The sequence below is a fragment of the Ciconia boyciana genome, chromosome 5 (genome assembly GCF_034638445.1).
Source record: "Ciconia boyciana chromosome 5, ASM3463844v1, whole genome shotgun sequence".
Taxonomy (NCBI): Eukaryota; Metazoa; Chordata; class Aves; order Ciconiiformes; family Ciconiidae; genus Ciconia; species Ciconia boyciana.
In genome coordinates, this window is record NC_132938.1 from 30,539,024 (window position 1) to 31,088,709 (window position 549,686).

The 549,686-nt window shown below is 41.9% G+C and overlaps 4 protein-coding genes across 12 annotated transcripts; 2 read left to right on the forward strand and 2 right to left on the reverse strand.

The window, feature by feature from the left end:
* The first annotated feature begins 37,449 nt into the window (after positions 1-37,449).
* RASL11B (RAS like family 11 member B) lies at positions 37,450-40,856 on the forward strand. Its single transcript, XM_072862725.1, has 4 exons — positions 37,450-37,601; positions 37,691-37,747; positions 38,735-38,811; positions 39,658-40,856. Exons 1-4 carry the CDS (start codon positions 37,472-37,474, stop codon positions 40,123-40,125), a joined length of 732 nt encoding a protein of 243 aa, XP_072718826.1. The 5' UTR covers positions 37,450-37,471; the 3' UTR covers positions 40,126-40,856.
* Positions 40,857-42,855: 1,999 nt separating this feature from the next.
* Positions 42,856-249,566, reverse strand: SCFD2 (sec1 family domain containing 2). The gene is made up of 9 exons (XM_072863139.1): positions 248,445-249,566; positions 239,564-239,732; positions 213,214-213,341; positions 192,736-192,911; positions 157,792-158,041; positions 57,129-57,274; positions 53,380-53,514; positions 48,644-48,763; positions 42,856-44,569 (listed from the first exon to the last, which is right to left on the reverse strand). Exons 1-9 carry the CDS (start codon positions 249,184-249,186, stop codon positions 44,477-44,479), a joined length of 1,959 nt encoding a protein of 652 aa, XP_072719240.1. The 5' UTR covers positions 249,187-249,566; the 3' UTR covers positions 42,856-44,476.
* Positions 249,567-253,405: 3,839 nt separating this feature from the next.
* On the forward strand, positions 253,406-300,332 carry FIP1L1 (factor interacting with PAPOLA and CPSF1). Of its 9 annotated transcripts, none has more exons than XM_072863140.1 (18): positions 253,406-253,637; positions 254,444-254,483; positions 256,866-256,923; positions 260,446-260,549; positions 262,754-262,815; positions 263,020-263,127; positions 264,300-264,430; positions 264,710-264,778; positions 267,090-267,199; positions 276,020-276,113; positions 277,186-277,339; positions 282,812-282,838; positions 283,406-283,460; positions 285,267-285,322; positions 289,624-289,719; positions 290,714-290,933; positions 299,137-299,274; positions 300,009-300,332. In XM_072863140.1, exons 1-18 carry the CDS (start codon positions 253,556-253,558, stop codon positions 300,154-300,156), a joined length of 1,752 nt encoding a protein of 583 aa, XP_072719241.1. In that variant the 5' UTR covers positions 253,406-253,555; the 3' UTR covers positions 300,157-300,332. The 9 variants fall into 9 exon arrangements, with proteins under 9 accessions (XP_072719241.1, XP_072719244.1, XP_072719243.1 ...); XM_072863143.1 differs by having other exon boundaries at positions 290,735-290,933; XM_072863142.1 differs by having other exon boundaries at positions 260,449-260,549.
* Positions 300,333-301,224: 892 nt separating this feature from the next.
* On the reverse strand, positions 301,225-439,843 carry LNX1 (ligand of numb-protein X 1). The gene is made up of 12 exons (XM_072863138.1): positions 439,578-439,843; positions 370,772-371,252; positions 337,611-337,852; positions 335,855-336,010; positions 330,197-330,352; positions 326,724-326,926; positions 323,593-323,964; positions 318,395-318,532; positions 312,435-312,612; positions 310,323-310,551; positions 302,607-302,765; positions 301,225-301,897 (listed from the first exon to the last, which is right to left on the reverse strand). Exons 2-12 carry the CDS (start codon positions 371,155-371,157, stop codon positions 301,762-301,764), a joined length of 2,355 nt encoding a protein of 784 aa, XP_072719239.1. The 5' UTR covers positions 371,158-371,252; positions 439,578-439,843; the 3' UTR covers positions 301,225-301,761.
* Between the last annotated feature and the right edge of the window lie 109,843 nt (positions 439,844-549,686).

Below are 549,686 nucleotides of genomic sequence, written 5' to 3' on the forward strand. Positions count from 1 at the left end.
AGACCTCCCTACTCTGCAGTCATGCTCAAGGGTTAAGTTTAGTCTATTCAGTCTTGCCTTATGTGTGGTTTCATATCTGATCCATGCTGCCCTGTACAGGTTTTCTAAATCTTGCTTCTCTTAGGTTCAACACTAGTTGATGGTATTCAGCATAGGTAATTTCTAAAAGCTGCCTCCTGTTTTCCTTAAGTAGTAAGTTTGTTTCCATTTGGCAGCTTGGGCTGATGTTTTCAGTGAGCTTTCTACACTTCCGGAACTTTCTGAAGGGAGTAGAAGCTATCTTAGAATTAGGGTTGGAGTTTTCCTTCCCAGATTCATTAGTCATGCAATAAATGGCATTAAATTCAGAATCAAGATCTTTTGGAGTCTGCAGTCATGGTTAGCTTTGAGTATTCTGCTTTTTTCACATCAACTGGTGCTGAAAACAGAGCTTTGAAATCTTTTCACTTATGAAAACTAGCTATTTGTCCTCTCCTTTCTGGAGAAACGATTAATGGTTTAGGAGTACACTAAGGGTCCCTTCTATTTCATGGTAGCTACTGTGCCCTTGAAGGACCTATGTGAAGACTTTTCAAAAATAAACTGTGTTCCTTTGAGTCATCCTCTGAGCTGAGGTGCTGACTCCTTCAGAGACTTGTTTAGGGTTTTTGAGGCATTACTACTCTTCAACTTCATGCTGTGCAGTTGGTGATAAAAAGTGCCATTAAATCCTAATGACTTGGTCCTGATTCACATATTTGTTCTAAAATGTTTCAAGCAGGTCCTTGTTCATTCATCCCTAGTTTTTAAAAACTTGGGGAAAGTAGTTTCTATCCCAGACAAATCATTCATTTGGCTTTTGTGATGTAGACTTCAAATTCTCAAAGGTTCCTTTCATACTTGTTCATTTCTTGGGCTTGCAAACTGTTTTGCAGGCTGCCTGCTTCTGACCGGCTTGAAGAGATTTTAATGTTCTTTTATCATACTGGTCCTTAAGCATTTCTGCTGCTTCAGATTTAAAGTGGGTTATTAATTTTTACTTTTTTTTTTGTTTTGGCATGACTTGCAGTTACAGAAAGATACAGCTTCACTGTGGAGCACATTCACAGTTTGAAAGTGCTGTGATTTTTGTGTGGTTTAATTTGCCCGTGAGACTGATTAAAACTTGTCTTTTAAGCAACATTTTATCTGTTTAGCTATACTGCGCCCTTTTTAACTAGTACTTTCAAGTAGTTTCATTGCTCATGGCTTTCTTCCTTTTTTTCCCTTTCTTAAAGGGAGAAATTTGCCTTAAATTCCAAGAAGTTAAATATAAAAACATTTTAGGATGTACTTTCCGTTGCTGACAGCTGAAGTTTTGTTTCCTATCAGTCTTTCTGTTGCAGAAGATAAGCTTTTTCACATTAGTGGCTTACACACTTATACTGTATACTGGCAGTATGTTATACAAGTTTCCCAATAAAATTGCAGTGTTAGTGAAGTTCTAATTTGCTGTAGCTATTAATGAAACACCCGTGTGCCACTAAGTGATGATGTTGCATGCAAAGTCCAGTCTTTGCGGTTCTGTCCTTCTGAAACATCTGGCCAGAAAGGCTGATGAAGAGAGAGGGAATCCATTCTAAACATGATCTACGAGTCTGGTTTCACACAGCATAAATGGATTCAGTTTACTGGTTCTAGTACATCTGGAGAGAGAGCAAGAGTGAAAGAAAAGTATACCTGAGACTCTATGGTGAATATTTAACGTTTCACCTACCTTGTTCTTCAGGTAACTAGGCAATCTTAAGGCACTATTCTTTAAAAATGGGAAGAGCTTTTTCAGTAGAACTGGTTTAATAGAAAATCAAAGTAGAGTTTGTATTTTAAACTAAAGAACTATCAAATTATCTCATGTGTTTATAAGGCTTATGACTTTTTACATTTGACTCTATGTTATCACTCAGTTGGGGCCGTTATTCTATGCTGAAGGCTCATTTTGAAGAAACTGGTTGGAAAGATAAGTCACTTGAGCGTACTCTGTTCTATGACTTCTCATGAGTAGTTATAATAAGAAATCTCTTATCAATTAACTTTGACTTGTTTCTATTCCATCTTCAGGCTTTTTGGAATATAAATATGTCAGTTCAGGCATCATTCACCTAATTAATTTAATGATATGTTAAAATAGTGAAGCAAAAAAAAGGGATTAGTATTAGTCTAGGAATATGAAGTAAGTCTAAATCTGATAACTTTATTGTTGTAAATTAGCTCATTCACCCTGACCACCACCCTGTGGGACTGTATACTTGAGGCTGTGCAGTTCACTAAGAGAGAGCTGGTTGGTATGAATGCTATCCTCTAAATGAAGTTATAACATTGCAGTTTTCCCTTTTATTACTCATCGGAAAAGTGAAGACTAATGGAAGAAAAATAGCCAGGTTTGCTGGAGACTAGTCAAGGGCTAACTAGTTGGCTTAGACCATCACAGATTTGTATTAACTAGCCTTGTTACAGGCTAAATGACATTAAGCCAAATTCTGTCATTTCATAAATTTTTGTATGTATGGTTTACATAACAGGGATTATACAACAGGGATCATATGAGAGTTTTGGGGGAAATAAAGCTGGAGGAAAGCTATAATATAGCTTTTAATCTGTACATTTCTGTTTATTCTGGCTATTGATTGCTAATTTAGGAATGCTGCTTTGGCTTTTCATTGACTAAATCCACAAGAATGTTAAATTTGTTCAGCAAGACTGAAGACCGCTAGACAGAAATGGGAATATTTTCATATGTATGTATTTATTCTGTGTTGTAGCAGACAGTTGAAAAGCATGATATTTCCTACTTCATTTCCTTTTAGTAAGTTGTTACAACTGTTGAGACTCAATGATCAAAGGAAATACAGATAAAAAAGCTGAAGAATGAAATGTACTTCGGGAGTAACATGGGCTAAGCCCTGGACTGTTTTCTGTAACACAGGGCTACATGCAACAACATTGTTTTGTGTTCTGCGCAAGGGTCTGGCAAGACACAAAAATGCTTATTCTTCCCTTTTTTTGGATTGGGAACAGTTGGGGTACCACCTTGAAAGTCTGGTACTCCCCAAGAGTTTTAGTTCTGAGGAGCTTGGCAATATCAGAATTTGTGTGACGACTTCTACTTAGTAACACAGATTTATGATCTCCAGGGTTTGTACTGCTTTGTTTTTAAGAATCTAAAGTTTGGATGCGGGTATTGATTCATCATAGAGTTAGGTTTATGACTCTCTATGGCCTTACATTAATAAATCATACTTATGGATCTTCAGTGGGAAGCTTGGAGGCAATACTCAAGTAATGGCTACTTGTCCTAGCTCTTCTTTTGAGTCGATGGTTAGTTGCCTGCATCTTCCTTATTTTTCCTCATGCCTTCGCGTAACTTTACAGTCGTATTCAAGTTTCTTGAGTTCACGCAAAGAGCAAAATAGCAGTAGGGTGAGAATATAGACTGAATACGCTTGTACTTAAGAAACAATGAGTGTGCCTCTTATGTACTCTGATTTGGATCAATGCAGGCAGACACTTCTTACAAAACTACAGTTTATGAGATGGAAAAATCCTCTTTTTATGGTCATTAGATATCAGATCTATATAGAACACATTTTCTTAAAACTTTCTACATTTGGTTTCAGATGCAACTCTCATTGGATTTTTCTACACATCAATACTTTTGCTTATCTAAATAAAGGTGAAAGCTCCATGACCTTCACTGACATTCATTGCTGCAAAGAGGGTCTTTTCTGTTCAGTGGACTTTGATATAAAGATCAGAGATTTCCTCACATGCTTTGATATTTAAGTTCTACAGCTTTGACTCAATGCATAAATACTGAACACTGTAATACTGAAAACATTCATACTCTCTCAGATTTAGAAAAAGTATAGAAGCTGACAACAATGACTTGCCATCTTCAGGTTGTATTGTATGTGTTTACTGTCAGACACAAAGTAAATTTAATTAACAATGCATTCTAATAAATGTATTTGAGCTTACATATACTTTAGTAAAATCATGGGCAGGAGTAATTGGAAATAGGCAGAGTCTTAGGAAAAGCAGTGTGCACAAAAACAGGGGATGAAAAAATGCTGGGAGTTCCTGCTTTTAGCACTGCCTGGGTTTGGAGACAATAGGTCATGCAGATCCCTAGTTTGTCTAATGTTGTTTTATTTAAGGTCATTTTATTTCCTTCTCAGTGGTATATTGCACACCAAAGCAGAGGTGGTATGTGGCCTATGATTCAGAGTGTTTTCAGACTTTCTCTTGATAAGTGAAGGCATTACATGAAGGTAATTTGTATAAAGGAATTTAGCTTAGGTTTTAGTAGTGCTTCTGCCATTGAGTCTTATTACAGATGATGTAGGAAGATGAAATGTCAGCTTCTGTTTGGCTATATCATGATCTATGCCTTAAAAAATTATCCCATGTAATTTGGAAAGTGAAAGAAAATAAATAGCAGGTCTATAGAAAAAATTCTTTGCAAGCTACTTGAAATGATTGCTAACTGTAATGTTCTTGGGATTTTAGTAATGGATCCTATTAGGCTCATTACTTCATTTTTTTTTTCCCTCTGAAGTGTAAACATAAAATACATACAACATACTTTATTGGTAAATTAACCAGAAGGGAATAAAGCCAAGTAAAGCATACAGAAGGATGCAGTCTGTTTCCAGAAATAATGTGTTCTCTCCCACATACCCAGACTCAAGATACTGATTTCAGGTCCAGAATGGCACAAGCTTTTTAGAGTTGCTGGTATGCTGTGACATACCATGATTTTTTTTCCAGATACCCATGGGTTGCCTCAAAACTTCTGTTTTAGACTGTGCTGCTGCTGTTTCAAGTTGTAGATAGATTATGGCCTTTCTGTCCTCTATTGTGTGGTATCAAAGGAAAAAAAAAAAAGATAAAAATAAATAAGTAGAAAATAAAAAAGACAGCAAAAAATCTCTTCTGCTGCTCTATACGAAACCTGGGATTTTCATCTAGACATACTCCTGCTATCAAGAAAAGCTGGAAAAAGAAAAAAAGGTATAATGATAGAACTCATATATGCGCAATAAAAATGTTTTAACTCTATGATGTGTTTTTATAGTAACAGTAATGTGAATATTATTAAAAAGCAACCCCAAGAACTGTAAGATGACATTAAGTCTGTCCCAGATTCAAGCTATTGCTGCTTCTTATACTGCATAATAAGTATGTTTATTGGAACTGCATATCAGCTGCAATCCCTTCAGTTGTCTGCTACTCCTCATTTGTATATTGTTGATGGCAGGGCATGAATCATTTCTGGCCTTGCACAAAAAGATGCTGCCGTGTCAGTATTTTCATATCCTTTTTTTTGTAGGGAGAGCACTCCAGATTTAGGTACTTTAACTGTAGGTAATTTCTCCTTCATAGTGTTGCAGATGTAATAGCAATGCAGTCTGATTCCCACCTGCGTCATGTTAAGGCGGACAAGTCTCGCTGATCTGAGATAGGTGTCATCTGCCCTCTTGGTCTGAGCTGGGAAATGATGGTTCCAACTGCTGTGGCTCCTCTCCAGCATTGTTTTACCAAGTCTTAGTTAAAGGAAATGAATTCTACAAATAAGTAACAGGGTGACTTTTTTTTTTTACTGCTACTGGGGTACTGTACCTCTGTGTTTTCTTCCAGACCTATGTTTTATTGCTGTATCTGTTTTGATTCACAGTAAGTATTTCATCTGTTCTCACCTGACATGATACAAGACCTTGCAGTGTGTTAATTTACCATGAGTCGAAGCAGAAGGAAGATCTCAAGGTACTTCTGTAGGTTGGTCCTATTAAGCTCTACACCAAGTTCCTCAGATTGCCACGTTCTTCCCAGGCTCCTCAGGCTGCAATCTTCCTCTGCAGTAGCCATCATTGTCACTCCTCTTGGGGCTTCCTCCCTTCAATCAATTTATGAACACTCAATAGATTTATTATAGTATTTGAGTTTTGTTGTTACTGTTTCTCAGAAATGCTTAACAAAAAAACATCTTACACTGACAGAATACAGAGAAGCAGCTGCTTTTAATAAACGCTATGGGACACGTGTGTGTGATCTGAAATAATTACAAAATTAGACAGGCCCAACAAAACACACAAGTTTAAGATATGGAAAAATATTAGCTCTGCCTTGTAGCTATCTGTGTAACTGATTAATACTTACAATTTCAGACAGCATTAAGCTGATATTTAAAAATGACAAAAATGTTTATTTTTCTTTCTTGCATGCCTACAGGCAGCATATTTTAGAGCTGAGCAGGAAGACAAAAATTACTGCCATTGTCATAATTCCATAATGAACTTAGCACCAGCTGGCTTATACACTGTATACTGTGTAGTCCACAATTTTTATAAACTCTTTCCTTGAACTATTTGTTCATTTTCTTTGGAAATTGCTAGGAAAAAGAAAGTGTGACAAGAATTCATCATAAAACATGGAGAACTTGAGTATCTGTATTTATGCCATTAGACAGGGGCTGATGATTTTCCTTTTTGACTAAAATTATGACTGTTAACTGAATGCAGCTTCAGCTATCGGATGAGTGCTCTCTCTCCGTATTTGGTTACAGGGTTTGGATATGAAATAAAAAGGTAGAGAGAAATAGTGGCTATACTATATACCCTCTTAAATATCCCATGTATCTCAAACTGCTTCACAACACTGGGAGTTACAGTGCTGCTGTCACTTCAGGAACTGTAAGCAGATACAGCATTTGTTATGTAGTTAGTAACAGCTCCCATGTAACCCTTGGACAGAACTTGATTTATGAGGAACAAAATACAGATAGGGTACTACCATTGTTGAATGTTTTTTTAGAAAATCGTTGCATTTTTTATTAAGTAGAGATGTCATTCCATGTAAACTGTAGCGTGATGGAAGAGCTGCTCTCTCAGCTCTCTCTGGCTTGAGACCTATCAATTAGTATTTGAAAAGGCTGCTTGAATCTAGGTAGCTTTAAAACTTCCAGAAATGAGGTATGCAAACTTAGTTGGAGGTCACTAGGACCTGTAAATCAGTATGGTGGGTGACAAGCATGCTAGCACAATGTAGGGTAGGTCTTCAGACAGTTTCGCTGAAATTCAATGAAACCATGCTTGTTTACTGCAGCAGAGAGTCAGCCCCCCCACTCCTCTCTACAAGCCTTAGTTATCTTTCCGAGGCTGCTATTCATAACCTAATGTCCAAAATGATTTGAGGTCCTGTCCTCAAGTCTTGCCTCTTTCTTATCTCGGTGGCTCACCTGACCATTCCTGCTCTGTGCTGTGCTACCAGGAGCCCTGGCACAGTCTGAAGATTTGGGTTTATATAAAGTTGGGTTATTTATACCATTTCTTGCTAATCCTCATGCCGTTAATCTGAACTCGTCTTTGATCTTGTTCAGCAGGGTGTCACAAGTTTCTAGCTTGACTCATACAATTTCTCATGTACTACCTTTGGTTTTCACTTTAAGAATAATAATATTTATTCTTCCTTATAAGTGATCTGTCCTTCCATTGTGGCTTCTGCAGTTTAATTGTGAATTATTCCCTTTTCACCATTTTTTGTTTTTATTCAGAGTAACTGTATTATTACTGAGTCTGCCTTAAGAAGGTTATTTAATATCTTCCCAATATTTTGTGTATGTTTGTGTGAGTAGAGAGAGAAAAAGTCCCTTGCAATTTGTAATTGGAATCTTTAAAGTAGTTATAGACTGTGATTTAAGTGCTTTTGTTTTCATTCTGTTGGACTTCTACCTAGTTTATATATGTTTTTATTGCCTTGAGATTTGAGTACAAGTTGGATTGCTTGAGAGGTTCTCGCATAAAATTCAGTAGTGCAAAATGGTGTTGCCATTTTCTTGTGGAAAAATAAATCAGAGGTAAATATTTAATGTATTGAAAAGGTGGTGGAGAGGAATTGTTTTTCCTTCCAAATAAATTATTTTCAGTTGTCAGATTTCAAAGCTCCAAGTAAGAATATCATATGGATCATCTGTTTGCTTGTATTCCTAGCTGCTTTTCAGATCCACTCTGGCAGAATTTCTCATGGTAGGTTCTACAAATTGCATGTTTTGAAGTAATTTAAAATAAAGATTTTTAAGGTAGGGTTTTTCAGAAGTATTCAGAACTGGATTCTTTCCAGTCTTTCTGAAATTAGAGTTTTACTGTTGATGTCAATAGAGCAAAACTTGGCCAGTGCTGAATAGTTTGAAAATCCCACTGCTGGTTACTAAAATCAAAATCATTGGTATTCCTCAAATTCTTCAGGTGGCAGGGCGTGTTTGGTTCAGCCAAGTAATTTGGATTGGCCACACTGAAACTGTTGATAATGTAATTTCATATTTATATCATGAAGCCAAGAGGAAAAATTAGTTTATTACTCTGTAGGCACTGAAGGAAATATAAACCACACAGATGCAGTTGTAGACTGTCTTTCAAGAAGCTTTAGTTCATGCCCTATGTATCATCAAATACATCATACAATATAAGTAGTCTTGCAAATATGAACTATTTTAGTAGGCAGGAGCTTGATTTGAGGAAATTGTTTTTGTTACTCATGATGCAGTTCTTTTAAGAACCTGAGCTTGTCCTGGATAATACTTAACTCCCTGCTTGAATTTTGTTTCCTAAAATACAGCTCTAGAGGTAGAGTCACTATTTACAGTTCTTACCCATAGCCTGTAACACACTACAGGGCCATCCTGTAAATCAAAATGTACATTGAGGTAAAGAGCTTTAGGAAAAGATGAGTTTCATGCAGAGAGTGGTATGGAAGACTTGATCTGGAATACAAGGACAATGTCAGATTATTGTGTGCATGCTTCAGTGTCACTGTGGTAGCATCACTGGGGTAAAAGAAAATCCTATTTAATCAATATGTAATTAGTTGTAATTAAAAACTAGATAGAACATAGAGTTAATGAAACAAATCTACTTAGAAAATGATGGCTTGAGGAAGCACCATGATATGACTGAAAAAGAGTTTATAGCCATCACATACAGAGGTGTTGTAATTCCAATTTTAGTTTCAAACTGGAAAGCTACTGTGAATTTCATTTAAGTTTTTTGGCATGGACTGAAGAAAAGTGTAGATATGTATGTGTGAAAGCTTCCAAAGAATGAAAGCAGAAAGTGAAGATGAAGTGGTTTGTGTTTCACATATCATTCAGGAACCTTGAGAGCTGGGTTTGGTTGCTCTGGTTTGGAATAGTTCAATAAATACCATTAACTGAATGCCACTTATTGTGGGAAGTCCATTTCTTCAGTCCCCTAAAAGCATTAACTGAGGGGAAAAAAATCGAAGCCCCTGCTAAAGAGATATTAAATAGATGTTAAGCTCAGTAGTCTGTTCCACCAACAAAGGACTGATGTATGATGAATTACAAAAAGCAAAGTCAACATGAGAATTAGTTGATCAAAACTTATCTAGAGCTGATATAAAACTGGCAAGAACAGAACAAGACATACAACAAAATGTAGACATTTTGTAAAACTCAGTATGTCTAGTCCGCATTGAAGCTAAGCTAGTCTTTCTTCTTGTTTGATAGTTTATATGTCAAAACCAGAAACATTTCACACACCTCTCACATTTCTGATCTATAACTTAGCAAGAGGTGGGATATTCAATACAAGTCATTGGTTATCAGTGTCTGTAGATGGATAGTTTAGGAGTCTGAAATATACTTTGTTCACAATCATAATCTACTGAAAACATGTCTAAAATACAAGCCATATGACTAAGTATATTACATAACAACTCAGTAATGTTGCTCTAAAAACTTGATCTTTTTAATTGTGGATAATTTTTCCCCCAAAAATTGTTTGCAGGCAGCTTGTCCAGAAAACAAATTGTTCATTTAGGTAATTGCTGTTAATTCACCTGAAAAAAAACACGGGTAATGTCATCTCTGCTTGTTAGAAAAGCAGTGCTCAAATTCAGCAAGGACATCTTTGAGTTTCCTAATGCAATTGCTTGTATCGGCTGTGTGGTTTCTCTCCTCATCTAACCAGAAAGAGAACCGTTTGAGATCACAGGCTGTGGCTCTTTGCTCCTTGTTCAGCTGTAGCTCTGCTGGATGCAATGTTGGGGATTGTCCCACATCTGCTCGCTGCTTTTGATTCCAAGCTGTTTGCAGCAGCTCTGCTTATGTAAACATGGGTACAGAAACGATCTGCACCAGGGATGGATGGCTACCCAGGATTAGTCAGAACAAAGATAGAGGACTCATCAAGAATGTAGGTCCCAGCAGGCTCAGCTTCTGTGGGGCATTATGTCTTCAGGAAAGAGTTAGGGGGTGAGGAGGAAGGTAATGGAAATGGATGGGGCCTCATTACAATTTGCATACCTGTGAAAGCATGCTCTCAGTCATTTGTAGGGCAAGAGAAGGGTACAGTTCCCTCACTTAGGAGTTCATTTTCTGTTCTCTCCCCGGAGCTGCAAATCTACAAATGAGCCTAAAGGGCCATGTAAAAAAGTCCACTGTAATTTATATAGAATCAGTCTTTGTTGTGGTAGCAGAGAGGAACACGGTAAATAGGCCTATAGGGAACACCATAAAGTTGCACTTAGACTTCGTGCAGTATGCAAATTAATCTGCTTAGACCTAATTTAGTGGGGGAGTTTGTGCCATGGAGTCTGGATATATCCTAAGGGACCTGATTGTCTATAGTGTTGGGCACCCAGCAGCAGTGCGGGATATATAGCATTAATGATTTTATAACAATAATAATTTTGATCTTCTGCAACTGTTTTAAATAGCTGGAATTGTGTGTAAAGCAATAGGAGCAAATACGTCTCCTTATAATAATATTTCTATAAATGACTGATTTTACTGTATTGAGAAAATGAGTTCCTTCTTGTTATCCATTACCTCATCGTACCCACTGTACAACAGCCAAACACGTTGGCTACCCAATGTGTCATTTTGGTTAAAGATGTACTTATGCCCCATTTATTCAGGACATCTTAATTGTTAGATTCTCTGCATACAGTAACAGAGCTGCTTTTTACCAAGTGATAGCTTATAGCAGGTTTACCCTGATTCACAGCAACGTGAAAGAAGCTTCCCTAAGTCCCAGAAATGATAACATTCTAGTGAAGTGTCACATACAGGTTTTTGAAACCTAATGAATTGTAACAAAAAGGCTTTTTGGCTTGCGAAGGAAATGTTAGTGTATCAAATCCAGGATATTTTGTATAATGCAGAGACCTTGCCTTGTTCAAGTTGCAACACTTAAATCTGGGGTTGGCTTGAAATGACGAGAAGCTATAACAGGACGACTGGCAAAATGCTGGAGCATGCTACTGAAAAGCAAACCCACTGCATTGTATCATCAACGAAGGGAAAACACCCCAAATTACTCTAAATTATTATAAAATTTCTTTTTGACACCTAGGCTTCATTTTTTTGGTTTTGAAAATCTCAAACTTAACACAAAGCAAGGGGACAAGGGAAGAAAATTACCCAGAGGGTTGCACCAAGGTTTCCATCAGGCCATGTAGGATCCAAACCCATCGTTAAAAACAACTAGGGGGTTAAAAATCAGCACTGAAGTAACAGGGAGTTGATAAGATGGGAGTGGAGAAAAGACTAGTGGCTTTCTCCTCTTTGCCTTTATTTTGTAACTCAAAACCCCTGATAGCTGAGACATTTGCTAAATAGTTGCTAGTAATAACCATATCAATCTCATTTTAGAATTACTGCAGATTTATGCCAGAGCCTGGTGATTCTTTTATTATGGAGACAGGCAGACCATGCACTGTTTTGTATTCATCTAATCTCTCTGCATATTGGGGAAAAGCATACAGGTACATTTTGTTCTCAGAATAATTTTTAAAGAGGGTTTGAAATCATTAGGATATAATCTTTCACCATCGGTATTCAAGACTGTACTGGCCTACCCTCTTATTCTTTTCCACATATACAACATTTAGCAAGTAAATGGGAAGAACACCACTGAACTTTCCTTCTTGTTCCAGCGTGAGAGCAGGGAACTTACCATCGCCACACTGTAACACTTAAGATGATTTTCAACTGATATTGAAACACCGAGAGGCAAAAATAACTGCATGTAAAATGTCAAAAAATCATACCTTCAAGGCCTTTTGTTGCTAGAAAATAGGTCAATTCACGCTATTTTTAAGGATGCTTGTGACCTTTCTCGTAACAATCTCATTGGCTTGGCGATATTCAAATTACGATTCTATTTCAAAAATAACACTTGGGTACATTTGCTGTTAGAATGCCTAGATGGAGGACAAAAATCTTACTGAACGCTTAATTGAATGAAACATGTCTGGTCCGCATTTGTGGTCCTGGTGATCGATTGTTCTGGCTTAGCAGCTCCGCCGGCTGCATACAAATTCAGGGTACCAGAGGCCCATTTCAATAAGCATGACAATTCAGTTAAGCTGCCTAAACTTCTTGTACCTTTACCACGTTCCTAATTTAAACTGGCAGTGCTCGTGAATGGTATCAGGTTGTCAGCGCTAGAGAAAAGAACTGCTCCTTTTGTTCCCAGAACTAGTACAGTGTGGGCTTTCTCATCCAGTGGCACAGGATGACTGGGATGAAGAGGAGGGAAAAGTTCCCATCCTTCATCCAATGCAAGAGCCACAAAGGACAACTGGTTTTATAACTCAGCACTAGACTTAACAGAAGAGTTGCTGCTGAACCCTATGGATACCAGTTTATGCTGGTAATCTCTCAATTTTTTGCTGTGAGGACAGTGCACAGTAACAAAACCCCTTCTACCACAGAGCAAAGATCAATATACTTGTTCACCTTGCTTGATTATATGCAGATAATTCTTGACCCCGTGCTCCCTAGACGAGGTAGTAACACCATGTGTATCTTCCTGTACTCATGTGCCCTTTTATGAACCCAGCAAATCTAATTTATATATTCATTAAAAATATGGAAAGTAATCTATCCCACAGTACATCTGGAGCACCTTATTCGACTGTTAAAGAGTAATTCATTTATACTTGAATCATCTTCACATTAATAACATAATCAAGATCAGAGTGGCAAAACCAGTATATTCTGAAGTTCTTCCTGTTAGAGCAATCAAATTCCAGAAATCTATTATTGAGGTTTCTTTGTCTTACTTACCTAGAAACATTTCAGTCCTACAAATTATCACATCGCAAAACCTTGCTACCTTGCCATTCAACAAAATGCCTTATTCTGTGAGTGAAAAAAAAACAAACCAAACCTATTTCTGCTTCTGATATGCCAACTAGAAAAACCTCTGTCCCAAAAGTGCCCCAAGCAGCTAGGTGGCCAAAGTGCCCAGGAAGCGTGTGAAGTGGGTGTTTGGTTGCCGGCGCGATGGTTTCAGCACACTGGACGTGCTGTTCCATCGAGGCTCTTGAAAGCTTCTGGTTGTAGTGCTGAATACAGTTTGCTTGGATAAAAATCACATTGAGCACCAGTTTGAAGAGGGAGTGGTTTTGGCAACTGCTGCTGAGATAATTAGTCTAATTCTACTCCAAACCATTGTTTGTCCCAGTAAGGAAACAGGCTTCCTGCGCCTCCCCACATGAAACCGGTTCTTCGTGCAGCTCCTCCTTAGCTGGCAAGTAACCCCCCGTGCCTCCCCCTTCCCCTTCCCAGAGCTGTCTGGGGGGGTGTCTCCCCCAGTCATGGCCTTTTAACATCATACTTCGTCTTCATCATCTTCTCCAGCAAGGCTCCAGCAGAGAAGGGGAGTAGGAGATTGGGTTAAATTCTCTTCCCTCCAAAATCTTAATGTTTCATGTCCCTGCCAGGTCTTCGTCCTGCTACTCACCTTCATCCCTCCTCTTCACCTGGTGGGACGGGGGAATCCATAATCCTGCTGCTCAAGGTACAGAACACTTTGAAAAGAAGCAGTGTAGTACAGACCCATTTATATTTTTAAAAACATGTACCTCTTGCACTTTTTACAAGCCAGTTGTAAATTGTTTCATTGTTTACTGATTCAGTTGTGTATTTTTCACATAGGCTCGCTCAACAAAGGAATGTTTCTATTTAAGTCTCTTGGCAAGGTGAAGCGAAAACCTGGCTTGCAAAATCACTTCTGTTCACATTAGAAAATGCTTTTTACTATTATTTGTGGACTTTGGATCAGAAATCCTCTGTGTTGTATGTGTTCCCCGATGACCGGTGTAATCAGGCCCTGATGTTTGGGTAGGAGCGTGCTCCCCAGCCTGCTGCCAGAGCAGCGGGCTCCCTGGCGCACCTGCACAAAGCGTCCTGATAAGGCCGCTCTGATCGGCACCTGAAGGAACGCGGCATAGATCAGCAGCAAGTCACCGGTACAGTGGTTCCACTGTATCCCCAGTTAAGCTGTAACCGATATACAAACAGGAAAAAAAGCCGGCTTTTTGTTTGTAACAAGCAGAGTTAGAGTGGATTAGAGTTGCATTTTGAAAAGAGCAAATTTCAGTGTCTTTCAAAGACTTGGATTTGGTTCAGATCCTGCACCAGTGGAGAAAGTTTGCAAATCTAGATCCAGGCAATCCTACAATTATTAGTTTTTTTTTTCTCTATAACCTACAATTCTTCGCATAGGTAAGACCAAATGAACAGTTTCCCCTTTTTTAAATTTAGGAAACAGTTATAACCATTCTTTCAAAAGTCATGTATTTTTTCTAGCACTTTCTTTTGAGTATGGGTTGTAATTACTTGTCATATATTAACACTTATCAGGTAAGATCCAAGCCACATCCTGCTGAATTCTGCACATGCTTGTTGTGGTCAGGCAGTCTGCATTTTGGTAAGCTATTCAAATAAAACATACTAGTAGGAGGAGAGAAGTACTTTTCTTACCCAAATACAGGTCACTGCAGAATCACATGGACCAGTAGTTTGGCCCGTATGATTCAGTGGGACTGAATCACTAGCTGTCCTAACTGCTGCTCTTCACACTCCCTGTTATATCATGGATCTCCACCAAATGTTACAGATGATACACCAGCACACAGAAGGGTAATTGCTATCCATGGCTCCCTTCATTTAGACACCTGGCTGATCAAGACAGATACTCCTAGGGACACTAGATTATTCCTTGAGGTTATTTTTCTCAGACATCCCATATACTTCTAGCTGAATGGTTATCAAGAAATCAGAACAGAGTAAGAGCCAGAACGGGCCTGGCTGACTGATTTCACAGCTGACGGATGCTGTGGCTCTGTTAGCAGGTTGTGTGCCATGTAATGCCCCTTTCTTTTATGCCCTGCAGCACTGGAGAATATGCAGAACAGACTGAAACATTGTCTTGTCAGGGCAAAAACCATACATAGGAGCCTTTTTAAAATCACAGCTATAAATTGCTTTTTTCCCCTTCCAATATCTTAAAAACAGATAAGCTCTTACTGAATAGCTTTCATATAACCTTCTGCTTCTGCTCTCCAAAGAGACAAACAACAGAGCACTGGGGCAGTGTCACTGTGAATAGACCATATCTCCTGGTGACTTGAAGAGCTTTCCTCACTAAAGATGTTTTCCTGACTCAAGCCCAGACATGTGATAATGCAGCCCCTTTTGCAGACACTTTTACTGTGATATCTGAGTAGTTTTGGAGTCTTGAATCTATTTATCTCATCTGTGACAGAGCAAGGCTGCACACAGTTTACCCAGATACACAGAAGAGCTGTGGCAGCGAGGGAATCAGACTCGAATCCCAGAAATCACAGACTGTTGAAACATTCCTCACCTTGTTAATGTTTTACTAATTGGGTGGATGCATTTTTGCCTTTTTTTTTGTTTGTTTTGCTTACATTCCCAGGTGTCTTGGACTATCACACTTTCTTTGAGAATATGTATACTTAAAGTCACAACTCGAGTTAAATCCCTGGCCATTTTCAGCTTGCTTGTTGCTAGTACTGAAGTATCATTTGATGCATTTTGCAATGATTTTAATTGTTACCCTTTCACATGAGGTGAAGGAAGACAACAGAACATGCTGTTTTCAGAATGTTATTCCCAAGATTTCGCAAGAGCTGGCCTCTGACCCAGGCTGCGTCTCCACCTTGGCAAGATGCACTCTTGTGTGGGGGAACCTATAAAGGAGTCCCACTGTGACATGATCTCGAGGTCACCACCGCTGCGGTCTCAGAACATCCAGCTCTGGATAATTTATAGCCTCACAAACCTTTCATCTGGCATATACATCACTGCCGCAACAATGGGTTCACAGTGATATCAGCAGCAGAGGAGATGGCCATAAATGTGACGAAGTGTGTGTGCTACATGCCCTTAATGGTGGTACCAGTTCCCACCGGGGACACTGGTGAGGGTTCTTTTAAAAAGGTTAATGAAGGAAGGGAGATTCCAGCATTGCAACTGAATTTCAGAGTAACCCCTATCAGATTACTCATAGTTCTCCTCTTACTGGGGGTGTGGGGATGTAATTGAAGTGTTTCTCCAAGACCAGCTATGTCCTACTGCATTATTCATGGATACAAACTGGCTTACTCTAGCCTGAAAGACACGTAGGAGGAAAACTTGGTTCAGTTTGTTCACGGCATGAGACTACCTTAATTTCTAACGCAGCCAGTGAGGCTGCTGAGTTACTGGTGAAGCGCTGTGTGCTGTTCACAGGGCGTGCACTCCTGCCAGGTCACTCACACGGGCGTCAGCAGGGTGATGCTTGGGTGTTCTTCATTTGTGGAAGAGGTGAAATTAAAAAAAAACAACACAAGCCTTTAAGTAATGGCCTGCCTTTAAGGACACAGTGGGACAGGGGAGAGTTATGTACCAACCATTTTAATTTCTGATATCTGCCATGTGGGCAGTTTGAGTTTTCTGTCTTTAAGAAGTATTTATAGTGCACATCCTAGTAAAATCCCACTTTCCTCAGTTTTAAAGACTTGCTCTCTTTTTGAGTAGCTCAGAGATGGGAAATGCAAGGGCAGATCCAGCTCAGAGCTCTGGTTGATTCATGTCCAGCCCTGAGAGGCGGTCAGCTTACAGACCACTACTGCAGCTTGCTTTACTCGAGTCCTCTCTGGAAGACGGCCCTGGGTGAACTAGAGACGAGGCCAATCTGCAAGCGCAAAAGCTGTGGAAAGGTGCTTCTACAGATTTCCTTTCCTGAGCCAACAGGAGCTTGGCTAGAAGAGCCCCATGAGGAAGGGGGGATACATGCAGCAAGTATGGTCTCTGAGTTACCAGTAACATCTTTGCATTGTTAGGAAGAAAAAATAAACATTTCTTTTAATTTATTTGTTACGCTTTACTTGCCTTGTTTACTTATTTGCACTTCATTTTCTCAGTCTGGGCAAAGGAAGGAATTTCCCCTTTTTCATTCATGTTATTAGTGACAGTGTCCTCAGACATCCATCTTCAAAGTGCAATATTTATTCATTTAAAAATAAGTGCTTTTAAAATTAAATGGAAATTATTCATACCTATTTTTACTTTGCTTGGGGTTTAAATATTAGATGAAGTTGGGCTAAACAATACCCTTTAGAGAATGAAGCCCCTGCAAATATCTCTTTATATTATGTACTGTTACCCAAAGATTCAGCGATGTGGCAGTCAATAGGTACACATATCTATACCCACTTTCCTGGAGTTAAATAAACTTTTAAAGCAAATGTTCCATTAGCTCCTGACCATCAATCTTAATGTAATAATGGGGCTGTTTAAAGCCAGATAGGCTTTCCCCCCTGTTCTATTAAAATATTTACATTGTAATAACTCAGTAGGTTTTTTTTCTAAATGGAAGGCCTATAAGTGGGTGAAAGTATTTTAAAGCAGGGTGAGACTGAAGGGACGTGACATGTTATTGAATTAAGGGCCTTAGAAGGTGAGGGCTGTGCAGTCATAAATTCCAGGAATGCGGATGTGACTCTCCGAATGTGTATATGAAGTTGACAGAGTTTGACAGCTACCATCTGTGAACAATAATGTATAGAGAAGCAGGGCTACATGATGCAGGCTGGAATGTACCTATCAGGCTCTGAGGACTATAACAATTTACTACTCATTATCAGCGACCGTGGTCATGATTAGCTGCAGGGGTTGGAATGAAACTTGGAAATTATGAGAACAAAGTTCCCCTTGTTAAAGCAGAGTAATTAGTTTAATACATACAAGGAGAAAATGGGCAGGAGACTTCCTTCCCCGCCCCCCGCCCCCCCTTTTATTAAGTGTTTACCATCCAGGCCCTGCTCAGGAACACTAAAAAACTGCACAGCGAAAATGAATAGACTGTTACTTCTTTCTGCATCACTTGAAATACGAGAATATGCCTATTTTGTATTCATGCCCTTTCTATTTCAGGGCTTTCCACAACTCTACGGTCTTTGCAGCGAGAATGGCAGAGACGTAATTATGTGATAACTGCATTTATGTTACATTTGTTGATCAAAGCTGATTTCTCGTGGTCTGTACTTTTCTGTGTTCCATCAGAGCATAGCATTTTGGCCAAAATCTACCTTTGAGACATAGCATCTTGTAAGTAAAATCTCTATTTCAAAACAGGGGTCTCTGCTGTTTTCTCAGTAGTGTGTATTACAAACAAATCTGTGTTTTCCCACAGGTTTATAGTTTTTCTTGGTAAACACCATCATGTACAGTGCAGCTGGAGCCACAGAGAAAGATCGTGAATTCTCATTTAAGGTTGCTCAAGTACATTGTCTGTCAAGACCGAGAGCCAGCTTATTGCTTAGTGTAAACTGGCATGGGTCGGTCCTGCTTGAAATCGTGTTTATACAAGCTGAGAATCTGTCCCAGAAGATCAAGGAAATTTTCAGATAAGAAACAGAAAACATACCATCTCCATAATGCATATCTCAATGCCCACAATAATATATATTCCCATTCTTTTCCTGCAAGCGTTTGCTTCTCTTACAAAAATGACATCAATCCCAGTCTACAACCATTAGTCAATAGCAAACTCCAAGAGCAGTTTTAGCTCCAACAACAAGGTGCCCAGATTTCTAGGAAGGGCATTTGACTTTGAAAAATATCCAGCAAAACCAACACATAGAAAGAGAGAAACAGCAGGAAGTCTACTGAGCAAGAAAGATATCATCCATCCTCTTTTAACTGAAAGAGAAAGGTTAAGGTTGGTTTAAAAAGAATGCGTGAGCAGACAGGAAAAGTATACTAAGCAGTTTCTGTGATAGATAGATGGTTTAAATTTAGTTGTTCCTGCCTGGGGTGGAGGCAGTGGGGCTGGACTATGTGACCTTGTTGGTCCCTTTTACCACTGTTGTAATAGGAAAATATGAGAATATTTCTCAGCTGGAAATGCTGCATGTTATTCCATTATCTGCTTTAGAAAAATGTACATCAGTGAGGTTATCAACAGAAAGCCATTAATATAGATGTGTTGCATCCATGTAAAGTGACTTACTCACACAGACACAACTTAAAGGTGTGTCTGTCACAGTCACGGACGTGCACCTTATCTCTTGGATAAACCAACCTACCCCAAGTTTGGGGCTGGTGCGTTTCTAGTATCCAGGTTAGCTTGGTATGTTTTTTCTGCACTGAGATGACTGCAGGCTAAACATGCCATTGCAATGGAAAACAGCTGGAACAAGGGGGATAAGGTAAGCCTCTTCTCTCTTGTGTTCCTCAGCTGGATGGGAAATTCGGCTTACACCAGTCAATGCATACATGGCCTTACTAGCAGATCAGGATCTTTTTCCTGATCAGATCATTTTCAACTAAATAAAGTGGAAAGAAATCCGTTTAACATTTCCTTCAACTTTTTTTATTTTTCTTTGGACAAGCTGTATCTCGGAAATGAAAGAAGTATGTGTAGGTTAGATTTTTGATGGAAACAGTTTATTTTTCAGTGGAGAAAAAAAAATTCCAACTAGCTCTAATGAGCGGTGTAGAAAAATGCAGTTTCTGAAGGGAATTAACATGCAGGTGACTGGTGTTGCGTGGAGAGGGGCAAGGAGTACAATGATTCAGTGTTGCAGTAAGTTATGTCGACAGTGATAAACTTGGGTTGGCTCTTGTATAATTGGCAGGTAAGTGATAGCCACTGGACTGGCAAAGCATGGGCACAGCAAGCTGCTGCTTCTGGTGCTACCGATGTGCCATTCTGTGCATTGTTTTCTTGTTCAGAGTCTGTTCAGGCGCCTGTTAACCCAAATTAGTTGTATTCACCTCACTCCTCCTCTTACACTAGGCTCCCCTATTGCTTTGCCCTGTTTGTACAGCATCTGCCACAGTGAAAATAATAGTCTTAATGATGATTGTTTAAAAATAAGTTAAACAATAGGCAGGAGATACAAACCGGACCTTCTGGTCACTGCTTCCTAGGCTGGATTTGAGATAGTCTAAAGACAAACAATTTCACTGACCATTTCTGGTCTTCTTGTATCCAGTCACTCCCCAAATGGTTTGGTATTCAGACATCACCCATAGAGACACAAGCTGCCAAATATCCAATTACAAATACTAGTCAGGGACCTAGATGGGTCTTTGTATTCTGAAAACTTTCCTCCCTGCAGATCTTTCCTACCAGGTCGCGTTCTCTTGGTATCACAGTCAAAATGGACGTGATATGTAAAATGAACCTTCTGCTGACTGCCTGTGATACTGTTTGATGTCACATGCAATCGGTTTTGTCCCTAGCCTGTTCAGATTTCAGTTGGGTGAGGGGGAGCTCCATTAATTAGGCATTGGTATCATTTGTGTCTACTGCCTGTAAGAAAGCAAGCGTGCCTACACAGCACCGGATGGACTGACACAGACCGGAGCACGAACTAGCAACCCAAATATAAACCACCCTGGGGCTCTATACGGATGTTACAGACACATGCTAGGGTGGAAAGCCCTTTCTACCTGCTATGTTTTTGCTGCTATTGTTATCTGTATATTAGCAAGATAAAAGCTTGTTGAGGTTTACCACCTATTTTGTGTCCTTTATTTTGCTGTGTAGACACTTGCAAAGGCATTAAAGCCTTTGAGACTATAGCAGCCTGTAAAAGAGAACCATTTTCTAAGCCTGCCTGTCTATAGCAGGTAATCTACTGCATTCCTTCAAAGCAGTAAAGAAAATAGCAATGGGACTGAAATTGCCTGTAATTTTCCTCCTAGCATTTTGTAACTGGAGTATTACCATGTTATTTTACCTCTCTCTTTTATGTGGGAGCAGTTTCTGAAGCTTTGGGATCACATTTCTCTAAAAAGTCTTTATATGCTTTAAAACTTCAGTATTACATCAAAATTCGTAGAGCAGCTACCAAACACTTTACTACCAAGTATTTCTTCTCTTTACCAGAGTTTGTTCCTCTCCCATCCCAACAAGCCAGCAGGGTAGTGGGACTGGGCAGTCTGACCTCATTCCCTACTTTTGCTGCTTGCTCATTTGAAAATCTGCTGTCAGCCAGGACTTTGTCTTACAAGTTCCCTCAGCTCCTAGTTCTCCTTTGCATGCAAGCTGTCTTGTAGTGATTAACCAACTTATAAACACAGTAGGAATTACTACCAATAATGGGTCTAACCTAAAAAGATGGTAATCTCACAGGGTTTTGTGGCTACTTCATGCCCTGCAAGTTCAACCTCAACAGCTTCCAGAGTTAACACATTAATTTCTGTCATGTGGTTTTGAGATATTGTTGGGTTGTTGGGATTTTTAACCTGCTTTATTGCTTTTGATTAAGCAATAAGTTTCTTAAGATATTTTCAAAATGTGCAACATTGGCCCAACTCAGCAACTACTAAGTGATAAAATTTTCCTTGATTTTCACTATTTCATGCTTTTCTTTGCCTCTGTATTCCCATGGCACTAAGCTGTATGTCTTAGACAACAAAAGGTTAGTTCTAGAAGATCAGCTACCTTATTGTTGCCTGCCCTTGCAAAATGTTTACTTTTAGTTTTACTGGAGAGTAATCTTCCTTTCCACGGAACACAGCTTTTAAAAACGTTTTTATTTCCGTTCAACATCTGATATAAACCTTAATCTTTGTGCAGGGTTCTAATATGCTGAGTATGCATTGATGTTTGGAAAGAAGTACAAACATCTTTTATTCTGCATAACTTCTATCTTGTTTAACCGAATTATTTTTAAGATGGCCTTTCTCAGGGTTCAGGTACCAGGCAGACCTTAGGGTACAAGTGTCATAGTTCCTATGGGGTTAATGTCTAGAGACATCCCTGGGTACCCAGCAAATGGATTCAAGAGTAAAGCCTGATGCTGTCCTTTTAATGAGAAACCTGATAATAAATAGCAAAGCATCGGTGTACAAAAATGGTCTGGAATGGCATTAAACATCTCTGGCAGACAGGCCAGCATTAGCAGCAAGCCTGGGGTGCAGGACACACGCAGGCATGTTGCCCTGTCCCCATATCCTGGCTGTTGGCTCCCTGCTTATCAATGAAGAGGTGATTGCACTTGATTTTCACTCCCTCTCTGAGCATTTCTCTGAGTTCTGGATCATTGTCAGTCTCTATCCCCCGCTGTTCTCAAAAAGCAGAACAGGGGGGAGAAAATGAATGCCAGGAAATGCATGCACTTGCCCATGACCTTAACAAATTCACCCACCTTCCCCAAGCTGGTTTTTGTTAGGCTGCCCCGCTGCTGAGTCGGCAATTTTTGAGCCCCAGTTTAGAAGACTGCAGAGCTTACCTGTGACTGTAATAGTTAGAGAATGGGACTGGTCTGGAAGCTGCCTGGTTTTTGGACTGCCCCTTATTTCACCTAGCACAAGAGGGCTCCAGGGGAGGTCTGAGCAGCTGCCGCAGTGCATGTGACTCATTGCAATAATCAAGGTTGACTCAGGCTTGCTTCCAGTCTGTGCTCTAATGAGAGACAGGAGATTACATTCATCAACAGGATAACAGCCCCTACCTTTCCAGCTAGAAGTATTGATAAATCATTGGTTTGTCTCTGCTCATATGGGATATGGCATTCTAGCAACACTCATTGGATCAGTTTACTTGAGAAACTTTTTATTTTTCAAGAGGGGGTCTGTTCATGTTAATTATTCTCGCAGCTGGGATGGAAGTATACAGCACTTAAACTCCTCTTACAATGCAGAGTTAGCAAATGCCAATAGTTATCAAGCAAATTTAGACTGAAGACCTCCATATTTCATAAAATAACAAGTACAGTTATTTCCTTTTTTTTTTTCCCCCTGAATACTTAGTGCTGTAAATAATAGGATAAAAATATGTAAGCTCTTCTGGAAGCAGACTAGAGCCAAAGCCTCCTTCATTCAGCTGAATGCCCACATTAGTGGATGCCATAGAGAGGTGCTTTCTTGCTTGTTCTCTCTCTCTGGCCCTCTGAAGCTCCTTTCTTTTCTGTTCTATCACTCCGCTTTGAGAGAAGAGGCAGGGAATGCCCTGTCTCCATAGAATTATACAGCCCAGTGGCTGGAGGAGACTCCTGGAGGGGGGCGAGGTATGTCTCTGAATCATCTTAAACTGAAGAGAGCCCTGAATGTAGGTCTCCTGCTTTCTAGATGAGCTCTTCAACCTCTAGGCAGTCACGGGCAGTCAGGCAGTCTCCATCACTCTGCCCTCTGAAGAGCAGAAAATGAGCTGAACATCTGTACCCAAAGAATTGATCCGTGCCTCTGAGCATCACTATCCCTAAGTGTCTTAGTAAAGCTGGGTCTAAGAAACTTCACAGCATCAGTGTTCATGCAACCAAGATCATCATGCGACCCTACATCTTTTTGGACATGACAAATGGACTGGTTGGGTATAAAAGCATCATCCTTCCTACTGACTCTGGCTGATATCAAAGTCCCTGTGAAGCTCTGTGGGCCACAGACAGTCCTATGGAGGTCCTCCTGAAGCTGCTTTGGCCACCCCCAGGAGAGGAGCATCACTGACACAACAGCAGGGACAGAGCCTCCAGGCTTTTTACCTCATCCTCGATTCAGCAGTCGATAGGTGGCTCTGCCATCTTGCCAAGTGGATAGAAGTCAAACCCTTCTAGGAAATCATGGGACTTCACTCCCAGAAATCTCCCCCAACTTTCATCCTTTGCCAGCACAGCCTGGCCCCACTTGCATACCAAAAGCACCTGCACATTTTTTTGCAAGACACCATTTTACTACCAATGCATGGCACCTTGATAGTGCTCTTCATCCACCCACCTTAGAGCACTTAATGATGATGGGAAACATTATTGCCTCATTCCAGCGATGGGAAAAATGAGAAATCAGGCAATTCAGCTTGCTTTTGATATAATTCAGAACTGGAAGGAATACAGCATTACAGCACAGAGCTAGCTGAATGTTTCAATATTTATGGTCCGTTGGAGAGGGCTAACTACATGTTTTATAGCTAGGTGAGCCGCAGAGCATGCTTTAGAAATGCACAATCTGTGGCCACAATTTGTACACCCCAAAATATCTATCAGCAGACTTGGAGCATGGGAAGGGAGAAGAGAGGGGAAGGAAAATGGGAAAGACGCTTCTTGACCTGTGCATAAAGTGCTTTCTTGGTTTTCCTGCAATTAAGAAATCAGCTCCGTGTACCTTTTTTTTTTCCTAATAGTATTTTTGTGTAGAGCATGTTTCCTCTTGGTGAAACCATCTGAATACTGGGGACTCCAAGAAGCAAGTATGTAGAAAGGCATTAGGAGGAGGCCAAAGAAATCTCCCAGAGCAATGGGGCTTATCCAAGATCTCATATGGTTCTTATATCAGTGGTCTTGTTTGGGGTTTCTTGCAGAGTCCCGCTAATCTTGCTCTGGCTCTCTCAAAAAAACAGTATGTATCACTAAAACATAGCCTGCTAGTACTTGATACAGCACATATTGCTTCCATTTGTCTCCTTGACAGATACTGTATATCTTTACCTGCAGTTTGTCTTCTCCGTGGGCTGAAGTATGTCTGAGCTCAGAGGAGCTTGCCTTAGTTGTGACTACAGCGTATGCCAGTCGGGCCTGCTCTTTCTTCCCAAAGGGCTGCGAGGCAGGACAAGTCAGCTGAATTTGGCAGGTGAACAAAAGCCATTTGGCGGCTGTAAGAAAAACAACGGCTCCATGGTTTGGAAGCTGTTGCTGGATCGCACAGTGAATCAGAGCGTGTCCCTTACTGCTTCACAACAGCTCCAATCCTGAGAGCACAGCCTTGCAGCAAGGCCAAAAACAAGCCTTATAGCATATGGATTTGCATCTTGTAATAACAGCTTCATTTTCTAGATGTGAAGTATATGTCCTCCAGTAATATGTGATGAAATGTAAATTGTACGTGTTCTGTATCCAGCGTTGTCGCCCGCGTTGGCAGTCTCTCCCTGGGAGCCCCAACAGCCCTGCACACCCGCGATGCTTATGTTTTCTCATACATCCCCCGACAAAGCCATGCTTGAAGCCACAGATTTCACCTACAAGCAACCAGCAGTTTCTTGCATGATGACAGACCTTTATGGCAATTAGCCAGGGGAAAATATGTGAAAAGACATTGAGGGGGAAAAAAAAAACCCAACAAAAAAACCCTCATGAGAACGAACAGACTAACTTGTCCTGAGAGCCAGGGCTTCCTGACCTCACACCCAGGCCACTTCGTGTCTTGCACAGCATCACCGCTGCGTGCCAGTGCCCATACCGCCGGTGAGACTGTGAGCCGGTGCGTACCCAAACCTGGAGCTGGCCCTGCTCTCCTCTCCGCACCTCTGGGGCGGCAGCCAGCAGCAGTCTCAGGTGTCCCGTCAGCACTGGCAAGGGACGGGGGAGGCTCTGGCTTCTTGCCCGGCAAGCCCTCAGACGGCACGGAAGCCTGCGGGAGCGCCGCCAACGTGGGAGCTGCGCTTTTGGCTCGGGATGCCAAAAGACAGCTCAAGGCATGGGGCAGGGGCGGGCAGGCATGTGCAAGGGCTGGGCTCAGTGTATGAGCTTGTATGGGACAGGAAGATGACGGTGTGGGAAGGCATGCAGTCTGGTTGGACTTGGCTCGGTGTTAGGGTGGGTGGCACAAGTATGGAGAGAGGCGATCAGGACATGCTTTGTCCTGAAGTGTGACCAGAGGCAGGCCCATGATCACTGCTGTTTCAGGTGTCCGCTGTCTCTTTACATCTTGGTACCTACTGCTGTCAGCGGTGGCACTCCGACAAGTTAACTTTGGGCACCTCAGACCGAGGGAGGCACTCACCTCCTGGAGACCCTGAGCCAAAGCCACTGAGCTCCAGGAGCCCTAGTGATGTAAGCTTTGGATCCGGCCGTGCGCTGAGGTCGGGCTGAACTAGGCAAAGAGGAAGGTTTCTTACCTCTTCAGATCTCCCTGTTCCACCTCCGGCTGCCCATACACTTCTCTCCTCAGGGCAACAGCTAATCTGTTTTCTGAGGCAGATGAATTGTGTCTGCATTTCCTTCTGCTGCTTGGACTGCAAGAGTCAATAGTCACCAGCAGAGCTGGGAGGTGGGGCTGGCAGCAGGGCTCATCTCTCAGCGCATGAATATTGCTGCATATCATTGCTGTAGCTCTTGGTGACTGACAAAACTCTGAGGATGTAACGATTGAAGCAACTACCTGCAGAACACAGCGGTATGGCACCATTCAGGAAACCTATGCATTATGGAGTGCAAAAAATACTATAGGGTGAATGCATTCTTCCCAGACCCCTCACTTTCCGGAGTACTACCACAGGCTCTGTATCCAGCCTGCCCGCACTGTCTGTCTCTCCCCCCATCCCAATTCACTTTCGTTTCTTTTGCAGAATTTGTTTTCCATTCTCTACTAGTTGCATGCTTCTTTTCTCATATTTGAAGAGCTCTTCCCTGCAAATATGTTGGGCACTTTTTCAAGTTCAAGTGGAACCACAAGCCTGAAACAGAAACCAAGACTCACATAATTTGCCTTTGTATTTTATTTAAAACAATAAGACATGATAAATAAAATATCCTTGCTTAGTACTACTTTGCCAGCTAAAGGACAGTCTGTCCTAGTGCTAGGAAAAATTGTAAGCTCAAGTGGCATAGATGAGCTGCTGTACATCTTCCAGAGTCTTGGAAAAAATGTTTCTTTCTGTAAACGCAAACTCTTATTATAACTCTGAACAAACGTTCCTACTTCTGCAAATGATTTGCTAGTCAAAGAAAGTGGGACATGCATTAATAAATGTAAATGTTGGTTTAGAAAATACTGTATGAGGAGAGTTAGAGAAAATTATGCTCTATTGTACTCTCAGCCAGTTGTTCTTTTTTTCCCCAGAATATTTTTACTGAGCACTGACTTTTTTTCAGGAGTTTTTCATCTCAGAGTTAATTATAACATTACAATCTGTCCCAAATCAGTAATAATGTAGTTGTACTGCTTGCTGAGAGGACAGGAGAATGAATTGCAACTTTGGTTCTTTCAGAGCTGATTCATACACCAGAAGAGAATGAATCTTTTATGTACAACTGCCTTCTGGTATTTTGAAAGAATACATATTTTGAAAGAATACATATTTTGAAACAGCTGAGATTGCAGTTGCTGCTCAGATACAAATGAAAAACATTCTAGTTACGTGCTAATGTTTTATTCATGGCTGCATGTAATATTAATGCAATATACTTCTACTTCTCAGTTAGAAATCCTATTATCAGTTTGTGATGTTTCAGCTATTTCAGATGCCAAGACGTGAGAGAATGTGTGATTCTAAGCAGTGAGTTAGCTGTTGTCTACATCTACAGCTAAGTAGTATGGCCGGAATAACACCTCATTTGACTGGTTCTCCTAATTATTTTTGTGCAAAACCTATTCCCTTTCATGCCCATGGGAATTCAGCTGAGATGCTGACAATAACTACTGGGGAGAATTACTATAGTTTGTCCTTAGACCCGCAGATACAGTGATTCTTTATCTAGAACGCAGTAAAAACCCAATACGTATTAAATTGCCTAATTGCCTAATCTTCCAGTAGTTGACTGTAGCTGGAATTGCTCTTAAGCCTGACTTATTACACAAATTTTTCTATATGCTCTTACCAAGCATACAGCTTGCTTTATAGCTAGCTTAATGCTGATTCTTAGTATTCATTTCAGCAATTTGAAATTGTATTGAGTCACAAGTCAGTCTTGGTCAGAATTCTGTTTCAAACTAAAGGGAAAAATCTGTTTTACAAATGCAACTGTGAAAACGCATAAATTTTCCCAGACTTTCTAGATACTGGTTTTTTTCCCAACTTCAGACTATGGGAATGCATTTTGTAGTGAATAATTCTATTCCTATACCATGAAAATTAATGTAAACTTTGTTACTAATATCAACAGAGGTGGAACCAAACCTGTAGCAAAATACATACTGCATCAGTAGTACAGTAGCATATAATGGAGCATTTTCTTACATACTTTAATGAATAAAGGCTAGTACTTTGCATTTAAATGCTCTTTAATCTTAAATTTCAAGTGCAGTGTATTTCAAGTTGACATTTAATGGAGACTGTGGCTCCGGTCCTCCCTTTGCCAGTTAATATAAGAAGGCAGAGAAGTCCTAAGGTCAGAGGGAGCCCACTGGTAGTTGAGTTGCACTGAAGCATGCCATCGTTCTGCAACCTGCTCCAAGCACAGGAAAGCGTCCCTGATGAAAAAAACACAGAGAGTTGTCATTAGGTCTAAGCAGGAGCAATGCTGAAATGAGGGTGAGCCATTGGCTGTCTTGGTTGCTTAGATTATATTGCAGAGTTTTTATGTTTTGTAACAGCAAAACCAAGCCCAGTCCTACTTCCTAAATGGTGGCTTGTCCACTGATGAGAGCCTTGGAAGAGCCCAGTCACCTGCTGGTACGTGTAAGGCTGCCTCCAGCCCAAGCTGCCCATCCCATCCGGACAGGGGGCAGTTGCTGCGCTGTATTTGCATCCCTTCCACAGCTGTCCTGTAACAGCGTGACTCCCTGGACATCAGGAATGAAGGAAACCCCATGTTAAACCTACTTCCAACAAAGCCAGATAGGAAATCCTTCTGCCTTTAGCTAGCTGGCTTGCTCCCTTGTCCTCACACTCGTCCCTCTCAGCAAACCTGCCGCCCCAGCGTGCACCCAGGAGAGGGACCTTTCTCAGGGGACGTAGTTTAAGCACAGGTTTTCTTTCACGTCTTCACCTGTGTCTGACAAGCATTAGTAGGGATGGGATTTATTTTGGAAAGAGTGAACAGAAACTTCCTCTCACGATATAGTTTCAACCCAGCCTGAATTACAAATGATTTCTAGGCAGCTGGATAAAACCCACCCCAAGCTATGGTGCATCAGTGCACTGGGCATTCAGGCACAGCCTGTCCTAGGCTCTTAACCCTACGACTTCTAGCTAGAAGCTACAAAATAAGTTGTTCTCTGTTAGTATTTTCCTTTCTTATTTGGTGGAAATTTCTGTAATTCATTCTGTAAAAAAACCATGACCAATGGATTCATAAATTGAGACTTTCTTTGTTTGTGTGTTTGTTCACTTGTTTTTGAGAATTCAGTGAGGCTGTGTCCAAGGTAAGTTGTAGTTCAGCCACAGAAACCCATCTCCAGGGTATGTCGGGCAAATGAGAGTATTCGTTTTCAAAGTTCCTGAATATTTTAGGGAGAAGGGAAAAGTGCTGTGGCGTAGCATAAGAAACAGGTGGGAATGCTTTCCTTCTCTCTGGAATCGATGCTTTCCTTTTCTTCCTGTAAATATGATGGCATTACACCTTAAAATGAGCAATGGAACACACTGCAGTGGCAGCGTCCCCTTCGACTTCGCAAGCAGTGCAATGACCCTGAAGCCTGCTGGTGGGGGAGGCCCTGCCAGGGGCCAAGGGAGGAGGAAAGCTGGCGGCCGGCGGGACCAGGGCCCCATTTCCTTCCTCGCCTGGGGACCCATTCCAGCCATACCACGCCGCAGAGCTGCAGGTAGCACCGGGCAAATAACTCTGGGCTCTGAGCAAGAAAGCAAATATAAAAATGACCATGAAAATTGCCCAACCGGCTAAAACCGGTTCCAGCCAGGAACTGAAGTCCTACCTTGAAATACTTAAATCCCATTTGGACGGCATAGATTTACATTCCAGATGAAGAATTAATGGCTTTCACACAATATCCTCAGCAGAGATGCCCCAGCATACCAACCTCTGTGTTTTTGGTAGATGGAATTTGTAATTCCTCCAGGAGCTGCATTCTTCTAAGTGTTACTTCTATTTTTGGACTGACGACTTGCTTTATTTAGAAAAAAACCTGTGCTCTTGTCAAACCATAGAGACTATACGAGTCATCTATACAATAACACTAAACTATCCTTCCCTGTTACAGCGCAGTTCATCATAATCACAAAGGGATTTATAGAAAACAAACAGAGCTGACAGAGTCTGCTCTTAAGCTTCCTGTGTTTAATCCTTGTGCATGTTTAGCCAGCCAAACAGTGTATTGTTGAAAAATGGATTGTTATTAAAATGTTGGGTGTTGCAGTAGCTCCAAAGTCTCATTTTTTTTCTAATAAAAATGACTGCTGTTCCTCTGACAATTTTCGGCTGCCTATTTGTAGTCATCTGCCCGCATAATAATTGTGCTAATGACTATCCTGAAACTTTGATGAATAAAATTTTTTAAAGGCTGTTAAGGCTGCCTTGTAGGCAGCAGTGCTTGCTCATTTAAATACCTTAAACACATCCTTCACAAAGCATCACCAATGGGCTCTAGCCTTAGACAAAACACAATATAGAAATTTATGATATAGAAACACAGCGAACAAAATGTAACCCTTCTTGTACCCTGCATATCTATGTAACTTCCAAAGCAGGAGTCATTTACTTCCCAACCTGCCTCATTACCTTTTTCTTTTTTTATCTAGTTCGGATTATTGACAAAATATTTTGGATCACCTGGTTTCTTGTGGAAATCTCTATAGTTGCAGGCTTTTTTTTGAACTGTAACTTAGAAATTGTCAACAATAATTGCATTTTTAAAATGGTATGTGGATCCAGTTCCTACCGAAAGGCAGTAGGAGTGCCTAATTCCTTTAGGCATTTAAGGTCTGCAAAACTCACTCAGAAGGCAAACCCTCTGACGAGCTGCTCCTTGCTCGAAGGAGCTCTCCTCTCCCCCGTCATCCCTCCTGTGTCAGCTGCAGCAGGTAATTATCATCTCCCCTCCCAGGCACCATTTGCTAGGCTAAGCAAGCCTGTCTTTCCTCCTCTCTTCTTGTAAAATAGGCATTTCCTCCCCTGATTGCCCTCCCAGCCCCTCGCTGCACCAGTTGCACCTAGAGCAGGGGTGGGAAGACCTGTGCCTGGCATTCCCAGGGAGCTCTCACCCATCCCACCACCCTTCCCTCCCAGGCACCTGGCCTAACACGCTCTACCATCACGCTTGCTTCCCATATTGAGAAAAGGTTGCCTCTTTTCTCCTCAGTTTCAAGGAAGCCCTTGGCCCCAGGTCTGTGACATTTACAGAAGCAAGCTCAGACAGCTGGTCCAGCATGTGGCCTGAGATGTGCCTCTCTTAGCCTTCCCGTTGAAGTTGTTCCACTGCCCTCAGGGCTGTGGTGTTCATTCGGGTAAAGAGAGAGAAGGACTCGTCCCTGGTGGTTCAACTGCTCATCTCAAACCTCAGGGCTACAGTCCCTGTTTCAATGCAGTGTGTCTATGGGACTTTGCTACAGAATATTTGGGGGTATAAAGCATTGAGGTGTTTCAAGAGGAGGTAGCAACTGAAAGGGGTTTAAGTGGCACGTACATACTGGACTTACGCAGCCTAGTCCACTTACAGTTTGAGTTTTTCTCACGTTTCTTTGCTGTACACCATGACAAGCCTATGAAGGAGTCAGTAATTCCTGTACTAAGGCAATACTTCCTGTGTTGCACCATGGGCTGGCTAATTGAGGATTTAAAAGAAATGCTGAATAACATCCAGATCTTCAAGTCTCTGTTCCCATGGGCAAATAGAAGACAGACTGCCAGTAAGACAGGAGACAGTGTAATGGTATGACATTATGCAATTAAGGCTGTAACAAAATGCATATGCATGTGGGAGGATGAGTTAAAGTTGCCCAGGCAATCTTATTTCTGGCATTTCCTGTATTTTCTGCATTCGACTTCTCAACCTACACATTCACTCATCATAACTTTCTGTTGTAGTATGCAGGCATGACTTGAATTTACATCCTTCTTGCTAAAGAAGTTGTGTTAGAAATGTAAAGCTTTCAGTGCCTTTCCACTTCAGAAGAGGGTCAGCTCAAGCCATGTCCAACGGGAGCTTGTGCCATCCTGGCTGACCCCCCCGAGCAGGGCAGGACATGTGCACCCAGGGCCTCCCACCAGCAGAGCTGCTGGGCCAGTCGCTGCCTGCCCAGAGGTGACAACCGAAACCTGGAGAGGTGATAACCAAAACCCTGCCGTCCCTGTCTGTAGTTTCAGGGTGCGACTTCTGCGTGATGACTCCAGTTAAAGGATCTGCAGAGCTTAGACTTGCAGATGCAGCAAGCTCTTCATTTGCTTAGCAACTGAGAGAGGCTGTCCCAGCCCCAGCGCTCCTCCCTACGGTTTGCCTGGCACAGCAGGACTTGTCCGTGACCTTTCCTAACGTAATCCAGGCGTTAGCCCCTTGACAAACTGACTCTGTTGTAGCACAAGATGAGATTTAGAGAGGCCAGCAATGGCACTTTAATGCCACAGTTTTTAGAGGGCTTAATATAGATTCTGAGGCACTCCTAAAATGGAAAACAAAAATTCTGCTAAGCGCTCTCATGTACATTTTTGAATGAAGCATTAGAGCTGTATTAACTCAAGAGATTCCGTCATCAGGGCTTTTTCCCCCTCTTTTCGGATCAAACTGGCATTCTGCGTGCAGAACAACTGCTTGTACTGTGGGGGCACAAACTAGCACAAAAAAATACTGGCAGCAGATGGGCAGCCCTGAATGGAAAAGAAAACCCTGAGCTTTCCACTTCTTGGATGAGACTTTGGAAGCATTACATAAGGAGGAAATGGGGGGAAAAAAATGCAAGCTTAAAGGAAGATAAAATCTGATTAAAATGCATACTAATATAATTGCAGAACATTACTCAGGCTTTCTTGTGGAGAGAGAAAAATGTCTGCTATTGTGCTGCTATAGAAACCATGTAGAGTCTGTGGGTAGGTGAGGGTGCATGGAGCTTGTCCCTCCCTCCCTCCCTCCCTCTCTTCCCCCTTTCTCTGCCCTGGAATGAAGATCCTATCTTGCTCTGCAAGCTTGGCCTTCGCTGGCCAGCAGATCTCTCCCAATACAGAAAGAAGTTGTTTTCCTGTTTATGCAGTTTCTTTTAATATCTCTGTTCCCTCCCTCTTTTGTTCTGCTCTTGGAAGGTGATCCAGGGCTGTACCAGGGCAGGGGTAAACTCTGGTCTTCTCGGGCTTTTCACCAGCATTGGTCGACTCGGCTCTATATGTTGGGAGCGTGGGACATCTGTACTGTGCCATGAACAGAGAGCTTTCTTGTAGTTACTCCTGTAAAGCCAAAGAGAGAATTCACAGTGCCTTGGAAAGTAAATACTTATCTGGAATGAGCAGACGTTGGCCGTGTTTCTGAACACCGTGTCCACACCACTTGTTTCTCGGAAGACACGTATTAGAAGTTAATTACCAAAGCACTAGATAACAAAGTAAGGTTCATTCCCTGACTGCTGACGGAAGTGTCTTTATGGAAGGTGTAAGCTGCATGCAAGCATCCCCTCTGAATAGTGGCACAAAAGAAACCATAGAAATGCGTCCCTGAAGTGTGGGAGTGTGTATTCACACCGGCTCCAACCCATGCCCACCCGGGCTAAGACCTTGCCTCTGACAGCAGTCACTTCTGCATAACTGAGAGGAAGACATAAGAAATTTTGTATTAAAAAGACTGATACATGAGGAAGCCTGTCCACACTGTGTTAGAGTTCTTTCTCGTCCATAATACCTAAGAGACTGGTTCAAAATCTGAGGAGATTAATTTACTGCTGCTTATGAATTTCATGCTAGCACGAAGTACTGTAAAACTGCATTTTCTCATAATTTATATATGTACATTCCTTCTTTGTATAGTGATAATTTTAATTTTTGTCCCAGTGCCTTCCTACAACAATTGGCTCAGTGGCTCAATTATATATTTTACAAGAACATATTTTGTATCTCATTTTTTCCAGAAGTTCCACCTTTCAATCTGGCTGATTGTTTTGCTTTTGGTGTTCTGAGACAGAGGGAGAAGATCCCATTCTCCGGTTATTTTAGCACTTTCATCCCGTCCCTAATTAATCATCTCCTTCCTAAAACTGGTTTATTGAGGTGTTGTCTCATTTTCATCACCCTTTCCCATTTCCCCTTTTCTACCATACCCCTTTGCATGCTGGAGACACCACTGCTGCACACATTGCTATATGTTAGGCCTAAATATTTATTTATGTAATGGTTTTAGAATATTGTCTGCAGGCCTCTAGAAGGGATCTCTTGGTCATCCAGTCTCATCGCCACTGCAGTCAACCACAGCATGTAATCCCTTCTATAAACTCCTCCAGCTCCATTTAAAAGAAGTCAGACTTGATTTTGCTCCAGCCATTCTTGCTAGAGGGCTGTTCCAGTATTTTGCTACTCCGGCTGCAGAGATGAGCTTATACCCACTTGTCTCGTGCCGACATCGGCCCTTAGGTTTAACTAAACTTTCCTGGCTCCCCCTTTTACCACCCCCCCCTTCTTTGTTTTGCCAAACTGAACACACCAAGTGTTTTTATCCTTCTCTGAAACGGGCTGTCCTGTCCCTGATCATCATAGTGGTTTTTGTCCATACTTGTTCCACTTTGATTTACTCTTGACTGGCTGACAGAATCACACATCATACTGCAGATCTTTTCTGAAATCGCTTATCTGACATAACTGGGTTTATGTTTCCCTTTTTACATAGCTCCTACTCATCTTGTGATTAACTAGTCTGTCTTTTCCAGGTTCTGATCTCATAGTCAATGGAAGAAAATTTTGTGATTAATCTCTGCATGTCATTAGTATTATCAAATGTAATTCTATTTTCATTGATCCTGTTCTAAGAGGCATGAAGTTTCTCCAATATACTATTCCCACCCCTGTTTGAACTGGTGATGTCTCCTAGCTCTGCCAACAGCAGATTTCATTAGCATGCTAGTGCTCTCGAGGACACCACTATAATGAAAATATGAAGGACGACAGGAACCTTGATGAATCCCACAGAGCAGCTTTCCTTCAGTCTGATGCTTCCCATATAAAACACCCCTCCGTCGTTGTCTCCTGATCCCCACATTCTTCTGTTTAAATGGTTGTTTCCTGTCTGGACAGTATCAGGCATTATTGACCCCAAATAGATTACATCTACCACATCTCCTTTCTTTAAGGAAAAGGGAAACAAAGTTCTATCAGGGAAAGATATCATGCTGAAGCAACATTTCATGTAATCCCATGCTTGATTTGATCCCATTTATTCCCATATCGTTAATTATTCTTTCCTTCAAAATTTGCCTAAATTATTGTGAATTATTTCCTTCCCTTTATTTAATGCAAGTATTCCAGAATGATTTGAGTGCTACAGTAAAACTTCTTGCTCCTTCCACCCTCATCTTCACACACTTGGCCTGTCTGCACTCCAGACGAGCTCATTCGTTTTTCCCCACTGCAGTAATTACCCATTACTTTCTTCCCATTATTCATCTTCCTTCTGCTCCCATCTTTCACATAATCATCTTTATTAAAAACGGAGGAAAAATGTGTGTTGGTTTTGGAAATATTGCCAGACTTCCTTCAGTCTGTATGCCCCTCTCACTGCATGACAGCCTTGTTGCTTTTTCCCTGGTTGAAGTAACTGCTTCTAGCTGCTGTCATTTATCTGCTGTACGTCCTTATCTTGAAGACAAAACTTTCTTAGGAGAGTGATCCTCCTCACTGTTATCTGTAGGTTTTCTATTTCCAGTGACATAGTTACCAAGCTGCCAGGAGATCTTCTGTGAAACCCTTCCCCTTTGCTTGAGATACAATGTCCAGATCATTTCTGCCGCTCTGGCGTAAAGAAATCCAGTCTTTCCTTTGTATTCAAGTCCTTGAGTCCTTCAGCCTTGTTGATTTTTTTTCTAATTAGATCTCTTACTCTTTCCCCTTTTGACTTCGAATGCCTTTTTGTAAACCTATGTTTTACCCGTCTATTTATTTTAAACTGCATCTATCAAACGATTTTTTTTCCTTATGGCCTTAGAAGCCTTACAACATCCTCACTACTTACAAAGCTAAACCGCCATCACTTCTTGTTGGTCTGGTGGCTGGCAAAAAGAGCTGTTCCTCTGTTGTACCCAGCGCTGCTTGGCCCCGGGCGTCATTCATAGCGTCTCCTCTCACCTTGGTATCTGGGAAAGCAGCAGCTGCTGTGGGAGCTGCAATTTGTTTCATTATATGCCAGGTATCTTTTTCCGTATGCAAACGTAGCTTTGCAGCTGACAGAAAGCTCTGCACAAACGTGTGTTTGCTGCGATGGTGACCGTCTTTGGCCAATGTCACCATCAGGCTCCCAGTTCTACCCCGAGTCTCTTTTAACACTTTCCCTGCTGTGGTTTTGAGCCAAACACTTGGGGTCTAGTCCTTCTTTTTGCGTAATTAGCATTCAGCGTTATCCAGTGGCCTTTACTACGAGGCCTGTCTTTCCTGGATACAGGAGAGTGATTTCATCCCGCTCTGTTACCCTTCTCCTAGCGAGCTTTGTTTCACGTGTGGGCAGGTTTTTTGCCTCCATTTTGCTGCTCAGGCTCCTTGCTTATGCTGGCAAGGGTTTGGCCATGGACCAGTCCCTGCTCCCAGGCTGGTACAGTCCGCTGTTCCCCACCCACCCCTCATTTATATTTTCCCTCCCTTGCCGTCATCTCCCGTTGTTTCTTTAACCATTGCCATATCGATGCCTCGATTTTACTCGAGAAAAATGTTTTACTCGATTTCTTTCCTATTTCCGTGTACTACAACCAAGCTGAGAGGGCACAGACCTCTCCCAGCCTCGTCCCTTGGTTTCAATTCTTTCCTCCGCAGTTGCCCCCATTCTGACTGCAGTCGGCTCCTGCTCCGGGTGGTTATTTCAAAGTGCTTGTGCAGGCAGGGCCGGGAGGGAAGGGCCGCCTTGTCCGAGCTGGATGGGGTGCGGCTGTGCCCGCACCGGCACCCGCCCCCTCGTACGAGCAGGCCTGACGTGCCCCGGCAGGCCGAGCACCGGGCGGGCGGCTGCGCCTTCGCACCGTCTTCTGTACGCCTGGGTCAGCCCGGCGGCACTCTGAGACACAACCCCAGCGCCGAGGCCTTGGGAAACGCTCGGTCGGTGCCGCTAGGTGCGGGAGGTGTTTGACACCCGAGGACCGTGGAGGTCACACCCCCCCCCCCCCCCCCATTTCCAGGCTTCTCGCAATGCCCCGAAACGCCTCGTTTCTCACAGACTTCGCCGCCCCCGCCGCCCTCCCGCGCCCCGCTGCGCTCCCGCCTCTGCCCGGCGGGGCGGGGCTGGGGGCGGGGCGTGGCGGCGGCCGGGCGCGCTGAGTGGCCGCCGGGGGCGGGGGCGGGGCCCGGGGGCGAGAAAAGCGCCGGGGCGCGGCGGCGGCGGCCGTTGCGGGCGCGCGGGGCGGCGAGCGCGATGCGCCTGACGCAGAGCATGTGCACCATCGCCGAGTGCGCGCCCGGCGGGGAGGGCGGCCCCCCCGCCGGCGCCCCGCCCCGCCTCGTCAAGATCGCGGTGGTGGGGGGCAGCGGCGTGGCCAAGACAGGTGAGGGGGGCGGCGGCGGGGCGCGGCGCGGCGGGGAGCGCGGGGCGGCGGAGCGCGGCTAACGGTTGCCTGTCTGTGCCTGCCCGCAGCGCTGGTGGTGCGGTTCCTCACCCGGCGGTTCATCGGCGACTACGAGAGGAACGCAGGTAGGCGAGCGGCGGCGCGGCTTTGTTCCCGCCGGGCTCGGCGGCGGGGGGGTTACTGCGAGGGGAGGGCCCCGGCCCCGCCGGCCTCCTGCCCCGGAGCCGCCGGGGGGTGCCCGGGCTGGAGAGCGGGGGTGCGCCAGCCCTGGAAATAAGCGTGCAAAACCCGGCACCGAGCCAGGTCCCGAGCGTAAAAGAGAGAACTTAAAAGCGGGGCCGTGGGCGCACCGAGCGGGTATTGTTGCCCGGCCAGGCCCACCGAGCTGTGACTCCGCCGGCGGCCCCCGGGCAGCGCACACCGGTCGCAGCCTGTTCTCTAACAGAACTTACTTTGTGTGGTGCAAATGTCCCTCTTGGAAGAAGCCTTTTAGACCAAACAGGAAAACGTTCCGTAAGCCCAGTATTATATTATCCTTAGCAAACTGAATGGCAGCAGCTAAATGATCTAGACGGTGCCGGCGGAACGGGGAAAGCGAAGAGGTGATGTTACGTACTTACTCGAGTGTAGTGCAGTGGGAAGCCTAAACTAATGTGAACATAAAATATGCAGCATTCTGTTGAGGAAATGACTCAGAAAAGCCAAACAAATGAAAAAAAACAACAAATAGGTCAGCTAGCAGAGAGCTTTTTAGAAAAATGGTTTGTTAAAGTGCAGAAATACTGAATGACAAGCAAACTGCCTTTCTAGAATAGCTGGTTATTTTGCACCTTTATCATCTAAGTGAAGACAGTCTTTAAGAAGTGATTAAGTTCCAAGTTGCACAATATTAAATGCCAAGCTTCAAAACAAGTCAATGCAAGGTTAAATCCCAGGCTTCCAGTAAAGCCATAAATTTATGGGTTGTTGCATGCAAAAAATTGATCACACTGGTCCCTTGCTTCATAACCAGCGATACAACTTTTCTTGCACAACTAATGGGCAGCAGAAGGAATACTTGTCTGTGTGTAGAGTGGTGGCTGTACTTGCGAACCTGTTCGTGTTCTTGTCAGGTAATCTCTACAGCAGGCACATCCAGATAGACGGAGAGATGTTGGCTATTCAAGTGCAAGATACTCCAGGAGTTCAGGTGAGCTAGATGCAGCCATGCAGTTCACCAAAGCAGCTCTAAATGTGTATGTGTGTCTGTCCCTCTGTGTGCAGCATCTTGTTATGGTCCATTTCAGAGTCTGGTGTTCTGTGTGGGAGAGGTGGTAACTTCTGTTAGAACCAGTGAAGCCAGATGTGTTGCGTGCCTGTAGTATGCTGGTAGTAAAAGAAAACAACTCACTGTTTTGATGAATCATTTGTACATTGGAGGCCCATTACTTTTGAGTGGCTGAATTACTTAAGTGTCTTGTTCCTGTATATTGGGAACATGAGACACAAAACCAGAAACAGTTCTGTGCAAATAAGGTACATGTGGAAGAAAATGCCATGACCACTGCCCAACAAGCTTCATAAATGTGTATGATGGAAAGCGAAGTCTGCTGTACCGTGGCTGTTCTCATTAGTGTGTCACAAGTTAAAGTTTTGAATGTATAGACCTGAGTAATGCTGGATTGTTGCCTTTTTGAACTGGGCAACACTCCAGGTCTAAATGCTTCCAGCTCATATCTTTGCTTCCCCAGACTTACTGTCTAGCCAGTTAATTTCCCATTCTGTGGAACTACAAAGTCTTTCTCTGCATGCAGAACTACTCAGGTCAATTTTCCATTTGAGTATAGCAAATGCCAGTGTTAAATTCCAGCTTTTTGCAGCTGAATCAACATGCATTTATTCGCCACGCTCAGATTAAGTTTGTACTTACAATGTGAAATGCAAATATATGTCTGAAGCTGTAAAATGCTATTTGGCTTTACGGACTCTTAAAGACAGGTTCCTTTTAATCTTTTATGACTTCAGCTATCTAATTTGAGACCATTCGTTTTTTCAGATCCATGAACACAATCTGGATTGTAATGAGCAGCTGAACAGATGCATTCGCTGGGCAGATGCCCTCGTGATTGTCTTCTCCATCACAGACTATAAGAGCTATGAACTACTCAGTCACCTTTACCATCATGTTCGACAGTTGCATCCAGGAAATGCAGTCCCTGTTGTCATTGTAGCAAACAAAGCTGATCTCTTGCATATCAAAGAGGTGGAGCCTCAGCATGGACTTCAGCTTGCCAACATGCTAGGCTGTACTTTCTATGAAGTATCTGTCAGTGAAAACTATAATGATGTCTTCAATGCCTTCCATCTCCTCTGTAAAGAAGTCAGTAAACAGCAAACAGCCAGCACCCCTGAGAGAAGGAGAACCTCTCTTATTCCACGGCCAAAATCGCCCAACATGCAGGATCTAAAGAGAAGGTTTAAGCAAGCTTTGTCTGCCAAAGTGAGGACTGTCACTTCTGTTTGACAGCAGAGCTGTTGGTCTTCCCAGCGTTTAGCCAGAGATTGAAACCTGGGGTGTTTAACACTGGCACATCTAGATCCCAAGGCACTGTGAAAGAAGGATGGTTCAGGTAGCCTTTTGCATGGCTGTAGAAACAAGCAGTTGCTTAAAAAAGGAACAGTGGCAGATTGGAAAAGGAAAAAAACCAAAAACTCTTGAAATGGTTCTAGGATGTGACTTGTGGAACAAGTATTTTCATTTGGAAAAGGAACTTTCCAGTAAATGAAACAAGCCTTCAGTTTGCCTTTTCTCCAATGGGACAGATTTGACTTAATGCTTGTGCAGAAACAACCTTTTAGCTGTAACTCTCAACTTGTACTTGAGCAGGGAAACACCCTGAACTGCAGTTCACTGTTAAGAAGTAACCACTTGAGTCTTGTTTTCACTTGGATGAAGGACAGCATGATGTATCTGTTTAATTTTATTGCACAGTAGAACTGTTTATTTCCCATGTATTTCAAAACAAATAAGCAAACATGAAATTGTTCTGTAAAAATAAGTGTAAAATAAGTGGACATGACTGGGTATCAAGACTGTAAACAATGGTCCTTTTTTTTTTTTACTAGCTATGTTATTGCTGACAACTTGACCAGACTCCTTGTATGTGAAACTATTGTCCACAGGGCGTAAACATATCTAATTACAAATAACTTGTGGGTTTTTTACTGTCTGAAATAAATACTGTCTAGACTAAATGATCCAACATGGAGCTTTTGAGGAGCGAGCGTGGAGTTGGAGTGATAGTCCAACTGCCCGTGTAAGACATGTCTCTCTGTGCAGTAGGCACAGAAAGAATGTGGCTGTGATTCAGCTTGGTGTGAAGCACGGCTGGCTCCAGGCAATGAAGCTGGTAGTTTGTTCTGAGCTGAGCCAGTCCCTGTTCATCCTTAAACACATGTGGCAGACTTGCATATGTATAATTTTTTTTACATTGAGCCAATGGAGTTCACAGGCTAAAGGCCTTATACACATGCACTTTAAAAAGCCAGTTGTGCTTTTGTTTAAACTGTAAGTTATTTATTTTGTGTACAGTTACTCCTCATAGGGAGTGGACTCTTCATTCTTACTGCCTGGTTCAACATTAAATTTTTGAATTGCATGTTTTCTTGTGTGTTCTTTGTGGGTGAGAAACAATGGGCAATAACCAGTGAAATGTTGAGACAAAGTAATAGTTTTCTCAAGGTAGTTAACATACTTTGCAGGAATAGTCAGAAGGCCTTTCCTGCCTATACTGTTGCTTTATTAGCATAAACCACAGGGGGGGAGCTCTCACAACTGCTTTACAACTTCCTTTTAAGAAATTCTTTTAGGAGAGGAACTAAGACAGAGACCCTTCAAATTAAAATGGGATTCTTTATCTGCCCTTGTCAAAAAAAAATTCCAGTAAGAAAAGAATGATGTAAGATAGATCACAATCTGGAGGAATGCTCAGTCTTTTAAGTGACTTACAGTTTCTTTAAAAAAAAAAAAAGCAGCTTCATATATTGCACTACATGACAATGAAGAATGTAATCATATTACTACAAGCCTTCAATCACTTTATTCATGCTTAAAGTAGCTTTACTGAGAGCCTTCCTGAGAAGGATGTTTGTGCTGGGACTGGAGTGACTGTTTGCACAGGCTCACCTGGTTAGCATGCAGCAGTAATACCTGGTATAGGAAAACCCTGACAAGGTCCTGCTGATGATAATCTTTTTCGTGGTGAGCTGCTAGCCAAGTGGCTTAGGACTAGACTTAAGAACAAAATTGAGCTTGGCCATCCACTGTGAGCTTATTACCAAATACTGCTTAGCTTATTAATATAGTAGTAAACCCATTTGCTAAGGGTGGCTTTGTGTTTTCCTCATACCTTTTGAGTGTTGCTTAGTGTCACATGCAGAGGGCTTAGACACTCCTTGCTGTGGTCCTGCACCTGCCCAAGCAAAGTCTTCTGTGCTGTTCCTGCTCACATGTGACTTGCAGGAGACCTCTCATCCCTCTGTCCTCTTCCCTGAGCACAGGCTATGTGTAGCTACTAAAGCTACTTCCTACAAATAAGGAGCTAACTATCACATTAGGGTCACTGAAAAGGCTCCACTCCAGTCTTGGTCTAGAAGAGGAGCAGGCTCTTGTGAACATCTCCTTTCATCTCTTCAGCTACTCAGTATGAGATGGTGGCTGAGTCCCAGCATCCATTGCCACAGCTGTGGCCCCACCGGCTGACAAGATTCCTCCAAAGTGTGTGTGTATTGGGGGGAAGATGGTGACTTGGAAAACTAGTCTCTGCCTCAGTACGAGGAGCTGCTTGACCCATAGGAAGTACAAGAGCACCACTGTCTGCTTAAACTCACCCCCTTCTTGTTGTCCTATATAATATGTCCTCAGATGGCCAAGTCAAGAGACCTGAGAGCATCTGATGAAAGACACGTGAGGGAGAGAAGACCACAACTGCCAGCCTCCATCATCTCTGGAAAGCTGCAGCATGTCAGAGGTACCTGAGTACCTGAACTCACTGGCCAGCAATGGCCACTGGATGCAGGACAGCCTTTCTGCTACCAGCAGAGTAGGACACCTCTAGGACACCTCCCAAGGCAGAAGGTCTGGGTTCTTAGGGGCAACAAATAGTGCAAAAGAAAAAGGGGTCTCAGGAATATGCAGCCCTGGCATATGTAGCCCTGTGTACTAGGAGAGAAGAAGAAGAGGGATGAGGTTCAGCATTGTAAGAGCATTGCTTTATTGATTACAGAATTTACAAAACATCCATATTCTAAGATTAAACAGTACAGAAAGACAGAAGAGAAACCAAGAGACTGGCTATTTGCTTTCCAGTTGCTCTGTTCAAACTATTTCTTGAGCTTTTAACATTGCAATCTCGTAATATTTCTCATTTTTTATAGCACAAAGTTCCATTCTATAGTCATTCTTATAAATCTCTTTTCCATAGAGGCAACATTGTCCATGCTTTATAATCGGTCCATTGTTTCCTTCCAGCCACTCAAAAGTGAATTTAAATCAAAATGCACCCTTTTCTGAAGACCATTATAAACATTTAAGAGAACTTATGCTAGCTAGTGAACAAAGGTTAAAAACCTACTTCCATTTAATCTATTCCTTTGGCATAATAAAGAATGCTATGATAGAGTGAATGCCACTTATAATTTCATATTCTCATCTCAGTGTAAGCTGTAGTCTTAGCATCCCTTCGATGAAGCAAGAGGATGCAGCTTTAGAGCTCCACCATTTTATGTTGCAATTTGGAAGTCTTGGTGCTATACGCAATCACAATCTCTATTGGCTGCTGCTTTTTAATCACAGACTGTATGAAAATTTTATAAGGAAAAAATTACATAACTGAATTTGATAGCGGCTCTTTCATGATCATAAATTAAAAATAAAAGCTAATCTCTAATCATGCTGTTCAGAAAACTAGCTCAGGAAAGAATCTGTTGCTGCGGCCTCTTGAAAATGGGATTGTGCTTTTTTTTTTTTTTTTTCTTTTTTCTCTTTTTTAAATGCATGTGAGGGGACAATTCTTCCAGGGTTATCATCAAACCATCACAGCCCATATGTCCTCCTGCGTAAACCTACAGAGAAGTGTGCCATCACAAACAGTCTTTCCTCCCAGGACTGTGGGTGGAGAAACTAGAGCAAGAAACGGGAAGCTGAGAGGGAAGCAATCCCGTCACCCAGCCCTTGAGTCTGGCTCTCTCTGCCTCTCTGCCCCTACCAGTCCCACTGGGAGAGCATCACCAGACTGGGAGCTGCTCTGCCGGCTAAATCAGGGCTGTGCTCCATCACCTCTCTGGGGCGAGGGACAAAATAAGAGCAGAGGCGGTTAATGCTATATAAGGCACACATGTTTTGCAAGGTAACATGAAAGAGCAGGTGTATTTTGCTAGCTTTTCACTCCCCCAGCAGCATTTCCCACCAGAAGCAACCCCAGCGAAACCATCAGGAATATTCAAAGAAAAAAGTACTGCTTGGGGAGTGCAAATTCAGCATTACCTGGTCCTCAGCTGCTCCTTTTCTAGGGAATTATTACAAGCGACCATCCTTGCTGCGCAGAGCGGGGCTGGGGTGATTCAGCACCGCATGGTGTTACTGTTAAAGAGGGGGAGTTGTTGCTGGACAACTGGACCATTTTGGAGAGCTGCCTGTGAGCTGCACATGTTCCCTTGCAGCCAGATACCCTGCTGCTTCACCTCGTTTCAGCTGGAGTCATAACTGCAGCAGGGGACATGTCATTTTTTGGAAGGGTATTGGCAACAGTGACAGACCAGGGATTTGATGTTTCCAGCCAAGGCACTCACTCGTCTTCTCCACAGATCGTCCCTCATCAGATATCAGTGTCAGGCTGGAGTCGGTCTGCGGCAAACAACAACTCAATAACACTGCGTGGTGTCAGGAGTGCAGAGGAGAGCACGATTACCTGAAGAAGGGGGAGAAGAAACAACAAGTCAAAACGAAGGGGACTGAGACCGATCTGATCACAGTACTAATGAGCCATGGATATGAACTGTTTGCTCCACCCAGCACTAGACAGGCTGTGTGTTTCTGGTGTTTACTGACAGGGCAGTACAACTTGCCCAGTGAAACTGTCTGCTGGCTAATAAGTGTAGTTAAATCACTTTAAGGAGCATAATGACTGGTAGCATTGTACTCTCAATGAATGTGTGCTTTGACTCATTTCTACCCACATCCTACCCGGTGATTTGTTGTGACTGCCATTGTGTTTACTGCGAGGCACCAGCTGATGAAGCAGGGGTTTCCTCTCCTATAGCACAGTTTTGAGTGACAGCTGTTTCCTCTCAGCTGAAGGTAAGGCGAGCACCACAGAAGTGCTGCTGGCCTGCTGCGGGGAGCTACAGTCCCTGTTCAGAAACGTCTCTTCAGGCCAGGCACAGGCTGTTCTGCACATCAGGACCAAGGCTCAACCTCAAGCACCGTCAGGATGCTATCGCTTTTGTTTGCTCAGATTTTTAATCCAAGACAGGTCTGATGAATGAAACTGTCGCTCAGTACAGCCATGACACACACCCTGCTAGATGCAGGTATCTCTTTTCCTTAAGTGAAACCCAGTATGCAGACGCCTAGCGTGAAGGCTTCTCTGCAGGGCAAAGCTATCAGCAAGCAGCGAGCGCATATGCTCTTGCTGCGTGGAGCTAACTCAGGGTCAAAGCTGTGGGACACTGCTCTTACAAAGCCCCAAGTTCAGTAGTGTTTATAGGGTCAGGACTGCAGGCAGGGACATGGGGGCAGATTTCTCTTACTAGCCCACTTGAATATGAATTTGCTTCTTCAGTGCAAATGCGAGGCGAAGCAGCACAAGCATTGACAACGGAGTACGTCTGTGTGTCCGTTTCCTGCAGTAGCTATCAAACCGCTTGTGCTCTTCATCGCACAGCTTAAATGTGTGATAGTGCTGCATTTCAACTTTTTTGTTGTTCTTTGTTTCATCTTTTCACTTCAAATAATGAAAGGAATCTGGAGTTAAGTTACTACAGATCCCTTCTGTACTGATGATAGTCTCCCCCTCACTTGTCTCCCCTTCCCTTGTCCTCCCACACAATCTGCGGCAAACTGACACTGATTATCTCTTCTCCTTCCTATGGATGAAAAACGCTCTGTAACTTGCAGATGCCAAAGGCTGACACTGTCTCACTTACGTTACGTGAGAATCAGACTATAGCACAGTATGTGCTCATCTTGTTATCATGCAGCTTAGTTCTGAAAAACACGAGGGGACACGTTACCAAAGTTTTTTGGGTGTACAAGCCAAACATCAACAATAGCCACTGCCAGATAAAAGCAATTTCTTCTTGGAGTCGCACCACTGAACCCTGAGGGGATTTGTGCAACTAATAGCAAACCCAGAGAGAAAAATGAGAGCTGCAACCTTAACGTCTGAGAAAGGATGCAGCGAAATACAGTGGGACTTCCCTCATTTCCCTCCAATATCTCCGAGGGCTCATTGAGGGGGATAAATGTGAATATTTGTTCCTTCATTTGTACAGAGAAGGGGGGAATTGCCCAGATAAGTAATGTCCATCTCTTCTCCAGGAAGGTCTCTTCAGGACAGTGTATATCTCCTCTGCAGACCTTCTCCTTGTTTAGTACAGCGCGCCTGTCTTCAGTGCTTCACCTGAAGGGCCAGCCCTCCTGATGGCAGCTGAGGAGCCAGGAGCTCACATCCCGACCCACGGCGCTGCAGTGGGCAGCTCCCCCTCAGCAGAGGGCAGGGAAGGGTGCAGCTGACAGCTGATGCTGCATCTGGAGGGGTTCAGCTGTCTGCATGCCTCAGCCACAGCCACACAGATGGCCGTGCATGTTGGGAGGGTGAAACATCCACTCATGCTCCTTCCCCTTTTCTTACTCTCCTGATTAAAGTGGAAAAAAAAGGTAATTTCTTCCTTTGAAAGAAGGATACTTCTCACTAGGTTAGGGGAACTATTCCAAAAACAAATGATGTGTAGGAAACACTGTATTCCTTTGTGCTCCTCCATGAGAAATAAATTTGTCATTCATATTCAGATGCAGGGCAGTTCTGTGGATGGAAACATGTGTCTCCTACTCCACATTTAAATGTCATTTGCCTCAACTCCAAACAACTGCTGAAGTAATCAGTGCATCCTGTCAGTTTTTCTGTTACTTCCCTCAATTCTTTATTTTTGCACCCTCACGTCTCTCCATTTCTCCAAGAGCCAATAATTAGTATAAATGTCAGTGCTTTGTTTGACTGGAAGGGACTTGGGAGGCCAGTGTTCCCCTGATGCCTGAATCTGATTGCCTGAACACCACAAAAAAGCTCTGTTAAACACTGGCTCGAGTTAGACAAATGCCTGGCTTTTTGAAAAGAGAATAATCCCAAACAGGTGGCACACATTCACAGCTATAGTGCAGAAATCCAGGTAAATCCAACAAACTCATAAACTTTTTTTATATGAGAGACTTGCACAACTACTTCTTTTCTTCTTTCTCTTCCTCCTCCCACCTCTCCCCCCAAGTCCTTTCACCTCTAACACAGCACATTTGGACAAAGGGCAAGATGCAGTAAAAGCTTAAAATTCTTTAGGAATCTGCCTCAGAGGGTGACCTGCCCGTGGGGTTAAGCCAAAGCAAAGCAACACCAGATCCCATGTCACCACCGTCAAGCCTCAAGTCCCTCTAGAAAGCCAGTCAAAAGTCTCCCTGCGTAGTTCTCAACCAACTCAAGTGTTAACCCTCTGCTTATCTTTCAGGGTGTATTAATACATTTCGGGTGTGGATTAACTTGTCCATCAGTCTGTCACAACTCAATCCCCCTTCAAGATGGAAAAGAATTTTATTTGCTGTTTTGAGGAGATTAGCAATAGGCTAATTGGGGAGAAAAGTGTAATTTGATCAAAAAAACATTGCTAAAAATGGCATTCCATCTTACAAAATACTGCTTGAGCCTGCCTTGCAAAGACAACTAAAACATGGAAAACACATGTCAAAACCAGGGGCTGCTCAGCCTTTGGTTAGCCATTTCGCTAACGATTTCTCACTAATCAAAACTGCATTCCATAGGAACTGAAAACAAGATGTTTATAAGCCACACTGGAAACTACTTATGTTTACGATGCAGCTGGTTACACAGAACTTCTTTGCAGTTTTTAGACTACCCTGTATATCTGCACTACGCAGCAGACACCCGATTGCTCTTGTACATGCTCCTCCACAGTTAACAATGATTTTTAACACCTCAGATGCCACCACAGCCCATCCATCCTCCTCCTCTCCCTCCCCACTCCATTCAGATGACAGCTGCTGTAGTCAATTGCTGCTGCCAGAGAGTGGAAGAGGCAAAGACTAGCTGTATGGACGCTATTGAAGCTTCACCGCGGGACCCATCCTCCTTCCAGGAGTCCAACAGCACATCCAAGGGCCTCAGAGACTTGGGGCTTTCTCCACATCACCTGCTTCAGGCTACTTAAGGCATCTAGCGGTCAGGTATCTATCAGAGATACCTGTGCCTGGACCAGAAACCAGTACAGCTGTATCCAGGCTAATTTATCTTGCTCCTTAGCAATGCCAATTGACTCATCTGCAGGATCACCACCGATATGTCACTAGATGGTACCCAGGCCCTTGGCAGGCTCCTTCTGAGCATCCCTGCACTATGTCCTGTAGATGCACTGCCAGGGAGCCTGTAGCCTTTTGGACAGCAAATATTTCTGTTTATAAAGAATACCAAGAAATTAATCTTTTGAGACATGATGAAAGCTCCTTCAGAATAATTCCAGTCTGTCCTGAACTCTCCGACCTGAGCCTGAACTTTTATTGCTGACTCATGTGAAAAACAGACCCTTGGTGCCTGAACACTTGTTGCCTACAGATGTTTCACAGCAAAATCCTAACACCATTCCTGTCCATGTGGCTGTGGCTTTGTGTAGGTTTGGTACCAGTGCTGTAGGGAACATTGTCTGATAAATTTTCTTAGTCTTCGTTCAGACAGGAACTGTACATTTAGAACTGTTTTTACCTGGGTACCAGGTTTGCGTGTTGCTACCATATCCTTCACCATTTTGACCTCAGAGACTGTCACTCCACCAACCATGAAGATGATCAGAAGAGGATGATCACCAGGGTAAGGGCGATTCACCTGTAAAATGAAGGAAAGCATTATTTGTAGTTGCTCAGTCCAACTCCAAACCTATGGACTAGCAGAGATGGGCTCCCTGAGCTGCTGGAGGAAGACTAATGAGGAAGCTCAGAAAGAAATATTCATGGAATGCTGGTTTCTGTAGCAGCTGAAAGGGAAATCAATGGGGATGACGCACAGTTAAAACTAATGAACTGTTTCCAGGGAAAAGGAGTCTTCATGGCTTCCACTGAAACCTAGAGGAGTTTCTCATGAGGTCTGAGGGCTTCTCCCTCCATTCCTTCTTCATTTCTTTCCTCCCTTTCCCAGAGTGGGAGGAGGGTACTTGGGTGGACGCACAATTTGGATACAGGTATGCATGGGGCTTTAAGGAATGAGGGGTAAATTACTACCCAGTAGAAGCAAGGAGTCCAGCGTAAGCATGCTAGAATCCCTGCCTGAGGTCAGCAATGGAAAGAATCGTAAGTAATGTGTTTTCACCAGTCTAGCGAATAATCCTTTACAATTCAACCACTGAAAATAAATAAGGTTCATTATAGTATGAAATCCATTTCTAGCTTGCTTCACTTCAGAGTTTTCAATACTTCTATGACTGGGTTGCAACTAATATAGAGAAACTTTAGCTCAAAGAAAATACTTGTTGCATTTTTCCCCAATTATCATTAAAATGGCACAAACATTCCACTTCAGTTAAGACTTTATAAAATTGCATTTTAATTTTAAACGTGAAGGTGATGCTTTACATCAGTTTCCTCTTGCCCACTTCTAGAAGTTTAATTACTTTGCTGTTTCCTAGCAAACTCTTTTTTCTTGATAAAGCACACTCCCCTGGCAATGCCTTGCTCTAGTCTTTGGGAGTGATGCCAACGGAGCCCGTGCAATTGCTCTTGTCACACCACCTTTGAGTATGAAACACTCCAAATGTTTGGCTCCGAAAAGTGACAGTAAGAACAGTTTAATTTGCTCCTTTTTAGACTCTCCGCCCCCTCTCCTTCCACAAGCGCAGGTTTTCGACAGTATTCACTTGACAGAACGAAAGTGGTCATCAACTCTTTTTTGGGTGGAGCGCAGTTCCTTTGCTTTCACCACCAAGGCAGCTATCTTTGATCCCTGTGGCTCCAGCTCCTGAGGGTGCAGCTCTTCTTCTCTTCCTTGTTGCGGCTGCCCTATATTTAGTCTTTGGGCAGTTTTTCATCCTGCAGCTCCGTCAGGCTTTCTGACTGGCAACCCTCCTTTTGAAGCAAGCACGGGGGGCATGGCGTGCTCTCTCTCCAGGCTAGCTGGCCTTTGACTACACAGGGCTCCCTGTTCAATACTGCTCCCCAGGCAGGGAGCTCTTCAGCTCCTTGGGAGTTTGAAACCAGTACAAAAAGCCTTAGATAGATGTATCAGTGAGCTGAGTATTTGTGTACCGGGTGTTTATTCTCTTAATTGCCCCCACTTTGCCAGCCATCTTCATTGAACTGATGGCACAGATATAGCATATATACTAGCATTCAGCAGGGTGTCCTGCAATTCTGGTGCGATATTGAGCAATTTTCCATTTACAGCAACAGACCAATTAAATGTATACACCAGAGCTTACAAAGACTTTCTTTATACACTTTCCCACATCAGACTACTCACTTCTTACTGTCTGCGTATAACGTAGTGTCAACCTCAAATGAAAAAAAGTCCATTCCTGTTACAAACACCATGAAGAGTTTAAGTAAGACCTAAATATTTACTTACAAAGCAGGTCAGATAGAGCTATTACTTGCTAAAATATAAGAGTATTTAATGCCATAATTGCTGTAAGCAGTTAACATAAGGTTAAAGAAGTAACTGCTTGCAAAGATGGTGAAGATAAAAGTTGACAAAACGCTCTGCTACAGCACTTCAAGGAAATACAGGAATTACTGTTTTATTCCTTTTCATGGATCTTCTTCATGGCTCTTCTTCACCCTGTCACCAGAGCAAACAGCTCCACTCCATCTCACAAAGCTTCTGAATGAACCAAGACGTGTGCAAAGAGCTCGAACTTCAGAAGCTTGCTATTGTATAAAGCCTCTCTTTCCTAATATCTTTCCCAGCAACAAAAAACTCGTCATAACCATGCATGCATAGCACTGGACACGCTGAAAGGACACCCAATATAAGAGCATTAATTGGAAAACACAAGCTTTCATGGCAATACTAAAGAGAAAATGTCTTGACAAATCATTTCCTTCAGTCAAAATAAACCTAGATCCAAACACATGGTGCCTATATAGAACTTATTATTTTTCAGAAGACTAAAGTTCAAACCACAAATTCCAGAAATGCATATTAAAAATACTATTAGGCATGCAAACTCTAAATTAAATTAAAATTGCAATGAAAAGGGTCTTGGAATCTGTAATTTTGTTACGCTATGCACAAGTGTTTTGAAGGAGGACAATACTTTGGGTACAAAATATTTGGCTGCGTTAAGAATGCAAGTTTCTGCCAAGATTTTTTTGTTTGATAATACAACCACCCAAGGCTCTCTCTTTTGAAGGAACTGGCTGTGTGTAGCTAAACACAGCTCATTTCTGTGATACAGAAGAAAAACTGAAATGGACTGCAACAAAAGCAATGTGTATCTTCTGGGTTCCTTCTAAAGTTCAGTTGTTTTGGGACATTTCTGAGGCCTCTGAATTGCATTTACTGTGAAATCTGAATTTTGCAAAAATCCCCAAGTGAAATTCACCTTCAGTTCAAAATGCCATGCATTAAAAAAACTGGGACAATTATCTCCGGCAATGAGAAAGACTAACCAAGACAAAAGCAAAACCATTACATCAAGTGAAGGAGCCTGAAGGAAGAAGGAGGAATGTTTCCCTGAGCTAGCAGAGCATCCCAACTGGACATCAGCCTTCTCTCCAGCTCCGAGCCCACACTACTGTATTTCCTCAGGATGCTGATGGTTAGAGGGCTGTTTGCTAGCACATGTGTCTGCACGGAGCAGAGGGAAAGGGAGAGATGGGCAAGCAGGGTGACAGTGGTCAATAAAACTCTAAAACTGAAGCAGGCAAGGGTCGGAGGACAGGTTTGTTCTAATGGCAGATCACAAAACACAGCCTTTTCCTCTGAGGAAAGCCAGCAGAAACAATTTCTACTGCCCCACAAAGGCTATCTCTGCCAACCAGGACACCAGCACCAATGCATATGGTATTTGTGACCAACCAGAAACCAATTAATTTAGCTGAATAACTGGAAAAAGAAAAACACATCAATCACCAGAAACTAGACTGCCATGCAAGGCACTTGGTATCAATGATACCAAGCTCAGATCATCATAAACCACGTGTGTTCTAGAGGAGCAGTCAAAACAGATGTCCTTGCGGCAGGGAAGCCTTTTCCCTTCACCTTCCCTAAGCTTCAAAACAAACACATCCACCAGAGAAACAACTTCTGGACGAGAGGTATCTTTAGAAGTCTGTCCTGGATGAACTTGTCTGAGTCCATCACTTACCAAAGCATGTTTATGTGAGTTGGCATTTATATTCAAGCATTGAGGAAGAAATAAAAATATAAGGAAGCTCATGAAATAATTACAGTGCTGATGGTGCAGTAAGTGGAGAAGATCCTCTTGTGTGAGAAATACAGGCTGGTCAGAAACTGATTCACGTAATAATCGAGCACTTGCCAACAAGCCAGGCTACAAACTAAATGAGCAAGCACGGACACATCTGTGACGTATGTGATGATGCCTATGAAATATTCATCCTACATAAGGTTCACTTGCTCATCTGTTATATATTCCTTACAGTAGGATATTTTTCTTACTAGCAGAGATGCAGGTGCTTACAGGTACATATTGCCACAATATACATCATACTCTTACATAATACTCTTCAACGGAGAACTCAGGATATGCAGTAAGACAGAGCTGAATGTACAGCATGCTAGCTACTCCACACTTCATCTCTGTAGACATTTAAGAAACACTTAGCATAGGCTAATTTGTAAAGCAGAGTAAGCTCTTGTAGAAAGACCGTCTTAAAACATGCTAAGAGCATCCACAAGGCAATTTCGGACTAATAGGCTTCCTTCCTCCCCACTGCAAGTTGAACCTTATCAAGTTATAGAAAAGGCACTGAATATGGAGCTCTGCTGATGACCTTCCTCCCCTGTGAGACCTGACTGTTCTCTCCTATCTCAAGGCTGCTCAATGTCCTTAAAATCCTTTGATAGGTGCCTTGTGGAACGCCTTTTGGAAATCCAGGTAGGTTATATGAACTGGCACTTGCTTATCAATTTGCTTCTTGGGTGTCTCTGAAGAGCTCCGAAAGCTATGTGAGGTAAGACTTCCCTTTAGCAAAGCCACATTGCCTCCTCTCAGACACCTTATTTAGGTGTCCAGCATCACCCTTATTTAGGTGTCCAGTCTGTTCCATTCCTCTTGTTTTGTTCAGCAGGTGCTACCCACCTGTACTGTACCTGCAATGTGCTGCCTCAAGCTATTCCCAGCCCCCCTGCAAGGATTTAACTCTCCTAACTGCCCCTTAAGTGCTGCTGAACAATATAAACTCAAATACATAAAATCAGCAACTGCCATATGATGCTATGACCTCAGGAAAATCTTACAGATGAGACTGGGAAGCCTGGTTTACCTTCATGAACATGCTGAATCCAGTTTTAAGGAGATCGGTGAGGCCTGATGACATGTGCTCAATATCAACAGGATCAGGTCGATCAGGATTACAGATCTCTTCCACTACCTGTTTCAGCAGCGGTTTGTAAGAAGCCTGCACAAAAAGAACAATACACTGTGAGTAAAGCTGTTTAGACTTGGTGCAACTGCTCTTCTAAACATTTTATTTCCATTAAAGGTAGTAAAAATAATTATCCTAGAAAGGAAACCATTCAGACAGTTAAAAAATTATGGAAGCAGCAGTGGTCTTTTGTGACCTTGACCGCAAATGGTGTGCACCAGCACAGCATCAAACTGAAAAGACGGGAAGACGGCCACACATTTACTCTGCCCCATGTGTATTACAGGAGTAAAGGGAGGGAAGGAAGAAAGGGGGCTTCTAGTTTCTCTGGCATCTTTTTGGAGGTAGTACAGAAAGGGATAGCAACAGGGATGACACTCTGTTGCCCATCATGCATGCAGAAGATCTCATTCCCTTTGTAATGATTTTACAAACACTTAAACAGGGATTTTTCGGAGGCGTTGCTTACAGGGGTTGCGCTCCTGCCTTCTCACAGGTGTCAAGCCAGCACTGAAGCCTGGATATCAGCAGGGCTGGGAAGAGGCCAACCTGCCTGTTTGTCCCTCATGGGAGAGCAGAGGTAAGTTAGTCCTTCAGCTTCTACAGCCAGGGCACTCTACATAATACTTCCACCTGGGGAAAACCTTGAGAAAAATAGGCCAAACAACCCCACCAGTATCATGTAAGTCAGAGCTTCAGAGAAGTTAGGGACCAGGAAAAGTGGAACATGTAAAGGTACAAATGCTCAGCATCCTGGAAGATCCACTTCCAAAGGATGCACCCTGCATCCCCTTCAGGGTCCACGAACCTGTGCTGAATATGAATTAGTAGCCTAGAAATTTCCACATTCCCTTACCAAGGTTTAAACCACTCTGCCATCCTGAAAAAGTTTCTAAGATAAAAATTGTAGGGACATGTGGAAAGATGCTCTTTAATGAAAATTCGACCATACTTGGTTTACAGCTGGAGTTTTGTTTTGCTGCTTTCAACTTTGCTCAAACTGCAATGGAACCACAATTGTTTCAGGAAGCACAACAGTCTTAGAAAATTAGCAGCTTTCAAATTAGCACACTTGTTTTCCTTTGGGACTAGCCCAGGTATACATCATCCCCCAGATTTCTTAAGAGAATAAAGTGTAACATAATTCATTTTGTAAAGATGATATCTGCAAGAGACATCATGCAAGATAAACATAAAATGGATGGAAAATAAAAAGCAAGCCGCTTGGCTTGAAACTAAAATTTTCTGGAGTAATTAAAGAAATGTTTTTCATCCAACACTTTACAGTGAGAAACAAAACTTACAGTTTTTGAATACAATCCTGTCAAAGAAGATTTATACAACTCATCTAGTTCTTCTCACAACACGTGCATAGTTTTTAATTGAGCCAACAAAGCAAATTACAGCAGACATGAGCTGCAGGATCTTCTACAAGAACATGCCAAGATTTGTGTTAAACCTAGTCATGCAATAAACAACTGTTTGAAAATACACATGCAGGCATGAAGTCCTATGTATAAAAATCTGTTTAATATCTTCCTAGATGAGGAACAGAAAGACATTAGGAATTAAATATTTTTGGAGTAGAGATCAAGTCACAGTTAAACAGAGAGGCTTACTGCTCGAAATTAAAGGAAAAATACTTCAGATGAAACTATGTACTCAAAAGATGTTAAAAATGTGCTATGATTTTGCATTTCTAAATTTTCAGCACCAAAACTCAGTGTCCTTCAAAATGATCCAATTTAGCTACACAGATACTAAAAGGCAGATACTATGATCACTTACATTTTTTAAGATATGATAGTTTCAAATATTTTCAAAATATTTTATGACTTGAAATTCATCTATTAGATTTTTAGGGAGTTTTTACTTTATTTTTTATACAACTCCCAATAACTGCATTGATTTCTAACTCATATAATGAAACTTTTATCAACTTTAAATTTTGGCGGGGCACAAACTGTGTTTAAAACAGTTGTTAAAAACCTCAGTGGCTATGGGACATACTTTATAAGGAGAAAAGGAGAGAGAAAAAGAGAGTGAAAGAAAGAGGATGAGAAAAGGAGAGGGAGGGATGGAAGGAGGAAGAGAGGGACGGAGGAAGGGAAGAATGTACATGAGATCAAGATGAAAGGAAAAGAACAGTAGTTACAATATCAGGCAAAATAAATACTCTCCTCTTGCGTGGTTGCTACAGGAAGTGGTTTGATAACCTGATGAAAATATTCATTCATCATTTTATGTAAGACATATCAACTTTAATGCTACAAAAAGTCCTTCTAAGAGGCTATCCAAATCCCACTTATCTATAGAAACCTTTTTGAGTCATAACAAGAAATGGAGGCTTCCCAGCTCCTAACAGATAAAGCAGAAAAGCACCTATAGGCTAAACCCATTCCCATAGCACTAAGCCAGGCAGGGAATGCATACGGCCATGGGAAGGGCACTGCTTCTTCAGAGGAGCTCAACTGATTGCACACAACCCATGTGTTAACACCTGCCAGTCAAAAGAGAGGTCCATTTGGAGACAGCTGTATGTATGATGGAAAAACTCCATACTGCCTGCTTATTTCTGCTACTCTAAACCTCCTGAACTGCCCTCAGCAGAAGATTGGTCCTATTCAAGCAATTAAATCCATCGCATAGCCAGATTAGGGGGCTGCAAGGTGTTAATACATCCCTTGCTGCGTTCCAGCACTTAGTCCTAAGTGAACAACCTGGGTTACATCCAAAGAACATACTGATGCTAATTACACTTCCAATAAACTTTTAGAGGGTATTTTCTTATCATCCGACTGCCCCCCAACTGAACTGTATTAAATATTTAACAATTTTTCCCATTTCAGACATCAGACTGGTCCTAAGTGCCAGAAGACTTCAGTAACAGGTTTTCTCCACCTTAGCTTTCCAGTGACATTTTGCAACACTCCTGATTCCTGTTGTTACAAAGCATTGCTTAATTTGAACTACATCCCTTCGCTGCTCCACCGTGTACTTATGAGTTTGGAAGGATTTTTTTCTGGCTCAAGGCTGGAATCAAGTTTTACATTCTGTCTCTAAATCACTGTATGTGCTGTCCATTGTAAAACTATTTTTAACTGAAAACATTAAAACACTTCGGGGGAGACGGAGAGAGAGAAAAACACTGTATATTAGTCCTGATGACCTATGGTAATATCACAGTTCAAGTGTTCACATTTTAGAAACAAAAGCTGCATTTTTCACCTATTTACAGATGGGAGTGCCTCTCGCACTTACAGAGATGGGAGAGAAAATACACAGGAATATAGTTGCTGTATGGATGCGGGCATCCTGCTTTGCTATGCCATGAGAGGTCTTAGTCCAGGACCATCTTGACCTAGCCCTGCCTTTCACAGGCATTTATGTCGTATCACAGTGCTGCAGAGCAAATCCCCTATTACTTCCTCAGACAATTCTTTGTTGACATCGACACGGATATGCCTGAGTTTGGATGAAGGACTTGAGGAAGTTCTTGATGATTAGGTCAATTATAGAATCTGCACTTAAATATCTTCCATATGGGCAGAAGACATATAGGATTAGCACATCAGCAAAATTAGTGCTGTAATTTTGACAGCATGCTAGAGAAATAACATACACTGTGAAAAGAAAGATCCACTTGCCTGGTGGGTGTTGCTGCCTGGATTATGTATGGAATTAAACTGCTTCATGTGCATTCGAGCTCTTGCAATATCCCTGAGGGACCGAAAGATATTGTCCACTGCATCTGTGGCTTTGTGAGATGTCAGGGTCAGCGATGAGTCACAGCCTAAAGAAATACAGAAACACGGAGCTGAGTGAGTGAAATACTTTAAGGTTTTTTGATAATAAGCAGTAGCAAAAGGATAACTGGGCAGAAATTTTAAATTAGTTTCATCATGTTATATTCTAGAAACACAGGGGCTTGTTAGACAGCATGTCCTCAGCATGGCATGAGTCTCTGTAGCTAAGCAAGAAGCCATAAATCCTAGACAGCAAGCAAAGTGAACAGCACCTCTCTAACCACATTTGTAACCTAGATCATACAGCAATTTCATCGGCGCAGGGTATGTTTTGCTCTCCACAGCGAACAGAAGATCCCATGCTAGCAGGCTCCGAAGAAGAGCCCCCCATGGAAAGGAGCCGGCTCGTTCACTGGGCTCCTTGGGGCAAAACCATGAAGAGGGGAATTGCTCCTCAGGCATCGTACCCAGGCCCCAGCTGGCAACCTGCTGACTCCAAATGCATTTCCTACCTTTGCGACAAGAAAAATGGGAAAAGTCAGTGCTAAATACAGCGGAAATGATAGCTACACATCGAGAAGAGCTGTATTATCCTAAAAAAGTCCTTATCCCTCAAAATAGCATAGTTATTACTTTTAATGTATATTTCCAAAGCACTTCTGCTAAGATATAATGCTTATCTTCCACTGAGGCCAAACTCCATTTAAAGGACCACGTAAAAGGTCCCTCCAGGTGGCCAGGCAGTGCTTCGGCAAAGAGAAATTCTTATCGCTGGCTCCATCCCCCTATGGATGGAGCCACAGGACCTATGGTGCACAGAGGCATAGAAAAATGCTTTCTCAGCTGACCTGCTGATGAGAATTATCCAAGTCAGAGATAACTGGGTCGCCTGCTGTTTGTATTGCCCTGTCAACACAACTCAACACCTTTTGACATATCTGCCCACCTCTCTTCTCCCTTGACTCCTCATCCCCATGGCGGAAGATCCAGCACAAAATAACCCTTCTTGCCCAACGCATGCACAAATACGCACTCACTCCTGCTTATTGCCAGTGTCTTCTCCACGGGATGCTGCTGTAGTGGTTTGTGTGTCCACCCCCTGTCCCGCAATCGGTCCTGCACCAGCAAACCTTTATGTCTGTGCAGAATCCTGCTGAGAAGACGGGGTCTCCCTGCAGGTCCCAGCACCTGCCAGCTCACATCGAGCTGCACCAGTGCAGCCCGGCACTGAAAACAGACACCAAAACCTGTCGTGAAGCAGCCTGGATTTTTGGGTGGGGGGGATTCTGAACAAACTTTCCTCTACAACTGACAGAGGACAGAATCCTTATGCACTAAAGAAACAACAAAAAAGGCGCTACTTTCAAAATTTACAAGGAATTTGTAATAGCTAATCTGGATCACTCTTTCACATCTTTGAATTCTGTACAGCAGAATATATATGTAATATATACACATACACACACACTTATAGAGGTCTGAAACTATTCCTACAAGATGGTGATTAGACACTGAGCTTTTATTTGTCTGAATATTATTTGTTGAAAGGCTCCAAGTCGGATCCCCAGCTGGTGCAGCAGAACGGATAAAATGACTGTACTTCTGCAGGGCTACATCAAAACAAGCTGCTGAGGATTTATGCCATTATAACCCACAAAGCAACGAAGCGAACACGAACTGGGCCTTGGTGACTCCTGTGTTGTAATTCTAAGGCAGACACTCATATATTTTTGGACAGAGCTCTTGAAATTATTATTATTTTTTTTTTAAATGAGTGCAAAATAACTTACAGAAATATTTTTGTTGTTATATATGTGCAAGATCTGCGTGCTCTGATACTCTGATTGACCAAAGCTTAGTTTTTCATTTGGCCGAGGAGCTTGCGTGTTGTCAGTGAAAGCCCTGAACACAAAACCCACTCTGCAGCTCATTACCCCACTCCACCGGTGCTCTTGAAATCAGAGAGATGGCTCCTGTGAGTGATCTTGTGCTGGCTTATGTGCAAGGGAAAGGCGTCCAACAGCTGAAAAAAGTGAAACTGAACACCTCCTGGACAGATGAGGTCGATAAATAAAGTCTGAGGTGATAAATCCTGGTCTATATTTATCACTGCACAGGCAAAATATTCAGAGGAGACCTTATATTGTCGGTGTGCTTTTACCCTGCCCATGGGAAAACACAGGAATGAGAAAATGGGGCAGTCCCTATTAACTCCCAACTCAGAGACTGTGCATATTTAATAGTTAACATTTATAAAGCATTTTGCAAATGAAAATTAAAATGAAGAACCATATCTCATTATTATATTACTGGATTTTTCTTCTGTCCGAGAGACAAGCTTTCTCTGTTTTAGCCACGTTAGAGATAAGCAGCTCCTAGCTAATGTAAGTAGTTATATTTTCTTTGCCCTCTCTTTAATCTTTTATCAGTAAAAGCCATTGCTTTTGGCCAAGCCACCTCTGGAATGTTTCCTTTCGCTAGCAAATGCACGTCCCCCGCGTTGAACAAGTTCAGGCAAGGTAAAAATCACATCAAGTTTGCTTTGCTTTGCACACTCTTCTTTTTTTCCTAACTGTTTATTTTCTTGGCCCATTTAAAAGCCTTTTGTTTTGGCCCTACAGTTATTTTTCTCATGAAAATAAATACTTGTTTCCTTCTCCTGTTGCCATCACTTCTCTTTCCCTCTCTTTTTATAACAAGAGCCTTTTGACCAAGAAGTTTCAAACCACCTTGTCACTTCCCACTTCTGGAACTGCAGGGCAGTTTCCAGCGGACGTGGTCTGCTTCGTGCCTGGAAGCCCCCGTGATGCTCCTCACCTTGCCTGGCCCAGAGCATCCCACTTTGCTTTTTGTTACTGGGTCAATCTTCTCTTGAGCAATTTCTCGGCGAAGCGCAGCCTCTGTAACATCACTCACCGCTCGAACCTCATTGCCAGGGAAATGCTGTCTGGAGCTTGGGCTTTGCTATACAGCTTGTGCTGACACACTTGTGGGCTAGAGGAGGCCATGAAATCATTCACCCTCACCATCTGTTTAACAGGCCACATCGCTTCATCACCGTTGCCCGAACCAAAACAAGAGCTCTGGTGTGCCATGCAGTGTGCCAGCAGCTCCTCATCCTCCATGTTCAACCGTGCAGACTGGAGCATATCTCGAGGAGCACTGTCACATTGAGCAGGGCGTCAATGTGTGCTTCCAGTCTCTACGGCAGAGCGCGGTGCTGGACCCAGTTTGGAGCTGGGGGGCACTGGGAGTTGAAACTCCGGTCTGGTGCCAGTTTAAGGCTGACAGACAGAGGGAAAAGAGCGGTATTTTCAAAGGTTTCTCTAAAATGTGGCTTCCTTGGGACTTCTGACCAAGAAATATCACATGTTTGGGGAAGTCATGGCTCTCTTTTTCCAGCCTGACATCCAGTTCTTCTTTTTTAAAATGTATATCAAAATATAAGTTTTCTTTGCCATCTTATTGTTGAGATTAATAACAAAAACCTCAGGTTCTCCGAAGGCTGCTGCCTACTTGTCACACTGCAGTAGGTTCGAATAGGGGAGCCGGGTTTCTTTCCAGCCTGGAGAACAACAGAAGGTTGTGTTGTACAAATGGCAGGCGGCTACAAATCACCTCCCGTTCACACCTTCCCCGTGAATGGGGCTGTGGGTGCATATGGAGAGCAGAACACAATCCCTCTTCTCTGCCCGCTTCATGCTACCAAGAAATCTGCTCCTTTTACAACAATGAAGAGGTGGAATACATTAGCTGGTGCACAGCTCATGTGCTAATTAAAACAACTCTTCCTGTTACTGTTTTTTCACAGGAAGTTAAATGGCATTAGGAGAGCATGCTGAATGAATTCCTTTGAATCCCAAGCCCTATTATATATGGGAAAAGGCATTTAAATGAAATTTGGGGATACTGCTTTCCTGTCAGACTTGAAGAAGCCCTCGTGGAAAAAAGAAAATCACCATTAACCAGCATGGGAGTAAAGATTTTAAAGCACATATCCAAGATCTTGATGATATGCTGAGACGAACACAACCCGGTTCTGCGGTAAGCAGTGCCCGACCTCACCGACACTGCTTCTGTTCTGCTTCCATCCACTTGCGCTGAATTTGAGGGGAGACAGACTGTCAGAAGCTGCATCCAGTGCCAAACAGGATGAGACTGCCAGCCCTTATTTTTGACCTACTTTTGAGCTTTTTCATCAGAGAGAACACATCTCCTCTTAAGCTATGCATCTGCATAACCATTAGTACCAGAACTAATATATTTTCACAAGAAGCTTGAGAAGAGGAGAATGGAGATGCTCTTCTCTACAGTCTGGGGTGACCCAGAAACCAAACTGGACCAGTTTTTCTACTGATTTCTGAAATCGGAAGGGAGATACTTTAGGAAAAGGACACAGACATTGTGAACCCACGAGATCTATAATTATACAGTGGCATGTGATTGATTATTCCCTCCCTGAATGCAACAAATGAGAATTTCAGACCTGTGTATCAGAAAACCTTTCACTGTGCTTTGTCTCTTTTGGTATGTGGCCCAGGCATTATAAACAAACTTGTTCCTCCTCTAAAGAAGTATGATAATTATTAACACTTTGTGAAGGTCTTTGATACTTCCGAGACATCACTGAAAGGCTATGATTCTTACAAAGTTAAAAATTTAGGAAAGCTGAAAGTTTACCACTTTACTCTGTTTTATTGGTATTAACTTAGGCTCTCTCTACCTTAGGCTCTCTCTGTAGCCCATTTACAGAAAAAAAACCATATAAACCCTGCAAGCCCTGGAATGGAGCTGGCAGAGTAGCCAAGCCGTTTTAGAAGCGCACAGTGAAGCATTGGCTAAACCAGAAAACTGGTACTTCGAAGAAGAGAAAATCCAGCATCAGGATTGCATTATGCAAGCTATTCTCTAGATATGCAGAGTTAATTTGCTTGTCAGCAAAAGACAGAGAAAGAACAGAGATATACGGTGCCTTGAGGGTCAGAACTCAAAATACAGCTCTACGATATTAAACTAATGAAAATCTTATATTTTTATACTTTAGATGATAGCTTAGCAATGGGGGCCCCTCTTTTTCTAGCAGATAAATCTAAAAGCACATATCTGTATACCCACAGCCATATGTTTTATAATAGTTTCGATATATTCATGCATTAAGATTGTTACGAAAAAGTAGGTATGAATGCATATGGTTACACAGACCACAGCTGTTTTTTGCAAGGGAAAAAAAACGTGTAAAAACCAAAAGTAGGATGAAATTTGTGTGATTCTCCTCTCCTCTTTCTTCCTGATAGATTCTGCCATGCATTTGAATCTTTATTCTTCAATCTGATTTGTATTAAATCGTGCTCTCTGCTGCATCTAAAAGAGCAGCTGGTAAGCGAGTGTGACACTGTGGGACAAGGAAGGACGGGCCAGAATGCAAGACATCTGTCATTGCCCAATAGCAACATCAGCAGAAGGTGAAAAATCAGAATTGACTCCATTTTAGTTTTGGGGGATTATGGAAGAGAGGTACGTTCCCACGCCCTCGGGAAGAGAGCATCCAGAGGGGACAGACACAGCGCTGCCTGTGACAGCTTCCCCGCAGCACACGGCATGCGTCTACCCCTGGGGATGGCGAGGATCCTACCCTGTGCTCGCTCAGTCCTCCGCACCCCCAGCGCAAGCGTGCGCGGCGCTGGCTGGGGCAGCCATGTTTGTGCTGCTGGCAGCTCCCCGCGAGGAGCAAGCCCCCGGGCAGCCTTGAAATGCTGAAGGCCAAGCCAACGCTACAGTGGGCTGAGTTCAAAACAGGGCTGGCGCTTCTGACATTAGCAAGTGATTCAGGTGCTACCGATTGGATTAGAGGAAAAGAAGGGTAAAAAGAAACCGGGAAGAAGCTGAAAGATTTTTCAAAATGGTATCTGGAATTCAAAGGTGAATTAAAATCCCAAGAAAACAGGCACTTAGTAAAAACTAAAAGAAAGTTATATAAAAAAAAAAAACAGGTCCATTTTGCTGAAGCCCTGGCAAAGCGGTGTGCCGGTGCTGCTGGCACACAGGGGAAGGAGCTCATCAGCTGAGGAAGGGGCAGGCGCAGAGGTGCAGAGACACATAACCTGTCCCTACCCACAGCCTTGAGACGCTCTTGCCCCATCCCCTACCAGCAACCACAGCAGATTTCTAAGCCGTCGTCCCGATTCTACCCCTTCTCACCCTCCCTCTTCTCCCCCACCTTCCTCTGATGGCCCCTTGCCCCAGCCATCCCTCAGCCCTTCATTGCATCTGGGAGGCTGAACTCAGCTTGGGCCATGCTGCTGCGAAACCACTCCGTCCCCATGGCCCTCCTCAGGAGAGGCAAGGTCTTTGTGCACCGGAGGCGAAGAGGCCGAAACTCCTCCGAGGCGTCCGAGAGGTTAGCATCACAGCCAGAGTGGGAACTCGGGATTTCCCAGCCCTGGGCTTGATCAGCCCTTCTGCCAGTCCACACAGCACCGAATAACAGAATGCAAACGCTAGCGGGCAGAAAGATAAACAGAGGGGAGGAGGAAAGCAAAGAATAGCAGCATATGGGAAAAACTTTATGGAAAAAGCATGTGGGAAAAGGCAGGGAAAATGTATACGATGTTAAAAATCAAAGCAGAATGTGTTTCTCCCTCAATTATTAGCAACATCTGATTTGAACCTATTTGCAACCTGAGGTTCGCATGGAGGGTTGCTGTAGGGCTCTAGCTGAAGTCTGAAACTTCAGAATAAATCAAAGGCATTCTCTGAAAAGCCACACAACAGGGAAGGTCAGCTCTGCGTTTCTATTAATGTCATTTACGGTCTGATTGGCACATGGAGAATGAAAACACAGCGGCGTGCAGGGATGCTCCGGGGCAGTCACCAGCACCACGCAGCGCAAGCGAAAGTACGGATGTGGTGTCTGTGATGGGAGGAGGGAGGGTCCGATCCACCGCCAAGGAAACCACAGAAGCTAGTACTGCGACCGGCAAAGGTGCAATTTGTAGTTTATTTTAATCACGACAAACATCTCCCGTTTGAGAGAAAACCCAAGGATGTTTTTTTAAAGAGTAGCTAAATTTAGAATCCTAAATCTCCACTTCAGCTTTTAAATAAGCGACCAAACTTCAGCGGTGCTGAGCACCCAGGGATTACACATGCATGTCTCCACGGGCAGTTCAGCACAGATCTGACGTTATTATACAGGGACACATCCTGCGATCTCTGGAGCTCACCGGGGAGGGATGGCAAGAGCCAGCAGTGTGCTTGGGAAGCTTGTTGTTGGCCTCAAGTGTAGGAACCTCTTCTGGAAACTGCTCTTTGGCGTGCAAGGCACGCACAGCCCGCATGGCTAAGTACTTCGCTGGATCTCAGGCTCTTGAAGCTGCATGCGTAAAAATCTGGCCACTTACCTACATGATTAAACATGGATTTAAGACCTACCTTTGGAGAGTAATTTTTTTTTTTTTAAATTTTGGCCTCAATATCTGTCACTTGGACATTTCTATTTTACGGGAATATTTTATTGCTGCCTTCTTGCCAAAATCCAACAGCACAACACGTAATATCAACTTTTATGAAGCACTGCAAACTCAGTACTGCAGGCTCTCATGTTACATGAAATTAAACCTGTCAATTCAGTGAACAATTACAGGGAAAAACTACAGCGCTTACTAGAATAAATTACATAAATTAATTGCAGGAGGAATTTAAGTTAGGCTCAGATGTGCTTTGTGAAGGAAATTAATGTAACAAATTCATTAGGGAACCATTCAGTTGCTCCCTCAAGTAGTCCATATCTTAATTAAAAAACCACACATGTTAATAAAGCTATGGTAAATGCCCTGTAAGTCTAATAAGGCCTCCCAATAATGTTCTTGCAAGAACTCAGTAAAACTTCAGGTTTTACTAAACGATATAGAGCTTTATGAACATACCACCCTAGGACCTATACGATCAAATGTCCTCAGTCTTTTGCAAGCTATTCTCAGCTACCCTCCTTTTGTCTTTGGACTGGTGGCCACACTTTGGCAAGGACAGATTTTTGCTCCCATCAAGGACTTTCTTGCTATTCGCGCATCAGCCAACACCTTTCAGTGACGCTATGAAGCTTCGCCCTCGGATGTGCTGCCTCTCACCTCCTCCGCAAGGTACTCCATGAGGTACCACGTACGTGAAGGACAAATAATGCGTGGGGAAGAGGGACGAGGTTCGTGTCCAGGTAGCAGCAAGTGAGGCAGCGAGTACTGCCAGTACGGCAAAGCCTCCTTGGCCAGCGTGCACCAGAACAGAGGACACGTTGCATGTGTGAAATGGTATGGCTGTTCTCCTTCAGAACAGCTGGCATGGTGGGACATGGATGGGACCCTGCCACTGCCTTTCTTAACATACCTACTCAGGACCCCATAGCCCTGTTTATTCCTTTCGTTCTTGCACCTGCAAGCCGCCCTTGTGTGAGAGAGCACCTGGAGCCGGACGAGCCTTTTTGAGGCTACGGCCTAGCTTACGCTCAGACGGCACTGTTAACGTGGCACTTCACACCACCTGGGCTGAGGAAAATTGCATGCAAAGAAAAGTGTTCCTAAGCAACTGTGTTTAAAGCTCTTCATAAAGAAACACCCCAAAGGCCTGTTTTGTCTCTGCACTACGAAGTGGCAGAGCAGGGAGGAAGCTCCTGTAGAAGTCCATGGGGGTCTAGATGCTCTGCCCATGTGAGCCTAGATGCTTCACCCACTTGGCCTCAGAGGGGAACCTCAGGAAAACGTAGCAAGATCTGTAAACGTCCTTATTTTTATAAAACTTTTCTTCTTTATGTTAATTATAAGGAACCATACTTTTAAAACAACACCAAAGTGAAACAAGTCTTTCAGAATTTTTGTTTGATTTTTCCATCTTTTTTTTTTAGCTTGGACAATAGAAATTAATACGATCAATGTTTTTTGCATTCACAGTCCAATTTGATTGTATGTTCCTCATACTGCCAAGTCAGGCTTGCAGACATGATTGGAAAACGCTTCCTTCTGAAAACAACTGTCCTACCTAGAATTTTTAAAAATGCATGAAACCGTTTCAACTCATGGATCTAAGAACGATGGTAATGGAGAAATGTCCAAGAGACGTTTTCTTTCCCAATTTAAGTTCTGAGCCAAACCAGAACTGACGGTACCCTTAAACTAGTGAAGGCAGCTTTATACAATAATGTAAATGTATAGAAACATAAGATCACAATTAAAACTATTAGTCGTAATCTATTTATCAACTACTGAAGCAAAACAATATTTTTAACAGGAAGACAAAAATAATGACATTTTAATGCTATATATAATTATCTGTTCAAAAAGGGCTCTTCACCCAGTATGCTATACAACAGGTGAAAAGCCATCTGAAAACTGACAAGGATAATAGGCACTTAGTCTGCATTCAATGGGCTCTATTTAATGATAGATAATAATAATGATAGTTTATAATAATTGCAATTTTAATTTTTTCCTCCTTATTCAAATTAACAGAATTATGGTACAACCCTTAAGTACCTTTTGCTTTAAATTCACAACTATGCTCAGAATAGTTTCCCTTAAAAAAATGACATAGCTTACCTTCTAAAATTAAAATTAAACTATAAAAGATTAAGTGTTAAACAAAACACTAGAAGGTTTTTTTCCAGGAGAGATTGGATGAAAAAGCTAAAAGCTAAATGCCAATCCTGTATTAATCTACACTGTTATGACAGTTTTGATACTAACAGTAGGCAGAAATACACTGTAACAAGTTTACAAAGTTCACGGTAGTAAGAAATGGAGCTGTCAGAAAAACACAAATGTCATAGATTTCCAGTTCTTGTAATATTTTAAATTCAAGCACGAAAATCTGACAAATGACACACCAATCTTGACATACTTTATGTACTATTTGGCTAGTGCCACACTACCCAACTGTAAGAGAAATGAAAGAAAGACTAAATGCCATGCTCAGTATAATTATGACAGAACACAAAATGTACAACAATAAACTCTCTGAAGTTATTCTATGACATTAGAGTTTATAGCTTAACTGCAATTTTAGAAGAAAAATATATTGTTCGAGCTGCACCATGCTCACTTCTTGAAATCCAGATTACAGAAAGCGTTCAGGTGTGAAGCCCCACTGAAATCCAGCCAGAATACCCTCGACCTTATTTTAGCATCCCAGCTCCCCAGGAAAGAGAAATCCTACTACTCTACTGTTACTACAGGCAAATCATTCATTTTTAAATAAAATATGCAAAATGACTGTAACCAAAAGTAACTTCCAGCATAAGTGGACAGTTCATGGTAATTCCTCTGGTGATTTTTAATTCAAATTTCAATTTCGTATCTTACAGGGCTGCCTTTTTCAAAATGCATTTTGCTGGCACTGTCAATGATACGTATATTCACAGTATATGTTAATGACACCAAAGGTGAATATTCCCATTTTGTGGCTAAATTTCAAACAAGATTTGGAAAGTTTGTGGCCATGAACTGGTAGATGGATGATCTTGTAAATCACCACCCAGCAGCTCAGGCACAAGCTGAGCCCTGAAGCTGGGTCCTTCACACTGGCACCAAGCATTTGGGGGGACGAGACCACCTTTGTGCAGGGTCTTATTCAGCTCAGTGCAGCCTCTGAGCGATGGCGCTTGCCTGCACGCATCTAACTGCCGACCGGCTGTAACACTTATGCCTGTGTTTACACTGGAAATAGTAATACTTGCTTTCACCTACTCGGTCATCTCTTCCAAGTCTCAGTCCCTTTGGACAGGAGCTGCCTGGTACCACGTGCCCACAGGACCTCCAACTTAGCTAGCTACATCAGATGCTGCTACTGCCCAAATAAAAACCTAACTCCAGGGTCAGTTCAGAGCAGGTTTGCTGAAGGAATGACGAGGATGACTTACTGTGGCCTGCCAGGCACAAGCTGATCAGACGAGAAAGTCAAGCGGCACGTCTCCCAGGGGCTACATGCGTTAGGAGGGGGAAGGAAGGGTTCCCCTTTTTCCATACTATCAAGCAGCTGCCAGTGCATTAGACAGAACAATTTCCTATCTGGCAGATTGCACAAGACTTTCTCTCTTCCTTCCATCAGTAGCATAAGAATTGCAACATGCTCTACCTCCCCAAATGCAGCACAAAGCTGCCTACGGTGTGTGAAAATGTTAATGGTGCTGAAAACGAGAGAAACGTGGCTTGTGCTGCTCTGCTGGAGACCAGGGGTTGTACTGGGCAAGGACCATATTATACTTCTTTTTGTTCCTGATGCTTCTTTTCCTGAAAACGGACATTGACAGTGGACACTGAGGTGGAATATGGGGATAAAACAGAGTAAGGGCAGAACAGCTGCTCTTCTATCCTGCAAGTGAGGATAAGTGAAGTATAACAATTTCCAGAGAAAAAGAACAGAAATATTTATGGCAAAGGGCTTCACTGCATAACATAAAGAAAAACTTTTAAACACATAATATTGAAAGCAACAGCCACAATTCTCCACACTGAAACTGGGAATTCTACTTTAATGGCAACCTACCACATTGCAAGTCGTACATGACCAAGGGCAAAAGGACCAGAACGCTGAAAATTTCTGCATTTACAACATGACAACACTTGGCCCTCACTGGAGCTGTTTTGCCCTGCTACCGTCAGTGGTACCATGCACACAAATGAAGGGTTACATCTCCCTGGTGTCCTGGCCTCACCAGGGGACACCTCCGGCAAGGGGCTGGCTGGGGCTGCAGGAAAGCTGCTGCAGACTCGCGCTCTCCCAGTCTAAGAGGCTTAGCATCCCATTGCACACCAGGGAGGGAAATGGGTAGCAGGCAGTGAACGAGCAGTAAAGAAGCCGTGCGTGCATCCCTCAGCTGGTCACACGTGTGCTGCCTAGGCAAGGGGTGTATATAGGGCACAGGTGTCCATATTCTGCAGGCAGATGAGAAGTTATGCCGAAGCACAGCCCTCTCAAGTCCTTCCATCACAACCAACAGTGATCACGGCAAGGAGCATGTGGGGTTTAATCCATGCGCAGCATCCACTTGGTGTTACCAGCTCAATTGTACTGCATGCTGTGCATACAACAGACGCTCTGGAGACAAACCCTTGTCTCTGTATTGATCACTGTATTGATCTACTGAACAGATGACCTGATGTGATGTTACCGTGTTTCAGATCATCCTCTGCAGAATACACAGAGAAAAACTGCCACTGTTTGTACAACTAACTGTCTATCTGTAAAGCACGATGTTGTACACGTGGGCTTGGGATGCCTGAGTCAATTTTTGAAGCTATGGATCGTGAACCATTTAATTCTAGTATAAAAGCAAGCTGTATTGTCTGTCACCCTACCAGAGTTTGATATTAGAATGCTTTGCATCTAGATAAAAAGGTAGATGATAGTTTAGCCCACAGCATGGGTGATTATGTTATTTCAAATAAGCATTATGCCTCTGATAAGATTAGGAAAACCATATTTTGCAGAGGCATTTGCTCTTCATAAATCTCATGGAAATACCTATGCAAAACCAGTATTACGTTTGGAGTCAGAAATAAAACAGGAGAGGTCTTGGGAAACTTCTCTCTTCAGCTTTGGTTTAAGTGGTTGTTTATATTTTTCATCACCCACTGTAAAACTATTTCATTTGAAATCATCGCTGGAGTACTGTCTCAAAAATAATTCTCCTTGTTTTGGGAATATTTCACATCTCAGTGAGAATAACATCCTATAAAAAGTACCTTCACAGAAGATTTTTTTCTTTATGAAAGCAGATAACACTGACTCATCTAAATGGTTTAAAAGTCTTCCTATGTTCATCTACACTTATAATCCATTGAAACTGTGCACTGCACTTTGCAGAGATCATAAGAATACAGCCCAGTCCAAACATCTAACAATCTGCCGATAAACAAGAAAAGGCAACCAAGTAAAAAGCATGGGCAGAAAGAACAATAATAAAGCAATAAAAAATGCAAGTTAGAAAGAAAGCACTGCATGAGTTATCCCACTTTATGTTAATTTTTAAATTGAAATTACTGTTATACAAGAGACAAGACACAGACTGCGTAAAGCATACTTTGGGTGAAAAGCAAAATAAAAGAAGTGAGGCTGCGGAAAGGATCTGAAAGAGGAGAGAAGGAACCCTACTATGGGAGGATGGACCAATGTGGCACTATTTGCTTCCAAAGGATGAATGACACCACGTGCCAAGCCGCCCCTTCCTCCCAGTACATGGGCGTTGCGGCTGGCCGCTACCAAGACACAGCAGATCCCTGACTATGAATAACACAAAATTATACAGTTAATGCTCATTTTTATTCTTTTTCTTGTCTATTAACGAGAAAGCGCACTGTAGTCAGATGGCAAGTATCTGTCAATGAAGAAAATGATCAGCAGCGCAAGCCGCAAGCGCATGTATAGAGGTTAGAGTATTAAGCGGAATGAACTCGTATTCATAAAACAGGTAATAATTCATAATATGTGCAATAGATAAAAAAAGATGCTGGCAGAGGCCTCAGTTTAGCAGAAAACGTAAACACACATTCAACTTTAAAGGTGTGATGGGATGAAGTTAGGCCAGTGTTTAAGTGCCTTGTTGAATTTTAAACTCTGGTTTAAATTCAGAGAAAATTGTGCTATTTTAATTAACAAATAATTGAATGGCTTGCGGAGTTGGTCTGGAATGTTTCTTAAGCACTTAAGAATTAACATTTTTTGTCTTTAAAACAAATCAAAAACGTTGTATGCAGTGGTGAAAACACAGCTTTTACCACAGGCTTGAAGAAACAACAACTGATAGAAAATGCCTGGGATCTGTAGTCATTTCCATTTAGTATAAATTGTTAATGTTTCCAGGAAAAAAAATAATGCAAACCACTCACAATCTTCTAGTGAAGTTTCAACACCTGCTTATTTATTGTGGCCAAAAGAATACGGATAACATGATTTATGTTTCAAGCATATGGCAGAAGCATAGGGATTTTTTTCATTAAATTGTGCCCGCCTAAGAATGGAAGAGGACATGTAATTTCAAAATTAACTGGATTTTTTGTTTGTTTGTTTAGGAAACAAAGACATTAGCAAATGCAAGCAACCAGTCACGTCTGAAGGACTAACAGCAGCAATTTTGCCGTGAGGCTGATCTGTGGCAGCCCAATGCTGTTCGCTACCGGGGGACTGGGCGAGTGCAGCTCAGAGGTGCTGTGGCTCCAGACCATCAAAGACTGCCATTTGCAGGGTGCTCGTACAATGGCAATCGCATAACTGCAATAGAAAGATTTATAGTAATATATCTAAGCTAACAGGTTCTCAAATGATCAGTAGACATAGATGCACTTCCATGGATATGTACCACATGTAATGAAGCCTGTGGAGGAGAGGAGGAGACGTTTCATTTCAGAAGGGGAAAATAGTGACTAATTTTGGTCCTGAAGTCCTTATACCAGCTTGTGACCACTAATCTCAATGAATAATTCCTGCACAGGGAAGAATTATATGAGGATGTAGTTGTGAATGTAAATGCTGTGAAAAATCACATCTACAGCTTTTTCTCCCATGTTCAAATTCAACATCGAACCTGACTGAACCTTTCACAGTGTTACGTGCCCACACTCACTACCAATTACAATTAATCGTGACTGCATTCATATGGTTTGTTAATTTTCCCTGTATAGTTCTTTCTTGTACAAAACCACTCAGAGAAGGAAAGACACCTCACACTTCCATGCAGATCTTGAAACCAGAAGAATGGCCACATTTTCCCCACCTTTAATCTTTTAGCCCAAGGACTGGTGAAAATGGTGAAAGAAAAGTTTAGGAATAAGCCAAGAAATTGTAAAAAATAAGCATGTCAGAGAAACTGTGAGTTATCTGCTTCCTTGATGCATCTGCTGCTGACCAACTTGGTCCTTGCCTTTCCCTGATAAGCTGGTGGCACATTTGGAGACATAAATGCTGCCCTCTGTAGCTACTTTCTGATTGCTACTTCACCTCCCTTTTGCTTCACCTAACTTTTAAGCTGCAGAAATGGAGAATTTTGAAAACAAACCAGCACCACCAGCACCACTCCCAGTCATGCTCCTCTTCTCCCATTGAATATATATTTATTTTCTTCAAAGCTTTGTTTCTGTGCAACAAGGATGTGTAAAAACCAACCCCCGCCAGCTTGCCTGCCTTCTCTTTGCTAACTTCTGGCAGCTTTGGGCACAAAGGACCCTGTAATCAGTTATCTTCCACTGGCTGTCATTGAAAAACTACCGTATTTTCACAAGAGAAATGGAAATAAGGCAAACAGCTCACTTCAGATTATTTTATACTGTTGTCTCAGCTGAAAATGTTACTTGACATGGTGCATCTCAAAGACGGGCTCTGCACATTTGCGATTGAACTTCAGGCACACGCTACGTTTTACGCTGCTGTCTGAGAGAGGTGCCTGGGGCACTGAAACAACTCGGCAGGAGAAAGCATCAGCAAGGGTCGCCTGGCAGTAGTTGCTCGTGTGTTTCTGTTGCATGATCCCACCGTTCAGTGTCTGACATGCTGAATGAGAACAAGTTTCCCCTCCGCTGCAGAAGGATGGTGGCTGTGGTGAGTTACCCCAGGTGGCCTAACTTTTAACGTCAGCTCCCACACTTAGGCAACACCAAATTCAAAATGCAGAATATAGTCATACGCTGAGGTATAGATGCGACACTAACAACCACCTAAAGCACAGGTGCAGGGCTCCCGTGAGGAGATTGGCCCTGAAAGTACCCAACATCTTAGTGTCAGGCCACAGCTACCTCCTCTGCTCCCAACCAGGTCAGTCAATAATCTGCAGGTACTTGGAGGAAGACAAACCAGGGAATGGCAAAGGAGATACTGACTCAAACAACCAGCCCTCTTGTCACCTCCTGGGCACTGGGTCTCACTTTATTAAATTTATTTATTAGCAGAATTCTGCTTGTGCATTTTTTCTTACCTGATTTGGATCATGGAAGTAGCCCTAATTATTGAATGTCCCCATCTGCTTTGGTGGAAAACAGCGGTGAAACCTTTCTCTATTGAGATTCAGCCTGTACCTCAAGAAACCCCACATGTTGGTGTCCAGATCTGGTCTTTCTGTTCCTCAGCGTTAACATAAAACTGCCTTTTTTTTTTAAAGCTCTTGCTATCCCCTAGCTGCTTGGAAATACACCCACGTACTGCCCGCACTCTCTGCTGGTTCCTTGGTGAGTATGGTGACACCTCTGTGCTGGAAACGCTGGGTGCTTCACTGCCAAAAAACCTGCCTCTAAGCAACTGACCCTTCTTCTAAAATCATGAATCTCAGCACTTTCAGGCTGAGGAGCAAAACGCATGACAACACATATAATTAGAGATAATTAATAGGTCAAGGACTGTTCCTTCAGAAGTGCTGTGATTGATACATATCTCCCTCCCTGAATTCCAAGTATCGTTAGTCATAATGTAAGCAAAATGACTGATGACCGGGTAGACTGCTAGCTCTAAGCCTTACTTTCCCGCATAGTTTGGATGGAAGCACGCTGCTGAATAACAGAAGGCCGCTCTCAAAACCTTTCCCTGTGCCATTGCTGCTTGGTGGACAGCCTTCACTCATTCCTTCTCCTTCCTCCTGCCATGTGAAGATACACCGCACGCGGAGGGGGCTGCAGAGGATGTGCACGCTAAGGCGGCTTGGTCCTACTCAGCATTCCCACCAGAGCAGCTTCAACGTGCGTCAGTTCCACCCTCCCGACAGCAATTTGTGGCAGTACTAGCGAGCCATGGGGCTCGGCAGCAGCAAACGTCGCCTCAGAAGTGAATCATCATGGAGTAAGAAAACGTTCATTCACATTTCCAAGCAATGAAAAATATTAAAGGACAAAGCTTCCCCATACAGTTTATTAATACTTTTTCTCACATAAGTAAAATGTTGTTTACTGTAGATTCTGTGCAACATCACCATTACAGTCTCGGCCAAAATCACGGTGACTTTCTCCGCCATTTTATTCAAGAAGCTTTTACTATCCTCAGATGTAAAATTATGACTGCCTCCATTATCTGGGATATAATAATGTCTTCTTTTCCTTGTATTTGGGACCCTTCCTTTTTTTTTTTTTAAAAAAAAAGATTTATTTTTATACCAAAGGATTAGAAATATTCTATTAAGTTATTGTATACAGCATCTAGAAGATACACTGTTTTCTTGCACAGGTATTTCCTCTCTTCATTGGGGTGGAACAGCCCCAATAACTGAATAAAACCTGAGGGTAGAGCCTGGAAGTTAGTTATTAGCAATCTTTATGCTATAGGAAGATGGCAGAAGGCAGCACCATGCTCAAGCTCCCGGACCGAGCTCAGACTGTGCTGCAGTGCAGCACCACACCGTTCAGCTCCCGGGAAAAGCACCGACTCACAAGGATGATGGTTCATCCAGACTGACCAGGCCTGCCCGTGGCAAGCCTGGAGTGCTGCATTTTCCGGGCACAGCTGTTCTGCTTCTGGTTCCAGAGCTGATGGGACACATCCAGCTGTCCCCGAGCAGAGCACACAGCAAGCAAAGATCCCCCCTGCACTAGCTGGAATATCACGTTTCAGCTTCTACTGCGATCCCCCGGTCTTGAATCGTCCTGTCACAGCTTATTACAATGCTCTGCACCCCCAGAAGTTTAATTAGACCTTTTGTTGCTCCTGCAGAATTATGTTGACTATTATGACTCTTATGTTGACTAAGTATTATGCTCCTGTTTTATGTTGACTACGGGCCACTTAAAAATATTCTGAAGTGGGATTCATCTCTAATAGCGTTAGCCATCTGAAAACCAGAAATCTCATCCACACTCGTTATCTCGTCCCAGGGAATCTCCTGGAAAGCCCAATCTGTCTGCAACAACTATAGGTAGACTCTAGAAAGCTTCACCTGCTAACATCAAACTCTGTGAAATAATTCCCACTTCCAACTAAAGGCCCAAGCCATTAACATGGAATAAGCTAAAGTAATATAAATCTAAGATAAGAAAAAGGATTAACCTGTAGACCAGAAGAACTATGACAAGCATAATAAGGCATGTGGTGTTCTTCTAAAAACCAGCTACGAATAGATGCTACCATCAGCCCCCAGCACATGCAAAGTCAGAAACGCTTACTCTGCAGATATAAATAAACTGTCCTACTTTCTGCTTATGCCAACACTACAGAAGGGGAAAAGTACAGAGATATCAGCTACATTATACCTTATCCTGGGAATGATAAATGGAATGCGATCCATTTGTGAGGAGTCTTTAATATGTATAATACTTGCTTTATTTATTTGGAGTTTTTAACACAGTCTTTTTCATAGCTTCTCCAGAGTGCTGAACCAAAGCCAAAATTCAGGGTCTCGCCTTCACAAAGATTGCCTCGACCTACTCTTGTAGACAAAGGGAGCCAAACGAAAGCAGAATGAACCCGTCTCTAACCAAAATCCTGACTGAGCAGAAAAGCAGCAGAATCCGAAGCTCCAATGTGTGAGCCAAAATGGACACAGGTTGGCTTTCAAATCTGAGAGTGTTTTTGCAGAGCTGGCAGCTATAAAGACATATTTGCAGTTGTAAGCTGAGCAAATTTGATATGAGTCACAGTGGCTGTAAACATGCAACCCCCACAGAGCTGTTTGCAAGTTGTTTCTCTGTGTATCCCTGCTTGCGTTCAATTGAAGACTGAATAACCAAGTAACTGCAGAATACCAAACGCAGTATATACATGTAAGAGAAGAGGAAAAATGACACGGGCAGCTACAGTCTAGTCGCTTGCCTTTCAAATAGACATGAAGTTCAAGCATATTTTGAAAAGAAAAACCAAGTGTTAAAAATGAATGAGGAAGGCGGACAAAAGCTGACAAATGCAGGTGATAACCAGGCTCGCCATACATCTTTCTGTGTGAGGTAACTGACTGTTCAGCTGACAGAAGTCTGGTAGATTAAGTCTATTCAGATTTCAGTAAAACATTTGTTACCATGCCACCTGGAGAATTAGTTTGGAGTGAAGAGATGGGACTTAATAAAAGAGTTGTAAGGAATGGGCTGAAGGAGAGACGACAACGGCCTGGGCTAGACAGAGAGTCCTCCAACGTTCCTTGAGGACTGGTCTTACTGTTTTTATTGATGACTTTTGCACAAAAAGTGGGAGTGCTGATGACAAAATTATGAGGTATTGTCAAAGGTAGAAGGAGCCTGAAATATGCTACAAGATTTAAGTTCTGAAGCACCAGAAATGAGACAAAGCAGACCAGTACAGCAATACAAAATGAGATAAACCTCACCAAGGTCATCAGCTTAGTGGGCAATAATTAAGAAATCTCTCCATCAGCTGGGATTCTGCGATGGAAAACAACAGGAAGAGAAGAATCTGGGTGGTATTACTTGATCGGGGGACAACCCTGGGCTACCAGCACTGCATGAGGCATGCAAAACTCATCAGATAAGATAATTCCTGTAGATACACGGACATGCTAGTTCCATCCTAAAAATGGTAAAACTGCAACAGAAACAATTTTGGTCACTGATGCTTGAGATACTTGAATTCAAACTGGAACAGGCTTAAAGAAGATCTGTGAGCATGACTAAAGAAATAAGAAAACATTTTTATCTGAAAAAATGGGGCTTGTTCAGCTCAGCAACAGGAGAATTGAAGATATGTAAGCTGGAAAATAAAGTAAAGTATCCAACCATCAAAGGAACGAGGTCCTGAAAGAGCCTTTGTGTGAGAGTAGTTGGATGCGGCTGGAAATAAGAGCAGTTTCAAGATGGATTTTGATAAGTTTATAAACAAGATTATATGATATGTTTGCCTTGAAAGGAGCAGGGGGCCTGGTTTGGTGGTGAGGGAAGCACTTCCCTGCTTCTCTCTTTCCTCGTAGACCCTTGATCATTTCAAACAATTTTTATATTTCAGAGATTTAATATTACATCTAGGAGAAAAACCATGCAATTGCTCAAACTCTCTATAAATGTTCTCATAAATGCTAATGTAGGATTTTTACTATTAAAAGTGTAGAAATGTCTGGCAGCCCTTTTAAAAGCCTGGTTCAGTCTAGCTGCAGGCTGTCGGTGACCAATTTCACCACGCACATTTTTCTGCCCTGACAAATGGCTCAGTGGATAGCTATGGGTCAGCCTGTCTGAGAGGTTTACAACGTGCTAATGACACAGTGCTCAAAGCTGGGAATCAGTCTCTAATAGAAATGAAAATATTCCCCCCCCCGAAAGTTATTACAATTCTCCTTCCTCCTCTCAAGACATAAATGTTGAGTAACTTGCCTAGCCATCGGAAAGGACTGATAGGAATAGTAAACCCATCAGAGACCACAGATGTGTAGCTCTTTCACTTCCCTAATAAGCCAAACTGCTTTTGGCATTGAAGAAGTGTGGAAAGGTCAGCAGAGAGGCAAAGTAATGAAAAAGTCGAGGCTGAAAGGAAAGCAGAAGGATTGAAACTAGTTGTATGTGTTATGTTTCTAAAAGGCAGAAGAAACAAGAGGTTTCATGGTGTACACGGGCTAGTAAATGGGATTCTGTAGGATCTGCGATTTGCTCTCACGGGGAAGGACTTGCACCCTGTACTTCTGGGTACAATGGAAAGGCAGACTCACCGCCTCGCTATTTAGAAAGCTTAGCTCAATGGAGGGAGAGACGAAGCAGAGGATATATCTGTTAAAAAGTATATTTCAAACACCTCCTGCTGCCTGTACTCCAGAGAAGAGGGAGGTGGCATATAGCAACTGCCTGGTCCTATAGCCAGGGACATGCCTTTCCTTGCTCCTCTGAAAGTCTGCTCCAGTCTGGTCGAGCTGTAAACCTCTGAAAGATCATTGCTCACACATGCTCAGTTAAGCCTTGCTGGATTTTCACCATTAAGACGTCTACGGATGCTCTTGCTAAACATACTCCAGTCTTTCACAGGACATACTGCAAACAGAGCAGTCCATCCATCATCGCTGAAGAGCAGCAAGCCGTGATCTGTTACTTCTCAGCTCCTAACTGTGATCAGACAGCAAAAAATGTGCCATTTTCACAAAACACTGTGGCCCCGTCCCATTTCCTGGGCTTTACCCAGGCCAAGGCTGCTCAGCCACTGTGCTGGTGCCATGGGGTTAGACCCACAGCTGCAGCAAGGAGAACGCGACTAATGGCACCCAGGCAATGATGAGGCTTTGTCAAAAGATAAAACCCATATTGAAAATGAGTTGTAGAAAGCTCATTTCTACGTTTGATTTTTTTAAAAATGTTTAGTAAGCTGTTAAACTACAGAGGAATTTAACAAAAAACAACTATACTTATCAATAAATTTATGATGTTGACATCTATTTATTTTATTAAACCTATTCCTTGCCAGGTTAGCTCCACAAAATTCAGCATCCTGTTTTTATAGAAGACTCAGGAAAAAGACATTCATACTTGAGATGCCTAAAGGGCTCCAATCAAGCTCTTCATATTTACTAAGAATGTAAACAAAATGACATGACCTCAGTAGGAATCATTTACTCCATACTTTTTACAAAGGACAATAAACATATGGAAGGAATTACAGAAAGGGAGTCAGCAAAGAAGACTAGTTCATCGGAGAAATGGTTTGTATAAAAATAAAATTACATATGAAAGGGAGAAAAAGGAGGTAAGCATAGAAAAATGGGTCAAGTGTGAGAAAGAGTACTCTTTTCTTTGGGTAAATGTTTCTTATGTTCTTGATGAAGTTTTAAGAGCAGCTGCTGCAAGAATGTATAATTAGATGTCAGGAAGCAACAGTCTGTGTGTCATATGCAAAGAAGGAATTTTATCAGGTTCCATTTTTAGGGAGCTTTAAAATACTGTAATGGGCAAAAAAAAATCACAAAAAGCATTTAAAAAGATCACAGACAATCACAGACCCATAAAACATAGAAATTACTAGGAAAATGGGACCTAATACGGCCGAGGTTTATTATGAAGTACAGCAGAAGAATCGGAGGCAGTGTACCTAAGTGTACCTGGCAGTAAGCTCTGGGAAGAAGATCAGGATGTGACTGGGCATCTTTTGCTGCTTGGAAATCCTGCCCAACATGAGAAGTTCCCTGGTGAGAGTAGCTGCTCTGCTGCCCTCAGGATGGAGGAGGCAGGAACGATCAGAATCAAAAATACTGTGTAAGCCACAAACAATACAAATGGGCTGAAAGGTCCAAATCCGCATGGCTCCATGTGCCTTTCAGCTCCTCAGATTTTAGAGACTCAATGACTTCTAGCTAGACTTCCAGCTCAATGGGAATACACTTAGGAAGGACACATTGAACACTATCGGATGAAACCTGGGAAGACTGAACAGTTGTGGGACATCATGAACTCAGTTTCTCATTGGAGAATATTAATTTGGTTTAGCTGACAGTCTTTCTACTAGCTTGTAAGTTAAAGTGAGAGTGTTATTTTTATATCTTTATGAGAAAAAAAATCCACACAAAGTTACCAAAAAAGCAGTATTTGAAAGTGACATCATCGGGGCTATGTTACAAGGAGATTAGCAGTAAACCTGAGCAGAAGTTTTAAGAACCAGAGGCTCCAGGAGTATTAGAGTCAAAGTTTAAACACAAGTTAATTAGGCTCAAAATATTGTACTAATCTGTTCTGCAAATATGGGCTTAAAAACTGTTTCAGAAAGGCTCCTTTGGCTAATGGAGAAGTAGGAGACAAGGGATTTGACTTCTAGAAAAGAGGTATCTCTGGAGAGCTAATGTGTGGCACGACTGACTTTCTTCAGGCAATTGCTGGTCTTAACACGTTCCTGTTCACAGAAGAACCACGATTCAAGTGACCTGAGTTGATAGACCCTTTTTGCTTTTATGGATACCTGCAGAATAGACCACCAAAGCCAGCTTGATCAGAATACAAGCCAAAGACTGAACTGGCACACAGAATAGCCTGGATCTTCCAGGGATGCCGGGCAGCATAACAGCTTGTACTGCTGCTGCCTTAGGTTCCTCTGCTTTGTGTTAAAACCAGCAATTACAGTTTCCCTGACTGTCAATGTGTAGCTTCCACAGCCACGACATTTACTTCACAAATTGGGAAGACTGTCTGCAAACACCACATACTTGCTACAATGGAATCTTCACCACTGAAACCTCTAGGAATTATTGAAAATATTTTAAGAAGTGAACTGGATGGGCTGCACTCTACTTTCAGCAAAAATGCGTTTTGTCCCTTGCTTTACAGGGAGCAACACTGAAGCAAAACTGAGCACCACTGAAAATCTCATTATAGCTGTGTTAATACAAATCAGAGATGTTGGAAGGGCATTTTACTGTCAGCATATTCTCAACTAGCAATCAAAAATGTTATGTTAGATGTCAGCAAGATAGGTGTCCAGATTACTTAAATCTTTCCATCTCTAAGCACTAAATTTAGCTTATTTTTCTTACGGGAATGACCAGCATGCCAACCTGCTGTATGGGTGGAGAACCCACCTGCACAGAGCATGCCAGACCTTATCACTCGCAGTTGCGCTGTGAATAGTTGATTAAGCCTCTTTGTAGTAATGGCTACAGCCTGGCCTACCTAGACAGGTAGACAGATGTATTTAACCAATGGACCATACACTTAATATCAGACCAGAGCGATAGACACACACTAAAATAGGCAGTGGGTCAAATTCTTCTGAAGACTACACCTGCATCCCTCTAGATCATTCAGGAGCGATAATTCAAGTGATAGGAGCCATTGTTATAATAAACTTTGTGTTTTGTTTTTTTTTTAAGGCAAGATTTCTTCCTTTCACATTAGTATCCCTCCATTATAAAATGATGGGTGAATTATTTCTGCTTTGGTTAGCCTATTATAATGTAACCAAGAGAAAAGACAGACAGGCCAAAGAATTGCAGTGGTATTAAAGTTCTCCACACTGTATTAAGGTATGTAAAATCACTGTTTTAAGGCATGATTTCAGTTCTAAGTTATAAACATAAGATACTCTAAACCACCCTGAAACAGAGCCTGAAGTCTAAATTGCCACCAAACTCCCAAGCTCAACGGGCAGGCTCACACTTTCTTCACTGTTGGAACCACTTCTCAACAGTGACGGCCTTTATATCTCCACCTCCAGATTGCATCTGAACCCTCCAGTAACTGCAACAACTGCTCAGCTATTAAATGACTTAAGAAAACACTGAACACATTTTAATCATCTTTTCAGGGAAGTTAGCAGCTACAAATAAGAAAGGGGTACTTGTGCGGTGCGATCAGACAGCTCTTGGCAAAGGACAAGCAAAGGCTCTTTGGTCACTGCTTCGGTACAGGCAGCTCAGGCCCTCCCCAAATCTCCTTCTCTCCTTTCTTTAGAGAAATCCCTTTAGTAATTCAATACTGCAGCATCTTTCAAATCAAAGGAGTTAAGCCAATTGCTCTGACAGACATCTAGGACATTCCCCACCCTAAGGACGAAAGCATGAATTTTAGCACAAGTCAGTGTGAAAAAGCTACTTCAAAGAAAGAGCAATACAACCCACAATTCTATAAACTACTTGAAATGATCCCTCTACACATTCATTAGACTGAAAAGGGGCATGCCATTGTACACAACCACTCCTGGCCTTAACGCTGCTTTCTGGCCTCTGATGTTCAAGGCATGGCCTTAGGGAAAACAGGAAAATTTAGAAAGGAGCGGCAGGCTTTTTAAAGGTAGCTGTCTACCGGGTCATCCTCCTTCGGGTAATAGCATGAGTCTCATCAACTTCTATTTGTTACTTACAAAGAGGTTTTGCAACTGGGAGGCTTAAAAAAAATTAAAAAGAGTCAAGAACTGTTTGTTTAGTAATGTAGAAAAACGTGTGTTAGAAGAGATACCTTGCAGAAAGCTGGTGAACACACTAAGTGCAGGCAATTATCTGTTAGTTGGTAGTGTTTCAGCATATCCTCATTTGTGCTTTTAACAAATTACAGGGCTTTCTCAAATCAAGAATTTAGTTTGTCAAATTGTGTTGCATCACTTCAAGAGAGCTCCTTTTTTTCACTTGAGGTCAAGTTTACTGATGCAGCATATCTAGCAGTAAATCTATGTAGGCTGAAAAGAGGTCAGTGCTATGCAAGCAGATTTTTTATGCTTATAGATCTACCTGGGAAGAGAGTTTGGGATCTGATTGTTGATTCCCAATGCTTGAACCTGAAAGTTTTAGAAATCAAATGAAGATATGGCTTTTGGCATGTTCCTACACACACACACACAGAATATTTATTTCTAATATATCTATATCTATGCTTACCAGCTCTATCATCTTAAGAAGAAAATACTTTATGCAAAACAAATTCTATACCAAAAAACTTATGCTACTCAAACTCCAAGCCTAAGAACATCTAACAGATCTAACGATAGTTTAAAAAAAATCACACAACCAACTAGCTGAGCTAGACCAGACGTTTGGTGGTGCTGTCACTCCAGTTATCCATGCATGACTGTGCTTAAAGCCAGTCACTCTGTGTGTTCTGTTCCAAAATGCCGGTAGAGAAGCTGTGAAGTAATTCTGACTCCCTTTCAAAAGTACCTTTATGGTGTAGGCATTAAATCCCATTAGTTGCATCAATGTTAGATTTTAGTTTGGATTAGGAGCTTTGATGAGAATCTACTCCTAATTCCTGCTTGCTGTGCTTTGATTTGCATTACAGAGTAACCTTGGAGGGCACAAACTGAATTCCTTCCCACTCGAACTAAACCAAAAATGCCCTCCAATGACAGATCACAGGACCAGACGAGAACTAGTCTCCAACTCATCAAGCATGGACCCTGGACCCTCAGCATCAGCTGTGACAGTGTGTATGGAGAATAAGCAGAAGGGAAACAGAAACTTACTTCACTTACAGGGAAAATGCTATGATATACACACAGAGCTATGTGATTTAAAAAAAGTAAAGTAACATTAGTAGGCAGCAAAGACATGCAAAACTGCAATGAAACCTTCTGCTGTTTGAAAAGCTCTAAAAATAACAAATGACAGTGCTGCTAAGTACCATAAAAGATAATGGGGTGGAAGTAAACATTTCAGAATTGTTAGGATAAGAAAGGGAGGAAATTCTAGAGGATGGCTCTGAAAAGGAAAAAGAAAGAATGAAAGAAAAAAAATCTGTGAGTGAGTCTAGGTCACCCTTTTTCCATAAGGATGCACAAAGCAAAGCAGACTTGTGCTTAAGGAATCACTAACATCATGAAGGTCATCCTTTAAAAACAGATCCTATTTTTTTTTCTTTTTGATTGAGTTCCGCTGTACATCTCCCCCTTTAAAAAAAAAACCAAACCAAAACCAAACAAACAAAAAATCCATGACAAATTCTTTTGCCTGCTTTTTATTTCCATGCACTTACTGCATGTAAGAGTTTCATTCAGCTATGTGAGTGGGAAAGACCCATATTAGTTCACCATACCCAAGGTTGCAAAACAAACGCAGCAGCTAACGTACGCTGGTTCAATACAGTTCTTCTCTGTGCTGTATCTGTGGTTTTGGGTCTTCAAAATCCGCAGGGTACAACTGGGTTGAGGCATGCAAAAATAAGATGAACCCTCATGCTGCCTTCTACGCCAGTGCTTGTCATACAGATGTTAGAAGGGATTTAAGGAGCAGGAGTTTCTCTCCCGCTTGTACTGACAACTGCTTGGACAGCATCGGGTGGCACAGTGGCCCCTAAGAGATCTGTGTTACCATAAATGATGATCAGGTCTTTTCTAAGAGGTTCTTCAAACCAGGTAGTAAGGAGATAATTGTATCTTTCTGTGTTGTGCTAATGTAGTGCTTCCATAGTCCAAGAAATAAAGGGATTTCTAGGAAGACTACATCACCCGAGTCAATCTCCAAAGACTAACAAAAGGCCATGGTACGGATGCCTTAGTGCAGCTGACCAATTTGCCTTACTTTGGTCCAGTATGTCTTCTGTGCCAAAAGACCAGACTGCCAAATTCCCACTCCCACCGGTGAACTGGCCTTGTGCTTTTTAAGTTGTGTTTCCATGCTTTTGTAGAGAGGAGGGAGGGTTTTCCTCCTCTCTGGAGGATCACCTTCTTCTTCCTCTGCCTACAATCATCCGAGTCACCCTGTAAGAGCTTGCTTTGGTGGGGAGGCAGAGAAAGACAAAGCTCGGCAGGGGAACCCCCTTCCAGGAGAGGCAGGGGAATCAGGATGGCAGGATGCACAGCAACCCTGGACGCTCATTCACGTGCTCGTTGAGCTGTACATGATTACGGAGCCATTACAGCACCGCTGTTCTGCGGAAGAATGGCATTAAAAGGCTCAATTGCTGACCTGTCTCAGAGGGCAGAACTGGCTCTCCTCACTTCATGGTACATGCTTTGAGTGCCTCTGGATTAAGCAGTACCTCAGCACATTCCCCCTGCGCAGCCACACCACAAATCCCAACACACACAGCTGGATGCATGGATGCAATCCCATGAAACACTGATTTTATTGCAGCTCAGGAAAGATACCTGAATACATGTGTCTAGTATCCCAGATTATCCCTAGCTGAAACAAAAGTTGCTGCCTTGCTTTTTTCAGTCCCCACAAGAAATGGTCCTCTCTTTATCAAAATAAATAAAACCAACATGTCAACATAAATAATAGAATTCTCTTAGTTTTAGCCGCTAAACAATTCTGAATTTCATTTACAGCATGTCTGAAACACAAACATTTATTTGAAGAAAGCAAATGGAGTTTTAAGAGCTTCTGTCTTGCTGCCGATGGAAACAAAACATGCTTCCTAAATGCCTGTATCCCTGCTCACCCTATTTCGCTCCAACAGATTGGGTGCTCAGACACTCCTGTACTGCCCTCTCCTGTTCCAGCCTCAGCCTGCTGGTTTTGGACAGAAAATTAGCAGCCAGACAACCAAGCAAGTGGCAGCTTGTTATTTTTTTCCTATAAGGTAGGGAAAAGTTAAATTTTAATGTCAGTTGTCAGAATGAACCTAGATTTGATTTTACAATGATAAAAAAGGATAAAAACTTAAAATGTGCATGGTAGGTAACACAGCACTGACTGTACCGAAGACTGAACAGAAACTGCTTGAATGGGAGAAAAGCTTATTGCAATTTCTATTTGTTCCCCAGTCTTTCCTCTCTTCTGTGGTATGCTGCCCTTGACTCCAACCAGGGTCATCTGAAAGATGCTGCACGAGGGCTACACGGGCACCAACACACCTCTCCTGACATCTCAGGGCATGCTGTCAAATTCGTCATGCTCAAAACTGCAGCTCTCGAGTGAGAAACACACACGACAATAAACCCTTTTGGGCTGTTCTTGCAAATCACCATTAAAAAGCTTTTTGGTATTCTAGGGAGAAGACTGAAACCTGCCCAAACAGGGTCTGTTGTTGGACACCCTCCTGTCCTCCAAGCCACAGAAATTAATTTGTGGGGTGTCCAACCCCACATCCTTTTTAATAACTTCTTCAGGTTAATGGCAGTGAGAGTTCAGAGGATTATTCCTAAATGCAGATTTTGTATCTATTACTGGCCAAAAGATGCTGGTTTTTTACTACAGAAAAACTCATCTGAATTAGCAATTCCTTTCTGGAGGAAGAAAGCCACTGATTTTGTCAACGGAGGACTGAAATATCCTGAGTGCCTCCCCATTTCCCCACTTCTTTCCTAATGAGCACAGTGACCTCTGCTGTCTTGGGAAAGAGAGCCTGCTCTGAAACGCAGCAAGAACTCCCCAGCCTTCCCCTGCTTCATCCATTCCCCTCCTTACTCGGTGAAAAAAGCAGTATACATTCATCTTATTGCTCTTTATGTTAAAAGAAAGAGAGAAATCCTTCTGGATGTCTGTCTGCCCCAGCTGCAGAAAATCTATCAGAAACTCTGGTCTGGGTGGGTATCACCAGCATGTCCCGGAGGTGGTTACGTCGTCCTGAACGCTTTTGTTCAAAGAGTGAGTGAGGTGCTGATCTGAAGGCTCCTTAAATAAAGAAATGATTCACTCTCTTGTAAGATATAGTGATTTTTTTTAAAATCAACTGCAACCATGTCAACAGCTTCTCACAGCGGAGGAAGAACTGGTATCCATTTAAATCCATTCTGGGAATCATAAACAGCTTGTTGACAGAGGTCACATCCACAGGGGAGCTCACAGTTGATTAGTTCTCCTTCACAGAGCTTTTGCAGGCAGTGTAACTTGCGCTCCAGGAGAGGATTTAAGACAGAGATGTGCTGAACTAACCAGAAACAGTTTGAGAAGATTGTGTTATGTCTGCCAAGATGCCTAAATAAATGGGAAATGAAAATAGCCATGAATTTTGAACCAAGCTTTGCTACTTTTGCTGTGCGCTGTATGTCTGCATTTTTGATGTATCAGCTATTGTTCCCTACGCTGTGTTATACTGAATTCACAGCTTCTACCTGAATAAAAATACCTCTTAGATAATAATACAAGAATGCTTCCCATCATTTTACTAATTTGAACTCCAAAAGTGCAAGGAGGGGGGAGAAGATTTTAGCACGCTTGAGACACAAATCTGTAGGAAATACAAATTCAGCAGTTCTGCTACACACTGAATAGGTATGTATTCCCCCCCCCCCATCCATTTTCTTACCTAAGTGCCTTCTTAATTTCCTTTACAGTTATTTCAGTTGTATAGTATTGTCTGAATTTCTACTTATTTACTTACTGTTTTTTTCTTATCACTGTATATTTGCAAAACTCAAAACAACTAGCTGGTGTTTATTACTACTACAAGATGATGTCCCTACCAATTGTATTTTATACCTTCACCTATATCATTCTCAATGATTGTCATTTCTCTGTTAAATTCCAGTTCTCTAACCTCCACTCTATTGGCTCTGCCCCTGAGATATACTTCAAAGTTTATCCCATTGCTGAACTTTAATTGACACAGTAGGCAATTCTTGCTTGGCACACAGTATTTAGGGCTCTCCAACTGCTGGTCTAAAGCATCTCATTAGGTGAAAACAACTATCAGAACTCTGAATAAAGGATATTTTCCAACCCTTTGGACATATACTTTCAATAGCTGTTAACACACACCCTGAAACAATATTTCTGCTTGCCTAGTACTTTTTATGTATGTATATATATACACACCTACCAAACAGGTTTCATACCTTAACTTCTGAACTTTGATTTCTTACTATTCTAATGTCTGCAAGTGCATGCATACAGATAAATAATATTGAGAATCTGAATTACTACTGAACAAAGAGGTTTCACCTAATGTTATAGAAGCTGGTATTTCTCAATATTAATATATAATATATCAATGGCTTAAGATTTTAATGGCTGTGCCGTTAACGGCAGCAAAGAAGAAATGTTGGCATTTTGTGGACTTTCCTCACGATCAGTGTAATAGCAGTGAAATATCTTACTTAAAGAGAATTTCCTTTAATGCTTCCACAACTATACATTGTTTACTAAAAAGCCCAAACAGACTAAGACCCCAACCCACAATGCAGAAGGGGGTAGGAAAGGCATACCTCAGTCCTACCGCCTTTAGTAAGACTCTAGTTGGGTACCTGAGCTAATCCATAACCACCTTTCCCATATCAGGTCCTAGTGCAAGTCAGCGCATCGTGCTTTTGATGATGCTAGGGTCTGGACAATAAAAAGTTTTACCATGCAATGAACCTTTACTTGCATGAAACGTGACATTTCATTACGGCTGGAGTCACCAGTGACAGCTCTGGTTGAAGGTTACCAGTTACATGCAAAAGTCCTTCAGTTTCTCGTAATTCTGTCAAAACAGTATCTTCTTTATCCAATTTCTCCTCAGAAAGTGGATGTGCTTAGAAGGAAGGAGTAAAAATAGTTCAGCTGCTTCTGGGAACAAAGAGAAGAGAAATTCCTTGCCATTTAAAATATTTTCAGCAGCTCTCTTGCTTATCTTTGCTCTAACACCTAGAAGTAGCTGGAAAGCTTAAATCCGGGTTTGAGATTAGGTACGTATATATTTTACTGTGTCTGGTCAACATCCATTTTGATATGGCCAAGTCTTAAGTGTTTTTAAAACATACAGCTGTAGCTTGTGAATAATGGCACCTTGAACATTTAGGAGCAGCTTGGAGATCCCAGAACTGTGTGAAGCCTGGATCACTGCATCTAGCTGCTACCCGAGGTTATTTCTACTGTTTGTACACAGCCCAGGTAATCCGAGGCAGGTAGCAATGACGTGACCTGCCCCAGACCTCACAGAAAATTCACAGCAGCCCCTGAGAAGATGCAGCTCTCGTGTCCATGCTGCAGCCCGGCTGCAGGCTGATGGCTCCTCCACTTCCCAGTCCCGGGGGAGCAGCGCCAGCCTGGCACCTAGCTCGCCCTGCCGAGTGCCGGGCACGGATGCGACCTTCCTTGGATAGGAGGAATTCATATTCCTGTGGCTGTCTTCTGCCAGGGTCTAGCAAGGAGGAAGCATGGGCAGAGAAGTGAACTCTGATAGCACATGGGGGAGTGAGGCCCCAGCCACAAATGAGAACGGTTCAATTGCTGCAGATCTTGTGAAGAATGGAAGAAAGTGCCTTAAATGTCAGCGAGGGGAGTGCAATTTCTGCCTGCACCAACCAAGGGTCCAGAGGAGATGAGCAGCTTCTCCTGCCAAGCCCCATTTCCATCCCCTCAGAAAGCAGAGACAATGTTGTGCTGTCTCTGCTCTTCCCAGCGGCACTGCTCGGCGTAGTGCCACAAAACACCCCAAGACCCTCTGCTCTGCTCAGGGAAGGCTCTACCCTTCCCAAAAGGCAACTGGAAAAGTGAAAAAAAAAAAAAGACGACTGTCTAACTGAGCCCAGCTCAGCAGATAGATTCGTGAATTATTACATTTCTGACCCCCACAGCAATGCAAATCTTAGGATGTGCCAAGAACAAATTAGGCTGTCTGCAGTTGGGACTTCTCCCCAGAAAAAAAGCCTTTTCTCTAGACATAAGAAACAAGCAGCTTTGCCAATGCTGAAGAACACACAGATAAAGATTCCCTCCTGAAAGTCTCATTTGGAAAATTCAAGGCTTTATCAGAATGAAGATAATTTTTTTTGTTGTTGTTAAAGTAACTACACAACAAAAATAACAAATTGAACTTCCACTGAGTTCATGGCTTTACACTTCCATTGCTGTGTGTCACACGTGCTTCTGGGGGCTCCACAGTGCTTTAAAACAAGAGGAGCTCCTACCTCCACTGCACCCAGGTGCTGGTGAACTCTGGCTAAAGAAAGCAATTTTAATGTCACTCTCAAGTATCCTGCTAATTTTCCAGTCTCATTTTGTCTGCCAGATACAACTTTCCTTTCTCTTCCCAGGGCAAAATGAGATACATGTAAACAGAGAATGTGGGATGCGAGTTTTCTTTCCAAAAGCAGTTCTTCAGCAGAATGAATCAGAGGCAAAATATTAAGTCCCAGAAGCCATTTCTCCCAGAGCTGCTTGGACAACCTTTAGAAGGGGGATGAAGCAAGTTTTTCAAGAATATACTTTTCTGTATATTCTGTATATGATGCTAATCAAAGCTCTTATCTTCAGTGTAGAATTAATTTGAGCCAAAACTAAAATTTCAGTCCTAACCAGACTTCCATCCATAAAGAAAAACATTAGTTCAAAAGTGATGGTGCTTTTAACTTGTGTGATTTGCCTCAAGCTATAATGAAGAGGCAAAATATTTAGTTTGCCCAACTTAATCTCTCTGTGCTGCTCTACAGTCACATTGTTGATCCCCTAATTCATTTGTGCAGCTCTGGTATAATTTTGCAGGATGGCCGTTCTCGAATAAGCTGTGCTATGCTGGGGGAAGTTCACTTGAGCACAGATAACTCAAGTTAATTCAGCTGTCAAAATACAGCCAAAGAAATCCGAGAGCAGTGGTGCAATTTCCTAATATTATCTTCCTCACTCATGTTTCACTCACCCCTGGGACAGTAATCGAGTAGCTACTCGGTGTAAACCCTTTGCTCTGCAGTCCAAATGGGAGAGAAGTGGCAAAGGCAATCACTAACATCACACTTCAGCATGTCTGGAGAAATTGAGGCACACTCACATTGAATGTCTGCAGCTATTTTTGGTACCCTGCTTGTGGGGTTTTTTATTTCTTAATTTGTAACCATTTAGTAATCTATAAGTGAATTTTCAATATTGACCCATGACCATTTAGTTTATGTAAAAGCCTTGGGTGAGGGTTGCTGATGAAATGCAAGTATATTATCCAGACAGTCTCAATCATAGAAGGTTGCTGGCTCCTTCCTTACTCTAATCACTGAGCATTTCTGCAGCAGAGTTAATTCTGCAAAAGCCACGTCGACTCTTCTCTTCAGCATGACTGTTGCAGCCACTGGTTCATTAGTTCCCTTGTCTGTTACAGAGCATTACACCTCCAAAGCAGAGCAGCGTCGATAGAAACTGCTCAGGTCTAAATACTATCAGAAATTTTTTTTACTATTATTTATGTTTTAACACCCAGTGAAGAAAAACGTTGAAGAGATTTTGCTTATGAGATAATAATTTATAAAAAAAATAGTAGTGTGCTTTGGAGAAATGCTCAGTTAAAGAGGAACTTTGTAAAAAATGGAATAAGAAAAAATCATTTACTAAATCTGACAGTTCTGATTAATCTGAGGAACACAAAAATGATTGGATTATTTAGCACAGTCAGAAATAAGCTTAGAGAAAGGACTTACTTGTACCTGAGATACAAAGGATATAACTTTTTTTAAGTCTTCCATTTTACCCCTGAAACAGGCAGTCATTGACTACAGCTAAATGGTACCCTTCACTTAACTACACATTCCTCTAAACTCTCTGTAATTAAATAAATAACATTAGGGCTTTACTTCGCTTAATGCTGGTATGGAGAATTGCCTGCACAATTTTATTAGTCTGAATTATTCAGTTATTTCTGAATTAGCATTCAGAAATTAGGAAAAAGGCCTCAGAAATCCATGAGCAATTTTAAATTTTGAATTCTTTTCTTTGGCCTTGGCATATCTTGGGTTCATGTTTTCAGCCTCTCCCCTGCAGCCCCAAGGGATAGCAACTTATTCTTCTTCCAAATGAGATTCTCAGGTAATAGCCCAAACCCAGCAGCTGGAGTTTAAGGAGAAAGGCCAAAACCTGCCAGATTTGGACATGGGGCGAGTGGAAGAGCGATGAACGAGGGAAGAATCACAAAGGACCCCGACCCTGCTTGCACCGGCACCGAGTGGGCACCAGGGTTGTTTTTCTCAACAGCTAGGACCTGAGGAAGGCGGATAGAAAAAAGTCTTATTTTCATGCCCAGGATCTTCCTTTACCAAATGAATTCTTCCCACACCCCCCTTTTATTTCTTCCTGTTTCTGACCCTGTTTTGCGAAAGGTATGGAGTGGATGTCAGAGCACCAGGGCTGCTTCTGCGTAGTGAGGACTGCCCCAGCAGCTGAATGTTATTTGTGTCCACACATGCCCTCATTCACACTTGCACTGAAGCAAAACCACCTTGCAGTTCCTGCTCTGCACTGTGCAAGGTTTCAGAGGTCACGGCCAAAGTGTCCTTCTCATACATTCAAGGGAAAACGCCCCAAGACTTTTACAGTAAGACGATCTCTTTCCTCTGAGAGTGGCAAGTCTGCAGCTATTCAATTCCACCCAATAAATGGGAACCATATGACCATAAGGCGAGGGAAAGTGCAGCTAGTTTACACTGCAGCCTTTCCACCAAACACCTCTCCAATCTTTGCAGGGGGAAAGCTTCTTCTGTGAATGTCAGACCTGTTCACGGCTTGGGATATTGCCAGAACAGATGTGGCCCCTTTTGTAGGTCCCAGCACAGTTGTCAAATCTCTCTTTTATTCTGTCTTTTTTTTCCCCTGGTTTCTGTACCTTGCATATTTATTTTCCTTCTCAGCCTTTCCTAAAGGTGTGCTTTCCTCTCTGCGGATTTTGCCAGTTCTCCCAGTGCTGGTTCCTAATCAAGATTAAGGCATCTGCACTCTTCTACTTCAAAGAGTGCCAATCACAGCTGTCGTTGCTCATTAGGGAAACTGCACCTTTTGGGGGGCTGAATCCCAACCAGAAGCTAAGCCCAGCACTGGCTTTGTAACGCCTGAGCTGCAAATGTCCTGGAAACTAGCCACCAGCCCCAAGAGATGTGCCTCCGATCACTCACACGACAGCGACAGCAGGAAAGAAGTGGAGAGCACCTTTTTCAGGGGCTGACCTTGAAAGAGATGCCCTACAGTACATCTACTAAACTACATCTACTAACTTGCAGACCTATTAACATAAATATAATGGAAGATGCTATGCCTGGAGTTCAGACTTCAACTGTTTGCACACGAGTCCACTAATGGTCTTTAAAGACAATGTTCTGAAATGTAGATAATGCCCAAACAGCTCTAAATTATTGACTTAGGGAAGCTGGGATGGTGTACCAAGGGATGCACTGTGCTTTATATGCTCTGTTCTCCTAGTCTTTAATCCTCTACTGGAAACAGATTGCCAGGCTAGCTAGGTCTTTGTTCCTACCCAGTACAACTGTGCTCTACGTTGTCGGTTAATTTTCAGTTGCCCTTACAACTTCAGCTGGCAAGGTGCAGAGCTGTACTCCTGGAATTGCTGTTATCTGTACGGTGGGATCCTGCCTCCACCAAAAGGTGCCGCTGACTGAGCTGGGCACTGCCCAGGAACCGGAGATGAAACGCTCCTTTCCCGACAAGCTCACTTACCCAGGCAGAGGCATCCTCTACACAAGGAATCTGTAGGCAGTTGTCTTTCTCAATTTGCATGGCTGTCATCTTTCCCATTGTGTTTTCATACGCTTGTCCTCACCAGACAAAAGGTCTGCTCTCGCTTCTCCTGAAGTCAGTGGGAACTCTGCCATCAATTGCAGCGGTAGCTGGATCGGGGCCAAAATGTTAGCCACTCCGCTTCCCCTTAAGTCATTCCCAAACAATACTTCTTTGATTACATATCAAGCCTGAGGGGTCTTAGTTATCTTCTAACTCTCTCCTTTATATCTCCAGTATCTATGGATTCCATAGTGTAGGCAGGAACTGTTTGAACAGAAGGGCCTTAATCATCAAAAGTACTTTTCTTCCCCAGCCATGTTTTTTCTCAAAGGGAGTTTGTTGCTAATTCCTTTGGGAACGAGATGAGGAAAAATGAAAAGGAAATGACACAGGTTTAAAGAGAAGCTAAAACAAAAAAAACCCAACCCGACAGAAAGATAGTCTCTGACATTTGAGAATGAATGTACCTATAACCAAATTCACCAGGAGAAAAAGCCCTGCTCACATTGAAAATGCTAACTTTTAAAATCATATTGGATGCAAGTATGACACAAGCCACAAGGGTAAACTTTGCTAGATTTTCAAGGGCGTTTGCAATAGAGGGCCGTAAATCAGAAGAAAGGAGAATCCTATTTATTTAGGTAACTGTGCAGTCTAACAAGTCCAAAATAGCTTCAATTGATTCTGAGTATCTTCCTAGGCTTCTAAATGGTAATTGTGTTCCCCTTTAATTAGAGACTCTGACAGTTATACTCTTCCACAAAGAGAAGTCGTACTTAGATATTTAGTTTTCAGACACAGAGGGAAACACCACAGCACTGTGTATGGTTATGCCTTATAGATGCCACTTGGTAAAGGATGAAATGGCTACAGGAGACAACCAGTCTGACTCAGAAGACCAAAACAGGACTTTGACCAAATTGTGTCCTGCAAATAATGTCCTTGTGACTGGAGAACATTGGCACTGAAGTTAGTATTATTTATAAAAACACAGAGAAAACCAACTCTGCTGCATAGCTGAAGACCTTTACTATGAATCAGACATACAGCAGATTTCTGTATACTTAAGGTGAAATATATTCACTGTCCACATAGGACAGATGAGAATTTCTTTTTGGTTTTGCAAAATGTGCACGCAGTGAAGACGATGTGACAGCCATGCTAAGAAATACACAACTCCCCAAAAGGCTGGGCATTACAAGAGAGGAAAAAGTGCTATCAGAAAGTGGCACTATATTTTACTCTTCACCAAACAGCAGGTGAACAAATGAACAAATACATTCAATATAAAGTAAATTAACAAATAAATTCAATATAAAATAAGCATATAATATTACCAGGTAGTCTGCTTGAACTAAAAAGTGGCTCTAGGCTAGGTACTGCAAAACATCATATTTTATCAGCCTTCTCCTATTAGATATTCATGTTGATTATTTTGTAGTCTTATAAGTCACGATATGCATAGGGTGACTTATAAGACTATAAAATAATCAACATTGAATTGGGCCACTAATATCTTGTTGAAGAATTTTGGACATGATCTGATATTTGGGCTACTATGAGATCATGAGTGAACAACATCAAAATACTCTTAATTATTTCATAATAAGACATTTCATAGTCTTATTAAATATATGCCACACTGCTAGAATGGTAGCATTTGGTAACATTTCACAACATACTGCAGTGAAAAAGGAGGTAAGGTACCCATTAAGCTAGTTGGCAAAGCACAACAGCAAGTTCAAAACGAAGAAGGACCAGCAGGTTATATTTCTATATGGCAAACAAAGTTTGAGATTTAACTTTCACATTGTAGGGATGTTTTAGGAAAGCCATCAGCATGTCCAACCCAACTCTGTTGTAAGATTTCCCTGTGACATGCAGGATTGGAAGGGAAGGATGTAAAGAAAACCCAAGCAATCCAGGCTCTAAAAATGACTGTGAGAGAAAATAACTGTCTACGCAGAAATGGCTGAGGCTACACAAGGACATCCAGGAGCTGGATTTGGGATTTTTTTTTCTTCAACATTCACTTTGCCACCCTACAAAAACAACTGTTTTTTAAGTAACTCTTCAGCAAGGTTGTGGGAGCCTTCTTTTCCTGATTGACATGCACTGAAACAGAGCCATCGAGGGGATTTTTAGACCATCGGTCTCCCTAATAGTTGCTATGAAGATGGGGAGCAGTAAACATGAATGTGTGCAAGCTCACTTGTTTGATATATTTGGAGAAGACTGTGAATGCCCAAAGAGCAGCAGTAAATCCTGCCTACCTGCAGTCACCCGGCGACACTGCAACACACCTCAGGTGGGGTTTCTACGCTGGACTAAAATATGCATCAGTGCAGGAAAGGCTCCGAGATGGACTATGTGAAGATGACTGCACACTTCACGCTCTGATCAGTTGTGTGCCAACACTGCAGATCTGGCGGTGGAACAGGGCTTGCGACCATGGACAGCCAGGAAGGGTGGATTTATTCGTCCTCCTGGGCGCAGCCAGAGCAATCTGGGTTTGTGCCTGCATGCTTTCCATGCAAAGGGAGTCACGTGAAACAGCGGATTAGCTATAGGGTTGCATGAAACCAGCTCCTGAGCTCTGATCCCAGTGGTGCTGTTAACACACTGGGTGGCCTCGGGCAAGTCTATCAGCTCATCTCCAAATTTCCGTATCTGGGGGGAAAAAAGACTGCTTCATGGAGGCACTGTGTGCGCGACCCAACCGATGCTTTTACAGCACATTTTAAAATATCATGCACCTGATTTGCCTTCTGCCAGATCTCTTTCATATGAGTTTAAGAAAAAAAGGCCCAAAGTATGATCTGTGCACATTCAAGGCCACTTTAAACTAGTCAGAGCGGGGTAAAGGGACTTACATGGGAACAAAAAAGGAGAGTCACATTCAGCGTGTGATCCCTCGAGGCACATTTACCAACCATACCATCACCTTTTAGTGCTTCTTACCAAGGCTTAGGAATAATGAGATGGGTTTGTTACTAGAAAGCATTTCTTTCTGCAGCAGTTTTAAAATAGATTTGTATCTGGATAAGGAGGTATGTGAATTTGGCTCATTTAATAATCGTGAAAGCTGAGCTATGAAGAACCCTGAATGAAGCCAGGCGGATTGCAGGCTGTAGCTATACGACTTCCAAAACAGCAATGGCAAGAAGCATCAGCCCTGCGGAAACCCAGCACTTCTATTTATGCTGAGTAACTATTCACTTACTAAAAAGACGACAGCAATGAAGCTTATTTCTCTGCTTGCTTATTCAATGTTTACCCATTTCTCTTCAAAGGTCAAGAGAAAAGATGAAATCAAAGGGCAAAGCCCTTCTCCAAACAACACACACACACACACACATATATATATATGTATATATATATAATAATATAATATATGTTATATATTATATATTATAGATGATATATGATATATTATATATTCTATTATAACCAGTTGTACATCATCAGGAATTTGAGACATGCTACTGTAAAGGATGCTGTTGCAGTAAATGCAAAGGCTGATTTCAGATGTCAAAATATGATCAGGCCGTCTTTTAGGCCTGATCCTGTTGGCCAAGTCCAACAGGAATTATTTTTTCCACATCCATATTTCATTTAATCCACATGTCAATAAGTACGCTATCTTTCAAATTCCTCCACTTTCCCCCTCTTTTGAACTGAATATACCAGTGTGCCAGATTTACTGTTAGAAAAATCCCAGCGTGACTACGTTATTACTTTAATTAATCAAGGCCTAACATATGATTAGGGCATCTGGGAATAATGTTACAATCAATCCTGCAAGAAGCCCGTGCATATAGCGTGGAGGATTTGCATATGTCAAAAATTAATTTCCTCTGCAGTCGTTCAATTTAATCTTGGGGAAGCACTTCGAGTATCTTTAAGAGAATATTCTAAAGGAAAGTTATCATCTAGCTCGAGATCTCTCTGTGATAAGCAGTATGTAAATTAACTTAAGTATTTACATTGCACTTCTGGAGAAGTTAACATTTCTGTCGTTAGGCTCCATTTATACTGGTTGTAGTTCAGAAGTCAAAGCCCAAAAAACACTCAAAACACCTTCATGAAAACAAAATTATGGGAAAAATTACCAGGATGTTTCTAGAAGGAAAACCCATCCTTTCATTCAACAGGAAGACATTTTACTGAAGCTGCAAATGCTTGACTGGTATTTTACATTTAGAAATAATTTATGATTATTTGCATATATTTTTTCCTAAGATGGACAAGGGAAGAGGTGAGAAAGGAGCTATAATTTCACATTTGCTGTTTTGACACTTAGAACAACTCAGTTTCTATTACCAGAGCACTATTGTTACAGGCCACGCTTGCTGTAAAACCTTCATACTACATCTCTGTGCACCTTATGAATTTCACTACGACTTCACATTAAAAAAAAATTTCTCAGATTCCTTTAATAATAACAGCAAATAGTTCCAGCTTTCCACAGCTGCAGAAGTTTGCTGTCCCTAGAGATTTGCCATGGTATAGCTCTTGCTTCCAATCAAAACAGTGACATAGTGGCCGTGATTTACAGCTTGCAGGGGCTTGATTAGGGAATAGCACACTACTGAGCAAATATTAAACAACCGTACAGAATTTTTAATGTGCAGGCTTGTCTATCTTCACCCCCAAAAATAAATTAAAAAAAAAAATCCAAAAACAATTTCCTGACCAAAAGCTAAGGGAAATGGGAGCTGGTATTTAAGATTTCTCTTCCTCTGTTGTTGAGGTTTCAACCAGTAATGTTCACCCATAACTGAGACTGGCTCTTTAAACAACTTTATCCTTACCATTTTAAATAAAAAACATCTGCACTGTTACAGTAACAGCACTGCAAAACTTGCACGGTAACAAGGAACAATAATTATAAGGTTTAGCATCAGACTAAAAATGGCTCTCAGGTAAAACTGGCAGAGTTTTCCTTACAGAATTACTAGGAAATAAATACTGAGAAGAAACATTAAAAAGATGATAATTTATTTAAAAAACAGTGATTTGATATACAAAAGGAACATTTATATTTCCGTGTTCAGGCAAAAAGTCTTGGTAGACTACATGTTTTTATTAGCATCAAGAGTAACAGTTATTATGTGATGCCTTGTTGTTGTTCACATTGAATTTGCCTAAGCAGAATGAAATTGGGAATTATGTACAAAAAAGGTCAGAATTTTTATTTTCTGGGAAAAACGAGGCTTAAAACAGGCTACAGGACAATATAGAATCACACACAGCAGGCTAGTAATGTTTTGAAATGTAATTAGTTGCCAAGCTGTAGTTTTTGCCACTGAGTTTTTGCTGAAGTCTAGCAACTTCATTTTGAGAAAATTAAAACTACTGTATAAGATTTAAGTAGCGAGAAAGTGACCTCAGTTGTCTTCAATAAAATATTAAATTAGAGGAGTGTAAAGAGCATGTATTCTAACTGCTAATTTCTATCATTTTATGATATACTTTTGACTGGGAGAGTGGAAAGAGACACCAGCAGTTGAAGGGTCTGCATTTCTGCAAATGCCTGACTTTGCATACAGGGTGATTTTTGGGTTTCTGTTTAAAATGCTGGTAGCTATGAAAAAAAGAAAACCGCAGTGATGCTGTAGGGATTCACCACTTGACAGAGATCTCAAGCCACAAATACAAATGGTACATGAACATTTTATGAGTTACAGGGTCTATCAGCGAAATATTTGCAAATGTCGCTATTGCTTATTCTGCAATTGGAGGGACATATCTGGTAAAGGACAAAAAAAAAAAAAGCAATGTTCAAACTCTTAGCTGTAATGCTAATTCTAAATATATGGCTTAAAGCTATTATTATCACATACGTTACATATTAAGTAGAAAGCCTGAGGCTATTTGTCTGTCTACATTTAATCTGTCTATTTTTCCTCCTAAGAAACTAGTTTGTGAACAGTCAGATTTCCCACCTACTTTTGTTCTCTGATAGCAGAATCCAGGTCTGCAGAATTGTTTCATTTTCTGCAATTTGTAGTTTTCAGCGAAGAAGCTGTTTACTTCCAACACGGTTATACAGTGAAAACACATCTGCATTTATGGAGTTAATAGTCGTCTTATTAATTTTACTCTGCCTTTTTTTTTTTTAATAGAAACGTAATGAAAACCATGTTTATGTGCTCAAAGGCACAGAGGAAATTCATTACTCTGAGGAATAACACACTCCACAAGTGAAATGAAAGTAATCTTATTTATGACAGGAAGAGGCCTTCACTAGACTCAACTCCACCACACTTGGACTGATACTGGCTGCATGAAAGAAGCTGCAAATTCAGGAACCAGTTTCAAATGTAAGCCTCATCTCAGCAATAAACACGTTTGCAGTTTAGTCTTGCAAACATTCAAAATCTGCTGAAGAGGAAGTATCCAGCTATTGTATTTACTATAAGCACGTTACAAAAAGAATGCAGCAATTACATGAAAAGCAGAGATGTAGCGTCTTATGCGGGGTTCCTTCCTTCCACCTAGAAATGAGCCTTTCCCTGCTCCTCAGTCAGCATCCACCATGGTGTGCACCTACTGCTAGAGCCAGCCTGCTCGCCTATCAGATCTGGCACTTTGCATTGCGTTTAATAGCATTATTGTGGCAAGCGAAATACCCAAGTTTACATGCATTTGGCTTTGGGGAGAAGAGACCCCTGCCTGGGGAATCCTTGGGGCTGAGGAGCGGTGGAGGCAGAGGGATGGGACGTGCAGGGAAGGACAGGCGCTTCAGGGCTGGGACCTCAGCTTGCTAAAGGGCTCGATGCCCAGAGGTCTATGCGGTACCCCGCACAGACGGGTAATTCCCTAAGCAGAAAAGGGAAATCGGAAACGACAAAAGATTATTTACTGTATGTGTATGTGCCCGAGTATCTGGCATCTGTGTGCATGTATGCATGTGTGTCTGAATTTGAAAGAAAGAGAAAAACCTTCTTGCAAAGAGGGGAGGTGATGAGAAAATGCCTGACGAGTTATTGCTACATCTATTTCTGTGCGAGATTGCATCTTTTTCTTGAACAAAATTAAATCAAAAAGGAAAAATGTTTCTTAGCGCTGTGAAAGTCAAACCCTACGTTCATCTCATTTCTATAGACTTCAGAAGAGAGCTTTCATTAATGGCAAGTTGTGATGTACGGCAAACTGGATGGCTCCACATGCGTTTGCAATTTCTATATCTAAACCCACATGTTTTACATTCCTTGGGTTTCTTCCCCGAGTTGTCTTGAGTTAAAAAAGGGAAGGAAGGGGAAGCAGCAGCTGTGCCAAGGCTTCCATCCAGCAGTAAGAGCTTTTGCCCACAAGAAGGCACTGTACGTTAACAAATAGCAGCGTGGTGATGTTTTTGGAGGGAATTGCCCTTTTTTTTAATTCTTGCTGGCTTTTGCTAAGGGCCCAGCACAAGATGTGTGGGTTTCTCCAGCATCATGAGGGACAGCTGCCTTTGTCTGCCTGCAGATGTTTGGCCAGTTGCAGTTTGGATGCTTGACCAGTGAGCCAGACAAGCTCTACAGCCTTGCACAAGGAATTAACTGATATTCTTGTACTGATATTCCCACAGAAAGCAACTTTTAACACTAAAACAAACTTGATGAATTTGAAGATTTAGAAAAACATATTTAGCTCTTCATTTGCATATTCCTTTTGCAATTACAGAATGTTTGCATTTGTATAAGCACTTCACTTTTTCCTCACGTGATCTAAATTCCGTTTCTGCTTCATCCCACAACAAAACAATTAAGCCTTTGTTTGCAACATTAGTCGGTTGTCATGGAAATTAATATGATTTCACAAATTTAGAAGTACGAACATTTTTGGATCACATATGAAGAGAATGGGGTGACATAGATTGAGCATGTCTTTTAGAAATTGCTTGGTACATATTGAGTGCATCAGAAAAAGATATTTTGGAAGAATATAAAACTTTTCAAGCAGGTAAAAAAAAAATGAAGCCTTGTCTCAGTCTAAAATGTTTGAACAGTCCTCCCAACAGGCAAGTCATTCTTTAAATCATACACAGCCTTTCATTTGCGCAGAAGATTGCTCACTCTTTTTGTCTAGATTTGAACTTGTCAGCTAGGAAAGCAGAATTGAGACTCTCCTCTTCCTTCGACAAATGATCTATTTGCTGACAGCGATGAGCAAGGGAGTGGACAATCTCAACAGCGCTTTTCTACAGCCATATTTTATTCTTCCTTTAACATGAACACAGAAAAGCAGGAGCAGCTGCACTGAAGAAATAAGTGATGCTGTTCTGTGATGTCTATATACCTCAAATTGTCGGAAAGAGCCTGGCATGGGCCAAAATTTGCCATGATGACACAGCTAAAGGCCAGCACGGAGCCATGGTGCAAGCGGGGTCACTGCAGACTTGCAAGATCTACTTTTGGGAAGCATACATAGTGAGGCTCCTACATGATTCTGGATAAAACACTGTCTGAGCCTCATGAACAAGATGATGGATAGTGCCAGACGCCCATTTGGGTTGGGGGAGCTGCCAGACTAGCTCCATACGGCCAAAAGATGTTGTACAGAGAGATCTGTCGACATTATCAGAATTGAATTAAGTTGAACTGGCAATAACAACCGAGATAGTATATGGAACCACTTGCTTTCTAGCTGCTGCCCCCTCTCCCAAATTAAATTAGGAGCTCCCCCGCCCCAGCAGAAAGCTGCCTGCCCACAGCTCACACATACCGCCTGCCCTTGGCTTTCAGGCACAGAGAGGACCCGATTTTCTTGCTTCCATGTTTCTCACACCCACCTAAGCAGGCTCGTATCACAAAGTGCAAGTGATGCCAGCACTCTCTGCTCAGAAAAGATAACATGGAGATGCAGTTTATAATGAGTGTATTCACACCCTTTCAAGGTGTTTTCAAAACGATGTTTGCCAACATGTGCAATGCCTAAGTCCTCTCCTCTTACAAGCATAACACACTGATCGCAAAATGTTAAAAATGTTAAGCATCTCAAAATGTTAAAAATGAGGAAAAGCTTGGGTGAAAATGTCAGCCTTAGGCTCCACTAAATCCCACAGCAATCCCATAACCTACCCAATGTACAGAGAGAACAGTGGGGCAAGTGTCCCCCTGCAACAGAGGAAGCCAGTCTCAGTGACAACCACCAGCTGACCCAAGGAAGAGAAGCCTAGATTTATTAAAAAATACTCCTCAGATATTCTAGAACATGTCCCATTAAATTTATTTCATTAGTATTACAGGTTATATTAGAAAGTTTGTGGAGCACAGGTATCTGAAAGCCAATATTCCCCTGAAGCATTTGCAGTTCAAGCACTTGAGGACAAACACTTTCAAGAAGGCGAAATGGCTCAGCAAACAAGTTTAATTTCACCACTTGGGCACCCACATCACATCTGGACTCAACGCTGGAGCAGGGCCACAGCCTGTAAAATCTGTGTAGCTTTAATTCGCCAAGCTACTACTCTTAGGCAGAAAGAGTATCATTTACCTTCACTGTGATGAGTTTCTGTGTTAGCTCATCCAAATTAACCACCAGGGCACCTGGATTCTGCCATAACACAGATGCTAAAAAAGCCCACCGAATTTTAAGCCCACAATGAGACGCTTAGACTGAATGAACTGTGTGAACACTAAACTGAATTTAAGTATGCCAAGCTATAACAATGTAGTAACATAGTAAATCGGGTATGATGACGAAAGTCTGAAACTACACAAAGAGATATGTGAGGCTGGATTCTTTAACCCAGCAAGGTTACGCTTTCATCCAGTAAGGTTATCCTACAGCAGGTGATCAGAGGAAATTGCCCTAAATCAGAAGAAATATAACTGAGGAGCTTCGCTTCACCCTGCATTAGCTGCCCAGATCCTCTGGCACAAAGAGAGAGATGATCCGAGCAGCAGGATTTTGGAAAGGTGGGTGCTGTGAAAGAGCCTTTTCTCAAGCTGTAGCCAGTTGCACTGAAATAAAAATGTACAGAGAAGGTTCTCTGAAGTACTCCCTTGCAACAGCACAGCTGACTACAACTTGCAAATGCTTTAGGGTTGATGGGTTTCCTTCTTTGTGCCTTTCCCAAACGCACAGAGCCCCGAGGGTGATGCCAACCACAAGTTACTGGCACCCTTTCAGATCCCACTCAACCCCTCCATTAACTGAAAAACAGTCAACCTTACAGCTAACAATTTGCATCCTACTATTTTCTTTATGGTTAAATAGGCGTTTCCTGAAAACAGATCTCTGCGTTATCTGTACTGAAGATCATATATAAACTCTTGAAGAATATTCAGGAAATACAATACAGCTCATGCCAGTCTGACCTTACTCATTAATAACTATGTAGAGCATATGTTCATACATAACTCCAGGATTGTACTTGTACAATCAAATTAACCTTTGGACTGCTGGTGTTTGGCCGTAATTTACTGCATCTAGTTTTCAATTGCAGATACAGTGCTGCTAATAGGACAGAAATACTATCCCATAAAAATCATAAGGACTGATAACAAAGCTGATAACGGAGCACAATGTTTCACTTCCACTAGAGAAATATAATTAAGTATCATTGTATACCCGTAATCAGTTGTGTCTGCAACAGAGAAAAATGCTTTTATTTGCAGCCTTTGCTGAAACACAGCCTAGAAATATTTGAATGGGGGTGGAGGGGAAGAAGCAGCAAAGACAGGCGAGGAAGAGACAAGTCAGTAAGTTTCCCCAGACACTGATTTAATTTAAAAGGGTAGTAGCTTTTTTTTTAGTAGCTGGGCCATGGCATTGTTCCTGTGTTCCCCCAGTTAGTTCCACCCCATTGCTAATTACTGCTTGAATGCGACGTGCTGCGTAGAGGCTAAAGAGGTCAGTCTCTGAAGCCTTCCCCGACTGACACTATCTTGCTGAGCAAGTGGGAGAGCCGCTCTTCCCACACCTCCGATGAGGGATGGTGGAGTACGCTTGTCAGGCCACGCAGGAGTGACCCCCCTCCATCCGACCCACACCCACCATGACGGGACTCGACAAGAGCCTTCCCTGCTGTATGTGAGCACTGACAGCACGTCTAATATGAGGAGACACCAGTAGCTGTTCCCAGCTCGCCTGTTTGCTTTGAGCAGCCATCTCCTCTGATGGTGCCTACACGTTAAACCAACAAGGGGGATCTGCGCTGACCTCGGGCTTCCCCAAATCCACAGGGCAACAGACATTGCACAGACTTTCAGCAGGTCCCGTAGATGGGTGTGACAATCCTCGTATGGCACTGTTTCCATTTTCTGGTGGGTTCTCATGGGGTGTAAATAACCACCTCCCTCCATATGAAGTCCCCTTCTCCTCTGTGACCAGTGAATCTCAATTCCAACATCAAAAAAAGCCAAATGCCTCTTTGTTGGTGAAGAAATGATAGAGGAAATGGAACAACAACTGTCTGAAAGAAGAACAATGCTGTTTCTTCTCAGCTTTCACAAATGCTGAGCTGGCCTTCCTTTGACACATGCTGTACTGACTGACAGGGAAAAGAAAATCTTCCACTTTACAAAATAAACCCACTATTTTATTATAGTTAATTCTACATTTAAGAATACTGCATTAGAAGATGTAGAGTTTCCTGTAATTAACTTAGAAGTTACCTTAATATAAACACTGTGACACCGTTAAAACAACACAATCCTCCATAACCAAGTTCAGTATTTAACTTTAAAATATCAGTGCAAGGAGAGAGCAAATTAAAAAAAAAAAAACAAACCCAAAACTATTTCCCTTTCAAATCATGTTTTTTACCTTTTTGACATGTGTTGGGGAATAGCATAGGAATTTCTTTCCAAAGCAATGCATCACTGCGTGAATGTTGTGATAAGGATGTTGTTTTAATCACTTGCTATTACATTAGGAACATATGGCAAACTGAGGTGTGCGCAAGTATGATGTTCTTAGCACAGAACTGTGAGGGTGCATATACAGTGACTTGTTCTGAGGAGGACAGCTGTGGTCTGAAGCTCTCAGGAATGCAAAACTGGACTTTCAGTTCAATTTGTGCTCGGCACATCTGAAAAAAAAAGCTGCATAATTTGTTTCTTGTTTCTTATGGAAAAACAATAAAAGAATGCTCATTGCGTAATATTTTGCTCCTTCCGTAGAAGAAACCTCACACAATAGAGTTCGGTCCCTTCAAAACTGCAGTTTCTTTCCATCTATGTAAATCGTCACAATCTTTTTTTGCTAAAAGAAAGACCTCATTGCCAAGAGATGCAATGGATAGCTTGCTCTCCTGCAAGGCGTCTTGGCACAAAGGAGACCTAGATAGGAACCAAGCGACACCTCCTCAACAACGGTGCCAAGACAGCAGCTGGAACCCATTACAGAGTGGGACAATCCTGTCCAAACAACCAAATGCCGGGATCCCAGGGTACAAAATAAAGGCAGCTTACAGGACAGTGCCGTATAAAAACATGGATCTTCATGTGAGTTTGGGTTTTTTGCTTTAAAAGAAGTTTTGCCAGCTATTGGAAGCATTCTTATCGTTTCACTCTTTTGATATTAATGTGAAAAGAGATATTCCCTTGGTAACTTGGCTCTGGACTGTGAATGGTCTTCTGGGGAGAAAAAAAAAGTAGACTAAAAGTGCTCACAATAAAAGTAGCAAAAAAAGATAATTTTTAAGCCATAATAATCCAGGGAGATACTCAATTTTTGCTGCATGCCGTCACAGATTTCAGTGGTAAGTGAGAATGTTTTTTACTCTGAAGAACCTGATGGCTTTTCTCAATTTATTTCTCTAACTGCTGGGCAGACCCAGGTTTCAGATAACCATTTCCCCCTTCTTTTGTCTGTTAGTGCAACAGAGAGTTATGACTGATGAATTCTATAGATTGCTTGCATTGTAATTGAATACAATTCCCTTTTTCTGAACACAAACAGGTCCAGCACTAACCTATTCCATGGGTTACTAAGGATGGGGAATTAAAACGACAAAGCGAGTGAGAGCCATTTTCATCCCAGAGCTAGTAAAAATCTCCTAACACTGCTCAGGAAACAGAAATTTTACCCCAAGGTAAAACTGTTGCGCATTTCTGTTGTGACATGATGGATTTGCAATAATTTTCAATAACTATACCTTAGATTTTAGCGAGACTAAAGATAAGTAATTCTGCTCTGAGGAACCTTTTGAAGATTATCACTTTATGGCAAGGTCTCACTCCAAACATTTAAGAAAGATGGGAAATGTGTAGATGACCAGCTAATGCTGGAAAGCAATTCAAAACGTATTGAAGGACAGTTTGGAATAGGAAGACTTCCATTAGGATGTGGGAGTTGAGCAGGATCTCCTCTGAAATAAGGAAAGAGCACCAGTTGGCTCAAAATGCAGCAGCCTGCCTCTTCCCTGCACTGGTCCAAGATGCTGGTTTTCTTCTGGAAAGTCTTTCCTTGTAGTGGTCCCAAAGAGCTGCTGAGAAATCACTTGCTGGTTAGCCCTCACCAGGAGCGGCGGGAGCCTGCAAGACGGATGAGCAGCATCCCGCAGCTGTGAAACGCCGTGCCAGAGGGGCCGGTGGGAGAGCCGGAGAGCCGCCAGCACCTCCTCACTGTCAGGGTGGAATTCAAACCCCTCGTTTCCACCCAAGGTATTTCCCAAAATGGAAAACTCAGACTACAAACTAACCCTGATTGCTGAAACACCAACACCTGAAATGTGTTTTGCTCCTTGTTTATGCTGCCTCAATTTCTGCAAGGCACTTGGGATACAACAGCCTAGAAATATATTGCTATTTAGTAAGAGCGTATAGCACAGAATAAACAACCGCGGATAAGAACCTGCTGTTTTCAGGGTCTGCCAGATACAAGCAAATCCCAATGGCAATTTCCTCAAATCACTCAGTGAGTCCGTTACATTTTTTCCTCTTACTTTTGATAAACTTTGAATCAAATAGCAAGATTGCCTTCTCAAATGGCCACGTATTTACCAAAGGCAGTGTAAGAGGAAGACTTGGGTTATATTTTTCATTACACTGCTAAAGCGACGACCAGCGAAGCCAAACCCCACGAATGGCTGCATTTGAACTACACAGGCAGTGTGAGCTCTGCAAGGCAACCAGCAGCTTAAACGCATATGAATTTTTAAAGACAACTGCAAAAGAAAGGAGCAGAGAAGGAGCTGAGGTGGGGGAAGGAAGGACAGCCCAGAATGAGAAACGAAACTACCAGAGCAAATATTCTGGAGGTGGGGTAGTCAGAAACACAGCTCTGGCCTTTTAGGAACAGTTTCTAGCAGGAGTGAGATTATGTTGACCATTTTCTCTTTTGAACTAGTTACGTGATGGAGGGAGAGGAGGAAAAGCCCAGCCTGCACACAGTGGGGAGCAGGGGACACTGCTGCCCTGGCTGTGCCTTTGGGCTGGCTCCTGCCGCTCCGGGGCTACGAACAGACTTCTGCGCCCGTGGGGGATGATGACGGGACAAGTCTCTAGTGCAAGCCTGAATGCAGGCGGTGTGAGACAAGAGAGATTAAAATCATCACGGAAGAGCTTCTTAACGACCTTCTCCGTGGTGGACAAAGCTTGCAGGCATGAGAAGGGTTGCACGGCCCAAGGGAGGCTGCCCAGGCAGAGATGCTGAAAACAGCCTTAAGGGTCAGAGCCTGCTGCCTCTGTGGCCAGAAAAGACTGAGAAATTAGAAAAGGAAAATGATTCAGGGGCCCAGAAAGGAGCCAAAAAAGACATTTGTCCAGCCTCTGGCAGCAGCCAGATTCTCAAGTTTCTGGGTATAAAAACAACACAAACTCAGGAAAAATAAGCTTGGACTTTCACGAGCTAATGCCTGTGTACAAAACAAGTCTGAGGATCACACTTCAGGACACAGGGGTATTGGGGAATCAAACACAAAACTCAAGATGAGAAACAGGCAAAGGAGGAAAATGGTGGTATCAACAATTTCTGGCTTTAATCATTGCATAAGGGCCAAGTCTGGAGCAGCTAAGACATGTGATGACTGCTTGGATTCTCCTTAGGGACAAACTTGGCTCTCAGAGAAGTAAGGGGAAAACCACCCTTCACACGGGACGGGATGGGATCAGGAGCAGGTCCCGACTATCATATTCCACCAGCAATTTATGGTGCTTGACATGGATGTACCCTAGTTTTCACTCTTCAGGTGCTGCCGTTTCCTTTTTCACAGGGGAACTTTTATGAATGCTCTGGTGTCCAACCAGCTTAAACAATTCACTTTATAAGACTATAATTTACAAAAATCTTGATTTTATTTTAAGATCTGCACTATACACATATATACTTTCAGTTTGGTGAGACTAAGAGTAACACTAAGTAACCAAGTACTGGCTTTGTCTGTTGTAGATTTAAGGTGGTAAGGACAAAGGCAGTCAAAGACTGAGCATGGCCCATGCCTTCGGTGGCTGTGCAGTCATGCTGTTTTACTTTGCATGTTTGTAGCAAGCCGGGAGTTATATTCCCTGGTGGAGGTGGTGCTCCAACCATAGACCAAAATTAAATTAAAGTGAGAAGCACTGTTTGTTTGTGTCTGGGTCAAGAACTGTTGCAATCAGACCTCCCATTTCATGACCATGATCAGAACCAGATCAGTTTACACAGGGGATGTCAAATACACCCAGTAAAATAGTTTGGGTTTTTGTTTCATTTTCTTTTTTTTTTCCCAAACAAAAATATTTTATTTGATTGCACTGAACAGTTTTTGCAGAGTTTTCATGGAAGGGATTTTCTAGAAATTCAATCTCTTTTGTAAAATAAACCTGCAGGCTAAATCTGAAAACACTCTCCTCCTTTCTGAAAGCCTTGTGCGCAAGCTACACTGACCAAATTCTACTCTGTTCATGCAGATTTCCTATATGTATTCTTCAAACATTAAAAAACTCTATGAAATTTACAAGTAACAAAAAAAAAAAAAAAAAGAAAGAAATACTGGGAAAGCTGTTAGTGTATCCTTTATGCTTTTTGTCCATTTCATTCCAATAGATGGCTCATAAATGGTTGCCTTGGGATGCAAAGAAATGGCAGAAGCTTCTGAGTGCTCAATTCTTTCTGCAAATTTTGCCACACAGCTGTAATATTTCCCTTACAAATTACAAAAAGACATTGGGACGACTTTCCTTCCAGCCCTAACTTTGTACTAAAGCTCCACGCTCCCCATCTGAGATCTCATATGATTTGTTAATAGACATTTTACAGACTTGGCAAAAGAGAACAGATCGGAAGTAGAATCAAATTGGAGTTAAACTTAAGGTTATAAATATATATAGGCTATACTAGAAGGTTATACTTCAAAGAAATCCAGACATACCAGGTAACGCTTGCACTGTTAAGCATACAAACCACTGTAACTCAGTCCTACTGAATAACTACTCTTATTCTGTGCTACACTTTTGATTGCACTTAAAGCATTTGCAATCCCAGGTGAATTTAAACCTATTTTTAAGGACTTTTTCCCCCCATTTGCATTTCATGACATTACCAAAGGGAGTTAAGACTGCTTCTGTTTAAATGCTCAGATTACTTTCAAGGGTGGGTATAACTCTGAATTTAAGGTTTACTATAGTTTATGATCCTTGATTTGAGGATAACTGCATCATCCCTGCAATTTTTTTATCCTTAAGTCTTTCATTTTTTAATATTCTGTAAAAATTCCTAATTTTATACATGATTAGAAATGCCATATATGGTATTTCCATGGTTTGAAGATATACAGTAATAGCCTTATACACATATTTTTATGTGCATATTCACTGCTGTATCAAAGCAGATGGTGTGCATCCCCAACTAAGAAAAGCTTACAGTTAGCAAACCAGGAGGGGACCTCTGGAGCAGTGCAAACCAGCTGAGATCAGTGAGCAAATCTGGCCCCTGGTACATCAGCTGGAAGTTGATTGCAATAGTTGTGCAAGATTGGCATTTACGGAGAGCGGGGAGAGAGAGAGAGAGTCCCCTTCTCAGAATGTCCTAAGGCATTAGGAGTCTGTGACTGCCTGAGCTCCCCCAGAAATGGTGCCTTAATGAGCAGTGAAGCAAAAGCCAACGATGCTATGGGGAGCCTTTCAAGCACTGATGGGGAAGCTGGTGTGCAACACATCAGAGCAACACCGATCAAGCTGCTTAATTAGTGAAAGACAACTCTTGATGTGAATTATTCCCAATTATTCCTGATTTCTCCAAAAACAGCCTTTCTGCAAGATTTGGCTTATGTTTAACTACAAGAAACTGAAATGTGCATTTTAATTTATAAGCTAATTGAAGAACGTGACCAATATTATCAGAGAAGTAGTTCAAATGAGCGGAATTAGGGAGGGGCACAATATTTACTGCACTTGCAAAATGAAGAACCTTACCTTAAACACAACACAGAACTTGACTTACCATCATAGTTATTGACTCTTAATGCATTTTTTTCTCTTAAGGACATCAGGAAGCTTAGTAGTTTGCTTAGCTCGAGGGCTCAGAAGGTCATATAAGTAGAAGACTGAGACTTGCAGCAGATCATGGAGTGCTTAATTTAGCATTACCAACCCACATAGTTCTGCATTTAAAGAAGTCCATTTTTCTGGAAAAGACCTCTGTATGTCTCTGAGGTCTTATCTCTCTGAGATATCAAAACTGGTTAATCTATCATGAGAAGTAGCTAATGAACAGCTTCAGAAGTAATGCAAATCTCATCTCAAACATTTTGGAATGCACACAAAAATGTCTTTATTCATACAGCAGAAGCTGATTGGGCCAATGTCACCATCTAACAGCTTCAGGTAAAACAAAGTTGAAGGCAGTTATGGTAAAGGTAATGGGTGCACTGTTGGGAAATACCCAGGTAGTTATGTTTGCACTGCTTAAGCCTGTGCCACGAATCTTTGCTAATAACTGTTTACATCTTCAGTTCACCAATTTTTATAATTCCTTTTAGGATTTCAGTCTTCATGACCTACCATAAGACTGCTTCTGTACTCTACTGGCTACCAAAGTTTTCGCTACAAATGCTTTTCCAACTTGCTACAATCAGTCAAGGCTGATGATTAGCAGCGTATCATACAGGCCAGGAATAAAGAAAGAAATTTTGGTCCCAAGAAATTTGGTTCCCAAGCATTTGCCATCAGCTTCAGTGGATTCAGGTTTTCAATTACTGCTTCCAGGCCTTCCGGAAAAACAAAACAAACCAAAGCAAATTCCACAACACACCATCTCATTGTTCTAAACCTTGAAAGGATACAAATTGTAGTCTAGTAAATATCAAATATTTTTTGAGGTTACTTAATTGCCTTTTATTAAAAGAAAAAACTAAATATGTGCTAACCTATTATGACAAATTAGGTAAAATAATAATTTTTCATTTCTGAAGGAATAAGGATACTAAGACTTGCTTAGCAAGTCTATAACATGTACAGTGCATTTTCTAGTGTTTCATAAGATGTTTAACGTGTGGTCTTAAAGAAACACATGTACACCAGCTGCACAGAAACAAAAATAAACTTCAGAGCTCCAAGGACCCATTTCAAGGTATCTTTTAGGTCAATCCTCTGCAAACTAAGAGTCTGAATCTGTACGACTTAGTCAACTAAAATCTCCATGTTTTCAGCTGATAAGTAACATATCCTGAAAAGTCTCCAACGCAAAGAAACTTGAGTAACCTGAATCGGAGGCAGCAGGGTACTGTGCAGCCAGCCAGGCATTTTTACTTTGATAAAGCAACATGCTTGTCTGAAACGCTCCCCACTCCTGGAATAAAGAGGAATCAGTTGATACTTCATTGCCCCACGCAATCCTCTCTTCCTACCGGTCTCACCAAAATTCTACTTGGCACAGCCTCAGTGATGAATCTGGGTAAGCTTCTTGATCCCCACTGTCACTGCTATCCCCGCCTGCTTGGCCAGCTATCGCACAGTTTGACAGTATGATCAAAATTACACGCTTCTCTTTGAATAAAGGCCGCTACATGCAGCAGCAGCTCTTAAGCTTACTTTCTAGCATTTAAACATAACTTTCTAACTTATTGCTCTACAAGTAATATGGAGCAGGTCAATGAAACTCAGCGTTTCCAGTTCAGGTAAACGGATTAACTTTTCAGCATTCATCCAGCACGGCACTGGAAGGAAGATTATAGAGACTTTGTCCAGCCAACAGCACTGCCAATTCACTGCTGAATATAAAATCAGTTCAAGCTGGGCTTGCAAAATGAAGGGAAGGCCTGCCAGCTGCAGGAAATCTAGGAAAGAGGAAAATGCGTTTTGTACTGTTGAGGAGTAAGGACGAGCCAACAGGATGCTGAATTGCTTTGAGAGAGAGGCTGAGGCATGGGACAGGTCTGGGGTGCGTCAGGGACGGGGACAGGGACAGGCATCACCACAGCCCTCAGGGAATCTGCAGGTGGATGGGTTCTTACTATTTAAAATTACCAAAGCTCAACTGAAGTTAACTCTTAGTTAAGGACAAACCTAGACTTAAACGAGGGACTTGAAAGACATCTGAGCATACCAACAGCTCTCATGCCCATCTGAAAATAAAGTTTAGCATAATTACAAATGTACAAGAAACATAAGTTTAAACAGCACTAATAGCCAGGTGTGGAGCTGTCTTCACAAACTTCAACATCAGGTGATCTTTTCCAAACACATCACAGCTCCACAGGAGATGTGTGACTTTGTATCACAGTACATCCCATCCAAAGAATTTGTGGGGACTGAGAAGTTACTTTCAACCAGCCATGCCCTTCAACATCATTCATACTACTGTGGTGTGCCTCTCCACAGCTGAGCGGGTCCTGCTGTGGTATATCGGAGCAGCACCCAGGAAGAATGATGCAATCCTGCTGTGGTATATCGGAGCAGCACCCAGGAAGAATGATGCAATCCTGCTGTGGTATATCGGAGCAGCACCCAGGAAGAATGATGCAAGAGATGTCAAAACCAATCTTTAAAAGGCCTTCTGTATGAATACAGTCACAACCTGTAGAGGAGCATTTAATCAGCATCCAATCTTTTGCAATGTTCATGATGTGAGGAAGTTTTCAAAAGCATTTTGTCTTCGTAATTCTCCTCTCAAAACTCCCAATGATTCATATTTAGTACAAACAAACATTCTCCCTCAGTCAACAAAACAGTGAATCCCAAGGGAGAATTTTTTTAATGCTGTGAAAGTCAAAACCACTGAATATTCAATCTTCCGTTAAGATTTAAGATATCTCTGAGCAGGACTAGACTATTTTCCAACATATTTGGTTTAAACTCCTGAGCCTGGCAGGCTTGTAGATTCTGCCCTTCGTACTTTAGCTTTAGCAAAATTCTTCTCACCCTGTCAACTGAAAGGTCTGCTTTGTTTCCTTCCATGAGTGTGTGAAATGCCATTAGTTTTATCATCTTTGCAGGACAAAAAAGATGACAAGTGGATTTTCAAAAGTACCTTCCTATATTTTCATAAAGGTTTTGCTTGCAAACTATCTTTTTTTTTCTTTTTTTTTTTTAAATCTTAAACTATATTTAAGCATTTCTTTCCCATATTCTAGAAAGGTTTTTGCACAGCATGTATCTTCCATATAATGCTATGAAAATTTTGTTCTATATACTCAGACGCTCAGTAGTTAAAAGGATTTAAGATTTATTGTTCAAGCTACAATAAAAAATAGAAAGTTTCCTAGAAACCAAACAACACAATCAAACAGATGATAATTAAAAGGTTTAATTATTCTCTTGCTATGCTATTCTTCAGAAAGTCTTTGTGATTACATATTATCAGTAGTAGCAGACATGAATTGCTGCTTAAGTAATTATAAAAACGTGAAGTTGCAGAAAGTTATTTCCTCCAGCAACTGATTTTTAGAAATCATTGTTTTCATTATATATATATATAAAATTCCTCCTGAGCACACAAGATTTTATCCATTTTATATGCCTGGACTGCACCATTCCTCCTGACGGAGGATGTCTTCATGCCTTCTAGCATTATGATAAACTAGCCCAATATCCAGGCTTTTGCTAAATCAGGCCTATGGCTGCACCTGTTAACCAAGAACAAATGTCTAGCTGACTGAAGGTTAACCTACAAACAACCAGAATAGAAATAACCATGGGCAGAGATAAGACAATTTTGTCTGATATGGGATCTGGAAGAAGATGCGTCTCAGCAAGAGCTAAACAGGTACCAGAGAAGGAGAAACTGGCAATGGGGAGATGAGACGCTGGGAAATGTCACCAGCCAAAGCAAGAATACATAATCAAAGATCCCACATGAATGGCCAGGAGTTCAGAGTAAACCACATGTAAATGTGTCATGTTCATGCATGTCTCCAAGGGCTGTTTAATGTTTTTTGTTCCCTGCATTTCTGCATGTTCTACAAATAAATCATCCTGCATTTAGGAAATGTGTCTGGCCTCCCCACTTCCATAACTCCAAAACATTTCTATTGCCAGTGCTACCATATGATCAAGAAAAGCACCATCTGTCTCTTCCAAATGTGGTCTTATTCATTTACCACTTCCACCTTACAGTTTGCATATGCTACTTGTCACATATTTGCCTCTTTCCCCCCAACTTCTTTTCAAAGCACAGAAAAGGAAGAAAAAAAAGCCACCGTAATGAAATACCACATGGTAACCATGACGTAAGCTTTTTCAGGTTAGCATGCAGTGATTAAACTTTCCTTTTTTCCAACTCACACATCATGATAGCTTCAGATATGCATGCAAAGACTTCTCCCTCGTATTGCAAGTTTTTGCTAATTCATTTCAGAACTTTCAGAACAGGAACAAACACTTTTGCTGAACTCAGAAGAGCATTTCCAGCATTATCATGCAACACTGACTCTCAGCTGCAGTTTCTTCTGGTGCTCAGATGTTTGAAACTTTTACAGACGCAACTGGCAGAAGTGCCATTCTTTCTAAAATTGAATAGATACCAGAATACACCCTTTTTGCGGTCAGAAAATTGCTTCTGTGTCTGGACGACGCAAAGAAGAAATAAACCTACAGCTCTTTTTCATCTCTGGAAGATGTATGCCAGAGCAATTTGAAAAATTTCCCTGTTGATTTTTACTTTGTGGTAAAGGAAAGAAGTGGTTGTCCCAGGCAGTAAGTATCACAGGGCATACATGACAAAGACACAGTGGGGAATGGTTATTTTATTTTTTCATAGTTCAGAGAAGTTCACTATGCAGGGACAAAGTTTAAACAAAAATGGCAAAATTTTTCTTTATGGATGGAGAAGGAATATTTTCATTATTGTATCTGAACAATACAACTCCATGTATCCAAGACTTGATACCAAACCATCCACAGAGTGCACACCTCCAAAGAGTTAGTGATTTCAGGAGCACAAGGTGCAAAAGCACAAACATGACAAGACCCATGACGTAACACAAAAGAAGAGTGACAGATTTGTAGATCTTCAATCTGTCAAAATTGAAAGAAGCCTGGACATCCAGGACCGCTGTTGGGCAAGCTGGTGTTGAGGCGGCCATGTCTGTCCTGGCAGGGTGAGCTCTTGAGGGGAATAGGCTCGTACAGACCATGCTCCCTACCTGCACTGTCTGCGGCCCTGCTGCTGTCTCCAGGACCCCTCTAAGCTCAGCCCCGTGGTCACACAGGGAGAGTGTCCTGGTTTCAGCTGAGATTGAGTTAATTTTCTTTAGAGTGGCTGGTATGGGGCTATGTTTTGGATTTGTGCTGAAAACAGTGTTGATAATACAGAGATGTTTTAGTTGTTGCTGCACTAGTCAAGGACTTTTCAGCTTCCCATGCTCTGCCAGGTGCACAAGAAGCTGGGAGGGGACACAGCCAGGACAGTTGATCCAAACTGACCAAAGGGCTATTCCATACCACATGACATCATGCTCAGTATATAAAGCTGGGGAAGAAGAAGGAAGGGGGGACATTTGGAGTGATGGCGTTTGTCTTCCCAAGTAACCATTACGCGTGATGGAGCCCTGCTTTCCTGGAGATGGCTGAACACCTGCCTGCCCATGGGAAGTAGTGAATGCATTCCTTGCTTTGCTTTGTTTGCGTGCGCGGCTTTTGCTTTACCTATTAAACTGTCTTTATCTCAGCCCTCGAATTTTCTTACTTTTGCTCTTCCGATTCTCTCCCCCATCCCACCAGGGGGGAGTGAGCGAGCGGCTGCGTGGTGCTTAGTTGCTGGCTGGGGCTAAACCACGACAGAGAGTCAATCTCAGGCCACATCCAGATCCCATGTGATTTTGTGGCTGCATTTCCACTGTTTTCTAGAAAACTAATCTGGGGCAATTCAAGCTTGTCCATAAGATGCTACTACATTGCACCCAAGGGCAATACAGACCAAAGCTTCCTCTGCTGGCACACCCCAGTGCTTGTCTAAAGCCTGTACCTACATGCAAGTTGGCCTTCATGTTCATGTGGATGTTTGCCACCTTAGCCTTACATATAGGGCAACCATTTACAACCATTTCATTTAACCATTTACCACTTCATTTAACCATTTTACAACTCTTTCAGGGAAGTGGTTGAGTCACCATCCCTGGAGGTATTTAAAAGACGTTTGGATGAGGTGCTTAAGGGACATGGTATAGTGGTGGTCTTGGTAGTGTTAGGTTTACGGTTGGACTTGATGATCTTAAAGGTCTTTTCCAACCTATACGATTCTGTGATTCTGTGATAGCGCAAACATACGCAAGGCATTAATGATTTACAGAACAGGCAATACAAAAAGTGAAAAACAGAGCATCCCAGGAACAGCCAGTCACCACTCATCATTCATTATCAGCATCGTTAAAAACAACCCTATTACCTATCTCCCATGCAAACAAGGGAATGTAGCATAATCTTTCGATGCAAAACAAAACTATGAATCAAACAGCTTATTTTCTGTAATCTTTCATCTTGATGGTGTAAAGTCTACACAAAGAAAGCTTACCTCAAACACAGCATTCAAAATGTTGTATCAGCCTGTATCCTCTATACTCCACGCTTAGCATTTTTATATAACCTATTGCAATAGACTTGTTTATAGACCTACTGCTACTGGCCCCCTGCTACTAGCAAGTTGTTGATTACCTGTGGTTACGAGTACGCTTTCCTGTAAAGCACAGATCTGCCAATACTCCCAGATCCACAGGTCTGCACTCCTGGCAAACATCTGTAATTCTTTTCCATCTCAGGCTGACTCGCTGCAATGGATGTCAGGCCCTCGTAGGAAGGTGCACAGGCACCTTGTCTGCCCAACGTCAGCCACACGATATCACAGCAAGACATTACAGGCTAGGACGCAAAGGACTTGGCCAGGTAGAGCTGGCTATTGCTGAGGCTGGCTCATCTACCAGGCAGATTAAGGAGCTGAACTTGTGGAAGGGGTTTGTGCAATGTAAAGCTCTGCCCTGTACTTTCCCCTCTCATCTCAGAAACTTGTGACACTCTATGCAGACACAGGCAGCCTTTACCATGAGCAGTTGGGATGCTAAGCTATCTTGTAATCAAAAGTGCATTTGAGGTTGCACTAAAAATACAACACAAACTTGCCCTTAGAGATTTTGTAGTAGTGTTTTCCACAGATTGCACAACATATAAAAATAATTTTCCAGGTTTAAGTTGCCAATTTTTAATTACCTAAGTCACCTTTAGTGCCTGTATTACACTCAGTAAATTCCTGAAATGTACAGCTGGTAAGTTTTTTTTTTATACAGGTGATAGAAAAAGTCATTAGAGGCAGGGCTTTTTGACATCTAATTTTTACAAACATCAGGGAACTTACCGAGATTGTAGAAGGCAACTACATTAACAAAAAACTTGAAATGACTGAGTTCACCTGTTTCAGGAAGGGAAGAGGAAGAACAGGAACACAGAAAGGAACTATATTTAAGAAAACAGACTCAAAAAGCTAAGCAGCTTCGTATACAAGACTACACCCAAATCAAAACTACAAGGTAAAAAGACCTCAGGAAAGTTAGTTTCCTAAAAACACAAAACAAGACACAAGCATAAATTTCCCCTACAAAGCAGAAAACCTAGAAGAACAGAAGGAGATCCACTTGGCTAAATCATGAGGTCTTCACTGACTTCAAAAACAAGAAGTCATGGGAAGTGCAACTCAGCTCAGACCACAACAGATGAAATACAGGCACACAGGGGCAAAATCAGAACGCACAAAGGTGCTTTTGATGTCCCCTGAGAGGGATAGCAAGAAAACATTTGAAGGAGGGAAAAGGGAAAGAGGAAAGGAAGGAAGGAACGTCAGGGAGATGACAACGAAAATAAAAGATATCATTATTAAATGCAAGGTAAATCTATCCACAGGTATTACTGAGAAGGTTAATGGGTTTGATGCCTTTTCGCTGCAGCCTTTGCTAGGAAAGATAACGTAATCAGATGGTTAAAATGTCCAGGGACAGACTAGAGGAAAACCAGACTAGATCAGTTGAGATGTTTTCATGTCAGCTGGGCCAGATGAATTGCACCTGAGAGAAATTAGAGAAGTCAGTGGACTAATCTCGGACCCATTACAGGCTTTTTTTGAGGAGGCACAGGCAACGGCAGAAGTTTTAAAAGGCCAGAAGGAGGCAAGCATAGCGCCTGTCTTTAGGAAGGGGAGTGCAGGAACAGGCCAGAATTACAAACAGTGCTGTACCACCACAGGAGAAGCAAGCCCCATGCTGAGAATTACAGACAGAAGCATCACATGGGAGAAACACGAAATAATCCAGTCCTCCGCTCTGCAGGGATGACTCTGTTGCAGTATTGCTCCTCATTGTGACCACTGCACTTGAGGAAATACATGGAAAACTTGGAGAGAGACCAGAGCAAAGTGCCCGAAATCATTGCAGTGCTAGCAAAACCAAGAATAAGAGCCCTTGGTTTGTTTAGTCTGGGGCAGAGAAGACGGGAAGGTACAAGGAAGCATTTTTCAAATACTCTTCTCAGTCACCATTTACCTAACAGATTTTTCTATGGCCACTGAAGCTGGGGTTAAGTTGCAGGAAGATTTAAGGTACTGGATGTTAGGAGAAACTTTTGCAGTAAGGGGAGTTAAGCACTTAATTCTCTAGGGGAGTTTTGGAAGTTTTAGGGGAGTTCATGGGCAGTTTTTAAGAACTGGGCAGATAAACATCTGGTAGGAAGGGCTTAGGTAGAACTGATCCTGGGGTCAGGGGATGCACTGAGGGATGTTTCAGGGTCCTGTCAGACTCCTTCTCCTGTAGTGCACAAGACCTGGGACTTGGGGGCATGATTCTCTCTTCTTCTGGACACACACATACGTATAAATGCCTTACCCAATAAACTCTCTAACAGATGTATCTGTATGCAAATGCAGCTCTCTTCTATGCCTCCTTAATTCAGTTTATAGACCTTAACTATGTCTAACAGAGGAGAACAAGGAACTCGGGCCATTCCTTTATGTTATCAGTGGGAAAGGACATCAGATTGCAGCTAGGATTTCTCCCAACGATGACCAACCTGCCCTAAATGGAAAAAGAACATGACATGCCAGACGCGGTGATGTCTAATAGTTCCAGATGTGCTCCCAGTGAACTTGGCAGTAAAAATCTGGTAAAAATCTGTCAATGCTGTAATCTAGCTAGGGGATTTGTCGTAATGAGGAATAACTTTTACAGAATGTTCTTGGTCCAACCTGATATGTTGATAAGCACAGGGTACAGCAAGAATGCTTGTCCCGCCTGTTTCAAGTTTGGCTGCACACAATGAGGACCCACTTCAGCTTGGAAAATCATTTAAAGGACTCAATTAAACTTTTGCTTCATATACTAAGAGAAAGGGGTAGGAGATCTGATCTTGAAAGATGGTTCTGGAATGGAAGAAAACAATAATTGCTCAAGAAATTAGACCAAGAGTCGGAAACTGTTTCTAAGCCGGGCTTTTTGACCATTGTTTTTGTTATCCTGAATGTGTCACAGTCTCTGCCTTCACATCCACAGGTACGTGATGGGGATGAAAGCACCCATCAATCTTTGTACAGAATTTTGAGATGCAAGGTTGGAAAGTAGAGTCGAAGTCCTGCATCTAGAAATCATGAATGCGTTTATCCAAAGGTATTACTGAGTATCTGAATAGGGCCAGCATCTTAAATAAAGGCATGAATGAGAGGATGAGATCTTCCTCCCGACAGTGGCATCATGCAAAGGGCTAACGTGGCACAAAGGAATCCGACAAGGATTCCTCACATTTTCAAGGAAGACTTACTGGTACAAAACTGTGGCAGATCACCATAAGACAGCCCTCCAAAGAACCTCTTCACAATTGTTGGCATATAGAAAATGGTGGCAGAAGAAGAAGCTGACACAGAAATGCTGAACAACTTTATGCCCCCTGTAGCAGCTTCTGGGTGCTGCATTAAATTAGGTATGCCCAAGCTTGTTTCTCTTATGCCAGAAGACTCTCCGATCTCCAGAGCAGTCCACCAACTAGGAAGGTGAAAGATGATGCAAAAGTAACTTAAATTCAACTGAGTCATTCCTCATCATGTTTTGCCTTTGTCTCTACTTCTTAAGAGCCACAGCCCAAAATTGCATCCAGTGTATTTCCATTCTCCATTTGGGGAATTTTGTGATAAAAAAAGACTTTTTTTCTTGTTGTATGAAGAGCTTTGGTCGGGGAAAGAAACAAAAAAAAAAAACCAGACAGACACTGATTTTCATACGTATATAGGTACATAAGGCAGAAGCACAAAATTATGGACATGAAGGATGGAAAATTCCTACAAAGTAGCTAGTCTTTCCTTTTTGCCCATAAATATAACAACAGGGAGCAGGATGAACAAAAGGATGCGTGGCTGACACAGGTGGGATATCTGAAACCCTTCATTTCAAGTCAGAGGTAGCCATCTCCTGCTAGAGAAACTCTTATGGTAGGGGGGAAAGAGTTTTGGTTTTCTCATTAGGAGGGGGAGATGATTCTCTGGAGAATCCTGAATCTCACTAATTCTTTAAAAAACAACAAAAATGCCCTTAAACTGAGACAAGAAGGAGCTGAATGTGGTTTTTAGCTCATGGCAGATGGCAGCATTCTCTAAGGATGGTGACCATACACAGACCCACAGAGGTAACCAAAATTATAGGACAAATTCTCAGCTGGATTAAAACAACACAGATGCTTAATAGTTATATGGAACTACACCAGTTTATTTCTGTTAAGAAATTGCCAGTTGTTCCAGATTGACATTTCCTTCCACCTGAGAGGTTAAGAGCATCAAGACATTCAGATACTGTGCTGACAGCTCCAAAGACAAATGGAAATTGTGCTCTTTACTTGAAAGCTCATCATCAGTACTTGCTACTTACACAGCATCAATAGCGTGTACTTTGGGACTTAAAAAAAAACTGTCTAGAAGTCAAGCCTCAAGATCAGAAACTACCTGTTGCTGTTGACATTCTAGTAGGTGAGCAAAGCTGTAGTCTCTCTCTTTTCAGTTTAATTACATCTGTGAACACAGAGCATAGAATAGCATAAGACCATTTCTAATGGTAGGCTTGGTGCCCCAGCTTTCTATATAATGAAGTGAAAACAATACAGAAATGTTTCTGGAAATATAAGTATCCTGAAGAGAAAACAAACTTTTTCACTATCTATAAATCTTAAACTGGGCCCAGGCTGGAAGTTAGAGAAAGCATGTAAGAGACAATAAAGTCTGCATGGACAAACGAACCTAGCTACTTGGAGCACAGCTGCCAACCCTATTTTAAGGAAGACTTTTCAGGTGATACACATTGCAAGAGCCACTGCAGAGCCATTGCAGAGGCATGATACTGAAGATCTAACAGAAAAAGCTGAAACCGATAGGATGTTCAAACTACAAAACACACAGCTCCTTTGAATTGCTCTGACCTGGCTCAACTGACCTTGAAGGGCAGAGGATTTGAAATGGCACAAGTGGGACATGGAGAAGGATGGATTCATGATTCACACTCGGCCAATTACAAAAGCACTTCTTCTTCCTCCCACCTCTTTCTTTTACCTATTTTCAGAACAAAATACCTTTTTCATATTCTTGCCAAACAATAATGAATAACATGCATGCCAAAGCCAATAATTAGCACATACAAGCAAAATGACAGAAAACATGCCCACCCTTTTTATGGGTGGGCCTGGCTGAACAGGTGCTGTTCCCCATGTAGTTAATCAGATACAGAAAACAGTGCCGGCATTCACTGTATCAGTAGATGGTAGTATTCCAGTGCTTAAAACAACACAGTGGATTGGGTATACCTAGTTTTCCATTCTTTTAGTTTCATTTTCCATTTCCTAGTTTCAAACTACAGAAGACCTTCCAAACCACTAAACCTCTCCAGGGGAGAGGAACGGCTGCAACCTAGCATCTGCCAACAAACAAGAAGGTGCTTTCTGCCATAATTATCAGTTGTTAACCTCGTCGCCCGCACTGCCTTTTTCAACAATTCAGACTGAAATACCTGCATGTTTTAATACGCTTATTTTTTATTTTTGTTAGCACAAAATATTTTCTGATAGGTGATATTGTTTTTAGTCTCAACTTTTTTCAACACACACTTTAAAGGTCGGAGGAATGACTAACTTGAGTTTTGTAAGTTTTTGGTGCCCAGCATGTAGTGTTTTAATACAGTCTGGATGTCCACCACTTGGAACCAAAAAAATATCTTTGGACGCACTGGATTTTCACACAGTTTGCAGGCTTTACTAGCTCAAGACACAGAAGCTGTAGGCTCTTTTTCTTCTCTACAGATTACCAAAACAGTACTTGTGACATCACATCATCGCTGCTGTGACTGCGAAAAAATGCACACTGGCATTTGATGGGAAATTGCTGCTTAGGGAAATTGCTTTCTTGAAAGAAAGAAGATTTAAATAAGCTCTGTGAAGAGTTGCATTTTGGTACATGAATGAATTCATTTATTCCCATTTTTAGCAATTTACAGGTGAGGAAGACGGGTGGGAGTAAAGGTCGTTCAGGCTGCCAAAATAAAGATGACATAACAGGTACTGAATTAATGAACATTTGCAGTAGTTCTCAGGAAGGGAAGACACAAATGTGGGAACGTTAGGTGACTTGAGATGACATCCAGCTCTGGTAATGTGGTGATAATTGCATATGTCTCAAATACCAGACTTGTACAGAACAAAGTTTTGAAGGGGCTCTGAATGCAGAGAAGGAGAAAGCTGTAGAAACAAAGAAGATGAGCGTATGGTCTGAGGGAGTGAGAGACAGCAAGAGAACTTTCACAATGACATCACTGGTACAAGAAGTAGGTGATACTAGCATAAGAAGTCATTTTCAACTTGATGAAATATGGGGAAAGGCATTCCTAATATTTCAGGTAAAATCACTTCTCTTCATTATCAAAACATCATAGTTTTAAAAGTTGCTATATTATAGTGACCTTCTCTTTAAGCCACAATACTTATCCATTTCCTGTAAAAAAATCTGTGCTCCCATCTATTTCAAATATCCTTTAGCCCTGCCAATTATAAATCACAGAATATCCATCTCCATTACACTGCTATTGTCATTACGAGATTCACCACTAACTCAGCACATCTTTTACATCTCTGATTGCTGGAGGACCAGATGGCATATCAGGGAAGGATCACTCTGAAAAGAGCAGGTCTTTCATTTCCTTGTGCTGGCCACTACCAGACACAGGCACCAGGCTAAGCCACGCTTTGGTCCAGTATGCTCTTCTTATTTCCTTGGGGTTCTGAATCTCTTCCATTAAAAAGAAAACAAAACCAAAAAACCACCTTCCTTTCATTCCTGTTCAGTTTTGGCATTTCCAAAGCACTAGCGCACTCTTAACACTTCTTACAGTATTCTCTTTAAGTATATGTTTTACAACAATAACTTTAAACTACAGAAAATTCTACAAATATGTAGAAGTGCTGAGTTCAGATGTTCATAAAACCTGACTCACTAAATTCCTGAATAAGAACAACAGATGTTTTCCATTTGCTTCTGTGCTACTGTATTTATTTAGCTACCCTTCCGTGTAAGAGCAAAATTCAAAAGGAAAAGGGAATGCATGGTAAAACCAGGCAGCAAACCATGAGAACTGGATTTTTATCAGAAGACGTCTCTCCTTTACTTGAGTGGCTTTAATACCACCATTTCTCTATGAAAGACAACCCCAAACACATCAAAGTACTGAAAGTAACTGACCTTTTGAAGTTTTTTAAGCACAAACATTAAAATAATGGAGTAAAAACAACTCTTTTCTTTCATTAAAGCAAAACCAAGACTATGAGTTGGGTTTGACACATTATCTGTGTGATATTAGCTTACAGCAAGGTCAACATCAAGTGAAATGAAATGATGAATCCTGGGGGGGGCTGGGAATCACATAAAGGAATCTGGCCTAGCTATCTGTGGTTAAAGCAATTTAATTGCTTAAGGGTGTTGTGTAGTCAGTCAGTCTCTACAGCATGGACTAGCAATGAATTATTTCCCTTTGTGGCATTTTTATAATGCATGTTTGTATTTTGGTATAAAAAGAAAATACAGTTGTTGCACTAACATTTTTCAAGCGATATATTAAGCATTTTTGACATGGTCAGAAAAGCATGAACATAAGTAAGTTTGCTGTTGCCATCAGTTTAAAGAAAAAGTAAGTGAATTTTGATTGCATGATGGAATTTTGGTTATACAAATAAGTTTGTTTCAATGATATATTTTGATTAATTTAAAATATGCCCCACTTAAAGCTCTGGGATCGTATGCAAAATATTCATAAAGGCTTCTTACATATATGCTCTTCCCAAGGTCTAGAAATAAAGCCTTCCTTGCCTCCCTTCATCCCCAGCTCAGCCTCTCTCACCACACCCTCTCATCCATTTAGCTCTCTGCCATTGCCAAGGTCTGGAGAAAGCATGGGAAAGGGGATGCTTTGTGTGGAGCGGCTGGGAGGTCACCCAGCACGTAATTGCTCCCGAGCGGTGTGCTCTGCTCTCAGGCTCGTCGTCTTCAGACAGCAGGGTGGTCGACTTGAGCACCCTGTCCCGCTCAAGCTGAGACAGGCAGCCAATATTCCTATCAGCATGAGCCATCTGTTCAAAAATAACAGCTTCAGCAAACTGTAGTCAGTAGAAATGGAAGCTGTAAAGCAATGATACCATCACCGGGAATATCTCTTAGCAAAGACACATTTTGCAACAACTACAATTAGTGAATTATTTGAAGATGCGTAAGAGCATGGTGTGTACCATCAGCCACCTGCTATCACAGTGACCACATCTCAAGCACCGTCTTTTTACAAGTCAAGTCTGTTGTTTCTTTGATTCAGTTTTTTCTCAGGTGAAGCAACACCTGGCACAACTATTAACATCAAAGTACAACCAGCATTGACAATGAAGACGCATGTCTGCTTTGGATATGCTAAAATGGGAAGTTCTAGGTTGCCGAGTGTGTGCTGAGTCTTTTGACGATGCTTCCATTTTACAACACACTTATCTTATGTATCATGGGATTTGTGGTACCTGACACTGAAGAAGAGAGAAACATCACAAAAAGTTAAACTCTCATTGTACTGTAGGAAACATTTAAGGTTAACTTCACGTGGATTTATGGGTTTATAAAGAGTCGAACTGCACAGAATTACCCAAAGCTTTGCTTAGAATATCATGTTTTACTTTTAGCTTAGAATATCTACCATCTCTAAAATGAGGTTGTATAGACAAAAGGGAAGTCACTTTTTATCCATAACAGCAACATCAAATAGAATGAAAGGACAGGAGACATTAATATTTTAAAAACTCCTAAAATATCCAAAGAGGATGAAAATTTGAGCTGAAACCTGACCTTATATATTAGTACATAAAGCATCATCCTGAAATCTGCCATTAGAAAGAGGTATTCACCTTATCGAAGTTAAAGGTAGATTAATGTTATAGCACTAGCTGTCAGAAACTGAAGGTGTCTGACTCAAATTTTATATCACTTCCATCTTCTTTTCATAGCATGGGAACATCTAAGGGCTAAACACTGAACTTCTATGTTCATCTTTATGCAAGATACTATCGCTGGCAAAGCCAGAGCAAAAAGAAAACTCCTCTTATAACCTCAATTTAACTTCAGACGGATGTGCATGGTACAAAGCCAGTGAAGTGATAAATAGTTTCTGGCAGCTCACCCTTCCTACCTTGAGTAGTGTTACAGTTTATCATTGGGGCTGGCCATTCAGCACAGGAAACAGGGGAAGCAGTGTCGTGTTGTCTCAGGCTATATTCACAGATACTTCATAGAAATCCTTGGCAAATAGTCAGCAAGTACTAAAAAGCATAAAAAGTGGCTTTATTTTGCGAACAGATATATCTCAAAAGGATCCGCTAGGAAGCCCAGGAGAGGGGAAGCCTAGGCTGGGGTTAAAATAGCTGGTTTATTCACTTCTTCACAGAGCACAATAGTTTTACTGATTCATTCCACAAGTCATTTGCTAATTTTGCACCTTGGAAATGAGTATGGACACACATACAAATCAACATTTGCAGCAAAGGCATGTGAAATGGCTATTTCTCAAAGGAAATCCCAATGAAAACGTTTTAATGATCCTATTACTATTTGTAACAGCTTCTTTGACAATATTGTAACTTAAGAGCCCAGTTCTGCAATCATTACTGCCAATAACTTGAAGCAGCAAGCTACTTCAGTTGACAAATTGCAAGAATACAACTGAACTCTAGTTGCAGAAGAGGATCTTCAGTAATCTGCAAAGTCGTCACTCTCCCAAAAACAAAAAAAGAGGGATTAATAAAAATACTCCCTCTTCTCTCCAATGCTGGCCCTTAGCAAAATAACAACATTCAGAAAATCACCTAGCAAATGACTTGCCAAGTGGAAGTATGGCTGACGACACTTTTCCCAGATCTCAGGCTATTCCCCTTTTACCACAGATTTTTAGATGGCAACACTAATTAGAGAAGTTAATTAAAAAAGGAATTTGAAATTAATGTCATAGGATAAATGACCCCTGCTATAATAACACTCAAATCAGTTAAATTGCTCCAGGAATTAATTGGTGTCCATGTGTTTATCATTTGTTACTTGAACAAAGAATAAAAAAGGTGCCAAATTTCTTGACACTTTATTTCTAATTAAACCAACCATAGTGTCAGTCTTTACATCTGCAGGATTCCTCATGGAAAGAACAGATCATGTACAGCATAATGAGTATCAAATGCAGTAAAAATGCACAATAACCTTTGTAGTTTGGAACTTAGGAACTGGCTGCTCATTTGTAATATATCTGACCCTTCTCCCCTTCCCAAAGACAAGACTTGTCTTCTGCACTGAAAATTACAATTAAGTGAAGGAAAAGTAAATACATTTACTGACAAAATAAATTCCTTTTGTTATTGACAAAAATAAATTCCTAATGGAGACAGAGAATGCAGCTCAATTTCATGACCATAAACACTGTTCAATAACGTGTGGCACAACATGGAGCAAAGCTATAGTTCTGCTATTTGCAGAAGGCTCACCATCAGATCGGATCTAATGCTCAGAGCCCCCAAAGGGGCTGTTTTTAAGCAGACAGTAAGGAACACTGCGATAGAAAAAGTGTCGGGAAGGCATGATCCAGCATGGGTCCACCTTGACTTCATGGTCCATTCTGCACTCTGTCCTAGGAGGGCCCCTCTACGCCGCCTTCTGACAAAGAGACAAAGCCCTGCGTAGGTTCCGTGCTGTTACAACGGCTATTACTGTCACCAGCAAAACTCCGGGAGGTCCCAAAGCCTTGTTCCAGTTCCTCCTAAATAGGCTGGGTCAAGCTGCAGACCATGTGCATTATTTCAGCTGCTTCCTCATCGCCTACAGTGCCTACTCAAGGTGATAGCCTCAGATCCCAACGCCTGAAAGATGGCTTTGCTCCTTTCCAACCTACCACCTTTGCAAAGGCCTCTACAGTGTGAAGTGCCTGTGATGGATGCCTTTCCTAGGTCAGCAGAAATATGGTTGCCCCCCCCTTGCTGAGGGTTGAAGTGCTAGCTCTCCAATTATTAATGTCCTGCTTTACAAAACCATAGAACCCTTTGGGTTGGAAGGGACCTTCAAAGATCATCTAGTCCACCCCCACTCTGCCATGGGCAGGGACACCTTCCACTAGACCAGGTTGCTCAAAGCCCCATCCAACCTGACCTTGAGCACTTCCAATGATGAGGCATCCACAACTTCATCACTAGTTCTAGGCTGAACCTTGCTCATTTTAGACCTCACTGAGAGCCCTTTTGGAGGAAGTTCCACCTTTGATAGGATGGAAAGAAAAGTTTTGTAGAAGGGTTTTTTTTTTTCCCTTTCTATGCAGGGAAAATGCAAAATTGCCTGGGGACAGTAATGTTAGATGTTCTTGGAGAACAGAGTAACGGCCAGCATGCAGGTGAGACTGTCACAGGCATGTGATAAATGACTGTGTTGCATGACTACAACTCATCATGAGACTCTCAGCTCTCTAGAATATCCAATGTACAGGACTATAATGGATATATTATTTTATACAGAACTACAGATACACATAACCTGCCCTTACACTAGATAAAATATGATAAATAAAGTCGGAGATCATTGTACTCCTTTTTTTCATTCAGTAACAGACTAAATGAGAGGCTATACACAGAATCAGTTAACTGCTCTAAGACTGCTCTTGCCATCATAATAGAGAGTATTTTTAAAGTTGAAGGGGTAGACCACAATGAAATTCTATGCCTGATAAATAAAGGATTTTGTACACAATCTATTTTTCTTTTGAGACTGGAAATGTCATTATCAGCACGATCTGAAGTATGTGTGTCTCTGTGTGTACAGATGCACACATACGGACACATTTTAATGCTTAGAATAACGTAACTGATCACTTTCCAGACAGGAACATGTGGCTCCCTTTCTTGCTGTGTGTCACGCAGCCAAGCCATGAATCTAGACAGGCTTCCTACTAGGAGGTTTGGGTTTATTATTTTTTTAGAAGTGCCTATGTTTAGAGAATATTTTGCAATAGGAAAATGCCTGTAACTAACTGGAGAATCATGACACTTTTTGAAGACAACATCAAATTACTCATTGCTATTGAAGTCAGGTAGTGGAGCAATCGAGCACGAAGGCACATGAATTTCTAGTTGTTAACTATACATAGCATGTATACTATACAGTTATGGAAATAAGTCTTCCTTCCGGTAATCTTCTAACACGCTATAATTCATATATTTGAGAATGATGATAAGATTTGGGACACCCTCAAACAACAGACAAAAAAATGCACCCAACCTGACTTGGCTATGAGATTATCCATACTTATTTCAGCTGATTTTTTTGGTAACTTCCAGCTCTCAACAGAATTTAACATAAAAAAAGCACAGCATTATCCCAATCATTTTTTATTAGTCTAAAATATATCATTTGTCCTGCTGATGCACATTTTTTAAGAGAACAGGGCATGTTTTCATTGGCCTGGGGACTGGAACTTTTACTAAAGGGGCGGACGTGGAAACTATTTCACAAACACATGAACCATCCCAGCTCCTGAAGTGAATGGATGGAGAAGTCCACTGAAACACTGCACACAGCAGGTGAAACCCTAGCTCTGTATCAGTCAATGAGAGTTCTGCCATTGGCTTCAGGGCTGGGACATCGCGCTGCTCCCCTCCACGCTTTTCTTTTGAAAGTAAGGGGTTCTGATGCTCGCCAGTCTTTATTAGTGAAGTTAGTCATTAGGGTCTTTCACTGTTCGATGTACATTCCCCTTTTCTCCTAATATTTTGGCAATTTGTTTCGGTAACACCTCTGTATCTGACATTTATTAGAACACAAATCTATGTTAGATACTTGCTAGCTCATCAGGGCCAGCAGCAGACTACTTGAGTCAGCTTGACAAATGGCCAGAGTTCAGAGTCTTTCCATAAATAATGACTTTGTCTTGTCGGTTGTTTTGGCCTCCGCTGTACAGCAATGCGTTTCCAGAGCAGATGGAGCCGCTCTCGGCTGCCATCCCCCGTCTTCTGAACTTCCTGTTCTGTGCATGGTTCTCATCAGCGCCCGTTCTGCGGAGAACACCTACTTCATAAAGCTGAAATATGTCTCTTCTTAAACCAGAAAGAAAATGGATGAATATTTTCTGTGGTTATAGAATTAAAAAGAAAAATGAAATACCTGCATTTGAATGAAAGTTTTAACCACACTGAAAGCTATGCATTGTTTCAGTTCAAAAAACCCCCTAATGTGAGCTTCAAATGGGCTTAAATTCTATTACATGTTATTCAGAAACTTTATCTCTTTCATGTAAAAATGCTTTTATGATCTTTAATTCTTGCTCACATGAATGTTATTGCAGCCACTCTTATTATTAGCTTCTGCATTCATATCTCTTAGGTTTTTTCTGTCTTATAATTTTGAGGGCTGATTTGCACAGCGGTGTCCAAAGTGACCTTGAAAGTTAAAAAATGCATCAGTTCTCTGCAAAACCACCTCCCCTGCTGTCACAGTACATTATGTGCATTGTGCGATTCCCATACACAGCTGCTCGCAATTCTAACAGCTACATTTTAGGCGCCGCTTTGCAAAGTCTCTTTATTTCAGTACCCTTAGAAGTTAAATATGTGAAGAATCAATTTAAAAATACTGTAGATTTGTGGAATTATCCATTAAATGGAAGTTGTAACGATGTTTATATTTACAACAGCTATGCTTCCTCACAGAAGTTTAAAGACAGATGTGTAGCCAAGCCTAGCTATGACCCTAGACAAAATTAGTTTGAGGAAAAAAAATGCCAAAGACTTATACTTCCTAAATCTTTCAGTCTTGGGGTTCCCAGCTCTCATTGCTTTGATGTGCAGAAGGGAGTCACTCCCTTTTCTTATTCCAACATGTAACAAACACACTTTGTGTGGCACAGGATCATCGCACTGGATGGATGGTTTGAGCAGACCTGGCCCGATGATGTTGCACAGTCATGGCACGTAATCCAGGCATGTGCACACATGGCTCCCATATTTCAGTAAAAGAAATCTCAGCTATGCACCAGTCTATACAGCAACACGTGCTGTGCAGCCCATCTACGGAGAATCCAATGTGTTGGGGATGTGCCAGGCCTATTCTGCATGCACAGCATAAATGCACTGCATAGTTATTGCTGCACAACTACTGCTTTGGTGGGAAAGAGAAGAGGATGGCATCAGGGAGTGCTGAAACTCTTTCCTATTGCCCCAGTTTGTTCTTTTGTTTAGAAACTGGTTTAGACTCTGCTGGTGAACACATCAACAACTGCTATTCAAAAACTCAGCATAAATTTAATTACAGGTACCTGGGCAACAATCTTTTAATGTAAACGGTTCTCATTGATGTATTAGAGCTGGCTCCATGTCAAAAAACACATGTAGAAGATCTATCCTCTGCAATGTAGGGAAAAGCTAGTTATATCTAAAGAAAAATCCTCCAGGATTATCCATGTGTGTCCACTGATTTAAATGGGAAGCTTTGATAAGCAAAAATGGGAGATGAGAGAATGATCTACTCTGCTGGGAAAAAAAAAAAAAAAAGTAAATCTACCTCTATATCTGTATTTTAAGTACTATTTTAAACCATTTACCTAAAAGCTCAAAATGGACAAAGTATTTCTGTACATTATAAAGGCCTACCCAGATGAGAATGTCTGCATTTAGGGTTTTTTCCCAGTATCTTCTGACAAAGGTATTTGCCATCACCCAGAAATTTCCATGCTGCATTCCTCATTTTTTGTTTTTTTTGCCAGCCTGCTGGGAAAATATAGTCAAGTTCAATGTTTCCCATATTCTTGTTCTGAACAGTTCCTCCTTTTTGAATCACATAATCCATATTATATTTTGGTCTTAACTTTCTCCAGCTCTCCTCTGTCCAATTAGAGGTTTTATTTCTGTGCAGTCTTGCCATTCTGCAAGCATGGATCTATGGTGTGCAGACATCAAACTGAGACCCCTCTCTCCCCTAGAGCTGCTTGCCCTTTGAACCACATTCAAACCTGAGTTTGGTATGGTGAGGTTATATGATAAAACCTCGTCTGCACACCCATAAAGGAGCACAGAGAGATGACGGCAGGAAGAGGAGCCCAAATAATACCCTGCCCAGCTACTCCTAGGCCCGTCACTGGAGCCATCAGCCCATCAAAGGCTCACCTGCACAAGTCCAGAGGAGTGCAGAGGCACAATGGCAGGTGGGGAACACAAATTGAGGACTCAGAGGAAGGGATTTACACATACATGTTTCATGTGTGCATGTAGCTGCTGGGAATACATCTTCAGCCTTGCTACTGGTTGGACCTGGGAACATGGAGCTGCAGCAGCCTTGTCTCTCTTGGGCTGTCAGATCCAACACAACATATTTTCCCTTACAGGCATGGCAAAATCTTTTCCTTTTTCTACTGGTAAATGCAATTTCAGCACAGAAAACAAATCAGAAAGTTCTTTAAAATGCTTGAAAGAGATGGCAGGAGCGATATTATAGCTCTTCTAAACCCCTGGATACTTTGTGTTTAGCTTTCCAATATCTATTAGCTAACTTAGGAACAAAAAGGACTGGAAAAGTCTTTCTTGACAATCGTCAGTCCCTTGTTATTAGTTTCTTGTTTTTGTGTAGGCCACCAGATTGTACAATCCTACTTATTTACCAAGCTCTGTTTGGAGAACAGGCTGCAAGAGGGGGATTTCTACTCCCTCTGACCTTCATACAGTTGTGCTACTTCACAGTTAGAAACTTGTTACTGGTTTCCTACATTATTAAGGATCAGGTTTGTTATTTGTTCTTACACCAGTATTATCCTCTGGTAGATGCAGTCAACACCGCTGTTTGCCTGGGTTTTGCCTCACAAGCGTATTTACAGAGAGCAACCACCTCCTCTCTTTGCCTTTGTTTTGCTAAGCTATGTAATTCAAACTAGCTAGTGCACCCACCTAAGAGAATCCTGCTTTGCTCCCTATTCTTATTAAGCATTCTTCTCCATCCTGTAAAATGCATATGCCATCTTTACATCCAACAACTCCATCCTTAGCATCCAACAAGCTCTCTTCTTAACTTGTTTCAGCTACAGCCAACTTTTTGAGCATGTGGGCAAACAGAACTAGAAGAAATTCAGCAGCATTAATGCCACATCTGCCTGGCTGTAATCTGCTGCCCTGACATGCACCAGCAACCTGTAGTTCAGGATCACCTGTCTGTGATCCCTTGGTAATATACCACAGTGACTCTTTCCAGCCAAGAAAATCTCATTATTAGTCTCAACATATATTTTGACCTATGAAATTCTGCTCCATTTCTATTAGGCTTTGACATTGTCCCGTTTCTTTCTGCCCACCTTCTCCTGCACTGACAACTCTGGGTCACCAGCAACCTACTTGAGCGCACCCCTAATATGCTAAAGCCATTTATAAGATCCTACAACCGTCCTGAGCACCATCCTTGAAGAGCTTTGCTAGTAACCTCCCTGGATCCCCATCACTTCCCTTTCAGCACGACCCACTGTCACCTCCACATCCGTCCGTGCTTCGTTCAAAAAACAAAGCCTTAAAAATAAGATCTGAAATGTGCACGAGTACACAGCTATTCAGAACACAGAGTTCTTGCAAATGACTTTCTAAATCATACCTGTTTTCTGAGACCTTTCTCAGGCCTCTTTCTCAGGCCCCAGGAACTGATGCTCTGTTTCTTTGACTGCTTTGTTGTGGAACAGAAACTGCACATAAATAAGTCAGTTCTAAACAGACATTGCTTTGAAGAGACTCTTTTCAAAACCAATCTAGCTGGCAGATACTGAAAGAATTACTACTTTGGCCATACTAAATACTAAATGCACCCTAAAAAACTAAACAGAAATATACACTTTTGGAAAGTGGTATAAACTACCAGATTGTTATCAGGGAGGAAGAAAGTTATCTGGAAGTGTCATTTATACTGACATGAGAATAGTTATCAGGAATAAACAACACAAGATCTGTTGCAGAACAAGTGTATCCTGTTCAGTAAAGCTATATAAGGAAGATTCTGTGCCCCAGCCACAGAGGCTATATTATCAGCTCTTTACAGCGCACTTGAAATAGAGCCCTGTGTAGTTCTGGTTTGAAAGCCTCTGAAAACCTATTGAAATGAAGGACAGAGAGAACTGAAGAGGCATCTTAATTAAACAGATTTGAAAAAATATCCTTCTTCCTTCAAATCATTCATAGACAAAACAACCAGGCATTCCTACTACAGCAAGAGTAAAATACTTGAAGTTTTATTTCAGCTATGACCCTAGGAACTTGGTCCTTTTACCTTGGTGCTGTAGAAATATTTTGAATATGCTCTCCTTTCTTGTAAAAACAAAACAGGAAGAAAAGCATTTAAAAAGTCTCTTCAGATGCTTGCCAATGTGCCTAACACCCAGCCTTCATAAAGCAGCTTTCCTACTGCAAGGGTTTGCAAGAAACTGCATGGGGACTTGCAGTAGTCAGCTTATGCTGTGATTTTCTTGGAGCAGTAAGACAGAGTGAAAAGTAACCTTACTGTGTGGAAAGAGTAGAAGATAGGACCAGCGAATTGAAGCAACTAGCAGTTCTCTGATCAGTATAAAATTCCCAAACCCTCATGACTTGCAGGATTCGGAAGGGCCATCTACAACCACGGATAATGCCTGCCTGAGGGAGCCCATCACTGCCCAAGCACCCAGAATGAGCTTGGTGCCAAAAGTGAGACTTTACATCCAAGTCCAGCCCACACTCAAAATTATAGCAGCTGTTACTACCATTGCATTTTATTCTTCAAGGTGGCAAAGCACTTTGGAAGAGAACATTAATATTTCCATACAGATGTAATGGGAACCCAGAGTTCACACCAATTTCTCAGTGACATGTGGATCAATGGTTAAGCCAAGCCTTTTGACTCCTGCTTTGGTCCTCACCTTTTCAAGCACGTTCAAAGTAGTGCTCAGCTAACTACCAGACACTGTCTAACCTCATCACACAGCTGTCAGGAGAAAACTTTTTCCCCCCTCCAGGCAAGTTTCACATTGGTCTTGAGGAGACATATTCATAAACATGAGTCTACATAAAAATTAACTCTGATGTAACATTCTCAGAGAAATATCAGTGCACTTGAACTTTGGATGTCAAAAAAAGTTGTGACACCTTAAATTCTGAATGAGTGCTCCAGCCAGGAGTTTTGTAAATACTGTTTAGGTGACCTGTGACATGAAGCAGATCAGAGGATTACTGGGAGAGGAGTATCCTTTGAAGTGTCCAACTGTGAAATATGGCACTTTTATTTCTATTTCTATTTCTACCACATCATCACTACTAATAGAATATATTTCCTCTGTATCTCTGATATAATTTAACTCTATTTTTTATTTTGTTCTGGTATTTGAGGTTTTTTTCTGCTGAAAGGGCGCTATCTTTAAAAATGTGACAGCTGACCAGCTGAAATCCCAGCATGGGTTCCCTGCAATGTGACTGCTTGCGAAATAATCCTGCAAAGTCTGCTTGGGCAAGAGCACAAGAAAGGAATTTAGCTATAGATGTTACCTTTGCAAAATCATCTTCCAGCCATGGGCGGACTTTCCAGGGCACGTGCCTTCATGGAGGTACATGGAAGTGCGTATGTGCACCCATGGGATTGTGTGCGTTTGTCTCCCAGGTTCACATTAGAAAATGAACACAAAAGCTATAGCTGAAAGGACATCTCCATTGATGCCTGGCATTTAAATTTCAGCGTTGCCATACTACAGGAAAATAAGAACTCTGAACAAAATTCTTCATACAAAACCTCATGGTTTAGACTTCTTTGTTTTTTCCCATGCTTATTCCAAACTTTTCCAGCTAACCCTGGTTACTTATATGATCTTCCAGCTATTCACTTCCTATTGCTTCATTTCTCTACATTTTCTATTAATTTATGACAAGAACTGAACATAATAAGGAGGAGGATTTCATTTGAAAATTTCAACCTCAGCTTATGCAAAATAACACCCTCAAAAAGATGCTAATATTAAATTTATTTATCTGACAACTGCTGTCCAGGCTTAAGACATGCAGCTAATCTCTTACTTGCAAAAAACCTAGCAGACATCATTTTCCCTGGATATGGGACAAAGAGACAGTTACGTGCTCTTTCCAATGCTCGCCACCTTGCATTTGTCCACAGTGAAGTTCTGTAACCTGTTTTCTAACTGCGTAAAATTTTTCTGGAAATTATTACAATCTTTTCGCATTTTCAAGCAGAATAAAGTGAAGAGGACTACGTATTGAATAGCTCCCTCCTCCTCTCCTCATGGTGTAAGAATGCCCACCAGCCCATTGCTGATGAGCCGGGTCTCTGATGGCTGCCCTCCTTCCATCAGGAGGAGCAGGAATTTAACTACAGTGCTGTTACAAACCGGGGCGAGTTCCTGCATGGGTCAGTGCTGCCTCCTCTAATCCCTGGCCCTGGGCACTGGCCTCCCCTGCACGCCAGCAGTTTCCTGCCTGTGCTTACAGGGCTCAACAGCCATCTCCTCCTCCTGCCTTTATACTTCTCCCTTCAGCACTTCATTGTTAGTGCCGGTAGGAGAGTAAGGTTCATAATTATACCCACTTTCCTAAGTTAGGTATGCCAGAGGCCGCATCTGTTTCTTTGCCGATGTAACTGTTTTCAGTGAGTTACCTATGACCATAACTCAGCTGCTCCCTCCTGACTTCTTCCAGAAAGCTTGGATGAACACCCTCCAGCCCTAGTGACTTACTGAAATTATGCTTCCCTCCCTGGTTTATCTTTTTTGCTTTTAAACTAGTACCTCTCTCTGCTGGCAGCTGACCTCCATCACCTGCCCAAAGAGAGTCATATGGAAAGCCGCTGCTGATTTCAGAGACAAGAGTGTAAATAAAAAGCAGGTATTAAAAACCACCTCCACCAACAAGCAGTTTTATTTAAGTTGGATTTTTTTGCTTATTAAGATTCCAAATTGAGATTATGCTAGTTTTTTTTTTTAAGGGCTATACTTACATAATGACCCCCATTACTGTGCATTTGGTGCTGAACTTTTAAACAACATCAAAGTACTGAACTGCCAGAAATCACTGGCTAAATCCTAGGGATTCAAGTTTTTTGAAGTATTCATCTTTTGGCAGCTGCAGCTTCTTCTGCAGGTGCAGGGAGAACATTTTCTTTAAGTCAGTTTATTCATCTAGCTCAATTCAAAGGCTAGTTCACTCAAAGCTGAGAAAATCTTTGGTTGCTAGATACAGAGAACCAATTTCCAATTTACGGGTAAAAACTAGACAGCAACGGATGAGGTCTAGTCAAGGGAAACTTTTACAACATTATGGTCTGTCAGTTCTATTATTAACTGGAAAAACTTGCATTTAAATTTATCAAAATGTCTTTGAAATCAGTTTTTTAAAAAGTCTTCAGCACATTTAAGGAAGCTTTATATAATTTATTAAAAATAAATACTGTTTGCACTTTTAAAATTTAATTTCATGTTTCATCCAGACAGAGATTGGTACGATTTGTGGGCAAAACACAATCTATCAAAAAAATTGCAAACAGAGGCTGAGCTATGTAGTTGCTTAAATAAATGTGGCTAGATAGGCTATAACTTTCTGATTAACAAAATAAGTCTGACTATTGTGTTGAAGCAGTAGTCCCTCGTGGAGCAGCATAACCGACAGCTACTTGAAAAGAATAAACTATGAAAAAATACAGCAAGGACTTAAGCTAGCACACTGACAGTACTGTGATATTGCTTTTAGCAACCTCATATCCTGGAAGCTATGTTCCAGAGCTGGACATATAAAATATGCCATACTGATGCCATATAAAACTCCAAGACAGCTGGAATACCTGCCTTAAGGTACCATTGCTAACTGGGTCTCTTGCTGTATTTATTGCAGGTATGTGTTAAAAAGGCGGTGCTTTATCTTGAAAGACAAAATGCAGTTTGCGTCTAGACCATCTGCATTCCACAAAGCGTAAAACGGGGCCTTCAACAGCACAAGATATCTTCCTGAGACAACTCTCGGGGGACCAGGGGAGCTCCCCTCAGCACGACTTCCTGGCAGGAAGAGAGGAGAATGATGTAAGGGAGGTACATTAGATTAAGATGAATAAAGGAATGCGTATAAAGATATAACCCGTGCCCTTAGAGACAAAAACTGGCGAGGGCTGTGGGGATGGGGAGGGAAGAGGGAAGTGGGATTTAGCACTTATCCAACAACACAACTGATCGCTCATTAGGATGCATTTCTGCTATTACGAGGAGACAAAAGCTGCAGGACCACGATGGTACCAGCTACTTGCTGAAGGGTGCTGGAGGAGGACTGACACGACTTCTCCTATCTCCAAGAGGGTTGCCTGCTATATTGTTTCACCAACAGTTTAACAACCAGGGGAAAGACTGAACAGAAAAAGCAGGAGGATGCCCTGGTGAAAGCTATGGAATCCATGAATTTGGCTGATAAAGTGCTAACCATGTGGAATTAAAGTTCATGAAAGAAATGGTTGTCCAGGCTGCCTGGCAGCCAGGATGACAGAAGTCCTCACCCCTTCCAGCACCCTCCCACGCTGCAAACCAGCTCCCTCGGCCACGCTGGTACGAGCTGATAGACAAGCTGCACTGTGAACCAGATCAGGGAATTAATCCAAGCTAAAAACAACTGTAAAGCACTATGAGTCTCTGCCGATCTATAGTGACTGGGAACTGTTACGGTTTTTCATTACTTGTCCTTAGACTAATGGACAGAAAGAACCTCTTTTCTGCTGAATTGTCCTACATAAGGAAGTACCATTTTTGCAGGTATTCAAGAAAACTGAGCAAGCATTTTACATTACTACGTTAATATTTACAATAATGAATAAATCATCATGGTTATTTCCTGGTGACCTTTTGCTTTGTTTTTCTATGCTGACCTTCATACACAATAGCACTTGCTCATGGTGTAGCATTTGCCTGGGTAAACTGAGCAACTTTATCTGAACAAATCATCACTTGTGCACGTAAGTGAGAACACACACTATAAATGCACATGCACACAAACACATGCACAATTTCAGATATCAGTCAAAAAAATCTGCCTCTCCCATTCTAAACCATGTAAATGCTTGTATTCAAGACCATCTTTAGGAGAAAATTTTGTTTCTTATGAAGTGTGGAAGATGCCAAAGTCAAACAAGAAAATAAGCCATTCACTTCCGTTTCCCCTTGGTAGAGAAAAAACAGAAGCAAGACACCACTTGTAAAGAATGCAAATTGATTGTGTGAAGGAAATTATGAAACGAGCTAGTGGATAAGGCTGTGTTTGGAAGAACATTTTCTTCTCTCCGTCTATTCCCATGCAAAAATCCAGATACCAATGACTTTCAGACCAGCAACACTGCCTTCTCACTTCTGTGCTAATAAGTACCTTCCTCTTTGATAAATGGGGTTGAGAAACAAAGCCAGTATTCACGGTGTGCACCTCTCCACTTTGATCACCAAGCATTGGCCCCACTCTCCACCCAGCCCAGACACGTGGGGGAAAGCGCGGACCCCATGGCTCAGCTTCTTCTCTTGATAAGTCCGAACTTCAGATGTCCTCGGCGATGCACGGTGCCCCCCCCGAGGGCCTTGGAGCTTTACGATAAGCAGCCAGAAACCTGAGCCCAGATCCTCTCTGAGTGCATCTGCAAAATATCAGGGAAGCAATTTCTACCAAAGCTGAGACCGCAAGGGAGCACTTTGCCCACAGTGACTGAAAATTATACCGAAGGGCCTTCAATGGTAATCTTTTCAAAGTAGCTGGTGAATTGTGTTCAAAAGCTCTTCAGTGAAACCGCTCCATCATCGGGACCGTAAAGCCAATTAAAAAAATCACACAGACCTGATTCTCAGGGGTGCGGAGCACCAACCTAACCAGTCCCCACCCCTGGGCCAGTAGTAACAAACACCTTTTGGGAATTTGCCACCATCAAAAATGAATCTCAGGCACCTAACATGAACAATTTACCACTAATAATACCAAGGCACCTCTGCTACCGAACCATGTAAAGTGTAAGTGAAAGGCTTTGCCTAAACAGCCCTTTAGCAGCTGTTTCCTCAATCACTGCTATACCTTCTCTGTGGTATTTGATACACATTGGAAAAAATTTACCCAACAGAAGCAGGAGTACTGACTGTAGGCATAAGCCAGCATGATTATTTCCACCCTTCAACAGTAGCTCTGTTTTTACTAACCCAGACACAAACACAGAGGCTGATTAATCATAAAATGTCTGAAGTACAAATACTTTCTATCCTGTTTGTCAAGGGAATAATTTAGCACGGAACAAAACTAGAAAGCAGACAACAATTTAGCATAATGATATCCATTTCTTTCAGTTCCCTTTTGATAATTCAAGAAAAGCTTATATTTTAAAAACTAAACTAAACAAAATTAAATTTTAGGATTAATACCATTATCACATTTGAGTAGCTTGTGCTTTTTCTTGTTGCAAAGCTGAAATTCAGCATCACACAGAAAAAAAGAATTACCATCATTAAGGTCTCCCATGAGCTTAATACTTCTGCCAAACAAAAGCAAGTAAAGGTTTTGCACTTTCAGACCCACCAGTGAAGGACTTCCTATTTTACTATTTGTGTCATCCCTCAGTTCAGACTGAAATTTTCTATCTAACTATGTTTTTCACCTCTAGGAATACTCCTCCTGTAACGTTCAGTAAGTGAACAGTAAGTGAACAGACCCATCAAAAGTAAGCCTCATTTAATGCAGAAAATTCTGCTTTTCTGAGTCTTTCCAGGGAGAAGGCTGAAGATGCTTGCCTTAAAATCAAGCTTCAAAATCAGGTACTTATTTTTTTCTATTACACATTTTTTATCCCAAATTCATTGGTTGTCTGGAATATTTTTAATATTAGGGTATTTCACTTTTCTTTTACTTATAAAAATATTTTTTAAATTCCACTGGATTACTCAGTTTTAATGTAATGATGTGAAACGGTTAAATATAGTCTTTTGGTTTGGTTTTTTCCTTCCATTCTTTCCTCTGAACACTAATGGAGTAATGTTGCATAATATCATATATTTCCTTCTTCCTCCTTATTATGAAACTGTCATACAGTACAATACCTGAATTCCTAATTTTTAGACTACCGAACTTTCTATTCCAAGTGTATTTTCAGGGTTCCTGACACAGGGCTTCTTAATTGTTACTATCATCTTCATCACGTCTTTCAAAACTTCTGCAGTATAAATCTAATTGTTCTATCATGATTAAAAGACCTTCAAAACAACGATCAGACCCCTTTCTTTACTTCACAGATGAGCCAGTGTGTGCTTAATGATAAACACTCACACTCCAAAATCTTACGTGGCGTTTTATCGCCCACCCTGACCTCTCATCACTAACATCAGTGTGTGGGCAAGGTGGTCATGCCAAAACATTTTTACTGCCTTTACGTTAGCTGAAAGGTAACTTTAAAGCAACAAACAGTCCAACTTTTCTTGTAGGATGTTTATCTCCCACTGGCTTGACTGGAGGTAGAATTAGTACTTCAGGTTACTGTTGAACCCACTTTGGTTTGTACTGCACCAGTTTTCTTTTTGTAATCTCTTCTGGTTTGGATAGCAACACGACAGTTTATTAAGAGCATGACCCAGAGCATGCTGATGTAAGCGGAAGAATTCATATTGACTTCAGTGATCTTTGGTCTGATGCCTAAGTAAACTGAAAGACATAACCACTATTTAGTTAAAAATAGTAATGCTCTTGAGACCTTATAATGGTTTTAGGGGTGAGAACCGTTCAAATCAAAAGATAAATTTTCAGCTCGGTGTTAAGGCTCCTATGAACAGCTGCCATTGAAAACTATACTGACCCTTCAATAAACTTGTAATTTGCATGACCTGAATACTTAGATACTTGACTGCATGACTTGCGTGCAAACCAATGGGAAATCAGATTTGCCGTAGATTTAAACAACAGCAGTAAGAGCTTGCACAATTCCGCTTAATTGCTTACAAAGTGCTCTTTTGGCAGTGGTGTGCTTTGAAAAGAATGAATGAAGGCCATGTAATCTCTTTATATTGAAAAGTTCTTGCACACAAGAAAAAAAAAGTAATTAAAAGTAAATTCCACTAAAATTAAGAGAAGCATAGATTTAATTCATCTGTGGTAAATTAAAAGGAGATAGAAAATTTTTTTAAGGGATGTTTTAGGACAGCTCCAGTCTTAAAAAAAATCCCAGAACTTTTTCATACTCACTTTCCACTTATTTAAATGCTTTTCTACATATAGTAGTGTATGTCTGCATCTTATGTGAAACAAAAGCATAAATTCCCCACTCCCATAACTCTTTTAACATGAAATATTTGCAAATTAAAGAAAAATTTATCAAAAAATCAAGAGGAAACCTTACCTTCTGCAAGCTATTAACAAGTTTTCTGGTGAATCAAATATAGAAATAGATCCACATATATATCCCCAACAATAGTAATTTAATTATTGATACGATATGCCAAATTAAAATAAATTAATATTATTCATTCATTTACATTTTATAATTGTTGTTATTAGTTCATATGAGTTACTCAAACTCTATGCCTAAATCCTCTTTCAAATGGAAAGGCAAATTTTTAACATTAGGCAGATATGATAAAAATATTTGATGAAATAATATTTTAGGAAAATAAAATAGATACTCTGTTGAAGCTGAGAATATTCTGCAGGTGTTTTCATTTCAGCTACATCCTTACCTAGTGGGTCTGCGAGAAAGATTCACACAGTGTGTTTGAATGCAGCAGCTCCCAAAGCAGGCTTTGTCCGGCTACGGGTGAGCCCGACTGCAGAAGCTGGTACCGAAACAGGACTCACCAGGGCACGAGCCTGGAAGTGGGCTGCCTAAATAAAAGCTGGGAGTTGGTAGTCTAGCAGGCAGGTTTTCCTCAGAAGAAGTTAAATGCAGCATTATCTTTTAAACCTAACAAAGTGGTAGGAATAGCATGAAAATCTAGATTAAGTATGCACATGGCAAATTCTTGGTCCAATTTTAAATTTCTGTTTTTTCTAGCATCTTCTTATAATAACTGTGAAGCCATTTGGTTTTATTCTTTTATATGTTGGATATTGGGATGAAATTCATCCTAGTGCAACAAGTTGTGTTTCAATTCAACCCTTATGAAGCCTTTATAACATAAACAGTGCTTATGTGATGGGGTGGTACAGTCTGTGATACCAATTTGTTGTTATAATTCAATATGGGACAAGGTAGCTTAGCAGGTGCAGGTAACTTTCTCCCCAGGGGTCTGCACCTGAAAAAAAGGCACGCTAATAAGAGAGAGACTTGCATGTTTCAAACAAGATCAGGCTTACCACTAAAGAAACAATTATTAATTTGAATTGACCATTGCCAAAACATTCAAAGACCACGCAGAAACCGAAATCACCACCCCAGAATAAATCCTGCAGTGGCTGGGAAAAAAACAAAGGAATGTATTTTATGTCAGTAATTACCATCCATAAAGAAAACCCTACATTAAGAAAGAAAAAAAAAGGGCGGGGGGGGGGGGGGGCATGGAAATATTTGTTTCATTACTAAGAACAGAAGAAAATACATTTCTCTGAGATTAACTCTCTGTCAAGTTTGGAGCCTTGAAAGACTGCCAGCTGTCCGGGCATACATATTTTACCACTGAAGTATGCTTTTGTTCAGAACGGTTGAGACCCCCAAAATGATGTAATCCCCAGTGGAAGACTGACAAGCTTTGAGATATTCCAAAACACAGATGACACATGAAATAGCAAGTAATCAGTGTAACTATATTGTATATTATCCTCCAAGAATCCACCAACACAAACCTAATGCACCAGATAACAGCATTGCTTTGAGCAAACCAGGAGTAGAACGTCACAAAGATTTTTACAAAGAAGAAATCATTTGAGAAGGACAATTATCTACATGGGTGGAGGGAAGAAAGATGGAGGGGAACATATGCCTTTCATAATTAGGGGCCCCGATCATACTGTAGCCGAAAGGGATTTTTTACATTTTAAATTTGATTACATTTCAGAATGAAGCACACTAATTGGTATTTCTGCAGTCTGTTTGAAGAGGACTTCATCTGCTTAGGGAGAGGGAAAAAATAACAAAAACCAGTGACCTTCATACCATCTATGCCTAATATCTAGTACTTTTGCCTGAAGTATTCATGGTCCCTTTTCAATTGCTGAAGCTATCTCTGGGAGTAAGTGCTCTATGACTCATCCCAGTTTATCTCCTTGAAACCAGGAAAGAGATACTAGCGAATATACTAGAATCAAATAGATATTAAATCCAACAATCACAGCTGCTACAAAGAAAAACAAACCAAACCGCTCTGTCTACCACTACAAGTAAGAGACTGGAAGAAGTTATTTCCACAGGCAACACAAAAGACGGCACCTCAAACCCAGGGCCATCGAGGGACTTAGTTAAGGAAGGGACATGTGCATTGTAAAGTGCAGAAATCCCCACTTACTGCAAAATAAAAGGCACGATGCACTCCCAATTCCTATCTATCTGCCAGAAACACTGCGTTGCTGGAGAAGCAGATGGTAAACAGGCATGGAAAATGGAAGCAAAAATAACAAAGACTCTCATCTCTTGTCTCATAAAACCAGCTGTAAATGAGTATATATTACCACTTATAGATATTCTTCTTCTATATACCACTTATAGATATAGATATGCCAGATAAATGTGTATTTTCGCACAGAGAAATGCTGTCTAAGACACAAGAACTGAGAAGGAACCATCATGAACGCAACATAGGGGCCATGAACTCAAAGTAAAATACCCAGACCTTTAGACAAGGATAGTGCCAGTGAAAGGAGATAAACTTTCAATATAGGACTATCTCTGAAGAAAGAAGAGGTTTGCAGAATGTGAAGCAAATAGAAAGGCACAAATTAATAATTATGAACAGAAATAAAACAACATCCAACCTTTGCAACCTGACCTTTACTGATGAAGCCCCCAGGAGCAGCTTGGGCATTGACCATCACCATCCCACTGTGGCTCCTTGCAGACACGTCACAAGCCAGGCAGGTATGCCTGCTCCATAGGTACATAACCAACTTGGTGAAGGATGGTTCCCACACCTCTCCCTTGGGAATGGAGGGACAGGTACTTCATAAGGCTGGTTCAAGGCTCCCAACTAAACAAGATGAATCATACCCTTGAAAAACCTCTTTCTGTTGGCCACAAAAATACAGACAGACAGACAAGGTTCCTATTTTAAACCTGGGTTAAAGTAGAGTGGTGGGAACAAACCTGGCGTACTCCACTTCCATCCCTGATCGGTATAAGTAAGTGTTTTGGGGTAATAATGTAGGAACAGAGGGGTTTTAGGGAGCTATACAAAAATAAGCATAATGCCTTTGTTTAATTTTATTTTTTTCCCTTTTAAAAATGAATTTGGTAACCAGTTGTGGCTGGAACTGTCCTACAGCAGCTTGTTCTTGGGAACAGAGGAGATCTATGAGTGGGAGAGTAAGAACATGGCATTTTCACCTGGGGATGCAACAACTGGTCACAGAAGTCTCCCCACCATAAATGCTTGACCTGAAATTAGGAATAACGAAGGGCAGGAAGATACTTCACATACATGAATGCAGCAGAGGTATGAGACAGCCTAGAGGTGGGAGCCTGGGGAGACCAAAGGAAGACTTTAGGAGGAGGTGGACAAAAAAAGGAAGCATAGCAAGGAGCTAAGGGCGGACTGGATCCATGTAGGTGATGGAGAGGCAGAGGGAAGAACTGGGGCAGCGGGCTGGAAATGGGGGCAGAAGTAAAAACAGATGAACAGGGAGGAATACAACATGGATGGTGGGGGAAAAGAGCTGTGGCATGAAGAGACAAAAGAAGCTAAAGGAATATAGGCAGAAAATCTCAAACTGAATCAATTATTCATAAACCTCAGTACTCTGTTGCTGTCAAATACCTGCAAAGCCTACGTGGTATGTCTACCCGCTGGTAAACATTTGGTCCATTTGGAAGACAACCTGCTATTGCACTGATCACTAGTGCAAGCAGCAGACAGCTATCATGTGCAGCCAAATTATTTGAACTTGCCAATAAAATAAGTATCATTCTCTACAGTCAAAATGTTGTTTCAGCTTTTAAGTGTTTTGTTTGCTTACTTGGGAAATTATGTTGAAAGCACCAAAGGAACAACAGTGAGTTTGTGAAGGCAAGCACTCAAAAGTTAACAAATGCCAGAATTATGGTTCCCCAGCATGAATAACATTTAGATATGGATGCAATCGATTAGCCCCTACTATTTCTTCTGCCGTTTCTTCCTCACTTAATGCACAGGATTTGCACGAATGTGAGCAGAGTATGGAGAAGATGGCAGAAAGGGGCAGAAGAGAAAAAGATGATGAAGAAACTGAAGAATTAGATTTTCTGACTCCTAATTCTCATCCGCTATTAGGCAAGGCTACTGGAAGCAAGGTTCTTTCCAAATTTTTATTTTATTAGGTTTTTCTCATTTGCAGCCTCCATTCTAATAAATCTCCTTTAAGCTAACACAAGCCTCTGCCATGTCTATATATTCTCCAATTGCTCAACATTTTAAGAGAGCATAAGGAAGAAAGGCAAACAGCCTGGGAAAGAAGTTGTCATCTGGGTAGCTCTGCTTAGTGAACAGGCAGCAGCACTTCTCTGTGACTATAAGCATTCCCCAAAGACTGTTTTGTAACTCTAAATCTACCTATCTCTCCCTCTATTTTTTTTAAAGTCTTGGGGCTATATCAATACATATGGTGTACACAGATTTGTAAAAGAAATATGCACAGACAGCACCAGAAACAAAAGCCTGAAGAAGATTTGAATAAACCAGGAACATTCACACATTATATCCACATATTCCCCACATCAACACAAATCCATGCAAGTCTACTACAGATTTGTATTGTTTTTCATTAAATAAATGTGTCTAATTGACTATGACTGGCTGTTGCCACCTCTCATCAGGCAAGTATTTCCACAATAATGTTTATTTTAATGAATAAAGCGGGAAATTAAAAGAGAATCAGACATCTGGTTCTAAACCAGCCTCAGCGATGCATAATACTTTCTAAAATTTTGTAGGGCACAAACATCACTGTTATTTACACAAAACTCTCAATTAACAGAACTCCCTCAATCCAATTTTACAAACATTACTTTCCTTGCCTGACGAAAGGATATCCAAGAAAGAGAGGGGGAAAAAAAATAACCCTTAGGCTATGATCTGTGAACTTTCCTGTCTTGACAGACCACAGTCCCAGTGTCTGCAAAAGAGAGCAGGAGGGTCACAGCAAAACGTAACTTGACCTGAACTTTAACCACCAGAGGTGACATTTACTCAACTATAAAATTTAAAACTAAACAAGAACAAATAGGGAGAAAGGGACTATAACAGCACCTTCTCCATGTTGATTTAAAATTCAAGATGATGAGAGATCTGCCTCTTAGGTTTATAGTAAGGGCTTGAGTACACATGAAGAGATTTGTGAGAAAGTATTCATTTAAATAAGGTAGCACTTTTGAACTTCTGTAGTACATGACAATATTTAATGTTATTGATGTTGTTGTAGCACTAATAACAATTCTAAGGAAGGTATTTAAATTGTTATATTAAGAAAAAGTTGTATTAGCAAGGTTGACAGATCAATGAAAATATTTAATCCTGCTTATCCCCTTACATCAGAATTGATCCATGGACCACATCACGATAGTTTGATCCATCCCTTAAGCTGGATCTCAGGACTGTTGCAAGCAGGAAGAGCACTGTATGTTTTCACACTGATTTATACAGAAGCAGAACCTGACCTTTAAAATGCAATATATGTGAAAGCAAATTATCTTGACTATAGGAATGATTAAACAAGAACACCTCCAGAGCCAAAATCCATGAGTCTCCAAAGCTTGGGATGAAGGGGGGAAAATTAGGGCATGCTGACTAGTGAGCTGCATGGACAAGTGATGTATGTTTAAGCCATAAATCGCTGAGCTATTTATTAAATTCTAGAAATTATTTTCAGTGTGATTTTTATATTCCTGGTTCTGCTGTTGAGATGTTAAGGTGACCAACAGAGCAAAGGTTTTGCAAAATAAAAGATGGGTTATAATCAATTATTCAAGACATTTTTTTTGGTTTAACACTGATAATGCACAGCCTTATGATTCCATTTTACAGCTGGGCTCAACTGCTTCTTGAAATACTGGATTTCAACATATTGCATCATCATTAAAATATATGGAGATTGTTAGCCTGAAATAGGTTGACTGCCCAAAATCCAAAGGACAGAATTCACTCCTGATAAAATCTCATGGTAAGCACAAGAGAATTACCACCACCAGTGAGCTGAAGAAAACAACTAGAAATATTTAAAGCTGACAGTTATTCCTCCTGACCTCGGCGGAAGCAATGCTGTCTGTCCTTGTACCATCAGATCCAGCACACAGTATGGTATTTAAAACAGATACCAAACTGGCAAGAATTATAACAGAATACTTAGAAACTCTTACAAGAAGGCACTCAAATGTAACAAAGCAAAATTTTGCAATCTACAGCAAGCACCTTAACATTTCATAGAATCATAGAATGGTTTGGGTTGGAAGGGACCGTCAAAGATCATCTAGTCCAACCCCCCTGCCATGGGCAGGGACACCTTCCACTAGACCAGGTTGCTCAAAGCCCCATCCAACCTGGTCTTGAACACTTCCAGGGATGGGGCATCCACAACTTCTCTGGGCAACCTGTTCCAGTGCCTCACCACCCTCATAGTGAAGAATTTCTTCCTTATATCTAATCTAAATCTACCTTCTTTCAGTTTAAAGCCATTACTCCTTGTCCTGTCACTACATGCCTGTGTAAAAAGTCCCTCCCCAGCTTTCTTGTAGGCACCCTTCAGGTACTGGAAGGCTGCTATAAGGCCTCCCCAGACCCTTCTCTTCTCGAGGCTGAACAACCCCAACTCTCTCAGGAGAGTCCTCTCCTGTCCTCGTAGGAGAGGTGTTCCAGCCCTCTGATCATCATTTGTGGCTGTATGCAAAAGAAAAACAAAACCCCAAAATCTCAGTAGATATCTGTCATATGGGTGGTGACTACTAACAAGTCCTTTTTTTTTTCTTCCCTCTTGACAGTTATTTAATACTTCACTATTTTTGGTTTGCCAGGCTGGGTGCGCTCTGCAAAACAGCAAGAGTTTACTCATAATTTTACAATATGCCAAAACTTTAAGGTTTTGCAAGGAAGTGACTCAAATGGAAAGAAGAAAAAAAGGATTTAGCCTTGCCACATACATATACAAGTACCTTTTAAAAACTTGCCTAATTCTAAAGCAGCTTCTGTTTTCATTTTATGCTTAAAGGAAAGAAATATTTTATGTTAGAAGCATCTTCTAAATGCTATTGAATTTGCATGCTGAAAAAGAATACAAATCATTAATGAAAATTGCACCATATCAGTTTCCTGTTGCAGTTGGCTGTCCTGCTAAGTTGGCAATGAGACAGCGGCCTGCAGAGCTGCAGGCATATGTCTCATGTTAAAAAAGACAAAAAAAAGACTTCATGTTATAAACACTTCAATGAAAATTACTATCCAGTTTGGAGCCAACTGAGACCAGGTGCTGAAGACAAAATAAACAGACAACATATGAAAGTTTTAAAAAATTTAAAAAAAACCCAAACCCAACACCACTGGGCTTCCATTGGGATTGTCTTTTACCATACATTTTAATGTACACCATGAAATCCAAACAAAATATCCCTGTATATGTACCAAGTGGCCTGATTTTCTCACCTCTAGTACCGTAGCTTAATACTGATTTTTAAGATATGCCTGATTTTTTAAGACATGGAAAAAGTATACATATGCAAATTCAGATATAAATTAATCCAGAATGCTCGTACAAACAACTTGTCTCCCAAACAGTTCACCAGAAAACCCTCCATGTTTCCCAGCTGAGAAATAGCCCGGGAATCTATCCAGGGAGCGATACAAAGCCTGAAATCAGAGACCGCTGATGTGGCTTGCTCGTCTCCCATTTGCCAACCATGGATTTTGAACAGAAATGGGAAGACGCCTTTAGAAAGGTCACAGTGGAGAGGTACTGAGGTCTTGGTGAGCTCGAGGGTCATAAGCAGAGCTGACAAAAATTAGGACACATACTCTGTGCCTGCAGAGTCAGTGCTTCAGTGCATACCCCATTTCTCCCCATTTTTGCAGAGAGGTCACAACAATCCTCTTGTGACTGTTGTGTAAATCAGATTAATACCTTGGGATGTGTGAAGTGATTTTTTTTTCCTTAGTAGCTCTGTTACCATGAAGCAAAGGACAGAAGTGTTGCAGCAGTGGCAGCATCTCAGGGTTAATTAAACTGCAGGAGCTCCCTACACAGCCCCTTCTGGCCCAGCCAAGCAGCAGCTTTGTTCATGTCTTCCGGTGCTCCTGGTAGGGTGAACGTCAGATCCACTATCCTCTGGGACTGCTGGACTGCAAAAACTTTCCACTGGATCGTGACCAAAACACATCAAGAAAATAAGGCAGATACCAGGAGCTCATCTTACACATGCCCTTTGCCAGTCAGAGAGAGGGGTATTTCAGGTGCCTGTAAAATCAGCTGGGGCAACCGGAAAAAAAAACATCTCCTGAGCATCAAACTCCCATTTCAGAACTGAGGAGAATACAGTCTGCGTTTCATCTGGCTGCAGTAATAATGTCTGCACTGTGGCAGGATTAAGCTATTTTGCTCTATCAACACAGACTACATTTTGTCATCCAACGCAAAAGGGAAAACTCATTCCACCTGCGCCTTATCTGCACGCCAGCCCAGGAGGGCTCTGTGGGGCAAGGACCACCTCCTTGGTGCTGGGGCAGACACAGGGAGCATGGGAGAAAGAGAAAGAAACTTTGCCATAATCTGAGATGGCTTTCTTTTTTTATCATTTGAGTGGAGCCATCCCATGAGAAAGTTTTTCTCCCTTGCAATGCATCCATGACGATGGCAGCAGCCCTGAAGTTTGCACAGCCACGCCACACCGGCATTTACAGCTCCTCTCTAAATCACAGCAGATTTAGCTCTACACAGACCATACACAGCGGCATTTCTGGCACTTGCCTTCATTACAAAGCAGCAGTTATGACTTGCAGGCTACAGGACAGAGCAGATTCCCCAAACAGCACAGCCTCTAATCATGCATGTACAATGCCCTAACCTGGTGGGAAGAGGTCTTCTTCCCAATTCCAACCGGAGTGCAAAGCTGTCCTGCTAACACTGGGCATGAAAATGACCCTTCAGTGTCAGGGACTAGAAGCAGCTAATCAGTATTCCAGAGAGCAGCCTGTCTGGATATTCAAAATGTTTAGCTATTTGATGTGTTGAGGTATTCCCCCACCCTCCGTAACCCACTCTATGAACTTTTAACATAAACAGTTTAGTTTATAAACCTTCGCTCTGGTGGGGAGCTGATCCCTATCTACTAAACCTACTGGCAGCCAGACTCCCACACACGCCTGGAATCAAGGAGCAATCCTTAAACCCGAGTCCTGTACCGCAGACCTGCAGGACTGCCCCAGCAGGACCCAGCATTGCTAACACATTGCTCTTATTTTTTGTGCAGACAATGCAAATGCAGAGCTCCTGAAGCATGAACGGGCAAAATGGAAGCTCTTGAGAAGGCCTCGAAGACGGCACATCTTGTTAAGACTTCTCTAAATATTCAAAATAAAGAACAGGACTTTGAATTTCTTGATTTATGTAATCTTTGAAAACTCAGAAGGGACAATATTTAATTTTGATTTTTCTATTATTTCCCTAAATGATAGCAAGAAACAATTTGGTTGCAGCTTTATTTTATTTTGGATAAATACAGCCAGTTACAGTTCTCAGCATAAATACCTACACTTCGCAGAAATACCAGATTAACCCTTCTCTAATTTGTCTACATGTTGCCATGAATAGTGTGTTTCAATTTTAAGAACGTGTGAAAAAGTCTCTTTGTAGTAAGGATTAAGCTCTCAACAAACAGCAAAATAGAATTTAAAAAGTGCAAATATTTTCTTCAAGTCATGACTTCTTTTTCATCAGTTCTGTTGTGAAACTCATGGATCACTTGGAAATAAGCTATTATACAAGGGAGGGATGGGGCTAGCCTTCCCCTGAACTAGTAGAAACTTTATTAACTTCATAGAAAATACTCTTGACAAAAGCATGGAAAATTTAAAATCACTCAGAATTTACTCTTGGATTTCATGGTTTTGAACAATGGTAGTTTCACAATATTTTCCTGAACAGCATGGAGGGGGGGGGCGGGGGCAAAAGAAACCACTAGCAGATACCTGAGCTACACCTCCACTGTGAAGCTGGACAAGCCCTCTCCTACACAAGGCGGGTGGTACATTCTATCAAATCTAAAGGGCCTACGTTATAACCTCAGCCAAGGACCTAATTACATACTTACCTACCCGTAATACAACCAGGTTTGGGAAATCGTTGCTCCAAACCAGCAGTGAAGCCAAGACCACAGCCAAACAAAAATGAGTGTCTGTCCTCCGAAGGAACTGGCTGTCCCTGTCTAGGAATGTAAATGCTTATTGCAAAACCGAGACTGATTTTAGGATTCATGATACTTAGGCTGCACTAGCAGTAAGGTAATGATACCTTCATTAATGTCTAACCTCATTAACGTGCAAGATATCCCCCAAGAATCGTGTGCTGAGGACAAACAGAAGCAGAAGCAGCCAAGGCAACATGTGTCTAACCCAGTATGGCAATGCCTACACTTCAACACACAGAATTTAGAAAAAGCAAGGAAAAAGTCCAGAAATCCACTTTATGATTAAAATTTTCAGTTTTTAGAGGCTGATAAACAGCAGTTCCTGGCAGAAGAGGGTTCCTGCTACACCTATGCTCAAGAGGGTGCAACTGATACCTACAGCCCTACCAGCTGACAGTTACTGCACGTGGGCAGCGTAGCTGGCTGCTCTGCAGCCCGGCTGGCCTGCTGGCCTCCAGAGCAACCCACGAAAGGCAGATCTGCACTACAAAGCTCCCACAGAGATTTGAACATGAAAAGGAGAGAATGGTGCAGCTGAAAAAATAGATTTTAATTGCTTTGCAGCTCTATTAGCATTACTTTTGCATACATTTGTAGCTGTACACAGCTCTACATGGACATTTACAAAACTAGATGAACAGATAAGATGATAAAATAAATACAGTATTTTACAGCTTTTTTTTTTTAAACAGCTGCCAAGAAGACACCCCCCCCGCCAATGCCCCCAAACCCAGCATTCTGTTGAAAAGCATCATTTTCCATTATGTTTTGGTCTATTCTGTTTCCCCTCCAATCTGTAACATTCTGCTGGAAACAGTGATGAAGAACATATGTCTGCAGTAAATTACACCCAGGAGAAATCTTGGAACTGTTACATTCAGTTTTATTACCCAAGGCATTAAGATAGTCTACCACAACATGTATTATTTAACAGTTCCATCAAACACAACACCACTAATGTACTTTTGTATTACTATGCATGCAAAAAAATTGTATCATACTTCTTACATCTCATTGGGTGATTAACATGTAGCATTTTCATTTTAATTAACAGTTCCAGAATATTTTTAGTGGTTCAATGAAACAAGGTGTCACATAAACGCAGAACGTTATTGTACAAATATTTTGGAAAACATATGTTCAGGCAACAATAAGGTTGAGAAGCCCAACACTCAACAGCCAGGAAATTGTGAGTGCTTACTCTTCTTTCACAATATAAGCTTACGCAAGTGCTGCATCTTAACGTATTCTGCAGAGGCCTGTAATCATCTAGGCTACATCAGGGAAATCCAGTGTGGCCAACTGGATGGCTAGACTAACATCTCCAAGAACCGCTTTCTTTTCCACTACTGCAAATACTTACCCAGTTTCACTAGGTAACACTAAAAACCAAACGTAGCATAAATACCCCCCGTGCACTGATGAGCTGCATCTTTTGTGCGAGGGTTGCACTAGTTTTGCGAGGTAGTCACATCACTGGAGATTTCCTATAGGCATAGGCTCAGGCAACCATAAGTAAGTTTATATTTAACAAGTTTAATAGAAATAAAAGATACCTCCTATAAACCCGGCTACTACTTTGACTGATGACTTGACCTCAAAAGTCAAGTTTTCTAAAGTTTTACCAGGGTTCTGCATTTTATTTCTCAAGTGACTCCATGGAAACAACAAATAAAACCAACAAAAATGTGTAACTGTCAAGACTGCACACCTTCCATGCTTTGCAGAGAAGAGGAAAGCAAAAGGCTTAAGCAGCAGTTCAGAGCCACAGCTGAGATACAGCTTTTAATTTCAGCTTAAATCAACCAAACAGCTTTAGTACAGTGTTGGGTCCAAACTAAAACCAAAACATCGGGCACCAGGTGTATCAGGAAGCAGAACAAGACGTCCCCTCCGTTCAAAGAAATGTAATCACTAATACTTGCAAATGTAATTTAATGCTTTTCTTCAAGTTCCAAAATGAGTCACATAAAGCTGAGAGTGCCAGTCCACTTCATGAACTGCAAACTGAGACCCGGAGAAAGTTACTTGCTGAATATCATACAGAGAGTCTCACTTATTTTATTAGTACTTATTCATCATGTGTAAGAATAACTGAAGCTGTATTTTTCTGGTTCTCTGTGGTGTGCAGTCCATACACTGAATGCAGCCACGGATCATAGAAAATACACTATATAATCACGAAATTGAAGACTGTGCTACAATGCACACAGGAGTCAAATGATGGTTGCATGGGAAACTGAGTTACTGGCATTTCTCAGCTTTGAAGTGCTTGGCTTTGCAGCCTGCATAGTATTACTTCTGTATGCCTTTTTAAAGGCAACTATGAATTTTGCTATCTGTTGCTATAACCAAAACTGTCCAATCATGCATCACTAGCGGGGTCTGAAACTTAAATCTGCAGCTCTGCAGGTTAAGCTCCTTAGTAAGAGCAGATTTACTGCAGAATGGATATTGAACATTCAGGAACTCAGGTCCCACATAGCAACTTGGAGGCGAGGAGTGAGCCAGCACGCAGTGTCTTGAATCTGCCCAGTAACTGGCTTACTTTTCTCTCCTGACATGTCCAATTTAACATTCTTCCTATCATTTACTTTGATGGAAAACTCAAAATAAAACACTGTGAACATTTTGCTTTGTTCTGATCATGAATGAGAGATTCCAAGAATTACTAAAGTTGATTTTAGTCTAATTAACTTTTGTGGCCTTTTAAGAGCAGAAAAGGTTTGCTCTTGTTTCTGACTTGAGTAAAATGAGGGCAGAACGCTGTAGGTCTGGACCACAACCTGTCCAGACCCATCGCTGTTGCTAACTTGCAGAGCTGGGCTGACCTCGTAAAAACAGGCCATCCTGTATCTGCTGGTCTGCGGTTCATAGCGTGTTCTGCTGGAAGCAGAAGATGTCTCAGCTTTATATCCACTATTGTACCAAAAGGGGAAACTGGCACTTCCATCTATTCCCTGACTTTCAGCCCTGCTACAAAGAAAGTCCTCCTGCTGTGCCTTTGAAAGAAAGCTTGCGGGTGCTCCTACCGTTTTGACTTGCTTTGCCTCTCAAGCAGTGAGCAAGGTACCCAAGATTCAGAGGGAAGCAGGATGTAGAACACAGGCCTGGCAAAATGCAGGTCAAGGAAGAGTAGGTCTAAGGCTGCTCATGTTTTCTCAGTCTTCCCAATTCAACTGTACTGCAAATACAGCAAATTACAAATTCAGCAAATTCCACTAATGCTGAGAAAGCAATCTGTTGGATGAATAAAGGCTTGAAAACTACCTAAGGGGCATTCCTAGAAATCCTGTTTTATATTTTCCTCCCAAGACAATCCTTATTTTTGGTCATGACAATAAGTTTTAATTATTTTTTTCCTCTTTTATGAATAAGTCAAAAGAACTGTCATTCTAAATAAGATGTGAAAACAAAGAATGCTGATGAACCAAAACAGTATGCAAGCAAGGGGAAATACTATCACACACTTGTGCAGAAAGAACAAACATAGTTGTACTAAACACACAGATACAGAAACAGAAGGATGCGAGGACTCTGCCTTTGTGTTATGCAATTCACTTCATAACGTAATAACGATGTTCTTGGTCTAAAACTACCTGCACTAGGACTGGCTGGGATGGGGTTAACTTTCTTCACAGCAGCTTGTATGGTGCTGTGTTTTGGATTTGTGGCCAAACTCGCCTTGATAACACAGGAATGTTTTGGCTGTTGCTGAACAGTGCTTGCACAGTGTCAAGGCTTTCTCTTTTTCATAGTCAGATGCCCCACATAAAAGAGTGAACACTTATGCCTAAGGAGATGAACGCCGTACTTCAGACACCCACCATGCTTCTAATAGTCCACCCACTATGTAAAAAGACAGAAGTAATTTTATTTCATAAACTGAAGAATCTTTGTACTGAAACATTCATTCACCTGTTCATCTGCCCAGAAGTTGAGAGCAAACACCCAGATATTCACTTTTACTCAGGAAACATGCACACTGGAATCAAGCATACAAGTATATTTGTAAAAACTATGGAATTATGGACAGGTTATGGAACATAAGACAAGCACAATGTCTATTTTGATCTCCGTCTGGGCTTGCAACTACATAACCTGAGAGCATAGAGAGCAACAAGGGAAGCATCTATGTACACAGGAATGCAGCTTCTCTTTGGTTCTTGACTGAAGCTTTAGAGACTTCAAATCTTCCCATACTTACGTTAGGCACAACAAAGAGAAACTCATACAACTGTGATCCAAAACACTGTTGATCATAGGAGAAATGGCAAAATATGAAAATGGAGGTTTAGAAATGACTGCACCGTATCCAGTAGAAGGCACCACTGAAGTTGTGAGGGAAGCACCATATAGTGGACAAGATGTGCAGTACATATTGAAAAACAGGAGAGCAAAAGTCTACAAGAAACCTGGAACACTGCAGGCACCATGGCCAGGAGTATTAAAATAACAGCACAGTGCAAATATGACTGAACATGCCCATTTCTACAGTAACAGTCTTTTAACCATTAAACTACTTTACACTCAAAGCAACAGCAGACCAGTCAGACCATGCCGGTATTTTGAAGCAGAAGTATCCACAGGGAATAATACCAGAATAACCAACAGCAGAATTACTCCACTGCCCTTGAGACTCCCCACTTAGGCCCATTCTTGGCAAAGGTTTTCAACTGTAAGCCCCTCACAACATTTTGATTTATGTTCATATGCTCCCTACCTCAAAGGTGACCTGGTCGATGACCTGCTCTCTATTAGTAAATATTGAGAAAAGTGACAGCAGGAAGCAAGATCCCTTCTGCCATTCAGATATGCCACCCTTAAGCTATAGTTCATTTTAATGAATGTTTTTTAACAATTATTTTTTTCTAAAATGTGACACTGGCAGCAAGAGGTTAGGGCCTTTCTCCTCTACGGGTGCTCATCTAAAAAAAGGCTTAGCGTGCTATTTTTAAAGGCTAATGTTCATGTTGTTTCAGCAAAAAGCTCAATGTTGGTTTTAGACACATTTCTTCTTTTATGCCAGACAGGCCAGCTCCTCGTATTCACAAAGCAACTGTGGTTCACTGAACATGTTTCCAGGATTAATTTTGACTTCCCAGGGTTAACTTTGCACTGATCAATGAAAGAAATTGTGGAAAAGATTACCTTATAAAACACACAAACTTAACCAACCTTTAACAAAAAGAACAACTTGTAGAGCTTTCATCAGACTCAGCACTATTCAAGGACAGCCTGTCAGCATTTGGCACATATGAACATGGGAGATGGAACAAATCTACAGGAAATCCTTGTGCTTACTCACATACCCTCAGCACCACAGACGAGTCAAGTCGCTTTTATATGTTTCTCCCAGTTCCCGCGTTCCCAGCCATCCAATTTCTCACCACACAAGCAGAATCTTACCTGTTATTTTCTGCAACACGGGAGATGGCTCTGGCTCATCACAAATGGCCTTGACTAGGGCCTTTTTCACCTCTTCTTCAGCTGCGTCCAGCTCTTCTCCGCTTTTGATTTCTCCGACCACAGAATACATGTATACCAGCAAGATAAGGAAGTCCTCGCAGGTATAATCATCTTTTGTCCTCTCATTGTAAGACTTGATCATTGGCAATAACTGGTTCAAAACACTGGGCATTTCCGACTTGCCAATAGTCTGAAAAAGAAAAGGAAGATCATGTCAGATTGACCCGGTAGTGCTTATCAGACATCAGACATACTCCGGCCTGCATCTGCAAGTTATTGTTTCTCATAATAGCAGTGCTCATTTAACGAAACGTTCAATATTAGCATTCTCATTTGTCAGCACATCATCCTGTGACGTATTTGCTGCTCAGATAGCAAATTTATTAGTTTCCTACAAGTTTTTTCCAAGGCACTCATGATACCAGCCCCTTAGCACTTCAAAAGCCTGATGATTAGATCTTCTCCATGCACCAGTAAGATGAGAGGACGGGAGCATCAGCCTTTGCAGTATGGGTAAAAATGGTAGAAAAAACAAGGTCAAACACTTCCTCTAAATTCTGGTCCTCCTCCTTGGGCCTGATTTTGTACTTGAGCAGGGAGTTCAAAGCCCAGCTCCCATTGACTTCAATTGCTATTGCGAGCTCTCAGCACAGCTGCAAACCTGACCCTATGCTTTCAGGTCAGAAACCCAGACAAATAGAAACAGAGGGAATCACCTGTGAAGTGTGTGGTTTAAGTGACCGGCGTGGTTTCCTAGAGGACCTGTACAACAGGAGCAAGGACAGGGCAGCAATCACCTGCCTGCCATGTGCCCTGACCCTCTTCCCCCTCTGCCTCCTTCACAGCACACTTGCCAGCTTCTCAAGCCGTGTAACAGGGGTCTTCCCCACTGAAAAAGCCTTCTTTGCTAGGCAGGTCAGGCTCATTCCCACAGCACATCCATGCTGTGAGGTGAGAAAGGCAAAGGCCACGTGGAAGCGGGGAGAACAATGTGACTGTGAGGCTGAAAGATGATCATAATGGGCATATGAGGAGAGGAAGGCTGGCAGAGAAAAGGAGGGGGAAACTGAGAGTATGCTGGGATGTCCTAGGTCCTCAGTAGTTGAAATCGCACTTGCGTCTTCTCATCTCTGCGGGATGGGTGTCCAAACAGCTTTCCTGTAGTCGTCCTGCACGTGAAATCTCCACACACTTGTTTTCTGCTGTGGGTTAGTTTGCAGCTCGGCAGTGGGATCAGGTGAGAAGGGGGGCCAGTTCCCCACTTGACGGCGGTGATCAGTCGGATCCATTCAAGAGGTCTCCTGCAATGCCACCCTCAGCACCCTGCCCCCTGCCCTGCAATCACCAAACAGCTCCCTGTGAAACCTGTGGGTCAGTTCATAGCATACAGCGAAACGCTGAATCTCCTACAATCCAATGAGTCAAGTCTGCAAACATTTATTCTTGGTTGTTACTACAGCAACTTCAAACAGACTGGTCACGGTGAATAGGCATCACAGCCAATAATATACCTTTAAATAAATTCACAATAAGTAAACAAAATACAAATCAAACAAACCAGAAAGAGACACAGGTTTATACAATAACAAAATCATGCAATTAGGTATATCACTGCTTTTAACTGCACGAGTTTAGTTCTGAGCTCTTCTGACAACTCAGGAGTTTTTTCTGAAACCTGGGCAGGGATTTCAGAGTCTAACTTTAGGAACACAGAAACTGAAAGTTTCATCTCCTGGCGTACTCCGTACAACATTTCAGGGGGTCCTGGTTTTGGTTGTATTTTGTTTTAGTTGTTCTTTGACAATCTCAGAAACACTAACAAGCATCTCATGAGCTGTAATTTTTATACCTACACCAATCCACTGCAGATCGCCATCATAAAGCAAGCATGAATTATTCAAGCTCTCAAGAAACTTTTTTCCAGCCTATGCTATAGGAAAAAACACTTCTGTGGACTTTGGGCCCCACCCTGCTCCTGACATACCAGTTTCGCCAATCTTTCAAGGGACTTCAATGTGGTCAGATGTTATGTTCCTATTTGAATACATACCTTAGAGAAGAATTTTCTAACTACCCACATGCTAAACCTAACAGTAAGTGCACACTGTGGACTTGAAGCAGTAAATTACAAAGCTACAGTGGTCAAAGGCATTTGGGAGCTAAAAAGGAACATTTAGAAATCTGGGAGGGTTTGGCACCCTGTGTGTCTTTGGGCAGGGAGCGTTAAATCACAGGCACAGCAAGTCCAGGCGCTGCTCCGCCTGGGAAGCAAGTCTATGGCGTTTGGCGCTGGTCTGGCATACGCTGGCAGCTGGGCCACCCTCAACTCAAGGCAGTCGGTTCCCAAACTGAGCCCTGCTCAGTTCAGTATTACCCGCTCTCTTATTGAAAAGTGACACAAACAAATTCTCATCCGTATGCCAGTACAATAAATATCAAATCATCCAGATCCTAAAATGGAAAAAGACAAAACTTCAAGGAATTCAGAGGTATGCAGCTATCGGGAGGAAGCCACCCGCAACAAACAAAAGCCTAATCATTCCTAAAAATCTAAGAACCGAAGATTAACCTACATGGAGTTATTCTGGAACAGATGACAAACTTCAATCTATATTCATCTGAATTCACTTTTAAGGAGAGCCAAGCCCTATGCCACATATTATTGAACATCATCTATCATCTACTGGCACATCATCTATTCCCCCCTCCCCTCCCAACACATGAACTTTCTACTTCACCTCATCTTTAAATATCTCATAGCATGCTCCTACAACACCAAAGATGAGTTCTTGAAAAAGCTCTATTTTGCATGCACAAATTATCCAAATGGATGGAGCACTGAGGATGCACATGGCCATATAAAAGAGTAGGGTCAACAGCTCCTGCTTGAGGATAGTAGCTCCTGAAAGTACACGTGTACAGCGTCTCTGGCAAACTTTCAAACATACATGGTAAAAAAAAATTGGGTCTAAACTTTCAGGATGATTTACTGAAGGGTGGGCTAAAACTCAACAACTTACAGCAACAATTGTCACCTCTTATCTTCAAAGTAAAAATGAAAGAGGAAAAAAAAATTAAAGACCTATAATAAACCGTTAACTTCAGAACGCACGTAGGGTCTTTCTGGGGTATGAACTTCTCTGGAATGTTTTTCCCTTATCTCTTGGGAAATGGCACTACAGAGGACTTCAATTGCAACTGCCGAGTTTCAGAGGCTATTTTGTCCAAACAGGCCAGTTGGACTGGAGCATGCATGAAAAAAAAAGGGACTCGCAGCCTCACTGCAGAGCACGGCTCTGCAGGGAGCTGGGAAATTTGCCTCAAACAAAATCCACTGGCAGATTGTCATTATCTGGCCACCTCCGATGATTTAGGGGCTCCCTGCACCGCCTAACAATCAATCAATTACCCTGATTGAACTACCCTAAAACACAAGTTTTAAAAATGTAACTACCCATGACCCAAATTTCCTGCTGGTTATGTTGGCCTCAGGTTAGCCCCATTTGTCTATCATCAAGGGAGCCAATAAAAATAATAAAACCAGGTCAATTCTAAGCTTTCTAAAGGCTGTATAAAAACAGTAACGCTGCTTAATGCAGAGCCAGCTAAGGCCCAAGCTCTAATGCCTTCTGCTCGGTCGCATTGTTTGGACATTTTAATGCTATAATCATATATGCTTCAGAATCCAGGGAGAGTTTGTGATAGACTTTTGTTGTTTTCCATCTCTTTCCTCCACCCTCCTTAGTTATTTATTTTTATAACTTAAGCTGTGTAATAATTTACTGTCCCTAAGGGTAAACGAACTGACGTCAATTTGCTGATTTTTGCAAAAGGCCCGAGTTTTGGCAGATGGAAGGACAGTGAAGAAAGTACAAAAATAATTTTTTCAGTTTTTAAACACTGAACATGATATTGTGCTTCAAAAGTGACATTTAAAATGTGATTTAAAGGATCTACAGGAATTAAGAGGAAGTGTAATAAACCCAATAAAAAATGTTTTGCATTTCTGTGAAAGGCATTATTTTCAGTACTAAATAAACCTGTAAGAATCTAAAGCCATATGTATCATTAGGCATCTTTTACACAATAGAAAACAGAGTGCACTGGGGAGGAAGAGAAGAAGAGGGTCAGAGTTTACTTGAATTAACACGTGTCCCTGACAAAATTGAGAAGACAACCGAGCACTCTAATCCCTGCGCTTCCAGCCCACCATCCTCAACACATCATTAAAAATATTAAAGCAAAAATCAACTTCAAGCAAGCAGAATTTATTTTCTTTTAAGATTCAGGAGGAAGGAGGAGATAAATCTTAAGAAACTACTTCACTATGTAAACATTCTAGCGGCTTTCCATTTAGGAAGCAAAACATGTTTAATTCCTTCAGAGGTCGCATGAGTTAACAGAACTTTTTTGGAATGGAAACCACACAGCTTTACAACAGTGAAGGATTTTATTGGGGAAAAACAAAACTAAAAAACAACTCCAAAACCCAGCTGCAGGTAAAACCAGCAAGAAGGATCAGCAGAAACTCACAAGCCCTTGGTTCACTTGCTGCCCCGCACTCCTGGACCGCCCTATTTAACAGAAGCTCCTTTTATTGATAACTTAGGTGGGAAAAGAGGGTTCACGAGTTGCGCGATAAGCAGCTTTCCCATGTTGCTCTACCTGATTTGTCATGTTTTACCTGGGTTTGACATTTTGTGTTTCATTATTTTGCCACCCACCGTATTAGCCTCCCCACTATCCAGATGAAGGCAGAATATTCTAGCTGCTAAAAATGACAATGGCACCAAGGGAGGACCTCGTGTGTATGCAAAACCAGCTCAGATCCTTTGACAGCAATAGATCTCTGCAGCAGTAATCATCTTAGCAAAAATGAGAGACGCTGCCAAGCTAAGGAGGAGTCTTAGCTGCCTGCAGTGCTCAGCTGCCCATAAATCAAATGCTGCAGCTCTGTTACTCGCTGTTTTACACTGTTTGGCCACCTGAGATTTGGGGTTCATTGCACGTAATTTCCATACGGGTGAGAATATATCTGTACTCCCTACTCCCAGTAAAACAATCATTTCATGTATTTTGTTTTCATAAAACAGCCTATGGTGACTAGTGGTTTGACACAGTAAGTAAGTATGATCTTACCATGTAAATTATGTTTTCCCATACGAAGCTCTAGAAATCATTATAATTCCTGACTTAGGTAGGTTTTGATAAAAATCTATGTTCTCTTTAAGTATCTGTAGGGTATGATTGAAGAATAACCAACCCAAAACACAACACAAAAAATTAAGGTCTTCGAAGTACTACACTCTCACCATTAGGAAACCCCTCAATCTGTTAGCATCAAAATAGATAGCGTCCAATTATTCAGGCAGGCTATTTAAGAAGAGGATGAAATCATTTTGATAACTGAAGTCCACCGTCTGTACACTTCCTTTTGCAGGAAGTGAGTTTGGATGCCAGAAAAGTTTTAGTCTCAAACTTGTTTCCAGCTGGGGAGGGTTGACAAAGCCTCGCCTTGCAGGGGGAAGGAGCAAACGTTAGCCTTAGGGGAAAGCAGACGAAGCATCCAGCGAACTCACAGCAGCTTGAGAGTGGAGGTGTGAGATGCTGGCAGTAAATGGCTGGTTCCGGTAAAAAAAAGCGTAAGTCATTAAAGATAAGGAGAAAGATCACATTCTCTTTTGCTGGGGACCAAATCAGGTTTATGACTTGCCTTTGTCAATACCAGAAGACTTGCATCTTCCTCTCTTTCATGGCAGCGCCTGTCTATTCACTTGATAGACAATACAGAAATCCACCAAGAATACGCATATAAAGAAAATGGCAGAGAAAGATGAGAACTAAACTGCTAGTGAGAGACACAGGAAACAGTAAAAGCATCTAAGACCTCTCTCCTCTGTCATTACTCTTAATGACTCCTCTGTCTTTAATGAAATATCTCTACAGAGCCAATTCTATCTCCTGCCCCCTTTTCTGCATTTATCACCCACTCCGAGCATTGCCCCAGGAACTATATTCTCAAAACTGCAGAGACAATTTCCTGGCAGCCCTTGTAGACAGAGTCTTAAAATTCTACTGTAAACAAACAAAAAGCAAATAAAAGAAAACGAGTAAGCTTTTTAAAAGCTATTTTTAACTTGGCTCATGCTGTCAAAGACACAGATTCACATTCATCCTGCGTGCATGCTCTCCCAATTGGCCTTCATTCTTGCCTTCTGCCCACCACAGCAGCCTCTTCCTTCTGCGCCTGCTGAAGTGTTTCTGTGACTGTGCATTAAAACAAATAGTTTTAGCCAGACTGGTTCTCTGCTCAGGTTTACTGCTTGGCCCCAGAAACACTTACACTAGCCATGAAGGCCAAGGACTGGACTGCTTCCTCATGCAACAGCACTGGCTTGAAGCCAACATGAACTAGAGTTTAAGGTTGCCAAGAGATATAAAAGAAAAATATATAAATAATCACCTGCTCTTTGGATGACTTCTTCAATACACTGTCAAATGGCCAGATTCTTAATTGGTGTCTATCAGTCAACACTACAGACATCAACAGTCCTTTGCCAATTTATACCTGCTGAATATCTATCCATGATGTTAGCACTTACTGCAAAACACAGCGAGGAGTCAAAGGCAAGAAAAATTAACTTACAACATAAAGCTTTTAAAAAGCACGACATTTGGTCAGAGATTTTTTTTTTTTTTTTAACATGTGTCTTGCATAATTCCAAAAACACACCACTGACACTTAACAGCTAAGATGTGATAACAACAAAAATATTTAAAACAAGCTGTTCAAGCCCCATCGTTTCAAAAAACAAACGCAAAGCCCAGGACAGTTCTTTCAGCCAGTAACTCCCTAGCCCATGATGACCTAAGCAATTGGATTCCACCTATATCCCATAGCCAAAGAAGCATATTCTAATATTTTTCTTTAACCTAACTTCCTCAGGACATAAAAAGAAATTCTATTTTGAACAACATAATTAAGATTTCCTCTTATCACCTTTCTCCTGTCTTTATTGAGCATCACAGTTGTTTGACAGCAATTTCCCCATTTTCAATCTTCTTGCAACTTCTTCAGTTATTTTTGTTTCTTGTGTTACAAGAGGCAGATTCAGTTACTATGTCAGAACTGCAAGACTTATACATACATTTTGAGATAATTTAAATGCCATCACAAAAGCTTCCAATAAACCCACTGATATCTAATCTTCCACAGTACAGAAATCACCTCATCCCAGTGAGTTATGCTGTCTGGCAATGTATCATTACATCCTACAGTCCAGTTTTCCCCTCTCTCTTTGGAAACCATCTAAGCGTACAGCTGTGTTAAGATATTTTAATGGGTTCACGGGGGCTCAGCAGCAACAGGATACTGAAGAAAGGATATTTAATAAGTCTGGATTTTATTAGACAAAGCTCTGCAAGGATAAGGACAATTTTACTTCAATCACCGCATGTCTGACATAAGAGACTCACTCATCAGCAGGTTAAAAAGGGAGTGCTTCCAACCTACTCAGTCAAAAGCTTTTAGCTGTGATGGCTTCTACAGACATGCTCGGTACAAACATGAATCAGCACGGCAAAAGCGGTGTCAGAAGAATGAAAAAGCAGTACAGGCACAGTCAAGATAAAACATGTATCAGGGAAAGATCTTATGTGTGGTTTTTTGAGGTTGTTTGTTTGTTTTTATAAGCCTTGGAACATTGGGAAAACTGCCAGAAGGTGGTAGGGGTTCAATACTGAGAAAAGGGCACGGGGATAACATAATATCTGAGGAGGTTAAAAATCACATCGGCTTTGAAGAGAACAATGGGAAAGCATTCAGTCACTACAAAGCAAAGGATAAGAATCCACAGGGACAGAAAACAAATAAAAGGGGTATAAATCAAGCAAAATATAGTACAACCAAATCAGTCAGTCGATAGTGCAGACCGTATCTGCAGAAGGAGGGGATTCTATCCCAGGAGATGGTTACTGAAAAAGATTTGACAGATGCTCTGGACAAAAAAAAGGACATGAATCCCTGCTTAGATCACTAGCCATAACCCTTCAGGTCTGAAAACCAGATGACTCAGAGGGGATAAAAGGTCTAAAAAATCATGAGTGGACAGGAAAAGGCAGGTAGGGATTGATTGCTCACTCTCTGTCCCAACACAAGAACTAAGGGGCAATTAACAAAGCTGGTAAGAGCCAGTTTAAACAGCAAATTAAATGGCGGTAGTTCTTCATGCAATTTGCTCAGATGTGGAACTCCTTGCCAAAGGTTGTTGTGCTGCTAAATTCTTACTTGGGTTCACAAAGATGATGGGAAAACTCACAGGGGAAAAATTTCCATCAAATGTTAGTAAATACACAGAAACCACATCTGTTCCAGAACTCAAAATGGTTGGAGCTCGGAGAGTATCATATAACCATGTCCTCTTCTCTTAATCTTCTGTAGGCAGCTGCTTTTGAGTATGGTTAGAAAAAGCAAACTAGCTCAGCTACCTTTTTGATCCAATCCAGAATGGACATATTTACCTCAAAGCCATGGCAAAAGGACCAAGACCAATATAACTACAAAATACAGTATCCAGGGGAAAGAAGTAGGGGAGCAGGTTTATTACAGTATGTGGCACTGTCAGGATTAATTCCAATATATCATGACCACTTCCAGTGTCCACATTTCTAAGAAGCTGTGGAAAACTAGAGATAATGTTGGAGAGAGTTACAAAACAACTAAAAGAGTAAATTTCTTCAGAGTGAGAGACAGTTTACTTATCAAAAGGAAGAATAACAGTTTATGTATGTCTCTTTAGGCAGAAGAAAATTTCGGAGTACGAGACAGCTCTTGAACCTAGTCAAGAAAGGCACAAGAGAAACAAGGGAAGTTGAAACTATGATTTTCCAACTCTCAAGTTAGTGGAGATCCTCTCAGTGGTGTGCATCTTTCAGAAAGACTTTGGAGGGTGAACAGATAGAAAACAAGCAGAAAGCACAAACTCAGTGATCTCACACAATAAAACACTATGCATAAAATTAATCTGGTGAATAAAACCATAAACCCTTTGGAACAGTGCTTAACTGCAGTGAAAAGAATCGTGAACTGTGAGGGAAAAATAATTTAGAAATAGCAGAAAGGATAAAGGTAATACATACTGAAATACTGGACATGCTGTGAGGGCTGGCACACAGCAGTAAGTTGTAAAAGGAGACTGTTTGACAGTCACAATAACCCCATCTTGTGCCTTTTCCTCCACATCCTTGCCTTCTGAGGCACCTCTTCTCTCTCAGCCCTTTGTATCATCCTTCACTCCTACACCAGTCTAATGTCAGATCTCCCAGGAACTCCTCAGGGTGGCAGGGAAACCTCTAGACTTTTGGTGATGGGTCAGTCCACGGTGGCCACTGGTACCGGAAATGAAAAAATGAGATGGCCTGGGACAAGGGCAAAATGGGAAAACAAGTCTATTCCTGATGGGTGAAAAACAAAAGGATTTTGGAGCCCACACGACTGTTTGGGTTCGTTTGAAATAAATTTGTTTTCTTATTGCTGTTGGCTTTTTTGTGTGTGCGTTACCTCACCATCAAACATTTTCAAACAAATCCAGTCAACTTCTGCCCCTAGAAGTCTGATACTAACAGACAATCAGGACATCTACTATACATTGCCACAAGCATCAATGCCAGTTTGTGCCAAAGCATCGTACAAATCATGTTTCCAACTAAGTTATGGCCAAACATATACCTGAAAGCTTTTAGCGACGCTTAGAGATTACATTATTGCATAAAATATGCTGAATAAGGATACTATTTGGCTAAAACATACCCCGTTTCACAGTATCCCTGGCATCCAACTTTTGTTGACAATTTCAATGGAAATGGATGTAGATCTGAGCAAAGTAGCACTCTCTCTCCCCATCCCTTTTCTTCTGTCCCTTTTCTTAAAAAACCCTAGGAAAGAGTGAAAATCTATCACTAAGATAAACACACCTGCCAGAAACTGTTGGAATTTACCAAAATACTAGGAATTGAAATTCCTGTGAGTCAAGAAACTTGAAAGCCATTTAAAACTTCAACTTGCGTGAGACAGCCATATGAGACTAGATGCTGGATCACGTTACTGCATTTTACAGATACAAATTTAAACAGCAGCTAACTTTGAAATATTTTACATTGTCTTTAAAATATTTTATACCTCGGTATGCAGATAGACAAAGAGATAATGTATGACATAAGCCGCAAAGCAAAAAAATATATGGACATGGGAGGTTTGCATAGGAGAAGATCCCACTGCTCTGCCCACAGTCCCGGCTGGAACCACAGGAAGGAGACAGAACGGCAACACAAAGACATGCAAAGGCAGATTATCAGTCCTCTGCAGAGCACCACGGCTGTTAATCAGTACAGTAAATGTTATCACAATAGAGTACTGACATTTCTAGCCCTTGTACAAGGCTCGCCATGCTTTAAACAGGATTCAGGCTTTCATGGTGATTAAAGGCAGATGTCACACGCATGAGTAAGTTTGTAACTTATGAGCCCCTCATCCATTTTTGTGTGTGGAAGGAATCTTTCATTGACAGGACACCTTCACTGGAGGATGCTCGCTGTGGCATAATTTGCACAAGGAAGAATGTTTTCCTTCCCTTTTTCAGGTTGGGAAGAATAAAACAAGCTTAAGTGTACAACTATATCTCATTTCATCCTATGAAATATATCAGGTTAAAACCTTAATTTTCCTGTCCAGTTTTCCACTGCCATTAAAAACTAATCAGGTTATCATCTTTTGGAGAGCAGTGGATAACAGAAACAACAGTGGCATTTCAAAGTAAAGGATGTATGTTTTTTCCCTATAAATGTGCAAGAACTGCAGCTGCAATAACTACTGATCATGCATCAAATATAAAACATCAAGTGAAATACAGGCATAAGCAAAATGGCCATTCTTTTTCCACTGTGATAATGCTATGGTGAAAAACTTCTGAAGTCTCATTCTTCTTTTAATCTTCTCATCCCATCCTGGACACCTTTTCCTGCTCTAGAAGCTAACAGTTCTCTCTTCAAGCGAACTTTAATTCGACTGCCTACGAGCTGTTCCTTTAACTCCTTAACCGAGCAGGAATCCTCAATGCTGGTATTCACAGGCGGTGGTGAACAGACTGCACGCCCCAGGTTGGGCACACCTGTGCACGGGTATACGACCTTTTAGGATGCCAGTTATTAGAAAGTATACCCAACACTTCCTTGTCAGTCATGATGCTCCATGCCTCTTGGCCCACATGCCCTTCCCACGATGGGCATGCAGCAAGTCCTCTCCTCTTTCAGCTCCTTTCAGTGCTCCCACTGCCCCCCCATGGGGCCGGGCTGTGCTGGGTGGCACTGACAGTGGTTTTGCAGCTGGCTCCTTGCTCTGGATGAGAAGACGTCAGGCTGCCGTCCCACCGCCAGCTGCAAGGGCCACGTGAGGGCATCCTGGCTGCCAGGGATTGCTCCTGCCACACCTCCTCCACGTCCGTTTGTCCAGCACGAGCTACAACTAGAAAAACAATCCTGGCTTTCTGTCCCCCCGGGATTTCCCTCCCACTCAACTGAACGCCTGAGTCAGCATAACTATCCCTCATGATATCACATTTGTGCAAGGGGAGCCGACTGGAGCACAGGACATCTGGTCCCAATATCTAAAAACACTTAAATCATGCATGTCATTCCAAACATTTAAGGACTTCAGAAGTTTTCAGTTACTTTCATATATATTTCCTAGTTGCTTCATGCAGAAAGGATTTCTTATGTTCAAGTTTCACTCTGAAGATCTGGGGAAATGTATATTCCATGCCATTTTAACTAGGAAAAAAAAGACCCAGCCTTAAAGATAAGCCCAGGCGTGGCTTAAGCTACCTTTATATTAACTATTTTTTAAAAATAATTCTAGGAGAATACCAAAATGTGCTGAGTTATAACACCTACAGTTCAGATTTCAATACAGGCGGAAAAAAGGTGGTTATATGTGCAATGTTAAAAAAACCCAAAACAAATCCAACAAACAACCCCCCCCAATTCAATTGTATATTCTAGATGGTGAGGTACCAAGATATTCTCTAGTTCCCCATTGTGCTTTTTCGTAGGAGAGAAAGGCATGGCCCAGTGGTCAGGCACCAGACTGAGACTCCAGAGACTGACACTCACCTCCATGTCCGACTGCGAGCTTCTTGCTTTTCTCCACCTGTAATCAGCAGTAGCTTCCTCACGCTACCAAGCATTAATTCAAGTGCTCTGACAGTCTGATGCCACGTCCCAGGTATGAGTAATAACATTCAGTGCAGCAAATATTTCCCTTTGCAGCCCCCCTCCCCCCTGCCCCCCGCAAGTCATGGTACGCTGAGGCCAATACAGCAGAGGCACACTCCGAGCCTGCTGTAGCCTATTTAGTTTGAGTATCAATAGCCGTCAAGCTGTCACGGGATGGAGCTCAGTATTAACTGGCTGCTTTTTCAAAAGCCAGGATGGGTATGTCTAGCTACCTCACAGTCTCTCTTGCACAACTCTTGCAAGAGAGAAAATATAGCACTTTGATATAATTTCTATTCTTATCTGGCTCCCCACAACTCATGGTGGGAGTGCTTCCAACCTCTACCGTACATGGCTTCTACTGCAGCGTACACATACCACTATAACAGCAGAAAAATACTAATTTCTTTTTTGGCAACTACTAGAAAATTCGTCACCCCCTCCACAGCACAGAAAGCTCCTGCTTTTCTAACAAGCTGTCTGTCAGTCTGCTCTCAGGACACTAGAATCAGACATTTGGGGCATACGTGATATTCCGTATGGAAACACCATGGCAGCAAAAAAGAAGAGGTATGAGAAACCATAGTTTGAATGAGAGAATCCAGAGGATCTTCGTTATATGTTACAACTCACAAAATACTTTAAATCATTTATCTGAGACTTGGATCCCATTTTGGAGGGCAGACTAGTATTACAAAGCTCTTTTAGATGCTGTTTATTAGCACCAAAATGAAATATGAAAAGCACTTTCTGTTAAATCCCGGATCTGGACAACTCTTATAACATGTACCCTAAATAAACAAAGTAAAATGGTATTGCAACAGCTAGAAATAAAATTGTGTGTTGATACTAAAAATAAAAATAGATTTTTTTACTGCACTAATGTATGTTCAACCTTTCTAAAAATAAACCTCCAACATAACATCATCACAACTAAGTTACCCCCAAATGTTACAATACAAGTAGCTACTCCAGCCGTCAGCTGGGACCCTCACGTCCCAGACTCCTTTCTTAGTTTTACTGGAGCAAACATTCCGACCTTCCCAGCAGAGAGTTCTGCAGACCCTAGCAAAGATCACATAACCCACAAAATTTCTGTGCTACTGTTTAAGAACAGCAGCATCCATCAGGGAAGCGGGGTGGGTGGAGATAAATCTAGATGGAGTTGTTTCTCTTTAAAATGTCACCTTTTTTTTAATAACCACTACAACAAACCTAAACCAGTCACAGGACAATCTTTTCTCCTGCCTCCAAATAATTTCCCTCCGCCACCTTAGTCATCACCACTTTTGTCAGATCCCAGCAAATTACCGGTTGGTGGTCTCACTGTTCTACCCTGAGCCGTATTTTAATTAGTCAGAGCATTGAGAAAAGATTATTGTACAAATATTGGCGAATCTTCAAACAAGAGTACATGCTGTCCATTTTGTTCACAATGAAAAAGCTCTTAAAGAGATTTCGATAAAGATTTGCCTCCTGCTTGCAGCCCACATTTGTAATGTTTATATAAGTGGGGGATATAAATCTTTTTCAAATGAACCCCACAGTTTTTAAACCAGCCTTGTTATAAACTGCCTGTTTCCGTTTTGCCTGCCTAAGCAAGCAATGCAGAGCCTGCTTGGGATAGACTGGAACTAATTTAATGTGCTCCAGGTTTAATCCCCATCCTCCCGGCTTTTACTGGCAGATTTTACACAGAGGACTACTGCTGACTTTAACAATGATTCATGCGATAAGTGGGGTTTGATTTGTTTTTCCACATCAGAAAACATGCAAGAGAAATGCCACCAAAATCATTTTAATAAAACACGACCGAGTCAGAGCCAGATTAAAAAAAAATAAGAATTAAACTTTGACACAAGAACCGTTTCGCCGCGCTTAACGGCGCTTTGAATTTATTAAGGTGAATTACTAGCTTGCTTTATGCAAAAGAAAAAAGACAAGCCTGCAGGCCCCTACATTTGGTTTGGAAGGAAGCCAGCGCACACGCCCGGACACCAACGCGCCGGATGGCAGGACGTGTACCTGTTATTAAAAAGGCAGAAGAGCGGGGCAGAAACAAAATCGTCGCTCACCGCCCGGCCCGAAGCGGCACCACGCGTTACTCTCCCGCACGGGCTGAAAGGAGTTCAGCCGCCAGGCTGCCCCCGCTGCCCTCCTGCGCCGGGCCGGGGCGGTGGGGCCGGGGCCGGGGCGGCGGCGGGGCCGGGGCCGGGCGGGGGCCGGGGCGGGAGCGGGAGCCGGGGCGGCGGGGCCGGGGCCGGGGCCGGGGCCGGGGCCGGGACCGGGGCCGGGGCCCGGGCCCTGCAGGTGGCGGTGTTGGAGCGCCGGAGGGAGGAGAGCCGCCGCCTGGAAACCTGATCCAGGCTGAACTTCAGCCTTCTGCAGCAATTACCCGAGCATCACGAAAATTCTGCTACATTACTAGGGCGAACATTTTCTCTCTCTTTTTTTTTTTTTCTGGTTTTTAAATTCGCAGGAGGAAAACGCGCTCATTAACACTGAAAAAGGGACAGCACGTACAGAAGTAATAAATGTTCATTTTTACAAAATGTTGCTGAATTACTGATGCAGAGAGCATATAGATAATATTTTGCAATCCTCTTCTCGTGTACCGAATTCTTTGCTCATTTACATAAACCAGATGTTTCTCTGACAAACCAAATTCCTTGAAGAAAAAACAGAAGTCACTATATACTTCATGTCTGAAATGAAAGATGATGTGAATATATGGCACAAATGTTCCATTAGCCACTAAAGGCAAAGGTGTATGTTAAGTGCAACGGTTTTCTTCTATTCAGCAGAACTTTTGTGAGGGCTTAGGTGATCCTTGGCAGAAGCGTTAGAAAAGGAAAACGAAGCTACTCTGATTATATTCACTGCCTTCAACGGCTTTCACTCCCCTTGGGCAAGCCAGCTAAATTTCTTTGCCAGAGCTTGACACTCAAACCAGTCCACCGAGTGGACAAATACTCCAAAAACAGGTATCCGTATTCCTCATTCCTGCAGCAGAACTGGTTACTGGAATCTTTCTTCCCAGTACCCAATTCCTGGAGGATTACGAGAGGAACAAGAAGAATGATTATTTAACTATTTTAGCGATCATTTAAAACTCACAACCTTTCTGTACACACAGATAAACCGAAGGACATGGGGAATACATACTTGCTGTTACCAAAGGAAGAAACGATAATCAGAAAAATTTCTACAATCTCTCAGTTACCCCTAATTCTTCTTACTGCTTTTACCAAAAAACAGTTTACTAAATTTCTGGATTACTATAGCAACAACGGTATCTTACACTTAATCTGAAAGGCTGAATTCATGGAAGATGCCTGAAGGTTACACTCATTACTCACCTAATCTTCCAGAACATACCCTTATCTGCCAAATACATGAATCCACTAACTTTTGGTGTGGACCTATCAAAATCCTGGTAAGAAGGGCAAATCCTCATCTTAAATTGCACAGAGCAATGCTGAATTCACAGTAAGAGCAAAACATTCAGCCGGAGAATAACTAGTAGGTGACTGAACAACAACCAACCAACCACAATAATAACCCAAACATCAGGAAAAGAGCGAAAGCAAGAGTACAAGGATGGCCATGAAATTTAGAACAGGCTTTGAAGCTGCAGCTACGAGTGTGGAAACCACACAGCAAAGGCAACTTTGATGATGGCAATGGCAAAACAACAAGAAAAGTCATGTCTTCATCTGATAATTTTTTGGGACCATTGGGACGTCCAAACTTGCCCTGTATCCTGAGATCGAGGTATCAAAGGGATTTGCAAGAGCTGACCTGACTTTGAGCCGTAAGCAGCTCTCCTTGGAAACAGCACAGCCATTTTCTTTTCTTAGCCCTTCTTTGCAGCGCAGACTAGCAAATACTGAGCCAACTGCAAAATAACCCCGAATTGGTCCTAAAGGATCACTCTGCTAGTTCTCATCCTTAAATTAGGTCACATATTTCACTAGCCACCAATCTCACCTAAAAACACCATGAATTTAGAAAACAAGGTTTTAAAATCTCAATGTCCAACCACTTGAGAAATTTATGTGGCAACTTTAGGAAAACAGAATTGAAACAATGTACCCCAGAATGACACACTACACTTAACCTTTACTATCTGTCCTTTCAAGGGATGCTGTAGCCCTAAAAGAGCCGTATGGTCCTAGCCCATGGCAGCCGTGTTTCCCTCTCCGGACAACACGAGGGCATTGCCACAAAGCCCTCAGTTCCCACATCCAAAGACTGGTGCACTGACCGCTGGGAAGGGTCTCACAAACTACTGTCAAAACCCCAAAATCTACACTGGGTGTCTCAAAATCCTCTGTACTTAAGAGGTCTCCACTTTCTGGCAAGAATGACTACATGAACGTGATCGTGTCTAAAGGGATAAACATCTACCCGCACACCAAGCCTCCTGCCAACACAGCCAGAAAAATTGACATGTATAACTGGGGAAGAAAAAAATTAAAGTACTATTTTGGCTCCATCCCTCTGATACTGTAAGCTGCAACCAGCACTGAGCCTTCGAAAGACATTCCTCCAAAATCACAACTTCTCAACTTACAAAGTTCTCTCCACATAAAATAATGTGGCACCGTCATATGCTGACTGAAATTTAACTCAGTCTACAATAGCTTTCCCCAAAAATCTTATTATGGAAATAAATAAATAAACAGAATCAGCATGACCGGTCCACCATTTCAACACTATATAACAAGAGTAAGTCTAAGTCAGCATTTATACCTCTTTTTTTTTTTTTGTTTTAATTAAGGGGAAAAAAAATAAACCTCTCACAGTATCTATTGAAAAGATCACTTGTGTAGTTTGTTCCCAACGCTCATCAGTAATACACGCTAATTTCCAGCAGAGGTTCACTTTATACGTCTGATACCACAGGGGATGGCTGAACCCAGGCCCACAGCTACATAATTAAATTCAGTGTTTTCGTCTTAAAGCAAGGGCCAGATTGATTGCATGGTGAAGCAAACCCCCTTATCTACACAACTGATAAAGTAAGTATGCAAAAGCTCAAGAGGTTAGGGGGTAGCCCAAGCTCCCTTCCTACTCAATCTCTGCCAATTTGGCATCAATTAAACCCCCTGAGAACCAGATTGATATTCTCAACTTACTTCGTATGTGCCATGAACAGCTAGGGTGTAACAGTGCCTTTAAACCAATGATCTAAAACTACAAAATTTCCTTGGTTATTGCTTACAAAAAAAAAGTGTCGAACCAATTCTTCCAACCATGTGTCTAATGTTTCTCAAATAATCAGTAATGATCATTGCCCGACTGCAATATTCATGACATGCTGCTCTATCTTTTAAATTAAGATGCAGTTTGCCAGCTCCAAAACTGACTTCACAACCTCAGGACTTCATACTGTTGGTAGAATTTTAGTATTATTTCTACCAGGTCTCCAACTTTCCAGAACTTAACTTTTATATTTAAAGCTATCAGCTCATGAAGAACAAACCTCTCTCTCAAGGGATATTATACAGAAACTTTGTAAAAAATCATGGGCAAAATATTAACAGCTGTAAAAATTAAAATATCAAGTCAATATTCCTGACAGTACATAACTGTTCCCTGGAGTGTATATTTTGTTCATAATAAGCTGTAGACGTATGAAGAACTGAAAAAGAAACTTCACGTATTCTTCTCAGGAAGTTTTTCCCCAACAGATTTTTGTCAGAATGGCTCTCCTGGTCTGTATAACATCCTTTGCTTCTCAGTCTTCCATGCCTGCTACATTATTCAGCTGGTAGACTGGTGAATTAAGAGGTTATGAATAACATGATGTTCAGTATTTATATGAGGACTACACTTAAAATTTTTTTTGGGAAGAAATGCAAAAGCAGTTTGCTTCTCAACAAAAAACCAAAAGCACATGCTGAAACAGACATGGAAGGATAAGGGATAACATCTACCAACAGTGAAGAGCACTTGGAAGTTCTGCAATGGGTGGGGAAAAGTTGGGAAGGGCGGCAATTGGAAATGTTTTGGAAGAAGAAAATATTTTTTTGGGTTAAAGTTAATTTTTACTGTGCCAATCACAATTTAAGTTAACTTCAAGTTTATTTTTCCTCATTCAGTTTATGATCTCATCTAGTCATCAAGGATGATTGATGATGTTTCAGGATTTGGGCCTTTGCCAATTGCAAGTAAAAGGGAATTATTTATTTTTCTTTAGCGCTATACTGCTGCCATTAACTGTATCCCACCCCTTTTTGTTTACAGCCTGTCACTGAAGCCACAGCTTTATTTTAGCGTGGTGTAAGCTCTTGTCTGGGGTTGATAGTGTAAGTGATCTAGCTGAAGTCTTGCACAATGAGCATCACTTTGCACGGAAAGCCCACAGCCCTTACTTGTGAAATGATCCCTGCCACTGCTCCAGACAGGATTGTCTACTCCCATTTAAACGTGGACTTAAAAGCCATACTGGAGCAACGGGCACTATCGTTTTCCTTGTGGTAAAAAAACTACATTTATTTAATCCCTTTAAAACCAAACAAACAAGAAAATTACTTTGACCTTTGCCTTGGCACAAGGGTTCTGATTTGAAATGTGTATTACATTTCTAATGCACTGTAACTGTGTCCAGCTGAAATGGGTCAGATTTATGTGCAATTAGGAAAAAAGGAAACCAAAGCAATTTAGTTTTCATGTTTGTTAATATCAAAACAACTTGTAGCGGCATTAAGTTTTAAACTGAAACACACAGAATGACAAAAAAAGAATATAACTGGAAAAGGAGTAGCCTGCTAAAAACTGCATTAAACAAATAATATGGACTTTCTCACTTGCATTTTTTTCTGGTTTAAACTATTCCAAAATGTGTGTTTGAATGTCCCCACTTTTGCTGTTCATAAGCCACAGGGAGGTTTTTTTGCATGAACTCTTCAACCTGAGAGTTTTAGCAGAAAAGCTTCTTTACAAGGCTTAATTAAAAGCAGGTTTAAGTCGGGGCCCTCACTCACTCTGGTTTTTATTTTGGCCTTCTCTCTGTGTCAGAAGTCAAGTCCCAAAAGAGAAATGAAGTTCATTATTGAGTCAGGAGAATATTTTCTCCTTCATTCTAAGCCCAACTAAACATGTTTCAGGTTTGAGTTTGGCTTTAGGTACCTCCAAATGAGATTTTATATTATATGCACCTAAGGGTGAAATGTAAGAAGATGCTAATCATGATTTTTAACTTTGCCCTACATAATAAATAATGTGTGAAAAGCACACTGCAATCTCCTTTGCATGCAACTGATTTGGTACGGGAAACTGTATATTCTAAACAGATGGTGTTCAGAATGAGTATACTTCACACCATGAGAGGTTCACGATAAATGCAACGTCATCGTCATGAAGCGTGGTAAATAGTCATGCAGTCACACTATAAAATGCATTGAGCAATGTACCAAACCAGAACAGTACTGACAGATCTGCAGGAAAACATTCAGCTTTTTCCAGAATGTTTTAAGTAGTAGTTTATTGGTGACTTTTGACATTGAATACTATGCTAGCAGTTTTTAAGGCATGCTTTCCTCAAAAGCAAGATTATATTTTAGCATAAATAACTATAAAAAAAGAGGGTTCCTATTCATTCCTAAAAATGCAATGGTTTTCTTCCTGCTGTCCCTTTTTCCCACATTCTGGTCTAATGAAAGCGGCCATAAAGAGATACACATCCAGTACAGCCCACTATGATTTCATCAGAACAAGGATGCATGGTCATTCTGGTGCAAGGAACAAGGACCAATAATCAAGCAGTTAATCACTTTGGTTAACAGGAAATGTATTATGTTGTCTTTGGTGGTTTTGTAACTGGACAGTAGGCACAGCCTAGTGCATCCTGTTTGCAACCAACAGCAGAAGCAGATGCAAGAGTGTGATATTTGTCATAAGCATTTCTAAGAACAAAAATTGGTGATGTTTTTCAAAAGGCTCTTGAATGGTCACCAGATGTGGAGCACATGTGGCCCTTGAATGCAAGAGAATAATGCGACAATAAAGTTGAATCAATACAACATGTGCCAGTAATCACACCAAGATGACATGCAAATGTTTTAAAAACAAAAATATGTAAATTATTTTTAGTTTGTCAGGACAGAAAAACAGGTCACCTGGTCATCCATGAGGTGTTGTTTCCATCGTCGTTTGAGAGCCCATGTGCATGAAATATGCTGCGGTCTCTGTGAGACAGCAGTCGAGCTTTTGTATTTTTAACTACAAAATTCAGTTCCTGTGCCATTACTTACTGAAAACATTTGAGAGTTAAAAGATTTACAGGTATCCTCTGCCTCTACGTATTTGATGAAAATAAAACTCCTATGAACAGCACATGCAGGAAAAGGACAACATAACTAGTGCCCACCAAGAGTGCTTTACTGATGTCTTAGAACTGCATATCCTCTTTGACTTACAGAAGGGAAGCAGGATGAGAAAGGGCAGACTACTCCATGCTTATCTTTACTTCTCTAGGTCCACCCATCAGATACTAAAGAAATCATTCATTTTATAGTAGCGATCACTTCTAATAGAGATCTTGCTCAGGCTATGGATAAAACACAAATGCACACAGTGATAGGCTAGGAAACAATTAATTTCACAGAGGCAACCAAACCATTTGCAGATGCTGACATTTGGAGTTCAAACTGACAGCCTTACAGGTTGAATTCACACAGAAAAAGTTTCATTCTGTGTAGCTGCAAAAATTGGGTGAAATCAGAACCCAAAGCAAAACATTGAAGTTTTGCATTCTGCAAATAGATTTCTCAGCTATGATGTCCCCTGAAATGTATGGTGGCTTCCCAATCTACACGTTTGTTGCCAATGCGTGCAGTCAGACCCCTACCAATTAAATGTTGGCACGTGGCAACCTCTTTTCTGCAGCAAACAAGCAGATGAAACTAAAACAGTATGTAGACAATACAAAACTTTGCCTAAACCAGTGATTGACACTCCCTTAAAGTAGCAGCAGCTTACATCTTTGTGTATCTGCTGCCATCGCTGTAGATGCAATGAAAAGACGCAGTGAACCATTTCCCTCCTACAGTACGTAGATTCTCAAACAGCCTTTTCTTCCAGGGGACACAGGAGAAGACGCATCAATTTTCCAATAATTCTGGCAAAAGCCAACCTCTCACCAAGACAAGCTTGGAGAAACAGTAGATAAGAGGACACAGAAGGTGCTCAGTTGTTCTAAAGCTCTCCAGAACTACTGCGGAATAGAGGGTGCTTGAGTGTTGTGCATTGACTCCTTGAGTACCGAGTATTTTTTGAGTAATTCCAGAAATTAAATAACCTGAACAGAAAATCCATCTACAGTCTGGGGAAAAAACTGCACAGAGGGAAAGCAGGATAATTCAATTAAGACAAGTGAGAAGGTTGAGAGCTTTTGGTACAAGAACATATATTTTGAAATTTATTCCTAGGTATCATATAGTCACAATCTTCTGATTGTGACTATATGATAGTCACAGCTAAGCTTACGCCCAGCTAAGGCTACTGCCCATTAGAGATAATGAACTTTAGGTAGTGGTACATGATACCAATAATTTTAGCTTTTTAAATTTTTTGTTTATTCTGCAAGTAGAGACTTTCAGAGCTTTCTCATAACTGTATCTATTAAAACAGATATAAGAATGCATGCTTTTTAAAAATGTACTTTCAAAACCAAACAGAACCAAAACAAATCAAGCCATTGAGAGCCTAGCCACCATGGACACCATAGCCATTTTAAAAATATCTGTTAATAAAAAGGCAGTTGAGGACCCATGCCACTCTCTCTTGGGGAACCTTTATTTTAACCACACTCTGATCCTACTGACAATTGAAAAACAATATTCTGAGCAGATACATTGAATAGCTACAGCATTTGATAAGCTCACTTAATACAGTGCCTACATCTTCCCAAATTTAACTGTGTTATCTTTGTTCCTGTGTTGCAGAAGAATACTGGGTTACGAAATTCAGAGAAAACCAGAGACATTTTTAAAAACTTAAAGAAACCGTTCCTTATTTTTATTGGAGAATAACCCTTCTGCTCCATTCAGGAAAGGCAGCACTACTATGCGAGGGTAAGTCAGATGAAACTATGGAGTATGTCTGAGTCCTTTGCTGCCTACAGCTTAGCAGCTATTTCCCTTTCCCTAGACATGGGGATGAGTAGGGAAGAAATACTAGAAGAGAAACCGATGGATAGAATTAAGTCATATTTGGAGAGTTTATCATCTCTGGCACATTACCTTTTCCTCTTCTCTTACTAATGCCCTCGTTAAAAAGAATTTGAAACTTTTCCCTTCCCCAGGCAGAGACCCAGGCTATCATTTATTACTTATCCATTACCTACATTTTACTCTCCTGAAGGATAAACGTACATCAACCCGACAGTTGTGCTGAATGGCAGTGGTTTATGGACTAAGCCATTTATTTATCTAACTACAACCATATGTTTTAACCTGCTACGAAATTATGAAATACTTCCCATCAATAGTCCAAGTTAGATTTCTATACTGAATTGCCTAATGTGAATGTACAGCATTTCTGTACTCCAAACAAACAGTGTGAGGAGGTAAATAGCAGTTAAGTGTATTCATGCCTTATTAGACACAGCTGCACAAACGGGTTGTCGTATTTCATTAGAAAATACTGTATAAGTTTTACGTGTGCACGGTGCCCTTCATTTCTGCAGGCAACATGACTACTTTGAATTACAGGAACACTCACAGAACCATATGCTATTTGTTTTAAAGGCACACAAAGGCAAACAACCTTTGTGTTGGCAAACAACCTTGGATGAGGTGCTTAGGGACATGGTCTAGTGGTGGACTTGGTAGTGTTAGGTTTACGGTTGGACTTGATGATCTTAAAGGTCTTTTCCAACCTATACGTTTCTGTGATTCTGTGATCAATGTGTCTTGTATCAGCCCCCACGCTGCTCCGTGCCGAGCTGGGAACACCACAGCCAGCAGGCAGCTTCCAGCATAAATCCACATTTGTCAGGCCTACACTATGCTGACTTTAATGTTCTTGTACCCAAATATGGTGCCATGGGGTGAAACAGGCAGGCTTCCAAAGAGGTATCTTCTTAGATTGAGAAAGTCCCTAGAGAAACGTCATGGCAATAAAAGGTAACTTAGCTGAAGAGACATGAACTGGAGAAAATCTAAAGAAAGAAAACCACTATAAAAGAATCTTTCTCCATTTTCCAAGAAACCTCAGGAACATGTAGAAAACACCTACCAGTTTTGAGTCATTTGTCTGTTACACATACCTGTGGGATAGCAGACGTGGTAGTAACCATTTTGATTAAATCCTAATATTTTACACCTCTCCAAGAGGCATGAGTTAGGGTTACAACTTTGTTTAAGCAGAGGTAACTGGTCATCTCCAAGAGGACGCAACGCGGTGAATACTACACAGGCAGACCTCTGACAAGCCAGATTTGATTTTAAAAATGATTCTTCATGACCTACTGCAGAGGTAAAATTCTACTAAGATTTTGTTGGCTGAGTCAGCATGATGCCTTCATACAGGACTTGCTTTTCTAATCTAGACAAGGAGAGCTAAGCCTGCCTTCTTTACTGGATGTAAGCAAATGATATATCAAGCAAGTCTATACATGTACAAACAATGGTATCATAATTTATAACAAATGAAAATCTACCAGGGCTCCATAGCTGGACTGAGCGCCAATCAACTTGTTGTACAGCACTGTCCCTTTGTGTAGCTTCCTTCGGGGGTGGAGAAGGGGACACAACATGATCCTCTTTCATTGAAAACATCGCCAAGAACAAGGCAGAGTGTTGAGAGTTCTCTAACTCACTCCAGGTTCAATTTCACCAGGTAGAAGATAAAATCTTAAGTTAGGAAAAGTAGTTAAGTCCTAGACCACCCCAATCTTGGCTCACCTGACAACTCAGAAAACTAACACCACCTTGTTTTCCATGAAGTAAGCAAAATCAAATTAAGAATATACTTACTTTCCTACTGAAAATAATGGTATTGGGAAAAATATTAGCCTCAGAGTCTAAGCACAGTTGTGCCTTCAAAGATCTTCATGACCAGGAACAGATAATGCAAACAGAGGTTAACAGCTGTGATTTGAAGGCAGCAGTCATAAAGACATGTTTGCACAAGCACGTCAAGACTCACCAAAGTTTATTTTTTTGCTGGGACAAAAATCCCTTAGCATATTCTGTGGGACACAAGACAAATGGAGAGGCTAGGCTTACAGCTAGGGATCAGTATTGTGCCAATGGGACTATCTGCTTTCCAGGTTGGGGCTGACTAATGCCCAGACAACCCAGACTGTGGGAAAAAGCAGTTCAGTGTGCACCTGTATGTCTGTGCATGTACCCTGTGCCCAGAAATGTCTGTGATCCAAGGAAGTGTGTGAGCCAGTGGAAAGGGAAATATGCAACTCATTAAGGTGGGGAGACAGAGGGAATGCAACGTGGCAGCCCCACTGTTAATTTTGGATATCGCCCACAGTAAAGTTTTCATTAGGTTTCAGTTGTGTTGTTTCTCCGCTTTCTCCTTGCCAGTCTGTAGGAAATAATCAAGTATATTCTCCAAAAAATGAGGAAAACCAAGCTGACAGACTAATATAATCACACTCAAAACCAGAGATACAGTGCTGGCACTATCAAACTGCTTTGCAGATAAGAGATTTGGTAGGTGATTTACTGCCTCTGAGCTAACAACCACAATGATAAGCAGTTCCTATGAGTAAAGCTCTCACTAGATGCCGTGCTCTGTGGTATTGATTTCATTATTATTACAACAGTACCTGGAATCTTACCTAGGGACAACACATGGACTGTAAAAATAAGGCAATGCTCATTTCCTTAAATAGTATAATATAATTAGTGAAAGCAGACAAAACTCAAAGGTAAATGCGGTCCTGCTCTGAACCTATAGCAGAGGCAAAATTCAGTTAGGATTACTAGCTAAGAAACCCTATGTATCGTCTTAAAAAAACTCCTGCTTTTCTAACCTAGACTATGACAAGCTGAGTCATAGCATCCAAAGCTGATAGAACTGAAAGCATCCAAAAAAATACACCAAACAAGTCTTTTTATCAAAAAACATGGGTATCATAATGAACAAAATGGATAGAAAATAAAATGCTAGAGCACAGATGGAGCTGCCTACCTCCCCATCTCCATTCATATACCACTGTGCCTATCCAGTAACACACAATTAACACCAAATGAATGAGCTTATTAGCAGAGACTAAACACCACTATAACACACTTGATTCAGTACTCAGCAAAACATTGCCAATTAACTTGTCCATCAGAGGGCTGCTGAATGGGCATTGCTAATGGGATTTCTGTTGTTAAGAGGCAAGAAGATGGACTAAGGGAATCTGCACCCTTGCACTGCTTACCTGTGACCATTAAAGTCACACCTAAAAAGGCACCACCTACAGGTCCCTGCCCCCCAATATCTTATATTCTTATAATATAATGTTATAATATTGTCGTGGTTTAGCCCCAGATGGCAACTAATTATTCTCTAATTATTCTACTAATAATTCTTATCTAATAATAATTCTTATTCTACTAATAATTCTCTAATAATTCTACTAATAATTATTCTACTAATAATTCAACTAATTATTCAATATTATTCTCATACTAAAACCCAAAACACAGTACTACACCAGCCACTAGGAAGGAAATCAACTCTATCCCAGCCGAAACCAGGACAAATATGCTGCTGCCAAGAGAGCTTGAATCTTCCACTTTGTTAGATCTGAAATAGTGCATGCCATTTTTCTGCAGGTTAATAAGCCAAGAGATTTGCCCAGTGCACTGGAGACATTTCTCATGTTTTTGGAAGAGTGCTTTTTGTTAAATACATTTCACTACTCAGCCTGACCTGTGCAAGAAGTAACAAAAGGAAGTAAGATAAATTTTTTGGTGAGGGTGGCAACAATCTCCTTAAGAAGTTAAGGACTGGAAAGCAGATCCTGCCACTAACATAAACTGGGTAGTACGCAACTCTCTATCAGTGAAGCAACGCATACAGCGAAGCAGCGACTTGCTGGGAGTACACGACAGAAGCTTTGCCTCTTGGAGCACAATTACCTGTGTAAGAGTGAACAGTGCTCATTCAATATTGTTAATATTGTGCCTCTCCGCAGCTACTCCACGTATACTGACACGGTGCAAGGGCATCTGCTGTTCGGCCGGATTAATATTATCTTTTACAATTAATATTATATTTTAAGGAGAAAAGTAACAGAGGAGAAAGAATGGCAAATGACAGGCAGAGCCGTAGCTCTGCACAGGGGTTTCCCGGGGCTGGAGAAGGGCTCCGGCGATCACCCGTGACAAGTGTTCGCAGGAAATTGAGAATTGTGCTGCCCTTCTGGAACATGGCCTAACCAGATATCAACTGCCATGTAATTTCAAAATGCATATAAAATGAAAACTGGCAAGAAAAAACTATTAGTTGTTCAAACTTCTACTAAATAATGTGTGTGTGTGGAGTGGGCGGTAGTGGTTTTTTGCCTTTTTTTCCCTCCCCAAGAGCTGGCTCCCATTACAATCATTTATACGTTAGGATTCTTTTATTTTACAGCAAGTATTTTGGTTTTGTACATAGAATTAATTTAACAGTTCCCATTGACTTAATATGTTTAGCCTCTTCTTCCCACAAGGCTTCTTAAGTTTTATTGATGTGGACATTTATTCACTTAAGAAAGCCATTTCTTTATTAAGTGCTCATTTTAGAGGCTCTACGTGACTCTTATCTGGATACAAAATATTTGCTTTCAGACGATGAGGGAGGGAGGTCTTTCCTTTTTAAATGAGAGCCACAATGGCAATACTTTGCAATGTTTCAGACCAAACGCAAACACATTTATTTGACAAGAATACAAAAAGATACTCTTAACTCCCATGTGATATGGTAACCCCACTTAAGATACTTTAACCCCTTGTCAGCCAGAGTTAGAAAAACTTAAAACAGTTTTCTTTCAACAGATTAATAAATTGTCAGTAGAAATATAGCTTCTGTTCACTCTCAAAGGATTTATTTAATGTTAAAACAATGTTAAAACAATCCTTACCTGTATTTTATTTTGCTTTCAAAGTAGTCTGACAAGAGCATTCTACTGATAGAAAATTAGTTTCACTAGAAGAATTATATATATACATATATAGACTAGAAGAATTTTATATATATATATATATATATATATATATATGCACACAGACACACACATCTTTCTTTCTGAGCAAACCTAGTTGGAATGTCTTAATTCTGACATGTCAAACCTGGGAAATGGTCCATAACCGAGCTCCCTGAGAACACGGAACATGAATTGTAAGCAACAAGCTCCTCCTCTGTGGAGTATCACAGGTGGTGCACAAACCCAACACACTCAAAACAACGCATCACTTCCAGAAATTTAGGCCGCTGTTTTACCTGTATTGCTGTAGCACTGACGTGTCCCCAGCAGTTTAGGGCTCTGTTTTATAGGAATGTATAGAAAACACATAAATACAACTGAATTCTTGTTAAAAAAACCCTTAAGGTATCATGAACATAAGAGGCATGAGCAAGCAAAAGACATGAACTGAGACCATGCAAGGCAGGTGACAAGAAGCAACAGTATTTCAGGGCTTGTATACACCAGTTTTTAAGCAAGGCCATGACATTTAGCATAAATTTTATGTAGAATAAATACTTGCAAAGTTAAAAATGTCACATGCATAAAGGCAGAATCCAAACGGGTTTACATGTTCTGGAAATTACTCCCGGTTTAAATGGAGCAAGTCTAACAAACAGATGGTTAAATAAGAACTTACTGTAAATAATTGGGAAGCTTAAGCAAGTTATTGCTGCAGGACTGTTTTCTTTTCAGAAATCATCAACAAATTACATTTCATTCTCTAGCTGTGTAAGACAGAATGCGTATGAGCGTCCAAACTGCAACCTCATCCAAAAGGTACCAAATTCCAGACAATGACCTTTGCAATCAACATGGTATCATGCAAGACTCCCACCAAGACAATTCATTCCATATGTAACTTTATGTTGAAAAGTGACTGATCTAATTTCAAGGCTGTTTTTTTTTAATATCTCTAATTACAGGCGGCTAACATCATGGGTCCTCTTTCCAAATGCTGTTCCAATATCTCTTCTAAAAAGATTTAGTGATCAACATCGTAGTCCACCAAAAAGACAATTTATTGCACTGAGCTGAGCTACATAATTATAAATTACATGTAGACTAAAGCAATATAAATAATAATAACAAGGAATGCCACTAATCTTAATCTATTCTATGTAGAAATAAAGGCCTCGCTACAGCTGAACTGTGAATTACTCTTGCAGAGCAAGAGGAATTACTCCAAAAGCTTTTCTGTTTCCTCACTGCTTTGTATCAAACTGCTTGCTTCAGCAGCCCTGAAGCCCATGCTTAAGCTTTTGGTCTATACCAGTTTAGAGTCAATAAATGCCACCTAGTAACTACCATACCCTGCAGAAAAGATGAGAGGTCTGAAAGCTACAGTGAGTTCTAGGCAGGGAAAGTTTGCGAGCTGGTGTCTTACAGCTTCCAAATTTATTGGCACGGGGTCCTGTGCAGGCATGCACATGTGAACAACGCCTACCATATTCTGCAATGGCCAAAAGTGCAAATAAATAATAATGTCATCCTTGATTAAGTAATGAGTCATGCATACCCTGCATTTGTAAAAATGGTAGAGAATCACAGCACAGGATGGAATGGTTATCAACACCCAAGCTATTAGATCTTGCTACTGAAACATTAACTATGATATAAAATATTCAGCTGTATTGCAGTTTTTCCACTTCTTTTTTTGTGAGTTTGCACTCTAATATTCATAGAAGAAAGAATGATGTCATTTTATTAACCTCATAACCACTTTTTGCCAACAGAAAAATAAAAACATTGGAATGACCATCTGGCATGAAGTTTCTGTTTCTCTTAAAAACATGTCTGTATTTTCTGTTTCTTAACACACCAAGGACAAAAAAAAAAAAAAAAAATCTGTCTTCTGACAAATTTTACAGCACCAAAATGAGAAAACAGAACTAAAATAAAACACAACTAATTAGTATTTGGAAATCTAAACATGAAAATTCTGTACTGTCAGGAGCTCTCCATGTAAGTATGTGTACATAGCTTCCACCATCAGAGTATTTGACCTCCTTATTACCAGGAGCCACTAAAAACTCCAGATACTTTTGCTAAAATATTACAGTGTTCTCCTTCCTATGATAGCAAAGCTTAAAAAAAAAGAAGAATGGAAAAGAACCTGTAAAATTTAAAAAACGACCAAGTCATCCTTTGAAAACAAGTAAAGTTAACTTTAGAAGGTAATGACTTTGACAGATACATCACATATTCTATATTGAATTCACACATGACAACTTTGATTTATTGATAGATGGCAGCCCATCTTGTAAGATGTATCTTTGCTTGCTAATTGGCATTACAGCTCTGCATTTGTTTTCCTAAGCAATCAAGGTGATGCGCAATGCCCACCTGTATGTTCTTGGCAGAGACTATAAGTATAGAAGTAACACATTATTGAGCTAGGCAGATTGATCATGAGCTCAAAGCCAAGAGTAATGGGACAATGTGTGTCGGGGTGGTACACATTGTCACATCAATTGAATAGCTGTCCTCAGTATCTGCTAGAAACATGTAATTTCCATACTCACTGATGACACTTCTGATGCCATAGCTGGGAGGTGCTACGTGTGGGAGCACTGGCCCCATCAGCAAGGCACTTACCTCATAGACAGTGCAGGACATGAAAGGAGTCAAAGCTCAGAGGGGACTCAGCCCCAGTTCAAGGGACTTTAAGTCTGAGAAGTCAGACAATTCAAATAGGTGAAAGCTGAAATTATTTTTAGCTGGATATGCATCATAAAGCTAATTATAGCCAACCAGAACAATATAGTCCCCAGTTTACACTCTAGGTTTTAATCTATAGAATGAAACTGTGAATGTGTTGGGGATTTTTTGTTTTGGTTTGTTTTTGTGGGTTTGTTGCATTTTTTTTTTAGTATGACCTTTAATTCCAATTACTCTTGAAATTATGTGACATTAATCAGCATCACAAAACAGAACTTCGACAGTACTGAGATCCAATGGTAGCATCATGGCTTCTAGGTCAATGCTGAAGCTGTCCAATTTCCCAGTAAACTGTGAAATGCTGATCAGCAGGTGCAAAAACTGTGCCACAAAAAAGCCCCAAGAAGAAACAATCCTCTCCCCAACACTATAATAACAATGAATGTAGTAATCTTTCAGCTTTCCATACTTTGGGCAATGCAGTTATTTTAAGACAACAGTGCTGGTACATTCGCAGTTTTAAAATGAAGTTTAGCCCAGACATCTCAAAAAAGAAGCGAATGTCCTCATACTAAAGAAGAAACACACCCCTCCCCTTTTTGCAGGAGGTCAAAATAGCTGTTTGCTTTCAGCAGTCCCGGTGCAAAAAGCTGCCTGATAAAGTATGAGTTGTTTGTAAGGAATAAAGCAAGAAATACCAATAATATTGTCGAAGAGATTTTTATTTTAGTTGGAGTTATAACTAGTCATTGTATGTTACAGAAAGGCAGCTACACTGGCAACTTTCCACCATGGGATCCAAACCAGTACACACAGGACCTGGCATTTTAAATCCACTCAGTTTAGCGAAAAGGTTTGCATTTAAAAATGTGCAGCAGACAATTAGCTGAGGACAAGACGGAATGAACCTTTAGCTGCCATGCAGTGCCAGCAGCTGATACAACTGTTGCCCGAATTTGCTGCCACACAGAAATGACAGTACTAAGAGTAAACTTTTTAACTTGACAATGTCTTTGCTCATGGCAACCTACAGAAACTTGGAATCAACTTAAATCCTCCCCTTCCTCTTCTGTCTCACTCCAAAGTACAGCAGCAGAATTTTAAATTGCTTAGAGAATGTCTGTTTTCTTTGGGGGCAAATGCATTTCCAGTGCTCCATATGCTATTTTAGAAACTCGGTCTGATAAACTTGCTTGCACTGAATAAACCCCAACCTTGGGATTTAAACAGATGGGGCTATTCATAAAATAGACTACTACTCAGTATGAGAAGTACTTTACTCTTAAATCTTGAGAGCAAGATTATGCCAGAAGGACGCAGCCAATTTTAAGAGGTAGCATCCAACCCGGGGCATTTCAGAGCAGTACCCTTCACAGAGCAACTGCACTTTCCCTTGGGGCACATTATGCCCCCTTCACACTGTCTACTGCTCCCAGGTATTTATAAAGTTAATTTGGAGGCAGAAATCCCTGCTCAGTGAATATATTAGTATATGTTAAAAACAACAAAAATATTTTTTCTCTCACAGTGTCACATTTTGTTTAAACTCTGGAGAGAGCCCCTCTTCTTGTGCTTTTGTATTTCATGGGCCTCTACTGCTTAATAAATCTCCATGAAAGTAATAAATTTGAGGAGAACGGGGGATAGAGCTAAACAGAGCTGAAAAGTATGGAGTGACAACACTCCTTATTTTCTGTTACCTCCTTCAATTTTACATCCTCACTTCAAGGAAAACAAGGCAGTCACATGAGGAGTACTGGGGAGCTGCAGGCAGCGTGGTGCAGCATTTAGCTTGTGTTCCCTTCCTACCTATCAGTTTTATGGATGGTCAGAACTAGAAAAATAGAAAGAAGACCTCAAGAGAAGGAAAATACGATGGGGTGGGATATCTCCTTGGTAAATAGGATATATTGTTTCAATTCACAAAGCATTTAAAACTTCTGGGTAGTAAAAGCTCCATCGTGTGCAGAGGCAGAGCAGCAGAACACAGAGAAAACTTGTGATTGACAAGATGAATCATTCTGATGTATTACCCTTAACCCAGCATATGATCCTCTTTCCTTTGAGGTCAAGGCCATGATCCCATCAAAATCCAGTTTTGCTCTCAGACCATTCATCCATCCGAGTTAAGGAGAGGACAACTCTGTAGTAACTATGCAGCTGCACTGAGTTTCAGCAGATTTCTAGTCAAAACCAAACTTCCTTGCTGGAGATGTAAAAAACTTAGAGACAACATAGGTCTGAAAAATGTAGTTACAGATCTTTATGATAAAATAGTGGAAGGGGGCTGCTTTCTACATCTACCAGGCCATTTTTAGAACTGAGTACCTGCAACATCAACTGAAAGGAGTAAATCAAGGAGCAAAGAAAGAAGAAAAATGGAAGAGGTTATTCAATGTAAGAGTTAGACTAAAGGTTTCGTGTCAACAATGCGGTTTTTCTGACAAGCACAAAGTAGACTTAGCAGAGAATCATGAGACCCATCAGAGAGATCCAGTAAAGAGAGAAATTCCAAAACTGTGCAGATATATTTTTTGGGGAAATCTGAGAATTCTAACACTAGCTGTTTATACTGGGTTATCTCCTTTGGCATCAACTGGAGTGTGACATGCATCCATCAGTGAAAAATCTAGAATTCCTACATTGTCCGAGTCTAATAATATTACTCCCAGTAGATCTTTCACAAACAGTTATCTTCTATGTCGTTCCAATATAGGATAGTAACAACACTACTTTCATGTTGAAACAACTATTTTGTAATGAGGATTTTTAAAGATTTATTATTTTAAAATATCTGAAACATAACAATTATGCTAAAGAATTTCTCAGTAGTACTGCTGAAATAAACTCCCATGGCATCAAATTTAGTGCAGAGCGCTATGTACCAACCATTCACAATGTAATGTCCTAGCTAATTTTTTTAAACAAAAATATCTCTGATGTCTTCTGGGTCTCAGTATTTTGCTCTTCCTACAAACCCCTGTCAACAGATCAGAGACAGCCCACATGCTCAGAAGCAGATAATGCATGTCAGACTCTGTCTTCAAAACAGAGTCAGTAAAAGGACACATGCTGTACAGATTGTGTAATTCAAAATAATTGTTGTTTGAACTACTGAAAATGAATATGTGCTTAAGGAACAGTTACAAATGTTAGCCTAGAAAGTTTGCTTTGGCTAACACATTTTACCTTAATATGATGGGTGGAAGGCAGTGGGTATAATCCAAAGCCACTTACGATTCTGAGAGTGCTTGTTATACATTTCTTTTGTATGAAATATATAGTTTGGTTGTTTCTTACCTCTGTTTTTCCACTCCCTGATGATTTACAGCGTGGCTTTTATATAGGCAGCTGTCTGTTGTTGTGAAAACAATGCTGAGCTTGCAGCTTTATTTTGATTCTAAAGCTGAACTGGCTTTAAGATGGAACTTAGCCAGCTTCTGAGAAGACCTATGTGACATGAGTCACTAAAGGAGAGAGAAGGGGACTATGGGCTGTCAGTCCCATGCTCTACAGTCCAGACAAACCAAAGAATGGCTGCAATGAGTTCTTTTACCTGAGATGTGTTTGTTTCTTAACAAGAGAAAGAAGGCTGACTATGTTATTCAAAAATATTTCAGTCTTACCAAGAGAGAATAGTTTTTTAAATTAATGTAGACAAGAGCTTGCTACTTATTTAAGTTTTTCATTTTTTGCCCCCCAAATGTCGCAGAAATTCATTGACTACAAAGCTATGAAGTATGGTCTGAGTCTTCTCAAAGGACCAGGGATTATATCCTGCTGCCAGAGATCATGGGGAGAGTTGGGTTGTTGGTTTGTTTTTGACACCTAGACAAAGACAGCTAATTTTTACAAAGCGAGTATCTGGTTTTAGTTGAGGTCCACACTATACACTTCACTCATTTAAGGCTGACTCTAACTTCATTAGAAGTTAGCTCATGAAGACTTGCCTCTTGCTAGGATTTCAGAAGATGGTTCCTCTAAAAACACCACAATGGCAGAAGAGATAGCACAGGGAGGAAAGTTTTGAGCTTTCCCTGAATTTCAGCACAAATTAACTCTATTAGGTTCTTAGAAAAACTCCTCCTTTGTTTGGTACATCTCCAAAGGTTAGTAGGATAGAGTTCAATATACCACTAGCTCTTAATTTCCTGAGAGAAATCCAAGTGCGATACAAAATGGTATGTAAATAATACTGTGGTCACCAACAGGATGCTGTAAAAAATGTGGTGGTGGGAAAACCTGAGGGTAGATGACAGTTGTGAGCAAGAGAAACCTCACTCTCTTGGTGCATGGAATTTCCTGCTATGCTTTCATCTGCTCAGTAAATTACACAAGTCTTACACTCACACAGTAACAAAGTCCTCTCTGCATTTGATTCAGCATGTTACCTCAAGAAGCATCTTCAGACTGGTGGTAGTGGTGGTGGTGGTAGTAGTAGTAGTAATAATAATCCTATCCAATGCTAAAAGTTTTATCATCTTGAATTTTCATGTATATGTAAAACCATCACCCAATTCAGATTATTTGTGTACTTCACCTTTAATGTCTACCTTTCATTTATAAAATTATTCTTATACAAAACTATAAAAGATTAACTATGTAGGTTCCCATTCCTTTTACCTGTTTGGCAATAAGGAACAGCTTTATAGCAAGACATACAGCACACTTCTTCATAAAAAATATAAGCTATAGAATTCAATACAAATTCAAAAACTTAAATAAAACATTTTTACTTAGGTCAAATAAATTCACATAATATGTACCTGCAGAAGTAATCTCTCAAAGGCAAGGAAGTTGTCCCATTTGGAAGTCTGGGGGTGTTTCAAAGTCTGGACCATGGCCAGCACAAGCTGTAGAAGACCACAATGGTTCTCCAAAGCTTTGAGATTATTTCTGAAAAGCTGAATGTATGAGCTGAGCTGTTCTGGGGTGACTCTGCCTGTGGAAAGGAAAACAGGACACAGCATTCAGTGGTGGCAAATACAAACCTAGATTTTTTAAATTATAGTGAACGGGTTATAGAGAACTTTAGAGGCTTTCTCTGCTATGGCCCTGATCCTATCTTCTCTGCAATCACTGGGAACTTCAAGCTGCAGCAACAGGTCAGGACAAAGATTTACTTCACGCATGAACTGTGGCTTAAGGTATGTGGTATGGTAGGTATTTAACAATACACAACAGATGCTGACATAAAGGGTAATACCATTTTTTGTTTTCAGACATAGAGGGACATTCATTTAAGCTAGGGAAATAATACTTGATGACTAGTTCTAAACAACGGTTGATCTTTCTATTTTTATCAGAAGTCCAATGGGAATTTGTGAGCCTTTTACCTTACACCAAACCTACACCCTCCAGCCGCTTCCTGAGGGTGCATTTTTGATCAGTGTTGACTAAAAAAAATAGAGATAATGTTAGTGATTCAAGGACTGTTTTCTGGAGCTGTTCTTGGAAGGGGCACTTCCAAGGCGTGACTCTTCAGTTTCTGAGATGCAGTAAGCGTAGCATGATTTCACCTGTTATTTGAAAATAAACGCCGTGGTGCCCATACATTGGCCTGTAGCTCTCTCCTTAATAGAAGAGCATGAGGGGAGTCATTCAGGCCACACAAACACTACAGAATTAGTAGTTATTCCATCCAACATTAAAGTGCCAGCTAAACTGCTCAATCAATTTATATTTTAGAAGTGATCTGTTCCAGGGAGGAAGGTCCATAGTACCTTATCTGCCCCAAGACAATAATCAGGGGCGGTCACACATACCTTCAACGCACAAGGAAAAATGGCGTCAAAACACCATCCTAATTGCAAGTCTGGACTGACATCCAGTCCAGGGCTGGTTCCTGGCAGCCACTGCCACTAACAAGCCATCTTCCTCAAGCAAACCAGACCTAAAGACCAGGGACACATGAGATGGAGTGAGGAGGATCCTTTAACTTAAACAGGACAAGCTTTGGTGCCAGGAAGGCACTAGGCTGAGATGATGCTAGGCGGCTCATGGCTTACACCACTGATCATTTTATTCAGTATTTTTCCATAAGGGAAAGATCTTGTAAGATTGCCACTGTGTTTCTTGTCTGCGTTTGGCTAGATCATCACTTTACAAGGCTCTCCATCTGCCTCCATCCTTTCAGTACCACATAAATGGCGAATAAGTGACTCCAACAGTGAATAAATGTTGAAAGTGCTTTCTCTTAGTTTCAGTGATACCAAGGGCAGTCTTTGGAAGAGCATTTAGATTAGGGAAAGCTGCTAAATAAAGCAAAAACACACAGACTCTTTATATGAATTTTAACGGAAGGCATCAAACCGAAAAGTCAGCAAATTAACACACAAATCAAGCTGACACCACTCAGTAGGCGGAGAGCTGACAAAAGGCTTCCACGGCTAGCCCATGTAGGCTAAAACAGCAACCACAACCATGTGTGTTTTTAGACTAAACACTAGAGCTTTCAGTCTTGTTTTATTTCTTTTAAAGCTGTGTCAGGCAGATTTACACGGTGATTTGAAAACGTCAGTCCATGATGCCTTGCAGCATACCTTTGATAATGACTGCATTATTACCTACAGCAGTCCTGATATATTGTAGCATATTCAAAATCTGTTAACTTGCTTCATTTGAGAAAACATGAAGTTGCCAGCCCTTCCCTCATATGAAACAGTAAAACGGGAGGGCTTTCAAGACTTCAGATTTCAATTTTTAAAAAAATAATTTTTCAAGAGTTCTGTTCCATATTGTCCCTTGTGAAAGTGAATCCAGATGCAGCACTGGATCAGTCTGACATCCATTCAGCACCATTTTAGATAAACAATCAAATTCTTTCCCACCGTCACAGTACCACCAAAAGAAAGTCCAACACATACGTAAACGTAAGTGAAATCCTGACCTTAGCAAGTCATTACAAAACTTACATTGGCATTAAAGAGTCCAGCATCTCATCTGTGGTATTTACAATATCCATGGAACCACTCAGATCCAGGGTTCAAGAGTTCCAGCCAAATTCTACACAGAAATCTCCCTGGACAGCTGGCTGATAAATACAACTATTCCAGTAGATGAGGAAAGGAATTTGGGAAAGTGATTGGTGGTAATCAGCAATTAAATAACTTTTCCTGAGGCCTAAATCCTCACCACCTTCCCTGCTGCTTGCTCACAGAGGGAGATTTCAGCACAACAAATTAATTTAATCTAATACCAAGTCTTTTATTTTTTATTTAATCTAATCCCAAGCCTTTTTGTTTTTTTAAAGTTCCTCTGCCATTTCAAGTCCTTTTGTGTTGCAATGTGGCAGACAGGTCTTATGAAACAAGAGGAGATAGATTCCAACCACATCATCACATTTCAACTGTCATTTTGTTCTTCTAAAGCAAATCCAGAGATTCACAGTCAGAAGATGGCAACTACTGGCAGAAAGGACTGTAGTGTAAGCGTCTTGTCCTGCTCTCTTCTCCTCTTCCTTCTCCACCATAGTCACACTCTACTCCAAACTCTACACCTATGCATAGCCAGATGTCTGTGTGGGCATCAAAGTCTGACTTGTGAGGACTACATTACGCTGACAAAGCACTTGATAATTTTTTAATTCCTGGGTGTGGGAAGGAGAAGTATGACCTCAACTACCCTTAAGGGATTTAAAAGTACTGATAACCTTTCTTGCACAAACACCAGGAATTCCATATTGTCTGGGAAGTAACCTTTGCCATTAATAGTTATCAAGTGTAGCATGTGTGAAACAGGTACATTTATCCCAAGCTCTGTCAACTACATTAAATCACGATACAGGACTTGGTAAAAACAATATCTACTGAAAGCAACATTAAAGAAAACGTTTCAAAGCTTCATGCCTCTTCCCAAGTACAGCAGAGAGGATAAAATGAGTAGATGGTGACTGGAAGTCTCACAGTGAAACTCAAAAGTAAACAGAATACAGGAGGATGGGGAGCAGGGAAGGAAAACAGCAATGCTGATAGACTGATGATGCAGGTAGTGCAGGAATTAAGTCAGCCAAGAAACTGTGAATGGTTAGTTAGGAACAATCAAAGTATTTGTGCACTAATGCAAGAATCTTGGGCAACAGGATGAAAAAATAGTGTAGGGAATGAAACTGAACATTACAGAAGTAAAAGAAACATGATGGGCTAGGTACCAGTCTCACTACTGCAGAGCCAGTTCCGTCCAGGAAACACTGAAAGTCAGTGTGATGGAAGCAGCTCTGTATTTTAGTAATCTGATAAACTGAGGATAAAAAGGAAGAGGTAATAGGGACTAGGCTAGACTAGGAAAAAAGAAAACTATTATTTATGTCTAAGAAATGGTGAAAATTAGCTACCTTATTAATCTGATGTCAGGAGTGTGAAAAGCTTCAGGACAAATGTCCAAGAAAAAAATACCTTACATCACAGAGAAAAGTGGGATAAAATGCAAAGTACATTTATCAAAGAATATCGTGTCAAACTGATACGTAACCAATTAATGAATTAATTATAATGCATGTGGATTTAGCATAGCATTAACTATGCCATAACCATATTTAAGGGGGAAAAGACTAGGATTAGAAGAATTGTAAGATATCTAAGAAACTTCCAAAAGTAAATGGCAGGTAATACGCAATAGAGAAGTACTAGCATATACAAAGAAAAGGTAAAATAAGAGCGTGCTTGTGTGCGCATGTACATATTTATAATGCAAATTTTGGTACTAAACAGTGCCAAAAAGGGTGCTGTCACAAGGTTGTGAAACATCATTAATACGGAGAAAGAGCAGAAGGCACAGCTGGATTGCTTTGAGCATTGGACTAATGTAAGTGGGATGAAATTTAACAGTATAGAGTGCAAAATCATGCATTTTGAGGTTAGGATAAGAGCACCTGCTATAATTTGGGAGTTAAAAACCTGGAAATGACAGAAGAAGGAAATAATGTCTAGGCCTCCTCATTGTCAAAAAGCAGGTACAATCGGTACCAGGTGATACAGTTACAGTAAAAACAGGGCCATAGAAATGCCTCAGTACAAAGCTTCTCCTTCTGGAGCACTCTGTGCAGCTCCAATCACCCCCATTCCGGGAAGTTTAACTCAAAATTGTGCTGCATGCACAGAGAGGCTACTGTAATGCTTAGGGGGATAGAGAACTTAGGAAAGCAACATAGAAATTCCTAGCTTATACGGGCTCCCTGCCCCACCTGGAAAAAAATAAAGATCTCTACAAATGCATGAAAAATGTTTACATTAAGGGTCAATATTGGTACTAAAATCAACAGGCGTAAATAAAGCATTAATATATTTACACAAAACATTAAGAAACATATCGCTGTATCAATCAATCTTCCACTATTGGAAACAAGAGTGGAGGCAAACAAATTTAACATGTTCTAAGGCAGGGTTTGATGAGTGTCTAATGAGCAGTTGCATAAATGCTCACAAGACTTAATTCAATACAAATGGCCCCCTTCAATCCTTCCCTCCTACAATAATTAATTTGCAAACATATTGGGACATAGAGATGTTGAATTCCATCTCCAACTTTCAAGAATTCAGGGCAGATCCCAAAAGTACTACAGATCACTTTTGCCAACTTTTAAATTACAGAAGCCATACCTTGTAATTAAAAAAAGAATATTAATGGAAATAAATTATTTTCTGTTAAATATGAAAATAGCAGCACTGAATACCAACATCTGCAACACTATACCGTATAGAAAATGCATAGTTAATACTACATGCACAAATGATTATGTGTACAGTTAGACTGAAGGGAAGAAGTAATTCTACTACTAGTAAAGCAGATCACTCAAGTTAGACATACGGGGGCAGAAATTACCTGCAACTGATATTAAAAGTCTGTCAAAAATTTGTTTTTGAGTAGTGAGAGTTGCCTGAGTGGAACAGCAAGACTTTCACCTCAACAGCTAAACAAAAAGTTAACTAGACAAACCACATTTGTAGACATCAAGACACAATTCCATAGTATGACTTTTTTCCATTTTAAATGAATGCTGCAGTCTACGTAGTGTAATGCAGGCATCGTTTCAAGAAAATAATTATTTTTCAAGATAGATCAAGATAGGTAGAAGTAAATTTTTAAAATGCAGAATCCCAAAGTGCATTTTTTTTACATAAAGATTTATGGATGAATGAGGTGTCTGAAGAGCAAAGGTCAGAATTATCAATGCACTGTTCCAAACATACAGTCCTTATTTTTTCATCTAGCACTTAGTTAATTATCTCCATAGGGACAAGAAAACAAGTAAAGAGGAAAGTACATTTTGTGACCAATTGCATAAATAAATCGATGCTTTTCCAAGACTACATGAACCGCCAAACACACATAGCTTTAAACTTAGTTCAATTTTATGCAAGAACACAGTTTGAGCTTCACTGGCCAGAGCACTTTTGCTGAGGTCTGTTTTTCACTTGACAGAACCACAAATAAGAAATGACCTTGGCACACTTATGTTCACAGGCAAAACTTTTCAGGCAGTAGAGGGCTGAAAAATTCCAAATAAATTGTTTTCCTCATCCACAGTCTTAGGAATATAGACCTATATCTCCCAGTAGCTTGCCTCTGATCATGTCCAATGCCGGATACTTGCGAGGAATGTAGAGAGCTCTCATACTCACAAAGCCAATTGGGCAACAGTACTGCTAAAGGAGTCAGATATTTTGCAAACTAAGTGAGAGCAGTTTAGTAGGATGGATGACGCCCCTTATGTCTCCTTGTTAGTGTAATTTCCAGATGTTATTCTTATTAACTCAAAATGCTTTTTTACTTCTTAGGAAGTTTCAGCAACACTCTTCAACAGCAAGTGCCACAAAAATTATTTGATCTCAACTTTTGTTTAGTTAACTTCAAAAGTCACCCAGTCCTTAAATTGTTAATAAAAAAGAGAAGAATGCCAACTACTCCCTAGTTCTTTGGAGGGATGAAAAGTAGGCCAGTATGAGATGCTGTTTGGCCGGCTTCTCCAGAATAAGGCTCTGGACCTGAAGAGCACTAAACCTTACAGCAGACTGAAAGCAGCTGTCACAAGCTTATTTCTAAGAGCATATGCTCATCTCCCACAAACACAAACCCATCTGCTCTGGGGTTGATGGTCACTAAGCATCTCTCCCTTTTCTGTTGCAGGAGCACTAGTATCCAGGCGACCCCACGGTCACAGGTATGAGAATGAACGGCAAGTCCCCACTACAGCAATCCCACGATACGTCCATCTTGGGGGTCTGAGCAGCCCCTGAAGTACACCCCAAACCACATGGCGGTGGCAGACTCCTGCTGCCTGCCCCTAGCAGCACTGTGCCACCGAGAAAGAGCTGTGACCAGCCTTCCTTCCTCGCTGGCCCTTACTGACCCCCATTCTTCCTGCCGCCTTAGCAATAGCTGCAGGACACAGGCATTGGAGGTCAGACACTCTTCCCTGCCTGTCATGGGGTTTCCAGCACATCTCAAGTCACCCCAGAGTGATGGACCTTCAGGGAGGCAGAGCCTCTCACCTGTCACGTGTCTGAAGGTGTGTACAGCAGCGGCTTTTGAGGACGTAGGAGCCATTGACAATGGTGACAACTATGCTAAGGTTTAACAAATTCAGGAATAGAGGTATACACCCAGAACAAATAAAGCTGGACTCTATTTACCACTCAACTAACACTTGTCATGTGAGTCTGAACATCTAACCCAACTTGGCTTCAGTCTCATCAGCTGTAGCATTGAGTTAGTTATCTCAAAACCAGTTTATTATTCATCACTAGATGTGTATGGTATCATTAAATCCTTGTTTTAACAGTGTTCCTATATAGATCATTTATATTCACACAAGTGCCATATGCTATTTTAGCCTTGTCTCCTAATTAGCCTCAGTCTTTCATTACAAAATGGAAACCATGCTTAAATATCAGTTCTGTTACTATTCTTTTGAAATTGTTTTATGTGCCTTAAAACAAATAAAACCTAATCAATTAGGTGGGACACATATAACTAAAGCACGCTAATATAATCACCAAGATTTTCAGTTCTAAGCACCTAAATGCAGATGCCTAAATACGACCCCAGTTATGATTTACAATTCCTAGATTATCTACAGTTTCAAGTTTCACAGTACCCTCAGAAGGCTTTGACAAACATAACTGGTAGCTTAGGTGTCTCCATATGGATTGATATTTTTTTCTTTTTTGTACTTCAGGGCTTTGTGTTTAAATGCATAGCCACTTTAACACATTATTTCCTTCTTTGTGCACTCTACCATTCAGTTTCCCCTTTTCATTGTTAAATCAGTATGAACAAAAAAGTAATAACCATCTCTAGCCAGCATCTACAATATTCTCTGGTTGCCCTCACAAATATTAAAGCAAATTTCAGAACTGTTTGAATAAACAGGTGAAATCTTCCACAATTAAGCTTCCTAGGAGTTGCCATCTATATTAAACTTCCAATTAAATACTGGCATACCAGGGCTCCTCACATCCCCTTCTTAATCCTGACTAAATATGTATCATGGTCATATTTTGACCTTATCTTTCACCTCTTTCACCAGGTTAATAATTACCAAGCACTAGGCCAAGTCCCAGCCAGAGGGTCTCCAGCCCTAAAAAAACCGCAATCCTTGAAAACAGTAATTCACTGTGACTGTAAAGGGACTTGAAATCTGCAAGTTTGGTTGAATCATCTCCTGGATGCTTTAAACTTCTTGCAGAAATGAATCAACTTGTTTGTCTGAAAATAACATGCCCAAAGGATTTCAGGTGGCTTGCGCATGTCCTCATTTAGCACTAAGACATATGTTTTCAGACACTGAGTACTTCATCATGTTCTTGGCACGCTGTCCCAGAGAGAGGGAGGTCGTTGTTCTTCTTGGGTACATTATTCACAGAACTGATTATTTCTCTGATGATTTCTGGAAGACTTCTGCAGCAGAGAATACCCTAACAATCATTTTGGGTGGTAAGCAAATAAATAGGGATGGAAAACATGATGATGTATGAGCACGTACATATGTAATTCACCATGTCTCTTGTGTAACGAGTCATCCTTTGTGAGATTGAATGATGAGGCTTACACAATTATGCTTGGAAAATAAAGGCACTGGGAAAGCCACCCAGTTTTACTGTATTGCCATGTTCCACCTCAAGTCTTACACTTAGAGACTTTGCAAGCACACCAGCACGTACTCCATCTTTGGTTTAAATCCTTTGGCACGGGCTGTTCTCAGTTGACACTTCGCTCCTTTACTTCTACATCACTTTCAGCTACTTTCTTCAAGTTTGCTCCCCCCTTTTTTGACTAGATGGCTCCTTTCTTAACGTAAAGAAATTCTGAAGCCCCTTCTGTCAGCCCCTAAGACAGACAAAGCATAGTACTTAGTGCTGACACCCACAACTGCCCCAGTGTTCCAGCAAAGTGCAGGTGCCACGTGTTTCCACTGCGTGCCAAGCAGACACCAGAATCAGCATCTCCCAACCCATATTCATGAACTCTCCTGCTGATGTAAAGCACAGTCATTAAGGCTGACGCACCCTATGAAATGAAGATATCACAGCGCACATGTACAGCAAGTTGTATCTTATTTCCAACCAGGCTGCTTCCCCACAGATATAAATAACAGCAATTGTGGTAAATTTCCTTCTCTTGGACTTAAAGTGTATGTGTTTTATTTTTCACCCAGGTTCAAAGAGGCTTAAGGGACCTGCTCCTGTGTTTTTAACCATGTCTTGATCATCACAAATGGACAGTCTACAAGTAGAGTGGCTTTTTTTTAAAAAAAAACTTCAAATTCAAAACTTCAAAATATTTATTTTCAAGACTGAGAAGATATAATAGAACTCAACATCAGCAAAAAATAAAGTAAGCTTAGTGAATAAAAGAAATCTCTGGCGTTTACCTGAAAAAAACACCAAATAAATTTTAGCAGAGAACAGAAATGGCAATACAATTACTTCTTTTCAGAAAGTTGCATCAGCATTCAGTAACTAACGAATGGTATCTTTAGTACTTTATATTTTTACATATATATACACATATAAAATCAGCTTATTTCTATATAGCAGGATTACTGATCTAGCTTTATACCTACTACTGACTAACGGATAATAAAAAACTGGAAGAAGCATTTCAACCTTTCCTGGGCAATTTGGTTTGTTTGATATCAAAGTTGTTTATTTAGACACATTAGAAACACTGTGACTCACTATAGATTCCAGCCAATGAAGAAGTACTGTTACTTAAGACATCTCTCAAAACAATACTAGTTACCAGTATATATGCAAGTAAATGCTATTTAAATTTTTAAGCTTTTAAGCCACAGGCATTTCCTCTTAATTTAAAGATACACAGTATAAAAAATTAATAACAATGTACACTTACGTTAAACCTTTGTTTCAAAGCTTCACAAATGTTTATCTGTACACTAATGTTTACTCCCAACCATTGTGAACATCATGTAAATTGTCTAGAGAAAGACCACATTAATATAGGCTTTTCACAATACTTTTGTTGAGACAAAAAGACTTCATACCGAAGTTAATATAAGCATTGCAGTATTACATTAGCAAAGAATATAAATAATGAAATGATATATTTGCAGAACTCCTGCAAGAGCAACACACTTCTGTTTTCTTTTAAATTTTTAAGAATTATCTTCAACTCTAATCACAACCAGACATGGAAGGAGACCTGGCCACAAGTTCATATTTAAGTGTTTGGGTTTACTGTCTAGAAAAAAAAATGAAATTTAAAAAAAAAAAAAAAAAGACTTTATCCAAAAAGTCCAGACACATAGAAAGACTATTGTCACCCCACTCTCTTCTTAAAAGTAACAATAAGGTTAGGCAAATAGTCCTGCATCCATGTGCCAACTACAATTTAATCAAAGATAACATACTACCAGCATAATTCTCTGTTTCACATCACTGCACGGGGTTCTGTGTTTCACTTCCGTCTGCTAACTGTTTTATAGCAGTGAAGTGCAAAGCAAATGAGGTATGAGACACAAATATGACATGCTTTACAATTTTATTAGGGCTTGAGCCATTACCCATCTTACACCACAAGAGACTATTTAGCATGCAGTAGGTTATTCACTGAACAATGAGACAGCTGAGACAAAAATACCTTTAGTGAAACTTTGTAAATTAACTTAAGCTAGGAACTTAATTTTTCTACAAGAATATTAAGTCACAGAATAAAAAAAAAAACCTAAAAAATTCAACAAGAGCTTAGGGTAAAACATGGTACTTGATACTTCAGAACCAACTGAAGTCTTTCTTTAAACTTAAATTAAGTGTGAGTATTCCCAATATTACACTTCTTTTTTTAAGGTAAATTCACATAATGCAGTAGTCATTAAAAAAACAAACAAACAAAAACCCAAACCCAAGCCCAAACCAACCCACAACACTCAGAACAAATCTGAACAACACTTGATTTCCTAAACAAGAACAGTAAAAAGCCATTTACAGTCACCTGCATGGAATACCTTCCTAAAATATTGAGGGAGAAATTTTGCTTCCAAGTAAACTTCTCGCAATAGAGGAAGTACAGGATGCTCTACAAAACTTCTTCTTTTTTTTTTTTTTTTTTTAAATACTGTTCTGAGTAATTTCAGTTTTGCATTAAAACAACTCTGCTAACCTGTTCTGGTTAAAATTTATTTCATTTTGTTATGAGTGCACTTCACATTATCTATCTCAGTCTTCTCTAAATTCGACATGTTTCATTTAAGCAGAGGGCAGGACGTAACTCCCAGGACCACTTCCAAACCCATTCCCAAAAGCTGTAGCTGTTGTTGCAGTAGGAGAACCAGTGGGGTTACATGTTCCACACCATTCTTTTCATCTCTACAATTAAGATGAAAATTTGGTATTTCAAGGTACGTTTTTCTGATAGGATGTGTAAATGACATAGATGTTCTATCATTGTTTTTTCCTCTCTTCCCTCCTCAATAAGATGGATTTTAGTGTGTCTATTTCCCAGAAAAAAAATGCACTTTAAGGGCCAAATTGATACTCCGCCATTAAAGATATACAAACCAGTGCACAAATAACAGGTAAATGTGACGTGGTGTTTTTCCCAATAAGTTGTTTTAAAAAAAAAAAAATTTACTCAGTCGGCTGAGGAGCAGCTACAAGATCAGCAGAGCTGGATAAGAACAAGCTGCCTACAGCTGCCTTTATTGCTTTAGGCTTTTCTTCTTCCTCATGAAATATACTGCACTGCTCCACCAGTTAAGAGTTCCTCCACTTTTAAACTCATTGGTATTAAAGAGCCACAGTCTGTGTCTGGACCTGGCACAGTACCTCTTTTTCAGTCCTCAAGTTCTTGCCCAAATAAAACAAATGCAGTTAACAACAGTAAGCTTAAGTAACTGCACATAAGAAGTCCTCTCATTTTTATATATTTCCAGTGTTTGCGCAAAAGTCCAAAAAGAAGGATTAAAATTTATTATTTGCTAGCACAATATTTCAACATTTGGGACACAGCAGTTTCCAGTTCTCTTTTCAACTGTAGAAACAATAGCACTCACTAAGAACACATTTCATGGATGCCTGTAGACACTAGCAAGCCTTTTGCCACATTCAACATGCTGTTTTGCAGCAATCATAAAGTCCTTTTTTTCTGAGCCTTTATTTCAACTTTTCCTGTGTTTCTTTCATTTGCAATAGTCTAACAGTGGATCTGTGACCTAAATCCCTCTGAAGTTCAGGATTAAATGTGTCTGTCAAGTTGAACATGAATCAGCCGTATGCCCTTGCAGCAATGGAAGTGAACCGTGTACTAGGTGGCATCAGCACAAATGTAGCCAGCAGGCAGAGGGAAATGGTTATAACCCTCTATTTAGTACTTGTGAGACAGCATCTGGAGTATGCCGTTTTGGGCTTCACAGTACAAGACACACTAGAGCGGGTCCAGAGAAGGGTTACTATAATGGTTTAGGGGGCTAGAGAAAATGATGCACAAGTAATGGCTGAAGGAGATGGGTTTGTTTAGTCTCAGGAAAGGAAAGCAGGGAGGGGAGCTACCTACTGTCTTCAAGGACATAATGAGTGATTACAGAGAAGACTGAATCTGTCTTCTTGGAGGTGCACAGTGAGAGGACAAGAAGGAAAGGTCACACACTGCAGCAAGTGAAAAATCAAACTACATAAAGGAGAACATCATCTCCAGAAGAGTGGTTAAGACTGGTGCAGGGTACCCAGACAGGCTGTGGAATTGCCATCCTTGGACATACTCAAAATTCAGCTGAACAAGGTCCAACATATCTAGTCTAACCCTTAAGCTGTCCTTAGTTTGAGGAGAGGGTTGGACTAGATGACCTCCAGAGATCCCTTCCGACCCAAAATTATTCTACAATTCATCTGTATTTGTTGATACCACTCATTCTGTGCTAAGCCGCAGGCAGTCATCAAACAGGGCAAATTTCCTGCCAAGCCTTTTCAGTCAGCTTTATATTACAGAGTTCTTTCTCTGGGATACACTTGGTAAGAAAGAATGCCTATCTATGCTCTCAAAATGAGCCTTCTGCCACTGCCTTATCTTCTTTACCACCAAGCTTCTGCCACACTGTTGCCTCCACACTAACAGCCATTTCCAAGCCTAGTAAGCACTCCATTCACTGTTCAACCTGCACAGGATTCACACCAAGAGCATATGTACTTGCTCTTCATAAATTACATGTTTCTTTCAACTATAGGAACCTATATGTGCTAGACTGAAAAGGAAGGGATGGAGCATAAATTGCAAAATATGTACATGGACATCACACCTCACATAGTTCCAGTTATTCCAAGGTATGTTTGTTTTCTCTTTTGAGCAATTGTTTTGTGCTCTCAGGGATGCTACTCTGTGTATCGGCAGGTGAGACTGAGAAAATGGACTGGTACACCACTTTCCTGAATTCAGCATCCAACTTGAAAGAAGCATAATGATTAGTGCCAAGATGGTTCCTCAGCTGGTGATGCTTCTAAGCAACACCACACACAAATGCAGTGTCACTTACTGATGAAAAACAAACAGTTCTGCTCCTGAACATCTCTCTCTCTCAGCTATTTTGTCACATCTCCTGAAAAACAGAGAACTTTGTTGGCAGGAATATCAGTATCCTTCATCCTTTCCGTTACGTCTAATAAGTTACAGAGATGACCCGAAAAGTTTAGTTGCTTAAGAAAAACAGCAGAAGGCTACATACTCTTTGCACATCTGGAGTTTGGAGCAACATCTCTGTCCTAGATTGGCAAAACCAGATGACTATCAGAAGATGGGATCTATTTAGTTAGGTGAACACTCTGACCATACTAAACAGGGTCAAAACCCTGAACTTCATCCTAGTTGTGCTGGTTTTGGCTCGGATAGAGTTAATTTTCTTCATAATAGCTAGTATGTGGCTATGTTTTGGATTTGTGCTGAAAACAGTGTTGATAATACAGGGATGTTAGTTACTGCTGAGCAGTGCTTACACTAAGTCAAGGACTTTTCAGCTTCTCATACTGCCCTGCCAGCGAGTAGGCTGGGGGTGCACAAGAAGGTGAGAGGGGACACAGCTGGGACAGCTGACCCCAACTGACCAAAGGGATATTCCATACCATATGACATCATGCTCAGCATATAAAGCTGGGGAAGAAGAAGGAAGGGGGGGACGTTCAGAGTGATGGCGTTTGTCTTCCCAAGTAACCGTTACGCGTGATGGAGCCCTGCTTTCCTGGAGATGGCTGAACACCTGCCTGCCCATGGGAAGTAGTGAATGAATCCCTTGTTTGGCTTTGCTTGTGTGCGCGGCTTTTGCTTTACCTATTAAACTGTCTTTATCTCAACCCATGAGTTTTCTCACTTTTCCTCTTCTGATTCTCTCCCCCATCCCACCGGGTGGGAGTGAGCGAGCGGCTGTGCGGTGCTTAGTTGCTGGCTAGGGTTAAAACACAACACTGGTGTAACACTGCAAGGTGAAACAGCCATAACATCAATTTCTTTCTACAGTTCTCAGCCTATTGACTATTCAGAAAGACCATCTTCATCAAGAGTTATCAGGGAAGGCCTAACCCCACTATACTCAGAGAGCATTCCCTTGGGAATGCAAAGGCCTATACAGAAGCACCCAAATAGCAATGTATCCAAAACTTCCAGAAACACTTCAAACTCTTCAAAAACATTTAGCACTCTGAGAAGCAAAAGGCCTTCCTGCCTCCGGGGGTGAGTGATGCAACAAAACATCTGCTATATTGACCATCACTGAGATTGGGAACATTTGCTTCAGGTCAAGACTACATTTTTAGTTGCACTACAGGGAGAAATCAGGAACTCAGTATTGCAACAGGCTGGAAAAGCCAAATCCGCTTGGCTAGATAGTCCCAACACTGCAGGACTTCCGTTACTTTTGATGAGGCAAAGAGCAGACTAATTTAACTCAGGAACCGCCTGCTCAGGATGCAGGCTGTGCAATGGAAGGAGTTCAGGTCTGAGACCAGCAGCATCGCCTCTCCTTGCAAAAATGCCCTGAGAACACCAGTGATCCCTTGGAGCAGCACTGTGAGACCCACCGTCAGGAATTTGGGACTCCTCGGGCTAAGCCAGGCCTGTCTCAGTTGAGTTAGTATGGGAAGCCTCCTGCTTCATGAGGATGCCTGGAGGGAGACTTTGGCTGCTGTCTCACTGACTCTGCAGCTTGCTCTCCCGATGGGTTTGGAGACCAGGTAAACAGGCAACAGAGAAATGTACATAAACATCCCAAGAACCAGTCTACAATACAATCTCCTTGCTGCATAACAGGGGGCCATAGTGTCTCCCAAGCCCAGCTGCTATCCAGATACCCACCACTCACCCAGAGACGTGCTGCAGAAGGGATTCAAACACCCCGCAGACCGCTTCGAGCCCTGCAATGCTGATCTGCCTTCTCCTCCTTTGTAAGGACCTCAAACCTAGACTGACATTGTCTCACTACTTGTCTCTATCACAGAATTGTCCTAATGGTTGTCCAGGGTGGATTTTAGATATCTGAGATCAGACTTGATTTATCTGGAAAGTTATGTATGTACTTATCTACTTTATTACAGCTCATTTTCTTAGCGGATAGCTTTTATCCCTAAAGTTCATTCCAGGAATTGATGGTATTGAATCTTCAATATTTTTACATTGATCTTGTCAAGAATAAATAGCATGGTAAACACTGTTACAGTCCAATGCAACTTTTTATTAAAAAAAAAAAATGCTCATTTTATATTCTTTATTTTCTTTATGTTTTTAGACAAGGTATTCACTTATGTTTTCCTGTCCATTTCAAGGTACTTTTCTAACTCAAAATGTTATTTCATATGTCCAGGCTAGAATTTCAGGATCTTCCCATTTCTACCCAAACAAATTTTAGAGTTCAATTCAACCCATGCAAACCAGCCCATCTGAAAAAGTTACAGTACTCCTCTTTACTTCACAAAGCCTGAGGCTTTCCTAATTTTGTAGTAGGCTTGATTTTTAAAACTGTATTTGTACAGTTCAAATGGAAAGAAACCAAGAGGCTTTTCTTCTGCTAACAAGGACTCATGTAACAGCACACTGCACTTTGTTTCTGTTACTATACCAGTGTTTCGACTTTTCATCAGTCTCCGTGCCAGTAAAAAGACACAGTAAAGGAATTCAGACTTGATCAAGGTTTACTGTGCTCTTTTCAAACAGAAGAGCAAGGGTGTTTATAGAGCCACAAAAGAACATTTGTAGCAAAGTTTTTACCACTGCCAAATACTATGCTAATAGCAAAGCTTTCAACAAGAGATTCATGGGCTGCCACGTTCAGAAGATGATTAAGATATGCATCAGACCTATGAAGAAGGGAACGGGAAGTAGAGGAATGGAAAAAACAGCAACCTTTCCGCTGTACTGTAAGTCAGGCTGCTGCCTCAGAGCAGAACTCCTTACAGTCACTTCCTTTAAGAGCTGAGCAGAAGTAATCCCTTTCCAGTATTTACAGTCTCACTTGAATTTAGCACAATGCTATAAATCTCACCAAAAAGCTATTCCAACGATCTTCCAAACTGTCTTCCAAAGAGCTTATCAAAAGGAGACTTAATTATTTAAATAAAATAAATTTATTTAAATGCCAGGATTTTTATTATGCCAAAATAATTTACACCTACACATTTACACCTACATAATGGGATATCTGACCAGAACTTCGCAAATATTTATCTTCCCCAGATATTTAACTTCCCCAGATATTTATCAGCATTCACTTGGGTATCCAAAACACAAATGCAACTGCCTCAGAGGCAAAATGGAGCTGATGTAGTTCTTAAAAGGCATTGTTTGGTTGGTTTTTTAAAGTGTGTGTGTGTGTATATATATATGGAATATTTTAATGCCTCTTTATTTAAAATGGACTTCTAACAAAAGGCAGCACCACCTGTTTACATGCAAACACATATTGTTTTGGGAAATGTATCTAGCTGAAAGGGATAAGGCAAAACTTAGATGTAACTATTATGTTAACAACATGTTTTCAGTGTGTTTACAGCATCCTGTAAGGCCGGGTCTCAGTGTCAGCATGCCCACAGTAAGCAATACCAAACAAATACTCCCCAAAAGTCAATACTGGCAGCATTACTAAACTCCACAGGAAATTACATCTTCAAAACCCATATATCCATGTTATGTATTTATGGATGGAATAGATTAAACAATAAGTAAACTGGATGTACCACGCGTAAAGTCCTTATGCTGGCTGGAATTTTGCAGAGTGCTTTGCCTGCCTTCTCCAGGGCTGACCTCAGAAAATCAAATATGCTGCATAGCTATACAGCTGAGGTTTTGTTCTGTAAGCAAAGGGCAAAGTAGCTCCATAGTTTTGTGTTCTGGTTGGTTTTATGGACCATCACTTGGCACTTTGTCTCCCTCTGTGACGCGGTTTCCCAATTCTTTAAAAAAGAAACAGGATTTTCTGAACAGCTTACTAGCCTGTGTCTCTTGCTGAAGTTTCTAATGACAACATAGTTCTTTCACTCACAAAGTGAAATGACAGATAAAATACACACTTTCCTTGGACATAAATGGAAGAAAGAGAAAAAAAATGCAAATCTTCCTTGAAGGTGGTATAAGACCACTTAATGGCCCACCTGAAAACCTGAGTATGAGACGGCTACAGAAAAAGGAGGGAATCCTGCTCTTTTTACAAATGTCATGGACCTGTTCTTAAATTTGAAACTAGGCTTGCTCCAAGAGTCCATCCACCAAAACTTTCAACAAAATATTGCCAGCTCTGCTCATCCCCTCTTCAGCCACCTTCTTTCTACCCTGAATCCTTCTGAAACAGTCAACAGGACTTCCAGACATCCCCACTACCACTTTCCTTCATACAACTAATAAAATAAATATGCAAATCAAGAGCACCTGAAAGCAGCAATCCAATCTACTCAGCTCAAAAAATGTGGCCAAAATTGTTGATTTCCTTTATTTATCTTTCTTCTCCTTCCTCAGAACTCCTCTCCTCTCTCCACCCCTACTGATTTCAGTGGGAGATGATGGAGTTCCCAGTGGCCTGCAGATATTTGGGGGTGTTGGGGAGAAGACATGTGTCCTCTTCTACAGTTCTCCTACTCTCCTTCCCTCTCAGGAGGAGGAGGACACATTCAAAAGATGTCAGAAAGCAAAATCCTCAGCTGTGTGTCCTCCCACAACTGTCAGAGCTCCTGACACATGCAGCCAGGCAGAGAAAGAGGAAAGCTGGGCGTCAGGCACATTAGCTGCATGGGAAACGTGGGCAAGCACACACACACCTCCGAGTAGTGAGAAGCCTTTCAAAGTCCAGAAAACGACAGAATTTATTTTCCTTGCACCGAAAATACAGAAACAGGATGGGATCAAGTTTCTCATCGCTGCACAGGGCTCCCATGCTGCCAGTGTCACACATGATGCAGTTTTTCAGGCAGGTGGCCACTGCAGGAGGGCTCGGCTACACCAAATGGAATTCAAAGCTTTGCTTTCAAACCTAATTCACTCCTTATTTCCAGGGGGGAAAAAAAGCAAAAAAATAGTAGCAAGGAAAATACTCTTACCATCTGACACAGCTGGTCTTAGTGAAGAGAGTATGAGGCAAGTTTCATGCTAGAAAAAAACTCCCTGACATTTAATATTAGGGCCATAAAAAACCTCAGAAAATACCCTAGGTGTTGGGAAAACCAGTGTGCAATCCACCAAGATCTTCCGATACAGGCAGAACCTGAGGTAAAATAATAAAAACGCACTTATAAGCACTGAGCAGAAAGAGTGAAAGCATTTCCCTTCTCTCCAGCCAGTGTTGCCTCATATCACAGCCGCGGTGGAAGCAAGGAGCCTTTCAACTAAACACAGCAATTGGGATCTGAACAGGCCACTAGAATTTTTCCTTCTCAGCAAAAGCAGCAATTGATAAACATTGCAATTTCCAGCTTCCCTACAGGATGTTAAGATGTTCTGTAGCACGATGGCTGATGAACACTGTAAAGATGCAGATCTGTTCTAACATGTCATTAACAAGTATGTGTCGTTGGACGATGTGACATCTGGATGTGAGTTTCAGGTTTTCTGCCTTTATGCTCAATGAGAACTTTTGATTTTGCTGACTTCTTTCCTTGTAGTGCCCTTCTTTCTGTGTTTCTCATTTTATCCCTGTTTATCATTTACAAGACTGCCTCGAATTTTGTTTCTCCCTTTGAAGTTCAACTACAAAGTTAACTATGAAGTTAAAAACTGATTATGATTCTAGTACAAGACAAATAGACGATTCAGAAAGTAAATAACAAACTCCTATAAAGATTACAGCTACACTTCAATCTATATTGCATCCTCCAAACAAAAACAAGTCTCAAGAATGATAGTGCCAGAAATTTGTTTCACCATCAACTCTTAAATGTTTCTACATAGCACTATATTGGGTCCACATATGTCAGACGTTTAGGCTGCCATCAATAAGTGTCAGCTAATATGATTAAAAACAAGGTTACTGCAGCCTTCACTGGATACCATGGGAAGGGGACACAGAGGAAAAGGTGTCTGATCTAATCATTCATGCAAAACAGCAAACGTGGTAGATGGATTGGTACCTCTCAAAGACAGGAAGTAATTACTTTTAAAACAAAGCTGAATTTCAACATTAATAATTTTTTTTTTTAAGGCACATGAAATAGAAAAACAGTGGGGCTTCTTAATATTATTATAGTGAATACTCAGACACACATTACCAGCAAAAGCTTAAACAAGATTATCGTTTACTCTGCCTTAGTTTCTTCAGACAAATTTGTAATAGCCCTCTCACAGCTGCTCCTTTTCCATTTCTTTAAAACAGCTTACAGCATTACTGTTGCACAGGTCTAGTATTTCTGATTAATAATCTACTAAATGTATGCTCTAGGTATTTGTAAAGACCATACAACATATGAAATGTTATAGTTGTTAAGAGTTCATGAGTTGGCTGTACATCTAATTCTTCTACAATATCTTGGCAGTTTGAGTCCCAGATAAAAGCCTATTACTCTTATTCTGTGAAGACCTTTCTCTCTTGATGCAAAGTTCAGCATATAATACTCCTAAAGCACATAAAATGCAAAAAAAATATTGCAGTACTGAGCAATATCATTGTTTTTATAAGCTTAATATGGTATCAATTCTTGCATTTCACTGAATATGGTATATAGTGAGAATGAGGTTCTAAAAAAGCTCTTGAAAGTCATTACGTTATATTCTGTATCTCCAATATTTTGAAGAATTCAGGTTTCAAGAGTGCCTAGACATGGTTTTCAGCTTAAACTCTCTTGGGCCAGGCAGCCTTACTGCACATAAACCTCACTACCTATCTAATGTAATCACTACCTGTGTAATGTAATCATATCCAAGATCTGCACAACTTCCATCAGATCAGCTGCTATTTGCAGTTCCTGCTTCTAGGACACAAATCCTGCTGACTTTTTAAGAACACCCAAATTCTCACGCTTTGCAGAATAAAGACAAGCAGCATTGCTAACCATTTGCATGCCTTTAAAACCCACCTTCACAGAACTCCATTGCTTCACCACGGCTCTTCATCTTTTTAAGGTTGTTGTATTTAAAAGAAAGCACTTGCCTCTCACTTATATACCAGAAAGATCCTATGGTAGCCACGATGCTCACCTGAAATCCGTTGACAAGGATGGGGATGGGCCAAGGATGGGGAGGAGTTTTCCTCAAGAGGGTTAAGGGGAAGAAAAGGAGCTGACATCATCTTTCACATTACCACTATACAGGGAATGGTATGTCACACTACTCACCCATGCTCATCTTAATAGGTAAATTTTCTCTGCTCGCAGCCTCCACAAGGTGTCTCCTAGCCTCCATCACAGCCTCCTTTTGTTTGAGGTTCATGAAGGACTCCCAGAGAGCTTTGGCAGCTGGATCACTATAAGAAAATGACAAGGTTACACTAAACATTTGCTTGAATAATGGAGTAAGCTTAAGACAACATTTATATTTCAAAATGAGTGCTTCTACTTAGTAACTTCTCTGAGGTGGGCAGGATACAAGCAAAAATAAAGTGATATAAAAGCCTGATTCTTCTTAGCGGACCAGTTGCTATGGTTTTACAGAAAAAAAAAAAAATCTAGAACTTTTTGCTACCAATTATAAAGCATTAGAATTCACATATAATAAATAAGCATGTCAGCCTCAAAGTAACCACTACTGTTGAAGCATGGGAATATTAGAAACAATCCAAACTTCTCTAGTTACCAAAAAGCTATGGAAAGGTTGGGCTCTAACTTCCCGGTGAGAGTTGAAATCCCAAAGCCAATACTTCCAACGCTGAAGGCTGCTGGTATGATTTGATGAACTACTGTGATGTTGGGTTTCATGGATTCTCCTTACACGAAAAGGATAATCCATAGCAGAATGCAACTGTCCTTATGGTTTCTGTATTTACAGATTTCCTTTTTATTGTTGCTGTTGCTAAGCTTAAATTAGGAATTTGCATGGCTCATCTGCACTCAGTTCCCTGTCAGTCTCTCTCTCCTCCAGGACACTGCATTTGTTGCTGTCGTGAATGAATTCAGTGTTTTCTCGGTAGGGGGGGAAGGAGATGGGAGGAAAAACCTTCGCCTGGGGCTAAAGCCACACATTGGGATTAACTGTGTTGGATTTTTTAAAAATTTATTTTCTTTTTTAAAGAAAAAGCTTCTCTCTGGTTTTTCCTCAGGATACATTTAACTCCTAAATACGTTTTGATGTCATTTACAACATGTTTATAAACATGCCAAAACAAGCATTGTTTCACAGAAAATAAAAAACCCCAACAATTCATTTGATACCTGTTACAGAGCAGCTGTGCTTATGCTCTGCTGCAACAGCAGGGCTGTAATTAGCAATCCGTGCTATCTCCCAAACCAGGTAAGAGGGTTGCCAAGCCCCACTCCTGTCATCCCAGGAATCCACATCCTCTGTCAAGGCCTGCGTGACTGGAAGGACCGTGGAAAGAAGGTTGAGTTACCCTTCTTCTGAACAAACCACAAATTAATAGGAAGAGCAAATGTCATCCTATTGCCATGCTTAAAAAAGGAAAAATCAGATGACCTGACACAGTCTTTCCATTTCTCTTTCACATAGTGCAACTCGACCTTCCTCCAGTGACGGAGGCAAGAGGCAGCACGTCCCAAAGCAGCCCGGGCATCTGCAGCAGCTCCCTGTACTCTGTCACCATGTGTGATCTTAGCACTGATGCTGCACACTGTTCATGGGCAGCAGATCCAAGGGGATTCCTCACAAGAAAAAGCACGCTGATTTATAACGTATGATAGTGCAAGAAATAAGAAAGAGATTTCCAACGCAACCAGATGCTTCAACACGATCTCCCTTAAGTAATGGATCCTTGGGTATGCTATTTTTGCAGACTATCTACTCAGTTATTATGATTCCATCCTACCCACCCAGCATGCAGCCTGTTGATCCTGTTCGCATCACATTCACAGGGTAGGTCTCGCTGTCACTTACAAGCGTGCCTGAGGTTTGGATTGCAAGAGGCCACCGCTTTGCCTGTTAACTAATCCCTTCAGGCCTAAACCAGCAGGAAGCTAGTTTTAAAAATACTTTTTTTCTTATTTGAAAGAAAAGTCAAGCTTCTGTTTTCTAAGATTTTAACCTGTTCTCATTTTCCCAATTCTCATCATCACCATGAATACGAGCAAAGAGTCTCACATAAACACAACACCAGGAGCTAAGGCTTTAAAACAAAGGAAAACAAACAACATAAGGAAGCTAAAATAAAAGTCTCCCAAATTTTCCACAGGTTTTTGTAGTCTCATCTCTCTCACTACTGTACTTCATAAAGATATTTAGCAAATAGTAAAGTGTGGAAAATTCATCCCAAAAGCATCTATAGACCTCAGTAAGTCAGAATGTACGTGGTAAGGTTGCACCATTTTTCTACCTGTTGTCCTTGCTTGCTGCTCTCCCTTCTCACACCATGTATTGATCAGTCCTGTCAATTTAGACTGCAAGGTCTTTGAAAGCAATGTATACTATACTTGTATAATCACTACTACAAGCCCCTGTTTCAGCTGGTACTTTTACTTACTACTAGTTTAAACAATAAAACCCCTCCAAAATAACTGACTAATTATTTTAAACTAAAAAAAAAAGTAAGAATGAGTCATACTAATGCACTAAAAAAAATGGCAGGGGTCGGGGGTAGATTTGCTTTTTGCTTTGTAAACTCCTTCTTCCTCCTTTAGCCACAGTAGGTTTTCTTTAATCCCAAGGACCTAAGTTTGCACGATCCCTGAGGGTTGCTTTAGCACACCAAAAATAGCAAAAAGCAAAACAACTGTGGTACAGCCTAAAAGCAGATGGGGGTCAACCACACTCCTCTATGCTTGGATCTCTGTGTAATCCACTGAGTTTCTGTAGACATTTTTCTTCCCACTACTTTGCAGAATACCTAGTGGTTTAGGTATCACATATAGAACAATATATAAACAGGATGAGATCAATATATATTAATAGCTCACATACATAGCCAACTGACTAGGTCAATCCACAGAAAGCAACAGTTCCCACGCTCAGCTGGGGTTTTTTTGAAATATAATAGGGAAAAAGAGCAACAAAAGTACTTGTATGTTTTCTGCTGAAAACACTTTTCCTGCTCCCCCTCTATTACACCTTCAGAGAAGGGCTTTTGCTTTGAACAACTGCCCATTCTTTAACTTCATCAATGACAAGACAGGAACGGCTGCTGGGAATGAGTCGGTAGGACACAGTACAGGGCTCTGGTGTTGCCTCTTGCCAGATCTAAGAAGTTACCACAACATTTTCCTTTTAGAGATTTCTAACACTCGGAAACAATATTATCTTATCTTCCCCTTTTGGTGAGACATTTGTCTGCGACTGCCTCCAGCTCTTGTCATGGTGCCCTTCCCCTCCTCTTTTTCCCATCTGCAGTTCCTCTGCTTTGGTCCAAATGCCCTAATCCGATGACACTGGTGCTGTAATCAGTGATTTGCATGTACCCCAATTCAAATTTCTCCTTCCTCTTGCATTCCTTGACTTCCCAAGGATTATTGATTTATTTTACACGTTATCTAGTGAACCACTGCACTCTAAAAGTAGTTTTCTGAAACTAAGTAGATTTTTTTAAAAAAATATTTTATGCATTATAAAACCTTTAAAGCTATTGTCTGAATCATGTTGTTCTGCTTAAGAAAAAATAAATTCTTTACAGTTACACTACAATACAGATCAGGAACTCTACACCACCCTTCAAAATAAATGTCAAAACAATAGGTAAATATTACAGTGCACACTTCTGTGCATCTCTATTACGAATGTTTTGCAGGGCACAGCAAGCCTGACAAACAGAAGAGCGCACTAAAATTCAGGGGCTTCTGCCATTAACCAGTTTAACCAACAAGCTTAGAGTTTTGCTCACAGCTTTTGATACCCTGTCCCTTCCTTTCATCGTTATGGTCATTGCACATAATCAACCAGCCATCTCAGAAAATAGAATATAATAAAAACAAGCATAGCAGTTATCTGGTAGACAAATTAGAAGTTTATTAAACAAAAACATTACATTATGTCCAGAGATAAGGCTGAAGTCTTTGAAAAGCCCTGTTAGACACAGCTATACCATTCGATGTACATAAAGCAAGGTTTTTGACAGACAGCTGATAATTGCAGATTTCTCCCTTCCCCTCATATACATAAATGTGACATTTTTTTAAGGAGCCATTCTCTGTTCCAAAACTAATTAAAATTTAACTGCATATAATTTGGACTTTAAAACAACAACAGAAAAGGTTATAAAGGAAGAGGGAGAAATCTAGACACCTAGAAGATGCAGCTTCCCGACTTCTGGTATTTGCATGCCAGTTTTCAAAGCTGAATCATGAAGACAAAGAGGGAAAAAGGGCCAAATCATCAGACCCATAATCTATATGAATCCTACAATGAGACATCAGCTGGCAACAGTGCCAGGAAACGGGTGCTGATGAGAAGCCGGTCAGAAAGACTGGGATGTTCTATGCTGACCAAAGACAGCTGCAAGCAGTTCAAAGCAGCTCTGATTTGCAGCCTCCAGAGGCACTCTTTCTTTAATTAAAGATAGGAGAGGTGGAAAAATAAAAATAAAAATCAAGAACAGAACAAGTTGGCTGTGAAGTGGCTAACTAGCTGGCTTCCCAAATTTACAATACCCAAAGGAAAGACCACTCAATGAAATCTGCTGTTCACTGGTAGCAAGATGCCAGGGTGAAAAAGCCAAAGCCTTGAGCAGAAGTAAGTGTGCAGTTTGGTAAGCAGTTCCTTTGGTGATGGCATGCTAGCTTCAGCAACACGTGAGGGAACTTGTTCTCATTCCCATGGCACCCCTTTCAGCTGTGGCAACACGTTCCATGTGGGACTATGCATTGAGTCAGATGGGAAAAAGGTAGTAATTTTTAAACACAGCTCAGATCCCTGAACTAATTTGCTCAATCTAGACATTTACAGGTTGATAATCAAATGCCTAAACTTGCACCTGTTAAAATAATTGTAACTTATTCTCTTGACCTGGTCTGGTCCAGTCCTGCAAGGACAATACTGCCAAGGTTACCTGACAGACAGAAAGTGCCCCTATCTGTGATTGTCTGTAGGCTTAGTCTCAAAGCTACTCATTTTGAATGCATTTGGGGAGAACGGGGAGGTTGGTGGCACGGGGATGTGTAATTACCAAGCTGGAAGTACAAATCTGGAAGTAGGTGAAATCAAGCGCTAGTCAATGGAGAACGAACTCGCAGAGTAGAGGCAAACCTAAAGGCAAAGACAGAAACCTGGGGACACTTATTGCCCTGCAGGGTCCAATGCACAACACCACAATTTTAGACTTGGCTGAAATGTTATGCCTCTTGCTTCACACCACCAGTACGGAAAGATATTTACTTCCCTTACTGCTCCAGGTCTTGTCTATTACTGATAAATTATTAAAATATGGTCTTCCAGGTCACTAATGCAAGAGCAAAAGGTCAAGAAGCAATAAGCCTATATTAGAAAATATGTCCACTCAACAACTAAGTGTTCCTAATTTATGATTATGTTTTCAGATCTACCAATAGGCCATTCTTAACCCCCTTAGCATTTATAATATTAGTTTGGCAATGTATTTCTTCAATCAGCATGTATAATTAACGAAATGAAAACAAGTCAAACACCCTTGTCCAAGCAGCATACCACAATCACCAAAATCATCAGCCACATCTGTAGTCTCTGGCAAGCTATTGCAAATTATTTTAATATGATCTAATTTCCAGTCAAGGAGGATAAGATTGACATGTACATTATCTGTTACTGGATTTTTGCCTGGACTGCTTTGCCTAACAGGACAAATTCAGGTCATCCTGTTTTCTCCTTATAAAACACTGGCATAACAAACTTTTTCTTTCAGTTACATGCAACCCTTGCTGTCTCCCCAGGCTTACTGAAAAACAGGTCAAGAGTGTCTTCCATAACCTTTTCAAAGGCCAAACTGAAAAAGTCAGTATCTACATCCAGTTTCCTTCAGATCTCCCATAGCTCAAATCAAGAAAGAAAAAGATGACTTCATACAATTTTGTTTTGGTTTTAAACTGCTTGGGGTCAGGTGAAAGCACAGCCTACATCAGAAACAGCAAGTAACCAGGTGGAGGACATCATACAAGCAAGATGTTAAGGAAGGAAGAATAAGCCAATGTGGTTATTTCTACAGCTGGCAAAGGACACAGGATTTCAAAGAGCAACTTGCTGACACAGGCTCTGAATAAGTGACAGAAAACAACAGTGAGTGGGCTTCAAAAATTAACCAGCTGAAATGACAGCATTTCAGCCTAACAAAGTAGTCATGTTTGTACTTTTACAGATAAAAAAAAAATTCAGGAGGAAAATTGTGATAGTCTCAACAAGAGACAGATTCTGTAGTTATTGCATCAGCAAAACTTTCACTTTATGTCTACATAGCTTTACAGCTCAGCTGCGCCTGTATATTTTCACAAGAGGAAGGGAGGAGGGAAAAATTCAGTAAAGATTAAATTAGAGCTTCATTAATACCACAAAGCTGCCCAAAACTGAGCAACTGCTAAAAAAAAAAAAGTGTGCTGCCAACATATCCTTTGCAATAACTCACATTCATTTTAAAAAGATGCAACATCCACACTAAGTGCATAGCACTTGAAAAAACACCACTAGGGTGGTTAGAAGACCATTACTACGATGGACAAATCCACTGCTGGCAATATGTCATCTGAATACCAATAAACCAAAGAGAAGCACAAGCCTGCGATAAGATGCAACAATTTGGCTATAAGCCTGGAGCAAGGGGCCACGTATGAAGAGACAAACTCCCTCCTCCAATTCCCCTGCTGTTTCGGAGAGAGCGGAGGCTGCGCCAAGGCTACGCCGGATATACTGCACATTCCTGGCCACTCAGGGGGGTGGCCAAGTCCCCGACTGCACCCCACTCCATGCACAGCAGCCCCCACCAGAAAGAACCAACAGCGACATGCGGAACAGCCTGCCCTGAATAGCCTCTGCTCCGCACCGCAGGGATGCCATGGGGATGGGAAGAGCTGACCTCCGCACCACTGTGCTGTCCAGACGCAGCTGGGCTCGGAGAAAGAAGCCGCTCTTCATTTCACCCTTCTGAAAGCAACCAAACAGCTCTAATATAATTTATCAAAAGTTTTCTATATAGAAAAAAGCTATCAGTATTTCCAGGACTCCAGTCTCTAGCATTGCTGTGTATTTGTGCGCATCCCGAGAGCATGTGTTGTCTCACAAACGGAGTTTGTTACCCGGTGTGCAACACCCAATACACACACAGAGCAGAGATAGCAGTTTATTTCAAGTTTTGCGCAAGACCGGGTGCTAGGTGATAGCTCCACAAAGCTAACCCCGCTTCGTTCATACAGGTACAGTATTTATACAGTCGAGTTATACATATGCATAAGTAATTACATAAACCAGTTTTCTATTGGTCAACATTTTCTCATCTTATTCTTAAAGCTACAGTATTACTTTAATATTCTACGCATGCCCAAAAGTGAGGGGTCTCTGCTTGGGCCAGGGTCTCCAGCTCAAGGGGTATGAGGACAGTATAATGAGGACAGTTCGCATGAGGGTGCTTCTTATCACACTTTTACTAGTAGCTTCAGATTTTTCCCAAAACATCTTAATTAGCTTACGTATTTCTCCAGGATGTGTTTCACTTCCCAAGGACAATAATTTTGATTAGACGTTCCACATTCCAGTCTGAATCCTCCTTATCAACTTTACATAAGTCCTGGCCTTCCACCAGCTCCTGATTGACTACACATGCACTCGATGGGCTAGCCAACGCGTGTTCAACTGAAGATGCAGCAATGCTTTCTTCAAAGAAAAACACAGAAACCCCAAAAAGTTTATTTTCAGATAAACGTAAATTGCACATCCCCAGAAGGGACTAAGACTTTTTATTTCTAAGAGAGTAAAATGACAACTTTTTGAAGTCTTAAAATGGCTCTTAACAGACTGTAATTCTGCTGTTGGACATTTTATATAGTTGGCAAATCTGCTCAGCCTAATTAAATACGCCTCATAGACAGTAGGAACTTGAACTATTTTCCAATCCATCCTAACCTTAGAAAAAAAGATAAACAGAAAGCTAGTGTCCTCTTGGTATTGTGCTTGCAGAAAACCACAGAAGGAGCATTGGATATTACTACCCTCACCATAGATTAGTAAAAATATTGCAACATGGCAAAACACACAAAACTTTTTTAAAAACAAGCTCTTCGCAGCCATTCAGCTTAGAACATTATTCTCACATCCTTGCTTAGATGTGTGTTAAAATGCCCTCCGTGTATTTGTTTTTATGATTAGAACAGGCAAATGGTACTAAAAAAAAAAAAAAGTCCGACAGCCAACATTAAAGAACATAAATGTGTTCCTGAATAATTTAATGGTTATTTCTCAGTTTCACTCCAAGCCCTCAAGCCACTCGGTGGGTCTAATCTGCTCTAGACTCAACTGTGGCTGTGTACTTTGGCACCAAGTCAAAACAGAGAGGTTATTGTTTGATTTATATGCCAAGAGCCTCTTAGATAAAGGGCTAATGGCAGGCACATAGCTTCAGCCTTTGCATGTGGTGTTTATACAGACCCTTCTTTCCTCTCCCTCCTTTCTGCGTATACTCCAGGAAGGCTGTGTGACATCAAGATCAAGTTAATTAATTAACTCATACTAGCATAATTTGATTGATAAAACAATTGACTCACTAAAGCTCATGGGGAGCGCTGTTAACACACACCAACTTTTCTGCCTCAACAACACATAAGGTTTTGAGATTTGCATTTTTCTACACTGCAAACAGCAATTTTAAAGCAATAGTCACACTACAAAAATTGATGGAAGAAGCTATGAAAAATTAATCTGTCAATTAAAGTGCACTGCAAAGTTCAGAAGATATTTCTGTACTTCATGAGATATTTGAGCAAAAAATAAATCGAGTCCTACAACAGGAAGGGTCACATAAGAGAATTTTCTATATTGTTAGTTCTGTAAACTATTGAACTTTCCCCAAAAGAAAACTAGAGGCCTTGCCTATGTGATATACTTTGCTATTTAGTACGTTCAAACTAGGAGTATTGCCTAGTATATAAATGTTTCTGTACTATTGAAAAATTCCTATAGGGAACATAGTCCTATATGACCAAATTATTATCTATTAGATGTTAGCAAACTTCATTATCAAATTATACAATTAGATTACTTTTCTGCAATACACAAGCAGCATAAATCTTTAATTTAAAAAAAAATTTCATTCTAAAGATACAGAAAAAAAGTCATTTAAAATTAGACTAGATTCTTAAAAGCCTTTTGCTACCAATTTATTTTAAAACACTTATTTTAAACAGCAGACAGATAAAACAGAAGCTGACAAGCATTTTAAAAGCAGTTCTGAGATAATATTCAAGGTGATGCAAATCAGCTTGCAGCCAGCAAGGCTAAAGTGTGTGAGCAAAAATGGGATCAGCCACAAAGTTTTACAATAGATTCTCCTCTCGACTACCTGAAATATTTGTAAGTAATAAGTGTTAGAAGTAACACATTTTTATCAGGAGTTTATTGGTCAGTTCAATGTATGTTGTTCAATACACAGGTATACATACCAAGAAAGTACAGTATTAATTGGACTAATAGAGTAACTTGTTCATAAAAAGACATGATTTGCCACTAGAAGTAAAAAATCCCATAATATTTTGCCTCCTCTCCTCTGTTTTCACCTTAGCATGGGTCCCCCTCTGTGCCAGTAATACTGACCCAGCATGCAGGATGACTTTGCAAATTAAACTGGGAAGCAGAGAACTTGCTTTGCCAAGTCCTCGACAGCCAGGACGGTCTGCCAGGCAGCTCCACAGGACACAGTCCAAGTTTTCCTTTGTTACTGATTTCACATGCAGCTGACTCAATGTGGCCATTGAAAACGGGCAGAGCACAGGGGTTACTCTGAAAGCTCCAGCTCACAAACGAAGGGTACGCTGTCTAGTGCACCAGGGGAAAGTTGGTTAAAACACAGCAATAAGAGAGGGAACAGTTATTATATGCAAGTCATTATGGTCAAGCTATTATATTTAGCTTCATAAAGACAGACCTACAGATACTGACACTTCAGGGCAATGCTGTACACCCAGTCATGTTAACTTAAATTTTGCAATTGTTTTCAGATGCAGGATGATAAAACAGGCTGTTAATTACAATTAGGAGAAGAGAAAATAAGATTCACTACACAAGACCAATGACTAAGATCAACAGGAATAGGAAAGTATTCTTTGAATTTGTTACTGAGCATCATGAGAGAATAAGTTTTGGTTCATCTTACAATGAAGCATATGAAATATGGGACAGGATTTTCACGGACATAGTAGCAAAAGTCTAAGAAGTGCTGAGAACCACAAAATCACAAGCTCATTTCAGACAGACAAGAATTGTGAAAGAATTATCTCAAAACAGCTTTTAAAACAACATTGTAATTTTAAGTTGCAAAACTGCTATGTTTCATATAAACTGTTGTGTTCCAATAAAGCTATGACCACTATACTCCAAACCAGGAAGAAATATGCTCACTGTTATCAGAGGAGCATGGGAGAACTTAAAAACAAACAATTCAGGAGGTTCTTATAAACACAACCAACACTGCAACCCCAAACTGCCCCACAACTGCTCTGTTTACCTATAGCTCTTTGCTTGGGGCTGAGTTCCTTTCCCCTCCTTCACAGATAATGGACAGTAAATCAGACTCTTAAAATTTGATATATTTTTGGTCCCACAGGTGAACTGAATTACAATAAAATTTAAGAATTAATTATTAAAAGATTGGCAAGGATTCAGTTCACATCAGGAATTTATTAAAAAGAGGGGAAAAAATCCTCCCAACAAAAGTGAACAGTAAAACAGCATTCTACGTTTTGCGTTTTGTCCCTTTTTTTTTTTTAAATAAAGAAATAAAAGAGAAACTTAACTTTTCTGGCTCATTCATATATCTACTTTACAGATGGCCATACTTATAAAATAGAATGCATACACAAGTCTGATGACTGGGGTCAACCACCATCTGAATCGGGTTCATCATTTGCCAAACCCACCGTCTTAAGTTTTATCAAACATTTCCTTAGTCCAAGCATCATGTAAACTTGCAAGGACAAGAATCTTAACCAGAGTCCTGTTTCATGTTGATCTAAATATAGACATATTTATAAATATATATATATATGCTGTGATACACATACAAGAAGTTTTTTGGCTTCAGAAAGCAAAAAAGTTTAACATATACTTCAGCATCCATGACACAGAACAACTTTACTTGCTAATAACCACATCCATGAGACAATGCAGCTGCGCACGGAATGATGTTATTGAAAAGTAATGCAACTCCACTCGTTGCTGCTTCCAGTATCAAAGAGCAATACTGTAAACCAATGACACCAGTGTGCATTAAACCAAACTAGAAAAATAATTCAAGATAGCAGAAAAGTAATCTGTGGATCATATTTTACTATAGCAAAAGTCAGCACAAATGCACACACACACACACACACACAGAGTATGTGAACAGAAAATTAATTTATAAATCCTCTTATTGTATTCCATTTACATAGACTAGTGTGCTGGTTTTGGCTGGGATAGAGTTAATTTTCTTCATAGTAGCTAGTATGGGGCTATGTTTGGATTTGTGCTGGAAACAGCGTTGATAACACAGGGATGTTTTCGTTACTGCTGAGCCGTGCTTACAGAGAGTCTAGGCCTTTTCTGCTTCTCACCCCACCCCACCAGCGAGTAGGCTGGGGGTGCACAAGAAGCTGGGAGGGGACACAGCTGGGACAGCTGACCCCAACTGACCAAAGGGCTATTCCATACCATATGGCATCACGCTCAGCATATAAAGCTGGGGAAGAAGAAGGAAGGGGGGGGACATTTGGAGCTATGGCGTTTGTCTTCCCAAGTAACTGTTACACATGACGGAGCCCTGCTTTCCTGGAGATGGCTGAACACCTGCCTGCCCATGGGAAGGAGTGAATGCATTCCTTTTTTGCTTTGCTTGCGTGCACGGCTTTTGCTTTCTCTATTAAACTGTCTTTATCTCAACCCATGAGTTTTCTCACTTTTACCCTTCCAATTCTCTCCCCCATCCCGCTGCAGGAGTGGCTGTGTGGTGCTTAGTTGCCAGCTGGGGTTAAACCACAACAACTAGTAATACAGAATTTCTGTATCAGCTTAATATTAGAACAGTTGCTTAGTGAAAAATTTCTTAGAAAACATTGAGAGCTTTTTTTGCAATAGAATTTACTATATATATATATATTTGAACTAATATGGTCACATTCAATAATCCTTTAGACAGACAGCATTTCTACAATGTTTCATCTAATTACAGCCAGCCAATACAGCATTTTCCTGTGTTAAAAACAAAATTACACATTCCAATGAATAGTTTGAGGAGCTATGGGTTCTCATCACCTTTGTGTTCTGTTTATTTTGGCTATTCCCAAGATCATTAATATCCACTTGAACCTGTAAACTTCAAGGTCAACCAAAGGTGAAACATAAGGAAGCAATATAATATGGAGTATTCAACTGGATTATATGCTGTAAAACATTAAGGCAGTTTCCTCAAACTACACTTTCTTTTCTTCTTCCTTAATAATAGAAGACACAAGAAGATAAACTCCATATTGAGCCAGAATTCTTAATTTGGAGGATTTACAGAATAACTAGTAATTCCTTTGATAGAGTAATTTTAAAATTTACTAACTGTGGCTTTCTAGAAAATGCTATGTAATCAGAACAAAATAAGTAGAAAAATATTCATCAAGCATTCCATAGATGGAAAAAAAATGTACCCCAAAATTGTAATCTTGTATAAATATCTTACCACTGCCACAAGCAACATAAGCCCCCTAACCTAAGTCCACATTGATCGTTGTTGTTAACCTACAGCAGCGATGTATTATCTTACGTGTATAAGCTTGTGACCAGCAGCGCTGAGAACACACGAAAGCCTTACAAATACAACAGGTCTCAAGATCAAGAGGGGTCTGCTTGTGGACCAAACATCAAGCAAAATCTCTGCAACTCCTGGACTAACTTACCTCTCACAGTCATCCTTCTGCAGATGACCCCTGCCAACACTAACAAAGCTATATGTGCAGATAAACCAGATCATCTCTATTTGTGACATGAGAGGAAAAAAATATATATAAATTGTCATCCCCTACATATGCTGTGGCATCCAAGTGCAGTACATCAAAAACTGTAAAATAAACTAAGCAAGCAGAAAAAGCTGGCATTGCAAGGAGAAACTACTTAGATCAGGACCTTTCATCTTCTCCAAACCACCCTATGAAAAGGAGAACTAGTGCTTAATTCCCTAACACCTTGTTGTCTGTAAATTACAAAATTACTAGAACTCTTAATTGGGTTACTGACCAGAACACCAAAGCTCCCGTTCACTTTGGAAAATTTTAATTTAAACATAACACTGTAACGCACACATACTGGGAGTCATGTAAGCAGACAGACTTAGCTTTGCAATTTCATATGGCAGCTAATACTGCTACAAGATTATTTCTTCAGCAGCTATCAAATATTTTGTCAGGAAGAGGGATCCTCTAAACAAGTAAGGCTGCTCCTGCTGAACTACTAGAAGAAGCAACAGCACGAGCGTTAAATGGCTGGTAAAGCACCAGGCTCTCCCTAAATACATTTCTGAAGCCAGATCTATTCACATTCTACAAAACAGACTGCCAGTGATGTTTCACACCATTATATGACTACTGTGGCAAACTGCAGCATGTTTTTTGTCGTAATGCTAATGCTGGAAGATGTTACCATGAGGCAAGTCTCAAGGAAACAAAGGCACATTTGGGGAAGGCAAGGGGTATACAAAAGGAACCCATGCAGAGCTGTTGATGCTCACCAGGCTGAAGCATGACTGAAAGGGAAGCATTAGTCATGCGAACAGCCCCGAAACAGAACCCTGCCTGGCAATCGCACCAACAAGAAACAGATAATCATCTTTGCCTGAAGTCCTTTTATGACAGTTACTTATCAACTTCAAGAACCTCTATAATCTTGCATGAGTATTATCCTGGAATCAAATACCTCTGGTTGTCTTAAAATATATGAATTTCAGTGTGTCTCTTTCAAAACTTGGATTATCTCAAAAACTTTACTGAAAGTCAAGTGTACCAATAAAACAGGGATTCTTTTAATCTTTTCTACGGCTTCTTCTTTTTGATCTACTGCAAGTGTACTTACCAAGCACAAGGTTTGATCATTTTAACCCTTTCTGTTGACACCCAAAGCAGATGGACCTGGCAGATTACTGAGAGAAAGAGGAGATGAAGCAAGATGCATCTCAGGAAGGTAGGACTGGTTTTGACAGAGGCTGACTGATGTTTTGGTCTTACTAATCCCTGAAGTATTAAATCCCACTAAGCTCCATCTTGTACACAGACATGATTTTGAACACGTTCTGTGCAAAGAGAAAAGCAGATTAACTATCAACTGGGCAAAGAGTCCTAGCTTTAAGATGTGGTCAGCACGCCTCAAAACATTTTAACTCTATCCTTCCTCTAACCCCTACCTGTTCCTTTTTAAAATTACATTATTTAACAGTACATAATACATACTGTTATCATTTTCATGCATTAACCAGCTGGTAGGATACCCTCCCTTCTGCAATAGCTTCACACCAGCCATCTCTGCAGAAGAGCCTTTATCACAGGCCACAGAACATGTAGCTACCCTAAAACTTTCCCATTATTCAAACAGTAGTACTAAAGGAGCTCTTAAACAATTATGGTGTCACTGGGGCACTCAGTGGATAGCTATGCATCATATTTGGACTTGCAAAAACAAGTTTTAGTTCCAAATACAGGGTGGTGGTGTCACTTCTTGCCAGGTATTCAGGACTAAGCTCCTCTGCATGGACTCACCATGGGATCAGGTCTAGGAGTGCTCCTTCCTCTTCTCCTGCTCCCCCCCCCGCCCCCCCAATAAATCTTTGAAGACTTCCAAAGAATGTCTCAAAGGGGTTCCTGCAGAAGGGTAATATGCATACCCTGTAATAGCATGTGAAGTCATTGTCAAGTAGAGGTTGTTTTTTTTTAAAAAAAAAAGGTTATTCCAGCTGTCCACCACCATTCAAAAGCAGAAGCAGCACCTGATCTTTAAACCTCAGAGCAACAATTAAAGGCAAGCTGATCCAAATAAACAACCAAGCACACCATAGCAACTGCAGGACTGCCAGAAACAAAACAACGGACCATCCAGATGAACACTGAAGCCAGTTTGCTTCCTTCAAGACAAACAAAAGAAAAATCACTGAAAAGTTAAATTCTTTCTGTCGAAAGTAGAATTGCTTATTGCAACCTGACCCACCCTGTTTTCCAATTAGCAGATGTGGATATACAGTACTTCACAAGGTAAAGGGAAGGCTTGACGCTGAAAGGCTTCCCAGATATACCGCAGCCCTCTTGGTCACTGTAATAAAGCAGACCTTAATCATGCCAGCATTACCCCAAAATTCACTCTTGCTCCTCTAACAGTGGCCAAACTCTGCAGGGGCAAAGGAAAAAAGTGCACGTAAATAATTTCTTATAACCTTCTAATATTCATAACCATCATTTAGTCCTGTCTGAGTTTCAAGTGACTGCCTTTTAGTCCAACAAAATGGTACTGTAAAATGTTTCATTCCTACAAGCTGCGGGATAAGCTTACGCAGAATGCCAGACCAAGTTATTGTATGAATCAAGTTAATTGAAAGCTTCTGAGTAGGATTTTGTACACTACAAGGTATATCAAAACTCTTGCCAAGCAGCTCTTTAAAATGTGTATATTAAAGAGTTGCTTGTCAGGGATTTTAATTTAGTTTTTGGACAAAGCAAATGAATTATGCTAAAAATAAAGTCTGATCCTTACAACATATGTATTACTTGGGAATACTACATGTAACATAATAGGTTACTTTAGAGCATTCTGTTCTGTGTTTTAAAGCTATTGCATAAGGTTATTTTAATAAAAATGATTCCAGTGAAAGAACAGTTAGTAATGAGGTGCTGACAATTGAATCTACATTCAGGGATTGCATTGGAGTGCCAAGCCCACTTTTACAGATGCACTGGTTAGTTATCCAATAGATGTCCTCGAGGCATGTAAAACCAATATATTTTGGTCACTTTTGGCAGCAGAGATATATGAGACAAGTGAAAACATTTACCAAGAACACATCTGAAGTGTGTTTTTCTTATTAGAGAAATGTAAGAAAATAAACCCAGATACCATGGAATGCCAGGAATTCCATCTCCTCAGTGTTTTTGATTTACAAGGCCACTTTTTGGTAGTCACCTTTGACCTCCCTCCCTCATTTGCTTGCCTAAAGCCTTGAGTTACCGATGCAACCTCTTGACTAAGCCGTTTTGAGGGCTTAATGTACAGGAATATGTCTTCATCTAAGAAGAAAAGACAATCCTTTCCATAAGTGACTCGGTTACCACAAAAATAATTGCTTATGAAGTCTTATGGCATAGAGTAGTTAAAACATTCAAAGATACTCTTTTTATGAGTTGAGAACAAGTATTCAAGTAGAGACTTGGAGACCCAAAATAAACAGTAAAACAATAATCTGAAGCAGACCTTACATCTTAAAGACGTGTTGTTTGAACACGCAGGGCCAGATTCTCTGCTAGCATGTCGGTGAAAGCAAACTTAGATCAACTTGAGGGCTTGGCCCTGCATATCTTCCTTATTCCCCTCTCTTACTTCAAAGTAGCATATTTGTCATAGTTTTGATGCAAACCTAGAGCCCTAGCTCCTTCAGATCTCATGCAAACCTAATATGGCCAATTCTAGCCTTCAAAACCAAACTGACAGCTCTTCAGAAAGAATAAAGCTCCAGCCTCAGGCTTTCATTTTTGTAACCATTTCCATACTCTGGTTGATCTGTCATGGAGAACAAGATAAGGACTTTGGTCTACATTGCATATATTTACCCTGTGTTTTGGATATCTTCTCACAACCCCTCCCTGATACACTTCTGCCTACCACAGAATGAGTAAGGAGAGCAGAATTTTGTCCTAATCCAAAACCTCTGGATTTTCAGTGGCTTTTTGTAGTCATTCAACGTTAATGCTGCGTCCTCCTCCTAAAAAGGGCTTGTATAAGAAGTGTGTTGGGTGCTGTCTAATTCCCCTCCTCCTCCACATTCCCTCCTTACCATCAAAACCAAGTGTATCACTGACGGTTATCTTCTGACCTGTGCAAAGAGTATTTGAAGCCATATTCCCCTGTCATTAATAAGACCTACAGCTTTTTGTCGAGGTTAATTTCCTTTTTCTAAGGGGTAACTGGAGCTCGAGCATCCATGTGCAGCATACACATTCAGTGCGTGTTCCGCGGCTGTTTCCAGTAATTGAAAATGGCTCAATATGGATTTCTTTTTCTGATTGCTTATTTAAATAAGTAGTACAGTCACGGAGAGATTTAGGTAAGGTCATAAAATTTTTCTCTCCCACAGCAAATGGGAATCTTTCCCAGTGGAAGATCATTTTAGAAAATACATTCATAATCTATGGAAACTAAGTGGTACTTGGTGTAGCACAGTCGTCCAGAGCCTGAAGAAGGACCGCTCTGGGCCGCAGTTCATCCAGGCATAAAAACTGGCTTGGCTTGGTCAATTTTCACAACCATTTCTGAAACTGTGAGCAGCTATAAAGCAGCAAAACCCATCTCAGCGTCTCTGTGCTACATTTCAGGAAAACAAGATGCACAGAGAGGTGAGCACTGGAGCTGGGCATTATGAATTAGAAACCAGAGATCTGCCATCTAAATAACAGAAGCCGTGCTAAATATTATTTAGCCATGCTAAATAACAGAAGAGGAGGCTGGATTTTTGGATCAATTATAAAAAATGAAAATCAATAGCTGTGTAAGTATTTATCTGTATAAAAACAAAGAAGTATTTCTCTGTGCACAGATTCTGTCTACTTTCCAGAGTAAAAGCATCTTTAAGCTCTGCCAGGTAAATAGCTCACTTCACATAAATTTTAGCCTGTGTAAGCTTTGATTCCTGTTTCATATTAAGTTTGGAATCATGAAAGAATCCTGATCATATAGTCAAAACTTGCAACCAAACCTGTTGCCAACAGGTAATACCGTTTCCTTCCCAAACATTGATTCATCATCCAAATGAGCAGCTGTCATTTGTTCTTCTCATCAGTCTATTACGGCACATTTTTCTCCATTGTAAGATACAGCAGGCTTACTTTATAGTATGAGAATGATAAACTAGAACACCCCTCCAGGTCACTCAGTCACTCTCTGTTCTGGCACTATGGTTGAACAGCAAACGAGTAATTCTGTAGTATGTAATAAGGCCAATGCATATCACTGCATTTTAAAACATCATTGTTGAGGTCATTCAGGAGGCAAACTTGAAGGCAGTTGGCCAAGCAGAATGAGAGCTAGTCTTAGAAAAATCTCACAACGTCAGCCAAAGCAACAGTTACTGGGAGATAGTACTATAACACAAGAAAGATCGGAGCTCACTTTGGAGATTCATAAAGCCTAATTAAACAGACACAGTCTTTATGCTGCTATTGAACTCTCAATACATCTGCAAGAAAATGCACTGCAGCCACACCAAGAGAAAAGTAGTTTGCAAATTTACACAGACGAAAAAAGAAACTCGCAAAATTCACAAACAAAAGCATTAAGATAACAAGAAATGGATGTCAGTTTTAAAAGAAATGCTGCAGACAGCCAAAAAACCACCGCCCTAAGCAACATAAAGATCTTCCCTTTCTGTCCTGACTGCAGACATCAGTAGTTACTCTTTCTGATAGTTAACGCACCTGCAGAACAGACAGCAATACTAACAAGGAAACAGTAAGAAGATAAACTAGCTGAGAAGATAAACTAGCTGTACTCACTGAATTTCCTTACAGACATTAAGTTACCTTGCTGTGCTAACCAGCCAAAGATACAAGTACTCAGAGACCTGTTGACGGTTGGACAACATGTGGGTAACACTCAGATTTATTGTGTCTTTCCATGGGCAAAGGAAAAAGTCAGAAACTTGGGACTTAATGACAGTACTTAAATAGAGATTATATTGAAAATAATATAAATACAAGGAGTCCCTTCTCCAGAAGAACTAAAAATAGGTCTTCAAAAAATTAAGCATGGAGGGTTCTGGATTTTGTCATTTTCAACTAGCAGACTCTACAGGCAACAGCATCTCGAACCTCTTGATCCTTGCACTCTGAGGATGGATATGCAAGTGTCAGAGGGCCCAGGAAAAAACCTGAATTCTGGCTGAAAACTTTCATTAGTAAGCCTGGGTAGCCCAGACAAACAGTGCAGTTAGAGGTCCTGAAAGCACAAGGAACAAAGTCTTGAGCAGTCCAACTTCCCACAACCCCCAGAAGTCTTTTGTGGGCTGAGAGGCACAGATAAGGCAGAACTGCCCAGCTGATGCTGACAGCTTGTCAGCCCAATTCATTCTTTATCTCAAGGAAAACAAGCTTTTCAAGCTTCCTCTTATCTAGAGGACAACTTCTAAGGCTTCTGAGGCTTGTCATAACAGGCGATTGAAAAAAACGTGGTACCTATTAGGCAGGAACCTGGTCGGATGAAGAACCCTCATGCGGTTTCTCCACCGGCTACTTCAACAAACCCACTACTGCAGCAAACCGGGGTTTTGCAAAGCAGCAGCGAGGTCTTCTAGCAATGCTGTACATTACACAGCGCAGGCGAGCCGGAGGTCTTGACCTCTTCCCAGAATTTTCCACCCTCGGCACACCCCTCTCACCCCTTCCTTTTTTCCATTCCAAGGAGGTCCCATGTTGAAAGGATCCGGGCAAATATACACGTTTATTGTAAGATATAATAAATCTTATCAGCTTGTTCATCTTATCCTGTGGCAACAGTCAGTTATGTTCATTTGATTCAGGCTGGTTTGAAACTGAGCAGAAAACATTTCCTGGAAAGCTTGTCTTGACTGACAAACCCCAGAAGCTGATGCAGCTTCTGGGCTGTTATTCCCAACAAGAAGATGCCTTGAGAAATTTCAAACAATAAGGGAACTCTGAGTAGGCCTTGATTCAGGACTGTGCTCTGAGCCGGTATGAGTAAAATAAAGCGGTGAGCAGGAAGACTGCCAGTCCAGGAACGTGGTGGCAGTGAGAGATGCTGTGTTTGGGGCATTCCTACTGCCCAGTCCACCGCTTAGAGAAGCATCTCCTGGCTGGATTGCTGAAAAGGCAAAAGGTATCAACAGAAAAACCCTGTAAAGCCCTATTCATCTCCCTGAAAATGGATTGCAGTGACACAGCATGAGTCCTAGAAGCACAGGGCTGGGCTGTAATTTCTCCCATCGTTGGTGAAGGAAAATTTCAGGGTGTTTTTTTAATGAGATGTGATGTCTGCTTTTCATAAATCCTGCAGTTAAAACCTCCTTTTCTCCGTAAAAGTGCTGCCCACCTTGATCAGAAAGGCAGACAGGAAAAAGCTGTACATGGGCAGTGGCTTTTTTTTTTTTTGGTTGGTTGGGGATTTTTTCTCTTGGCAGGGTTAAGTTTTGGTTTAAAGCAAACCTCAAGAGCAGAGCTCAGCAGGGCACTGGAGCAGAGGCAGGGTCCTGGGAGAGCAGGAGCGCACAGGTCCCGGCAGGGGGAAGCGTCCAGCAGCGGAAAAGCTGGAGGAGCACCCCAGAAGCAGGGACAGGTGGGGAGCCCTGGCAGCACCCCACTGCTGCTGAACCACCAACAATACATCGGAGCAGATCCAAAAGCAGTTTGCAGCGTGCACAGCTCTCCCTCTTCCCGTCTGAAAGAGCCTTGCCATCCATTGTTTTGGTTTACCCTTCCTCCTCCGCAAGACTCTCAGTGGATATGAAGCCATATAGTTGTGTCATCTGGATTTTCTTACTGTAGTATTAATGGTTCCTCTTTAATATTAACATTCCAGAAAGGAAAATTACTCTGATTTATGCCATAAATTCCCAGCTCATTCAAGAATAACACTGTCCCAAATTACCTTATTACAAACTTTTGTAAACTTATGCATGCAAAAAAGTTGTGGGGTTTTTTTTTAATTAATATCTACAGCTGGCATAAAGGAAATATTTAAAAAATAAAAATACCACAAAGATCCAAGAACCATCCCCCAAAAGCTTAGTTTGTAATTAATTCAGTGTTAAGAAAAACATCACTCTGATATCCTTCAGATGCTTGTTCCCCACTTAAAAAAAAAAAGAAAAAATCAAGAGAATAGAATAAACCATTCAAAAAAGTCTATTACCCAGCTTAAAAGGAGACTTTAATCTCCTTGCCAGTTTTAATTCTTGCTGCTCTTTTCTTTGCCATACAAGCACAAATAATCTTTCATTTTAAATTCACATCATACATGTGATTGTTCAAAGAATACTGCAGTAGTGTGTTTCACAGAGATCATTGGAACTGCTGTTCCATCAGCTCTCAGGAAAGGGGGCCGGGGGATGCAACTCAAAACAGTCCCCTCTCCCCAGCGCAACAAAGCACTGCGTATAGGAGTGGGAAGGACACGGTACCAAAGAAAGCACAAATAGAGATCCTGCCTTTGCTTGTCCTGACACCTTAACTCCCCACGTAATCGTTTGCAACATTTGTACCCTCCCAAAGACCAGAACCCCTAGGATTTTCTGCCATGTGATCTGCAAACTTGTATACTGAGAAATTCCCTGTTTTACTGGTTTAAAAAAAACAAGTTCCTTGGACAAGGACTGGGAGGGGAAACAGGAGTAGAAAGAAATGAAGTGACCCGTCCAAGATCATGCTGCAAGCCTACAGCAGAGCCAGGACTGGAATACAAGTCCCCTCGCTTCATGGCCTTCCTCTACGCTCAGGGTTGTCCAGGTCCCACCAGTGCCAGGAGAGCACTGCATCATCACACCACGCACAAGAACAAAGATGCGGCTGGAGTGGGGCTTTCTTCTCCATCCAAACTGTAACAGTTTTAGCACTTGTAAACAAAAGCACTAATCAGTCCAAAATAGGGATTAACAACCTCAGAACTAAGAAGGATTGGGAGAAGTATGCATTTTCAACTGCCATTAACACGAGACATTAAATGTCACTATTACATACTCAGGAATGTTCTAATTTTTAACCAACTCCCTTTCTTCGCACCCCAGCACACCTCTCCTTCCACCTCTCATACAAAGACGTAAGGAAAGATTGTGCGAGTGCCATGTTTCAAACATCTGGCCTGCATATCGACGCTTTCTGCATCACACCCATCAACAAGATCACCTCATTCTGAACTTGTTATTTTTCCTCCCAATGCAAGTTCAGATGATTTAGTGGCTCCATCTGCTTTGTCAAAAGTGCCCAGACACCTCAGCTGTATTGCTCATTGAATTGCTTTAGGCGTAGCAACCCAAACATGAAGTGTGTTATGTTATAGTTTCGCATCTTTACGTAAAAATGCTTGCTGTAAGAGCCCAATGGTTCTTTGTATATTGTATTAAATATATACATATTTTAAATAAAAATCTGGTCTTTTTCTGAGATTTTAACACCACATTGAATTCCAAGAAGCTTGCAAACTCCAAAGACTGGAGAAAAGGAAGCAAGGGTGGAAAAACAGGCAAGAAATCTCTATTCAGCAAGTTCTTGAAATGTGTGTAAACAAATTAAGTATTCAGTTTATTCAGCAAAATATGAGAGCACATCAAAAGTGTTGCTGGTTAATAAAAGAGCAGATTAAAAAAAGAGCAAACATACGTATTTCTTCAGTTGCCCACAGTTCAGTATCACATAACCGAAGAAGACTTCTTCAGTAAGACTTACTTTCAGTAAGTAAAGACTTCTTGTTCTCACACACCACAGACCTGTGGCCAGGATGCAGGCATCTGAACCCTGACTTGGGGCTTCAGGGAGCCATGGGGCCTCCTACACACCTCAGCTCCCAGCTTGCAAGAGGTGAAAAACAGATAAACCTCCATCAAGATAAACCCATTACTGACAGCAGGATGCTTCCACATGATAAAATACCAGTCTTAAAAACACAAGATAGGTGCTTTGAGAAACGAAGTGGCCAAAATGTTATCAAATGGACACAATGGATGGCTCACAAACACCGAGAGCTTGATGTTCATCCAAGCAGACAACTCCTGGAAGTCATTGCATGTACACTTAAAATCCGAAGCTGAAATTGTTAAAAATTCCTCCAAAAACAGTGTGGGTTATCAAAATAAGACGACCAGCAAGAAAGCTGCAATCAATAGAATGTTTTTTAAATTATCTCTGCCATTAAGCTTTCACTACAATTTCCACTTCTGTTATGCATCATTTGTTTGGAGGACAGGGTGGCTATCGTACTTTTTAATCAGAAACTAACAGTTCCGATCCAGAGTGGCTGTCCTTAGTTTTATGTCTATAAACCGTTTCATTCTGTTTATATATATTCGTCTGTATATAAAAAATAATAAAATATTTTGACACAATTCTCAAAGAGCATAACTCAACTAACATTCACACTGGAGCACCAATAGGTCAGTGACTACAGTAGGGCAAACCATTACTTTGAAAGACTTTTGAGGCTACTAATACTAATAAAATTAAGAACTCTAGAATAGATTTTTTTTTTTTTAAGAAATTCCCTTCCATACAAAGAGAGCACCTTCAAAGTACAGTAACTTAAGCAGCATATGGCATTTACATTTTCATCTAAATCTTTAAAGAAGCCCATTATTTCCTTAGATTTGAGAAAAGAACCCTGCTTTATTTCACCACACCAGCCATAAATTATTCATTAATTCTGTTTGCTAACTCTGTAACTGAGCCCAGATGTTTCTGCTGCAGAGGCATTCCATAAGAAAAGTTAAATATAGCAAGCTGTGTGGAGGGAGCAGATCTCTCCCTCCCTCTCTCCACCACAGCATGCTCAAACATGACTTGAGAGAAAATAATGAAAACATTCGAAAAATATTCTGAATATGCAAGTCTGTGGAACACCACAGTCTGATCACAAAATTTCATGTAAAAGAGCCCCCACACATTCCACTTGGGTGTAACTGAAGTTACTGGTCCTGTCTCTGGGAAAGGTGCTGGCACTTTCACTCGTCAGAGTAAATGGAAAATTTACAAGCAGGGGAACGCTCCTTGCCATGCATCATTTACAAATATAAATCAAGACTTAAGTTTTCAATTACAAGAAACACTTCCGAGCTGGCTACCAATGGCACTAACCATGTTGATGAAGAACTGAGAGCATCGTATGGAATTTCTTTCAGAACTGACATGGACACTTACTGGTGGGAACTTTAAATCCATTTCAGTGCTTCAGAAGAACTTCAACCATTTTACGCTAACAAAGATGATTAATGCTGATGTTTATAATCCAACACTAAGAACACAGGCCTGTTGAACAGAATGGAAGCTACCACCTTCAGCCACCTGTTCAGACACTGTTATCATTTCTAGTACTCTTCAGCAATTGTCTTAAGCTTGTTTGGAAATGCCTATTTTAAGTTAGAAACTATTCCTAATCATTACATAGTTGGGGAAGAAGTGAAAGACACAGGGTTGAACAATGCAGAGACGCATTCTTTGGAGTTTGGAGACTATTCTCGGGCACGCAACACTTCTTCAGTTGCAAACAATGATCACAGGAGAGATTCTGAGAGGTCACCTAGTCCCGTTGCTCTGCTCCAAGGCAAGATCAATCCTATTTAAACCACTGTTTTCCTAATCTGTTCTTAAAAATTTCCAGTGTAACAGATTCTGTAAGATGAATTTGCAGAGGGAGGGTATTTTGGGGAAGCTGTTACAGACAGGCGTGGTAATGATGCCACTGCCCTGGTACCAGGTATCAGCTGCTGCCATCCAGCTTTACTGCACTTGCAGAGTAGCACCTGAGCACCTTGTAGCCAAATCCTGTTGTTCTTTAGCCACCTGTGTCCATAAGAGACTTTGCAAAATATGTTAAGCCTAACTGTACTGTTAACAGAGGCACCTTCCCACTAGCTAGTACATAGGCAAATAAACCTCAGTGTATATACTATTAGTCAACTTAGAACACACTAAAACTCTGCAGGCTATTCCTAAAAACGTGACTACAGAGAAGACTGAAGTCATAATTTTAGCATGGGAAGGCATACTAGCACCACCTTTAGTCTCCTCAATGTCAATAATGTTAGGAATAATGGAATAGTAGCACAGGTCAACAATCTTAGGGCAATAAATACCTATTTTTTTCTTCCTACTCCACGCAGCCAGAAATTTTCTTTATTTCTGGTAGCTACTCAAAGTTAGCACAAACAACAGCTACCACAGCATGTCTACCATGGGCAATGACCTCTTCATTTTGCTGAGTAGACAGATCTTAAGGACCTCTCGCTTCTACTTCAGAGATCAGCTGGAAAGCAGCCAATGAGAAGAAAACCAGAACAAATTTGAAGTTAGTCACCCCAGCAGCAACTTACAATTGAGTCCACCTATATGAGGAAATGTTTCCTCTCCAATTCCTAAGGAAGAGGAGAGTTATGCAGCGTGAAACCTAGAAACTGGACCAAGTTACAGCACATGTGGGAGATGGAAGAGGACAAAGGATCTGGAGGCTCTCAGAAAATAAAGACCATATGTTGGAACAGTGGAAAGTCTTCTGTGAAATCTTTGAGGGGGGGAGGGGGGGAGTAGAGGGCAGGTGTAAAGTACCAAAAGGAGACAAAACAGAAGAATAGACTCCATATTAGATAGCCCATCTTGGAAAAAAAACTTTTCTTATATATGGAGGGAACATTACAGCAAAAGAGAAAGAACTTTTAATGCCCTTTGCACTGCATGAATTTCTAGAGCAATGCTGAGCAAAATTTTTTTTTTGTGGAGTGAAACCAGCACCTGGTGTATTTCCTGGTTTATGCATAGTAACAAAGCTGCAGGAAAGTTTCAGTTCAGACAACTAAATTTAGAAAGCGAAACATCAAATCTGATGCACTTTACAAGCAATGTCTTAGCTGCAAATTATACATAGCTAAGTACAATTGTTCAAAGTTTAGGTTGTCCTTGTTTAAGCAAAAACCAGGCCCTCATGAAGCTGTCTGTATACCTAAATTTGTGCCTAATTATCTTTCCCCACAGGTATGGTGTTTGAAAACAGGGATAAAACCTGAAGTTAACAGGTACTGTAACAAGAATTCAGCGTGCAGCTTGCTTTATAATTATAAAGAGGCTTATGGGAAAAGAAAGCCACACTTAAGACCTACCTGCTGTATGACCTGTTAGTTAGGCAGAAAAAGAAATGTCACAAGGAAGAATTTTTGGTGTTTAATCCATACTGATTTCTATTGCAGTAATCTACAGCAATTTAAACAACCCAAATCTAAAAAGGTCCTGAGAATCTCCCACTTTTGGGAGTATTATCTGGCCCACTCACTTAATGCACACATACAACTGATTATATTCCAGCAGAATTGGGACCAGATGGGGTTTTGCTGAAGCTTGATTTTTTTTTTTTTAAGAAAAGACTTGTTCTCTGTTCTTTTCACAGAAGGATACAGAGAACATATTCTACATCTTAAAAAAAAGAAAGAAAAAAAAGAATGTTTACTTTGGTTGTGCTAAGCAGCCAGGTGCTATGATACTGCAAGTTTCATCTGTAGTCTGCAGTACCGTCAGTTCCACCATGTTAACCATCACATCAGTCTTGTGGCCAGGAAGCTTGGGAAGCACAGAAAGTATCTTCTCTGCAAGATTGTCGCCATGATGACCAACTGCTCCTAGGGAAAAAAAGAGACCCCAAAACTGTCAGGTACATAACTAGAAGGAGGAAAAAAAAAAAAAAACACCCACAAGGAACTGAGAGCAAAATAACCACCACATGTTCTGCAAAGAAGGATGCCGATAGTCACATCATCAAGACCACAATTAGCTTTTCAAAGATATTTTGCTACAAAAGTAAAATCAATTTCTGGAATGTCTGAAGTTAAAACTCTTGATAACATTTCAGAAAGATTCATTTAAAAGGCATAAATTAGACTGCTTTACAGCTAGAGATATTCACTGATTTTGCACTTAAATATGCAAAATATTTCTCTTTGCATAAGAAAGTTGTTAGTTAAACAAGATTTGCAATCATTATTAAAAAAAGCAGGCAAACATTTATATATACATGCACACATGCAAACTATGCTTTTCTAAACTAACAGGACTGGGCTTAAAAAGGCTGTATGCAGGTTGCATACGTAGCTACCCAGATAGGCTGGCATAATATTAAAATAAACAATTACCAACAACATGCCACTGTCAAGCTCATCTCTCCTACATGGACTGAGGGCAGCACAGGTGAAACTAACATGAAATGACTAAAACAACCCAAGTTACATAGTATAAAATGTCTATTTGACCATGTTCCAAAAGGAACTCTGAATTCCAGCTGGCACGTTTTCTTCAATTCTCTCGATTTCAAACACACATGCTCCTTTCCATTCACCAACTCTCAACACAGGCACCACAACCAACTTAATATTTTGTAAGACTGTGAGCCAAGCCAAAGCAGAAAAACATAACACAGACTACAGATTAAAAAGTTGGAGAGGGGGACCAGAAACCTTATTGCCTTTAAGTCAGGAACAAGTCAAAGGTATTTGTATTCTGCCACTTTAGCTATGGTTCAGCTATCACCACAGGGCTGGACACTGGTGCTGAGCTTAGTTCTCCTGGCTTTACTCACAGGAGAAAGGGGACTTCTGAAGCCACCTTTGAGAGGCAGAAAAAAGATCTTTTAGGCTATGGTCCCACTCCATCAAAGTCTGTCCATGTGGCTCCCTACTTGTTCTCACTTCTGAATATTTCCAAAGACAGAGGTCTGTTTCAACAGGTGAAGTCAGCTTCACATGCTCCATAAATCCAAACAGGGCCCTTACATGAAGAACATTAATGGGGTCAGGTTATTAACTGCTCTTGGATAAGCAGAGGGTTGTCTGCAGCAAGTCTACAGCAGCCGTGTATCCATGTTGTAAAACCACCTCATGGTTTATCAACTATTCCAAATTGTAGTAGAAGTCAAATAGAGAAGCAAGGATGAAAAAGGAGGAGAAAAGTAAAGTCAAACTCCATGCGGGCAATGCCTCTATCCACAGAAGGCAAGGAAGGCACACGTGTCCAGCACGTGGTGGTACTGCAATGTGGACACCTGGCCGCTCAGCTGGATTGAGATTACCAATTTGTTTCACCAGAGATTGTAATAGTCACAGAATGACAGCAACGTTCCTTTCTACCATCCCCAGACACATTTAGACCACTGAAGTACAGACGAAACAAGCTGGGTTGTCTTTGCGACTCCCTAAGCCATCTGTTCGCCAAAATCCCTACATTCTTCTTACTAGGGCAGTCACTTGTCAGCCACACTGCAGTTATCAACACTCGCAAAGTTACAGACATGGAAAACAGATGGTAATCTTCTGAACCTCCACCCTCACGTACTGGAAGCAATGTCTATCTCTCCACACTTGCTGCACGCGAGCAACATTTAGCTAGACAAGACATTTAGCTAGACTGGAAACACCTCGAATGCAAATAAACCCACGTTAATTATTAACATCCCTCCGTTCTCCTTGGCAGAGGGGGAAAGTCTCAACGTATTTAGGTTGCTTCCACAATTAGCAAGTGCCATCTCAGTCTCCTTCCCACAACTGCTACTTCTTGGAAACTCGCACTGGTCCACAGGTGCTAACGGCTTTTGGTCTGCCTCATCAAATCAATCAGAAAACATCTCCTGGAGCTTTTAAAAATCCCTATCACCCCTGATCAACTATGCAAACCAACCAAGGCTGGAAAGACAATTAAACCTCATGAGACTGGGACAGGAAATCACAGGGAGTCGCTTTGCAATCTGACTGACTGCAGCAGGGTGCATGGGACTGGTTTCCGTCCCCTCTTCTCATCACTGTTGAGGACAGTCAACAGGCTGCTCAGCAGTTTCTCATGACCAATGGTGTTCAAGGCAGCTGGTAGCTTTAATGCTGCCAACATGCACACAGATTGGGTGTTAATGTGACAAGGAAAAGTTATTTGACCAATGCAAAATAGGAGTCGTCAAGCCAGGCTAATATCCAGCCTTGAGGATACAGGAAATCAATCTTATGTATCACGCTGCATGTATCTAATTTTACTTTGTCTTCTATTAGGAGTTACAAACTGAAATACCTGACATTTGATACGGGTTGTAGCTGGCACAATTGGCAAAGTTGACCAACGGATTCTTTAACAGCAGCCAGGAACTCATTAACTACACCCCACCTCCCCCTAAAAAGGCATCAATGACATGCATACAAGAAAATATTTTCCTAAGCCCATTACCAGCCCTATATCACACCATTTGTACTCCAATTCTTATGTTCTCCTACTGGTTCTACTGTCTGGTTCAAAAACAAAACAAACAAAAAAAGCAGATTTAAGGGGCAATTGCATATTACAGAAGCAACGTGAGAGCTTGGGCAATGGGAAGACTTTAAAGTCAGTTGCTAAACATGAGGAGCTTGAATTAGAAAGCAGTTCTCCTACAAAGGGATTGCTCACTGGCCAACAACTAATGCAACTAATTTCTACTGGGGGCTTTTCCTTCAATCAAAGTTTAAATATAAGTCGGTGTGCACCAAAACAGTATGCAAGGCACATCTTGCCCCTACTATCAAGCTTTCTTAACATCTGCTGTTTTAACTACTTTGTAGATTAGTTCAGGACTGTTGATTTTGGACAGATACATGGACAAACCCATCCCAATTTTCATGATGTTTCAACACTGCACAGCCACCCAATGCTTTTCTGAATCAGATCACCACTAGGAAGACTTTACACTAAAGGACTCTAGTGGGACAATTCCTATGATGCAACTTTCTTAGGCAATGCATCACCTCTGTGAGAGTAGGGTTTAAAATATCAGAAGGCAGAAATGTTTACACCTCTTCCCTTGACAGAAGCTGGATATTTGGAGCTTCAGTTGCAAAGCTTATCAATATTTTGCCATATTATTTCATTCAGCGTTAGCTTAAGCCGACCTTGTTACACAGTGCTGGAAAGCAGCCTGTATGTTCCCAGGAACGATTGTGCAGCATTCAAGGCAAACTAGAGCACCCTTCTACCTTGCCAAAAGACAGATCTAGGTTCTCCTTTGTACAGATGATGGAACATCAAAGTAGTCAGTTATCTGTCCCACTATGCTGGCTATTGAATCTAAAAACAAAACAAAAACCCCAAACAAACAAAAAAACCAAATGCCACAACTCCCGCTCCTCCAAAAAAACCAAAAAACTTGTAGCCCAGCAGTAGGAGTAAGGAAGCCCACAGCCAAGCACAGCAGCATCAGAGTGCTGCCATAGAAATATAAGACTCCCCATCTCTCACAGCCAGCTATTGCAACATACGTAAAGACTAGTAAATTTGGAGATAAGAAACACTTAAGCATCTGCTCAAGGCTCATGTAATTTCCAAGTCCCCTGCGCTGACCTAGCCACCTGCAGTTTTCTTTAAATAGGCAAAACTCATTCCATTTGTTTGCTTATCTCTGTAAAGCCTCTATAACAAATTTAATCTCTGAAGCATTCAAAAACCTATTCTAAAAAATTGTGTGCCTATTCCACAATAGCAAAATCTTTACAAACCACGCCACAGCAGAGGCTGCACCCTGACCCACAGTACTGAGTTGACACCACTTGAATATTTGCAGCTGCCACCATGCCTCACAGCTGCAGTCTACAACCTCAAGTAACCAGAATAATTTAAGCATCAGTTGCCTCCTGCATCAAAGCCCCAGCCTGGTTCATAAAAAGGGAACTACTCTGCTCCACAGGCCTCAGGATTTATGTTTTCAAAGCCTCAGCTTATATGGTAAGGAAGAAAAAAAACATGGTTTTGTTTTCTTTAAAAAGACATTAGTATCAATCCAACAATGCGTCAACTTGGAAGATGCTGCAATCAAAGAGAGCATGAGTAAAGCGCTCCAAATCAGAAACATGATAGATATAATGAAAGAAATAGACAGACAATTACAAAGAGTTTAAAACAAAAATAATCAGAGATATTAGTCAGAGCCAGACTTTACCAGAAAGGCATGGGCCTACGTTAGTCTTCATTCTCATCCTCCTCTATGAATGGGATTATGCGGTAGGATGATTAAGGCACGCCACGACTTTCTTGTCTCTGTGGCTGCTCCCAGGAACTGAAAAGGAATGGTATCTATGCTTCATTGAAGAGCACCTGAACAGTGCTTTTTGTATCTGTTAAAAGGCTGAAAACATTACAACCAGCACAACGGTGTGATGCAGAGAAGATTCCTGGCTGACAGTGAGGGAGATGATATAGGAAGTTAAACTTGAGTTTGCAGCCTTGGCTGTGGGGAAACATTCCTGTGATTTAGACCAATACATGCAAAAGTGCTAGAGGAAGATAAAACTGCTGTCGCTGACGGCACTGAAATATCCAGCTTCAACAACACTCATACAAAAGTTATTATTCAAAGCTATACATTAACTGCACAGGCATCCCCCTGCTATTCATTCTCTGTCTTTTACTCACTGTATTGCATTTCAAAATCACCTGCACATACCAGTGGGTGAGATCTCACTATTCCCCGCGCTTACAACAGCCCACATCCCAAATGCTGCAAAGCACCAAGAGACTGGAAAGAGAAACGCATCAAGCTGTTCTGAACACCAATATCTGAAAGGTATCAGCGAGCTTACGAATGAAAAAGGAAATCTGGGAAGCCAGAAAAACGACGTCATAGAAGGTGTGAATGCTGGCAAGGTGGTGACTAGGAAACACATGGAAGAAGCATGGAGTTACAATATGGTATCACAATGCAAATATTTAGGGGCACAAATATTAGAGGAAAAAAATAAAGAGCAATTAAGGTGCCAGAGTTAGCTCTGACTTTAACCAGCGTCACTTATCACAGCACCACTCTAGCTGGGAGGATTTATTCTGCTTTTTAAAGCAAAGGTAGTGAACTTTAGAACAATAAAGTAGGCAAACAAAAGCAGCACTACACATACATACAGATTAAGGACAGCACCAGTAACAAAGTTTTATACAATCAGAATTCAAGAAGTGAGCACAAAGCACTAAGCCTGGGATCTCCCCAGGCCATAAATACACATCCCACCTTCTGGGGCACTGCTGTATCCCCAAGAGCCTACACTGCAGGGATAGGCAGTATTCATGCCGTTCCCAGTTGAAGCCATGCCACTGCAGCAAGGGCAGCAAAGGCCATAAAAAGAAGATCCCTGTTACAGCTCAGCTGAATGTAACACCATACAGGACAAAAATAATTATTTAGCCTAATTCAGTATTTTCCTCTCTATTCATTAAATACAGCATGAATAAGTAATGCTGAACACACACCAAAAAAAATTACAAAATTTGGATAGAGTAGAGCTCAATCCAAATTTTAAAGTAATAGCTCAGAAGAGATTCTTTGCTTCATGGAACCTAGAAAGCTTACCCAGTCAGCTTTCAAGGTGCCTTCTGATTTTTTTGATAGAAAAATGTGCCATTTTATATGTGACTTTTTTTTTTTTTAATAATTATCACAACAAAGATAATACAGTTTCTTGACACTGGCACCAGAAGTTCTTTACCAAAATGTACTTTACCATACTTCTTTAATATGTTCTTTAAAGTGGAAAGTTCTTAATATTTAAGTACCAGTATTTTCCCTTAGTTCAGTTGTTTGCAATTGCAGCACCACAAAAAGCACTTTTGAGACATTTTGAGTTTTACTATTAGAAATCAATTGGTATTACTGAAAACTATCTGTTATTCTAGCCTAACATCTTATTTGCTCTAGATAAGAATGGAACTCGAGCCAAAAATAAGACATCTGTTAGTGCAACTCCTTTAGACATCATCTAGAGCTACCTAAAGCTGTATTCCATCCAGGTCTTCAAGTTAGAAAATATTTGCCTCCTGATAGCCTATTCAGAGTGATTCAAAGTCACCTGGTTCGAAGCAGTAGCCTGACATAATCAGAGAGTAGCCCAGCCCCCACCCGTAATGAACTTCCAGGTTTTTGTGGAAGTGCTTGGAATATGAAAGCATTCTCATAATTCATGGATACATAACCATTTCTCATATCTGCAGCCCACATGTTGGACAAGATTCAGCTATCAATAAGACGTTTACAAATCAAATCCAAAATCTTTCATCTTTAGAGAGGGGAGATTTAAAAAGTTGTTTGAAATGAGCTGCAAATGAGAAAGTCTACCTCAAAGACTTCCACCTGCACCGAGCTGTTATTTGAAAAAAAAAAATTATTTATTTTACACTGCAAATACATTATCATAGCTTAAAAAAAAACCCAGTGGCCCAGTTGCCAATACCAAGCCGGAAACTTGCAGATAGGAAGCCTTAGCTTTTACAAAGTTTAAGGCTGAAATTCAACAGACTCATTCACCTGAAGGCCAAGCAGTGGAGTCGGAGGTAGGGGGCCAGGGGAGAGAGTATATAAAAGGCTGAATACACCTAAGAAAATTAAGGTTTCAGGTACAACTTAATTCTGCCATTTCCCACTTCTTGACAACTGATTTCACAACTTAAATGCTGTTCTTTTAGTGTAGTTTTTACAATTTCTAGCAAACCAATGGAACGAATCTCATTGTGCGGCACTAAATTCAGGTCCATTATACTGCTTTACCTCTGAAATGCACTAGATTTTTCTTCCTTCAGTTCACACTGTACTGGATGGCAAGAGTATGGTATCATGTCCAAAGCACAGGAAGGCTTCAATGAAACCGTCAATGAATTCTAGAGACATTTGTTGGTAACAAAAGAATGGTTGCATGAAGGGATCTTGGTTTCAGTTACAGATACTGAAGAGAATATATTCCTAAAATAATGAATACTTTAATTTCTCATCCTTACTCCAAGAGCTTTGATGCATCCCCTCCAAAGCTGCCCCACGACAGCCCTGATGTTTTCTCTGAAAAACCTTCTCCTACTGAAGTACAAGATCCCAGACTTCACTTCCCAGATTTAAGCTGGTAGCAACTATCTCTCCTCATGCCTCAACAGTCTCCTTGTCAAGCAGCTCCCTGTCACCCACAATTTCTGGTTCTTTTTCTTGTTTTTAATTCTTCCCACCACCTGAGTACATGAATCCTTGTCCAGTTTCACTGGTTCTTGCCCCAAACAGGCACTCCTCTCACAGTTTCATTTCAAGGCTCTTCATCCAAGTCCACTCTCCCCAGCAATCTTCCCAACCACAGCACAGCATTAACTACCCAGATCCATAGCTGCTCTTCAGCACATGGTTGACAGCTACGAACCCTACAACAGTGCAAGGATACACAAAGCCAAAACTGAGGGGGGGGGGGGAAAACAGACAGAAGAAAATTCGGAAACAGATGAGCTGCAGGTGCAACACTGTGCCAAGTACTTGCTATGGGACATGTGGTGGCAAAATTATGACCTGAATTATTGACTACAGATAATGCAAACAGAACTAGGCCCACACACTGTATATGTGTGCAGGTCTACCAATAATATGATGGGGTAACTGAATGCAGCCACTCCTATATCAATCATCCTCTGAGTTTACTGTTTCCTCTGAAAGATGGTTATTCCAGAAGCGAGAGCCAGATACAAACTTTTTCTGGGTCACTGGCCCAGCACCTTGCTGGTGACTCGTTCAATCACTCTTTCCCTTTCTGTCCTTTTGATATCACATCTTACCAGCTCAAAAGACTTTACCTCGCTTACCAAGCTTGCAGGTTGATTACAATACTAGAAATTCTCCTTCTGACAGTTTCCCAGTGGACTCTCACACCACTCTCTACACTTTTCAACTTTTGCATCAATTCTGCATTAATTGGCAGTATTAAATATACCACATCGTTCATTCTTATGCTCATTGGCTTCCCAGAAAGAATTGTATAAATAATTCTGTATTGTTTTCACTCAAACATAGTGTTTTCCAAGTTAATAACACCAGCCATGTGCAATTGCTTCACTCAAAGACTAAGTATAATGCATAGCATATAAAAAACATATATATACACACATACAGAAACACTTCCAGGCATATAGATACAGCTAAGTGTATATATAGATGTATATCTGTTTAGACAGGTATAATGCTAAGGGTGACAATTAGATATGCTGGGAAATGCTTCGCAGTAATCCACAAGGCACAGTCTGAAACGTGCAGACCATTTCCTTCACACCTTGGGATGCCACGCAGGCACAGCTAAGGTCTCTATTTTGCAGCAAAGTGGAAGTGCCAGAAACAAACCCTCGTGTTTCCCACAGAGCCTTCTGCTTCACTCTTGGCTTCCATGGCCCACTGGGGAGCAAGGATGTGTGAGCAACCACCACGGCCATGGTGTTACACGTGCTCCCAGGCCACGAGGGCTCCTGCAACTATCTGAACCCTCCCGATGGGGTGGATGTGGGCCCGCAGGGATGACAGCCACCACCAGCGGCGGATTTCTTACCAGCGAGGTCCAACGTCCTGTCCACGAAGACGACAGAGGCCTTGTTGGTGGCCACCCTCCTCCTGTTCCTGGCCGGGGCATAGCTTGCCAGCTCGGCGGCGACGACCCTGCTGAGGGCCCCCACGGCGAAGCTCTCTTCCCGCAGGCCCAGGGCGGTGAAGAGAGCGTCGAGGTCGCCCACCAGGGCCCGCACCGCCGCCCGCAGCTCGGCAGGCAGGGCGCCCTGCCCGACCTCCGCGGGGCCGGGCCCGCCGGGGCCGGGCAGAGGCGGGAGGAGCGCCGCCAGGGCGGGCAGCAGGCAGAGCTCCGCCGAGACAGGCGCCAAGAGCGGCGGGCCCCGCAGCACCACCTCGGCGCGGCCGCCCTCGCCCATCCACCTCCGCAACGTCTCCTCCAGCTCGGCCGGCCCGCCGCCCTCCGCCTCGCCGCCGGACACCACCACGCAGTGCCGCACGCCGCCCTGGCCCAGCACGCCGCGCACGGCGGCGGCTGTGCCGCCCCGCAGCGTCCCGCTCACCACGAAGACGACGCGGGCCGCCCCCGCCGCCTCCCCCGCCTCAGCGGGCAGCGCCCTGACGGCCAGCGCCCCCGCCGCCAGCAGCTCGCCCGCCCCGCCGCCGCCCCAGTGCAGCGCCTCGGCGGACGCCGCGTCCAGGAAGACGACGGCCCGGCGCGCCCTGGCGAGCACGGGCTCCCAGGCCTGCCGGCACACCCGCCACAGCTCCGGCACCGGCACCGCCATGGCGGCGGCGGCGGGCAGCCCTGACAGCCACAACACACTGCACGTGCCCGGCGCGCCGCCGGCGCCGCGGCATGACGCAGCGGGCGCGGGTTGGCTGCCCGCCGGCGGGGAGGGGCGGGGCACACCGGGGGGTGTCGTCCCTCTGCCGTGACGGAAGCGGGGTCGCGCGGGGACCGCGGCTGGCGGCAGCCGGGTCTCTGAGGGGAGGCGGCGGCCTGAGGGAGGCGGCGGGGCCCGGGTGTCTCTGGCGGGGTTGACGGCGCCGGTGAGGCCTTTCCTCCGGCCGCGGGGGCTGTGCTGCGGTGTCCCCCCGAGGGGCCGCCCGTCCCCAGAGGAGCCGCTGTAGCCTGGGCCTCTGATGAAGGGCTGCCCGCGCAGCGCTCCTGCGACCCGGTCCGGGGCTTGGTGTCCCCAGGGGTTAGCCTCGGCCAGTTCCCCCGCCCAGGTGTGTTACACCGCGAGAGCAGCAGCAGGGATACACTTCTGGGAGAGGAGAGGGTAGGGGGCTCTTCTTTTCGCTGGCAGTGCCAAATTCTGACAAACATTAAAATGTTTCTCTCACCTACAGTCTATATTAGAAGCTGCTACAGTCTGTAGCCCTGGCCAGTACCAGGAGGGACATCTGAGCACTGACGGTTCAGTTTTGCCTGACATTTTCCTGAAAAGGCTGGGAGCTTCTTTGGTCTTGCTCCTGGTAAATGTTAAAACAATTCAGTGTCACTGTTTATGTCACTACCTCTTTTGTGCTGCATCAGTATCTTTGTCATACCGAGAGAACAACTGTTCTGCCGATACTTTGTTAAACATACAGCACTGGAAAGGCGAATCTTCCATTGCTGTTCCCTGTCCTATAATTCTGTATTTCTTGTGTTAGCATTAACAAATCCAGTGGTTGATGAGCTAGCAACAAGAAATATTATCTTTTAATAAATGCAACTTTTATGACATACAGTTGGAGACATATGACAAATTAATTCCATTTCTCCTTTAAAAAGCTAACTACAAAAAATGCCATAATATGCATCTACAGTTTCTTCTTCCCAGAGAATGGATGGCTCGCTTGCAAATCTGTATTCTACATAGTATTTCACTTGGGCAACCTCCTCAGTACAGAGTGAGGAGGATACTTTTTCTGACATAGTGGGATCATCAGCAATAACAAAAAGATAAATGATTTAATTAGTTCATCCACTATCTTAACTGGTCTTCTTAGGTCTCTTGCAGGTTCAGCTGGTTTCAGAACACTGAAAAACATGAATAATGTGGAATCACCAGATTTCCAGTAACGAAATTAAATCCTCTCCTTCCAGTCTGCTCCATGCACATTCCTACCCTGATGCATTCTTCCTTCTTCGAAACATAAGTCTTTGTGCTGTTCCAACCCCAATCTGTTATTTTAACCTTAGGGCATATTAACTTTATGGTGCTAGAAAAATACGTAAGTTAATAGCCTTCTCGACCATTTCGATTTGAAAAATGAATGCCAAGAAAGGACTGGGGATGGTTAATCACTGGGCCCCTGGGTTTATACACAAGTAGAATTACCCTCCTCTCAGACTGAATTACCTCAGAGATTATGTATCTCCGAGCTTTTGCTTTATGCTTGAGTGCCATGGACAAAAGCTAGATATATTATGGCTTGTCCAACTCTTTAGTTACCATTTTTAAAAGGTTGTGGGTTTTTTTCAGACATATTGTCAAAACAGCAGATGCTTTTTTAAGGAAACAAATAGCTTCTTTAGTTTATAAATACTGTATAGATTGCAACTAGTTCTGCATATGATAATGTTGAAAAAAAGGATTACTAGACAGAAGGCAAAATGAGGTTAATTAGTTTAAAGCATAGTTGTTAGATTACAAAACAAAGTTATCTGAGCAGTTTTTACAGTTTATTTTATCCCATGTGCAAATTTACAACTACTGTGTTAGAAAAAGAACTGTATTAAAGGGTTCCCGTAAACTTGGTATCTTGTGGGTTTCTGGAGTGTAATCCGTGAGTCAGATGTTTATGCAGCTCACAAAGAGATCTTCTGTCCTCAGCCTTTTAGCTGCTCAGGGCCTCGGGAGAAGCCTTTTTTTCAGGCCCCAACTGCTGCTCTCCTTCTACGCAGCAGTAAGGACAAACTGCAAGGTCCCTTCCAGAGGCTGGGACTGGTGGGAGTTTTTATCTTTGAGGGCAGAAGTTCAAATACCATCTAGGCCAGCACTCTGTCCTTGGAAGCAAAGCAGGAAGCAGGTTCAGCAGGAAACCCTCTCTGTCCAACCAGAGCCAGACATGGGTAAAGATCTTCCCAGGAGCGGTGGAAGGCTGGCAGCTATTTTCAGGACGCAGCCTTCTTGCACCAGCTTCCAATGTTTAAGCTGCTCAAGCTGTTCAAGATGGATTTTTATGTGACCACCAGCTCAATGTGATGTCTATTTAAAGGTTTCTATGAGGAAAACTGCTTTGAGGATTTGCGTTGATGTATTTTAAGAGATTTTATGTTCTATAGCTACTCCTGATTTCTCTTTGTGGTGTTTTCCACAAACATATTTTCTTTCTTCTTCTTCCTTGTGTCTGCAAGTCAAAGGAAACTATTAGATTTCTACCACATCCTTTAATGTCAGCCATAAGTGTGTTAAATGGCCAAGTAAACAAAAAAAGGAATGAAAATGAAGATAGATACTGATGCCCAGTAAGAGGTACTACAATACAAATTTGTTTTATGAGAAACAAGTTTCTAGAAATGTTTTGGGTGAAAAACACCTTTGCTGACTCCACTACTATATGTACAAAAAAAATGGAACTGCATGACAAAAACCTACCCAATTATAGCACATAATTCGTGATCTGTATATGACACCCAAACATTTAATTTCAGGGGAAAAAAAAGCCTTTTGAGAAGGTAGTTTATTCATGTGAACTCCAGTGAAATGTCATGCCATATAGGAAACTTTAAACCAAGGTTCTCTATGCAGGCAATTCAAAGAATAAGCTTCTTCCACCCTTGTGATGTGTTTCTAATACAGTCAAGTCCTCTGGTCTGATTTTTCACAATCTGTCCTACTGTGAAAGAGGGGTCCCTTTTTTAGTTTTCACAAACATCCTATGAGGCTGAAGACTCCATTTGTACACACAACTGGTCAAAACTTGTTTTGACAGTTGTTGGTACTTAAATTTTCTAATGAATCTTGCAGTTGTTAATGCAGCATTCACAGATGTCAAGTGAGAAAATGATCAGTAAAAATGGCTTGCTACTTCCTGCCACTTTTAAAACGGAGCAATTTCTTCATGAAATGCATAGTTACACTCTGGAACATTCACAGCACACTGTGAATGTTAAACTCTTAGTGGAGCTAAAAATAAAATCAGGCAATTTGTGGAGGGGGATGAAAAAATCTGTAAAGAGTTGTTAAACCTAAAATATTACCTCCAGCTGGGAGAGTCCCTGAGCTGAGAGCTAGGGCTGTACTAGTAGAAGTAGCAGCGTGTTTATCCTGTGGTTACGCTCCCCCTTGGCAGCTGCCATCAGCCGCCAGTAGAAGCACAGCACTGGACTGTACGTGTGTTTGGCCAAGTCCTGCTTCTGGAGATGGGCGAGGGTGGCCTAGAAGAGATGGCCCCGCTGCCGGTGATCCCTGCTGAGGAGACGGAGGGGCGTCTGGGGATCCAGAAGAGCACGAGGACCGCCGAGAGCAGCGGAGACAAAGGGCAGCGAGAGGAGGGAAAGGCGGCTCTCGCAGGCACGCCGCGCCTCGGGAGGGTGGGGAAGGCACAGCTGAGGTGAGTCTCGGCGCCTGCCCAGCGCACAGAGCGGGGACCGGCCGTGCGAGCAGCCCACGGGCTGGGCCCGGCCTGGCCGCACGGCCGCTCTCACCCTTCCCCTCCGGTCCGGCCCGGCCCGCTCCTCCCGCGGGCAGCCAGGAGGCCCCTCCGCTTTTCCCCACTCACGGCCCCCGGCCCGGGAGGGCCCCTCGGGGAGCGGAGGGCCCCGGGCCGCGCCCGGGAGGGTCCCTGGGGGAGCGGAGGGCCCCGGGCCGCGCCCGGCCACGTCCCCTCGCTGCCCGCCCGCCCTCCCTCCCTGCGCGGCCGGGCGCCGCCGGGCCGCCCCCCGCATGCCCGTGCCCAGGGCGCCGCGGGGCCGGGCCGGGCCCGCTTCCTGTGCGTGTCACTCACTCGGCGGGGGAGGGGAAGCGCCGAGCAGGCGGCGGCGGCGGTTCCTCCGCGAGCGGTGGCGTTGGGCCGGGCGGGCGCTCGCAACCCCCCGGCCGCCGCCCGGTCGCGGCCTGAGGCGCCGGCGGAGGCCCGGGGCGGCGCGGCGGTGCTGCCCAGCGGCGGGAGGCACCGGCGCCGCCGGGCCTGGGCCCTCGCGCCCCGCGGGAGGCGGCCATGTCTACCGGCGAGGTGGAGCGGCTGTCGGCGGACGTCGGCGGGGCCGCCGGGGACGAGGAGGAGGAGTGGCTCTATGGCGGTACGGACCTTCCCAGACCCCCGTCCCCAGCCCACCTCCCCCGCACGCCGGCCCGGCGCTCTGCCCCGCCGCCGCGGCGGGGAGGGGGTGGGGGGGGTAGGTAGGCCGCGGCGTGCGCCGCCTCGCCAGGCCGGCCCGTGGCCGAGCGCGGCCCGCACCTGCCCGCCGAGCCGGGCTGGCCGGCGGCCGTTTAAAAGGGTCCCCCGTCCCGCCACCCCCGCGGCTGCTCAGTCCCCTCCTCCTGGCCAGCCCTCCGGCGGTGCCGTCCCGGGCCTGTGCGCGGCCCCCTCCCCGCCGCGGCGGTGGCTCTCTGCCCCCTCCCCCGCGGCGCTCGGCTGCCGGTCTCTGAGGCGCTGAAGGTCCCGGGGCCTCTGCCCTGGCCGCGCAGGCCGAGGCGTGCAGGGCCTCCGCGGCGGGAGGCCCGCATGGCGCTCCTGCCCCACACGCACCCCCGGGGCGGCCGAGCTTCTCCCCAGCTCTCCCCCGCCTGGGCTCCCAGCGTTGAAGTTCTGAAGCTGCCTTAACCTTTTATGCATAAACTTTCTTTACAACTTCAGGGACTTTCTTTACGTAAAAGTCGTAATGAAACCCATAAACTAAACCGTGCCCCTGTGGTGGACCTGTCAGTACAGAGCACTGTGAGGGCTCAGGGGTCTGCTCGACTGATTTCACAATTGAAACGTTATGAAAATGTCTCAATAGTAAACTGAAGAGTTGCCTAATAATCTGCATGGCAAGATACCTGTCACAGTTGGTATTCAAGAGATTTTATTCTTAACTGCTGTGTTTCTTTTCTCTTGTGGTAGATGAAAATGAAGCAGAGAGACCAGAGGAAGAAAAAGCTAGGTGAGTATCTTGACAATTACAAGTCCCGCAGCGTGGCTGCACAAAAATTGTATTCATTACATTCTTCTTCCCAGCTGCTTGAAAATCCATAATGCCTGAATACACTCTGGTGTCTTTGAAAATCTCCTTAGGATAATATGTTTGGTCTGCTAGAGTGACTTGGCTTTTTTGTGAAAAGGTTTTACCTGTGAAATTGGGACACTTGAATATGAAAGTTATTTTAAGTTTTAACTGTATGGACAGCAATAGCCCCTCACAAAATGCCAACAGGTCTTTTATTTCTGTAATCATTATGCTTTGCAGTCTTAGTAATGGATCAGGACTTCATTTGTTCTAGATAATTTAGAAATTAAAAGACAGTCTGGCTCCCAAAGAGTTTACAATATAGTTACAAAAAGAGGGATACAAGAAAGCAGTGGAAGATTACCAGCTAGTTTGATGTGCAGGTCACATAGCACATCTGCTTAGGATTTGGGAGTGGGGTTTTTTATTAGTAAGAGAGTATTTGAAAGAAATTTAGGAAAACCTTTGGAAGTATTTGGGGGAGCCTGCTTGAGTTGTAAGGAGCTGTATGAGTGAAAGCATAAAGGTGCTCCTTTGAAAATCTAGCTAAGTTGATGGAGTTTGGTAGCAAGGACTGACTGGAAATGGGATTCAGTCTCTCGTACTGAATGAAAGAAGTATCATGGTAAACTATGGAAATTGTCGGTTGTCAAGATAAATTAAACAAAGGGGAAGACAATGTAAGAAAACATGCATTGTTGTTTTCTATAAATGCTTCCAGTCAACAGAGATTTTTTTCAGTGAGAACTCTTGAATTTAGTTACCCTCGGTGGACTCCTTGCACGTAAGCTTGCTCAGTTGCTGTTTTGAACTGACGTCAACTTTTGACAGGCACGTTATGATACAGCAGTAATGACTTCCACCACTTGACTACATACAATATTGTTTTGAAGCAGCTACTAGATGCAGTTATTTGATTCCCATTAGTTCCTGTAGTATCAGAAGCAGAGTTGTTTCATGTCGCTTAAGAGTTTTCTAGACTTCTGTTGCATTCGTCTTCAATCATCTCTTTTCCATGACAAAGTATTCTAAGTATTTATTTGCTCTTTATTTGGAAGCTATTCCATATCAATTGATTCCTTGTGTTCAGTTACCTTTTCTTGACCTGGCACCTTTTGTCACTATTACTGTTTTTTAAGAAAATTATTTGCATGGCAACTGAAACGATCTTTAGAAACAGTGGTGTTTTACTCTAGTTTCTGGTCAGTAGTGTCTAGGTTGGCATTTGGCTGCCTCAATACATAGTTATGGACTGAAAAGCACAACAAATGGTATCTTATGCATGTTATGAGTTGTATTTGTAACTCTGGAAGCGTGGTCACAGTTTACCTGTTAAAAGTTTTGGTCTCTGGCCTCCCAGTTTTGGCATTCTTCGTATATATTAAAATCATGAGGTTTTATTCAGGTTCTGTAGCTAGTCTGTCATTTTACTAGGTGATGAAGTGAAATGGTCCAGCTTGAATCCTGGGGCCATACCTGAGCTGTGTTGGGTTTTGGTGCAACGCTCATGAGTGGGTATTTTGCCAACAGAAGACGGGATCAAAATCATTCTATTCAATAAAAATTGGCAGTTGCTCACTCCATTTCAGAAATATCTTTTCAGTGAAAGAATATTGTTTCTAAATGGCTCCCTGCTTACTCTGCTATTTGTAGTGCAACATCCTAACAGTTAATGGAACTGTGGAAATTAAAATATTGCTGCGTAAGAAACAGCAGTAGGTAAGCCCAGTGAGACAGCTCATTTGCATGGATTTGACAGTGCTGGTCATTTTAGATGGACCAGTAGTTTTAAAATTTTTACAGTTTTCAGTCTACAGTTAAAATATAATTGAATTCATCATTGAATTGTAGCTATTCCATATGGTGGAAGGAAATTTCACGATGCAGGTGTGGGAATTTTGATTCAGTGCAACCTTACCTTTGGGTATTTAAATGCTTTTTTCCATTATATCTTTGAAAAATGTCAGTCTGCAGGGAAAAAAAGAAAAGCTGTTATTCCCCCTTCATATATTATGAAAGATCTCACTTTGATTTCAAATGAGGATCCAGGTGTAGTGCCTTATTACTTCCAACTATTCTACAAACATCCAGTTAGTATGATTTATGATAGCTAAATATTATCCTGCTAATAAAAAGTTATATTCGTCCAGAAAGTTTTTAATAAATTATTTTTTTTTTTAATTAATGCAGATGATAGCTGGAGCTTTGGCTCTTTTCTGGAATGATGTAGCAAGGCTTTTTTCATCATTAGCTGATCTGCGTGAAACACTATTTGCATAAATACCTAGTTTGATCTTTTCCTGTTTGTTTTTGTTTAAGTGCTCCACCTCCACCTGGAAATGAAGAGGAAGCTGCAGAAAATGGCGTTGTAAAAACGGTAGTTTTAAATGTGTTTTTTTAAATACTGCTTTAATTTGTTTTGATTTATGGGGTATTTGTAATTCGGCTAGGACTTATAATTAAATGAATTAATGCTTAAGTGTACACCTTAGATTTTTTTTTTTTTCTGAAAGGTGTTTCACACGATCTGCAGAAACTCTGTAGAAATTACTAAATTAGGAAATCCAATTTCCAGCTGCAGCCCACTTTTAAAATCTGACTTGCAGAAAATAAATGAATAATACTTCCATTTTTTGCGGGGGGGGAAGATGGTGCTTCAAGACAGCTGTCTTTGTTCTCAAAGACATCCTTTTCAAAAGGATACTCTCTATTTTTCCTGATAGGAAAATAAAATCCTCTGATCAATTTTCTTTTCTGAACATGATAAACAATCAGAATTTGCAGAACTATGTGAAGATATGGATCAAGAGATTAATTACACATGCCTTTCAGAGGCAACATAACAGACTTGTTTGGAAGTAGTCTTCAATGTTCCATATGTTTTATAACTTCAGTGTTAGTATGATGAAGGAAAGGACCAGGAAATGAGATTTAGTGTTGCAATGTTGATAAAAGGCCTCAGTTTACTGTGAATGGGAACAGTTTAAATCTGTTCTATAAAAAAAATTGTAATTTTACTTCACTGGGATTTTTAGCTTATATCTTGCAAGAATTCTCTTAAGTGATGCAGAAACCATTATCGTGATATTTGTGCAAGTTTTTAGGACTGGACCCTTGCAAAATTTTGGTTTTTTTTTCAGTAAGTTCAATACTTTATTTATGGAAGATGTTACAACTTATTTAAAGTTGGGGAAAAAAACTTATAAAAACTTAAAAAACTTATTTCAGTTGTTTAAACTGAAAAGCTCTTTAAATAAAGTGCACCAAAGGCTTTTTGTGCTGATGCTAATACTGTAAGTAGGCAGTAGATTTAATATGTTAGGTACGAGGAGACAGTAGTATACTTTTTTGGACTTGGTGATTTTAAAATATTTCTGAAAATCCTCATTGGTGCAGTTTCCTTGTACTTGCATATCTTTGTATTTTTCACCTATATAAAGCCTAGCATTGTTAGGATATCGTTAGAACATGTCCATAAAATTGAGAACTTGATGGTAAAAGGTGCACATGAAGGGTCAGCAGCAACCTAGGAAAATGGATGGTGTTCAAGTTGGTTGAATAAGAAAAGGGGAATATTTCTGTGAGGAGGGAACTAAGAAATCATTGTTTATAAGTGAAATTGGGTTTGGCTGAAAAGGTACATGCTCCAGACAAAATTTTATTTTCTCTTAGATGCATTTGTAATGGCTCTCCACTGTGTGGGTTGCCTGGTGTGAGAGAGTGGTGAACTTGCACTTTTCAGCAGTGGGGCATTGAAAGACTGTCTACTGTCTTCAGCTGTCATTTACAGAATATCTATACTGATCTAGACTTCCCCCCCTCCTCGATTAGACTCTTAATTGTTATGTAAATTATGTTAATGTTGTATAGCAAGGATGAACTGCACTCCAGCATCTTATCTTCTGTGCAGCTGCTTATTTTTGTCTAATTTATGTACCAGGCAAGTTAATAGACGGTATAATAGATAAGGGCTAGAGCTCAGCTGTGCTGGGATAACTGCAGGCTACCTGGGCAGAATCAACTTGGCTTCGGCATGTTCAGCCTCTTGCTGAAGGATTCAACAAGTATGGGAATAAGAATGATCTGGTTGACAAAGTTCACTTGGATTCCACAAAGTTTTTGAAGAAGTTCCTCACCAAAGGATTTTAAGAAAACTAAGCAGCTATAGGATGAGTTCCACATTGATGTGTAAAAGATAGAAAACAGAGGGTATCAGTAAAGGTTTGGTTTTCACAGTGAAGGAAGGTCACCTCCAGTGGGGATTCTCTGGAATGTTGTGCATAACCTGTGCTGTTTAATGTGTTTATAAATTACTTGGAAAAGGGGTAAGTTGTGGAATCACAAGTTTTCTGATGTTACAAAGTTATTCAAGATAGTAGGAGCAAGGACTATCGGTGAAGAACTGACTGGTTAATAAATGGTTATTGAAATTCTGTATAGAAAAAGAAGAGTGATGTTCATGGGAGGAAAAACAGGTTTACAAATAAAATGGTGGTCTCTGAGCTGATCGTTACCACTTAGGGGGGATGCACTAAGGTATGTAGAAAGATCCATTAAATTGACAGTTAAGTGCTTGTCTGGAGTCTAAAAAGCAGTTAAACCTTGGGATATAGCAGAAAATGAATAGAGAACAAAATGGAAGATATCATTATACCATAAATTCATGGTTCAGTTCCACCCTGAATTCTGTGTGCCGTTCTGTTCCCCTCATGTCGTAAAGGCTTTACTTCAACTTAAAAAAGTTGAGAGAAGAAAAGCAGCAAGAGTAATTGAGGTAGCTTCCATACAAGGAATGGCTGAGTAACCAAGGACTTCTCAGCCTGGAAGACAGGCGTATGTAGGATATGATGGAGGCTAACAAAATCATGTATGGAGACTATAAATAAGGATTGACTCCTCACAGTCCCTTTCATATGAGAACTGGGACTGTGAAATGAAAGTCGTAGGAGCCAGGATGAAAACAAATGAGAGTTTGGATCTTCATGCAGCAGACGGTGCTATGGAACTCCTTGCCAAAGACAGTGTTGCTGCTGGGAGTTTCTATGAGTCCAAGGGAAGTCTGGACAAGTACTTGAGAGAAAGATCCATTGGGGCTTACTAAATAGACAAACCATAACTGGCTTAGGAAATGCCCTGAGCTGATAATAATCAGCAGCTGAAAGAGCATTAAGGAGGAGCATCATATGTGTTTGCCCCGTTTTTTCTCGCCCCTGTGGTCTCTGGGAGGGGAAAACCAAAACATAACACCAAACAAACCCAAAACACTGGACTAGATGAACTCTTGGTATGAACTGGCATGACAATTTTATTTACCAGCAAGGTTGAATGCTGTGGGACAGAACAGCACACAGTGTGCTCTTGTATCTGTTTTTTCAGCCTGTTTGTTGAAAAATCTCAAGTATTTTATATAGTTTACTGATGTTAGGAACTGAATAGATTTCTCTGAAGCACAGTGTTCATCTACAACTGGAAAAACATTTATTTGAATTACTCTGGATATGTAATTGAGAATGGCAAGAAGCTAGTCTTGCATATCTTTAAGTTCTTTCCTGAATGACAAGATAAGAGTAGAACCAGTGTGTATAAGCTAGATAGAGGAAAGAAGGATATTAGATAGTGGAAACTATTTTATGCGTATTTAGGAAATGTCATGTTTCAGAAACAGAGCTTAGTATTAAAGATACTTCCCTATTTTGATCCACATGTTTCAGATACTTGTAGCATTTCAGCAGATGAGCCTCCTACATTTACTGTTAATGCTACTCAGTTCTGAGGTCTAGGAAAAGGAGAATTTTCTTCCTTTGAAGATTTCTAGAACGGATAGTTTTGTCTGGATTATTTTTCCACTGTAAAGGTAAGTGACTGCTTTTTGTCTAAGCAATGACTTTTTCTTTTGTAGAAGGTGGCAGAGGCTGAGGATGACAGTGATAGTGATAGTGATGATGATGAAGATGATGTTCAAGTCACCATAGGGGATATTAAAACAGGAGCTCCACAGTATGGGTAAGTTATTTGCAAACATTAACTGGGGGAACTTTCAAAATTACATTTAATTATTAATTCAGGCTCTTTAATACTTGTCAATGTCAAATTGTATGCATAGTTAGTCTCAATTTAGGGTTTTTTCAGCTCTTTAACAATGTTTTTAATGATATAGTGACTTGAAAACAAAAAAGTGAAATGAAATTAATGAAATGTCTTAAAGGCAGAGCTGTTGTATGAGTTAAATTTTGTTTCCGGGTTTTGAGAAATAATTGTATTAAGTTTGTAAAGTAGGGAGTTGTTTTTTATTATGGAATGGCTATGTTACATAGCATTTTTAGGGTTGTTATTGTGACAGTGACATTTTTGTTGCAAATGGTCGAGTGGTAAGCACAGAGAACATTTGTCCTTGGTCCTGTTTGTAGTGGATACAGTTCTAATTAGACCTCTATAGTTTCAATTGCTATTGATGTTGTCAAATAAGATTTTAATGTACTTCAGGATGGAGCTGCCAGTCTCTGGAGATAGTTTCTCGAGATCATGGTTTAGGCATTTGTACCATACAATAAATTTTTTGCTACTGTTATTGCCCCATATTCCTTCTTCTCTTGATAAAGGGCTTGTTTTTCACTGAACACTTTTGAACAGTGTTAATTTTACCCAAAATTATGAAATACTATTTTTCATTACATGGAAGTTTTCTGAGGGAGGTGGTTTGCTTGTTTGTCTTGGCAATCCCAATGGTTTTATGCTTACTAAAACCAGAGTTACTAGGGTGTAATTTCTTAATAGAATTATGACAGGTATGCAGGTAGGTCTGACTCATGTATATTATTCTGTTCTTAACTTTAGAATGCAGGTGATTTACTCCTTTTTGAAACATAATATTTTTAAACATTCAGTATTTCATATCCTAAACTAACTGTGCAAATCAATGTAATATAAAAAATAGCAATTTTTCTTTCAGTTCTTTATTTGTCTGCTTTCAATAACTTGCAGTATGCTTGTGGTGTAGGCAGTGACCTCAAATTTTGTGAGACTAAAGCAAAACTAGATTTATATTCTCAGTGGATTTGCTGGTGCTCTTTCCATGAATACAGAAAACAATGAGCAGATGATCCTAAATCTAGTTAGAGTAGAAAGTTTTATGTAGAACTGGTTGTTTTCTGAAAGACCTTTTTTCTGGGCAAATTGGACAGAAAGTTCATGGGAGGGCAGTAATCTAAAACAAACTCAACATTGCTGTTCATTTTAACTTCAGTATAAGAAGTTCCTTTTATAGGATTAAATGATTTTTCATGTAGTAGTCAACTGCTGTTTAAAAAAACCCGTAAGATTTGTTTGACAAAGTCATGCACAGATACAGCATGGCAGAAGGTTAAATTTTTTTGGTGTCAGTTTTGTACTGTTGTAGCACTTGAATGAAACGTAATGCATGGAAGTGGTACTGTAAACTATACACTGCCTTCTAATTATATGCTAATCTCATTATGTTTATGCGTTGATAATGCCTGTGAGGATAAGCTACATTGCATGCAAATGGTAGTGAAAGCTAGCTTTTAATGTTCCAAATGAACAATACTGTAATTCCTAAGGTAGTCAAATCAGTTCAGTATCTAGGTTTCTGAGTGCATTTTTATGAAGAAAGCTCTCACATATTTTAGAAAGTGAAATGTTACATACTTTTCTGTTGGTCACAAGGACAGGTGATTGCTAGAAGTACATTGAAACAGACAGCCTTTCAATCATTGTAGATAAATGCTTGTATTTTCCACGTCTATACAGATTAAATGGCATAATTATGAAAATAGAAAAGGATCTGTCTAAACCCTTTCTTTTTTTTTTATTTTGTTTTTACTCTAATCCCCAGAGTGTCATCTGTATCCCTAAATGAACTGCATTTTTCCTTTCTCTCTTCTTCTGGTTCTGTCCATTCTTGTTTCTATCAAGGTCTTTATCCTTTCAACTCAGGAAGAGTGACTGGGACTTGCTTCACAACTGTTTATTAGTTGGAGAAGTTGCTACTGAGCATAGAAAGGTACACTCTCTTCCTCCTAGGCTGATCTCTTTACTTTTACAGTGTTACCAGCTTGGAAAGCTAGAGATTCAGGATGGCGATTGAGCCTGGGTCCAGTTTGTTTCTGGATCTAGCTAACTCTTGTTTTGTGTTTTCTTCTGTTTTAAGAGTTTTCTCTGTCTAATTCAGCTTTGTTAATTTCTTTAAGTTATGGAGCGGCACCTGTGAATCTCAATATTAAGACAGGAGGACGAGCTTATGGATCTTCTGGTAAGAAAATTTACACAGTAATATTAGTAAAAATGCAAAAAAAAAGTTTGATTATTTTGGATGAAGGAAATAATTTTCACTTTCAAAACTTCTTGATAAATTTAAATCTGACTTTGTATTTCTACTTTAAGAGTGTTACAACTGTTAAAACTCTATTTGGTAGAGACAGAAGGCTCTAACTTTCTAACTTTTTTTTCTTCACAGGTGCAAAAGTTAAAGGGGTGGATCTAGATGCACCAGGGAGTATTAATGGTGTGCCACTTCTGGAAGTAGATTTAGATTCTTTTGAAGATAAACCTTGGAGAAAGCCAGGTAATGCTCTGGTTTACATTAACTGATATGTAGGTATTCAGTAGGTTATTTTAATAATAATTCCTGTTTACTGCATGTAGATGTTATCTACCCTATAGCTAGAAGATACTGTACAATATAACTTGGAAAAAGCAGCTAAGTTACTTGTTGCCTTTGTGCTGTGCCACAGCGTATGTGGGTGTGCCATGTTTCTTAGTATACATCCTGCACGTATGTCAGCAAAAGGATATGGTAGGACATGCCTTTTTTTCTTTTTTTTTTTTAAATACATGTATATGCTGAACTCTCCTTGGAAATCTGTATTTCTGTGGAGATTACTGCCATTGGTCTGTGCCATACGACAGAAGATAAAGCAGAACGGAAAATAGTTCTAGCAGGTTTGAGCATGAAGAATGGTGAAATGTAGCTGCTTGTACTTCTTTGTGTTCACGCATAGATGTCCCTAAGCTTTGAAGAAGAAGCTGGTACCAAAAGAGTTTTCCATAAGTCTCCTGTGTGTATTGTCTGGTTGGCTCCAGTGATTTGGCTAGACTTGTCCAATACCACTGTTGGATTTTGGTTTGTTTTTTGTTTTTTTAGTCGCAGTACATCTTGCTGCTGTGTATAGTTTTTTCTAGTGTTTGTATATTGCTTAGAAAATGCAAATAGTGTCTACAAAATGGAAAAAAGAAGCCTTTGATAATATTCTGGTGTTTGAACTGTTAGCTATTTGAAATATATTCTGTGCATTTGAGTTAAGTCTGGTCTCTCTTACAATAAAAATACTTCATGGCATCAAATGAAACTAGGAGTCAAAACTAAATGAGGAATCAAATATGGAATAAGCAAAAGGGAGTGGTTCTTCACTGACCATACAGCAATCCTGTAGATCTTACATTATCCTATTGTAAAGATACGGGTGTTATCCTATGATATTCTGTAAGTATCTACTCTTGATCCCTAAGTCAGGATGCCAGGCAAGATACTCTTTCTGACTAAATTTTAATGTTTTCATAGTCTTAGCCATGAATACTCTATATTTACTGATGTAAGACTGTATTGTACGTTTCAGTAATATGTTTTTAGATCAATACCTAATCCGTTTTGATGTTATAAATAGAGGTGTATGTATGTTCAGTGAAGAAACGATGAACTTTGTAATGTCCTGAAAACCTATGCTTTTCTATTTAAAGGGGCTGATCTCTCTGATTATTTCAACTATGGGTTCAATGAAGATACCTGGAAAGCTTACTGTGAGAAACAAAAGAGAATACGAATGGGTCTTGAAATTTTACCAGTTACCTCAACCACAAATAAAATTACGGTAATTAGTACAACTTTTGTGGTATCGTACATGCTTTTTTCCCTGTAAAGCTGCTTGTGTGTCATAAGCTTGTTCTGCCCAGTTCAGTGCGTTTGTTACAGTTTGCGCCTGACTCCCCACCCCGAGCCTAGAGTGTTCCTGTGTTGCTTCCCTGGCGATTTGTGTGGATAGTATGACAGACTAGCTACAGCTAGATTGCACCTGTACCATTATTCAGATTGTGGCCCATCACTTAAGAGTTGTATGGTATCTTAATGGGCAATGTGTTATTTAACTTAGGCTGAAGACAATGCTATGGAAGTAAGACCAAGTGCAGAGATTCTCGATGGCAGATACCATCTTTTTAAGGTGAATTTTAGTAAACTTTTGTTGGTTGCTCTCATTTTTGTTGAGTATTGCTTCCCATGCCACCACAGACTGATAGAAGAACAACTGAAATGGACATAGCCATTATTTCAAACTGTCATCTTACATCAGTGACTTTCTCCGTATGTCACAAAATGCCGATTAAAAAGTGTTGCTTTGTTCGTCACCCTTCTGCAAGCATGTGAGTTAGTGGCCTGGTGAACTAACAAATTTCCCAGTGAAACTAATTTTTCTTTATGTGATGGTTTATTTTTAGTTGTAGTGCATTTGTTTGTGCAGATTAAAGAATTTGTGCAGATGTGCTGGGGAAGCTTTTGTAGATTATGGCATGTTTATTTTTCCTGTGGCCTTGTAGCTCTTAACTGTGTTTTGTAACACTTATCCTTGGCAACTCTGAGATGTGAAAATCAATCTTCCATATTTTTCTGTTGTCCTTCTGGGGTTAGATGGCAATAAATAAGGTTATATATAATATTTTTCTGTTTGGAAATGCTGATTTTCAAAGAGCAGAAAAATCTGTATGACAGGATTTATCTTAAGGATTAAACATTTTTTTCAACTTCTTGTTTTCTCATTTACTCTTTTGTTTGATACTAAAGTTGAAATTAAAATACAAAGGTTATTTATTTTGCTTATTTTCAATATACAGTCATTTTTGTTCTTGAACTGTCATTAAACTGATTTGGAACTGTTCGTTGCTTTCTTCTGTATACTCCTGTGACAGAAGTGTCAATTGCAGACAGGTACTTTTGTTTCCCCTCATATGCTACGTGAGGGTATCCAGTCATTTTGACTTTATCTTAGCAAGAACAGATCAGAAGCTCCTCAGGGCTTTTTGCCTTCCTCAATTATCATTATAATAGTGTTATGGAATGGTGGAAATGGTGGGCAATGGGAGCTACAATTTCCAGCTGACTACACTCTTAAACTTCTCTGAACTGTTGTCCTGAAGGAAGAAGGATAAGTATTCCAAACCAAAGCTTCCCCTATTTCTACCTCAATATTGACTCTCTGGGGGTCCAGTGATCAAACAGTACAGATAATAATTGTGTTGTAAGAGTCTGAAGTAAGAGTTTGTCATGTGTTTTACAAGGAGTTTACATATAATTATTAAATAATTTCATTAACTTCTTTTCCACTGTTCTGAAATACTAAGTCTCATGTAATTTACATGGTGTGTTTGGATTAATCTTCTGTAACTGGCAAGACTTTGTCTCCTACATTTTCCAGTTACTCATTAATTAATAGAAGTCTTACAGATTTTTCAGATAAATACTTAAACCAAACCTATTCAGTTTTTTTTTTTCCATATTTCTAGATATGAAAGTTTAATTCAATTTTTAACGAATCATAACTATTGATGTGCATTTTTGTGGGTTTGGGAAAGAGGTGCCTGTGTTTAGAAGTGAGATTCTGCAAAAGCTTAGTTTACTTGCCTACAAGAAGCTGTGAGATCACAGCCTATATGGCGTTATACAATGAGTGAACTAGCAATGTAGAGTGATGTAGCTATATGGTTGGTACAGTGGGATTGTCTTTAAAAATTGAATCAGTACAGGTTTGTCTTTAATGCTAACCCATGTATGTTTTTCTTTTATGTATAATATGCTGCTGAAGTCAAACAATACTTGAAGTACTTGCATCAAAGATCTTGCATAACTTTAATAACATGTCTCTGGAATTTTGCAGTACTTCAGGAGCAGCAGTATGTTTTTGAAGTATTCAGTCTGAACTAATGAAAAATCTTTTAAAGTTTGCATAACCCAGAGTATGAGGTGACTTCCTAGTATGACTCAGAAATTAAGTGATTACAAGATCTCATGGTCAGTAAGGCAGATGGAGAATCCACTCAGTTTCTTGTCTCACGGTTTGTTGTTGGGTAGCAGATTTGGTAGATATCTCTGTTGTTAACGTTATGAAGATTTTTTTTTTTTTTAACTAAGTTTACTTCTTTTAAAAGTTAAGATTTTATTTTGTTTATACAGGAAATTCTACAAGAAAATCAGTTTGGTCTGTTCATGTCCAAATCAAATGCTTGGAAAATTAATATTAAAACCATCTAATCTTCTGTGATAATTTGTTCTCTGGCATATTGCTTGTTATATATATTAAACACAGTACTTAAGTAATACACCCTTGTAAAATACAGAATTTTACTAGCTGTGCAAAGGTGACAGTTTTAAAAAAATCCAATTAAAGTTGGACTTTCTTTTTGTATTGGCTATGTGCTATGTTGAGTGTTGGGGCTACTACACTTCTGAGGTTAAACTAATGATGAAACATTATTTTGAAGGTACAGCAGGGCAGAACTGGAAATTTGGAGAAAGAGTTGGCAGTGCAGTCGACCAAAGCTGAATTCACATCTCCTCCTGCCTTATTCAAATCAGGAATTCCAACAAACAGGTCAGTTAGACAGTTGTAATTCAAGACCAAAAAACTTTTTATACTGTTACCTCTATGTATTTGAAGTTCATGATTTTTGTAGGAAAAAAGAAAATATGTTTCTATAATAGGTAGAAATGAGGGGAAGAGTGATCCTAATCACTTTTAGGCTTCAGTCACCGTTATGCATGCATACTGTGCTACTTTCTTGGCTGTTCGGGAAAGAGAAAGTAGAAGGAAAGAGGAGAAAAAACAGCAGGACCAAATAACAAGACAGCTATAAAAATCCAGGTGTTGATGTGTGACACCACGCTTTTTGTGTAGAATTAGATTGGCCAACAAAATGTTTCTAGCTAGTATCTTTACGGGTATTAGCTAACACACCTTTTTGGTTAAACAAGACTGAATCAAACACCTATGACTTCAATGACTAGAAGGATTCCTGGAACCCAGTCTCTTTCCTGCAGGGTAGCTTTAGCTTCTCTGTATTTGAATATTTTACTATACTTTCTTTGAAATGAGAGAAATTATTTCCTTACTAGGGTTTCTTCCCCTCGTTCTCCCAGCCCCAGTCTTTAATAAGTTGTGTCGTTTATATCTAAGCTACTGCTGGTTTATACCTGGCACTTGGCTTAGGATGAATCCATGCTTCTGCTTTACTTTAGTTCAAGTGATCCTGTTTAGGAGTTTTGGTTCTATGCAAATTAAAAGCCATAGTATTATAAATGATGGTAAGAGACATAGAGCAGGTTGTACGCTTTCATAAACAGTTAAAGATTACCATCTGTGACTTTAGCGCTGCATCCGTAAGTACCTTGACTAATTCAGAGGCACTTGTGTTCAATTATTCCGTCCTTTAAGAGTCAGTTCAACACCCAGATGTATTTCTTTTGGGTGGAAAAAAAAAATCTTACTTGATAGTCTTGCCTGCATTTTTCTTTCATTCCTAGAATATTCCTCCTGGTAGCCTAAATTCTTCTCTGAGCTATCAGGTTATACTTTTTAGTAGATTTTAGTTCTTCTTTTTTTTTCCATTTTTCTTTGTCTAAGAAGTAGTAAAAGTCTTCCAACCTTTGTACCCACCCTGTAATTATGTTTTTTACTTTTGTTTTCTGAATTGCTTCTGATGTGTGATGTTCTTGTAAGAGTTCTCAAAATTGAATGTACTGTTCACAGGGTAAGGATTCCAAATCTGTATCTAGTCCAGGTTTTGTTACAGGATTTCAATTCTTTATGCATCTCATTGGTGGACAGAGAATCTCTAAAATACTTTAGAAAGTAGTTAATAACCAGGATATTAAAATGTAGTTAAGCTTAAAATTGTAGAAAATAATGCATTGCGTAAATTCTGTGACTGTGAAATTTGTATTTGTTTTGAGAAAGCTTAATACAATAAGGTCATACATGTGCATGGTGTAGGCTTCATAAGTAAAATCCTTGTTGTATGCTCTAGCTAGGATAAATCTGTCTTACTGCAGATGTCTTTATACCATATTTTTATGTGATACTTTTTTTTTTCTTCTGCCCGAAGTTAGCAGTCCCAAGTTTAAGTGACCATCTTTCTGATCTTTAAAGGTTTAAAGTTAGAATATTGCTTGTTAATCAGAGCTTTCCTGAGAAACTCAAGACATGTCTGTTTTCTCCAGGAACTAAGTTTACCTTAGCAAAGGTTGGGAAACCCGTATATCTTTAAGAATGAGAAGCCAGTAAGTGTAGTTGGTCTGTTGTGTAGATAAAGAGGAAACAAAATGGTACATTTCCAGTTGTATCACTTGTGCATTCCAGTGGTTAGAACAGGTTGTTCTATATACATTTACTCTTAATGCTGTAATTGTAAGTTGTTACAATGGCAAAACTGACTTCTTTCCATATTTAATATCTGCTCCTTTGGATACATTTGCTTAAAATAAATTATTGTCTAAAGAAAAACGTATTTCTACCAAGTGGTCAGTAGAGATTTTGAGAGAAAATTGTATGCTCAAAAGTCTGAGAGTAGCTTAGTGAATGAATAAGTCTTAACTGTATGGATTATATATACTTCTACTTGAATGACTTCTCTAGAACGCAGCTACTATTTTCTATATATAAAAACCAGTATTACTAATTTCTTTATGACCAGGCAGTGTTTTATAGGATTGGACTTTTTTTTTTCCTTTAATTAAGGAGTTAATTTTAGGTAGGCAGAAAATTTTTGGCAATCCAGCTCTTTGATAATTTAAAATAATTGCCTTTATGCCATGAGGCATTTGTCATAGCTTTGTTGTAAAATTGCTGGAAGCATTTCTCATGTAGCAGTAAAACTTCTCTCAGCTTCTAGCAGTAATTGATATATTTGATGAAAGGGAGGGAAAATGGATGCAACTGGGTATAGTAGCATTGGTGTGGGGATTGGTAAGGAGGTGGGCATGAGGAGAAGAGGAACCCCAAGAGCAGAAAAGATAGAGGCACAAGAAAATAAATTGCCTAGGCAATTTATCTCACCAGAAGCAGCACCTCTTCTGAGTCACAGACAAGCACGACGTCCAGAAAAGCCATTTCAGGCATCAGAAAGTGGCAGGAACAATATAGGAGGGACAAATCACCCAAGTTAAGGTAAAGGGAAGGGGGGGGAAATCAGGGCATGAGCCTAATTTAACATTTTAATTCCCCATTTACTAGTCAGGGTTGCAACATCGCTTCGTGGATGATTTTACACATAGATACTGCAGCACATATTTCTCTTTAATGGGAAGTCTGAGGACAGATAGTGGTTTTTGCTTTTTTTCATTTGTAAACAAATGTTAAAATAATTTTGCGCCTACTGTTTTTACCTTTTTAGTTTGAGTATAGTAGATGTTTGCACATGATTGCAGTTGAAATTCTCAAACAACAACAAAAAATCTCTGAGGTCTAGCAAGAATGTTACTCATTACCAATATGGAGGTTGTAGTTTACAAAATAGAAACATAATTATTGCTCACCAGCAAATAAAAGTTACTACTTCACTAGAATTGCATCCTAAATGTTTAATTCAAAGAAAAATTCAGTGTTTGTTCATATAATGTGTCTGTGTGAGAAATTTTGCTTGAGTTTATAAACAATGACTGTCTTAATCATAGATGAGCTATTAGTTGTTTAGAAATTACACCTGAACCTCTTGTCTTGATTCTGTGATATTTAGGGCTGTTGAATAGCATAAAGTGTTGTGTAACCCTGAAGGAGGAGTTAGAACATAATGGAAATGGTTTGGTAAATGCACATCATATGTAAACAATATGGTGTAAAATAGAATGTTTGTTCTCTAGAGGTAGTTAATTAAAGATTCATTGTGTGCCTACTCACAATTAAGGTAAAAACCTGAAGGAATCTCTTTTGAGTGTAGTGCATTCTAGAACGTGAAGACGATTTGACATATTTCAAACCTGTCCTAACCAGCCAGGTCATAGAGATGGCTGACTTGATCTTACTGGTTTTTAAACCAGTGCTTTTCCTTATGTCATTTTTCAAGGACTGTGAGGTAGTATTTATTTAGTAGCAGAGAAATAAGCAGAAGTTCCATTTACGAGCTGGATGCAAAAACTGGTATTTTCTCATTCCAATAATACCTAGAATAGCTCTCCATCACAAAACTTTGTTCTGTCAGAAGCTCTTAGTTTTTTAACCTCCATTTATGCTTTTTGGGTTATTACTAAAGAGTACATTACATTTAAATGAATTTTGCTTTCAGAGAAATTAGCCTGTTAATGTGATGGGCTATTTATCAGCTTTCTCTGTGCTTGGGCCTTTCTGTAAACAGAATTTTTACAGAAAATGGATATATGATATGTCATTACTGTGAAAAAATACAGGTTTCTCTTGTCTCACAAGCCTAGTTCATGAAACTAAATGATGAAAACTCAGATATTATTTAGAAAAAATGTCTATTTTGTATATCAGTGATTTCTGTATTAAATTTGTTTGCTTCTTAATTATATCAATCAGTAGTAAGTGAGCTCAGCAAAGTTGGGGCTGTCCCCAATGGAGGAAGATAAAGCATAAAACACATAAGCAAGACAAGAAGGAACACAAGAACATATGAAATACAGTTTTTAACATATACTATAATTCTATATTTCTTGGACTAGACTGTAAGTCTAGTGAATAAATATGGTATCCAGTAGTTAGACTGTTTCTGAATTCTGAAAGGTTAGGGGGAGGGTTCCAAAATCAGTTCATTATTTATATTACTTGTGGTGGTAATTTATATTACAGTGATTTCTGAAGCTATGAATTTGGAAAATAATTGGTTTTGTCTTTTTTTTTCTTCTTCCTTTTTCCCCCCTTTCTCTTTGCTCTATAGAACCTAAATAAACTCAGCTTGCCAAATGAGATTGAGATATCTTTCCGAATTAAATCTCCATGGAGGGTGGTTGTTCATAGTGCAAATAGCTCGTAAATAACCATTCTCTAATTACAGTGAAATCACTCACTGAGTTGCTGGAATGTTCCTTTCAAGCTACACTTTGTATGAACTCTGCTGTGGGTTCATGTGCATCCCACACGCGTGGATTGCCTTTTTATGTTTGGCTGTATCCACTGGGAATGCATCTGTATCCCAGGTGCCCTGATCATGTAAGGGACAAACCAAGCCCTTTCTTTTCTTTGCATACAGCACTGAGACAGAAACCTAGTAATGCCTGCTTAATATCTTATCACTAAGCTGGATAATGGCTGGGGAGTCTTTGAAATTTCCCCATGTGCCAACTTGCTATGACTTAATCAAGATCCAAGGCTTCAGATTTGCCCCTTTTACCAGACTGCTGAACTGTTGAATTCTGGACACTTCAGATGCCTCTCTTGCCTTTGTGAAGATTACATTTTTGACAGTGGTGTCATCTGCTGCTCCATGTGAAACTGAACATATGCTTTCTCATGTTCAATTTCAAGCTTTTTTAGTGGAGTACTTAATGAAATCATTATTGCAGTCTTGGAAACAGAGAATTTGTCAAGTTCAAGGTATGATGGCAAATTCCTGAACTCATCCATCATTACAAAAATTAAATCTCTTGGCAGCTGTTGGGAAGAACAATGGACATATCACTATAAAACATTATTAAAAATAAAATTATAAAGCACCAGCTCAGTGAGAATGAGTGAGCATAGGTATGCTCTTCAGACTCTAGAAAAATTAAGTGAAAGTTCATTTCAGTAAAGTTGATGTCTAGGAACCAACTGGTGGTCTAGATTTGCTTCCTTTGATAATGCGGTCTGGTATTTGGGTTGCTTCCCAAGCCAAAATTAGTATTATTGTAGTATGGTTGATGCACATATTACTTTAATGCCCAGTACTCTTGCATTGGTGTCCATTGCTTATGTTTTCAATGCTGATTCCAAGAGTTGCTGGCAGTGTGCAGTGTAAGAGAGGAAGAGTCTTAATTTGAAGTGTATCACTCTCAAGTAGAAGCCCTGTAAAACAGTGGAGCAAGCCAAGCAGGGGGTCACCTGAGGAGGGACTTCTTGCTGCAGAAGAGAGTCATCTATCATACACAAGGACTAACGCTAGGTAAAATGAGTCTTCTAGGGTACAGTTTTAGATAATTAAGAGACAATGCCAGCAATGGAGGAGAACCAGTGTCTTAGAACTCTGAAACCAAATGAGCTGTCAGAGTGAAGACTGAGACAAAGTTTTGTTGTTCTACAAAAATTCACTTGGGGTTTTTTTTTTTTAGTGAAACAGTTGGTTTAGCAATTGTTTTATAATACCTATGTTTCCAATTTAGTTACTGAAAGCAAAATAGTAGTAATAATCCACAGTGCGGCAGTGCTGGAACACCATGCAAGACCACCAGGGAGGATTAGGAAAGCAGGTGTTGATTATTTCAGGATTTAGGCTGAAACAATCTGACTTGTAGGATGGGATGTTAGAAGATCAGAGAATTTCTTAAACTTGTGTTATCCTTGGAGAGGCTGCTGTATAGTATATACTGGTTTAGTTTGCAGATGTGTTCTCAGACTCTTGTACCATTGGACTTTTTTTTTTTTTCCTCCAGACTGTTTGTGGTTAATGAGCTTGCTTTAAAATCCAGGAGGAAGCTCTAAACCCAGATATTGAAAAGCTCAGGGGATGGGCATTTGTATCGTCCTTAGCATGCAGTCTGCCAAGGAACTTTAGATTATCTCTGGGAGATCTAATTGATCCTTCATGCTCTAGTGTCTGCTGTGTCTTTCAGCTGCATTGGAATCTAGGTATTAGAGCAATTGGGGTCAGAGCTATCAGTCCGGCAGAACTTGGAGCCTGTAATCCCAACTTCCAGCTGTTCTCCCTGCTATTTATATTAATGTGGCTAGTAGTCCACAAAAAATACAAGAACTTGTCTTCTAAAACTAGAATTATTTTTTTTTCTTTCTATGGATTTGTTTTCTGACGTTTCCTGGAAGTTTTTTCGCAGTCTTTCTTTTACTTTGTTATGTATCATGCTATTGGTAAATATTGTCAGTTTTCTCTACTATGGTTTCCCTTATAGGTGTGATTTGTTTCTCTCATCCATTAGCAATGTAATTTTGTACCTCATTTTCTAATGGAGTTGATCTAAGTGAATATTGCTTTTTAACCTCTTTTAGAAATTAACCGTGGGCTGCAAAGCAGTGGGTAGGTTTTGTTCTATCTGCATAAGAATAATAGAGTTATAAGTTCTCTATAAAGCTAGGTTTCTGGGTTTTGCTTGTCTTGGGGCTGCAAACAGCAAAGTGCACTATGCTTTAGATTCTTCCTCTCTTCAAAATACTGGTTACCCATTGTCACAGATACCACGTTTCAGTTTTAGTAAAAGGCATTCAGATCCTTGTCATATTATTTTCTGGTCTGGTGCCTCGAGTCCTTTACTGTCAGTATATTCCCATGTGGTTGATTTATTGAAGATTTTGAGAGATTGATTATGCTTTAAATATTAGTGTTTGTATGCAATGGAATGCGATCGTGTCTTTACCCTCAGCATAGCATTTTTAATCTGCTTTGAAAAGTTAAAAATAGAAAGTTGCAGTTGACAGCTGTGTGTCCACAATATCAGATAGTTTTGGGGGCTTAAAGGTACCTCTCTTAACAGGCTATGTGAATATGTACAGTTAAGAATTTTATGGTAGCAACAACTTAAGTCTGACAGGCGTAAGCTTAATAGATTGACTCGTTTGGAAACTGAAGTGAGATACATTTGCATTTAAAATTCACACATTGACTCCAGTGTGGACTGGAATAACTTGTTCATAGTGAACTGAAATCACTGCAAATCACTGAAAATTTAAATCATAGATTCTGCTTTTCTAAATAAGATGCAATTCTTCAAATTAATCATTAATAATCATACCCATTGAGAAAGAGATCTTGGAATTATTGTTGCTGCTTCCCGAAATGTTAGTTCAATTTCCAGTGTTAACCAAAATAAGAAAATGGAATGGTAGTCATTATTAGCAGTGGGGAACAAACCGGGAAAAGTCATTGTGATAGTACATAAAGCCATGATGCATTGAGAGCTGAATATTGTCTGTGGTTCTGTTTATGCCAGACAAGAAAAGATATAGTAGAGGTAGGAAGGGTCCACAAAAAGATGAAATAAATAATGAAAGTTATAGAGTCACTTCTATATGAGGAGACACGTGGACTAGTTCAGCTTGGGAAAGAGACAACTGAGAAGAGATAGAACAGAAGTACCACGAATACTACACTGCCAGAGAACAGGAATTTTTTTTTTTTTTTTTTTTTAAACACAAGGACTGTAGGGCACCAAACACAATTGTCAGTCAAAAAAATAGCTGAAACAGATCTCATCACTGGAGATCAAAAGTAAAAGTGTCTTCAAAAGAGAAAGTGCAAATGCAAGTTAATCAGGGGCTGTTAAACACAGTTGCATGGGAAGTCCTTAAATTTTTGATTGGCAGAAACTGAGAGGGAAAGAATGTGTATATGCATGTAACTTTTCTTGTCATCTTTCTCTAAAAATCCATTACAACTACTTCTAAGGTATGTGTTCTTATTTACATTGTTTGTTGTTGCCTGATTGGGTTGTAAGGCAGACCGAGGGGGGTCTTGTTCTGCTCTGTTGCCGGTTTCTTTAAAGAAGGTGAAAATAGTGCTTAGCTGTGCATATGTTTTAGAGGCATTTGAGAGAGAGACATTTTACATTTGGAAAACTGAGGAACAGAAGTATGAATGGCTGGTCTAAGATTCCTTTGAGTTTCATGCAAGGTTTAATTTAAGAGTCAGTGTCTACTAGTTTCATGTACTTTCTGTTTGATATTAAGACTGCGTATTCCAAGATAAGAGAGATAGCGGATGATTTTGTTCGATATGTGCTGCAATATTGATAGCATGCATGGTAGGGTTGGCTTATGTTTATTTCTGCCTCCTAACTTCCTTTTGTTTGATCTTCCATGGAATCCTCCAGTATGGTTGCTTGCGGTTTAGAAATTATTTCTAATGATTAAGTTATAACTATTTTACTTTAGATTGTTGTAGAAGTTCTGTTGAATATATTTTTTTCTTACTGAGGTTTTTTGTGATCTCACTGTATTGTTCCCCCCCCTTTCTTTTATCAGTAACAGAAGTGTAGATTTATTATCTTGTAGGGGATGGAAGGAGAATGTGGAGAGTCAGCCTTCGTCCTACAGGAGTCTTTATTGCTGCATTGTTTAGTTCTACACACTGGCATAGTTCAGCAAATTTATCACATTTAATGTTCTTCAGAAACGGTCTTTTATGTTTTATACAGGAGAAGGAACTTCTGGCATTTAGAATGAGAGAAGTCCATAAGACTTTCTTCTCTCTCTTCTATTTTCTTTTTTTTCCTTTTCTAATTCTGCTTGTTGATTCTGGTTTTTCCTGTGTTGCAGGCGGATATCTGGTACAATAGATGTGATTGGACAAACCATCACTATCAGCAGGGTAGAAGGACGACGGCGTGCTAATGAAAACAGCAACATACAGGTTTTATACTGCAGATTTGCACACTATCTTTGCCTAAAAGTCATTTTTGCTTTTCCCATAGCTTCTGATTAAAACATTGCAGTGCGTATGAATGAGTAATACAGAAGTAGCTTTACGTTCATGAAGAAAGTTATGGCAGTTAATTGAAATATATTAAGATGAAATATTTGGTATATTTCAAAAGATAAATGTTTGGTTTCCTTTGGTACTGAAAGGAAATGAGCAATATTGCAGACTTACAATCCAGGAGACAGCATTGGCTTTGCTAGATCTACATGGTATAGCATTTTGTTTACTAAGTGACAAAGATAAATATTGAAACTGACTGTCCATTTCTCCCCTATTCCTGCCAGACCCTAATGCTGGAAGTGAAAGCCTCTTCATATGCAGTTTGAGAAATGCAGTCTTTTAAAAATAACTTGTGAAGGAATAAATAGTTGATAGTACTTTTTAAAATTATATTGTATTATTTTACCATAAGTTGTAAGATTAGTCTATGATTTCAGTCTTTATGGGCTTGGATTATCTTAAGAAAACAACTAAGTGCATTAAGATTGAATACACTTTTTCTCTCCTGACTTACCTGTGGAGAAGAATCAAGGTTGCTTGGTGCCCTGGCTGCATTTCCATGCCAATTTAGGTGAAGGTTAAACAATGAAAATAAGAATGGATTGTAGTGCTTATATTGTAAATGCTGCCATGTGTTTTTCAGCTGATCTCACAGTGTTTAAGTAATTTAAAGTCTTGGGCTTTTTCATGCTTTTCATATTGATTTTTAAAATATTTTCCTTTATATGTAAATTTAAGATTGTATTTTGGGCCATATTCAGATGGCTTATATTCCCTCTCAGATCTTACATTTGTTGTTCCCTATTGGCTGCTCTTAGACCCTCGGAGGTACTTGGCAAGTATGGGACACCGAACATAGGGATGCAGATAGAGCTTAAACCATCTGAATATGGCTCTTTAGGCGCGTAAGGAATACTTTCCTGTTGTAATAACTGGAAAGAGAGGAAACCTATCTTCTACCCTTTTGACATAGCAATTGTAACTATAGTTTGATATTTTACAGGTTCTTTCAGAACGATCTAATCCTGAAGTAGACAATTTTACCAAGCCACCTCCATTTTTCCCTCCAGGAGCTCCACCTACCCACCTTCCACCACCTCCTTTCCTCCCACCCCTTCCAACTGTCAGTACTGCTCCACCTCTGATTCCCCCACCAGGTAAATATCCTGCACTACATAGGATGTGAAAAATGAGAGATGCATTATCATCAAATGCTTGATGATACTGTATTAAAGACAGCTCATTCCGTGCACATTTGGCTATATGTGCAGAATTTCAGAAGTTTGTGTTCTACTCTTTTCTTAAATATGTCTGCAAGGCACAGACAGAAACTTTTATCTTTACTTTCTCAGTAAGCGTAATCCCAAGTAGTAAATAATTACCTAAAGACTAAATGTTGGATCATGTTTCCTTCAAAATGTTTGAAATGAGAAGCTGTTTTCTGTAATTCAACTACTGTTAATACTATTGAGAGGTACATGTTAACGAATCTTTCTACAAACTTTAGAACTAAAAGTATGGCATACCATGAATTTGTGTCAGAAGTTGGATTCTCTGGTGTCTAAGGTCAAAGCAACAACAGAAGGTTTAATTCCCCTTTCCCCTCACAGTATGTATGAATTCCCGGAAGTCTGATAAGAATTGAATTTGTGCCGTATCCTTTCTTTCAGAGGTCTTATTAGCACCTGATGTTTTTATCCACCATCCTGTGTCTGTGAATCTTAGAGGAATCAAAGCTCTTTGAGAACTCTTCTCATTGTTAAATCTGGTTTGAAGTTTACTGATATATACTGAACATTTACTGAAACTTGATATTTATGGAAATTTACTGGGGGGAGTGTCATGGGCATTTGCACAGATAGTGCAGTTACCTGAGTGCTGTCATTTTAAGGAATTAAGTTCAAAAGGACTTAGCAAGGAACTAAGAAGAATGGTCAGTGAGAAATGAAAATAGATGGAGAAACTTTGGGGACTATTTGAGTAGAAAAGTGAAGGACTTTTTTATAGAAGAGACTGATTTAAGGTGCAGCCCCTTTCCTTATTTTCTCCTTTTGTTCCTTGCATTCTTTTGCTTGACTTGTTCTGAAAACAAGCTGAGCAGTTTCTTTGCTATTCTGTTCACATAGGGAATCTTTTAAAAGTTTCTCTGTTAAGACTCTTACATATAAGCAAGGAATTAACTTTATTATTTCTATGCAACAACTTTGTGTGGGGCTTTATAGGGTTTAAATCCTCGTAGCAGAGGTGGCTTTCTTCAATTGCTGATGACGATTTTAAAACTATTAACTCCTGCTGCCTGGCAAGCTCTGGCTTTCATCAGTGATTGTCATATACAAAATGGTGCAACCTAGAAAACAGAAGAGAAGAGATTTAAAGATGAAATAATTCTGCTCTTTTCCAAGTTTTTGTGCATAAATATAAAAAATGGGGTGTCTGAAGAGAGACTATGCTACTGCTCTGGCAATTTTGTGATGTTTCCTTACTGTAGGGGGGACAGAAAGCAGAGGAACATGACGCTAATGCTGACTGTGGTATTAAGCTGCATTAAAACCTTTATGATAAAATAATATAGGTAATGGATTGCAAGTTTTTAGAAAGTAATTATTTTAATTGTAATTATGGTACAGAAAAGGTGATCTAAGCTGTATATTATTAAAAGCATGAGAGGAACCCCCACACACCCCAGATGCACTTGGTGCACGGATGTCATATAGGTATACTGGACTGTTCTTATGAAACCCTTCACCTGTTGAGTTTTTAAAGGTGAAAGAAATCCACATGTGTTACAGATTTAGCAATCAGGTTTGGCTTTAGTCTTGTGGTTCACAGACAGGTTTATGACATACACTTGTTCAGAAGGTCTCCTTCAACATCCTTCCGTGCTTCGAGTAGATTCGAAAATAACGATTAAGAGCTGTGGATTTGGTTTCTTCAGGCCTGTGTTTTAATTGTGCTGTTGCCAGCTCTTTATCTTCAAAGCTGTTCCTAAAATAGAATCTTCCATCCCTCCTAGGTTCAGTGGAGGAGGAGGAAAAAAACTACTCTTACCCAATATTAAACCGGGACTACTTGCCAGAAAATTTAAGTATTCCAAATATAAAACATCCTCCAAAAGCCCCTTTGAAAAAGGATCTTGCTTTGAAGTTAGATCTCTTGTTCTGAATTCATTCACTCTTGCGATTCAAATCTTTTTCGAGGAATGAGTCCTGGAACAATTCAAAGGGCCAAAGCAGAAAATTCTCAAATACTCCAAGGAGATCAGTGACTTTGGCAAAAAATGTGTTAGTTTTTGTTTGCTTGGTTTATTGCTATGTTGGAGTAATTTAAATCTAAAGAAGAATGTGGATGCTTCTGTTTAACAGGCTTTAAAAGTTGTTTTATGTGTTTTGGTTTAAGAGTGTAGTTAAAATGTGACATGTATTTGTGATATTAAAAAAAAAAAAATTACTCTGAAGTACTGAACTTCTGTTGCACAACTTTGGGAAGTTTAACTGCCTAGGCTTACACGGGGGCTTAGCAAGTAACTGTACATCTGCTCAGCCCCAGTGATCTAAGTGTGTACTTTTTATCTTGTGGTAAAGGAGAGAGAATTTGACTTAGTTTAGCCTGTGGCAAAAGAAGTTTTTACACAAAGTTGAGTTATATTACATTGCTGTGGGCTATTACACAGTTCAGCTAATTTGCAGTATGTTGTTAAGCTGTGGCAGCATTATCATGTTTGATTCCTTACTCCGCAAGCGGAGCACGTGTGGCATTACTTTCCTTTAGTAAAACCTACTTGGTTTTCTGAAAATATTTACCAGCCTTGAGTTGGTAGGATGGTGTATGATGCCCTGAAGGCAATTTTGAGCACATTAGGTAGAATGCTGCACTAATGCCATTTGGATTGCTTTTGACACATGAGTCTTGAATATTTGGGTTTAGGCCAGGTGTATCTTTGTGGCAGGACAATGTGTTGTAGGGACATGACATGATATGACCTACGCTAAGTCACCTTCTTGCACTGGTACTCAAGTTTAGTCCCTATATTGCAAGGAACGACTCAATATTTCAGAGTCTTTTTTCTTTCTCAGAAGAAGTAATTGGCTGATGCCACTCCAAGTGTATTTTCATACGCTGCGTTAGTAGAAGGTGAAGGAGTGAAGAGTTAAGAGATTCTTAATTTTCCATTAACTGAAGTTTATGATTTTTTTGTTTCTTGTTTTGTGTCACATTCGTGTGTTAGTGAAGAAGGTGAGGAAAAAAACCTGTTCAGATCATTTTAGTGATACTTGCTAACTTGGAATGTAGAAGAATGTTTCTTCCATTACGATACCGTCAAGTAAACTAGCTTCTGTCTTAAAATGATATAATAATTAATCATGACTTTTTAAATGTTCTTAAAGGTTGTTGAGGAAAAAAAGCCTATGTGGTTTTTTTAGTATAATACCCTGCATTAACCAATTCATTAAAATTCTCCAGAGACCAAATGTCCAAATATTAGTTGCATTCAGTCTGTCTTAATTTTGTTTGAATGGCGCTCAAGTGAAATTTTTCATTTGGCTTTTAATTTTGTGATGAGACTTTTATTTGTATTTCTGCACAAGATAAAATTCTGAGGAATGTATTAATTGCTTAATCAGAATTTCTTTCTTTTTGTAAAGAGTATTAGCTGATGGCTTTCCAAGCAGTTCTGTGTGTAGTGCTGAGAGCCATGTACAGTGCTAACAATCTACTGGTTTTAGTGCAGCAATTGAAATTTTTTTAAGCATAAGCTAATAAATTAATCAATTTGAGAGAAAGTCTGATGTTTTTCTAGCTTATGTTCTCAACATTGCTGTTAAGAGGTACTTTTTATATATTTTTATATATATTTTTTCTATGTTGTAGGCTCATGAAGAATCTGTTAAGATGGACAATTAACCAAAAAAGATGAATAGGAAATACTTCAGCTATGCAACAGTTTGAGTTCCCAGTCTTCCTTTTCTTTCAGAAATTTTCATTAGGAGTGTTTGATCTTTTAAATGTTACACTGTCAAACTTTTTATGGTGTGATTTCCGGTGTTCTTAACACCAGTAGTGCTCATTGGAAATCTTGCGTGCTAGTGAAGAGAAAATGGCTCATGCAGTTTAGAAATTTGGCTTTTGGGGTTCACTGGCTCCTGATTTACTTTTTGGCTGAGAGATTAGGTTTTAAATGTTCAGGATTGGACAGCAACCTCAATTTTGTTTCACAATTTGTTTAATCCTGTAGGATTAATGCTGGTAAGAATTCATGTCGGTGAAATCACCAGCAATTAGTGAACGTTGATATTGATTACTCTTCCTCAGCTTGCATATTCCTTCATTCTGTACTTCTGCCAAGGCAATTTGGGAGCAGTTGGCATTTCTAGACATTATAATATGTAGATGTAGTTAAATGTTGCTGCGATACAATAGACTTTTAGTTCTAATGTTGAACTACTGATATATATATATAAAATTAATCATGCAGTGGCCAGTACATCTCGGGTATTGTCTGAATTATGAAGTCTGGAACTTGAATGAGATGGGTTTTAATTTAAGTGGGTCTGGCTGCTGTTCTGTCTGGATGTTCATGCAGTTATGGCAAAACCTATGAAAGCCCTTGGCAAAGTTTTCTGTTCTCTCCCCCCCAAAGTCTTGCAGCGAGTTGTCAGATTGAAAGTACTTATTTTTTAATGGAAGCAGAGTTGCTCATAACTGAAAGACCTTTATGCCTGGTAAAGTAGTCTATTTTCTGATGATACTCTTTTAGCCCAGTTTATTATTTTCATGTAACAGTTTTTTGTGTGCTCGATTGAGGTAAAGCTAGTTCTTTGCAAAGTATGAGAAGATAATGTCCTTTAAAGTGTATGAATGATTTTTACCTTGTAATCATTCCTTTCATAATCAAATAAGATAGATTTATATGTTGAGGCAGTATATTTTGTTAGGTCAGCTGATTTAGTTGGGAACAATTTCTCACCTTTTAGTTATAACAGCTAAGCTAGGTCTGAAAACTAGAAAAATTAGGACAGTTTTTGAATATGTTTGTATTAAAGGATGCTCCTTTCTCAGATATTTACGAGAAGATGGAGTACTGAACATTTTTTTTTTTTTTTTTTTTTCCCCTCCAAGTAGCAACTGAATGATTAATTGCAGTGTGGCATAGCATTGACTGAAAAGTCTGTGATGCTTACTGTTGCTAGAATATTTTGTCCATGTGGACCTACTATTTCCTATACTAAGCTGTTAAAGGTCAGAGGCCAATTGCATTTCCTTTCATCCAGTCATGGAATATAAAATAAAGCAAATGTATTCTGTGGGATGTTACTTTCCTTCTGGATACTAAATATTTTAGGGTTATGGATTTAATTCTGATCTTGAGACCCACAGTCATTCTTCCTTATTTTTGTCTCTAATTAAGTAACATCCTGAAGAATAGGAATTTAAGTAAAAGCCAGATTTCACAAGGCTTGCATAAAATCTTCACAATTGGTATTAATGTGAGATCTTAATTTGAGGACACAGAAAATAAGTTACCATTCTTCTTGATCATGTATGTGGTGATAGCTCAGTCTGATTTTCGATCTACGGATGATAAACATAAACTATTACTATAACTGATATATTATTTTTTGTCTTTTTAGGTATACCAATAACAGTGCCACCACCAGGTAAACTTGCTTAGAATTTTTTTCCACATTTGGTTAAGAAATGGGAACTTAACTGATGTGCAACTTATCAGCTTCCTTCTAGTTACATAGACAAAAGTTCTTAAATACAAAACTATAGGTATAGATGTAGGTTCAGTTATTTTGATGCCAGGCAGAAAAGAAAATGTATGAAAATGCTGTTGACTAGTGGACCTAATCAGCCAGGTTTAGATGTGTGCTTCCTTCTTTTCTTTCCATTCTTTTTCTTCAGCTATGCATTGTTGTTTATTAAGTATTGTTAGATACTCAGAAATTTTCCTATGCTTCTAAATTATTGTGTTTTTAAGAATGATAAGGTATTTGATTCGAAGCACTGATAATATATGTTTAACCCTCTGTCTTTGTTAAGCTGGAAAGTAGTTCTCAGTCTTACAAAATAAAACCCATGTACACAGTGAGAAACAATTTTTGCATTGTACTCTATGGAATTTGTTTGCCATTTTATGCTTAGCCTAGTTCTTTTATGTGTTTATGGTTTGGTTTTTGGTTTTTTTCTTCCCCCCCCCCTCACCTAATTTATTATTGCAGGCTTTCCACCACCACCTGGCGGTCCTCCACCTTCCCTCATACCCACAATAGAAAGGTGATTATCTGTTTGAAATCTTATAAAGCAATATATCAGTATTCTGTAACAGAAATAAATTAGTAAGGACTCTCACACTACCCAGTGTTTTATGGATTTTATCTGGGAGTGGGGAGACAGTTTCCGATTTTTACAGTATTTTTACAGAAATGTTACTAGTCTCACCTGTCTGACACTTAATATTCTTTTGAGTAGGTTACTTGACTACTTAGTAGTGTAGTTGAGTTATAACACTGTATCAATGCCAAGACTTAAGAACAAATTTAAGGTAGTGATTGTTAAAGCATTCTTTAGTAGTCTGAAGGCTTATTTAAGTGAACCGTATACTTGTCAGCTACTGTATCCTTTTCTATAAATACAAACAAACAATTTGGCCATAGATTCAAGCCTTCATAAGCTATAGGAAATGTCAGAGTTCCACAGAATCCAAATTTGTATTTCTGCTGTGTTTGTTCTTAAGTGTTCAGCTTTAATAGGCCTAACAGTATTTTTTCAATAACTTTTTAATATACTTGTATACATATATATACACATACATATATTTTTAAAAATATATATATATGTATGTAAAAGGAAGAAAAAAAAGGTGGCCAGCACAGTCCTTGAAAAGAATTTATATTTTGCTAGAGGCCAAAACCAGGTCGTATACAAAGCTCACTTAAGAAGATGGTGCAAGTGTCTTGCCAGTCCTTTGGATTTCACTGAAGGAAGGTGCACACATCTGTTCCTTTGAAACTGAAAATTCTATTAACATATATGCTACAGGATGATGATGGTAAATCTCTGAGAAAATCCTTATCTGATTTAATTCAGAAAAAAACCCTAACTGGATGCATTTGATGTGCATGAAAGTAAATTTATTATTTCATACTGGCAGTTGCTGTGAGTGACTGCTGCTTCTGACTGTTAAGCAACGGTCATTGCATTTACTTGTAGTGCATATTTATATAGTTTCTGAAATATGATGTGAAAAAATCAATTTATTGTGGAACCTAGGAACTAAACCTCATACTTTTAAATGTTAAGATGTTGTATTGGCCTTTCATTATCATTGGTTTTGTTTTGGTTTTAAACTAAACTAACCCCAAAATTATTTCTTAATGTTAAAATGCCTTCAAGAACAGAAATAACACTTAGGTTAAATACTGCAAAGATAATTTATTCAAGTTATGTAGGAAGTGCTAAAAGTCATGAATGAATTATATATGTATGAATTATGTCCTGTGCACATATCATCCTTTTTAACCTTTCTGGTTTTTACCTGCTTGAGTTGGCTACCGCTGAAAGAAGTCAGCTGAGAAAATGTGTAGCTAATTTAGTAGTTTATTTATAGAACTACACATTTGAAGTCCATCTGTTCTTAGATATGCTCACATACCTACTTTTTAACAGAAGGAATGAGAATGGCTTCATTCATGAATGGAACACTTTCAAGCAATTGGAGATTAAGCTCAGTATGTTGCAGAAACATCTTATGATGCTAGAAACATTTGAAATAGAAAATTCCTTGAAAATACAAAAGAACAGCTTTGATGATATGGATATTTTTGGTTTAAATTTTAAGAAGAGAGAATGCTAATTTCAACTCCTGTAGTAAAACAAGAAATATACATGTTTGTGTTGATAGACAGCTTCCTTAATTAGTAATGCTCAAAATGGAGGACTTAAATCCATTTATAACAAACACTTTGTTTTAGTCTGTATGGTGGTAAGAATTCAGGCGAATAATATTAAAAGAATATATTTATTGATGGAGGTAGCTTTGATGGTAAAACTGGATTTTTACATGTGTTTTCTTTTCAACAGTGGACATTCTTCTGGCTATGATGGTCGTTCTGTTCGTGCATTTTCATATGGCAGTGGTGAGTAAGCTTGCTGGCTTTGAAAATTTTGACTAGTGCTGTATCAAGTTGTTTGATATACTTATCAGGATTTTAGCTAAGAGACTAAAAAGTTCCTTTCGGTAATTCATTGTGACAGCTTATTGCCTACCATTGTAAACAGATACATGCTGTTGCAAATTTAACAGCTGTTGGTAAATACTATTGTTTCGCTTACTTATTTGTATGCTAGATATCTTTCCATGCTGCTTTTGCAGAGCTGTGATTTTGAAAAATAATACACCATAATACGGACCACAAGTCAGGGAGAATTTTCCAAGAACTGGTAGGATTTAGAAACAGGAGAACAAGTACTGTCGAGATATCATCAGAATTTTAACCAGCAAGACCAATCATTGAGAAATCCTGAGTGATGTGCCTCTCCTTTGAAAAACTGTTTTTCTAAGATACTGTAATCTTCAGCTAGCCTGTTGCAAAGTCAGTCTTTCTCTTTTTTTGGTTAATGTTACGGAAAAAATCTGAAGCTGAAAAACATCACTTTCTGGTTTTATAGTAAGATTGAACCAAATTAGAAGTTTCATTATGTGCAATCAAATGGACATCCACTGAACCTGCAGTGAGTTTACTGTTACCTAGCATAGCTCTGCTTCTTGAGCCAAAAGAGTGATAGCAATACTAAGATGTCAGCTTCTTCTTGACCTGTCCCAAATTGAGAAGATAAAATAAACATAGAATCACAGGATAGTTTGGGTTGGAAGGGACTGTCAAAGATCATCTAGTCCAACCCCTCCCTGCCATGGGCAGGGACATCTTTCACTAGACCAGTTTCCTCAAAGTCCCACCTAACCTGACCTTGAACGCTTCCAGCGATGGGGCAACCTGTTCCAGTGTCTCACCACCCTCATCATAAAGAATTTCTTCCTTATGTCTAATCTAAACCTACCCTTCTTCAGTTTAAAACCAATGCCCCTTGTCCTGTCACTACAGGCCCTGGTAAAAAGTCTCTCCATCTTTCTTATAAGCCCTCTTCAAGTATTGAAAGGCCGCAATAAGGTCTCCCTAGAGCCTTCTCTTCTCCAGGCTGAACAACCTAGGAGAGATGTTCCAGCTCTCTGATGATTTTTTGTGGCCCTCCTGTGGACCTGCTCTAACGTGTCTTTCTTGTACTGGGGGCCTAAGAGCTGGATGCAGTAATCCAGGTGGGGTCTCACAAGAGTGCACAGAGGGAGAATCACCTCCCTCAACCTGCTGGCCACGCTGCTGCTTTTTATGCAGCCCAGGTTACGATTGCTTTTCTGGGCTGCAGACTCACATTGCTGGCTCATATTTAATTTTTCATCCACCAGTATCCCCAAGTCCTCCTCTGCAGGGATGCTCTCAATCAATTCATCACCCAGTCTGTACTGATACTGAGGGTTGCCCCGACCCAGGAGCAGGACCTTGCACGTTGCTAGTCACTGCCTCTGCCTTTGGTGCATCTGCCATCCAGCCCCATGCCTAGTGCCTTTTCTTCCAGCTGACTTTTTCTGTCTCCTTGCTCTTTGTTCCTTTGGACCCTAGCTGCTGGGCAGGGAAATTGTAGGGAAAGTTCTGTCCAGTTCTGGGGATACATTGTGTTCAGCACAGATCAAACATTCAGATAATGTCTTTCCCAAATGTTCGTAAGTCTTTAGAGAGGATATACAAAATGTCTTTGAATGGCTTGTAATTTCTTGAAGTTGGAGCAGTTTATGGAGTAACAAGTGGTGCTTTGTTGATGTTGAAAGGATCCCTATCAGTTATCAAGTGTTGAATTCTTGATGTGGGCAAACAGCTGCTTTATGCAAACTACTTTTTTAGCAATAATTGAAATGTTTTTGCTGAAGTTTTAGCGAAAAGGTAAAGCTGAGGCAGACAACTAAGATACCCAAGTGACTATTTTGCTGAAGCTTCAATGTCTAAAGCCATGCAGAGTATCATAAGGAAAGCAGTCTTACAGTCATTAGTATGTACATTGTGTCTAATATGTAGTCTCCGATTTAGAATGTTTTTCACTTTGGAATCTCTTTTGTTAGAATTTGCTGTTCTGTCAAGTATTGTCAAGAACACAAGAATATATCAAAGTTTTATGTTGACCTTCAGAGGTGATGGCATGCTTATGTTGTTGCAGTACCAATATTTGAAAGATGACTGTCATCGTGATCATGCCAACATTGAATTTGAACTTCTTCAGCAGGGTTAAAAAATTATGTTTGCCTTTGTATGGTTATGGATACCAAGGAGCACAGTCTGCTCCCATCTTCCCAGTCTGCTCCCATCTTGCCAGTGTATCTGGCATCCCTGTTGTGGCAAAAGCTTTCATATTTGTCGCACAAAGCGAATTGTCTGTCTGTAAGCTGTGCCTGTTATATGGATTTTTGGATCTGTAGAGGCTCAGTGGCATTTTATCGCTGTTGTTCATCTCTTAGTGAAAGATGTTTTCCTGGCCAGCACCTTACTCTCACAGTCCCTGTCTCACAACGTGATTGCTGGCCAGTATTTTACCAGTGCTCTCCATGCATCAGAACTTAGGTAAATTGAGGGCTCAGTGGCACAGTAGGGTACAGATGATCATTTTAATTAAGAAACGCTAAGTATTTTTATTTAATACTTGCTTTGGATGATAGCACTGAATCTCCAGATCGTTGTCTTCTTTGCCGGTCTGTATGTTTCATGGCTTTGTCAAAATTGCGGGGGAAGGTGAGCATATGGAACACATTGCAAAAAATGCCAATCGTGATTAAGGCTCTAGCCTTTCTTCTGCCTATTCAAGTTGCTAATCTCATTCCTTGGTGTCTTTTCCCTAGTGGTCAGGCATGTTTCCTACTGCAAGCCGGTTAGGAAGGTTGCATAGTAAAATAATACTCTTAACTTGTAGCTTCAAGAATATCTATTTTGTCTTTGTGCTCTTCCACTGCATCAATGCAGTTTCATCAATTTGCTCGTAAATCCTTTCACAATTCAATGCTACCCTTGCCATCAGATCTTTGAATTTTATTGAGCTGTCAATATATGGCACTGCATTTGGTCTGCCATTGAAGCGACTTGTATGCTTGTTTGCTTTTTCCTCAAGCATACCTCTATTCTGAGCTCTAAATGGTCTTTATGTCTTATGAACTTGCAAAAAATTTAGCATTACAGAAACAGTTTGGGAGTCAGTATTTTTTTAGGTGCAAAGAAGATGTATTAATAGTTTGCCTGTGTCACCATGCAGCTTTAAATTTTTAAACCATCTCCAAAACAGGACTTCAGCCTCCAAAACTATTGACTGTTCAAAGCTCCCTCTCTTCCTGTTTTATAAATAAAATCAGAGTTAAACTTTGGAAGCATCTTTCTTTTTCTGGAAATTATTGGAATAATCCTTGTAGAAATAGTAAAAGTGACAAATTACTTCATTCTAAGTGGTAAATGCAGAGCACCAGTTCATAGTAGAAAGTAAGCTTCTTGTGTGTTGTGAATAATTACTGGTGAAAATCTACATACAAAAATGCGCAGAGTATCAAATAACTGGTTTCTCTCAGGTTATTGGGGTGGAAGTGACATACTTCTGTCTGATGAGAATTACTGCAGATGTAAGGGAGTAACCAAAATTTATCATAAAAGTTTATACTACCATTAATAAGAATAATTGTTTTGTAGTATACATTTAAAGTTAAACTTAAGTTTACACTTTAGATCAGAATATTCTGGCAGCCAGTGTATTCAAGTCTCGTAGACCATACGTATGTTGTTGACATAGTGGCAAGTCAAGGAAATTAGCAGTCTTTAAAGTCCAGCTGTTTTTTTGCTATTTCTGGCTGCTTTCCTTCGAAGAATTTCAGGTTTTGGCAGTATAATGAACAACATACTATTGTATTAGGGTATTTTTTTCTGTTAACTCCTCATTTTCTCTGTAGCCCTGAAGTGAAACAGTGTCAAGCATTTTGTTAGAGGCAAAACCTCGTATAAATGCTTTTTTAAAAGAATTGTAATGCTTTTCATTGCAAATGTATTTTAACAATGAAGTGTTTTTTCCTGCTCCACTGCCTGCTGAAAAGGTCTTTTGTATTCCTCCTTTGGATGCTTGGCAAACTGCTGTCTTAAGCTTCTGCCAAAGCTTTCTGGGGCAGGCATACCCTAGACGTTGTAGGCAAGGCTGTCTGAACATAGCTGTCAGGAGAAGCCACTTGTTTCATAACTCGACAGTATTAAATACAGCATCAGTAACGCACTTTACATTGTTCAGTGGATATTTATGTTAATTATACTATTAATGTCTCTTCGTGACACCATGGAGTCAAGTGAATATTGTTCTCATATTATAGATAATGAAGTGGAACTCAAAACAAACGATTTATTGAAGGCTATGTTATCATTGGCTAGCAAAGCAGATAAGCAGAAAGTGGGAAGTCCTCTGTACTGTAAGTCCACTAGAGAGTGCTGTTTCCAGTTAAATACTACAGCCCTTATTTTTCATTAACGGGACACATTTAGGGGGCTTCTGGAGAGGGAGGGCAGGACAGAACAATTGGGACATTAAGAGTAGCAGTTATTTATTATATTGGAGTTGGCAGAAAGCAGTGGAGAAGCATGTCCCTTCTCTCTTCCCATTCCTGGTTAACTAAAAAGGTAGTGAGACAGTGTTGTGACTTCCTTCTTAACTTCTTAAGCATATCATCCTTTAGGTTAAGATAATATGTTTAATTTTCTGAAACTATTATATTTTAGTGGTAATAGTGGCTGTGCTGAGTATTCCTTAGAAATGGTGTTTTACAAAGCATAAGTAAGAGCGTTAATTCTTCTCCCCAGAATGAATTTATGGAATTTATTTCTAAAGCTGCTGTTACATCTATAATCAGAAAAGTATGGCAAAGCACAGTATAGAAGAATTAATGAATGAGAACTCTGTAACTAACATATTTTAAATACAATTATTTTAAAGGACAAACCATAAAAATAGTAGCATCTAAATATAAAGTTGGAAGCATGCTTTTTCCTTGTTTTTCTGAACTGTACTTTCAGAGTCACTGAGTTTCAAAGGCAGTTTTGTTTTCTGGTTGTTTTTGTTTTGTTGTTGCCCCTAAACAAAGCTATTTGACCACATAAAATCAGATTATTTCAGCAAATCTTTGCGCAATATTTTTTTTCACAAAAGGATTTAGACAGTCTTTGTGGTGTATATCCTGGTTCTGTACATCTCTATAACGAGTATTTGAATGAGTGCCAGAGGCCTTTATTAGCATCATGGAAAAAATGCAGACTTTGCTCAGAATTAACTTTAATGTGAAAGGGGAAGCTTGAAAAATGTCATTGGATGAGGCTGATAAACATCTGTGTTTTCTTGCATAAGTAGTATTACAGTTTTCATATGGTATCTGATTTTGTTCTTTCTAATACCCACGTCTTTTTCTTTAGTCACCTTTCCGCACCTTGCAGGTTCTGCTCCTTCGTGGTCTAGTCTTATGGACACCAGCAAACAGTGGGATTACTATGCACGAAGAGAGAAGGATAGGGAACGTGAGAGAGAGCGATCCCGAGATCGGGACCGCGACCGGGACCGAGACAGAGATCGAGAACGTACCCGAGACAGGGAAAGGGACCGAGATCACAGTCCAACTCCAAGTGTGTTCAACAGGTTAGTGAAATGTCTTAAGCACGCTGTAACTCTACTCAAAACCCTGTGTCTGTGTTAAATAGTGTACTTCAACATTAAAATTTTGTGTTCAGCAGTATATTCCAAAGAGCTAGAGGGTGTGGCTTCCTCCCCTTCCCCCTTTTCTCTTGGAAATTATAATTAAGTTTCTAAATGTAAAACAGAACTGTAAAAACGACAGTATACATCCAAACTGGTCATAGTGATTTACAGGTTAAAGGTGTGATTTAAGCCCTGCGTATGAGTGAGATATTCATCTGTCTTTGACATCAGTAGTTCTAGAAAAATCTATAGAAGTACTAAATGAATCTTAGTTGCCAATTCAGTGCTAAGAGCAATGTGGTGCAACATTTGACCTTAATTAATGGTGTTATTAGCTGCTAAAATAGTTAGTTTGGTCATTAGCACTGGCTGGATAATAATCTGTCCTATCTTTTTTTAAACTATTATTTCAAGGTCAAGAACTTTTTTTCATTTTCAGGCAGATGATGAAAATAATGACAGATAACTTTATTCAGCTTTCAACTCTCTAATTGCTTTAAAAAAAAGAAAAGAAAAAAAGCTGCAACTGTTCTTTGGTTCATGTGCACAAGTACAAAGCATTTAATGTTGAGCTCGCTATGACTCCATAGAGCAGAGGTCTATTGGCTTGCTGATTTATCTGAATTTACTTTGCTCATTATTTGCTAAGTATTTTGGGGTAAATGTCCTGACGCTTTTCTCAGTGTTTTTTGTTAAGTTTCCATTTTTGCAGAATATATACGTTAGGCAGATTGTTTTTACCAGTGGTTTTACGCTGTGGGGAATGAGAGCACCTGGAGTCAACATTACTTCAGTTGAGAGATGACAGTTTTTGCATGATGATTGTTAGCTGAAGACCCAAACTGGGTGTAAGATAGGGGATTTTCTATCTATGCAGATGTGGTGATGTCCTCTCCTGTGTGCATGTGCTATGTTCCAGGGTCAGTTTCTGAGAACTCAAGACCAATCTAAACATCTGTTTCTCAGACAGCTTGATTGAAGGCCAGAAAGAAGTCTGGTCATTCAAGGGTGCTTGAAATGAACCTTAATAGCTTCCAGGCCCAGAGAAATCTCTGTGCTGCTGCCAGAGTTATCTGTAAAAGAGGGGGAAGAGCAGGCCTCAACTTTTTTTATGTGACTAAATTATCCACCATCTGTAGCAAAGCTGTTGCCACATAGCTGTGTAAGAAAATGGGAGGCCCTTAACTAGTGTAAGTTGGTTTGGGAGTCACAGAGAAGGTGGGAGAGGCTTAAGACAGAACATGCAGACATAATTTTTTTTTAAGAAGGTTTATTTTCAATTCCATGCACTTAAGAAAATAAAATGAAACGAGCTATGAGGAAGCTAATGTGAACTACTTTAGCGACTGCACAGATGCATTACTTTTATTTAAATGCCCTTTGTTTAAACTTAAGCGACACTGTGGTGAGATTTGGACTAAGCATAATCTTTAGCTTTTTACTGCTCAGAAATGACTGCTTTCTATGTTTTTAGTGGTTCTTTTCTAGATAAAAAGCCTGTATTTGTGCTATAGTGTTTCCTAAAATTGTAAGAAAATGGGAATTATTTTTATTCTGTTAGTATAACCAAGATGTGGTTTAAAAATTAACCTTCAGCTTTCTTTGTATTATATTCTGTCTTTACCCTGGTATCCTCAGGGTATTGTGCATTTTTACAATATATCTCACTCTGCCCCCTTGAGAAGATGCTGTTCTTTGTGGACTGTTGTCCCTTTTGCAAAGTCTATGTTTTCTTTTCTGTAACTTTGGAATTTGATTGATACCTTGCCATTTTGTGTTTCTTCCTTAGCAATTTTTTTAAAAAAGAAGCAAAACCCAACGACTATATTTCTAGGGTCTTGGAACCCAATAATCCCATGCAGCAGAGCAGACAAGGGTCTGTCTGGCTAGAAAACAGCTACGGGAAAGGACTTGGCATCCTGGTGGACAACAAATTGAATGGGACTCGGCACTCAGTGTGCAGTAAAGGTCAAAATGCATTGAGCTGTGTTAAGAGTATAGACTGTAGGGGGATAAGGCCGTTATTCCCCTCTTATTTGGCACTTGATACCACGTGCAAAGTTCTGTGCCCAGTTTTGGGACCTGTGGTATGAAAAATAAGACATTGACAGACTGGAGACTTCAGTGGAGGTCTGACAAGGTGGTTAGCAGAGCTCAGGGGTCGGAGTTCGTTTATCTTGAAAGGAGAAGGATGAAGAGGGTTCTTAAAGGTGGTTTTCAACTACCTAATGGGTGGTTATAGAGAAGATAGAGCCAGACTCTTTTTTTAAAGGTGCACAGAGAAAGGACAAGAGGTAATAGTTAAAAGTCACAGCAAGGGAGATTCCCATTAGATGGGGGGGGAACAACACAAAAAGAGAGATCAGGTAGTAAGACAGGTTGTCCAGAGGGGTTGTGGAATCTCCAGCCTTGGAGATACTCAAACCTTGACTAAACAAGTCCTTAAGCAGCCTGACCAGACTTCTGAGTTATACCTTTTTTGTGGAGGGGGTTAGCCCAAGTGACCTCCAAGAAGTCCCTTCCAGCCTAAATCCTTCTGTCATTCTTTGTTGTAGGGTTTTTGAATACATGGTAAAGTTTTTGAATACAGATATCAGAAGTTAGACACCTTTACCAAAGTGAGCTCTCCTGATTTGTGAAGTTAATAGCTTGTAGTCTGTTTTGAAAAAGTAACCAAAGTTGTAGAGAACGAAGATTTTATGGATTGGACGGTTTTAGGGCTTTTTTGCCAGGGAGGGCACGGGTAACTATGGGTCCTCTTCCACAGGTCAAAGATTATAGTGCTCTCAAGGCTGTCCCTGGAAGGCTTTGATAACTGTAACGTAAGCCCAGATACAAAATGGGGAGGAGATCACTGGTGTAACATTGGGTACACGGCATTTATTCCTGTTCCTGAAAGCTCCCGACATACTGGACTTGGCAAACTGATTTTTTGCTTTACTTATAGAAAGGTTTTTTATTTTCAGACATAGTTACAAGCTGTCATGGTTCCTTAGTAGGTTGCCAAAATAAGGTTTAAAAAGGAGTGTCAATAATATTTTTAGCCTTTTCTGGAGTGTTTTAAAATGGTTGTGTAGCAGAGCAAATGCAGACTGTGGGTTAACGTTAAAAGCTTTGAATCTCAGCTTTGAAACTGAGCTGTAAGTCTACAAGTAGCCATCTAATTTCTTATGGCAAGCTCATGAGAAGGCAGTGTTAGACATTCAAATGTTAACTTTTTAATTAGATACTGATCATCAAAATGTTAGTTCTGGGAAGTAATACTGGATATTGGGAGTAAACTATATTTGAATTGGTTCTACCTTTTTCTATCCCTGCGAGCCTGCAGAAATGTAAGGCTCCTAAAATTGTGATGACTAGTGACACTTTAAAGGTGTGTTAGTACAGGAATCCCATGCCTAACAAATTTTCAGTTGTTGTTCAAATCAGACTTTACCTTTGGTTATAACTTTTGGTAGATTTCAGAACCTAATTTTAATTTCATTTTTAACATTGTACATTTTTTTTTAATATTCTAAATCTGAGCTTTATAACTAGACTTCACCAGGCACAGGCTGTCTTTATGGTACTGCTTTATTACACACCAAGTTAAGACACACTTCAAACGTAGATCAAATGAAGACTGTAATTCTGAACTGCAAAACTAACTGCTGTGTAAGCTAGGCTAGTCTTCTCTTCAGTATGACTTGTCCTAGAAACGAGCAGTTGATATCAACCTTCGTCTTTCTGTGACATTTGATAAGAAAACTCTTCTAATTGTTGGTTTTACCCCTTTCCCTGAAGCCTTGAGTTAGTTTCTCGTGAGAAGAAATGCTCAGTAGAAAGTGACTTGGATTGTGAACGTCTCTCCTACACTTCCCTCCTTCCCCTGATAGTAGAGTAGAAACTTGAGGGTAAAACAATGGTAAATGATTGATACAGATAGAAACAGGTTAAAGGCATAGGGCTTCAGGTTTCAGCATTGTAAGATTTGTGATTTTATTTTCCCCCTTCCCCCCACTCCAACTGCTTTAGTTTACCTGTCTGGTTTTTATACATCTCAGTAGAGCAACTGAATTTATTTTTACACCCTGGACTATAACCTAGGGTGCCTTAAGCTGACTGTAGAGTAGTCTGATCAGAATTAATGTTCTGTGGCTATAATGCCTTTATTTTTTATAAGCTGATGTGTCTCTGCTGTAGGGTTTTCTTGTTGGAAAGACATGTTAGGTTTAACATAGTCTTTAAAAAAAGTGTTTAATGCAGTTGAATTTTGTTTTTGTCTTAAGAGGGGGACAATAGTTAAGAGAAGTGGTAGCAGCACGATGCCTGTGAGGGTGACTGAGCACTGGCACAGGTTGGCTGGAGAGGTTGTCGAGCCTCCATCCTTGGAGGTATCCAAAAGGCATCTGGACATGGTCCGGAGCAACTTGCGGTCCTGGTGGCCCTGCCTGAGCAGGGGTTTGGACCAGATGACCTCCAGTCATGCCTTCCAATCTCAACCATTCTGTGATTCTGTGATCTGTCACAAATGTACTTTACAGGATCTGATCAGCTTACTCTCAGATCTGTAGTTATAAGTACATTATAAAATCTTATAAATGTTATAAGATTTTATAACAATACAGGCACTAATCAATGCAGTCATATTACTCAGTGACAAACCATAACTTTGAGTTCTTTAGTAATAGCTGTAGTTTTCCTGATTTTGATGGGTGAATAATTTTAATGTCCCTTAGAAAAACAGGGTTTTCTGCAGGGTGTTTGATGCTTCTCTACAGTGCCTTAAATTGCTATTTTTAAAAATTTCCTTTATGATATAATCATACAGAGTTTCGTAGAAAGACTAGTGCTGTTGCTTCAGGTATTCCCCCTTCTCTGAGTTTTCATGCATAGCTGTAATAATCACTAATGTAATGTCTTCAATTGGGAAATGGCCACAGGATCCAAGTTATGGCAGATAAAATTGTTTTGATCTAAGTTCTCACTGCTCCAGGACATGAGAAATCTCTTTAAGGTTGAGCTGTTCTCCTTGCATGATCTGTCTGATCTGTTCTGCTGCTGTCAGGGACCTCAAGAAGATACTTTCTTTTATGGTAAATGTTGGCAAAGATGGAAAGTGTGAAAGAAACACTTGTCTTTTGTCACCTTAATAGTATCTAAATTGTTAACTGTTTTAATTACTGCCTCAGAAAGCCTGGTCACATTATGCCTTTCTTTAGGACTTGGTAGGGATCTTCCAAACTATGGTTATGAAGACTTCATGTGAGATATAAATAGTTACAGTAAGTTCATTTATATTGAAGTCTCATTGTTAAATGATACTGGACACTATATCTGGGTAGGATTTTCTTGGCAGAGAAATGATAAAATGAGCATGCCTTCTTAACCTATGCTAATGTAGCATTTGAGTGGCGTTGGCTAACTATAGATACTGCTCTCATCTTTTTTTAGAATTTCACAAACTCTTAGAACTGCCCTTTTCATCAAGTTAAAATGTGAAAATACGTTCTTAAGTAAAGCCTTTAAATTCTTGTATAGTGTCTAATATTTTGGGGTTTTTACCAGCATTGTGGCAGGGCAGCACTCTTGATAATCCAAGAGAACAGTGGAAGTAGAGACAGCATTAACACTAGAGAGAAATTAATTTTAAAAGCAACCCAAAACATTGAGTGTATTTTACTGTTGGTCTTTTTGCACCTAGCGCTTCCTTTCTTGAAGCTGATGTAAGGAAATAGATCAACTGGAACAAAATTTAGTTTAATTTACTCAAATGGTATAATAGTCAAAAAGTGTGCTGATAAGTGTTGAGTGTTATACACGCTGATCTGAAAACATTACTAAAGTTTATGTAGGGTTGTACTTTGTTCGCAGCTAGGTTTAACCTAACTGCTTGATAACTCCTTCCTGTATAAACTTAATGTGACGCTGTTGTAGTCTTTTTTTCCTTCCATTTTTATTGAACAATCCCCTTTCAAAATTGCATTAACCACAGAAGTCTAGTGTGTAAAGTTAAAGAGCTTTAATGTCCTTTTACAGAATCACAGAATTGTATAGGTTGGAAAAGACCTTTAAGATCATCGAGTCCAACCGTAAACCTAACACTACCAAGACCACCACTATACCATGTCCCTAAGCACCTCATCCAAACGTCTTTTAAATACCTCCAGGAATGGTGACTCAACCACTTCCCTGGGCAGCCTGTTCCAATGCTTGATAACCCTTTCAGTGAAGTAAAGTTTCCTAATATCCAGTCTAAACCTCCCCTGGCGCAACTTGAGGCCATTTCCTCTTGTCCTATCACTTGTTACCTGGGAGAAGAGACCAACCCCCACCTCTCTACAACCTCCTTTCAGGTACTTGTAGAGAGCGATAAGGTCTCCCCTCGGCCTCCTTTTCTCCAAGCTAAACAACCCCAGTTCCCTCAGCTGCTCCTCCTAAGACTTGTGCTCTAGACCTTTCACCAGCTTCGTTGCCCTTCTTTGGACACACTCCAGCACCTCAATGTCTCTCTTGTAGTGAGGGGCCCAAAACCGAACACAGTATTTGAGGTGTGGCCTCACCAGTGCCAAGTACAGGGGCACAATCACTTCCCTGCTCCTGCTGGCCGCGCTATTTTTGATACAAGCCAGGATGCCATTGGCTTTCTTGGCCACCTGGGCACACTGCTGGCTCATATTCAGGTGGCTGTCAACCAACACTCCCAGGTCCTTCTCTGCTGGGCAGCTTTCCAGCCACTCTTCCCCAAGCCTGTAGTGTTGCATGGGGTTGCTGTGGCCCAAGTGCAGGACCTTGCACTTAGTCTTGTTGAACCTCATACAATTGGCCTCGGCCCATCGATCCAGCCTGTCCAGGTCCCTCTGCAGAGTCTTCCTCCCCTCAAGCAGATCAACACTCCCGCACAACTTGGTGTCATCTGCAAACTTACTGAGGGTGCACTCGATCCCTTTGTCCAGATCATTGATAAAGATATTAAACAGGACTGGCCCCAACACAGAGCCCTGGGGGACACCACTTGTGACCAGCCACCAACTGGAGTAAACTCCATTCACCACCACTCTTTGGGCCCGGCCATCCAGCCAGTTTTTTACCCAGCGAAGAGTACACCCGTCCAACCCATGAGCAGCCAGTTTCTCCAGGAGAATGCTGTGGGAAACCGTGTCAAAGGCTTTACTGAAGTCTAGATAGACAACATCCATAGCCTTTCCCTCATCCATTAGGTGCGTCACCTTGTCGTAGAAGGAGATCAGGTTGGTCAAGCAGGACCTGCCTTTCCTGAACCCATGCTGGCTGGGCTTGATCCCTTGGTTATTCTCTACATGCTGTGTGATAGCACTCAGGATGATCTGCTCCATCAGCTTCCCCGGTACCGAGGTCAGGCTGACAGGCCTGTAGTTCCCCGGGTCCTCCTTCCGGCCCTTCCTGAAGATGGGCGTCACATTAGCTAATCTCCAGTCAGCAGGGACCTCCCCAGTTAGCCAGGATTGCTGGTAAATGATGGAAGGGGGCTTGGTGAGCACATCTGCCAGTTCCTTCAGTACTCTCAGGTGGATCTCATCAGGCCCCATAGACTTGTGAGTGTCTAAGTGGTGCAGCAGGTCACTAACCATTTCCCCCTGGATTATGGGGGCTCCATTCTGGTCCCCCTCCCTATCTTCCAACTCAGGGGGCTGGGTACCCAGAGAACAATTGGCCCTGCTATTAAAGACTGAGGCAAAGAAGGCATTAAGTACCTCAGCCTTTTCCTCATCCTTGGTCACTGTGTTCCCTCCCCCATCTACTAGGGGCTGGAGATTCTTCTTAGCTCTCCTTTTGCTGCTAATGTATTTGAAGAAGTACTTTTTGTTGTCTTTTACAGCAGCAGCCAGATTGAGCTCTAGCTCAGCTTTGGCCCTTCTAATTTTCTCCCTGCACAACCTCGCTACACCTTTGTAGTTCTCTTGGCTTGCCTGCTCCTTCTTCCAGAGGTCGTAGACTCTCCTCTTTTTCCTGAGTTCTAGCATACGTTCCATCTTTTAGCATATGTTGTGGATCTCATTTAGAAACCCAGAAGCAACATTAAGATTTTTTTTGTCATTTGTGTTGAGAGTGTGTAAGAATTTCTTTTTTTAATATATATACTGCTTGGTGTTACTGTCCTGAAAATATCTTCTTTTTCAATCAGTGATGAAGAACGATACAGATATAGAGACTATGCAGAAAGAGGCTATGACCGCCATAGAACAAGTAGAGAGAAAGAAGACCGACACAGAGACAGAAGACACAGAGAGAAAGAAGAGACTAGACACAAGTCATCTCGAAGGTTTGGTTTTTTTAATAGGATACGAAAGACTTGACCAGTTTAAAAAAATAAACTTCTAAAAGAACCCCAAACAAACTGGAGTTCTGTGGAAAGACTGTAAACATTTAGATGGACTACTTGGAACAAGTCTGCCACATAAAATGTGGACAGACAAAAAGCATTGTTGGCCCCGGCTAACTTCATATTGAATGATGTATGTGACAGTCTTAGCTGCTGAACAGAAATTATGAATTTGGTGAAAGAAGGGTAAAAATGGTGGGTCAGAAAGAGGTGGAGTGAAGCTCACATTCAGCAGCATTAACATAAGAACTCAACAGTTATTCTTAGTAAGTAAAATAATCCTCATGGTCACTTGATAGAAATTGTTCAACTTGATCCTTTTTAAGTTAGAAATCAAGGTTAAGTCCAGGGAATGGGGTCAATAAGAATGTTAAACTATTAAGGGATGCCAATAGGGACATGACATTATTAAAAGTATTGCTATTAGAATATGGGTTACAAATGTGAAAAATCATTCCAATTTCCCAACAAAAAGTACAGGATGAGTGGATGTATGTACCATTCCATGAAAAATTCAGTTTGGTGCTGACATCCAAATACTATATGGGTTGGAACAGGAGCAGGTGCAAGTTTTGAAATGTGAATGCAAAGGCTGTGTTTTTGGTACTCTCGAATTACATGGGGCATGAAGTGTCATGCAATTGTTTGAGGTATTTTTTTCTCTCTTTATTTAGTAACAGCAGACGTCGTCACGACAGTGAAGAAGGGGACAGCCACAGAAGGCACAAACACAAAAAATCCAAAAGAAGCAAAGAAGGAAAAGAAGCCAGCGGTGAACCTGCTCCTGAACAGGAAAACACTGAAGCTGCCCCTGTGGAATAGGCTTGTGTGATCTTTGCCTACTTGCATATATATTAGTGCCAGAAATAGATTACTATAAATCTTGTTATTTTTCTGGGTATTAAAATAATTTGCTCTTAATCTTGTTCTGTTAGTTTGAAATCAAAGGTTACTTTGGTTTTTTTTGACAATAAAAGAATGAATTTTTCATGTTAAGATTCCTGGACTGACTTTGTCTTTTAACAAACAGAAAACATCTTACAGCTAGAGGCTTATGCTCTTGCAATATATGTAGGTCTTAAATTCTTTGTATTAAATTGTCTCCTTTTTTCATAAGCCAGTGGGAAGGTCATTCTTTTACTGACTTTAGAAACAGTGTGCATTCACTTTATTATACACCAACATCTGGATCAGTGTGGGTTTAGTATAGCTTTTGGAGTTCATATTTGAAAAGGTTGTGCTTTACTACAGGGACAGGCAGGAATTGCAGACTCTTCAAGAACCTTGTACTAAGGTGAAATAAAAAAAGTTAGGGAAACTGGGAAAGGTGCTGATTGTTCTTAGTCTGACGGAACACTGAGTGTGGTGATCCTACGCTTGGTAATTATGTCTGGTTTGTGTGGGTGCATAAGGGTGAATTAAGCTGAATAATCATCCCTGCTGCTTTTCAGTGGCTTAAGAAAAAGTTCGTTTTAGTCTTTATTCTAGGGGAACAGCTGTCCTTAGCATGATAAACAAACATATCCTCTTCCCATTGCTAGCTTGTGAGGAAAAAGTAAGACTTTGGAACATGGGTAATTTGCAGAGAAAGGCAAAGAACTATCTTAAGAAAAATATAAGAACATCATTGTCACTTTTGGATTTACTCCATCCAGAACAGTATCAAGTGTGATTGGTGTGGCAGTCCTGCAAAAATTGTACTGCCCTGTCAGGGTGCTATTTAGAAGACTTACTTGATGGTATTAGCAGGGTGCAGTGTACTTCCTTAAAAACAATAATTCTGTATAAAAATCCTAGATTTACTAGTATTAATCAAAACATACCAGGGAAACTAGGTCGTTTGGTTTTGGATGAAAATAATGTCTGTACAAGTACACAGTTACAGTTATTTTTAATTATTTTAGAAATTTAATTCACAGTTTTACAGACTAACAAACAGTACTTGAAAGTCTTGAAAATATCAGCTTCATGCTGACCATGAAAAGGTACACATAATCAAAGTGCTATTAATGTGTTGGCTAAAAATCTTCACCTGATTTTTGCAACTAGAAAAATTGCAAGAAATTTTTCTGTAAGTTATTCAAGGATTTCTTTTTGTAAATCAAAACAAAGTGGGTGAGCAGGAGGTGTTGCTCCTTAAATTTCATTATTATTTTAATGCATTAAATATATATATTTAAAAAAACAACAAAAAAACCCTTAAGAACATTGGGAAGGAAAGACTGAAGTCTGTAGCTTAAATCACTCTGAAGTGATTTTCTGACAGGTCCCTGCTTTGCCTAAACTTGACCCTTCTTGACATGCAGGTTGAAATTTCACAAACTTTTTCTTTATAAACACATACTTGACCCCCCCAAAAAGCAAAGGCTGATGTTCCTTTTTTTTTCTGTGTTAAATTACTTGTCATACTCTCCATGAAGACTTGTTTTATAAAAAAGTGCCAGGCCAGGACACAATTGTGAGAGTAATTTTTCCTTTCAGTTCTTTGAGCATCCTTGCCAAGCAGGCATGCATCATTCCTGATGTGTTCCTGCCATTGACAGCAAGAAGGATGTCGCCACATCTGAAAAACCAAAGGCAAATATGAGAGAACAGTTAAACAAAGTGACTTATCTTAAATGTTTGCAAATGCCAAAGCAGGTCCTTAAGCTGGGAGGAAGGGGTAGAAATTAGTATTACTATTCCTTTTCTGGCTGGCTACTGTTCATGAATAAGGGAATAAAGCAGGTGAAAATATCACTTGGTTTTGGTTTTTTTTCCTTACAAATTTATCATTAATTAGACATATTTGAAAGAAAATAGGATAGTTCTTTCAGATGGGAATGATCCATGTTCTGAACAAACTATGTTTTAAGACTTTTTAAATTGATTTAAGTTTGCTTCATAATTCTGCATTTACTCTCTTAAATTGTATTGGTGTTTGCAGGGAAGGTTTTGGGTTGGTTGGTTGGGATTTTTTTGAGCTGAGGATGTGGGAAAGCTTCTCTGTGCTGGCATGCTTTGTACTACCCCAGAGATCAAACTGACTTGTCTTCATACTTATTCATATACTAGTGATTGATAGACATCTGAAAACATGCTACTATGAAGGCAAATCTATTAAAGTTGAGGACACTTACGTCCTATTTCCAGATCTGTCAGTTAGTTCTGTATCAATGAGTCCTTTTTTCCCCCCTACACTGTCTTCAGGAGAAGTTGTTTTAAAAAAAACAAACACAAATGAACTAGATGAAAGACGTACTTAAATGCTACTTTTCATTAGTTATTGTTACCTAATTCTGCCATCATTATATGCTGGTGTTCCCCCAACGATGGATTTGATAAAGAATGGTTTGTTCCCAGTATGTTCTTCGTAACCTCCTACGATGCTGAAGCCAAGACTTCCCGATGTATTTCTTCGTAATACAATTTCTTTGCAGCTGTACAAATACCTGAAACAAACCAGTCTAATTAAATGTCTTATGGTTAACTTTAGGTTCTGATGAATCATTAGTGATGAATCTGCCTTTTTATACACCCGTAGAGTGTTTTGAAGATGCAAAATAGTGCCAAAGTTCCACTGTATTAGACACATTTCCCTTCTGGTTTTGTAGTGCTGCTTTCCACAACCAGTTATCCTAAAAGTAAAATTACTAGGTAATCTTGAGGTTAAAATATTAAATAAATTGTTTCATAGGGTAAGAATTAATGGAAATGATCTAGTTGCAATTGAAAGTGATGGAGAAAAACACTTAACTGAGGCTGGATTTAATATTTGTAAACCGTCATTCCAGAGGCTATTTCATCTACCTGCTACAGCCCAGTGACTTCTTTGATCTTCCCTGTAAGAGCCTGTATGTGATTAACTGTGTCAAAAGCAGTCAGGCACTTATTACTGTGGTGCATGTCAGAGCTAAAAAATTTCAAGGCCAATGAAATGAGCCAGAATTCAAAAAATGACGGAGATGACACAAAGCGTACCAGCGGAAGATGGGATCCTGAGCTTTTCTTGTCAACTAACGTGGTAAGTCGCAGCATGGAAGACAAGAGAAGCCTATCCATGTCAGTCAGTGCTTTGGAGTACTGAGGCTGCTGTCAAGAAGATAGCTTGTCCTCGCTATAATGATTAATGCAGTATTTTATGGTCAGAGAGCTGAAATCTGCCTCTTCCTCTGTATTTTAAATTTATTTTATAGTACTGTAAGTTAATGTGAGTCAAAGCTTAGCTGAAACAAGGAAGAGGGGAAAGTGAGAGTAGTAAGGTTATTAGACTCTTACACGTTGCCTATTGCTCTGAGCACATTAATAACCTGAATACCTGCTTTGTTTCTTTTTTTTAACCAAGCAGGAAAAAATGAGATTAATTTCATTAGATACAGAGCAACCAAAATTTCTATGCTTAGTACTTTACCCACTCGTCATTATCGGTATGCCCAGGAATGTCTGAAGAGCCTGAAAATCCTTTTGCTATTCCAAATCTGAAATGATAGGCTGGTCTACAGCAAGCAACTGCTACAAGCTCTATTCAGAGACCCTTTAGTTTTCTAAGAAACAGCTGACACTTCTTCTGTAGAAAGATACAACTTTATCTTAAAGACCAATGCGTCTAGCTTTTTAAACTTGTTTTTGCCAAATAATGCTTTTGCTGTGTTTCACAGCAGGATTTTATAGTAATACTAGATTAGTCCCTCAGGACCTACAAATATTCACCTGCTGCCAGGATGGTAGGTATATAATATTTGCACAAGAATTCACTGGCTGCTAATGTAAGAAACAGGTGACATTTCCTCAGGAGCCAGGCATTATTACTTTACCATCTGTGGACTTCTTCAATGTGCAAAATCACTTAAACCCTCTATGTTTGATGGTACTTATCAAGGTCATGACCAAGCGATGCCAGGATTCAGTGGTTAGTGCTATTACCTAGTGTTGGTTTTGGGGGCAGGGGGTCTCTGCTGCCGGGTGCGATGCTTGCTGCCTTAAGGAGGACATAGCTGACATTGAAAGGTGATCAGCTAAAGCCTTAGAAAAGAAATAGCCAAGCAGGTAAAGACATGAGAAGAAAATGCAGTGAAGACAAACAAGGCTTACATGCATTTTGTACCTACAGTCTGTACGGTTATCAGTTACACAGTCTCCATCAGTCCACAAAGCAGAAATACATATTTGCTGTCAAAGTGTATGCTAAATTTAAGTCAAATAGACACAGCATGCTAGCATTAGGATTGTTCTCTCTGCCAGAGCAGAGGAAACGCATGGGAAGGCAGGAGCAGCAGGGAGAAACTACTCTGTCCTGACTCCAACCCCCTGCGCTGCCTGTCACCTCGGGGTGTAACCTGCTGCGACATCCAGGCAGCGGAGACCAGGAAGGCAGGAGGGGAGGTGCTGGAGTGAAGCTGAGCATGTGAAAGGGGGAGGAAAGGGGGTTCCCAAAGTGTTCACGTTTGTCATCTTTGTTTCTCAATACCCAAATTCATAATTAAATATTTTAAGTTAAATTCCCCAAGCCAAGGCTGTTTTGCCCACAAGAGTAATAGGTGAGTGATTTCCCTGTCTTTACTTTGACCCGTGAGTTTTCTCGCTATCGTTCTTCCTATTTTCTCTCGTCCTGCTGGGGTGTTGAGCTGTGCGGGTGCTTGGTGTGAGCCAGGTCCAACCCATCACACTGGCCACAGCTAGAGCTTGACTCTTGACAGAATAGGAGTGGCTAGGTGGTGTTGACACCTTTAAATTGATGTTTCCTTATCTCCATCCTATGGGATAGAGGGTATAACATGGCAGTGCACCATCCATCAGCTATGCGCTAACGCTGTCAGAAATGGGAAAAGGATGCTGGGAGGCAGGCATGCGCAAATCTGAGCTATGTATAATGCTGTTACTGCTTGCTCCAAATAGTTTAGTACATAAGCAGAGATGCCTGCTCTGCCTGAGCAAAGAGCAGCCCAAAGGGAGTTAGCTCATTTGGGTCTGTTTAAGGCTGTGCGGTAATAAAGACAAGCTAGAAAGGGCCACAGAGAGAAAATGAAACAAGTACTTGCGTCATCCAAAGATGCTTAGTGTGTTTGAGTAGATTACTTCTCTGTGGTAACGCAAGCCCCAGTCTGTGTGTTTTGACCCAGTTAAACTGCCATAACCCACTGAACTGCAACCGGTCCAAGGAGAACCATTTTCTGCCTTGGAAGAGAGCGGCTCACAGTCTTCTGCCTCTGTCTGTAAATACTCCAAAAGCTGAGGACAAGGAGTAATTTATGTGTGAACTTGCCTCAGATTCAAGACTTGAGGATAAACAGTGTCTAGAGACAGGGTCCTATCGTAAGAAATACTACAACTGAGCATTAGTTCCTGATGCAAGAGGAATTTAAAAGTGCGTGTTTTCAAGTAGTTAAGTGTACAATTCTTTGCTGCTTTTTGCAAGTAGCCTTATGCTCTGGGAATCAAAGCCAGCCTGACTTCAGGAGGACTTCAGCAATAACAGGTATGAAAAGCATGACTGCCCCCTGCCCCATTACAGTAGGTGACTGGCAGTGGAGTACAGTAATATTTGAGAATTACTACCATCAGCAGATCCCTACAGCCCGGATGGAGTTAATTTGGGGGAGTTTCTGTCCTAGTTCCATGTTTTATGTCGAGTTCTACCCCTGGTTTGCAGAATGACTTTGGCCACCTCCTGTCTTTCTCACCTCACTTTGCAGCTGAAGAAAAGGACGGGTGTGAAGTACTAATGTTTGTAAATGTTATGACAGGATGATCTATAAAGTATTTTTAAGTGCTAGCTGGGGGAAGGAAATGTGAGGAGAGCAAAGAAAGGAGAGCAGGAAAACAAGCAAGAGTAGATGAAACATCACGGGGCTGGGGAAATGCTTTTCACCAGCTGCTCCACATTATTTTCTGTGTGCATGCTTCACAACAACATTTCCTTCCAACAATAAAGGAGACCTGTCTTCCTCAACAACAAACAATTAAATTAGCTACCCTGAAATAAGTCTTCAGGCAGGAATGCTTAAGGTCCTGCATCACTGCTTCCGCCCCACGCCCATCCCGCAGCCCCTTTGCTCACACGCAGGCCAAGTTTTGACAGATGTCAGATGCACATGTGTGTCTATTTTATAACCGCCACATATTGGATTGTACTACAGAAAGAACAGGGGAGTTGTTTATGTACTATCAAGCCATGTAAAAGTGACCAAGGCCAATTTTAAGATCTCACAAGAAAAGGGCTGAAATTTAAGTGAGAGCCACAAAAGTTAAATTATGCAAGACAGCTTTTCCAAGGCTTTGAGCTTTGGAGCACTGGAGGAGACAGATAACCTGTCTGATTTCTGCTCCTACTGACTTGATCCAGCAAAATAGTGTACTTTTTGCTAATTCTCAATATTTGTGCCTCTTGTCTGTGCCCATTGCTGTAATGTGTATGCAGTCCTTGGGAAAGGGGCAAGTTCTCTGCTAGTACCGAGAATTAGGCATTTACAGTACACCAGTCTCAAAAGTGAGGAAGGCACACTTAATCATGTACCTATTATTAATGTTTGCCTGTTTTCTACTTCATAAGTCATGGACAGATCCTCTAGTGTTTAGCTCAATTCAGCACATTTAATGAGACGATCCTTCACAGGATTTTCATCAAAACTCCGTGTTTTTTGAAAGGAAAGACTCCCTTCTCTTGGTTACCTGAGCCCAAGTGTCCTGCTCTAAGCTGCGATGCTGACATCTGTGCTCCCTGCCTTGCTTGCTGTGAACAGATACTCACACAGCACTGCCATGGCTTGTCTAGAGCCACATCTTTCCTGTCTCGACAGAATTTAAAGAATCCACCATCCAGCCACCTCTTTTTTTTAAAATCATGCCTATTCCTGGCCTACCAGCGTTATCACCTTTTCTATTTGTTCAGTTTTCCTTATGTAGGTGTTTCCCATCCTGCCCATCTTCCCAAATACCTTGCATGATCCTGTATAGTTGTGATTTTGACATTTCTGCTTTTCCATCAGCTATACCAAATGTTCTTAGACATACATGCCTTGGAGGAGTCCCTCTGGTAAATGGTATGGCTTTACTAATGTCATCACAGTTTTAATTACGATAGGTGAATCTTCACCATCTTGCCCCATAGTTGCACATCAGGCACCTTTCTCAAGATGGACCTATCAGATGTGTTTTTGGATGGAGAATAATTTTCTGTAACAGCCTAGAAAGCATCATGAAACTGCTGACAATACCTTGAGATCTAGTGGGATGTGATTGTCACCAAAAGCAAACTGAAAGCCAGATAGGGAAAAGTTAAATGCTCAGACTGGAGGGAAATGAGTTAATGTGATACACGTCCTGGTGAGAGAACTTGTTGAAGGATTTCCAGATATCTGGTGTGGGCCCTGGAGAATCAGTACAATAGCAAGAGGGTAAGCACACTGTGCTGGTTTTGGCTGGGATAAAGTTAATTTTCTTCACAGTAGCTAGTATGGGGCTATGTTTTGGATTTGTGCTGAGAATAATGTTGATAACACAGGGATGTTGTAGTTGTTGCTGAGCAGTGCTTACACTAAGTCAAGGACTTTTCAGTTCCTTACCCCACCCCACCAGCAGGTAGGCTGGGGGTGCACAAGAAGTTGGGAGGGGACAGAGCCGGGACAGCTGACCCCAACTGACCAAAGGGCTATTCCATACCATACGATGTCATGCTCAGTATATAAAGCTGGGGAAGAAGGAAGGGGGGGGCGTTCAGAGTGATGGTGTTTGTCTTCCCAAGTAACCATTATGTGTGACGGAGCCCTGCTTTCCTGGAGATGGCTGAACACCTGCCTGCCCATGGGAAGTAGTGAATGAATTCCTTGCTTTGCTTTGCTTGCGTGCACAGCTTTTGCTTTCTCTATTAAACTGTCTTTATCTCAACCCATGAGTTTTCTCACTTTTACTCTTCCGATTCTCTCCCCCATCCCACTGTGGGGGGAGTGAATGAGTGGCTGTGTGGGGCTTAGTTGCTGGCTGGGGTTAAACCACAGCACACACTCATGCTGGGGAAGACTGAAGGGTCTGATAATACTTAATGAGCAATCCCAAACCTGATCCTAGCACCCCTACTCAACCAACCAGCTACTAATAAGGATGCACTGCACCTTTGTTACTGGCACGTATCATCAGTGTTGGTCCCTGTCTTAGCGTGATGTTCGGAGCAGCGTACCAGCTCAGCATACCAATCCCCCTACTTTTCTTTGGCAGTAAACGGCTGCGCTGTGCTCTGCGTACAGGGTTGCAGCTGGGGATAGAGTTACAATGAACGCCTGTCTTCAGCCTTGCTGACACTGGGGCTGGGTTTCCTTCAGAGCAAAGGGGTGGGAATGGCTTCACACACGCAGCCTTCAGAGGGGGGGAATAGAATGAGCTTCGAGACTGCTTTTAAAATGGGAAAAAAACACCTTTTCTTCCCAAGCTTCAAAGCAGAACTGACTGATGTGGACCCCGGGTGCAAGTCTGCAGTACTGTGGAGCTCTGTCCTTCATCCCTGTCACCTTGCTGAGGACATGGGGACTTCAGGCAGCTGTGGGTAGAAGACGATGACCAGGCAGCTCAGGTTTTCCATATAGCACAGCGAAGGTGGGGTTGGGCCAAGTGTAGGCAGGATGCAAGTGTATCAGCCCATCTAGTGATGGATGGTGATTGAAGGCAAGGCTCAGCATTGCAGGCTGCAGCATCTATAAGGCCTCTAGCCTGCTTGCTCTCGCTCTGCTGGGAGCGTTACCTGTGCTCCAGTGCGTTCATGTTGGTGCGTAGCTGGTCAAGCTCAGGGCTGCAGAAGAAGTGAGCAGGAATGAGGCCCTCCCTGGGCCTGCCTGTCTGCAGCGAGACTGGGTGAGAAAAGTTTACCATTGCCTGAGGTAGCAAGCTATGGGCCATTCGTTTACTGCTTTTTCTTCTTACTGCTTTTCTTTCACAGGAATAAGGACATAGCCCTCTCCACTGGAGGAGGAACCTTTCATCTGTGGGTGACAGACACACAGCCTGCCTTCTGCTCTTGCAGTACTCCAGCACATGTTACACAGTCATTAGCCTCAGACCAAGCCCTGAAACACATCTGGCCCTCACAGCAGACCTTGCTGCAAGGTGAATGAGCTCAAAACAGCCCAAGCCAGACGAGGGAAAGCATCTCACCTGCTATGCAAGACTGGGAAATGAAGGGGAGTCCTGAAACTGTGCCTAGAGCAAAAGCCCACCTGTTCTGCAGACTATCTTTTCATCCGGTAAAAGAGAAAGAGACACTCTGAACTGCTGCCAGGGTTAGGAGTATGGGCAAAAGTAACTTGTAAGCTAAATTCTTCATTCCTTAAGATTGAATACCAATTTCAACTGTGTGATGCTAGCTTCGCATATTCACAGATTCACAACGTCCTCGTTTAATACTGTACAAAATGTCGCTGAAGTTGCGCGTATACACCCTGCATACCGAGTGTGTTTGAGAGAACTTAACATGCGATGTGGCTTTTATTATCCTTACTGAAATGACAACACAGCTGCTTCCTGTATACGACCAATGTACTTCTTTCACTCGGGGGTGGGGTTAAAAGAGGTGATTCAGAGATACCGGCCAACTGCATGCACTTTGCGACATCTGGGCAAAGTCAAGCAATCCAGCTGGATTTGGCTAAGGAGAAGGGCCGTGCAGCTTGAGAGCTGCAGGAGGGGTAGCTCTGCCTTCTGCAGGGTGGTTGAGCCTAGACCCCAGTTCAGCAAGCTCCTGTATCCCTGCAAGCTTTTCCTTTCACTCCCTAAGTGCCAGATATGTTTTCAAGACTGGAACAATTCAGGACCCTTTCCTCCCTTGCAAGAGGATCCGCATGTCTATTTTTCCATGTACACATACCCGTTTACAAAAGGGAGGTATTTAGAGGCAAGTCTGTGACAGAGCCTGGATTTAATTAAGATGTCAGAGCAATGAATCAAGCCAAAAGAAAGAATTGCCAGAAAATACAAATCTTTCCTCCCACTCCCCTTCAGCAAGAGGATGCAATCTGTGGACTTACCGTGGCAGCCCCAGCCACATAACCCAGGAAGGTGACCACTCGCTGCTCTCGGAGGTCACCCGCGTGGCCTCGGGGGGTGGCAGGCGGCCCCGCTCCTCCTGGGCTTCGCACGATCTCATCTCCAGGGCTTTGAGCACCACCGATGAGTTGGTGTTTTTCAGCAGGGCAACGGCCTCGCTCCGGCTGACACCCATCAGGTCAATCCCGTTCACGTTCAGGAGGATGTCACCTGAGACCGATAGAAGGGATGATAAAAAATCCCTCAAGTGTTTCCAGGATCCCCTCCCCGCCCCCATGAACAAGTGAGTCAAAGCCACGGCCAAGAACTCACTGCCTGATTAGGCTGTTTGTTAATCCTATTGTTTAATGTGGATGTGAAGCATATGCTAGTAAACATGCCACAGGCATGAGGGAAGGGGCTAGATCCCCATACACAGGAGCATGGCCAGGCTGGATGGAGATTTTGGTCCTGGTTTCTTGTCACGTCACATCCTGCACCCGGAGCTGAACAGCACAGCTAGGATCCTGCTGTACCAACAGCTTTGGTATGGGCACTTGATACTAGTCCAGGTCTCCAAAGCCCGCTTCCAGCTAACGACTTTGGTACTCAACCTGAGCTTGAAACCTGAAAGCTTGAAGGTGGTTTTCTCCCAGCGTTCCTTAAGCAGAGGATTGCCGCTCCAGCTGGCTCTTTGTAAAGTTTGCTTTGCAGAACAACGTATTATTATTTTAATGTTAATGCCTGTTTGAATGGCCACAAGCCAAAACATCTTTCTGTATGCCTTATTTATAATGTAGGCACAGCAGCTTCAGAGAAAAATGCAAAGATGACCTCAATTACTACAGGGAGAACAATAAAGACATCATTAATGTCATGCAAGCGGCCACGGTGCCAAGTGCTCCGCTACCCTCCATGGCACGCTCCAACGCCAGGGCTTTCCTGGGTGCCCTCTGCGCTTCACCCGCATGCTGCTCCAGGCAGCGGCTGTATTCATCGGCAGTCCAGGCAGCACGACGTGAACATTAACCTCTTCTTGTGGTCTGCCCCGATGAGACAGACAGCAGCCTAAGAGCTGCTCTAAACTGTGGAGGCTCATGGTGCTGTTATATTATCATGTACTCATTTGTTTCTAATTTTATCAAATTAACTAGGCTGAATTTTCCATGCTGCCTCACGATGAAAATTTTTTGGAAAATGTATCCCTGAGAGGCAGTCATTTCCCAGCAGGAGGAAAGGGGAAACCTGCTGGTTTGCTCCTGTTGTCATGTTCTTCCAGGGGTTTTGATGAGCAGCTGTAGCTCCTGCAAAGGGCAGGTTGGGCGCTGCGACCCAGGCTTGTGGGGCTCAGCTGGCTGCAGCTATTCGGCCCCACTTTTGGGTGCCTTCACTTCCCTCACACTCAGGATTTCCCTCCAGCTTCTGGGCAGCGACTGGGCTGAAGCTGAGTGTAGGGGATGAAGAGCAAGGGGATAGGGAGCTGCGTGGTTGCTGGATGCAGGGTACCGAGGTACTTGGATCTTGGAGATGTAACATCCTGAAAACTGAGAGATTCACCTATTCCCGCAAAACCCACTGATAAAATATGCTCCTCATCTTACTCTAAAGGCTTATTCATGCAGAGGGGGAGAAGCCATTAATTTTATCACTCTGTTACATCCAGAGTCAAATGCAGTTATGAAGCCAATGTTTCCAGACATGACATTGAGCCACAAGGCACTAACATTGCCTCATATATAATCAGAATTCTGCTCCTTTATATTTCTTTCAAAGCCACGAATGATATGACAAACAAGCCCAAAAATTTACATTAAAAACCCATGAAGGTTACACAACGAAGATTTCAGTAGTTAGGAGATGGTGGTGCAAGCTCATTTTCCTGTGAAAAACTGCTTTTTTTCCTACTAGAATATGCCTACATCCCACTTCACAGAGATGGTTACTGCTGTATATTATACCTTTTCTGGTAGCTGACTTGAGAACCTCTAATCTGACGCATCCCAAAATCTATGGGATGGCTGAAGATGTCAGGGTGTGATGCCCTTTCACTATCCCTCTGTTTCTCAAAGGAAGCCTTTCAATTAAAGCAGGCTTGCAAAATCCCCTCTTTTTACCTGTTTTTATCCTGCTGTCTCTGCTGATAACTCCTCCAGGTTCGACACTTATCACATAGATAGGCAAATCCCATTCCCGGTTAGATGCTCCGCCTGCTACAGTCATTCCCAGCGATTCTGTGTGATCTTTCCAGACAGCCACCACCTTCTCGTGACAGGTGACGGCGTGAAGCGCACTCTGTGATGGAGAAAACAGCAACAACAAACACAGTGGGCATGGGGACCTCCCTGACAGCTTAGGCTGAAACGAATATTCGTTGAAGGAATACCAAAGTACTTCACAGCTGCCTACCACGCCTGGCCAGATGGCAGGCATGACTCTCTCCAGGGCTTAGGCATCTGTGGAGTCAGAGCTACTGCCAAGATAACCTGTGCTTTAATCATTAAAGTCAGGCACTGCTCCTGTCAAAATCAGAAGTGGTTTAGTGTTGAGACTAATAGTAGCAGGTCTTTGAAATGTAAATAAGGAACCTGATTTTAAAAAAAAAAAGTTCTTGATATTCATATCACTAGTGGTCCTCACGTCTTTGACTATCGGGTCATCGTTCTTATCTTGCTGCTTGGAGTCTGAACGTCATCTGCATAGTTAATGAGAAATGGTCCACCTGGGTTAAAGGAATAAAACTCTTGGGGACAGATTAGAAGACAGACACTTCATTTGCTCTTCCAGATTTCTGTGTTTCTGTATAAGTTACTGGTGGGAATACACTCAAAGAATATGTGTTTCTGTTCAGGAAAAGAGAAGGACATTTATAGAGTGAAGAGCCAGCAGCTTCCAGGGTGTTCTTCCTAGGGCTCGTGCTTAAAAGGTCACTTTGGGACAGCCACCTCTACTGTCTGAGGACAGTCATCCCCTTATTCCTCCCCCTGCACAGGAGAAGTTACATACACACTGCTGGTCATGCAACAACTAGTGTATGAGCAAGGGTGCAACAAACTCACAGGCGGCCTCGGGATGGAGACGCAACACAAGCTCCAACAAAACCTGTGAACCAAATGTCACGTTCACAACGCATCCAGCTCTTACAGAAGAGTTCAAGAGACAAGGATGCCTCTCCAGAAAAATCTGGATTTAAATGTTAATTTCTTTGATTTCCTTAAGTATTTCATAAGCTGTGCTCCTGGCATCATCTCCTGAAGACACCAGCCCCTCTTGCAGCAACAGCACCATCCATTCCAGGCTCCTATGTAGATATAATAGCATGCTGCGAAATAAATTTCAAATGTATATTAAAACCCCCCCAACTTTCTCATTCACAAGTGTGACGTCACATTTATAATATGCAAAAATAATCTATAAAACTAATTTAAAGCCACATTAATATCTTCTTAGAAATCTGAGATCCCACAAAGACATTCCACCTCAATTCCTGGCCCAGCAGCACAGAAAGTGGAGCAGGTGATTCCACGGCTGGTCCCACAGTGATGATGATGGATGAAGGAAGACAGCGGCAAGAAGTTTTTATGGGAGTAGGGCAGGCTATATCTTTGTTTTGTGTTTTTTTTAAAGGTATGTTTGGTGGAACTAACTCCACATCAAGATTTCTGTGATGTAACATCGACAACAAAACCCAGAACCTTTTAGCAGCTTGTCAAAGGACTTCTAGATGCTTGAGCAGAAGAACAGTGGCTGCCACAAAGCTCCAGGAACAAAAAGGCGAAGAGCTCAGTGGAAAATGTCTTCTCTTAGTCACCGGGACAAAAAACAAACCGATATAGTTCTTGGACTGTCACATCTGATCCATGCAGAACACAGGCACTGTCAGAGTAATTATGGGCTTATGGCTTGCAAATGAACCTAAAAATTTCTGAAGGTTTTACAACATTCCCTTTTAAATAAATATAAATGTTCTAGTCCAGATAATTTTAACCTTTCACCTTTGTCTTTAAGGTGTAAGCGTTTTAAACATAGTACTTCTATCTTTGTGCAAACTAAACTTAATGTTTCATCCACGTTTGTGCAAAAACATTGTCCTTTTTCCCTTGGAAAGGAATGGCTTTCCATCAGGAAAAGGCCACTTCCTGAAGCATGTGGGATAGGGGCACTACTAATTTTCACAAAAATGCAGCCTGAAATTTTGTAGCAAAACATGAAATTGGAATTAGACTTGCAGCTCCGAGTGTTCAGAGCAATCCTGTTACTGATGCAGTTGTCCATCATTTCTCAGACACCAAAAATATTAGCTGATAAACCATCTAATGCTCTGTTTTTGAGGAATCGGTGCAGAGAGAAGCAGATTTCAAAGCAGTGCTTGGTAACAAATTGTCCTCTTACATTTCAAGGAAGAATCATAAAAGTACTGGTACTTGTACGCTCAACCATGTAGGACCAGTTTTCCTTTGAAGCTACTCTTCCACATGCCATTTTTTACATGGTTGCAGATAGGAAGGAATTGGGGCAACTCAGCTGAGACGAAGGCAGTGATGAAAGGAAAGTAAAGCCTTTCTTCGTAAACACATGTAGAGCTTTCGTGGATGTACAACTGATAATGAGTAAACCAGTTAAAAGGCAGTGTTTATCAGTGACTGCATTTCAATGCATTCTCTTCTAAACAATTGTCCTTCTCTGTCATTTTGAAGTGACCTCAGAGGTCAGGAGAAGAAAAACATAACAGCTCATCTCCTCCTCTTTTTAATGTTTTTCTTTTCTGTATATTTACTGGAAAATAAATATTTACAGCAGATTATCACAACATCAAAGCCATGACACGTGTCTTGCAGGCAAAAGACGTAGCTGTGTCTGTTTGGAAAATGTACTTCACCTGAAGGCTAACCTGCTCATATGGTCAGAAAACATTGCCTGCTCAAGCCACAGGGCGACAGATTTGTTTTAAGGACTAGGCAATTTGTTAGAAAGGAGTAAGAAAACAGTTCCAATTAAAAACAAGTGCTATTTAATTAATGACAAAGCTCTCGCTGACTTCAAAGAAATCGAATCTGGCCCGTTTATGCGTTACAGCCTGGCTTAACAACCTCAGCTGCACAAGAAAGTGTTTCTGACATCTTCTCTTTTCTGAATCCAGGCAGCAGCCGGCACAGTTTGGGCTGTGCCTCCCCTGTCTCCGTACACAGGGAAAAAGGCTCGGGGAGAGCCTGTGCAGGACCAGTCTCCCGGCTCACCTTACCCCTGGCATCACTGCCGCCAGGGAAGGACGTGGTCGCTACAGACCGTCCTCCTCTTTCTCCCGCGGCTTCTTGGCTGCGTGGCTGATTGATTGCCATTGGCATTGGCCTGAAACAGAGCCGCCTCCTCACGCCTTCCAGATGGAGGCAGGCTGTCACGAGGGCAACGGCTTGGCCAAAAGCGGTTCCTGAGCTGTCGTACGAGCAAGATGGTGGCTGGAAGCTCGAGTTTATTCTTGGTGCTGAATACAGCCAAGGCTTGAGAGCAGGTTTCAGCCCACGTTTACATACACGCTCTGCAGCGACAGCTGCTTCCCTCAAAGAGAGCATTCCTGACCTGCTAATATCACCTCCTACAGGAAGCTCAGGGGACAAAAACCACCTTAAAATTAATCAGAACTCAAGTCAGTTAGCAATGTCTCTATCAATCACACACAATAAAGCAATCCCACTGATGGCAGCAGGTAGCAGACTCATCAAACCACGCACACATAGGGAACTCCTTTGACAGTAAAGTCCGGCCAAGAAGCATTGCCTTGGTTTTGAGCAGGAGCGTGGGCTGCATTAGGACACTGTGCAGGCCCTAGGCTTACAAGCATTACTCCTGCACTAACGTCTATTTAAAAACAACTAACATTTTAAGTCTGCCAAAGCCTAGTGTTTAAAGATCTTGAATTGCAAACGATGTTCAGTTAAACCTTCAGCAAAAAAGCATGAGAAATTCAAACTGACACACTCATACCCTATAAAAGGGCAAATAACACTCGCATAATGATTGTATCAGACCAAAAGCCCACAGTGCCTGAAGCTCATTGTGTCCACCGGCTGTACTGATCTCCTGATCTATTGCCAGAGCATTTTCTCTGATACAAGTCCTCCACTGCACACACACAAAGCTAAAGGGAGCTAGGAACAGCTCAGAATTTTCTTTTTTTGGCTGTGATCTTCCCTGGAAAGTGCCCAAATGGTGGCACTGGACAGAAGTCCTCGGCAGCACACCCACTCATGTGCTTATGTAGCGCCCACCTCTTGTGGCAAACTGGAAATCCCTCTAAAAGCCGTGACCTATCCAAGAAAAGATGATTCATTAGTCTTTAAAGGACTGTTGTAGGTCAACATTGGCCCTTCAGTCTCACAGCTACCCAAAACAGTGTTGGATTTACCAAGAATTCCCATCTAACACCTCTCGATACAGGAAGAGAAAATGAGGATCTAGGGCAGTTTATGGAAGACAAGTCATGTTCCCAAATAGTCCCATGTGGTATCAATTAATCAGATCACCATGGTAGAGCTAGCAGGTGCTCGGAGCTTCACTAGAAACCATACAGTAGCAACACAAGCTAATTGCTGTCCTACACATATCTCCCTAAGGAAATCATTACTTCATTAGGAAGTAATGCCTTGCAGATGCATAATTAGTTGGGCACTATTTGCTACTGGGTAGTAGCTACCGCGCATTGATGCTGCTCTCTGGTTTAACTCCTCCTGATCCAGTCTCACCTAACAAGGACTGTGATTGTGACTTCATGGAAAAGGAAAACTAAAAATAGATAGTCTAGTGTAGTCTATTTTTTACACATAAAAACACTGAATAATGTAGTTTAAAAAAAAAAAAAAGGAAAAACTGCAAAAATTAGTATCTTAAATATTTGTAAAATGCAGAGCTAGGCTTGTCTCCTGGCTGACAGCTGTGCACCTGATCTGACAGATGGTTCAGTCCAAAGGTCTCTTTAAAGACACATCTGGCTGCCCATCAGGCAGGATGGATTTAAACCAGCCCTGCCTGTCCACCTCCTTGACGCACCCCTGGCACGGGTGGCCAGGGGACCAGCTCGCAAGGGTTTGCATAAGTGGTGACGCTCAGAGTAATTAATGTAAATTAGCCAGGCACGTGACTAAATTTAGTGAAATAAACAAATTCAGCTCCTGCAAGGGCATACCTTGTTCTGTCTATAGTGCAAAGAATAACATTGAGTAAACTCAGAAAAGGTATTTTCAAAGCTTTTGCTGCATTCATTTCTGCCTTAAAACCTCATCTATTTGACCATGAGAGCCTTACGCAGAGAGCGTATTGCAAGTCTAAATGCACTAAACACACAACGTAACCGGGTGCAGAGGAGTGGCTGGAGGGACAGGCTGGTAACCAGAGCCACATCTGGGCGAGATGGTTGCTCTGTGCTGCCTGGCCCTGTGTCGGCTCCAGCCGTGCTGCATGTTGCCAGCCCTCGCAGCCCCCATCCCATGTGAGTGCCAGGTGCTGCCAGAGCAGAACCAACACATTTTGGGTCCAAAGCTCCACAGAAACACAGCAGGCTCGCGGGGGCCGTGGAGACCACAGCCGCCGTCTGCTGCCAAACTGCCAGCTGGGTCAGAGCACGGGTATCTTAAGAAATGAGCAACAGACTAATAATTACCATAATTTTCAAGCAGCTTATGGGAATCTATCAGGCCAGCGTATGAAAGCTTTTTGCCTGAAGACTTTGCTCCAGATGGAGAAACTTCAGATAAGACTGTTATTTTTGTTGGAGCGCATTGCCCTGTGCTGGCTCGCAGCGCCGGCCAGGTCCGTGCCCATGGCCAGGATGCTGTGTGCACGTCAGCCCCCTGCCCCACCACTGCCCTTCGCTTTCTCCTTCCTCCCCACCCCAGACGGAGTCGGGACAGAAGCAGTGTATAAATAACGAGGAGCACAGCTTTTACGTTCCCACTGCAAAATAAGACATGCTTCTGGTGTCAGAAGCCAGAGATAACACCCCAAGACGCTAAAACGCTGGCCGCCCTCCCAGTCCCCCATCCCACAGATGGCAGAGAAACCACGCGAGCGCTCGTGCCCTCACCTTGCCAGGGTTGTTTCTCTCTGCGGGACAGGGCTGGGGGCTGCCGCCGCTGTAACTCCAGCCCGTCTCCTGCAAGATGTCGGGGGTCTGCTGCCTGGTCTGCCGCAACACGACGAAGTGAACCTGCTTCTCGCTGGCCTGCGGGAGGAGGTACAGCGTGAATCCCACCGCCCCGGCGCAAATAAACCCCTGCGCTTCAGCCCCAGAGGATTCATGAAACGCGGGTCCCGTTTAAGCATGGTTCAGATTTCCCACTAACATGGTTGCAATGACATAAAGCAGTAGCATCAGTTCAGGTCAATAAAGTTCATAAAAATTTACTGCCAGCTACTTAATACTTCTCTTGAAAATTTGGTGTTAACTCCGAAAAACCCTGCCTATCTGCCCCAAATTTGGCTGGAAGCAGCGATCCACCACAGTGAGTGCTGATCAGCTCTTGCCCACACCTGCGTGCACCACTGCAGAGCAGCAACCTGCCGGCCACGGGAAAGAGACAGACAACCAGAGCTGCTGCTGCCGGATGGGACCTCTGAAAAAGATGCAGTTAACCCTGTAAGGAGGGATGTACTCAAGCCTTGGCTGGTGAAAGTGGGGAATAAACGATGTAACTGAGTCCACCTGCATGCAACAAGCATGACAAATATAAGGCTGCTTAAAGAAAGGGATGTGCAACCACTTTGAGAAGTAAAATCCTACTGTACCAGAGCATAGAGAAAGAGGGAGGGCACAAGCAAGCACACAGAGTAATGGAGTTCAGGATGGAAAACTAGCCCAAACTCTCACTCTAGGAACAGGAACTGCAAAAACAATTAACCCAAAATAAGCTCAAAATGCTTCTGGGCCTTTTTGCACAACGCAGTTGTAATACTTATGTGCCTGAGAGATGCTGCAAAGCTTCTACTGAGTTATGTTTGCTCATTATTTTTAAGGTGTTCTACATGTGCCTATATTAGTGTTATTAATCCCGTGTACAGGTGAATTTTTTCTGTCTTACTGAATCAGCACTGTTTCCCTAGAAGCAAATGGCTTCGTTCTTCCCTTAGTGAAGCCCATATGAATCTGTTCAAGACAAGAGTGATGCAAAGATAGAGCTGAGAGAGTGGGGTTTAGCTGGGTAAATCATAGAAGAAGTCTGCCATAAGGGCAAACCAACCTACTGAACTGAAGAGAAGTGTAGAAATAGCCTCAATGCTATAGAAGCATGCTCAGGAGATAAAAAACCTAATTGTTTAATCTCCTTCTCTCCAGGCTAAAGATCCCGGTGGCAGGCAGGAGGGGCTCTCAAGGGCCGGTCTGCAGAGGGACTCCTGCCTGCTTGCTCGCAGGTTATTGCTGAGGAACTGCTCAGTATCTAATGCAGAGCCCCCCGCAAGCACGTCTGGAGGTCTGATCCCTGCAGTAGTGATGCTTGTTGGTACCACAGCCCTGGGAGCATCAGACCTCCAGACTTGCTTGTTGGCACGCAGACATGCCCTGCTTGCTGGGGAGAAGTTCCAAGGAAAGCTGGCGTTGAACAAACAGCTGGAAACCAAACCCAGATCCAGTCACACTATTGAAATCAAATCTCCCGCAGGCGGTTAACAGAAGCCAGAGGAGGCCCCTGGGATTTTTGTTTTTATAGTTTGGTTTGTCTTCTCTGGAACTGGATTCAATAGTACTAGCTGAGAGTTAAAAAATGCTTTTGAAAAATCCAATTATAGTTAAAAAAAAGCAACCTACCTCTCCTAAACCTCCAACTTCAAGTCTGAAATCTGCATGTTCAGGCTGTGCTACTTCCAAGGAAGGTGGTATCTCAGTAAAAAATGTGCCCTTCTTTGTTACTTTCCCAATATCTTGGGAGATGCTAGGTTTTTCACCAGCAACTCAAATCTCCACAGCTTCATAATATATCATTTGGTACGTACACACATATTGCAGAATAACTTGCTAGGTATTTTTACCAGGTCTATTGTTATGGAATATAAAGTCCTGGACTCTGGACTCAACTGGTACCCAAAAGCAGAATGCTGTATCTCGCGAGAAAGGAAACCACCCTCGTCCCTAGTTTGTAATATGATTGAGATGGAACTGAACAATACAAGACTAAACCTCCTAAGGGCATATGGCCCCACGAAAATCCAGTTTTCTCTAAAACAAACAACTTCAACTTAGGCAACTTCTGTTTAAAACTCATTTGCTGCCACGTGGTTAGTCTCAAAGTTGGTTATTTACAGGAAGGTTGTAAATGTGATTAATTGTCATAGAACGACTAGCAAAAGCTCAACAAGAGTCTCTATTGCAATGTCACATTTGTCTCCGGGTCAGTCAGGTTGAGTAATTTATCAGAAGTCCAGAGTGTTTTAAAAAGTTATCCAAACAACAAGACCAGCTTTTGTATTTATGTACTTCCATATAAAAACCATTAACATTTCTACTGATCAGAATATTAATTACTGCTTCATTCTGATCCCTCCCTCCCTCCCTCCCTCTTACCACTTGTTTTTCCCACAATTTCTTCTCTACTTTTTATGCTGAGGCAAGAATTAAAGAAATGAGCTTAGCTTTGAGACTGAATGCAAGTAATAGCTGAAACAATCTACTAGAATTAAAATTTGTGTTACAGCCAAAGCAAATCAAGCAGGGGGACAGAGACACGGTGGCAACTTCTGAGCATCTAGTAGGCAACTGCATCTTAAAAAAAGGCCGCAGTGCTGCTCCTGGCAGAAGCTGCCCCATCTCTCGCAGGGGTGATGGAGCGTGGATGCGCTCCACATCACAACCTGCTTTCTGCTGGCAGCAGCTGTCGTGATGGAGAGGGGGTCGTGAGCCTGTCGCAGCTGCTCCGAACCGTGGCAGGGGAAAGAGGGAGAGAGGAGGGCGAACATCTGGGGCCAGTAAAGTCTGGCTCGACCCGTGCAGCTCGGCTTGATGTGCTCACACGAGCGCCCACTGATCTGTTACCTTGTTCCTTTTCTTGTCACTCCCATGGAAAACAGATGTGGAATGTCACGTTATTTAGATTAAAAGTGCCACATCTGACACAAGGCCATGACTAAAGATGACGCGACAAATGGGAAGCAGCAAACTCCCAAGTGTTACGATGTGTGCACGTTCCTAATTAGCACTTACGTGTTTTCTTCACTTCAGTTCTTGTGACTGAGCTTATAAACAGCCAGACACCTAATCTACTGATTGACAACTGCTTCACATATGCTAATGTACAATTGCTAAAGGCCTGAAGAATCAGATTTGTCTCAATTATTCATTATTTAGAAGTCAAAACTAGTCAGATTCCACAGAAATCTGATGTTCTCCCAGCTGTGCTTGGCCTAACAAGCCACCACCACCTTTTAGTGAATGTTAGTTCTGTTTTTAAAGAAACCGATGGTGTATTTGAAGCTTCCACCACCATTAATTTGAAGACTTCAGTGTACTGCGAGTGACACACGCTGAGGTCTCAACAGGCAGGATACTGTTGAGAAATCAGAGGACGCAGTAAGACATCCCTTCGTGTAAGAAGCAAATGCAAAACACTTGTGGCTTCAGTATAATGGTTTTTCTCTGGCATAACATGGAAACAGGAAACGCAAATGATAATTGATGAAAAAACATGACAAAAAAGACACAGGTTCTGGGAATTTTGCATTAGACAAATGTGATTCATAGAGCTCACATCAATGCAATGTAATCCTGGCTGTTTGGAAACCTGAGTCTCCCCTTTGATGGGCATGTTGTTTAAATTCCTAGGGACTGGTGTGCATTTCAAGCATTATTATAAATAACATCCACTCTTTGGAACCCAATAAGAGCTTTAGTTGCATTTTTAAACACTTGTGTGTGGATGGTCTCATCAGTCATTTTTTCCATTTCATCTCTAGGCTGCATGTGTTTTTTGCTTATGAAGCACTGTTGCCTTGTTTTGTAGCCATAAAGAACTGTTCCAAGAATATCAATTTTTTAGAAAGGTTTTCATTCCAGACTTGTTCCCCTCTGAGAATTTAAACCTCCCCCCCTGCTGCCTTCTGCTCCCATTTAGTGAGCTACATGAAGTAATCCAGAAAGATGCTGGACCAGAATTTCAGCAACTGGCATTATGCAAGGGGACGCCGTTTTCTTTACCTATGCTATAAACTTCTCAATAAAAGTTGGCTGCAGCCAACTGTGAACCTATGCTAAAGGAGGAATCCTTTCCACAAAATGCATGGATTCAAATGCTTCTTTCAGTCTGACTCATGTTATCATGACTATACCTGTCGGAAAGGGGAAGCAGCCAGCCTGATTTGACATCTTGTTATTGAGGCACATTAAATTCTTCAATATGTGAACACTCTGCATGCCTTCAAATGAAATGTAAAATTGCACAAGTATAGTAACTGCTATAAATATGAGATAAAAGCAACCAAAGATTCTTGGCTTTGCTTTTTATGTTGAAGTTTTCTAAAAACATAGGCTGTAAAGAAAGAAAACAAATGAAAATGGTTCTGGAGGGGAAATTAGGCAGAAGCTGACTGATTTTGTAGCTGAGAAAGGCACAGGACTTTTTTCTGACAGTTTTGTGGTAAGACTGTTTAGTGCATTGCAGAGGCACCCCTTTGGTTCTCCACGTGAGTCTAAATGGAGATTTATAAAAACTACAGCTACAGATCCATTTTTTCCAAAACATCTGGATTTCCATATGCTGGATTTAGGTAAGAAATATCCACAAGGTATGGAGTACCTTCAGTCGTAAAACACACCCATGGGAAATCACTGCGTCTGGGAGGATGATGTTCATCCTGAAACATGCCATCCATTGCCTTAGGCTGCTCTGGTTTGCTCCAGGGCTGCACCAGGGAGCACTGTGGCTCCTTCTGAGCTGGAGGAGTCAGGACCCAGCTGGACCCAGTGCTCCCAGGGTGCAGGCTGGCCTGCCTTTTGGCAGATGGCATCACTCTTTGGTGATGCACAGGGTATATGGATGTTTACATTGATCTGTACAGTACAAAGCCTGATGGTAGAAGGCGTCACTGCGAGAGTCCATGCCCATATTCACCCTTGTACCCACAGTGAAACCAGGGAGTTTTTAGAGGTGCAAATTCCCATCCGAGCTTGACATGTCTCCTTCCCTCCCCCAAATACACACGCATTAAGTTTGGCCCCTGCTTTGCAATGGATGGTGAAACTACACTGCTTGATTTTTGCAAAGTTCAGAAACCAGGGTCAAAGTGGTGGTGCCAAACCTGTATCAGCTGGGCTGCGCTCTCTGGACTGCCGTACCGATGGTCGTGCCCATTGATGGCCAACACCCGGTCATTCTCCTGAAGCTGTCCATCACGGGCAGCCACGCCGCCTTCCAGCAAGTTGAAAATAAATACCCCCGGTTCATCAGCCTTGCGGACCAGCTTTATTCCCAGCTGCTCATCCGGACTGCTTTTGTTTAGCACAACATGGAAACTGTCGTCCCTATTGCAGTAAGCATCAAGGGAAAGTCCGCTGTTTCGGCATCGGTACCTCTGCTCTCGGAGCACCGTCAGTCGGAGCACGTGGCAGGGTTGCTTCAGGATCGACAGGGCGTAGTTGTGAGGCACATTTTTGATGTCCATGCCATTTACCTGGAAGAGAGAAGCGTAAATCAGCAGCAGAAAGACCGTCTAATCTGAATCGACACTGGAGAGGGCAGATCTATTTACACAGATGTCTTCATATGAAGTGACGTGTGCTATTTCAAACAGGAGGCCAAGTTTGCGGTGCAGAACAGTCTTCCCCCCAAGGAAAGGACGCGCTGTACAGACACTTTCTGCCTTTTTTTCCCCCTTTCTCCCTGATAGTCTCCAGACATACTTGTTATTTTTCAGCTTTATTATTGCTCTTTCCAAAGCTCCAATATCCTTTCATATATCTTAGTTTCATTCCACTAGCTTCTGATTTCAAATCGCCTTGCCAGCCTTTCCTTTCACTCCCACCACTTTCCTGATGTTTCTCTTCTTCATTATCTCCCAGCTGTTCTAGGTATGATAAAAAAAATATTCCCCACTAATGAATCTCTAATTAAAATGGAGAAAAGAGCCTAAAGTAGAAGTTTAAATGCCCTGGATATTTACTAGCAATTATGCTGATATACCACACCAGAGGATTGGGCTTTTTACATTTCTCAGTGTTTTCCAGGTAAGATTTAGCTCAGATGGTGGTAAAAACTGCATAACTGCCACTCCTTTAATTTGGCTAGGGAAAAGAAAGAGAAAAAAAAAAGAGCTTCCAGTCAATCCTGTCATGTCCATGTGTGTAAGAGTAACTAGGCATTGGACTTTATCACTGCTAAATGAAAACCAGTTGCAAGGTTGTAATTCGTTGCTGGCTGGAAAACCCGCATCAGACAAGTTATTTCCATGTAGTTTTACATTGCACAGGTTGAACCATTTAAATATTAAGAAAAGTCTCCAAACTGCAACAGAAATGTTCCCCAGCATGGACAAAAGCATTCGACTGGTGTTTGTTTTTGTGACTGCCTTTGCGGGCACGACGGGGCTGTCGCCACTGACAGGGGACTGCACCCCTAGAGACACAGCTCAACTAACTTTAAGTTGCCAGCTTGGATACCACAAATGGCATGAGCTGCACCAGCAAGGGTTCTGAGCTTGCTGGGAATCCTTGGTAAATCCCCAGGCAGTCAGCCACGGCCAGGGAGAGCTGAGCTGGGCCCATCTGTGCTGCAATCACAGCTTCCCACTGCAGTTTGGATGTGCCCTGCAGGAACAGTTTTGGCTCAGCGGCGCCATTAACTCTGCCGCTCTGTGCTGGCACCAGGACAAAAAGCCTCCCCGAAATGCACGACTGGGTGACACTCATCCAGCTGCCACCTGGAACCACAATCCAGAGGCAAGTTTAAACAGTGCCAGAGCGAAGTATGCCCACATCATCATCCTGAGAAATCTCTTTGGCCACGGTCTGTCGGACGTGAAGCAGAAGGCATGTCACAACCCTGGCACACCTCAAGTGTCCTCAGCTACCACTGGGGTCAGCAAAAACTAGGAAAGTGTGGTGGCTTACAGGTGGTGCTCTGAACTTCAAAGGACAGTATCCTTAATAATTACTCACATGGAATGTGTAGTAGAAGTCAGTAGGGCTGGGAGAGCTACTCACTAACCCTACCAGCCAGGCATGCCAGTGCAGGCAGTAAGATGGCGATCCAGAGTCCCACCTGGAAGATGACCCTGAGATATGCATGCCAGACCTTGCAGTCCACCCCACTTCCAGCCCCTGTAGCCTTATCCCAGCTAATGCCACACTGGTTAGCCTGGGTACCAGCACCAGTCTATCCCTGGCAGCATGGCCCACAGTGAACAAAGCAGCCTGCTCAAATGTTTATCTGTAATTTGGAAGCCTATGCTGAGCTCTTTGCCATCCCTGGCCATGCTGTCACCAATATTTGAGCTAGCTGATTTAAGCTGCTTTGGGTATACCTGGGTGAGCTGCAGCTGTACCTTTGGCTTGCAATGTGAATATACCTGTGCACTCCAAGTACACACCATCAAAGCATCAAAGCAAGGAAAGGAACTAGTATTTTCTGTCATCACTCTTTTCTTCTAAGGATTGAAGCATTAATATCATTTAGCATCCTTGCAGAGCTCCAAGTCGCTGGGGCAGCTGAGAGTCCAGGTCCCATTCAAAAGCTATTGCTGAAGCTACTGCTCACAAGATACATGATCTTTAACCACCTGGCCTAATTCTTGTTCATCTGTTATACATTTCTGTAGAAACAAGAGCAGTAGTAGCAGTCAACAGCTAATGCCTGAATGCTGCTCAAGTTTGTTCTCAGAGATTTCACCTGGGGTTGCTGGTGGAGCAACACTCCCAAAATAGAGCGGGCAGCGTCTCACGCTCTGCGGTGCTGAACACGTCATACAGAGGAGCTAGATGCTGAAATAACTTAAACCTGATCAGGCCCCTACCACCTACCCTGGTGTAAGTGGGATGTAAGGCAAGGGAAACCTCACTAACTGAGATTTAAGCCCACAGTTCAGTAGAAACAAACTGGGCAAAAAGCCCAGCCTCTGCTTTCAGAAAAAACTTTTGCACCACTGGGTCAGAAATGCCAACAGTATACTGTGCTACATTACATTTTGGATCTACCATGTTTGGGTAGAAATCAGAGAGGCCTGGTGGTGAACAGGAAAAATAAATAAATCTGTCAGCCTTGAAAACAGTTGAAATGGATGAAATCATCACAGCGTGCAGAGGAACTGAACGTCTTTCTGCATGCATTATTCTACCCATACAAACAAGCAACATTGCAAATCTCACCTCATGATCAACTTGTATGGTCTTATTCTTTGTTAGGATACTTTTATCTTGTACCTCCACAGTACTGTACCTTTAGTATCATGTCTCCAGGCAGCAATCTTCCATCTCTGGCAATTACCCCATCTCGATAAATATGCTGTATAATAATGTGAATCAAAGGAGTCTCACTGCCTCCCACAATCCTAATGGCCAGGTTTTCATGGGGATCGGTACGGTTGATCTTAATGCAGGTAATTTCCCCATCTGGAATCAGGTGATACAGTCTGGGAAAACCTGGAAATGCACATTATAAGGTATTTATTTGACATCACAGCTTTGCTTTGTTAAAACATGCGCCACACAACTTCAAGTACCTGCCAGTTATCCAAACTAGGTTTTACGCGTGGATGTGATTTATACTAAGTGGGGAGGAAAGGATACATGAGTTTGCTGAGTGGACTTGAAGGGATCTTTTTTTAATTAATACATTCAAGCTTCCTTTTTTTCCACAAAACACAGCCCCAAACCTTTGATGTAATCCAGACAGATGAAATATACTTAAGAAAAAAAAAAACCCAGTTACACGTGTTAATATTTTAAGGGAACAAAATACATTGTTAGTCACCAGAGACCCCTCTGAACCAGGCCATGGTTCCTTGCTGGCCCTAGAACAGATGGGCACGGACACCTTGACAAACCTCCATCCCCACTGTGGTGGGCTGCAGACCCTGTCTCACTGGTAGCTTCCCAGGCTGGCCTGAGCAGTGCCTGCCCTGTTTGCCTCCATTTTTGGTGCCATAGCTGAGGACTGGGTGCTTGGCTTGTGACACCCAAGGAGGCACTCTTTTCCTTCAGCTAGGAGAAAGGCAAGATTTCTCGGGCAACCCAAGGCAAACAGTAGTTTCCCTGCCAGACTCCTCTCATCACTGCTTGAACTCTAGGAAGTAGGAATGGCTGGCTCTTACTGCGACGTGTCTGTATTAAAACCACAGTGTGCTCAAGGTGCCTGGAAGGAAAGATGTCTGCTGGCTCTGGCAATCTGGGTGTGGGGAAGAGGGACTAATGGTGGGCAGGGGTCCTTTCTGTATTTATAGTGCACTGGATAAGAGTATCCTCTTCCAAACCTTCCTTTTCAGCTGGCATGTTTGCTTTCACAGCATGTCACTAATACTTTCTTTCCTTCTAGGTCAATTCAGAATTTTAATCCACATTCAACAGTGAGCAAAGTGGAAGTAAAAGCACCAGTGAGTTCTCTAGCACAGGTGTATCAGCCTTAAATTATTTTGAATACCCCATAGGTGAGAGAAAGCTTCTGAATTTTTTGTGCGTACATCCAATCCAGCGCTTATATGAAAAAACCTGTAAGTCGAAAAATTAAGTGCTAATATATTTTCAATAACCTATTTTAGAAATGAAAGTACAGTGACTGTCACTGAATAGCAGTAAAGTGTTAAATGAAAATTAACACAGCAGTATCTGAGATAGAATAAATATTTTCTACTACAGAATTAGCAGACAGCTAACCAGCAGGGCACCAACACCTTTTGGGAGAGAGCAAGGGGAAAGAAAGAACAGGAAAAAAATATTAAGAAACACCATGCTGCGTCCCTTACCACTTCTCTGATCATATGCTCTTCGGGGTGGGAAGCTGTCTTCCTCCACGTCTGTAAAAAGCACCTACCGGTAGCACAGACTTCGACTTTGTGGCTTGACACAGAGCTGACAGGCAATAAAAGTCTATCTAGATAACTATACAGCCTTCATCAATCTAATACCCAAGTATTCATGTAGTTTATACTCTCGTACTAGCAGTTTCTGTGTTAATAAGGGTTCACTTCAGTTTTTCACACAGCTTTAATGTCTCAGGAATGGAAGGTGCTCTATTGTCCCCATACTCTATTTTCTGAACATTATTTTCCCAGCTTGTAACTTGTTTGCTTCTCTCTAGCCTGAAGGGTGGATTCACTCCATCTAAATCCGGGCCTCTAAGCCAAATGCATAATTTGGTCATCTACTTGCTCTGGCTTCCTTTACAGTGCATGGGCACCCGAAGGGAGCGATACCCGCCTCACCGCTGAATCGCCCCTGGAGGTGCTAAACTCTCTCCACGGCTATGTAAGAAGAAAGAGGCAATTAATTCTGGCATCTCAGTGGGGTGCTTAAAGTCAGACAATACAAGTAGTCCTCAAAAATCACCAAAGGCCTGATCCCTGCATCAGAATAAGCATGCACATTTTACACTCTCGTTGCAGCTATAAGGGTATTTATATGTAAAAATGCAAATGATGATCTGGATCCCCAGATCTTCTCTGCATGGAAATAGCATAAATAAATATCTCTGTATATTTTGCAGACTACAAAAGCAGTCCTATAGCAGAACTACTTCCATTTCCAATTGCGTAATGATTCACCTCATGTCCTAACAAACGGTGCTTTTTGACTCAAACACTCATTCTCCCATACCTCATTCTGAAAACTTTTCTAAAGGAATTACCCAGTTACATTTCTTGACCATGGAGAACTGTGGACTAAACAAGCTATTGACACTCTCACGTTATTTCAGTCTGTAATTATCCCAGAGCAAAATCAGAGCAACGTGGCAGTGAGCAAGTCTCTCCACTTATATAAGACTTACATATATCTTGATATAAGGTATAAACTCATATAAGTTTCTTCGCATCTTGAACAATGCCTTAACTGGTTCATTAAGTCTTGCAGTGGCACTTGGCTGACTGTCAATATGACTTTATGCAGATTTTTTTACAGGAATTTTTAATACCTGATTTCCTTCTGAAGTGTGCAGTCTACAACAGAACAAATCTTCCCAAGACATTTTTCTTGCCAGTCTGCAAGTCACTAAGGTTTCTCTTTTCATAGTTAACAGGATGTACTGCTTTACCTCCTGTCTTCATTTGATTTGTGTTCTTTATCGAATATAATTAATAAATTGCACCGTTTTCTCCTCCGACGGGCCAAGCAACCAAAATAACTCCATGATCCCTTAATTTCTGCTCTCTTCATTGAAGGCTTGCCTCTTGTTTTCATCCCAGACATATATATGGACATTTGTATTACCAACAACCTAGACTGTCATAAGTGAAGGCCAATGCCTGTTTTGATAAACTAACAGCAAGTTTGACAAACTAAATGTATAAAATACACAAATACATATTTTTTTGAATAAGAAAATTCACGATCATTTTTCACCGAACAGTCTGCATACATTGCATACAGTTTGATCAAAACCTACCAAGCCTATTTCAAGATGATGCCGTGTCTGGAAAGCAATGTCTTCAACGTGAATTTTTCTAATGTATATACCATACCCAGAAGAGGTGGACCCTGCTCCAGCACCTGGTTGCGTACAGTGAATGGGGCCTCAGCAGCCCAATTTAAGGGACTCCAGCTGGGTTGAGAGGTTGTACCATTCACATATACACAGCCTGTTGTGAGGCTGGAGCACCAGTTTGCACAGACCCCATGTTCCAGCCCTTACACTCTTAGAATTCTCTGTTCTCTTTGAGTAGGTTTTCCAGAGCAGGAAAACCCAGGAGTATTGCATACCTTTCTTTACCATTTTATATTTCCAGTCCTTAAATATCGAAGAGCTGCTGAATCTAGAAAGAAGTAAACTTTCTGTCTTGTTTTTGGTGATTCTTGCAGGTTTTTCCACAGAGTGTTGTGTTTTTGTCACCGGGGGTTGTATGGAGCATTCTGAATCTGTCAATATAAATGTCAATAAAATGTCATCTGCATTCAGAAAGATTGTGTGTGCTTTTTCCTCAAGCAATATTTTCCTTATATTAGTGTGCAATTTTATTGATATTTTCACACATCCCTTTACAGTAACAAATAACACAGGAGAGACCAGCTTTACACAGTAAACTCCACTTGTCTGGTACAATGTAGGACACCGAGCACTTGTTAGTATAGTGGCCATGAGACCGTAATAGAAAATTTAAAGTATGCTCAATATTTTATCCCCACAGTTTATAATACTTAATGGTAGTGTTCCTTCCATGCTCAGGTTTTGGCAGACTTCTTTGTGCACCATGCTCCTTCTGACAGTGCTGCCATCAGGATAACTTCTGCCTTCATTCCCAGTATCCAGTGTGACAAAGCACTGTGTAATGTTTGTTATGACTCTTGAGTCCAGATTAATCAAAGGCCACTGTAAACAAAACTTGTGTCTCAGATTGCAAGTCCTTATTTAGATCAGAAGGTCTGACTGATGTGAGGTGCCAGTCCACCCCCACAAATAAGGCTATCTGCAGGGACACACACTCATGCTTCCCGGCACCTGGTCACCAGAATTTAAACGAAGCTTACATAACCTATCCTTGGAAAATTCTTGTGTCTGTGAATGTCATGTGTACTTGCGCTAGTGTGGGACTTTGTTCCACAACTCTTCCTTCCCAACTGATTTTCATTTAGCATTTCATTCTCCCAGCAGTTTGCCATCATTTTGATTTAATGCCTTCCATTAATTCTCATGGGATGCTGGTCCGATGCAGGGGCAGGTAGAAGGCAATGCCAGCTCTAATGTCTCTTCTTGCTTCTGGACATTCCTCTCACCAAAGGCGTCCCAAAAGAACGAAACCAAAACTGTTGTAGAGTTGAATGTGTCTCAGAAGAGTTGTGGCTATCTCATCTACAGCAGGCAAAGTTTATCAGTCTGCAGTGGAGGAAATGCCACAGAGCCAATCTCTTTCTTCTGGAAATTGCCTGGCTCATCGTCCTAGAGCAGAGTGCTTTGAACAAGTTCTGAAAGATTTCCAACAGCTTTGGGAAATCTGAACTGCAACTGAATCAAATCTGGGGAAAACAGGAACAGTGTGGGATTCCTGTGGGGTGCAGCCTTTCTGAGACAGAAGTTGGGCTGCACTGTCTTGTCCTGCGGCTGGATAAGCCACTTTCTTTTCTGCACATAGAGAGCCTTAATGCCATGAAATGGTTGATACTTAGAGCCATCTGTGTTTCACTTACTTACTTACCTTCTTTTTCTTCATGTACCTTTCCCAGTCATTGAAGTATTTATAATATCTATCTATCTATTATATGTATGTATATAAAATACAACAGGGCTCAGACTGAACAGTAGGAGTGAGATACACCCATCCAACAGGAGAGTCTGTTGGTCTTGACTGCTGCAAAGCAGTAACAGATAGTAGAGCTGCACCCACAATGAGACTAAGAAGAATGAGTTTGACTTTGAACAACATTTGATATCCTCAAGCAATCATAAATTCAATATATTGTACAATGGCTTGACTGCGAAACAGAACTGATGAATGTTTTTGAAAACCAGCAGCACGGCTCCCTTTTACTGTAAAACTCTATAGAGGTTTTTGCAATTGCATTCCCAAATTCTTTCCTCCTAAAGCGTTAGTTGGTTTACGACCTGTATTTGTAGATCAGTGTGAGTAAAGAGTATATATATATATAGTCTTTCTTGGAAGTGAATTTAAAGAGTGTGATGCCAAACTAAGAGCACAGTGATACAAATAAGCATAGCAAAGCTGGAGCAGTCTTTGCTTGGAGATATTTTATCTTTTAAGTAGATTGCCAAGGTCATTTACACTAGTAGATCCAGTCAGAAGATATTACATCTTAAACGCACCAGTGCCAGAAGGATGTCCCTGTCACCTTCCCTCATGTCTCAGAATTAAACCATCTCTTTTAAACTTCCCTAACTTCTACTTCAGACCTGGAAAGCTATTTGTAGCTGTAAGTGCTATTACTGAGATTACGCTCAGGTAAATATCACAAGCTTGGGTGCTGCACTACAGACAAATACATTTTTGCATGGGTTATTTACAAATGACCAAATTATTAAAAATAAGAATATCTTAATGCCTCCTTCCCTTAAATATTTTCTCATCAGTGTTTGCACTTTTCATTCACTTCTAACATTTTCTTTGGTTTGGACAATGAACAGTTCTCTGCTGAAAATGTCACCAAAACATTTAAACAGATGAACAAAGAAAGCCTGAATCATTTAAATCCAAAATGGGCACATATGACATTGTTTAAACAAATCAAACCACAGGTTGCAAATGGAAATCATGAAGTAATCTCCAGAGTGCAGGACTGCTACCAGCTCCAGGTATAAGATAGCATTAGACTGTAACTATTTCTCTGCTGTAATTATAACAGGAACACATTTGCCGTTATATATCATATTTTTCAGTGTGCCTGGGTAGCAAAGGAGTTTTCCAAAACCAGTACTGCATTCAGCTTCAGGTTAAGGAGAATTGTGGTTATTTGAATATTTTTTCTCCCACATCAGGAATGATTATTTTGTCTTGCACCCTCACAGTCATATTGCAACTGAGCATTGGCCCAACAGACACATCAGCTTCAGATTAAAGGCCCCTACACACTCTGCAGTGGGCAAACAGTTAATCTGGCATCAGAGCTGCTGATGCTGAGGGCCAAAACATAGGTACGCACTATGGTTTTCGTTCTCAGAGCTCTTTTGACCAAAATACAGGCAAAATGCTTAAACAGTGACATCTGAACTAAGATGAGGGAATTCTGAAAGCTGGGGACAGATGAACTATAATACGTTGAGCTTTGCAGGATGATCTGTCAGCTCCCTTATCAACAAGACATTATCAGCAAGAAGGGGTTATTTCACTCTGTGCCCACCGTGAGGCTGGCACAGTCTCAGCTTTATTCTGCTCATGCACTGACTAAGCCTGGTGAGGAAAGGAGCCACCAGAAAGGCGGTGAGGTGCCATCGGATCTCCTGGAGCAATGAGGCATGGCTGAGCTGTGCTCTCAGGTGGTCCCAGGCATGAACCTGTGAAACCTGGGGCAAGGCAGCAGCAGGAATCGGTGCTCTCACACTGGGTGTGGGGACTTCTGAGGCCGGGAACCACCGCCCACCAGAGCACCTCCATTCCCAGGAAAGCGGAGTGGCAATGGGGAGACAGACATGTGGGGCTGCTTTTTACCAACGGGTTTGGGCTGGACCTTTAGCAAGCACAGGGCAGAGCATACTGCAGCTATCCCTAAAGAGTGACCAGCAGCTCTAACCAGGAGTCCAACTGCAGACTGCTCAGAACAGCTGAGGATTTTTAAAAATAAGTAAAAGAAGCAGACATATAGAACTGGAGAAGAAAACAAGCCTCCAGCTGTCAGGATGATGATAACTGCTACAGAAAGAAGTTTATTCATTTGCTTCTCCACCAAGAAGAAACAGAGAGTGCCTTTGAGATGCCACTACACAAAGCACTTGTTGCAAAGGACTGAGTAGAGATTCTTGTTAACGTTGTATTTATATTGCTGCAAGTTACTTGCTTGCATTTTTTTAAAGACTAAATTCCTGAACTGTGTAATCAAAATGCATTCTTTGCATATGTAATTAATACAGTAATTTAGGTACCCAGCTTCTGTGATCTCATGCGTAAGAGTAACTGCTCATTAAGTAGTTACATGCCTACCTGGTTTTTCCAGTGCAGTAGAATATATTTGGAAGTTTACAGGCAGGCTTGCTGCAGAGGAATGAAACCACAAGCAGAGTCAAGGACAGAATGACAATCTTGACACTGTGAATGGGACCTTGAAGTGGCAATCACTTCAGGGCCCCATTATATGTCCCTTAAAAAGGAGACAGTGCTTTTCATTCTGCTGGGAATGTAAAGGCCAGTGTCACCTTCACACCTCTTTCTGTTACCATCTGGGCTGTGCTGGGTTACTGGATAGGTACTGTTGGCATCCAGATCATCCTCACACGCTCTGAGCATGAAACCATACTTTCAGTGGAACAATTAGTAATGTCAACTATAAGCCTAGGTAGAAAGCGGTCATAAAAATGTCTATGCCCCATCCTGAAGAGGTGTCTTTTGAAAAGTATGAACTTGAGACATGCAGAATTTCACTCCAGCTGAAGAAGGGCAAGCTTTTGCTTACAATGGATTGAACAGTTGCTAGGGAATGAGAAACATACCCGCCTGCTCAAAGAGGGCTGTAGACTAATTATTTGCAAAATTTTAGTTGGGGGAAAAAAAATTAAAATATTTGGGACACTAAAGTTATTAATTATGTTTCCGGGCCAAGGAGCAGATTCACATTACTTTTATGAAAAAAGTTCACAATTTTGAATTATCAGGTTTTATTCTGGCTACATCAGCAAGTACGTGGACTAGGAGAGTAAGTACCAAGAACACAGTAATGTAGTGAAACTCTCCTGAAGGAATAAGCAAATAAAGCAGAAGAAATATTGAACACTGTTCTCCAGTTCACCACTTCAAGAATAATGATGCCTAAACACAGCATTTGCCAGCCTTTTGTCCTTATTTTGTGTGGGTTTCAATGATAGCTTGAAATAGAGAGAAAAGGGAAGTTGGATGTTTTGTCGTCTTAAAGCCCTTACCCTGGACATTTGATCTAGGAAGAGAAGTGAGGTGCTGATCATTCATCAAAGGAATAATAAGCTCAGTGAAGACCTTGATTAAGACGATGATTCCCACTCTATCATCACTTCCTCTTGATGCATGAATGCTAATGTTGGCTTTGTAATTACAGTCCAAAGCAATTAGTAACATTTGGTTATTGCTTTGAGAATGCCAAATGTTAAGTGTTACTGCCTGCCAGACCCCTCATCCTTGACATACGTCAGACAAACTTGCCTCTCCCCCCCCCCCTGTTTAAGAGCACCGCATTCTTGCCTCATTACCTGCCTGGCTGAGGTAATACAAGTCTGTCACCAAGGATCCCACAGAAGTGCTGGAATAATTAGAGTACTTTGCACTTACATACCATCCTCCCATTGGGAATTTCCAGTGCTTCATAAACATTAGCCAAAACTGATGAATTTCCTATAATGTACGATCACTGTGATCCGTTTGTTTTAGGAGGACAGACACATGTTGTGAAGCCTCTTCAACAAAATGATAGAGCAAATCAACAACAGCTCCAGTAATAGATCCCAGATGCCCAGATCCCACATCCCGTGTGCTAGATATTGCGCTGGCTGTAGCATGCAGGCTGTTACCAGAACAGCCCTACGTGAGGTCCCGCACACCCCAGCAATATGCTTGCCTGCCAGTCACTAACAACTTTTTAAAGAAAATAAGGAAAGATTGGGTTTTCTGTTTTTTTTAATCACGCACAGCCCACCACATGAAAGGCATGTCAGTCATGGACATCAAGTTCCGACATGGATACGGTCCCCTACCCATTTTAAGTGATAACACAAGGAGAACAAAGTGTTACCTTCCTCTCCAGCAGCAGAGTTTCCAACTGTCTCCCTTTCCCGGTCAGCCTGGTTGGAAACTGCGCTTCCACTTTTTGTCCTTCGAAGAACACTGAACGCCTTGTTTATTTTTTTAAAAGATCTGCTTCTTATAGTGGAGCGTTCAAAGTGTCGAGCTGCAACAGCAGGAAAAAAACAAATCAAGAGAGTTCAGCAGTTCTGGGCTAGAACCACATCATTTCTGCAGCCGTCGGCATACAACAGGGCACAACAGCAACGGCAAGGCTCCCTGGACTTCACCTTTGCACCTGACTCCTGGTGATACTCCAAGGCTGCATCCACCTGAATCTGGGTACAATTCTCCTGCCTCTGTCCCACACCCTGGAATTGCCACCTCCCCATCTCTTTTGCCAGCCACACACATAAATCTCCTGTGAAAGTGGTAGCCTGGGAGAGAATAATCCTCAGTTGAGGCAGAATCAGCAGCAATCCCATGAAAAATGCATATAAAAGGCAGATGCACTGCCCTTCCCAGGCTATATAAGTTTGACCAAAAAAAAAAGCTGGAAGCTGTTGTTAAAAACTCTTCTTGGAAAAAAAATGGCACAACTGCCTCAAAACCCCACAATGCTTGCAAAGCCACCAACAGCAGCCAACAGTTTCATATCAAAAATTCAAAGATTATAAGGTGGGAGGGGCCAACTAAATCATATCTTCTAACGTGGGTAAGGCAATTAAAAAAAAAAATCATAGTAGTTTCAAAACATCACTCTCTTTTCCATCCTGCTGAAGATATCTTCGTGGCTGTTACTGCTCTGTCTCTTGGAGCTCTGCATGCTAGCCAAACATTGTAATCTAATAATACAGCATTCCCTCAAACCAGACTGTGGCCTCTAAACTCAATAAAACTGGCAGGATTTAATTTCATTCTGGTGTTCTCTTCTTGCTCCCTCCCTTTCCTCGCCTGTCTAGCCCCATGCACACAAGAGGATAGCGCTGCTCATTTTTTAGTCTTTCTTCAGCCCTTCATCCATCCTCCCAACACGCAGCTGGTGCAACACAAGGTGGGATATTCACTTTGGCTTCAGAATCCTCAAATGCAAGCTTTGAACTCACTGTTAACGCTTCCAAGCCTGCCTTTGGCCAGGCCGTGTTTTTCAAATATGACACTCATCAGATCCAGGTGCAGTGTCACAGGGTGAAGGATCAAGGCAAGGTTTCCTGGTGCAACTTGTCCCTGACTATGGTTATTTCAGCAGGACCAGCTCCTCCGAGCTGCACCTCCCTGGGAGGCTGGCAAACATCCCCCAAGTTCCCAGGACCCTTCTTAAGGTTTGTTTTCCTGCAAATATTTGGCAACTGCCAAACACGCTTCTCAACAGGCTTGTGGGTAGGTGCCCATGGCATGGTCTATGGGGGTTACTTGGGCCACCATGTTTTGGTGAAGCCATTACAAAGCTACACCATCTCTCCGGCACATCACACATGCTATTTGCTCTTCCAACTGAGCTGACTTGCCTAAATAATCTTTCTTAAGACCTGTGGTTTGCATGTGTGCAGCTAGTCCGTCTTCAGCTTGGTGCTGCCCCTGGCCAAGCAAATTTGTTTTTCACCTCAAATCTATTGGGTCACTGAGTTCGCAATTTGACAAGCCATGTAAAATTAAAGCTTTCGTTCTCCCCTTTTTTTTTTAAAGCCGCCAACAATATATGTTCCACAGAAAACAGTTGCTGAAGGAGGCCACCAGGCTCTGAAACCATCACTTTTAGTTCTTACTTCTGTTTCGGTTGCTGCGATGCAGGTCTCCGGGGCTGCTGCTGGACTGGCTGTCCTCCGAGGTGGGGCTGAAGGCCGGGTTTACCAGCCCCGGCTCGTCTGTCATTAAGGCGATGGCCGCAGCTGCGGAGAGCTCAGGGCCCAGGGCAGCTACTGCTAAGCTGGAGCCATGGTCTGGAGAGCAGTCTTGGGAACGCCTCTTCCGCTCCTTAGTAAGGCCATAGTGGGATGCTCCTTTACACCTAAGGAGAAGGGAGGGAAAGGGAGATATGCTAAGTTGTGTTTAAATGTTGTGTACTTAAGGAAATTATCTGGTGCTGAGGAATCACTCGGAGTACAAACTGTGACAATCATGGTGGCCGATGAAATACGGACGCTTAACAAAACGGAAAAATGCCAGTCCCGTCATGTTACGCAGAATCAGGAAGAAGGAAAACTGTCTTCCAAATTAGCTGAATTACCACCTTACATGGAAAGACTACTGCTGGTCAAGAAAAAATAGAGTGCCACAGCCTTGCGTGTAGTCTCATGTATAAATCGTTACTGCGGATGCAAGAGGACAGGAATAGCAGGTGGCTAATTAAGCCAGAGGCTACAGTCTATAATCTTCCCCTTGCCTCTGGTCAATGAAAGAGAGCCGGGTGAGGCCTGATAGCTTCTCCAGGTCTGCTGGTGAAATAAAAGGCACCCTACCCAGCCCTGCGCCCTGACAAATCTTCCCGGTCACCAGGGTGGTCACACTGGGAGCGCAGCGCTGTGGTCCTTCATGCAGGAGGCAGGGTCTGCCCTTCAGGTAGAGGCCAATGCAGTCAATGAAGGGAGGGCAGCAGGCGGGAGTCGAATGCCTGGGGACTGTGGGAATCGAGTCCCCACGCGGTGCCCATACAGACCATTTACTACTTGAACTGCACCTGATGAATTGTTTTCAAATCCAGCCACGGAGATGAAGTTTCCAGCTCTGCTATTCCAGCTCAGTTGAGACACTAAAAGAGAGGGGTCATCGCCTTGACGGAGGAAGGGGTGCAAGATGTGGTGGGGGTCCCACTGGCCCTGCAGCCCTGCCAGAGACAAGGAGGGAGCATGGGGCTCCCACCAAATGACTGAGCGCAGGTCCTCAGACCTCAGACCAAGGTTCTTGGGCCAGCCCGGGACTTCACCAGCTTGGGGAGCTCAAGGCTGGTGCTAAAATAATTCTGGAGGAAAATCCAAATCCTAAATCCTGACTGAACCTCTGCAGTGACAAAATCCTCTGTTTCTGGTGGAGACACGCAAGTTCCCAGAAGAGCTGAAGATACAGTGTTGTGAGAGGCAAATTAAAAGCCTGCTTTGAAACAACTTACTTGTGGTCCCAACTCTCTGCTCTAGATTCATCCTAGACAGCAAAGGCAGTACCACGCATGGCATTTTCTTTCTTAAGACTTGTTAAAGAAAGTCATTTGAATGAAATTAAAGGTCACTGCGCTCTTCATGAGTCAGTATTTAATTAAAGCTATAAAATAACTGAAAAGACAGAGTGGCCCAAGGACACAGCACCTATGACTTTTCTCTAGCACCACTTCTGCCCAGTGCCCACCCACTAGAACCTCATTCACTACATTAAAAAAAAAAATAATCTGCCTTTTAATCATAATCTAATGAGCTTGGCCTACTTGCAGCTACTATTATCTCTTTCTTCATAGCAAAGGCTAACTGATGACTTTCATAAAAGTGCCCTGTAGGACGAACTCACAGAAATAGCTGCAGAAACCCTTAGGGAGAGAAAGCTCTTCGTAATATATGGCATGCACAAAAGGCAATGCATAATACATACAGTACACAACGCTAGTGGGTTAAGTGTCAGAAAAAGAAGTATTTCACTGAGCAGAGGCCTTGGAAGAGAAATTATTTATGAAAGCAGTTCCTGGGACAGAAAGATGAGATGAGGACAAGTCACAGAGCTCTCTATATCAGCTTCGGAGAAGCAGTTTAATTTCTCTTATGGTATAGGCTTTTAATGAGACACAAGTGAATTAAAACCTTTTTTTAGCACTAAATTATGATTTGCCATCATTTATCATCATTTACCTCATACTGCTTCTGACAACTTCCATCTTTCCCATATTCCAAACTTCCAACTTCCATCTTTCCAATCAAGAGGGAAAAAACCCCAACCCAAACTGTATCATACTGATGCAGCTGTGTAAGGGCTTTGTATATGCTTTAAGGTTTGGATGGGAATGGCTGTGGCACAAGTTATTTCTAAAACCTTTCACAAGAAAAAGGAGGTGTCTCAAGAGAAAATACTCTTGCGGAAGAGAAGGTTGATCAACTATTTCAAAAGACCAACAAAAAGCTATTTGGGGCACCTATTCCGAGATGAGACTGCAACAATAATCGTGTAAAACAGAAAAGAAGAGCTCTCCTGCCTCCACTGCAGCAGGCATTTTCCCATTCCTTCCCCCATCTGACCTCCTCATTAGCTTGAGCTGCTGGAAGCTGCACACCCCACCAGTATCCCACACCCTGGCAGGATGCTCTCCTTTTTATTTCATAGGGAGCAGAACCACAAAGGCCTCCCCCTCTTGCAGCATACCTAAACTTCTCCTACACAGCGTTTTGGGAGACCAGCTCCCCAGCATCCTTGACCTCTCCCACTTGCAGTGGGGTCGCATTTACTAATCCAGCCTATGACTGCTCAACAAAATAGTTAAAAATAGTCTAAAAAGCCACCACAGCGAAACATACTCAAGGAAATGGCTTCAGGGTGAATTGTTCGCTGTTCTCAAAAGACAACGTCTGCCTTACAGAGATCCTGCAAAGATTCAGAATATAAGAGATGTTCCTACTTCACATTTTATTTTATTTTCCTCTGTTTTCACTATGCCAGCAAAGCTTCAGTAGTTGATATTAGGGCACCAGCCTTGTGAACAGGTCCTCAAAAGAAGATCTTTTTTTATTTTTAGTGTGTTGCATGAAGATCAACAAGATCAGAAGAGGCTCTGCCCAAAGATTCCCAGCTACACGGATTCAATTGCTGCCTGGTGCCCATCTGCAACTTCACTACTAAAGCCTTCCCTTTCTGTGGAAATCCTCACTCGCTGCTGCTGGCTGCACTGCAGACACCCGGTTAACAGCATCAATCCAACAGCAACGAACAGAAGACAGTTACTTTGAATGTAGAGAGGGCTGACACAGTTTAAGATGTGGCTTATTGGAGAAGACAAGTTGTCATGATACAAAGCACAAGGCATATCTTTCTAACTCTGCCAGAAATAGTTAAAAGAGAACCAAAGCTCTTCAAGTAGGAGCATTGAAGCTATTTCTTAAGTAATTGTGGCAGGCAGAAACGAACACAAATCAAGCTCTCTTTCTTCAGGTTAACACAGTGTCCTTGAAGAAGAAAAAAAGTCCCAAGCCCTCAAACTTGTAATAAAATCTGCAACAGCATCTCTTCACTTTCATTATTTTCCTTGTGCTGACACTGCTGTGATAACAGAAAACAGAAGAGATGACTGTCTAAGTGGAATCATATTTATAGTGGCTCAGCTACATTTTTCCATATGGTTGGATTTGGCTCCCAGAAAAGAGAGATCCATAAAACAGCTACATGCCAGTACTAATTATCTCTTACTGTGATTATTAATCAGCTGCCTGATTTACAGCTGGAAGGGCGGGATACCTGATTAATGGAGGCCAGTCAGAAAGCGAACCCAATGCTGTCTGGTGGCCAAGGTGAACTACTGATTTATGTTCCTTCTCGGTTGCACCGGACAGTGAGTACATCCATGCAGCCGTACGATACTGAAACAATTTGAAGGCCAAAACTGAGAGAGATAAACAGACATAAATAATGCGTGTTGTACAGTTCATGCCATTAGTGTCACTAGGTGCATACAGGAAATTCAGAAAATGGTTTCTTCTGTTTGCACAGCCTCTTTTATGAAGCAGAAATGTGCTGTCCTAAGTATTGGCTGTATGTACTAACCACTGGGCAGTGAGAGGGCAGTGGCAGCTGCTGAAACTTCACCTGCGGCTACAATTCTGGCTGGCATTGAAGCCAGTGGCCACAGGGCAAGCCTTGTCCCGCACCCTGCTCCACACATAAGGGAGGCTCTGCAGTCCCGTCCTCAGGAGTAGCATGTCCCAAGTGCTGGAGCCAGGAGATCCAAAACCCCATGGGTGCTTTAACTTGGTCCTACCATTTGTAAAAACAAGCTTCAGTCAAACTCAAAGCCAACAGAAACATTTCCACGTTATTTGCAAATTCAAATAAAAGCAGTGGTTTGAAAACAGAGATGTGTTTTCCTTGCAGCATCCCTAACTCACACAGTGTAGTGAGGAGGGCCTGAAAGTGAGGTTGACCTCAAGGATTTCCATTACCCAGGCTGACACAGGCGCAAAACGTAAAGGCAAAACATAAACAAGGACAACTGCATGGAGTTTTCACCTCACTTCTAGTGATCTAAATGAAACAAAATCACGGGCAAAAAAAATATATATATCTTTATAACGCAAATGCTCTTTTAAAAACGCCCTGCTTTCTATCTGTGTCATGTCACAGGCTGCCCCTCTTTCTCCCTGTCTCACACCTGACTGCCTGGACAGGAAACGGGAAAAGAGTGAATCTAGAGTGACAGTGCTTGTGAGCCAGGTCTGGCACAAATAAACAGAGCAGAAGCTCTCCCTGCTCAGTTCCCACAGTGCTTTGCCAACCTCACTTCCAGCGCACTCATACTTTGGTGCTGTTTTGTTTTAGAGCAGCAGCAACGGACACATTGTCTGAGTGCAATTAAGAATAAAGTATACAAAGCACTCATGATTGCCCAGCAGAAGAAAATACTTCATAATGGGCTGTCATCGCTGTTCCAAAGCTAAACCTTGATCAGGGTAGACAAGTATGTTTCAGCTATGCCCTCATTGCAAGCAGTCTCATCCCTGTGCAATTTGGGCTTGACGCAAGCCGGGATCAGAAGTACCAACAGTGTGGATCATACCCCAGCTCCATCACGCAAACTCCCCCGGCTGCTCTGGTACCCCCAAACTGATCTGTCGGAAAGGCTGATGGAGAAATTGAAGGTGACCAAGAAGGAGCGTTCTGGATAACCTGGTGCTGATCACCTCACTTGTGGGACCTGGTGAGAGGCTCCTGCTGCGTCTAGGAAGGAAGGGGGGATTTGAAGCAGAGAGGTTGACTCATAAGAAGATGTTGGCAATTCCTGCCCCATGGGAACCATTCGCACCGTGTGTGCATCAGCAGTGACTGTAGCCCAAACATAACCCAAGTACCAACCACATGGATTTCAGGCCAAATGCCTAAACTCTAAAGCTTTCTGAAACTCCATCATAAGTGAGTGAACTGACTTGGTCAGTTCTCAGGCAGAGATCACACCAACTCTTCTGATCTTACTTTTGCCAACCTTGCACCAGGAACCGGAGCAAAAAGACCAAAAAAGGAGCCAGGCACCTCACCTAAACTCCAACCAAATCCCGTGTTACGGATCTAAGCTAAAAGGTGGCAAATGCACAATCTCCCTTCCAGACCAACCATACCGGCGCTTAAGAGGCCAGAGACATCAACAGCTTCAGCAGTGAAGGTGACTAATACCTTGCTGCTCCTTACACCCAATGATGTTGTATCATCCTTGCTCAGAAATCTGGCTTCTGTGAATCCTGGTCCTACATGCAAAATTCCTCTTTTTTGCTATATATGAAAATCAATCCTGAAACTGAGTGCTTAGCAGCAATGCTTTTTCCTTGCAATTCTGAGTTCTTGCAAGGATTAACCACTGCATGAACATTGCATATGAAAAAACTTCATAAATAAGTACCCGATTTATTTTTTTAAAATGCATTTGCCTTTTCTGCTTTTTATAAAGGATTGTGTCATGTCAAGAGCATTCCTCAGGCTACTTTAATCACCAGCTATGGCTAGGAAGGTCCTGCCTATGTTAAACTTTCCTCAATGTTCATAAAGAAGGGGATGAGCCATCTAAAAAGCAAAGCTTAAACTCCTGTATTATGGTTTCCAACCAACATTCGCTGAAAGTCAGGCTGCAAAAACCTTGTCTAAACCTGCAACTAGAAACAGGCTGTTCTCTGCACCTGCACTTGAATTTCATAATGCCAGCAACATTTCTAGATGCTCCCCACTGCTGTTGTGTGTACTCTGTGCCCTGGCATTGATGGACTTGGCTATCCTCTCCCTGGTGGTCTCCCTTAGCACAGTGTCAGAGGCTTGCCATCTTGTTTGGGAGAAAAAAAATGCTCATTTTTCACCTGACTTCGGTGGGAAATTGTCCCAGTTACCATTACTCTTTCACTTCAATAACCCTATAAACAAAAGCATTTTAGAGATAGCTTCCTGACACCTGGGGCACCAGGGCTGGCTGGGAGGGAGGCGCAGGCCGGCGGCTTGATCCCCGCTGCCTCCAGAGGGTTGAGGATGAGTGATTCCATCCTACGCCTCCATAAACACCGCTCTTCTCCATGTCAGCACGGAGATAACTACAATAGAAGTTCAGATGAGGCAAACGGCTTCTCTGTCTAGCTGTCAGAGAGATTTTCTCATGTTATTTGCTCTCTACTGTCAACCAGAGACCTTTGCTAAAGGATAACATGTAGTAGATTTAGCAGTTCTATATTTCTGCATTACTATTCTATAAATATTTATAAAGGTCCTCATAACATTTATTTCTTTAAGCTAAAGTTATTTAGCTTGAATACTTTCCCACAAGATAGGAAAAACCTCTTAAATATCTATTTTTTTTCAGTTAAATTTCTGCATATCCCTGTTACGGTTTCCTTATGGTTTTTGTTTTAATGAAGCCATCATAATTCAACAAACTCTGGAACTACCTTACTAGTAAAGCCTAAAGATGTGTTGTGTCCTGTCTGTAAAGATTTGACCCCAGGGAAGGGATGTCAGTTTTACAATGCTTTTGCATTATGATGCTGTCAAACAAAATATATTTGTATATTATATAAGGAACATGTGCAGGAGTATCTGTACACTTACACTTCCACGTCAGCTACTCTGTACGAATTTGGGTGCACCACTAGAAAAAGGACTTCTAGTTCCCACAGATTAAAAAAAAAAGGGTTTCTAAGCATATGAAGAAGATATATATTGAGCGTTCTTTATAATTACTATGTTAGTCATCAGCTACAGGGATGTACTCCCATTTCTGTGATTTGGTTGCTGAGAAGGGGAAGCAAGCATGGTTAGCAATTTTGGTACAGGCCCTTGAAAGTATTTTTTATTAGTAAAGAATGGAATTGCAGTTCAGAGTTCAGTGCCCACAGTTCCCAAAACTACCGATGGACAGACAGCTGGTGCCAGACACAAAGGGAACAAGCATTCAATGGAAACCAAATCCCCATTTTAAATTTGACTGCTCATACTGAGGGAAGGGAGGAATCTCCTGATTTCCTACTAGTTTTCAGAAGAGCTGAAAGAACTTGGAACACATTTTTATTCTTAAACAAATTGTAGAGTTTAAATTTCATGTACATGCTACCAAAGTATCATGTAACATGTGGTCATGTTTAAGCTTTTTTTCCCGTCTCTTTAAAAAGCAAAAAGTTGTATTTCAACCACTATCATCAGCTTCTATTATGAAATCTTTTAAAAGGCCCATTAACCTCTATCATGGGAACAGGGAATTGGAAGAAATAGGTAAACAATACTAGTTGCCTGCAATTGTGGGCAAAAATCATGACTGGGATTATTGTGCAATGATCCCAGTTGTTGTTGGGACTGTGTACAAATTGTTGGTCCAGATCATGTTCTCTCCCTTCCCCTGACACTTCTTCCAGGCCATTACTCTGTCACCGATGATTTTGAAACAACCGTACTGATTTCTCTTCAAGGTTCAAGCATCATTTCAAGTTCTAGTCTTAAGCCATTCCAACAAATTGCAGCTGTCTTACACACAGGGGAATGGAGCTGTGAATTGCTAGAGACAGCTGAGATGGGCAAGTCAGCATACAGGCTGGAAATGCCAACTTCTTGTATGGATTAGCACAGCTTCTCTATTGTGCCTAACACAACAACTACTATAGAGAAGCTAATATTCACTATTGACTTTGTGGCTTCACCTCCTGTTGCCCCTTCCCCACTGTGCCCAAGCCACCAATGCTCTGAGAATGCGCAAGGGCATCAGCAGCCTGTTCCCACTGCTCACATGAGGCATGCCCTTGCGCTGCTGCTACAGCTTCTACCTTTTCAATGCTGCCTTTAAATGTAATGCTTGTGGAACACAGGCAGACAGCGAGAAACAAAAATGAGGAATTAACCAGCCTGAAAGATTGCAATCAGCCTATTAATCATTATTTGCTCCTAGATTACTATAAACAAACATTTTTCATCACAGGGAAGTTACTGGCCAGAAGTACAGAACGACAATGATCTTGTGTGATGCAAAAGAACAGCAGTATTTATTTATACGGAACTTACTCAGTTAAATACTGAAGCTCCCCAAGAGTAAGATAATAATATTAAACATATCTCATGCAATCTACTAACACCAGCGGACACAAACAAGGAAAACAGAGGAGCAGCACGCTATCTCTGACTCTTGGTAGGTGCTCAGGTACTGACACAGCAAGGAACCTGTGAGTACCTGGAGAGTCAGAGCAAAATAAGAGGGAAAAATAAAACACAATCCCCTAACATTTTTGAGCTGGTGAGAGCCTGTAAACCTTGCTGATGGCTTGTAGTGCTTTTAGCATTCAACAACTTATAATACATCATTTAAACTCACTAATCCTGTTCAAGTGCTATATTAAAGTCCTAAAGTACTAAAAACTCCTCTTGACTTCAGCGAAGCTGGAGCTTGATTGAAACTTTACCAGGTGCTTTCATCACCTTCCAGAATTGCACCGTTTTCTACACAACACACTTAAAAGCTTCAGCCTTCCCTGCTCTTGAAGAAGAGTAAAACTGGAACATTGTTTCAAAAGAAAGTGAGAAAACATAAATTAGAAAGACCCCTGAGAGCTTTCTTCATGGAAAACTTGGGTACTTATCAATACTCATATATTCTTTTATCTACAGTCAGTGTGCACAAGGGAGCAATCCCATGCGATTGTGTGTCAGTTGGGTATTTGGAAAGTAACATAACACTTGCCATCAACAGCTGTCAGATTCGTATCTGCCTTTCAGGTCCATCCAAGACCACTCAAAGAACAGCACTGGTACTCTGTAGGCAATCTTGACCACTGATTTTGCCTTATACTAATAAAATAAGAATATAACCTTTTTACAGTAGTAATTGAGATCGTATGTAATGAGACTGCAGCAGGATCACTGAATTTATTCCTCATTTAGAACCTTAACTGAAAAATGAGCCTAAGGAAAATCACGGCATATATATAAAAAGGCTCAACAAACATTAATGCTGCTAAAATCAAGTTATCTGTGACAAAAATAACAAGTGCAAGGACAAAGAAATTCTTAAGTCATTGCAATGCTGTACCTCATAATACCGCACAATCCAATACACTGCATTTTTCAAATTATGTGGATACACATATAATTAATGTTAAGAACAAACATTCAATCTGTTGATTCATGTGTTTTTCATGTTTATTGTTCAGTGTTTTGATCACCGGATTATATTCAACAGGTATAACTAGTCTCCTGGAACTTAGTATCTCAGCATCGTCTTCCCCTCCTATTATCCCCACCTATACTATAAAAACTTTATGATGCAGTGAGCAAAATATGCTTGCAATAGGACAAAGGGTTTTGTTTTTTTAACAAGAGTGACAATATCCGTGTAACCCAATTCTTGCAGCTACAGGCAGAAGATCCTGCCAGACAGAAACTTTGTATTTACACATACTTAGCACATATTTCTTTTTAAAATAAAACTAATTACAATATCTGCTGTGTCACAGATTCAACAAGTCAGCACTACTGAGAGAAGGTTTGAGGCTTCTGTTGGCACAAAGCCGTGACACACGCACATAAGTCTCTAGATGTAAAATAATAAAAAGGGAACATTGTGTTCAATTTCAAGATGTTTTCAAACCAAGGCTTGGGTTTACTAATAAGTTCTCCACTGGAATTTGAAATTACAGGAAGCAATGGGACTGCAGCCAGTAAATAACGACTGCTGTCTTTATACCCTCTTATTGACAGAACATGCTATGGACAGCCAGAACGCCAGAACACCATGCTATGGACACCAGAACATGCTCTGGTGGCACTTGCCTCTGACCTCAGTGCCCCAAAAGTCACATAAAATCCCTTTTAGCTCAGCATGGGTATCTAAATTACATTGCTAACACATCTTGGTACACATCAGGCTCTGAACACGTACTTGCTTCCTCATGGGGAAGGTCAGAAAAAGGAGGTCTCGGCACACCTTCTCAGAAGTTGAAAAACCACAGAGATCCCTGTCAGATGCCCATCTGAGTGTTGAGCAAACATCTCCACCATCATGACTAAGTAGTGTCTTAAGATGTCGCAAATGTTTCCCATTTAAAAAAGTAGTTCTCCTGTCTTATCAAATCCAATGTCTGATATTCAATGAGGACCCCGAATCAGTCCTGTAAGAAGTGAACTGCATGTGACTCATGAATCACTGTGTCTTAAAACCCTAAAACAACACAGGCTCCTTGTAGGGGTGGGGAAGGAAGAGTACAACATTTCCTGGTGTATCACAGAGCTCAGTTTCCAGGATTTCAGCCTAAATGAGTATTGACACTGGCATAAGAAGTCCATAAGTCACGTTGTTGACTAAATATCTCATTACACTAGTTTTTTGTGAAGATAAGATAGCCAACAGTACATTTTGCTAGAGAAACACCATTCTGGCTTCTACTCCTCCTGGCTCTGCAGTCTTCCCCTTTAGGGAAGTCTGGCTGGAACTACCTTCCAGTATGGCTGGAAGAGGATGGATCAGAGGGACGTTAAGAGCCAGTTTTCAGAACAAAACTCCCCAAACCCATTGGGCATGCAAAAATCTTCACTGTGGTTTTATGGGTTCCACCCAGTTGAATATGAGATATTTCAGTGAGATATTTCACTCTCCTATTAAAATAAACACACATCGTAAAAGCATTTAAAGGCTCCAGAAAGTCCATATCCAGCCACAGCACAAGTATGGCTGGAATGCTGTTTACAGTCTTCTGAAAGCTCACATGGTAGGAAATGCTCACTTATGCTGTAAAAATTGTGAAGACCACTTTTTTTGAATCACCATTTTTTAAACAAAACTCTCAGAAATACTTTTAACGAAAAGTATTAACAGCTTTTACAAAACAAACTTTTAAGAAAAGTATCAGAAATACTTTTAACCTGAATTCCTTTAGCCAAATCTGAAAAAAGCCTTCTCCCCACATAGCTACCTACAGGCAGTGCTGTGCTCAATACCATGGAAAACATCCAAAACCACCGCGGTGCGGTTTCCCTCCTGTCGTACGTGGGTCACTGTCAGCGCTCACTTGGGGAGGGAGGCTGGTGGAGGTCACACCCTCACACCTCCGTTTCGGGAGTGCTCTAACCACTAAAGCTCAGGTCACGTTGGGGTAAGGCTGATCACTGCTCCTCCTGCTGAAGCTTATTCAGAGAGGTGGATTAAGCAAGAGGGAGCCCGATGCTATCGCCGAATGGAAAACTGGTGCCTGGGGAGGGAGAATCTGAGTCCTGCTTCCAAGGCTGCTGTGGCTTTTCAGATGAAGTTGGGAGAGGTTAATAAGAAAGGGCACTGTCCTCTGTTAGTCTGACCAGTGTCTTGGGGAAAAACTGGCAATACCATCTAGGGACACAAGCCCTTCTTCAGTCTGAAGCTGAAGAAGTGACCTTTGAGGCTTCAAATACAGATTGAGAACCTCTCTGTAAAAATGTGTCTTGTTTTCTTAGACCACCAGGATTTAACTGATGAATCAAGGGATAAAATGCATAAACTAGGGTGGAAGCAGCAATCCAACCCCGGAACCCCTTAATTACAGAAGATGCCTTCAAAAGTAGGTACCGTATTACCAACATCACAAAATGGATTTCCCTGACAAAGACGAGGATCACAGAACAGCCTAGGCTGGAAGGGACCTCAAAAGATCATCTGGTCCAGTCTTTCATGGGAAAGGGAGCCTAGATGAGATTATCTAGCACTCCAATCGCATCTTGAAAACCTCCAGTGATAGAAAATCTACCATGTCCCTGGGGAGGCTGTTCCAGTGAATGATTGTTTTCACTGTAAAAAAGTAGGAGAAAATAACTTTTGCACCATATCTTACTTTAAGCCCAAGTTGCTCAGGCTGCTGCTTCTTCATATTCCGTAACTCGCAGCTGTTCTACGTTTCCTTAGGTTTCCTTAGTCGCTTCTACTCTTTCAGATTTCATGCTATTTTTGCATAGTATAAATAACAAAAAATGTTTTCACTCTGTTTTTTTCATTAATTATTCAATCAATTAAAAAAAGTTCAGCGTAAGAGGCAGTCATCTCACACTGTCTTGTTACAAAACACATTAACTTATGTACTCTTCCTACTAAAATACAGAAAATAGAAAAAAAATCCCAAAATGTTCTTTAGGAAGCTGCTCTTTCATTCCCCCTTTTATGCCACTGCAGCCATGGGAATCCCAATATTCAAGCTCTAATAACTATTTTCGCTTTCAAAATTAAAAAATAAACATCACAGATGCAGCTGGGCACCTAGAACACCGTGGGCAAACCTGGGCAGCAGGTTTGGAGAACTGAACCTTGAGCATGAGCTGCAATTATATTCCCCCAGGTAATCCAAGACGGTGGCTTTGTCATTGCTGTCCTAGGAGAGGGCACATCCTGCTTGACCTTGCTGCTCCCACAGAATGGGTGGAGGCTGCTGTGTGAGAGGCTGCCTTGAAATGAATCCAAATCGTGAATTTTCTGTGACAGGTTGTGGCATCTGGGTGACTCAGCCAGCCTCTGCACCCGAGGCTGTTCCAGCCCAGGCTGCGATTTTGTTAACGTCACAATTTAAGTAGACGTGGGACTCGTTAGCAGTGATGATGGACCCCCTGAAGGAAAACACAGGTGGCATAGGAAATGATGTCAGTTCATTATCGGCTCTGAAAGGGGGATAATTATATCCGTCTTCAAACTGAGATGACCCTGCTCCTTCAGAAGGGAGCTGGCAGTCTAACCTCCAGCAGCATGCTCACGCCATGCCTCATCACCTGCTAATTTTCCCAGCAAAGGCACTACCCACATCATGACTCAAGGTGACCCAAGCCATCACCAACAGACAGGATCTCCAGCTGGACAGCTAGACTGGTGTCCAGCAGACGGCAGCATGCTGGGGGTATTGGACATGTTGGCAGCCCAGATTCAAACATACATAAAACGAATCCTATTTGCTTCATGTAAATATTACCACAACAGCCTGTCAATGCAGATGGCTCATCGAGCCAAACTGACCAGCTTTATAACACAGAATAATCTTACAGCTACGATGAGAAAATTTTCTCTGGTTCCAAAATATCTGCCCCAGCCTGACATGAACACTGAGGATAAAAAAAAATTGAGTAGACAGACTAAACAAAACTGTAGTGCATTTAAATATTTATACTAGCAATTGAGACATGGGTCTCTGTTTTAGTATTTTTTGCAATGCCTTGACCAGTGGTTGGTGGTTTACCTATCTTCAGCCGGTTGCGCCTGCTGAGGAAGTCCTTAACTGCTCCTGAACCAAGCTCACTTCCTGGAAGGGCAAAGCCAGATGCCCCGTGCTCAGCACCGTGTGTTTATAAGGGTGCAATATGGAGGGAAAAGGAGGGGGAAGAAAGGGAAAGAAATACCTAACAATTTAGCGACTGTAAACAGAACAACAGCCTCATGGCAAATTATTTTCTTATTTCTTTGAAAGCTAATTGAAGATGCTACAGCATCACGTAGGAGGGTTTGCTGAGTACTTAGATACTGGCATTAAGGAGATCTTCCAAAATCGAGCACAAACTGTTCTGCACGGGCTAACCATGTCAGCCTCCAGAGATGGTGCTGCTTGCTAAGGCATTGATTGTCTGCAACGGGGAAGTACATGGTTACTGTAGTGGTTGGGGAATGATACCTTAGCCGCACTATGGATATTACACGTGTAGAAACACACATCCGAGAATAGCTTCCCTGGAGATATCCCTGTTCCAGAGTAAGCGCATTCACCAGAGAAGCTACCCTGGAGTAAGAACAGTACTGTCACTTCACACCCGGCTTTATTATGGATTAACTTCCCTGTGTGCTCAGACCATCTTTTTGGGGATAACTTCTGCCCTTTCTTCCCTGCCCTTTCTTCTGGGTGCCAAATGGAAACTGTGGGAGCTCTCAGTGCCAATTCTAGGTGTTAGTTTCCCGCTGCCACTGCACCCTGTAACTCGAGGTTCTGCATCCCGAGCTCCTTTCTTCACACTAGTAGTGGTCATGTGTAATCAAGGTAACAGTACAATTATGGCTTGTGTTCAAGTCCACAGAGGTACCTGCCCATTTCTTTAGCCCACAAAGAATCAGGCGTAACAAAGCACAGACATTCCTGACAATGGACATAAGTAACGCAGGGAAGTGAAGCAAGAGACCCTTCTGTTGCTGGGGGAAAAATAGACCAATTTTTTCTTTCCTTTGATAACTTGTTTTCTGTTAATGAACCTCTTAAAAGTACCATTTTAACTCTGTTGCCCTAATAAAACTTTAGGGGTAAAAAGATGTCCCAACTCAGTAGGCAGACTTTTCTGACAGCATCCTTTGCAAAAGAACCTGACTCTGTAAAAGGTGATTCATTTGATCAGCCGTGTCTAGCAGTGGTTCAGGATCAGTTAAGAGGTGATATTGTCCTGTAGTTCAAGCTCTGGAGCTCTGTGAGAGCTAGGGTCTACCCTTCACCGTGCCACATCTTTAAAACAAGTTAGAGGTTCGCTTTCTTTCATGTGTAATAAAAAGTCCTTAGGGCTTACTATGTTTTTGTTCAATGTCTCCCACAACACAGATTTGGCTCATTTGTGGGCTCTTTAAACTGCCATAGCACAAAAAGCAATAAGAATAAAAGCAGTCCCGTAGAGCCCTAACTGTAGGAACAGCACTTTTATTCCCCTTCAGATATCTCAGCATCTCTAGCAAAAAGGAGAGCGGGGAATGAAAATAACAGACACCCATCTACCTTCTAAAAGCACAGAAGAGGTTGGGACTGGAAACAAAGCTCTGGAGCTGCGTCCAAGTGTTGCTAAAGACACAGAATCACAGATCATCCAAATTTTTGTGCTCAGCCCTGGCCCTGCCAGCTCACCATTGGCTTGCAAGGGCAAGGACCATTTCTCTTCAACATGCCTATTTCAGAAGACCTGGAAGGAGTGCTCTTTGCAAAGCAGTCAGAAGGGAGGGGAGGATAACATCAACAACTGCTTCCCTGGTACAGGGGACTGTAGGCAGCACAGCTGTTCTTCTTGGAAATGTCAGAGGGGAAAAAAAAGTGCCGAGGGAGTTGTCATCGGCAGACAGCACAATAGGGGATTCCAGAATAATCTTGTGATTATTACATTTATTGTGTAATAAACAGTGATAACCTTTTGTTGAAAACACTGCTCAGGAAGCCCAGGTCTGACTAACTTTACAAATAGCAAACGCCGCTTGAAAAACAGGTATGTACATTATAAAATCACTTAGGATCCAGTTTCCCTGTTTCTCTCTGATGAAGGAGAGCACAGGCATGTCTCAGCGCAGATGCTGCAGCTGAGGTAGCCCTGTATCAGCCCTCTCCTGCCTGGTCACAGCCACGTCCAGGGAACGTTGGCAGGAGGATTTCAGGCCATACCCATGGTCCCACCTCTCTCTCTTTGTCTGCCCCCTTGGCAAGCTGCCCGCCGCAGGGAAGGTCCGTGCGGGGCCCGTCCTCTCACCAGCACCCAGACAAATAGCAAAACGCTATCCCTGGGCTCTGCAGGACGTCATGCACCTTCGGGGGCAAAACACGATCTCAAGGTTGTTTTGAAATCCTGCCGGTGTATGGCTACGCAGGGAACCACGGCAGCTTGTGAGTTGTGTCATACGGTGCCAGACTTATCCCACTCTCGAGCACTGCCAGGAGATGGGGAAAAAATTGCACAGAAGCTTTTTGAATGAAGACGACCCAAACCGTAAGCCCTGAATTTCCCTGTAGTCAACAGAAAAAAAACCAAACCTGAACCCTCTGCTTCCTTGTGCCCAGGACACTGAGATGAAATGGAGACATCAAAATGATTCCTACTTCATGCCCATCACTGTGGTCAACCAGAGGTGTGGTGGGAGGGGAACAGGATCCATCCCCCGCCTATAGCTGCACCGTTCAGCTCCTTCAGTAGCTTCTGAGACAGGTAGCAAGTCTATTCATCCTCTAAACCCCTTGAGGCCTTCTGGAGTGGTGTGGATGACCCTTACAAGGACCAGACTCAAGGCTGGAGGCAAACAGGCACCTTTCCGCACTCTTTCCCTTTAGCTGCAGATCTGACCACGCAGTGGTGGGTTGCTATTTTATCGTCAGTCCTGCTACTCTCCTGAAAACATCCTGCTTCAAAGGGACTTTCTGGTCAGTGTTAAAGTCATGGAGTTTGTTCGTGTCAATGCTGGGAGATAAATTTCAACAAAAAACCAGGAGAAAAGTCACAATTTTGTAAGATATGTTGTCATGGAGCTACCATTGTCACAAGGGACAGGAAAAGTGGAGTCTGAGGTTTTACAAAGCTCCCACACAGGGATGTGCGGGGTTTTTTGGGGGGTGGTTATTACAGAGATTGCAGAAGTTGGAGTCTATGACATTTTATTTGTATTGTTTCAACTTATTCACCCACATGCCCTCAAGGGATATTCTGTTTTTTAAAACTGCTGTTTCTGCTAAAAACAATGTGGTGTGAATCAGTGTGGTTTTCCCCCCAAATATTTTTTTGTATCACTACAACTTTATCTCTCTGCTATATACATGTAAAAAATAGATGTTTGCCCGTGTATGCAAAACCTCATTTTCTTCCTAATACATTCCAATGAAAATCAAGAGAGTAATTTGCTGAAGTCAGTGGAATAATATCTATACAGAACTAATCTAAATGAGGAAAAAACCAAGCACATTGATATTATTCTTTTCACTTCTTCCATCTTCCATAGCTTCCTCTGTCTGAGTACTGAAATAGCAGATAGAGTAACGAGAGATGGAGGCCCTCGAACCAAACGAATCAGCCAGGTAAGAGGGACTGAACAATATAGCGGGAGAACTTTTGACTCCTATTTTCTTGGCTTATTTTATTTCATTGTTTGTAGTGGGTTTTGTAGGACAGTTTGCAGCTCTTCTAAGGATTTCAGTCCAGGTGGTAATTGAACTAGGCAGAGGATCAGTAGATAAAACTCTGATTAGATGTCAGTTCTACAATTGAGCTATTTCACAGCTTGGCTTAACCTATGTTTAGTCTAACAGATAAATGTTTAGAGTTCACCAGGACTGCCGAAGTGAAGTTAATATAAAGAAAGTCTCACCAAACCTGGTCAATCCATAAAGCTTTCTTTGTATTTAGCCTTCAACTCTGCATGTTTTGTTGAAGTTAAGCTCCACAGCTTAAATTCACAGTTTACTCATACATTAATCCATAATTTTAAAATAAGAAACATTAATCCATAATTTAAAATAAGAAGCATAACCATCTCAGAGTTTTGCAGTGCTGCAATGGTGCAAGGAGATGGAAGACACATGGCTCGGCGTGCTCAGCGTCACTGGAGTTAACCACAGGGGGCCCCGACAGATCACAGTCAGCCAGTTTCTCTCTTTCCCTTGTCTCTTTCCCTTTCCTCTTTACTCTCCTTGAACAAGACACTCAAGGCAATAGCCCTTTCACTGACTATTTCACTATTTCACAGACCAGTCATGTGTTTGGAGACAAGAGAAGGGAGCTGATGGGGCCTCACCACTGCTACAAGGAGGAGGACGGGGCTCGTGCAGCCCCAGCAGACGTGCCTCTCCATGGACTGACTGAAATTACCAGGTTCAAGTGACTTTGAAATTAGAGAGAGGTGATCTCCATTCACCTACCACAGTTAAATCCAGGACCAGCATACTCAGTCCTTATTTGATCTTGACTCTGTGCAATTACTGCAGTGGTTACAATGGAGTCTGTGTCCAAGAGAGCCCTATGTTTTTAAACCAGTTCAGTTCTTCTCCACCAGACAAGGGAAACATGCTGCCGTCATGATGTGCAATGTTCAAGACCATGCGTCCCTGCTAACCTTGATCCCTTGGTACTGCTGTGCTGAGCAGGGCAGACGTGTGGGAGAGGCAAGAGCTGAGGTGTAAAGAAAACAGGAATTGAGAGGAAGCAAGCTAAAGACAAAGATTTAGGATAGCCAGGAGCAGCCAGGTGGAAAATGGCTACAGAAACCAAAACGCAGCCTGGCACTGGTGATAACAGAGACTGAACGGGCTTTACAAGTCATGTCAAGGGAACCAACAGGAAGATTCCTATTTAAAGAGTTTCAAACCTGCATCTTCTCTCAAAACATACATAGGGCAGAAGCAGCTGATTCACACTTGGCAGGTAGTGTCAAGAGAGTTTATGTAACACTGAAAAAAGATAAGCACCTATTTAAAAGCAAACTGTTATTTTTACCCAACACGCAAGCAAATCAAGCTCTCATCACAGACAAAAAACCTTCATGCTGTCAGCTGTGAGTTCTCTTGGTGTTGTAAAGCACCACAGGGCACAACATCAGTATGGTATTTTTTGCGTTGGTTGTCAACCTCTGTTTGCTGGGGATTTGAAAAACAGAGGAGACATGAAGCACAGGAAGATCTGAACAACAATTAGCAGACCTTAACAAAAGGCAAGGAGACTATCACAAATCTGTGAAATTCATTTTCTCTCTAAGAAAGAGACTGTCAACCTCTGCAATACTGAGTTAGCAAAAATATGAGGAATGTAACTCAGCATCTAGGGAAGGGAAGGGAAGGGAAGGGAAGGGAAGGGAAGGGAAGGGAAGGGAAGGGAAGGGAAGGGAAGGGAAGGGAAGGGAAGGGAAGGGAAGGGAAGGGAAGGGAAGGGAAGGGAAGGGAAGGGAAGGGAAGGGAAGGGAAGGGAAGGGAAGACAGGCAGATTGTGTTGTGATGTAGGTGGAACAGGAGCAAGTGCGTTTTGGAAATATCTGGTACGGATTACAGTTTATCAGCTCTAGAAGAGGGTTACTTGGTCTCAGCCTCCCTTTATAAATTTCTTTTGTTCACTTGGGTCATGTTACTATTATTCAAGCCTGGATTACAAAAAAGGCAGATCTGTGGGACTTTGCATTTATCTGCTTTGTCAGCTCAACATATTAAGTGCAAGTTTATACGTACACTATATATCTTATTAAATGCTCTGTCCTGTTTTGGTCTATTCTCTTCTGATTTATTTTGAACTCAAAGACCATAACTGTAAGTGCCTTCGAACCTACAGATGCTTAGACCACTGGGGAAAGAGCAGAAAAAAAGTGAAATGCAGCAACCATTTCTGTCCAACTTCATTACACTCATGCCTTGGAAGGATAAAACAAGAATGTACTGGAATTTAATCTCCTCTGAGGGAAGAAAATGGAAGCAGCATGTTTGCTAGAAATGACACACTCAATCCACTAAAAATCACCAAGATATGCAAAATGTAAATGCAATTTAAAAATGGACACTGAGAAAATTTATAGACACAGCATCAAGGAAAGTACATTTGTATGGCCATACCCTTGACCCACGACAGCACAGATCAGGTGGAAAGCAGGGGTGGAGAACACAACATGTCCCCAACACTGGAGGCTGTGCAGGATGCGCAGGACTCTGCCAGTCCTATGCCAGGGCCCGGGTTGCAGCAGAGGGGCACGAGGACAGCATGGATTGCAGTAGCCACCACTGGGCACCCATGGCAGGATCTTCTCAGCATTTCCAGACTGATTTACTAATATTACTAGTATCAATATTTCCATCACAGTCTGGGTTGGGGCAAAGTAGCAGCAACTGGCACTTTCAACTGTGCTCATCCCCACAACAGATCCCAATGACAACTGTAACTGTAGCAGTGCCAAGAACAAAAAAGAAACACCAGCATATACACACTGCATTTGGGAAAGAATTGCATTCAGCCTTTCTCCAGCAGTGCCATCTTCCTGCTGTAATTACAAACCAGGTAGTAATGCTCGAAGGAGAGATGTGCCAGATGTTTAAACCAGAACCAGTGGTGAGGCTCCTTTGGGAGCTGACAAGGGCAAGTCACAACCACCTTCTGGGATTCCTGCTCCCACTGCAAAACCTGTTTGGCGAAGGGCTGTGTTGCAACATGTGCTCTTCATATAGAGTGCTTATTTCTGACTGTAATTTAGCCTCTTGGCAGGAGATGCTCATACATATCAAGTGAAACAGCCTTGTTCATCCATATCAACCTACACATCCTCATATAGTAGCAGCAGCACAGCAGACTCTCTGCTTCCAGTGGTCTCCTGTGGATCACAGCACAGATTTGGTTAATCATGCCCATCTCCTCTCCGTAAGAGCCTGCTCCACGTGGGACGTTTTCTGGCCTTTCATACTGTTGAGTTATAAAATCCACAAGTGAAGGAGCCACTGCGGATGCTCCTATGACACCATTCCACTACTCATTTTACATGGGAAGGAAGGTTAAAAACAGTGGGACATCATCAGTGCTAACTGAATGTTAAAAATAACATATAACAGTAATGCTTATCACATATGGGAGGAGAAAAGAAAATACCTGAATTATGCTTTCAAAAATAGTACTGTCTCTTCTTAATAAAACACAAAACGTCACGAGGCCATCAGTCTACTAATCTTAACAGTTTACTAAGTTCTGCAGAGGAGAAAGGAAAATACAATCCTTAGAGCATGTCAGATTCCCCTCGTCCTCTACTTAAGAGGTTACCAAATTATTGAAATTCTACATTAAGAATGTACTACACACTATCTAGTGAATGATGGGACTGCAATGCGTAATAGAGAGAGAGGTGTAAGCTTCCCAATAGGTGCACGTGAAATGACTTGCTGACCTAAAACACTTGCTTCCTGCCAACATGATTTCAAGAGAGTCAAGGAGGGAAAAATAAATCCAAAAGTAATATACTGATGATCGAATTTTGTAGCTGAAATTTATACCACTATAGACATTTTATTCAATTATTTTACATTATTTAGATAAATAATATGCAGTGAGTTAGTAGAAGAGCAAATAAAAAATGATACCTTGTCTTAACCTGACTTCATCCTGTGTATCACAGCAGTGTCATGGAGCAAGACAACTCCACAAGGACAGAGGAGTCAACGGTGATTATTTCCTCCTCACCTAGGTATCCATTATACTCAGCTCAGTGTCTTGATAAAAAGAAGAGGGAATGAATACCAGAGCAGATGCAGTCAATGCTATGTGTGATCGTTACAAATCTGATTGTCTGCCTGCACTGCTGAGAAGAATAAAGTTTGATGGTGCTGCCAACAGAAATTCAAGAGAAAGGAGACAGAAACTTCCTAGCAATATGGCTTGACTTGCCTACTGTTACAGTCAGCCTCTTTTCCTTAATATTGGGAGGACATATTGTACTATATGTACAAGTTATGGATGCTTCACAGTTAATTTTTTTTTTGTAAAAGTTATACAGCATCTATTGCAATCTCCAGCCGTTTCACTAGGTTGCTTCTGAACTTGCTTTAATCTATATTCAGAATCTGTTGTCAATTAATAAATTATATGAATGGAGAAAGCATGTTCTAGAGAAAGCCCAAGGATTCACTGGCTAAATTCAGTCTTCACCAGCTGCAACTCTGATGATGCCTAGGGGTGAATTCAGCCTTCTAAGATGTTTTAAAAAAAGGTCACATTCTTGATCCCAAAATAGACTTCAGCTCCAAGCCAGGAATCCTTTGGTGGCAGTGGGGTTTTAGTCATGACATATGACATGTCACTGAGTAACAGATACCTCCACTGAGGTACCAGTTCAACACAGAGGGACCAGCCTGGACCCTCCTTTTGAAATAGGAAGCCCAAAGCAGCCACATCTATGCTGTCACACAGGCTATGCTCTTAGTCCAACATTGCCAGTGATGTTACTATAAAACCTCTGCTTTTGTGTCCTGTGCTGTTGGCATCCTCGTGCACCCAGTCACTACATGGCTTAGGGGTGCAGTTTGGACATGCAGTCACATGCCAAGATGCAGAAAATCAGTTCTAGTTCCTGAACGATAGCTCTGTTCATGGAGAAGGTCACAAAACACAGCCGGCTGCTCTGTAGTCTGGAGACCTTGAAGGCAGATTTCCCCAAAAGGTCAAGAGTGTTAAAAAAACCCAAGAAGACCCTCAGACCTATTGATTTGCTTCCCTACAGCAAGACGAGCTGCATCGCAGCTGATCTCAGACCCAGTATTCAGAGGAGGATTTAAGCTATGACAGGCATAAGAGATCTGCAAGAGTAGTGTTTATCCCCGCGTTGCAGGACAGCCCAGTTCTGCCAGATTTGTCAGAGAAATAGCTCAAGGAAAAATATCCTTGTCATGCTGCCAGTGCCAGTGCTAAACTAGGTTAATTGTCAGAGAGATGCAGAGGTCGGCCAAACTTGCAGCATATTGCCTGTGTGGCTTAATGTCAGATGAGAAATGAGAGTCTGTTGGTTGTGAGTAACCACCGACCTCCTGCAAAACCCCCATCGCCTTGCTCCTTCCTCCGACCCCACTGGCCCTCCAGGGCTGCCCCAGTGCTTCCCCCTCTCTGGTCTCCATTCCAGAACCAGCCTTTGAGTGGGATAAGGTTTGCCCCCTCCGTGCTCCCGTTACATGGGCAAGGCATGTAAGCACACTTCTTATGAGCAGCCTACACAAAAATCAGACATAACTGAGACAGAACCCATTCATGAAAAGAAACCTTTCTGCCAACCATAATTATTGCGTTGCCTTTCCAGCTTGGCAGGGTTTCACCTTTTTGGCTGACTCAGGGTTTACTTTTGGCAACAAAATGTATTTGTTGAGATCGACACTGGCCAACGTCAGCCGTTTCCAGAGGTGTGAGAAGGCTTCAGCCATGAGAAAACGTGCCAGCAGAGGAAAAGGTCTAATTCTGATCTCAAGTGTGTGTAGGTAGCTGTGAACGGAGTAAAGGCGAGTTTCAGGCACGCACAGAAGGAATAAAGCAGGATCTTTCTCAAAGTATAACTGAAATGCCAACTTTCATTACACACAAAATTCCTAGGCAGAACCAATAAATTCCTAAAGCTCTCAAAGGGTTTTTGGTTGCTGGAGCTGTTCCAGACAAATTTATTTCTGCACCTAGAATCACAGCACTGGGGAAAAAGATGCTAACCAGTAACACTTACTCATGCCACGAAAATGCAGCACTCTCTAACCCGGCCGAGGAAAGGTACCATCTCTGGGAAAGGGTGGCAGAAGGCGGGGGAGAGACCCAGACCCCACTGTCCTGCTAAAGGGAAAACACCGCATATTTGGCAGAGTGCAATTAGTCCTTGGTCAAAGAGTGACTGGACCCAGAATGGTTGTGGTCAGTGGAAACAACTACTTTCTGCTGCACCTCCTATGCTAGCAGCGTAGTCTGTATCAAACGCTCCTGAATACAATGCTTAATGTGTTCAGAAAATTCATACTGGGCACCTCAACACCATGAGTTTAGATTACAATTCCTATACTTTTAAGAATAATACAGTATATTTGCAGTTCACCTACATGGGCACCTGCCTGGGGGCATTCAGGCTATATTGATACTAAAATTTCAAGCTTTACTGTGCAGTTCAAAGGGCTGGGAATATGAAGATGAATGTAAGAAGATGACCTCTTGCTTTTTAAACTGAAATTCTCACATAAACTCCTTCCTCTGGCTGGCAGTTATGCTCCCAATCAGTATGGCTCGTGGCAGCACGAGGGATGGTTTGCAGCTTGCTCCCTAAGTCCTTGCCACTGCCTCCCCCTTTGCACGTCATCGGTACCACAGGGACTTGTGCTGGCAACAGCACCCTACCTCGCTCGTTTGTAAGAAACCCATGGAACACAGCAGCCAAACTCAGCCCTGGCTGCAGCATCCTCCCGACACGAAGCCTGAGGATCTCCCACACCTGCTGAGGACGGTGGGCTCCGAGTCCCGAAGCCTCGTGCAGACTCGGCACCGTGCGCACGAGTTGCGTGCTGCGCGCAGGGGAACTGGTGGAGTGCGGACAGACACAAGGCAGGGAGGGGACAGGCTGCGGAAGCGACAGTAGCTGCTGCTGGAAATTCTGGGAGAGATCCCAGAAGTCTGAAGGAAAAACCACTCCTGGGAGCACCTGCTGCCCTTGCAGAGAGCCTGGGGAGAAACAGAAAGGGAGCCTGAGAGTGCTCAGTGCCTGCTGCTCCCCTGTGCCATGGTATCTGCTCATACTCAATGTAAGGTGTAAGATATCCGGATCAGAAGCTTTCCCAAAGAGGACATCAGAGACAGGGAGAGTCAGGAACTGAGGAGACTGGTTTTCTTGCTTCCACACAAGATATCAGAGTTTGCCGTGTTTCCATCCTGGCTCCTTTGTGAGGCTGTAGCATAGGAGTGAAGCTAACAGGCACCCATGCCTTTCTGCTTTAAGTCACTTACTTCTGCTTTCCCTGAGAGGCATCCAATTCTAGTACACTGGAAAAGACCCTTCGCATTTTATCTGAGTGTGCTTTGTCCTGGCTATTTAATGCAGGTATTCTAAACATTTCATTTATATTTTCATTCAAGAATCTTTCCATTCAAGCCTTGCTTTCCAACATTTTCAGCTTTAATTAACCTCACAGCTTAACTCCGGCACAGATTTCCATACATGCAGCTTTGCACAGAGTAAGGAGGCCAACACGTGGCTTTTGCAGTGGACTAACACACGAGCCCAAAAGGCTCTCCAGGCTTATCAGTTTTGTCACGAATAATGTGTGCCCTGCACTCCCCAGCCTCCATGCAGCTAACCTCACAAGGACAGACTTGAAGCCAGACACAAGTTTCCCCACAGAGTTGAACAGAAATTAAAGTTGGCTGCACGGTTAAGCTCAGTGCTGGTAGGGGGCCAGGAGGGCGCACATAATATCTTGACCTAAATTGTGCTTACCGTAAAAAAGACGTGCCCAAGGTCACTGGGAGACAGCCGGTGCTTGTGTCTCTTTTTTTAAAATTGAATGAACAGAGAAACAACATTTTACTGGCTATTCCAGCCCAAAGTGCTGTTTTGAAATTTAAGAGAGTAGTTATCATATAAAAGTTATATGGGGAAACTTGATCCAGTTAATTTGGTGAGATCCCTTTGACTGTTTCGCATAAAACCCAAGAGGGGTAAGAAAAAAAGAAGTAATTTTTCACATGCAGGAGTAGGTTGTGCATTTCACTCTAACAAACAATAGATTTAAAAAAAAAAGGCTTGATTCAAATTAGTGGGGTGGATCTAGCTGGTGGATTACCAGCAGTGACTAAGGCCAGGAGCTGTTTAATCCGTGCCAGCAAGCACGGCTGCCATGGGCTCCCCAGTGCTCGACCTGTGCTGAGCACACGCGATGCCCGGCACCCTCCCGGGCACTCGCTCAGTCAGCACAGCCACGTGCCGAAGGGGGATTAGGTTGGAAACCACCCCATGCTTTCCACATGACTGAGGTCCTCAGAGGGACAAGGTGAGGTTATTCACCGCCTAGTCTCGCATCCTCCTTCCCCTCATAATTTTATTTCTAAGTGGCCCATTGACGTCAAAGTGCAGAAAATCCTTCTACTGAGAAATACCCCACTGCACAAGTCCTGCTTTGAAGTGAGAGGCATAGCGATGGAGATCAGTGTCCTCGGTGTGAGCAGTGCCACCGGCTCTTCACCCCTGGGAGAGCCTCCTGCCGTGGCGACAGGCTGCCTCTCCATCCACACACCTTGTTTTTAAACCAGGGGAATAACATACCCCAACTCAAAAGAATGCTTGAGCAAGTATTTCCTTTCTGAAGATATTTTAGATAAGAAAGAAAGAGAGCAGATGCCCGTTGAAGCAGCTTTACAGGGATATAAAGGAGAAGGCATGGACCCTGGACTGGGGTCTCCTCAGGACCCATGCAGACCCTTATGATGCCGAGAGCCACTGGGCTGGTGTGGCAACATCCCACCCCCCCCGCCCCCCGAGTTTCCTTGAGGGAGACCTCACAGGTTTCTCTTGTCCTCTGCCAGGTGTTTCCATGAGCTTCCCCTCAGGAGGGAGCACCCGGGCTTACCACGGGCTGCTCTTCACGGTTTGGCTAAGAGCAAGGACAAGAGCAGCATCTGTGCTGAGATCTTTGCTGGGGGCAGGGGAGGGACAACAGGCAATGGCCAGGGAAGTGGTTCTAGTGCAGGCAACAGTGTCAGGAGATATGTAGTTGCTTGCTGAGAATACCTACAATTATCAGACTGCTAACAGAAAACTAAAAATAGCAGCACCCAACATCTGTCCCATCAAGTACCACTGCAGCACAGCCACACACCTCTCTCTCCTACCCATGTGGCACCCAGCTGAAGTGCAAAGGTCTGACACAGCCTTTCCCCAACTTCATTTCTCCTCTTTGACTGTCCTAAAATGTCCCCTATTTCTTAGACAGATTCCAGAGCCTGCATCTCCAGATGCGCTTTGGGCTATACTGTAATCCCTATTCCCCAAGCTGCCCGTTCCGCACTTACGAAAAAAAAATGCCCTTGAACTAAAGCAAACCCCTGCAATGCAACACAAATAACCTAACTTTGTTTGAATGGGGTAGGAGGGAAGAGATGGGCTGTATGAGCGGGAGGGCAGTGTGAATCCCAGTGCCCTTATTCTTCTTCTTGCACCGACACCAGTGATGGTAACCACATCCCTCACAGTCCTCCAGCTCTTCCCTTGCCGCTTGCACCCCGCCAGCCCCCTCCTCCTGCTCGGCTGGTATCTCTGGTGGCTGCCAGCCAACAAAATGAGCCCTGACTGAGGCCAGTATTTGTAGTGGCCAGCAACCAAAGATAGTGTGATAATGAAAAAAAAAAGTTTTCCTCTTACTGCGGTCTAGTTTCAAGCCATGGGGCAAGCTGTCAGATATGCTACACATGGCAGTGGCTTTTCAGTTGCCTGTGGGGAAGGGCTGACGAAGCTGCCTCTGTGGGTTGGGGGCACAAAAGGGTTGGGGCAGTAAACCTGTGCCCCCAGGTGCCAGGCTGTCCTGAACACCAGTGCCCATGCAGTCCCACTCACAAAACTTTGCATGAAAAATGTCCTGCATGCAAGTGCCGGAGCAACCGAAGTAGCAACCTGTAGGTCATAACATTTGGATAAACTGATTAAACAGGACTGAAAACAGTAGCGCTCTTTCTCTTTCAACTGCTGGTATTAGAGAGGACTTTGAATCCATCCCACAGATCAGTACGTCAGCATCTTGTGCGGCATCCAGCAGCAGCCAAAGGCCCCAAATACACGCGGAGGAGGAGGAGAAATTCCTGAAATGAGCTCAAACTGCCCGGCACCCTTTTGGATGATGTCAGCCCCACAAAACGCTGCTTTCCACTGCCCTGGCCAAAGACGGAGGGGTGTGCGAGGTCCTGACCCCCAGCTCCCAGCGTCAGGTAGCATCCAGGGCTGGGCACCGGGGAGGGGACGTGCACCTCCCATTGCTGACAGCCGAAGACGCACGTCCAAGCCCCAGCCCACACCCACTCCATTAAGAATGACTGCCGACATCCAGGGAGGCTAACATCTCTGTGGGTTAGAAGGCTAAATAAATAAGAGGCGAATAGCTACTGTACGTCGTAGCCCTTTACCCTGGGAGAATCAGTGAACCTGAATTCCCCAAGAAGAGCAAGTAGGCTGCGTCTGCGCCTGTGCTCTGATTAATCTCATCAGTTTGTTTTCCTGGAAACTAGATGTCCCAGATGCCATTGTTTCCATTATAAGTGTTCATCTGCTCTGTTTTGAGCTTGATTGCTCCTGTAGACTGCTTGGCTTAACTGTTTTTTGTTTGTTTTTTTCTTTTTAAATTAACATTCTTAAACAAAATGCCAGTAAATTAAAATGAGGGCATAGCTGCAACCCTCAACACCAGATTTGTTAAATGTTTAAAAACACCTATGGCATACAGAAATCCTGAGCACTCGTACGCAGTGTGACTAAATTATTTATAGTTGCCATGCATATCACACAAGAATTTCAAAAGGGGACTTCGTGTTTCTGCAAAGCATTGCTATTTTTGCCTGACGGTAGAGACAAAATCATTTGGAAATTAGTCTCATTGGTACTAATCACAACTGTTCCTAAAACATTCCCACTGTAGGCACAATAGTCATTTTTCACTTTTGAGCAGAATTAGCCATTTCATTCATTATCTCAAGGAAGGTCTTCAAGTTTATAATTTGTTAAAACACAAACAAAACATAATTAATTAAAACATACTGGAACAAATATCTATTTCTATTCATAAAAGCCCTATTAACTAGTACAGTAACATTCAAACATAAATTAAACTGGTATCACTTATAGATGATACCATAGAATATTTGTTTTATGGGTTGGAAAGATCAGATTTGTTTTATGGGGTTGTTTGAGGTGGGGTTTTTTTTAAGACATGAAGATATATGCATGGATTGCTACATTTACATTTGCGTTATAGAGAAAATAACATTCCGCTGTGGGCAAAATACACAAATATGGGAAATTTCTTTCCTGTCTCAAGTGAATTATTTCTGGTGAAAGGCTTCTCAGCGTTTTGCTACAAGCATGCAGCTTTACACACAGAACATTATGCATGTACACACAGAGAACACTCTGCCGGGGGTGTTTATCCTGATGCCCTCCTCTATGCCCAGCTCCCCTGCAAAGCTATTTATGGAAAGTAAAGAAAATACACAGATTCAGAAACGGGAAAAAAAACAAAACCCAAACCCAACAACCACTGAAAATGTCGGCACAGAAAAGCAAGTTGATAAGGAAAAAGGCAGCTTCACTCAGCGTGTCTCAGCTGCTTCCAAAGCAGAAAGCAATGGGGACGTACTGCTATTATTAGCCCTCTGGATGGGAAGCAGCTAGTTTGCAGCACGGTTTGAAGCTGTTGGCAAGACATTGCGGGATTTTCTTCGCATGTACACACACGCACAGGCACACAGGCAGACAGACAGACCCCCCAAAACACTCGTGGTGAGCCCCTTCCCGCCGCTCGGGTGAGACAGACAGACAGAGAGCACGACGCCGGCGCGACTGTGCGTACTCACAGCTCGGAGTACAAGAAGTGCAGGTTGCCCACATTGTCTATGTAGTTTGCAGGACTTAGCCAAGGTAGGACCAGTAACAGGAGAGCCTTCATTTTCAGTGCAGGGCTGGCACTGCTGCTAGGTTTCCTCCTTCCCACCGTCTCTCTGTGCTGGTGGGACACACAACGTGAAGCTTTTGTGCCAGCCAAGCCCCTTCTAAGCGAGTCTTTCCATTTCAACGCAATGGTAGCACATTATGAATCGAGCTTAAATCCCTTAAACGAAGCTACACTGCAAAAATCATTGACCTGTAAGAGGATTACTCGATCTGACTATCAGATGGGTAGATGTGAGGGTTTAGGGACAGCACAGCGTGGTTGGCGAGACAGTGACTTATGCTGCAGAGGAGAGCGATGCTCGGGGAAGAGACCTGCCTCCTGCAGGATTCAGAGTGGTTCTTCAGAGGCAGCTGGTACGTTTACATCACTGCCCACGAGCAGATGGGTTACGAGCTAAACTGCATCGCGGAAGGGTGTAGCTGTCTGACAAGGGGGGAAAAAATGCCCTCCGTGGAGTTTTGAAGCAGGCGATATCAGAAGACCACACCTTTTTAAAGTAAAACACCACAAAAGATCACAGCCAACTGCTGGCTGTTTGCATCTCAGTCTGAATTCCCCGAATCCAGTCAGATGTTTTTGTGCAAAAATAAATCATCTAATAATCCAAGGACATGTCTCTTCTCATTTGTTTGTTTGGGTTTTTTTTTTTTTCGTTTTTTTTTTAAGGCTGCAAGAGCAAACATTTTAGATAAGGATGCTTTTAATGGACTACTCCGTGGTAACTGGCATTAAAAAAAAAATAAAGTTCTCTCATCAATTACAAAACATAAAACAGTAAACTCACCTTGTCCCATCAGTGACCTCGTCTCTGGTCAGGGCAAGCTTTCATTTTCTCTCTGAGAACCAGGATTGAACCAAGCCTGAATCATGCAAGAAACGCGAGGACTGCCGACTGCCCTGGTGACTCTAGCGGAGTCTACTTTAATTTATTCACCGAGAACACAGATCATGTTCAGTTGAGATTTCAGATGGGCTCTCAGCCGTTCTGACCGCAGGCACCAGATAGTTTATGATTATTTTTTTTTTTTATTAGCAAAGTCACACACTTTCTCTCCCCTCTATTTATTCCCCAGAGTTAAAGAGAACAGCATCAGCTGGATCTGCTCTGTGCCTGGGCATGCCGGAGCCAGTGCCTGAAGAGCACAGTGCCCTTCTCTCCCACCCTGCCATGAGCTGGAGGTGGGATGGCGAGGGAGGTTTCTGCATTTCTGAAAATTATGTTAGGCAGAGGCGTAAGATACCTTTGGTGATAATTAATAATGCTGTGCTTGAAAAAACATAAAGGTACTGCGCAGTCTCCGCAAGCACAAGGTTGCAGAAGTCCCCCTTATGGGTCACTCAGAAAGTTCCCTCCTAATTTTCCCCTCGGGTGGGAATGCCACTGAGGCTGCACTTCCCACCCCCTGGGAAGCTGAAACCCCCAGCAGCAAAGGTTCCCCACGATTTCCTACTCCCCTGCCCTTCGGCCTTAAGGTAACTCAGCCCTCCAAACCATCCTGAGGAAGGAAAATCCATGTCATGAGGGGCAAAGAGGCAGCAGCCCAGCCTATGCAGACTGCCTCGTACTGCACTACCTTAGAGGCTTTAGGGTTTGATGGGAAGGGAGGCCACCGCGCCGTCTCTCCAGTCCCCTGCTCCCTGGGTTTGCAAAGCCAGGACTTGGTGGGGGGAGCCTGGCACAGGGGAGGAGGGACAGCAAGAGGCTGTGGGAACATGTTACTGAGCCAATTCCTCCTACCCCTGGTTGGGCTCAGGCCAAGTGAGCCAGAGGCATAGGACCTTGAAGATCCTGAGGGGGAAATCCAGGCCATGGACATTCAGTAACAAGCACTGGAATAAAACTTGCCAGGCTTTTATGGGATGGTTCACAACACTGCAATTCTGCAAGGCATGTATGTGAAGGGTTTCTTTGCTGCTCCCTCAAGAAGGAGAAACCAAGATACTGGAGTGACTTGCACATGTCCATGTAGGAGAGTTGACAGCAGAAATCAGGAATTGTGCTAGTTGTACAACTTCTGTGTAAAAAACAAAATTCCAATTTGCTTGTTTATTTTGTGAGGGTTTTTTTGCTGCTAGTTTTATGGCCACAGCTCCATCATCTCAAAAAAATGAAGACAAAAAGGAGGATCTAAAATACATTAAAGTCAGCTATATGTATAGCAAAGGGAAAGGGTATTTGCAGTAGGGAATCAAGATTTTGTGGCTGGAATCTGTAGAGAAACATAATCTCCATGACAGCAGCTCACAGCAGGCTGTCAGTCCCTTTACCTGCACTACTATTGAAACCTGTATTTGAGGCATGTCAGAGAAGTACTGACCAAAGGCAGAAAATGTTAAGTGACTTTGCTAATTTTATCCCTCAGCAGCAGAAAGCTAACCTTGCAGCGCAGCGCTGGCCTGGGCTGGAGGTTGCTGCCACCACTGCTTACACCATGAGACAGCAGCACCCTCAACAGGGAAAGCCAGGTCCAGAACTGGGTGGGCCAAGGGCACCCAAATCCACAAATACCAAGCCTCTAGCATGTGAAAAGTGGGCTTTCGCCCTCTGCAAGGGGCTTATTACTAATGGTTTTTTTCAGTTTTAGTAATGCAAAACAGTCATATTTTTTGGTTGGTTAAACCACCACAACTTCAGTGAATATCTTCAGTGAATAAATTCCTCATGAGAATCCAGGTGCTTTAGAAAATGACATCTCCAGTTCAAACAGGGACGTTTTTGAATGGCAGGCTGCAGAGCTTCAAGACCCAGAAGTCTGCTTCAGACTTCTGGGTCTTGAAGCAGTTACGGGCTTCAAGACCCAGAAGTCTGCAGCCATGTGAACACACATCCATGCTCTGGCTGACCAGCCTGCTCACCAGGGATGCTCTGACCCTCAGCATTACCATATCTGTGCAGGAATGTGCCCCCAGCAGCATTCTGGGAGCCCCACACTGGTCGCCCAGGGCTTCCTCCGCAAGGCACAGGGAGAAGCATACACCTAGGAACGCAACTCACACCTGCAAACTGCAGGGGAAGTCATTTCGCTGGACAACAGATACATGCCACAAAAAAGGGCATCTCTTAGACCCCACGTCTCCTGAAATCTGAAGTGCTGTTACCTGCACTATGCCAAAGCATTTGTCTGCTGTTAGAAATCACAGCAGCTCTTTACTCGTCTGCCTTCCTTTCAAAAGACAGAAGATGCAAGACAAAAGCAGCAGCACATGCTTCTACCCTGCAAAACAGAGGATCATCCATCACCAGTTCTCTCCTTGTGGAGGAACCAAACTGCTTCCTGGAGAGGTCTCTCACAGAGGCAAGAGAGAGGGTGTCCTGGCCACCAGGAGAGGTAAGCCTGGAGCGGGGGCCCAGCCAGGGAGCTCTTCCACACCGCGTCAGAGAAGCGGGGGCTCTGCGAGCCCCATGGTGCGGTGCACGGGTAAGTGCTCACCTGGAAGAAAGGAGCACTCAGCTCCAAAGACCAATACCAATCCAGAATATTTTCTGCTCTACTTCTCATATAGGTCATTTGCGATTCAAAAAAGGATTGAAGAAAGGGCAATTATAAAACCCTTAATGTACTACTAAAATATTTATGACAGCTCAGCTTCCCAAAACTCACAGATCTCTCTGGATGACTAAATACACACTTCCATTATACAGCTAACCACAAGGTATCCGCCCAGAACTGCTAATGATAGCATGAAGTACCTTGAATGCATTTGATTCTAAAAAAAGAGATATTGTCAAATAAATGGACTAAATTCATCTCTAAATTCATGATACTGTAGGCCTTCATTGGGACTGAAATCTAGAAAACTTTCTTTATATTAATTGTCTATTTTAGTCAGCACGAATTGAAGACGTTTTGTCCTCTCCTTAAGAAAAAGAGTGAAAAAAGGGTTTATCACCAACTTACTGGGTTTGGAAATGCTGTTCGAGGTGACCGCGTTGCACGACCTCTGAGCAGTGTTCTGTGAAAGGGCAGCTAACCATTAGCTTGTCCAGGAGGTTATTCACTAGGATGCTGGACTTCCTGCACGTCTGGAGGATCACAAGCTTGCGGTCCATGGGGCAGAAGTCCTTTTCCACGAGGAAGTTCGTAAGGCAGGCTGTGCAGAAGGTGTGACCGCAGAGCGTGTCTAACGGCTGAAGCAAAGGTTGCAGGCAAATGTGGCATATCAGATCATCATCTACTTCTTCGGTGTAGCTGTACAAGTGGTTTTCTTCCAGTAAATGCGCTTGGCCGCAGGTGACACAGAGTGGCAGGGAGCTATCCTCCATTTCTTCTTCTTTCTGGCTCATAATCAGAATTGATGCAATTCAGAAGAGGGCAGACGGAAATACCTGACCTGTTTTCTATTCGTGAGAGCCACGGCAAGGCTTCTGTGCCATCAGATCTGTGGGGAGGAAAGCCGAAGGGTTATGTTCTGGATTGTTTTCTCTTACTGTACTTACAGTATGTATCTGGATACGAAGTACTCTAGCAGGTTTTAAGGAAGGACTGCATCTTTGGGATAGGAGAGTGAAGCAAAGAAGTGAAAAAAAATTTTAAGAAGAGAGAGTTAACTCCAGGGACTTCTTTTCTTTTAAATGTAGCCCAATTTACACAATTACTCTCATTGTAAAGAAAGCTATCAAAATAGGAAGAATACCACAGGCATTTAATGGTTGAAAACCTTAAATTAGCATATAATTGCAGTTCCAGTCAGCTGATTTTGTGGTCACATTACTTCTGCTGGAAAAGCAGCATTGTGTGTAAGCAAACATTGCAAGACTGTATGCAGAAATACAGGTAAGAATAATGGTTACTGCCCAAGCCGCGGGCTCAGCGCAGCGAGGGAGAGCAGCAACTTCACCTAACACACACCAGCGTGCAGCCACTGTACATGCAGCCAGAGGGAGGAGACTCTTGGGGTCATGAGGATTTAGAGCTTGGGACCCTCCAGACCATCCTCTTCCCACAGCGGCAACAGATCTCTCTGATTTTCAAAACCATTGAATGCAAGACCCCATCTTTTACATTATGCACCATGACATTACAGACAGCAAGAACGTACTTTGGGGAGGGTTCAGATCTTCACTGTCTTGTCTCGGGGACCTGGGACCCTGCATTCAAAGCTTGTCTGCTTATCCCCCCATGGCACTGCTCTGGATGCCTCAAGTCAAGCAGCTATAACCATCTGCACCAGCATAACCAGCTCAAAACTTCATTTTACTTCCCAAAGCACCAAATACCTCACATGCTGAAGTAAAGTCCATAACATGATGCCAAATACTGTATCGCTCAAAATTAGGCCTATTCCCTTCATAATTTTTATTACAGAAACCCAGTATGTCCCTAACTACAGACCCAATTAGCTCTGGCCAGAGCACCTGCCTGCTGGTATTTTAAAGATGTAAACTCCGTGGGTGGTAGCAAAACTGAAGAGTAATTTGTAGTTTTTACCTGATGAACCCCGACTGCTCGTTGGAGCACTTACATCTATGCTTATTTTGATATACTGCTTTGAAAATAAACATGAAGAGATAAAATATGCAATGGCCTAATTACTACTCTTCCTTGAAAATGTAAATCTTATTTGCTCCTCTGCCGTAACACTGTACCCTTGCTTCCAGCTTGACTTAATTTGCTGAGACAATGTGTCAGCCTCAGACACCCACGTTTGAGGGCAAATGAGGGAAAGAATATAAAAAAAATCTGACTATGACAGCGCACATTTTCGTATAAAAGGAAACCTTATTTTTATGCAAAGCTCATGGGCTCTAAACCTGAGAAATTAAACTTTAACATGGCAGTGTTTTTCTGACATAACGGTAAAATGATAGCCCCACTAACTCTAACCAGATGCTTAAATGTCAAACATTCACTTTAATGTTTTGCTAGATCCTATTCTTATGTAGCAATTATGCTAAGTGGCTGTATAATAATATTTTTTGCTTGCAAGACTAAGTTCTGCATAAGCTCTGTCTCCTGATTAGCAGTAGCTTCATTTGAATTAAAATCATCGCCTATTAGAATTCTTGCACATATTTAAAACACTCTGTACTGCGGCAAATGTTTCCTTTTGTAAAAATATTCACCAGAGCTTTATGAACAGCTCTTTGTGAAGAAACGAACATCTTTCTATAGTGCAGAAAACAGCTCTACCTGCTATCTTAAGATAGGAATTAAAACCAGTATTATTTGGTTCTACTAAGGTGACACACAGCAAAATGAAACAAGAGAAACGATGATCATGAGGCTGAGGTGGGAGCTGTTTGGGCACTGCAAATGACTCCTGGTAGGCAGCTCTTAGCTAACTTCTCAACGAAGTGGAGTGGCCGCGAGCTGGTGTTTGATCTACCAGTAGCTGTGTTTTGCAGAGTGAGAGGGAGAGCATTCAGCTGATCTCCGCATCCCTCACTCATGGAGGGAGCCCATCCAAAGTCAACATGGCAAGAATGGCAAGAATGGCAATACGTAGCTTGGGAATTTGCAGGATTGTGGCTTTAAATATAGCCATAAAATGAATTAGAAATCAATAAAGCATGACAAAATTAGCATTGCTTTATGTTCTTTCCTACATTTTCAAAATGCCTTGCACCTGGGGTAGCCAGGGGCGCGGGCAACATCATCCTGTTTCTCCACTCTCCTGCCACGTCCTCTTGTACCAGCACACACAGGTGGACCCACGTGGGTGCTCTGCCCTTGCACCATGCACCAGAATATGGCCAACCCCAACATTTTGTTGCCTCATGGATGTTCCCAACGACAGAAACTCTTGCTCCCTGCTGGCAGGAGACCCAAGGCGCAGCTCCATCAGCGAGCCTGCTGAAAGCTGGACCCGAAGCCCTGCTCTGAGGCAGGAGCAGCCCGCAGGAGCAGGAGCACGGGCATCCGAATGGCCCCCTCCCAGCCTCGTGCCCTAACCCTGAAAGTCCCGCTCCTCCGCTCCCACATGCACAACACGTCGGCTCCCCTGATACAAATTAGGTACAGCTGGAAATGGTGCTACAGCTCTGAAGCAACTACAATTATTTCTGCAATGACAATGGAGCAAGAGAGGCGTCGCTGCCCTAAGGCCATGCTCTGCTGCAGCAAAAACGATGAGGGAAGCCCCAGCGGACGCAAAGCCAGACTGTCCTGGCCACATTACGGATACTCTTTATGAACCTGACATGCTAATAATGCATTGCTGGTGAGAAAGTACAGGTGCGGGGAGCTGTACCTGAATTTTACAATGTTTATATAAATTACAAATACTTGCTACAGCACAGGAAAACAAAAGCATCCATGTTAATTAGTAACAGGCATTGAATTTTTAGGAGGACTTAATTCAAGTCCTATGGCCTCTGTTATTTAGAAAATTTAAATGAGATAATAACATAAATTCTGGAAAAAAAATATCTGTCAGCCTCTTCTGGCTAGTCTGGTCCACGTTCATCCATGATGAACCTTCTTAAACTGCTGGACATATCAAGCAATGAAATGATAGCCGTCTGTCTTTGGGAGGTGATCATACCACCACAGGAGTTAGCACGGAGGGTGTGCGATCGAGTTGTTGCACAGATTCAGTCAGAGGCAGACGTTGTTTGCAATGTTTGCAGTCAGTTGTATTTATAACATTTATGCGCTGTCATAACAAGCTACATGATTAATTTCATGTCTTTTTAGGAAGCTTAAAGACTTGGTATTAAGCTTTGCTAACAGTTCCTCTTGAACAATATAGAAGAGAGGGAAAAGGGGATTTAAAATTGATCTGCTGATAACCAGTGCGCATTTCTACTTCTTCTATTGACTATGAATAATAAAATACACTTTGAGCAAGGAACCCTGTACAGGTAGGTGTTAAACCACAGCTAAGTGAAAAAAAAGGCATTTATTACCTGGCTGAATATCTCTTGTTCGAGGCCTGTACTTGGGGGAGGAGGAGAGAGGAAAGGAGCGGGGAGGAATCCTACGTCTATCTGCAGCCAACGTCAACACCACTGGCAACCTCAGCAGGGCGAGGATGTCACCTTGGCAGTCTCACATTGGCTTACAGCGAGAGCCGTATTTACAGGGACCGGTTGCTGCACGGATGATTGGCAGGAGGAGCTTTTAGAGGTGGTGATGGTGCCATGCCCAAGAAGACAACGCCAGCGTTTGCTGCTTTGTTGCTGTGCAGGAAGTTTTCAACAACTTGGGTCCCAGATTTAGTGTAATTGTACAGCACCTAGCACACCTTGGCTTTGATAAATACAATTAAATACCGATTTGTAAGAATTTCACAGTGTTGTGAATTTTTTACTGCAGTAAGTACTGCAGTAAGTCAAGCTCCTGCTCCAGGCACAGAGCTGAAGCACAGGAATATGGTGCAAGTGATGATGGAAGAATATTGTCATCCTGGATATGCATATTGCCAAGCTTTCAGCCACAAGCTGATATGAGGATGGTCACATCAGGGCATGAAATAACCCCCAGGGTTGTGACCACAGTGAAAGCCAGTATCACGGTAACACATTTTTTTAAAAAAGTTACCCAACAGAGTGCACCGATTTGAAGGAGTTTGCATCTTATGGGTCTTCACTGCTTAGGAATTTGCAGCCACTGGAAGCGTTTAAGAGAATAACAAAACAAACCCAGAAAAAAGCATGGGCAGTAAACATGGAGAATAGGCAGAGAGAAAGCCTTTCATCTCCTTGCACAGCCAAGCCCGTAGGTGTCCCACCCCAATGAAGCATTTAAGCAACGTTAAGCTGAAATCCTGACTTACCATCACAGTTACACTGGCAGCAGTGTAGCAAGAGCAGGGCTCGGCGAGCAGAGTGGCAAAGCCCCACCGCCTCTACCCAGCCACACTGTCAAATATTAACCCAGCAGTTCAGGAGGCTGCACTTGGAAGTACCGTGGCACAAAATAGAAGCGGCTTCAGGTAGCAAAAAATGAGTAACCAAGGTTAAAAGAGAAAAAATTAAGTGATGAAAGATAGCGAGGAAGCATCTAACACAGGAAGGAATAAACAGATGCCTAAAGGCCAGAGAAACAGGGATGCGGAGCCTGGAAGGGCAGGAACTGGCTTAAATCCCAAATGGCGAAAGACAAGGCAGTGAATGGGCGTCACTGGAAAAGGAAGGAGTGACACAGATGAGCTGCAAAACAGGTAGAGGAATTTAGCTCCAGTGGCTCTGAAGTAGCATGGCTTGGGGATAATGAAATTCTCAGAGTCAAGGGGAAGGGTGGCCAGTACGCCAAGGGAAAATGGATTCTGAATAGTACAGAAAGAATGCTAAATATTAGCTGGTTTTGTTTTGTTTTTTTCTCTGTGTGTATTTAAGTAACACATTTTATTAATGCTCCTGTTTTATTTTTGGACTCTAAGCATGTGCATAACAAATCCTATGTCTGCTGATTAAAAGGGGATGCCTTTTCATGCCCTGCTTCTCTGCTGCACAACCCCATAGGAGGTAGAGGTACTACAGACAGAGCTGTCGTGCTCTTCTTAGCTGGACTGTGGTAACAAAGTCATGCTGCATTCTTCCCCCAGCCCCTGCATGGGCTGTTACCTCCAATGAATGCACACCTCTAAAAGAGTCACGGCCATCCTTTAATGCGGTTCAGCATGGCACTGTATGGCCAAAGGGGCTGGTCTGCAGGCATGGAAGGAAACCGCTCCGTGACAGCAGCATTGCCAGCTGCTAAGTAAAGTTAGAAGCTCATTATTCTTCCAGAGATGCTTTTACCTGTCCCTCCTTTCACCACACTAGCTGTGAGCATGCTGCAACAAACACCTGCCTTTCTTGATACTCAGCTTGTTTTGCTGACAGCCTGGAGACTGCCATCTTGCTTGTTAATGTTAAAAAGTACCCACGTAAAATTGCTAGGAGACTTGGCACCTTTCACAGTCACAGAATTAACTCTTTAATGAAGCCTCAGCCCAGCTGCCAGTGGCTAGCCTTGGGCAGGTCAGGAGATGTGGGCATTGTCCCCATCTAGTGGCTCACCCACACCGGGGAGAAGAGTGGATCACAGCCAGGAGGGAGCAGAGGTCCTCCTTCACCCTCTAGCAAAAGCTCAAACCCCTCAGGTTATGCAGGATTAGCTCTGATGATACTTAGGAGAGCATAGCCCTTACTACTCCTGTGAGAATCCAGGTTACAAAATCACTCCACCTCTTTCATATTCAGGGTTTTATAATGAGGCATCAGGTTGAATGCTTATACAAAACTATTTGTCATTAGTTAGAGAAATTTTAACACTGTTTTAATTTATTATCTTTCATCAAACTGTCTTTCCTGGTAGCAGGCCTCCCAGCTTTCCCGTTACTGTGTTTTGTACCACTAACTGCTTTCTCTCGACTGAAGTATTTTATAGATTACACTGACTTTACTGTTCAAGGTAGTACTTACTTTGGAGGCCATTGGGCAGCCTCTTTGTTTCACAATACTAGACAACAGTTGTGGAAAACATTATAGAGTGACCCATACTCCAGTAATACCTATTATACAGTATTTTCTATGCAAAAAGACAGTGATTCACATTCCAAAGATCTAGCTAAAAAATATCATATAATAATTTGCACCAACCTTGGCACAGCTGCACTTAAGGCCAAAGGGGCGAGTCAGTCTGCCTAGATTTGAAACTTTGTTCAAAGGAAGGCTATAAAACACTAAGGTGCCTAAAACCTTATCATCACATCTTAGGACCAGCGTTCCTCCTATGTGTATCTTTCTCTCTCTTTTCTCCCCCTCCCCCCTTATTTTTAAATCTGTTCTACCTACAGAAAAGTCACAACATTTTCTTTCTGCCTGAGGTGTGATCAGTAGTAGACCATCTCCAACATAGATTTGTTATGGGCAGAGGTGAGATGCATGCCTCCAGGTAAAAAGTCAGTAGCTGGAGAAGAGTTGGGGATCTGAGAGTTATCGATTTAGCACGTAATAATTCAGCTTGACTTTTAAGATTATAGGAAAGACTGTTAGAGCTGGCTCTTAGAGGAAAATAATTGTGTTTAAAAGTTCAGCACATCAGTACAGAATGTCTCTGAGACAACAAACAGGAGCTCCAAAACCTCTCCTCTGTCTGGCCCCAGCTTTAAGACAGATGTTTTTTCAAAGTTATTATTAGTCAAAAAGTCCTTCTCACAGCTTATAACAATCAAAGCACTTTGCAGAGCCTTTAGTGATGAAAGGCATTTCCAACTGAATAGAAAAATCCAACAGTACAGTAGGTGAATAACCCTGACTTTTTAAGTTGTAAGCTCAAGCTGTGAAACCTAACAGAAATGTCATACTGTGCCTGCACGCACAATAACTTCAAAAACCAGAACCAGATTATTTGGGGAAAAAATGGTTTTCTCTGTGGCTCGTGCTGGAATTTACAGAATAAACCAATGTTGGAAAAAGTTTTTTGTTGTGGAATTATTTATCTGAAACGCCTGTTAGGAATGTATGGAAATATATTCTGCTTTTTCGTCTGTCTCTCTCTCTCTCGCACGCCCACGCAAACCTGAATTGCTCTTTCTGATGATTTCATGGATACAAAACTTTACTCAGCATGTTAAAATGAAAAAATTCAGCCCAGAAGTAATTTGAGAATATTAGGAACAGCTGGACAAGATTTGAATGAATAAGACAGTACGTATCCACAGGTTAACCTACCCACACTAGGAGGAACGTGTCCTGTGAATGAACTCACCTTAGCAGAAGGTAGTATTTCTGAGAAGACTTGTTGCTGGCATGCCTCTAGTTGCCAAACACTATGTTGGTTGAGGTAATAATTTCTGTTTCTTGCTTTTTTCGAAGTTCAGTAAACCCAGACTTGGACCAACAGCTTATGCCAGAAGTACGAGCTCAGACTCCAAGTGCAAAGACGAGGTGTAGCAAAATGGGCAGGCTGTGGGTAACTGCTTCTCAAAGGCACACGGTCTACCTGCTCAAAGGAAGTCAATCATGTGGCCGAAGCCAGACTATGTGAGCAATTATGATTGACTCCTAAAGTGCTTCCTAAACATGTACTCATCCTAATTGACATAATAAATGCCATCGGCATTTCACATACTAAATTGTAAAATTGCCTTGCTAGTTATGTAACCAAAGGTGCGTTACCGCTCCAATTTGGCTGATTGCTCCGGCTGACTTTGGCAGGACTGGCAACCTCTCAAATACCACAAGCTTGCTTTCAGCCATTTGACCAAATCACAAAACTGTATTTGTGTGGCTGGATAACCCTGTGCCCCAGCTGCCTTTCAAGATGCTGGTAGCTAGGAATAGGTACAACAGTCCATACAAACGGTGTGAGGGACTGCATTCCTGGTCCTTGCTCCAGGTGTGTCTGGTGTGTCTCTGAGATGGGGGACGTGTGTCTGCCCACCCTCCTCCCGTGTTTCAGAGCAAGGAAATGTGGGCCTGCGTGCCAGCAGGGAGCTATGGGGTGCTCCAGCCAGGTGTTCCTCAACCCAGACAGCCTAGCCCCCAGGCATACACAGACCCACACTGGGTACATTGCAACAGTGAGACATTACACAAAAACCTTGCTGCTACAGCGTAAAGTGCAAAACTTGGAATAAAATGCATTTGCTTTAAAATAAATAAAATAAAATAAAATGCTCTGCACCTTGAGCATGAATTTGCTTCCTGATATTAACTCCATGATGCTGCTTCTACCCTGTTTCCTAAAGAAATAAGGCAGATCTGCACTTGTTCTCCCTCTCTCTGTGGATCTCTCTGTTCATCCCTTCTCTTTTTCTCCCCAGTACCTTTTGGATCCATTTTTCAATTTCAGCCCACTTTGACAGAATGTCAGAAGCCTCCATATACATTAAATTATCACAATTACCATGAGAATAGGTGACTGGGTAGGAGAGAGAAAAAAAATTAATGTTCCCACAAAAAGCAAGGCTGCAGCGTGAACCCAGACCACACTGGATATCAATGAAGACAGGCAGGAAAAAGGAACTACGCATAGCCAGCCCTCAAGAAAAACTAATGTTGGAGCTACACCATATTAGACAAAGCCACAGGGAAATAGTGTTCACTAATTCTTCTGCCCACTGAACCTCGATATGTAATCCAAAAAGCTTGTTCTCCTTCCCTTCCCCACTTCCAGCTTCCATGCCTTACCACATAGAGCAGCACAGGCACTGAGACAGCCCATACCCTCAACAGAGGTACCTACCTGAACAGAAAGGTTTCTCCCTAGGCATGCCCCTTGCTTTCTGGCTTCCTAATGGGTGGATGCACTTTCTACTACGATCCCAAGGCCAAATGTACCCAGCACCTTTGAGAAGGGCAAGATACCTCTTCCTCCACCATGCATTGTTCAGCTACTCTCGAGCTGGCCTAGCTGAAAGAGCACAGTAAAACTCCCTGTGGCCCTGGTCCATCAGGGGAAAAAAGACCCTCACTGTGACTGCAAGCTGCTGCCAGTATGCAAGGGTGAGGGGCTAGCGGGTACTGGGGAGCAGGGAAAAGGGGTTGGTCATGCTTGGGGATGATGGAAGACACGGCTGGATGGTGGCACCCTGGTTGCCAGTGGTGCCCATTTAGTCTAAGAGGAGACTTGCTTGTCCCAACTAAAATGTTTTGCTCACCACGCTTTGAAGATTCTGCATCTTCAGACAGCAGGTAAGTAATCTCGTTGACTTCCCAATCTGTGGGACCAAGAACCTTTTCCCCAAAACAGCCCCCCACCCTCAGCACCCTCTAAAATGCTTTTAAGTAGCTTTTATCTCTTTTGTGGTGCCAACTCCATTGTGGTTTTGCAGGATGACATTTATGTTGGTAAGGATGAAGGAGAACCTGCCCAGCTCACTCGCAGCTCCGTGACGTGCGAGTGGCTCGGCCAGCACAGACGCATCCCGAGAGCACCTGTACGTCCCCCGTCAGATGCTCGCTCCGCACAGACAAACACAATGCAACACAAAACCGCCGCAAGAGCTACAGCATCTGCACGAGCAACCCGGAGGTCTCACGTGACATCCGTGAGGGCCTGCCCTACTTAACTTGAAAATAACAACGCCACACGCAAAGCGAAATGCATGGGAATGTGAAAATCTTAACTTAACGCAGCTTCACAATAAGTCTTAATCTCTCTTCACAATCCTCTCCGAGGGCCCCAAGCGGGTCAGCAGGGAAGGTGGGCGATGCTAGCTCTGCCCTCCCAGCGCCAGGGGCGGGACGAGCTGCTGAAGAGGAACGAAAGGGCAGGGGCAGAAAGCAGCGTGGAGGACTTCTGCCCCGGAGGATATGGAAGCCTTACACCTCACCCTGCCTCCCATGGCCATACCCTGCCTCCCATGGCCATGGTGCCTGCTGCCCTCAGACCACCTTCTCACATGTGACCATGGGATAACATTTAATAACTACAAAGTGCAGAACATGTGATGGATAACCTGGCTAATAACACGTAATGAAGTAAGCCGTGCTTTAATTACACTGTGCCTTTAGAACTGTTCCTCTGATCCAGGAGTCTCTTAATGCTTGACAAACTACTTAATGACTTCTCACAACACCCTGTGGGGACCTTTTTTAGGAGCAGCCCGCAGCGTGGTTAGGTGAGCAAGGAAAGGGGCCGCTGGCTGCTCCCACACCGCAGGGCCGGGCTCCCGCGATGCGGATGCCCAGCCTCCATCACAAGAGTCCTTGTGCAGCAATGTGGCCACGGAGATGCTCTCAGACCTGACCTGAGGGAAAGCCCTCACGAACCCTTGACTTCTCGGACGGCATCCTCTGCTTCATGAACATGGTCCCAAGGGGAGGGGCAGCAGCAACCTGCAGCAGCTGGCTCCCCAGTGGGACTAGTCTAAGCAACAGAAGCAAACGCTTTAGGTAAAACCTCTGGCCCATTGCCCTCAATGGCAAAATTAAGCAAATTCAATGGAGGAAGGATTTAATCATCTGTATCTCAATTCTACTTATGTTGCACCTAACTCCAGTACTATAACTTTTATATAATTATTATTATTAAAGATTATATATATAATCCATAATTTAAGTTATAGGTCTGTAAATGTCTATAACTTAAATTATATCTGTATCTTACTATTTCCTTCTCCTGCCACTTGAATCCACAAAAAAATGACTGAACAAACAAATTCTAACCAGAAAAACTGTCTCTTTTGAAGAACTGCATGAAACAGTGACACTCTGCTCTTTAAAATAATGCAGTCTGAAAGCATTCCCTGCCACCCAGTCCCAGGGTGAAGCTGCCGGGGCCCAGTCGCATTCAGGAACCTGGAAAAAGGAGGGCAGAAGCCCAGGCAGGGTTGTCAACAAGTAAATTTCAACAGCTTAGGAAAGTGGTACGGCCCAGAGGCAGCCTCCTAAATAATGAGCAGACACACAATATGCAGCTGGAAACAGAAATTTCACGGGGCAAGGGAAAGAAGTTTGGATGAGCTTACAGGCATCTTGCAATGCCGAGTGCTGAATTTCATGTTTAAGAAAAATGCACTGTTTGAAAGAGGGAAACATTGCATGCTGAAGAGGCTGAACCCAGCAGCACAGGTACTGTGGTCTGACTATCAGTTTTCTGGTGCTAACACTGGTTACTTTTTGGGTCTTGAACAAACAGCATACTGTCTTTCACTCAGTTATCTCTCTTATGAAGCAGTGCTGACAGTGTCCATTTATAGCTGCTGATAGTCCCTATTGCTCATTTGGGAGTGAGCTGTGCGCTAGAGCTTATAACCATCTTCCAAATGGAAAGGACTGGGGAAACACAAAGTATTCAAGCAGGAGTGGAAGCAGCTCTCTAGCTAAGGCTGTGCAATAGTTTCCGATCCAGGGCACCTTTCTGTAGCAGGATAATGACTAAGATACCTGTCCAACAAATGCCTCAGCAAATAAATTTTGTTTATTATAGTGACCAAGCCCTCAGCTACCAAAACACATCCTCTAGAGCCTGCTTCTGCCCTCATCTGCTCAGTGCTGGGAAACAGCATCCCTGAGTATGGTACTACTCACTGGACTTGATTCATCACTGCTTTAGTTGGGGCTTTGTGGGAACTCCCCGATAAAGTCCGTCGCTAATTAACATGCATGTGTTGCTGATGGCCTTGTAACATTCTCCTTACAATGAAGAGGCTTACTAAGGTTTTGTCAGCCAGGACATGCAAGTGACACCAGCCTGGGAAAGATAGTTAAGCCTGTGGCTGAATTAATATCTGCTTCCAGAACCGGTTCTGTGGGTGTGGAGACCAATTGTGTGCTGCTTAATCCCGTGATGAGAAACCAATTAGGAATTACGTGCTCAAACTGTCCTGCTTCCTGCGTCCTTCCACATGGTCAGATGTGATCTGCTGCATCCAGGCAGGCAAGGGGATTTTTAAATTCTTTGAAATTCCTCCTACAAATCATAGCTATTTCAGTGCCTCAGATCCTTTTTGACTGGATCTAAACTGTGATATTCTTTTAAATAGCAGTAGTATGATTAGATGATGACTCGGACTAAAACTATGAAAACCCAAAGCTATGCTACAAGATACTTTCTAGCACTGAGTTCTACTTCCAAAATCCTGTGTGAACTGATACTGTTAAATATATAGTACAAAGAGCTACGAACAAAACTCAGCTTTGAAGGAGAACAGCGAATAAAATAACAGCATCACCCATATTTTTTAACATCAGCATCTCAACAGTATCTATACCATGTAGCTGTAGGCATGGAAAGCAAAACACTAGGGAAAAGACAAGCAAAAGGTGGACTAGAATTATATCCAAAATCAGAGCAAAATTTACCTGCTTTCAGACACGCCATTTTCCAAAAAGATGCATCAATCCAGACAGAGAAGTAGCTGTCATCCCTTAATAAGAAATTACTGGCACGTGGAAACCACCATTTTATGAAGGCTCTTTGTTTTAGTAAGAATGTTGCAGGTGTATTAAAGCAAAACTGGAGGACCAAGGAGAGGGTTGCCAGGAGCTGCTAGACAGGTAGGAAGTTTCAGGTTGTTTAGCTCCTTGATTTCCTTGTAAAGGAGTAATTGATGTTTACTCAGAGGGATGGCAACAGCATGCAGTCAGAGGCAGTTGTACGTGACCGCAGCTGCCGCCTAGCCATTCCCTGAACATTTACCGAAGGTGAAAGTTTCTGCTTCCGTGTTGAGTCCTCTCAAATCACGTGATTCAGGTAATGATCTTTTTTACAGATTCAGCTTGAGCCTTTGGGGAAAGCCTGGGGAGATCAACTGCATCTTTGCGCATCCCACTTTCTAGGACCAAAAAATTCCAGTGGAAGAACTGGATGTGCACTGCAAACAAGTGCCAAGTCAGGCAGCCTGGCATGATACCAGCGTCTGGCCATTTTAACCAGAGAGGGGCCCCGTTAGCTCCCCAAAAGGCTCTGGCCACAGGGTCCCTCAAAATCAGCTGCAGGCCTCTGTCAGCCCCTGCAGTGAGAGAAGCCAGGCAGGGCAGGCAGCACACCCAGCTGCGCAGACAGGACTGACAGCTCCAGAAATACCGGGCTGCTTCCCTCCAGCAGCCAGCCTGGAAGAGACTCTCTGCATTTGAAAGCCTTTACTAATTTACCTTCCTGCTGGAAACAATGCTGCTTGATTTCCTGGTTTGCAGTGAAATGAAGCTAATCTCTCATCTCATCCTGCGTGCAAGATTTATTCACGTTTTGCAAAAGAAAAGCTATGTTGGGGGAAGAACGCCAGCGCCTTCAAACTTCTTCCAAAAGACAATTCAATTGTCTCTTCTGATAGACGATCACAACCCAGAGCCAGGAACATTCCTCTTTCCAACCCTGTGCTACAATGAAGCCCTGATGCGGTTAATGCTCAAACACATGGGCTCGGAACAGCCTTCCAAAAAGCAGAACGCATGTGAGCGAAGGGGAAGATACTTGTACAGGACCACGAACAAGTAAGAGAAATTAGCAGCAGGAGAAAGAATATTTTCAGGTGGCAAGAAAAAGATAGCAAAGAGAGAAGCTTTCCCAGATTGATTCAATTTATATTTTTGGAAAATATACATAGGCCCTGAGGTTTGGGGTGGAAGAATATAAAATAGCAAATTAGTAACATTACTTCCTTAAGAGGAATTTTCAGTCTCAGGAAAGTGGATGGGAGTACTGAGGATACAACTCCTCGCAAGGCAGCAGCTTTCCAAATGCCTGACAGTGAATCCTGGCTTTTATTTACAGATCAGCATTTGTGCTTTTCCAACAACAGCAGATAATAGACAGTGCTGTTTCAATAAAGTGGTGGAGCTGCCTTGATATTGTTCTGCATGAACCTGAATGAGCAAATGAAATGTTCTTTGGAGGGTGGGATGAACAAGGAGCTCTGTTTCTACAGGAGACTGTGGGAAAACAAGTGTCTTGTGCCGTGCCCAGTACAGTCACCTAAGGTATTCTTGCTTTTCCTGGTGTTGGAGGAACCCTTTCCTAGTCATCAGGCACTGGCGGAAAGCACGAAATACAAGCCTAATATGCACACCTTTCATGGTTTTTATGTTTTTCCTTGGTAGATGTCAAAGCGGCTGAGAGCTTGATGCAAGCAGTCCATCCCTAGTCATTAAAAACACCCCAAAATATTCTTAGCTTTAAACATTTGAATGGGTCCTGCTGATTTATGTGCTTGGACCTCTTGTCTACCGAATACTTTAAGTATATACTTCAGTGTCTGAGGATGTCCACGTATCCTCACCGCAGTCCTGGGTTCTATGTTGGCACGTCTGTGCATATACATGTTCTCACATGAATAATCAGGCTTAGCGGTAGAAATCAAACTTATAAGAAGTTAGGTGTATTCTTACATATTCACAGGTTTGCAACCATTGCATATATTTGTACTGAATTACAAGACGATTTAAGAACTGAGTATAAGTTTAAGTAAGTGGAGGAAAACATGAGCTAAAGGTAAAAACTAAACCAGGTTCTCTTTCTCTCCTCACCTCAGCTGCACTTCTATGCATAAAATCAAGCTGCAAGATACAGCCGGGGCGAATGTAGCCTCCATTTACCTCCTACGGCTGCAGCGAGACTTTGTGGGTTTTAACCTGGGGGAGGGGAAGAAGTGGGTTTCCAGAGGATTAATGAAACGATGGGCTATAGCAGCTGCAGTACAAATGGCAGCTCTCCACAGATAATCAGTTGGATTTTAACCCACTTTACTGAAGAAATAGACCTTCTTAGCAAAAGGAAGGCAGAAAATCAAACACATCTAGCTAACAAAAAGGTGATGAACTAAGCGTGGCACTTTTGCATACTACCATGTAGTGTGTACGTAAGTAGTATTTTAACACTGGCTACCAAGAAATGCAGCAACCTACAGGTACATTATATGGCCTTCTCCGTGAGATTATGAAAATAATCCCTGCATTAGATTATGGGGAGACTGAATCACTAATGACAGACACAGTAAATATTTATCACTCCTGAGCGTGCAGGCTGAGGTTCGGACACACTCCCTCCTGCCACAAACCGGGGCTAGTTTGTTTGCCGGAGCATTTCCTTCCACCTTTGCTCCTCTGGAACAACTCGTGCCCAACTGAAGGGTAAAAGCGGGAACAGCACAAAAACCATACAAGACTTTAAACTCACGTGCCTGGCTTTACTGTGTCTCTCATCCACTGCTGGCGGAGTCCTGCAGGGGTAAAGTCGCCAGGCGCGGGCAGGCGCTGCCGGGCAGGGGCACCGCACTCAGCCTTCAGCCCCGTCTCCGCAGGCAGGGAGCGGCCGGTGGCCGTGTCAGATGGGGAAGCCTATGGCATGACAGAAAGTACAAAGAAAAGCTGAATTGCATAAACCTGAGCAATTTAAGGTTTAGAAAACCATACCCTCCCGGTCACTTCTCCCGCAGGCAGATAAGTGTGTGCAGGCTGCTCAGACAACAGTGTAATTTGAAGCTTTTACTTTTCTTTCCGGCATATATCAAAGTTCATTTTCAGTTTGGCTCTTCCTTGCATTTCTTTTCTTCTTTCAGCCTTGCAATCAACGTGGTTCAAATTTAATAAAGTCAAGTGGACCATCTTAAAAATTGCTTCAAGACGAAAGATTCATGTTGGCTTTCCCCCTGGAAAAGGAAGGCCTGCAAGCCCTATCCTTGAGTCCATGCTTTGGAAGCTGGATCTTCACCTTGTTCCTGCACACTTGAAGTTGGTGGTGAAAACTGGAACCATGTAAGAGCAATTTGTAAACTCCAGAATCAGCTGGCTGAAAATACAAGCTCTGCTAATTTTCTGAACATCGCAAAATAAACACTGCTTTAAACCCTCTTATCCAGTAATTTTCAGTTTAAAAAGTACCCAAGAAAGGGGTAAGATGTTGTACTGCAGATAAAGTGTTGCACTGCTGCACTGTAATGCAACGGCTGAGTGTGAATGTTAATTACAAAAGCAGCGGCAGCAAAAAAGATTTAAAAAAAAAAAAAATTTTTCAATGGAGGAAAAGAAACCCTGATCTTCCAACTACATGAATCACTAATAAATGCAATGGCTTCAGCCGTCACAAGCATTTGCTCCTAAGGAAGGAAGTGTTATCCAGGAAGCAAGGCAGCTTCGGAGATGGACTTGAAGCAAGCAACTGCAGTATAGGATGAAAACAGGTGGAAGAAAATCCCCAGCCTCTGATATAAACATCTATGGCTACCAGGTCTTGGCCTCTGATTCATTCTTATGCAAGTTTGTTTCCCTTCAAACATTTTAAAAGCATACTTGCTACTTGTGATTATAAAATCCCTTGTTAAATATTTATTTCAAGAAATTATCAAGGGACCTGTCGAGTCCTACCAGCAAGTGTGACAGTCACGCCCTTAGCCTGATGGATGCTTGTTTGCAGTAGTATTTGCCTTTCCTGCCCTGACAGCACAGCATCTCTGCTCCGAGTTGCTCGAGGAAGCCTGGGATGGGGCCCCGCCAAGCCAGCCTGCCGGTGCTCGGTGCACGGTTGCCCAAAACCCAGGTGTGTGCCAGCAGTGCCGTGCTGGAGCTGGGGCACTGCGACGCGCTGAAGTGCTGCTGCTCTTCCCCCGGGATGGGTGCAATACGGAGAGACACAGCCCACACAGGACCAGATGTCCACAGCAGTCACAAGGCCAGATATGCAAGCCTCATGCGTCAGCCGTCTGCAAAATTGAGCTATGCATATGCAATGTACTTTTAAAAACATGCTTAAGCTACAGAAGCTTAAACATTAGCAAATACATCCCCACAGCGCAAAGCGTGTGTTTAAATCCTTCATCGCATGGGAGGTCTCTCCAAGGCTGATCGCCCTAGATCAGAAAGCCCAGAGCCCTGCTGTCACAGGTGACCACATCAGACACTCTCAGTTACAGACTTAATTTCCATTTTAGAAACTAGCCAAGTTTTCACCCCCTCCCACTGCCGGGAGGCTTTTCTAAGTTTCCAGACTAAGGGCCAGTTCAAACTCATTTGTTCTCACGCTAATGTTGCTGGATTGCTTAAATAGTCTTTCCATCTCATGACATGTTTTCCTATTTTCGTTCCCACTCAAACTCTCTAAGTCTCTGCTCAGAAGAAAGGCTCTCCACTCTCCTGCTCACCCAAACAGCCCTCTTGGGCACTCATTCCTGTCCAAACTCTTCACTCTGGAATATGGCATTAATACTTTCTTACACATACCAGGCAAATTATTTCCCCAGAAGGTGAGTTATTTATTGGCTCTGAACCAAAGAGCTGGTGAGCTGAACCTGCTGATGGAAGATCCTGGGCTGAACCTGTCTTTCATTTGCTGGGGAGGAATATAGAAGGATCTCCTCTGAACTGTAGCCTGTGTAATGCATTATTTACAGATTCCCTCCTTTGCCTGCAGCTGGCTAAAGGCTCTGGGACATTTTCTTCATCAACAGCACAAAAAGGTGAGAGTATTTTCCTACTACAGTTCAGTCTTTTGAATCGAAATGACAGCAGCATCTCATAGATCTGACTGGTGCAATGACACCTGTTTGATAAACTTCTAATTCCTTGGTATAGCTTCATACATTGGAGGCAAAAAAAGTTACATATTTACCTCTGTTTAATTTTAAAACAAATTTGCACAGTTTGCCTCAACCTATGCAAATATGGGTATAAGGACAGACCATTCCAGTTGCAGATATTCCATACTTCACTACTGCTGAAATTATTTCCAGGACAACATGCTGTAAACTCTATTGTATTAGACGTACTCATTTATTTACTTCAGCTGAATGATTTCAGCACATATTGCAACCTTTGGCAGTACATGCTGTGTGAGCTAAGTTAGATTAGTCAAGTCAAATTAGGAGAAATTGTAATAATCAAATGTTAGGTGATAATATTGTAATGGATGCCATCTGTGTTGGGCTGAAAAGATCACCATGTCCTGCAAACACAGAGGCCCGTGCAGCCTCCTGTGAAGCCCCGTGAAGCCGGAGAAGATGAGGCAGGGGGCAGGTCAGCTCATTGCCTGCTGCTGACCCCTCTCTTGCAGCCCCTGGCCCAGGCCAGCCAGCAGACTGCTTGCAAAAAAGGAAATAAAATACCTCTCTCTGGTGCATGTTACATTCCTGTCCACACAGACCTGGCAGAGGGCTGAGCGATGCTGTCCCTTTCAAGTACACAAGGAATCTCCAGCGCTGTTGAGTATTTCTGTGATGTCCCCACAGTGGTAAAATATACCCTTGTCCCTGACTCCTGTGGATGGAGGGTAGGATGGAGAGCAGGAGGTGGAGGGTGGGTGGCCCTGGCTGGCACTCTGCCTTGGCGGAGGAGCAGCGAGAAGGGGGAGCCAGGGAAGGAGCATCAAGAGCTGTGGGTCACGGCGCAGGGCGGTGGGGACAGACCAGCTAGGAGGACATGGGGTCCCCGGGATGAAACTGTCTCTCCTGACCTCCATGATGGCAGACCACATCCACATCTGGCATGGGCATTTCATTCAATGTTCTCACATGGGATTGCACCAAATATATACCTCGGCTTGTAGAGGCATACCGGAGAATAGGAACAAATTCTAGGGGGGGGAAAATCAGGTTTAGAAACAACTCCAGAATGAAGGCCAGTGTTTTCATGTCAGTTCCCTCTCCTTGTTTCCTCTTTCTGGAAAATCAGCAATCTGAATTGGATCACAAAACATAAAAGGAAAGATTGCCAAGCACTTGTACTACGGACTCTCTGGGGACTACTGAGTGCCACTGACAGGCTGCTTGGAAATGAGACTATGGACTCTGCAGTCATTAATCACCAATGTTAAACTAGCAATTCTGTACAGTGGGACAGTTTAAATAGGGTGTTGACTTCCAAAGTTGACCTGCTTATGCAATTTACGAATGGCAAGGATCTTACAAAGTGTGTTACTCTGGGAAGTCGTTTCATTTGTCATAAAAATTTACTGTATCTTCTGTATCCTGTACCTTTGCATTTTCTAGAAGACTCCTGAGAAGGAGAACAGGAGCATAATGAAGAAACTAAAACCATGGGATTAAACTAATGTCTTGTCCTCAATTAACGAACCAATAATAGTACCAGACTTACAACTACTCTTTTCTGAAATGGACAGCTTTCATGGGCTGAGAGAGCATAGAATTAAATATGGCCCTACTGGGAAAAAACCCAAATAGCAACTTATGCCATACCAGCAACTAAAATCATCCCACCAAAGAGCTCGCATGGCATCTGTCAGGAAGGGCTCTGGCTGGGAATGCCCGCAGACCCAGCTGTGCAATCTCAAGCGAAGCTCGGAGTCATCCCACCTCCTCCAAAAAAAAATCTGTGAACACATGAGCTGTACGTAACAAACATCCAAGTGGCCAAATCACTCTGGCTGTTGGGAGAGAATAATATTACAGATAGCCAGGCTATATATGTTTTCCCTTGGGAGAAATTGTTGAAGTTGAAAGATTAATCTGGGCTCTCAGCACACTCATTAGTTAAATTGCAAAGCAAGCTCATTACATAACCAGTCCCAGGACAATTATATTTATCTCGTCAAGGTTCACAGTACGGGTGGATTGCTGACCAAGGTAATGTGAATACATTCTGCGGGATGGAAGCTCTCTGATCCTTTAGAAACGTCATTCCTGTGCCCTACCCCAGTTTTCGGATTACCTGTGCCCTTTTGGAAGAATACCTTTGCGTAGTACCTCCCAGAGGTGTCTCCAGAGTGGAGGGAGGGACTGAGGAAAGCTGGGTTCACTCTCTAGAAGTGGGCAAACCAAGGCACAGAAATTAAGTGACTTGCTCCTAATTACCAAGGAAATCTCTGGCATAAAGAGCGTCTCCCTAATTCTCCCATACTTTGTTATACACAGTAAAGGGAATTGTTTAAGGTGGGGTAAAAATGTCTCCACTAAAAGCATGTACAAATACATAGCATGCGTAGTCCATCCTTGAGTTAACTTTCACATCCAGATTTATATCCGGAGAGCAGTTCATAGAGTTCAAGATTAGAAAAGAGAAGGAGGTCATCTTGCCTGACTTCTTGCATGTCACAGGCTGCCACGTCCCCTGCTCTGTGCCCTTTATGGACCCCACTGCCTGGGTTTAGCCCCATCAGGAATCTTTCTAGAAAAGCGTCCCATCCTGGTTTGAAGAGCCAAAAGGTGGGGAGTCCACCAGTCTCTTTGGTAGCTTGTTCTGGGAATTAATTCTTCATACTTGTAAAAACACATGGATAATTTATTACTAATTTGATGACACTGCTTCAGGTTATGTTCATCAGTCTATGTTATGCATTTCCTAGCTGCCTGAAAGAGCCCTTCACAAGCTGGTATCTGCATCTTGTACCACTACCTGCATTACACTTATGCTATATTTTTCATGTGAACCAAAAAGACTGTGCTCCAACTAGCAGGTATATGACCTAGCCGTTAGGTAGGATTTTTGCTATTCCCTGCATTCTCTCCAATTTTTAAATCACCTTTTAAAGTGCTGACTGTGATGTGATTGATGTTACTCCACAGGATTCTCCCCATAGGCATACATACTGCAAACACAGACAAAATCAGACCCTTGCTCTGACTTGACTCCCTTCCACGTGTGTACTCAAGGATCACACTAGACATTTTGGCCTGCCATTGGGCTAGGACTACGTTCTGAGGTTGTCTATTAAGATCTCCAAAGTCTTTCCAAAGTCTCTACTTTTTCCTAAGCTGTCTTCTCCATTTCTGTAGATAGGCTACATGTTCCCTGTTTCCAGGTTGATAATTTTGCATTTGATGATATTAAAGCACTGTTTGTTTGGTCTGAACTCCACTTTTTAGGCAATTCAGATTCCCTTTTCTGTAGCACCATGCATGACCAGTGATTGATCCAATATTCTTCCTGCAAGACCAAGAAGTGAGCATTGGCAGAAGTGGGCTGAGTCCTGATCTGGCACTAGAATCTCACTAGAAATATCCTTTTTGGTGTGATTCTGCATCAACTGCTTTTGATATACCAGTTCTTAGCCACTTGACATGTGCTTACACAACAATGTAGAATGCTTCATTTTTGATCAGATTATGTTAGGATATCGAGCTGAACACTTTCAGGGCCTATTATGCTGATATAGTCACTCTATTGACCAAGCAGGCAATCTTAGATAAAAAAGCAAGCCAAGCTTACCTGACAAGACCTATGTTCAATGAAAACATAATTGGTTACCATTAATAATATTGCTGTTCTTTATTATTTGAATTCCCATTTCAGCTTCTCTATTATTTTACTGGAAGTGAGGTCAGGCTAGCTGCCTGCCGTTACCAGAATTATTGCGTTTGTGCTGTTAGGACTTTGGCAAAAAATGAGTATGCTTTCAGTCTTGGCAAATTTCTCCAATATCCCCAAATTTATTAAAAGTTCACATCAGTGGGCCAGACAATTTCTCAGGCAATTTTTTTTTTTAAATTTTTAGGATGCATAGTTGCAGGTTATACAGGGTCGTCTACTTTAAAGCTGTTTTCCCAAAGTAGGTGTTGTCTAACATTCTCTTGATTACAGATGGGCTGGAAAAGAATTCGTCATCCTCACGTGATATATGTACATCATCTTGTTTCTTTCCAAACATAAACCAGAAATATTTTCTGAGCATTTCAGCCATCTATGCATTTCTTATTAACAGTTTTAGTACCTTCAACCCTTGCTAGGCCTACACCATTGCTACATTTTTTCCTTACCTAAATTAAAAACTCCTTCAGAACACCATTTGCTTGCCAAGGGTAGATTTTGTTTTAGCCTTTGCGAGTAATTTCCATACTTCATAACATATAAATATCAACTGATATTTATCTTCCTTTCTCTAGCCCTTTTTTCCAATATACAGCCACACAGTTTATTTAAATATGGACGTACTGTGCATATTCATGCCCACATATGTGTCTATAGGTATACATACATAGCCCCATATACAGATATGCATGGACAAATTTATACCTATTTAAACATGTGTGTACACATGTGTAAGCACATTTCTACTTTCTGTCTTCTTTTGCCGCACATGCTGTCTTAACAATGTTTTGCCTGGTTAGCAAACTCTTCTTGAAAAACTTGCAGTTTTCATTCATACATTTCTCTTCCCAGTCAATATTAGTAAGGGCTGTCCTTGGCTTTGGAAAATTGGCCTTTTCAAAACAGCATGTATAAATATTACTGTTTGGGACTGTTTTCTCTCCAACTATCTTGAATGCAATCAGGTCGTGATTACTGCTTCCTGAGATAACCCCTGATTTCCAGTCTAGTAGATAAATTAATTTTTATCTATTATCAGGCTGCCCAAAAGCAGAATTCTTCCATGCCAGGTTTGACAACATTTGTTTTGTAGAACTATCATCCAGTATTTAACGCCACTCTGGTGATGTTTCACAGGTAGCTAAATGAAATCTTCAGCAAGTCTCCAAAATAAAGTTCCCCATAATTACACAGTTCTCTTCCTACATGCCCTAGTAGCTCATCCTGTCTTCAGGTTCAGATCAGTGACTTATAATATCACCTCTGCCCACCCCTGCTTGCTCCTGGGCTTTGGTAATCAGCATATTGCACTGCATTTAAGATCCTGCACTTCTTAGTTCTACGTTAGGCAGATATAAGTCACTGGGTCATACACAAAGTCATTCCTCACACGCCATTTCTTTTATCTCTCTTAGCCTGCTTAAACAGCTTATACAATATTCTGACATACTGGTCCCTCTAGCACTGAAACTTGATGAGCCAATTAAGTTGAATTTATCTTGATTATTGAGAAATTCCAGTTCCTCTTACCCAGACTCCCAGCTTCAGCATATAAGCATTTCCAAATGCATTTCTCTTTGGATCCCCTACCACACTGATTTAATCTGTTCCTGACGTGGCAAATTTGAACCACATTTACTTTCTCAACCCCCTTCTGCGTGTTGTTACTTTAAATACAGTTGTAGCAGTTCCTAATAGTCAAGATTTTTTGTCCCCCGCCACACCTTTTCAATCTCTCTGTCATTTAGTACTGCATATATTACAAGCCAGTACACAGTTTCGCTCCGTCGTACGTAGTCAGTCCAAAACCAACAGACTTATTTTGTGCTGACCCGTGGGATGCTGACCCAGGCTGGCTGGGATACTGTATCTGCGGCACTATTTAAATAATCACATTCAGCATCGTTCTTACCGTGTCAGAGCATCCTGTTTTTGCAGGTGGGTTTGCAATATAATTCAACAAATGCAATTTTTAATATCAGTGCAAGTACTCCACTTAGGTCACCCAGGCACGACTTACCAGTGAATCGCAGTCTGCTGCGATACCTTGCAGTCAATTCTTGCGATACCTTGCAGTCACAGGACTCGGCACTGGCCTGAGCCAGTCATGGAAACTCTCTGAAGAGACACAGATGTGTTTCACACACGAGGAAGAAATGCATTAGCATCTGCACTTGTCTGACAGTTACCCACTTGTAGCCGCTTGTTTTCACACAGCACAAACGACGAAGCTCTGCAGAGCCTTGCTGGGAACAGGCAGGGGCCGTGCCAGTGCCTACGGCCATCTCAGACGTGCCTGCTCACTGCCCCGGTACCTGCCTTTTCGTAAGAGGACAAAACTCTTTGGGGAAGCAGGTTTCACTCAGCCCCCACTGCCTGCACAGAACACTGGATTGTCCCTTAAAGTGTTTAAACCCTGTGCAATCTCGCTAAAGAAAACCAGGGCCTGCTTTATGAAATATGGTTACTTCCATGCGTACCATAGGAACTTGCGAAGATGTAAATTCAAGTCAGGATGCTATGGGGCCTCTGCTCTTATCTCAGAGAGGTAAGGGATCTTCTCCTTGTGTGGAAAGGTTGTATCTTTTATTAGACTAATTGCTACAACCGGAAAAATGATGTGCTTTCAGGTATGTGAGCGTTCCTTTGGTCACACTCACTGTAAGTTCTAGTATATCCACAAAAAAAACCCCACAAAAGGTATCAGCTGGTGGGACAGAGCACGTAGGAAGAGGTCACTTCGTTTGAAGAAGGTGAGATGTTTTCAATACACTGGTTCCTGAGCCGCCCAGCCCCTTCAGCCTGAACATGTTATTGCTTGGAGATTGAGGCACAGAGTGTTGCTGACTCAGCAAGCTCAGCAAACAGGGGATAGTGCACAACTTGCAAATAACCTCTCTTTGTTTTACTGAGTTAAGCACCAGTCTAAGCACAAGTCCTTTTACATGCCAATTGCTTAAATTGCTAATTCATTTATCCAAGGGAGAGTGCAATGCGTAGAGTATAGATCACATCAGAAACAAAAGTTGTAAGGACACACAAACTTATTTACATACAGGCAAATTAAGTGTATAACATGTTACACATACACACAGAGAACCTCGTTAGCAATGCCCATTGCAAACTGGGAGATAGTGAGAAGACATTTAGCTCAGAGATGGAACCTAAACTCAAATGAATAAGTGCTACGTTATCCTTAAGTGCTCCACTGTCAAACCCAAAAGTCGAAAAACAGTGGCTAGAAGAGCAGCTGGTTTGCTGACCCTCCCCACGTAGCACAAGCCCTGGCCTTTCATGGGCTTCTGTAACACAGAAAACGCTCTGTAACACAGAAAACGCATTTAAAGTTTCCAGCAGCTCATGTAACTGTGCTTGTGTACCTGTCAGTCTCCCAGAACCCACCATGACTTTTGGATTCAGGGAACAATTTCAAGCACTTCTGACAGATGAGAAGGGCTTTAACAGCAATTAAACAAGTTTGGTGAAAGCAGGTAAGCAGATGGACATGAAAGACTGATAGCATTTTCACCAGGAGAAGACCCTCACTGAGGATGTCTTACTAAAATGCACAGCTCCCATTCCTAGCATGGGAAAGAATTCTGAAATGTCCAAACAGCAGGAAAATCTCCTCTCAGAGCTCACAGCAGTCATGAATCTACAGCAAAACAGGACTCTTTAGATTTGATGCTTGTGAATCTGTTTCTTTAACTATATTTGCTTTCCACACTGGAAAATTCAGAACTTGCATGTTTTCAAAAACCATAACAAATGGATGTATAACTGTATAATATACATAATGCATACATACATATAAAATTCAACAAAAAGTTGAAAGAAATTTGAACAGTTTCTAATGGAAAGATTATTATTATTATTATTGATTTTGTCTGCAGTCCACAATGTGAATGCTTAAGTATCATTTCAAATGAGCTCCTGGAGAAAACATTTTTATGCATTGTACTATGAAATGCCTTAGAAGTAGCAACTCCATTGAAATTGATTAAAAGAAATTAAGAATGTCCATCTAGCTGACTTACAAATCTCATATTATTGGGTCAGCGTCGTAGTGCACTTCCCCTTTCGGTGTACTACAGCCTGCAACAAAACCACAAAAAGCTCTTAATCAAACTAGAGAAGATAAGACTTATTTGACATTGCAAAACCTTAAACTCAGCTTTCAGTGCCTGATAATGTCTTCAGCAAATATTTTAAGTGCTTTTTCTAGCATAATTATACCTGGATAATCTGTATCGAATATCTTTAACTGCTAAAAAGGTAAAAACGAATGCCTGACCCAGGCATATGATGCAGAAGCTTTTTGAAAAGCACTTCCACCACAGCTCCGCTGCTTGAATCTCAGTCGATAACATCGACATAAGAACATCTTGCTGTTGTGGTTTTAGGCCTCTTTTTAGACCACGTATGCTGAAACATTCCAGATCTGGGACAGCAAAGCCACCAAGCTATTTCTGTATATGACATGACGGCAGGAGTTGAACCCAAGTCTCCCCAGGTTCAATGTTGACATACCCATGCTTCATGCTACCAACCTTCCCTCTTGCTGCTTTGCTGGGGAACTGGTGCTAAGAGCTTACACTATACGAGGTACTTCCTAAGTGTATATGAATAGGGTTGCTATTATCTGTCAAAGGCTTCAGGCTTCAGCAGTTGTTCAGAGCATCGCTGACACGTATCCCTGCTGCTGACAGAACAAGTCTATATTCATGCCCCGCGGACAAAATCGCCATTCGTATTTAGATTTGCGCCATGTTCACAAAGTTCCTTGGGGGATCTGTTTGCTTTGTAAGTGGGGAAATGGATCAGAAAATACTGACAATTTTCAAAATGCTTGCTTTGAATTTCAATGTCTCCTCCTTGTACTGGCTAACAGTGAACTACTGTTGGTACACACTAAGTCCCTCACACCGCACGTAAAGTAGGTTGACTTGCCGAGTGTGCAGGGACTGCAAACTCCCTTGCCTACCCCTCCCTTCCCAAAACACCAGCAATGGACCATTATCTTTGATTTTGACATCTGAAGAGAGAATGCAAATGCCAGGAAGGAAGTTTTTAGAATCCGTAAAAAAATACTCTCTAAAAGACCTTCCAAAGGGAATATTACAACAGGATACAGTAAAGAAAAACAGGAGAAGAATTTGAGGGGGAGAAGCTCACACTATAAATGAAAAATACTTCTGAGAATAAACAAAAACAAAAGCTCATCCAGACTTACTTCTGCTTAAAAGAAAATATATCATTAATTAATTTTCTGCTTAAAATAGACTAAGCACATTAGTGGTATACTTGAATATGTCTAATTTATACCTTCTGGACTGTGCAGTATAGCACAAGGAAGATGAAAGTACACTCAGAATTGATGTTAGAGCTGCCCCCGCTGGACCACCAAGACAGAAGGTGAAATGCAGAGGTTACAAGCTGAGTACTAGGACTCAAATTCTTTGAAAAATTTCCTTTACATCACCAGGGTATCTCCCCAAGAATCAGGAAAAATTTATCTCTAAAGTCACTGAACTGAAGATTAGGAAACCCTAGTCTTTCTGAGCATCTTGGTAATAGCTGGTCACTATAAAATTGTTATGACTTATTATGTTTTGGAGACGGTGACTAGCTTAAGGCTATCTATATTCTACACTATAACAACATGTAATATAAAAGTAAACATTACCCTAATTGCAGCCCTCTCCTCCCCCGATTTCTTTTGCTAAACACTGTCAGGGTAGACTGTGCTGTGCAAACCACGCAGACAGTCTGCACATCAAAGAATTTGCAAGCTAAGCAGCTGAGATCAGGAGATCAGCTCTGCACAAGGAAATCCAGAACTACTCAACGTTACACGGATCTGCATGGGGCTTTGGGCATGACATGCTGGAAAGGCTGACTCTCAACAAAGATAGAGGATTGTGACTTGCTGAAGAAGGCTAAAAAGCTCTGAACAGTTGTGAAGTACAGCTGACTTTCAAACAAACTTCTGAGCAGCTGAGAAGCTATCTTAGGGAAGAACAGGACAGAGCACAACAAAGCAGCAACAGTGGCTTGGCTTGTGGTTGCTCCTCAATTATCAAGGCAGCAGGTTTTTGTCAGAATGCTTTCCAGGCCCAAGGACTTTATGACAAACTTGGAACAGACCTTTGCTGGTCTCCATGAAGAAATGTAGATATTTTACAAAATAAAATTTGCTGGTTTAAACTGAAATTGCAACAAAAGAAGATCACGGAGGAGTAAGTTAAATGGAAAGTATTAAGCTTATGGTTGAAATGATGCTGCAGTCTGAAAGGAAAAAAGTACAGCATCTTTTGCTGGTGTTTTCATAAACTGGGTGGAATTACACTGGTCTGTAGGTGCTGAGCACAAGGAGCAGAGCTTGAGCAGCCCTCGCAAGGCTCTGGGTGAGTGACAGGACAGCGCTCTGTAACCCAAACTATCAAAAGCTACCCTGGGAAAAAAAAGGTGTTTGTGCCTATGGGAGAGGGTATAGAGAAGAACGATCCTTTTAAGAGAAAATTTGTCTGCCTGTCTACTTTTAATTAAGAAACTAGAAAATACTCAGCATCACAACTTTAAATTCACCTTCTCCCTAATTAATAATTTATCCTTAACCCAATTACCTAGGGAAACAAGTTGAAGCAATCACACCTTTCTTTGTGCCTGCCTGCCTGCCTCCATCTCTATCTTCAGAGCCCAGTGGCTATTTCCAGTACCCTCACGTTGACAAAGGATAACGATCTCAAAGATATTATATGCCCATACGTATAAAGAAAATAAGGCAGAGTGGTAGAGGAAAGAAAGCCCATTAAGCATTCACACAGAGAGGAAGGTTGAGGCATAAATACATCCCTCATTAGACACTGAAGAATCAACAAAAGGCTTGAAATACTTGAATGCCTCATGGGAAACACTTCAATTGAACTCACACCTTTCTAAACATCAGGAAATCCAGCTACCAGACACAAATCTGTAAGAAACCAGGCTTCACTGGTTCAGCCGCTTACCTAGCAACTTCACTTCAGCAAGCAAACCGATTACTACAATTGCAAAATACCTGTATTTTGTCGGATGGAGAGCGCAGCAAACAGGCTTTTGGGGAATAATCTAGGCATGAAAAATGTCAAGTAAGCAGTTTCTAATTAGCAGTCCTCACCAAAATAAAGCTTCCCCTCTCCCTCGCTCCAGGGCAGCACTTTTGGGAGCCCATGGGAAGGGGCGCTCGGTGGCCGGGGGCACATGGGGCTGGGGCTGCTGCGCGGGGAGGGCTGCCTTGCTCAAGGGGAAGCGCAGTCGGGAACCCAAGAACAACAAAGCAGCATTACACTTAATCCACTGCCATCTGGCTTCATTTTGACAATCCACAAAATCAGACACAACATTCTTCTGCAAAATCCCTGAAAAACAACACAGAAGTAGTGTCAAACCCAGCATTCCCTCCCTCTCTGGCCCCTCTGAGGGCTTGAAAGAGAGGTTTCTCATAAAATGAGGAGCGATCCCCCCAAGTGACATTCCTGCAGGAGCATTCAGGCTACAGCTGTTTCCACTGTGGCAGAAGAGTTTGAATAACGCAACGCCGCTTGTCATATTTATGGAGACAGGGAGGGGGACGGGGATGAGAAACAGAAAACAGGAGAGGCTGTGGGCAATGGTGTTGATCCATAGGCGAGGAACCACCTGAAAGAGGCTATGGACTCTGCGTGTTTGCTCAGGTCTTGACCTGACCAAGGGAGAACCAGGACCATCCATCTTCCCCAGCAGAAACCAAACAGCCGTTGCTGAGGGGACAAGACGAGCCACAGCCTTTAAACTAGCTGGAAACACAGTCCTTCTGCAAATCAGCAAGACAAATCCCCTTATTGTTATTATTTCAAAACACTGTGTTGCAGGAAGCCTCCGTTTGCAACATTTGCACTGTTAGTGAGGCATTAAGGTAGTCTACATGGCCTGCTAAGTGGGCTCAAATATTGCCTCGTAGCTGATGGCTCTCATAACTACATAACAGAGATGTTTCTTTCCACAGCAGAAGTCAGAGAGGCAACCAAAAATCCTGAAATAAAGCCTGATTCAGGCTGAATTGTGTTCCCATTGACAAACACTGATTATCTACGGAAGACAACTTGCCTAGGACTGAATCGTATTTTCATTGTCGCCTCCCAGCTTAGGGGTACAACTCAGCTGCTGGGTTTCTCGTGCCCTTTCAGACACTCGAGCATTGGAGACGCCGGGCCTTCAGCATGACATGGACTTCCTGAAGTTCCTGTGTCATTGCTGCAAGCTCTGTGTGGATGTCTCAGATATTCTGGGACATGTCAGCTAGCACTAGATGACTAGATTTAGGCACCTGCATGAGGTTGCAAGAGTTACCCCGCAGAGGCTATGTCCTCTGTTCCAGCATCCTCATGTAGTCCATTATCATATATCTGCCTGCACTCCTTGGATGCTATCTATGATGGGAGCAGGCATATGTGGGTGTCTTCCCAGTTGCCAAAACAAGTGCACTAGCAAGCAAAACGTTCACAGTCATGAGTGATATTTTGCTCAGCTTCCATAAAAAACTGTCAGGACAGAAAGCAAGGCGGACTTCATTCTCATGCCTGTCCTAGGGCTGAATGGCACAGGGATGTCCCTGGGCGTGGCCTGTGCTGTGCTTCTGAGCATGGCTGAGCATCCTGTCGTCCAGAAAGCTCATTACTGACAGCAGCCTTAATGTCAACCACGCACATCTCTGCGGAGTGCTGCGTGTGCATATGCATTAATCAGGCATCTTTCTTAATGTTCAAGATTATGCCAGAGAACAACCTTGCCTGGCCTTCACACATGGATTAGAAGAAGTGAGGGGAAATGGAAAGAGTAAGTTCCCTGTGCTACAGCAGTGCCACCTGCAAGGGACACGTAACTTCATAAAATTTATCCTATTGAAACTCCCAAATGTTTCCAGTTGTAACATATGAAAGGCCACATTCATATCATGGCCTGAGAAGAGGAAATGGCACACTGCGCTAAATACTGTGGGACTGGTTTTACAGCAAAGGTTGTATCTGCACGAGCTTCAGCATTGTAGATAGAAAAGCTGTGCTCTGTCACACCAGCAGCTCAAGCAAGTACACCCCCGGGAGGGAGGGGAAGGGAGAACATAATCTCCTGTAAAACCAGAACTGTAAGCAATACAAAAGGAACACTTCTGTTGAGGAGGATGGTAAAGAAACAATGAGCAAATAAGACACCTGTATCCCTAATATTTAAAAAAAAAACCTACTGCAGAAAACTTGATTATGACCCAGGCTAAAAGGACTGGGGGGGAACCTGCACTATGATGAATAATGCTGATTTGTGATTTGTGATGCCAACAGGTTTTTTGGGTAGTCAGGGATATAAAAGACAAATAGTGTGACTAGCAACAGACTTCAAGCTGAAATTATAAGCTGCTGTGATGTTGCTGTTTAATTAGCTATATGTTTCATGAAATTGTGTATTTTGCAGGTTCAATTTCCAGTTTTGATTATTTCATGCTTTAGGCTTCTGTCTCCCCTCACAATGTGCATCCTCCAAGGATGCTACAGCAGCATCCTCGCTCCAGATGGAAAGTCAGATTTGCAGCTCCGCTTTACAGCCAACGAACCTCTGAAAGGACAGCAGAGTTCGAATTGCAGGTTTTTACTGATAGCAGCAGTCTCCACATTACAGTTTCTTTTTCCACAGACATGCCTGTTACCTCTCTCTCTCTCCTCAAGTCCTTTCTGCACACCTTGGCTAAGTATTCACTCACCTTAGAGGTGGGTTGGGTTCCTGATGGCATTAGAGAGGTTTCTCTCGGGGACTGAGAGCAAACAGATATGTAAGGGCAAGACAATGGAACTGTTGGATTTTGAGGGGATATTTCTGTTTGTTTTTCTGAAAGATAAACTCCAGTTCATTCCACTTTCATACAGGTCCTGCCCAACGCTTTGTAGTGATCACAACAGGATTTGACTTAGCTCTTGGCCAAAACTATGTCTTCTGTATAATCATCAAGTAAGAGATCTGCATATCAAATGTTTACAGTGCTTTCTTCTCAACAGAAGCAGAAAAGCTCTGCATCACCCATCCCAAAGAGGTCCCTTTTTCTACTCCAGGAGCTTGTGAGGGCTCCCAAAAAACAAGTTTACATCCTCCTGTGCTCATTTAGCCACACCTGGGGCAGCAGGTACCTATTCAGCATCGTTGTTAGAAAGATGACAACAGAAATCTGACAATCTTTCATATGCCTGCAGTAGGAAGGAGGAGTTTTCTCTATGTATTTTTGAGTATTTTAACTGTATCTGTGCAGAAAATTAAGGCTGAATATGACAACATTTCAAGAACTTTTTACAAAAAAAAAAAAAGAAAACACCACTGAAACGTGCCCTCTATATTCAGGTCACTACTAAATGATTTTTTTTCACCTTTCCTTCATCTTATTGGACATATACAGCAATGAGTTTGCCTGTGTCACTGGTATTATTGCAAGCCTACCAGTGCTTTGTCAACAGGGGTTGGAAGTATCAGTCTGGAGTTACTAAACTTACATATTCAGAATCAGGTACTTTGAGTACAGCTACTCCTGCTTCCCACTCCCCCCGCCATTCTCTGCCTTTTCACTTGCTGAACTGGAGTTTCTCCAGGCAATTTGAACCAATAAGTATTTTCAGTTGATACTAACAGATACCTGACAGGAGTCTGCAGCATTACTCATGCCCAAAACTGTATAATTTCAAAACTGTCTCACTGTACCCTGACTTTATTCCTTTACTGGAGTACCATCAGACTCTTAAATGGAAAGGGGGGCTTTGTTTTAAGGATGTTGTTTTTGCTTAAATATTGTCTTGCCCTGTATTGCAAACTGGCAATACTCTTGGAAATCTTTGCTGAGAGAGGGTATCCTATAGCAAGTAAGGTGTCTCAATGGAGCTATATAAAACACTTGAGGAAAACGGAGTAAAAATTGTGAAAGAGTGAAAAATTCATCTCCCGCCATCTGCTACACAGGATATATGCTATTTTACTGTTTCAGTGCCCGTAATCTCTCTAGGTACAGCAGTTTAAAGCTCTGTTCTGTTTTAAAATAGAAAGGTAAAGCTTTTTTTCACACTCCATTTACTGGCCAGCTGGAACTGCAACGCCTGTTGCTGCTCATTTATGAGAGTTCAGAGGAAAGGGTGGTGGGCAGCACCCCAGTTTAGCTTCTTTATGAAAAAATGTTGACAGGAAACAAGGGGAAAACCGGCTGTAAAGGTCTTCCTTAAAAGGCAAGAGAGATCTTACGAATTAGAACTGCTCTCCTTAACTTCATTTCACAAGTAGCCTTCTCAAGGCCAAAATCACCCGTTCAGAAAGGATCTCAGAGACCAACCAGAACATGCTGCATGGCCTCGCAGTCATTCTCACCACGGGTGGGAAGCTGCAGCAGAGCCACAGACTCAAAACCCGGGCTGAAATATCATTAGAATGCAATTATGGGGTATAGCACAACAATCGTGGAAAAGGAAAGTGCGTAACAGCAGAAAATAAATCATAGCTAATTGAAACATCATTTTAGAAACTATTGCGGTTCACATATTAAAAACACAACAAAGTATTCTTGCTCTTTTCAATGGAGGGGGTTTTCGTTTTCATTTTTAAAGGGCACACTTGATACTCTATCTGCTTTACACTATGTAGTATTATTTTTTCCATCTGTTTATTTCATCTTCCTTCAACCACTGTCTTTCAGTCATTTCTTCACAGAGTGTTAGTTCAATGGCAACAAGAGGTAGGTCAAGTGGACATTAAATATTTCTGGCATTTTATCATTAGTATTGTCAAATCCTGTTTAAAATAGTCCCTCTGAGTGTCTCTAAAAAGACTCCCCAGGTTTCTAACCCAAGCGCTAAGCCCAAGGCAGCAACAGGCTGCTTTTTGGCTGATCTTACCAGACACTCTTTATCTGGATAGCGATTGCTATAATCATCTTTCTGGGGTAATTTTTTGCCCTTCTCTCTCTGATTATGGGAAGACCTGTTCTATTTTGATGTGTTTTAAACCTGTTTCAAATAAACAAAGATTCTCCTTAGGTCTTTTCCAGCCTACATTGCAGTCACCATGACTGCAGTTGAAGGAAGAGGTCCCACACTCTGGACTTGGTCCTGGAGCTGCTGAAACAGCACCACTGGCCAATGTTACTTCAACAGAGGAGGAGAAGATACCTTCCCATGGAAGGGGAGGGTCAGCAGCAACCCTGTCATCCTTCCTCTCCTCCAGCTGGTGGAACTTCAGCCTTGTCTTGGTTGAACCAGGGCCAGAGGCTCTGCTCCCTGCTGCTCACTGCCTGTTGAGATGGGGAAATATCTCCAGCTTAGCAGATTGCATGCATGCAGAAGTAGGTACATGGGCAAGAATTGCTGACATATTGCTGCCTGTGAAATCCATGGCACCTCAAATTGTTCTAGACAGAGAGGAAAAAATATATAAAACCAAAACCTCCAGACAAAAAAGCTTTAGGAAAAAAGTGGAAAGTTGCTTTTCATTAACCTCATTGAGAGAGGAAGGACAGGATTTGCCACGGTGCTCTCCCATCTGCTGTGCAACATTGCTGAGTTGGAGCACAAGCGCTCAGGCAGTGGTGTCTCTCACTGTCCTTCAGCTCTACGAGAGCTGCTCGTACCGCAGTCGGTGTGGGACGTGGACAGACCTCCAAACTACCCCTGCTCTCTGCAGAAGTACGTCTGTGCAGAATAAGAACTGCAGCAGTGACCAGAATTTCCTTCATCTGTCAGGGAAAATGCATTTGATGAAACGTCTGTGTTGTTTCCGTTCTTCAGAGAAGAAAGTCTATTAAGTAAGAATCTTTTCCTCTAAGAGGTGTCTGATTTGCTTCAAACCCGGTGTTTTGATTTGCCTGTTCACTGCTGTCATGAAACACAGGAAAAATCCTCTTCAGAGTACCTTGGCATGCTGAAGACAATCTTTTGAAACCAAGTTACCACATGTTCAGAAGGAAAAGGAAAATACTCATGGAATGTGTCCCACAGGCTCATAAAAATATAGGCATTAACAAAGATTAAAAAAAAAAGAGTTAAAGTGTGACAGTTACAACGGGAAAGAAAATGCAAAAAGCTGCTCAGATCTGGAAAAACAGAAAAAAAACCTTAAGAGCAGAAAGAACATGAAGGATATTTCTTTCAACTTTCTGCAGAAAAATCCTAAAATATCTGCTACTTGAAAAGTCTATACGTTAAGAAAAGACTAGGAAGCACCCTGAAAGCAGCGCAAATGACACATCCACCGTAGTCCTGCAAGCTGGTGCAAAGCGGCCTCCTTTCCAGCCCCCCGGCTCACAAATCATCAGAGGAGAGCCTGAATGAGTCACAGCTGTGTCTTTCTAATTGCTTTTCAATTATTGAAAGGGAAGGCTTGAGTTTGGCCTGTGCATGAAAAACAACAGCTTCCCACAATGTTTGCCCCACTGTTTTTTTTTAAAAAAAAAAAAACAAATCATGGTCTAAGTCTCTAATGAAAAATGGGAATTTTATACCCTGCTGGTGCCATAATCATTTCAGTTTGCCTGGATCTGGTAGGCTTCACAAGGAGATGATATTGTTAGGAAAAGAGGGGACAAGAGTTCTGTAAAGACACAAAAAAGGCAGCAGGGTTCTGGCGGAGGCAGAGATGCTTCGTGAGTTAAATCGGGTGGAAGCTGCAGGCTCAACAGCCCAACCCCACCACTCAAAAGGGACCTGGGTTTCAACCCAACATCTAAACTCCCGGCTGCATCACACACAGACGCATGCTGCGAGGCTAGCGGCGGGAGACAGCCTGTGCATCTCCGCTCCCAACACACTTCCAAGTCAGCCAAACAGTGGTAGGGACCAAATGTGCAAAAACCGCAGGTGGGCTGCGTTTTGCACAGACCAAATGAAGGCCAGCAAGGCAGTACAGCACAAGTTTACATGAGAAAATCATGAGAGCTTGTTTCAGCTTGATTGCTTTGTCCATGCTTCTTAGAGTGACCATCACCTCTCTAACGAGGACGACGTAGCTCAGATATCTCTTTCCTTAGCTGGGGACTACTAGGCTGTAATTTCCCCATCCTGAAGTAGACTTTGAGGTGGCGTTGCTCAGCTTGTCATACAGAATAGACTCTGCACAACCATCACACCTAGGAGAGACTTAAGCCACACATGTAATAAAAACTCCTTGGTTCTTTGGTGTCTTTGGCACCTTTACAAAGTAACTAATAAAAGCATTGGCAAAATAGAAGGCAAATGGCAGCCGGTGAGTTTTGGAGGGAACATTGGCTACGGTTTTCAGAAGTGGAATGACTTTTCCTTCTTACTGCACTTCCTGTGAGATCCTGCCCTTTAACCTAGCACTAAATCTCAATGTAATTACATCATTCATTTTCTCTCCCTACCATGGCAAAACTTAGCCTAAAATGGCTTGGATAGCATAATCTGAACTTATTTTGCATCACCCAAGTTAGCTCAAATGCTACTTGGGATAAAAGAAAACCATATGCAATAGTGGAAACTGTAGTAGGGTGTGTTATAGATTTTCCTGTAAGAGGGATTTTATTCAGAGAGCCAAAAAGTAGAGCTCACCCTGGGGAGGGGGGCTGGGGTGGCTGGACACAACAACAAAACTGAGAAAGCTTGTGAAGAACATAATGATTGTGCTCTAAAAAAAACCCAGAAGTCTAGACTTGAGGTCAATTTGCAAAGCCATACACAGGAGGCAGCAGGCACCCCAAGTTTGTAAAGCTAGGTAAGAAATGTACAGCCTTACATTATTTTGAATCATGAAAATCAACTTGCTCCACACAAAGAACAGCAGATAACATGAAACCCCCTTTTACCAAGATGAATCAAAGCAGTTGGTGCAAATGGTCTGAGATGTGAGCGTTGGTGCTGGCATTACTCACATTCCTCTCCCCCCCCCCCCCCCCCCCCGGGCAACTGGAATTTACAATTTACAACTGGCAGACTGCTTACATGTTCTCCCAGTATGTTAACTGTTGTCTTGATTTGTATTGTTTTTTCCTAACATCACAGCTCCTTCGCTAGCCTTTGTTGTGGGCAAGGTTATGTACATGGCAAAGCTTCCCATATGGAACAGTTTAATGGCTCTGCGATATCAATGCAATCACTGCGGTTTGCAACAGATGGGCCTTGGTTAGACAAGGAGCCAGTTACCGTGGGGTGTTTTTACAATTGTTTTACCCAGCTCTCCTATCACCACATGGAGGTAAAGCAGACAAGAGATGTCTTCAGGGACAGAGAGGCTAGCTAGAAGGGACATGTTGGCTGGAAGACAGAAGGAATGAAGGAAAGAAGAAGGTTAAGGAATAATGTTCATGGCTGCATCTGAATTTCAATTAGTGACCAGCTCTGGAAGTGCCAGTTAGCCACTGATCTTACTACCAGCCACGGGGTGGCCACTAATTCTCCTCCAGGTTGTGACTGATCCAACCAGTCAGGCCAACAGCCAGTGCAGAGACAACAGCCTCGTCTCCTTCAGCTGTTTCAGCCCTACTTCCACTTTCTCCATCTGCCTTCACCCCCAGAGATCAGGATATGTTATGCAACAGCATGCATGTTAATGTCACCATGTGGGCAGAGAAACGTATCTACAACCTCAGCACAAAACCCCAGGTTGAAACATCTCAGCCCGAGTTACAGCTCGCAGTTGTGAAAAGCAGCTGGAGATCCCTAGTGGTTTGCATGTGGGGTTCAGGTTAGGTTCAGGTTTAGGCTGGGGTTATATTCCACAGAGTAGAGGTGATTTATAGGTCCTCAATTTGGGATTTCCCTCAGGGTTTGTCCCCTTGTGAAGCAATGCAGCATGACCCCGCTGCCCGTGCGTGCTGGTTACCACCTGTAAGTTGTGTTTCCCTCTGGGGAACTGCCATCCCTGGATTCAAAACCACCCTGAGAGAGGCAGAAGGTGGGCAGTGGTGAAAATGGGTCTGTTGGAGGTTGAACACACCCTTCCACTTCTGCTAATTTCCGAAGCAGGCTGCTGGGAAGCACCAAGTGTCCGCAAGCTCGCTGAGGGTGCATGGAGCAGGCGAGGGTCAATATGTTCCGAATGCTCGGGGAGACGGTGTGGAGATGGGAACACCACAGCCCTCCCCAGCTTGATTCAGAAGAAAACCTACCTTCAGCCCTTCCACAGATTCAGCTAATCTCAAATATAATGGAGCCACTGATCTCCTACTCTCAGGGTCAGGGAGCAAAGGAGAGGGCAGAGTCCGGGCAAGTAACAAAACAAAAATCAACTGAAACAAAGAAGGGCATTTAGATGAGGAGAAGAAGAAGGAGTTGTGTAAAAGCAATGACATTTTTGATGGAACAAAAAGCATATTAGCTGAAAGCCAAGTATTGGATCCAGGGAGGAGATTTGAATCATCCCCTTGGATCCGCTCCACTCTTAATAAAACATTAACTATTCATTGAGAGAGAGCACACGTGTGTGCATGAATCAGTAGCCTGGCGGGTCTTCTTTTGAGAGATCAGACTTCCTGAGCACCAGTCCCTCTTCTAGTAAATGTTAATTGTTTATCCAAAGTGGAACAACTTCAAGAGGAGAGGCTGAGGGCTTCCTGACTGCCTCCTCCTTGGGCAAAGTAGTGACAGGAGAACTGGACAAGTTCCTTAACTGCTCCACCATTCAGTAAAGAGGACACACTCACAAACATCTTCCTCCCTTTCTCACCAAATAGAAATATTTTGGGGTTTAGTCGGAAAAAAACCTGGAAACCAGAATCCCTCTCAGTACTATCTGACTTGGATTTACCCTTGCATTTTTTCAGCTGCAGAGCAGCCCCAGTGCTGACCTGGGGGAAGGAGCCCTTTCCAGCCCCAGCTCTCCCTGTGGTCCCCAGCCCTGTAACTGCAACCACGCACCTGCCAGAAGGTTTGTGCTCTCATTCAAAACATAAGCTTACTAGATACCACACAGAAGCAACCGGATTTCTACAAACACCGCTGAAAGCAGCATCTCTAATAGTAGCAGGGAATGGCTCCCCCGTAACAGCCAGCCACCTTGGGCTTTGCCGTGGCCACAAAGTCAAGAGCGGCAGCAAGCCTGTTTTAACGAAACACTATTTAAAAACATCAAACAGTAATGCTCACTTACATATATCAGCTGGTCACAGTCAGCTCTTAGCCAGTATGTTTACAAAACTTGTTTATGCTTCACATCAGCTGTTTCCCACAGGATCAATCCCTGCTAGCAGGCTGAATGCTTAAAAGCAGTGTTTCTCAGCCATTTTAAAATGAAAGGACAACCTACCATTGTGGGAGAAGAGAAGCCACTGTCCTTCTTGTAACTCTTTTTGTTATTAGTTGCACACTTTCACTTGGGCACTGCCAGTCAGGAAAGTTATGTTCCCATTGCCATGACCACAGGGTAGGATGTTTTGTTGCCATCAAGTTTCCTATCACCTTCCTATGTCTTATGAATCAGCCACGGACTGCAAACCACAGGCTGCGCAAGACTGCTCTATGGCAAATATTGCCAGCCTGTCATTGCTTACTTTTTCTTACATCTGTGGAAAGCAGATATTTGGCTCAATCTATGATGGGACTGCACTGCTCATCCTGATTTACACCTCAAGATGCAATGCGTGTGCATGGAAAGAGGGGTCTGCCCTAACTCACAGACATACTGAGCTGCAAGAGCCCCAGTGCTGCGGCATTCCCAAGCTGGTGGGAAGGCAGCAGAGGAGAGGGGTGAGAAAGAAACAAGGGTGACAGCCCCAGGGTCAGAGGACCTGGACCCGAGAGGCGTGGACCACTGCCAGAGCTCCCACAAGAGACTTGGCTTCCAGTGCACAGGGTGGTCTCTGAGTCCTCCTGGTTCCTACTGCAGAGATCCCTCGCTTCCTCCTCGTGCTGGGATGAGGAGGAAACTAGTACTCTTAGCACATCTAGAAAATTCCTCTGCACTGGGACATTCCCAGTTGCTTTGCAACTCAAATTTATATACAGAACTCAAAGGAGCAAAACTGCACTGGCACAGTTGGGAAAAGGATTTGAGGATCACGGGTTCATAGGAACAGGCATGGGCAATAAGACCATGCAGATTATTTGCAGACCAAGATGAAAAGCACCAGATGGATTGGTTTCCTGTTGTATTGGAACTCTTCCCCCATGCTGTGCAGTGCCAATGTCGTCTGGGTGCTTTGCATTCCTTTCCAATTCAGAAAATTCAACTTTGTGAGTCATCCAAGTGGATGGCTGAGCTAGATCAAATACAGGGCATGCCTTGCTAAGATAATTAAGAAGTTAGTAGAAAGAACTTTACACCAGGCCCCAGGAATTGCCTGGCACATCTCTGCTAGACGGAAAGCAGCAGCAACTTCCACATGAATAATCCTCGTGTTGGAAGGCCTGCCATTAGTCCCAAGCAAATCAAATCCAGGCAGCAACAACACAGAAAATGTATCAACAAACTGAAGTATCTTGAGGGTTCATCTCTTCCTAGAAAACAGTTTTCATTCCTTAGTTACTGCTTTTTATGGGAATGACAGATGTGCTTAAAATGTAGGGGAAGTTCTTTAAGTCTTGGTAAACACGAACAGGCACAAACCAGCCCCGATCTGGAGCAGAATCACAGAACCACAGCATGGCTGAGGTTGGAAGGGAGCTCTAAGGTCATCTGGTTCAATCCCCCTGCTCAAGCAGGGCCACCTGGAGCCAGTTGCCCAAGACCATGTCCAGATAGCTTTTGAGTATCTCCAAGGATGGAGACTCCACAACCTCTCTGGGCAACCTGTGCCAGTGCTCAGTCACCTTTTCATTAAAAAAAAAAAAATATCTTTCCTGATGTTCAGGAACATGCTGCTGGGGTTTATTTGGGACCTAAAAATGATAGCACTAAGAGCAATCTACCATAACGAATTTCCCTGAATTTCAGAGCTAGTCTTGAACATTTGCAAGAGTTGCCTAGAAAACACCAGTCTGACAACAACGTGAAGTACAGGCTGGGGCTGGGCCAATTCTTGGACTTTATCTACTATAAACACATACTACCCATCACAAAAGCATATGAATTAGAACAGAAATTATACTCACACTCCAAATATGCATCAATATACACATGTTCTAATCATATATAGACAAGCACACGTTTTACATAGAATTATGTGTACATGGGATATATACATGTTGACATGTATCTTCCCCCACCTTTCTCAACCACATTGAAAACAAAAGCAGTTCCTTTCTCCAAAGCAAGAAACCTCTCTTAGAGGAAATGGAGCAGACTTAGCAGTCTGGCTCTCATGCACTTGTATAAAATTACACACAAGCTACACTAAAAATCTCCCAATTGTTATGGGAAAGAGGAATATTTGCAATTAAGCAAGAGATCACACTGGTGTAAAAAAAGAAAGAGATCAAATCAAACCTTAAGCATCATATCAAAGTGCATCTGATATATGCATGGCATCCTAGGAAACCTGCAATTACTGTGCAGAAAAATAAAAAATTCCAGGTTCCTTGGAAGCCAACTGCTAAAATCATTAAAGCTTCCTGGAATAACAACATATTCCCTTGTGCCTTATCTAGACCTGTCAACAACAGGAGCCCTGAGGAATCTCCCATGTCTGCTGGTTACCGCTCTCATCCTTGAGGTCCTTACATCACGTCGTGATGTTTGTCTCCTGGGCAGAGGACAGCTGGCTGTAACTTCCTCTGGAGCCTACCAGGACTGATCCTGAAACAACCCCACAGCTGCAGAGGGGCAAATCAGCTGCTCTGCTATGCAACCTTGGACACCTAGGGCTCTCCACAGGACATGGTCATCCCTCCCTGCCTCCTCCTTCTTCCCTTGGGACACATCAGTTTCTTCTCTTCCTTAGCACGCACTCTTCCCTCTTCTAAGGCATACTTTGCCCTTATTTATTGTCACTGCACACATAGCCTGTGTCTCCTTTTTGTCCTCTTCCCTCTCATCCATAACCACATGATCACCTCCCCTATGGAAGAGCAGCCCTGTTCAGAGGGAATGGAGCAGGACCAGCAAACTCCTCTCATGTTGCAGAACACGCTTACAGCATGGGCAGAAATGCCCAAGAAAAGAGTTGAATAATGAGACAGTTTACAAAATCAAGGCACCTGTGCGCAGTATGTCAGCACAATACGCTACTGCCAGGCCTGACCAAGCGTCTATACATGTACTTGCAGAACTATTTCAACACAGTTGGATGATTGAGTTGTTATCTCTTTACAACGGGATGTTTGTCTTTCAGTCATCGAGCAATCTGTGCAAAATATTAATTTGTGTAATAAAAAATTTGATTACTTGAATTAATGAAGTGTAATTAAATTATTAATAACATTTCAATTAAAATAAATATTAGTTTTAATCAAGAAAAAACATAGCTTAATATTTTCAAATGTTTTCTTTTTATTTTACAGCATTTTCAGAAACACTGACAGCTGTAAGACTTTCTCCGAGAAGATGATGTTACAAACTGAAAGACAAATGAAAGCACTTAATAGTTTTAGTTATACTTAAATTTTCCTAGAAGAATGGCCTGAACAGAAATCTAACCTTTTGGTTTTTAACAAAACCAAGCATTTCTTTGTAAATCCTCTTCCAACCTCTGCAACTGGATCTATACCACCAACAGAAATGCTATAGCTGTTAGTAAATGATCAAGCGTAGACACAGTACATTGCTTTTGGGTGATGCTACTCCCTGTATTTTTTTTTTCCCCCTCCAATCAGATCTCTTTTAGGTAAAAAAACGAAATCATAACAACCCTTTCCATAAACTTCATGATTATTTAACTGGTACTAAGCAGATGAGGCCACAGTGGTGATGTATTCCTCTCCTGAAGCACAGGCCATGGATGAAATTACAAAATAATGGTGATTCCAACCTTGCAAACGCTACTCAGGGTAGCTAGGATCCATGGCTAAATTCGAGCTTAAAAGACAACCCCTATCTTTACCATGAGCTAAGCCAAGTGAAGCCAAGTGAATCTTTATTCCTGAGCAGATTTGAAACAATGACTTGGGAACCAGCTAAGACACTCAGAGGCAAAAAGTTTTCATCTCCATAAATTTTTGCTTTTGAAAGCAGGTTTCCTTCCAGATCAGCTGGTTCTAGAGATGAAAAAAGGGCATCCTGCTTCCAACTTTGCCTGTCCGTACTGGAAATGAGGGTCCCACTCCAATGGTTTGAAGTCTGGCAGCAATGTCTGAGCAAATTTGCCACGTAATCCATTTGAGAGGGTTTGGCTTCAGATCTCGAAAGACAGACACATTACTGACTGACCTGCTCAAATTATTTTTGCTTGTAAGTACCGAGGGTAAGAGCAGTATTCTTGTCTATCTTTTGGGTTACATTAGTGTAACTTTACAAATCCAGTGGCAACATAAATGTAAAGCAAAAAAGAACTAGAAATGATGTGCAATTTGAGAGTTTATAGTTCTTCAATGTTGCTGTTAAGATGGCATCATATTTTTCTGAAAGCTCTTCACAGTCTACACAATTAGATTATATATGTAATTAAACCTGTATGATGTCTGTATTGACATAAAATGTATTGACCCTAACCAACCACAATATGCAAGCAATGTGCAAACACATGGTAAGAAAAGAACAGAAAAGGAAGCAAAGTCTTTCTCTACAAATAAGAAACTTGTTACGTAGAAAGTACATGACTTACCCAGAAAGTTGGTAGCACACAGGGTCTCCAAGCCACCCGCTGGAGTCTAACTAATAATCCCTCATCAACCACTGCATCTAGGCCTCTTTTCACTGTTTTTGGCTGATATTTGTTGCTGTGTGTCTTTGTGTGCCTGCACACGCTCATATATGGACTAATAGTAACTGTGTCAGCTCTCAGTATCGGCTTTGAAGAGGAACGGGTCTCCATTTTGGGATGGTTTCACATTTTAAGCAAAGTTTGTCTGTACTGGTCATAGACAGAAAGCAAAGTAGGCAGCCAGGAAAGCAGGTCATAAGTCTTTTAGAAAGGTATGTGCTACATACTGCCAGCTCCTACTATACCATACTGAACCAGAAAGCCTAGGCACACACCTCCCTTCAAAGGCAGATATAAAATGCTTTACTTATTTCTTCCAAGGGCTGGTATTAGACATAGACGGGGAAAGCAGCATTGGGTTGTTTGCCCACCTAAAAGAAGAGCACATTGCTCTCAGCTGTGTGGCTCGGCTCAGCTCCACTCACCCAGGCAGTTCAGGAGAGAGCGGCTCCTTCTTGCTCACTTCCAGAGATCTCTACCCAAAATTTCCAAAACACACAAAGAACTAACATCCAGCCTGCAAAAACAGGAGCAAAAAGAAACTGTTTCCATGAAGCTTTAGCAGGATCTACAGCCGCAGCTGGCAAAGACTTTTGTTAATGCGAAACAACATAGGGAACTGATTTAACAAGTAAATTAAGTATTTTCTACACCTTGTATATATGCAAGTCTCTTACCCTCGGGCACGCTGTCAATGAATGCAACTGCAGCTCTGTCATGACAGCCCCGCATTCAATAGCACCTTTGTCAGGGGAAAAATGTCAGGGTTGTCAGGCAAACTGTAATAGCAGGTCATTGCTTACAAGACCTTGGTCTAATTATTGGCAAAACAGCATTTGAAGATTTAGCTTTAGTTTGCACTATGCTTGTTCTGTGGCCATTAGCAAGTTTTTAAATAGAATTAATTGGCTACTTGCAAGGTCATTTCAATAACTTTTGCAACAAAGCCTGGTGAGTTCTTGCACATACAGGGTAAATGGCACACACCGACCAGCCTGCCAGCAGTGAAGCGTGCAACACACAGCTTCAGTGACTGAGCTAACGATTTCAGTCAGCTCCTGAAACTAGTGACCTCTTTTGTCTATGCAGAACTACATATAAACAGTCCCTTTCTGTATGCATCCTAATCGCTTTATATTTAGGGCTCAAACTGTTGAGAGAAACGGCAACAGAACAAGCAAAGGGGAGGAAGGCTGAAGAGAAAGGAATTGAATTTTGCTGATAACTACGAACTGGGATTTTTTTCCCACCAAAATGATGCATTTGCCTTTGAAGGGAATCATGGTTCAACAACACAGCCATACCCTATGAGACTCCTTTTTAAAAACATTCAAATATTCCTAGTCTAAAGACAGCATTTCTCTCAGGTGCATGCTTCTTTGTCAAGAGAGAATTTAAACTCTATGCTTCCTTCGTAGTTACAGCTGCATTAAACAATTCAACTAGCACCATAAATTATACAATTAGCCATCTATTGTGCTTGAGCCAGTTCTAAATTATGTGACAATTTGTAGCTCGATTGGGTAGTTTGCATAATTAACACAACACATGTTCTAAATCCTATCTTTGCTCACAAAGTTGCAACAATCTGCAGACCAAGAATTACTTAATGAAGATCATGAACTTCTCAAATGCATTTATTAAACTGTTGACAGAAAATTCACAAAAAATTGACAGGGGAAAAAAAAAATCAGAGAAAAAAGGAATAGACATGGTAATCCTATAAATGTTCACATAGTTCTAATAATAATACAGCAAAATAAAACAAGACATGGCATATTCAAGTATTTGTGAACAGCGTATTGCATGTTTGCCCAAGGAGGCAAGTTGCAGCTTGTAATAGCTAAGTCAAAATGGATAATCAGAGTTATAGCATATTGCCAATTAAAAGTAAGAAAAGAAAGACATACTTTATCATGGAATTATACATTATTATTTTCAGAACTAGTATAGGCACAAGGATTTTGATAATGTAACTTTGTCATGTTACAGTTGGTATTGGTACATTAAAAGTAATGTACCAGGGAAAAATTACCCTAACTGCACCTGTAATAGGCTCAAAGTAGCCATTACCACTCAGAAAAGAGATGTTGGGATCACTGGGAAAATGTCAACACAGTGCTCTGAGGAGACTATATGAAACATCAGAAATTATTTAAAGAAGAAAAAGTTCTCTCACTGCGTTCACCTATGGATATATTCAGAGATTTTTTTTTTTTTTTTGTGAAGGCAATAGTAGAACTACAAGAGACACCAAGACAGCACAGGAGATGCAATGAAGATCTATTAAATCATGAAAGACACAGGGAAAACAAACAGGAGATGATTATTCCCTTTTCCTTCACACAGGGGAAATAGGCAGCAATCAATCAGGTTATCAAGCAGCAGGCTTAAAACCAACACAAGGAAATACATTTCGAACCTCTGCAAAAGGTCCAAAGCACATCTTAATCAAAATAAACTGATCAGAGCCACAGAGAGTTAGTCTTCTATATATCTTAAACATAATAGCTTATATTCAACTTGTGGCTCAGGATTTCCAAACCTGGAGAGGTTCCTGAACGTGCCTTCAGGCACTCTCTGCATCATTTCTTTTATCCCTTCCAAGGGCTTTTGTTACTGCCCATGTCTGAATAATAGGATACCCAGCTATAGGGACCATTATGAAGAGCTCTTGTGCAGCAGCTAGCCCTAGTGTAGACACAGCTGTAAATAATGCCCTTAGCAGTAGAACTTACCCTGGTTTGGAGAAGAAAAAGAAGCCAAGTTAATGTAAGGACCTTGGAGCTGCATCTCCAGTAGAGCGCTTCTTCACATAACAATGCTGGTGAAAGAATTTTATAGGCTAGACTTAGTCTATGTTTCCATGGTCGTGGCGATGTGAGAAAACTACAAATTAGTATGTGCTGGCACCAAGACATTCAGAGACCTACAAGCCTATCCTTGGCTTAATAGTGAGTTCACCCAAAATAAGAACAGAAACAGCATTATGTATTTCTAATTGGTCACAACCAACATTTCATATGTGGAACTTGACATTCCCAAACTATTTGATCAGACTTTAAAAAGAGCTTGAGCTAAAATAAAAATCCATTGAGTCCATTTGTTCTGCAGAAAAAGGCAGTAAATTATCTGAATTAATGTTGCCATTGTGAGTTCTTTACTGAAGTCCCTTAAATAAGTAAGCCATTAAACTAGTTCCCAAAACCATGCGTGATGTCACACAGGAATCAAAACTGAAAAGTTCTGTGACCAAAACCTGTGCTCATCTACTGTCGTAACAGTCTGGTTTTGTCTGTGGACTCCCTGTGCAACTGCACGTTTGCATGTGCGTACGTGAGAGAAGCTTGAGCTTGCACATGTGTGCCTTGTTCTTCAGGCAATTTACATCAAAACAGGTGATTTTTGTGGTGAACTCTCCAGGATTAATTGAAAGGAAAGAAAGTGAGCCTCTCTCAAGACTTTTTATGAAGTTCTTCATTTAAAATATCTTATTTGGTTATTTACTTAAAGAGCTTTTAAGACGATACTGCCTTATCTGAAAGAGCTTGGTAATGAAAGGAAGAAAACCCAGTCCTTTCAATTAACTCCCTCAACTGCAAACAGATTCCAGCTTATCTATTCAATGGGTTCCCCATTTGGGTGGTTTTTAAAAACAGACCCAGCACCAAAATGGAAAAATCAATCTACCAATTTAAAAATATCGCAGAAGCAAGGTAAGCAGCCCTTGAGTGCTAAACACTGTCGTACACCATACGGTGTGGTGGTTTAAGCTTGCGCAGAGCATTTACATAGCATCGGTTAATCTCAAGAGTGCAATGTCAAGGCAAACTTGTCTGAGCGCTGCCAGGTACAGTAAGTAAGGCAGCAGCCAGAGGCCTTGTTCACAGGCATACACATCAGCATCGATCATGCCCTGGTTTCCTTCTTTCAGCCTTCTTAATTCTACAAGTTCTCACATTTGGTGGGCTAGCAGAAAGCAAATACCATTGCAAACCTTCGTGCACCCAAGCGCTGTACCAACAGTGCTTTGGGATGCAGGAGAACAGGACCTGGGCTCTGAAGAAGGGAAGCTTGAGTTGCTTTCAGATAAATTAGAGTCCAAGAAGGAAAAATACATGCTTCTTTTTTTATGCTGGCCTTTCTTTTTCAAATCTTTAATTTCTAAAAAAAGATCTTCCCTCCTCCCTCCTTACACAAGAGGAAGGAAAGAACTGACAATACAATTTCCGCATAGAAAAGGAGAAAAATGCAGTAATGCCACTTTATTTAGGGTGAGTAGAGGGGATAGCCCGCACTCCAAGCACCACAGAAGACACGGCCACATGCACCAGAGAGCAATGGTAAATACAGTAATGGCGAGGTGGAATTGGATACACTCCAGTGCCTCCTACAGATGTCACTTAAACATCCCCTTCCCCAGTGTGATTTCCTGGCCTGGCCTAGCCCTTGCTCAGGGCTTTTTCCCTGAGGTCCATGGGTTTCACCCGCCTGCTGCACTGCACTGAGCCCAAGAGAAGCAAGGATACTTTGCTGTTTGGACCATGCCAGGGTAGTTCATTGACTTCTTCAGGAATATAACTATTCCCACCAACCTCGAACAAGAGTATTTCTTCTTTCAGTACATGATTGTGAGAAGCAAAACTTCCATATCTTGGGGAAAGACCACTTCTATATGGGGAGCAGGAGATCTTGGCTGGTGGCTAGAATTACCAGCCTCTGAAGAGTTACTTTCGAGCATGAATTACTTACAGTGAGCACCAGAAAACCCCTATAGCAAGGAGCAGAATGACTGCACCATTGAGACCGACGGGTACCGTTTATTTCTAAACTGGTTTCCTTTTTTTGACTCCAGGCTGGATTTTTGTCCAGGATTTTGTCCTGTCCAGCAGGGTGTACTGTTCCTGCTGACAGTGTAGAAGCCCATGCATAGAAAAACAGTCACACCAAGCCAAAAAGAAGCAGCACTTCTCCAGTGCTTGCTGACATAGACTTTGCTTATATTTTTTCCACATTACCACTTTAAAGGATGCACATTTTTCTTCTTTGCTAGAAAGGACAGGATGAGGTGGAAACTCAGTCTGAGGACTCTACCACAAAGCAATTGATGGGAGCTTCCTGCCTCCTTGGTTTAGCTCATGGAATAACAACCTCTACGGCCACCACCTCATCCCTTCCAAAGAGCCTCAGAGTAGGCTTGCCAGACATCCCAAATAATGATTTTTCATGTTTTCTACTTTTCTTTTTTGAAGGCTAATCGTCTGTCCACTCCACTGCAGTATGTCATGCCTACATACCCTCCAGCCATTCAACAGAGACCTCAGAGCCTCCGGGCTGCTCTACAGGACTCTGCTGGGACTCTCCATGTTACTGCAACCCAAGTGGGCTGGGTTTCAAAGAAAGATGGAATAGGACCGAAAGAAATCCTCCAGAAGTCAGTAAAATTATCAGGCCCTATAAAGAAAGGGTCCTGTAAAGAGGAGCACCCGTTTCCTGTGTGGGTAACTGCATGAGAAAGTTTGGGGGAGATTCCTGAAGGGACTGAGGAGCCTGATGGTATAAGTAAATGCCAGGCTGGGTATTCAGAGGCTTGTTGCTTCTGTCCTCAACTTTTGGGGTCTTCATGCATCTAAAAATGTTGCCCTCTGTCAGCTGACAGAGCTGCAAAGCAGGAATCAAAATCAAGCTCCAGCTCTGACAAGATGGCAAAGGTGGCTGCCACCAGCCTGCAAGGCTGGCCCCTTATATTATTTTTAGCTGACACTTTGTGGCTGGTTGATATAAACTCATAAATAAGTCAGTAGGCTTTCCTAGCAGAGGGTTGTTAGGAGCGGGCTGCCTTGCTCTGGGGCTGTGTGAGCAGTGATGCTGCTGCACCAGGGTCTGGGTACCACCACTGCTGCAGTTGTCACTGGCTCAGTCCTCACCATGCCTGGCCGGTGGGAGCACCTTTGCCAGGGTGGCCAGGAGCCAGGCAGGGCCAGTGCCCTGGTGCCACGAGGGCTGTGCCACAGCTCCAGACTCGCCAGGAACCTGCCCGCGGGCTCCTGGGAGGTGGCACAGAGGAGAAGGGCATGTTTTATTACACATGCAGGCTTAAGCTAAGATTAAGTTACCTGTGCGTTCTCTAAGCAGATGTTTAACTTAGCTTATAGCTACCCCAGTCACTCGGGCAAATCCCAGGCAGAGAGCCCCACGGCACGGTGCTGTCCTGCTACTTGCAGACTGTTGCAGCTACAGCAATGTTTGCTTTTGCAATTTGCCTTACACGTGATTTCTTCCATGAGTTAATAAGCCTGAATCGATACAATTTTTTTTTATATTTCGGGGATTATTTACATAACCAAAGGAAAATAAATTTCATAAGGAGGAATCTTATTGCAAAGGGTGAAATCTTCAACTTGTTCGCAGCAGTGAAATCCATGGAGCTCAGCCAGTGTAAACCAGCTGATTTTCTGTCCCTTCATGTTTAATGATGGAGGTAAAACCCTGGTCCAGAGCTTTATGATACAAAAATGCTTTGTAATGCAAAACAGACCAACTCCATACAAATGTTCCCAACATTGTTCTTATTTCCATAGCAGACGTTTAGAAGAGAGTGGCACGGTAGTGTGACTTGAGAAACCTTTATTAGAATTAGAACAAGAAAAAACAAACAGAAAACAACCATTAATGTCCAGGGTAATTTTCAAAAGCTCTTTGGCAATTTCCTCTCCCCTCATTTTTACAAATGTGGGAACTGTTAACAACTCAGGAAGAACACTGTAAATTTGGAAACCTGAAGAATTCCCCGGTTAGACTCAACCCACATTAAAACAAAGATTTTAATTTTTTTTATCTAACGAAGGATAAACATAATATTTTGTGTGGTGAAATATGAAACAGGCTTTTCTATCCCCCCGCTTTAGTCAGCTGAGATTTTAAATAGCTCTTAAAAAGTGTCGTGTAACAACCAGGCTAGCAGCACTGCAGTGAAAAACCAAGGAAAATCTTTCTGACTTTTTACACAAAGCACACCAAGAGAAGAAACCCAGCCCACCAGAGATCAAATCTTACATCCCCTCTGTGGGATGAAAGGACTTTATTAGAGCTACAAGAAGCCAGTACAGTAGTGATCTTGTCAGCCAGAGTAAGACTAACCAGAAATGTCTTCTCCCTTCCAGCCAGCAAGGCTCCCCGGCCAGCCAGGGAGACTTTGCACGGCTCACAGGGTGAGCCCTGCTGCCCACTGCCTGTTGGGAAAGACTGTCTGTGAAACTTGGAGGCGGTTCGGTCGGAAACTTGTGACTCAGCTCCGTTTCTGAGCTTTCCTTGCAGCTTGGATAACCCCCTCCCTCCTTCTCCAGCTCCCTCCGGTACCCGCCTCCAGACCCCTGACACTGGGCCTGTCTGGTCAGCCTTTTTTTGTGTGTGTGTGTGTCAAAACCCATCTACTTTTTGATGGAGGGACACACACACCATCATAATATCTTCAGGGGATAAAGCAAGCCTGGGTTCAAAGAGCCGAGCTGTGACCATGAACTGACCGGTCTTCCCTGCAGTAAGTGCAGCAAGAACACTGAGATACCGTGCAGTCTCCAGACATTTTTAGACGTGCCAAGAAAAGCAGAAGGGACCAGCATCTCCTGCCTAGAAGCAGCGATCTGGTGGCTCAGACAGCAGATGTCTTAGCAGATTTTTGTCCAAAAATGTTTGTGGATAAAGATGCAACGAGGTGCCTGCCATGCTCACACGCACCTATCCATAGTGTTGTCTGCACCTGAGAAGCTCTTCAGACCCTTCAGAAATAAAAATCTCTGCAGGGCTTGGCAAATACTAACTTCTCAAACCAACAGACATCTTGCCTACTATAGTGTTAAAAAGGGCTTTTATTTCGTGAAGTATTGTTTAAATCGAACATGTTAGGATGTGTTGGTCTGATAAAGGCAAGAGAAGAGCACAAGAAGAAAAAGAAGTTTAACAAACAAAAAATATGAAAAAAAAATTAAAAAGCATCTCCATCTCTCTCTAAACTGCACAAAATATTTCAGCCTAAGCACAGCATGGAATAACTACATGTTCAGATGTCCGCACATCCTCTTAAGAACCGGAAAAATGTTGCATCTGGATGAAAAGATCTTTTTCAACCAATTAAATCCACAGGCAATGTAGTCACAAAAGCTGGCATTTTCATGCTGTCCTGTATCCACACACATACTAGTTTGCCCTTACCTATACAGCTGTTGTATGTTGGGAAGCTAAAAATACCAGACCCATGATCTGGATGTAGATCAAACATCTTTACTACATGCAAAACCAAGCACTCTATCCCTATTAAAATTCAGCAGGGGTGATATTTCAAAACTCTTGTAGACTGCTGTGAAAATTTACCTTCAGGGAAGCTGACCTCTTTTATAGCCACAAGGAAGAGTTTTCACAAAAAGCTTTCAGAAAAAGCTTCAGTTGTAATAATGTTATTATTACAACTGAAAATCTTTCCATGTTTCCATGAGATGACTGCATTGCATGTTATCCTGGAGACAAAGACTGCAGGACAGACTTGACAAATCCAGACAACGTTCAAAGTAAGCGGATGACAATTTATCTGCTGGGAGAAATCCAGCAAGTTCTAGACTTGTTTACTAGCCCCAGACTAGAACAGCTCATCAAACTGCAATACTTAAAACCAGAGTTGAAGCTCAAATATTTAAAAGTGTGTTTTGGAAACACTCTCTGTACACTGAAAGTTTTGGATTGGATTCAAAAGTTGTATTTGAAACTGCCATCTCCTAATTAAAACAATATACTCCTAAATGCTGGCTTCAAATGATACCTTAAGCACATTTTGTGGATTGAATTTGTTTAGTGAATGGAAATAGGAAAATTTCCTCACAATTAATTTTCCTTATTTGAATGTCTAAACAATTTTACAGTCTCATGTTTCCTTCAGCAGCCTGATTAAACAGACTTACAAATATTAAAGATTGGGGTACAGTTTATCCAATGTCTTCCACATTTTTGGCTGCATGATTCTATAAATGCTGGGCTGATACTGAATGGAAGTTTCAGCGTTTGAATCACTTAAAGTTGGTCAAGGCTTTAATAAAAACTTGTGAAGAGAAAAATAAATATTCACACCTAATTTAAAGGTGTTGAAGATTTTTATAATGAATTTCCTTTAAAAATGAATGCCCAAGTTCCCCATAAAAAATGTAGAGTTTCAGAACTTTTAAAGGAAAAACAATCTAGATCTATTCTGAAAGGATTTTCTTGGCTACAGAGTGGTATATCCAATGGCTTTCATTGAACCTAAGCTTGTTAAGAATATTCTCCTGATAATGGAAATGTAATTCAAAATAAAATTAAATACAAAGTTATACGATCACAAAGTCTACATGCAATATTTCTGAGGACAATGATGACCATCTGGCACCATGTATGTAGGACCTCAGGCAAGTCACCACTTTTTTCGCTGTTGCAGAATTACTGAAGATCAGTGGATTATGGAAGCTGAACAGATTTCTTCCAAAAGATTATTACATTGTCCTTGGTGCTATCTTATAAGCAGTTCATCAGTGACATAATTGATATCTCTCATATATGATCCAGTGTCTTTTGTTCACTTCTCTTATGTTGCGGGGTGTTTATGTGCTCTATTGAAAAGATGTACCATAGCATTTTACATGAGTAGGAGTAAATAAAAAATAATTATCAGTTAAGGCTAAGGTGACTAAGAGCTTGTTGCAGTGCTGAGAAGACCATGGTGGCCATATAGAGTGATCTGGAAAACTCTGTCCGTTATACCAGACGGTGTGTCCAGAGCCAAGCATGACCATGCTGTCAGGAACAGGGACCACAGCCTCTGTCTGCAGAACTGGGTAGGCACTAGGTCAGCAACCATGAGCTACAAGGACAAGTTGGGGTTCATGACAGTTAAGCAACATTCACATTTCAAAGCTGCAGCAAGAAAAGCTGGAAGGTTTTGAAGAAAGGAGAAAGTAAGGGTGTGAATAAGGCACTGCTAAGACCAATAATAGACTTCTACATACAGTCTGATACTCATACTTTACGTACTGAAATATCTGGAGAGGGTAAAAGAGAAAGACAAGAAGACACAGAGGACTTGGGGGCAGAAGAAAATGTCATTTACTTAAAAGCTTAACGAGTGAAAAGCAATTCATTTTATAGAAAAGAAAATGTTCCATGACCAACAGAATTCCTGATGTCTGAATTCACGTCAATTTTTGGTGGAAAGGTGTTTGAGGGAAACAAAACTGAAGGAAAACTCTCCTAGTCTTGATGTCTCTTATGACCCCTCTACTAGACATGAGACGACACACACTGCAGGTAGTCTGTAAATACATTCACACTGACAGGCTGGCCCTGTGCTGCCAAACAGAGTGTGTGGCAGCTGAGCTCTCCCTTCTCTGAGTTTCTCTCCTCTACCCAGGCCAATTTTTCATCAAGCCAGCGTGAACTCTCTTCTTTGAGACTTCTACACTCTTTCAAATTTGTTTGAAATCAGCAAAGTATTCCAAATGTGTTAGGTAAGAGAAGCTGACAGTCAAAAGGAGAAGAAGATCACAAATCTTGTCACTGCAGGAGCCAGATGCAAAATAAGGCTGACTTGATGACAGCATGGACATGTACGTACCTTCACTAAGAAAAGGTATTTGGGACTAAGAGTCCTCTTTAATCTGAAAAAACCACAACACCTTTTTAATCTGAAAAAGCTTGACAAATTCAAGGCAGAAAGGTTGACGTTTTCTTAACAAGAAAAGGCAGTAATTTGCCATGTGAACAAGTCTCCAAAGAGCTGATTCTACATCTCGTATGTGCTCAACACTAGATGCTGATCAGAAAAAAACATATTTTAGCCAAAGTGGATGAAGTATGATGGCCTAATGTAAACAGGGCAGACAGTGGTCCCACAGGTCTTAAGCTCTGTGAACCATTCCCCAGCGTGGCACAGCGATAGGAGACATCCATTAGTCATGGATGCTATCACGCAATAGGCTGGTGTCAGCAAGGACTCCATGAGTAGTCCTAAAAAGTGGGCTGAATGGACCAGCTGTGAACATGGGTCTTCAACCAACAGAGACTGCAAACTTTTCAAACCACTTTTCTGTGCACTAGCAGCCCAAGCACCACCCTGCTTGGGTTCTTTATCTAACAAAAGACTATAATCCATCAATCTGCCCAGGTAAGCACAGCTGTCAGTATGCCATTGGAAGCGATTGTTATTCCTAGCCATAAATAATGCCTTGCACTTTCTATTCAGGAGTGCTACAGCACGTCACAACTGGCTGCACTGCTCAGCGCAGCAGCGACTAATGCAGGTAAGGGCTGCAAGGACTCAACACAGCAAAGCTCTGCATGTGGCAGCCTGTGCCAGCTGTGGTGCAGGATCACTGTGTCCCTGTGTCCTCAAATAGGGTGCTGCCATAGGAGGAACGCAGGGAGAGAGAGTGCTTATTCCAGTTGGAATGATCTGGCTATTTCAGCCAACACTTGCCCCCTTTTAAAAAGCAGCTATGAGATTGCAAAGTGGTCAAGACCTCATTGTATGTCTTTGTCAGACAAGACGCCTGGTACCCATGGCCGCCACTGTGTGGGAGCACTTCTGCTATTCCAGCTCAGAAGGACAAGCGCCAGCTTCCAAGCCTCCATCTCCTCCGCCACATGCTTCCTCGAGGATCCAACAAATGCCTGACCTTGCTTGGCTTGGGAGCGTTTGCTGCAGTAGATACAAACAGAGCTGTAAGTGGAACACTTCCTCTGGGATTGCGTTCCCCCTCCATGCTGAGTCCCACAGGCCAGGCTTGGTCACTGATTGCTTAGGCAGGGCTGTTGGCTAGGAGTGTCCCACCGTAACCATTTGCAGAGCAAGGATGGTGGAACCTCACGGTCCATAATGAGACTATTGCAGTGAAATGCATCTGGCAGGAGGAGATAACTTGCAAAAAACTAGGGTGAGAAGAGTTGAGAGCTGGCAACCTTAACAAGCTGGATTCCCAAAATGAACTTGAAGGATTTGGCAGAACTCAAATTACATTTTTAAACAGTTACTGTGAGTGTAAATGTTATTTTATCCGCCCCCTTGAACTGTATCATCCTGGCCAGCCACCAGGCAACCACACCCACGCTCTTACTTTTACAGCTGCAGAGATGGGGTCAAGATCATCTATGTTCTGTGTAACTCAAAACCTATTATTAAAGTAATTCATTTGCAAATAAATCATCCTTGTTATGCAGCTCCAAGTAAAGAAGGAATAAAATAAGAGTTTGTGAGCTTGAGCTCATTTGCTGAATGCAAATCCTACTCCTTTCCCTGACCACATTTAAATAGTTAATAAGAATTTGGTCACAAAGGCACCTCTCCTTATTTCATTCAAATCTGGGGAAGCTGATACAGTAATCATTAAACAAAAACACAAAGGAAAAAAAAACCAAACCCCAAGATTTATCAGGTGATGGCTCTTGACAGGAAAACAGAAAAGGTCAAAGGATCTTACAGCACTCAGAGGTCTAACACTGAGCCAGAACGTGGCCAGGAACATTATTTCTTATTATTTTCAGCATTACTTTTGGTACGAGCATGTGAGTGTAAACCTGGCCCCAGCTGAGTCAGGGTAATGCCCCATTGACTTCAGTGGAGGCAGGATCTCAGCTACTGTGGAGGGCTTGAAAACTGCCAAGTGATTTCTGGGAGGAAACAAGTAACCTTATTTTCTGAAGCACTTTGCATAATCTGGCTTTAAATACTTAAGGGTTTAGTTCTGCATTCATTCAGGACCTTGCACCTACATCAACCTGCTCAAGAGTTGTCTGTTTGCTGGCGTTGGCTTTTTTTTTTACTATCCCCTTTTCCCTTCTTACAGGTCCACATTTGGAAGGTTTTTCTGGATTTACAGGAATGTCACCAAATCTTTTGAATGATAGGCCAGAGGCATAACACATTTTCTTTTAGTCTTTAGGTAAAAATTTAAGGTTTGTTTACTTCTGCAAGTCTGCACATGGTTATGGCTTTTTCCAGTACTTCTTCCGTGTTTCTGTAAGATACTGGATATGCATGAGAACTGCACACAAATTTATTGTTAATCAAACCTGGCCTGCAAGATTCATTATGTCTTTAAACAAAACAAATAAAGGAATAAGTTGTTATTAAGCACAATGTTATTTTATGCCTGCTGCAATATTCACAAATATACATAAAGATTAGTCAGCTTTCATGTGATGAATTAAAGCCACAGGATGAGCTTTAAAGTGATGCCACATCCAGAAAAATATTATGCTGAAACTGAAACAGCCAGAGACAAACTTTTTTCTTACATTATGGTATAAAGAATTCTGAAAGAAATTTCCACACCACATATTCAATGATTGAAAATAACCATTCCTAGTGTAGCGTACCTTCTCTGACCTTGTATTTTAGGGCCTCTGATGGTCTAGCCACCCACTTGCTGCTGTGGCTGTAGACCAGATCTTGACCAATATCCAAGCTGAAATACTTTTTATATTTTATTTTTATTTTCATAAAGATGATGTGTTTATATTCACACATGGTTTTGTAATAACTACTTGAATAAATCCCACCTGAAAGATCAAATTAAATCTACTTAAATTCTTTAGTGTCTACAAAAGGATAACTTTCATTATAGATGTTTCTAAAGATGCCGTGCTTCTTCTCACTATGTGGCCATGTGGCCTATAAACTTGAGATAGACTTTTTCTACAGGAAGATTATATTTCCAGTATTTTTTTTCATTGCTTTAAACTAACACTTTAACACAAAAAAGAAAGATTTTTATGTATTAATATTGGCAATATCTGGAAGTCATTAGGCTTTCTGAATCCCAGACTAAAATCGAAGAGCATCTAGTAGAAGCAGCAAGCGTATTTTTGGATGCTACACACTAAGCCCCACCACTTTTCTCCTCCCTATGGTCCAAGTGACTCAGAGCTCAGGGTCCTTCACAGCCAGAGCGTGGATGTTGCAAAGTGCCTTTCTGAAAGTAACACTGCATGTTTCTGCTCAGAAATTTCTTAGCAGCTTACAGGAGAGAAACAATAAGCCATCTGTCATACGAAGTCTGGGCTGTTACAACCAAAGGGAGAACTGAATGAAAAAAATACGAACAAGCAGAGCAGACTTTGTCAGTAATTCACTGTCTTCCTCCACCTCCCCTTCTCTTTCTCTCCATGGGACCTACCTCAGACGTCTACCAAGCACAACCGTGGTAACAACCTGTGTGGAGACCGTTCCCACCACCAGCTCTCCTGCCACTGTTACTCTCGTGGCATTTGCCACCCATCATCTGGAAATTACCTCATCCTTCATCAACACGTGTCTAGTTGTTAGAAGCTTGGGAACCTAGCAGTGATGCTCCCTGGCTTTGCCAGGGAATAGCCTCATTTGCTGAGCCTCAGGATAAAATTAGCCATTAGTACCAACAGTCTTGGTACTCACTGCGCCTCCCCCCTTTTTGGCTCCTCAAATATGTAAAAAGCAAAGTGGCACACTATTTTTACGCTTCAGAGAGAGACATGCCAGGCAAAGGATGCATGTGAGATTTGGGAAAAAAAAAAAAGTATCAATGGTCTCCTATTCACTCGTCTTCCAAAAACCAGTGCCACCAAAACAAAGGCACAACTGTTCCCACACGATAAAGGGCACATTGATAGTGCTGCTGAAAACAAGCTAGCGTACTCTTGACATTCCCGTCTTGTTGAATCTTCATGAAACTGTTACAACTGCTAGATTTCAATTTGTCTGTTCCTGTCTTGACCACTGACAACTAAAATTGCCATAACAGCAAAGGAAATGCCATGCCAGCTCGGGCAGTCTCCATGCACAAGCAGAGTAGGTACCTAGGGAGTTACTAGAAGGAGGGCAGGATATATATAAAGTGGACATTCCAAGTGAATTGTGTATTACATCTAATACTTTTTCAATAATATTACCCTTTTGGCCTTTATAAAAGTCTGTAGCACTGTGTCCTACATTTTAGTTACAGGAGCATGCACAAAGGCAGCAGGGTCCCAAAAAGTCACATGGGAGCAAGTATCAGAGAGGACAAACCCAGGCAAAATTAGAAACAAAACAGAAAAAATATTTCAGCATCATTACAATATATACCTTCTCGTAATTTTGACAGTGATATAAATATGAGGCCAAGTAGTGATGCATGTGACTGATTACCTGGTGTGTTGGTAGTTCTGCTAAAAAAAATAATGGTTATTTTCCAAAGTTTTCAGTAAACCAAAAAAATAATTTCAGTCAGGAGAGTGAAATATTCATATTCAAATGTGTAGAGAATTTTGAAAAAAAAAAAAATCATTCTTAGTTATAAAATATTTTGTTGATATTTTTAAGATAATGCAGAGGCTTTTAAAACTATGTCCTGTCTTCCCCCAGTAGAAATAATTTGCTGTGATAAAGCCAGTTTTTTCAAAGCATATTAAATTGCTGGCTATGTTTATTAAATAAGTTTGAACTAAAATATTTCACTCAACCCTTACTCTCTCAGTCTTGTTTAGACTGAGATTTGTTAATCTAAGGGAATAGCACTGGTATGGTTGGTAGATTCTTGTCATATTATCAGCCAACAGTGTTTGGAAAAATGCATGCTGTTTTCCAAAAAAATAACTGCAACAAGCACCCAGGGAAAGTGATCTCTCTATATATACAAATTATGAAGGGTGAAAAAAGAGAAATAGACTATCCCTAATCTACAGGAATGCTGCAAACTGAGACATAAAGGGATGCTTTCCAAGTACTCAGAGGAAGAACACTGCTAAGTTTATCCCATGGAGCTGATACACCCCAGCATGATAAAAGTGACAGTAACTTCGCTGCCTTTCTTGAGGGGACTGGCTGTGAGCTTATAGAAAAATTTGTATCGAACAAGGTCTAAGAAGCTCTTCATTCTGCCTGCTGGTCTTTAAGCAAAATGCATTGTTTTTTTCTTTATGTTAACCTACCAGTAATATCTTTCCAATTTTAACTTTTAGTGCCTGCAACAATGTTCTGTACAGTAATGCTGAAGCTGCTCTGCCTGGCTGCAACTGCCTATGGCCTTACAAAATGTGAACGGAAGGGAAGTACATGTCCTGGTGAACAGATACCTGGCCCAAGGAGGGTCTAAGGAATGACACAGTAATAAATACATTCTTAAAGAAAAAAGAACTTGTAAAATAAGAAATTTGAATGAAAATTTAAAAACACAGCCGTAAGCTTCAAGAAAGACAAAAAATTGCAATTGATTTCAGAGTCTGGAAGCTGATAATAACCTTCCACATAGACACATGGTCACAAGATGAGCAGTGATGACTCCTAAAGAGATGCAGAATATTAAACATCACTGTTTATTACTAGTAAATAATGGCTAGTGATTTGTCTTTTTTATTAATGAGCTCCAGAATATGCTTCCACATGGCTCTTTTTATTCCACTCTTGTGCATCAGCTTCTACTACCTATACGAGTTTGTGCTTGTAATATTTCTTTTCAATGAATTAAAAAAAAAAAGGACAAGGACAGATGTTTCTGATTTTCCTCTATATGGATGACAACGTAGAAATGTATTGTGGAATCTGGCATCGACTCGTTCTTGAAGTAGAGTTACCACATGTCCCAATCACAAAACAGCAACACATCGCATAATGTTTCTGGAAGAAATCTTGCTGCAATAAAATGAATCACAAAAAGTTTGCAATCTATGAATTCTGCCCAGCATAAAACCACCAAAGATTCCTTCTATTAAGTATTTGAAATTGGCAACCAATTCACAAACTGGGGTGGGGGTGAAGAGGAGGGGGTGGAAGTTAGTTGTACGCTACAGGAAAATGCATTCCTATTTGAAAATCAGTGCAAACTGCTGATCACAACAACAAATTTTCAAAATCACACAGAACCTCTTTTGCAATCTGGGAAAAATATCCAGTGAACATAGTATTTGGAAAAAATTTAATAAATTCATAAATCAAAAGAAGGACTAGCACAGCTATCTGGTTTGATATCCTTTATCACACAGGCTGGAGGGCTTCCCTGAATTAATGCCAGTTTGAGATAAATGCATATCTTTTAGTGAAAACTCAGCTCATGGTTTCAAAAACTCCCAGTGGTGGGGAACATACCACAGAACTTGGTGAGCCACCTGGTTAGCAGCTCATTGAATGTCAGGGTGTGTGTCCAGGTGTGTTATTTCCCAGGGAAGCACTTATAATCTTCAGGTTCTCTTCATTCCTCTGTTCGTAAACTGTGTGGCTTGCTTGGCATTTTTCAGGGCACACACACCTTCGTTCCCAGACAAAACTTTCTCTCACTCTGATGGCATTCCCGCCCCGACTGAAACCTCATGAGCTTCCCCTGAATCCACATTCAAAGAACCCCGTTAGCACTTCTGGCCACATCGCCACCTTGGGAGCTCATGAGTAGATAAATAAAATGGAAGTATCCCTCATCTCTTCTATGGTTGCTTTTCATAAGGTCCAGCATGTTTCTTGTGTGTTCGCCGACCACTTTTCCCAAGCAGCATTAACCGAGGAGCACACCAGCCCATCCGGGACAGCAAGTGCCCTGACAAAACACGTCTGCTCCCACCTTGCTCGACCAAATGACCCATCAAGGTACCCTGGGCAAGTTGCCCTAGGCCTTGGCAACTTATTTTAGCCCACCTTTAAAATAAGACTTGGGGACCCACAGCAGGGAGAAGGACAGCGGAGTGACCCGTTCAAAATCATTACAGAAATGATGACTCGCTCACACACAGACCAAACCATACAGACTCACTGTTATTAAAAATGGATTTCTCAGGTGTTTGCCCCCTACACCCTCTGGACTACATCCACAGATCAGAGCTCCCCAAAGCATCTTTATTTCATAAAATGCAGACAAGCTCAGGAAGCTGAGGGTTCGTTTTAACCCTCGCCTCTTGCCAATTAAGTGACCAAGTTAAAGCAGTGTGAAGTGTTCAGGATGCAGCTGCCTGGCAGGGCGACTGGATAATAGCCAGCACTGACGAGCAGGATGCCTGCTTCACCTGTCAGGCTTAAAGAAGATGCTTCTGATTTGCCCTTCAGGGGAAAATCTAGCAATTCAGGAGCAGGGCAATACCTCCTGTGGCTGCTCAAAGCACAGCTCTCCTCCGAGATGGAAACTTTATCGAGTGTCACAGGTTAGTGGGAAGTTTCCCATGCTGTGTCACTAAGTAGAAACTTTCTTCTGAATCTGGTTTTAATCTCAACCCAACAACAAGACTTTCAGGCAACTCATGCTAGGAATGGGAAAGAAATTACCAAACAGTGAAAGAAAACTGTAGAAATGTAGAGAACCAGAATAGTGACAGTGCGAGAGGAAGACAGCCAACCTTTTGGTGTGGTTTCTGGATTACAGGTCTGCCACAGGAAAGATGCCAGGCATGTTTAATTTTTCCACTCTTTTACACATCTTTCCTTTTGTCTTTCCTCTTTAGAGTGACAGCTTTAGGGGAAAGAGACACCTTCTTGTAGTTTGTTTTATATAAAGCTATTTTGCATAGTAAAGCCAAAGTCCACCAAGATGCAAATGAAAAGATGCACTTTAGACACACTGCACTCCCCCAGGCTTCCTATTGCAGAAATGAAGGAAACCGGCAGTATCAACAGCCACAACCAAGCTACAAGAGGACATAGGACATTTCCTAAAAGTCAACAGTCATCCTCAGGATCAGCGTGACACTTTGTCTGCTCCTCGTCTGTGACACGCTCCAGGGGAGATGGTGGGAGCAAGTGCATTTCCGTGGGGCTGTTCATTATCAAACATCTGGAATGCTAATGTAAACACCTTGCATTTTTTCATGCTTTGCCTTTAAAGACTTTTGCCAACATTAATAATAATGCTACTACTCATAGAGCTTTTGTAAGGATTAATTTGTTATGGTCATTAGAGTCCACTGCTCTTTACCACAGTCACGTAATAACATACTTGGTGAACTCTCCAAAACAAAAAAAGAAGCCAGCTGCAGTACCTTAACATCCGCTTATGGGAATCCAGTAATTTCTTCTCTACACCTTCTGATGATGACATGCAGCCACATACGATAGTGTCTTAAATCCCACTTCTGTACTAACCCTCATATGTACCCATGAAAAATAATTGTCACAACAGCTGCCAATCTACCATTTCTTCTCTTTCAGGAGGGCACTTGCAAGTGTATGCTGATGGACCAAGCAGAACCGTTACTGGCATCTCTGTGAACACTTCTTTTCCCTCAACATGGCTCACCCCATCCTCCCAACCTCTTCCAGTTGTCTACAGAAAGATAACAGCTGGCCTGTGACCTTGTTTTCAAACTATTACAGAGAATCCAAGCTTTGGCCTGATAAGCCCATAAAGGAAGTCTGACATTGTTAAAATCCTGAAGAGTTACTTGTTACACAGCACTACTGCATGAAGAAACAGACTGGGCTGGTCCCTAAATAAAAGTTTCCTGCCCTGCTCCCCATTACTGTCGCATCAACATGCCTGGCAACCCCCAACCCTCCTCTTTACCTTTTTCTGACATAAAGACAATTTATCCTGCTTCAGAGATGAAAATTGATGGCTTTTACCTGATGGTTAGTCCTTCACTTCAGTGCCTGGTAGTAGTGCCTCTTCTTTTCCAGTCTCTTTATATTTTCCCAGCCTTTCCCCGACCTCCTGAACCCCCTCCCCAGGTTCTGAGAAATATAAGGCACAGAGAGACCACATCCCATCCTCATCCCTGTCTCCTCCGGAAAGGAAGCAAAGCTCCTACCTCAGGCAGAGCTGTTAAGTGCCTAAATTTAGCTGGGATGAATCTGGGATTAGACCATCAGAGCAGGGAATAAAACCAAGGCGTCTCAAGTATTAGGCGAGAGTCTTAACACCATCCCCTATGTTGCACTGGGGATCTCTGCCATTCAGCAGTCCAAGTGTGCAACATTAAAAAAGACACTGATGGAGACCAGCATTGAATTCAGAGCAAGTAGAGATCAGATCTTTAAAAAGGACAGTATTTAGCATACTTCCACTCTCCTTTTTTTCTCCTTTTTTTTTTTTTTTAGGGAGAGCAGTATTTTTTACTAAGCCTGATTTTGTCAGTAGAGTGCTGGAGCAACATCTAGCTCTCCATGTGCACATGCAGGAGGGTACCACCACACACGCCGTGGTCCTGACCGAGGCATCTTTACAAGGTAACTTCACGCACCAGGCTGCCATGGCATGCTGCAGTGCAAAGGGACCCTGTGTTTTGCTCCGTGACAGTGTTTAATTGAGTCTGTGAGCAGGTGGACAGGTAGACAGCCTCTGGTGAGTCACGGATGCTTGTGCTCAGAGAGCTATGCCTAATGGACGCAATTGCATCATGCTGGGAAGAGCAGAGCAGCCAAGGCACACCCCTGGGTAAATGGTGCCCGATGGTTTGCCTAATTATAGTTAACATGCCTGGCTGTATGATCTCAGGAATCAGAGATGGAAAAGACCTGCTACATAACCTAACCATTACCCTGGTGAAGTATGTCCCCCTTCCTGTCGGAGGCAGTCTGGCTTTCACTGCTTTCCTTCGGAGGAACAGTCCACGTTTTTTACTCTTCTCCTACTTCCTGGGAGTTTTTGCTCTCTCTCGTTATTACATTTCATTATTTTCTGAGTCAACCCATTTGCAGCAGTTAATGGCTCCTTACAGCCTCCTACTCCCACCTGCTTAGCGCCTTACTGAGCGCATTGACTTGCACCCACCCTTCAAAACAGGGAGCGGAGGTGGCTGCGGAGAGCCCTGACCTCCCCGTAGCCCATGGGAGGTCCCTGCTCCCCACAACAAGTTTGGGATGCTCATCTGCAAGGCCAATGCCCAGGGCAGGAGGCTTGACCCTGCCGCCATGGGCATTCGCGGGGCTCGTTGCGGAGCCTCGAGCCCAGATTCAGCTTCCTTCTCTCCTCCCCCTGCCTGCGCTGCCCGTGACCACCCATCTAAGGCACCTTCCCCTTGCTTGCTGATTTCTTTCTGCTCTGCTTGCTGTGTGACAGCTATTCACAGAAGGAAAGGAATATGAAATATGAAAGGATCGCTTTCCTTCAATCTTTTCTTCTTTGTCTTCTCACCGATGATTACATATTTTGGTGGTGCTTGCTCTGGGCTCCTGAAATTTTTGCAACATCACTGGTGCAGCAAGTCCCACCAAGACAGGACCCTGCGTGTACAGCACTAATCCCAAGTCACAGCCTCCTTCCCTGTTATTATCTGCTGAGCTCTGATGCAAGATGCGTCACCACAGGAAGTTCATCCAAAATTTTCCGTCTGGTAAATGAGGAAACACCTCATGCATACAGCAGGGAGTTCAGATGTGCATTTTGCCACACCAGAGTCAACAGAATCTCCTATTTATTTACTTTTTAAACCCCGAGATGGCTGCTGTGCACTTTTGACCTGCTGTCAGTTTTTAGCAGTAATTAGGTATTCACAAAATGCAAGTACATACTGCAGCAAGGATGCATTTATATAACTATGAAATACCAGAGATTTCAGTGATTTATCTCCCCTTCTCCGCATTCAGCACTGGAGATAAACAATGGTGAAAAGAAAGGAATGGGCCTGAAGCTCAGAAAAAAGCCTCCTGTGTTCAGGTGACAGGTTCCGACAGCGAGCTGAGGCTGCCAGCCAGCTCCGGAGCTACATACGTTTTCAGACTCATAGCCTGACTATGCAAATGGGCCCCTCATTTCTACCAGCCTTTTAGCAGAGCTCTTCAGGCATTTTTCAGGAAGGTGTCATTGTTACAAAGAGATTAAAAAAAAAGAAAACAACCCAACTTTTTGTTGTCAAGTGTGGACAAACTCCGGATAAGAAAGTATTCGAGCAAAGGCTCAACCTTTGTACAACGTTACAGAGATGTCTTGGTGCCATGACCAGAGTTTGACTGACCACTCTCTGACATGGTTCCCTGGAAGTGATGCTGGGGGAAAACTGCCCGAGTTACCCCGTCACATTCGCTCATTACTTATCTCTAGTTTGTTGTTGTTGGCACACAGTACACGGAGAGATCCCTGGTTTCCCGGAGAAGGGCTCGTGGTGCACAGTGGTGGGACACGTCGCTGGCTGCCAAGCTGGAGGCAGCGTCACGGCGCAGGGTTTGGGAGGTACAGGGATGTTAATGCACTAAACGAGGGCATGGTTTTCCTGGAATTCCCAATTTCTGAAAGATAACTTTCAAAGTTGTGAACCAAAGGAAAACAATCTTTTCTCCCAAAGAGTAGCCCAGATGAGAAAAAAAAAAAAGGTGTGGGAAGGCCACATGATCCAGAACAACTCAGAGACATCCAAAGTAATGCTTTAAAAAAAGAAAACTCACTGCATAATTTAGACCAATTAGTCTCATTGCATTATTGCTATTCTGCTGCCTAAAACAAGCTCTTAGCTGCCTAATGAGAAATAGCTATTTTGCTTTCAAAATTGCCATTCATCATCCTTCCTGAATTTAAAAGAAACTGAAATTTTACAAATTAAACAAAGACATATTTGGGTAAAAATTATTTGAGAATCTTCTATGTCACTATTATAGGACAGTTCCTTCTGAGGGACAAAAAGAGAGATAAGTGATACGAAAAAACTGAATGATGCTTAAGAAAGTCAGTAAGAAGTAAACGTGTGAGCGTCTGCTCTGGGCTGGCACCAAAGCAGCAGCAGCAGCAAAATAAAATATTAATTAAATGTGCTTCAAAGATTTATATCAGAACTCATCAGAAAAGAGTTACTCATTCCTTCTTCTGCCCTTGAAAATTTTTCACCTGAAATAGCCAAAGTTTTTGCAATTGAAGAAATAAAAAATATTTTGAATCTGAATTGCATGAGGAGAGGGGTGCTGTCATTCTTGCACTTTGGTTAGGTTTTGGAGGCAAGCCACGCTCCTCACACTATAGTGCTTTTTCTTCTCTTTGTGAGGAAGAGAAGGCAATTCCTCATGGCAGTCATGTGCTTGCAATGCATGACACGAACCAAAGATCTGCTGAAGATCATCTTTTCCAGGGAAACACAAGTCTCAGGTACCCAAACAGAAATTCCCATGAACTTTTGTGGCATCTTTACAGCCAAAATGTTTTTGCTTGGGTCAAATGCTTTAGCCTTTGGACAGATGAATAAATAAACAGCATTTCTGGATATAAGATGAATGTTCACTTTTTTCCTAAAAGAAAAAATTTCTACACAAATTAAATACTTTTAAAAAGTAAACAAACCTTTAAACAAACAACCTTGAAAATATATTTATCAAAGAAGAAGTTTTTGTGTGAAAATACTTTTTATAGGAAAACACACATCCGAGCAGCAGACCAGTTTCTTCCAAAATACAGCTCAAACTACATGAACCTGTGCTTGGAAGTGCTGCTCTGATTTAGAACATTATTTCCGGACATCATAAAAGAAAGTAACTTCCACTGTTGCAAAAAGAAACTTCCTCAGAGAGAGTCTCAGCAAACCGATGCAAGATTTCTGCCAACCCCCTGTGTCCCCAGTTTGCTGGGAGGTGCAGAAAGCAGCCCGTGCTTCTTGTCCAAAAAATGCCTTAGAGCTCTATTTTCCAATATTGAACTTTTAGGGATTTTGTTTACATTTAATAAAAATCCATCAATTTAGATACCAAGAGCTACTGCAGCTGCTATTCAACTATCCAATTCACAGGGGTATCTAAAATTTCCATGTATAACTTTTTTTTCCCCAAACCCATGGAATTCCCATCACGGGTTATCCACTGCCAGAGTCAGCCTAAACGGAAACTGTAACTATCAAATGCAGTTGAAAAAAAAGATAAAAGGGAAATGTTTTGTGCTGATGCTCTTTCCAGGATCCTCAAGAAAAATGAATGAAATTCATAGTCTTCTGGCACTTGCAGTAGCTCTAACCTGAAACCGTCATGCTTATTAGAGCCTTGCCAAGAATATTTTCAGGTTTTGACTGAGCAATCCACCTGAAACAAATGCTGAATTCTCCCAGACGTTAACTCTAATGCTTTACCATTTCTACATGCTGAGAACACATACATTATACTCTGACTCAGGACTGCCGTCATGACATATGGAAGTCCTTAACTTCCCAAGCTCTAAAGTAGATGGACATGGTTTTTACTTCTGCAAAATTCCTTTAAATGACACATTTTAACATTTTTGTGTTTCTGAACAAAAAACAAAACACACAGAGCAAAAATGGGATTCTTAACTGGAGTTACTAAATGCCAGGCATAATACATCTCAAAGAGGAAAAAGAAACAATCTGGAATCGCAACACTGACCTCACCTCATTTGTTTCGAACCTTTGTAATGTCTAGCATTGACCAAGAATAAATCTGTAGCGAAATTATAAGCAGTGTAGTTTCGCTTTTATATCTAACGTAATACATCAACTCCTTCAGAAAGCACAAAATCTATGTTGAAAAGTTGAGGTCAGTACAGCTAGAAGCCGAATGGATGTGAAAAAATCTCAAAGAATTGGGCGGCTGCTTTCCACCCAGAGGGTCAGCACAGTCGAGGGGGCTGTCTCAGGTGAGCGGGGAGGACAAGGGGTGCGGGGGGGAGCATCCTGTGCCCGAGGGAAGGGGAGGACAGGGAAGAGCAGCGGGGCTGCCTCCTGCCTCCCTGCCCTCCAAAGGAGACCAACGGCAGCACTCGGCCAGTGACTCTGCAGCCTCGTCAGAGAGTTTGTCCCCGAGAGCCTTCTCCCCCCTCCCCCAAGAGAAAGCTTTTCCCAATGTTTAACCTGCATTTCCTTGGCTGAAATTAAAGTCCGTTAATTTGTATACTCTCTACCGATGCCAAGGAAGACAGACTAGCCCCAGTAGCTTTTGTGCATCCCTTAAGGCTGCAGCCTGGTCCTGTACCACTGCTCTTCTTAGAAAACAGTAAGGTTAATTCATCCAGCCTCCCTTCATTGATCAGAGGCCTCGGAAACATGACCTCTCCCGCTGCTGCCCTCTGGACTTGCTCCAGGTTCTCCAGACCCTCTGGAAATGTGTCATCTGCTGTACTCCAGCTGAGGCACTATCCATGTGGAGCAGGACGGAAGGATTACTTCACATTTCTCGCAGGCTATATGCCTGTTTATACAAGCCAGTTGGATGTTTGCTTTTTTTGCGGCAACACGACTCTACTGACTCATGGACAGCTTGTGACACCCTGCAACCTCCAGAGCCCGCTGCTTGGACGCACCACCTACGCAGCCGCCCCTCGTCTCACATCTGCATGGTCAACTAGCCCTGCCTCCACCGACTGCTGCAGCGGGCAACTCTCTCCTCATCATAATCACACTAAATGAGAGAGTCTTGGGGTACTTCTGAAAGGCTGTTGAACTGCACTCATTAAATTAATTTAAACAAAAAAGGAATAATTACCAGCAGATGGCAGCCCCCTGGCATGATGCAGAGTCCATGACACCAAGGTGTCCATCTTCCCTGTCTGCTTTGTAGGGAGGGAGGAGAGTTGATCCAGAGATGGTTTTCTGGGTGGGCTGCTGCAGAGCAGAGGGACAACCCCAGGAGAGGGAGCAGTGCAGAGGGTGGCTCGCCAGCTTTCACCTCCCTCTGTTCCCGGAGGGGAGATTGGGCTCAGCATGCCTGCAGCAAGGCTGCCCAAGCAGAAAGTCCATTTCTAGCATCACCACCTCTGCAAACAGGCTTTCCTCTGTAGTTGTCTCCGCTCATCTGGAAGCAATCTAAGGTCGTGATGAAATACATGCCCTACGCGCGGGGAGGTGGGAATTTAGCTTGGGGGTTCTTGCACACACACACACACACCCACACACACCCCCCAGCTGTGGGAGTCAGGGCCTGGGGTCAGGCTCCCAGCCGACCCCAGGACCATGGTGCAGGGAGGGCAGCAGCACGGCCACCTCCACGGACTTGCCATGCTGCCCAGCCCCACGGGGATGAGATCTGGGGACGAACAAGCCTCCTTTCTCCGAGTGGGGTTGCTCAAACAAGCACCACACAGGATGGGACTTTCTGTTCTGCTTTGCTACATCCTTTATCAGTTCATGGGAGATGTTCATGCAGTAAAACTGATTCAATCACATATTTATTTATCATACACTCCAGAAGGAGCCTAGGCTATTGAATAAACATGTGGCAGCCTGAGTGGGGCTGCTTTTTCAAAATGCCTTTAGAGCTTTTTTTTCTATGGTCTGTGCAAAAAGGCGTGTTTATAAACAAATTGCAAGATCTGTTTATACTATAGCTCAAGACATTTAGACAGTAGCGTCTCAGAGACTTTTAATGGAGGTGGTAAACTGGGCTGGAAGTTGATCTGACAGGAAATAAAAGCTAAAATTGTTTTTCTAAAAACCAGCAGATAACACTAACAGGCTGGGAGTAAGAGCATGGAATCCAGATCAAGACGTTGGATCCAACAATCTGTGTACTACAAAAACCTCTGTCAACTGAAAGAGATTCACATTTATAGAACAAAAACAACAGCGTATTTCAATCATACGAGAACAGAAGTGGAGCAGAGCTACCAAAATCCCCAGCAGGATCTCATGTTTAGCAAGAGAAAATTTCATGATGAGCAACATAAAAAATAATAAAATAAAAGCCAAGACTAATAAATGACTTGAATCCATAGACATATTTTTTGGATGAGTGGTCGGGTAGGTCAGCACGATCTCCGCAGTTTGTTCTAGAAGAAATCTTGATTAGGTCCGTTCATACAGATCTTTATCACACATGTGAACTTCAAGTTTTACCATTGCTCTAAAAGCAAAGAGCAGATGCAAGATGGAAATTGGCCAAATTAAAGATAGAAACAAATACTCTTGCAGCAGTGCAGTTGTTAATGCCTCTGGAGGGGTACAACTACATTGAAATACAAAAAAAATACAAATGTAGCAATTTTTTATCCTGGCAATATAAATGTCAGATAAGCAGTTCCTAGCGAGTTCATGCAACCCAGACAACTGTGGGAGGGAAAGCCCACAGCACCTGGATGACTAGCATTAGACATAATGAGAAGGAAAAAACAGCCATAAAATATTAGCATACTGCAGCTCCCGAGCTGCCTGCATATGCAATCCATTTACAGCCCCAAAAGGCTTTGGCGGAGTCTCTGGAGGAAGCAGCATTCAGCAGAACGCCTTGCAACACCAGCTCCAGGAAGTCATCAATCAGCCCGGGAAGAGTTACGCTGAGATTCTGCCCAGATGAGAGGTTATCAGCAAAAATAACGTTCCTGCCGAAAAAAGTGGAACCAAAACTGGATGCTCGAATACATAATCAAATCGCATCCGAGTTGTGATCAGCGGGGAAACTCAACCTCTTTCGCAGGCTGGATGTCCCTGACCTTCTTCTGAAGGTCCTGTGGAGACACAGCTGTGTCGGTGGTAGTATTTCAGCATGGTAAGATGACACATCAGCAAAAAATAAACTAGCTCTTACATGAGCTAGGCAGTTTTGACTGGAAACGAAATGAGTAACCCCCGGGTCATAAACAAAGACAGCCACACGGGGTCAGAGTGAGGATCCTGCCCAGCACCCTGCTTCTGCCCCACGGGAGGTGTCCGGGAAAGAGCAAGAGAACAGAACACCTGCAGAGAGATGCTTTCCTGCTACCTTCTCCACATCGCCTGTGGCTGAGGAACCTTGACCAGAGGTCGCATCCTGCTTGATAAAGGAACTATGTGCTTGAACCGTCAATTCAAAGAAATGAGGGCACTGAAAGTAATACTACTCTCAGTGAGGGAGTACACAGCTGGATACCGGGAAGCAAATAAAATAATAGACAGCTGAGGTGTGAAGTGAAAAGGTGTGAACCCCTTCAGTCCACCTCAAACCCTGGGAGAGTTATAAAGCACACAGATAATGGGGCTCCAGGCTCCTGCTGTCTGAAGTATCTGACAGCCAGGAATGCTGGCAGGAAAATGGGAGGTTTTATTTTCTGGCATAAGCACAGTGTCTGGATCAGGGTTTAAAGTCGAATACAGTGTCACATGACAAGGTCAATATTTTCTCCGGCCCTGAGTGTTACACTCGCTGTGATTTCACCCATATCAAGTCCCAGTGATGGACTGCGGGGATCCTACCTAACTGGAAGTAACTACTAAGATGTTGTGGGGTTCCTATCCAGAAACAGCCACCCCCAAACTGGCTAGCTGCCACCTAACGAAACTGTGGTTTGAAAAACAGCCCACAGTGGCATTGAGGTGAGGGGAACATTTTTCCTTTTGGCCACCAGCGACTGTTACACACACAGACTGGCACTCTTTGGAGTACTAAAACGATACATGGTAACCTGTACTTCGGCAAACACAACAAGAAAAAAATGGGCGTTTAAAACACAAAAATGTCTACATCAAATTTCTATGAATTTAGAATATTTAAAAACATAAAAACCCATTAGCATTTGCTGTTGCCCAAATCTTTATAAAAGAGATATTTCTCATATATTCATATCCTTCAGGAATGTTGCCATAATGTGGAATGGTATTTTTCATATATTCTTACTACAGGTTTAGTTACTAAACAAAGGGCCACCTATTAAGTTTTCATATGGAAAAAATGTGTAGGTCCTCTAACGATGAAGGCTACTTTCCACTTCCATAATCTGAAAGGTGAGTAATAAAAAAGTTATTTTTCACAAGAACAGTAGTAGCTTAATCTAGCCATTTTGCAGGTCCCAGCAAATGATAAAGATATCCTACATTGGTTTTTATAACTCTACAATCACATAAGAGCTAAGCATATTCTGGCCATGATGGATAAGAACACTAAATGAGCAAATTTGTTGGAAGTCTGTCTTCAGAGGATGAGTGCAGGTGCTGCACATCTGGTTGTGCACCTAATGGTAAAGATCCGAAAGCGCTCTGGAAAATAAAGGAAGAGATCTTAAACAAGAAGGGAAAGTATAAAGGGGGTCGGCAAGGGGTTAGCAAGGAATCCTGCTAGCAAGGTGAAAATGGAAACACCCCAAAAATCCACACTAAGAAATGAAAATGCAACGAACTTATTTCACTGAAAGCAAGTTAGAAGTTCTTGCTGTCCTGGGAAGCAGGAAGATGAGTGGCTTCAAGTCACAGTGTCTCATTAGATAATGTTTTTCTTATTTTTACCTCTTTTTCAGTGTTCTCACCACTTCTACTTGTACTATGATGTATGATATCATCTGCAAGGCCGTTGACCAGCCATTTTGGGCCAATTTCCTTACAAGCTGATTTCAGATCAGTTGCAGATGGTGAGCTTGTTGTGCCAATGATGCTGAGCATTTGAAATATTGTTTTATCATCCAGATGATTGCTTTGTTTCTGTGGAAGGAAAAACCCCATCTACTCCGTTTCGTCAGAAAGCGGGAATGCATTAGAATATTTTTGTCAATATAGACACTGTAACTTTATATATCTATGAAAATTTCAATATGCTATAGCATTTCTAAGCCATTTGTGGAGGGTGACAATTTTGCAAAAATATTAATATTTGACTGTAATGTGTGAACCCAGAGAGAGATCGTAAAATAATCTCTCTACTCTGTTGTAATAACAGTTTGATAAAATACCCATTTTTTCTGACTGCTAATCAGTTCTTTTTAATGCTAAGAGATTACCCAGCTGATTCTTACACCACCACTCATAGCAAGGCTGGAGCATGCTCTTTTTTCTCTTTTTAGATCTGAGCTGCAGATTGCATGTTTTGTACGAGAAGCCTGTTCCCAGAAAAATGCTTTCCAAGTATACATTTTATTTAAAATATTCTTTTAGTGCTTGGAGTTGTCTGTTTCCTTATTTGTTGACTGTTTTCATTTTGTGGAGTTTCACTGAACCCCACAGAGATGGCTCTTTTGTACTTTTGGTAGGAATTATCATACTCTTACCTTAATTGCTGAACAAATATCTCTTCAGATTTACTGGGTTTGAGACTAAATTTTAATAGAAATACTAGGGGAACTGTTTCCATCTCAGGCAGACTATTTGACTATACAGCACAGAAAATCTCACAATTTTTTTTGTGTGTGTGTGAGAAGGATATTTCTACTCCAAGCACATAGCACAGATTTGCCTTTAGCCAGAACACTATTTCTTAAAATGAGTCATCCATGAAAACAGATAGGTTTAAATTACGGAAAAATGCTTTGCAAACTAACCAGTGTTGCAAAACCAGAAATAGCTCAGGAGACCTGGAGACACTCCAGTTCCACAGCATTCATCCATTCCCCCAGTCCCCAGTCGTTCAGTCTTCCTGTCATCCTCCCTCCTTTTGGGACATTGTTAAGTTTTGGTTAATACAAGACTAAAAATCTGTCCAGAAATGGATGTGTTAATAGGGAGTAAGAAACAAGTCATTCTTTCTTCTTTTATTATTTCCAACAGGAGAGTCATGTTGTAGAGGCTGTACTGAGCTTTGTCTTGTAATCTCTACCATGACTTTTGTTACATACACAAATCTGGGACAGCATACTTAAGTAACAGATAACCACAGAGCATCTCATCCGATGCAGTCCCTTGCCTGTTCATGGAAAGAGTTGACTGCAGCATAGCACAGTGTTTCTGTCTGTGGTTTTGATGAGCTGAATCCAAAACCAACCATTTTCTGTTCCGTCTGGGGCCATAAAAGTCAGAGCCTGTCTTAGAAATACAGGCATTTTAGATCAAGAAGCAAACTCCTTCAGCAATTGCAGAAGAGCCTGGATTATTCTGCAGCACATAAGGCTTAGACTGTGCATTTTACAAAACCTTTCCTGCCGTGACACACTGCAACCCAGACTCATCTATTTCAAGCATGAATTTCTTTCTGCCTCCTGCTTGCAGAGGTCTGCTCAGGGACAGGAGCTGATGCAGAGCTAAATTCCTGACACTCTCTCCTCACCAGCCAATGCAGCCAGCCAGGGCTACAGGAGACTGCTCATCCCAGCCACCACCCAGGCCCAATGCTACGTTATGTGCAGCCTGCATATAATTATTTGGAGAAGCATTTTTTATAAAACAGGGTAGCCCCATGACTTCAAAAATATTTGCAGGAAAAGCTCTGTGATGTATGTACTTCTTTGCAGAACTGTGGACCCTGAATCACAACACGTACGAGTCAACATCAACACATGCTGCTGATGGCCTGAAGATTGTGCCAAGGAGAGCACTACGCTGTGCGTGTCCTGGTCTACCTTTCCCTGAAAAGCTTCTGCTGGCCACCGTTCCCCTAGTCATCTCCTTGCAGGCAGGTCTCAGCCCAATAACTGAAGTGAAGTGTGCTCATAGGAAGGGGAAGACAGAAAACATGAGGGAAATTCTTTGGATGACAATAAAAAGCAGGTCAGATGGTGACTTCCTGCCAGGAGGACTCCTGACTTCCCTCCTGACTTCTGGGCCAGAAGGAAGTTCTGCAGTGCGGTGGGGGCTGGCAGGACTGCCTGGGATCTGACCCTCTGAGGCTTTTCTTGCCTTCCTTTCCTAATAATGTTAAAGTAGATCTCAGCTCAACAGCTTCCCTCCTTCCTATGTTTGGCAGCAAGGTTCAGAGCAGAGACCAGGAGCAGCCCCGAGGAGCCCTTTCTCATGGTCTGTTACAAAGAATTGCTCCACTGCTGGTAAGCATGGAGAGGCACACAACACTTCCAAACTTCAGCTTTTACAGATGGAGTATCTACGTATCTTTCAGACACCTTCATAGGTGTCTAACATTTCAAAATGCTGAGAGTATCTGGTCTTGGCATTAATTTTTTGTGGGGATTTTGGAGAAGTATATAAATACTAATAATATGAAATATACAGGTAGCTTTGGGTGGAGATTTTTACATCTTCAAAGATAACCTGATGAATATATTAAAAAAAAATGTAATGAATCAAGTACACATAAAAAAAAGTTTATTTTGTCCACCTTTCTTTGTTCAACTCAAAAAACTCCCACCAAAACTGCAGTATTTTATTTCAACGGAACTAGAGGACATATGGGAAGAAAATCTGTAACCATTTTTATGTCTATTGAAGTGCATTAGCTGTTGGACATCTGTATTTGTATTTCCTTTCTCCAAACATAGTTTGTTAACACCTAAACAAATTCACAGTGCCACTGAATACAGATTCATTGTTTGCATCTACCACCTCTTCTTCATCTCTCCCTTCCTCCTTCCCTCTCCCCCTCTCCAAAAAGGTTTGACCGAACAATTGCACCCAGCTCAATCACTGTCAGCTTTTCCAGGCATTTGGCTGCCTATATGTAATAGCTGAGGATGGGCCCCCAACTTTGAAATCAGCCAGCCTGTATACCAAAACTTGCAGTTTCCAATGGGAAACATCTTACTTCTGTTCTTCTTTCCCATTATTCTTTTCCCTTTCTTCTTTCAGTGCTCTCACACTCATGGTTGAGGGAGGTATAAACAGAGTCTCACCATGCCACAAAATACATAGCAGCACTTGGGGAAGTTTGACAAACTGGAATACATGTTTAGATTTCCTGACTCGGAGACAATGCAGAAAAGAGGGTTCTGGCAAGCTTCCTGGAGATGGGGTGCAATTGCTTTGCTCTGCGATATACAGTAGGGGTTACAGGCACTTTGAACATTTACAGAGCACCAGTTCAAGAAGAACAAATCATTTTTTAATCTTTATGTTGTAATTAAATGCAACTTAGTGGAGTTCCTGCATATGAGAAAGCTGACTGGAAAGAAATCAGATTGCTGTGAACTAAAAAGAAACTATAACATGACACTGCACAGCATGTAAGTATGGCACAGTTCCTCTCAAAGTACCTCTCAATTTTTGTTGCCTCTTTCTCCTCTGACTTCTTTAGGAAAGATGTGCCCCTTCATCATTTTCTTCTGTGTGACGATTCATTTCCTGCACACATGGCATTTGGGACAATTCACAAAATTTCACCAGGTCCACGGATCCTGGGGGAAACAGACTGGAATTTCCAGGTGATATTTGTGCACATTGCTATAAAAAAGATCTGATCTATGTTTATGGCTGTATGAATAACCTGGTTTGTATACCCAATTTTAGTAGCAGCCACCTAAATATACTTGAACCTTTCCTGGCTTATTGTAGTCTTTGGTGCCTAGCTTGCCTTCTCTACAGTGTGCTGTCTTTTGAGCATCCATGGTTTCCCCGCCCTCCCTCTCCCTCTCGCTCTTCTGACCTCCCTCTCCATCACTGAACCGCCTTCTCTTCCCCTTCAGTGCCCACACAGCCCCCAACAGGCAGATCCCATCATCCCCAGATCTCCTCTGGGTCCACTCTTTGCATTCCCCCATGTTTCTGTCCTCAAGGCAAGTGAGACAGAGGCAGGTGGAAATTATGCTAAGAAATTCCAAATTCTTCCCTTTTTTTTTTAACTAGACTTTTCATTTCAAAATTTAGGTCACTCTTTATAAGGTGAGTTTGCACTCATTGATGGCATCATTATTTAGAATGCACTTTAATTCCAGTGATCAGTTTTAGTCTTCATCAATTTGCAGTTTTATCATTGTGATTCAACAGACCCAGATTTTTAAAACCAGGAAGCTAATGTTTTCTGAAAGGCTGAACAACTAGTACAAGAGGTCAAGCGCACTGAAACTGATCTCTCAAATTCAAAGAAGCTCTTGTGTAAAAGCAATGCTTTCGTTAAAAAAAAAAAAGAGCAGATCACAGAAACTTTAAATGAAGCTGGGAAAACACTTCATAAACATATTTTTGTCTCATAGAAGTTATCAGTAGTTTGTACAGAAATCTCAATGCACAAAGCACACTCCTGGCCCTAAGGCACTCGGCTCCCCCCTGCTCTGTGTGCATTGCCTAGAGTCCAGAGCGGGCGACTCGCCCTTGAAATGTTAGTATAATAACAATCATAATCATATCAAAATATTCTAGTTGATCTTTTTTTGCTCATGGCCAGAAAAAAAACGACCATAAACTGTTTAGAGAATACGGCAGGGGGTTTTTTTCCCTTCCATGTGCAATCACATATGTTTCACCTAGCAGATATGAGAAATAAAAATCATTGGTAATGGATAAAATCTTAAGAAAAAACAAACCTGTTTCAGACACATCTCAGCTAAATAAAAGACAGCTTCAAAACAAAGCTCCACCATACTGCAGTGGTGCTAGCTTTTTTTATTATTTAAAGGCAATCTCTCTCAGCATAGGAAACCTTCAAGGGAATAATAAGGCAATTCAAATGGATGTAAGAAGAAAGCCAGGACATATAGAATGTGAGACAGCTTATTGCATTATTCTGAAATGATCTGTTCAAATATGCATGTTTTAACTCACATCACAGGCACTTTCAAGCGATCTTGCTGTATTCTACTAGATCATGTTATCTGTACAAATCTAGGTAGACAAACATTTTAATTCATAAAATCACAGCGTTGATTAGAATCATGAAGGATGTGCAAATACAATTCACAGAGAAAAATCAAGCTCTACCCAAAAGAACAACAAAAAAATGAGAGGACCTATAGGGGAAAGGTTTTAGGAAGCAGTAAATACATCTGAGAGAGGCAAGGTTATCTGGGATTTAGAAAATTTTCTAAATATTTACGCCAGGTGCTAAAAAGCAGCATTGCCCTTGCTTAAAACTATTTGGACAAGCAGGCTTACAGCTTTCCTCTCTGTGTAAACAGTATAGCAGCATTCTAAACAGATTAATAGTGGTATCTGTTCAAGTCAAATATTTATGTAAGCTAGATGAGTGGAAAAGGTAGCTTAAGGAGAATAGTTTAACCACAATTTCTAAAAGGTACTGAAGTATCCTGCCTGCATGCAAACAGCCCACCTTGACCAAATCACGTTGTTTAAAATGAAAAAGTTTCACGACCTAATCCATTATTTCCGGTGGCCTAAGAAAGATTTTCTCTCCCTTTCAGAGCTGTCACAGATACTTAGACTTGTGCTAACCATCACAGCAGAGAGTTACCAGTACAAAAGCCTGCAAAACCATAATTCAATGGCCAAGCGCTAGACGGGGAAGGGGTCACAGATTCTTTCCGGTCTTAGTGTGGTTTTATTCTACAACTATGAATGAATAACTAATGCGCACAGAATCACAGAATCGTATAGGTTGGAAAAGACCTTTAAGATCATCGAGTCCAACCGTAAACCTAACACTACCAAGACCACCACTACACCATGTCCCTAAGCACCTCATCCAAACGTCTTTTAAATACCTCCAGGGATGGTGACTCAACCACTTCCCTGGGCAGCCTGTTCCAATGCTTGATAACCCTTTCAGTGAAGTAAAATTTCCTAATATCCAGTCTAAACCTCCCCTGGTGCAACGTGAGGCCATTTCCTCTTGTCCTATCATTTGTTACTAACAAATTGTCAAATCTGCAGCCAGGTGGAAGGGAAAGCAGAAGAGGAGAGATGGGCATCACGCTGCCTCACCATGTCGCAGTGCAGCAGAGCCCCTGGACCAGCCAGAGTTGCTGCCCTTGGGGCAGGCTGCTCAGGTGCAAGCTGCTCCCGTGGGAAGCTATTGCTGCTGTTCGTGCACAGCAAGGGCCTCAGCCTACTGCCAGTCTGTAACAGAGGACAGTACGGAATAGCTCTTCTAGTCCATAAAATCTATTGGAGAAACTCAGATTTCATGGTGGTGTTCTGGGTCAGGCAAAACTGACAGACACTAAACTAGGTCGAATTTAAGAAGACTGAAAAAGCTGTGGTGGTGTTTGTCTTTCTCTCATAGCCATGATCAGTGGATTTGAAGAAAACTTTAGATATCCCCTTGCATATGAATCAACATCCCTTATGCATTTCTGTCCTAATTTTTTGAATTTTTCAGTTCAAGTAAGAATTCATTTCAAACAATAAATAGCTATGTAATTAGAGCAGCACGTCACAGAGGCTGAACTATTTTATAGCTAAAACCTGAGGGGTCATATTTCACCACAATGTTTTCAACATCTGCAGATTTCTCTTGTTTTGTGGAAGACAGAAGTAAATGTCTTGCAGAACAGGCACCAGAGAGGAGCAGCCAAGATATTTAGGTGGCACAGCTGTACTCCCTCAAGAGCTGGACGGAAAGCTTTCTCTGAGAGCAAGCGGAGCGAGGAAGCCTTACACAGCTACATGTAGTCACCGTTGTTTTGTTAAACCGGTCATTTGTCTTCTCCTGCTCCAAGCCAAGCAGCAATGGTTAATTGATCTGGATCACAGAAAGACTGGTGGGAGCAGTCAACACAAGGGAAAATCCCCTTACCCTAAAGCCAAGTCTCTAACCACCAGCACCCGTGGGCTCTGGGGAGGTTACAAGCCCAGCAAACCCACACCTCAAGGAATTGCCCTTTTCTGCACCACAGTGGGCTGCAGTACAGCCCAGGACCTGGTTGTTTTGGGGACCTCAAGCACAGGCTGAGAGAGCAGAAGGTGCAGAGGCACTGCTGGGTGCATCAGCAGCGGGGAAGGGGTACACTTGGAGGCAGACAGCTCCAGTGAAAGCAAGCGGGGGGCTTGTTAATTCGATGGCTGGTGGTTTTTCTGCTTGGCACAGTAAGGGGAGTTTGTGCTGCCCGTGCACTCTGTGGGAGGTGTGCAGCTCTACCAGGCCAACATCTCCTCTCCAGCCTCCTCGTGTGGTCTGAATTTGTCTCCATGTCAAACCAGAGCTCCAAACTATGACAGCACAGACCTATTAATAAATGGAGGAAAAGGAAGGTAAATCCTCTGCATACAAGAGCTGCAAACAAACAAACAAACAAACAAACACTTCTGCAAAGGAGCAGCAGTTTGTCAGGGCAGAGTAGGTTTTTTCCCCAATAATTTCATGCAGAGGTGTGCAAGCAGCTGATAAAGGCTTTTGAAAGAGGCACTGCCTTACTGAGAACGCAGGAGCATCTCCACTCGCTGTGGGTGACTGCCCTGGGATGCGTGGGGTGGAAGCCAGTCCCGCGCCCACAGCTCGCGGGGCGAGGGGGAAGGAGGAGACAAGCCCCGCTGTGGATGCGGGAGCATCGGACGCTCCCGAGGGAGGAGGCTGTGAGCTTCAACACTGCCCCAGCCAGGAGCCCTGGCTCTCTCAGCACAAGTGTTTCTAAGCAAAGGGCAGCCAGCACACCGCTTCCCAGGTACCTTTCCCAAATGGTAGCACATCCCTATCAAGAGCGGCAGGCTTTTGCACAGCCAACTCGGGTTCGTACATGCTGGCCGGACGTTTTTGCTCCCCTGCCTCGCACCCTGTCCCCATTTGCAGGGGTAGACAGGGACAAGGGAGTCAGCCCACACGTAAATCTTGCATGGGGTCCCTGACAGAGCACCTCCTGTCAACCCTGGTTTCGAAAATCCTGAGGGATCAGCAGCTCGCGCTGCTGGACTCCTCCTGACTTCTTTTTGCAGCACAGGATCCAGTGAAGAAGCCTCATGTAGGACCTGGTTTTCCAGCTGGTTTTCAGCATTCCCAGCTGAGCTTTCTTGCAGGAAATGTGCACCTTGGAGCAGAGCCATCTGCATCGGCTGTAATCCCAGCAGCCTTCCTGCCTCGCTGGGGCTGGGGATAGGAGCTGTGGAGCTTGGCACAGGAACTCTCCTGTCCTGTCCCAGCCTTGGAAAGGCAGAAAGTTAAAAAGAAAACACAAAAAACCCAAAATACACAACTGCAATCCACTGCTGCTCAGCAGTGGCGTGGGTCTGATCGCTCTGCTCACATGAAGTTCAGAAAGGCTTTGTTCAGCCTGTACGATGTCCTCCCAGCTGAGCTTCAGCCTGCAAGAAATGCTCACAGTAAAAAAAAAACAATTGTCAAAAATTAACTTTTGCATGATTACAGACTGGGGCTATAAATCCTGAGCTCAAATCTGAGGGGTAAATGGGTTTGGATTAAATAGTCCACCTTCAGAGGCTTAAATGCTGAATTTCAGCTATCTTATCCAAGTACAGAGGTGGAGCTCTAAGCAGCTATACGTGATTCCTGGAAATGTGATTGCCAAAGAAAAATTGCTGAGGATGAGTGGGACTAGATTAGAGTCTATTCTGGAAGATCAGGAAATGGAAATGGTGTTTTCACTTAGACTTAGATGTCTGGGTTTCAGAGGAGTCTCCTCTACCAGCAATACTTCCACTGAGTTTGTTTTGCAAGTGAGGGGATCGCTCTGTCGGAGGATGATGACTGCTGGCAGTCACAGCCCCAGCTTTCATGCCACAAACCTTGTCTTTCAGAGGTTTGTATTCATGATTGGCCTTCCAGCCACTTTTCTCCAAAATGTTGGGTTAGCATTTTGGGAATGCTTCCAATGCAAAGGCCAGAATCTTGGTCTCGGATGATGATACCTCTTCTCCTTCTTCCAGGACTTACTGGACTGGCAATTCAGCTCGTGTCATCTAATTGCTCAGACAAACTGAATCATACAAAATCTCGTCTGACTCACGAGAGGAGATTTCACATTCTTGTACACAGGCACACAGAAAAACTCCCACATTTTAAAAAGATTAACCAAAGATACAGCATTTTCTGAAAGAGGCTGAAAACACGGCTCTCTCCTTATGCTGGTCAAACCAGAGGTGTCAGGTCTCTATACATACACCACATACTTCTATTTTGTACCAATGAATTAGTACAAGCCTATCAAACATGTTATCTCCTGTTCTAACTTATTGACACAGACATTTAACTTGCAGAGTGTTGAGGGAAAGCAATTTTCCGTCTCAACTAAAAATAAGAATAATAGCTCAATTGCATGCAAGAAGTATGAAACTATCTTCAAAACAGGAAGGAGAGGATGCTTTCTGGATGAACAACACATCTAGATGCATGTTATTTTCTAGTCCAAGTGGATTGCTTTCCAGATCAGCATCTTTTTTGCTCCACTGCTTATGTAGGTGGGATACATTACATGTTTATCAGTAGTTAGTAGACTTTAGTTTATGTAATTAATAATTATTTATAATAAAAAGTTCATGGAACTCTGCTCTTTTAGATATAGCTCATGACTTTAAAGCACTGCATAGAAAAGTGAAGTCGCTTGAAATCTAGTTTTATATTCTGGTAACCTTTTTTTAACATCTTGTTGTTGTACAGTAATACCATGCCATAAGAGGGGAAAAAAGTACATACTTTGGGGGTGGGGAGAGTCTAAAACAAGGATTTTGAGACTGAAACAATTTTAAGACAAGTTACAGGAAACCCAGCTAAATGGACGCCAAAAATTTTCCAATGAGCCAAGCCAAATTCAATGTAACCCAATCTAAGGAACATCAGAGGAACACTCAGAGCCTTGCTATGATTATCTGTGTCTGTGCCTCCACACATAGTCCAATTTTCAGTGCAGTGTGACTTAGCAGGATGTTCATAAATAGATCCCTAACCTTCCACTTAGATCACATTAAAGCTGAATTAAGCATCCTATTGTGGTGCCATACAACACGCTCTAGATAACAGGGCAAAGTATTGACTGAATGGGAACTGCCATTATTCACAAACTCAGAAATACCTGGATGGTTCTTGCCCTCTAGCAGATCGTATGCTACAGCTGAGCTGGCAATGGCCTTTGGCAAGGCACAGTTAACAACATGATTATTTTTTTCATACTCTGTAGAGATGGAATTATCTCATTCTCTCCTTTTCCTCCTCCTCACAATTTAATGGCAATTATTATGCAGACACACTAAAGAACTTTATTATACATGAGAACTCCAGAGCTAGTCTGCTGCCACATCAGTAGAGGGACACAACTCCGGATTTAGGTAATCTTTCCCCCAGTGCCCTCTGAATTCAGAGACTGGCAGAAACCAAACCTTGCTTAGCTCTTGTGATGAATCACAGTTACACTTAGGAGTCTCACACACCTCCACGGGGACAGAAATAAACACCTGCACTGAAAATAGGGGTTTTCTTTCCTCTACCCTCCCCCTGCTTTCTCATCTTTTCAATAGATGTGTTCTTTGGCTTCTTCCTACTCACAAAAGGAAAACAGAGGACACCTTAGGCTGGTGGTTCAATGTACAGAGATGAAAGGCTGAAAATCAAGCCAAGGAATCATAAAACTTCCAAGGTTAACTGCTGAAATCTTCTGCATGCTGACTGAGCTTACATCTTCGTGTGCCTTTACAAATTATTCTGCAGATAAGAAAGGGCCCTTTGTACTTTTTATTTCCTACCACCCGAGCCGGTCCCAGAGAAGCAGCAAGCCTCAATAGCTCGTGCTTGCACCAGGAGCAGCTTATCCTCCTTTCTCACCTCCCAGGCCCCCAGTGCAGGATGCCAAAGGACCCCTCTTGCTAGGGATGTTCACCAAGAACAGGGGCTTTGAGGGTAGACTGCCCTACTACAAGGTGTCAAAGCAAAAACCAACTAGACCTGTGGCTTTGTAGAGGCCAGTGCAATGAGCAGAGAGCTGTGGTGATCTTCCCTCAGCAACCCAAACTGCTGGAGGCCAAATGAGAGAGTCTGGGACAGTCACAGCCTAATTTAGGTCTGGAAGAAAAATTCCTCATTGGACCAAGTGTCTGTTGTCCAGCCCAGAAATCGCAGATGTGGATCGCAATGGCCTATCCAACAACTGCTGGTGGGGAATATAACCTTGTAGCTCACTGCAGACGAAAGGAGGTACCTAGAGGAGCTGCCAGAATATCCAGCAGCAGCAAGGCGCCTGGAGGGACCATGTACACATCATGGGGTGCCTTGCCAACACCATCACTACAGAGCCTGGGCTGAAAAAGTCATTAAAATATCTGTGTTAGGCTAACAGGCCATCCCTACTCAGACTAAGTGGGCAGTCGTTCACGGTATAGAAAGAGACATGCAAAACACTTTATTTTCATCATGTGCATTATAAACATCAATCCTTCCATGGTGCTAAGAAAAGCTGTCTCAGTGTTGTTCCTTCAACCTCTAGTTATTCACTCATCAGACAGCGATGAACTGTGACGACCTGCCATCCCAACCAATGACAAACCTGACACACCCAATCACAAACAGTTTGGGTCTTTGAAAGAGGTGGTGAAAGAAATACCCTATATAGATCAGCAAATTTTGCTAACAGCTTACAGGAAGAAACGAAGAAGTCCTCTTTCTCCCAACAAAATCCATTTCTGAACAGTTTCTGAACAGTTCAGAAAAGCTGCACTTGTCACCACTGGAGACTTCCATGGTGTTGGTTATTTTCTGATCGATTCCACGATATTGCAGCAGTGCTTTGGCTAGAGGACTTCCTTGGCCAGAACAGAGCTGAATTTGAAATTCAAATATTGCAGTCCACACAGCGGAGACTTCCCTTTCAGGAAGCGCTTTAGTCTTCTAAATTTCAAATTCCCCATTTTAGGAGGCTTGGCAAAACATAAGGATCCATAATTGTGCATGCAAAATATTGAAAGTGTGAGTGGGTGCCAGCAATCACGTCCTGCGCAGGCAGGACAGCTACATTTGCACGAAATCCTTTCCTGGTTAAGGAGTTCTGATCCAGAAATGTATCATAAGGGTTACAGGTGTTGTTTCTATTGTACAGACAGTGGAATTAAGACCCAAAAAAAGACTGGTACAGCACAATAGCGGTAGAGAAGAGAGCATAAAATCTATGTAATTTTTCTGTTTTTCATTGCTTGGGTATCCAAAGCTGGGCAGCAGCCAGTGTGAAAGCAGCAGGAGGGTTACTAGAGGAGCCTGGCTCGCCCGGGGACCTCCTTGCTGCAGAAGGCACCGACCGCTCGCCAGCCCACTGACAGCTGCTGAGCAGCAGGTTGTCCCAGTGCAATCAGTCTGGGCCAAAATACAGCCAGTTCCCTTCTCTGCAAGACAGTCACCTACTACAGATAAGGACGTAGTCTCTTGAACTCATCGCAGCTCAGCGTAATACCAAATCACCCCAAATTTTGGAGCCTTAGATGTACAGCTCAGTGTGAAATATCTCAAGAGACATAGCTGAACAATTTCAGGAAAATGGGTTTTAGCTGCTATTTTTCCTCATGTACTGTATGCTTATCTTGATGTGCTTTTACAGTTTGCTCAGCATACAATGAATCAGGAAGAATAAATACAAATGGACCTGAGGCGGTAGCCTGCTGATAAGTCTGTTCTACTGCTCAGCGGTACAATCTAACGCTGTGTGTGACAAAATCAAAGCAAACATCTTCCACCACACACAGTCTGCTGTAGCTGTATTTTTATTTTCTACAGTGACAGTGTAATAAGTTTGTCAAAAAATATGTGCATGTCATGTACCTACATATAGAAATATATACATACATATAAATTTCCAGTACTGTACTCAACCGTAAATGGAAACAAGTCAGCTTGACAACTAGCCAATATAAAGAGAGCTAAAAGAAATTTTAGCTTGCACACCTATCCCTACTTCCCCTGCCAAGATGTGGTTTAGCCATCACTTTTTCCTATTAAAAAAGAAGTGTAAATGTTTCCTCTGTTCCTGTATTAAGACATGTAGAAATAGGAAAAGTTACTAACACAATGACTGTCTGGACAAAACTTTATAACATCTATACCCAAAGGGCAATATTTTGGTATTATTGCAGTTGACAGTACTCAGAAATCAGCAGAGCCAGGATTTCCCCCCCAGCAATTCAAATACGCAAAGTAAATAAAATATAGAAAAAGAGAAAGAAAGACTGCAACACGTTTGATCTCTTGCAGTCATTAACTTCAAGTACTGGCTGCCTTTACCACAATATCTCTAAAGAGTCGTATAATTCCCCATTTTTAGAAATTTCAGTTTTAGGAGAGGAGGCTCTCGATCTGAAAAAAGTTTTAAGTTGTGCTGCACTGAAGCTGCAGAGGGGTTTAAGTGACTGGGTGAAACTGAGGAGCAAAGAGAGAGTCAGCACTGGAGGTGAGAGCAGCACAGCCCGATCCTGTTGCAATCCCTTCTCAGTCACGCTGCAGCCTCCATCCTTTAAAAATTTAAACCAGTACTCAGGTTAAAAGCATCTTTCACAGGAACCTGCTGTTTGCAGCATGAATTCCCTGAAATAAAAGAAGTGAAATAAAAAGTAAAAAATAAAAAAGGAGCCCAGTCCAGAGAGCAGGATCATACCTTTAACTGCTTTGACAGCTCTAAGTGTTTTCTGCCTGCTCAGGAGGCTTGTTGGCAGCCTTAGCTGACCTGCAGCCTGCTACGTCTTTAATCATGGGCTTCTAGCCATGGCTCATTCAGGAGCTGCTTGTACGTACCTGGTTAATCTTAGCCTTCCCCATTAGCATTAGGGGAGATGTGCTGTCTGGCATGGAGGTAGAAGTGCCCCAGCCCATGGGACTGGCCTTTGGTCTCGGGGACGGGGGGGGAAATATTACTATAATTGCGACAGGCTTCAGCTCACAGAGAGAGATGTGCAGTTCTTGCATCAACGCACAGGATCCAGGTGCCACTAGGCCAAGGACCAGTGCTCTGCTCCCCACCGCCGAGGGGGCGAGGGCTGCCTCGCTGCTGACTCCCCGCTCCTTGATACTGTTTAAGGATGAGGGCAAAGGGAAAAGCTTTGCTGCATTTTTTTGGGCTGCCCTCTTCCTGCAGCTCTGCAGGAGAGAGGTGTACACAGGCACACGACCCTCACAAACATCCCCAAGCAGGTCATGCAGCCTGAAGAGCTGCCAGCCACTCTCTTCTTGCCCCAGGGAGAAGGCTGGGCAGGCTCTGGCCATGAATCACCGGCAGCAAAGTCCAAAGGACTTAAACATTTGAAATCTTGCATAAACGACAAAAGCAACAGACACTCCAAAGAAAAAGGTTCAGGATGTCTCTGTGGTTACTTTAAGAAGACACTGATGCCTTCAGAGGCTGTTTTTCCCTCTGGACATCATAACTCAAGAGACATGGCCCACATTATGGGCAGCAAATAAATGAACTGTTTCCCAGGATGATCACAGTAGGAGCAGGATCTTTCTAGAGCACTAATTACAGGGAATGGTGAGGATGAACAAAGCACACTCCAAAACTCTTGTAGATGCATTAAAGATGACATCTCTGCTCGGAGGCTCTCCCAGAGCATCCTGTCGAACTCTACTAGTCATGTCACTTCATATTATTTGTTGTGATGCCATACGCAGCTGATAAAACCAGACATACACAACAATAATGTAACCGTGCCTCCAGAAAATGGCAAAATTAGTCCCCTGTGACATTGTGACCAAGTAAATTAAAGCCAGCGGGTAAAAAATATGTTTCACACGTTTTCTTTTCTACCTAATATGAAATTATTCAGTTATTTACTATCCGAATCTTTTTGCAAGCAGCTGGCACTATAAAATAGGGACAGTCCTATGCAGGGAATATAAACTGCCCTTTTGTACATGTAAACGAAGAGCAGCTACAAAATACATCCTGTTGACAGAATGATAGAAAAATCACTGGAGAGGAGTAGATTAGGTATGCTGCAGTACAGCATTCGTTACTTCATCACATCTTTCTGGAAAAATGATGATGCTTGCCATCACTTCAAGTTAGAAGGCATCTTCCTTTCAATGTAATGCTGTCCTGCACTGTGAGTCAGCAGAGCTACTGCATTGCTTGGCTGTTTCAAGTCTTGCTCATTGAGCCTTCGTCAAAGGGAGTGCAGTGCCATTACCTCTCTCCTCGGCTATTACCGCACCACCAAGGAGCTGAAGCTTTCTGTCTCTCCTGGTTTGCTCCATCAAAATCTCTCTTTTGTACAAACTACTGTATTGGATCAGACAAAAAGTCCACCTCCCCCCAGATTCTGGGGTCTAATGGCAGTCCATGGGTCCTGCTATGCTCCCAGGGGAAACACTTCTCCTGCCCACCGTACTTTCTCAGCTATCCTTGATTAATACATAGCTTGTTACAATCACAAAGTATAAATATTTTTGGCATGAAATGGAACTGTTATTGACGTTAAATCATCCTATAAAAGCACTTATGGTAGATTTCACAGATACTGGATTGCATGAAAATGCTTTATGCTGTCAAGCACTGTTTGGGGAAATATAAACGCCTTAAGTTCTTTGTGTATATAGAGGACAGACTGCATGATTAGCCTGACCTGTCTTTAACATTTCCCAATCCTTTCCCAATCCTATTGCAGTTACCCATTTTCACCTTTAAGACAGTAACAGCAAACACCAGCAGCAGGCCTGAGGGAAACCAAGCATGAATTCTGCTTCAAACAAGGTTTTGAAAAGTTTGGGCCCAAATATTTCAGTCACTTCTGAGAACAAAGCCTGAGGGAAAAGCATTTTTTAGCCCACATTAAAAAACCCACTACACACTAACAAGATTTTCTTGGAAAAACTCTCAAGCCCTCTTGCTCTGAGGGCGGGACTGGGCTTTGGGTGCAGGAGCACAGGAGCGCAGGACCTGCAACGCCCAAGCCACGACTGCAAAGGTGGGAAGCCTGGGAGGGCACATAGCAACGGGACAGCAAAGAATGCAGCAAATGGGCAGAAGTGGCAGGAATCAGTGGGGAGAGAGGAGAAATACCCATGTACAAAGGCATTGCTTACCAGAGCATCTCCCCATCCCAAGGCCAGGACAGAGCCTGGCTCGCCTGAGGTTCACCATCCCTCCACTGCAAGGAGCCAGTGACGGATGGCCTCTCCCTCTGCCCTCGCTCAGGTCCCTGTGGACAGCAGCAATTACTGATGATGAGTAACTAAGTTATTTAAATTGCCAGAGATCTGTGTAATAGTTTCTAAGGCCTCAGGCGCAGTGCAGGTGCCAAATAAATGCCAGTACGATGCTGTGTTGCAAAACCTTGGGGGGCAGAACTATTCTTTTAAAAGCAAACTGGGAGGTTATACATGGGAACAAATAAAGACCAGAACTTGAAGTCCAGTACCTACAAGACTAAGTTTGGCAATGTCAGCTAAGGCGTGAAATGAGGCTGTCTCTACAAGCCTAAAGCAGTTCCTTTTATGCTTGTTTGTTGGGATACTGTCTTGCGATTACTTGAGTACATAGAATTTTCTCCATACAATCCCTTACCACAGTCAGTGCAAAGGAAAGAGAAGCTGTAGAAATACAGTAGATTTAGATACAGTATAAAACCGTTTGTATAATCCAGATTCTGCAGAAAATTTCTCACTTTGGAAGATGAGGCTGGGGACTGCAGATGAAAAAAGTTAGTTTTACATGCAGTGCAGCAGAACATCATCCAGCAAATCAGCTTTACTATCCACTTCTTCCTAGATAATACTAGATTAGCTGAACTAACCTTTTCACTGGTGGACTACTGCATATCCTCCTTTTTTAGGTACCTGATCAAAGTTGCTTTGAGCTGCTTGTTTGCTGAGTTGCATGAGCACTTCTAGAGTGGAACCCTATGCCAGAAGACCCCCAATCCCCAAATTTTTCTCTTTTGCTAACTTCCCCTGCAAATGTGTCATCATCATGCACATTTATTTCAATGAAGCACCAAAAAATAAGTGTGGTAATATTTGTGAAACACCAAGTTACCCTAATGACAAGCACCAGACTAAGCCAGGAAAAAACTAATAGTATTCTCTTCAAAGCAGGTCTTAAATATCATGCAGTAAATAAGACAGAATGCTAAGTACTGAACGAGAAGAAGCTGTAATATTACTTGAGAAAGAACCATCCACTTTGAACAAGGAGGAGGAGAGACTTTTGCATTCATGTGGTTAAACACTACCATTTAAGCATACTTGCAATGGAGATGAATTAAGAGTGCACCGCAGTTTGACTCCTGGTATTTCTTGAGTGTTTGACTTTACAAGCTTCATGACATTCTTCTAATATTTCTCCTGGGTAAGCATTTGATATAAATATCATTCCTTTTAAAACAAAAACACAAATTAAACCAAAAAACCCAAACAAGAACATTCTTTGCTGTTAGGGGATAATAGCCCATTGCTTACTGAGCATCTGGTTTTGAAAAAACACCCAGTAGAGTTTTGAAGTCATTCTCTGAACCAGTTCAATGACTTTCCTGTTTTAACACTGAAGTAACACATTGCTCTTGCTCTTCCAAGATACTTTCTCAAAGTGCCGGGCTACCATGCCTGCCTGGACCTGGCCAGACACTTACTCCCTGCAGCCAGTCTGGGGAAATGCACCCACTTGGGCAGGGAGAGCAAGCGGCTGCTTCTTTGTGTTTCTAGAGCATCTAACACAGCCCCGAGACACACGCTGATAAGAAAGTGTCTGGCTCAGAGCACAGCTGTGTCACATATGCATTTTACCAGGGTTTGATGACTCATGATTTCTATCTAGTAGTATCATCTGGTTGTTGTATAGGACAGAGCTAGAGGAGTCCATAATGCGTGCTCTGGAGGTCACTCATTTCTCCCCAGCCCCCTAGTGCAGGGATTCACTGTCCTGCAGCACCTGAGCTCACCCACCATCACAACTCTCTGCAGAGCTAGTTTTGTCTTTCTTTTCTGGAAGCAGCCTATGTAAGCACAGATGCATGTGTGTGTGTGATTTACTCTAAGAAGGTGTTAGCAATGAATCAAAGCTCTTGAAAAGTGATTCCCATGCATGCCATGGACTCTCAGCCATGCGTCATCCCCCGCTAGATGAACTAGACTATGATCACCTTTAATTTCCCTGAGTGCTACTTTGCTGAGAGTAGGCTGATTCTCAGTTGCTCCTCTTGCATCAGACCACACTGTCCGCAAAGCGGGAGCCCTCCTTCCCCACGCACATGTCCTGCCCTGAGCCAGGAGACTGGCCTCAGAGCTACAGCTACCTCCTTTCTCCTGCTTTCCATGGGGCAGGCAGGGTGGGGGGCAATGCTGGTTCCTCAGGGAGTCGACTGAAGCTCATCTCCTTCTGCTTTGGGAGCTCATTCCCTTGCACTGCTTGGCTCAGAGGAGAGAGCAGCTTTTCGCCTGTATGCAAAACCAGTCTGCAGCCCCAGGTGCATCACTCCAAAAAAGCCTTGCCTGGCAGGTAGTTACTACCTTGCTTTCTGGAAGCCCAGCAAAAAAAGTGGGAACAGAAAGATTTTGCATAAAAAGCTGCCTAAATCTCTACCACCTACTGAGAGGGTCCCTATCTGGACTGTGAGAGCAGTTCACAGTCTTTCTGACTCTTCAGTGGGGTTGGATAGGCAAATATCCATTAACTGCCAAAATGCCTTCTTCCATTTATGTGTGGCCATGAAAGGAGCCCCTCTGTGACAGGGGCCAGGATCCCATCAGATACGAGTCTGGCAATGGTCATCCAAATAATGGAAGTGCTCAGCCCTTGTCTTTCTTCATGGATTTGGCCAAAACCACCAGCACGTAAAAATTTATAAACTGTGCTCAGCAGCACTGCCCTACTACAAAACAACAGCAGGGTAAACACAACACTTTGGAGTGCAAAGGCTCCTTTCTTGTCTTATGGAAGACCACCCAATTTCCAAACACTGATCAATGATGGTTCATGCACTAAGGAATTGCCAGGTTTGAAAGAATTGCTTACACTAGGTTGTATACATTTTGTGTCTGTAAAAAGACAATCTGATTTGGCAATAGTTTACTACAGAGTGTCGCTTAAAACTATAAGAGGAAAGAATATTTCTATTCTTCTTTGTTTCTTTGGATAATTTCCCATTTAACAGCTTAAGGGAAACCATCATTTAGAAGAAACACCCATCTGTTGTGAAGAATTCCCAACCTCCTTTTATGGCAACAAAGACTAAGTATGAACGATGATCTCTACATGTATCAGGCTTGTGTGTGACTTTTTACTTTTGGATGTTAGTACTCTTTAAGTCATCAAGCCAATGGGAAGTTTTGAGAAAATCTAAGTCGTTGATGATAAGCCTAACATAGCTACTTTATGGTCCAGGCCTGCAAGCCAGCAGATGTGTAACCCTGGAATGGACCTCAAAAGATTGTCTAGTCTATCCCCCCACACTATACACAGAGAAACGACTACCCAACCATCCACAACAGACCTAGCCTAACCTGTTCTTAAAAAACCTCCAGTGAAGGTGATTATTCTCCACTTACAATTATGCTATGAGACTGAACACACTAATCTTTGCAAAACTTTTGTCAGCAGAAATTTAATATTTCCCTGAAGGTCATTAATGACCTCATTAGATAGCAGTGTGTTTAACACTGGTCCCTGTGGCACCACACAACAATCCCCAGTCTATTTAGTTATAATTCTCTTTTGATGACTACATTTTGAGATCTGTCAGCTAGCCATGTCTTAAGTCACTTGTTAAGTGTCTTGCTAGATACGCTATAGCACTGCTTTGTAATCAGGAGCCTATGTGGTGTTAATGCTTCGCAGAAGTCCACTGTGTCAGCTATCTGCCTCAACCAAGCCTTGGCTTTTGAGCTCTGACATCAGGAGCATTTAAAAAGTCCTATTTTTTTCTGAAATGATGTTGACTAGTCTTAATTACAGTCCTTTTGTTGTCTCTTACTTAAGCTCCTGAGTAGGCAGCTGACACCACTGATATAAAATCGACCAGTTTATAATTAGTTACTACACATGGCACAACTCTACTTCTGTGATGGGATTTACAAAACAGAGTAGAAATTACAGTTGGATTCAGATCCCTGCAGACAGCTCTTTAAGGAGCCTCTACTGCAAGTAGAGGACCATAGCACTGGAAGGGATGAAACCAGATTTGTGTCCTACCTCACCTTTCCACACCTTTTTTCCAGGTTCCTTTCTCTGGAGTATGAGTGTGTGAATCTGGCTGGCCACGTGGAGCCACACGCTGCTGCCCGACTGGCCAAGACGTTCCTGCAGGCTTGGCAACTGCTGTCTGCTGCCAAACAGCATGGAGAACAGCTGAGTTTTCCTTAATGAAATGAAGCATTAATGGGGTTTTTCTCCTCTGCCCAGCTGTTGATTTTCACAAAGCTTGTGGGAGCTGATATCTATGAAACATCTCCTCTGCTAAATTGGTAAGAATTAGTCTGTGGGTTCGGAATTATTGGGATAGGATCTGGCAGACTGAGATCCTTTTTGCCTCGTTTCTGTAGGAAACCAAACTGAAAACTCTTCTTCTGCCTAAATGGTTTTTTTCGTATCCCCTTGGTTACTGACAAACAGAAAAGCACTTCATTGTTCTCATGAGATCCAGAGACAGCCTGCCACTGCTTTTAAAATAAGATAAATACTTATTGAATCCCTTTTTGTATCTTTAGCAATTTCACCATTGTGACTGATCCTGGACAAAAATAATTTCTTGGTACTTCTTCAACTTCAAAATCACTGTATGCCCAGGCTGCCATTAAGCATCTTCTGTTGCTTAACTCCTGAGGAGGGCTTGGGACTAATTAATTTGAAGAGGACGGAAGTACCCAGATCGCTCAGAGGTAAAAGTTTAAGCCCTGCTCCTCTCCTCAGCATTGCTTGGTGCTCAGCTCCCAGCTCCGTGTTCTCACCTCTGTCTATCCAGCCACATAAGCGCCAACTGTGTGGGCAGCCCAGCACCCACCGGTGCCCACAGAGAGCCAGGGAGATGCCTTAACGAGGGGCACAGCACAGCCCCCGTCCTTTGTACTCTGAGGTGCCTTAGAAAACTTGACCCCAAATATGAACAATGGCAAGCAGTTTGTTGCAACAAAATTCTTTAATGAGTCATGGTGGGGCTTTGGAAGAGGGAGGAATACAAAAGGCACCTGCTGACAGCAAAAAAATGTGAAATCCTGGAGATAAATGAAGATTTCCTTTATTGTGCAATAAAATTGGTCTTTTAAAATTTAACCAGTCCTTTCAAAATATTTCAAACTCCCCTCCCACCCTGCTGTGTTGCCACAATTACAGCAGAAAACAAATGGGAAGAAAATTACCGGACATTGCTGATACTGCTGCTTTTTTAGCACGCTTTTCAGCCTTAGTTTCCCTAATAGCAGCAGCACCTACAAATGTTGAAGTACATAACCTCGATGACATTTTTCCTGTAACAAATTAAAGAGTTAGATGCCATTCTCCTCACATGAAATGCGTGCTGACCTGGGACTCTCAGATCCCCGTGTGGCAGCACCAAAAGACGTTTTCTGAAACAGGTCTGGCTTCCACAAAGAAATCCCTTAAGTAAAACAGATGATTAAATGTATTTTTGGTAGGGAGAAAAGCCATGATATTCTTGACTTCGGGGAAAGGCAAACCTGCATAGATCTGCATCGCTCCTATGTGATGGACCATCATGCCTGAGAGAGCTCTGAACCAAAGCACGCCTCAGCTTCGAAAACCATCTTTTTGACCCTTTTATTTAGAAAGCTCCTTTTATAGTCTGAAAACCTAAGATTCAGGGATTGAAGTACATGCTACGTGAAGGTTTAAGACGATGGCAGAAACTTGCACTTTGCCAAGTATATGTTGTGTGCTACCTGTGAATTTCCTGCCCTTTTGAAAAGTAATTTGGAGGCAGGACTTGTACCACACTTAGCAATAACTACATTAAAACCTCTTTAAAAGTCACATGCCACAGAGACATAATGGCCTTTTTTTCTAAGCAACTCTGCAAAACCCTGTTTTCATGATGGATAACTTATCTTCTGATTGCACAGAAAGTGCACATTGACATTTTGGGGATGTAAAGCATGTGTTTTTGAAATGTTCCAGAGATCAGCATACATGAAAATACAGGAGCATTATTTTCAAACACTGGTCATGAAAGTTAAGCTTCTAAGTTAATATTTAGGTTCCTAGATATGAATTACAGAAAGATCAATTTATAATCCTAATATTAAGCATCTACTCTGTGCTCTACAAAATTATTTGTAACTATTATTAAACCTTAAAATCAGCTTTTCTTAGCTAACAAAGTGGAAAGTTCATCATTAGTATTAGCTACCATAGCACCCTTCACAGTGAGAAGGGCCAGCAGAATACCGAGGAACTTCTGTGTGCCTTTGCAGGGGGAGAAATTCATGTACAATCCAACTCTGCTGATAGAATTAATTACACCCATTGCAATCCCCTAGGAGTTCTGTGAGGTGGGGATCAGAGCTGTGCTGGAAAAGGTGTGGTGTAACTGGCTATTAAAACATGCATCCCGAACCCATTCGGAAAACCCATTTCAGCAAGCACCGCTGCTGTTTCCCACGGAAACCATCTGGTTTGTACTCAGGTCAACAGAGGGTCCTCCTCTCTCCCTGCTTGCTTAGGCTTCGACCCAGCAATCCACAGTCCCTAATCCCTCTTTCAGGTGGGCACTCATTGACTTTGTTTCATCTTCTCCAAGAATAAAAAATAAAAAATTGAGGGAGTGTGAAGCAAAAAAAAGTAATCAGAAGGAATGTGCAGTCTTTGTGATGGTCTCAGCACTGAATTAAAGGGCAGAGACTCTCCTGTGGCAACATCCTAGCAAGCACAGTTACAATAAATGTTGCTGTTTGTTGTAAAAACAGGAAGAATTTTGCAAACATTAGGCTTATTAGACATCTGCTTTTGTGGAGTGGAAATCAGAGCTTGGAGGCCATTCTTTTGCAGAGAGATATCAGAGAACTCAAAATGCTTTATAAGAGGAGGCAACTTCCAGTCTTTCCATCTCCAGATGTGGACACCATGGCAGAGGTGATGGTTATCTAGCATCCCAGGGGCACAGCTGAAGGCAAAGCTCAGAGCAGAAGCCTACGCCAGCTGCCCTACCAAGACACTTGACCCCCAGACAAGGGAGGAAAAGGCTGTGGGAGATTTGGGATATGACTGGAGGAAACAGCTTAGCATGTTCAGAAAAATAAGATCAGAGGCTTATTTAAGATAAATGGCATTTTGAAGCCTTTAAGTCAAAATACAAATTAAACCAGCTAACTGATCAGTGTTGGAGCTAGTAAGGATTTTTTTTACTAAAAAAATTATAACATCTGATCAAAGTTGAGTGTGGGGAAACGGCAAGGACTGATTTCTCCTCCCTGCACTGGCCTGACCCACAGCACCTTCTCATTCAACCCAGAGTCATAAGAGAAGGAGAAAAAAGAAAGGGCCCCTGACTTGGGATGCTAAACCCTACCCCGTTTGCCTGGGACCCCTACCCACGCTTCAGTCCCATCCCTGCAAGTCTGAGGGCAGAAACTGGCTGTCAGGATGGATCAAGGCAAAACATCATGTGAGTGTTTTGTGCTATGGTACAACCACAGGCCTTGCTTGTTCCCCTGGAGAATTTTCTGCACACACATACTGGTAGCAATAATAGTAAAAATCTCCATGGACTGTCAGTTCCAAACCAAACCACTTCTAGCCCTTCCAGTCTTCAATTATCCTCTTATTGCTAGGCATAAACCACCCTGCGACAGGGGGAAAGATAGGAGATTTCAATAATTGTGTGTCCTGCCAAGGCTGATATATATTCTCGTTCACATATCAGCTTGTTTCTGTGTAAATCCATGGGCTTTTTTCCATTATGGGCTTCCTTCCAACATTGGACTGTTGCACTAGCTAACAAGTATCTGAATTCCTAAAAATATTGACAAAGAACATGTCAATGCCCACATGTAGTGTTACCAAGCAGATCTCGTGCCAGAGCCATAACCTTTTTAAACAGAAAGGACTAGCTGGAAAGCCCTTTGGAGCCAGTCAGGGGCTGCTTGCTAGCCAACGCTGGGCTTTGTGGCCAAGGACCTGAACCCCCTCATCCTCAAGCACTCTCCCTCCACCAAGCTAATGACTTCAACAGATACAAAATGGTTCCAGAGGCCATACATTTTCTCTTGGACACACATAAGCAGTCCCTAATGATTTCCATGGCATATTGCTATTTTTACATCCTTTCATTTTTCAAGTGTAAAGAGAAGTCATCTAAGTAGCCAACAAAGTGTGATGAAAGGATCAATTTCAGACAGATTTTTGCAGCGTGAGATGTATCTGTATGAAGACCTGGCATTATATCCTGCCACCCCTCTGGAGAATCATCTACAAACACCCTTGGGTAACACCTTTTCCTAAAATATTTTGTAACTTTTTGTTGTACAGTTAAAGGCTGCCTGGAACAAATCTTATTCTGTCCCTTCCCTATAGCTGTGAATGGACTCAGCAGCCTATGTAACCACCCAGAATTTCTACCTCTCACTTTTGGCCTTTTTAAATCCATCCCAACCCACCCCTGTTTTGCTGGTCCTGGCAGTGAAGACCCCTGGATTTTCTCTGGTCCCTTTCTCACTTTCTTGTCCGCTCTTTGCTCTTCATGCCTGAGTGCTTCTCGCACGTACCCCGTGGCTACAGCTGCATTCGCCTGTGTCACCCCTCACCAAGCGCCCTCAGGATACGGCTATTATTAATTGTTTGCCATGCCTCGTACAAGGAACCTTTCTTTGAGGACAAACCCCATACTGAACCCGCATAAGACAAACGAGGACATCAACTTCTGCCCGAGCTACTGTCTTGAAGATAAAGGAAGAGCTTCTGCAAAGAGGTTTCTCTGTACATCGGTCGAAGAATGAAAATATCTGAGAGGGTTTTACAAGATGTGCAAGAATTTGGAATGGTTCAAACATTAAAATGGAAATGCAGTTAGTATTTTGGATGAGCCATCTTTCAGTCATTGTGCTTGGATGATTTCACGTTTTCAACCATCAGGTGATGAATTTGTCAAAATGAGGCAAAAATATATAAGCGTAACATCCATGGTAGAAAGGCAGAATATATTTCAATGGGGTCTAATGCCAAGTGGAGGATTTATCTACAAGAAGAAAGTTATGCTGTTGCCAAATGGCTAGTCCTATAAACTGATCCAGTTAAACTAACATAAAAGGTTCTTTTTACACCCTTTTTTCCAATGTAAAAATAGCTTCTTATAGTTTGAAATACATTTGTTCCAAATGCCTCTAAAAGGTCGAGCCTATGGCAGGATCCACAGCATTTCACTGGCAGCAAGAGCGATAACCGCGAAGAACTGTGTAACCACCTTGTACTTCCTGAGCTCTGGAGCCAAATTATGCCACAAAATGAAGTGAAATGGCATGTCACACACTAGAGAATCAAGCAATACTTGGAGTGATACAGGGATTGTACTTGGCAGGAAAACCTTAAAGCAACCGCACTAGCTAAGCATCCTGTATTGTTCATAAGTTGTAATTCATACAATTACCGATTCTGCTATTGCTGCTTCAAAACAAAAATGGCTAAAATGCTCTTCTGAGAGGATGCATTTATCATACCTGGGGTTTGGCAAAAGAAAATATTATCCACTCTTAGATTTATAAATTCTCTGAGATAGTTTCAACGTGGAAAAGCAAAATCTTCTTCCAATATAGACATCTACTCTATTTACGTTTCTGTCAGCCCTAGCATTCTGCAAAGCAGAATACAGTTTCCCTGGAGTACAGCCCAGCAAAGAATTGGTGAATAGTTTATATTTTATAGCAGTGCCTTAAGCCTCTGTTATTAGCTATACGTTTGGAATAGGACATTTCCTGAGTCCTCATTTACTGCCATGGCATTACAACAGTAAATCAAGCTTTAGGTTTTTGTTTGCTTGTTACTTTGGGAATTTTCCTCATTTAAAGGTATATTGCTTTGTTATAAGGAGAGGGGAAAAAAGACAAAGAACAAAAGACTCTTGTTTTGAAGGAGGAAATATGGTATTAGCGGTTGCATTACATGTGTAATAGAATAAAGTCATATAATGCATACCACTTCACATGTATCATTTAATTTGTATGAGGGTTTTCTATCCTCAGAAATAAATAGTATTATTCCCTTTAGTTTTCCGTTAAAGAATCAATGATAATTAAAAATCATGAAAATCAGTATTACAGTAGATGTACATGCAGAAAGAGACTTGCACAGGACGTTTTGAACAGAAATATTGTGTCTATCAAAGGAAATTATTCCCTTGATATTTTAATTTCTATACAACATTTGGGAGGGTTTGGATCGAAGCGTGTTGGATTTCTTTCACTTTGGATGCTTTAATTTTTTTTTCTTCTTTTTTCTGTAGCCTACATTCTTTTGGAGTGTCAGGGGCTGCAATTTGTTTCACTAAAGCCAAAAATGTGGTTTTGCTTTGTATACTTAGCACTAGTTTCTATGTAAGATACACACTGGACAAATCTCAAGTAAAGGTCTCTTCCAGCAGAAGGTCAGACGCTTGGTGCCTTTTCCATATGTTTTGAACTGTGTTGCTGGCTGGCTGTGTGTTGAAAAGGAGCTTTGAGAAAGAAATCGAGTCCTCCTTGCACATCTGGAAATGTTGATGGTCAGTTAGATTTTAAAACATTATGGTCATTCTCCACAGCAAAGATTCAACATACCTTCAAGGCAAAAGCAGCGATTTCCAAATGCTCATGACATTCCAGTGGTCATCTGAAATGAAGAGAGAATGGATTTTAAAAAACCTTACAAATGACCTTACACCTTTCAGAGTCCCTGTGTGCTCCTGCCAGTATCTAAACTTTTACACTGCTATTACAGTAAGACAAAACACTTTTGTTGTTGTTTTCTACAGTGACTTCAAATTGTCAATATGATTTACATCACGAAGCTCATCCTGAAAAAACTGTGGAAAAAGGAAGACAGAAAAACGTGCTCAGGCAAGAAAAAAGCCCTGTTTTTCCTTAAGAACCTAAAGACAAAGGTGGCTGAAATGGAACAAACAAATTGTCCTATATGCCCCTAACTAAATGAAAAGATATTGTTCTTCTAAAAATGAGAATATCTAAGGAGATAAAATCTCTTTTATTCACAAAGTACTGTGTTTTATGCACATGGGCCTTACAAAATCTGCTTTCATTTCAAGAAAGCATTGTATGTTTATCTAGTCTCCTGGAATACAGAGAAGGGACATATGGTGAGCATTTTTGGACCATCAATCAGATTCTAGTTCATCAGTCAAATCTGTGCAATGTAAACACTGTCCGAAAGAGCAAGGTTCTTTCATTTTTTTAATATAAATTGTAATATTATTTATTTAAATAGCTCTAAATTTACAGATTCTACATTGGAAACATTTTCATTTTTTCAGTGTGAGAGTTTTACCACCTGAAATTCCTTCAGGAGACACAATTTTTCTGAAAAGGATGGAAAGGCATCTCTAAAAATCAAGCTCGCTACATCTGAAAACATAACATAAGAGATGGTCAAAATCGTTTGTCACTTTAGCTAACCGTTGGTTGACTCAAGGCTGCAAGACCCTCTGTACTTTCCCAAAGGCTCTGTATTTTGTGCTAGGATCAGTGATTCTCAGTTCATTTTGTTTGGCCTGCTGGTTGGGCTCTTTTAATTTGCCTTTGACATCAAAGTGATTTTCCTGAAAATACTTTATCTTGGTCTGTATCTTATTTGCAGCTAATCTGTTCATCTGGTTTTCCAGAATTGAAAGACCTAGAGCTAGAATGGAGCCAATGTTACGGGAGGCCAATGAGACTATATTTTGCAGCAGCTGAAGTCAGATAACTGCAACACAACCAGGGAATTTGGGAGCAGGCTGAGCATGGTGCCCTGGGAGCTGTGCGGTGTTTGCTCACACTGCCTCCAGTTGGGTCCAGTATTATATTCCCCACATGTAAGACAAACTCTCTTTCTTGAATACTTGCATTCTTAGATATGGGCAGGTCCTGCAGGCTTGAGGTCAAATGAAGAGTCTGACTTGCGAAAATCTTGATGTATTGGGTTAACTGCTGCTGACTTGCCAATCTGTGGAGAAGGTTATAATGCTCTTTATAAGGCTTATCTGCCACTGCAAGTTTAATAGGTAGCATGAAACTGGAGGCATGCAGCCTCAGCTACCTGGCCGTAGCTGCAAACAGCAGAGCAGTAGCCTACTGTGTAGGCAATCCCTTTGACTTCAGCATGAACACATGCAAAGTTGCCTTCAAAGGCATCAGATCTCTATTGATCCTCATTTGTGTCACTTCCAGTGGATGCAAACCCCAGGTACAGGTCTTCTAAGGTACAGTGTGTGCTTTGGGGCAGAAAGGTAGTGCTGGCTCTGGACTCGAGATAGTGGTTTCCTTCTCTTTACCAAAGGCCCTGCTTTGAGGGTCAGGCTCTCTTGTCCCTCTCTCCATTTACATTTTTATCTACGAAATAATTATCTATGGGAAAAAAAGTTTACAGAATGTTTAAAAATCTCTAAAGATAAACCTTAAATTATGGAATAAATTGTTCGAACGCTGTGTAAACTATATTTTAAAGTGACCAGTTGTGGTAAATAATTTGGAGCGTGGATAAACAAGATGAGTATTTTTTTCGGCCTGCTAGGCCAATTTTTTGTGAAACACTCTTCAAAACCTCTTGAGAAAATGCTGAAAGAGACATCACGGAGCTGCAGGGAACTGTCAGGCTCTGCGGGGCAGGCAGGGTGGAAGATGACACCAGCGAGATCCTCTGGGGCAGTCGCTTCGGGGTCTGAGCCCAGACCACGAATTGCAAAAGAAACCTCTGGGAAGTCAAGGGAAACACAATTCAGTAAAGTCATCTGAGAGCAAATCTTTCCCAATGCTAAAACTAGCTATGCAGGGTATGGCTTGGGTGGTGGTGAGGTAGGAAGAAGCTCACCCTGGCCCCAGTGTCCAGCTTTGGCTGTGGCCTGTGTGACACCCGGAGCTGGCATGTCTGGTCCACTTGTGCCTACGACAGCAGCCACGGTGTACGGATGGTTGTGACATCCTGTAGATATTCCCCGAGGCTTGTGTTTCAGGTGATCTCTTCCTTTACAAGCTATGGATTGATTTTAAAGGGCTTTAGTGTAATAGGCTTATCCCTGGCCATGCTTAATCCATTAATCTTTTCGACATGCATTAGATTGCTAAGAGGCAAGGCCAATTCGGGATGACAGTGAAAAAGAGACCACATTCAAGTAGTAATTGTTTCCATGTCAAAGACCAAGGCCCAATCTGCATAAGGCTAAGAGGTTCCTTTTAAAGTTTAGCATAACCGGGAACACCGTTAATCTCTCAGGCATTATTTTATCTCACACATGGCCTGTAGATCTGAGCTAAATTAAAAAGCAATTAACTTTCAGCTCTGATTCACCTCTGGGATTTCCTGAGTGTCCAGCACCTCCAGCCTGGATCAGCCTCGTCGCTGGCCACCCCGGTGCCAAAGCCATTGCTGTTGCCACACAAGGTGAAGAGCCAGCAGGTAAATTCTTGAGAGACGGATGGGATTTCCAAATATAACTCCAGGAAATTTCCTATTATCAAGGATCTAACCATTTAATGAAGAACAGATGATTGATATTAATCACACTGAAGTAAACAGGCGATGTTCTTGATTGCATTGTTGTGCCTGTGCTGACTCAGGGCTTGCTGACGTGTTATGCTGAGATGTTGTTCCTTCAGCTGTACTTTACACTTCACCCGTTGCCAGTAAAGCCCAGTTCCCTTGAGTAATATCGGCATTTACGCTAGTAAAATTGATTTTAAATTAAATCCTGTGACACAAATAGACAAGAGCAAAAGCACGAGAAGACAGAGGGCAAGACTGTAAATTCGGTACCGTGAAGGCAGCTGTTGGGCACTTGTGACTTCTAGTCCCATGCCTCCAGAGCAGGGATCATGTGTAAGACAGCTAGGCTTCCTTCTCAGGCTGTGCCCCTGTGCTGCCCAGGACATGCCTGCTACACCACTGCGAAGTCCTTCCTGTGCACACACTCTCATCAGAGCCACACTCACTTCGGTGCTTGCCCAGCGGCATGACAAGGTGGGTACGTGCTGCAGAGGGAGCTGGGAGCGGGGCAGCATTCCTCGGTACAGCAGCTTACAGGCAGGAGTAGGGCTCTGCTCTGCTCGGCCGATGAGGCCAGTGGGTTTGAGTGCCTTCAAACTGAGGAGAAAGCTAGATCCAGGCTCCTCACTCAAGGGACAGCAGGAACGGAAAGGGGCAGGCCACTTGCTTCTCCATCTCTCTCCATCCTTTAAAAGAGAGAAGCAGTCTCTGCTGCTTTACAAGGGGCTGTCGTGCCCATGGCTGTTAGATGCACGCTGTGAGCCTCAGCACGCTTGGTGAAGTCACCTCAGGGGACTTCAGCAGAGGAGCATCTAGTCCTGGATCCACATCCAGTCAAAGCCCTGAATCAGTGAGCTGGGCGCTACTGGGAGAGCACAGGAGCCCTAAGTGCCTAAAGAGTCCAAAGAAGGGGGGAGGCCTATGGCATTGGAGTGCTTCCAGGTTGGGAGAGTAGCTGAGCAGGTGCTTTGGGAATTGTCTTCATGGACTTGGGCTCCCCATACATGTCCCAGATCCTGCTCAGGTTGTGAGAGTTCCTCCATCGATCTGATCATAAGCGGCTTGTCCAAGACAGAACAAGCAACCGTCGCCTTATCTGTCCACGTGGTGCCCAGCACAGTCGATGGTCCTGTCTCTCTGGGCTGAGTAACACAACTTGCTATGGCTGAGCATTGCAAGAGGCACACAACCCACCCATGGAGGCATCACGTGACAACCCCCAACACTACGCTGAGGAGCTAAAAGCTAACTTACATTTCTCGATCCAGCCCTAGAACAAGCAACAATATCCCAGCAAGCCAACGGGGAGAAGCATTATCACCACATACCAGAGACCCATTCCTGTATCCTGACTACAGTACAGCCCATCCTTGCAGAAAATCACTTCTGCAGTCTGGTGTGTAAAAAAAGACATTAATTTAGCTAACACTGTTGTGTTTCTACTTCAGCAGGAGGAGAAAAAACTCCAAAGTATGGTAAAAACTCCAGTGTCAACAGTGCTTCTTTCTGTGAGCGGGGAACAAGACTGGATGCCTCACACTCAGTTCTTGTCAAACAGAAGTTCACGCACAGCAGCGCAATACGCCGTCATTTCTTGTTTCTCCCAGTGCAAAAGGTTCCCATTTGCTTCGTTATCAGATGTTATTGCTTGGCTTTGATGCTCTTCCCACTAAGTCAATGGGAGTTTTGTTTTTAACTGTGGTGGAGTAGCATTATACCTGTTCCACACTTGCGCTCTTCAAGAGAAGCCTGTTAGGACTCTTAGAGGATATTGTGCCTGGAGTATTGTGGCTGCTCTGCTTTTCAGTTTGTCAGTGTTATATATGTATTTAGGTTTTAGTTTAGCTATGTTTCAGACACATCCAAACCCACAGGCATTTGATAACTGAAACGCCTACAGAATCAAAAAGTTGCGATACCTTCTTGCAAAAATTAATCAGTGCATTTGTCAAAGCTTGACTATTAACCATATTGCACTTTCCAGCTAGATGTAGAAACTTTTAAAGAACGTATCATATCAACAAATTAATCTGGCAGTACGTTTTCAATAACCATTGATGAAATGCTTCATATATGGAGCACTGAAAAAATGATGAGCCATTCCTGGGGCTAGTTATGAAAACATTCAGCCTTAAGCAAGTATGTATTAGTTAGCCAGGCAGCTTTGAAAATAGATTGACTGTAGCTGTTTTTTAAAACAGCTCCGAAAAGACTGCGAGCACATCTGCTGCGTGTTAAACTGGAAAAATTTGGCACCTGAAGAACTGTTACATACGATGTAAGGACTGTCAGACCCTGCAAATATATCCCACAGCAAGAACTCTGTCTGATGCAAAGCAGGTTATGTAGACTCAAGAAGCAATATTAAACTCTGGATACAGCAGACAGAAAGGAAATTTGACATGCTGCTTAGGGGGGAGTGCAGGCAAAGCGGCTTGCTCAAGCCACGACTTCTGCTGCAGAAATTAGGCTTTAGAAACAAGCTGTGGCCCATCCCATTAACCTATGCCAACGGGTAAAAAGGCCTACGGTCCCCTGTTCCTGCTTTGCACTGACTGCTGAACAAAGCCTCTCCACCTCCTTCGGTTGGCAGGGTGGGTGGGGAGCTGGCTCCAGGGACGGTGAGCAGGACCAGCAAGCCGGTAGGTCCTCTTGTGTGTCACGCAGGGAGCTGGCAGTGTTGCCTTTCCCTCAAGGAGGGGATCCGGGAAGCAGATATGATTCAGCTGCTAATGATTTATTGGGTTGTACCTAAAACAGAGCTTGTGGCAAAGCTGCGTTTTAACCCTTGGGTCGCTGGTCGTCTAAAACATGCAAGTACATGACCTGCTTCTCCCTGGGAGGAGCTCTGTGCTCTCCCTGTGAGGGGAGGACAGTCTCTGCTTTCCACTGGGATGCTGCAGGCAGGAGGGAGTCTGACAAAAACCGAGAGCTCCTTAGGCTGATCTGACCATCAGCAGCCCAGAGCAGCTCTGTATGCCCTGTCCCTGCACCCAAAGGACAGAGCTCCCTGCTGCTAGCGGGGCTGCTGGTGCCCCAGTGCTCCCCAGCCCTCACTGGCTTCTCACCCAGAGCACTTCGGCTGAAGCACTGTAGAAGACAGCCCCTGAGCAGCTCAGGCTGCAGACGTGCCCCGGGCAGGCAGGCAGGCAGCAGAGGAGCAGAGGGACCTCTCTGGCTGGCATGGAGGGGACCAAGAGATGTGCCTGGTCAGGGATAAGCCTCAGGTGGCACCAGCGAGACAAGAGCGGTGGGAGAGGACCAGGCTGCAGGTCTGGGTGCTTCCCAAGACAGATGCCAGAAACTCCAGGTTTGCCTTGCTGATTTCTACACTGCAGCTGCTCATCACTAACAACAAACCCTGCAACATTTAATAATGTAGTCTTTTGAGTTCCCGTATGGACGTGGGAGAGGGAGAGAAGAAAGGGAGCGGGGGCTTCTGAGGGTAGCCCAACGTTGTTCTGCATTTACTGAAGCATATTTTGGGACTAGCACGCTGCACAGGGGACTAGCACGCTGCCTTGACCACAAAATGGCTAAAAGCCCTTTAACAGATTTTACAAAGGGAGTGGTCTGGGAAAGTTTTAGAATGAGAAAATGAGCAACTTTCTCTGGGAGCTGGAAAATACCAAAATATATGTATACTATGTATTGAGTATAATGATTGTTGGTTGTGACTCACCAGCCACATAAACTTCTGTTACCTCGAATCTTCCATGAAATGGGGGTAAAGAGAAAGAGGGAAAGTCATCAACAAAGACTTGTTTTCTGTGTGTCTTTTTTCTCCTGTCTTTTCCAACCTTTCTGTTTTGGATTCTGTACACAGAACTGTACTAATCAAAAGGAAATACTTGCCATGAAAATACTACAGCTTTTAGAGTAAAGCTGGAAAGCAATGTTGCATCATCTTGCAAAATTTTCAAAGGTTTTTTTTTTGTGTGTGTGTGAAGTGTTTGCATCAAAAGGGTTTTAATTTGGCACGGGTATATGTATGTGAGCATGTGTACATACTCCTTAGCAGTATTCTAGTGGAAGTGTTTGAGTAGTGCTCACTTTACCTGCTTAACCAGAGCTGAGCATCTAAGGTTTTACATTCATATATCATCTTTGCCGTAGAAGCTTTTGACTAATTAAGGGGCATCCAACCAAGAAAGAAAAATCTATTTAAGTTGCCAACAGCAGAAAGGTCAAATGTTGAGAATGAAATATTTGCAAGTGGTCCACAGCTGAGAATTATTCCCCTAAGAAACTTAGAAGAAATGTCAAATAATGAATATGTGAAGCATTTGCAATTTGCACTTTGAGGAAATAAAATCAACTAGACTACTAACTACAATTATTTGTCCAATGGTAGATAGGATCTTCACATGCGGGCTAGAAGCCATCTACTGCAACATCTAAAAGCCTTTTAGAGGATTAAAGTTAGGACAGGGAAGTGCAGCTTTGTTTAGCTCTGTTTTCATTGTGTGCAAACTTTAATTTGCTTCTGTATTTTTTTCTTGATTGCTTTATTTGAGTGGTTTGTTACTACTACATCCTGGGGCATTTGGCTTCCTGTAAGTAACACCTGCTGTTGAGAAATCTCTGGGCCCTGTTGCACATACATGCTACACTCTTGTGTTTAAGGACTCGTTAGCTTTAATGGAAATCATTTGCTTTGGGTGGTCCTCACTGCATACACTAATTTCTATACAGTACTCTACAATAAGCCAAGGAGGGAGCAGGCCCCATCAAATGTGCTCTGGGAAGCCAGCTCTGCCAAACAAGCCCATTAACAGGGTTTTGAACAAACCAGAGCCCTGTTAAGATCAACAGTTTGATTCACGGGCATATATCCTATGCATATTCCTGCAAGTCATAGATTGCTATCTGTAGATCTTAGCCCAGCAAGAAAGAGCGCAGCCTGTCAGGCTATCGTACACAGAAGAGTTGTCTCACGGGTTGTGCTGCTCAGGCACCAGGAAATAACGAGGAGCCCACACCAAGCCAAGTGGGTTGGAACAAGCCGATAGCACAAGTGCCAGACCTCTTAACAGAGGGAAATTCTGGGGTAGCTGAGGCTCTGCAACATAGTTTTCTTCTCCCCACCCCCAGCATTATTTTCAGTTTTATCTGGCTCGGATTCAGTGACTGGTTTTCATCCAGTTATTATTTCAACTGGGCCCAGGAGAACTTCTCAGGCATCTCAGTCATTTTTAAGTCCCCTGCGAAGGCAATGCAGAACTGAAGCACCACAGGCGCGATACTGCGTAACGCCCCCGACTCGAAAGCTCTCCTGCAAGAGCCCTGCACCACAGGAGCCGGATGGGGCAGGGGAGGAGGTGGCTGCCCGTGTAAACGTGCTGGCTGTCAGCAAGCCCGTTCCCAGCAGTGGGCTAAGGGAAAGGGCTGACGCTGCCTCAACATTATCTCCGTGATCAGTCGGCCCAGAAGAGCAGCGGACTGCGTGGGATTTACCAGCACACAGAGCTGAGGAAAATCAGACCATGCTTAGTCAACTCAGCAAGAAAACGGAGGAAGTTTTCAGGATCGGAAGCCTTTTCTAAAATAGTATTAAAGTATTAAATATTAAAAATTGGAAATGTCTATACACGATAGTGCTGGGGATTACACAGTAATCACTAAAAATATCTGTCTAAGCTCAACTTCACCTAGGACATGAAAATCCATCCTGGTTTGTGATTTGTGCAGAACTGAATCACTCACCCCTCACAATGTCCTGTGGGTTTGATGTAGGCATCTGCATGTTCTCACCACGTTACCTGTCACCAGTGCTCTCTTGCTGCCCTCCCCCCAGCCAAGAAAGAGAAGCCACGGTCTCTCTGCGGTCACACCGTCTCCCCAATAAGGCCAGTGAAGTAGAAGTGACCTTGTAATTTTCTTCTGTTGTTGCCACTGTGGAAAATATTAGTACCAGAATTGTGGCTACACTGAACCGCTCCTCATTTCTGATTTCTCTTCTCTGAGCAGATAAGAATGACCTAGGGCCTCTTAGTGTGTTTTACATCAAAGACTGATGAAGAGTCCTGACAGCCTTGATGTCAGTGCTGTAAATAAACCATTAATCACACTGCCATTCCAGGGAACAGCCTTCTCCCAGAGGGCATGAACCTTCTTCAGGTCACTAATATAAACCACATCTCCTCTAATCCAGTGGGGTGGTGGTAATGTCAGGGCTTTCAAGGTGGGCTGACTGTGTCAGGGGGATACTCCATTACTCTCATTTTAACGCACAGGTCATTGTTATGGTTCCAGTGGATTATAAAGGGTCAATTAATGGAGAATCAGTTACAGTGAATTAAATAAAGTGCATCACAGTTGGAGTTACAGAGAGAAGTGGAAAGAGTAGAAGGCTCAGTGTCCTGTTAAAACTTTTGCTTTGGAGTTGAGTACTGCATAAAAACTTAATACAGAGGGGTAAGAGAAACAATAGGGTCAGTGATCTGGCAAGCAACCAGAACAACGTGATTCTAGCAGACACTGCAGCCTAATGCTGTCAATACCAAAAATGTGTCTATTATTAAAGAAGAATCTGATTTTTAAATCAATGCCAGGCCACTGCCTTGTCAGCAGTATTCTATGTCATGACACACTGTGGAAGCCTATAACTGACTCTTCAATAAAATTGTCAGTGGACAATTTTATATATATAAAATTTATATATAAAATTTATATATATATATATAAAAACAAGCATTATATGCATATGAGATGTATGATATAGATATTGTATATAATACACACATTATACGTATTATATATTTACAGATACATACATATATATTAAAATAACATATTAGGGTAATTTGGAAATACAGCTAAACCCAAAGTCAGTTCAACCTGCACTCTGTGGCTGGACTGTTCAGCCATCGCGGGTGAATTACAAGTAGAAATCTGGTCTTCTGACAGAGTCGCTTTTGCAATGGGAACTGCCTCATTAAGCATGGCCGTCTGCATCTCCCAGTGAAAAAACAGCATAGAAATGATGATAAAAGGGAGCTGGTTGCTGCCTCCCTGCATTAGAGACTCCTGAAGCCTGTTTGTGATTCCCAGAAGGTATTCGAAGTAGCCCTAAGTCAGGGAGCTCAGGGCTACTCTAAACTGTGCTAATACAATTTTTCATATGATAAATTATAAAAAAAAAAGCCTGGTCCCGAGGGCGAGTGAGTCAGCTGGCACTGGCCATTTTCACACACTCCCTCCACACCGCAGCCTGGCATGGAGGCTGCTAACACAGCTTTCTGTTACCAGAGGAAACCCCTACACTTTCCCTCTGAAGGCTGAGCCTAGGGTTTAATGCTGCACAGTGTGGTTTACGTATGCAGTCCAGACAGCATGGCTTTGAAGCCACGCTCAGAAAACCTCTGCGGAGCAGGGAGGGCGGTGGGTGACTGCAGGCTGCTCGGGGACATCACAGCCCTCCTCCGGGATGGGGCTCAGTGCTATGGCCAGGAGGGGGTTCACACCATCCCCCTGACCTCCCCCAGCTTCACTGGCCGTGCTGGTTTTAGGACTCCCAAATGAAATGCATTATCTCACAAACTGACTTCTCTAATTACTTTAAAGCTTGACCCTTACTAACCCATGTGGGCACTGACATGGATCTGCATGGGCTACTGTTCAAGGGCCCACTGGTCTGCTCTGCATTGTGGACCAAGTACCACAAAAGCCCAAGCTCTCATCAGGTCCACAAATACAGCTAATAAGCTACTAACACCTCAGGCAACTAAATCACAACTCTGCTGTGCTCCATTTATTTAAAACACAGTCAGTGCCAGGACTAAGGCTCTGAACTTCCCCTGCTAAAGCTTTGGGTGACCCTCACTCGCCTTATAACAAAACAAAGCAGGGTGTGGGGGGGTGCGCATGTTTGCATAAGCTTGACTGTAAAAGCCTGACTCCCTTGCCTGATGCCTTAACCAGAACCAGAAGATGAGATTGCTGACTTGGAATGGAGTTTCTTAAGAGAAAAACGAACTAAAGAAATGCTTTTCTACGCTGAAGCACAGATCAATTGTGGAGGCCAAAATGCTGCTATTTAAAAATGCCTTTTGCAAACAAAGGGTCATGACTTTCCAAGCTGTCCAAAGAATCACTCTTGCTATAACCATACGTAGGTCAGGATTCAGCACTGTCCAACAGCGAGATTCATGAGCTGGGCCTCCCACAAGCATCCTTGGGGAGAGAAGCAGAAGGTAAGCCGCCTTCCACTTCTGTCAACAGAAGCTCAGCTGCGTTTTTCTAAGCCTCATGCCATGGTCTGCATACGTAGTTTTTCAATACAATATTTATTTCAATTTTAAATTGTAAGTTTCTTTAAAATATCTACTTCAAGGCTTTTCCATGCACCTCCAGCATAATCTTCTGAACTTGAACTCAATTTACAGGCCTGAACCCCACTTCAGAAACAATTATTTTTTAAAACTCATATTTATTAGTTTGGTCCTTTCAAAGTAACAACAGTAAGATAAAGGTATAAAATATTGGATTTTGCCTTTTTGTAGTTTCTTAAGGAATATTTGTTTTGAAGACCGTAGTCCATAAAATAAAGAGAGAAAATATATATTTAAAGCATGTTACTTCTAATCAAGGAGACTTTAGAACTGAATTTATTCTAAATAAAAATACCTGATTGAGGTTCCTAATACATAGATTTAAAGCTATTCTGACAGCCTGGGACAATAAAAGAGTGTTAGCTCTGTTACCATCTACATTTGACAGAAATAAAGTTTCAGAAAGTACCTGTGAGCTGGACAGAAGACACCCACGAAGTCTTGAGAAACAGAGGTGGGCATACCTTAGTGCTTCTTCTGACTCAGACTGAGGTTTATGTGGGCATTTCCAGAGTCGCCAGTGAACACTGTTGGTAGAAATGAAGCCAGGAATTACACATATGGACCATACACAAATGTCCTCAGCCATCATCTGGGCTCACCACATCTGTCTGTGCAGGCTTGCCGTGCCGCATTTCCATCCGCACTGCCTTGCTAACATTTCACAGCCCATGCCACCGCCCTTTCTAACTTACCCACTCCCCTGCACCCTGCCACAGCCTTCCCAAAAGGCGTCAGTGTGGGTCTGCAGGTAAGGGGAGACTGAGGTCTTCAGCTGGGTTTGCTGCTCCTCAACTATCCTGCCCATCCTTCCTTATTGCTGGGCCTGGACACACTCACCCGCTTCCCTTTTACCTCTTCCCTCCCCTGAAGAAGGTGCAACAGCTCAGCATAGGAAAAATAGGCAGCAGGACCTAGTGCCTCCAGCCTGATGCTCTCTACACCCTGGCTGATCTTTCTTGGTGCCTAAACTGGTCCCAACACACTTGGCTTTCCTCTCCAAGCTATCAAGTAGGGTTCACAGCCCTGAAGTAGCCTAAATTTCAGAAGCTGTTTCAGATGATGCAGCCATCCATGGTCACCAGGAAGGCTCCACAGCTCCCTTCCAGTCCAGGAAAGAGCAAATGCTTGTAAACAAATGAATATTGTTTAGCATTAACTACGACTGCCTCCATCTGATGTGTATTCTACAGTATATCAGAAAAGATCTTTCTTCTAAACAAGAGGAAAACTAAGTACAACCTTAAAACATAACAGGAGGCTGTTTTGTGATGGGCAGCGGGGTACTCAGAACTAAATACTAACATTACCTTATGAAGAGGACATGGTACATGATGTACGAGCAAACGTATATTTCTCAAAATTACAATCTGATGCCAATCTACATTCTACAAAATGTAGGCAAATGCTTCACTTAAAGCATATGGGTAAAGAAAAGACCCATGTAGAAGTACACAGGACTGAAGCCTAAGTCTGTAAAACTCCAGAGATGCAAAACCACCACATATTTACATAAAGGTTTTTTTCTGATGCTTGCAAGTGTAATAGACCTTTAACTTTACTGATAAGCAGAATTGTGCCCAGGAATCTGAAACTGTTTCAGAATTATTGTTAAATCAACCCCCTTGAAAAGGCCTGTAGGCAAAATGTAGTCCTTTTTTTTTGTTATACCATGGTGTCTTATCAGGAACAGTAATCGTTGCCCTAAAACAGAACTTCTGCTAGTGGAAACACACAGCGTCTCGTTACAACCCTCCCCTCTTTTTCTCATACAACCTCCATTTTGTATTCAACAATGAACATATTTAAAATTAATCAAGGCACTTTTTGCATCTATTTCTGTAAGTGCTGCTGGCCATTGCATTGCTATAACACATCATCAAGGAAATGGCCAGCGGGAACAAGAGTTCTGCAGACTGACAAGACAAGCAACTTTTATTAAATGCAAACTGTCAACTTTTGTACTTTAGATAAATGCTTTGATTTAGGAGGGTCAGAGACAGGCAGAAGGTGTCAGCAGACAGATTGGAAGGTCTCTGGGACCTTTCAAGAGATTTATAAGTTGCCTTTTGTTTAACTGTTTGGTTTTTAAGCATTTTGGTTTCTTTGAGGTACTCGAACCCAAGTTGACATACCTTCTAATTTTGCTGTGTGCTGACTGTGCAAGTTCAATAAAAACACTGTACATTTTCACTGTTCTCAGTGATTTAGCAGGAAACCTCAATAATCTTATAGGTAAAATGACCTAGAAATAACCTTTGATCCGCAGTCTACGTATGCATCATAAAAACACAGAAACACAGTCAGCACCAAATACTGCGACCGAGGCCTGGGTTTTTTGCGTCACCAGGCTGCAGTTCATTTTACATGTAATGAAATTAGCATTGCTTTTCCACATCGGTAGAGCAGTCGGATCAAACTTCTCCTGACCTGTGGGCAGGGGAGAGGCTGCCGTTCTCTGCTCAAATACATTTATACTCAGTTGGCCCCTGGCAGCCCCAGGACCGGTTCTAGCTCCAGGGAGGGCAGGCTTTTGCCTGTGGCAACAAAGCAGTCCTGGTTCTGTCACTTATGCCAGAGACGGCTGCTGAGGGCAGGGCAGGGTGTGTGGGGTGGCAGCTGCTTTTGGGGGAGGATGGAGGAGCTTCTGGCAGAAACACCTCTGTCCTCACTCAGTTTTGCTTGTCCTTTCTCCCATGGCATCTCCCGTGCAAGGACGTAGGTGCCAGGGTTCATCTCATCCTGTGGCAGGGAAAATCACCTCCTCTTGCACTGCTCCGAAGCCTTAGGGAGGTGTAGGAGCACTGCTGCCAAATCGCCTCCTTGCAAACAGGAACTGGTGGCCAAAGCCCCCAGGCTCCAGCCCTTCATGCATTTCATGGAGGGCCTAGTGGTAAGAAGGGAGCCCTGCTCCTGAGGACACCATCAGCATTTCTGCTCTGGACTCTGCATGTGTCCCCCTCGCTGCTGTTAGACCACTTGTGATGGCAAAACCATGGAAGAGTTTTCTTTTGAAAGTTCACTTTTAAAAACAGAAACATTGAAAGTAGTTCTTTGCTTTGACTTATTATGGAAAACATGTGGAGCAGAAGGTAGTAGGACCCACCTGCTAGAATATCCTGCCCAGTGCAAAATCCTATCCTTTGCTGTTGGAAGTAATTTGAAAGAACATTTTCAACTTTTCCGCACTTGCTAGCCAGTTTAAAAAAGGAGATTGCTAGTGGTGTTATGATAGCTGCTTACTTTTATTTGTGATAGCTGCTTTTCTGTATGTGTTTTCCTGATGTTTTTGCATAAGAGGTATTTCCTTGACCCTCACATGGTTTGGGAAAAAGGTTTGCATTTTAGATTTTCATTTTAATTTTGTTCTTATGTGTTAAGAACAAAAATGAGACTATCGGCTCCCTGGAGGATGTTTAAGGTGTGAGCTGTGAGCCAGATGCAGGCCGTAAAACTCCACAGTTGAGACTCCTTGCAGGCAGCTGCACTCACCTATCAATGGAGACTTCAGATCCCAGCATGCCTTGAAGCCAAGCCCCTGGGATCAAGGGAGAATATTTAATGCTCTGACCCAGGACCTCCTTGGGACACATCCCTATCTTAAAAGCACAGATTCTGTTATCAGTTTGATTTTATACAAATTAACTTTTCCCTCTGGAGCTCCTGGCCAGGGGAAGACTTACATGAGATACTGTAGTCTTCTACACACAAAATAATTATGAGAAAGAGAAGGTTTTCTTCAAATACATGCAGCATAGAGATACTCAGAATACGTACACTTACTAGTATTGTTGTTTTTCATCTTGCATAGACCGAAATTATGTTTTGTTACTGCATTAATCCCATGTTCCATGGAAAAGAGAAACCAGCTGCAGTATTGCTGGAAAATGCTCAGCTGCCCAAGAACATCCAAATCACAGACAAATCCAGCAAGCTCCCCACTGCTGAGTTTTCACTGTCGGTTAAAAGCCTTAAGTACCCAACTCTGTATCAAGGACAAGAAATCAAGTTCTTGTCCCAAAATGCCAATCTAAACAAGGCAGTCCAAAAGTTCACACATATCATTAACCATGCGACACATGCACTAAAAGAATTATAATGTGGGTATGCTCACTACTTTCAATCAGTTTGATAGGCAGCCTCCCTGTGTGTTACAGACAGCAAAGTTCAGAGACCTCAGGATGCAGGAATTCATCACCACCCCAACCAGAGGCATGTTACATGTCTTACATCTGCTCAGGAATGGATGAGCAGCATGACGGAGCTGTGCTGAGCCTTGTTTTGTTTGAGGGTAAGTTTTTAAGAAAACGAGAAGAGTAAGTAGCAGGGAATGTAAAGAAAAGCATAGAGGAAGAGGCTGAAGTCACTCAAAGCCAAAAAGCATTAGCAAGAAAGTTCTTAGTTTTTGGGTCAGGTGCTTGGTTAACTAAGTTTGGGCTGTTTTATCCCATGTGTGCCTGAGGGATTTTTGTACATGCTTTGCAAACAAAAAGGACTGTAGTGAAGACATCCATGTCCATCATCACCATTGTACAACAGACCCATCCTACAATACCTCCTATTTTTGGTCACCAACTTGGGTTGAAAGTAACTCCATGATGTCAAGATACAAAGTTAATTTGTGATGGGTTCAGTCTTGTCATAGCTCCAGAAGTCTGCAATAAACTAAAAATGTATTTCTTCCTGCAAGATACTTTTGTACACATTATAGACATGTAAGTCACGACTTGTAGGCACGGAGTCATAACTTGCATTTTAAATTGAAGTACTAATGCCATCTCAGCTCATGGCTGTTTTTAAAAATTAGCAGCATTAAATAACATCTTAATATATTCCATAAGCCATTTCAAAGCACTGTGCTATATAGAAACAGAAGTGAATGGGTTTGGGGCTTCTAATTAGTTTAGGTGCTTTTCTTGAAAGTCTTGCCAACTGTTAGTATTGTGGAGGAAAAATGTTTCCGTGTTCTTTTAAATGTTGAGAGGCTCAATGCTGAAAAGTGTTTAATTGCATTAGATGGATGATACCAAATGGATTCCGTACATAAATCAGAGACAAAGAGTTAAATGCAAAAATTAGCAGATTTTGTTTAGATGGATGTGACTATGCTTGTGCTTACTACAAAAAGAGCTTTTTGGTTTGCTTAAATAATTTGATTTGGTTGTACAGGCACAATATGTTCAGCACAGGATTTATCAGTGTGTCTGAGTCATCCGTTAACTTCATCCACTGTCTCAGATGTTTAGAGTTCCCTACCTTATATTGGGTGAAAAATGGACACCAAAGCCACAGGGTGACCTGAACTGACCTAACATTTGATTGCCTCCATCCCAATTCATGGGTGAGAGCTGGTGTTGACTTCCACAGTCTTCTGCACAGCTTGTAATTGATTTCCATTTGACCTGCAGTGTTTAATTTTGTTCACCAAGGAGCTTCTAGATCATCTTTGTTGTCTGTTTGTGAGGGGGTGAGATCAGCGCACCATATGCAGGTCTGGGCCCACGGGGGGGGTCACAGGCAGCTGTCACCTACTGAGGGACCACCAAGGTCCATTTTGGATGCAGAAACAAATCTTTCATCCTTCAGCACTGGGCAGCACCATGAAATTTGAAAGGTTTTCCAGAAACTCTCAGCTTCATTTTAAATCAACATTTAGTGCCAAATTGAAAAAAACCTTCCTTATAAAAAACTAACAAATTTGTCGTCACTTTTTTATTTGACAAGCATTTTTGCAAGTGCAGACGCTTTTGTTTTCAGAAAGCAATCTGGCAAGACTTGATGCTGGTGATGTCTCTGTTCTGGTGTCCATATGTGTCCTTAAATAATGGGACAAATATAGTAATAACAGCAGCTATAATCACACCATTAATAGGTACCCTAGGAATAATAGATGTCTTGGCAAGTATAACAGTGTGTTCCCATGGGCCTGTTCTATCACCTGCATTATTCCCCCCAGTGCATACTTGAAGGTTCATTCATATGGTCAAGGTAAATACTACCAAGGCGAAATTATTTCAGTCCATCAAGCAAAACAATGCTCATCTCTCCCAAAGATACGATAGTATCAGTAACCCAAGGCAAAACCTCCATACTCTGATTGAGAACTCTTTTTTTTTTTTTGTCTAAACGCGAACGCATGACCATCTCTCATTTTGCTTAATCCTGTTAATAGAATAAATACTTCTGTTTCTAAACAAGTATTTCAAAGCTGGTCGCATCCTGCTGGAAGACGCAGTTACCGGACAGCATGGACCACCACCGTTATTTACGTGAGGGTTCTTCCTGTTAGCATGGTATCCTCTGTTGCCTGGCCTCACGTTTTGTTTGGTGCATGTGGCTATGTGACTCTATAAACAGGAAGCACACTTGAAAGATCATCTAAATAAACCCTGGTGTGTATAATTTCCTGGCAGGTTAACGAGGAAGAAGCTAGCCAAAAGAAGAAAATTATTACATGCAAGACAACAGTTCTTATGAAAGTAAAAATCTCTTTATCAGTGGGACCTCCATAGTGACTAAAACCAGGGCAGTAGTAAAACACTGAACAAAAAGAAAACCTAGACTTGGCTGTTACATATGTTTTCTCACAAGCAAAAGCACACACGTATATTCAGTCCCCATGTGGCCTCAGGTGAAGGCAGAGGAGTTACAAAGAAGGGATTATCTCTCCATACATTTGCAATTAAGTGCTGTGCCACCCTAGCTCTCTTTTCAGCTGGCTTTACGTCTCCTTCTGTTGGCTTTACACCCCCAAGATGCCCAAAGCAGGCAGGGTGGTCAGGCAATGGGCATGTCATAAGCAAGTGCTAAAAAGTATCTAATTTAACACGGACAGTAAAGATGCTGAAAACTTTGTATCAATTGTCAACTTTTTGCCCTCTTCCAAAAACTCCCAGAGACTCTTGCTCTTGGTATTAGGTTCTACTTTCTGACACAGAAATTGTTCAAATAAGCAACGTTATTTTACTTTAGTTCTCAGATGGGGCCTTATTTCATCCAGATGTTACTGCTCATACCCTTGTCTTCATTTAGAGCAACACTTTGTAGAGTACCTAATCTTTAAGTCACTTTTACTTTAATTCACCACTATATTTCTTAAATGACTGTGTTTGACATAAACCACTGGCTGGTTTCACAACTGTGGTGTCTCCACCTTTGGCAAACTGTTCACTTATTTATTCCATCGTCTTTTAATGGAATTGCTGGAACCACCTAAAATCCATTAATATACTACAAATTTCAAGCACAAATCATATTTGTGTGAATTAGTGCAGTTGGGAAGCCTGAACAACTTCTATTTCATAAGAAGTCAAGTCTGCTGTAAATGTGTAACTATAGTCTTTGAAAAGCTTAAAGATTTTCTGCAAATACTGGGAGTTAAATCCATGTTTTGCAATATTCATCCACTTTTTATTATCTTTTTTTTTTGTTTTTATTTTCTAACACATTCTATGGACTTTATGTATCTAATTTGTTGTCACTGTCAGCTACAAATGCATCTGTACACACTATATTAAGCAATTATAATGCTTTTTGCATGTATACATGCATATATATTTTTCCTATCCATGCCATATTCCTCGGGGACTAGATGATCTGCTTGCTTATGCCCTTTATTGATATCCATGCTGATGTGCCAGACAAGCAGAGAGTTTCTTGGATTTAGCTTTAAACGGAAGAAAAACTAAACAGCATCACCTCACAGCCACCGCTGAAAGTTCAGCTGTTCAAAACGAAATTGGCTTGAAACAAACTCAAAGTTTTCAGTTAGTGTCTTCAAATGCATTTTTTGAGAAGTTAAATGATTTAAGGATGTAGATTCTTGAATTAGACAAAACAAATTAAAATCATCTGGAAATTTTGGACTAAAATGTTTTGGAAGCTGATTTTAAATTTGTAAAATTGTAATATAAGCATGAAAACAGGTCATAATTCTCAAAAATAACACAAGCACTTAAAAGAGAAATGGAATAGTTGGAAACTCTGCTTACACACCAAAGTCACAGCAGGGTCTATACCCGTGTTAAGCAAGGGGGAACACCTTGGTGTGGTATTAAATGAACTGACCCACTGCCCACTGGGGGTATTGCAGCGGTCTCCTAATGCCTCCTACAGCTCTAGCCAAAATCTGACCCTGATTATATTAGAAGGGTTGTCCTGGAGTTTCTCCCAAGTAGCCAAGACAGGAATTTATTCTGGTAGGTTCAGTTCTCTCAGTCTTATTGCTGGTTTTTGGGGAGGTGAAGGAAATGGTGATATGATCTGCCTCAACCATACACCTGCCCTCACCTCTGAGGCTTACCATCCCATCTTAACAGCCTTAACACATTAGCACATCCTCCCACTCACCATTTTTTCCCCAAAAATAAAGACCAATACTGAAACTGAACATGACAGCTGTAGCTACCTCAAACATATGCTTTGTCTTGCATGTTCCGCTTCTCCCCTCCTTCCTCCCAACCCACAGCCTGCACAGCACTTTGCTTTTGAAACATTTTGCCCTTGTATTATCTCTTCTCACTTTCCCTCCATTTTCCCCCTTCTCTTATGCCTCTTCCCTAGGAGAAAATGACTTGCTGGGAAGCTGAATGCCTTTGGACTTGTGCTGGAAAGAAGTTAATCACTGCAGGTGTCCAAACTTGCCACAGCCTGATACTTCCTTAAAACCCAGGGTAGGGGAGCAGTTTCATATTTCACCTTTTCTGCTGTTGCAATGGACACGTGCAAGTGACTGTTTGCAACACAAAAAGGATTCAGAGAGCTCCCAGCATCTCTTGCTGCTGTTTGCTTTGTGCTAAGGAGCGTTATTGCCCCAGACCACTCGAACCAGCTTCAGCTGCAGCAGGAGGAGAGAATAACATTACATTTTTCTCCCTCCAAAAGAAGCACAAGCTCCTTCTTGGAGCTTACCCCTGGCTCCTTCTCAGCCATCACTGCAGAGCCACAGCATGCAACTCTTGCATCCCAAGTCATACAAAGTCCATATAGATCTTACTCTGTTTCAATTAATTGCACCGCTCAATCTCTCCATTGGTCTTGGAGCCCCTTTCTCTCTTTGGAGACTGAGGGGACCAGAAAGAGGCTGACGATCCAGAGCTCAGGGCTCCCTTAAGAAGGATCCAGTTTCCAGAGAGGAATACGATTACAAGCAGCGTTCAGGCAACATGGTGTTAGGTGTCTGCTCTCAGGCCGGCATGGAATACAAACAACAGCTCCAGATTTGTCCCAGCAGCTTTATACCACCTTGGATTCTCCAGTGAGCTATTCCTGATTTAAGCTGATGTAAAAGAGAGAGAGAGGAAAAAGAGATGTGTCAGGGCTACAGGGTTTTGTAGCTGACACAGCCAAGAAACAAGAAGGAAGAAATCACTCAAAAATCTTTCTCCTGCAAAATGGAGAGTAAGACTGAGTAAGAGGATTTGATGATACTGATTTACTGGCAGGGAGAGACAAGTATGCACTGGTAGAAACATCTATTTTCATAGCTGTTCTGATAGACAAGACTCAGTTTTAACGATGTTGGCCCAGGCCTTCACCAGTTTTGGTTTGTCCCATGTCATGTTCAGCTCATCTATCAGAGACTGACAGGCAGTGTTATCATTATCAAAAGAAAGCAAAACCAGCCAAGAATTCAAACAGAAAGATGTGATCTGACACAATAAGAAAACGATTAATTTTTTTCTTCTGACTTTTCCCAAAAATGCGAGCGCTATGCTGTCTCCAAAAAAAGACAGATGAGACTCAAATCTGCATTATGTTAGCAGAAACCACCTGCAGTTAATTACAACTAGATAAACGAACAACTTGTCTTTTGGTCCAAATCGTCTGTCTTCGAGACCCACGCCTGTTCCAAACCGCACCAAAGAAAAGTTGCAGCTCTGATTTATTCTGTGATAGGCAATGGAGGGCACTCACACCCTTCTGCTCCTCACTCCGCCTGCGTGCTCCTATAGCTACAGCCCCTGGTACCACGTGATTCGCCTTACTTTCATGATTTAATGAATTTGAGTGGGGGTGAACTGCGTGACTAAATTAAAATATTTCCCCAGCAAATAATATGTTAGGACTCAGGTATCTGTTTCTACTGGCAGTGGTTTTCATTCTGTGAGGGCTCCTTTGCTGCAGGAAATATGATTTTTTAAGCAAAGCAAAGAAGATGCTTCTTCCCTTGACCACTAGTGTCAGCATTAGATACATATTAAAGTTTGATAGGAGACTAGATGACATATTTTCTCTAATATCAACCTGGTCCTTGGAGATTTTCCCTTCCAGACAAATCTACTATTCTGACTCACATTAGAGATGAGAGACAACACAAAGAGCGGTCTTACAGCACATTTTAAAAGGAAACTCTTTTTTAGGGTAGCAGAAAGCTTCAGGGTTTTTTTATCTGTTGTACCTTAGTTTGTTGGTAATTTTTGTGTGTGCATGCTGGACCTGACCACTGGATTACTTGCCAGAAGCATGTCTCCCAACTAAAGCAGAGTATATCGCATTGATTGTACGCTATCTCTTACCGGTTTCTAAGCAGTGACTTCATCAGGGCTCTGACATACAGTTAGTGGTTCGTGCAGGCTAAATAACATTATGCAGAACTTCCTTTGTTCTAAAGGCTGTTTTTCATGTAGAGGAGGGATCCAAGGCTTATCCCAGACTAGGTCCCTTTGATTAAACACAACGTAATTCTATTTTTCCGCTGTGTGCCAACAATAATCACCATATCTATCAGTTCAGCCGCATAGCTGTCAAATTTAGATGCTGTGTTTACTTTTCTAAAGCCATTATCAACCAGATTTGTTCACCTAATTTCAGTGTAGTTACAAGACAGGGCCATACTATGGACTTCTTGTGCTTCTGTCACATCTAATTTGATCACTTGCTGCTAAGTTAAAGTCTAACCTGCTGGACTTTTGACAAATCAGAAAACCATTTCACTTCTTCATTGACGTTCAATCTCTGAAATACAAGTGTTTGTGAACAGACGTGTTCTCCGAGTGATCCACTCCGTTCCTGCTGTAACAGAGGGGGAAAAAAAAATACAAGCCTGTGTCTTCCAGACAGCAATGAGAGCTGTGACTGTATGCAAAGAGCCAGAACAGACAACGTGCCGAAGGAGGAGTCCTAATGCTACCAAATCACATAACTATTTAAAGATATTGTTTTTATTCGTAGTCAAGCCCTCCCCTGTCACTGGGTGCGTCTCCACAGCCCGAGGCAGATAGCTGCCAGGCAGTTTTCTTGGGGGGTATAGCACCCCACAGAAGAGCCCTGCTGCCAAGAAGGGTTTCTTTATTTTGCTGTTTAAGTGTTGTTTAACAGTCTTCTGCTAATGTGCCTGAAAGTCTGGAGCTGGCTTGCACCCAGCCGTGTAGCCACAGGCTTTGTTCCTTTAAACTCTGCAAAGCTCTTTTCTCCCTGTTTTTCATTACTTGTCCCCTTGCTCCTACGCCTCTTTTGCTGCAGTTTCCTGGCCAGCCCATCAGTGAACAGCAACGAGATCGTGGTATGAGGCCAGGGCCCCTGCCCCGCTCAGGTGTTGCGACCACAATCAAGGGAGGTGGCCCAGCGTCCCCGAAGAACGTGCTGGTAACCCGCTGCTGCTCCTCGGGGCATGGGGAGCCGGCCACATTCCAGCCACCTCTCACGGAGTCACCAATGCACTAAGAGAGGGTAGGGAGAGGTGGTAGCAATGGGTTTGACAGGAGGTTTTGAAGAGACGGAGGGTCAGCGTGAGGACCTGGGTGTGGCTGTGGAGGAAGAATTTAAAACGAAGAGGTGTGCAAGTTGTGCAGAGAGGTACGCCGGGAAAATTGTCTGAGCATCAGCCGCGAGTGGACATGAAACTCAGCAATCTTCACGGCTTGATGAATATCTGCCATTTTGACAGGAAATGCCAAATGCCTTGAATTAATTACGTCTCTAACGTTTTCCTGCTGGAGAGAGCGCTTTGGCCCATTTGAAACAATGAAGCTTAGACAAACAAACAAGAACTGAAAAGGCTAAAGTCATAGCTGTTAATCTATCTTTGATGAAATTAATGGATATTTCCCCTCCTTCTGCCCCCTGCCCCGACTTAATTCTGCAGAACAGAGCCCGTATTTCAAAGAATTTTGCTGTAGCCTCTCCATGTAAAAACCTCAAAGAACAAAAGAAACAGAGAATTCAACAGCAATAGTCAATAGATGTGAGGTGGCGGATTTAAGGTACCTTAGAAAGCTGCACCAGATAAGCAAGCGAGGCTGCTGCTGGGGAAGTGGTGTCAAACTGGTACCACACAGGGACAAGCAAATTATTGTAATAATCCCAAACTGGCCTCTAAGGGGCAGTTACATTGGAGCAAATTAGAGCAGTTGAATGGAAAATTTAAAAATAAATGAATTTATAAGCAGAGAGATGCTTTATGGGAGGGCCATGAAAGGCTAGAAAAAGCATAGAAGAAAACTAGTAGCAAAATTCCAAATGGTTCACTGCCATTCAGAAACACTGGAAAAGCAAACATTCACCAGAAATAATTGTCCTCAGGTTCCCTGAAGGGAAAGAATATCTAGATTAGACACGCTTCATGAAGGAATTATCACATGGACCTTCAAATGAAATGCTGATATTTTCTTTAAAGGCAGAACTTCCAATGCAAAGAGTGAGCATTGGCCCTAGTGTGGGGATTGTCTCTTTTATAGACAGCAGGGAGAAAATAATGTCACTGAAATCATTAACTATTATTCAACAAAACTGAGCTTAGCTGTGCAGAATGATCAGTAAAACTTCAAAGGATTCAGACTTTTGGTGAGAGAATGAACTAACGCCAAGTCCACTAAAAGATACTACTCCCTCCCAAATTACAGTTGATTTATGGTAGTGGGTTGTTTCATCCCAGACAAAGTACCTGCCACAAAGCTACTGGGCAGACTAGAAGAGTTTTAAAGGATCACCCTTTGAGAATGATCTCTATCCAGATATAAAACAACATTTAAACAGAATAAATCAAGTCGTCTGCTGAGGTGATTATTCAGAGTACAAATTTTGGCTGTGTTATTGATAGCTGCGTTTTCACTTTTTTTTTCTTTTGCAAAATCCTTTTCAAAGTTTTGCTGGAAATGGATTTGTGATTTAAAAGAGCCTGTGTACGTAAGTACACGTTCATATGCAAAATGTTTTATATTTAACAGCTATTTGCACTGATCCACAAATTCCAGAGCAAGACAAGTCTTCATTCAAGTAGCATCCATATTCCCACTGTCAAATTTCTTTGCAAGCTCCCAGGCAATATTCACTTTTCCAGCAGAGGGGAAAAGTGATACAGAATAAACGATCAGTTAGGAAATCTCCCTTTCTTTTATCTGTCCCCAGCTTCATAGGAGAATCTGAGGAAATTGTGCCCAGACTGGGACTTCTTGGGGCAGCTTGGCTCTCTTCCAGTGAATGCACTTGGATTTCTTTCTGCTGGGAGCAAGGTACACACCTGGATTTCTCCTTGAGACAGGGTCATGGTGGGCTCAGACTCCCAGGAATGCCACATTGCTTCTTGGTTCCCTGCTTTAAATGCGATTGTATGTTATAGCAGAGTACGTAAGTTCTCATCTGGGGAGTGACAGCAAGTCTGCTTGATTTTCCTGCTGGAGGAATAGCAGTTGTAAGATTTTAAGGTACTACAGGAGAAGGAAACTAGAGTGATGCCTGGCTGTGCTGAAAATTACCTTGTGATACAGGAAAGCTGCCTGTGACGTTTCCCAGAAAAGCTAACTTGAAACGCGCTTCTGAAAGAGGTTTTCAGCACACAAACTGGCATTTGGGCAAAGACCAGCTTTACCCAGGAGACTCTCTGTCCCCGTTCTATCGAAACGGTAGGTTTTTCAAAATCTATATTGTATAACCACACACACACGTTTAAGCATGCCCAGTTTGTTTATTCATCTGTATCCACGCCTCTGACATTTCTGTACTGATGCCACCAGCCAGGCAACCACTGGACATCTCTTTGTGCTGGTGCCTGATTTACAAATACTGATCAGCTACTTGCACAGGTCAGGGGCACACAAAGACATGGCCGTAGTGTGGACTTCATTTTAATATCTGAACAGGATGCTAATGTTCATTAATTAATGCCAGTGTTCAGAGGAAAAAGTTATTTAGTGCAGATATTTACTTTTAGGTTGTTTCCTAGAACTAAGCATCAGAGTGGAGGAAGGGAGGGAAAATGTCCAAAGCAAAAAAAAGTCCAAATGGTTACTTTTTCCCCAGGAAATAAAAATGTCTATAATCTTGGGGTACTGAATAGTTGTTTGTAAAATCAGTGAAGAAATAGCTAGTAATAACGATCTGTAAGAATATCATTAGAGTTCAGTGCTAACACTCTTAATGTAAACATGCTGATTTCTGGAGTTCAGAGCATCCTTTGTGGATAACAACATCCATTCACTCACTCAGGCTTCATTTTGAAATTAGGGGATTTGTACTGTTCCTACTTTGGAAAAAGAAAGCTGAGATTTTTCAGAAACTGAGGGCTGACAAGCTGTATTAATTATAGTAGTGAGTCTCTCAGACCAAGCCCTGCCAAAGGCCAGCAGGGTGGGTAAAATACTCCAGAAGTATAAAATACCATTTTCTGCAGCCAGTCACCACCCTTTGATCATAAATCTCAAGGATCCTTTAACCATTGGGATGTATTACTTTCACAAGAAATAATAATAGAGTTGCTTACTCAACTTCTCAGAGAATGAAGTGTGCGTATGGAGACAATTTTTCCCAAGACCTTCCTGCAAAATATCTTTTGGATTACTTTTTCTGTAGTATTCCTAAATTATTGCAAATGCAGCAGCCTGTCAGTTACATTTACTGAGAGAGAGAGATGACCAGTAGGTCGCTGTTCCCAGATATCCCAAACATGTCAACTTTCATTATTGTATCTTAATATCATCCCTTCTCCCATTGCTATTTGCCTTCTACCACACACTCACCAGTTGCTTCTTGGGTGAAACTGCTAGTTATTGAGTAGGACTGATTTATAGCTAGGAATGAAAATGCATTCTTGAAAGCAGTAAGGTGACTGGTAAAACCTATGGTTTGGGTTAAAGCATAATTGAATGTCTAAGCTGCACTTAGGCTTGTTGTCTCTTGTTTCCCAAACCCTTGATCTCCCCTGTCCCTCCCAGCTCTCCCACAATTTCTGGATGCTGTGCCAAAACCTGATGCTGCATCGCTGTGCTCTTACAAGCTGGTACAGAAAGCAGAAGTACTTTGGCCCTCGATTTTGGGCAACTTTTCCCAAAACGATTATTCTTTCAGGAAGCGTGAATCCGCGTGCCCAGTGATGACCTCTTATTGCAGCTGCTGTGCGTCTTAGGGAGAACAGGAGTCAAGAAAGGCAAACTTCTGTCCTTCTTCCTCTGTCCCGGAGCTCCCCGGCTTGGAGGTTTGCCAGGATCCACAGCTGGGGTCAGATAGGGAGAGCAACTGAGGTCCAAGGTCAAACTGCAGGGCTAGTGGGAGACGTTTGCTGGGGCCTGGAGGGGAGAGGAGATGGGGAATGTAATGAGCTCAGAGAATGGGGATCTCGACAGAAAAATGCACCGAGGGCAAGGAAATGAATGAACACCAGCTCTCAAAGGACAGGGGAGTTTTCTTTTTTCTGCAGAAGCCAGATCACATTTCTCTATCAAGCTATACAAACATAAGCTAGAAGAAGTAAAGCAAAAATACATTTACCTAGTGCAAGCAAACTGAATTACGTAATACAATGGAAATTAATTCTCCAAACCCAGCAGCTCCCCTAAAATCACCAGGAGTCAGTTTATCTTTGCTACAGGCCATCACATGGGAAAAGCTTCCCATCTGGCTTCTAAAACATTCCCCTATGGAAAAAAAAAAGACGCATCCGCTGGGGTTTTGTTGTTTCTGTTGTTTTATACCAGACAAGGCTGCGACAAAGCCCAAGGTCTGCAGTTCCACCTTGGCCAGCTTTGAGGGAATGCAGGTAAGCTCCTCCTTTCCTACCCCGGGATGGGAAAACTGACAAAAGGAGGCTCTGAACTGGGAAGAAAAGCTTCAGATACCTTCTGCATCCGGAGAAGTAGCAGGCTAGAATGGGTAAGAGCCATTTCTAATTAAAAGTGTGCCAGGAAGTGTAACCAGAAAGGTTCTTTGGATTACAGCAAGGCTTTAATTGATAACACAGTTAACAAAGAGACAACTCCACAGGGATCCTCAGATGCGGTCAAAATGGGCTTCTTACAAAGTTAAGTCAACATGGCACAGAAAAAGCAACCCTCGAGCCCTGGGGCCGAGGCCATTCCAGGCCACTGCACTCACTGCAGGGAATATTTTTGCAGTGGCATTTCGCCATGTGTCAGCCCTTTGTTTCGCCATCTTCCAGTCACCTCCTGCGCTCCTCAGTCGCACTGCCTGGACATCTACCTACAGTAGTGTTTGCCAAAGCAAAGGCCAACGGTGGAAATGGCAGCCAGGATGTGGGCAGTTGGATAAGGACAAGCGTGGAGACAGGGAAAGAGGGTGGGAGCTGAGAGAGGTGCTGTGACCAAAAACTGGAGAAATCAAAGAAGGGCGTGCTCGCTGCAAGGCAAAGGTTAAGATATGAGGTAGTATCCCAAGGTGGGACCTGTCCATCATTGAGTGAGGCCCAGGGACCTGGCCAAGAGAAGAAAGCAAGACTAGAAGACAGAAGGCAAGAACAGAAATGTGTGAGCACAAGACTCAGCAACACACACCAGGCAAGGCATCACCTCCGGCTCCCGTACCTACTTAGGCTGGGGAGCTGCCCACACTTGGGCCATTAGAATAGGGGTGCTGCACTTTGGAGTACGTAAGCACATGCAGTCTCTTGGGGGACAGAGCAGTGGCTGTCTGCACCTTGACTGCCTGGGTGAGCTGAGAGGGGCGAACTGGACCTTGCCCATATTTCTGGAAAGTGCAGTTGCTGATATGAAATATAGTTGCTCTACCTGAACAACCGTATAATCCCCTGTTTGCTACAAGGCAAGATGTGCAAACCCCAGCCATAGGAAGAGACGTGCTTAGCATTGCTCCCTGCTTAGCTTCGAGCTAGCAGTGAACAAAGGGGAATTCTCAAAAAAGAAACTTTGAAGCCTGCTTTTTTCCACCCCTGCCCCCATATGGAGCAGTCCTGCGTGTGCTGGGCAGTTGCAAGCGTGCCCTCCGTTTGCACAGCTGTGAGCCCTGCAGTTCTGTGCTCCCACAGAAAGATCCGTTTGCCTCACACAAACAAACAAACAACATACCTTTGGTATGTTATTAAGGAAGAAAGGCACTTTTGTTTGGTATAAAAAAGTGAGTCAGCTTTCTTTACCACTTTCTTCTTATGCTATTGGACATCAGAGAGGCTGACAAAAATAATTTTCCAGCAAAGGAATCCCAGCTTCTCCAATTATTTTGCAATTATTTTCTCACAGACAATCTCTCCCATATTAACAGTTTCCCTTCTGTGCCTCCAGCTGCTGCCCCCAGCCCACACCTCCCCTTCTCTGAGTTTTGCAATGAGCCAACCCCAGGAGGTGGCTCAGGCATGGCCATAAGCTCGGTTGATATCCGAGCCGCGTTACTGAAAGCTGCTCCAGAAAGAGGAGGCGCAGAGGAGCAGATCCTCTGAGCCCTTACGTAACGAGGGAAATTACACATTCTGCACTCCTAAAAGCACATGGGAGACGAGACTCTCAGATGTGTCAAAACAACCAATCTAGCCATCAATCTTTTCCTACAAGGATCGTACAACGGCCCGTTTGCCATGCGTCCCTAAAGTGCGACTCTCCTGACGTTATAAAACCAGCTGAGTTAAAATATTGGAAGGCCAGGCAATACTACAGGCAATAACGCTTGTCCCCTTTCCTTATTTTTGCAAAATGAGCATGTTTTATGAATACAGGCATTTTGCAGTTGTACAGGGCAAACTGCAACTCACCCTCTGCGCTAGGCAGCCAGAGCTTCTGGACTGCTTTCCCTGCAAGAGCAAGGTAATGACACAATATGAAGGACAAAAAAGCAGTTGAGTAAGAAAATACTCTGAATTTGGAATTGAATTAAACCTCAGACAAAACCAGCGTTAAAGACACCTCCTGAATCATTCACTCTGCTGCCTTTTTGGCCGAGGAGAGCAATGCAAAGCCAGCCCTTTGCGCGGCTTCACCATGTCCTTTCGTGCCACCTGTCTACGCAAGACCAGCTCTGCCACTCAGCATGGGGAAGAGAAGGTCACAGCCCCCCCTTGCCTGTTCCTCCACCTCCCGCAGAGCTCCTGGTGTTGCTCTCAGCCGAGGCCTTCCAGGGGGTTGTTACTCTGCTCAATCTTTTTGCCTGAGCATAGAAACTCCTTTTGCCTGAGCATAGAAACTCCTGAGCATAGAAACTCTTTCTCCTGTGCAATGCTGCCCTACTGCACCCATGGAGAGTCCCTTCTCCCTCTACATACCATAGGCATTTTACCAAATGTCCGTGCACTGATAGCTCTTTGCCTTTAATATACTGAGGTTTACGATGTCGAAAAGCAGAGCCTCCTGCTCTGTGTAACAAGCCACATGCATAAATTTTGGCAGAGGAGAGAAAATGAAAACAGCAAAAGACCTGTCCCTCTTGAATTGAGAGAGCACCAGGATGCTGTTTTCTGTTCACACATGAGAACAGCAAATGGCAGCACAGGTCCTCGTCCTCAGCTCTGCCTCACTTGTAATGTAAAATCACCTGGAAAACTCAGTGAGTCTAGGAACTAACGGTAAAGCCTGAAGGAATGGGGAGAGGAATGCCCCCTACCAGGTGCTCTGGTTGGTGCTAGCTCAGTGGAAAACCCAGAGGGAGAAAATATCTATTTACCCCACTTGGATCTGACCAAGGACCAGTGAACCCAGAGCCAACTCGCAGCCCCAGTACTGGCTGCTCTCCCTCTTGCTGGGTGCTTTGGGGCCTCGTTGACCAGTCCTGTCCAACCAGGCTTTGCACCCATGGGTGGAGGGTCCTCGAGAGCCCAGTGCCATGAGGTCCCTGCACAAGGAGGTCCTGCACACACCCTGGGGAAGCAGCAGGGAAGGGGACCAGGGAACACCTCTTCTCCACTGTCCCCTCCAGGTCCCATAGGACTTCCACACCATACTTGACTTTTTCCTTTGGAAAAGGGATGTTATTGTCAATTAAGTCTTACAAGGCAGTGGAGGATTTGGTATTTAGCAAATCCAGCCACAGCAGAGTCCTGCTGGTCCCATTTCTTTGCTCACGCCCCAGGACACCAGGCAAATCACCTTGGTGTACCATGCTGTAGGCGAGGATACCCCAAAATAGCAGTGCTTCCTGCTGTGGGGTTTGCTGGTGAGTATCAGGGCTAGCACCAGGTTTATACGGGGAATTAATGCAACAACGTTGTGGAAACACATGCAAGAAACGGAGCAGCCCTTAGACTGTGGGTGAAAACAGGGCCCATTTTTAACAGGATGCGGAGAAGCGTGACAAATCACTAAGTGTGGTTTTATGGGCTTGTGTGCTTTATTGTGCCATTTTTTTCTAAGCTCCTGTCTTCAGATGTCGGCAGCAGGTGACAAGCTTGCTAGCCAGTTATAAAGAGACAACTGCAAGGGTATCACTGTGCAGTATAACACTAACCTCTTGCTCATCCTTAAAATGAAATGACAAGGGAGGTCAGAAATTTAGGGGCAGAAAGCTCCAGGGAGGAAGAAATAAGAAATGGCAGTGGCTCAGCAGAGGATGCTAACAATTTGGAGTGTTTTCCTTTGCAAGCAGTGAAATGAAGGATAGGAGCGATGACAAACAGAGATAAGGGGAACCTGTCAACATTCCTTGTAAAGCATATGGCCCTGTAAATGAGAGTTCACTGCCTGATAGCATCCATTATTGTCCATGCTGGATGGTGTGGGACTTTTCAGCAGATGCTGCCAAATCTGCCTTGCCCACCCTGTGTTTTATTATATGGATTACAGCCTTCAAAGTTGTGAGCTGGCTTTCTTTAGATTAAAAAAAAAAAAAAAAGCAATCACCTGAGCTGTTTTTGAGCTGACTTACGACTAGCATGACCCCCCAAGAGCTTCAGCTGGAGCTTCCTCCCTTTTGTTTACTTCTGAATTTCTCCTCAAATTGTTTGATACCAACCAAGTATGGAAAAACTGAAAAAGCACCAAAAACTGGAAACCAGCATCACAATACTTTGAAACCTGTGCAAGGCTTTCAGAAAATTCCTGTGCTGTTATCCATGGTTTGCAGGAAAACAGCAAAGCCTGGCAGGGGCTGGGGGTCTCCACCCCGCAGAGCCCTTTTCCCATACTTTTCTGTCCATCAACATTAAATTCAAAGCCAGGCTGGGAGACCTGATTTGTCAGATGGGGTGGGTGGCTGCTCCAAGAGGTGGTTGATAACCAGCACGTTGGCCCCACGCACAGCATCCCCGATCGCTCTGGAAAGAGACAGTGCAGCCTTGTACTCCTTATTTATTTACACAGTAGCTCATGGAAATTTAAATGAAAAAAGAAAGCGTTGGGAGCACAGAGCACAATGCCACCAAAACTATTCTGGTGCCAACAAAGACTGAGTAGTTAAGCCTGACTGATTCTGGGTTTCTGTGTGAAGGTCAGCTAAACAAGCTTCTTTTTTTTTTCCTTTTTTAAATAGGCATCTGTTCTAGTTCTGTTATTATTTTTTACTTGATTTGTCAGCAGGATACCAGAGTGTTAAAGCCTATACAAAACAGTAGCCAGCAGTCTGGCAAGGCCACCTTCAATGTGCTAGGTGTGGCTTTCAAAACAAATACGGTATCTGTTGAAGTAAAACTGAGTTTCCTGGAAGAAAGCCGCCCTTTCCCAGTAGCCCCTTGCCTTTCCCAGGAGGTAGCGATACGGGCTCAGAGCAGCCTTGCCCTGCTGGGGCTGGCAGAGACGTATTCACACACTCACTCAGAGGGGAAGAGAGAGGATGGAGAGAAGAGGCAGAAGTGGTCCTCCAAGGATGCCCATCTCCCCTAACCACCTCCGTCTGGCAGGGACGGATGGCTCACAGCAGCACAGGCCATCACCGAGGGGAGGGAAATGTGTCCCAGTTCAACTGAAGTCTTGCTTCCTCCTTGGAGGACCTAGCACATTAAAACTAGGCTGTTTTCTATAATTTATTTCTTATCTGCTATATCTCTCAATTATGTTATGGCCCACTTAAGAAACACAAGGATGTTTTGAGGCCTTAATTAGAAAAGATAAAATTAAATGTTTTTAAGAACCTTTGAAAACAAGCATATCAAGACGTTCCCACCGTTTTCATTGCAAGGCTGAAGTGTTTTCCTTTCTAGGAAAGACCTGCTTTTTGCTACCTTTGCATACTCTGCGTTTACTAAAGTAAGAATTTGTCTCTTAATGTACATGCAGTCTCCCAAGTTGTACTCATCTGTCTCCCACCAGTAAAAGAGCCTGCATAACACTTAAAACCAAGGTGACAGAACTCGCCCTGTGATTTGAGAACACTGTGGAAGTACTATCCTAAAAATGTGTGATTATATGATGAAAAGACTGAATGAAACATATAATATGCAGAAAAAATTCCAACATGCCTGGTCTTACTGAAGTAAGTAGTCTGAAATTGCTGAAGTAACCTTTTCAAATAAGGCAATGAAACTAGCTTTTCATTGAATCATCAGATTTTCATTTAAGTGAAATGTTTCTTTAAGAAAAGCAAGAAACCAAGCTGGATGGAAGATCTGTTTTCCCTCTTTAATTAATCCCTGTCTCAGACTTTGAAGACCTTTCTGCCCACTGTTTTAAAGCAACATCATTTATCTTGAGTACTAGGGATTCATTTAATGGTGTTCACAGTCATTCAGCTCTTTCTGCAAAGTCAGTATCCCCACCCTTGATAAGACTGGCAGATTTCAGTCCAAGCTATAGCTGTTAAATGTCTTCACAAACATCACTCTGGCCTTGAGTGAAGAGAAATCAAGGGAAATCTATAGGCACCTTTGGGTAGGACTGCACAGAGCTTAAGAAAAAATTGGAGGCAGATTTATACACTGCTTGGTTTCTGTCTTCTTGCAGGGCAGAAGTTACAAGGCTGCGTAAGGCTGCAATTGCTTTGTCACGTTAGATGAATTGTCAACAAAAAGCACTTGGCTACTCCTAAGGCATAAGAGTTATTTTCTGCAAAGCTTTCAGATCCAAGCTTTAAGAAAATTATCTACTTATTTCAGTAGGGGAAAAAAAAAAAACCCTAAAGTCATAAAACTGGTGATGCAGTTAATCAGGACATTAAATCTAGGGTGAGAATGTGTTTCATAAAAGAAAACATATTCTAAACACAGTCAACATTTACAGTTTAGAAACAGCATTGTATCATTAACTGCCCTCTTACTATAGCCATTTTCCCATTAAATGCAAGCTTCTGATTGGAAAATCAAGCACACAAATGCAGTAACTTGACTTTACAAGGTATGGCACAAATTAAGTGGAACCTTTAACGCTGAACATGCAACTCTTATTACAGTTGTGCCCAGAAAGCCATATTTCATATATGTAAGATTGTTAGAGCTACCTTGAAAAAGTAATACTTCGCAAATGATTTGTTTCTAGCTTTGCACAGTAATTAACCATTAGAAATAGATGCGGCTCAATAGCTCCTGTTAAAACGTCTTTTCCTTGGACTTATATCACAACTAGATTTAGCCCAGCCAGTCTGATTCTGAAAGTGAGGGTTAAAGAGATTTTTATTTTTACCCTGTGTAATGCAGTTTTACTGGTAATGAAAGCTGATGAGAAAAATATAATCAAAACCATGTTTTGTTGAATATTTTATAGATATAATGAAAGATATATCTCCCACTGTGTTTTTAAGGACTTATTTCAGAAGTAATATTTTAGTACTTTATCAAAAACAGTTGGATTTTTTTTTCAGCTGGGTGTTGAATGCCAATGCTTGCTACTCATCTTTTTCCAAACATTTGAATTAAACTGACATTAAGCAGAATACTCCAGATAAACCCTCAATCCAATGTAATTTAATGCCAGTTTCACTCTGGTTTTAACCTGATCCTCTTACATCGCAGCAAACTGGCCAAAACATATAATGGACAAGAGAGGGAGCTCTTTTGCTGCATCTTCTCTGCAGAATTGCGCTTGGTTTCCTTAAAATTCAGGGCTGTTTCCAGGATTTCATAACACAGGAAACAGAAGTTATGTGTTCTGCAGAAGATTAGATATTGAGCAATGCTGTCACCAAAAAAACACAAAACAAAAGCAAGCAAACAAGCTCCATTTGCCTTCTCTTCCAAACAAATAGTAACTCTTTGAAAGTCACCTTTTCATACTGAGCTGGGAGGCTTTCCCTTCCTCTTTCTGAAGTGTGGAGACTGGCGAAAAAAGAATCTTTTATAAGGTTTTATTACAAAAAATGAAGAAACATACAGGGTCCCCCCTGGACTGCCCAACTAAAAGGTAAACACATTTCTGCTCCATCACATTATTGCTTGCCTGCATTCCCCAAGCTTTACCTTCCCTGGGCTCAGAGCAGCGGGTACATTACACCAATAAAGATCAAACTGCAAGAACTGGGCAGCTCGACCCGCTCAAGCTGTGGTGCTTTAGCAGTCCAGTTGCCTGGGCCTCAGATGCTCTACCTACTCCCGTGAGCAAGCCACACCAGTGTGTCCCCTTCCCGGCCGCCCAGCCAGGACCGAGGCTCAGGCTCCAGCAGCATCCTGGTGGGGACGGCAGGAGCTCAGGCGATGCTCAGCGTCACTGGCGTGCCAGACCTTCGCAAGGAAACTTCTCCCGGCAGGCGTCGGCTGATGGACTTTGGGAAGGCGCAACACCACCACTGCTACCCAAGAGAGGGCAGCCCGGGAGCAGCGATGCCCCACGTTTCCCACCTGGTGCCTCTTCAGTTCTGGGAAAAATAATTATAAAGAATAGAACAAATAAAGGATGAGCAGGGCTGGTGAGCAAGCAGAGGGGTGCTGGGAAGGGCGTGAGGGAGCACACACTGGGCTTTCCCAAACCTAGCCGCATCACCATCGGCTGGCACAGCATCCGACTGCCATCCCAGAGCCCGCTCCCTCTTGGCAACAGACTTTGGGCTGGATTGCAGTGAGAAAAGGATCAGGCTCTTGAAGAGACAGAAGTGTGGTCCAAACCCATCAAAATCAGTAAGCATTTAGCTGACATTCAGTATACCCAGCAAGCCATTTGGGCATGAACTTTGTGCTAGATTTTAAGCTGAGACATGCTTGCTTAACAGAGACAGACAACAACCCCAAGTTGAGGGAGGATGTGAATTTTAAAAACATCATTCAGATTTCGGGAAAACTGCAGCAGTTGCCTCATCCATGTCCATGCCTACTTAAACTCCCTCCTCCAAAACAACCCCACCCAGAGATGGCTGCTGTCCCGGGAAGTGCTTTACCTCGGCACAACTTGTATTTTGAAGAGGCAGGCTGCAGGCTGTACTCATATTCCTGTTTTGTTTCACTTTTTTTTTTCTTCCTAAGTGTACCGTTTGGTGAATGTTTGACTGAAAAACAGTAGACACATACTCCCCAGAAATGAAAAAGATGGTGAGCTACCCTGTAAACAAACCAGATCTTTGCTGGACTCAAACACTGATGATGCTTCTTGTGCGTCTGTGCAGCAGAAGTGGACTGGTGACCATAACCTACCCTATTTTTCTTCCTGTGTCATAAAATAATGCTCAGACCTCATAAATACTGACCTCTCTCCACTCTCTGACTGGAACTTGGCAGGTCCATTCCTCATGGAGCAAAGTCAGAGCCAGGAGATCCCCGAGCAAGGCGTTAACTGCTCATGCTTGCAGGGTTACGCTGTTCAGCTGGGGGCTGCTTGGTGGCCCGTGCCCAGGATGGAGCGAGAGCGCAGCACATAATGTAGCATTAAACCGTTGAGAGTAATGGACCCTTTTACATTAGGGTTCTTGGAGGGTGCCGGGGGCATGAGAAGATAGAGGTTTCCTCCCATGTTAGTAGACCAGAGGATGAAGGATTAGAAATAAGGCGCTACAATAAAAGTAAACGTTTTAAGATGGTGGAGGAATGAAGCTGTTGCTTTCACTCAGTCAAGATGCGGTGGCTACATTCACCATGGTCCAGGTTTGAACGGTACCAAGGCCTCAACCCCAGCAATTCTGAGTGGACAATTCATGTAGATGCATTTATGAAATGCTATTTGGACACAGCAGTGTGTGGGAGCATCCAAAACGCACTGCTCAAGAAGGCAAGCCTCTCCCTTCGAGTGGGTTTGGGCAAAATACAAGAAGAAAAATCCAGAGGCAAGACCAAAATGTGCTTACGGGGAGGTGAGCCCAAACCAAACAATGGAGGATTGCAAGCGCTGATACAAAGGATATGTACCTCATCACGGCTATTCCCAAAGAGAGATTTTCATGTTCCTATTTGAGGTCAGGACGCGTACAAAAACAAACTGACATATGTAACCGATTACAACAAACACAAGGGAAGGGTGTGGGCAGCTACCAAAAGCCAAGAAGTGTAGGATGTCACAAGCAAACATACAGCCTGGTGGACCCACAGCACTTCTCCCAGCAGAGGTGAAACCTTTCCTGCGCAAAGACGATAGTAACCTTGGACTATTTCTTAATGTTTGTCAAAGGATTTGGCACCGCATGAAACGCAAGTGAAGTTCCCGCTTCCACAGGCTGAACTATTAAGTCTTGTGACATGTTTAGGAGGTCAATACAATAGAGCACAGATCGGTTATTTATCCAGAGCTCCACGATGAGCGACGAACGTGGAGCAAAGCTAAATGCAGAGCCGAAGCCAATAAAATACTTGAGTAACTGCAAATTTGGCCCAACTGACTTTTTGTTATGCAGATTTTAATCACAGTAGTGCAAAATGGTTCCACTCGGACCAGAACACTTTACAGCATTGTCCAGGGTGGGGGGGAAGCAGGAGGTGAGGGATCACAGGCACTTCAGGGTGAGGACATGTCTGAACTCTGCATCCCTGGGCAAACACTCTAATCATTAGTTCTGTATGTAATGACTATCATCTCCTCCTCCGACTGTGTTTGCAAAGACAAATGGGTAGTTGCATGGGACCCATACACCGAACACCTGAAAGGAACTTCGTATTCCTGCCTTTTCTGGCAAGCTCCTCCCTTCACCATTTTTTGCCACTTCTTATTCTTCATCTGTGTTACTTTAACTTAAGCTGTTATTCTTGACCACATGGACAAGGCCCAAGGAACGTTAAAAATGCTGTGCCCCAAAAGCACATAGGCTGGTAACGAACACATTATCCTTCCTATGTACCATCGGTTGGTGCAAGGGAAGGCAGGTGAAAGAGCAGGGCTTCTTCCACCTCCTTCTTGGACCGCTGCTCCACAGAAGGGATTGTCTTCCACAGCCATGGAAGGGGTGGAGGGCGATGAAGAGGAAGAGCCTCAGTCCTATATCTTGCTGGCTGCACAGCTCCCAGTTGGTACAGGACATAGCACAGATTGTTCTTCAAGACGTTTGGAGTCTGTAGGTGCTTTATTTCCAGTTATTTCCATCAGTGCTGGAACTGAAAGTCTGGTGTCCTGCAGACTTGTATTTTGTGACTGGTTAGAGCTTGTCTAATTCTCATATTCTTTGCAAGTTCTCTCTGCTGCATAGATTTTCTGATACCTAACAATGTAATGCTGCAGTCAGGGCACTTGGAGAAAATGGCCCTTTTCTTTTTCCACTCACCTACTTTGGTGAAACTTCAAGAACACAGTTACCTTTGAGACACACACACACCCCCCCATCAGATGTGGTTGGAGATGGCTGAAGGGTCAAAAACCCAGAGAAGCAGAGACTCGGACAGGCAGAGACTACTCTGCATCTGCCTGAAGAGACTAAAAGAGTGTGTGGCATGTCTCTGCAAAAAAAAATTTCATAAAAACTGCTTCTCCCATTTCTGTTTCTCTCTCTCTCTCTTCAAAATCAGTTACAACAAAGGCAGTCACTATTGTCCATGAGGTTTCTCATAATCAGGTTTCTGTCTCTGGAAGGCATCACTTTTCCACAGAGCACTGGATGAAATCCAAAGCACAAATTACGAGATCCATATGAGGGAAGCAGATGTTTCTAGGCAATGTTTATGGGGAACAGCAAACCTTTGGGGAGTCATTGAATTATATTTTCTTTAAAGCAAATACTTAAACTGTACAATAAATATAAAAAATATAAAGCATAAAAATAGGGGGATAGAGACAAAGGTGTATGTATCCTTGTTAAAAAAAAAAAGTTAAAAAGTGCTTACTTTGATCATATGCATTTTAGTGACTCGATATGTTGGGCAAGTGGTATGGAGTTCAGGAAGCCCCTCTGACCAGCAAGGCTGCAGTGGGAAGCATGGTGTCTTCAGCCACCTTGGAGCTGCACAAGGCTGCCCCAAGTCCCCAGACAGAGCTGATCATGCAGACCTAACCACCCCATCCCTGCAATCTCTGACCTTACACCAGAGATTCCAAGGCCAAAAGGAAAGAAACCTCTTATGAGCAGAGCAGCTTGTTCCCATTTCAGGGAAAGATGCTCTCTTTGCAGCACTGGTTTGGTGCAGTCACAAGCTACCTCTCAGACAGCCTTTGAAAAAGTGCCAGGTGGGGTATCTCCTGAACTCTATCAGGATGGCTTTTTTTCTTGCAGTGCAATGTCTGAGGCTAGGAACTGAGCCAAGTAAGGGAAACAGAGCTCCTCTGACCATTTGTTTTGTAGTTCCCATTATTCTTCTCATTGTTTAAAATCAAACTGTACATCAGCATTTTTTGCCAGGGAAGAAATTAACCACATGGGAGGAACATTCAGCTCCTGAAGCACAGTCAACATTTGCCAGCTGAGGAGCAGATGGCTGACACCCATTTGCACAGTAGCCCCGCAGTCTCATTTGAGAGGTCATTTTGGCTTAAGAAGCCATTTCTGCCTTGGAGAGCTTATTCTTGTATGTAGATACCGGGCCCACACTTCAAATTATGTATTCATCATTCTCCACTCAGAAAGATCATGTGAAGCACTGGCAGAGCTTAATGGAAGCAAAGTCTTTGATGCACTGCACTTGAGTCTTCATTTTCTACGCTATTAACTGAATGCTACTGTACTGGCCTCAGTCTCCTCCTAAGCCTTCTCAAAATAAATAGATGTCATCACGTACTTGGTTAACTTTACAACCAATGGAGAAGAAATCATTCAGAAATAATCAACTACATTATCCAGAGGAGCAGAGGCTTTTCTGCTCCACATACTGGAAAATATCTATTATGGGTGTTGGAGAGGGGCTCAAACTGTCAGGTGACTCCACAGGGCACTATCTAGTCCAGCCAGCCTCATGAGCCCAAATGCAGGGCTGGTCATGCTGGACATGGGCTGACCCCACAGACAACTACTTCAATGTCTCACCAGCATTTTCAGCTGTGAGACGGAGATGTGATAGCGCCTGGGGCTAGGTGTGAGGCAACCGTGTCCAAACCACGTACAGCACAGTGAACCTGCAACCTGGATAAAACACTCAGACATGTCAATGCTGACTGTTTCTTAAAAAAAGTGGGGGGATGACAGATCTTCAAAGCAGTCTGTTTTTCAGTGTCAACGTGCTTATTTTAGCAATTAGCGTGCTCCAAAATTGTTCATAGCTGTTGCAATATGATAGCATAGAGGTGTTTATGGCATCTCAGCTAGAAGGCTAGTTAATAGGTCAGTGTGGCAGGTAATGTATTACACCTTAATAAATCAAGACAGGCAAAACCAAGCAAAATCATCATCAGAAATTATTCTGAGTCCAAACTCAACCTAGGTACTTTCAGAGACTGTGGGAGAAATCCTTCATAGAATTAGTACTTCTATCTTCTATAAGCCCAGCTCAGAAGTCTTATTGCCAGATATCTGGAATGAAGTGGGATCCTTCTTGATCAGCGTTTCTGACATTATTTCTTGCTATTGCTTAAAATTGATCTAGTATATGGTCTTTCTACTCAAGTTAAGGAGAACTGCACCTACATCTATTGAGGTCTTGCCAGTGAAATATTCTGATGACTCTCCAGGGTCACCATGTTCTTCACAAGCAGTTTTACACTACTGTTGCTTGAGACTCAATTGATACAGGTAGATAGTAATTGCTATGTTGGACAGAGTGCTGTAAATGAAAGGGGAACATGACGCACAACGAGGGAAGCCAAAATTGTTTTGTAATGTACTATTTCACTGTACAAAGCAGTTAAGTTATGGTTATAGTGTCAAAGGCTGGAAGCATTTTCAAAAGAGCGTACAGATTCTGCTGATCTCTGACAAACAGTTTCTGAAACAGGGAGATGTAAAACACTTATTGGAAACCCACCACCTTTCCACACTTGCCTTCTTCACCCACCACTGCTCCATCTACCTTTACACACAGGATTAGGAAATTATCAATCTTTTCCCTAGCATTACAAAAGCAAATAATCTTTTCCCTAACATCACCTGTTAACTCAGACTCCTGTGTCTTTCCCCTCTTTACTGGTACACTCTCCTTGCCCCTCCGATTCAGTCCTGCTTGGATAGCAGCACCCCCCCCCTCCTTTCCTCCCCTGCTTCATTTCACTGTTCTCCAGAGTGCCACCAATCTGCTTTTAAAATTATTCAGAGGGATTTAGCTTCAAATCTCCAGGCCTAGATTTTTTCTCTGGGCACCATCCCAAGGGAGTGCTGTGAAACTTAATTTAGCCATCACACCTGCAAAGCTGTGGCACATAGACACTGAGTCCACTAAAACTTCTGGGGTAGGATTACGTTTTGTACACACACACTTTTCCCTTTGTATTCTTGCAGAAAGCAGCTACCAGGGAAGCTGCTGTAAACCCATACTATCCCAGTAAATACTGCCTTTCCTAATAAGCATAGTTCCTCCAACTGGTGAAGAATGATTATATAATTAATGCTTTATATGGTATTTTGGTAATTTTTTGAAAGCATGAATTCGTTTAGTTCATGCATGTTAGGGATTCCCTTTAACCTCAAAATAAATCTTTTAATTTGTCATAAATAGAGACTTTTTAGTCCTCTTGGATGCGTAGACAGACTTGAAAGTATAAATCAGGACAACTTTGAGTCTGCAAAGATTCAATGAATAATATCAACAAGAGATAGTATCTTTTTCAGAGAGGACTATAAAAGGGTCTAATACTTTTAAACCAGTTTTTAGATGAGCTCACTCTAAGTGGTAGCTTTGGAAACAGTACAAAAATATCAAACATTTTTCCCTTCCCTGGCTCCCCATTATGTTTAGAGAGGGCTTTCAGTGAGGCCCAACAGCAAGAACAAATGGGCAAAGGCAAAGAAAATAGATTCACGAACAAAAGTCCAGTGAACAAATGAACTGCAGAGTCATAAGGGGAGAAATGAATATGAGGTGCGGGTAGAAATGTATTGTTATTGCTGGAGCAGAACTGGAAGCCGTGGTGGGAGATGGCATTAACCGGCTGCCATCCACAAGTGGGCATCACCCTCTTCTCCAACCCTCTGGTGCTCAGTAGCAGAGTATTATTTCCACCAGCAGCAAATCCTATTTTTCAACAGGCTTTCACTGAGGGAAGCCAGAAAGGACATGTGTGAATTCAACACTTGGGGAGGTATCTCATAGGCCATGCCCAAGATCTTCTCTCCAGCACCTCAGAGCACCAGGACAAACTGCACTAAAAACTACTTGCAGCAATGGCTCCGGCTTACAGAAAACTGGAAACAATTCCTCATAGTAGGATCACACACACACACAGAGAGACATGCTAGCAAAATGGAGAGCGGCTCATTTGGATTAGCAGCAGGGAGAGCCAGTAGCCTGTTGCTGACAGTCACCCTGGGGGTCTGCTCTGCTCCTGTCTCTCTGCGCAGGGGCTGTAAAGGTTTTGTTTTCTGTTCTCGGAGAAAATGACTCCTGCTAGACTGTTGTAAACCTATCCTGCTCAAGGACATCTTGTTTGTGTTAATCCTGTAGATTAAGCACACAGCTTTTCAGTTGCAGCTTTGTGGCTATTGTTACCAGTAAACCCCTTACAAGGCTTGTGGGCCAACGCACATTAACTTCAAGGCTGTCATTGCGATAGCACGAATGAGGAAGAGCCCCCAAGAATCATGAGAACTGATGCTCACACCAAATACTCTATGTCAAAAAAAAAAAAGGAGGTTGGAAGAGAATTGCCTCCTGTGATCTTCTCTGTGTTGAAGGATCTCAGCTGTTACTGGCGACAGGAGATACCAGAGTTGAAGCTTGCACGCGTGTGCAAATACAATGGCCCAGTGTATGCTGCAAGGGGAGCTCAGCAAGAGCTGGAGCCTCCAGGGACTCTGAGGCAGGCCTGTTGCTTGGGCTTGAGCCCACCGAGCAGTACAAGCAGGATGGTTGCACTGATAGAGATAGCAACAGTCAGGTTTTCCAATAGCACGCGAAGGCATGCTCTTGCACAATCTCCTCCTGCATTTGGCTTAGTTGCACCAGGGTCCTGGCTAAGCTTGCAAGTGTACATTAAGTCATCACTCAAGCACCAGGCATTTGTTGGCTTGCTGTTAATTATGAATGGCGTTACCTGTAAAATATTCACAGAAGGTTCCATGTGGGTAGAAAAGCATAAATAACTATGTATTAAGGGATAATTTTATTTTTACAAATATACAGGAAATTAAGAACAGCTGGACTGTAAAATACTTCTTTGTATACAGCGTTTTTAATATGAGTTCCATCAATTCCCTGGACTTCACTGTTCAGCGAAGCCTCAGTACCAAAGAACTGGCTTTTAGGTGGTGTTTTCTTGGAATCAAAGCTAGCCAAAGCATTCATGCTAACAGCAGGATATTCACAGGCTTTGCTCGTTTTACTTTTTTTAGACTGTTAATTCACTTTACAAACAGCCTGTGATATTTTCAAAAGAGCAATAAATCATGCAACAGATTTGTGCAAGAGCTTGATTCTGCACCTTGTGTTTATCCTATAGCTTAGGCTCTTGTTGAGCAAGGTTCAGAAGTGCCTCACTTGAAATATAATTGATCTCAGGCTAGCAACGTAGAGCCTGAAATGCTATGTTAGCTCAGAATATCACATTTACTGGTCTCAGTGGGACCATGAGCATCTTTAACAGATCAAAGCACCCTGCCTGCTAGATGCACCTTTTGTGAATGCTGCACAGCAACGTGAAAACAAAATCTTGAAGTTTTGTATCTGGTACATAGGCGCTTGCCTGCAGTGACGGTGCTGGGAAATTTGCAGTTTCAGCAAGATCACATTCTGCACTTACACAGACATAGAATATTCTTCTCTGTATTTCAAACCAAATAGTGTACTGCAAATATTCTGGACTCCTAAGACTGGGAAGTCCATGTTTTCCCTGCAAACCAAGCTTAACCTCACTCAGAGATGACTTGATAGTACAACTGCCATTCCAGGATTTTCAAGCCGAGGCTTGGCCGCACTCCAAAAATTTGGAAAAAAATTTTTTGGATGCCATCAACCCAGAGATGTTTTGGAATGTGCTAATAATTCCCAGCAGAAAGTGTCCAGGTTTGGCTTCTAGTGACTAATGAAGCTGTCATACACCATTCCTTCCTGCTGTTTAATAATGCTTTCGAAAGAGCCCTTTATGGAGATGAATAGTATAGTAGTGCTGCAGCTGAGGAACTGGCCTGCTGTCAAAGAAAACAGAGGCCAGTTTACTATGCATGGCACTGTATTTTTCATTATACTTCACAAAGACTTGTTATTAACTGAAAATGAATTCATCATTAGGGGATAGATATTATTTAATAAATAGTTCAGTACTGTTTTGAGACTTTATTCCAATAGTCAGATTTCATTATAGCAGCAAAATTACCTTTTACTCTAGATGTTGATACAATCTTCACTGTTTCTTAGGTCCTGAATTTCAGGGGATTATATCAGCCCCACCAGCAAAATTAATTGAGATGGAAATGCAGTTCATTCTTTCCACTTTCTCCTCAGTGACGTATATATGCACACACGCTGTATATAGCATACAGTTAATAAAAGTGGCAATTCCGCCAACCCAGTGATGGAAGCAACAGAGACACAGCAGCTCCTACATTCAGATCCAGCTCTCAGCTTCTCCTCTGTTGGTGGAGTGATGTAATCTCAAGTCACACATGTGATTTTTATATTCCTCAATTGACTCATTGGTCATCTCGGGTAATTGTGGGGCACAGCAATATTACAGCTGTGCAGAACACTCATATCAAACATTAGTCCCAGCCTGTAAAAACTTACTGGATGTTTCTTCCACCCAGGTGGAAGTCCACAAGAGTCCTACCTCAATGCTGTGTCCAGGCCTGTCTCAGGTGAGTTCACGTATTTATGAACTCATGGGGGCCTTATTACTTTGGCAGCAGTGCTGAGTAGATGCAATACATCTCTACTCCCTTCTACTCTTGCTGTGAAGCATCTGGAAAAATCAAATGCTCTCTATAGCCTTACAAGCAGTCTTCGCCACATGCTTTCAGATGTAAAGCAGAGAGACAAGAGACTGACATATCTTATCAGCTCTCCACACAGAGCTCCATCAACATCAGCCAGAGCCCAAGATGAGTCCAAATGGGTTGCAGTGCATGCGTTTGAACACAGTTGGCTTTCAGAAGCTGCAGGGAGAGATCATAGGCCTTATCTGTGCAGGGAAGTCTAGATGAAATAGTGCAGTTAGCTTGCTTTAAAGTACTTTGGGTTTGCACAAAACCTACTTTAACTGTTTTGAACATTTGCCAGTATCAGAGGTGGTATTACATAGATCTAGCTTGTAGTTTCTCCATTCAGTGATGTAAGAGGGGAATATACCTCTGACTACCTTATATCAGTATAATCCATGTAGTTCTGCATTTGGAGAGTTAACTACTGAGTGCTCCAGGGAAGCATCCCATCCTGCACAAAGCTTCACTCCCCACTTTTTCTTACCCTGCATTCATTTAACCTTACTGAAAGGGGCAGGGCTTAAGGACTAGAAGTCAGCTAGAAGGTCCATCATTCTCTCATGACATACTCTTTTTGTTACTGCCATTTTTAAACTGCTGGCCTAGAGGTCCCAGGGCAAGATACCAGACAACTATATGTATTTGGAGTCACACAGGCAGATAAGTTTGGCTCAGCAGTTTCATGCTGCTTTTGATGCTGAAACCAGCTAATTGGAGAGGAATAGCAGGACAACTGAAATCAGGCAGTTACTTCTGTGAAACACCTCTCCAGCAGCTTCACTCAGTAAAGTGTTATTTCTGGCTTCCATCAACTGGCAAGTGGCATTTTAGATAGAGCACTTGAAACGACCAAGGCCACCTTCCTGAAAAACTGTAGAGTACTCACACCAGAACTAACATGTCAAAAAGCCTTCAAAGGCTACACCCCTTCTCCCAAACTCAGACACCTAACAAGCAGAAATCTAAAGCCTGGGATAAGGGACCCCTGAACCTGTTAGACAGAAAGAGGGAGGTCTGCATTCTCCTCAGAACCTGCAAGGACCAGTTTTTTATTTGTTTGGGGGTTTTTAATGTGGGCTTGAATCAAAGCACAGGATCATTTTGCAACTTCCAGCATGTGTTGAAGCCTTCAGGCTTCACAAAAGCCCAGAAAACAGAAAAATACAAATGTTCTTTTGTTTATTGCTAGAAGACAAAATGCTTTGTACATTAGGGAAAACATTGATAGAGGTATCATTTGTGGTCAACAAGGCTTTTAAGCAGTTCTGCTGTCTAAAGAATATCCTTGTAACTGCTTAGTCCACAGAGTGGATCATAAAAACAAACGAGAACCAGTAACACCAAACACCAATGGCCAGCCAGCCAACTCTGCATATTGTCTACCAGCATCCCTGCAATACAGTCCATTAATATCCCAGTTTATGTTATAATATGGGTATTCCCCAATATTTTATAGTGTGTAGACAATGTCTTAATAAAAACCCCTGGTTTGTGGAAATCTCCCATCCCATTTGCACAGACCATATCTCTATTAACAATCCCAGTACATCTTTTTGGCAACCAGACCAGTGTCTTACACGGATAAGTAATATTTGGAAAGAGTCCATACATTTTCAATTGTCTCTAATGCAGTCAACAGCTGGAAACATGCAGACAAGCCAGTTCAAGAGACCACCAGCAAGTGCTGCCCGCCGGAATTTCAGGGTTGTTGATGTAATGATCTCAGCACCCGCAAACTAAACAGGGTGCTGCCGGATAAAACATCCCCTGGAGGCTTGTGGGCACTGCTAAACACAGTGATTTCCCTAGATAAGCATTCTTCCCTTTGCACCACTGCCAAGTCACCCAGTGCAATGGCAGATGACACTGCCATTGCAGGTGCTGCCTTTGGACTGAAGCTTAACCTTTTGATTGCTGGAGGCTGTGACACACTGGGCTTGATTCTGTTCTGGCTGGATTTCAGCTTCAAGAGCATGATTTGGAAGGGGAAATCTTATGTTAGCGGCATCACAACTGCTCACAACACTCATGCAATATTCTGATACGTGACAGAAAGCTCTTTTCTGTAACAAACCTTCACAGTAGGTGCAGTCATTTATTTTTATCTCAGTCTTCTCTTACAGCTGTGAGACTCAGCTGATGAGTCAAAACATTTGAATTTCAGCTGGGGAAAATGCACTGAGGAAACACAATATTACACATGTTTTAAAGGGATAGTCTGGAAAAAGCAATGGCTAGAGGAAAGATAATTGCTTCTAATGAAGCTTGGCTGGGATATTTGAAACAAGATACATGCACTTCAGTGCATTAAAGTTTCTTTGGATCTAACCTTTCCATTGGAAGTTGTGCCAACAAGCTGAAATGTGTTCTCTGTTTCATAAGAGCCACAGAACATAGTACGAACAAATTAACATGTGTATGTGGTCTTGCTGGGTAGTTGGAGCCCAGCTAAAAGCCCAAGGTGGATTTTGACCAACACGAACAGCCACAAGAAATTAAAAGGCAAGGAAATCCTCATTCTACATTTCTGTCTCAAACCTACTGTCACCGCTGCTGTCAGCTCCTCTGCTGAGGAGAAATGCCCAAGAAGTCCACCTGAGCTGCTCCTTGCTTGTCCCCCAGATCACTGGAGACAGTAATGGCAGCATCACATATTTCACTGTGAGGTCTCCATGAACTTTAAACTGCAGAACTGAGGACCAGAACCTCCATTTCACACAGGAGCAAGATTGAAGCACAGAGAGGTTTCAGCCCTTGTTATTAAGCAGGCTTTATACTGACCCAAGACAAGCATGCAAGTTTGAGGTACCTAGGATCTCCTTGGCCTCATTCCCTACCAAGATCAAAGTCCAGGCAGCTTCAGATATATTTTTTTCTTAAGTGGTTTTTCAGCTCCTCCAACAGGTTGACAAAACAAAATGGAAACAAACTCTCAAAAAAGTGAGTTTCAACTTCAGGTTTGCGCCATGGGCAGAGAGATACAAGCAGAGTTCAAAGGCTGTCCGCACGATGAAAGGAAGGGATACACCCTGAGCTTCAAGGGTGAGAAGATTCCACTACCCCATCACTGTGCTCTTTGGAAACCAATGAGCTACTATCAGACATCTTTCCTATCCAAAAATAAGTTATGTTGCCTTACGGTCTCTGATCAGAAGGGATACCTTTAGAGAGGGTAGCCTGCTGCAGTGCTATTAGAAAGATGAAACCTGCCCCCCAGCCCACACCAGACCCCCATTTAGTAGTATGCAATGGACTGTGCCTTCAGGTGGTGTAAATTGGTATTGCTGCATGGAAGCCAGGAGAGTCACGTTACTCCACCCAAGGGTCTGGCCCATTCATTATAAGGTGATTATATGCACTGCCAGTGTTTAGCAGAGCAGCTATACATGTTTTCTACTAAGAGCACGCTTGTTATTTTTTCCTAGAAGATCATTGCTTTCAACTTTAGACCTTCCTAATCCCTTGACATACGCTTTAACCACAAGTTTGCTTTCATGCCGCAAGACATGCAAGTGACCACCAATTCCAGTTTCATCCCCAGAGTTTACATTATGGGCTGTTTGCCCGCGTTGGAAAGAATGCCTGACATCAGGATTAAATCAACTTCAAGGACTTCAGTAGCTGGCAAGTCAGCTGTGCTTCCCTTCTCCACCAGTTTCTCAGATCTGGCTGAAATTCCACCCTCTCCCCCTTATGAATTGTAACCTGCCCACAGGTATGCTTACAAGGTGTCTATTTTTTAAGCCTTGAGTGCTAGTTAACTAACATTGGAAGAAACGTAGTAAAGAAAGAAGTAGTCGTAAACATTTGGATGAAGAAATCACACATTGTTTAATTTTTTCTTAACTTTCCTTTCTTAACTTTCCTTAACAAGGACAAAATCAAGTCCATGTTAGGGAAAAACACATTAATTCCATATGAAGATAGGCCTTCATTTCCAAAGGGAGAACTGCTTTGCTACTGAATAGCTACAGGGCTAACACCATTGCTTTACAGACTTCAGGTATCGCACAGCTATAGCTTACAATAGTGAACACCATCCTACCCATTACACTTAGAGAAGAGCAGTAAATTGATAAAAGTGCAAGTACAAAAGAGCTGATAAAAGGATAAACACTGAGCAACAGTTCATCAGATGGTTTGCATCCCGATGCTCCAAGGGTGCTTAAAGCAGTAGTTTAGCCATGTGCAGTCCTAAGAAGTCAGTTGTTACACTGCAGCCCTGGAGATGAGCTGGACTTGGACATAACTTTGCAAAAGTCACCAGCTACAGCCCAGGAAATAATGCAACACTACCTCACTTCAGTGCAAAAGAATATCTTTAAATTTAGAGAGATCTATAAAAGCTAGATGGACTGGGATGTGGAAACGCATGTTTTGCAAATAAATCACACTTCCTTCACTTACGAGACTTTTGTTTGTGTCTGTGGATGAAAACAGAGATACAGAGGCTGCTTTATTAATGAAAGAATTTATTTGGGAAGAGATTTTGTAATCAGGGTTAGCTATTTAAGATCCGTAAATCAAAGGCCTGATTCCATGCAACATCAAGTCCAAGATGGCTAACTTCAGAGTGTGTAGCCTTTTGAAATAATATCTCCTCATAGCACATAACACCTGGACATATCAAAGCATTAAACTGCTCTAATTAACCCTGGGCACCTCCTACTTCATACAGGTGGCTCAAGAAGAGGAGCATTCAAGCCAGAATGGTGGCAGGTGAAGTATGTCCCAGCACAGAGTGTTCTTTACCACTGTGGGCATTAAGGTTAACTTCCATTACAGACAAAAAAGCTGGGTTCTCTCAGGGGTTGCTGAGAGTGTTCAGCCTCTGAGGAGATACCAAAGACTCCAGCAAGACACTAAGCCAAATGATATCCAGAAAACTTGACACCTCTTCATTTTCAGTCCCCAGGGTGACAAGATGACTGGGGCAGAGATGAAAAGCCAGAATCCAGAAGGGCCTGTTCATCATTACACAGAGCCTTCTCGCAGATAAAAGTTAGTGGGAAAATTGTATCAAAACAAACAGCCCAAGTCCCACAGTTTAACTGCCATTCTTCCATGCAAACACATTGACTCCTTACAAGCATTTTGATTGCAAAATACCGCACGCTGCCTCCTCTGCAGCAGATATTTTATAAATTTGTTCCCTAAGAATCCATCCTGGTTCTACATGAACATCATCATCTGCTAAGAGCAGTTACTTGAATAAATTTGAAGAACTGTAATAAGCAGGTCTAGGAGAAAGTGAACCTTGTCTGCCATATTATCTCCTTTTTCAGTGGAGCTGACAGGACAGCTGCCTGTTATTAGAACGCACCCCAGGAAATGCTTAGCTGCCAAAGAGCTCAGAGCCAGCGAGGGATTAGCAGACAAACAGAATTCAGGCACCTGGGAGTCACGCAGCTAGATGTGCCATCTTCGTAGGCAACGATACTTAAATCTCATTTACAAAGAAACAAAAACAAACAGAAATTACTTAATGTCATCGTAATTATGATATGTATTGGAATAATTTTGCAGTTTTGTGACTAGATTAAGTGGCAGTAGTTTTCATTTAATTGCAGTAATCTGCTGAAGGACTTATATAACTGTCATAAATGTAATGCTCTCCGTTGCATCTTTAAGCTGTTCCTAAATAATGCAGGATCAATACCATGTTAAGTGACCAGAACCCCAATGGCTCTAGGGGTGTATAATGCAGATGGTGCGTAGGACTGAATGATTTCATGTGCCCTGTGTAATATAAAACATTCATTTCCTTCACTGATACCTTTCTAAAAGCAAAGTTTCTGCTAGACAGCCCTTTCCTCCTCCCACCACTGCATTTGTGCTTCACAAGCATGCTCTCACAAGCTGCTGGAAGAGTTTCTCCGCTCCTGGATCAGCGTGTGCTGGGCTGGGGTGATGCCTGGTGCCACCCCTTTGTGCCCCCTGCATGGGGAAGACTGGGCAGCAGCCGCTGCACGGAGCTCAGACACGCTCCAGGCAACGCCCTCACCCCATGACCATGGGCCTCCATGCCCACTGCCACCAGTTTTAAGTGGAATCAGGCTTGTATCCCACATAAAAAGACCAGCAGCAATATTGACAGCCTAAGGTTTCTTTTCTGTCATCAGCATGGATAATACATATCCCACCCAGCAGCAATGAACTTCTAACAAAGCTGCTGCACAGCCCACTGAGAAGTCACGTACAAACCTCTGTGTGCCCTAGGGGCTAGACAGTCCAGGAGAGTTCAGTTGGGGACTTTTTCCTTCTAGTTATGTATGTACTTATGCCAAGGCAAACCAGATAGTAGAAGAATCACTGGAATATTTAAGAATTTGATAAATTAATTCTGTCTGTATTTTAAGGAATATCTTCTCAGCAGGCTTATGGGCAGAAGTGACAAATGTTTTAAGAAGTTTCAGGAATCAAAAGACAGAAATAAACTCCGAAGTTACTGAAGAGCTATCACACCCTACGCAACAGGAGCAGAGAATAGCTGGAGAGAACACCAGAGTTACCCCGGTTGTGGCTGGAGAAAGGGTGGTTTTCAAAACGGACCCACCACCAGCCTGTCAAGGTAGCAGCTATATTGTCAATACTAAGATTATACATCACAGGAACTCCTGGGAATAAACCTGTAGGAGAAAGCACCGTGCATTTCAACCAAATACCAGCTTTTCCTAACCTTCAAGCTTTTCCCAACAAAAACCACCAATGTCTTCAGTCACTGACTCTAAGAAAATCAGAAGCAGAAAACAGACTGTGATGGATCTACCATAACAGTACACAGGATTGTTCTGAGAACAAGAAGTGGCTGTGCAATCGCAGCAACAGTTCAAGGTTTGGAAATGGAAGTTACAGACTATGCTTTTTCCTCTATTTTTCTTCAAGTATTGGTTAGCTGTAAGAAAGTTTTATTATATTTGCATCATTTCAAGCTTACTATTGTCATAAATTAAGAACTGCTGTCTACTGGGATCCAGTTGCTCACTGCACTACTGAGAAGCCAGGGTTAGAAATAAAGGTGTGTATTTTCCTATCATGCCATCTGCCCTCCCACCTCCTTCTTACTGCACAGCCTGACAGATGCCCCATCTGCTCCCACCTATTTTATATGATAGTTGAAAAGAAATCTTCCAGAGAACACGGTTCTGGCGTTGCGCAGATCAGCTAACTTGGAGGCAACTATCTCCCTAATATGGGGGTGGGAGACCTTGAGGTCATATGCACATAGGGGGTAACAGCAGTGGAGAGCTGCAGCCCATTAAAAGTGCATTCACATCTACTGGCCTTCCCTGGAAACTCAAACAAGTAAAATGAGTGGTAGCAATTCACAAAACTTCATCAGTCCCGTGAGGATGTTACAAGCAGCCTCCTCTCTTCATGAATCCCTAGTGTTCAATTCCTTTCCAGTTTTCTTGCCCAGACCAAATATTGAAAAAACAGAAAACTTCAGCCTAAAAATAACTGTTTCCCAGTCTGTTAATCCCACTAAGCAATTTCCCCAACTGTAACCTCTTCTTCCTTATGCAGTATAGCATGACTAAAGCAAATGCACTTCAGTCTTCACAGATAAAACAAAAAAACCCCACATTTTTATTCCTAAGTCAGACTTAGTTTCAACATAACATAGTTGCAATGTACGGTTTTCCCCATGTACCTATTCCTCAGCTCTTAAAACTAGAAATGACCACAAATCAATGGAAGTAATAGTTGCCTGAATGCTTTATAACAGTGAAAGGGGTTTTTTTCCAATAAAATAATACAGAAAAGTCAAAGTAGATTACTCTTCCATTCTGAATAGAGATTGTACAACAAAACCACTGTATCAGTTCTTCTTTTCATCGTTTTCAGAGTATAATCACAAGCCATACCATCAATCATTAGATAAAAGCCCTCACACATGTAGGCTTTCAGTAACTTTTTTCCCCCTTCCTTGGTTTCACTTTGTAAAGTCTCTCTCAGGAAGCCTTGTGGGAACAGGAGATTGACAGAAGTCCCAAACTCATTAGAAATCAGCTCAAGCAGTGATTATAGGGTGCTGATCTGCCCACTATCTTTCTATTCATTTTTCCATTTCCAGCAGCCAGCCTCCTGCACGATGCCTTCAGGAAAGAGCTCCAGACTGCACCAGTCACTCTGTTTGCATACAGCACTGATGAAGCCAAGATTTACCTTTTCTGAACCCATCACCCCTCCACACTATTCCATCACAGAAATAATCTGGAGTAAAAGCTCCCTCTGGGAAAAAAAAACCAAAAGCTGCGTAGGCTTCTTTAAGTTAAGCAGTTAGTTTGATGGTAAATAAAGGATCATCTTTCTGAAATTATTCATGCAATAAAATACAGAAATGGTCATAAAAGCAGGTGCGAAACACAAGCTTGTTGCTGTTTCAGGACAAATGCACAGCTCCATGTCTTGCTACCTCATGAACTTTTCCTATATTGCCTGAGGAGCTCTGAATATTCTTCTGTGCATTCTGACACATTAGAGAGTGAATATATTGGGGGTGGCTTATAAACAGGCATCTGTGGCACTCTCCATGCAAGTGGGCTATGCAGATTTCAACCTGTGCTATACATAAGGGGTTTGAACCTGTTTCTAGACACTTATTCTAGCCTGTAAGATGAAACTGGAAAGCTGTGGTGATGCTGTTAGAGCATCCTACAGCAGTCCAGGAGCAGCAGAAGTGGCCTTGCAAAAAAGAGTAGCCTGCAAAGAGGGGACATTATGCAGAAGAAAACATGCAGCTGAGGAGAGGCCACAGCTGCCTTGCATTTTAGAGAAACAGGTGGCCTTTTGCATTATTCCCCCCCCCCCCTTAGTTTCTTATATTGTTTCTGTGGCCATAAAACTCCTTAGTCAGGATTTTCAAGGACTCTCAGTACATCTCCAGTCAGGGAGAGACACGCAAGGCAGCCTGAAGTAAGCTGAGGTACTGCTGACAAGCCACCACAACTCAGCATCCTGATGGCACAGGTACCTGAGCCACTGTGCTTGAACCGACAGTGCAGCCCTACAGCCAATGTAGGTTCACATCTGGTGTGGTGGGCACCCCCAAGGACTGACACTAGGCAAGACTAAAACCTTCGTCTACTCAGAGTCACGCATTGCTGATTCCTGATCTCGTAATCCTTGTCTCCCCTCTCTCATTCTGTTTCATAATTGCATCTTATAGTCCCCTTCTAAAGCTGCTAAAAATCCAAATCTTTAGTCCTGAAGCTGCTCAGGGAGAATATCATGGCAACTGCAATCCTGGATGTCCTTCCACTAACTTTAGATGGCTTTCCAACACGCTAACTCACTTCATACTACTAGGCAGGAAACATCTGTTTCTCTTTGCTCAACCAAGTTTTCCTTACAAAGTGGTCCTGAATGTGCAGTCCTGGTTCAATTTGGACATATACTAGCAGATGAGATATTTTTAAAGTATTATATAGGTTGGAAGTGAATTATACCAGAATAACTTCAGGAGGTCCACCTAGAAATGGTTCTCAACACACATGGAAGTAATTTATTTCAAAAATAGGAGAATCTGAGTACATTTGCACAGTTTGGGGTTTTTCTGAAGGGCCTTTTTCCGCCTAATATTCCCAAATAGGCGTTTACCTAAGAATTATTCACTAGTCAGATGCGCACTGTGCTAGAGAGCACAACTACTCATGTTTTGATACTGGAGACTAATTCCCTTTTCTCCCCAGTGGTGAGTTTGCCTAACGTATACAGAGGCATATGTCTGGAGAAGGGAAGCCTTTTACTTCAAGCTTTGTGATTCACATAAAGGCATGGACAGTAGGCGACAAGTTGCACTAGATATCCCTATGGATTACTTTACCCTGTGCTTATAGGTAAGACTAATATATAATCACTACTTTTCGCAGTATTGACACTCATTGGGTAAAGTTTCAAACAGTGCAAAACAAGACTATTAAAAACATACTTTGAAAAGTAACTTTTAGGACCTTAAACTAGCTAGAGTCTTTAAAAATAATCAACTAGAAGAAAAACTTGAGCACTAAATTATGTTGTGACCCAGATACATATATATACTGCAGTGAAATTTCCATGGTTTGCACCAACTTAAACACATAAATGACCAAGTTATGTTTAAATGATCCAGAATTGAAAGTGTTTCTTTCATAGATTTACGTCATAGAAAACACCCATTTACCTACTGAAGAATTCCTTTTCCTTTATCTTTTAAAGTATCACAATGCAGCGAGTTCACAGACAGTGGCTAAAGATGCTACCAGACTATGTTCACAATTATTGGGGGAAAATAAAACATACTCTCAGGGATGTGAAAGTTAAAAAGATGCCATCCTAAAACCAGGCAGTACATACTCCTTATTTTCCTCTAATAAAGGAAGGTAAGGCACCTGCCCACACTACCAGTCAGGCCATTTCTGGACCAACGTACAAAATCAGATAGTTGCTATCACTTCCAGAAATGCTTCAGCTTACTCAAGTGCTGCTCCTGGAAAAGCTTCTAGTACAAAAAGGTATCAATAAGCCAGTGCAACAAGTGTTGGGAGTTCAATACCAATTTTGTGTTCTATTGTGAAAAGGAGAGAAGACAAAATTATAGTCACAAGCCACTGAGAACTAAGGGATCTGCAGAAAATATTCCTTTCTAAGGCCGTAATAAGTCCATGCATAGAAAACTGGCAGTAATCACTTAAAGTCAATAGAAGTATTTCTTACTATTCAGTATTTAGGATAAAATACCTGTACGTAAGCTACATTGTGATTTCCCATACGAACACGGATTTTGCCCTTCTCTTTCAAAGTAGACACACGAATACACAGAGGTATTAAGAGAAAAAAAAATACCACAAGACAAGAGACTTAGGTATTTTAAAAGAAAAAAAAATCCTTCTTCCCTTATCAGAATTTCTCAGTAAACTTGCTGCACTTCATTATCAGGGTTAATTTTTCAAACCGGTAGAATTAGCTCCGTACTGTCATGTCTCCATACTGTCAATGCCATAAAAACTGAGTTTATTGAACACCTTTTGGTTAACACACAAAAGGAGGCAACCAGGCCTTTAACGCACCTTTCTGATTTTCTCTGATCCTTTGTGTTGGTGATCGAGCGTAGCATATGGGTCTTCCACAAAACCACCCATGGCAGCTCTTTATTTTGGTATTCAGCAACTCCCCCAAACCAAAGCCATTTCTCAGGGCACGCTTAGTTCTGCTGTATTCGCCCAAATACTATTAAGAACAGTTAACTCCAACAATCAAACATACCCTACTTTAAAAAAAAAAATAAAATAACAAGGGTAGAAGAAAACCAGAAGTCAAATATCAAAGGTGCACAGCTAATTCTCCCCTGTGTCAGACCCGTGAACCACAGGAGCATTGCTCTTTGCAGTTCTCCCACTTCCCTTCCCACCCCCAAGGCAGGCAGACACCAGCCTGACCCTACAACGGCACAGGCCCGCAGTTTCGTCGATTCAGCTGGCATCCAGGTGTAACAGCACCCTAACTGCACCTTGTGACCCCTATAAGCTCTGCCTGTGGCTCTTACACAACAACCTCCCTGGGATCTAGGCTTCAAGAACAAAGGACTCAGGGAGAGTTGGGGAGCCTGTCTGCAGATTAAGGTTAACCTATCTTTATTTTTACAAAGCTAAACAAAGACAGCAGCTACAGATGTACACATAGTTATGGATAAGCAAAGCTTCTTCACATAACCGGCCCTACAGCATCCCATGTCCTGGCCAAGATTTCCACTGAGCAAGGATACAGAGCCATACAACAGATCCGGCCATATTCTAAATCAGCAGAGCACAAGCCACTTGTCATACAGAATCATTTACAAGCTTTAATGCGCCCATTGCATTCAATCTTTACAGTATTTACAGTCTTGTTTTTTAATCCACAGGATCCTGGCCTCCCTCCAGTGCATGGGATGCACTTTCTAGCAGTGCAGCAGAACCCCATGCTAAAAGCTGCTGTCGTAAGTGAGATAAGTGCAAGAGCAAAGATAGGCATAGTCAAAGCTACTGAATACTGCTGGGAACACTGGATTTTGTCTCCACTCTGAAGTCCTGACATGAAACAAGATTTCACACTAAGCAGCTCAAAGTATTTTTTTAAAAGTATTCTGAGCAAGAATGAAGCAGAAAATAAAGAATACGCAGTCATAAATCACTAGAGAGCACCACAGCAAGTATGCACTTAGAAGCCAAATTACGGCCATACAGGCAATTTTAAGTCAATCTTCTGACTGCTTGGCTCTGCTTTCAACTCACATTTTACACAACTTTACGGGAGCTTTCAACTCACATTTTACACAACTTAAACCACATAAAATATATTGATAATCAGGCAGCAGTTCTTCCAGTTTTATTCAGATAGAGTTCAATTGTGACCAAAAGCTTGCTAAAGCAAGTTGAAGTAATAAAAATGTTTGCAAGTTAACCTCCTAAATGAATGCGCCCTGTGTGCCTGATTACAAGTTAGCACATACACCTCACGACAGAACCCAGCCCTTAACCTGTACCTTTTCTGCTGCAGACGTGACGAATCCCTTCCTGCTTTCTGAAAAAGAAGTGGTGCTTAGGACCAAGGTCTTTTCGCATTGTCAGTGAGATGCTTATTGCTTTGCCAGTAGGTATCAGCATACAAGGTCAGAAACTGAGCACAGGGGAGAAAGAAAAACCACCCCTACCACCAGCCGTTTAAAACCTCGCCCCATCCCTGAAGCAGCTGTAGAAATGCCTGCAATGACCTCAGAAACAAGAAGCAGCTGGGCTCAGTTCCCCAGTCATCTTTACAAAGCAAACAAGGAGAGGGAGGGTCTGAGGGTCTCATATAATGAAGCGGGGCTGGGGGTGGCGGGAGAACAAGTGATGCTGGAGGAAGGTGTAGAGTTGAAAGGCTGTCAGTGTGACAGTTGGGCAGTCTGTCTAAAAGGCCCTGCTAGTTACTAAAGGGTTGGGGGAGAGTACCCTCGGTTAAAAAAAAAAAAGTGTGTTATCACGGCAGAAGATACTGAATTTGGATGTGTGAGCAAGGCATGGTTTCTTTGGGAAACACCAGCAAGAGCCTGGTGATAGTCATGACTGCGGAAGGCCAGGCTGGAGCTGGATCTGCATATTTTGTTTATTCCATCTGCTTCTTCCAGGGCACCCTGCAGATGGGTGGATAAGAAAAGATCAGAGGAATTTTTTCTACCTGCCCTTTATCTTCCCAGCACACAGTCATATATCTGTAGTTGCCATGTGTATGGCTAATAATGGAGCTTAGAAGAAAGGGAATGGGTTGAGATGAAAAGAATCACTTAGCAAAGTATTATGAATGTTCATCTTTTTATTCTGTTTCTCGGTTATGTGTAGGGAGTGACCTTGCCTGTATAAGGATCTACTTGCAAGTTTGTCACTGGAAATATCATTTGTACAAAGAACATTTATATATTTGCATGTACACTTCTGTAGGGTGGCTGACCAGGAAATCTGAAAACCACCACGAGCTCACGGCACTACGATCCATTCAGGACCATATGATACCACAGCCATATATATGCAGATAACAGTGAGGTTCCCCTCTAAAAAGTGAGAAGCATTTTTCCTTTTATTTTTATTTTAAATATGACTATTCTGCATGATCCTTACTCTTTGCTAGAGGTAAGTATGCATTCAGCATCTCTATTGTGGCTACACTTTCATAAGGAGAATTAATCTTATGGAATCAGTTAACAAAGCAGATGACATGAAGGTGCTCTCTTAAGGGAGAAGACAAGTCATTTCCTGTTTCACATAAAATGAATGGGGAAAAATAATATCATGGCCAAGAGGCAGAAATAATTAAATCTCAGTTTGTATGCATGATTCACGATTCATTCTTAGGGTGATGAATGAAGCAGCACGCTTCCCAATATGTAAGTCTTTCCTCCATGTACTTGGTTTTGCATCATTTGCAGAGTCAAAACGATTAAAAAGTACTTCACCCTCATGCTCCCTGTAGGAATTCAGATTCTCAAGTAACTCTGTCCTTTCTGGAACGCATTAGTTTCACAACACGTAAGCAGGAAGTGAAGACACTGAGTAATCCAGGAAGCAATGTAACATTTCTCATTGCTGGATGGGATACATGCCCTTGATTTGAAATAAAAATATTCTACGTCTCTGTCCAAAACTATTTTCTAAAATGTTGTAGATGTACACTTGCAAGAGTTAAAAGAGGCATCTCCAAAAACAGTTTCAAACAGCTCACAGTAATTACGTAGTGCTTACTAGGAAGAGAAAGCTAAAGATCATATGAACTGTTATGGATAACTTTACCATCTTTTATCTCCATAGAGTATTCCTCATTTCCACTAGGCAAGGAAAAATATCCATCTGCTAATACATCCTATAGATTCACGCCATAACTGATGCTCTTTAACGATAATCAGCTGTATAGCACACTTTACAAAGAGACAGGGAAGTACACGCAAATATGACCAAGTGTCTTCATTTAAAATGGCACTGTCAAACCCAGGTCATTCGGTCCTTTATGGAAGAAGATGAAATTAGGAGATCTATTTTCCATTCTTCGGCTTGATACAGCTGTTAGTGCTGTTGCTAAAAGCCGGTATTCATCTTTGAAGACAAGCTGCCCACATGTCTTTCTGGGGTTAGCCAGATGGTCGTAGCACACTACCGATGCACAAGTGCACTGTTAGTACAGGCTGAGTGGAACTAATGAGTGGAAGCGTGGGTGGGATGCTCAATGGCTTAAACATTTGTTTCTTTTTTCTTCTTTAGATGATACTGGTGGTCCATGCAGGCTAGCAAACTTTAACTTCAATTAAGGTTGGAGGTGTAGGATTCACAGGTTTTTTTCTTAATGTGTGGATACTGAGAGCTTGCCTCATCGTACATCACTATCAGATAGGCCATACTCATAACTATCTAAACAATATCTAAAAGTGTATTTTGTACTTCATACAAAAGTAAAAGCATGCTAAGATTTCTCATATAGTTACTATTAACAAGCTTATAAAGTTACTTTAGAGTGTAGATACTTTCCCAGACAGTATTGTAAAACATCATTTAACAAGGATATACTGAATATTGATTTAAAATATCCCTGCATTTAAAATTAAAAGCTATATCTTATTGGTTAGCTTGGCAATGCAGTTAGACAAAAACCCTGCACTGCTTGGAACATTACAGATTCATATCTGATTTTTGCTGCAATTGGTACTTCACCACTATTTTTCCTAAACTGTGTTATTGTGCTTAATGCTGCTATCAGCAGCCTGAGAGACAGCAACAGGGAAGGGAACGCAAGCGCTCTCCCAGGAGGGCAAGAGCACAGAACCCCAGCAGTGAAATAAGTGAACAAGAGCCCAAAAAATCCAGTTGTTTTCTGTCGGAGGCAGGCTAAAACTGACTCTTCCAAAGAAAACAAATGCAACCTTTCTGTTCCTGCAGCAGCCTGCCTTGTCTATACAAAATCTGTTCACATCACACAAAGCTTCATGAAGAGAAAGAAAGCTTTCTTTACCCCCAATACACGTCCATGAATTCTATGAAAAAAGTTGTCTCCTTCTGGGTGTTTTTTAAACCTATATAAATCACTATCTTAAACACTTTACAGCTTTAGTCATCTTTTCACCTTAGCACTTCAAAACAGCATCCCACAAACTATTAGTTTAAATATAGAAATACTTCACGATCATTCGTATTTCATTTCTTATACTAAAAATTAAACTGTAACTAAAATCATATGTCCCTCACTTTGCTAGGTATTTTGTACTCTTCCACTATGTCTCTTAAACTTTGTCAACACTAAGAAAAAATAAGGAGAGTTAGACTGATTTCCCAGGAAAATGAACCATCTATGGTCACAGCACGTCTACCTTGGCTTATGGCCTGAACCACAAGGGTTATGTTCTTCATTGTCACTCACAACTTTCAGCTTATGTTTTCGAGAGTTAAATTCCTGAGTTAGATACCATAGTTCCTGCAGAAAATAATGTAACACATTGTAAAGGGAGAGTTAGGAGTACCTGAATGGGACTTGCAACCGCCAGCACACTGACTGGAGAGAAGCTGAAGACAACACCCTGGGAACACCAGAGAGAGAAGTACGGTTGCAATTCAGCCTTCTCTGAGACATAGGCTCTTCCTTGCAGCTTGAGTTCATCTCCTCTCTCTGAGGCTGAGACTCATAACCTGGAAATCCTCCTCTAGACACTTGGCACCTGGGCAACATTTCTCATTTCAAGTTTGGCAGAAGAAAAGCAGTGGGATGTGGCTCTTCTTTCCTCCCCAAAAAGACATAGATGCAGCCTTATGGCTTAAGCTGATTTCTGAAAAGTAATTTTCCACTTTGATTCCACTCTTTCAGCATTCATGCCCACCTTCTGTGTACAAAACCTGGCTTATCAGAGCTGAGACTGTCTCCTAGCACTCCTTTTGCCTTGCCACTACCCAAGCACATGGAGCACAAAGTGAACCCATTCGCCTCGGTTACTTTTTATTTCCTATGGCCCCAAAAAGGAACTCCATAAAGTGTGTGTTGTCACCTTCAACTACTGTAGTAACAGCAGCATTCATTATCAGTACTGTTCATTAGTAAACCGCTAGTAATGTTAGTCTTTTGTCTGTTGCCAAACTCTTCTATTCAACATGAAGAATATGGAAAAAGCCTGTCTTACATTTACATAAGCAGCAACTCCATTTTACTCTTTGTTTTTTCCTCTACAGCCAAAATACCTTCCAAACCGTTCCTGTTGTTGATAGGAGGAGGAAAGTAACTCCTTAAACCTTCAAAAACCAGAATTTTTCTAAAGTTTTAGTCTCAAGTGAATAGCACTTGGTATATAACAAAGCAATCACAAGTACAAAGCCTAGCAGCTTTGAAAAAATCAAAGCTGTTCGTATGAAACATTTTTGTCTTACTTTGGATAATGAAAACCAACAAAAAGCCATTGCAGTGCAGCACTCATTTTGCGAATTCTTGGTAGGATGCCAATACGGGAGAACAGAGAAATCAGGGTGTCACCGTAAAGTGCGAAGCCGTCTGCCCCGCCTGCTACTGGTACAAGGTTTCCTGATGGCCATGGAGGTCAGCAGGTCTGTTCATGCAGGTGATGGCCTCGGAAGATATAGACTCTGCGGTCAGTAAAGCAGCACAGCCTGCAAACCTGAGATACAGCAGTAAGTTTTTACATCATTTCTTATGATTTCTGTTGAAGTTTCCAATTTTTAGAACAAAACTTCAGCGAATTCATGCTTCTGGGATTGTAGTGATGTCAGAGGTGTTATAGCATGAATTGTTTCAGTCCTGAGAAGCTAAGTAGCATTGGGCCTTAGTTATTCTAGGTACTAACAGCACTTATTAGTTCCCTGACACACAGCTAGGTTAGCGCCTTACACATAAAATATCTGTAACCAACTATCAGGCTTATCTGCAGTCTGTTAAAACAAGCAAAATTAGATGCCCATAAAAACCCACAGACATTATGTGGTGTTTCCAAGCCACATTATTTATGATAATCAGCAGCTGTGAAAGTGAAGTCCCTCCGCATAAATACAGAAGGCATCTCTCTTGGCGATTGTTCATCAGACCGGACTCTGGAGTCAGCAGAGGATCGAATCTGAATGACGAACCACACAGCAGCCCGCTTGTCTGCCTGTACCCTGGGGAAGGGCAGGCACAGCCCTGACTTTTAAACAAGGACTCATAAACAGAGCCAAGATGCTGAAAGCCATCATTATAAAGCGTGAGACAAAATGAAACAACAACAACAAATAGTTGGGTAACCTTTTTGAAGTGGATGTGCTCCTCTTTCACTGTTTTCTGAATCTCCTTAAATTTTGATTGGCTTTAGATTTGAAAGCAATTGGCAGATGGTCAAAATTTAAAATTGATGAAGTACAATCGGTCTGTTCATGGGACACTTGGAAAAGAAAATAATGATCTTTCAGACAAAAATGTTCTGAGGAAGCTAAGCCAGCATGTCAACAGATAAGAAAGCAAACAGTGGTACTGAAATGGCTGGAGTGAATGGTATTGAAAAGGAAGTTTTGTCTTGGAGGAGTTGTGGCAAATTTAGAGGGCTCTGTACTTGGTGATCTTTAGGATATCCTTTTATGCTGGCAGTATAGCAAGGTCCAGGGGGTCATACCTAATTTGTATTAATCGCATTAGTCCAGTGGGGTGACCTGAAAAACTGCAGTTCATAGCATGAAGGAATGACATGTCCTGTATTGATCCAAGAATTAAAAAATGTCGTCTCCATGTAGCAATAGTCTAAAAAGATACCCCCAAACAAAAAAAGCCTGCAAGACACTGTTGAGGTACCTGTGACCTGTGGACAAATGCAAGAAGGCATACAAAATATACACAAGCTAGCCTCTCCTTGGCAAAGTGTCGGGCAGTGCTGTATCACTTTGTGTCTACCACTTACCCTCCTCCCTGCACAAAAAGCAGCAAACATAACAGGACAGCTGCTGGGTCCTGGCTCAGCAAAGCACCTGGGCTCCTAATGACCCCTGGGTCCCGAGGGCAGCCCGTGAGATGTTAGGAGTCTGATGAGGCTCATGACTTCTGCAGTTCTGGGACTTGGATGTGAATATCGAATTTGATCTACTTTTGCATCTGTACGTCTGGGTGACATGTCATTGTTTGTTGACTCAAGACCAGAGAAAAGTGTGAGAGACAGAAAAACTAAGGGTTTGTAACAGTGTCACTCAAACTGTGACCTACCCGAGGATTTGGAAAACTACTCCTGCCTTCAACAATGAAGTCAACAAGATTTGGCAATCAGTGTGACCAGCCTGAAAGAGGGTAGATTTAGATTGGGTATGAGGAAGAAATTTTTTATGATGAGGGTAGTGAGGCACTGGAACAGGTTGCCCAGAGAAGTTGTGGATGCCCCATCATTGGAAGTGTTCAAGGCCAGGTTGGATGGGGCTTTGAGCAACCTGATCTAGTTGAAGATGTCCCTGCCCATGGCAGGGTGAGGGTGGACTAGATGCTCTTTGGAGGTCCCTTCCAACCCAATCCATTCTGTGGTTCTGTGATTCTTGTCATGATGGAGAATTAACATTGTGGTACCTTATGAGGAAGGGTTTGGGACATATGGTTACATCTCTTCAGCAAAACTAGACCTCTTTATTGGCATCTATCAGATAATATATAAGTAATTCCCAGACTAAAAATGGCAATAATGGCTTCCTTCGCCTTCCCTGCCAAGAAGTGCTGTTACAGGTAGAGAATTTACATTTATAAGCCTACCCCAGAAGAATCAATGTTCCTTTTGGTCAGCCAAGCAACAGCTCGCAGGGGCACCAGCCAGTGTGCTGAGGCAAAGGCTGGCCTTTTTCTAAGCAGAAAAGTAGAAGCAGGGACAGGATTAAGTAAAGGATCTATTCTTATGGGTTTACCAGTTGTCTGCTGGAGTCATTTGAACAGGTTGGGGCAGCAAAGGGAGGGCAGCAGGCAGGGTGTGGAGCTGGGGAGGGGATGGAAAATCTGTAACTAATAGGCACCTTTTCATCTTTCTCACTCTGTTTTCTTTCCAGTGGTGCCCAGATAGGGGACAAATCTTCCCATAAACAGTAATCCTTTAGAAAGTGCTCAAGTATGGCTCTTGCTTAACTTCCTGATTAGTAGCAGTCACCACCTGCTACTTCTGCTCCTCATTGTCCAGCATAATAGAAGTGTTCATTTCCCTGGCTGTGAAAAGGTACTGGGAGGGGAGTCCCTCTTCTCTGTTTGGGCAAAAAGAGCAACAGTCCCTCCTTTTCTCCTGTAACTAATCCCAGACCATATTTATCCAAGAAAATAAAATTCTATTTCTGCTGACAAATAGCTGGATAAGGCAGATTATAAATACTAAAAAAAACCCCACAAAAGCAATCGTTCCAATCTCTTTGAACTAAATTAAGGGTTCCTGCTGCAGGGCATTTTTATTGCCTGACCATGGCTTTGAGATCCCAGAAAGCACTAAGCAAAGGCAATACATTCAATATTTTTGACACCTCAAACATGCAAAGACTTTGCAAAGACTTCTGTTTTCTTCAAACCATACTAGCTGAAGCTGCCAAGAGAGCTGCACATGTTGCCTTGAAAGACAGCTGTTAAAATAGTCTCCTTTGATCAAAATTCTTCCATGTTTATAGCTAGAGCAAGATAAAGTATTATAGGATTTTCTTAGCACAGACCGAAAATCATAAAAAGAATGAAACTTGCAAAACCTGAAAAGTGCATTTGTCATGATTGGGCATAACTTTTGAAATGTCAGTTAAAAGGAGACAACCCATGAATAGACTATGAGGATTTTCAGACTTTCTATTTCCCTAAAGTCCTCTTTTGTTTTACACTGGGAGTGGTGGTGTCTCTTCCTAGGGAAGCACAGGCAGGCAGTAGATTAGTCGTTATTTAGATGGTAAGTTCCAGCCTATTTGAATTGTATTAAGCATTCTCCTTACTTCTGTGGGATTTGTCATAAATCTTGAGTAAATATACTTAGCACAATCTCAAAGACTGAAGTTTTGATTTCTCAGAAGGCTCAAATCTTTAAGCCTTAAAACTTCTCTTGTTTAAGAGAGATAAAGCAAAAGAATCTACTTGTCAAAACAAACACGGGGGAAAAAAACCCTCAGTACAACCCTAGACATTATCTCAATGGGAAGTGGCACTCATTCGGGGCTTTTCGGTAGAATTCTTTGCCCAGGAGTGAAATCTATTATAGGAATTAGTCCTGCCCCTTAAAATGGTAGCATCACTAAGAAGCAAATGAATCCTACTCTCTTTCCCTCTGTTTTCCTATCCATTCTCCTTCTTCTAAACAGTATTCAAAGGTTTCTTCAAAGGTCTTCATCCTATCTTTGTTGCCATGGTCTCTCACAGAGTTGAAACAACATTTTCAAAACTAATGCCTGCTCTAAATGCATTGTTGTTGGGATGCTGAGTCAGTTCTCTGCTGACTAGGGTGAAAGAAAAAGAATCTTTGAAAATCAGTTTTAACATTCAACTAACCTGAATGGGGAAAAGCAAGACATCTATACGCTGCTAGACAGAAGCAAAACTTTTCAGGGGTGAGATGCCTTGTATTTTGGGAAGAAAACCAAATTGTCTTGAGGTTTTTGTGTCAGCTATGCTGGTTTTACTCTTTCTTTTTATTCATACCAGACCTGAGAAAGACAATCGCTTCTCCGAAGGAAAAAAAAGCCCCACAGAAGAATCCTGTTGATTAACACACACCTCCCCCCCCAACTAAATCCTTGCTGGGGGGGTGCCAGAGGATGCTTGGTATGCATTAGCAGTGACAGGCAGGGCTAGCTTTGGCCCGGTTGAAGTGAGTAGGGGGAAATGGTGAAGCACCACCATTATTTCTAACGAGGTATTTTGCTTGTATTCAGCTTTTCTGTTTGCCTCTCTTGCTTAACTACTTGCACGTTCTTCGAAACAAGGTCCATCTCTAACACACGTATTTGTACAGCACATAGGAAAACAAGCTCACTATCCTAATTTGAACTTTTAAGCTTTACTGTATAAATAAGAACACCTATTTGCTATGTAAATTAGAGCACCGCACACTTCATACATGCATTTCAAGAAAAGACGAGATCTTTGTCACAGACCTGGTTACATCAACTTTAAATTGTTTTTAGCTGCCTGGCTTCAATTTTTTGTAGATCCTTTGAACATCTGTCCTTAGCCCGTGGTCTGGCATGGCATGCTAAATTCTGTATATTTGTTCATTATTCCTAGGGGAGGAATTTGCATGAAAATTCTGCTGGTCTAATTATATGCCTCAGCTAGGGAAACTCTATTCATCTGTCTGCAGCAAATTTCACCTTTATGAAACAGATGATGACTTTGCCAGAGACTTTCTGGACATTGTAGCAACTGAAGGTTTTACAGCCTACATTTGTAATATGGGTCATAAACTGAATTGAAGGAAAAAAAAACCTTAGATCATTACAGTGCTTTTGAAAACAACCCTTCATCTTCAGGAAAAAAATCACAGTTTAATGGGGAAAGATGTTTGCAGCAGCTTATTATGGGTAAAATGCAGCCTCCCCTGCTACTCGTATCTCCCCATGTCAGGGAATTCAGGTTGTGAATGAAGAAAAGCTCGACAAGGATCTGAAAACACAGCGGAAGAGCATGTTGTGGGTCTTGATCTCTGAGATAGATGGGAGACTGAATATTGGAAGCATTTCAGGGTGACGCGATGCAGAAAGAAGAATAAAATGGGGCAAGAGTTCTTCCTGTAACTTAAAAAACCCATGAGTGTGAAAGTGCATTCATTAAATGGGAACAGTAAGGAGCTTCCCAATTTTTCATCCTATAGGCTGAAGTTGGATACACTGAAACAGAGCTGGTGATCATGGGGTTTGCTGTTTCCAAAGCTGTCCACATTTTAGGAAGTTTAAAGGTATTCCGAAAGAGACTGTTCGCAGACTACATTGTGTGCATACTCTTCCTGCTCCTTTTTTTTCCCCTTTCTCTGTGACCGTCTCACTTTTTTCCCCCATTTAATTCAACATAACTCTCACCTTTTCACCTGTAAATCCTTTCCCTCATGGTCTTTGGAATTTCCTCTTTTTCTTTCTGTGCTATTTGTCTTCCCTTGCTCATAATTCGCTAATTTTCACTAAACTTTACTTTTCCGTGTTCTCCTAAATTCCACCCTCCCAAAACTTTTTTGTTCCCCTTTTCTAGTCTGTTCTTGGCTTTACAGTCTTTTTTAACACTGTTTATACACTGTTGCTGGGGCTTCCATGGCCTTTTTAAGGTTTCCTGTATTTATTTCCATTCTCTGATCAGCTGTATCCACCTATAGCCTAATCTACCATGCACCTTCTTCCTAATGAATCTATCTCATCATCTGAAATCCATTTCTCCAACCAATTTCTTTTTTGGATACCAGTGCTACACATCTGCATTGATCTTTTGACTTTCCACCGCTCGGATCCTTCCAGGTTCATTTATTTTCTGTCTAATAAGCACCTCATCTAACGAGTAAATTCTCCAAGCTCCTCACTATGCATTTCATTATCCTCATCTTCTTCCTAAATGGGTTGCCCTTTTTTTTGCCCACTTGACCAAAATCTCCCTCCTTTCCATACCCACCGCAGTGGCATCAGAGATCCCGATGACAAGAATGAAATGGAGAACGCTCTCCCTGCTTGGCAGCCTGGGTTTCCCCTGCCATCTTCCTTCCTCATAGCTTGTGGACTTTCTAGGGAAATTGTGTTTTCCCTGGGGAGCCCTCAGTGGGATTCACACAGCCAGGGGCAGAGGAGAGCAGCGGCTCTGGTGCTGCCTGCCGGATGCACTGCAACCGCGGCTTTCACTCCCGACGGGTCGTGCCAGAAGAGGGAAGAGCTCTCAGCCTCATCCCCATCTGTACAACACGGCTGGCTCTGTCCTCCTCTCCTTCTCAGGCAGATTCATCAACTGCCGTGGCGCTACCTCCGGCAGAAAGCGAGGCAGGATTTGGCCCCAAATCAAAGACCTCACCGATGTGTCATAGGAGTTACCACGAGTGTCTGTCTCTGCTCGGGAAGGGCTAAGAGCTAGAATAGCAAGGGTATTTCAGGTCAGGCCTGAGGGGAATTAGCAGACAAGTTGTGAAGCTTACACAACATGTGGCCACATTATGTGTGGCTCCAGTCAGCGCTAATAGCCTGTCATTGAACTCCATGTTTAAACAATTTGAGCAAACAGCAAACACAGAAGATGGGAGGAGGGAAAAAAAGGCCTTCGAGGAATAAGAAAGACCAGGCTACTTGGTACACTTGGCAAGCAAATATTGCAGTGGTGAGGACAGCAGAGTACCTACTAGGTAGAGACGTGACCCAGTTCCTACCATGCAAAAGTAACATAATACGAAACCAAAAATATATAAGTTGTCCAATTTTAAAATTCACTCAGCCAGCAATTTTTAGAGCTACATAGGAAACCAATTGTTGTTTTAGGCTGTGTCTGATCATGTGAATTATCTGAGAGGAAAAAAAAAATACGGTTTTGGTTTAGCAGCAAGGAAACCAAAAAAGGGGGGAAAGGAGGAAAAAGAAAAACAAGTTTTAGTAACAACAAAGAGTAAAATTCAACCACATCCATATAAATAACATTGATACTAGTGTTGGGAAGTAAATATAAAAACATTTTAAAACAGAAGAACTTAGAAACCGTACTGCATTGTTTAGTATGAAAATAATAGCCTTTCGAGCCAGTACTATTAGAGAATGTATTTAATCCAGTGCAGAATTGGCTATGAAACCGTCCACTCTACCATGGGAATGCTTAGCTCAGTATCTGGTAGGTTGCCAGCCATTTAAAATGTTTTTGTGTTAGTTTAATGATTGTTCCCATGAGCACTGATGGTAAGGGTTGACATTAATTAAAATACTAAGTCATCAGAGCTCGCATTGTGGGGAGAGGGAGAATGGGCTGGATCCAATTGTCTTCAAGGTTTCTTTGGCCTTCCACATTTTTCTCTTAGATGCATCATACATGCCAAGTATCCTCTTAGCTGAGGTATAACAATGTAAACAGACTGCCTCCGCAAATATAAAGTAATCTTTTTAGGTTTTCCACACACTTTCATTTAACTGATTAAGGACTCTCATTAAAATCAGCTAATCATGTAATGTGCCTGTGTTCTGAATGCTAAACAAAATGCCTAAATGAAAGAGGATTTTAAAACACTGTCTGCCTCTCTTAATTTATTTCTACTGTATACTCAATGGCACACAATACAGTAGGAATTCTGGGCCCTATCCTCATTAACCTCAAAACTCATTATCTCATATTAAAACAGGCCCTTTCCATAGAGTGTGTTGGAAAAGGTATGAAAAAGCATATTAAAGATAATGTGTTTGGGCACATGCTCTTGAGACACAATGAAGGATTTTGCACAGAACTGGGAAATTAATACAGAATAGCACAAAATCCTGAGTAAGACCCGCTGCTAAAATGATCTTTGCATAATTTGGACAGAATAGCTACCTTTACGCACTTCTCTCTTATTTTATTAAATAACTACTCGGGGTCCAGATCTTCAAAGGCACACAAATAGGAATAAGTCCCTTAATACCTGGAGCCCTCAAAAGGTCACGTGGAGAACGAGTAAAGAGGCTGAGCTTTTCTATTCCTCCCATCTATTCAGCAAGCCTGAGTTCCCATCCTACTGGCAGGGGCTTAATACTGCAGAGAGTGAGAGTGCAAGAAGGAAAGTTTATGCTATATATAATGTGATCAATAGCCTAAGAATGAAGACCTCTGGGTTGAACAACAGGGAGCAACGTGAAGAAGCAAGCCGAGCCTACATAAATGCAATGGGACATTTTCCCAGTAAGCAATATATAACATAAAGCAGACTGCTGGCCCCGATGCGAAAGGTAGAGCAACCCTTTCTATTTCAAAACATGTTTGCTCCTTTGGATCAGAAGTCAGGTGATACTGCCATTTTGGGTCACCTCCCCGTGTCAGGGGAAAACCAAAACCTAAACAAGGTGCCTGAAGCCAGTTACTTTCCCAGCTGGTTCACTAGCACGTGGCACGGGGCTCAGGCCGCTTCCCTGCGTCGCCGGGGGACTGTGTAACAGCAGTCCTCATCCCTGAGTATCTGCAGTACAACCGCCAAGCTGCTTTGCGAGTACAGACATCACTCAGCAAAGGCCCCTTTACCTCATTTGCAGAAGTAGACCCAGGCCTTGTTCGTGCCGTCCTGACATCAAGCAGGGGGCACAGGTTTAGATCACGACAGGCAAAAGACTTCTGTGACGGCAAATGCTGGAAGCTGGGAACTCTCTTTGCTTTTTGATGTGAATGTTCTCTGAATAGTCTTTTCATCTAAAAAACTACCAGGTCTTTGAGTCCTTCAGGAGCTCATTCATGTAACGTGGAAGAGTGAGAGCAGCCAAGGGAGGTCCTTGCCCATGTACATGAGAGCAGGGGCCCTGATGTCCTCCTGGGGCTTCTCATCAGTGGAGCCATCTATGAACACAAGGTTAAAAGGCTTTGGGTGTTTTTTAATTATTTTTTTTATTTTAAAGTGTTGGGTTTTCTTTTTTGTTTGGTGTTAGAGTCACGGTTGTGCTGTTGTTGGTTTGTTGTGGGTTTTTTTTTTTTTTCGGGCGGGGGGATGGACTACCGGGGGGGTGTTTGCTTGTTTTTGGAGTGCAGGCAGACTTGGAGGGATCAGGCAGTGCCCGAGCAGCCCCACCGCCCCTCGTCAAGGGCACCAGGAAGCTGGAGGGGCCGAGAGCAGGCCCTCAGCGCAGCCTGGCCACGGCGGTGCACCGATGAAGCCGGTCACGCTGCGCTTCTGCGCCCGGCCGAGAGGCCCGGGGAGCTGGGGTACACTGTGGAAGGGGCCCCTGCCCGGCGGTCACGGGGACGGCAGGCGGCGATCCCCGGCGGCGGCAGAGGCTGAGGCCACGTTTCCGCAGCTCTGCAGAGCCGTTTCCCTCCTCTTCCCTCCTCTTGCCGTGCCTTCGGCTGAAAGGCGCGGAGGAGAAAAGCCCTCGGGGCTGCGAGGGCGGCAGCCCCGAGGGGGCAGCAGAAAGGGGCCCCGGGGTACCCGCGGCGGCGGAGTGGCGGAGAGGGGCCTCACGGGACCCGCGGCGGGGCGGAGCGGGGCCCCGGGGTACCCCCGGCGGCGGAGCGGCGGAGCGGGGCCCCGGTACCCCCGGCGGCGGAGCGGCCGACAGGGGCCCCGGGGTGCCCGCGGCGGGCGCGCTTTGTGGCGGGCGGTCGGAAGCGGCGGGGTAATCCGCGGAGCCGGGCCGCAGCGAGTGGGTGGTCTGCGCGGACGGAGGCGCGGGCGCTCCCCGCTGCCCCTGCGCCGGCCCGAGGCCGCTCCCGCAGCTGGGGCGCAGGCGGCCCGCAGACCGCTCTCGGCACATTTCTTCATTTCTCACTTGAGTGCCCTTCTTTAGTTCCCTTTCAACTGCCCACTTTATATCGGCTTCATTACACCACCGCTCCATTTGTAATGTAAATCGGGAAACTCAGGGAAGTTTTTCTTTTGGCCTTGTCTACGGAAGAATACCGAGAGGTATTCAAAACGTATTAACACAAATCAATGGCACCAATAAAAGCAAAATCTCCTTAGCAACATAATCTTGATTGCAAAAGGAGAACTGAGAGCATTTAGCAGAACAGTGGCCCACATGGAATACGCATTTGTCTCGAAGAATGCGGCACAAAGCCTAAAAGAGAGATGCTGAAAAAATCCAAAATTAACTCACACTGAACAGTTACTCTTTTTTTCAAAAGTACACAATTGGCTACATTAAATCTATCGTGCGCTTTTCTGCTCAGCAACATTGTATCATACCGCTTTGCAAGCCCAAATTACAACACCCGGAATGCTTCACTGCGCCTCGCAGGAGCACCCCTCCCCACGCACGCTTTTTGTACATGTGCACATATAACACACACACATATATTATATATATACAGACACACACGCTCACACACACTATAAAGAGGCTGTTAAGATTTCCATACAAGAGTAACCAAAGAGCTGTAAAATGTTTCACGCACAGAAAAGCAGCCGGCTGATGAGAATCAAGACCGTCCTCGGAGCACCGGAGAGCGCAGGAGCAGGTTTTGTTCACAAGGTTCAGGTTAACCAGCATTTCATATCTGACCGCCTTAAAAATACGTGAATTACACAGATGGGAATGATTCCTTTCTGAATAAATGGCGTCCGCCTTCACTAGATGGAAAGTATATCTTGTTTGAGAGCACTAGCGTATAAAAAACAAGCGTACAAACAGCTTCAACATTACCATTCAACCATAACGGTAATACATATAACAAATCCTACTACCATTAGGGCTTGAAAAGCTTAAAGAACTCCAATTGCGGACCTAATGAAAAGCCAGTTTGAAACACTTAAGGCAGGCAACGCCTCTAAATTTGGTAACTCTAGTCCTAGAGTCACCGAAATTACCCAAAACCATTTTCTCTTTTTTTCCCCCTAATTTAGACTACAAGTATCAACTGGAAATTAGAAGAGACCATTGTACAGTAAGGCAGAATTTTCTCAGGTTTTTCTTTCTTTTTCTTCCTCTCCCTGCCACCCCCCCCAACATATGGGATAGATGAAAACAGTAAGGCTTAGTAGATAGGTTAACAATTATTTTATTAGTTTATAATACATACAACTTAAGAAATGCTTTAAAAAAATTTATATTGGAGTCCATTCCAATTCTGGGTCAGGTCAGGAAAAAACAATGCTGATGTATTAAATAATATTCTATAATTCAACAATAGATTAACTTCAGTAATTTAGCAGACATGGTTAAATACTCTTAAATATGCATATATACAATTGTGCAGCCTTAAAAATAGTCCTTTTCTTCCTATCTTCTCCTCCCAAAGCCGTGCGCCCTGTGAACACAGTACTGGCCTCTAAGCTTTCAGTCTCTCACCCAGACTTAAAGTATGTGAAGAGGAATGTTACAATAGTGGAAATTGCAGCAACCCTATCTTTCTAAACTCTTTATGAGAGGAGATGCCCAACAGGCAAAATTACCATCAAGTCTCTCTATAAATAGCAGCTTCCTTAATATCCAGTTCTAGGTTAAATTATTGCTTACGCATTTTCTGCCTGAAGTGGATTTTTAACATAGCCCAAAATATTGGTTTTTAAGTTTGCCTTCTTGAAAGACAACATCCTTTCAGTGACTTATTTACCATTACTGCTTTGTACATTTAACAGGTTTTTCCTAAGCGCGTACAACCCAATGCAATTCTCTGCAAATTCTTTTAAAGCAACATGAATTACACAAGACTAATTTAGCACACAACTTTTAGGCACTGTTTTGTAATTTACCATTCTCTTTAAAATTTACGTTTGGAATTCGTTGCGTATTCTGATTGCCATACTCAGTCTTTCACGGAAACAAGAATCCGAGTCACATTTTTCAAATCAGGAACTACTCTGCATTCCTTGTTATCCTCACTGAACCAAACTGCTCACTGACAATATTAGCAAGTCGGTACACAGCATAACGTAACAAGTTAGAAAGCTTGTTGCAAGCACAGAAGGACCAGAGAAACATTTAGCCTGGATGAGTGAGATATTTATATTGATACAATGAAATCAGTTTAAACGTAGAACCACTAAAAATATCAATTATATTGCATCAGGATATCTGACTTATTGAAAAATTTCTAAGTGTGATTTAAAAAATGGATTCACAAACCTAAAACACTGTAACAGAAAAAAAATCTTCAGCTACCTACCAAGTCTAGTTTTCAACATGAGGCAAAGTAACTTTCAATGACGAAGTTATAAATGAAGGGAGAAAAAAAGCACGCATGTTTCAAAAAACATTATAAAAATCTACTATGTCCCCTCCAAAAGCGAGCATTTGTCAATGGTTCCCTTTTCCATAAAAGCTACGACTAACTTCAAAAGTCTCTCTTTCTTACCTGAACTTAAGTTATCCTAACTGGATCCTACTCCCGGGCCTTAGATATACTGTCACACGACAGGAGCTGTCTGGCCAAGTCAAGAATTTTCTTTGGAAACAATTAGCCATGCATTACAGGCTCCAGCTTAGGAAAAGACTGTTCTGTACTTGCTGCGCAGCTCTCATCAGCGATTCTGTTTTGGTCTGGATGTCTTAAACTAAGAGATGCTGAGTTCAGAGGGAGGCTTACCTCAAAATCTGTGTAATAGCAAAATTGTATATCAATTAGGGCACAACCAGAACAAATTAATAACACACTTGTTAAAATAAAAAATGTACAGAAATTAAGACAGTCTACATAATTCCTGAAATGGATTGCTAGCTTTTACTTAACTTTCATTATTCAATACCATTTCATTCAGTTCAAAACTATTTTCCATCACACTCAGAATTCCAAACCTAATCCCCAAATTCAATCTTTTGGGTGTTGCTTCTCCTAATTCCTATGTTTCATCTTTTGCCTCACTAAATCTTTCCTAATGGTCCGTTGTACTCTGAGTAGTCAAGCATTTATGAATCTTTTTTCAATAAAATAAATCTTAATTAAATATTAATGAGCTAAACGAAGCAGAATAATTTTTTAAAAGGACATCTTCCATGAAAACAATAAAATGTAGTTTATCAAGGATGTATTGCCCAGGTGTCATGTGGTGGAGATACACATACCAGCACAAGTGTTAACATATGAAGTTTCATGCAAGGATTCACTTTTCTAAAATTTTCAAAAATAGTCTCTAATTCAGCCCATTCTGACTGAAACAGTGTGCAAAAAGATGTAGTTCAAAAATCAATGAACTGCAAAATACTGTTACCAACAAAACAACGCAAATGGAGATCTGTAACTAATGAAGAATAAATGCATGATGTTTTCAGCAGTGAAATTTTTTGCTTCTAGAGTACTTCTACCCTTGAAATTTTTCCACCTCCTTAAGAAGAATGATACTGTTTTCTTATTACACCAGTATCCCCTGATTCATCCAGCCTACAGAGGGAACTTTACAAAGAATAAACACAGGAATTAAGTAAGTAGCACCATTAGAAATAATCACTCTATCCAAATCAGCAAAAAACCTTCATTTATCCTTATCCAACATACTTCGATATTCAGCAGCCTAATAATACAGGGTAAAGGGAGCTCTCATAGCTGTATATTGATAACATTCATAATGGTCATGCATATTACAATCAGAAGTTTTCTAGGGTGCCATTTGCAAAGTAAGCCTTCATGCAGACAGGCATTCAGCTCATTAACTCCATTTTCGTATTTCCTATTAGTCCCTGAGAAGTTAATATTTCTACCTACAATATGGCTATTAAAGGCATTATAACGATCATACACTTAGCTGTTTGTGATGGAAATGCAATGTGGCTTTAGGGAGAAGCAGTACAGAAATTACAGCAAATTAGCGGTGGTGAATACAGATCTTATTTCGAAAATGCTTTCTTTTCATAAGCAAGGTTGTTGAAGAGCAACATAAATGATTTTGGTCACGGATACAAAACTAGCCAGCACCACTTACCCTTAATAAGTCGCTACTATGAATCCAAGACATTTGGGGCTCTGAGACGTCTCTAATTGAGCATTTCCTTTTCATAAAATCATCTGGATTTTGACCTAATGTAGGGTCATCATGATCCTTCTTTTAATTACTCAACAGCAGTGCTGGGAAAACTTAAAAGAACCAGGGATTTTCTTTGCTTAACAAGTCTTTTGCCTCTTCAATTAAAGTGATCTCTTTAAACTGTTCAGAATTCAAATGGGTTTTTTTGGTGGACAATTTGCATTATTGCCAGCTGCTCAAAAACCATAAGCTAGGGCTCCCAAAACAAGGGGACCGATTTAAAATTAAGACTTTGGGGTGGGGGGTGGAGGGAAGGGAATAAAGACAAGTCCTTTTTCTTTGCCTTATGGCTTCTGAGCAGTTACAGATTGCACTTTAAAGCTCTTCCCTACAATCTTCAGAGCTAAATAATGACTTTGAGAAACAAAATGAAAACTGACTTTCAAGGAAGCATATATCTCAGAGATAGATTATTATTAGATATTAATAGATAGTATTACATTTAAACACCATGGTCTTGAGATTTACAAAAAAGTATCATTTAACAAATTGATTTAGAGATTATAATTTACATCTAAGTACTGTAAAAACTTTTTACAATCTACTCTACTTGGTTTTGAGTATTGTGGGAAATTTTGGATTTGCATACATAGTTTATTAAAATGACTCTTACTGAGCTATTACAAAAAAAATTTACTGACTTTGTGTAACCTATCTCCATAAACATTTTAATTTCTGATGAAGTTTGCCAATCCCAGTATAAATTTCAAATCATAGCTGTTTAACAACAGAAGAGCTCTACAGAATTCTTCATGTAAGGTCAGACAAAGTCTTTCTCCCTCAGGACTTATTTCTACCTATCACCAAAAGATTAAAAATAATTTATCTTATATTACAGTAAGAAAGGAATCTTTATTGGCCAGTTAAAGGCCACTATATCTAAAAATAATAATTAGCTTTCACAGGGAGTCATTGATGCCTTTACCATTAGTTTTTCAGGCTAAAAGTGAAACAGACATAATTAGCATCATTTGTTAAATGATGACTATCAAGTGGGTACCTAACTCTTACTATTCAAGGAAATTGGAAAGAGATAAGATTATTTGTAGAAATTGCTGAGTTGCAAGAAGCTGAACAAGTTAGTACAATGTAGTATTTATTTTAGCAAAGAGTAGGCTATGTCCTGGAAGTCCTACTATAACTTCTGGCCTGCCCAAACTGTTGCAACTTCATTCTCTGCCAATCGGAGGAAAAAAGGTAATATATGTCTTCTCACTAGCACACAAACTAAATAGATTTAGTATTTTAGAAACAACATCAAAGGAAAATCCTGATGACTGCTGCAGGCATTAACTAGTTGATTAAAGTTCCTGCCATGTTCAATTTCTATCATTGTAATTAATGAATCGAAAGGGGTTGTATGAAAATGTTTTACAACATTCTTACTAGGCGAGTGTACTACCTCATCAGGAGAGTAACACTTTTGATCAAAACTCATCTATATATACGCAGTTTCTCAAGTTTCCTGGTTGTATTTTAAGTCAGACACATTGTTTTAATAAAATATCAGAAATGCTTTAAGAGGCAATTAGTCTGGCCTCCTTACTAAGGGATTTAACTTTTTACTTGCTCAGAGCTCTACTTTAGACCCCTGTACTAAAATTCTTAGAGAGAAAGTCATAGTTAAAATACAGAAATGCCTGCTAACCAAGTAGATGACTGCAGATGCACCTAAAAGTAGACAAGATCTTAACCACCACTACTGCTTATATGGAAGCTTTACTAATGAGATACTCTTTGTAAACCTGTAAGCCACACTCTATTCACTGCTCTGGTTTCAGCACGCATCGTACTCAAATTAGCTTTACTGTAGGTAGGTTTGGGTGCTGCTGGCAAGGTAGTTGTGGTGTCACAGAACATAGTGTGGAAAGTTTGCGTAGGAATCTAAGGCGAATAGCTCACACTGAATGTGGTGCTGCTGTGAACGTATCACAAGCCACATCTAGCCTATCCCTCCACACTAATGAACTACCAGTGAAAAACTGCATCCATGACACAAACCCATCTATACAGTCAACTGAGAATTTTCATAGTAAAATCTAGGCCTTATATGATTCAATATTCATTTTATTGAAAACTGACACTTGAAGAAATGAATGTATATTTCTGGTCATCAGTATTTATCAGCAGTTATAATTTCTGTTCAATTTCAACCTCTCCCCTGCACCTCCAACCTCCACAACCTCAGCTGCCATCAATGTTAGGCTTCTGGCCTCCCTCGCAGGCTGCAACCCGTCTGAGATTATAACTAATACTTCTGGGTGAGAGGAGGAGTGCTGCAGACTCAGATTTGGACTAAAGAGGCTGAAATTGATTTTAAAAAAATTATAACCAGTTACTTTAGAGAGAAACTGTTGTGGGACTCAGAAGACCGAGGCAGCAAAAAACTGGTATCTGTTAATTAAAAATCATATTCCGTCAAGTCAAAGAAACACACTTGTAGGCTTGTATGAAAAGCATAGCTGAGCTATTTTCAAAGTAAACAGCAGGAATCCACAGACAAAAGCTGAGCAAAGGATGAGTTTTGGGAACAGATACAGAAGGCTTAGATTTAAGAAAACTTAAAACTTTCTAGACCACTCCCACTATCAACAATTTATGAATATAATACTCAAGAATATTTTACAGAGAATAAATATTTTGAAGACATAGAAAAATAGTTCACAGCATCAAGGTACCTGTAATATATTACCTTGAAATAAAACTTGTATTTAAAAGATTAAAAAGAGAAGATCGTTCTTGTAGTGGTATCAACTTTTCATTCATACAAATATTAAGCAGAGTATATCTGTTTTTTCATATATTCACATTATTGCTTGCTACCACAACTGTACAAGGAACATATTCTTAACTTACATTAATGTTCACGTACAGTAATTTTAGATACCTAAAGCAAATTTAAAAATATGATTGAGTTGCAATTAAAAAAAAAAATCTATGTGAAGATATGTACAACTAAGATATAAGTAGAAGAAACTAAATATAACTGGCCTGACCCAAGCGTATATCATATATCCAGTTAAAAAAAGTCTTACAATCGTGCAGAAGATAAGCTTTGTAAACCAAAATGAGTATAAGCAAGGGTGCAATAAATAATTATCTAACACATTTAAACTTACACTGTTGCCCAGTGTACCCTGCTTTGATTATTTTTAATACACGGCATCTGCATTTGCATCTGGAACTGTACTGTTCAAGATTTCTTCAGTAACTTTTTTTCTGCTTATGTGGCTTTAAAACAAACAAATAAAAAAACCCTGAAAGGTCCTCTTGGACAATAAGTTTTAGTAAAACAAGTCCTTCTGCACCCCTGTGTACAGGATCTGGTAAACAGTAGGAATAAAGCTGATACATGACATTAGCCTGAATTAAAACAGCTACATTATAAACTGCAATACTAATATATTTTTGTGATCTTGAGTTCTACTAACCAGATGCATGCAATTCTCTCAGCGATTCTTCTACTCTGAGTAAAATAATTCTATTTTGCTGCTTCCCCCCCCCAACCTTTAAATTAGAACTTTTTCAGAACCAGCTGACAAGACTTCTTCATGAAAAGCACAGAGATCTCTACTAATGCAATGACATTTGGCATCCAAAAAGCACAGTTTCAAAAAGAACTTTATCTCCTTCTTTGTTGGAAGAGGCTAGACAATATCCCAAAAAGAAATAAAAATATTTACAATTGACTAGTCACTGATAAAAGTTTAGGAAGATCTTTGAAG

What these genes read in the sequence shown, in the direction of transcription:
- LNX1 (XM_072863138.1), bottom strand. Translation starts at nt 371,157, where the DNA reads ATGAGCCAGAAAGAAGAAGAAATGGAGGATAGCTCCCTGCCACTCTGT. An exon ending in GCGCAGCCCAGCTGATACAG is followed by an intron (nt 318,533 to 323,592) that starts GTTTGGCACCAC and finishes CTCCTCCCGCAG; the next exon opens with GCCAGCGAGAAGCAGGTTCA. An exon ending in AGACAGCAGGATAAAAACAG is followed by an intron (nt 310,552 to 312,434) that starts GTAAAAAGAGGG and finishes TATCGGTCTCAG; the next exon opens with GTGACATCCTCCTGAACGTG.
- RASL11B (XM_072862725.1), top strand. Translation starts at nt 37,472, where the DNA reads ATGCGCCTGACGCAGAGCATGTGCACCATCGCCGAGTGCGCGCCCGGC. An exon ending in CAGCGGCGTGGCCAAGACAG is followed by an intron (nt 37,602 to 37,690) that starts GTGAGGGGGGCG and finishes GCCTGCCCGCAG; the next exon opens with CGCTGGTGGTGCGGTTCCTC. An exon ending in AAGATACTCCAGGAGTTCAG is followed by an intron (nt 38,812 to 39,657) that starts GTGAGCTAGATG and finishes TCGTTTTTTCAG; the next exon opens with ATCCATGAACACAATCTGGA.
- SCFD2 (XM_072863139.1), bottom strand. Translation starts at nt 249,186, where the DNA reads ATGGCGGTGCCGGTGCCGGAGCTGTGGCGGGTGTGCCGGCAGGCCTGG. An exon ending in GGCTGCTTAGCACAACCAAA is followed by an intron (nt 213,342 to 239,563) that starts GTAAACATTCTT and finishes ATTTTCTTATAG; the next exon opens with TGATCCAGCTGCCAAAGCTC. An exon ending in TTGAGAGATTACTTCTGCAG is followed by an intron (nt 158,042 to 192,735) that starts GTACATATTATG and finishes TTTCTTTTTCAG; the next exon opens with ACTATTGGCAAGTCGGAAAT.
- FIP1L1 (XM_072863140.1), top strand. Translation starts at nt 253,556, where the DNA reads ATGTCTACCGGCGAGGTGGAGCGGCTGTCGGCGGACGTCGGCGGGGCC. An exon ending in AATAACAGTGCCACCACCAG is followed by an intron (nt 282,839 to 283,405) that starts GTAAACTTGCTT and finishes TTATTATTGCAG; the next exon opens with GCTTTCCACCACCACCTGGC. An exon ending in ACTCCAAGTGTGTTCAACAG is followed by an intron (nt 290,934 to 299,136) that starts GTTAGTGAAATG and finishes TTTTTCAATCAG; the next exon opens with TGATGAAGAACGATACAGAT.